The sequence below is a fragment of the Balaenoptera borealis genome (assembly GCF_965194805.1).
Source record: "Balaenoptera borealis genome assembly, chromosome: 11".
Taxonomy (NCBI): domain Eukaryota; kingdom Metazoa; phylum Chordata; class Mammalia; order Artiodactyla; family Balaenopteridae; genus Balaenoptera; species Balaenoptera borealis.
In genome coordinates, this window is record NC_138868.1 from 69,066,565 (window position 1) to 69,584,900 (window position 518,336).

The 518,336-nt window shown below is 38.3% G+C and overlaps 2 long non-coding RNA genes and 1 pseudogene across 3 annotated transcripts; 2 read left to right on the forward strand and 1 right to left on the reverse strand.

The window, feature by feature from the left end:
- Positions 1 to 36,309: 36,309 nt before the first annotated feature.
- LOC309605143 lies at positions 36,310 to 54,024 on the reverse strand. Its single transcript, XR_014231250.1, has 2 exons — positions 53,106 to 54,024; positions 36,310 to 45,516 (listed from the first exon to the last, which is right to left on the reverse strand). It is a non-coding gene; the product is annotated as an uncharacterized lncRNA (long non-coding RNA).
- Positions 54,025 to 100,903: 46,879 nt separating this feature from the next.
- Positions 100,904 to 487,232, forward strand: LOC309605149. The gene is made up of 2 exons (XR_014231256.1): positions 100,904 to 106,427; positions 487,136 to 487,232. It is a non-coding gene; the product is annotated as an uncharacterized lncRNA (long non-coding RNA).
- Positions 426,411 to 442,206, forward strand: LOC309606142 (microtubule-associated protein 1 light chain 3 beta pseudogene; annotated as a pseudogene). The gene has a single exon. The product of its transcript is annotated as a microtubule-associated protein 1 light chain 3 beta pseudogene (transcript).
- Positions 487,233 to 518,336: the final 31,104 nt, after the last annotated feature.

Below are 518,336 nucleotides of genomic sequence, written 5' to 3' on the forward strand. Positions count from 1 at the left end.
AATGAAAAATATGCATTCAAAATATATTAGAATCCAGCATTGATGGTGGTACCAATTGTTTAGTAATAGAACGATCCCAGCACTTAATAATTCAATTTTCCAAATTTCAATGTTTGCACATTTAGTATGAGTGCTTACATAATTTATTATTTAAAAATAATGTATATACAGGAAAAATTGTTCATTTATCACAAGTGCAAAGGCAACTCAAAACCAGAGTGCCACAGTTAGCATTTTTATATAAGCATCTCTATCCCATACAGTGAGAGTAGGATTATAATCACTATATTATTCTGTATCTGGGAACACCTATAAACTGCAAACTAATGAGGTAAGTAATTTTGGTTAATTAGAATCAATAGTATCATCCTTTAATTAAACAATATTGATTGCATTATACAGAGGGCAGCATTTTGAAGTAATTTGCTCTTATGCAATGTGTCTTTTCCTTGCAAAAGTATGTCAGGGGGCAAGTTTACTTTGACATGGGCTAAACCCTCTGCACCCTTGCCAATATAATAGCACTTTATATTTATGAAGTCAGAACTGGAGAGATTTCCAAATACTAATTATATCACTTTTGATACTCCAATATGTGTGGTTGAAGTTTCATTTGACCTGACACAGAAGCCTCTTTATGGAAAGAGAAAGACATCATTGGCCAGTCATGAAAAGTTTATTTTATTCCGGTTATAACTAAAAAATATGATGATGACAATCAACTATTACTAATTTAATATTTTAACATAATTTGTCTTCAATTACTTAAAAATTTTATGGAAAATTATTTCCACCTGAATGTCCCACTATATTGTAACTTCTGCAAGAGCGGAACTGAGTCTATCTTGTTCACCATGATTTCCCTTTCTCTGAGCATATGCTTGATACAAAGCAGACATGCCACAAGTATTGATATTAGTGAGTTACCAAGTCATTTTCTTCAATGTTCCATCTGACGTATGTGGACAGCTATAGGAGCCAAGAACTGTGAGTCCAACTGAAATGTTTAATGTCATGTTGCCCATGCCCACGCTTTACTTGACTGCATAGAATTCTAAAGGATCACTTCTATCATTAAAGACCTACTCCATCATCACCATCAATCTACCAATCTACTTTTTCACCATTCTTACTTTCAGGAGATCTTTTCTTATAAGTTGTCTAATATCTTATGGTATGGTTTTAAGTCTATTTTCTTTCGTTCTGTCAGCAGTAGAAATGGAGAATAGCTGGGTATTAAACCTATATCTATTTGAAGAACATTAACATAAAAGGACCCTAGACAGAGGAAGAAGTTACTGAAATGCCTTAATATGTTACATTCCTGTGAAGTAAATGAGAAATTACAAGTGCATAAAAAGAGCAAAATAAATATGAGAACATTTTAAGAGCACACATTCTCTTCAGTTGGTGAAATGATTCCAGAACTTTCATCATTTTCCCACAGGCTTTAGGTTGCAATTGTTTGAAATGAGTCTTCAATAAATGCAATTCAATTGATTGGAATTGAATGCCAATTTAATTGGCTCTGGGTTATATACAGTGAGAATATCCAAAAAAACAAAAGAGAGTAGCAAAGTCTAGCAGTTACAGGGATGGGGATTTCAGCATCAAAGAGACCAAGACTTAAGTCCTAACAAGCTTTCCTACCTGCAAACCATATAACTTTGGGCAAAATATTTGAATGCACAAAGGCTCATGTATTTCATTTATAAAAAGAGAATGACAGTGTAAGCCTTATTGGTCAGTTGTAAAGATTAATTAGAATATTGTACTAAAAGTGCTTAGTCCGAAGCCTGGTGTGTTGTAAATCTTAGCTACCTTTTATTAGCCATGCTGCTTCTCCTCGAAGAGCTTATTTGAGGGCAGACCCCTGATCTACTGCTTCTAAGATCATTGATGTTTCTATTGTATCTCTCTGTTATGCAGTCACTCATTCCATTCCATTCCATTCCATAAACCTACTCTATCAGCAATTCTCCTGGACTATAGCTTATCATATATTAGAAGGAAACATATGTGAATGCAATTTATGCAACTGTAAGCTAAAGTGAGTGGTTCATTACTAAAGTAAGTAACATACAGCAGGGCATCTGGCTGGTCGAGGCCTGGAGTTCTGGTATTATAGGTATGTGGATCGTTAATGGATGTAGCATAAGCAAAACTGCCTAGCTAAGTGATTTGGACCCTCAACTGGCTTTAAAGAGCAAGTGGTACAGGTGGAAATAGCGTGAAATTTCCTTTACCCTTAAATTTGACAAATGAGGCAACAATATTTATAAATAGTCCCTTAACGCTGAGGTAATTGGGTAAGAAAGCATGACAGGGTATGGAAAGTAGCTCCTTTCAATTTATTACTCAGGCACCCTGTTAAGGTCTTTTCTGAAATTGGGCCTATAGGTCAAGTTATTTAATTTGAGCTACTGAAACACGTTACCAAATTCTAAGATCTAATAGCCACAATAATCGCATCTGCTACTTAGGATGAGGTAGATTGTCTGGTTGCTTTCCTGATCTAGGCTACTGAATATATTGTTTAGTATCAACAGGAGCTGAGCAGAGAAATTCAATGATGCCAGAGGCATAGTTCATATTACCATGCCACAAAACAGACAAGGGATGCAGCAGGCCTTGACATGGTATTTGCAGCAGAAATCAGGGCTCCTTTGAGATAACTCATGTGAAATTGTGAATCAAAGAGAGACAGACTTGCCTTTTTATGGGGAAGAAGGAAAGACAAAGGAAAATCACCCACCACTGCAATTCCAAGTTTACTTATGAAAACATGTTTTTCTTGCTCAAAAAGGAGAATCATATCTAACATTGCAATATTCAAAAGCCAAGTCACACCTCAGTCCAAGAAACTGAGATTTCAGGATCCTAGATTTTATTTCTGAGCTCTTCCAACTAGGTTAATTCTATTTCTGCTCTCAGGTGTCTATACTAATAATTGTTCTAGTGAGTCAAACTTTATGGTTGCAAAACAGGAAGTTAAAATCTTAATGACAAAAGCATTTTGATTTAAATTGATATGTGTTGATATATGGTTTGAAAATATATTCTTCAGGAAGTTTCTAATAATTTGCAGCATCTGATTTTTATTGGGACCCCTAGGACACACAAATCTCATAGAAAGTTTGAGCTCATGTAACATTGAGCTCACATAACAAATAGCAAACTCCACTTTTCCTGCAACCCGTAAAAGGAAACCAATATAAGCCCTCACAGACAGTAGCCTTCCCTACAGCCATCGGTAGTCCTGGCTTCAGATCTATCCATGGCAAGTTCTCACCATTACAGAGAACACAGCAGGAATAAAACATTTGTGTATAAAACTTTCATACCCTTTTCAACACTGATAGATTTATACCATTTTAGATGCCAAAAGAGAAAAATCTTTGAACTCTTGTTATTATAGAAGAAACCAAGGGAGCTGCTGGAAAATTTTCAAAGTTAAATTGTTTTATGAATTATCAAGGATCACAAATCTCCCTACAAAACCGATCTATATAAAAATCAATGAGCAACCTAAGAACAATTAAAAGAAAATGTTATTGGTAGTAATCTCTACTTTGATGATGATATTCCACCTTGCATCTTGTTGAAGACCTGATAACCTGGAGATCAGGTTTTGCTTTCATTTTCAGGGAAAGTGAGATATTATTCAAGAAATGCTTCTTGACTACTGCTCTATGCAAGGCATCATTCAATGTCTGTGGGGATATGGAGAAGGCCTTCTAAGTATGAACTGCAGCGAATAAAATTGAGGCTGTTACAAATTGGAGGTCAACTTATTTAGAAAGTATTTCTTTAATTGGGCTCCTTTGGTATATTCACATAATGTGATCATCAGGTATATATCAAAGGCAATATTTTAGCAAGGTGAGTTGATAGAGGCCCTGGGAATGTTTCCATTTCATGGAACCAGGGACCTGCAAGCAAATGCCTCCTTTTATTGGTAATTTCTTCATCAACTGTTATCAAAAATATCTTAATATGTTATATTCCTTTGCAAGTAAATGGAAAATCATGGGTATATAAATAGGACAAAACATTGTGAAAATATTTTAAGAGCAGGCTTTCTCTTCAGTAGGCTAAATTATCCCAAATCCATTATCATTTTCTCATAGGCTTCATTTTGCAATTGTGAGAAATGTATCTTCATAAATGCAATTCAATTGATAGTACCTGCATGTCAACTTTGAATTATTTCCAGATATGTACTGTGAGGAAATCCAAAGAAGTAGAAAAAAAGCAGCAAGGTCTAGCAGTTAGGGGCATATGGGATTAGTTCCCCGTTTAGATGATGTCCGTTGCATCTTCGTTAATAACCAAGTGGGTGCATCTTCGTTATGGTGCAGTTGTTAGAATGTAGGCACAAGCCCTATATTTTAATTTTTAGGAAATGATTGGGTCTTAGGAATACCCTTTAGAAAGATTAATGGCTTATATGAGCATGGGGAAGAGGGGAAGTCCATAATTGCTGACTGTTCCTCAAAAGAGTTATGACTACATTAAAAATTTTTTTCTATGGTCCCTGGGATATTTTGAAGTTATTAGGCATGCACTTTGGTTTTTATGTTGCTATTATGCTAGAAATCCTGAAAAGAACTTCTATCTTTGCCTTGAATGAACAAGGTGGCAGATCATACCACCAGGACCAAGACAAACCCCTTCTCCATGCACCTCACTTTACCAGAAACAATAACATCTATAACCCAAACACTGGCTGGATTAGGGGCCCATCTTACTTCCCATCTGGACAGGACAGAGATATTTTAGTTTTACTTTTATCTACTCATGTGAGTAGAGAAGGGGACATTTCCTTCTAGATCTACTTCTAGAGCACCAGGCGATCACTTTGTTACTTGAATTAAATGGTCATCTGAATATTAATAGTAAACTGGATAGAAAATGAAAACAAATTAATGATTTCATAATCATTTTCATGTTTCATGGCTGTCACATGAAAAAAATTACCCTAAGTGTGCTTTTGTAAATGAGGTACATTGTTTTTTCTAACTCACTGAAACATCTGCAATGTCTTTATGGATCAAGGAAACAATGAAATAAGTACATTATATTTATGATTACGTTATAGGTATTCCATTCAGAGAATAGGAAATATATGCATGCATGCATATGTGGAGTTATATGAAGCATAACTATGCAATTATAACTTTTTTATCTGGGTATAAAATACACCATTTGTTTACTGGTAATCTCTGAGCTTTAATTCCTTTTCCTTTATAGTTCACTAGAGGATTCTTGGAAAAATGTTATTTACCTCTCTGATTTCAAACCACTTTGTCTCACATTGCAAATTGATCTTAATAGGAGATTAAGTTTTAATACCATTGACCATTTTTGAGCATCAAGAAATATTAGCAATAACATATTGCTAATATATAATAACATATTGCTAAAACATATTAGCAATAACATATTGCTAACATATAATAGCATATTGCTAAAAGCAATATGCAGATCATGCAGTTTTTAATGTTTTGTAAATTGTATGATAATATTAAGAACACATGTGAAAGAAGCTGGATGTTTAATGAGGCTATCTCACTCATTATATTTGTCAAGATTATACTAAAATGTGCACATTGTTGTGCATTTTGTATTTCAAGCTACACTGTATTTCATGTTTCAAACTACACTGTAAGGCTATGCAAGGCTGGAATAACTTCTTCTGGATTTATGTTAAAGCCCCCATCACCTATACGTGTGTCACATATAGAGGGTGCTCTAAAATAGTTGTCTGATAAGTGATGTTTATAATACTTTTGAGGGTTTTGAAGTTAGTTTTAAATGATAAGAACCTAGATGTCAACCTAATTAATATCAAAATAAATACTGTGAAGGCAGATATGAACACTACACATAATGTGTTCATTTAAGTTGTGAGTCAGCTCCAAAGTCTAATATTCTAAGCAAATAAGAACCGTTAACAGCTCTGTTTCTATTAATTGCCTAGGTACCCTTATTTTCATTAAGGGCACATGCATTGATTAAATCTGTTGGTGGCTAACAGCAGATTAAAATGTTTGGATTTCTACAAGTTTATCTGGATTTCATTTGGCACAAACCCAACCATGTCGCCTACTCATTTATTTTCTTTTTCTTTTTGTCTGGAACATGTAGCTGAAGCACATGGTCCTTCCTAGTAAATGTATATTCAGAATCATGCTTAAACGATTAACTATCTTTTCCTGGAACAAACAACTGGAATTCAGTATTCATAGACTAGATACGATTAGATGTACAATTATTGAGAGTCTATTATGGGCAAATCACTGTTACCAGAATTGTGAAGATTAAACAGTGAGTGAGAAAGACATGATTCCCAGTCTCTTGTAGTTTACCATCTAATAAATTAACCTCACACACACACACACACACACACACACACACAGATACGCAAGGCACACACAGAGATATGCAAGGTGAATACATGTTGTTATTCGATCATGAGTAAAACTTAAGGGTTGGCCATTTTTGTAAGAGTGAGGAGGGGGAACTCATCAGTTTATATTTGACATCCAGTTGGTGAAATTTTTAGTGGTTTTATAGAACTGTTTAAAATGTGCTATTTACTGTAAAATGAAATCCCAATTACTCTTTCCTTCATTTTTGTCTTCTCTTGCTCTAGCTCTCACTGTTACTTTTTCTTTTTCAAACTCAACTGTCATTCACACAACAGGAAGCTAAGAAGAGACTCCCTGAGTATGAATATTAATACAGAAAGTCAGTAGCACCAGTTAAGATGCCTCAGGGGAAACTGATTAAAAACTTGAATAAAACAATAGAGAGGCACGTGATATGGAAGTATTTTGTCTAACTCTTCACTTTCTGTTACTTTCTTTGTTTCTGAGTTGTCTTTTACTGAGTGTCCTGTTTTTCTTCTCATTGTGCTAACTTGGAGGAATTTTTTTGTGCAAGTTAAGCAACAGTTTTCCTGAAATGTGTGCAGCTTTTGTTAAATGTTTTTAGAATACTTCTAAATTTCAGAAAATGTGTAGACTTTACAGTTTTAAGAAGGAGTTTACTAAATGAATTAACATGCATTCAGTTTCATAATTATTTTCATGGAAGTATTGCTTGTAAATTAGATGATTTTCCTTGCCTTCATTTTGTGATCGGTCTCTTGAAAACAAAAGGTTTGGTTTTGTTTTACCATTACTCTGTATCTTCCAATAAATACATTTCTCTGCCTCACTTTCCACTATCATAAGAAGTAATTGTGGAATTTTTAAAATTAGAGAAACTATAGAGATCATCCAATCCCAAAATTTACAGTGTTTGTACCAACCAAAACAACTTTCATTATTTTCGTTTATGGAAGTCACTTCTGAAAACATCCTGCTTACCAATGGATTAAATGGATTAATAATTTCATATTTTCATTAAAGACATCTGAAATAAGTAAGTACAGTATATGTAAACTGACTAATATCATGTCACACAGGAATAAATAAATTAAATGTTTTGACGTTAGCCTGTGTAACATCAAAAGTGTTGATATAATTTTTATTAGGTTTTTCCAAAACATTGCTAGTATTTCATATTCCTTCATTAATTCTTCCAAAGGGAAATCTTGGTACATAGGAAACTTCAGCTGTGGAAATTCTGATCCAGCTAGCTAGCTCATCTGTCTATAAATTAGGAGTTAAATATAATCTGGCAACTCAAATAAATGGCACACTGTGGAGAATTCTCTTGCAAGGCAAATTATTGTTATATTTTAAGATTGCTTAAGTATATAATACATTCAGAAAATTACACAAAACATAAATACATAAGTAAGTTAATTGAGACAGAATGAATAACTTTGTAACCACTAACTACTAAGAAACAGTACTTCATTTCCAGTACTCCATTTGTGCCCCTTCCAATCACTCCCCCACCAAGAAGCAAAAGACATGCATATCATTAATGTTAGTAGATAATGCAAAACTCATTTCCCAAATCATTGTTTCCATTTAAACACCCACAAACAGAATATGACAGTTATCTTTGCATCAAAATTTTTTTCATACCTGGTATTGTGGGTCTTTTCAATTTTAGTATAGGCTGAAAGCTCATTATGATTTAATTTTTATTTCTCTCATTACAAATAACGTTTGTAACTTTTAATATGTTCAATGGACCTTTTTTATGAAGTTCCACTACTAAATATACACCCTGTAAAAATGTGTTTATCTATGCAAAAAGAGATATGTACAAGAAGGTTAATAGGGATATTAATAGTCCAATACTGGAAATTACCCAAACATCCATCAACATTAGAATGGTAATTATGGAGAATTCATACAACAAAACATTATAGAGAAATGAGATGAAGATAATTTAGCAAAGAAGACAATCTCTTGCTTATTTTTGTGTTGTTAGCCCTTTCCCTTATTGATTTATATCTGTTTTTATGTATTCTGAATGTGAGCCCTTTGTCAGTTTACGTGTTGTAAATATCTTTTCCCATTGTCTGGCTTTGCTTTGCACTTATTAATGACAACTTTTGATGGACATAAACTCCTAATTTTAATGTAGTTCAATTGATCATTCTTTACTTTGTGGCTATGGCATCTTGAGTCTAATTTGAAAATATTTCCCCTATTCCCAGCTCTCCTATATTGTCTCAAAGCTTTATTATTTTGTCCCATTCTGCCAATCTGTTTTCTTTACCTTCCTAAAGCAAAGTTACTGACAGCTCCCATTTTCAAGATCAAGGCCGTCACCCTGCTACTCTAATGCCAAGAAATGCAAGAGGTGCATTAAAAGCCTCTGCCTTACGGTTCAAATGATCTTGGAATTGTCACCTGCCAAGGCCAGAAACAAAGGCATCACTATAAATCTTTCTCTCACATTGCACCCTATTCCTTGGCAGCAGCATTGAACTGAGGCCATTTCTTCTTATACCTTTTCACATGCAATTTCTCTACTTAGAATTCTTTATTCTCTGTTATCCAACTGGAAATTCTGATAATTCTTATTGTTAGCTCCCTCCATTTCCCCAATTGAAAGGTCAGATTCCACCCTAAATTAATAGATCTCTGTTCAGTTAGCACTCAAATATTATAACCACATATATTGTATTTTACAGCCAGAGTGGTATTTTAAAATCATGTCGTTCCTCTGCCCGAAACCTCTCAATGATTTCCCATCACAATTAAGGTAAAATCTAAAATGCTTTGCACGGTTTACAATGCTCTTCATGATCTGGTCCATGACTACTTCACCAGCTTAAACTTTTCCTACTCTCCCTCTTTGTTATCCCCACTCTAGCTATACTGGGCGGCTTTCTGTTCTTGAAATACATCAAATGCACTTTCACTTCCTGGTTGCTGAACATGGACTTTCTTCTGTCTGTAATGCTTCCCCAATCCAACCTGACCCCATTTGCTTAATTACAAATCATTATGAAGTTAATTCCTTCTTGAGTCTTTCCCATGTGCATTCTGGCCTCCTCCTCCCAAGACTATAATAGATCCCTCTGTTATACCTTCTCACAGTACCCTGCTCTTCCACTTTTTATTGCACTCTTTACTTTTGTCATTAGTTACTAAATATCTGAGGTCTCTGATTCTCTGAGCCTCATAAAGTGTGATAGCAATATTATTAGTAATAAGGTAATGCCATGATTATAATGAAATAGTGCATATTAAAAACAATCTGTAATCTGCAAAAATGTTCAATGAATGCTATGAGAATATTCTTTACTGCTAACTGCATCAAGTTCTCAGGCATATCTTATGCTTTCGTTTTATCCCTTTCAGTACTTAACATAGTAGCTATTCAGTAAGAAATTGTTAATGAACTGGCTGATTTTCCAAATGGAAATATTAAAACAGTTAATTTCTAGAAAGTCTCAGAGTGGAATAAACATCCCCCATTCTATTCCATACTACCCATTAAAAGAAAGCAAGAAAGAAAAGAGGGAAGAAGAAGGAGTGAAGGGAGGGAGGGAGGGAGGAGGAAACACGACAACACAGACTGCTAGCCTTCTTACTTGTTGCAGATGTCATAAGAGCCAGGCAAAAACAGAAAATAGCTTTCTGAATAAGTATGTTCTCCATCTTCTAGATCACAACCATTAAAACAGATGGCCTGTGACCCATTTATAATCAAGAAATTAATTATATGAGTGAGTCATTAGAGATACCTTGGTTCTCATGCAGTCTAGGAAGTAGAGTCTCCAGGCCAGAACTTACATAGGCAGAAATGTGGCTCATTTATCACTCTTGAAAGCAGACTCCGTCACCAAGCTACTATCTTCCCCTTAAGTTTTATCTAAATATGAATCATAATAAACAACCTTCTTACTGCAATATGACACTCACAGAGCCATTTCTTGAATATGATCTCTGAGCATTATAATAACAAAGGAGGAGGTTAGGTGTTATTATCTCCATCTTACAGAGATACATAATCAAAAAGTTATCTAAGTAGACAAGAACACATAGTAAGTGGCAAGGCAATCTTAACTGACTTCAAATCTACTCTTTGCTGCACAAAACCACTATCATAATTTTGGGTTTCTACTGCTTTATCTATCCAGTGACTTGTCTCTAATATTACTTAATTATTTCTACAAGAGCATGAACACTAGTCCCTCTAATTTCAAAAGCTTAGAATTTACTACCAAATCTCAGACAATAAGTTCAAAAGATAAATATTGTTCAAGTAGCAGAAGGAAGCAAAGATTGGTAATAATATAGATAATGCTTATTGAGTACCTAATTATTGTTCTACATAACTGAGATGTACTATCTCCTGGAGTCTTCTCAACCCTGTTATAGGTATTATTGCAAGCCCACTTTGTGGATGAGGAAACTCAGGCACAAAGAGTGAATAATTTCACCTGTCACACATAAATAAGTGATGGATCCAGAATACAAACCCAGGCCAAAGTACTGACCCCTCCTCCAGCAGGCTCTACCACAAACTAAGTAGAACTCTGATCTGCCTCCAGACACAGCCAGCATATTCATATGAAGGATTAGTTTTCAAGAACCTTAGTAAGTTGCAACATTTCCAAAGCCTGCAGGACTTATGCCCCACAGAGTATCAGCATGAGGTCAGCCCTCTGTCACTTCAATTTTTTCAGACTTATTATCCATAGTTATTTTTTCTCCCAAGCTCACAATTTCTCTTGATGAGAAAAATAGACAAGAAAGTAAAATTGTGGAACCCAGACCAAAAGAAAAATTGTTTTGGAATAATTTTAAAGAGATATTTTTGTTTGGTTTACCTTAGCCTGGACAAAAGCACATCAGGGCCAATAATACCAATACTCTAGCATTATAAGGATTTAGACTCAACCCTCAAGCAAAGTAGTCATGCAGACAATAGCCATGTAGACAGCAGGCAGCAGAAACAACATAGAGGAACAGGAGAAGCCTTGAATGCTGAGTAAAATGATACCATTTAAAGTCACCTCAGTATGTTATAGTTTTCTGCATACAGGTCTTTTGCCTCCTTAGGTAGGTTTATTCCTAGGTATTTTATTCTTTTTGTTGCAGTGGTAAATGGAATTGTTTCATTAATTTCTCCTTCTGATATTTAATTGTTAGTGTATAAGAATGCAAGAGATTTCTGTGTATTAATTTTGTATCCTGTGACTTTACTAAATTCATTGGTTAGCTCTAGTAGTTTTCTGGTGGAATCTTTAGGATTTTCTATGTATAATATCATGTGATCTGCAAACAGTGACAGTTTTACTTCTTCTTTGCCAATTTGGATTCCTTTTATTTCTTTTTCTTCTCTGAATGCCATGGCTAGGACTTCCAAAATTGTTCTGAATAAGAGTGGCGAGAGTGGACACCCTTGTTCCTGATTTTAGAGGAAATGCTTTCAGTTTTTCACCATTGAGAATAATGTTTGCTGTGGGTTTGTCATATACGGGCTTATTATGTTTAGGTAGGTTCCCTCTATGCACACTTTCTGGAGAGTTTTTATCATAAATGGGTGTTGAATTTTGTCGAAAGCTTTCTCTGCATCTATTGAGATGATCATATGGTTTTCTCCTTCAATTTGTTAATATGGTGTATCACGTTGATTGATTTGCATATATTGAAGAATCCTTGCAACCCTGGGATAAATCCCACTTGATCATGGTGTATGATCTTTTTAATGTGTTGTTGGATTTGGTTTGCTAGTATTTTGTTGAGGATATTTGCATCTATGTTCCTCAGTGATATTGGTCTATAAGTTTCTTTTTTTGTGATATCTTTGTCTGGTTTTGGTATCAGGGTGATGGTGGCCTCGTAGAATGAGTTTGGGAGTGTTCCTCCCTCTGCTATATTTTGGAAGAGTTTGAGAAGGATAGATGTTAGCTCTTCTCTAAATGTTTGATAGAATTAGCCTGTGAAGGCATCTTGTCCTGGACTTTTGTTTGTAGGAAGATTTTTAATCACAGTTTCAATTTCAGTGCTTGTGATTGGTCTGTTCATCTTTTCTATTTCTTCCTGGTTCAGTCTTAGAAGGTTGTACTTGGGAGATTGGGATTGACATATATACACAATTGATACTATGTATAAAATAAATAACTAATGGCAACCTACTGTATAGCACAGGGAACTCTACTCAGTGCTCTATGATGATCTAAATGAGAAGGAAATCCAAAAAAGAGGGGATATATGTATACATATAGCTGACTCACTTTGCTGTACAGTATAAACTAACACAATATTGTAAAGCAACTGTACTCCAATAAAAATAAAAAAAAAATAAAGTCACCTCAATTTTCCACTGTGAAAAATGATGCTAAGGTCTACCCTATTTGCCTTACCCAGTTGTTGTAAGGACCAAGTTAATTAACACACTATATAAACACAAAGTTGGGTAGTAGTATTTGAAGGGTCAAAACTAGGCAAATGAAAAACGAGACTCAGGTTCATTTGAAACAATTATGGATCAAATATATCATAATATATTCCAATTGTTAGTGCAGACTAAAATAACTGACTGACAGCTGGACTCAGTCTACATAGGCAAGTGTTCCACACAGCTGTTCTGAGTGGAAGGACCAGATGCACTTCTGCACCTCAATCTCTCTCTCTTTATTTCTCCTGCACATACATCATTAGTAATATTGGCTGAACAGAGCCAGAGATGAGGAGGAGGAAAGCTGCCGACAGAAGGCAGACATCAACACTCCAGAAGTAAAAATTAAATGGTGGGGGAGGGGAGAATCAAGATGTTAGAAATCAGAGCATTTCATTCTGAATGAATTCCACTAATATTATGGTTTCAGTCTGTGTTTAAGGGCTCACCCTTCCCACAAAATCTGGCTCTCTGATATCTGCTTTTCCTTTGTTCTCCTGGTTTGAGCTCTCTCTGGAAAAATAAGCTGCACTGATGGCAATGTTTAAGCTTTCTGGTTTCCAGCAGAGGCAGGGGCAGGAATGGTGGCAGTAATGGCAGCAGCAGCAAAAGAACATAATTCATACAGGATAAAGAAAGGGGAAGCACTATGCCCATGTTTTAATTTCCCCAGTGCCTGCTGGCTGCCAGTTTATTGCTTCTCTGAAAGGCACATTAGCTAAACCAAGAGCTTGAAATGACTCTCACCATCCCAAGGATGTAAAGGCTGCCAAAAGTTTTCATGCCATCTTTAGGGTTCCCAGAGTTCCAAAGCTCACCCAAGACCATTTATACCTTCTTTTGGGAATTTAAGCTGGTGGATCCCTAGAGAAAAATCTTTTTTATGAGATTAACTATCCTCTTGGTCAATAAGTTCCCATTATAAAGGGAAAAAATATTTATCTTCACAATTGCCATTTCCCTCACATTTGTGAAACTGGTTCACTTTATGTCTTACTCATTACTTCCTGCTTTCACCTGCCTTTCTAACGTCAAGAGGACTAGGTCTTGGTTATCTGTGAAAACAACATCTCACTGAGTACCACAAGTGCATGCTGGCTGAGATGGCCTATTCTCTGCAGAGAGGAGCAATGTCATTACACACATCTCATTCAGCACCAAATTGTGATGCCTATTGACTTTCGACCTCTAGTTATAACTAGAAGGTTATGTATACTCCACACTGGGTAAGAACGTCCAGAGGAAAACAGAAATTCATGGGCAGGACTTCAAAGAACTCCAAGAAGGTAAACTCAGAAGAAAGTAGAACCAGAAGTTGGGTTCAGAGACAATTGTCAAGAGTTAGACCACTATTTCTTATTTTAGCCATTCTGATAGGCGTATTGTGATAACCTACTGTGGTTATAATTTGAATTTTCCTAATGGCTAATGATGTTGAACATTTCCATGTATTTAGTTGTTATTGTATATCCTCTTCAACGAAATGTCATTTCATGAATTGCCCATTTTCTAATTGGATATGTGGGATTTTTATCGTTGAGTTTTGAAATACTGATATATTCTACACGTGCATTCTTTGTTATATATATGGTTTGAAAATATTTTCTCCCACTCTTGTTTACTCTAATTTATCAATTATTCCTTTTGCGGATTGTGCTTTTGGTGTCAAATCTAAGCATTTTTTGACTAGCTTTAGATCCCCCAAATTTTCTTTTTTGAAAAGACTTATACTTTTATATTTTACTTTTAAGTCCATGACCCATTTTAAGTTAATTTTCGTATAAGGTGTGAGAATTAGATTGAAGTTCATTTTTTCTCCCTATTGATGTCCAAGTGTTCTAACACCATTTGTTGAAAAGACTATCTTTCCTGAATTGAACTGCTTTTGCATCTTTGTCAACAATCATTTTAGCATATTTGTGTGAGCCCTCTATTCTGTTCCGTTGATTTATACATGTATTCCTCCACAAAGACCTGTTAATGTGGTGAATTGCATCAGCTAATTTTTGAATATTGAATCAGCTTTTCATCATAGAATAAACTCCACGTGGTCATTTTGTATAATTCTTTTTATACATTGCTAAATTTCATTTGCTAATATTTGTTAAAGAATTTTGCATCTATAGTCATGAGTATACATGACTACAGTTTCTTATTTTGTAAATTGATTTCATAAAATCAATTAAAATGTGTTTTTCTTCTGTTTTCTGGAAGAAAAGGTGTAGAATTGCTGTTTATTCTTCTTTAAATGCTTGATATATTTCTCCAGGGAAACTATTTAGGTCTAGAGATTTCTTTTGGTGGGAAATTATAATTATAAATTCAGTTTCCTTAATAGTTATAAGGCAATTTAAATTATCTATTAGCTGAGTTCTAGTTCTTTTTGTTCTTTGAGGAATTGGACCATTCTGTATAAATTATCATATTTATTTGTATAGTATTTCATAGTATTTTCCTTGTTATTGTTTTGATGTCTGCAGCATTTTTAGTGATATCCCAATTTCATTCCTGATATTGGGATTTGTATCTTCTCTGTTTTTTCTTTTGTCAATCTTGGTAGATGTTTGTCTATCTTATTAATATTTTCAAAGGACCATCTCTTTGTTTCATTGATTTTTCTCTATTGTTTTCAGCTTTTAATTTCTTTGGTTTCTACTCTTATCTTTATTATTTTCTTTCTTCTGCTTCCTATGGGTATTTCTTTCTTTTCTAGGTTACTAACGTTGGAATATAGATTATAGTTTTAGATTTTCTTCTTTTCTATTACATACATTTAGTGCCATAAATGTTCCTCTCAGCTCTGTTTTAGCTATTTCCCAAAATTTTGATATGTTGTATTTGCATTTTTATTCTGTTCAGTGTATGCTTTTTAGTTTCCTTTGAGACTTCCTTTTTGATTCATAGATTATTTGGAAGTATGCTACTTAGTTTCCAAATCTTTGGAGATTTACCTGTTATATCTCTGTTACTGATTTCTTCTAAGATTCTGTTATAATCAGAGAACACACTTTTTACAATTTTTAAAAATATTTAGTTTTTATTTATTATTGAAGTATAATAAACATAGATGAAAGTGCACATATCCTATTTATGTAGCTCAATGAATTCCCATAAACTGAAAACATTTGCATTGTAAGAACCCACATCAAGAAATCAGCACTTCCTAAACTATTCTTTTTTTTTTCCATTTACTACTCCCAGAGGGCATCTACTTTCCTGACTTCTACATGCCGTATGTATTTCATAGATACTCTTTATCAGCCTAAGGCACTACCATTTTATTACTGGTATTCTAGAGTTACCTTTTCTATTGTGTTAAAATATAAATAGAATAAAATTTATTACTTTAACTGTTATCTATAATTATAATTGCTTGAAATTTGTTGAGATTTGTTTTATATTCCAGGATATTGTCTATCTTGGTATATGATCCCTGTGCACTTGAAACTAGTATGAATTGTGTTGTTATTAGGTGGAATGTTCTCTAAATGTTCATTAAATACTATTAATTTATGTTGTTGAGTTCTTCTATATCTTTAGTGGTTGTTTGTTCAGTGATTCTATCAATCCTTGAGAGAGGGGTTTTGAAGTTTCCAACTATAGTTGTTGATTTGTCTATTTCTCCTTTAATTCTGTCAGTTTCTGTTTTATTTATATTTTGGCTCTGTTGCTTGTTGCATACATAGGATTGCTAAGTTTTTTTGGTGAAATGACCTGTTTATCATTATATAATGTCCTACTCTCTCTCTAAAATTTCTTTTCCCTCTTAAGTCTATTATTTGAAATGAGTTTCTTATAGACAGCATATAGTTCTGTCATGTTTTTCAATTTCTTCTTTCAAACTCTGTCTCATTATTTGTTTGCTTAGAAAATATATATATAATACATTTATTGTTATATTTGGACTAAAGTCTGATATTTTATTTTTTGTTCTCTGTTTGTTCTCTCAGTTTTTTGTTTCTCTGTTTTCTTTTTCCTGCCTTCCTCTGAAATAGTTGAATATTTTTTACAGTTTGATTTTGATTTATCAATAGTGTTTTGAGTATGTCTCATTGCATAGTGTTTTTACTGGTTGTTCTAGGGATCACATTATATATACATAACTGGTCTACTGGTATCATCATTTTACCAGTTAAAGTGGAATGTAGTAACCTTACCTCCCTTTATACCCCTTCAATCTCCTTCATTTATATTATATCACGATTTTATTAGATATTTTCTCCACAAACATTTAGAACCACATCACACTGTGTAATAATCTTTGCTTCAACTGTCAAGCAGAATATAGAAACTCAAGAGGAAAAGGAAAGCCTATTGTGTTTACCCATATTTTTATGTATCATATTCTTTCTTCTTTCTTGATGTTCCCAAGTTCGTATTTCTTTCATTTCCTTTCTGTTTAGAGAACATCCTTTAGCCATTCTTTTATAGTAGAACTGCCAGCGACAAGTTCTCTTAGGCTTTCTTCATCTGAAAATGTCTTGATTTCCCCTTTTATTCCTGAAAGATATCTTCACTGTGTACAAGAACTGAGTTGACAGTTCTTTTTTTAGCATTTGAAAAAATATCATGCCACTTCCTTCAGTCATCCAGTTTCTGATGCGAAATACACTGTCACTCAAGTTGTTTTCCCTGTACATGTTATTTTTCTCTGACCGGTCCCAAGAATTTTTTCTCTGTTTTCAGCTTTTACAAGTTTAATTATGGTGTGCTTTGGCATGGATATCTTTGGGTTTATATCGTTTGGGATTCACTCAGATTCTTTTCTCTAAATTTAATTATCTCAAGGTATATATAACATGATAATTTAATATATGTATATCTTGTGAAATGATTAGTAAAATCAAGTTAATAAACACATTCATCACCTCACATAGTTACCACATTTTGTGTGGGATAAGAACATTTGTTCTACTCTATTAGTAACTTTCAAGTATAGAGTGCAGTATCACTAACTATACTTATGTTGTACATTAGAGTCCCAGAACTTATTCATCTTATAACTGAAAGTTTGTACTCTTTGACCAACATCTCCTAATTTCTCCTATCCCCAGCCCCTGGCAACCATCATTCAACTCTCTGTTTCTATGAGTCTGACTCTTTTAGATTCCACATGTAAGTGATAGCATACAGTATTTGTCTTTCTTTATCTGGTTCATTTAACTCAGCTTCCTGAATTTATAGGTTTATATGTCTTACCAAATTTGAGAGTTTTTGGACATTTTCTTCTTCAACCCTACCCTCTTTCTTCTCTCCTGAAATTCTGATCACACCGATATTAGATTTTTTGTTATAGTCCCACAGATACCCTTAGCTTTGTTCATTTCTCCCTCTATTTTGTCTCTGCTGTTCAGACTGTACTGTCTTCCAGTTTACTGATTCTTTCCTATGCCTCTTCCTTCATGCTATAAGCCCGATCACTGAGCTTTTTATTTTGGTTATTGTATTTTTTGGTTCTAAAATTTCCACTTTTTCTTCTTTATATCTTTTATTCCTTTGTTGAAATGTTTCTATTTCTTTCCTAAGGCTTTCTAGTCTATCGTTTATTTCAAGCTTGCTCGTAATTGCTCATGGAAGCATTTTTGTCATGGACGCTTTGATATTTGCCAAATAGTTCTAACTTCTCTGTCATTTCAGTGTTAGCATCTATTGTCTTTTATCATTTAGTCTGAAATCTTCCTGTTCTTGTTATAACAAGTGATTTTCAATTAAAACCTGAATATTTTCATATTATATAGGAAACTCTAGATCTTATTTAAACCTTTTCTGTTAACTGGCTTTCTCTGACACTGTTTAATCAGGAGAAAAGTGAGTGCTGTCTTATTACTGCCAGATAGATGTAGCAATTCAGGATTCCTAATCAGCTTCCATTGATACTTGGGAGGGTGGTCCTTGTTACTTCCTGGCTAAGCAGGAGTTCTGGTTCCCCTTGTTGTCTCCACTAACATTGAACTGAGGGTGACCTCATTATCTCTGGGAGATACTGAACATTCTGACTCCCACTGATCTCCTCTGACCCCAGCAGATAGGAGAGATGCCTCATCACTGCAAGGGAGGGGGTAAAAAGCCAGGCTCTCCACGTGAATTCCACCAACACTATGGAGGTAAGGTGACTTGTTACCAGCTGGCAGGGATGAAAGTCCTGTGTCTGTGTTTGGTTTTCCCCAACAACATCTGTCAGGGTTGATTAGCATCTTGTTACAACCTCATGAATGTAGATGTCTAGGTTCCCTAGTGCCTTTGTTGACATAGGCAGGGTAGGGCCACAGAAACCATTGAATTTGACCAGAGTAGGGCAGTTGTTATCTAAAGGTTTTCTACCTTGCTCTGTTGCCCCTTTCCTGATCATTTAACTAATAAGAGCAGGCTTTTGTTGGGACTTTTTGTGTTTTCAGGTCGCTGTCCTTTTCAGCTCCAAGTCTGGGATATATGAGGCAAAAAGAAAACTCAAGGATACTGTGTGTCATTCCCTGGGTCCCAAGATTCCTAGTTGGTCTGCCTTGTTCTCTCTATCTTTCAGACTCTTCTTGTTTTTGTTTTATGTGTGATGTCCAAGATTTCTAGTTGTACTTAGCAGAGGACCAGGGAAAATTATATCTACTCCATCTCTCCAGAAGAAGAATTTCTCTTCTTTTAATTTAGAAATACATTTTATAAATAGTTAAATTTATAGCATTTGATTTACCTTATTCATGTCTATTTCCATTTGTATTTTATAGTATTTTTAATAATATAATTTAACATAGTTAATATAGTTTAACATTGTTTTGTCTTCATTGTATTTCCCTATATTTCTCCATAAGGTTACCATCTCTTAGTAGCAAAAGTACTAGTTTTTCAATTAATGAGTATTGTAATAGGAGTTATTAATTTAACAACAATAAAGAAGAGAGAATTATTTGGGGGAAATATTTTATATATAAGTACCCCAAGAAGGTATATCAAAAATTGTGAAGCTATAGTTCGAATCACAGATTTAAAAAACACTGAACTCCTTGAAGCTCCTTCCCTCTCCCTGTTCCTACCAGAGTGTAATCATAGGATGTCAGCATGTATGTAGTGTGCTTGAACTGTGCTCAATCTATTAAGTCTTAGCTCTACCACTTCAGCCTCAAAAAGCAGAGGCGTAATAATGCCAAAATCTGTTTGCTGGATACCCCAGAATCACTGAAGAAATGCTCTTCATTTCATTGTCAGGCATGCTAGGACACGCTGTGTCGTCTGGTAATATTTTATGCACAGTTTCTGATTTTCACTCTCTGGGGGGGGTCTGCAATTCTGAAACAATTAAGTTCAACCTGGCACATAAACTGAAACATGTCTTGCAAACATGAGGTACATGTGGTGACTGTAGTAAAACTACACATTGATTTCTGACCTAAGGCGCTCCAAGGAGTGTCCCTGATCTCCCAAGGTAAAGTTTGTGAGGGAATCTTTGATTAAACTATAAGATTAAAGCAAGTTTAAGTGGCTGGACAGCTCCCTATTCACTGCATGTCCGAAATGTCTTGAGAACATGTGTTATTCTTTTCAAAGTTGGTTGTAAATCAAACTCTCTAAATTGCTTCCAGATCAGTCCTTTCAGGCGAAGCATTAAGATGATGATTCTATCAGCCAAAACGCTAATTTTTGCTCCAATCACATACACGATTATAAATTCCCCTTACCTAATATTGAAAAAGGAGATGCCAATCCAACCAGTCATCCTTTCTCTAGGTCAGCAGATGTGCTGTCTGGATTAGAAGCTGCTGTCAGCAATTTGGTCACACGATTTAGCTCAGATTTTTAAGAGATCAGTTGTGTGTCTCTGTAAAAAGATTTTGGCATAAATTCCAAAAATATTCTTCTTCAGAACACTGCATATGATATCAAATGAAAGTAGACTATTCAAGTTGAACAGAAGTAGCCTTTTTGACAGGAAAATATTTTATAGTTCTTCAGATTTTAGTGTTTGATTATCCCGTTTAAATGCATGTAATACTCATTCTTGAGTCTTCTCCTTCAGCTTTTTCTAATCAAAACTTCAATTTTAACTAGACTTTAATGACTGACTACTTAAAAGCAATGGGTATGTTGATCATAATAGAGATTCTTAACTAGTTTTCACAGATGAACTCTAATCCATCTGTGAAGCCCTAAATTTTGTGCTTCTTTTTTTTTTTTTTTTCCTGGAAAAGGGGTCTATTGCTTACATTAGATGCTCAAAGATGTGTATTAATTCAAATTTTTAATAGTTTCTCTTGTTAGTAGGGCCAGTGATTTAAATTATCTAAAGAAAGATAAACATAAAATGTGGACCAATATTTATTAAATATAAACATATATCCTCAAAATAAAAACAGAGAGAAAAACAACTTACAATTTACAACTAAAATTGTAGATACACTAATATTACTAAGCCAAACTTATTTTGTTCAATTGTGGAGTGTTGATTATTTGTGCTATTCTGGAACTATTTAAGACAATACAAAATGAGTTTTGTAACTTTTAAAATATCAAATGGTAACTTTCAACTTGCTGAGATCAAGCCTTCCTCAATGCCCTTTGAAAGAGTCTTATACTGACAAGTGGTACCATTGATTCTACATAAATGTGCCTGGTAGACATGAAAAGTTTTCCATAGCTCCTCAAAGGAAAAGTATAGGCCTAATTAATAATAACAAATGTTTTAAAATAGCATAAGAGTTTTCAATCTTGGATAAAATGGAATAAGCACATTTTACCCTGTCTCTCCCACTGAATGCAGCTATAAAACCTGGATATAATGCATGGAGCAGATTTTGAAGATTCTGGAAATTAAGTAATGCAGGAAACTTGTGTATAAAGACTAGAATTTAAAGTATCACCAAACCAGTGGTGAGATTACCATTTTTTTACCAGGATATCCTTCAGGTATCCTAGACCTAGATTAAGTATAGCCTGAAATCTGGAAGTGGGTACAGGGTGCAGCCAGAGAGCTCTCTAGAAAACCCCTCTATTTCTGACTCCAGGAGCAGGAAAAGGAACATCTAATGTTCAGATAGACTGCAGAAATCACCTTTTTGTATTTTTCCCTTTTTTTCCCATTCTCTTGCATTTGAGCCCCCAAACAATACTTCAGAGGGGGAAATAAGAGTTGTAATAGGAACCCATAGGAAGCAAAACTGTGAAGCATATGGACATTCAGTCCTGTGGTCCCAAGAGGTGAGGTGACCCTCCCTTGCTTTTTTTTCTCTCTGTCGTATCTCTGCTTTGTCCTAGAGGTGGACATATTTGTGAAAGGGCAAGGAGAGAGGACCAACAAAAGCCCCAGCTTGCTGGCCACATGACTTAAAAGAGGAGCCCCAGGGAACCAGAAACATCCAGAGAGAGTGAAAGGAGGGAGGAGCTTGGGAAAACAATACCATAGAATAAGTTATAAACTTCTGAGCTCAATCTTGAGCTACATATGTGTAGATCTGATAGTAATAAAAATACCAAACAATTTGAGAACTAAACTAACAGACAGATCACCCTCAGGTGGGGGACAGAGGAAAGTAGTATAATAAAGTCATTAAAAACTGAACCAACAAAGGAACCACTACCGATAGAAGATGAACTAGAACTTGCGATCTGAACATAACTAAGTAGATTGATAACTGAAACAAAAATAAATTCTCCACAGGATTTAAAAAAGACTTATATACTCATAATATACACTCATAATATAATACTCAAAATATCCAGGATACAATTCAAAGTTACTGAGCATACAAAGAACCTCCTCAACTCTTGTGGGAAAAGCCAATCAACAGACATAAGTACCAAGGTGATGCAGAACTTGGAATTTTCTGAGAAAGGCGTTAGAGTAGCTACTATAAAATTACTCCAACAAGCAATCATAAACATTATTGAAATGAGAAGAAAAATAAAATTATCTACAAAAGAAAAAGAATAAAGAAAATCCAAGCACATTTTAGAACTAAGTAAAATAATTGAAAATTTGAACTCTTTGAATGGAGATTATAAAGAAGGTACTCAGTGAACTTGAAGACAGATCAACAGAAATTATTCAGTCTGAAAAACACAGAGGGAAAAAAAGGAAAATAAGTGAACAGTACCTCAAAGACCTGGGTGACAACAACAAAAGATCTAACATTTTTTTAAAGCAGAGCCCTAGAATGAGAGGAGAAAAAGTGTAATGTTGAAAAAAATATTTGAAGAAACAATGGTTAAAAACATGATAAAGTACATAAAACTATAGATTCAAGAAGCTCAGTAAGCATCAAAGAGGATCCCCCTAAAGTCCATGCCCAGTCAGATCAAACTGCTGGAAACTAAAAGCAATAAAACTAATTTGAAAACAGCTAGAAGAAAAAGAAGTATTTTCTACGCAGGAAAAACAACTTGAATTATCATGGACTTATCAGAAACTATGAACACCAAAAGGAAGTGACACAACACTTTTTAAATGCTGAAAGAAAAAGCTATCAACTCAGTATTCTATGTCCAGTAAAAATATCTTTCAGGAATGAAGGTGAAATAAAGAATTCCCAGACATGACAGTGAAAGCACAATCCATAAAAGAAAAGAAAATTGACAAATTGAACTTTATTAAAATTAAAAGCAAAATAAAACCACAGTGAGATACTACCACCTACCTTATGAAAATAGATAAAATTTAAAGAATAAAGACTGAGAACACCAAGTTTTGGCAAGGGGGTGAAGCAATAGAGCACTCATACATTGCTGTGGAGGTTCAAAAGGGCACAGCCACTTCAGTGTCTTAAAATGTTTAACACATGCTTACCATATGACTCATCAACCCCCCTCTTTAAACTATTACCTTTGAGAAATAAAAAATTTATGTTTACCCAAAAACCTGTATGTGAATTTTTTATCAGTTCTGTTCATCACCTTCAAGAACTGAAAACCACCCAAATCTCTTTCAACAGGTAAGTGGATAAGGAAACTGGTACATCCATATAAAGGAACCCAACTTGGCAATAAAATAGGAAAAAACTATTGATACCACAGGAACTTGACTGAACCTCAAATGGATTATACTGAATGAAGGAACAAGTTTTATAAATTCACATACTCAGTGATTCAATTTAGACGACATTTTCAAAAGCAGAAAACTATGGTGACAGAGAACAGATCAATGGTTGCCAGGGGTTAGGAGGTAGGGAGAGTGTGATTGTAACACAAGGCGTTTTTTGGGGGGAGTAATGGGATTGTTCTGAATAGTCATTATGCTGGTGGTTACACTAATCTATACATGTTAAAATTTCCTAAACTAAAAAAGCTTATTTTGCTGTATGACAATTCAGAAATAATAATTAAAAATTTGTGCATGACAATTAGACAGAGGAGAAAATGAATAAAAATGAAATGTGTTTGTTTAATATAAAAAGGACATTTGTCAAGTACCACACATTTGGTGCTACTAGGATAGTTTGTTTTATTAGAGATATAATTAAGATAAATTTCCATTCCATACGGGTTATGCCATGTCTGCTTGATGACCTACTAAGTTGTTAAGACTCACTGGTTCCTTCTTCTCTGAAGCTTTTCATTAATCTTCCCTCTGTCTTTCAGGTAAATTTGTCCAATCTTCTTTTAGGTCATCTCTTTGCCCTATACATACTTTTTCACAGTATCCTTAGTAATATTTCCCTATTAATCTATAAATCCCATGAAGGAAAGGACAATCCATTTTACAGCATCATTTCCTAGCAAAGAGTGGCATACGCTAGACACAGGATAAATGTGTGTTGAATGAATGAAATGTCTAAAGCTGCACATTATTTAAGTTGCAAGCTATCAGGGAATATTTTATCACTTCTGGGTTAAGGTTGTAATTTATAACTATTGTTTTTTTTTTCAGATCCCCCCCTCCCCCAAAATAATCATCTTGTTGAAATACCAAACCACTTGTCTTGGTTTATTAACTGTTATTGAAAATCAGCTCCTCTATATTTTGTCATGTATGTGTGAAATTCTTTTATGCTCTGTGCTTCAATACTGTGCTAATAAAACATCTTTTTTTCTTTATTGGCAAGATCAAGATGGCAGAGTAGGGATCAAGATCCTGAGCTCACTTTCCTCACAAACACATCAAAGCGGTAATAACATATTGAGAAACCCTTGCTGAGAACCACCTGAATACTAACAGACTAGTTCTCCTACAACCAAGGCTGTAAAGAAAAAACCACACAGGGATTTCCTTGATGGCGCAGTGGTTAAGAATCTGCCTGCCATTGCAGGAGACACGGGTCCAATCCCTGATCCGGGAAGATCCCACATGCCTCGGAGCAACTAAGTCTGTGTGCCACAACTACTGAACCTGCGCTCTAGAGCCATGAGCCACATATACTGAGCCCATGTGCTGCAACTACTGAAGCCCACATACCTAGAGCCCATGCTCTGCAACAAGAGAAGCCACCGCAATGAGAAGCCCATGCACTGCAACGAAGAGTAGCCCCTGCTCGCCACAACTAGAGAAAGCCCGTACACAGCAACAAAGACCCAACACAGCCAAAAAATAAATAAATACATAAATCTTTTTTTAAAAAATCAGTTATAATAAAATAAGCTGTTAAGGGATGGGCATGAAGATGTGAAATATGACATCAAATGCACAAATCATGAAGGGGATCATAAATTATCATTTCAGTAAGAAGTGACACCTTTCGGGCTTCCCTGGTGGCGCATTGGTTGAGAATCTGCCTGCCAATGCAGGGGACACGGGTTCGAGCCCTGGTCTGGGAAGATCCCACATGCCGCAGAGCAACTGGGCCCGTGAGCCACAATTACTGAGCCTGCGAGTCTGGAGCCTGTGCTCTGCAACAAGAGAGGCCACCATAGTGAGAGGCCCACGCACCGCGATGAAGAGTGGCCCCCACTCGCTGCAACTAGAGAGAGCCCTCACACAGAAACGAAGACCTAACACAGCCAAAAGTAAAAATAAATAAATTTTTAAAAAAAAGAAGTGACACCTTTGGCAGCTATCCCCTTCATTTGATACCCTAGAAACTTCATTACAGGCTGAAAAAAACACATGGAGAAATAAAAACCTGGGGCTAAAGGGCAATTTTAACTTTGAAAGGAATATGGTTTGTGACCACGTCTGATGAGGCAGGCCCTATAGTGAGAGAGAGGAATGAGACACAACTGACTATAACGGCAAGTCTGCACCTGGAAAGGAATGAAGCAGAGGAGGATGAGGAAATGTAGCATGAATAGGCAAATAAAATATTCTGTGTTAGAAGCAAAAGCGAATTCTGATACAGACAATGCTACTTCACACTCCAGGGAAATTTTAAGGGTAAAAAGAATATATACACCATTAAACACAGCTCAGGTATAACTTCAAACTTAAACCCCATTCCACAATTCCATTACTGTTTTCATCTGTTATCATGAAAAAGACAAATGTGGTCAGTAAATGCTGAACCTAAGGGATCTATATTGCTTAAAATATCCTCAGATCAGGCACTTTCAACTTCTTAAAACAGACTTGAGAAAGGAGAAAAAGAAGAAATGGATTCATTTTATTTTATTGAAGCATATATCAATCCATCAATAGCTATTTATTGAGCACCTACTAAATACAAGGCACTTGCTCATTGGTACCTGAAAATTCAGTGTTTTATAAGAATACCAGTAGAATTCATTATGGATTGGTAAAACATAATTCATAATTTGTTATTCCAGTAGACTAAAATATAGTGTATGTCCACAACTAATATCCCAGCAGTATGAGTTCAGCTATTCTTGGTAAGGATGAAGTAGCATATAATTGATAGGCTGAATGATAAAGCTGGGAAGCTCCAAGTGATATGATTTGCTCCTGAAGAATTAACATAAAATCATAAATAATCTATATACTCTGGAGGACAGGCTGACCTCTTTCATTCTGGTTACAAGAAATAGAAACTTTAACATGTAATAAAACTTTTATTTGAGTGTTGACTATGTGCTAAAACACAATTCAGTTGATGCTTTTTAAAGGCACAACATAACTTATGAAATAGTTTAAAAAATATGTAATAATCTTTTCTATGCATATAACCTATCAACAGAGGGATCTAGGAACTCTAAGTAAATATAGTAGATGTCTTCAGAAGAAGTTAGGATTTTCCTCAATGGGGATTCTAACATGTTAGGGTTTGTCTGACTAGCTAGCAGGGTGGACCCTCCAGGAATTGATTTCTAGATCTGCTTGGCAAAGGATTGATCAGAAGATAAGAGGTTTCAAAGACAGTAACATAATGATCTCAGTTGTGGGATCTGAGCTGCTCCAGAAATCTGCTGTTAGTAATCCTTGGGAATGGAGCTACAAACCAAAAAGTTTAGTTCTGGAGCAGCAATTTCTATGGACACATAGGGAATACTGTGGTTATAGTTGCATTACTAATGAAGTGTATTATATTAAGAGGTCATTTTTAGTGTGTTATGTTAAGAGATAAACCATACAAATGGTACAAAAACGTTGACCAGAGATCTGAATTTATCTATAGATGTTTGTTTTGTGTTTTATCCTCTACTGTAGAGAGTTACAAAAGAAAAGAACTTGAACACTTTTAGAAAGAATATATATGTACTTTCTAGTTTCCCACCTCTTCCTACTGCCTTGTACCTAGTCTGCTGCCCTCATTTATGTTACCTGTTAGTCCCTGGATAATCACCTCAATCTTTTAGGAATTTGTGACCTCTGGTTTAGATAAAATAATACATGACAGATTTTTATTGGATAAAACCAAAGACCAGAAGACATTTGCAGTTGATAGCATGCCACCTACTAGATGCCTGGTACTTTTCCAGGTGCTGGAGATAGAACGTTAAAGACACTCACCATGGGACTTTCAAGATGGCAGAGGAGTAAGACGTGGAGATCACCTTCCTCCCACAAATACTTCAGAAATATATCTATATGTGGAACAACTCCAACAGAACACCTACTGAATGGTGACAAAGACCACAGACTTCCCAAAAGCTTTGTTTTTACTTTTTGTCCTCGTGTTCTGTCTGTCCATTTTGGGGTTTTTTGGGTATAGTTTTTAGTTCTTCTCATCATCGGTGGATTTGTTTTTTGGTTTGGATGCTCTCTTCTTTCTTTTTTTTTAAATTACTTTTTTATTTTTTTATTTTTAATAATATATTTTTTATTTTAATAACTTTATTTTATTTATTTATTTTTCTTTCTTTCTTTCATTTTTTTCTCTCCCTTTTCTTCTGAGCCATATGGCTAACAGGGTCCTCGTGGTCTGGCCGGGTGTCAGGCCTGAGCCTCTGAGGTGGGAGAGCTAATTTCAGGACATTGGTCCACCAGAGACCTCGTGGCTCCACATCATATAAAATGGCAAAAGCTCTCCCAGACACCTCCATCTCAATGCTAAGAGCCAGAACTACTCAAAGACCAGCAAGCTACAGTGCTGGACACCCTATGCCAAACAATTAGCAAGACAGGAACACAACCACACCCAGTAGCACAGAGGCTGCCTAAAATCATAATAAGTTCACAGACACACCAAAACACACCACCGGACACAGTCCTGCCCAACAGACAGCCAAGATCCAGCCTCATCCACCAGAAAACAGGCACCAGTCCTCTCCTCCAGGAAGCCTACACAACCCACTGAACAAACCTTAGCCACTAGGGGCAGACACGAAAAACAACAGGAACTACAAACCTGCAGCCTGCGAAAAGAAGACCCCAAATACAATAAGAGAAACAAAATGAGAAGACAGAGAAGCACAAGTAGATGAAGGAGCAAGATAAAAACCCACCAAACCAAACAAAGGAAGAGGAAATAGGCAGTCTACCTGAAAAATAATTCAGAGTAATGATAGTAAAGATGATCCAAAATCTTGGAAAAAGAATGGAGAAAATACAAGAAACGTTTAACATGGACATAGAAGAACTAAAGAGCAAACAAACACTGATGAACAACACAATAAATGAAATTAAAAATTCTCTAGAAGGAATCAATAGCAGAATAACTGAGGCAGAAGAACGGATAACTTACTGGGAAGATAAAATAGTGGAAATAACTACCTCAGAGCAGAATAAAGAGAAAAGAATGCAAAGAATTGAGGACAATCTCAGAGATCTCTGGGACAACATTAAACACACCAACATTCAAATTATAGGGGTCCCAGAGGAAGAAGAGAAAAAGAAAGGGACTGAGAAAATATTTGAAGATATTATAGTTGAAAACTTCCCTAATATGGGAAAGGAAATAGTCAATAAAGTCCAAGAAGCGCAGAGTCCCATACAGGATAAATCCAAGGAGAAATGCACTAAGACACATATTAATCAAACTATCAAAAGTTAAATAAAAAGAAAAAATATTGAAAGCAACAAGGGAAAACTAACAAATAACATACAAGGGAATCCCCTTAAGGTTAACAGCTGATTTCTCAGCAGAAACTCTGCAAGCCAGAAGGGAGCGGCAGGACATATTGAAAGTGATGAAAGGGAAAAACCTACAATGAAGAATACTCTACCCAGCAAGGATCTCATTCAGATTCAACAGAGAAATTAAAACCATTACAGACAAGCAAAAGCCAAGAGAATTCAGCCCCACCACACCAGCTTTACAAAAAATGCTAAAGGAAGTTCTCTAGGCAGGAAACACAAGAGAAGGAAAAGACCTTCAATAACAAACCCAAAACAATTAAGAAAATGGTAATAGGAACATACATATCGATAAGTATGTTAAATATAAATGGATTAAATGCTCTATCCAGAAGACATAGACTGGCTGAATGGACAAAAAAACAAGACCCATCTATATGCTGTCTACAAGAGACCCACTTCAGACCTAGGAATACACACAGACTGAAAGTGAGGGGATGGAAAAAGATATTCCATGCAAATGGAAATCAAAAGAAAGCTGGAGTAGCAATTCACATAACAGACAAAATAGACTTTAAAATAAAGACTATTACAAGAGACAAAGAAGGACACTACCTAATGATCAAGGGATCAATCTAAGAAGAGGATATAACAATTGTGAATATTTATGCATCCCACATAGGAGCACCTCAATACATAAGGCAAATGCTAACAGCCATAAAAGGGGAAATTGACAGTAACACAATAATAGTAGGGGACTTTAACACTTCACTTTTACCAATGGGCAGAGCATCCAAAATGAAAATAAATAAGGAAACACAAGCTTCAAATGACACATTAAACAAGATGGACTTAATTTATATTTGTAGGACATTCCATCCAAAAACAACAGAATACATGTTCTCCTCAAGGGCTCATGGAACATTCTCCAGGATAGATTGTATCTTGGGTCACAAATCAAGCCTTGGTAAATTTAAGAAAACTGAAATCATATCAAGTATCTTTTCCGAACACAACGCTATGAGACTAGATATCAATTACAGGAAAAAATCTGTAAAAAATACAAACATGTGGAAGCTAAACAATATACACTAAATAACCAACAGATCACTGAAGAAATCAAAGCGGGAATCAAAAACACCTAGAAACAAATGACAATGAAAACACGATGACCCAAAACCTATGGATGCAGCAAAAGCAGTTCTAAGAGGGAATTATATAGGAATAAAATCCTACCTCAGGAAACAAGAAGGATCTCAAATAAACAACCTAATCTTGTACCTAAAGCAATTAGAGAAAGAAGAACAAAATAAACCCCTGAAAGTTAGTGGAAGGAAAGAAATCAAAAAGATCAGATCAGAAATAAATGAAAAAGAAATGAAGAAAACACTAGCAGAGATAAATAAAAGTAAAAGCTTGTTCTTTGAGAAGATAAACAAAATTGATAAACCATTAGCCAGACTCATGAAGAAAAAAAGGGAGAAGATTCAAATCAACAGAATTAGAAATGAAAAAGGAGATGTAACAACTGACACTACAGAAATACAAAGGATCATGAGGGATTACTACAAGCAACTATATGCCAATAAAATGGGCAACGTGGAAGAAATGGACAAATTCTTAGAAGAGCACAACCTTCCAAGACTGAACCCGGAAGAAATAGGAAATATAAACAGACCAATCATAAGCACTGAAATTGAAACTGTGATTAAAAATCTTCCAACAAACAAAAGCCCAGGACCAGATGGCTTCTATCAAACATTTAGAGAAGAACTAACACCTATCATTCTCAAACTCTTCCAATATATAGCAGAGGGAGGAAAACTCCAAACTCATTCAACGAGGTCACAATCACCCTGATACCAAAACCAGACAAAGATGTCACAAAAAAACCACAGGCAAATATCACTGATGAACATAGATGCAAAAATCCTCCACAAAATACTAGCAAACAGAATCCAACAGCACATTAAAAAGATTATACAATATGATCAAGTGGGGTTTATTCCAGGAATACAAGGATTCTTCAATATATGCAAATCAATCAATGTGATAAATCATATTAAAAAATTGAAGGAGAAAAATCATATGAACATCTCAATAAATGCAGAAAAAGCATTTGACAAAATTCAACACCCATTTATGATAAAAACCCTCCAGAAAGTAGGCATAGAGGGAACTTACCTCAACATAACAAAGGCCATATATGGCAAACCCACAGCCAACATTGTTTTCAATGGTGAAAAAGTGAAACTATCTCCACTAAGATCAGGAACAAGACAACGTTGCCCACTCTCACCACTGTTACTCAAAATAGTTTTGGAAGATTTAGACACAAAATTCAGAGAAGAAAAAGAAATAAAATGAATCAAAATCAGAAAAGAAGAAGTAAAACTGTCACTGTTTGCAGATGAAATGATACTATATAAAGAACCCTAAAGATGCTACCAGAAAACTACTAGAGCTAATCAATGAATTTGGAAAAGCAGCAGGATACAAAATTAATGCACAGAAATCTCTTGCATTCCTATACACTAATGATGAAAAATCTGAAAGAGAAATTATGGAAACACTCCCATTTACCACTGGAACAAAAAGAATAAAACACCTAGGAATAAACCTACCTAAGGAGGCAAAAGACTTATATGCAGAAAACTATAAGACACTGATGAAAGAAATGAAAGATGATACAAACAGATGGATAGTTATACCATGTTCTTGGATTGCAAGAATCAACATTGTGAAAATGACTATACTACCCAAAGCAATCTACAGATTCATTGCAATTCCTATCAAACTACCAATGGAATCCTTCACAGAAGTAGAACAAAAAATTCCATAATTTGTGTGGAAACACAAAAGACCCCAAATAGCAAAGCAATCTTGAGAAAGACAACCAGAACTGGAGGAAGCAGGCTCCTGGACTTCAGACTATACTACAAAGCTACAGTAATCAAGACAGTATGATACTGGCACAAAAAACAGAAATATAGATCAATGGAACAGGAGAGAAAGCACAGAGATAAACCTACGCACATATGGTCACCTTATCTTTGGCAAAGGGGGCAAGAATATACAATGGAGAAAAGATAGACTCTTCAATAAGTGGTGCTGGGAAATCTGGACAGCTACAGGTAAAAGAATGAATTTAGAACACTCCCTAGCACCATACACAAATATAAACTCAAAATGGATTAAAGACCTAAATGTAAGGCCAGACACTATCAAACTCTTAGAGGAAAACATAGGCAGAACACTCTATGACAAAAATCACAGCAAGATCCTTTTTGACACACCTCCTAGAGAAATGGAAATAAAAACAAAAATAAACACATGGGACCTAATGAAACTTAAAAGTTTTGCCCAGCAAAGGAAACCATAAACAAGATGAAAAGACAACCCTCAGAATGGGAGAAAATATTTGCAAACAAAGCAACTGACAAAGGATTAATGTCCATAATTTACAAGCAGCTCAAGGAGCTCAATATCAAAAAAAAAAAAAAAAAAAACAACCCAATCCAAAAATGGGCAGAAGACCTAAATAGACATTTCTCCAAAGAAGATATACAGATTGCCAACAAACACATGAAAGGATGTTCCACATCTTTAATCATTAGAGAAATGAAAATCAAAACTGCCATGAGGTATCACCTCACACCAGTCAGAATGGTCATCATCAAAAAAATCTACGAACAATAAATGCTGGAGTGAGTGTGGAGAAAAGGGAACCCTCTTGCACTGTTGGTGACAATGTAAATTGATACAGTCACTATGGAGAACAGTATGGAAGTTCCTTAAAAAACTAAAAATAGAACTACCATACGACCCAGCAGTCCCACTACTGGGCATATACCCTGAGGAAACCATAATTTAAAAAGAGTCATGTACCACAATGATCCTTCCAGCTCTATTTACAATAGCCAGGACATAGAAGCAACCTAGGTGTCCATCGACAGATGAATGGATAAAGATGTGGCACATATATACAACGGAATATTACTCAGCCATTAAAGAAACGAAATTCAGTTATTTGTAGTGAGGTGGATGGACCTATAGACTGTCATACAGAGTGAAGTAAGTCAGAAAGAGTAAAACAAATACCGTATGCTAAGATATATATGGAATCTAAAAAAAAAAAAAAAGGTTCTGAACAACCTAGGGGCAGGACAGGAATAAAGACGCAGACCTAGAGAATGGACTTGGATTTGAGGACACAGGGTGGGGGAAGGGTAAGCTGGGATGAAGTGAGAGAGTGGCATGGACATATATACACTACCAAATGTAAAATAGATAGCTAGTGTGAAGCAGCCGCATAGCACAGGGAGATCAGCCTGGTGCTTTGTGACCACCTAGAGGGGAGGGATAGAGAGGGTGGGAGGGAGACGCAAGAGGGAGGAGAAATGGGGATATATGGATATGTACAGGTGATTCACTTTGTTATAAAGCAGAAACTAACACACCATTGTAAAGCAATTATACTCCAATAAAGATGTTAAAAAAAAAAAGACACTCACCAGCTCTTAAGACTATTATAATTCAATGTCCAAGACCAATAACCCTACAAGTGTTATTAGAATGATAGCCATTAGTTGTTATAAGAACTCTAAAGAGAGGTGCCTGACCCAGACTGAAGGAAAATAAATGGGTTACCGGAAGGATGGCACCTGATCTGGGTCTTAGTGGATAAGCCAGATTAACAAGATGAAGATAAAAGTGGGTTCTAGAAAACTTTCCCACAGAACATTCCATGGTCTCAATATCAGAAACAGAATACTAGGTTGATGCTCAGGATTACAGGGTGACAACTGTAAATTTTTAGATATGCCAAGCTAAGCCATCAGTGATAAAAGCACTTTAATATACCATTAAATCTGTGTATATCAAGCAATCAGCTCCCATATGTCAACCCTCTTAAATGGTACATCTGAATCCTGAATCCTGGCAGGTTTTCACTGGCTAAGATTCATCCAAAAAGCTGTATCTCCTATTTAAAAAAAAAAAAAAAAAAAAACTTTTAAGCTTTTTTGGGCTTGGAGCACCACCATCGATAAACTTACAACTCAGAAACACATAATATCACTCTTAGGAAAAGGGATACTAGATATCTATTAAAATATACATGTATCTCCCTTACGTAAGATTGTTTATAATGAAAGAAGTTTCAATTCGCCCTAAAGCTTGAGAACATTGATGCGGTACTGCCCATGCCCGGGATGGCTCAGCTGAATAAAGAGCCTTTCCTTTCTGATTCTGTGCATGCAAATCAATGGGGAAAAAAAACAAAGGTGCATCTGATAGAATTCGGTCAACCAGACAGCTGGTTCTGCCAGCGATGCTGGTGGGAGATAATCTGATACAAATCATCAATCTAATACAAATAACACTGTAGCCAAAATAAAATGAAGCAAACATTAATAACAATGGGGATAAACTCTGAGGGTGATTCTCATAAAATCTCCAGGGAACATCTTCAGTGAAATGGCTAAGTCTGTCCATCATTTAGCACATGATTTTGAATGCCTGTCATTTTCTAGACATTTTTATGGATAAAAAGATGTAACAGTCATGGGTCCTGCCTCAAGGAGCTTGCTAATAAGGGAGACATGACACATACATAAATAATTTAAATGTATAGTAGACGGTGGTAAATGTTACAAGGCAGTACATATAAACTATTATGGGTGTGTGAGGAATAAAGATTATTTCCAGCTGACAAATCTAGAAGGATTTCTTCATGGAAGTGATTCTGTTGTGTTCCAGACTTGTGTATCTAACTGGCTTCTGATCATTTCTACTTATAAGCCCCAGTATGCTTAATGCAAAATCTAACAACTTTTCCTCCAAATGTGTTCTTCCTTTTCAACTCCACAGCTCACTGAATGACACCGTCCATCCAATCAACCAAGCTAGTATCCTGAGAACCATATTGGACCTCTCCCTCTCTCGTGTGTCAATGCCACATTTTATCAGTCACCTAGTCCTGTACATACTGTGGGCTGAATATTTTTGGAATCAATCCTCTCTACTCACACTCCATTATTATAGTTATATTCTAAAAATTGCTACTATAGATACCTGCAGTGGTCTCCTAAATTATTTTGTTATTTAATCATGCCATTGTTCTGCTTAAAATCCTGCAGTAACAGTCTTTAGCTTTCAAGATAAATTTCAAACTCCTTAGGTTCTTCATAATCTAGCAACTCATAGAGTGCCTGTCACATAGTAGGTACTCAATAAGTATTTCTTTGAATTAGTGATGGGATAAATGGACCATTGGATAGATTCAATACTTTTGAGGTACATCTAGAAATAAGAGGACATTTTGAAAACACTCATGAAGCAAAGGGAATTCAAATTTAGAGAGAATGTTCTCAGGAGCCCCGACCTTGGAGACTAGTTAGAAGAGATTAGGACCCTAAGTACAGGGAAACTTCCTGACCTTAATAACCTATATCTTATGAGGGCAGGAGAATAGCTTTAAAAATACCATTGCACCCTCTCCAAAGATAGATAAACTCCAGTTTGAAATGTCAAGCCACTTATAGTCATGCAGAAAAGTAATGGTAGAGGCACTTGCTTGATTCATAGTCCCACCTGCTTAGGGATGGTGGGGGAGGGGGAGAGGGAGAAAGAGAAGAATGAAAGAAAGAAAGAAAGAAAGAAAGAAAGAAAGAAAGAAAGAAAGAAAGAAAGAAAGAAAGAAAGAGAGAGAGAGAGAGAGAGAGGGAGGGAGGGAGGGAGGGAGGAAGGAAGGAAGGAAGGAAGAGTGAGAGAAAGAGAGAAAGGAAGGAAGGAAGGAAGGAAAGAAGGAAGGAAGGAGGGAAGGAAGGAAGGAAGGAAGGAAGGAGGGAAGGAAGGAAGGATGGGAGAGAGAAGAAAATGTTATGTTTTAATAAGATTGTTTTCTGCTTTTTAAATTCCAAACACATTCCAAAATATAGTTTGTTTAGCCTAATGCTAAATTTTAATTGAAATTCTATTTGAATTTTCATGAAAAACCATCACAGATAAATATTTTTAAAAAAAACCCTCATCTCACATTTCTATACAAAACTACAATTAAAAGTAACCTTATAATTTCTTAGATTCATATACTTGCATATATACTCTGATGAAAGGAAAAAACAGGCTAGATTTTTGTTCAGGGAATCTGAGGGGTTTGTTTTGTTTTGTTTTTTAAATTAGTAAGATACCATGCTATATTTTTTACAAAGATTGGTGTCCCCAAAATTTCTAGAGTGGCAATTGAAAAGTTAGAAGTCATTCCTTAAACCAGCCAATTGTATACTTTGTATAAAAGTATTTGAAGTGAGGCACTGATACAATGGGGGAATGATACAGGAGGATGCCAGGTCCATCTGCTACTTAACTTGGACCTTGGCCTAGAAGAACTGCCGTCTTAATCACTTTGCATATTGCAATTTTTTCACGTCTAGAAAAATTTCACTGCAGAAAACAAAAAAGAGTTTGAAAAATCACTGCTAAACAGATCAGTTTCTCCTTTTTCTTCTTCTTTTGTCAAAAGTTCAAGCCAGAGGAAGAGATATCTAATATGAGCAATGAATAATACTAACCCTATTTTTAAGTACATATAACTCATAGGATCATTACAAAGATTTGGTCTAATAAAAATAATGGTAAGTTACTCTACTTGTTAGTTATACTTTGAACCCTTGTATTTTCATTGCTTCTACAATAGAGACTCTGGAAATTGTTGCTTATCCTATAGATACTCTGATAGTCTTTTAAATGACTTTCTTATTGGTAATCAGAAAATAGAGCTTTCCCCAAGAGACGATTTGTTTTCCAATTAATATGCACATTAAAATCACAAAGATGTCCTTCCTTTCTATGAGGGCTACATACTTACTTACTTATCTAATGTCATGTGTCAGCAGAAATTAATAAAAGTTGAGATATTTTGTGGTTAAGTTTTGGGTATACTAATATTTTGTTGTTGTAATTGATGTTGTTACCTTTTTAACCTTTACCACTTTTATTCTTGTCAAAATAATCCATTTTCACATTTATACAATCAAGCTGTCCTGAGGGTCGAAACGAAAGACAGCCGTCCCTTGATAGGACCCTATCTGCCTTCAAGTAGGAGTTGAGCTTGGATTTGTTTTCTGATATGTACTGTAACTTTTCTAAACAATTTTACTCATTTCTTGATTTTTTAGAAATTATTAGTTACCCCATTTATGAAATATGAGGGTCTAATTATTTTACATGCCATATACTCTATATAGTTAGATAACAATTTTTAGAAACAAAATATTTATATGAAGATTATTATAAAGTATTATTTACAGAAATGCCAGGTGACAACAAATGCCTATGTAAATAACTTTAATTTTGTCCTGTGCTTCATCAGACACCGTTAGCCTCTGTCCTCTACTACATTACAATATTAAACATTAAAAATGCCCCTTTTTGATACACATGGCCAACACATCACCTTAGTGGGGAAAGGTTTCTAGCAATTTACAAAGATAAACCAGATATCATCTGTCTTGGTAGGTATTCCTGGAATAATCTCAATTGGAGACTTGGGGATTTCGCTTTGTATGAGACTTTTTTTGGACACCAAAATATTCACTAAATTAGTAAAGCTTATAGTCAGTGCAGCCATTCGATTTTAGAATCTATTGCTGTGTTCAAAATGTACAAGTGTGATAGTCTTGAAACTACTCTTTGTGCCGGGATAGCCCAGCCTTTATCTTACATGCACTGGACAGTCCCCATTAATAGAAAGTAACTAATAGCCATCTGTTGGGGACAGTTTGAGGCAATAAGGTACACACAGCTCATGCCACTTATATTAGTCCTGCTGAAATCTTCTGGGAAGTGTTGTTCTTTTCCTGACTATATAAGAAAGTACCCACATTCTTTGAGAACAAGCAAGCTACTGGAACAAACTGATCTCCCTTTTCTCTCTTGTCAACATGTACCTCAGCCTACCTGCCATGTTGAGAAACAAAAGGACCTTACTCTTCCCTTTGGCTAGGGGTCATTCTCTTTCTTTCTCATTGTGTTTATTAAAGATTGCGCTTAGCATTAAAATATATTTACCTTTTCTCACTGTCCACTTAGGAAAACAGTGACCAAACTAGTTATTTGAATGACAAGAATCAGATTCTAGGGGATTGTTTAAATAAGTATTGAAGGACAGAAAGACCAAAAGAGGACATTGACATATTGACATAACATAGAAATAGTAACTGGAAGAAGCTTCTACCACTTCCAGAGCTGGTCAAACAACAGCTAGAGGTTACTAGGATTTAGAAACTTGGAGAAGTCCCTGTTGATCTGGGACTCAGATTTCTAAGGAGGGAACACATCACAGATGGCTCTGATACGCAGAAGCTCTGGGGGGCACCCCTTCCCCCAAGTGGGGACTCAATCTTTGAGAAGGGGATGCTGTCTGTTTGCTGCTGGTGTCTATGAGTTGACCTGATTAAGGTAGTTCTGAGAGTAGGGGGGAGAATCATGAAAATTGGAACCAACTGCTGCTATTGGATTCAATATCTGTAGCCATAGCGGAAGGTGGTGTCTGGAGTTGCACAGACAGGAATAGGAATCAAACCAAAAAAGTCCATTGTCTCTCCTCTTTTCTTCCAGTCTCTGGCATTCTCATCAATGAAGCCTAACAGAGAGCAAGCTGGCCAAGGAGAAATGTAATCTGCAGAGTCCCAGCCTCACAAAGCAAAGTATAGAAGAGTGAGTTTTGAGCCAAGAGGCAAAAGCTTAATAACCATCACATCCGAACCTTATGTAAAAACTCACCACTTCAGGGGAAAGAGAAGTGATTTCTGGAGTGACATTAAAACTAGACAATTAGCCCTTAATCAAATCAACTCATAATTCCAGTCTCATAAGCAATGTTATGAACACTATAATCATGCCCCCCAAATATAAGGAACTTGAGACACTGCTTTTGCCTCATTAATTAAGCACACGTCTAAGATAATGCTGCAAATGATTTCAATGATCCCATTATCAAGTCTGATACTATCAAGTCTGATATTATCAGTTACTGAATAATGATTTTGGGTTCCTCCACTTCTTTTCAGTTAACAGATTCACAGTTCTATTCCTCTGAGTTTCACTTAACTGCTACAGATTTCTTGCTAACTTCCCTCCGGACGGAGTTTCCCTGGCACAGGTGTCCTCATAACACTACCTGAGATCTTCAAAGAGAGAAAATTTTAGTTTCTTTTAAAGAGTTCAAAGCAAAACCACTCTACTTTATGCTCAAGTTTTTTCTTCCTACTCGTGAAGGACTTTGCTATTTGCCTACCAATGTCTACTTTCCCCTTTTGTCTTACTAACTGAATCCCGATTTTGTTCATGAAGATGATGTGTCCAGGTTAAAAAAAAAACTGCATTTCTTAGTCTGTCTTGCAGCTAGGAAAGGGTGCATTATAGTTCAGGACAGTGAGGTAAAAGAAATCTCGTTTCTAATGGCTTTCCAGGAAAGGTTTCCTTTCTTTCCTCTTTGTTAGGTCACTGGCTGGAATACAAATGGAAAATGGAGATAGAGAAGCCATCTTATTATGGTATGATGATGATGAAGATGAAAATGGCATAGAAAGAATGAAAAAAACAGGAAGGCCGAAAGAGCATCTCTGCCCTGGGCTGCCTATCTTAGATTTCTTGTGAGAGAAAAATGAGATTCCTTACTTCTTTCCTAGGAAACTTAAATTTTCATAATTGATACACCATTTAAAAGTATCACAGCTTTTTTTTTTTTCCAGCTTTTCAGATGCTCAATCAGCATCATTCAGCTTTTCATTGTCAATCTCTAAAAAGAGTTGAAAACTAAGAAGCTTGACCAAAAGTTGTCTGAGGAAGTACCTGAGGAAGAGATGAGAATTTCCTAGGAAAACCAGTTGGAATCTACTTCAAAACAAAAAGAAAAACAAATGGATGACCAAGGTCCATGAGGCCTATGATATAAAACATGCCTATAGAAATTTCAGCCAAGAATTTTTTTTAATGATTATTGCTAAATATCCATCTCAGCGATTAAAACAAGTTAGTAACCTGACAGATTTCATCAGATTTTAAGCTTCCTAGGGTCATGCAGACATTCTCCTCCACAATTTGGGGCATAGGGGTAGAAAAGTTGAAGAAGTCACTTTAATGCCTTTGCTGGACTTGGCTATCCTGTGTTGAGAGTCAAAGACTGAAGGTTGGGGTGTGACAGTGGAGCAGGGGGACACTAAAGCAGCAGGGAAGAAAGACAACAGAAGGATTCCTGTCACTTACAACCTAACCAGCTTGCAAGTGGGCATCAAACCAGATCTCAGTTAGCTCCCACGCTGTCTAACAGAGTGCTGAAGTCCTGAGGCTGAGTCCTGAAAATGGTAATCTCTAGAAGTAATTGCTATTTTTAAAGAAAGCACGTAAAGAAGAACTCAAGTTTCCAGGCACAACAGACCACTTTCCAGTCAAGAAATAACAGCTTCCAAGGGGATGTTGACCGCCCTTAGAATCTAAAGTGGAATGCTTGCTGAAAAAGACACATTTTTTCCCCAAAACTATTCTTTTCATCTCTAAAATAGACATACCCTAGACATTGAAATTTTTTTGTATTCATTTTTTACTTTTTGACTGCATACACAAAAAAGCAAAGAAGGTCCAAACAATTTTCCGCACTTAACAAAATCACTTTTACCAGAAAAATTTACATAACTGGAAGCAAAATTTGTTCTTTGGTTTTATTTTGCTTTAGTTATCAGGATACTTACTTTTATTCCAAGCTTTATTATAGAAGATAGAATCACTACCTTTAAAAATTTCTCTGTGAATCTTACAATACATATTTAAGGAAATTCTTGTAGAAACGATACTAATCTTTCCTGTGTTTGATTTTTAAAAGGAGGCTAATGATGATGATTTCATAATCATGATACAGAAGACACCAGTTCTCCTCTACACATCATCAGCACATTAATGGCAAATTGATCTGTATCCAGCTAATAAGTATAAAGTTTATTATGTGTCTGTGTTGACTTCCCAAGTATATAGGCCATTAAAGATAGGGCATGGGTATTCTGAACTATAGAAGTACTAAATGGATAATGAAAGAATGCCAATATATTTTTTAATTACTCTATTTTCCTCAAAAAAAAAAACCCCAGTGTTTTAAAATCTGTCTCAAAAATTTCTTATTTAACCAAGTTAACTGGTTAGATACAAAGATGATAGAAAGATAGGTGGGTAGATAAACAGATAGATAGATAGAGATATATCCAGAGCCCTTGCTGAATAAAGTTTATATGTGAAAAATACCCCCTTATAAATGTATTGGCTCACTTGTAATCTGAAACATAGGGAAGACAAGCAACTTGACCAAAGTCCCAAAGTTATTAAGGTGCAGAAACGGCATTCAAATCAGATCTCTCCAACTCCCTGGCTTATACTTTTAAATACTAACTTACAAACAGTTGTAAACAAAGGTACAATCATAACACATCTTTCTTCTTCCCTCCACCCCCAAACCTGTCCTTTTCTGGGTGAAATCTCAGACTAATTTCCCAGCCAGAAATATTAACAATATCTCAGGATACATCTAGTCCCAAGAATTGTCCCATGTCATGAATTGAAATATCCAATGTAGAGCCATCATCAAACGTTGACCCCCAGCCAGCTCCTCCCTTTGTCATCCACCTCTGGTCTGTGAGGCACAGGACCTGGGCCAGGGCCTCAACGGAAGTGTGGCTGGTTCCCAGGGTGCTATCTGTCTTTTCTTTGCTGCCAGAGAGGTCCAGACATAGCCCACTGCCTCTGAGTTTCATAGGTATGGGTCAAACACCAATCCCTTATATTCCTCCTAATTTCATGGACAAAATACTGTGCTCATCAATTAGTTCACTTATTCATTTGACATGCATTTATTGAGCATCTACCATTTAGGAACCATTGTCCTTGAACCATGAACAAAACAGACAAAAATATTTGTTTTTATAGATTAATCAAACCAAGACATTTTTGAGAGTGAAAGTAAGAATGACAGTGAAAGAGAATGATCTTCATAATTATGTCATAACGTTAGGCATAAACCCTTCCGTCTCAGGTGGATGGGGACATAGGTCACCCTGCACAGACTGAGCTATACAGTATGCATTAAAATTAATGTTATGAAAAAATAGTATAGAATAAGGGGGATTAGAAGAGCCAAGATGAGTATAGAGCTTACAGTTTTAAGCATGGCGATCAGGGAAAGTCTCACTGTAAAGGGGATAGCTATCTAAACAAACACAAGGAGGGGAGGGAGAAGCTATGTAGTAAAGTAGGTAAGAACTTTCAGAAAGAGAAAAAAGTAAATATCAGGCCCACAGTGGGAATGTACCTTCCATCTTTGAGAAAAAAGGAAAGAGAACAAAGTGCTAAAGGACTTAGGGTGATCAAGGGAAGAGCAGGGAATGAGCTCAGTGAGGAAGATAGCATTTAGGCTCTGTAGGTCCTTGTGGAGACTTCTCTTTCTGCTCTGAGTGAGATGGAAGCCACGACAGTTTTGAGCAGAACGGTAACATATTCTGACACCTTCTAACAGGACTGAACCGACTTTGTGTTATAGACTCTAATGGCAAATGTGGAGTCAGAGAAATCCAAGGAGACTTTGGCAATAACACAGACGAGAGGTGATGGTGACATGTGTTAGGGAGGGAGTGAAGATGGGGTGAAATGTCAGATACTGGATATGTTTTGAATACACTGATGTCAAAATTTCCTGATGGATTGCATGCAGGACATGCAAGGGAAAGTGGAGTCAAATTAAACAAGGTCTTTTAGGCTTGAGTAATTGGAAGGATATTGTTGATCAGTTTTCTCAAAGTCTCTCTCCCCCATCTCATCCTCACAGTGTTTGGGAGAGAGAAGGGAAAATGCTGTCACACTTTAGCAAATTTCTCCAAATAAACTCCTCTCTCAGCCTCTTTTAATCTCAACCATTTTGTATGCTGAGGAAGGTATTAGGCTGATAGTCATAATATTGACTCTTTCCAAGTCCTACATAGATGGAGTAGCAACTTACTTTGGAATTCAGGAGTATTTATACCATGTTACTTGGTTATTGTCTTTTTGATGACTGAGTTACAGGGGAGAGAAATGATCCAATTTTAACACCATGCTTATATAGATAATTCCATGTGCACTCTCACACACACATAACAAAATCAAGATCATATTTCTGGCACAAGTGTTTTTCATTTAAATCCCTGTCATTAAATATTTTGGAAAGCATGAGTTTTTTCACTGTGGCATTATTGCTTCATATGATTAAAACATGTATTTAATCATTCACCTTTTGTAAGACATTTAGGATTTTAATGAACTTTCATCATTCTATAGTTTGCTATGATAAACTTCGCTCTATATTAATCTCTGTATCCATCTCTGAATAGTGAATCTCTGAACAGCCATCTCCTAAGATCACTTTCTAGGCATGATATTAATAGAACAATGCTAAACAACACGGTTTAAATACTTGCTACAGTTTATATAATGTCCAGGAAAGCTGTCTCGATTTAGATTCTCATCAGCCATATATTAATGGATTACTTCAATGCAATCTCAGCATCACTACTAGGTATTATCGTTTTTTATAAGTCAGAGTTTGCTTGTAATATTTTTTTTAAATTCATAATGATTCACTGAGGTATAGCAATGAAACTCTATGGTTATATGGTATATTAATTCTAAGTTAAATATATACATATTTAGTAGAGCTAATCTGTATATAAAACTTTAAATATGTTTAGATATAGCTTGTAAAAATATAGGTACAATATGTAAATCATTTTTAATGTTCTCTCTAGGTTTAAATTTTCATTCCCCATGATCTATTAATGGAAAAGAATAAAACGTTTATATGTGGTAAACACCTATGCAACATTAATTTTTTATAAAGCCCAAGATTTCAGTATAGCTAGGCACAGACTCTTAATTTTAAAGAAAGATGAACTTTCCATGAAGAAAGGTGATTCTTGAGCAGACCTTAATGGATTTAGCTTTACCTTCCTCAAAGGAAAACATCTCACTTCAAATATTGGCAGAAACCAGATAAAGTGAGGAAATAGTCACACACAGCCATGAAGGAACAAATAGAGGAAGCTCAAGGATTTGGGTTATCCATCTAAGTTTGAAAAATAAGGGCATTGGAAAGAGAATATATTACGATGGATAATTCATTGAAAAATGCAAAGAATATATTACTATTATTATTACTAATATTATTATTAGTCCTCAAAACCTCACCAATTCTCATCTTTTCTAATCTTCTGAGCCTTCGTCAAAGTGATGACTACGGTGAGCTGTCATTCATTGCAGATACTTTTTTCTGCTGATTAAAGGAATCATGTTTTCTTTATTTCAGACTACTCATTCTCAAATATCAATATACATCTAGGTCAGAACAATATACATTATTTTGCTAAAGCCACATTCACCCCATTTTTCACAGCTTATTTTTAATAAACAGCTGTTTTTAAAAACCTATCATTTAACGAGGGCTTATTATGTGATGGACATATAAAAAGGATTCAATAAAAGCATGATCAGAAATAGTTTGTGGTAATCATTATTATCTCCATTTTATACACGAATCATGTGAGACTTGAATAAAACATGTGTGAGTTTAATAAAAGGAAAAGGTAGAATGGAGTCATAACATAGAAGTAAGTTACATGTCCTTGGTCACACAGCTAGCAGAGTTAAATAGTCAATTTCAGAACTGTATGATTCTCCCACATTTCATATTTATCTTCACAAGTAATCCAAAAGCTCTCAGAAGCAGCAATTGCATGAGAGTTCTTTCTTCTCCCACTCTGCTTAGCACGAGTACATAGTAAGTTCACAGTCCTTATCTGTTCCAGGGCTGAAGGTATAACTCCACACTGAAAATAACCTTCTACTAAATTATCAACTCTGTGAATTCTGATGCTTATGAGATTCCAACTCTGGTGTTTCAAATCAGGAAATTTAGATGTGATTTCAGGGTAAGAAACAAATTATCATTTTTAGGAGAGAATTTGTGCCTACTCTTAACTAATCGTAGAGTTGATTTGAAGTGGAAATGGGGGTGCACCTCAACCAAATTTTGTTACTGTTGGGTTTTCTAAAATTTGTTTATTTTTGTGTGTTTTGAATTTGAACATGATACCTGGTAATCAGAAAATTATGTAAATTCAAGAGTCATTAAATCAGACACATCCTTCATTTCAGGTCCATTCAAGAATTCTTATTAAACACAATGCAATTTTATGCAAGGCAATGTGCCAGGTGCTATGGAAATTACAAAAATGAAAACTATAAACCCAGATCTCAAGGAATTTGAAAACTACTCGTGTAGATAAAACCTACAGAGGGGCTGGAGGCAAGATGGCGGAAGAGTAAGACACGGAGATCACCTTCCTTCCCACAGATACAGTAGAAATACATCTACACATGGAACTGCTCCTACAGGACACCCACTGAACGCTGACAGAAAACGTCAGACCTCCCAAAAGGCAAGAAACTCCCCACGTACCTGGGTAAGGCAAAAGAAAAAAGAAATAACAGAGACAAAAGAATAGGGACGGCACCTGCACCAGTGGGAGGGAGCTGTGAAGGAGGAAAGGTTTCAGGTTTCCACACACTAGGAAGCCCCTTCGCGGGCAGAGACTGCGGGTGGCGGAGGGGGGAAGCTTCGGAGCCATGGAGGAGAGCGCAGCCACAGGGGTGCGGAGGGCAAAGCGGAGAGATTCCCACACAGAGGCTCGGCGCCGAGCAGCACTCACCAGCCCGAGAGGCTTGTCTGCTCCCCCGCCGGGGCGGGCGGGGCTGGGAGCTGAGGCTCGGGCTTCGGTGCTAGCCAGGAGGGAGGCCGGGAAAAAGTCTGCGGCTGCCGAAGAGGCAAGAGACATTTTCTTGCCTCTTTGTTTCGCGGCGCACAAGGAGAGGGGATTCAGAGCGCTGCCTAAATGAACTCCAGAGACAGGGGCGAGCCGCGGCTATCAGCGCAGATCCCACAGCCACAGAGGCGCAGAGGGAAAAACGGAGAGATTCCCGCACAGAGGCTCGGCGCCGACCAGCACTCACCAGCCCGAGAGGCCTGTCTGCTCAGCCGCCAGGGCGGGCGGGGGCTGGGAGCCGAGGCTCGGGCTGCGGTGCTAGCCGGGAGGGAGTCCGGGAAAAAGTCTACAGCTGCTGAAGAGGCAAGAGACTTTTTCTTACCTCTTTGTTTCATGGCGCGCAAGGAGAGGGGATTCAGAGTGCCGCCTAAACGAACTCCGGCGTGAGCTGCGGCTATCAGCGCGGACTCCAGAGGCGGGCAGGAGACGCTGGGGCTGTTGCTGCCGCCACCAGGAAGCTTGTGAGCGAGCACAGGTCACTCTCCACACCGCCTTTCCCGGGAGCCTGTGCAGCCCGCCACTGCCAGGGTCCCGTGATCCAGGGACAACTTCCCCGGGAGAACGCACGGCACGCCTCAGGCTGCTGCAACGTCACGACGCCTCTGCCGCTGCAGGCTCGCCCCGCCTCCTCCGTACCGCTCCCTCCCCCCAGCCTGAGTGAACCGGAGCCCCCGAAGCAGCTGCTTCTTTAACCCTGTTCTGTCTGGGCGGGGAACAGACGCCCTCAGGCAACCTACATGCAGAGGCGGGTCCAAATCCAAAGCTGATCCCCAGGAGCTGTGAGAACAGGGAAGAGAAGGGGAAATCTCTCCCAGCAGCCTCAGAAGCAGCAGATTAAAGCTCCACAAACAACTTGATGTGCCTGCATCTGTTGAATACCTGAATAGACAACGAATCATCCCAAATTCAGGAGGTGGACTTTGGGAGCAGGATATATTAATTTTTCCCCTTTTCCTTTTTTTGTGAGTGTATATGTGTATGTTCTGGGTGAGATTTTGTCTGTATAGCTTTGCTTTCACCATTAGTCTTAGGGTTAGGTCCATCCGTTTTTTTTGTTTTTTTTTTTTTTTACTTAAAAAAATTTTTTTCCTAATAAATGTTTTCTTAATAATTTTTCCTTATTTCCTATTTTTAGAAATTAAAAAAATTTTTTAATAAGTTTTTTCATATTTTTATTTTTAAAAATTAAACTTTTTTCTTAATAAATTTTTTCTTTATTTTTTTCTTATTTTTTATTATGAAAAATTAACAAATCTATTTTTAAAAATTGGAAAAAATTTTTTTTAAATAAATTTATTCATAATTTTTTTCCTTATTTTTTATTATAATAGTGTTATTTTATTTTATCTTATTCTCTTTCTTTCTTTCTTTCTATTTTTTTCTCCCTTTTATTCTGAGTCGTGTGGATGAAAGGCTCTTGGTGCTCCAGCCAGGCATCAGGGCTGTGCCTCTGAGGTGGGAGAGCCAACTTCAGAACACTGGTCCACAAGAGACCTTCCAGCTCCACGTAATACCAAATGGCGAAAATCTCTCAGAGATCTCCATCTCAACATCAAGACCCAGCTTCATTCAACAACCAGCAAGCTACAGTGCTGGACACCCTATGCCAAACAACTAAGAAGACAGGAACACAGCCCCATCCATTAGCAGAGAGGCTGCCTAAAATCATAATAAGGCCACAGACACCCCAAAACACACCAACAGATGTGGACGTGCCCACCAGAAAGACAAGATCCAACCTCATCCACCAGAACACAGGCACTAGTCCCCTCCACCAGGAAGCCTACACAACCCACTGAACGAATCTTAGCCACTGGGGACAGATACCAAAAACAGCGGGAACTACGAACCTGCAGCCTGTGAAAAAGAGACCCCAAACACAGTAAGATAAGCAAAATGAGAAGACAAAAAACCACACAGCAGATGAAGGAGCAGGGTCAAAACACACCAGACCTAACAAATGAAGAGGAAATAGGCAGTCTACCTGAAAAAGAATTCAGAATAATGATAGTAAAGATGATCCAAAATCTTGGAAATAGAATAGATAAAACGCAAGAAACACTTAACAAGGACATAGAAGAACTAAAGAGGAACCAAGCAATGATGAAAAACACAATAAATGAAATTAAAAATACTCTAGACGGGATCAATAGCAGAATAACTGAGGCAGAAGAACGGATAAGTGACCTGGAAGATAAAATAGTGGAAATAACTACTGCAGAGCAGAATAAAGAAAAAAGAATGAAAAGAACTGAGGACAGTCTCAGAGACCTCTGGGACAACATTAAACACACCAATATTTGAATTATAGGGGTCCCAGAAGAAGAAGAGAAAAAGAAAGGGACTGAGAAAATATTTGAAGAGATTATAGTTGAAAACTTCCCTAATATGGGAAAGGAAATAGTCAATAAAGTCCTGGAAGCACAGAGAGTCCCATACAGGATAAACCCAAGGAGAAACATGCCAAGACACATATTAATCAAACTATCAAAAATTAAATATAAACAAAACATATTAAAAGCAGCAAGGGAAAAACAACAAATAACACACAAGGGAATCTCCATAAGGTTAACATCTGATCTTTCAGCAGAAACTCTGCAAGCCAGAAGGGAGTGGCAGGATATACTTAAAGCGATGAAGGAGAAAAACCTACAACCAAGGTTACTCTACCCAGCAAGGATCTCATTCAGATTCGATGGAGAAATTAAAACCTTTACAGACAAGCAAAAGCTGAGAGAGTTCAGCACCACCAAACCAGCTTTACAACAAATGCTAAAGGAACTTCTCTAGGCAAGAAACACAAGAGAAGGAAAACACCTACAATAACAAACACAAAATATTTAAGAAAATAGGAATAGGAACATACATATCGATAATTACCTTAAATGTAAATGGATTAAATGCTCCCACCAAAAGACACAGACTGGCTGAATGGATACAAAAACAAGACCCATATATATGCTGTCTACAAGAGACTCACTTCAGACCTAGAGACACATACAGACTGAAAGTGAGGGGATGGAAAAAGATATTCCATGCAAATGGAAATCAAAAGAAAGCTGGAGTAGCAATTCTCATATCAGACAAAATAGACTTTAAAATAAAGACTATTACAAGAGACAAAGAAGGACACTATATAATGATCAAGGGATCGATCCAAGAGGAAGGTATAACAATTGTAAATATTTATGCACCCAACATAGGAGCACCTCAATACATAAGGCAAATACTAACAGCCATAAAAGGGGAAATCGACAGCAACACAATCATAGTAGGGGACTTTAACACCCCAATTTCACCAATGGACAGATCATCCAAAATGAAAATAAATAAGGAAACACAAGCTTTAAATGATACATTAAACAAGATGGACTTGATTGATATCTATAGGACATTCCACCCAAAAACAACAGAGTACACATTTTTCTCAAGTGCTCATGGAACATTCTCCAGGATAGATCATATCTTGGGTCACAAATCAAGCCTTGGTAAATTTAAGAAAATTGAAATCGTATCAAGTATCTTTTCCGACCACAACACTATGAGACTAGATATCAATTACAGGAAAAGATCTGTAAAAAATACAAACACATGGAGGCTACACAATACACTACTTAATAACGAAGTGATCACTGAAGAAATCAAAGGGGAAATCAAAAAATACCTAGAAACAAATGACAATGGAGACACGACGACCCAAAACCTATGGGATGCAGCAAAAGCAGTTCTAAGAGAGAAGTTTATAGCAATACAAGCCTACATCAAGAAACAGGAAACATCTCGAATAAACAACCTAAACTTGCACCTAAAGCAATTAGAGAAAGAAGAGCAAAAAAACCCCAAAGGTAGCAGAAGGAAAGAAATCATAAAGATCAGATCAGAAATAAATGAAAAAGAAATGAAGGAAACAATAGCAAAAATCAATGAAACTAAAAGCTGGTTCTTCGAGAAGATAAACAAAATTGATAAACCATTAGCCAGACTCATCAAGAGAAAAAGGGAGAAGACTCAAATCAATAGAATTAGAAGTGAAAAAGGAGAAGTAACCACTGACACTGCAGAAATACAAACGATCCTGAGAGATTACTACAAGCAACTCTATGCCAATAAAATGGACAACCTGGAAGAAATGGACAGATTCTTAGAAATACACAACCTGCCGTGACTGAACCAGGAAGAAATAGAAAATATGAACAGACCAATCACAAGCACTGAAATTGAAACTGTGATTAAAAATCTTCCAACAAACAAAAGCCCAGGACCAGATGGCTTCACTGGCGAATTCTATCAAACATTTAGAGGAAAGCAAACACCTATCCTTCTCAAACTCTTCCAAAATATTGCAGAGGGAGGAACACTCCCAAACTCATTCTACGAGGCCACCATCACCCTGATACCAAAACCAGACAAAGATGTCACAAAGAAAGAAAACTACAGGCCAATATCACTGATGAACATAGATGCAAAAATCCTCAACAAAATACTAGCAAACATAATCCAATAGCACATTAAAAGGATCATACACCATGATCAAGTGGGGTTTATCCCAGGAATGCAAGGATTCTTCAATATACGCAAATCAATCAATGTGATACACCATATTAACAAGTTGAAGAATAAAAACCATATGATAGTCTCAATAGATGCAGAAAAAGATTTTGACAAAATTCAACACCAGTTTATGATAAAAACCCTCCAGAAAGTAGGCATAGAGGGAACTTTCCTCAACATAATAAAGGCCATATATGACAAACCCACAGCCAACATTGTCCTCAATAGTGAAAAACTGAAACCATTTCCACTAAGATCAGGAACAAGACAAGGTTGCCCTCTCTCACCACTATTATTCAACATAGTTTTGGAAGTGTTAGCCACAGCAATCAGAGAAGACAAAGAAATAAAAGGAATCCAAATCGGAAAAGAAGAAGTAAAGCTGTCACTGTTTGCAGATGACATGATACTACACATAGAGAATCCTAAAGATGCTACCAGAAAACTCCTAGAGCTAATCAATGAATTTGGTAAAGTAGCAGGATACAAAATTAATGCACAGAAATCTCTTGCATTACTATACACTAATGATGAAAAATCTGAAAGTGAAATTAAGAAAACACTCCCGTTCACCATTGCAACAAAAAGAATAAAATATCTAGGAATAAACCTACCTAAGGAGACAAAAGACCGGTAAGCAGAAAATTATAGGACACTGATGAAAGAAATTAAAGATAATACAAATAGATGGAGAGATATACCATGTTCTTGGATTGGAAGAATCAACATTGTGAAAATGACTCTACTACCCAAAGCAATCTACAGATTCAATGCAATCCCTATCAAACTACCACTGGCATTTTTCACAGAACTAGAACAAAAAAATTTCACAATTTGTATGGAGACATAAAAGACCCCGAATAGCCAAAGCAATCTTGAGAACGAAAAATGGAGCTGGGGGAATCAGGCTCCCTGACTTCAGACTATATTACAAAGCTACAGTAATCAAGACAGTTTGGTACTGGCACAAAAACAGAAATATAGATCAATGGAACAGGAGAGAAAGCCCAGAGATAAACCCACGCACATATGGTCACCTTATCTTTGATAAAGGAGGCAAGCATATACAGTGGAGAAAAGACAGCCTCTTCAATAAGTGGTGCTGGGAAAATTGGACAGGTACATGTAAAAGTATGAAATTAGAGCACTCCCTGTCACCATACACAAAAATAAACTCAAAATGGATTAAAGACCTAAGTGTAAGGCTAGACACTATCAAACTCTTAGAGGAAAACATAGGCAGAACACTCTATGACATTCATCACAGCAAGATCCTTTTTGACCCAGCCCCTAGAGAAATGGAAATAAAAACACAAATAAACAAATGGGACCTAATGAAACTTAAAAGCTTTTGCACAGCAAAGGAAACCATAAACAAGACCAAAAGACAACCCGCTGAATGGGAGAAAATATTTGCAAATGAAGCAACTGACAAAGGATTAATCTCTAAGATTTACAAGCAGCTCATGCAGCTCAATAACAAAAAAACAAACAACCCAATCCAAAAATGGGCAGAAGACCTAAATAGACATTTCTCCAAAGAAGATATACAGATGGCCAACAGACACATGAAAGAATGCTCAGCATCATTAATCATTAGAGAAATGCAAATCAAAACTACAATGAGGTATCATCTCACACTGGTCAGAATGGCCATCATCAAAAAATCTAGAAACAATAAATGCTGGAGAGGATGTGGAGAAAAGGGAACACTCTTGCACTGTTGTTGGGAATGTAAATTGATACAGCCACTATGGAGAACAGTATGGAGATTCCTTAAAAAACTAAAAATAAAACTACCATATGACCCAGCAATCCCACTACTGGGCATATACCCTGAGAAAACCATAATTCAAAAAGAGTCATGTACCAAAATGTTCATTGCAGCTCTATTTACAATAGCCAGGACATGGAAGCAACCTAAGTGTCCATCAACAGATGAATGGATAAAGAAGATGTGGCACATATATACAATGGAATATTACTCAGCCATAAAAGGAAATGAAATGGAGGTGTTTGTAATGAGGTGGATGGAGTTAGAAGTCTGTCATACAGAGTGAAGTAAGTCAGAAAGAGAAAAACAAATACAGTATGCTAACACATATATATGGAATCTAAGGAAAAAAAAAAAAAAAAGGTCATGAAGAACCTAGTGGCAAGACGGGAATAAAGACGCAGACCTACTAGAGAATGGACTTGAGGATATGGGGAGGGGGAGGGGTGAGATGTGACAGGGTGAGAGAGTGTCATGGACATATATACACTACCAAATGTAAAATGGATAGCTGGTGGGAAGCAGCCACATAGCACAGGGAGATCAGCTCGGTGCTTTGTGACCACCTAGAGGGGTGGGATGGGGAGGGTGGGAGGGAGGGAGATGCAAGAGGGAAGAGATATGGGAACATATGTATATGTATGGCTGATTCGCTTGGTTATAAAGCAGAAACTAACACACCATTGTAAAGCAATTATACTCCAATAAAGATGTTTAAAAAAAAAAAAACCTACAGAAAAATGACAGTATATTGAGAATATATATCTGTAAGTAAAATATGATAGTTCAGAAGAGTTATGGTTTCCAGTCAACAGGTTAGGGAAGAAAATGTGGAAGGCACAGAAATTGAATTGAGAAGGAAGGAAAGAAAACAACTTTTTTGACCATCTGAAACACACCAGGCATTATAATTTCTGACTATCCTGATGACTTCCCATTGCCAGCATATGCATCTCTGCTCCAGGCTTTCTCTGAAACTGCTGATGGCTGCTCTGCTTCAGCCTGCAGTGGATTGGAAACACCAGGGAACCAGCACCTCTGGAGAGTAGCCCTCAACCAGCGGCTGATGGGAGTTGGTGTATATCTCACCTCACTCACCCTTTGACTGGAATAAGAGTTAATCTCCAGGTGTCCACCATGGTAGCTGACTTTAAAACACACTCATTTCAGGAATTTCTTGCCGTTCCCCTAACAGAGTTCCCTGCACTTCCCAAATAAAGTATTTGCACTGGACTCTTTCTTCTAGAGGAACACACAGTAAGATATTATAAAGACCTTAAATTGTATAATGTAAACCATGGGGAGCCTTTTATTAAAGAGATATACCTGATCAAAATTATGCTTTAGAAAATCGATCACAGTTAAGTGACTTTCTTTCCCTTCAAAGAAAAATGAGCACTCTACATACTAAAGTAGTTTAAGAAAACATCTTATGTATCTTCTATGATAGCAGAAGGGAACACCTGAGATCTGTTATCATATATTGTTTTACCCGTTTCACTGTAACTTTTGAAGTCCAGATCAAAAAATCAGACAAGATGTTAATATTATGATCTTATGTACGTGCTCTTTGGCCTTCACTTTTGGCCACACGACACATTTTTATAACCATCTTTCCATTATTATTGTGAACAAATGAAGCCATCACTTTAGAATACAGCAAATTACAATGGCATCATTTAGAATGGCTGCTTCCGTTACTGTCATTGGTCACAATAAAAACTAACCTAATGAAGATTTATTGAGGCACAATGACTACATGTTTGGTGCTAGCTCATATACACAGTATATGGAATAACCCTTTCCCTCAGAAGTTTACAATCTTAATAAGGCAACAACTCACAGAAATAAAATAAAGATCAGTAAAAGATTAAAAATAATAAGGAATTCAATAAATACGTTTGTTAGTACTGAGATTTAGTTCTGATTTTATTACAATGCCTAGATTCTGCTCTACCAATCACCCTTGCGTTTTATGAGCAATGTATGTGAAATACACATATAAGAAATAATGTAATGGGAAACAGAACAGCACTCACCACATAAGCTAGATGGAGGTAAGCAGCCCAGACTAGAAATGCAAAATGTTTCCTTTCTCCCTCAAACCTAAACTTGATTCTTATCACTCTCAAGTTAGTACATGGAAGAAAAGATATCAAGGAGTGGAGTGTGCCAGAAAGATGACCAGGAGCAAGCCCCAGTTCAACTCTATCCCTGGAGCCAACTACAGGTGACAACTCAGTGATGGCTGTGTCAAATCTGGAGTCTGGGATATGACCGATCCTTAACAGGGGATTGAGTGGTAGGAGAGGGTAGAATGGCAGGGCGTGAGGTGAAGGAGGAAACTTGAGAGTTTCAGTAGTAAATCCTATGAGAGATTTGTATGTGGCAATTTTGTGCAGAAGCATGAAGGATGTTTGCATGAAAAAGATGTTCGGAGATTCAGCTTGTAGGATGGATAAGAATGCAATTTTAAGCAAGCAAACAAACAATAGGACATCAGATAGGAGAAAACACATACACAGGCAATGGGACTTAGTCTGCTCCATTTGCTATAAGAAAATGCTACACACTGAGTGGCTTACACAACATAAGTTTATTTCTAACTGTTCTGGAGGCTGGAAAGTACTGAATCAAGGTGCCAGCCTTTTCAGTTCCCTGGTTAGAGCTCTCTTCCTGGCTGGCAAATGGCCACCTTCTCACTGTGTCCTCACAAGGTAGAGAGAGAGAGAGCAATCTGTCTCTCCTCCTCATTTTACAAAGCCACTAATCCCATCATGGGGGCCCTACCTTATGACCTCATTTAACCCTAATTACTTCACAAAAGCCTCATCTCCAAACACCATCACACTGGGGGGTTAGGGCTTTAACATATGAAAGGGAGGGAGCACAATTCAGTCCATAGCACAACCACAGTTAATGGGAATGAAACATTCCAATTTTCAAATTTTCTTGGCCACATCGTTAGCCAAGTCAGAAAACCAGAACAAATCTATCTTCTCTCACTCACCGTCTCAACTGATACCCAATCGGTTTCTAAGTCTAGTGAGTTCTACATCTTACAAATCATCCAGTCTATCCCTTCCTCTCCTTGCCCACAACCTTAAAGTAACTCAGACCTTTATCTTTTCTCACTGGGATAATCTCCATATTCCATTTACCCTCACCATATATTCTGATACGAGGTTGATACTCCTGCAATGCCTGTTGTGTCTCTTTTTTTAAAGTAAAATACATTTTTCCATTTAATATCAATACAAACATTATTCTAGCAAACAGTTTCCAACAATATTTTCCTCCTGTCAAAACACAATTATGGATAAAATGTGACATATTCTTCTAAGCAAGTAGTTGTTTTGGAAGAAAAGATGGCTTCAGAGACCAAAAATAAATCAGGGTTTTGTATACAGAGTGGTAAGAAAGTCATGAAAATGGTGGCCAGGAATTCAGAGTGTTGGGATATAACAGCCAAATTAACATTTTTTAAAATGGCCTTTGATCCATATGAAATAGGAAACTGTAACAGAAAACCACAAAGAAGCCTTGGCTCTATGAAAGATTATACCCTCAGTGAAAGAGTGACTAGAAAAAAATTCTACCCTACTCAATAAAAATGATAGCAAAGAAATCTAGTTAACCTAAGTTTGGTTTTGAGATGAGGGAAAAATTAAGATTACAAATTCATAAACTGGCATTCAAAGACATGTAAGGTTCAAAATCACACCAACTGAGAAGTCTGAAAATCATACAAAATAAATTAATTTAAAATAGTTTCAGGACTTTGTCTCCGCAGAAACAAAATCAAGCCCTCTTATAAAAAGAACCCTCTGAATAGACCTCATTAGGTTTGCACAGGTAATATCACAACAAGTGTTATCTCATTTTCAAAAATCACAAGTAAATCAACAGGAAAAGCTCACCCTGTAGAAATATATCAAATATTGGAAAGTCTGGATACAAATATAAAATGAATATTCTAATATAATCTCAGGAATAAAAAGAGAATTAAAATTATCAGCTAAAAAGGGTAATATAAAATTATCCACGATTATTTGAGAAAGTAACAAATGCATCTAGAAGTGAAAAATATAATTGTTAAAGTTAAAAGCTAAATAAATGTCCATTCCTAGGTGTTTATATAAAAGAAATGGAAACTATGCCCACCAAAAGATTTGTACATGACTGTTCAAGACCATCCATTTATATCAACAGAGGAATCACTAAACAAATTTTGGGAGATCAAAATATGGAATACTACTCAAGAATAGAAAATACTAAACTGATACATGCAACGATATAGGTAAAATGCAAAAGCGTTGGGTTGAGACAAAGCCAGACAAAAAAGGGTACATATTGTATAATTACATCTATAGAAGCCCAAACACAAGCATAATATTCTATCATGATGGAAATTAGATCAATGGTCAGAAAGTTTGGGGAGGTGTGATTAGAAAACTATATGAAGAAATTTTCTGGGGATCATCTTTTTATATTTAAATTATGGTGGTACTTATATATAGATGTATATAACTGTCAATAGTCATTCATCTGTTTATTTTATTGTGTGTAAATTTTGTCTCAAAAAACCATTTGGGGGCAATTTTTGGAACACAACTGAAGAGAGAAACAATGAATTTATAATAATAGCTAACATTTATTGAGTGATGAGCATGACTCTCTTTTACACATAGATAAATTCTGTTAATCCAATGAGGCAGGGGTTGTTTTCACATTCAATTTTTCCTATGAAAAAACTGAAGAACATAGACAGTATGAATCCATTTGTGCAAACTTTCACAGCTATGAATGGAGATTTTAACCTAAGAAACTGGACCCCCCTAGCCACGCCTGTATATACATCAAATACTGATTCCAGGCCTTCTTCAGACTAAAGAAATCAGAAACTCTGAGGTTAGGTCTGAGTCAGCAATGAACACTACTGCCCTAGGCAAACTTGAAGATTTGCTCCCTGGAACATTTACAAGAATGTTCATAGTATATTTATTTGTGTTAGCACGTAACTGAAAGCAACTAGAAACAGGAGATATGAATAATATTAGATTCTATTTATATAATGTAAGACTATTAAGCAGTAAAAATAAATGCCCTTCAGCTATTTTCATGGATATGGATATCACAAAAAATAAAATAGAATGAAAACAGCAAGTTGCAGAAGATATGTGCAGTATTATGTCATTAATATTAATTTCATAAACATTTAAAGTAATCAATATATTTAATAGGTGGAATAAAACCATTAAGAAAAGCAAGACCATTATAAATACAAAATTCAAAACAGTGGCTCCTCCAGGAAGTGAATAAAGAAATAAATAGGACACAAGGAATTTCAACTACATTGGGAATATTCCATTGTTTAAATTCAATTATAATTATAGGAGTGTTCTTTACATTATTCTTTATGCATACAATATTTTTTGTTATTAAATATTTATTGATATATAAAAAATTAAGAGTAAGGAATGTAACAATTCTACTAACACCCAGAAATGACTAGTGCGTTTTTGTAAAATTGGGCTTATGCTATACATGCAGATTTTAAAGAAGATAACACATTATGAATCATAGGTTTTAGACCAAATTTTATATAAACAAAAGTATGAACATGCCACTCACTTATTCACTAGTTCTAGTTTAAAATGAAGGACATTCAAAAGTAGTTTTAAAGCATTAATATTTCTACTCAAGTTCCTTGGAATTAAGATTGTCATTATGTTGCTCCATTCAGCACCAGTTTATGGAGGGTTGAAAACATAACTCTTGTTAATTATTTTTTAAACCATATTTATGTATTTTATTTTGGAATATTTTTAGATTTACAGAAAAATTGCAAAGATAGGACAGAGTTTCCATACACCCCTCATCTAATTTTCCCCAATGTTAACATCTTATATCACCACGCTACATTTGTCAAAACTAAGAAACCAACACTGGAATGCTGTTATTTACTAAACTCCAAATATGACTTTGATTTCACCAGTTTCCCGTTAATGATTTCTTTCTGTTCCAGGATCCCATTGAAGACACCATGTTGCATTGTCATGTCTCCTTAGATTCCTCCAGTCTGTGACAGTTTATTCTTTCCTGGCTTTTCATGACTTTGGCAGTTTTTCTTCCAGTTTTACTGAGATATAATTGTCATACAGCATTATATAAGTTTGTGTACAACATAACAATTTGAATAACGTACTTCATGAAATGACTACTACGATAGGATCAGTGAACATCCAGCATCTCATATAGATACCATATTAAGAAATAGAAAAAAATACTTTTTCCTTCTGATAAGAACTCAGGATTTATCTTCTTAACAAATATCATTTATAATGTTGAGCAGTTTTAATTATCTTTATCATGCTGTACATTACATCCCAGTATTTATTTATCTTATAACTTAAAATTTGTATGTTTTGACTCCCTTCATCCAATTCCCCCTCCTTCAACTCCCTGTCTCTGGTAGCCACAAATCTGTTTGTTTGTTTATTTGTTTGTTTGTTTTTGAAGTATAATTGACCTACAACCCTATGTTAGTTCCTGATACACAACACAGTGACTCAATATTTCTATACATTTCAAATGATCAACAGGATAAATATATATACACTAACACACATGATTATTTTAAGATGCTAATCTCTTAAGTTTGAATGCACTTTAACAACCCTCCATTTTTCTCCCCCCCATATTTACTGTTTTTGACATAATATTTTACATCTTTTTGTTTTGTGAATCCCTTAAATACTTATTGTGGATGTAGATGATTTTGCTACTTTTGTCTTTTAACCTTCCTGTTAGTTTTATCAGTAGTTGATCTACAACCTTTACTGTATATTTGCTTTTAGAAATGAGATTTTTCCTTTCTTTATTTTCATATTTCTAATTTGCCCTTTCCTTTCGGCTAAAAGAAATCCCTTTAACATTTCTTATAAAGCTGGTTTTGAGGTGCTGAATTCCTTAGCTTTTGCTGGTATGTAAAACTTTTGATCGCTTTTTCTAATTTGAGTGAAAGCCTTGCTGGGTAGAATATTCTTGGCCGTAGGCTTTTCCCTTTAATCACTTTAAATATATCAAGCCACCCCTTCTGGCCTGCAGTTTCTGCTGAAAACTCAGCTGATACCCTTATGGGAGTTTCCTTGTAGGTAAATTGTTGCTCGTCCCTGCTGCTTTTAATATTCTCTTTATCTTTATTTTTTGCCATTTTAATTTACGCTGTGTCTTGGTGTGGTCCTCTTTGGGTTGATCCTGTTTGAGACTCTTTGTGCTTCATGGACCTGGATGTCTGTCTCCTTTCTCAGGCTAGGAAAGTTTTCAGCTAATATGTTTTCAAATCTGTTCTCTGCCCCTTTCTCTCTTTTTCCTTCTGGGACTCTTACAATGTGAAAATTATTACACTTGTTGTGGTCACAGAAGTCTCTTAAACTGTCTTCATTTTTGTTTTATTCTTTTTTTTTGTTCAGCTTCAGTGATTTCCATTCCTTGGTCTTCTAGTTTGCTGAACCATTCCTCTGTATCTACTGAATCTATTCTAATTCTAATCTATCTAATCTAATCTAACTAATTCTAATCTATTCTAATCTATCTAGATCTATTTAATCTACTGTCGATTCTTTCTAGTATATCTTTTATCTCAGTTATTGTATACTTCAGCTCTGTTTGGTTCTTCTTTATATTTTCTAACTCTTTGTTAAAAACTTCTAACTTCTCACTCTGTTCATCCATTCTTCTCTTGAGCTCTTTGAGCACCTTTATGATCATTTCCTTAAACTCTTTACTGAGCAGATTGCTTATCTCAACTTCAGTTACTTCTTCTGAGATTTTATCTTGTTCTGTCATTTGGAACATTTTGCTCTGTCACCTCATTTTCCCTAACTCACTGTTTTTCTTTCTATGTATTTGGTAGGTTGGGTATGTTTCCTGATCTTTGAAAAGTAGTCTTATGTAGGAAACGTCCTATGGGGCCCAGCAATGCACTCCCCTCTGGTCACAGAGCTATATAACTTAGAGGTCCCTTGCTCCTTGGGGAGAACTTCTGCAATTTTATTTATCCTCTCGTTTGCCTGTCACCTATCTGGGGGTATGGGTCTTGACGATACCACATGTCTGCTTCTCTTACCTGTCTTGCTGTGGGTCTTTCTTCATATCTTTACCTGTAGAAGATCTTTTCTTCTAGTCTTTAGATCATTTTCATGGATAGTTGCTGTGTAAATAGTTTCAATTTTGGTGTGCCTGTGGAAGGAGGTGAGGTCTGGTTCTTTCTACTCCACCATCTTGGCCCCAACACATCAATTATTGCTGGAAGCATGTAATCAATTGTTGGCTACAGCTGAAATAAAAAGTGTTAACTTGCACAAAGTTTACCATGCTCCAGATACTATTCTTTCTGCCTTGCGTCTATTATTGCATTTAATCTTAGGACACTACCATGTCATATGCTTATGATTATCTCCATTATGCAGTGGTATAACTAAGGGACAGAGAGTTTACATAACTTGTCCAAGGTAACACTTCTGGTTGGGAACAGGGCTAAGATTTAAACCCAGGATCTCTGGTTTCATATTTGGATTCTCAGTCTACAAGCAATACACACTCAGAGTTCCTGATAAAGGCAGCAGGGAGTATTCCCATGCCTCTAAAGTGCCAGGAACAGAGCAAACACATCAGTTGTATGTTTTCAACAACAAGAGATTCCATCTGCATTGAGTGGCGAGGGTCGTGCACAATGAATAAATATCCTTCTGTGGGGAAAGCAGAAGAGATAGCAGCAGAATGAAGACCCCTGGAGTATGCAATCCACACACACATTGGGAGTGTGGGTCTACACTGAGCAGAGCAAGACACTGGGTGGTATATTTTTTAAGACTTTGAAAATCTGAGTGTCTTTCTCTTTCCCTAGCCAAAGGAAAATTTCTTCGTTTGGTTTAAAGTTATTGGGTCTCTTTTTTCTCTGTCTCCAAATTCTATAGACATTCTTCTAATATTTATTTTTGCAAAAGAGACATCTGAGTCAATTTTTTTTCCATTTTTACCATTTTTATACTGGTTTGTCTTTGTAAATCTTTAATTTCATTTTCTCCTTGTCAGTGTATTCCTTTTTTTCTTCCCGTTTTATTGAGATATAATTAGCACACAGCACTGTATAAGTTTATGGTGTGCAGCATAAATAGTTGACTTACATACATCACGATGTAATTACCACAATAAGTTTAGTGACTATCATTCAAATCATATACATACAAAATTAAGGAAATAGAAAAAAAAAAAAACTTTTTCCTTGTACTGAGAACTCTTATGGTTTACTTTCAATAATTTTCATATGTAACCTAGAACAGTGCTAATTATATTTAATGTGTTGTACATTACATCCCTAGCACTTATTTACCTTATAACTGGAAGTTTGTACATTTTGACTACCTTTATCCAATGCCCTTTCTCCCACCCCTTATAAGTGTATTTCAAAAATCTTTACAAGACAAGTCTAGGTATGGTTTTCTTTATACTGACTTTTTTGGAAAAGGTGATTTTAGATTTACATATCCACACTTCTTTCAAATTCTGAAAGATTTCTTTAGATGCACCTTTGATAATTTTTTTATTCCTGATTATTCTGATTATAGCTTCAGGAAAATACATAATTCTTAAGTTGAATTCTGTGGGGCTTTTTTATGTCCTCTCACACTTTTTTTTCATCTCTACATTCTGGGCAAGTTTCTCAAGTTCATCTTCCACATCACTGATTTAGTTTTCCAAGGTAACTAACTCCTCTTCACTACCTCCACTGCAAATTTTATTTCTGCTATTACATTTTTAGTTTCCATATAAAAGCTCATTATCTTACACATTTTCCTGTTTTCTAAGCTCAGTGTTTCTTTTTTTATGGTTTTCTGAACTTGTTTCAAATGAGTCATATATCATGATACTCTATTGAGAATACTAAACATCTTTATAAATTTTGTCTTGCTTTAAACAAGTTGCAAAGATCTCCTCTTCCTCTGAACTTTAATAATGATAATACTTTTTTCTTGTTTTTCAATGTTTTCACATAGACTCTTTCCTTAATGGGGGGTGGATGGGAAGAATCTATTCTAAAGGAGAATAGTTCAAAGGTCTTATCAGTGTTTTTTTTTTATTCAAACTATAAGCTGTCTGGCAAGTTGGTTTGCTTAGTCATTGGTGAAATTACCAAAGACTCAAAGGCGTTCATTGACTTTGGGACTGTGGCACTAAAAAAGCCCAGCCATCTCATACTTAGAACATAATAAATATTTGGAAAAATAAAATCTCCATGATGCATGACTAATAGAGCTATTTTCTGATTCTGCCTACTGATATTTTAATTGTAGGAATCTATACCTTTTAAGATGAATGTGCAACCCTGCGGATCACCACACTGTATTCTCCCAATCTAGCCAATAAACATAAAAGGAGATACTTTTGCTGGGGAATAGGAAACACAGGTCTGTTTCCCTCAAAGAGAAACTACCAATCAACACATTTGCTACTTAACTTAGAACCTGCATTTAGATCCAGAGGCCAAAAGTACAAAAAGCACAAAATGTCTTACTACATACTTTGAGGCAGGTAGACACATTTTATTTTTATGAATTACAATTTTTAATACAGTTCTATAGCTCTTTTAGTGAGTAGACATTTCTTTCAGATTCTGACAATAACTTGTCTAGGCAAAAGTTTTAAGTTTTCATCTGCTTGAGCTTGAGTCTGTGGATATAAAATTTGTGTAAAATTTGGAGATATTGTGCCTAAAACTGTAATCTAAATAACATTGAATTTTTGCTGTCCCCATTATCATGGGATTTATATGACACAAGATTCCATGCACCCATCCACCTCATATTTATATTTTTCAACTGGATGGTAGATTACAGCTTATTTATCCTTTCAAATATGCCAATAACTGAAGAAAGAAGGTATTATTGTTGTCATTGTTGTATTTTCATGGTGCTATAGAGTTGAGATTGGAATATTTTTAATCCAGATTTTTAAGAAATAGACATAGGGGCATTAAACAGCCTTTCCATCTACTTTGTTTCCAACAAATTTCATTTTCAGAGAAAATCTTAACCAAGAGTGGAATACATAGAAACATTCCATTACATACTCTCAATAAATATTAGACTCCTTTCCTTTCACCCCTTGGGTGCTAATCTAAACTAAGGAGCTTTGAGGGGCATTATAAAGACACCGTAGTGCCATTTTTATAACCTGGACATTTCATGAATGGAAATTCATATCACAGAGTTAAGTAATTGGTCATGTGCGTGTTGCTGTTCAAAGTAAAATTATGCATGGAATAGATAACTGATTTTATTTTGTCATTAATAATGAATGCAACTCACTTCAATGGATGTATTCTATAGGTAGCTTGGAGCAGAGACCCCAAGGAAGTTATGTTCCATTTCAATGAGGGAGAGAGAAGGGTTAGGAAGAATGGAGGCCAGCACCCCAGAAGAAAATGTTACTATCGGTTACCACTTAGCATGGATGGGAACCTAGAGGTTCTAAGGGACAGCAAAGAAAACTGTCAATAAAATGACAAGTTTGCCTCAGGCTATTCGTGTGTCACCCAACCCATTAAAGAACTTCAAAGACAGTGGCCCATGATCCCATCACACATCTCACTATCATAAAGTTCTTTCTCATTATTATAAATATCCCTTGTCAAAATCAATATCTGACCTTAGGTTTTGATAAACATCATGTTTCTAACATCCATAAAATAAGATGTCATGTTTTCCTGGATAGGAGTCAGGGGTCACAGAATTGTAGAAAAAGGTCTCAGTTCAACAGCCTCGAGTCTAGAGAGAGAGGGAAAACATCTCAAGTCAAGAGAGACTCTGTACCAGTTCATAGAATGGCTCATGTCAGAGCCACCAATGAAGAGTGTAGTAAAGGTGGAGACATTGCAGCCATAGAAAAGGGTGGCTCTTCTCTCACCATTTTGAAGGAGATCTGTGTATTGAATCTCTGAACAGGACATTTAAGCATGCTGCTTTGTCTTGACTTCCTACTTTGATTTGTATTGTATTTCAATCTTTTTTTTTTTTTAAGTTCTTAAAAAAATTTTTTTTGGTGAGCTTGATAATGTTATTAGCTGCTTGTTTGTTACTATAAAAGAACAATGTGTCCTTCTGGAAAGTTAAGATGTTCTGCTGAGCACACTCAGCTTTTAAGAAACTGGATGATTCTAAGGAGTTCGACATTTATTCTGAATCTGAAATCAGCTCTTAGTTAACCAATTAAAGAGCCAACTTGTTTAAGAGCACAAACTTGCAACTAGTAGATAAATAAGTCCTGGAGACCTAGTGACCAGCATAGTGATTATAGGCAGTAAACTGTATTATAGACTTCCAAGTTGACAAAAAACTAGATCTTAATTGTTCTCAACACAAAAAGAAATAATAATTATGTGACATGATAAAGGTGTTAGCTAACACTAAGACTGTAATTGTATTGCAATAAACCATATTGACACATTATATCAAATGTATCAAATCAACACATTTTACACCTTAAACCTACACAATGTTGTATGTTAGTTATATCTCAATAAAAAATAAATAAAATAAAAATACACACACAAAAGCCAACTTTCACAATAAATGCCAAGCTTGATAATAAGAGACTTTTCCATTCCAACTAACCAGTTTATTTCAGACTTCACCAATTATAAAATATTTAGGAAAAAGCTTTCTAGAAAAACAACAATGTCAAAAATTCACTGAAAGCAAAGAATGATTTAAAATCAAAATTTGTATAAAAGGAAGATACATTTTCAGCTCTCCTATTATAGGAAAAAGTCCTGGAAGTTACTTGAAAGGAAATCACTGGGTTTGGCCCTTGAAATCCTTACTTGGGACTTCAAGAAACATTCAAGAAAAAAACTGCATCACCAATTTTCTTTGGAGAATCCCAAGTATATAGTATGACGTATACTGTAAATACTATGAATAAGAGTTCATTCTGTGTGGTAGTATCCTATTTTTCATAAGTAAGGAATGTACCATTTATGGCATCAGAAAAAAATAAATATTTATCCAGATTTGGAGTTGGACCTATCTCTGCTTTATTTTTCACCCATTGGAACCTATAGTCAGGATTGAACCATGGTTATTAAATATATTCAGTTAACTGTGTGCTAGCCATGGTTCTAGGGATTGGAAATACAGCAGTGAGCAAGATAGATCAAGATCTTGTTCTCATAGTATTTACATCCTATGGAGAAAGTATAGTTGAGAAAATTTTAGATGGTGACAGACTATGAAAAAACAGAAACAGCCAACATGATAGACAGTGACTGAACTTTTTTAGTTTGGATGGTCAGGGAAGTCCTCTCCAAGGGTGTAGTGTTTCACAGGAGATCTGAATGAGAAGGAATAAGCCAAGTAGAGGTATAGGAGATGATTCCAAAGAAGAACAAGTGCAAAGGACTTAAGGAAGAAATCAGTTTAGCATTTTGGGACCAGAAAGACCTATTACTGCATCTCAGTGAGGAAGGTAAGAGTAGTACCTGGAGAGGTCAGAAAGGTGGGCAGGTGGGTGTCTCAATGGGCATGTTGGGATATTTTAACAACCTGCTCACAGATCTGTAGCGCTCACCAATTTTCAGTTTTCATGATGTGAATACTCTCCTCATGAACAATTTCACACTCTCAAAAGCTTTGAAGCTAGCTCACAAAATTCCTGAAAATTTAATAATCCAGTGTGAGACAATCCAGCAGAGTAAGGACACTGGATTGCATTTGTTGGGGAGAAATCCCAAGTAGGTTTTTCCTTGGGTTTCACCACACTGGTTTCCATTGAAGGGAGAGAAGGGAGATTATCCATTCTATTCCTAGGCAGATAAAAATATTCAGCAACCATTCTATCTTCCCTCCATTCCCACCAGAAGCAAGAGGAGTGACTTATCTGATTGATTGGTGAATTTGAGAAAAGAAACTGGACATGCCAGGTGGTGACCCTTGCAGACATTCTCTTTTCCAGATCTGTGTGACCACAAGGAGAGAACATCCTGACCTGCTCACACATGCAGGAAAACATTTGGAGGTGGCTTTTCCTGGGTAGAGTGGAGCCTGCGATTCTGAAGTGAAGTTCAGGGAAGAGAAGTCACAGGTCCACTGTGGTCTCACAACTAAGACATATTCTCCAATTATCATTACCACTAAGGATGACATGGCTCTCCATCTCTCTGTCTCTTGTGTGGACTTCTCAATTCTAAACCCAGTGGGGAAATTAATGGGTGTCAATTCTTTTTTTTACCCTTAAACTCAACATTATCATAAGAGTAAAATGGAGTGTAACATGAGAATGATCTGACTTAATTTGTGTATTACACAAACAGAATGCTGTGTCGGAGAAGGACATAGAGAAGTTGGTAAGAAATGTCCCTTCTAAATAGTTATAACTTAACAGAGCCCATAAGATGAGAGGAAACCAGCAAGATAAAGATCAAGGAAAAGTGTTTCTGGCAGAGAGCAAAGATGCTCTGTTAGGAAAGACCTTGGTAAATTCTAGAAACTGACAGAGGCCAACGTGACTGGAATGAAATGAGTAAGAGAGAGATGCGCACCTAATGGGGGGAAGAGTGAGACAGGGCCAGACTGTGCAGGGTCTTGTCAGGGCTGCGGTAGCACATTTGGCACCTCTGTACAAATTGGAAAAATGTGCCTCATCAGAGCAGATAAATTAGAAAAAAGTGCTCTCTTTGGGAAATTAGAAAAAGGTGCTCCATCCTTTCTGTTGATATAACCCTATTCCCTGAGACAGGGTTTGGGTAGCAGCAAGCTGGAGGAAGAAATACAAGCTGCACAGCCAACCATATGGAAAGGAATGGGATTTTATTATAAATGCTGGAGATAGTGGTTGAAGAGTTTGAGCAAGTGCTAAAAATAGCAGAGTATACAACAGTCAAGGACCTCACGCTGCATGAGTTTCACTTTTGACTCCTTTACTTGGGCTAGATATTAAACCTTGATGTGTCTCCATTGCCCTATCTATAAAATAGGCATAATAATGGGGCCAGTTTTGCGTGGGATTGCTGTTACTAATAATGAGTAGTATATGTAAAGCACTTAGACCAGTGCCTGAAACAAAACATGTGCTTCATAAATGTTTGCTAAGATTATTATCTTAATTATATGTTTAAAAGATTATCTGGCTGGTGTGTTGAGGATAAACTGTAGAGGGCAAAGAGTAGAAGTGGGAAGACCAGTGAGAAATCCACTGTATTAGTGCAAGCGAAAGATGATGGTCTTTAGACCAGAGTGATATTAATGGAGATGTAATTATGTGATATGTGATATTCAAATGTAGTAGCAGAGGTCACTAATATCAATTTATCCATGAATATTTCATATGTATCTCAAAAAGATAAGAAATCTTTTAAAACACTTTATTGTACCTTGAGATATTGATAACTCCTTACTGTCATCAAATATCAAGGCAGTGTTCAAATATTCTAAGTTGTCTCAATTTTTACAGTTGGTTCAGCTAAAAATATTTATCTCTCCTCTTACTTTATTTGGTAAAGAAAACAAAGGGTACGCCTTTAGAATATCCTTCAATCTTGATTTTGCTATTGCATCCATAATGTTATTCAACATGTTTCTCTGTCCCATGATTTCCCTGTATACCAGTACTTTAAGCTACATATTCTTATTAATTCTGGTTCAATTTCTTTTCAGTAATGTGTTTGTATTTCGGTCAGAAGATGCACACACCACCCACCCACACACACACACACACACATACACAGAAGACCTTTATAACTTTTCATGATATTATCTGTTTTTATTTGCTCTCTAGTAGATTCCTCAAGGAAATCTTATGGTAATATTATTTTCTGAGGTATTAAATAATCATGGTAGATTTTCTGGAGACTTTCAACTTAAAGGATAATTTGGTTGGATATAAAATTCTAAGCTCATATTTTCTTTCTTTGGTGACATTTGTCTTTTGATATAAACTATTGCTGTTAAAAAGTCTGATGATAATTCAATTTCTTTTCTTTTTAAGTGACCTTTTTTTGCCCTGGATGCAAAGGAATTTCTTTTTGTTTTCTACTATATTTTAAGTCATAGTTTCACTGAACTCTGTCTTGGTATTACCTGCTCCATTTGGATTTTTTCCAGATGTGTGGATCACCATTTTAATGTGCACTTTTACATCTTTATTTCTAGGAAGTATTCTTGATTGTAATACCTGACTTTTGTTCTGTTGCATTGCTTGCCTTTTCTTCTCTGGGGGCAGCTACCATGCATAGAATGAGTCTTCTTTGTTCATCTTCTGTATCACTTTCTCTTGAAACTTTTTTATCTCTTTCTTACTTTGTTTTAGATTTTACTATATTTTCTCCTTTCCCTTTTTATTCCATTTAAGGACTTTTCTGAAGTGTTTACTTGCTCTTCTGTTAGTTTAGACTTCCTCTTGGAAGAGGCTCTTTATTTCTAATTCTTTCCTAAGTTCCAAAATTCTCCCTCCAGTCATCTCATGTCTGTGTAGTTCTGTTTATTATTTTATGCTGCTTGCTCATAGTTTCTACTATTTTTAATTTGTTTGTTTGAGAATTTTAGGTCACAGTGTTTGATAGTGTTCACTTGCTTCATAGACATGTATCCTGAAATGGCTTCATTGTCTGTAGAAGAGTTACTCTGCTTCTCTCTCTCTCTCTCTTTCATTCCCACTGTCATACTTTCTCTTTTAATAAAAACTTCACATACAGGATTTTACTGCCATGCTTTTCTAGGTCTGATGGTGCTGCGAGATGACTTTTCTCATGCTCTTCACAGGAGCCTGTGAGCGCCATTGTCTTCCTTAGCATCACAGTTTGCTGGAGCGCCCTCTCCTACCATGTTCTTTGAGTGCTCAAATCATGGCCTCTCCCTTTCTGAAATCTGTGCCTGCTGTCCCTTCCTCTTTTATCTGCTCCTTCCTGCTTTTATCTGGTTCTACTCTTTTCTTCCTCCCTCTTATCCTAGTTCTATTAAATTTCAGTTCTCCTTCTAGCAATTTCTCTCAGTTTGCCATTTTGTCCTGGAAAATTTCTTTGACTTGTTCCCCGGTCTAGACTGCTCGAGTGCTGTCTAACTCTCACTCTCACAAGTGAGTTTGAGCTACCAAGTTTTTTCCCGGGTTTGGCTCCTGTTTTCAGATGGGCCTAGACATGTTCCAGTGAGAATCTATGGGAAATCTGGGGGTTCTCTATCTTTTGATATTGTCAAAATCCCTTTGCCTTTCGTCTGTCACTGCACACAGAGTTACTGATAACTTGTTGGTTTTCATTGCTGTGAGTGGCTCCCCCACGCCTCCATTTTCTTACATTTTGGGGGGGTTTACATACCTCACATGTAGGAAATTTGGGAGAGATTTGATAACTATGCCACAACCTGAAAATCTCCCCTGCAGTCATCTCTAATCCTTGCAATCATTCATGAAGTCTGGAAGGAAGCTTTATTAAACCCATTGTGTATATGGAGACACTAAAGCTAGGTGATATTAAGAAACTTTAACAATTTCTCAGAAAGAGAAAGGGACAAAGGCAGGGGTTGAAACCGGGTCTATCTGGTCTCCCAAACTCATTTCTTTGTACTACAGAAATATTTTTCCTCTTATCACTGATAGTAGGATTGCATTTTATTTCTCTGTTTATTGGTATGAAGAGAAGCAAAGATGGCTGAAAAGAGATAGGCTAAGCAGTGGAGTAGGAGGGGTCATAAGACAAGGCTGTAAATGCTGTGGCTCTTCCATAAGTCACCTTGGCTGAACTAAACTTTCTCGATGCCAAGGGACTCTATATACCAGTCTTCACTGTCCAGCTTGAAAAACAAACATTGAAAAAGGAAAAAAATGAGTTTAACTTTTTCAGTAATTAAGATAGATCTTTATATCTGGGATGGTTTGCACATGGTCCTGAGCAGAACTAGCAGTGCAATGCATGATCTCTTAATGTTCCTTTTAGGATTATAATTCTATAATTGTATAAACTCACTACTTCTGGCATTCAAGTCCATTGAGTTTAGGCTGAGTAGGGTCTAGATTTAAGGAGAAATAGACAATGTTCTGAATTACTTCTGAGAAAGTAATGAATGGCTGATTGGACCCCAGACTTATCTGAAGAAGGTCACACAAGCCATACATGAGAAAATCATACATAATCTGTTCTCTGCTCTATGAATAGGCCAAAGTGAAGTAGCTGTTCAGGATATGAGTTACTCAGGTTTGACAATAACAAGTGAACTGTGAGATTATGGGGTAATTAGAGATGAAGGCATTACTCCAAGGAACTGATTCTTGAGTCAGGAGAGAATTCACAAAGGAACCAAACAACAGCCAGGGATTCTATCTAGAAGATGAATCAAACACAGGACGTCCACCAGTCACAAACTATAAGCATTCATCCATATTATTTTGCTTAATTTCTTTTTAGCTAAGGGGGAAAAAAAAAAGATCCTGGAACATATTTTGCCCACTTTAATCCATTTCTATTAGTTTTAGATTAATTATTTATATTTAATTTGTTAGAATTCAATGTTCAATTTTTAAAAGTCGATGCATTAGTAGCATCTTAATAAATAATATCTAATAACTATTAAAGATCATTCAAAATGCACAAATGATTTAATTTCATAGCACAATGTTTTTGTGGCCCCATGAACAGAAACAAAATATTGCCTACAAGAAAACTTTAGAACTTTGACACATTCACCACATAATACGTGTCCTTAGTTCTTCCTGCCCTGGGTTAATGTTAAAAGTACATTAGTACCCTCTTAGAATCTTTGACTCAGAGTATTTTTGGAAGGGAAAAATATCTAGAGGAAGGACAACACAATTTTTCAAAGGTAGAAATGGGTATCTACTCCCACATATGCACCTTAGTCTCAAGAGAAGTGTGGGGTAACTCTATAGCATGTTTAATGATGAGTTATATAGTATCACAAACTAGTAAACATTACATCTTCCACTACTTCATCTAATTATTATTCTTCCACATTTTCCATTGAATCAACTGTGGAGAAGTCTGGTCTGACATAAGACTTAAAAGAAATGGGAAGGAAATGCATACAAAATCAATACAAGTTCATGATGAAAATTCAACTTTTTATGACATAAGGGAGGATTAGAAGAAGTAGAGATACACGTGTGCTATTTTAACAGTTAATTTTATCAGTACATAAATTTAAAATGAACAAAACTTATAATGAATAGTCCAACTGACTTACATACAGTCACAACATGCTTTATCCAATATAGCCCACCTTTTTTGCCCTCTTTCCTACCTTTTCCGCCCTCTTTCCTACCTTTTCCCAGCACCACTAAGTTCCAATTACATGAGTCTTCTCCCTGGTCTTCTTATAAGCCATGCCTCTTCATCCCTGTTTTTTCCCTTGCTTTTTCTTCCCTTTACCACATTCTTTCCCCACACTATTTTTGTACAAAGTTTTACTTTCCTTAAAGACCCAACCCAGCTGTAACCCTTTATTAAGCAAAATTAATCTCCTCTCTGCTTCCACACATCCCATACCCACACAGAACCTTGCAGATACCTCTTCTATAGCAGTTAACCAGTTGTACTGTCCTCCTTTACATATCTGTCTCCCACTAAAGCATCATCTCCCTCAAGACATTTGTTTCATGCCAAAATGTCCTTGATATTTAGTCCTGTGCAAAACACCCACTGAGACATTTGGTCCATGATTCATCAAATAATACATTATCTTCATTAAAATTTTATTTACATATTTTTATTGGAATTAAGGATGAATTGTGGATTTCACATTTATTCTTGTTCTTCCTTGTCATGAAATTCAGCAGGGTTACTCTTAAGTCAATGAGCACTCACTCTCAAATATATATTGACCTGATTATTGGCTTTTTTGCTTGGTATAACTGTTAACAATTTTGGTTATACAAATTTTATTTTGTCAATATCATCATGAAGTTGCTGGCCCTATTTAAGTGTGATCACCAAGAATCTAGGTCATAACTTGTTCATGGTTTTGTTTCATCTTTTCACACTTCAATAAATCTCCACATTGAAGGATGATGCACTACCATCAGCTTTTGAAATTTGCTGTGCCAGCCTTCCACTGCATTGTTTGTCCTGTGATTGTCATTCAGTACTGATGCATAAACATTCCAAGTTTTCAGTGGAAATCAAGTTTCTGGTGGTCTTCTTCTGCCTCTGTCATGCCTTCCATGGACACACACTCTCTCGACATAATCCACTAGATCATCCAAATTTTCTTCTGCATTCTCCACAATGTACTCGAAAGCTTCATTTACTGACTCCAAAGGTACAAATGGAAGTCCAAAATGGTGTTACTTTCCGTTTTCATATACTTGCATGTTAGATCCAAAGAAGATTTTTTTTGCCACAGTTATTGTGAAAAGTCAAACAATCATCATTTTATTTGTGCATTTGTTATTTGTAGTTGAATCATATTTATATTTGCCATCTCAAAATCCATCATGCACAATGAAGTGTTAATGTAAAGATTTCTTTCCCATGCAGATGCAGGTACTTTCTCATATGTATATATATTTGTAAATGTCTTCTCACCCTTTCATTGTTAGTGTAGAAATCAAAGGCATAGTACAACCCAATACTACACCATGCACAGTAAGTAAATAACTTTAGTAAACCATGTTGGTGCTGTCTTGAAGATATCACTGAATAATGTGGTTCTGACACTTAAATATCAAATATTGTCATAAGTTGTATACATAAGAATTCTTTTGTCATCTTGAGCACTGGAATCACGCATAAAAGAAAATAGTTCTCCCCGTCTGATCACTTTATACTCTTCTGGAATTTCAATTCCATGAAATGAAGTTGGGTTTGGAGGTGAATGTCTGTTTTGAATTCCATTTACTTGCTTCTTTAATAAGTTTTTGGTAGCATTAACAGGACCTCTTCACACATATCATGAGAGTTATTTGAAGTACTTGTGATGATGTTGCCTTCGGTTCTTATTTCGCATGTTGTTTTAACCCACATGGTTTTCCTTACTTCCCCTTCAACACCCACATTGTGCTGATATTATCTTGTCCCATTATGAATGATTGTAATGTTATCCAGTGTTATCTTGACTGGTTGTATATGAGGCATTGCAGATTCTCATCTCTTCACAGAGCCAGTACCTTTTACTCGTATCTCTGTTAAAGGAATTTAAATGGTAACTAAAGCTATTATAATGAGACATTGACTTTTCTTTTGGTAAGAATACTATTTCTGCCATATTCCACTGAGAATTTTCAAATAAAGATGTCATATTGCTAAGTACGAAAAGAGAGGGTTTTTTTCTTCTTCTTCTTATTTCAACCATCTAACCAATGGTTGCTGGTTTACTGGTAAAGAAAAAAAAAAAAAAAAACCTTACTAACATCTTATGGATTCAACACCCCGTTTGGCCCGAACTGGACCACTCAGTAGGTAGACACCAGCCAAGAGTGTGGTGGTCCATGCTGATGGGCAGGTTAGCATGGAAGTCACAACCACTAAAACCCCTACAAATAGCAACAGACACTTCCTTCAGTCTACCAGATCATACCTCTATAGGATGTCAGTTCAAGGGAAACATCACCCATTAACCCTGGGCAATGGTATAGTTGTAGGGGGATAATTACATACCCGGTATCCCCCTTATGGAGGCTATTAAACCCGATTACTATGTGGTAGGAGAGCCACACTCATTTTTCACTCCTCCCAAACAAGCAAGATGCTCTGTAATGAGTTTATTCAATGCGTTCTAGGCCATTTGATACAGTGGCTTGATCAAGCTCCTCCTTTCAAACTTCTTTCTTATTGAACAACCAGCCACATTCAACCAAATGCCCAGTGCCATATTAATGCAACTTGCATAGAGAGATCCATCTTCAACTTGTCCTCTGTGCATTTCTCTAACTGTAGGACTCTCTTCCTTCATATACACAGTTAATATCAATCTCACTCTTCTGCAAGATTCGAACCCCAATCCATCTACCTTAACCTTAGGTGCCATTACCAGCTAGGCTAAGAAAGGTTATTATTGGCCATACAGCCACAATACAATTATTGGACAAATAAAACATGATAGTATTTTATGTATTAATCCTGTAAACCAAAAGTATAAATGAACATTATGGGCTACTTGAAACGAAGGATGTTTTCTAAGTGTGGACATTTGTGACAGGACCTTCTGGCATGGACCAAATGTCTCAGTGGACATTTTGGACAAAACAAAATGTCCCCTAATCATGAGCTCTTCTCCAAATTAATTTGTTCTAAACATTGCTGTATCTTTAGTACCCTAGGTAAGTCCTGGCACAGGGAAGTAATTCACTTTTTTGTCGTCCATTCTATTTATCTCATTAAGGCAAAAATATTCTTGGATGAGGAACTTTTATTTATTCATTGAGCTATCTATTTGACATCTCTACTTGAGATTCCTCAAAAAACCATGGTCCATGTATTCACTTGGTCCTTGTATTCTCTTGTCCAACACGGTGTTTTGCATTTCAGTAAGTAGTACCACACTCCATAGAAATCTGGGGATTTCTTTTCTTTTTCTTCAACCCAGCACCTAAACTTTCAGCAAATTCAGTTGGTTGCAACACCAAAATAAACTTTGAACCCATAGCTACCTATATTATGCTAGTCTAAGCTACTATCACCTTTCCTCTGGACTACTGCCATAGCCTCCTAAGTGACCTCTTTTTATATTTCATCTTCTTCTAGTCTATTTAAGTACCAGAAGGATCATTTTAAAATGCAAGTAAGGTAATACATCTTTTTTCTAAAAATTCTTTCTTAAAATAGTAGCTTCCCATACCACTTATGTTAAAATTCTACCTAGTTCTCATGAATTATAAGTAGGGAAGCCAGATTTAACAAATAATAATACAGGACACCAAGTTAAATTTGAATTTCAGGTAAACAATGAATTTTTTCAGTATAAGTATGTCTTGTGCAATATTTGAGATATACTTATACAAAAAAAGGCATTAGTTGTTTATCTGAAATTCAAATTTAACTGGGCATCCTGTATTTTATCTTGCAGTTCTAGTTTTAAGGCTCAGTAAAATCAGGCCACTGTTTGACTTTCTAACTTTATTTGGTATTACTCCCCCCTTATTCACTATGCACAGCTCATACTAACATTCTGACAGTTCCTAGAATATGCTAAGTTTATTCCCATGACAGTGGTTCTGCACATTTTGCCCCTCTACCTATAACATTTCCCCTGGTCTTTTTGATGCCTGGCACTTTCTGATCACTCAGCTACCAACTTAAATGTCATCCTTCAAAGAAGCCCTCTCTGACCACCTTACATAATACAGAGTGCTCAGTTTCTTTTGTTTATAATATTTATTACAATTCAGCAATCCTTTTTGTTTGCTTATTTATCTTTTCTTTGTTCATATTTTTGTTAAATAATTTTCTACCATAATTTTCTTTTATGAAGGCAGGGAACTTGTCTATCTCATATAGGATAAGTTGAACATTTATTGAATGAATGAAGAAAAAAAAAAAGGAAATTCAACTCCAGTAGATTTTGATTTACTGTCTGGCCTCAGAACGTGGATGGAGTTTAAAACAAAGACCGAATCTGATTGTCAGGGTTTAAAAATCTCAGTCCTCAGTCCTTATAGTTTGGGTAGCTGTGAGCAAGTTATCAAATTTAAAAGTATTAAAAGCATTATTTCTTCGTTATTAAATTTGGGATAATAGCAGTACCTGCCCTATAAGGCTACAGTAAGAATTAAAAGAGAAAACTTTTTCATGCCCAGCAGACAGAAAATATTCAATAAATGTTAGGTATTACTATCACTATTGTTATTGCTATTTTATAAAAAAACCAATTCACCATTGAGTCTTTTAGACACTCTCTAGATTCATAACACATTCAGCAAAGTTTCCATTGAAGAAGGTTGATAAAAAATAAATGTTTAATAAGGGATGATTTGAGAATGAGGTAAATATGGAAGAAGGCTACACAACTGTTTCCCTCACTAAGGTCCTGGGTAAACAAGGAACAAGTCAAAAACAAACAGTAATGTACTATTTGCCCTATTCCTGAACTTTTATATTCTCAGGGCCTTCCAGAGGGTTGCAAGAAAAAAAGAAAAATAATTATTCTATTTGCCACCTCTTCTGGTTTTATTGCCAATTCACTTATCAGAAAGAAGTTGGTAGAGCTGTACAGAAATAAAAAGCAAGCAAAAAAAACGGAGTAACCAAGTGGCATTAGTGTATGTACAGCCAAACATCTTAGGGCTGCCACTGTCTGGGCATCTGATTCCTACTACTTCATGGAAAGCTGTCCAGATAGACTTTCTGATGTAGAGCATCTGAGATTAGCAAATTATCTGTGTTAAAGAAACCCGAAGTGTTTCTGAATCAAATCGAAGGGACAGATCCCACATTAAGTAAATCCAAGGGAATTTTAGATACATCTCAATTCTGTTCAAAATGGAGGAAACTCAGAATCCAGATGCGTTTTGTATAATTTCAAAGTGAAACAAATTGCTTTTGCAGATACACAGTTACTGATTTAAGAGCAATCTTCCAACAGAACAGAGTATGTAGGGGGGAAAAAGCAAATAAAATATGCCATTATATGATGTTAATTGTTAGAGAAGTTTAGGTCTTGAAAATTGATCTTTCCTTCCCAGAATGGAGAGAGAAGAAAAGCTTTTAAAACCACTCCAAACTATTTTTGTTCTCTCAAACCGAAACACAAAGAGGCTTGTTAGTCTTCAATTGAATTAAAAATAAAGTCACAGGGATGAGGAACAGTATATCAACTTTCTGCTCAAAATGCATGTTTTTAGCATTAGATGTAGTGTCATAAACATGTTGCTATTGTAACTGAAATCAAGCTTTGGATACTCTGCCAAATGCATGTTTTTTAGGCATGCAAATAGTGTCCTTTTAAAACATGTTTTTATAACTCACTCTGAAAAAATTGTTCCAAAGGATTCTTTCGTTCTTTTTTAGGTCCACTGTTTTTATAACCAGATCATCCCAGGAATATTATTGAGCTAAACATAAATGTGGCTTTCATTTGACTGTCCACTGCCAATTCTGCTGCAGATGCCAAAGGTTTATCTTTTTTACCTGAGAGAGAAATGGGACAAACTCAGAGAGGTTTGGTCTCAACTAATCAAACATTTACTTGTCTCTGAAATTCTCTCATAATCAGACTTTTAAGTGTAATTGTACAATGGAAGGAGAAAGAAATTACAGAGTGAACTTCAAAGCAGCCATTAGAAAATGACACAGAAATCCTGTTTTTTATTAACTGAATATATGAGGATACGATACTTCCCACACACTCCTTTCAAATTATACCCTTATGTCTTTGGAAGATAGTCATAGCTGCCTAGGAAATTCAGTCAAGACTCTCCAGTTAGATAATGCCAGTAATCATTGGCTTGAAACATTTTCAGTGGTGTAGGTTTATAATCAAATTACAGGTATTATAACTGGCACAATAAGAATAATTCATACATCAACATACCTATTAATTATTTGTCCATAACTAAAGGATTACTTTCAAGGCAGCTCATTAACCACTGAACAGAAAGAACTGGTAACTTTCAGAATATAATTAGAAAATAACAAACTATGTATGTAAACTTGAAGGCATATTCATATACATCCAACCATGCATTACATTCCACAGCAAAATGTTTGAATTTGCAGTTATAAACATCATCTAACAACATATCATTAAAATTCGTGACTTATTTTACAAATATTGAAGGTTTCATAGTTTAAGTTGATTTGATGGCCTAAAAAGCACACTAGTGACTTGAATGAATTGGAGTCTCCAATCATATCTAATGCGCAAAAAAGGAGCATTTTAAGCACTGGTAATATCCAGTTGGCGTATAAATACATTTAACCACATTATTAAATAAAACAGCATCAACTATGCTTGGCCTTGTAATGCCAGCATGACTGACAATCCTCTTCACAATAACTATGTAAAATGAGCTTTTAGCACAACTTTAGTCAAAATAATGAATATTGAGCTCAGGTTTTTCTGGCTTCACATCCAGATTCCTCCATGTATTAGCAATATGAACAGATGGACTTGGGCTTATGATTTAGCTTCTCAGGGTCTCAATTAACTCCTCTGTAGAATGAGGACAACTTGCCTCACAGGATATTTTGGATAACAAGTCAATATCTCTGGCATTTTGCACGTGCTCAATAAATGTTATTTCCTTTTACCTCTTGAGAATGAAGCAAGGATGTCAACCTTCACAAAATGAGGAGCCAGGTTTGAGTTTTTAAAGTGCACTGAGAGCCACTGCAAGTTTGAGTTTGTATTTGATATGGTTCTAGTCAACATTCCAGACACTCCAAAACAAACAACTAGCCTTCCTTCTGAATTAGAATGTTCTAGAAGCAATAGTAAAGGCAAAGAGTCTGAATACAGACTGAACTGATAAAGATTTAAATTTGCTTAATAAACCCTTCTTTGGCAGTTGAAGATACCTTGAAGAAAAGCCCTAGAAATTTCTTTTGGGGTACAGTACATAAAAGCCACAAACAGACACCAGTAGCTTATTCCTCATAATATACACCCTTACCACCACTATTGCCCTCTTCCCCATCCTCACTGACTAGTACATGTTCAGGGAACAGTGCTAGGTATTAGCCACCTCTCTATTTCATATCACTATAGAATGCTTAGGTTATCATTTCTTAGCAAGTAAAACATACGAGGCATAACGTCACAATCTATTTTATTATTTCTCAGTCTGTGGAGCATACTACAGACCACCAGTTCCTCAGAGACCTTGTGGCTGATGTAAATCCTGCCTCGCTGACACCAGATTCTGCTTGTCAGTATTAACTCTGTGAACTTGTGATTCACTCTAAAGAGACAAGCCAGCTGCTAATTTCTTTATTCTGTACCACATGTAATAGCACGGACAAACAAAGATAAGTGTAGGGCCTGGCAGGCTATACAACATGATGTAAAATTATTTGATGTGGAATTCCTTAATTTGCAAAGTGATGTTCTACTTCCCCTGGAAAGTCTTTTCTGACATTCCCTGGACTAGGTAGACCTCCCTGCTATGACCTCTCACACAATGTTGAGTTGCCCTGTGATCTCCCGTTCATAAATGATTTTAATTGTTGATTTAATTGTTGGCCTTCCCCATCAGGCTATAGTCACTGTGAAGGCATGGGGTTTACCTGTCTTCTTGGACTCTAGGGATCTGGCATTCTGCTTGCTTCATAACAATGTTTAAGCACATTTGTGAAATGACTGAAATTAGCAATATAATGCTTCTTCTCCATGTGATTAGGAATATCATTCTTTACATTTGGGGAGAATTTTTCAACCTACAGGAGTATTATACAAACATACACAATCACTTATTGCTTGACCATTTGCTTGACCATCTTCCTATTTGTAGGTACATACCTACATTAGCCAGGGCCTAATACATAGAAGGCAATTAATTAATATTTTTGAATGACTAGGTTAGTTAATAAATTAATCCTCAACATTATATTCTAAGGTCCTTCACTTATAACTAAAAGTCCATATGCCATATAATAGATGTCTACTTTGCTCCTACTAAAGCTAGAGCCCTCCACTGGTCAGATTCACTTATTTAGATTTTTTTCCATTACATAGCCCATAAACCTTGAAACTACAAGTTATGAGCCAATAACTCTGCTTTGAATATATTTTAAAGGTAAATGTTGGCTTGTTCTGTTTCTTGTTAAATGTTTATATGATAATAGCTCATGCTTAACATTCTTCTATTAAAGTAGATACTGGACTTGATTTAAAATAAACATCTCTAGTTAAATGCTCATGTATTAATGGTCTTGTTCTTAACACTGTTCTATTAAAATGCAAACATTCTAAGACATTTCCTAGCTGTTCAAGAGTCATTCCACAGTTTTCTTTTGTTTTCAATTCCAAGTCAATACCATTTTCTCACAAGACTCATGTTAAAAGAAATTAGAAATTCATAGCAGGTATTATAATCTTTCACATTAAGAAAGCCCAGGAAGCATTTCTTTCTCTGATTCAAGGGACCATTTATGAAAGTTTTTATTTGTTGAAATATCAAGAATGACCCAATTATCTTAATGTAGTTTAGTTGACCAGAGGTAGCATGATGAGAATTCGTGTCCAGATTGTTTTTCACTGTGTGCCCAAGATCTTTTACAGCCATTTTTACATAGTCCATCTGGTTCTGAAGTCCAAAACAGCCATCTATATTTGAACACAGGAATCGTGTATTGAAACTATTCCCTCTTAAGACCATGTGGAGGCTAAACTGGGCAGCCTAAAGAAGGAGGCCCAGGACAATGAGGGGACAATAGTGTAGCCACAGAAATGGCTGAGGAGCTAAAAGCTTAGGTGACTCAGCTCAGCAAAATAATTCTGAAAAGTTACCAAAGTAAATTCATCATACACATACACACAAAATTAAAACTCTGTGAATTTTTATGTTTGCTTTCTTCAGTATGCCTATATGGTTTTAACACAACACATCAAAATCACTGGAATCTATAACTTAAATACAATTTTAAAGTGTCACCTTAACTCTGTTGCGTTATAAATAATAAGATGCCTTCTGTTAAACAAGTGAAAGAGATCCCTCTGGAACCTACTAGTTAAGTCTGTCTGACTCAAGAGGGCATTAAGTTAAAAAACAGAAAAAGCAAATTTTGAAAAAAATGCCCACAGTCCCTTGAGAAAACATTCTTGGGTTATCTGTAGTTATCCACAAAGATCTTCTTACTAGTTATGTTAAATATAACCCAGCAGTGAACCCACAAACCCCTTCTTTTGTGCCACCAGATCTGTAGTTTTTACTGAAAAAGAAATTATACAGCTGACCAAAATAGCCCAGTGAGTGGAATCTGGAATATTTCTTTATAACCAACATATTGTTTTTCTTTTTCTTTTTTCTTTCTTTTTTTTTTTTGGCGGGTTGGGGGGTGGTGGCCATGGTTTAAGCTAGGCAAAGCTAAGTGCTGGTTGCTTAGTAACCAACTAATGGGAATTTCAGAGTAATATTGGTTTACTCTTCCTGATGCCCCAAACCTTTGTTTGCTACCATGAAAATTATGTCTCTTTAACACTACTTTTATACAACTGCCATTCCCAGAAGACTTAGGAGAACATACTTATGCAAAGTTCTTGGCAGTTGTTAAATTTCCTATCCTGATTCTCTTGAAATGTCCAAAAAGACCATCCACTGAGCTGTATTCTTCAACTTGAAAGACAGCATCATCTTCCTCAAGGAAGCAACAGAAAGCCCATTGGGAAATTCCTAACACTCTGGTGTCATTGCTGCTGCCTGGGTTCATGGTTCCTGGCACTTCTTTAAAGTGTCCTTCCGTTATCTTCTTTTATTCCCTTATTCTCACCCCCTTCTCTTAATTGCATTCTTCCTATTTAACATCTTCTGGATTTGGAAACCATCACCTTTTGCCTGGCCCCCCTATTAAAATGGCACAGAAAAATGCTTGAGCCCCATCAGTCTTAGTTTATAAACAGTTTCTTCATTCACTTTGGTAAAGTGTCAACTGGCCTTTGTTAACTGTTGAGACTAATTATGTGATAGTTTACTGGCTTTCACTGGATGCACTTAGTTAACCTTCTTTTAGCTTTATTAGGTAGTAAATTTGTTAATTTGGCTCAACCTTTTGCTTTCTTGGCTTGGCATCCTGGGTCAGGCATTGTTTCCCTATAATCAATGGATTTACTCATTTACTAATAAATGCTGCTTTTCCCTCCTAATTGTAGATCTTCATCTTTATTTAAAAGCCAATTTAGGAAAAATGGCTTCCTTGCCTCTTTAAATTTGGACAGTTAGTAGAAATAGTCTTTCCTTCAACTAATAAACATTATTGAGTGTTTAGCTTGTTTTTAGCATTGTGCTAAGTGCTATGGAAAAAACAAGGTAACCTCAGACTCAATCTGTCTCCAAGGAAAACCTTAAGCTCCCATCTTCGATTGCTTTATTTCTTCTGTGCCCTGTATTCTAAGTGTGCTGTGTTCTCTGCAGTGTCTACCTAGTCAAACAGGCAGACACATTGATTCATTCCTGATGGCCTCAAGGTTTACTTTTATATCTTGCTCTTAGTGTTCTGTACCCTGCAACCCAGGGAAGGCCAAAATTTTCTCTCAACAACTGTGTTCTCAAACCAGGCCATTTGAATAATAACTATGAATTATAAATAGACCCTTATATATCTATCTCTTTCACTACATGACACTTTTTAAGTACAGAAAATGTTTTTACAAACTTTAACATTCCCAGAACTTAGCTCAAAGCTTAGCTCAGATCCATCCCTCCTTAAGTCAGAATTTCAGAGATCACAACTCCAGTTTCATAGAACCTATTGTAAAGCTTTGACTACATTTCAAGAAGACAAGAAGCATACTCATTGGGCTTCAGAACAGTCCTTGGTGGCATGAGGCCTACCCTGAATAAATATTGGTTAGATTTTAAATATCAGCCAAAAAAGATTGGACCAGGAAGTAACAGAGATCTGGGTCTGCTACTCTCTGCTAATGTGACCTGGGGCAGTTTGTTTCACTTCCCTGGGTGTTAGTTTCCTGATTAATATCACAAATGTGGTAGAATTAACACCTATTAAGAGTACCTTGCAGTGTGAAGACCCTGCAATTCTATCACATGGGATTGGTAAAGTATATAAATATTTATGCAACATGCAACAAGTCTAAGTAAATACCAAATTTTCCAGGATTAGACAATATGTATTAGATAAATTTAGAGGAGAAAGTTTGGGACACTCGAGCCAAAAAGTCAATTACATTTATTATAAAATGATCTAGATAATCCAAAGTGACGGACCATGAGGATAAACTGGATAGGCAACATGAACAGGGAGAAGTCATTAGCCTTCCTCAGACAGACAGGTCCCCTGGTGTATTAACACTAACACATGTGAGCCCAAAGTGAGTGGTTACGTCAGCTGTTATTCCTAGAACATTCCTAGATAGACATTGCCAGGTGTGTTGACTTCAAAGTAACTGGATATTACATTTCATCAGACTGAGAAGGAGAAAAAGCAGGTTCATGGTAAGGATATAGAGTATGATCATCTTTCCTCCATAAGGTTTTCTGGAAAAGAAAAAATAAACACTATAGACAGATTACTTATAAAAGTTGTTCTAATATAAAGTTACAGTTGATTAGAAAAGTAATGAGAAGTGAGTCATGGCATTCAAGGAAATAGCCAGCCTCTTTTAAATAAACTGGGAGACCAAAGCACCCACTAGGAATTATAGTTACTCAGGCAAATGTACAAATCAGTATTCTTCTTTTAGAATGTCAGATATCCAGATCTGGAGGCCAGCATCTGAGTGAAGCTAGACTAATACTCTAGGAAGGCAAACAGATTTACAATTCTGATTCAGAAAAGATCCTAGAAGACATTAGGATAAACTTTTGTGTCCATAACTCAGGCTGGTCTCCATAAAATGGCTGTATGAGAAGTTAAATTTTAAAAGGAACTTGTCCTTCCATGTACTAATGGTTTGCACCTGCAAACATTAATGACTGTGGTGCCAGAAGCAGATCTAAAGGCAGCCCAAGAGGTCAGTGGAAAATTAAGTCACCAAGCAGGTAATTGTTCTGTCCATGATCCAATTAGGGACACAAAGAACCACAATTCACTTCCTGCAGTCATTAAAGGCAGCAAGGGACATGGACTGCCATTGTCATAAAAACATAATTAAACATGCAGTGTAACTGCAAATAGGGAGAAACAGACAGACATGTTTTAGCGCTTACTTTTTTCCTAACAGGCAATGAATCGACAACACAACTTTAATCACGAACTGGTTGAAGGTCACAGAAGAAATTAAAATACCTCCTTGGTGAAAGACTTCAGATGAGAATGAAAGTCTTATGTGGACAGTCTATCACAAAATGTTTCCAAAAGTAAGCTCTAAATACCTGAATCCCCTGGATGTTTTTTTTTCTGATTTCCAGGTCCCAGCCCAGAACATTGGATAAGAAACTCTGAAACTAAGACCCAGGTATCTGCCTTTTAAAATGCTTCCCAAGGTTTTGAAGCAACCAGCTTAGCACTAGAATTCTGCTTACTGCTGCTGCCCATTAAATATGATTAAATATGAAATAGAAAAGAGCTACAGTCGATTAACATAATACTCATCTTATTTTCCATCTATATGTGTGTCCACACCAGCCTCATCAAAAATAAACTATAAGAATGAATTCCTGCTAAGTTACAGCTATAAAACTTCCCTATCCAATCCTCAAAGAAGGTTCAAAACTCTCTTTTAGAGAAAATTAAAACTTGAGATGCCATACACACAAGCAAAACAATAGAGCGATTGGAGTAAAATATTAAATATAGTCTAAATCAACATAATCAGTCATGATAAAAAGAGAAAACAAGAAAACACAACCAATAAAAAATAAAATAAAATGCCACAAAGGACAACTTGCTAAAAGCTTTATTCCATCATGATTTTATTTCACTCTTGGGTGTTCACCTTTTCTGGGTTTGAAGAGCAGGAAGTAGATGACATAATAGTACAACTTTTGAGTTGGGAGAAAATATTCATTTTTAAAATAAATAATAGTCTATACTTACTATGGGCCATGCTCTGTGCTGCATGCTGAGTGTAGATCAGTGGTTCTCAACCAGGAGCAATTTTGCCTCTCAGGGGACATTTGACAATGTCTGGAGTCATTTTTGCTTTTGGTGACTGAGGACAGTGAGGAAGGTGGGATGATACTGGGTATCTAGTGAGTAAGGCCAGGGATTCTGTTAAACATCCTACAATGCACAGGACAAGCCCTCACAGCCAAGAATTATTCAGCCCAACATGTTAATAATGGCAAAGGTAAGAAACCTTGGTATAGATTGAAGAACAAGCAGATAGGCTCTTTGCCCTTAATGAAATTTATTTAACACAGTCTTAAATAAACATGTAATTTAATGTATAACAAAATATTGTCAAAAGTGCTTTGACTAAAAGAATAAGAATTAGTAGAACATACAGATAACATTGGAACTAGGTGTTCATCGGCTCAACATAAAAGAACAAAATGCAACAGATACTAGGTACTCAAATTTGTGTTGAATGAATGAAATTCCCTCTATCACCCGCTATTTATAACAGCCCGTTATATAAAGATCTTTTCCCTTCAACTTCCTTTAATCGCCATGCTCTAATTAACATCAGCTTATGTGAAAGTGGCACACCCAGAATGTTGCCTGAAATTTATACCAGTTCCAGCCATGGCAGCCGTTTCTCCAATGCCTTTCTAGACCTGCTCTCCATGGCCCCTCTACCATATAAATGGAACTTCAGCTATTTAACCTGGTCTTCTTAGAGTAAAGGTCAGTGGCTGGGAGGGCATGAGGGAGATTTTCTCTGATGACATTAAGATGAAATATGAGATTGTACTAGGGGAAGAAGCAGTCAATTACAGGTTAGGTCTTGATTTAGCACCTGTAGAGCAACCCACCAGCACCCTCTCATACTTTTCTCTGATTGGAGCACCACCATTTTCCTAGAGAGAAATCACTTCCTCACTGTGGATCAGAACTTTCTGGCTCTAGGGAGAGACAAAAGCCTAAGCAATAACAGCCAGTGGTATTCAAGTCTGGACATTGGTTGGGATTTTTAGAAAAGGGGCATTTTCTTTCCATTGTGATTATTGACAGGAAAATATAAGAGCCTATATTTACTGGTAATTGTCTTACCACAAAGGAAGGCATACTTTCCTAAAAACAGAGTCAATTGAGAGAAACAAAGTAGGGCAGTGTACCAAGGATATGACTTGAGCCCCAGGACCCAGCAATGCTTTATGCCAGATAACATAAAGCATTGGGTGAATGTGTCAATTTGACTTAAATCATAATATAACTAAGTAAAATTAAATACATGTGTAGTCTTGAACTAAACTCCAGTTGAACTCACAGATAAATAAGACATGGTCCTACCATTAAGAATTTCACAGTTAATAGAGGAAACAATTTTATTTGTGAGCATCTATCATAGCTTAGTTCTTGTACCTAGATACTGGATAGGTACAAAGTAAGGTTTAAAGTATCTTTGTTTTATTAGACACTATGGTTAGTAACTTTCCCAAGTCACAGAATAAGTAAATGATCATCCAGATTTCAAACCCATCTCTTCCTGATTCTAAAGCTCCTGCACTTTGTTTTACGTTATGTTGCCTCTCTGCAATGATTATACAAAGAAAATAATTTAACTGTAATAATAAGATTCAAAGATATTTCCACTAGTGTGCAGAAGTAGGAAAAATATAACTCTGTGCAAGTGTTTCACAGATCACATTTTTTAAAGTTTGCAGTGTGAGGAAAGGAGGAAAAATGGAAGAGGGTCTTTTAGGAGACTAATTTTTACTGGCCCTTTGAGCCAAGCACTGTTCTAAGCATATTACCAGATTAACTCATTTATCCTCACAGTAACCCTATCAAGTGATTGCTATTATTTTCACCATTTTTAAGGCTAACGTGGGGCATGGAGAGCTGAAGTAATTTACCCATACAACTTTTTGTAGGGCTAAGATTTGAACCCAGATAGTCTAGCATCAGAGCAGACACCTTATACCTTATATGGACACCCATATGACTGTTCACAACCCTATATTGCCTCCCATATGACTACACAAGTGACAGTAAGGTTAAGAACATCAATGGCGAGAAATAAATGAATATCGTGACTTACATCTCAGTCTGATATTTGCTTATATCGTTTACAGATGGCTTATAGAAATTTATTTTTCGTAATACTTCATTTGAGATTTCCATTTCTACACACTATCAATCTGACATTTTTTTACAGAACAAGGACAATTATGAGTTAATATGTTATAACTAAAGGTTAAACTTTAGTTAAATAAGGAACAGATAACATCTCTGACAACTCATTTATTGGCAGCGCAGTACAGTTTAATTCAATAAGTTTATCTAGCAACTATGTTGTGTTCCTACCCTTACCAAACATAGAGCCTATAAAGCTAATTGCAGTCTGTCAAATAAAATCATAAGATAGCTATTTTTAGATGGTATCATTTATTTAAGTCTATGTGTATGCATGTGTCCATATACACACATACATATTCATACATACACATAAAAATATATACACATTAACACACACAGAGATGTAATTCCCTTTACCTTTTTACATACACTGGGCTACATCTAAAAAAGGAGAAATAAGTCCTAATGATTTCAGTTGAATCTGCTTTTGCCTCAAAACATGGCATAGAACTGGCTACATTCCTTTTCAAAGCCCTATAGCAAAATTTCAAATAAAAAATTCTACAAATAACATTTAATCAACTCTGCTACTCATATAATATAAAGCTTTAATAAATAGACAAATAAATAATAAATATGATCACAATGTAATGTAATCAAATTATATGGAATTTATTGTGTGCTATGAAAAAGTGGCTGGGCCACTTACTATGAGTTTGGTCAAGCTACTCAAATTCTCTGGAGCCTCGTTTTTTTTTCATCAATGAGTATGAATAAAGATTTAAACTTGTAAGATCACTGAGATAATTAAATTAATTACACTGCTGCCACATAATAAAGGCCCAATAAATAATAGCTTTAATTATTTAATGTGTATAAACACTTCTAGTGTATGATATACACTGTGTATTATTCATAATCCATGACACTGTTTTCTGAAATAAATCAGATTAAGAAGCACCTTCGTAAAAATATTGACATCTAAAAGAAATTCTCTGGAGATTTTTTTCAGGTTGTCTTTGAAAAAAGACTGAACGTACTGAGGGAAATCTGGACGCATTTTGAAAAAATTTTAAGAAAACATTTTGAGAAAATGTTGCCTTCTTTTTCTTTTTGCATAACCCCTTGTGGTCAGCATCTACACTAGAAAGAAACCACAGTGTTTGTCCTTTGGCTGCTTTGGAACATACTCTCCTGAAACTATCTTAATACAATAGCACCTTTAACTCTCCTGCGTGGGGCAAAGGACAGTAATCATGGGACATGGCCCTGATCGCCTGGTCCTTTCACTCCCCCCCAAGCCCTTTGACTCCTCCCCATGATAAAAGAAAAAAATGTTCATAAAATATTATGTTTGCTCTAATTATCCAGGAAACATAAGCAATTACAACTAAAAAAATGCTTCAAAATATAAGCTGTGTGTCCACCATGATGCAACAATTCTACTTTCCATAACTTAAGTATAGAAAATTATTCAAGCACGAGAAAATATATGTGCACGTGTGTTACATATACGTGTAACATGGCAGCACTGTTTTAACAGAGACAAATTGGAAATGAAGTAAATATCAATTGGATGCTGATTAAGTAAATTCTGTAAGAAATTTAAAATGAAATCCTATACAGTCATTAAAAATAATGTTATATATCTGTATGTATTGAATCAGAAAGCTGTCCACAAATATATCCAAGAGAGGGAAAAAATCAAGTTACAGAACTACATGTCTATTATGAACCTATTTATATAACAGTCTACACATAAATATAAATATTTATAGATGAATAGAGCAATATCTGGATGAAATATTATTTTTCAAATGTCAAAAATGATTCTCGGAATATTGGAATTTTAGGCAATTTTTACATCTTTACATGATTTTCTTGCTTTTTTTTAACAATGGGTATGAACATGGACATTTTTTATTAAATAAACATAAAACTACTTTTTTAAGGTGCAGAACTTTGGTATTTATTGTGCCAAACTAAAGTCAAATTGTATTGATTTTGATCCAGAGGGAAAAGAACAAACATCTGTTCAGTTGCCATTCTGGTCTATAAACATTAATACGCTATCTCAGTTGGACTTCACATCAATATATTGAGAAAAGTAGGATCTTACTTATAGTTAAAATGAGCAAATTGATGCTAACAGAGGTCAAGTACCTTAGTCAAGTTTACACAGCTAGTAACTAGTAAGATGAAACCAGGATTCAAACCCAAGTTCCATTTTCTTTCCAAACATATCACACTGAGAAGAAATGATATGAACCAAAGAAAACATAATTATAACTTTTTGTTGCTTCCATCTCAAGATTTATTTGTTTATTTCAAATATCCATACTATTTTTAAAAACTATTAATGAGTTTATATGGTTACTTTTAGTGATGACATTTTATCTCACAGGCAATAAAGATAATAATTACCAGAGTTTATTGAACCAGGTTCTTTTTAAAGTTCTGACATGGATTACCTTACCTAATTTTTACAACCAGCCTATGAGTTAGGTACAATAATTGAGAGTCACATAATGAACAAGCTGTGACAACAAGTAGTTAAGTAACTTAGCAAAGGTCACTTAGAAAGTGAATCGTGGAGCTGAGGATTCCCAGGAAGTCTAACTCCAAAGCTTGCACTCATAACTATTACTCCATGCTAATTTATACAACCAGGTAAGTACTGATTCTTTCATAGTGGCCGTCTTTGGAAGCCAGGTGTTTATCTCATTAAGCTGTTAGGTTTTTTTTTGTTTTTTTTTAAAATAAATTTATTTATTTATTTATTCATTCATTTATTTTTGGCTGTGTTAGGTCTTTGTTGCTGTGCACGGGCTTCCTCTAGTTATGGTGAGTGGAGACTACTCTCCGTTACGGTGTGCGGGCTCTTCACTGTGGTGGCTTCTCTTGTTGCGGAGCACGGGCTCTAGGCACGCAGGCTTCAGTAGTTGTGGCACACGGGCTTAGTAGTTGTGGCTTACGGGCTCTAGAGCACAGGCTCAGTAGTTGTGGCGCCTGGGTTTAGTTGCTCCATGGCATGTGGGATCTTTCCGGACCAGGGCTTGAACCCGTGTCCCCTGCATTGGCAGGCAGATTCTTAACCACTGTGCCACCAGGGAAACCCAAGCTTTTAGATTTTAATATAAGTTTGAACATTTTCATAGCTACACAATGTCTCCTGGTTATATATAAGCAATTTTTTTTGGACTGATGATTTTGGGTGACTTTCTCCCTTCTCCCTTTTTCTTTTTTTCCCCACAGCTCATTTGTACACACAGAGGGTCTTCCCTATGACCTAATAGGCAAGAGTGAAAGGACCATGGAGCTAACCAGCTGTTGCCCTTGGCTTTTAGTTGCTACTCATCAAGTGAACATGGGAGAAGAACCCTCACATGCATGGCCAGAAAACAACCAGCCTGAAGTCAGCCCAATTGCACACTGCCTACTGGCCTTACTAAGTCCTGATGTGATGACCTGGGAAGAATGAGAACTGTAGAATGTCACAAATTAAAGACTACATATGTCCAAGCAGAAAATACCAATTTAGGGCTTCCCTGGTAGCTCAGTGGTTGAGAATCTGCCTACCAATGCAGGGGACACGGGTTCGAGCCCTGGTCTGGGAAGATCCCACATGCCGCGGAGCAACTAGGCCTGTGAGCCACAGCTACTGAGCCTGCGCGTCTGGAGCCTGTGCTCCGCAACAAGAGAGGCCACGATAGTGAGAGGCCCGCGCACCGCGATGAAGAGTGGCCCCCGCTTGCCGCTACTAGAGAAAGCTCTCGCACAGAAACAAAGACCCCAACACAGCCATAAATAAATAAATAAATAAATAAAAATTTTAAAAAAAGAAAAAAGAAAAAGAAAATACCAATTTACATATGAAAGGATAATCTTCTGTTTACACTTCAAAACAAGGCAATAATTACTCCTTTAAAGACTATGCAGTTAGGGGCCATTACCAGCCATTAATAAGTAATACTCTTGTATGTCTTCTGTATATTGAAATTTCATGCCAAGAAGCAACACTTAGCTCATTCATATGAATTCATATGCGATCCAGAACTTAGACTAATAAATATTTAGACTGTGACTCTCAACACGAATACAAGGAAGATTTTAGGGTGCATATTATTAGAATTCTGTGTAAATATACTCCATATTTTAAAGTTATAAATGGAAAAAAAAAATTAAATTTCTGAATAAGGAAATTTGTAAATACCCCAAACCAATCATCAAATTGTATTTGATATTTTCATATAATAGAAATACTGAAATCTGTAATAAAAATGTTTCAAGCATTTTCATACCCATAAAAGGACACATGTCCAGAAAGGACTCTCTCAGAGAAAAGTATTCCCAAGTGCTTTTTGCTTTAGTATTAAGTAAGTATTCATAGTATCCTGGCATAGTTACTGGGCGTGAACCCTAGGCTGGCTTCTCTAGCAGAAGCCAAAGGAGTGTGAGCAAACCTGACACACAGTAGGAAGCCATGGGATTCAAACTGCCAGAAGCTTACCTACTGATGCAAAATTAAAATGAATGAAGCAGTTATAGGGCTGTAGAAAAAGTGTATAATTAACCTTAGTATCTCTCAGTTTGAGTTATTACCCAAATAGTTAGTCGGATTGAGCTAATTTTACTTTTAGACAGAAATGTTGAATATATTAATCCTATAGCATGATTAAAAACTTGATTTATTTTTTTGTTAAAGGCATCACAAATCATTTAAAAATGATTTTTAGAAAGAGGAATGTAAAGGAACTTGCCAAACTCACTACTTTCTAATGAACTAACCCGTATGAAGTGTATTAAATCAGAGAAAAAAATTAAATGATTTCATTCATTATCTGCTTTATATGTAAGTCTTCCTTATCTCTGCCATATAAATAGATAGATGATAGACACCTATATAATAGATAAATTGTACACACACACACACACACACACACACACACACACACACATATCCTTGAATAGTAGAAACGATGTCTTATTTATTTTTATGATCTAGTATAATATGCAATATATTTGATTAATTGAATTGCATTGACTTTATTTTGACAATGCTTGTTTTACACACACTCTGTTGAACTTCACTTCAGTCCCATAGGTGCTTAGTCAGGTAAACTTTGTGTTTCTGACTCTGTGCAGGATCACATTGTGGGGGAAAAAAGGTGGGGGGATTAAGAGAGGACAAAGGATCTGTCCCTAAGAAGCATAGGATCTGATTTATGTGACCTAAGCAAACAGGGACCAGCCACAGAAACACAAATCAATGTGCCAGGACTGAGGAAAAGTGCAAAGAGGAGAATGTTGGTCATTAAGAGACAGGGTTCCAGCCCTGGCCCTTCCAGCATGTAGCTGCAGAGGAGCATTGGGTTACTAGCTAGTTTTCTCTAGACCTCTCTTGCCCTCTCTGGAAAACAGCTCTAAGCAAACCAGTGAGCCTCTAAATTGGGCAAGTCTTTCCGAGTCATACCTGCTTCACACCAATGTTTATTTCATAGCTTGCAACAATAGCTGTACTGGCCAAGATGCTTAACTGACAGCAACAAAAATCAACACCTGGTGATTCCAATTAAATAATGAAAAACTGAAGTAAAGGCTATTGGGCATCTTATAGAATCACCAAGAAGACACAGACAACACAAAGGGGGAAAAAAGAAAAAGCCATGACATCTGAATTACAGCCTCAGTAATGCCACAGAATCCACTGCTACCACGGATCCTGGGATTCCGCATCTGTGCTACTGCACAGCCTTCAATGGACACTGGATAGTGTTGCTCATTCTGAGGACGCAGCAGGGTCTCTGCTGCTCCGACTGCCAAAGAGCTTCTGCACTAGCCCGCCCAGCTTCTGTGAGAAGGAGACAAGCCTGGGTCAGAAGCCACAGCCCAGATGTATGTAAAGATGGAGAGGTTATTGAATGGGAAATGGAAGCTTCCTTCCTCATCCAATAGCAAACTTAAAGATAGGGGATTCTCCAAACACAAAAAAGTGTTCATATGCTGAGCAGACTAAAAACAGAGCCTTATTCAAACACGAAGGACCCCCTTTCATGTCACACTTATCCATACAAAGGACACCATTCAGATATGGTGAAGTATTTGAGTCAAATTGAAATGAGTGTTGAGTACAAAAACATATTTTCAACACATTGCAGTGTGTTCCTTCTTTTTCTCCCTTAGAACACTACATTCATAATTTTCTCATGAATACATATCACATTTTAATGTAGTTAGTGATGGAGTCTGCCCTCCCCCAACGAGACTAAGCTTTGGTACATGCCTATTCTTTCTTGGTATTTTTGGCACATTTCAGGGATGAAATAAATATGCTGCTTTGTGTGGTTTTGTCTGTGGAGATTTATAGAAAATAAAAACACATTTGAAGCACATATGACGGTCAAAGGATAATTTTGTTACTGCATAAAAAATTCATGCAATTAATAAGAAAATTACTATTATTTTAAGCGGTACTATATATAGCAAAAGACAAACAGACAATTCACCAAAAAGGAAATGTAGCTGAATAACTGCAAATGTGAAAATTTCAATAATCCAAGAAATAGAAAATATTATGAAATACCATTTTTCATGTATCTAATTTGCAAGAATTTTTCCAAACCATACTATAATATATAGTATATACAATACACTATATTATGTAGGTCAAGGATTCAGTGAGGTGGGCAGATTCATATATTTCTAGAAGAATATAAATTCATAACATTTAAGACAAACAATTTATAACATGTATCATGAGTCTTAAAATTTTTAAATCCATTAAGACTCAAAAATAACTATTCTAATTATCTATGCAAAGGGGAAATGCAAGGAAAAAAACATAAAAATATTCACTGAAACACCATTTGTAATAGTAAAACATTAGGGTAAAAATATTACTTTCCGAAAGTTTAGAAATGGTCTGGGATATGATGAAATATTTACTTAAAATGTATTATGCCATCATTGAAAATGATGTTTATGAAATATTCATACTGACAGGGAAAAATGTTCCCATATGTATCTTGCACAGACAGGCATTGTAACTAATCACACCCCATTGCAATTGTTTCCTTACATGTCTGCTCTCTTATGAAATCATAATCTCTTCAAAGTCTAGTATCTTGTCTTATTTATCTTTTTTATCATGAGTAACTAGAACACTGTTATCTAATTTGAGCTCAGTATATTGTTGAAGAATTAAATGAGTGAATGAATTAGTGAGCAAATAAATGTATGTATGTCATTAGAAAGTTGTTTTCCTGAATGGTATCTATGTCTGCTATTTTATGTGTTTTGTGACATAGAATGGTGCAACAGAAGACAATTAATCTATATTATGAAAAAGTTGTGCTCAAAAATCCCTTTTGAAATTCAATGACTCAGAGGAGTTTCAAGATGGCAGAAGAGTAAGAGGTGGAGATCACCTTCCTCCCCACAAATACCTCAGAAATACATCTACATGTGGAACCACTCCTACAGAACACCTATCGAATGCTGGCAGAAGACCTCAGACCTCCCAAAAGGCAAGAAATTCCCCACGTACCTGGGTAGGGCAAAAGAAAAAAGAAAAAACAGAGACAAAAGAATAGGGACGGGACCCGCACCAGTGGGAGGGAGCTGTGAAGGAGGAAAGGTTTCCACACACTAGGAAGCCCCTTCGCGGGCGGAGACTGCGGGTGGCAGAGGGGGGAAGCTTCGGAGCCACGGAGGAGAGCGCAGCCACAGGGGTGCAGAGGGCAAAGCGGAGAGATTCCCACACAGAGAAGCGGTGCCGACCAGCACTCACCAGCCCGAGAGGCTTGTCTGCTCACACGCCGGGGCGGGCGGGGCTGGGAGCTGAGGCTCGGGCTTCGGTCGGATCACAGGGAGAGGACTGGGGTTGGCGGCGTGAACACAGCCTAAAGGGGGTTAGTGCACCACAGCTAGCTGGGAGGGAGTCTGGGAAAAAGCCTGGACCTGCCTAAGAGGCAAGAGACCATTGTTTTGGTGCACGAAGAGAGGGGATTCAGAGCACCACCTAAATGAGCTCTAGAGCTGGCTGCGAACCACGGCTATCAGTGTGGATACCAGAGACGGGCATGAGACGCTAAGGCTACTGCTGCCGCCACCAAAAAGCCTGGGTGCGAGCACAGGTCATTCTCCACACCTCCCCTCCGTGGAGCCTGTGCAGCCCGCCACTGCCAGGGTCCCGTGATCCAGGGACAACTTCCCCGGGAGAACGCACGCACGCCTCAGGGTGGTGCAACATCACGCCAGCCTCTGCCGCCGCAGGCTCACCCCGCATTCCATACCCCTCCCTGCCCCCGGCCTGAGTGAGCCAGAGCTCCCTAATCAGCTGCTCCTTTAACCTCGTCCTGTCTGGGTGAAGAACAGATACCCTCAGGCAACCTACACACAGAGGCGGGGCCAAATCCAAAGCTGAACCCCGGTAGCTATGCGAACAAAGAAGAGAAAGGGAAATCTCTCCCAGCAGCCACCAGAGTAGTGGATTAAATCTCTGCAATCAATTTGATGTATCCTGCATCTCTGGAATACCTGAATAGACAACGAATCATCCCAAATTGAGGCAGTGGACTTTGGGAGCAACGATATATATATATTTTTTTCCTTTTTCTCTTTTTGTGAGTGTGTATGTGCATGCTTCTCTGTGTAATTTTCTCTGTATAGCTTTGCTTTTACTATTTGCCCTAGGGTTCTGTCTGCCCGTTTTGTGGGGTTTCTTTTAGTATATTTTTTAACGTTTCTTATCATGGGTTGATATGTTTTTTGGTTTGGTTGCTCTCTTCTTTCTTTGTTTGTTTCTATTTTTTTACTTTTTAATTTTTTTTAATTTTTATTTTTTATTTTAATAAATTTATTTAATTTTCTTATTATTTTTCTTTCTTTCTTTCTTTCTTTCTTTCTCCCTTTTATTCTGAGCTGTGTGGATGACAGGATCTTGGTGCTCCAGCCGGGTGTCAGGCCTGTGCCTCTGAGGTGGGAGAGCCGAGTATAGGATATTGGTCCACCAGAGACCGTCCAGCTCCACAAAATATCAAATGGCCAAAACACCCAGAGATCTCCACCTCAACACCAAGACACAGCTACACTCACAGACCAGCAAGATACAGTGCTGGACACCCTATGTCAAACAACCAGCAAGACAGGAACACAACCCCACCCACTAGCAGAAAGGCTGCCTAAAATCCTAATAACGTCACAGACACCCAAAAACACACCAACAGATGTGGACTTGCCCACCAGAAAGACAAGATCCACCCTCAGCCACCAGAACACAGGCACTAGTCCCTCCACTAGGAAGTCTACACAACCCACTAAACCAATGTTAGCCACTGGAGCCAGACACCAAAAACAATGGGAACTACGAACTGGCAGCCTGCGAAAAGTAGACCCCAAACACAGTAACTTAAGCAAAATGAGAAGACAGAGAAACACACAGCAGATGAGGAGCAAAGTAAAAACCCACCAGACCAAACAAATGAAGAGGAAATAGGCAGTCTACCTGAAAAAGAATTAAGAGTAATGATAGTAAAGATGATCCAAAATCTTGGAAATAGAATGGAGAAAATACAAGAAATGTTTAACAAGGACCTAGAAGAACTAAAGAGCAAACAAACAATGGTGAACAACACAATAAATGAAATTAAAAATTCTCTACAAGGAATCAATAGTAGAATAACTGAGGCAGAAGAACGGATAAAGTGACCTGGAAGATAAAATAGTGGAAATAACTACTGCAGAGCAGAATAAAGAAAAAAGAATGAAAAGAATTGAGGACAGTCTCAGAGACATCTGGGACAAAATTAAATGCACCAACATTCAAATTATAGGGGTCCCAGAAGAAGAAGAGAAAAAGAAAGGGACTGAGAAAATATTTGAAGAGATTATAGTTGAAAACTTCCCTAATATGGGAAAGGAAATAGTCACTCAAGTCCAGGAAGCACAGAGAGTCCCATACAGGATAAATCCAAGGAGAAACACACAAAGACACATATTAATCAAACTGTCAAAAATTAAATATAAAGAAAACATATTAAAAGCAGCAAGGGAAAAACAACAAATAACACACAAGGGAATCCCCATAAGGTTAACATCTGATCTTTCAGCAGAAACTCTGCAAGCCAGAAGGGAGTGGCAGGATATACTTAAAGTGATGAAGGAGAAAAACCTACAACCAAGATTACTCTACCCAGCAAGGATCTCATTCAGATGTGATGGAGAAATTAAAACCTTTACAGACAAGCAAAAGCTGAGAGAGTTCAGCACCACCAAACCAGCTTTACAACAAATGCTAAAGGAACTTCTCTAGGCAGGAAACACAAGAGAAGGAAAAGACCTACAATAAAAAACCCAAGACAATTTAGAAAATGGTAATGGGAACATACATATCGATAATAACCTTAAATGTAAAAGGATTAAATGCTCCAACCAAAAGACATAGACTGGCTCAATGGATACAAAAACAAGACCCATATATATGCTGTCTACAAGAGACCCACTTCAGACCTAGGGACACATACAGACTGAAAGTGAGGGGATGAAAAAGATATTCCATGCAAATGGAAATCAAAAGAAAGCTGGAGTAGCAATTCTCATATCAGACAAAACAGACTTTAAAACAAAGACTATTACAAGAGACAAAGGAGGACACTACATAACCATCAATGGACAATCTAAGAAGAAGATATAACAATTGTAAATATTTATGCACCCAACATAGGAGCACCTCAATACATAAGGCAAATGCTAAGAGCCATAAAAGGGGAAATTGTCAGTAATACACTCATAGTAGGGGACTTTAACACCCCACTTTCACCAATGGATAGATAATCCGAAATGAAAACAAATAAGGAAACACAAGCTTTAAATGATACATTAAACCAGATGGACTTAATTGATATTTATAGGACATTCCATCCGAAAAAAACAGAATACACTTTCTTCTCAAGTACTCATGGAACATTCTCCAGGATAGATCATATCTTGGGTCACAAATCAAGCGTGTTAAATGGAAGAAAATTGAAATCATATCAAGTATCTTTTCCGACCACAATGCTTTGAGACTAGATATCTTACAGGAAAAAATCTGTAAAAAATACAAACACTTGGAGGCTAAAGAATACACTACTAAATAACCAAGAGATAACTAAAGAAATCAAAGAGGAAATTAAAAAATTCCTAGAAACAAATGACAATGAAAACACGATGACCCAAAACCTATGGGATGCAGCAAAAGCAGTTCTAAGCAGGAAGTTTATAGCAGTATAATCCTACCTCATGAAGCAAGACACATCTCAAATAAACAACCTAAACTTACACCTAAAGCAATTAGAGAAAGAAGAACAAAAAGACACCAAAGTTACCAGAAGGAAAGAAATCATAATGATCAGATCAGAAAAAATGAAAAAGGAACGAAGGAAACAGTAGCAAAGATCAATAAAACTAAAACCTGGTTCTTTGAGAAGATAAACAAAATTCATAAACAATTAGCCACACACATCAAGAAAAAAAGGAGAACACTCAAATCAATAGAATTAGAAATGAAAAAGAAGTAACAACTGACATGCAGAAATACAAAGGATCATGAGAGATTACTACAAGCAACTATATGCCAATAAAATGGACAACCTGGAAGAAATGGACAAGTTCTTAGAAAAGCACAACCTTCCGAGACTGAACCAGGAAGAAATAGAAAATATAAACAGACCAATCACAAACACTGAAATTGAGACTGAGATTTAAAATGTTCCCACAAACACAAGCCCAGGACCAGATGGCTTCACAGATGAATTCTATCAAACATTTAGAGAAGAGCTAACACCTATCCTTCTTAAACTCTTCCAAAATATAGCAGAGGGAGTAACACCCCCAAACTCATTTTATGAGGCCACCATTACCCTGATACCAAACCAGACAAATATGTCACAAAGAAAGAAATCTGCAGGCCAATATTACAGATGAACATAGATGCAAAAATCCTCAACAAAATACTAGCAAAGAGAATCCAATAGCACATTAAAAGGATCATACACCATGATCAAGTGGGGTTTATCCCAGGAATGCAAGGATTCTTCAATATACGCAAATCAATCAATGTGATACACCATATTAACAAGTTGAAGAATAAAAACCATATGATCATCTCAATAGATGCAGAAAAAGATTTTGACAAAATTCAACACCAATTTATGATAAAAACCCTCCAGAAAGTAGGCATAGAGGGAACTTACCTCAACATAATAAAGGCCATATATGACAAACCCACAGATGCCATCGTCGTCAATGGTGAAAAACTGAAACCATTTCCACTAAGATCAGGAAGAAGACAAGGTTGCCCACTCTCAATCTTATTATTCAACTATATTTTGGAAGTTTTAGCCACAATCATCAGGGAAGAAAAAGAAATAAAATGAATCCAAATCAGAAAAGAAGAAGTAAAGCTGTCACTCTTTGCAGAAGACCTGATACTATACATAGAGAATCCTAAAGCTGCTACCAGAAAACTACTAGAGCTAATCAATGAATTTTGTAAACTAGCAGGATACAGTATTAATGCACAGAAATCACTTGCATTCCTATACACTAATGATGAAAAATCTGAAAGTGAAATTAAGGAAACACTCCCATTTACCATTGCAACAAAAAGAATAAAATATCTAGGGGTAAACCTACCTAAGGAGACAAAAGGCCTGTATGCAGTAAACTATAAGACACTGATGAAAGAAATTAAAGATGATACAAACAGAAGGAGAGATATACCATGTTCTTGGATTGGAAGAATCAACATTGTGAAAATGACTAGACTACCCAAAGCAATCTACAGATTCAATGCAATTCCTATTAAACTAACACTGGTATTTTTCACAGAACTAGAACAAAAAATTTCACAATTTGTATGGAAAGACAAAAGACCCTGAATAGCCAAAGCAATCTTGAGAAAGAAAAACAGAGCTGGAGGAATCAGGCTCCCTGACTTCAGACTATACTACAAAGCTACAGTAATCAAGACAGTATGGTTCTGGCACAAAAAAAGAAATATAGATCAATGGAACAGGATAGAAAGCCCACAGATAAACCACGCAACTATGGTCACCTTATTTTTGATAAAGGAGGCAAGAATATACAATGGAGAAAAGGCAGCCTCTTCAATAAGTGGTGCTGTGAAAACTGGACAGCTACATGTAAAAGAATGAAATTAGAATGCTTCCTAACACCATACAGAAAAATAAATTCAAAATGGATTAAAGACCTAAATGTAAGGCCAGACACTCTCAAACTCTTAGAGGAAAACCTAGGCAGAACACTCTCTGACATAAATCACAGCAGGATCCTTTTCGACCCACCTCCTAGAGAAATGGAAATAAAAACAAAAATTAAAAAAATGGGACCTAATGAAACTTAAAAGCTTTTGCACAGCAAAGGAAACCATAAACAAGACGAAAAGGCAACCCTAAGAATGGGAGAAAATATTTGCAAATGAAGCAACTGACAAAGGATTAACCTCCAAAATATACAAGCAGCTCATGCAGCTCAATATCAAAAAAAAAAACCCAATCCCAAAGTGAGCAGAAGACCTAAATAGACATTTCTCCAAAGAAGATACCCAGATTGCCAACAAACACATGAAAGAATGCTCAACATCATTAATCATTAGAGAAATGCAAATCAAAACTTCCATGAGATATCACCTCACACCAGTCAGAATGGCCATCATCAAAAAATCTACAAACAATAAATGCTGGGGGGGCGATGTGGAGGAAAGGGAACCCTCTTGCACTGTGGGTGGGAATGTAAATTGATGCAGCCACTCTGGAGAACATTATGGAGGTTCATGAAAAAACTAAAATTAGAAGTACCATACGACCCAGCAATCCCACTTCTGGGCATGTAACCTGAGAAAACCATAATTCAAAGAGAGTCGTGTACCGCAATGTTCATTGCAGCTCTTTTTACAATAGCCAGGAAATGGGAGCAACCTAAGTGTCCATCGACAGATGAATGGATAAAGAAGATGTGGCACATATATACAATTGAATATTACTCAGCCATAAAAAGAAATGAAATTGAGTTATTTGTAGTGAGGTGGATGGACCTAGAGTCTGTCATACAGAGTGAAGTAAGTCAGAAAGAGTAAAACAAATACCGTATGCTAACACATATATATATGGAATCTAAAAAAAAAAAAAAAAAAGGTCACGAAGAGCCTAGGGGCAGGACAGGAATAAAGACACAGACCTACTAGAGAATAACTTGAAGACATGGAGAGGAGGAGGGGTAAGCTGGGACAAATTGAGAGAGTGGCATGTAGATGTCTACACTACCAAATGTAAAACCGATAGCTAGTGGGAAGAAGCCGCATAGCACAGGGAGATCAGCTCGGTGTTTTGTGCACCTAGAGGGGTGGGATGGAGGGAAACACAAGAGGGAAGAGCTATTGGGATATATGTATATGTATGTCTGATTCACTTTGTTATAAAGCAGAAACTAACACACCATTGTAAAGCAATTATACTCCAATAAAGATGTTAAAAAAAAAGAAAAAAAAAGAAATTCAATGACTCATTAGGGTGAAAAACATTTTCCTTTCCCTTTTATTTTGTTCAGCAGGTATAAGGCTAGACACAATGAGTTCCTGATAAGCCACAATACTGAGTTGATTTTCAAAAAACCTCTATAATATAAATAAGCAGATAATTTCCAAAGTCCTTGTACAATATGATAAAAGTTACATATGCATGCATACACACACACATGCACACACAACCTGTCATGCTATCAGTGCCTGCCTCTTCCAAGCTCCTAGCTCAGTTCTACTAACCCTGAATATTGCCTGCAGAGGATGCCAAGGAGTGAAAAAATTGCTGAGCTCTTAAATGAGCATTGACAATCTTGTGACTTTCAGATTTAAAGGAATGTTGAATGGGTACCCAATGGATTTACATTCATGTGTGTTGTACCAGTTGTTTAATCTTCAGATCAGGTAGAGTATAATAGTACCACCAAGCTAGGTCAATTACCGGACAGAGGTATATGCCTCTAAGACCACATTAAGTGTACATTGTGCCTGGATCAAGGAATTTTCATTGAAAAACTAATTTTCCTCAGACTCTCAAAAATAACTAAAATATTCACCCCACAGGTAGCACTGGGATTGACCTTCATATCATATCAATTATTCAGGAAATGGTTTATGCATAAAGAGTTTGTTCCAAGGTTATTTATAGGCATAAATAGGAACAATTCATAGGGGGAAAACCTTAAAGCAGTGTTCACACATCTGCTCATTCTATCACAAGTTTCTCATGTCAGATACATGGGCTCCAAAAGGTGACTTGTGATATATAATGTCACCTGAGTTAACAAAATAAGTGGAGGCAGGGGTGGGGGTGATGCAGAGCTGGAGATTTGAGCTGACTTCATGAGAGCACAGGCTTTCAAGTCAGATATCAGAGTTCAGCTCTTAGCACTGCACTTATTAGCTAGGGGCCCTCAGTTACACAACACATCTTGCTGCTGCTTCCTCATCTGTAAATGGGAATAATGATAATGATGATGATGATGATGATATAATAACAATAACAATATCCATTGCATAGATTCATTGTGAGAATTAAATGAGCCCACAAAGCACTTAGCACAGTTCATGGGTCACACTAAATACTAAATAATACTATTTAGTTGACTAAAATTACAAGAATCCATGTGATTCAATCCATAAGTCAATAGCACCTGACCGCAATGGAAAAGAGTTGCCAGTCTGAAAGGTGGCATGGATTTTTAATTTCTTTTTCAGATACAGTCTCATTAAGAGATTGGACAGCTTAATACAAGTGATGAGCAAGTTAAAGTTAAAACTAGTAAAGGCTAAGAATCTCAGGATCATCTTTAAAAACGCTCATAAGCATAGAAACATCTCAATGTAAGTTGCCAGCTAAAAATTGCCACTTACTATCTGGTTCTACAAGAATGAAATCACTAACCACTGCAGTTGCTGACCTTCAGCACAGCTGAAAGGAGCAATCAGGAATGAGGTACTCTGTGCTCTGGGGAAAACTGGAAGAACAGACCTTCAGATAGTTAGATATTTTCAGGAGAAGATTTTATGAGCCCAATTTCTTGCATCTTCTCATACCCAGAAAAGCACTGAAATCATTAATGGAGACATCTGCTCCTCGTGACTAGAAGCAAGCCTTTGCCAACATGTGTGCTCAACTGCACATATCCCGCTTCACTAAAATCATATATATACTGACCTCCCCCCCCACCTCTTTGGAGCAGTTCCTTGGAGCTATCTGAGAGGCTGTCTCCTGGGCTATAGTTCTCATCTGACGCAAAAGAAAACTTAACTCATAACTCTCACATTGTAAATTTTCTTTTCAGTGGACAGAGTAAAAGAGTAATTCCCTTCTGGGGCCTCACTTCGGTCTGATTACAAGCTTGGCATGGGGGGAGGGGAAGAGCAGGAGCTCAGGTGCAGAAGTTCAAATGGTCCTGCTGTTTTAGTGGCTTTCGGTCACTTGACTACATTCACAGCAAAAACACAGCCAGAGAGAGGATTGGAGAAATGGAGGACTTACTTATGGGATACCTTTAAGAGATGAAAATAAGGTCCTAAAGAACATAAGCCAGAAAGGAAATGGTGAATTTCCTCTCCTACAATAGTTGTTTTACCTAGAATCCTCTGGCTAACTAAGCATTCTAACTAGAATTGAAATATTACAGTAATAAATCTAAGGAAACATCATTTTTGTTAAAAATATCACTTCATTTTTGCTAACAAAAGGCATCTCAAAAGTTTTAGTGACTTTACAAACAAATAATAAAACAATCCTTCATGATATTCAGGTCAATTTTTCTAAGCATAGCATTATGAAAGGCATTATTGCCGCAAACATTATTTTCTTCAAATATTTTGGTTCCCCCTTTATTTTTTCCTTTACCCAGTGTTTTTTTAAGTATACATGGAAGAGAGGCAATCAGTAAGTTAGTACTTAATATTGTGATATTTTGTCACATTTTCTGCACTGCCAAAAATTGCTTTTATAGATGCCTAGTTTTCCTGAAAAACCAGTTGTCTTATAATGCAATCACCTAGACAAGAGAATTAAAAATTTCATTAACATTATAGTTAAGACCTGTGAATAGGTGAAGGGGAGAGCATAGAGATTAATAGTTTCTTCACTTTTCCGTACTTCATCTTCCTTATCTGTAAAATAGGAATAAAGTAGCACATATCTATACATCAGAAGCTATCCTGGGCCCTAATAAAGAAATTATTTTATTCATATAACTATCCTATGAGGAAAACAATATTATCATCCCCTTTTTACAGAGGAGGCAACTGAAGTACGAAAAGGGAAAGTCACACTTAGTAAGTGGCAAAGCCAAATTCAAATCCAGGATTCTCAAACTTGCATTCTTAGTCACAATGCTATATTTTGGAGTATAAAGAAGGAAATCATCAAAAGACCATGGTTCATAAAGTGGTATGTAAAGCTTTCCTGAAGATCAAACAGTTTAAAACAACTCTAGAATTAGGCATTTCAAATTTCTTCAGTCTCTAATCTGAAAAGAAAAAATTCCCACCAGAAATCAACATTGGATTTCACAACCCTAATATTCTCTTGGGTTTTGAAAGAACTTGAAATGGAAATGAGTACAGACATAAGGATTTGTGACCAGATCAATGTGTAATTATGTTTTGGGTATAAAATTCTCTGGGGAAAAACTACATTTAAATCCTCCCAAGAGACTCAACTTCAGCTTATGGATGATTGGTGATAGGTCACATTAGGAAGAGAAAGGAATTAGTAATGAGAGGCAGCACACTGTAGAAGCATCCTTCCAAAGCATCCTTCCCTGCCTCAGCCAACAGGGCAGGAAGCCTGAGGTCAAAAGGAGAATCAGCATTTTTTTCTCTTTTGCTGGTGATTGAACCAGTTCAGCATAAGTGTGTATGAAGTGTTAAGCTCTCTGAGGAATATTTATGTACTTTTTTGTTCAAGATAAGAGTAGATAGTATATTGAAGATGATCTTTTCAACCCGATTCATTCAATCTCTGTCTTCAACCTCGGAGGACAACTGTTTAAAAATATAAATAAATATAGGTTTACTTTGCAATTAGAAGTATAAAACAACACAGGAATTAAGAGAAAACATAATAATTAATAATATTAATAATAATAGTAATAGCTGACTCAGGAACTGCCATCACATTGCACAACTCCAAGCCCACCGACCACTGTGATCATCTACACTACAAATGTTGCCCTTTAGAACTGTGCAACATAGTGTTTCTAGTGTCAGGTACTGGTCTAATCACTTTTTATATGTTAACTCACTTAATCCTCAAACAACCTGATGAAGAAGTAAACTATTATGTCCCCATTTCAAAACTTTTTTTAAAAGGCTAAGTCTTACTTTACACAGTAAGGAATGGAGCCATAATTCAAAGCAAGGCTTTCTGGTCCTAGAATCTACTTATAACCACCACACTCTGCTAACTCTCTAGGAAGAAAACAAGGAAAAGAGAATCAAAATAGTAGTAACTAGATTTAGCAATGCAGTTCAAGATGGACCAAGCACCCTACAGCCTATTTTCCCAACTGGTTACAATTTAAAACTTCAGTGGAATTTAAAGCTTCATTACCCAAGGACACTGAAAAATAAATAATAGCAAGAGGAGAGGGGAACAAAGTCAAAATGTGAGAAAGGACCCATTAGGGAAATGATTTTCCAAGTTTGTTTCCCTCCTATGTCTGTCAGCTTGAACAGAATGAGGCCCCGGTTGTGGAACAGTGCAGCAGCACCAAAACACCAGAGAGAAATTCCTCCTTTCTGGCCAGAGGACCAGGAAAGTATTCCCTGTGAGCTGAAGCCCGTGGGCCGCAGCCGAATTTTGTTTCTTAATTTTTTTCTCTCCATGTCGCGCTCATGGGCAGCCCCAGTCACTAAGGTTCAGTGCTGCAACATCAGTGTGGGCATAGAAAACTCCAAAGGGCAGAGAGAGAGAGAGAGAGAGAGAGAGAGAGAGAGGAAGGAAGGGAGGGAAGGAGAGAAGGAGGGAGGGAAAGAGGGAGGGAAGGAGAGAGGGAGGGAGGGAAGGAGGGAGGGAAGAAGGAAGGGAGGAAGGGAAGGGAAGAAAGGGAAAGGAAAGGAAAGGAAAGAAAGGAAAAAAGGGCAAAGAAGGGCAAAGGAAGGAAAGAAAGAAGGAAGGAAGGAAGGAAGGAAGGAAATGTCTAGAGGTCACCAAGCAGGGAAAGCGGAAGCGGGGGGGTGAATTGGGAGATTGGGATTGACATATAAACACTAATATGTATAAAATAGGTAACTAATAAGAATCTGCTGTAAAAAAAAAATAGATTAAAAAAAAAAAGTAAATGGCTAGAGAAACTCAGAAAATGGGTCCTAGAAATAAAAAGTCTGAATAAAATCTGTTATTTTTCTTTCTTTTTCCCATGGCCTTTTCTCCCTCAGGACTGTCACAGCTATGTAGAGCTGTGTGACAGAGAAGGAGGTTAACACTATAGGTTAACCAATTTTCTGACCAGTAAAACTTGGAAAAGAGGTTCTCTGCATGCTGGGGGGTAGATTCTGCAAAATAAAACCTGAAGAGAAGTTCCCTTAATTCTGTGTATGAACTGACACGTGTCCCAGACTCATCCCCAAGCTATGTGTGCATGAAGCAGGCACAAAAAAAACATAGCTAAGGCTATGAGAATTAAACAATGATATAAACCACCACCCAACTCCCAAACTAAGACCTGAGGGGCACATGCAGAGAGTAGACCCAAAACAACATAGCAAAGGATTTGAAAACTAAACCAACATTGGAGGTTAGATAGAACTTGCTGTTTGAATCTAACTTTAATGATTGACTGCTAAAATAAACAAAACATATTTTTCAGAGGATTTTAACAGGGCTCAGAACTTGGCAGGCAGTGTTCAAAATGTCTAGGATACAATACAAAATAAATATACAGAGAACCAGGAATACGTGATCAATTAAAATAGATAATTAACAGATGCCAACCTTGAGATATTCTAGACGCAACTTTAAATCAGCTATTAAAGCACACTCTATGACATAAAAATAAGCACTCTAGAAATGCATTTGAAACACAGAAGTTCTCACTACAAAAAAATAAGTACTAAAAGGAAACGAATAGAAAATTTAGAACTGAAAAGTAAAATATCGGAAACTTTAAAAATGCACTCAGTGAGATAGATAGAACAATGAAGAGGTGAGAGGAAAAAAATCACTGCACTTGAAGATAGAGCAATGGAAGTAATCCAACCTAAAAATCAATGAGAAAAATTATTCATATGAAATGAGAACACAACCTCAGGAACCTATGAGAAATATCAAAAGAGTTAATACTCATACCACTGAAGTCCCAAAAAGAACAAAATCATTGATGCATTTGAGATATACATATATACATGCAGAAATAATGGCTTAAAACTTCCCAAACTTGCTGAAAGATATAAATGTATAGATTTTTAAAGGTCAGTAAATGCCCAACAAGATAGACTCAAAGAAACACATGATAAAATACATCATAATAAAGCTGCTAAAAATATATACTCATATATATAATCATGATATATATATATTACATTATAAAAGAAAACTGTCAACCTAGAATTCTATGTTGAATAAAAATATCCTCCATAGAATAAAGACAAAAATTTTTCCAAATGAGGAAAACAAAGAGAATATGTTGCTAAAATACTTATTCCAAATGAAATGCTAAAGGATATTTTTCAGGCAGAAAGGAAGTGACACCAGAGGGAAACTTGAAACTTCAGGAATGAAGGAAGAACCAAAGAAATGGTAAAGATGTGGGTAAATGCAAGATGAATGTTTTCCCTTTTGATTTCTTTAATGTATGGATGACTATCGAAAGCAAAAATAATACTATTGTCTAGTGGTTAGTTCAAAGAACATAGATATATTGCATATGACAATTATAACCTAAGACAAGGAAGTTAAAGGAGTAGGGTTATAAGGCTTCTATATTTTCTTTGAGGAGATAAAATAGAACTCCAAGTGTATAGCGAAAAGTGAGATATGTATATTTTACTCCCTAAAATAATCTCTAAAAAGTAATACCATGAGATACATCTAAAAAGTCAGTAGATAAGCTGAAAAGGAATATTAAAATATCCAAATTATTCAAAAGAAGGTAGGAAAAAGGGAGGCAGAGAAATAAAATCATAGGAACAAATAGAGATAAAATAGTTGACCAAAATCCAATCATATTGTATCATTTATTGCTCCAATAAATATATCACTCTTTTTCATTAAATGTCGTGACGACACAAATGAAACAAAAATCATTGTCATATTGGGCAGAAAAAAATCAATACCCAATTATATGTTGTCTATAAGAAACATGTTTTAAATATAATACATGCAATGAAATAGAACAGCAATGAATAAAGAGATATTATGCAAATACTAATCTAAAGAAAACTACAGTATCTAAAGAAAGCTACAGTATCTATATTAATATAAGAGAAAGCAGATTTCATAACAAGGAAAATTGTCAGAGATATTACTTAATGAACTTAAAAGGTATCTCCTGCAAGAAATAAAATACTAAATGCACATACCCTTAAAAACCGAATTTCTAAATAAATGAAGCAAAATTTAATAGAACTGAAAGGAAAAATAGTCAAATTTGTTTACTCTGTGAAAAACACTGGTTTAAGAATGGAAAGACAAGGCACAGACTCGGAGAAAATATTTGCAAATCATATATATGACAAAGTACTAACTACTTCCAAACTACATAAAGAATTCTCAAAATTCAACAGTAAAAATCAAACAACCCAATGTAAAAAGTGGTCAAAAGATTTGAATGGTAACTTCACCAAAGAAGATACATGGGTGGTTTGGGAAGCTGTACAATGGCCCCACAAATGTGTCTACATCCTAATCCCCAGAAACTGTGAATGCATTACCTTACTTAAGGTAAAAGGAACTTTGAAGTCACGATTTCATTAAAGATTTTGAGATGAGGAGCCTGGTTTGGATTACCTGGGTAGGTTTCATGCAATCACAGTGGTCCTTAGAAGAGGGAAGCAAGAAGATCAGAGTCAGAGACAGAAGATATAAGTTGAGAAGCAGAGGTCATAGAGGAAAGAGGATGTTATACACCTTGTTTTGATGATGGAGGAAGTTGTCACAAGCCAAGGAATGCAAGCAGCTTCTAGAAGCTGGAAAAGGAAAGGAAATAGATTCATTCCTAGATTTCAGAGGGAACACAGATCTGCCAGCACCTTGATTTTAAGTGTTAATTTTAGTGAAACTGATTTTAAACTTCTGACGTCCAGGACTATCAGATAATAAATCTGTGTTGTTTTGTAAGCCACTAAATTTGTGGTACTTTGTTTTAGCAACAATATATAGAAATATATCAAAACTACTTCAGATGGCAAGTACTTAAATGAAAAATCATCAATATCATTATCACTTGGGAAATGCAAATTAAAACCACAATGAGATACCACAACACAGATACTACAAGTAAAAAAGAAATAAAACCTAACAATACCAAGTGCTGATGAAGTTGAGGAACTAGAACAATTACACATTGCTGATAGGGCTGCAATGTGATACAGCTACTTTGGATAAAAGGTTGGGAGGTTTCTTCTAAAATAAAACACATCTACCATACAACCCAGAAGTTCCTTGCTGAGGCATTTATGCAAGAGGATTGACAGTTTATGTTCACACAAAAACTGAATGTAAATATTTATGGCATCTTTATTCATCTCCAAAAACTGGAAGCAACCAAAAGGTCTTTCAACTGGTGAATAGATTTGTTTTAAAATTCATGATACTACCATCAATAGAACTCTACTCTGCAATAAAAAGGATAGGATAAATTATTGATACATGCAAAATATGGATGAATCTCAAATGCGTTATGTTGAAGGAAAAGAAGTCAGACTCAGAAGGCAATGTACTGTGCAAATCCATACACGTATAACATTCTGGAAAAAGCAAAAGGTCAAAGAACAGCTCAGTGGTTGCCAGGGTTTTGAGGCTGGGATACGGTTTGGCTAGGAAGGGACAGCAAGAGGGATTTGGAGAGTGATGGTACTGATGATGAGAGCTATATGACTATATTCACTTTTCAAAATTCATATTACCATGCACCAAAAAGAATAAATTTTACTGTATACAAATTCATAATTGTTTTGATAGTAAGAACCAACTTACTGTTTTCAACCTAAGCGTGTTCTGATTGCACTGACAGCTTCACTGTTATTTTAAGCAAGGGGTTTTTTTTGTTTTTTGTTTTTTTTTAATTCTCTGGTCAAAAATGTTCTCTCCAGACTGTGGGCTTCTAACTTACATCCTAATATCATAAATATCATTACTAGAAAAAAATGTATCAATTAGGCAAGTATATTTTAAAATATCAGTGTTTAAGCTATACCCACTTGATTGGATAACCCATTTGTTTAACTCAGATAAAAGCAGTATCAGCTTGTGTTCTGTCTTTCCTCCCTTGCTTTTAAGTCAGCCTTTTTTATTTTTGGCTGTATTGGGTCTTCTTTGCTGCACACAGGCTTTCTCTAGTTGTGGCGAGCAGGGGCTACTCTTCATTGCGGTGCGCGGGTTTCTCATTGTGATGGCTTCTTTGTTGTGGAGCACAGGCTCTAAGCATGCAGACTTCAGTAGTTGTGGCACACGGGCTCAGTACTAGTGGCTCGCGGGCTCTAGAGTGCAAGCTCAGTAGTTGTGGTGCACGGGTTTAGTTGCTCTGCGGCACGTGGGATCTTCCCGGACCAGGGCCTGACCCATGCCCCCTGCATTGGCAGGCGGATTCTTAACCACTGTGCCACCAGGGAAGCCCAAGGATAAATAGAAATCTTAAGTATCTTTTCTGTAAACACTAGTAAAAAGGGTTTAGCCATCTAGGTAGGTGACCTTGATTTGTTCCATCTGCTAGAAGCCCAATTTGAATCCAACCCCTTGTAACTGATGGTTTTTATGTTGTACCTGACTCAGGGCTGAAATTTTGGAATGGGAAACATGAGGCCTCTGTGTTTGTTTGTGTGTTCATATGTATCTATATGTGCGTTGTAGGTGTATGGTATTGCCAAAAAGCAATTCGTAAAAGAGCTCTACTTAATTGGATTTTTAAAAATTAAGCGCTTACTCAGAAATAAAAAACAATCTAGCCAGAATGAATTTCAAGTTCATGTCATCTGGAAAATATTCAGTACTAAACTGATATCTGGTATTGAAGGTGGCTTAAGCTTGTTGGTTTGATTAATATACACGTTAGAGTCACCAGTGTTAAGTATAGTACTTCTGCTGTACCTAGGTTTATTAGAGGTCAAATAAGACCTTATTTTATCTGTTACAAATTTGTCAGTTTGGCTGGGATCTTTGGGCGCTGTGATGTACAAACAATTCGTAACAAATTGTTACAAATTTGTCAACAAGAAAAGAAACTCGATGGAAAAAAAAACTTTTAAGAAAAGTAAGATATGTATTTTCAGTAGAAGAAGGTGTGAAGAATCTAGGTCAGTCTTAAAGCAAGGCTCATTTCAGCCTCCACTGTCCTGAAAAAGCCCATACTCCTAAAAACAAAGAGTTAATTAGATTTTATCTAAGAGAGAGCTCATAAGGGAGAGAAGGAGACATATGGCATCAGTGTCTTAAATATTCATTCCATTTGTCTCCTCTCCCAAATCTCCCTGAACTCAAACTTGAATCATTCCTTCTTCACCAATCCCTATTAGTGACACAAACAGCCCTAAACCAGCCTTCTGAGCTCTAGAATCTTACTCCAGCCTTTCTTAATCTCTCACCATGTTCTTAGCCAATGCAGTTTGAGACTTGTCTATCATTACATGTTTGTGTAAATGTGTGTGAGAAATTCTAATAGAAAGGCAAAGCCAGCAACCTGTTTGAAGTATTTTGAGTAATGGCAAGGTAAGGAATTAGAGGCAAAAACTAAAAACTCTTTCAGAAAACAATATTGAATAAACAAAACCTTACACATGAAACATGCACAGAACTTACCCAAAGAACCTATAAAAGCAATAAATTGCACAGTTCAAGTTAAGTGATGAGAGATTTCAAAGAAGAGAGTTGGGTTTTTGTTTGTTTGTTTGTTTTGTTTTTACCAGTAAGGTAATCAATCTATTGATTGATTAAATCTCTACTGCATACTCAGCAGGGTCTTGTATTATGTACAATTCCCACTCACACCTGCACACACACACACACACACACACACATACAAACACCAGTATATCAGTGCCTGAATCAGTCACATAATAATTCAAATAGGGTGATTATATCTCTACTAGTTTATGGAAGAAAAATAGAACTTCCTACCACTGGTTGACCAAGAACCAATTTTCCTTTGGAGAAAAATGAAATCATTTGCTTCCAGATGAAACAGAGATAAGCCCTCAAAAGTTGGTTCATTCTTTTTATATTGTCCACAGTCTTGAAATTAATTACCTCTACAATTTATGGCAGAGATTAGAAGGCTCAACAGTTTCTATTCACTCCAAATAAAGACTATCAGAGTTTTGTGCTTGCAGACTTAGACTTAGGAAACATTCACTACAATGAAAAAAACATGGAAAAACCTTGAAATCCAGTAGTTAGCAACTTAGCCTGAAATAATATTTGTTTCTTCCTTACATCACAGGTAGTTTGATTGAAATTAATGTGAACCAATAATTTAAGTCATTTATTCATAAATTTTGCATTGAGCATCAATTATATACAGCACACCAAGTAGCAGGTAAGTTAACAGAGGACAAAATTGCACACCTAACATATTTAAAATAGCATAGGGATCAGCAAACTACTGCCTGCTTTTATAAATAAAGTTTTATTGGGACACAGCCACACCCATTTGTTTATGTATTATTAAGCAGAGAAGAGACATGGTGGACAGTTGAGAGGTTTAGTCCATAAGCATTTATAAATGCTGCCTGGACACATCCAGAATTATTTCATGGAAGTAAGAGATGTGATTTTTGCAGTTTAGACAAGAGAAGGCCAAGGAAGTACTGCTTAAGATATATATTATCAATCAAGATGGTGACATAGGTTGTTCCTGACTCCATTCTTCTCACAAGAAGACCAAGGAGCAAATATCCGTAAACAGGACACCACTGTGAAAATCCCAGAACTGCGGGTGAGGCTGAAGCACCCTCTGGACTACAGAGACGGTGAAGGAGCACATTAAAGAGTAAGAGGAGACCTTCCCTGGTGGCGCAGTGGTTGAGAGTCTGCCTGCCGATGCAGGGGACACGGGTTCGAGCCCTGGTCTGGGAAGATCCCACATGCCGCGGAGCAGCTGGGCCCGTGAGCCACAATTACTGAGCCTGCGCATCTGGAGCCTGTGCTCCGCAACAAGAGAGGCTGCGATAGTGAGAGGCCTGCGCACCGCGATGAAGAGTGGCCCCCGTGGGCTTCCCTGGTGGCGCAGTGGTTGAGAATCTGCCTGCCAATGCAGGGGACACGGGTTCGAGCCCTGGTCTGGGAAGATCCCACATGCCGCGGAGCAACTAGGCCCGTGAGCCACAACTACTGAGCCTGCGCGTCTGGGGCCTGTGCTCCGCAACAAGAGAGGCCGCGACAGTGAGAGGCCCGCGCACTGCAATGAACAGTGGCCCCCACTCGCCGCAACTAGAGAAAGCCCTCGCACAGAAACGAGGACCCAACACAGCCAAAAATAAATAAATTAATTTTTAAAAAAAAAAGAGTGGCCCCCCGCTCGCCGCAACTAGAGAAAGCTCTCGCACAGAAACGAAGAACCAACACAGTCAAAAATAAATAACTAAATAAATAAATTTATAAAAAAAAAAAACAAGTAAGAGGAGCAGCTACATTCTGCCGGCATTGCCCCTCCCCCACACCGGCACAGCCACACCCCTTCACCGAGAAGGCCCCCTGGGTTTATGGCTTCCCCAGAGGGTAAAGAGAACCCACCGTGGGCATTCAGTTCCCCCAGCATTGTGGGAAGCTTCCCGAGAGGCTCATGCCGGTCTTTTCCATGGGGATCCCTGGGGAAATCTGTGGGACTTGACCCCTGGGGATTAGATAGGGATGGAGAAGGAGGTGGAGGCTTATGGCAACCAGGGTTCAGATCTTGGTGGACTGTCCAGCTTGCAGCAGCGCCCAAACAAAGATCCCAGCCAGCAGCTCTGTCCGTCTGCACAGCTGAGGGTGGCCCAGTCTGGCCAGGGAGCTCAGTTCTGTCTAATTTGGGTCCCAGTCAAGAGGCTGTACTGGCCATGGAGCCTCTTACCACCCGATTTGGGAAAGGATGGAAATGAGCAGTCCCGCCCAACGGCTGAGTGTAGCCTACAGTCCAGCCTGACCAGAGAACCTGGGCAGCCCTGGAACCCATCCTGTAGCCCCACCAGGGCCGGGACCCAAGCCAGCAGCTGAGCATAGCCTCCAGCGCCACGTAACCAAAGAGCCTGGACAGCAAGCCCAGGCATCCCAGAGCCCAGCCTGCGGTGCCCCTGAGCTGCGGAGCCCAGCCTAGAGCCCACCCCAACGGTAAAGGCCAGCGTGCAGCCCTGCCCAATTGCTGAATAAGGCCTGTGGCCTTGCCCGGCAAGGAGCCCTGCCAGTGACGCTGCTGTTCAATCTCAAAGCACAGCCTGCAGCCCCAGAGGACCAGGGAGCCCTGAAGGCAAACTTGCCGGACGGCAGAGAACAGCCAGTGGCCTACATAACTACGAAGGCTAGCCCGTAACCCTGCCCAAATTCAGGCGCAGCTTGTGGCCCCAGCTGATGGCAGAATCCGGCCTGAGGCCCTGTTCGTGGTGAAGCCCAGCCTGCTGTACCATCCAATCTGGGAGGACAACCTGAGACCCATCCAACCAGGAGCCATTTTTTTTTTATTTTATCCAAGTATCCGCGGAGATACGTTATCTGTCATTAGAATTCGTTTTTCTCACGTGAAACACCAATCTTGTAGTGTTTTTATTGTGGTAACATGTTGGATATGAAACTCTTCCCTCATTCTAATTACTACTGATAACAAGAAGTTTTCTATTTGAAAAGTAGCTGTAACCTCGCTGTGACAATATCTCCAGAGTCTGGTCTCCAGCTGTGCCTTAAAGATGGCACCACCATATTAATGATGTTCTTTACAATTCCCTTTAAATATTCACACGTTCCACATCAATTCTACACAAGGCATTGTCTAAGACTCCATAGAAGATATAAAAATGAAGCAGAACCGGTTTTCCTCAGAAATGCTAAAAAGAAAGAGAAAGCCGTGACATAAATATCTGGAACACAAGTTAGAATGTGATGGGACATTTTTGTTCTGAGACCCCTTTGTATTGGAGCCAACTTACTCTAAATGTGCTTCTGTGACCTCCTCATTTATACCTCATTGGTCAAAATGTACCAGAAACCATTTTATGTTACTGCATTGCAAGAGTTTTTTCATTCAGAATAGGAACTTGTGTCATGAGCTGTAAATATATACCTTCTAAAAACAGGCTTTTGTAATTAAACTAAACACATTCCCTTCTTATGCCTCTTCTCCCACCTCACCACGGAACCGCATAGCATTAACTTACAGATATTTATGTACATGCCCTAAATGTTTTTTATATATGTACAAGTATGGAGCAATATACTTTCATAACTTATGTCTTCCAAGTATCTTTTACAAGTTCTGTAAAGGATCCCTTGCAAAAAATAACAAAAGGCCTAATTTTTCAAGAAATCTGAATTGACAATGCACTGTAATGATTAAATGACTCTTTTCTGCCCGCCCACAAGATAGTGGAATTGCAGTTAACTTGAATGCATCAATGCATAAACAATGACTAAGATATACAAGTAACTCCAGTGGAATTGCTACGTTATTCTGTCCCACGAATGTCGCAAGCAAATTTAGCAGCAGGTGCTCAAACAGTATGGGCACAATGTTTCTTTTATATATTATTCCTCTGAATTTAAAATATAAAGGCATGAAATGTATATCCCTATCATAGAGATGCTTCATAGTGCATTATAAATTCTGTTATGAAAGTCAATTATCCAAAGTCAAAAATTGACTAAAGAGTTTAAAGCTAAGAGTGGGACTCTAAGATCCTGATTCCTATATTTTCAAATTCTATTTCAAATGGACATTAGTACAGGGCAGTGACAAGAGCAGGTTTTACAGCAGGAGAAATCTTGTGTGCGAGTCACATGATCTGGCAACCGCAACAGCTTTCAGGAGCCAAGCAAAATTAATGGTTTGAGAGAGTGGTGAGATGACAGTTCCTCTGTTTAGAATCTGTGAGGGTTTTTTGCTTATATTCAAGATCTGGAACACCCTACCCTGTGTGGGCCATAGAGAACATCACACTGAACCCATTCGGTGCTAGTCTATAACACTAAAAAAATTACAAGAGCTTAGCTAAGGAGCTGCATAGTCCTCGATGGTTTTATTTGTAAATTTCAGAAAAATGGGTACTCAAAGGCTGCTGTAGTTCAGGAAATCTCTGTGGAAATACAACATACAAACCTGCACATGCCTGTGCTTCTAGTATGCAAGAGAGAGAAGGTTCACTGGAATGGCAAGTCATGGTAACACAGAAATTCAAGATGTTCAGCTGGGGAGCTCAGTTTTACCGACAACAAAGCCACCAAGGCAAGGGTGGTGATAAATTAATCACGTCTGTCCTCACCCTCTGTCTCAGAAACTAGATCTCTTCAGCACATTAAGCTTGGAACCATCTTTCAGAAGTGACTCATATTAACCAGATCCATATGGGATGATGTATAAAATGGTAGTTAATTAGCATGGAATGAGAACCACAATATCCAAAGAGAACAGACACACGGAGATTACAGCCAGTACAACCTCTCCTAGCAGGCACGTTACATGACAAGTCAAATTACTATCAAAATGCCAGTGTATTAATTGATAGAGAATTCTAATTGCCAAGTGGGCCAAACATAAAAATTCTTTGGCAGTGCATTTCTTTCGTATAAACAAGCAACATGGAAAATGAATTGTTCATCAGATGTTTGCTAGTATATCAGTCTTGAAACAAAAACACATTGTTTGCTGTTTCGATGCTTATTGATTCAGGCTTGGGTAACCTGATCCACCCTCCCCTGGAACCAGACAGATGGTATATTGGGAAGTGCACCCTCTTCTTTCACTATGCTTGGAAGACCAGAGCCTCAGTTTGCTAGTTATACGCTCCTCATCAAAGTCCTCTTCCTAACATTTATGGATGGTTTTCAGTCCATCTCCTCCAAGTCATCCCCTTGGCTTTTGAAAGAGCTTCTTAAAAGTTCTTTTTTTTTTTTAAATTTATTTATTTATTTATTTTTGGCTGTGTTGGGTCTTCGTTTCTGCGCGAGTTCTTTCTCTAGTTGCGGCAAGCAGGGGCCACTCTTCATCGCGGTGCGCGGGCCTCTCACTACCACGGCCTCTCTTGTTGGGAGCACAGGCTCAGCAGTTGTGGCTCATGGGTCTAGTTGCTCCGCGGCATGTGGGATCTTCCCAGACCAGGGCTCGAACCCGTGTCCTCTGCATTGGCAGGCGGATTCTCAACCACTGCGCCACCAGGGAAGCCCAAAAGTTCTTGTTTTTTAAGAACGTTTTTTAAGAACTTCTTAAAAGTTCTTTCCAGCTGCTTTCTTCTACCCTGGAGTTCAAGAACTGAAATACCTTCTCACTGTGATCCTTCAAGATCCTGGGGGTTTGAAGGTGGTGATGAGACAAGTCTCATTTTGTTTTATGGTTTTTTTCTCACTTCCTTTTGCAAAATTATACCACTGAAAGTTGCATGGCATATCAATTTTCCCCTAACACTAATTTCTTGCCCATGAGTCCACTCTTATTTTTAAAAGCTGTGCAGGTGTCCCATGATGACTTTTAGGAAACTTCACACCTCTTGTCCAGAATCCATTGTACACCTCCCTCTCTGGCCGTGTATTTCTTCAAATATGTTATTCTACGTCAGTCACACTAGGCAAGCTAGTCCAGTGAGGAAGTGACACTCTAAGACACACAAGCAACACATTTTTGGTGTTTACTTTAAAGATCTCTACACTAGCACGGTCACAAAAATGCCTTATGATTCTTGCAAAAGTTCACTGTTGCATAGGACATATGTGACCCCTCCCAAAGAAAAGTATTAATTCATTCTAGGAAGATAAGCATTTCACCACCTCTTCTGTTATTTGCAAACTCCCCCTGTCTGCACTGGAGTTACCTTGTATGCTTACCATGCAGAGCGATGCAGAGCAGTTTTAGTTTCTTTCCTCTACTTCTCCATCCAATCCTTGCTCCCACCCCCATCTTTAATATTATGCTTGCTCAAATCTATGTATAACAAGAAATTAAGAAATAAGCATATGACTGGTGCACATACATCCTAATGGCTGCTCATTAGCTACACAAAAATCTCAGCTGAGGCTTTTAAAATGAACACTGAGAAATGGTGAAACCGTAGACTTGACGTTATGTATATTTTACCACAATAAAAAAATAAAGAACACCGGTAAGGTGTTTACCAAGCTGCCATCTTCCTTCTCAGACTGAGCAGAGAGTGGGAAGGATGATAGTTTCCTTAGCCTAGTAACACCCCTTTAATTCTCCTTTGTGTGTTGTTTATTTCCATTGTAGAATAATCCCCCTTATGATTGACACATTCTTTCTTTAGATATGTTAATATATTAACAATGCCTTAAAACTTACAACAGTATAGTTCAGCTAGTCTGGAAATCATTCTTCTTTTTCAGAGGACATTCAGGGAAAACATTATTGCTTGTGTTTCAAAGTTATTTGGGATCATTTTACCATTGTTTCAGGGCATCACCTACTTTTGCCTTAGAACATTTTCCTTTATTACTTAACTTCTTATATGTAAGAAGTTATTATATATAATAATGACTGTATTCATTAAAAGCACAGATTCCAGAGCCAGATTTCCTGGGTCTGAAGTTCCAACTAATCCACAAACTAGTTGTGTGGCCCTGGACAAGTGATTTGATCTTTCTGTGTCTCTGTTTCCTTAGCTGCAACATAGAAATGATAACAATATCCTCCACTAGGTTTGTTGTAAAAGCAAGTGAGTTAACAGATGTAAAGTATGTGGAACAATGCATGGCACATTAACTATTATTTATTGAGCTTATACTATGGCTGGGCACTAGGAATACAATGAAGAGAAAAAGAGATTTGGATACCGTAAAGCGAAAAATGCACTTTTTTTTTTTTTTTTTACTTTGCTAATATTACTTTAAATATATGGGGATTTATTCCCATAACGACCAACTCTCTGACACCAGCTGGGTATCCAATTCAATTCAGCTCTGTCACTAGCTACCTGGAGATAGCATCAGATTCCGCAGGTTAAGGGCTCAATTCTCACAAGACTGCCTCCACTTCAGCTGTAAATTGCAAGTCCCAGGTTGTCCCGGGTGCTTCTGATTGACCAGCTATAAATCAGTGTTCCCACAACTCCCTCCCTGGATATGATCATTTGCTATATCAGCTCACAGAACCCAGTGAAACACTGGCTTACAGTTACTAGTTTATTTTCTAGTAAGGGATATCATAAAAGATACAGATGAACAACCAGATGAAGAGATACATAAAGCAAGGTCCAGAAGGGTCCTGAGTACAGGAACTTCTGTCCCCATGGAATTGGAGTGCACCACTCTCCTGGCACATGGATGTGTTCACCAACCCAGAAGCTTTCCAAACCTTAGACTTTGGGGATTTTTTATGGAGGCTTCATCCCATAGGCATGATCTATTACTAATTCAGTTTCCAGTTCAATTCTCCTCTCTGGAGAATGAGGGGTGGTGATGAAAGTTCCAAGCTTCTAATTATGGCTTGGTCTTTCTGGTGACGAGCTGCCATCCAGGAGCCCACCAAGAGTTGCCTCATTAGGACAAAAGATACTCCTATCACCCAGGAAATTCCCAGGGATTTAGATGCTCTGTGTCAGACACCCCTATTACCTGGGAAATTATAAGGGTTTTAGGAGCTTTTGGTCAGGAACCAGGTTCAAAGACCAAATATTAGCTGGAACTGGGGCAGAGACATACATACATTCTTCTTTCAGTTCCTTTCTCAATAGAATAGATGAAGTTTATATTGTATTTAAAGTGACAGACCAAAAACTCCAATAACCCAGGCACATAAATAAAATAACTACATGCTACAATGGGGCTTATGAAGGAAAGAGGAAAAAAGAGTTGTGATAGAAATGATAGGGAAATTTGTTTAAATAGAGCAGTCAGGGAAATCTTCTTTGAGGTGATAACAGTCAAGAAAGTGAATGATTACCAATTCAGAGAATGGTGGCAAGAACATTCCTGCTGGGGGAATAGCAGTGCATACAAAGGACTTGAGGTCATGAAGAGCTTGGTGTTTAAGTAGCTGAAAGAAAGTGTTGGGAAAGATGAAATGTGTTGTTTGGTGTTATTTCATAAAGTCAGTCATCTGCAAATATTAATGCAAAATTTCTTATTATATTCATGAGCTGTGTGGCCCAGTGCCTGATTCCAGCAGTTTCTCATGTTGGTTTTTATAATTCAAGGCAGAACTTGGCAAGTTATCAGATGAGGGTAAAAAAAGAAATGTTATAGAATCACAGAGCAAAAGAAATTAATTCTTCCCAAGTATCTAGTGATTTTACAATTTTGGTCCCAATTCCTATACATGGATGTGTGCACCAACCCAGAAGCTTTCCAAACCTTATACTTTAAGGATACATGAATTTATAAAAGGATCTAAATCTGGATGCAAGCTGTAAGACTTCACCTGTGACACCATAAATGGCACCAAAAAGTTGCTGACAATGATCCCCAGTGAGAAGCAGAGGGAGGGAGACAGACTCAGAGCCAGAGAAGGAAAAAAAAAAAAGAAAGAACAAAAATACAAATGGTCAGGAGAAAAATGGACTGCAAAACCCAGGCAGGCGTGAAGAGATCTAATAACTTGAGACAAGAGAGAGACTGACATACAGTCCTGAAGGACAAGAAGAGGTCACCGAGCCTAGATTGCTATCACAGACAATGCCATGCTACAGCATCAAATTATTGTTCCATATTGAATATCCCAGTTGTAACTGTAGCATATTTTCATGTAAATAATCTGACCCGCAGGTTTCCACAGAAGGAATTCTGGCAGATGGAGCCAACTTCTAGAACTGTGTAACACCAAAAGCAACATCTGGTAGAGCCCCAGGAGCAGTTCAATGAACCCTAAACTATCGGCCAAGTGGAACGCTTATTTGATGAGGTCTCAGGGAAGATGCAAAAGAAACACAGTGCAATGAGAGGAGGAACTCTTCTCTAAGAGGGAGTGTCTATTGGGCACATCCAAATGTTCCTGATATAGCAGCCCCATCTTTATGACCAGACACAGCTTATTGTCTTAAAAAGTCACAGGCAGAAATGTCAGTCACTTCCTAAAATATGAGTAACCAAAAATCCCAGATACTATTTGTACCACAATCTAGCCATGAAGTGGAGTATATTGACGGCCAGAGATTGATAACAGAGTGATTGTTTTTTGAGATGTCCTGGTATGGGGTTAAGAACACGCTATCCCCCGGTCAGAATGGCTATCATCAAAAAGTCTACAAACCATCAATGCTGGAGAGGGTGTGGAGACAACGGAAGCCTCCTACACTGTTGGTGGGAATGTAAATTGGTACAGCTGCTATGGAGAACAATATGGAGGTTCCTTAGAAAACTAAAAATAGAGCTACCTTATGATCCAGCAATCCCACTCCTGGGCATATGTCAGGGGAAAACCATACTTCGAAAAGATACATGCACCCCCAGTGTTCATTGCAGCACTATTTACAATAGCCAAGACATGGAAGCAACCTAAGTGTCTATCGACAGATGAATGAATAACGAAGATGTGGTACATATACACAATGGAATATTAGCCATAAAAAAGAATGAAATAATGCCACTTGCAGCAACATGGATACACTTAGAGATTATCATACTGAGTGAAGCAAGTCCACAGAGAAAGACAAACATCATATGATATCACTTATATGTGGAATCTAAAAAAATGATACAAATGAACTTATTTACAAAACAGAAACAAACTCACAGACTTAGAAAGCAAACTTATTGTTACCAAAGGGGAAGGTCAGGGGGAAGGGGTAAATTAGGAAGTTGACATTAACATATACACACTACTATATATAAAATAGATAATCAACAAGGACCCACTGTATAACACAGGGAACTCTACTCAGTACTCTGTAATAACTTACATGGGCAAAGAATCTGAAAAAGAATAGTTATATGTATATGTATAACTAAATCACTTTGCTGTACACCTGAAACTAATACAACATTGTAAATCAATTATACTCAAATATAAAATTAAAATTAAATTAAATTAAAAAATAAAGTGATTATGGAAAAAAAAAAAAGCAAGGCAGAAATGGAGACACAGGTGTAGAGAACAAATGTATGGACACCAAGGGCAGGAAGTGGGGGCAGTGTGGTGGTGGTGGGATGAATTGGGAGATTGGGATTGACATATATACACTAATATGTATAAAATAGGTAACTAATAAGAACCTGCTGTATAAAAAATAAGTAAATAAAATAAAATTCAAAAAAATAAAGTGATTATGGTAAAAAAAATAAATAAATGTAATTAAAAAAGGAACACACTACCCCAAAATATGGCACCTTGACATGGAATATTATAAGCTGAAAGAATTTGAGAAGTGGTAAGTGCAGGAAGGACTCTCTGACCTCTCCCTTCTCCCCTGAAGCAGGTCGTAAGAACCTTGTGTGACAGATGTCCTCCCTTTACCAGGAGGAAAGTAGCACCTTGATTTCTGAAGACGGAGGGACACTGAGAGGACTATATCTGGTAGTATAAGATATAGTCTGGAAATTAAAAACAGTTCTCTAGGGCCTCCCTGGTGGTTCAGTGGTTAAGAATCCACCTGTCAATGCAGGGGACATGGGTTCGAGCCCTGGTCCAGGAAGATCCCACATGCCGCGGAGCAACTAAGCCCATGTGCCAAAACTACTGAGCCCGTGTGCCACAACTACTGAAGCCTGCGCACCTAGAGCCCGTGTTCTGCAACAAGAGAAGCCACCACAATGAGAAGCCCACTAACCGCAACGAAGAGTAGCCCCCACTCGCCAAAACTAGAGAGAGCCCCCCCAAGAGCAGCAACAAAGAACCAATGCAGCCAAAAATAAATAAATTAATTAATTAATTTTTAAAAAACAGCTGTCTAAATATAGAATTGGAAACAGTATGCAAAATAACCTAGATGGGCCTAGATATTGAAAAAATAGAGAACATGAGTTTTGTACTTCTGTACCTGCTTAAAAAAGGATCTGGAGAAACATCATGGGAGGAAAAAAAAAAGGCTAAAGGGAAATCTTAAGGGGATGAAAGAGTTATGGACAATTGCCTAGAGATAGCCTAAAGGGAGAACTCACCTCTGTCTGCCCGTGTAAGAAGGGTTATAACAACGAATATCAGCACAATTTAGACCTTTTCTGTAAGGTCATCAATAGAAAATGCTGCACTCTCCACAGAGAGAAGGATTTCAATGATACAAAAAGTAAATATAAAGCTACTATCAATTAATAGTGCTACCCCAATAGAAGTGATCAGGTCATTAGTTAAATATTCATTCTCACATTCCTGTGGCCATTTCTCATTGATGGTATATTAGTGTTTCCCAGAGTGCTTTCCACAGGACAGCTCCACAGATGACAATATATTGTAACTGGGGGGAAAGAGTTTATGTTAAATATGATAGGGAAACATTGGGTTAAACAATAGCAAACAAGTTTCTTTATCATAAAGCTTCTCACAATTTTTATGAGGTTGTATAGGAATCTCTAACATAATCTCTAACTTAAAATTGACGATGCTACCTTCTTTCTCATGGGGCATATTAAGGAGTTCTATAGAGATCAATTCTGAAAATCCTGATGCAGGCCCTAGAAGAGGGCCTCAGAAGATATCTTCCTCAAACCATACCATTTCTCCTTTTGAAAAATTATAGGAAACTTGTTTCACCAAACCATGAAGGTTTGGAGAAGATTCTTCTTAAGGAAACAGAGGGAAGGGAGCATTATTAAGCATCTCTAAAAGAATAAGGCAAACAAAGGACTGCCAAGGTAGATATTTTTTTTTTTTACTTGATATAGATGTGAAAGTTTTCTAAAAACACTTGGGAATCGAATTCTAACCTCCTAGAAACCGGGTAGCTATCCTTGATTGTAAAATCTTTTTATTTGTTTTCTTTCCTTTTAAGGAGCTACTTCATGGACATTACACTTGTGAGATTGAGTCACAACCTTCCAGCTGAACTTTAATCTACAGATTTTATTTTCTCAAATGGAGCAGTATTAACCTCATCTATTAGTGTATCAGGTAGCACTAATCTGAGAAGTGATTAACATCTGCTTTAAAGCTCATTTCAGCAAACTTCTTTGTCAGATGCTGCCACGAGGTTCTATTTGCCAAGAGTTAGAGCAGAGCCTTAAGAATTCCTTGGGACTCTACCTTGCAAAGCCATCATTTCGGTCCTCCCACAGATTTTAAAGCTGAATCTGTTGAAATGCTATGGTATGTAAGCAATGCATCTCTGCTAAAGTCAGGAGAACATCAAATTAATATTAGAATCTAAGAAATAAGTGTTTGTTCCATTTCTGGCTGCAAACAGCACTTTGGTAGAGTCTGGCTTCTCTGTTCTTTTTTGCCTATCTGATATTGCTTATAGAACATGGAATATTTAGCCTCCCATGTAGCCCATGATCACATTCAAACAGTGAAATTATTTCTTTATATAATAACGTTGTTTGATGCTATTTTTTTCATTTGGTAAAGATACCAATCCTGTGAATTATTATTCCCATGTTAACATAATTAAAGTATTGCTGTTTGGAAAGAGTTAAGTCAAGTATCTGAAGTCACACATCCAATAAATGGCAAAACTGGATATAAAATTCATATCTTTCTAACCTTAAAGTCCATGCGGTTAGGGACTGAGCAATGGATAGTCAGAAGATCTGCACTCTGTTGCCTTTATACTCTAGGCTAGTTGATTTGAATGGTCGAATACATGATGTTAATGAGCCCCAAATCACAGATTACTGTCAGGATTGCCACTGGTTTCACAATTGGCCTATGAATAGGTGAAAAGGTCTAGGTTCAACTAAGATCAGCTGAAATTACAAATCAAAGAACAACTTTGAAGTGGCCAGCGCTTTCTGATCGTTGCTACACATGCCTTTACGTATCTTATAGCGATTTTTGATGATGAGACTAGAACCACAGGTCAATTGACTCAATTTAAAATTATGGAAGTTAGATGTATAACTCATAGTCTAAATACTCCCACCTTCCCATTTTGTGTTGTTTCTCAAATAGCCCACTCTTCCCAAAACCAAGGCATGTTCAGTATCCTTACTTAATCTCTCTTACATTTCTTAAATATATGCCATATTTTAAAATGATCGTTTTTGTACATCACGACTTATTTCATAAATACAGCACATTCTATACTTATGTCTTCATGCTCATTCTTTTTCTCCAGTTTTATTATGGTGTTATTGGCAAATAAAATTGAAAGCTATTTAAAGTATATAGCATGATGATTTGATATGCATATTCATTGTGAAAAGATGCCTCTCCTTTAGTTAGTTAACATCTATCACCTCAGATATTTACCTTTTTGTTTGTGTGTGGGGGGGGGGACGAGAATATTTAAGTTCTACTATCTTAGCAAATTTCAGTTACACAATACAGTGTTATCAACTATAGTCACCATGTTATACATGAGATCGTCAGTTCTTATTCATCTTATAACTGAAAGTTTGTACCCTTTTACCAGCCTCTCCTGATTTCTCCCATCCCCATCCCCTGACAACCACTTTTCTACTCTCTGTTTCTATGAATTCAACTGTTTTTTGTAGATTCCACATATAAGTGACACCATGTTGTATTTGTCTTTCTCTGTCTGGCTTATTTCACTTAGCATAATATCCCAGATTCAACCACTTTGTTGTAAATGACAGGATTTCCCTCCTTTTTATGGTTGAATAATATTCCATTGTGTGTGTGCGTGTGTGCGTGTGTGTATTTCACTTTTTTTCAGTCATTTATTCACTGATGGACACTTGGATTGTTTTCATACCATGGCTGTTGTGAATAATACTGCAATGATCATGAAAGTACAAATATCTCTTGCAGCTAATCATTTAGTTTCCTTGGGATATACACCCAGAAGTAGGATTGTTGGATCACATGGCAGTTCTATTTTGAATCTCCTTAAGAATCTCCTATTTTTCATAGTGGTTGTATCAGTTTACATTCACACCAAGAGTGTATAAAAATTCTCTTTTCTCCACATTCTTGCCACATATATTATCTTTTATCTTCTTGATGACACAACAGGTGTGAGGTGATAGCTCATTGTGGTTTTGATTTGCACTTCCTTAATGATTACTGATGTTGAGCAACTTCTCATGTACGCATTAGCCATTTGCATGTCTTCTTTGGAAAAATGTCTACTCAGATCCTTTGCCAATTTTAAAATTATGTAATCTGTGGGTTTTTTGCTGTTGAGTTGTATGAGTTACCTGCATATTTTGGATATCAATCGCTTATCAAATATGTGGTTTGCAAATATTTTCTCCTATTCTGTTACGTTGTCTTTTCATTTTGTTGATTGTTTCCTTAGCTGTGTAGAAGCTTTTTAGTTAGATGTGGACCCACTTGCTCATTTTTACTTTGTTGCCTCTGCTTTTGGCACCAAATCCAAAAAAACTTTGCCAATGTCAAGGAGCTAACCTTGTATGTTTTCTTCTAGGAGTTTTATGGTTTTAGGTCTTATATCCAAGTTTTTAATCTATTTTGATTTGATTTTTGTGTATTTTCACCCTTATTCTTGACCTATGCCCTTGTCATTCTTCCTTCCATATAGCATTTAAACCCAAGACATCTTATCTTTCTACATTCCTCACCCATGGTTAGATTTTCTTTTCATTTCCACTCTACTATTCCTACAATCCTTAGAAAAAGTCCATGAAAAAATAGTCTCTGGTCTATATCCAAGAGGAAATAACAATTATTCATACTTTTTGTGATTCCTCCAAGCCCTACTACTTCTCTCTACCCCACACCTAGCAAATTCTGAGACAAAGACTTTATACAAGTCTTAATTCTCATAAAATACCCATTTGGGGCACTAAACCTTCTTTACTAAAGATGTCTATGAGACTAGAAGAAACTGCAATGATGTCTTAATTCAGCCATAATATACTAATTAAGAAAAGAAATTCTTAAAAATTCAGGAAGCTTCCATACATACAATGCCCATCTTAACAAGAATAGGAATATAGCAGAAGTTCTGCTAAAATGTTTACCACAGCATTCTTTTCATTGAAGTGTCAGGTTATATAATTAAAACACTCTTTCCCAAGTAATTCCATTAAGCAAAAGTCACTGTGTGTGGTTTTCAGATTATTGTATAATTACCTCATGCATTTAACATTCATTATCATGGGAAAATGAATCTGTGCAATCAACATTTGTTTAGACACGATGTTCTGTCAGTACTCACGTAGCAAATGTCACTAAGCTAAATAAAAGCAGTTCTTACATATGCCTGTGTAACAGGAAAGACACTTGGGAAGTTAATTCTGTCCTGTTGCTGATTCGGAATGTCAGTTCGCATTGACAGCACAATAAAAATTGGTTCAGGTAGTGTTGACAGCTGGTGAGGATGGGCTAGAGCAGGCAATTCATTGTTGATTCAGAATCTTAACACTGTAGTCCTTGAGTGGGGAAACTCAGGTGACTGACATGTAGTTCAGTAAGTGCTAAAATGAGTTATGGATCACTTTGTTAAATTGATTCAGATTTTTGGATGATATCAAATAGCAAAAGATAATCTTTTCATGTCATCCAGACACTTGATAAGTCTCCTCAATATAGTACCTTAAACCACAAGTTAAGGGCAGAACAACTGATGAAATGTTTTCAAAGATTGTCATCATGACGATTTACATGGAAACTGGCACCAAAGTGCCAGACCCCCTAGACCAGGGGTCAGCGCACATTCTCTATAAAGGGCAATATAGTAAATATAAGGGTCCATACAATTCTGTTACAACTACTCAGTTCTACAATTGTAGCATGAAAGTAGTCATAGATAATATCTGAACAAATAAGCATGCATGAGTTCCAGTAAAACTTTATTTACAAAAATAAGCAATGGAACAAATTTATTCTGTAGGTCATAGTTTCTTGACCTCTATGCTAGATTGTGACCTCCCAGAAAGTTGATGGTTGGTGTGAGAATGGTGTTATTCCAACCAGGGCAGGTGTGTTTATGAGATATCCTTCCAGTCATCTTTGAAAGGCTCTTGGGTTCTGAATCTATCTAGGTTTAGACTAGAGTCACACAAGTTTAGGGTCAGCCTTGATGAGGGAAGGGAAGCAGAGCAGAAACTCTGCATCATACATACAGTTCAACATCTATGTCCATCATAGACACTCCTTCCAGTTAAAAAGAGGAAATCTAATCACCTAATACTTTAGCTTAAATATTCTGTCCATGACAGTACTCTGTTTAAAAATGCATATTTTTGTGAAGGGGGAAAAGTACTGGAAAATATATCACATTCCTAATTCTGTTCTAGTCTTAGTGATAAGTAAGTATGCAATTTTGGGCACTTCACTTTATACATTTGGACTTGAGTTTGTTCTGTGCAATAATAGCATTGAATTTGGTTATTTCATATGTCTCCAAGTCAAATATTCTGTTATATATACAGTCCATTTTCATTATCTTTAGTACTTATGTTCTATAAAATTTCTGTGGACAATGAATTAGCAAATGCTAAGCCATTGCTCCTAGGAGAAAAACATGGTTAGGTTCCTGAGAGCCTCTGGTCACAACATTTTTTCAACCTATCAATACATATAATTGTTTTATGTGTGTTTCTGTTCAAAGAGACTGTATTTTAAAAATAGTATTAATTTATTAGCATGGAATTCATGGCCAAAAGCGCTAAAACTCATGTTTGAACAAAGCTTGCCTAACACACATTTTCTCCCTAAGGCATAGCACAGACCTTCTTGCACATATGAGCACTAGACAGCACTCCAGCATTATGCTTGTGTGACATTTTAAACAGTGAAATCAACAAGAAAAACAGCAAATGGGAGAAACATAGCACTAAATAGACTGTGAATAGGACACTTCTTTACAGTATGAGAGTTGAAACAGGAAGGCAGAGCATCACCTTGCTGCACTTCAGCTGGGACCGTGCTTGTTGGGCGATTCAAATTTATTGCCACTTAGTACATGTCTGTGAGTGACCCAAAGTGCTGCAAGTTTTGATTTTGGGGTTACAAACAAATGGAATAAGTAGGCAAATTTGCAATACAGAATCTGCAAATAATGATCAACTGTAATGATAAATAAAGTTATTACATATCTCGGTGTCCAGTAACCCTATTTTGTTTCCTTTTATATTCTTCATTGAATTACATGCACTATCTGTCTTCAGGACTCTTCTGTATCTAGCCACTCAAGGCAAATGCCTTCAGCTTTTATGCCTAGACAGCTACAGCAATCCTCCTCTTTCTGTTTCTTCTTCCACACTGATTCCAGAGTTATCTTGCTAAAAACAAATCTGAGCTTTCACTTCACTACTTAGCAATCCATGTTAATTCCTCATTAACCTTAGAACAAAATCCATACTTCCTACCTTGCTATGTAATACCCTTCACAATTTAATCTAAACCTAACTCATCTCCTGCCACCACTCTCCTTATATTTTATATGTTAGCCACTCTCATGTTCTTATTTATCCATCTTTTTTATAGGCTTATGCTTTTGCAGTTGCTATTTTCTTTGTTTACTATGCTCATAGCTCGAAGTTCATCAACTCTGAATTCGTTCTTGATTATCTTAGTAAAAGAAAAATGTTGCCTATATATAACATTGAAATTACCTGTTTACGTGAAATGTTATGCATTAAACTGTCATCTCCTTAGGGACAAGGGCAATCTCTTAAGGATATTTTACATTCTAAGACCTCAGAATGAGGCCATGGCATAATATGTGCTCAATAAAGCAAGATAGCACAAGCAGAAGCAGTATGCATTAGTATTCATTGAAAATATTTACTTACTACCTACTATTTACCAGGTATCATTCTAGATGTTATGAATAGGACATGATAGGTAGTGTTTAAGAATTAGGTGCAAGTTATTTAATCCTTTAAGATGTCAGTGTCCTCATCTTTTATTTTTTTTAAATTAAATACCATATATATATTTTTTAATTAATTTATTTATTTATTTTTGGCTGTGTTGGGTCTTCGTTTCTGTGCGAGGGCTTTCTCTCGTTGCGGCAAGCGGGGGCCACTCTTCATCGCAGTGCACGGGCCTCTCACTATCGCGGCCTCTCTTGTTGCGGAGCACGGGCTCCAGACACGCAGGCTCAGTAGTTGTGGCTCACGGGCCTAGTTGCTCCGCGGCATGTGGGATCTTCCCAGACCAGGGCTCGAACCCGTGTCCCCTGCATTGGCAGGCAGATTCTCAACCACTGCGCCACCAGGGAAGCCCTCATCTTTTAAATGAGAGTAAAAATATCCTTTCCTCATAGGGTTGTTGTGAAAAGTAAATGAAATAACAGAGAGGCAGATGCAACACAACACTGTGTCTAAAATTAGTAAATACTCAGCACATTAATTTTATAGGACTTAATGTTGAGTAAATTATCAGTTATTTCCAGTGGTGTATACCTAAAACTTCTATAATGGTTCTTAAAATTTATTGAGTCCCAGAACTCTTTGAAATCTGACTAAAACTTTAGACTCTCTCCTACAGAGGGTAGAGAGGTTATATACTCATATACATAACATGATTTACATAACTTTCATAGTTAGTCTATGAATTTCTGACCCAGGGTTATTTTAGATCTTTCTCCCTATTTCATAATTATATTCTTAAAATTCCCTTGTTAAAGTTTTTTCAATTATTGCTAAGGTGATATATCTTTTCTTCTTTTGGAAAAGAAAATATTCTCCTGTTTGGATATTTATGGTAAACACAGCCTATTATCTGGCTGCCAGCTGTAGAAAAACATAAGTACTTTGGCTTAAAAAATCTGGGTTTGTTTTTCTCATAAAACGAAGTCTAGAGATAAGTGGACGCTGGTATTGGCTCAGTGCTTCAGTATTAGGGCAAATGTGTCTATGATTCTTTAGTCCTTTCCATTATGATTTCTAAATGGCTGCTGCAGATGAGGCCACCGGGACTGCATTCAAAGAAGAAGAGAAAGAAAAGGAGACAGTATCTGCATCAGAAAGAGCAATCTTTCTCAGAAAATAACAGTGTAATCCTATTTACATCTCATCGGAGGTGACTGTATTCCCTAACTGTCCTGTAAGCTCATGCCAGGAAGACTGAGATAGCAAGGATTTACCATTTGACTCATTCATTACCATCTCAAATAGATTTTATTTCTGTTGGTAAGGAAGAGGAGGAAGAAAATAGATATTATAAGCACTAGTGTTGTTTCCACACAAATGAAACATCCAGGGGTAGGTTTAATACACCCAAAAGTAGTTAGAATAATCAAGAAATATGGGCCTCTCTCAACATATTTTTTAATAAATTTATGAACTTATTTCTTTGTCTCTAAGGTCCTATTCAAAAAATGAAATATAAGGTATCTGTTTGTATTAATGAAAATAAATATTTACCTAATTCTAAAGTTTCCTAAAGAGTGTTTCTCCTTCGGTGTCTTCAGGACATGAATTCTCAAGCCTTGTGTGTTAAAATCTAGACATTTCCTTGCAAAATATAATTCCTCTCACAAATACCATCATTTCAAATGAGAATAGATAGGTGTGAGAGATAGATAAAGACTGTGGGGGAAGAGGGGTGTACCCTAGAGGTGGTAGAAGAGACTAAATTTATCACCTACATGATCAGCTTCCCTAGGAAGGATGGGGTAGGTGCTAAAACCAAAAACTGATTTTAGTTCAATATATAGAGTAGCACTAACCAATAGGTTTCACTGCTTGTGTCAATGCAAATAGGTTGGTAACAGCTGCCTGAAGCACTATTGAGGAGTCTGACGTTACATCTATACTCAGAGGGAAACTGCCAGGTAATTTTTTACCAATATCTCTCATGAGTAAAGGAGAATGAAGCACAAGGGTGCGAAGTGTGTGCTGTATCTCATACAAACTAATACATTCTTGACTGTTGGAATTGAAGCACAGAGATAACCTTGTCCAATTATCTCATTTTCAAGATGAAGCAAAATAGATTAAACTAGACGTTGGTGCCCCACCTTCACTCCCTTGTGAACTCCCAGGTGATATCAGGTATCAAGTTTGAAACATATTTTGGAATCTTAACATGTTTGGTCTCTAGAGATGAAGATCCCAAACACCACTACCACCCCTTCCTGACATCACTAAAAGTGCAGTAACAGGTAAACCCTAAGGTCCCAAGGTCTAAATGGCTTTAAGAACTGGAATTTATTAGTCATTCACTTAAAGTCCAATTGGTTGCAAGAAAAAATGATGCTCTGCTCATTAGAGTCATTCTGGTATTCAGGCCCCTTCATCTTGAGGCTCAGGTCTCCTCTAGGACACCTGGAGTGCTCTCCATTGAGGTACAGATGGAGAAGGAGAATGAGGGATCACCTGGGAGGTAGTTATGGGCCAGGTCTGTAAGAAACGTATATCACTTCCAATAATATTCCACTTTCCAAGACCTCAGTCACATGATCGCACATAACTACAAGAGAGCCTGAGAAATGTGGGCTAGCTATACATTATCCAGAAGGAAAGGAAGTCTGGGTTAAGCAAACAATTAGCCTGACTTTGCAATGAAAGTCAATCATCTTGCAGAACATTTCCTAAGAAATGGTCACTAATTAGTTACTGTGTGCATGTACATGTGTATTTTGGACCAGTCTTATAAAAGAAGTTGAGAGTAGTAAGGAAAACACATATTTTTGTCTTGAAACTTGATTATGTAGTCAGCCTTGATTTCTCATGTAAAAGTGGAAATGATTTATTGGAAATCAAGTTGTGAGAAAAAGTTTAAATTTGTGATACATATATTTCTCTCTTTTTTAACTTTTTCTTTTGAGGTAATGACAAATTCATTAGAAATTAGAGAACAGTACAGAGAGGCCTCATGTACTTTTCACCCACTTTTCCTCAATGAATACAGTTTGATATGTTATAGTGTAATATCAAAACCAGGAAACTGACATTGGTACAATGTACTGGGCTGCACTAGGAGTTCCAGCACTTTACTGGGCCTCCACTGATATCTCCTTGGCTCAGAGGGGTAGGAATCCCCTTGTAGCCTCCATTACTTCTGGGCCTAGGTGAAAGTCCTGACTCCCCTCTAGGTCTCTTCTGATACCAGCAAAGGGAGAGAGAAGCTTCTCACTTCTTAGTGCCACTTAGGGGTAAAAACCCAAGTTCCCCATATGCTCTCCACTGACACTCTTGGGATGGAGTTCATTATGATCTGGCAGTGTTATGTTGAGTTTGAGTCTACACCTGGACTCAGGGAGAAAGACCCATGTCATTTTTTAACAATAGCACTATAGTCTGGCAAGGATGGAATTCTAGGTTTTCTACTCCTTCTTTGTTGGCACAGATCGGGTGAGGACAAAGTTTATTGTTTGGTGTTTGACTGCAATAGAAGTTAATGTCTAGAAGTTTTCTGTCTTGCTAAGATGCCTCTTTAGTTAGAAGAGCAGGCTTTTGTTGGGGATTTTTGTGTCTGCACCCTAGGTGTTTCTGAGGTGCTGGCTTCTGTAGCTCCAAGCCTGGGATATAGGAGACAAAAAGAAAACTAAGAGAACTCACCACCATATTCTCCTGGGTCCCCGTGTCCCTAGCCAATTTGCCTTCTTTTCACCACTTTTCGGAGTTCACTTATGCATGATTTACACACAATATCGAGGTATTTAGTTGTACTTAGCAAGAGGAATAGGGAAAAGGGCATCTACTTCATCTTCCTGGAAACTGAAGTTTCCTATGTAAAATTTATTCTTAAAACTCATGGAGGACCTTCAAGATGGTGGAGGATTAAGAGGTGGAGATCACCTTCCTCCCCACAAATACATCAAAAATACATCTACATGTGGAACAATTCCTACAAAACACCTACTGAATGCTGGCAGAAGACCTCAAACTTCCCAAAAGGAAAGAAAATCCCCATGTACCTGGGTAGGGCAAAAGAAAAAAGAAAAAACAGAGACAAAAGAATAGGGATGGGACCTGCACCTCTGGGAAGGAACTGTGAAGGAGGAAAGTTTTCCACACACTAGGAAGACCCTTCAATTGTGTAGACGGGGTGTGGGTTGGGGGGAAGCTTCAGATCCATGGAGGAGAGTGCAGCAACAGGGGTGCAGAGGGCAAAGCAGAGAGATTCCTGCACAGACGATTGGTGCCGACCAGCACTCACCAGCCTGAGAGGCTTCTGTGCTCACCCGCCAGGGCGGGTGGGAGCTGGGAGCTGAGGCTCAGGCTTTGGAGGTCAGATCCCACAGAGAGGACTGGGATTGGCTGTATGAACACAGCCTGAAGGGGGTTAGTGCGCCACTGCTAGCTGGGAGGGAGTCCGGGAAAAACTCTGGACCTGTCTAAGAGGCAAAAGACCATTGTTTCCGGGTGCGTGAGGAGAGGAGATTCAGAGCACCACCTAAAGGAGCTTCAGAGACAGGCACAAGCTGCAGCTATCACGTGAACACCAGAGATGGGCATGAAACTCTAAGGCTGCTGCTGCAGCCACCAAGAAGCCTGTTTGCAACCACAGGTCACTATCCACAGGTCACTATCCCCTCTGGGGAGCCTGTGTAGCCCACCAATGCCAGGGTCCTGTGATCCAGGAAAAACTTCCCCGGGAGAACACGTGGCACGCCTCAGGCTGTTGTAACGTCATGCTGGCCTCTGCTGCCGCAGGCTCACCCCGCATTCTGTACCCCTCCCTCCCCCTGGCCTGAGGGAGCCAGAGCTCCCTAATCAGCTGCTCCTTTAACCCCCTCCTGTGTGGGTGGGGAACAGAAGCCCTCCGGTGACCTACACGCAGAGGTGGGGCCAAATCCAAAGCTGAACCCCAGGAACGATGTGAACAAACAAGAGAAAGGGAAATCTCTCCAAGCAGCCACAGGAGCAGCGGATTAAATCCCCACAATCAACTTGATGTACCCTGCATCTGTGGAATACCTGAATAGACAATGAATCATCCCAAAATTGAGGCGGTGGACTTTAGAAGCAACTATAGACTTGGGGTTTGCTGTATGTGACTGAATAGCTTCTGATTTTTATGTTTACCTTAGGTTAGTTTTTAGTGCTTGCTATCATTGGTGGAATTGTTTATTGCTTTGGTTGCTCTCTTCTGTTTTTTCTTAATATTTTTTTATTTTAATAATAATTTTTTATTTTTTATTTTAATAACTTTATTTCATTTTTTTTTCTTTCTTTTTTTTCTCACTTTTCTTCTGAGCCATGTGGTTGACTGGGTCTTGGTGCTCCAGCCAGGTGTCTGACCTGAGCCTCTGAGGCTGGAGAGCCGAGTTAAGGACTTTGGACCAACAGAGACTTCACAGCCCACATAATATCAATCGGTGAGAGATGTCCCAGAGATCTCCATCTCAATGATAAGACCCAGCTCCACTCAACGACCAGCAAGCAACAGCACTGGACACCCTAGGCAAAACAACTAGCAAGACAGGAACACAACCCCACCCAATAGCAGAGAGGCTGCTTAAAATCGTAATAAGTTCACAGACATCCCAAAACACACCACCAGACACAGTCTTGCCCACCAGAAACACAAGATCCAGGCTCATCAACCAGAAAGCAGGCACCAGTCCACTCCATCAGGAAGACTACACAACCCACTGAAACAACCATACCCACTGGGGGCAGACACCAAAAACAATGGGAACTACGAACCTGCAGCCTGTGAAAAGGAGACCCCAAACACAGTAAGATAAGCAAAATGAGAATACAGGTAAACACACAAAAGATGAAGGAGCAAGGTAAAAACCCACCACCAAACAAATGAAGAGGAAATAGGCAGTCTATCTGAAAAAGAATTCAGAATAATGATAGTAAAGATGATCCAAAATCTTGGAAATAGAATGGAGAAAAACAAGAAACATTTAACATGGACATAGAAGAACTAAAAAGGAAACAAACAATGATGAACAATGTAATAAATGAAATTTAAAATTCTCTAGAAAGAATCAATAGCAGAATAACTGAGGCAGAAAAACGGACAAATGCCCTGGAATATAAAATAGGGGAAATAACTACTGCAGAGCTGAATAAAGAAAAAAGAATGAAAAGAATTGAGGTCAGTCTTAAAGAACTCTGGAACAACATTAAATGCACCAGCATTCGACTTATAGGGGTCTCAGAAGAAGAAGAGAAAAAAAATGGGACAGAGAAAACATTTAAAGAGATTACAGTTGAAAGCTTCCCTAATATGGGAAAAGAAATAGTCAATCAAGCCCAGGAAGTGCAGAGAGTCCCAAACAGGATAAATCCAAGGAGAAACACGCCAAGACACATATTAATCAAACTAGCAAAAATTAAATACAAAGAAAAAATATTAAAAGCAAAAAGGGAAAAGCAACAAATAACATACAAGGGAATCCCCATAAGGTAAACAGCTGATCTTTCAGCAGAAACTCTGCAAGCCAGAAGGGAGCAGCAGGACATAGTTAAAGTGATGAAAGGGAAAAACCTACAACCAAGATTACTCTACCAAGCAAGGATCTCATTCAGATTCAACGGAGAAATTAAAACCTTTACAAACAAGCAAAAGCTAAGAGAATTCAGCACCACCAAACCAGCTTTACAACAAATGCTAAAGGAACTTTTCTAAGCAGGAAACACAAGAGAAGGGAAAGACCTACAAAAACAAACCAAAAACATTTAAGACAATGGTAAGAGGAAGATACATATCGATAATTACCTTAAATGTAAATGGATTAAATGCTCCAACCAAAAGACATACACTGGCTGAATGGATACAAAAACAAGACCCATATATATGCTGTCTACAAGAGACCCACTTCAGACCTGGGGACACATACAGACTGAAAGTGAGGGGATGCAAAAAGATATTTCATGCAAATGGAAATCAAAAGAAAGCTAGAGTAGCAATTCTCATATCAGACAAAATAGACTTTAAAATAAAGACTCTTACAAGAGACAAAGAAGGACACTACATAATGACCAAGGGATCGATCAAAGAAGAAGATATAACAATTGTAAATATTTATGCACCCAACATAGAGCACCTCAGTACATAAGGCAAATGCTAAGAGCCATAAAACAGGAAAGAGACAGTAACACCCCACTTTCACTAATGGACAGATCAACCAAAATGAAAATAAATAAGGAAACACAACCTTCAAATGACACATTAAACAAGATGGACTTAATTGATATGTATAGGACATTCCATCCAAAAACAACAGAATACGCTTTCTTCTCAAGTGCTCATGGAACATTCTCCAGGATAGATCATATCTTGGGTCACAAATCAAGCCTTGGGAAAGTTAAGAAAATTGGAAGAGAATCAAGTATCTTTTCTGACCACAATGCTATGAGACTAGATATGAATTACAGGAAGAAAACTGGAAAAATACAAACACATGGAGGCTAAAAAATACGCTACTAAATAACCAAGAGATCTCTGAAGAAATCAAAGAGGAAATCAAAAAATACCTAGAAACAAATGACAATGAAAACACAGGGAACCAAAACCTATGAGAGACAGCAAAAGCAGTTCTAAGAGGGAAGTTTATAGCAATATAACCCTACCACCAGAAACAAGAAAAACCTCGAACAACCTAACCTTACACCTAAAGCAACTGGAGAAAGAACAAAATACCCCAAAGTTAGCAGAAGGAAAGAAATCATACAGATCAGATCAGAAATAAATGAAAAAGAAATGAAGAAAACAATAGCAAAGATCAATAAAACTAAAAGCTGGTTCTTTGAGAAGATAAACAAAATTGATAAACCATTAGCCAGACTCATCAAGGAAAAAAGGGAGAAGACTCAAATCGATAGAATTAGAAATGAAAATGGAGAAGTAACAACTGACATTGCAGAAATACAAAGGATCATGAGAGGTTACTACAAGCAATTTTATGCCAACAAAATGGACAACCTGGAAGAAATGGACAAATTCTTAGAAGAGCACAATCTTCCAAGACTGAACCAGGAAGAAATAGAAAACATAAACAGACCACTCACAAGCACTGAAATTGAAACTGTGATTAAAAGTCTTCCAACAAACCAAAGCCCAGGACCAGATGGTTTCATAGGTGAATACTATCAAGCATTTAGAGAAGAGCTAACACCTATCCTTCTCAAGCTCTTCCAAACTATAGCAGAGGGAAGAACACTCCCAAACTCATTCTACGAGGTCACCATCACCCTGAAACAAAAACAAGGCAAGATATCAAAAAAAGCAAAGCTGCTGGCCAATATCACTGATGAACATAGATGTAAAAGTCCTCAACAAAATACTAACAGAGTCAACAGTACATTAAACGGATCATACACCATAATCAGGGGGGGTTTATCCCAGGGATTCAAGGATTCTTCAGTATACGCAAATCAATCAGTGTAATACACCATATTCATAAATTGAAGGATAAAAACCATATGATCATCTTGACAGATGCAGAAAAAGGTTTGGACAAAATTCAACACCCATTTATGATAAAAACCCTCCAGAAAGTAGGCATAGAGGGAACTTACCTCAACAAATTAAAGGCCATATATGACAGACCCACAGCCAACATCGTTCTCAATGGCATAAAACTGAGACGATTTCCACTAACATCAGGAAGAAGACAATGTTGTCCACTCTCACCACTATTATTCAACACAGTTTTGGAAGTTTTAGCCACAGCAACCAGAGAAGAAAAAGAAATAAAATGAAAACAAATTGGAGAAGAAGAAGTAAAACTGTCACTGTTTGCAGATGACATGATACTATACATAGAGAATCTTAAAGCCACTACCAGAAAACTACTGGAGCTAATCAATGAATTTAGTAAAGTAGCAGGATACAAAATTAATGCACAGAAATCTCTTGCATTCCTATACACTAATGATGAATAATCTGAAAGAGAAATTAAGGAAAAACTCCCATTTACCACTGCAACTAAAAGAATAAAATATCTAGGAATAAACCTCCATAAGGAGGCAAAAGTCGTGTATGCAGAAAGCTATAAGACACTGATGAAAGAACTTAAAGATGATACAAACAGATGGAGAGATTTACCATGTTCTTGAATTGGAAGAATCAACATTGTGAAAATGACTACACTACCCAAAGCAATCTACAGATTCAATGCGACCCCTATCAAACTACCAATGGCGGGCTTCCCTGGTGGCGCAGCGGTTGCGAATCTGCCTGCTAATGCAGGGGACACGGGTTCGAGCCCTGGTCTGGGAAGATCCCACGTGCCTTGGAGCAACTAGGACCGTGAGCCACAACTACTGAGCCTGCGCATCTGGAGCCTGTGCTCTGCAACAAGAGAGGCCACGATAGTGAGAGGCCTGCGCACCGCGATGAAGAGTGGCCCCCGCTTGCCGCAACCAGAGAAAGCCCTAGCACAGAAATGAAGACCCAACATAACAATCAATCAATCAATAAATCTTTAAAAAAAAAAAAAAAAACTACCAATGGCATTTTTCACAGAACTAGAACAAAATATTTTACAATTTGTATGGAAACACAAAAATCCCGAATAATCAAAGCAATCTTGAGAAAGTAAAACAGAGCTGGAGGAATCAGGCTCCCAGACTTCAGACTATACTACAAAGCTACAGTAATCAAGACAGTATGGAACTGGCACAAAAACAGAAATATAGATCCATGGAACAGGATAGAAAGCCCAGAGGTAAACCTATGTACATATGGTCACCTTATCTTTGAAAAAGGAGGCAAGAATTTTCAATGGAGAAAAGACAGCCTCTTCAATAAATGGTGCTGGGAAAACTGCACAGCTGCAGGTAAAAGAATGAAATTAGAACATTCCCTAACACCATACACAAAAATAAACTGAAAATGGATTAAAGACCTAAATGTAAGGCCAGACACTCTCAAACTCTTAGAGGAAAACATAGGCAGAACACTCTATGACATAAATCACAGCAAGATTCTTTTTGACCCATCTCCTAGAGAAATGGAAATAAAAACAAAAATAAACAAATGGGTCATAATAAAACTAAAAAGTTTTTGCACAGCAAAGGAAACCATAAACAAGATGTAAAGACAACCCTCAGTATGAGAGAAAATATTTGCAAATGAAGCAACTGACAAAGGATTAATCTCCAAAATATAAAAGCAGCCCATGCAGCTCAATATCAAAAAAACAAACAACCCAATCCAAAAATGGGCAGAAGACCTAAATAGACATTTCTCCAAAGAAGATATACAGATTGCCAACACACACATGAAAGAATGCACAACATCACTAATCATTAGAGAAATGCAAATCAAAACTACAATGAGATATCACCTCACACCAGTCAGAATGGCCATTATCAAAAAATCTACAAACAATAAATGCTGGAGAGGGTGTGGAGAAAATGGAACCCTCATGCACTGTTGGTGGGAAAGTAAACTGATACAGCTACCTTGGAGAACAGTATGGAGGTTCCTTAAAAAACTAAAAATAAAATTACCATATGACCCAGCAATCCCACTACTGGGCATATACCCTGAGAAAACCATAATTCAAAAAGAGTCATTTACCACGATATTCATTGCAGCAGTATTTACAATAGCCAGGACATGAAAGCAACCTAAGTGCCCATCAGCAGAGGAATGGATAAAGAAGATGTGGAACATATATTCAATGGAATATTACTCAGCCATAAAAAGAAATGAAATTGAGTTATTTGTAGTGAGGTGGATAGACCTAGAGTCTGTCATACAGAGTGAAGTAAGTCAGAAAGAGAAAAACAAATACTGTATGCTAACACATATATATGCAATCTAAAAAGAAAAAAAACAAACAAACATAGCTCTGACGAATGTAGCATCAGGACAGGAATAAAAACACAGATGTAGAGAATGGACTTGAGGACATGGGGAAGGGGAAGGGTGAGCTGGGACGAAGTGAGAGAGTAGCATTGACATATATACACTATCAAATGTAAAATAGATAGCTAGTGGGAAGCAGCTGTATTGCACAGGGAGAACAGCTCAGTGCTTTGTGACCACCTAGAGGGGTGGGATAGGGAGGGTGGGAGGAAGATTCAAGAAAGAGGGGATATGGGAATATATGTATACATATAGCTGATTCACTTTGTTATACAACAGAAACTAATACAACTTTGTAAAGCAATTATACTCTAATAAAGTTTTTTTTTAAACTGTAAAATAAGAGAATATCTGAGACTTTACAGGTATGCCTAGAATAAGCCTTTGTTTCTATGAAGATATACAGGTAAGGATTCTAATGAAAAACCAAGAATTGGAGTTTAGACAGGTGCAAAAACCAAAAACTTAAGTAAGGCTGTATCACATTATAATTTAGTTTGAGGTCTCTGGAGCCAGATACCTGCCACCTTTTTCTGCTCTTCAAAATGCTGAATAATAATAGTACTTTCTTTGTAAGGATAAGAGGATTCAGTGCATTAATACACATAAAGTACTTAGAAATAAATGTTAGGTATTATAATAGAGAATAGAGCAGTAATTTAGGACCTAAACCAAGTTCTACATATTCTTGAAAAACATGCTTTCAATATTAAAAATAATCTGGCAACAAAGAAGTCCTTCCAAGTAATTAGATTTAGTTTGCAAATGTGCGTAACCCTCTAGGCTCTCCTCTGATCTTCCCACCACAACTCACAAGATCCACGTCAACCAAGTGGCCTTTTGTGGGAAAGTACTTTGAAAGTAGCAAAACACTACAGATATGAAAGGTAATGACAACAGTAACAACCAAATTGCTTTCCATAGCTGTCCATACCTCTCTGGCCTCTTCCCTTGCTACTCTCCCCATCCCTCACTAGACATCAGGCTTCCACTGGGTCCCGTGAACATTTTACTCTTCCCCATGCTGGGAAAGCTGCTTCCCAGCCGCCGTCCTTATCACCAGTTGTTTATCCTTCAGGCTTTGCTTAAACACAATATACTCAGAGAAGCTTTCTTTCAGTCAGGGAGAGGTCCCTTGTTATATGCGTTCATATTTACTATATGTATGCTCTATTTAGAATGAGTTATATGGGTAATGCCTTTCTACTCTGCCAGACCTCAAGCACCTCAAAAGTGAAGTCTGTGTTCACTTTGTCCTGCACGTAGTAGGAACTAAAGAAAAAAATATTTGACCGAGTGGGTGAATGAGCCATCCATATAATCTGGTAACGAATAAAGTAAAATAAGATGTTAAGGAAAAAAGCCAGAATCCCCAAGTTTTCCAACAAAATCCTTTTATTTTTATGGACCTTAAAAAAGAAATCCCTAGTGGGTTTTGTGGGAAAAGAAAATGCTTTGGAAGTTAGCCCATAGTAAATAGCTGAAAAAAGAGACTGATGCTGGATTTTTCCATAAACATACTGAAAAATTGAGCTGCTTCTGTGTACATATTTCTAACTTTGTGTAAATACACAATGAGGACGTTTTCCTTTCTTGTATCTTAGGATGACTCTAAATATTGTTTTTAAAAACAGTAATCATTTGATCATTAAATTAATTTTAGATTCTAAAAATGACTGCCTGGTCCTCATTCTCATCAAAACCCGAGTAGCAGTCTTTGCAACTATGCCAGACTCGCCACACTCAGCAGATGCAGCAGCAACTGCCAGAGAATAAAGTAAGGATCGAGGTAACTTCTTTTGGTTTCTTTGTAGTCCAATGATAAAGTTGTAAATTTGGATGTAGTCCAAATTCAGAAGAAATAGCAAGATTGTTTATTTGAAATACTGTCTTGGGCCCAAATAGTGTCTTGAAAGAGAAACAAAACCATTTATCTAAGAGAGGACAGAAGGTACATTTTATCCTCAGCAAACCTTACAATAACAAGATGCAACCTGGGGAAAGATGAGAGTTGATGTACCTGGAGGGGAGTAATCTAAAACAGAGCTAGTCAATTGCTGTAAAGAAACTTGCAAACAATATCAGGGAATAAAACCTGGGGTAAGTAATGGGGAATAAATAGCAATAAGACAGTGCAGAGTCTGCAGAAAGTCAATCAGGAGAAAAGGCTGAGCTGCAAGGAAGTGAGAGGTCTCAGAGTTGGGCTCTGCGGCCACTCCTCTCCTCCACAATGACCATGGATTAACCAGCACCTCTTTTTCTTGCTCTCTCCTTTGTATCTCCATTTCATAAAGCATCCTGCACCTCTTCAGTGTCTACACCCCCTCCCTATAGATGGGGAAATTTACAGACAGCAAAGAGATGCAAATACGATGCAAGAGAGGAAGGTGGAGACGAATGGAAGCAGGATGAGAGAAGGAAAAAATTCATTGATCTTTTATATATCATATAGTCCTCATCATAATCTTAGGACGTTTTGTGATTGTTTTCACTTTACAGATGGGCACATTGGCATTCAGGGAGGTTAAATATCTTGCCCAGGTTCTCACAGCTAGTAAATTTCAACACCATAATTCCAGCCTGAAGTCCGTTCATCGTTCATCATCTAATTTGGCTTCTTTTTACCCTCTTTTGATTGGGCTGTTTTCCTTTTTAAATGTGAAAATATATCTTCAAAAGACTCCCAGATACCTTTTGAATTGCAGACCTCAGGCCCTTCCTCAACTTCCTCTTTTTCCTTAAGCTAATCCCTTAAGCCTCCACTCTTAGAGATTGTACACTCCATCTAAAAAGTATCCTAAATCATTCCAGTGTCCTATCATCTGTTTGGAACATCACCATCTCCTAAGGCACAGCCTTCTGTAGAATTGTGTTTCAGGACACTCATCTGCTTAAGGAAGCCCACTCCATCTCAACTCGGGCATGCAGTCACTAACACAGCTCACTCCTGGTTTCTGTAACCATTTAACCTGCTCATTATCTCGCCTTGAGGGCAAGAACTGAAATTACAACTTTGGTTCAGGAGTCAGTATAGTTTTTCTGTGAAGGACCAGATAGTAAATACTTTTAGCTTTGAACTCCATACATTCTCTGTTCTATCTACTGAACTCTGTTTTTGTCAAAACAACCATTGACAATACATAAATGATGATGCTACTGAACCTAGAGGGCCGGATAGCAGCATTTAGAGTATGCTGTTTTTAGCTGTTTTTAGCTGTTTAGGAGGTAGAGGCCAAAAAAAAAAAAAAAAAAAAAAAATAGCCAATGTAGTAAAACAGGAAGTTCAAATTTTCTGACATGACAGAGAACAGTGAATGTGCATTTGTGGATACAAGGGTATGTCTGTATGTGACTAGGAGAGTCTCATCAAACAAGATTTAAATTCTAATAACTTCTAATTTTAAATCATAGATATTTTAAAGCGTAAATCATCTCATGTCACATTAACGTCTCCCATTTTTTATAATAGCCTAAAAATAACCCCAGGAGAGGACTGGGGATGGCTGAGTGAACACAGCCTGAAGGGTGCAAGTAGGCCACAGCTAGCCGGGAGGGAGTCCAGGAAAAAGTCTGGACCTGCCTAAGAGGCAAGAGACTATTGGCTGTGGGTGTGCAAGGAGAGGGGATTCAGAGCACCGCCTAAACAAGCTCCAGAGACGGGCGCGAGCTGCGGCTATCAGCACGGACCCCAGAGACGGGCAGGAGACGCTAAGGCTGCTGCAGCTGCCACCAAGAAGCCTGTGTGCGAGCACAGGTCACTCTCCACACCTCCCCTCCTGGGAGCCTGTGCAGCCCGCCACTGCCAGGGTCCCGTGATCCGGGGACAACTTCCCTGGGAGAACACACGGTGCACCTCAGGCTGATGAAAAGTCACACTGGCCTCTGCCACTGCAGGCTCGCCCCACTTTCCGTACTCCTCCCTCCCCCGGCCTGAGTGAGCCAGAGCCCCCTAGTCAGCAGCTACTTTAAACTCGTCCTGTATGGGTGGGGAACAGACTCCCTTAGGCAACCTACACGCAAAAGCAGGCCCAAATCCAAAGCTGAACCCCAGGAGCTGTGGGAAAAAAAGAAGAGAAAGGGAAATTTCTCCCAGCAGCATCAAGAACAGCAGATTAAATCTCCACCATCAACTTGATGTACCCTGAATCTCTGGAATACCTGAACAGACAAAAAATCATCCCAAAATTGAGGCGGTGGACTTTGGGAGCAAATCTAGACTTGGGGTTTGTTTTCTGCATTTAATTTGTTTCTGGTTTTATGTTTATCTTAGTTTAGTATTTATAGCTTATTATCATTGATAGATTTGTTTATTGATTTGGTTGCTCTCTTACTTTTTTAAAAAAATATATATATTTTTTCCTTTTTCTCATTTTGTGAGTGTGTATGTGTATGCCTCTGTGTGATTTTTGTCTGTATACCTTTGCTTTTGCCATTTGTCCTAGAGTTCTGTCTGTCAGTTTTTTTGTTTTGTTTTGTTTTGTTTTGAATAGATTTTAGTACTTGATATCATTGGTGGATTTGTTGTTTGGTTTCATTGCTCTCTTCTTTCTTTCTTTCTTTCTTTTATTACTTTTTATTATTTTATTTTTAATAATACTTTTTATTTTTTATTTTAATAACATTATTATTTTTTTCTTTATTTTTTTTCTTTGAGAAGATAAACAAAATTGATAAACCATTAGCCAGACTCATCAAGGAAATAAGGGAGAAGACTCAAATCAATAGAATTAGAAATGAAAAAGGAGAAGTAACAACTGACATTGCAGAAATACAAAGGATCATGAGAGATTACTACAAGCAACTCTATGCCAATAAAATGGACAACTAGGAAGAAATGGACAAATTCTTAGAAGAGCACAATTTTCCAAGACTGAATCAGGAAGAAATAGAAAATATAAACAGACCAATCACAAGCACTGAAATTGAAACTGTGATTGAAAATCTCGAACAAACAAAAGAACAGGACCCTATGGCTTCACAGATGAATTCAATCAAATATTTAGAGAAGAGCTAACACCCATCCTTCTCAAACCTTCAGTAAGTTGCAGAGGAAGGAACACTCCCAAACTCATTCTGCCAGGTCACCATCACCCTGATACCAAAACCATACAAAGATATTATTTAAAAAAAGAAAATTACAGACCTATATCCCTGATGAATATAGATGCAAAAATTCTCAACACAATACTGACAAACAAAATCCAACAACATTTTAAGAGGATCATACACCACGATCAAGTGGGATTTATCCCAGGGATGCAAGGATTCTTCAATACACACAAATCAAAAACTGTGATACACCATATTAACAAATTGAAGAATAAAATCCATATATCAATAGATGCAGAAAAATCTTTTGACAAAATTCAACAATTTTTGATAAAAACTCTCCAGAAGTGGGCATAGAGGGAACCTACCTCAACATAATAAATCCCATATATGACAAACACACAGGAAACATCATTCTCAATGGTGAAAAACTGAAACCATTTCCTCTAAAATCAGGACAAGACAAGGGCACCCATTCTCGCCACTATTATTCAACATAGTTTTTTAAGTCTTAGCCATGGCAATCAGAGAAGAAAGAGAAATAAAAGGAATACAATTTGGAACAGAAGAAGTAAAACTGTCGCTGTTTACAGAAGATATGATACTATACATAGAAAATCCTAAAGATGCCACCGGAAAACTACTAGAGCTAATCAATGAATTTTCTAAAGTTTCAGGATACAAAATTAATGCACAGAAATTTCTTGCATTCCTGTACACTAACAAGGAAAGATAAGAAAGAGAAATTAAGGAAACAATCCCACTGCAAGGAAAATAATAAAATACCTAGGAATAAACTTCCCTAAGGAAGGAAAAGACCTGTGCTCAGAAAACTATAAGACACTGATGAAAGAAATCAAAGATGACACAGACAGATGGAGCAATATGCCATGTTCTTGGATTGGAAGAATCAATATTGTGAAAATGACTATATTACCCAAAGCATTCTACAGATTCAATGCAATGGCATTTTTCACAGAACTAGAACAAAATATCTTAAAATTTGCATGGAGATACAAAAGATCCCCAATAGCCAAAGTAATCTTGATGGAAAAAATTGGAGCTGGAGGAATCAGACTCCCTGACTTCAGACTATACAACAAAGCTACAATAATCAAGACAATATGGTACTGGCACAAAAACAGATATATAGATCAATGGAACAGGATAGAAAGCCCACAGATAAACCCACGTACCTATGATTACTTAATCTATGACAAAGGCGGCAAAGGCATACAGTGGAGAAAAAACAGTCTTTTCAATAAGTGGTGCTGGGGAAACTGGACAGCTACATGGAAAAGAATGAAATTAGAACACTCCCTAACACCATACACAAAAATAAACTCAAAATTGATTAAAGACCTAAATGTAAGACCAGACACTATAAAACTCTTAGAGGAAAACATAGGAAGATCACTCTTTGACATAAACCACTGCAAGATCTTTTTTGACCCACCTCCTAGAGTAAAGGAAATAAAAACAAAAATAAACAAAGGGGACCTAATGAAATTTAAAATCTTTTGCACAGCAAAGGAAACCATAGACAAGATGAAAAGACAGCCCTCAGAATGGTAGAAAATATTTGGAAACAAATCAATGGACAAAGGATTAATCTCCAAAATGTATGAACAGCACATGCAGCTCAATATTAAAAAAACAAACAACCTAATCCAAAAATGGGCAGAAGACCTAAATAGATATTTCTCCAAAGAAGACATACAGATGGCCAACAAACAAATGAAAAGATGCTCAACATCACTAATTATTAGGGAAATGAAAATCAAAACTACAATGAGGTATCACCTCACATCAGTCAGAATGGCCAACATCAAAAGATCTACAAGCAGTAAATGCTGGAGAGGGTGTGGAGAAAAGGGAACCCTCATACATTGTTGGTGGGAATTTAAATTGATACAGCCACTCTGGAGAACAGTATCAAGGTTTCTTAATAAATAGAATTACCATATGACCCAGTAGTCCCACTACTGGCCATATACCCAGAGGAAACCGTAATTCAAAAAGACACATGCACCCCAATATTCATTGCAGCACTATTTACAATAGCCACATCACAGAGACAACCTAAATGCCCATCAACAGACAAAGGGATAAAGAAGATGTGGTACATATATACAATGGAATATTACTCAGTGATAAAAAGGGATGAATTTGGGTCATTTGTAGAGATGTGGATGGACATAGAGACTGTCATACAGAGTGAAGTAAGTCAGAAAGAGAAAAACAAATATTATATATTAACGCATATATGTGGAATCCAGAAAAATGGTACAGATGAACCAGTTGGCAAGGCAGAAATAGAGACACGGATGTAGAGAACAAACGTATGGATTCCCTGGTGGGAAAGTGGGTGTGGGATGCATTGAGAAATTGGGATTGACATATATACACTAATATGTATAAAATAGATAACTAATGAGAACCTGTTTTATAGCACATAGAACTCTACTTTACTTTGTTGTACAGTAGAAACTAACACAACATTGTAAAACAACCACACCCCAATTAAAAAAATAAAAGAGTACAAACTTTCAGTTATAAGATGAATAAGTTCTGGGGATCTATTGTATGGCATGTGACTATAGTTAACTATACTCTAATGTATACATGGAAGTTGTTAAGAGAGTAGATCTTAAATGTTCTTACCACATAGACAAATGTATGATAATTTTTTTGATGGTATGAGAGGATGGATATATTAACTAACCTTATTGTGGTAATCATTTCACCACAATATATACTTGTATCAAATTATCACATTGTACACCTTAAATTTACAAAATGTTGTATGTCAACTATATATCAATAAAACTGGGAAAAGTTTAAAATAAATTCAATACAAGAAGCAATTACTTAATGTTTGGGAGTATTAGACACCATCTTCTCTCCTACTAGCTATTCCCTATGTCACCATTCCTTGTCAGCCACTGTCCCCACCTAAACAGACTATTAGATCTTATTGAAGTTTCTAAGATTACTGAACATTTTGAGAATATTTACAAGGTTTAACCATGAATATGGGCAATGGTATTGTCCCTACAGCATCTTTAACAAGTGCTCTTCCACATTCTATTTAGAAAAACTTCCAAGGCAAAGATATGGACATATTAGCAGGCAGGAACTACTTATGTTGGATATTACTCAGCCACTCATTCATTCATTTAATCAACTTTTTTTTTTACATTTATATGTGTTAAATGAAAATGAATAAGACATTACCCTTATCAAATATTCACTTAAACTAAGGGAGACCTATAAGTAATTAAAAGTTAAATTTTGTCATAAAAGCCACTATAAAAGATTATGTGGGATACTAGATACAAAACTTCATTTTGGTATCTCTTGTAGATGCAGATGATAGCAAGAATTCTCCCTTTTAATTAAAAAAGGAGGAAATAAGAATGAAATAAAGTAATCGTGCCAAATAGTTTCTCATCAACCTTACTTGACATCAACCCTACTCAATGGATTAACATTAAAACAATGTGTCAATCAGATGGAGGCTTGATGAGACTTTTAAGCTGCTTCCGAGACCAAATGTTGGCAGGGCCTCTTACAGGCACCATTCAAGGGATCCAATTTGATTATTGGATTTTTCTGGAAAGCATATATCTATATCTTTACTGTTACAATAGTTACATCAGACTATCTAAGCCTCCTGCCATTAAACATTCAAATCCTGTAATTAACTCCCCTTGTTGATTTCATGCTTAACCAATAACCTTCCGATAATTTGGCTTTCTGAGTAACTTGCTTATGGTGATTGAAGGTAAAGCTCAGTCTGGTGCTATTATCTATTCTCTTGAGCAGTTATAACTTTCACTGTAATTTAAGAGTCTGGTATTCTGATTGATGCATCAGTCTTCTGAGAGCTTTGTTATCAAAAGCTGCTGTCCCACAGGGAGACCACCTCTGGAACACTGTGACAGGAACAGCTTTTGAATATGAAAACCTAAGTTCCAAATCTTGTACACTAGGGAGTTCCTTGAAGAAGTACAAGGAACACTGTGGAGTTAAGGGTTCCACCACTGAGAGTTACCTGAGAGAGACTTGGAAACAAAAGCTCTTGCTCATCTGACAACAGAAGCAGGTTTGTAGGCTTCCCAAAATGTAGATAATGGAGTCTTATCAATGTCTCCTGGGCACTCTCCTGTGTATCATCCTCTTCAATACTGTGGACAATGTAAATAATTACTGGAGCTTTTTTGATTCCTGAAATTTCCTGATTTCTTAAAGTCTACTAGTGACTTTCCTTTACCTTACTAGACCTTCCAACAACTTTCATTAGCTAATTTTTACTTGAAATGCCTTGTGAATTCTCTTCTTTTTTTAATTGACATAACATTGGTTTGTAACATTATGTAAGTTCCATGTATACATTATATTTCAACTTCTCTATACACTACAGTATTCTCATATCAAAAGTTTAGTTTCCATCCATCACTAAGAGTGGGCCAACCCCCTTTACCCTTTCCGCATCCCCTTTCCCTCTGGTAACCACTACTCTGTACCTATTTGTTCATTTTTGTTTTGTTTGGTTTGTTCACTTAGTGTTTCTTTTTTTATATTCCATTTATGGGTAAAATTTTGAAAGAAAAAAAGTAGAACCATTGCACAGTTAGCTTTTAACTTTCTTGTATTTGCTGTATGTAAGCAGTGGGGAAGTCAGCAAGAAACAAGTTAATTGTTTCTTCCAAATACTAAAAAAAACTCAGGAACTGGAGGGCCCAGTTATTTCTCAATGTGAGATCATAAATAGGAGAATAGATTGCAAATTTGCATAAAGAGTTGTTAGAAACCAGATCTCCTCTCCCACCCGAGTAAAGAATAGAGTTTATTTCCTCTGAGATCTCTGGCTACTCCTGACTCCTATGAAAGAAACTGGAGGGTTCCTATCAAGAAAAATTACTCACTCTTACATTTAGAAGTGATTCAACAGAGATCCAATTCTCCACCCATGTGTTCACTGGGAGGTCTATGAATCAAGAAGCTCTTTCAAAGCATAGAGATCTTACAATAAACTTATTTTAAAGCAATTCATTTTTAATTTTAAATAGGTATGTTGCCTAAATAGCTCAGGAAAGTCTCTAACATAAAAGACAGACTGAAACAAAAAGGAAAATAAATAAGTAAGAAACAGAAAATATACACAGTAGGAGATAATTTCAAAAATTATTATTTTCAGAAAGATATATATAAAGTAAAAAGAATATACTATCTTTTAAAGAGGAACACAGCATAAAAAGGGAGCTCTTGAATTAAGAATTATGAGTGTAATCTAAAATGGTCAGTAGGGGACTGGAAGATAAACTTGAAGAAAACTCCTGAAAATCAGAAAATAATAAAAAGAGATGGAAGCCAGAGGAGAAAATTAACGACTCAACTAGGCCATGTAAGTCATATAAGAATTCCAGAAAGAGAGAGGTAGATATAAGAAAATATCCTGTAACTGGGACATGTTTTTCAGAATGAAAGGAGCACAAAATACCCAACATAATAAATGAAAACAACACACAAAGATTCTCAACCAGGTACACCATTGTGAAATTTCAGAATACAATTGACAAAGAGAAGATTCTAAAGATTCCTGAGATCAATATATATATATATATATATACACACACACACACACACATATATATTATTGGCAACATATCAGAAATTATGATGCCATTGGATTTTTCAACCCCAACGACATTGGAAGCTGAAAGACACTTAAGTATTGTCTTCAAACTTCTGAGGCAAAATTATTTCAAAACTCTGAAATTCTATACCCAGCCAAACTATTAATCAAGTATATATGCAGAATTACAGCATTATCAGATTTAAATGTTTTCATCTCCTGTGTGTCCTTTGACATAAAACCACTAAAGGTTGTACTTCACTAACACAAACAGAAAACTAAGGAGAAAAGAGGGAAAAATAACTATTTAAAGTAGAAGAAAATAAAGAGAATTTCCAAGATAGCAAGAATGAGAAGTTCCAAGACAACAGACATGAATAATTCCCAACCAATGAATAACAATTAATACAGGAAAATGGCAGACTCTAGAAGTGATGTTTGCAAGAAAAAAATAAAACTGATATGTTATTACATCTGATCATACAGAGAGAAGTTTTATATTTCTGTCAGGGAACTTCAAGGACTAGACTCATGAAAAGTTAATAAAACAAACAAACAAGACAAGTAGCTCCAAGAAAAACATATGAATAAGAAAGAAAGAATAATCATAGTAAATTATGCAGTTTAACAATAAATATTTTAACTATAATAAACACAGAATACTGAGGATTCAAATTTTATGATATAAATATGTTGATATAATTGATGGAAGGTGAAGTATTTCTGATTGTTGAGTGAAAGACAAGAAAGATAAATCCAAATATATTATAAGGAGTCAATAGAGTACACCTAGAATCAGCAAAAAATAAAGTCAAGGTATAAGATATAGTAAGTTAGATAGGTTACATGGAGGTAACTATGAAGAAAATTATAATAATTGAAAGTTGTCTCAGGGAAATTGAATACGAGGGTGGGGAAAGCAAATCTTTTTTTAAAATTTTTAGTTCATATATTATTATTTGAAATTTCCACTTATGCGCACGTATTGAATTGATAGAAATAAATATTTAATTAAAAGGAAAGAAAACACAGTTGAGAAAAAAGAAAAAAATTATTTGTAATTTCCCATTCATTGATAACCACTCTAAAGTGTTTTGGTATGAATTCTTTCAGTCAGTTTTGTTCTACGTATAACTGCTAACATATATTTTGACAAAGTGATAACAGTATGCAATTTTTTCCAATTATAAAAATATGAGCATATTCCATACCAAACAAATTTCTTCTACATTTGCAGTGAGTGCACATCATTCCATTTTAGGAATACACCACAATTTATTTAATCAACCTCTATATTTGGAAATTTGGGTATCAGTATACTTTATATATTAAAAGAATAAGATTCCTCCCCCCTTCTCCAACCAATTTCTCTCCCATTTGGAGGTGATATCAACCCTGTTGAAAATATGTGAAGAAAATATTCATTGCTTTTTGGTGTACATTACCAAATTCTCCTCCTCAAAGTCATTATCAATTTCAAGTTTCATCAGCAACATGTAAAAGTAAGTTTCTCCACTTCACAAGCAACCATAGTGTTTATAAAATAATTACATAAAATTTTCTAAATAGAAGTTTCTCAATGAAAATCTTAAAATTACTTATTTGCTTATAAATATACCTTAGCACCAAATGCTAGGAATGAAAATATTTACTTGTTTCAGACTTTGTCTAACCATTAAGGGACAACGGTTCATTTCAAAATTTTCAAGCAATTCACATTTAAAAAGTATACTTCTAAGTGTCATCATGATCCTCACTATAATTTAGGTTGCTTTTAAGTCAATTTGTTATTGATTCAACCAGAAGGTCAATTATATCCTGCAGTTCTTCTTCAGTTCTCAAATTATTGACCCAGTAAAATCAATTTGTAATCAGACAAATTTTAAAAAGTGCTTTCTCTCCATAAATATAATGGTAGCTCTTGAACTATTGTGAGTTCTCCCAGACTTCATGGTTATCGGGGCCTTACACTGTTTTTATCTACAGCAATTATATTTTATTGATGTATATCTTGTGTTTGACAAAGGACTTGAAAGAATTACCTAGAACACTCCAACCCTGCACTCGGTTTGATAGTTCAGTATTAGGTAAGAGCCATATGAAACTGTCATTTTTAAAGTCAAAATGTTTAAATATTAGCAATTCCATACAATTCAATCTAATAGTTTTGTGTCCTTTTATATACCCTAGAAAAGAAATGAGTGTTTATGAAGTATTAGGACTGCCTAGGCCCTGCCACATAGATTTTAAATATTCTGTTGAGATGTATACTCTTTATAAGGAAGCAACAACCAAACTGACCTAATCATAGAGGATTAGATAAGTTATTTATTTACGGAATGATACAAATACTGCGCTGCTTCCCTCCTCCAAGTTAGGAAAGTAGTCAAACCCAACATTGTGTCGTGAAGAGAAATATTGGAGCAGAAGTCAGGAGACCCGAATTGCATTCCAGGCTTTTCCATTTCCTGCCTGTGTGAGTTTGAGCCAGGCACCACTGCTTAGTCATTCTTTGGGTCTCAGTAGCAATTTAGGTATTAGCTTCCCAGGGAGGCCTTCCCTGAGTATCACTAAAATTGAGGTCTCCGTAGCACCCTCTGCTTCCCCTTTTGTGAAAGCATTTATCGCACTAAAAATCATTTATGTAATGTCAGTGTTTCTCTCTAAAGAAGCATGAGGGCCAGGAGATGGTTGTCTTGTTTATTCCTTTATCCCTGGTACCTAACACAATGCCTGACACACAGTCAATGACCTATGTGCGTTTGTTCAATGAATAAGTGAATGAAATGAACTTAATAATTCAAAGTCTCCGTTTCATCACTTATAAAGGGCAAATAATAGTGCCTGCCCTGCCACTCCCAGGGTTGCTATGGTGTTGAGACAAGGCTATTGGGTAGAATCAAGTGAGACAGAGGGTACACATTTCACCTCTCCACTATGAGACCTCTCCCAAAATCCAAGAGGGTTAGTGTGTGTGAAAGTGTGTTGCAAGCTTAAGAGCTCTCTCCAGGCAGAAATGGCTATTAGCTTCCATATAAGTAAAGATTTTATCATATCCATAATATAAAGATTTCATTAAGGTGTCCTTCCACTGGGCTAGGCTTCTCATGACTACCTACACATATTTGCTTTTTCCCAATTCATTACATGTACCATTTCACCTCAGTCTCCTAACCTCTACCCACTTTGGCTATTTGTTTTCACTCATTGGGAACACATCCAAATCATAAAGATCCTATAACAAGTAGAATTCAGAGAGAAAAACAGAAGCCATTCTAAGTATTCCAAGTAGAAGGGGTTTAATACAGAATTAGAGGCTTATTCATCCATTGGAAGGGTTGAGAACAAAGGCCAGAAGAGTAGCTATCAAAGATCCTTGCTGCCTGCAACACCAAAGTGGGCAATTCTCAAAAATTTCCCCACAAGGCTTTGCAAACGTCAAGAGTCTCCAGGAAGCAACCACCAAGGGTCCCAGTGATGTACAACACCAGTGATACACAGGACCTTAGCAAACAAGCTGCTGAAAAACACATGCAGCTGCTCACAAGTCTGCCTATAATTTCTCCAGGAAATAATGGCTTCTCCTAATGCAACTTTAAATCCCATGAGGACAGAAATAAAACTGCTGCAATTAGATCAATTAGGAAAGAGTAGTCACTCACATTTCTACCTCTTGTTTCCCATTTCCTCATATTTTGGTAGTGGAAGAAATAGTTTCATACATAGGTCACTGAATATAAACAGCATATTAGATAACACTACAGTTCTGCAAGGTGTTGTCACACCACCTGAGCTGTAACTGTGCCTTCAGAAGTTGCTGTGGGTTAAGAGGGTACATATAAGTCCTGTGAATCCTGTAGGCATGAATCCAATACCTTTTTACATCTCTTATATCAACTTTATTTGGAATGCTATAACATAGTGAATAAAATATGGAGGGTTTTCTATCCCTCCCCAGAAGCATGTGTGTTTTGCTTCTGTCCCTCCACCAATGGCTTTGGGGATGAAAGGATGTGTCATTCTAAATTTCCCCCGCTCCCCCGCCCCGACCAATGGTCCTAAGGCTGTTTCTTAGGAGTAAAGAGTCAGAGAAGCAGATGTTGTTTCCTACCTGTCTCCCCAGGTCAGCTGATCACTTCCAACACATCTGCATCTCCAAGGTGGGGTCTCTTTCTGGTATTTAGGGCAGTGATTTTTATGTTTTATTCACTGCTGTATTTCTAGCACCTAGGAGTCTGCCTGGTTGGTACATGGTGATAGTTGATTATGATGATTGGATGGACACATATTAAATAAAAAAGAAAGCCGTAACTCAAATGATACAATTTAAATTCAAAAAATTACCTAAAATGTTTAGACAATCTGGCAAGTTTCTCTCTTTTAATAAGATGTTCTTATGATCTTTCCTCACATATAAATGTTCTTACCAGCCTATTCAAAATATATTATTCCTTTAGGGACGCACTTAAGTTGAAAGCATTCACTGATGGCTCAGACCACGTACTCTCATTGTTGTTTTAATCAGAAACACAAAATCAGAGACTTATTCACCATGGCAGAACTTGGATATTTGTTCTAAGGCAGTTCTGGATTTAAATCTCAGAACTTCTATGTGCTAATTGTGTGACTGTGGCTAAATTAACCTTTTTTACCCTGTTTTCCTGTCTGTGTGATTAGGGTAACTACAATATCTACCAGTGTAACTATGATAGCTGCCTTAGAAATTGTGCATATGTATACACACATGTGTGCACGTGTATAAGAGCTCATACAGTATTTATCAGTAATTAATAATAAGCAATAATTTTTATTTATCATGCTTTTATTTTTCATTGTTTCACGTGATCATATCCTATCACTGTGACAAAACTGTAAACTCTCTAGGATCAAAAGGATGGCTTTGAGATCTGAGTCCCCTTAGTAGGAAAATAATATGCACTAGGTTCATAATTCTTTTACAAGTGAATCATATTGAATATGGAAACTGACATACTAACTAACATAACTAACATAGAGGGCAAAAGTATTTCCTTTTGTATTTTTTTCTCCATTTCTATTCCATAGAGTTCCCCCCGACCCCTTTCCCATTTTTTATTACATCACCCATTACCTGGATTAGAATCTGGTTGAGAAACATTTGTTTTATCTTAGCAGAAACAGAACTAGCCCCCAGGGAATCAAATTCCTTCCATTCCAAACACTCTTCCTTAGTCCCCTCTATACACAAGACACAGTGCAGGACACAAGCATGATCCAGACACGTTCCCTGCACTTAAAAACACTTGGACATTGGGAATCATCAGAAGCTTGGGTCTGAGACAACCTGACTTTGCCTGGAAGAACAGGAAATCTAAATTGTAACAAAGAGCTGATACGGGGTACCCCCCTAAAACAACATTTCATTGTTCTTTCTTCTTGCCTTTTGTAAATAATGACAATATCATACATTGACATGGTGATTCCAATAACTAAAGGCATATTTGCATGTTTTAACTCATTTTATCTTTGCTTCATCCCTGTTGGGTGGAACAAATACTGTATTTTAATTTAACGAATGGAAAAACCAAGGCTTAGAAAGGTTACATTTCTTTAAATGAATCAAACAGGTTATTATTGGTATGACCTGGAGCCTTATTTAAAGTCTTCTGACTACTTAATTTATGTTCTTTTCCCAGAAATGCGATAATAAGAAATTATTTCAAACCCTGGATTATAGAAGGAAGAAAAGGGAGGGTGCAAATAAGTGGTAAGTGTGGGTATCAAGAGATTCAGTGCTGTCAGTGACCATGACCTACCTGGGGGAGGGTCTGGTGTAATAAAATGAACACAAGAACTAGTGTCAGAAGACCACTTATTATCTATTTCACTTCAGATAAGAAAATAAACTGCCTTGACCACCACACACTTATTAGGCCGGCCAAAATCTAGAACAGTGACAACATCAAATGCTGGCAAGGATGTAGAGCAACAGGAACTCTCATACATTGTTGGTACGAATGCAAAATGGTACAGTCACTTTGGAAGACAGTTTGGCTGTTCCTTGCAAAACTAAACATATGTTTGCTCTATGACAGCAATCAGGCCCCTTGGTATTTACCCAAGGGAGTTAAAAACATATGTCCGCACAAAAACCTGCACGTGGATGTTTATAGCAGCTTTATTCATAATTGCTAAAACCTGGAAGCAACCAAGATGCTCTTCAGTAGATGAATGGATAAAAAAGTGTAGTGCATCCAGAAAAAGGAAGATTATTAAGCACTAAAAAAAAAATGAGCTATCAAACTATGAAAAACGTGAAAGCACTTTAAATGCCTATTATTAAGTGAAAGAACCCCATCTGAAATGACTACATACTGTATGATTCCAACTATATGACATTACTGAAAAGTCAAAACTATGGAGACAATAAAAAGATCATAGATACAGAGAACAGACTGGTGGTTGTTTGTTGTTGTTACTGTTATTTTTCATACCTGCACCCATCTCAGGATTGCCCTTGGCTGATGGGAGCTACCTAGCCCAGAGTTGTTTAAGAGGTTCCATTTTGCTTCTTCCAGGGAATCAATCAATTCTCCAAGGAGCCCTGATTTCTTATAACGGAGAATTGTATTTCAAAACCAAATTCTGAGTACTGGGAGTGCTCATTTCTACTGGGGAGTGACTGCTTCTAGGCTCTCTCAGTGGACAGAGCTAAGAACTATGTGTATGGATAACTCATGCATACATGTACACATATCTATATTCATTTCTGACTCTATCTTATACATATTTTTAAAAATACCCTTGTGCTTTATTGATAAGTCCAAGCCAACACACCACAAGGTTCATTCTCACCTTCAACTCTATCATGATTTGTAATTTCTTTCTCTGACAGTTAAGAAATATAGTTCTTATTATCTATAGTATATTTACTTTTTTGTTCAACCCTAGTATACATATAATTTCAGAATTGCTAATGCATACCCCTCTGAGAAATGAATTTACTAACTAGAGTACAGCATTTGTGGACAGTTTTTTTTGTCTTTAACCTTTCAGTTTCCAGCCAAAACACTGTTTCCAAAGTTATTTAGGTTGGTTCCTTTGTTTCTGACTTTCTTCAGTTGGTTATGTGAGTCACTTGTAACAGAGTTAGAATCTTTTGTCATAGTCTGCATTTCATTTTAGGTCCCTCTCCACAATCTGGTAAATAGTTTACAATTTTCATACAGTAAACTTCACTCAACGTGACACATAGTTCTATAGGCTTAACCAATGCAATGAATTGTGTACCATTACCACAGTTCCATATAGAACAGCTCCATTATCCCAAAATTCCCACACACTTCCTCTTTATAGTCAACTCCTATTCCCAAGCCCAACCCCAGGCAATCACTGATCTGTGTTTCACCTCTATAGTTTTTCTTTTCTGTAGAATGTCACATAAAAGAAACCACACAGTATATAGCATTTCCTGTTTAGCTTCTTTCACTTAGCATAATGATTTCTGAGATGTATCCATGTGATTTTATATATCAGTGGTTACTTTGTCTTTATTGTGGAGTAGTATTGAAATTATACAATTTGTTTGAACATTTATATGTTGGTGGACATTTGGACTGCTTTCCATTTTTACTACTATAAAGTTGTTATGCACATTCATGTACAGGTCTTTGTGTGGACATATGTTGTCATTGCTCTTGAATAAACTATTAGGAGTGAGATTGCTGAATCATGTGGTAGGTAAATCTTTCATTTTTCAGCCAGTTTTCCAAAGTGGCTGTACTATTTTGCATTTTTAATAAATCTTTTAAAAATTTTATTCAATTTATGTAAAATTAAAAAATTTACCCTTATCTACCCCCTCACCCCCTACCTCTGGCAACTACCAATCTGTTTTCTATACCTGTGAGTTTGGTTTTTGTTTTGTTTTGTTTAGTTTAGATTCTACATAAAAGAGAGATCATACAGTATTTTTTTTTGTCTTATTTCACTTAACATAATGCCTTCAGAGTCCATCCACGTTATTGCAGATGGCAAGATTTCATTCTTTTTTATGGCTGAATAATATTCTCTTGTATATATACCACATTTCTTTATCCATTCATCCATTTATACACCATTAGGTTGTTTCCATATCTTGGCTATTGTAAACAATGTTGTAATAATGAGGGTGGGAATATATTTTTAAATTAGTGTTTCTTTTTCTTTAAATAAATATCCAAAAATGGAATAGTTGGATCATATGGTAGTTCTATTTTTAATTTTTTGAGAAAATGTCATACTGTTTCTCATATTGGCTGCACCAATTTAAATTCCCACCAACAGTATATGAAGGTTCCCTTTTCTCCACATCCTTGCCAACACTCATTATTTCTTGTCTTTTAGATAATGGCCATTCTAATAGCTATCATGTGATATCTCATTGTGGTTTTGATTTGCATTTCCCTGATAATTAATGATGCTGATAATTTTTCATGTACCTGTTTTTCATCTGTATGCCTTCTTTGGAAATATGTCTATTTAGATCTTCTACCTATTTTTAAATTGGATTGTTTGTTTGTTTGTGCTATTGAGTTGTATGAGTTCTTTATATATTTCCGATATTATCCTCTTATCAGATATATGATTTGCAAATATTTTCTCCCATTTAGTAGGTTGACTTTTCATTGTGGTCATGGTTTCCTTTGCTGTGCAAAGGGAAAAATATATCTATCTCTAGATATAGATAGATAGATAAAAGATATCTATCTGTCAAGAGGCTTTAATGAGACTCTCTAGATTACATACCACTTTCTGCAAACTACAGGAATCAAATGGAGTACAAACTGGAAGCTGTGTTTTTTAACAAGCTTAATTTTGTTTCATTGTCCTATGAGGAGTGGGATACAAAAGGTCAATAATCCTTCTGATGTTATTAGCAAATGCGGCAATGTGAAAACACAATGTCATGCTCTGAGCAGATAGAAGGTCCAAGTGTGTGTATGTGTGTGTGTGTGTGTGTGTGTGAGAGAGAGAGAGAGAGAGAGACAGAGAGACAGAGAAAGAAAGAGAGAGAGAGAAAGAAAGTCTGGAAAATGACAAGCATAGAAACTCTTTTTCTTAGTAAACACCTGGTGAAGGACAATTTAACCCCCTGATATGAATTCTATACCTTATCACTTCTTCTGGACTCTCTCTCTACTAACTGACCCATTTTCTTCTGTATATTCAAATTCTTTTCCTGTAACATGTAAACAATAATCATCTCTCTTCTTTTAAAGACAAATTAAGGTCTGCCATTGACCTCATAACTCATATCTCCCTTTTTTCAGAAGTACTTTTCTAGGAAGAGTATTTTCTCTTTCCATGTGAAGAAAAAAATTAGTGGTTCTTAAGAATTGCTGGGGGGAGCAAAGGATGAATAGGCAGAGGACAGAGGATTTTTATGGCAGTAAAAATATTCTGTATATTTTTACCATGGAAACATGCCACTGTACATTTGTCCAAACCCATAGAATGCACAACATCAAAAATAAACCCTAATGTAGATTATGGATTTTGGGTGATTATAGTTTGTCAGTGCTGTGGATCTCAGTTTTGTCCTCTGAACTGCGAAGAGGATAATGACAATAAATGCATGCATTACACCTCACAGGATTGTTATAGTGACCCAATGGTATAATGTGTGTTAAAAGTACATAAATATAGGGAGATTCCCTGGTGGCGCAGTGGTTGAGAATCTGCCTGCCAATGCAGGGGACACGGGTTCGAGCCCTGGTCTGGGAAGATTCCCACATGCCACGGAGCAACTAGGCCCGTGAGCCACAATTACTGAGCCTGCGCGTCTGGAGCCTGTGCTCCGCAACAAGAGAGGCCGCGATAGTGAGAGGCCCGCGCACCAAGATGAAGAGCGGCCCCCGCTTGCCGCAACTGGAGAAAACCCTCACACAGAAACGAAGACCCAACACAGCCATAAATTAAATAAATAAATAAACCCCCAAAAAAGTACATAAATATAAGCTAATGTATTTGATATCTCTAAACACGTTAGCCATTGTCATTATGACTTGGCATAGCTTGGGCCTGATATCATAAATGCTATGAAAGTACAACTAAGGCTCAGATACTGCCTCTTGCTGCCAGTGCCAACCCTGTTCCAAGGTCAGAACATAAAAATAGTGGGAGAAAAAAAAAAAAATCCAGAACAATATAACAGCAGCAAAGCCAAAATTGTGTCAGACTGACCTGGAATAGAATTCTGGTTCAGTGATATGTGAGACAGGTGTTCTGGAGAAAGTTCTTAAACTTCTTTCAAAGTTTTAGTATCTTTGAAGATGGAGATAAGACATCCTTTTTTAGTATTCTTGACAGAACTTAGTGAGAAACATAAATGAAAGTTTTAATATTGTGCCACATATAGATATATTACTTTATTATTCCCATTTCTTTTTTAGCTAAATATTAATTTTTAATTTTATTTTATTTTAAAATTTTATTAGTGTATAGTTGATTTACAATGCTGTGTTAGTTTCTGCTGTATAGCAAAGTGTATCAGTTATACATATACATATACTCACCCCTTTTTACATTCTTTTCCCATATAAGTCACTACAGAGTATTGAGAAGAATTCCCTGTGCTATACAGTAGGTCCTTATATGTGGAATCTAAAAAATATGGTACAAATGAACTTATTTATAAAACAGAAATAGAGTCACAGTTGTAGAAAACAAACTTATGGTTACCAGGCGGGAAAGGAAGGGGGAGGGATAAATTGGGAGACTGGGATTGACAAATACACACTACTATATGTAAAATAGATAACTAATTCCTGTTTCTTTTCATTTATACATTTGCCAAACCTTATTTTTTTTTTTTTTTTATTTATTTATATTTTTGGCTGTGTTGGGTCTTCGTTTCTGTGCGAGGGCTTTCTCTAGTTGCGGCAAGCGGGGGCCACTCTTCATCGCGGTGCGCGGGCCTCTCACTATCGCGGCCTCTCTTGTTGCGGAGCACAGGCTCCAGACGCGCAGGCTCAGTAGTTGTGGCTCACGGGCCTAGTTGCTCCGTGGCGTGTGGGATCTTCCCAGATCAGGGCTCGAACCCGTGTCCCCTGCATTGGCAGGCAGATTCTCAACCACTGCGCCACCAGGGAAGCCCCAAACCTTATTTTAATATCTGCTATTTGCCAGATTTCATGCAAAACACAGGGGACACTGGCCTTTTCTCTCCTCTGCCCCTTACTTTAGAAATGATCATTCCAAAGGCTAAGAGCCATTATCAGTGTCCTGCTTCCATAAAGTACAGTGATTCAACTCCTCACACCCTCTCCCCCCTCAGAAAGCTATTGGTTAGCAAGTCCAAATACAAATAAAGTCTACTGTGATTTAGCAGAAGAAGCACTATAACTGAAGTAAGAGGAGAAGAGAAGTAGGTATAACCAGCAGTGATTGGGTCAGAGATAAGAAGAAGAAGTAACCAAGTATTAGGCAGAACCTGAATACGCCAAGCCCTGAAAGAGGTGAGGATTAGAAGAGATCTGAGTATGGAGTAAAGAATATTTTTTCTTTGTTGATCCTTTCATTCAATAAATATGTATTGAGTGCCTCTTATTTGCCTCAATGTGCTGAATCTAAGACACCCTTACTGCAACCAGGTGGTGATACCTTAGAATTTAGGATTTATTACAAGCCATGGTTTAAAGGTATAAAAGATTTCAGATGCCATTACCAATCCCCAAAGTCATTTAGTCACCAGTATGAGCTATAATGGATTATTGATCTCATAGACTATTAAGGCTCCCAAACATCTATCATAGGCTATTGGGTTAATCTGGTGACTGAACGTGCATACTTATTTGCCTATTGTCTGTCTTCATTCTCATGTATAATTCCTCCTTCTGGAGTTAATGGGAGTTATGTGCCTGCTTTCAAGGGTGAAAAGACACTTTTTTTTTTTTTTAGGTTTCATGCTTCATATTCCAGTGAAATAATAGCTCAGAGAATGAAGCCTCTGAATGTTTAGACTTGAATTCTTCAAATATCATATTCATTTATGTGTCCATCATCATTAAAATTGTTCAGAAGTAAGGTCCTGGCAAATTTCATTTTAATTTAGATTCTTTGTGAAGCTGAAGTACACACACGTATTAGCTCTTGCATCCTCAGTGGTTTCATGTTTTTGTTTTGCATTTGGGTAGGAGTGTGTGTGAGTGTGTGTGTGTGTGCGAGAGAGAGAGACAGAGACAGAGAGTCAGAGACAGAGAGACAGAGAAGGCAAGAGTACCATGCAACTTTCTGTCAACATTCTAAAATTAAATATCCTTAGCTGAGAGCCCACTCATGATTTGCCAAGAGAAGAAACTGCCTGAAAAAGTATAATCCCCTTAAAAATAAACTACATAATGAAAATACTTGCATAGTTGTCACCATAAAACAGCAAATATACATCTTTCTCTATATGCATGAAAGAGATATTTCAATAAAGAGCAAAACAATGTCACAGTGAACATATCTTTTCTGTACAGAAAGTCAATCAAGTGGCAAATTCACTCTAGTCAAGTTGTTGACTTAAATAAGCGTGATTACTCATTGGGAATGTATATAGATATTTCTCTCAGAAATGCCTTGTGCAATATCCCAGAAGCTCAGGAAAATTATATGAAACCAGTTATAAGGGTTGCTTCCTCCCAGCGTCACTCCAGGCAGACGCAATATAAAGGAGGCTCAGGGATGCTCCACACAGAATCAAAACCATGCAATTATGTGTCCAGATTTAATTTAATTTTTCATTTGCTTGATGAAGAACCTGAGACCAGAGAGGTCATAGGACTTGCTCAAGCTCTTCTAAAAATAGGCAAATCATGGGTAAGAATGCACTTCCCTGTTTCTCAAACCTTTTTCTGTTCCCTCTCACATCTCCTCTCATACATGATGGTCTGAAGGAAAATTATAACAAATAGTTTCAGAGAGTCTCTAGACAAAAAACTGCCTATTGCTTCAATCCATGTCTGTTGACTGAATAGACATCCATGCCTGCCTATGGCTTCATCCATGTCTATTCTCCACTTTTAAAACTGTACATATCATTATCATATGCTATTTTAAACTAAAGATACCACTGTAGATATGACGTCTATTGAGGTTTAATAATCATACATAATTGCAGTCTTTCATTTATTAAGTACATACTAGAGCTTAGCGAACATCTAGAATATTCTGTAAGAATTTTTGCAGTACTCATTTCAGGTATAAATCAGTAAGCATACACTAAAGATACTCCATGATAGAGAACACAGCACCATTTCACTGATGGCCTTAAGAACCCTGTTTGCTTCTCAGGACTTATCAAATCTTTCTCACCTTCCCAGGTCCAGCTTAAGATTCATCTTATCCATGGAGCCTTTTGGGACTTCGTCCCACCCTGATCTGCCATCTCTGCATTACATCTGTGCCTACAGCCTTTGGGCATAGTGTGCATCTTATGGTTTTTCAGTTTTTCATAGAGGCTACCTATGCCTTTCAGGCTAGTTTAATCAGGAAGAAGAAAATGTTCTCTGGAATTCAGGGTCTGTAATCATCACCAGCTCTATGATATCACAGGAAAAGGGCCAGCATATGAATTAAGTTTGTGAGCACATCATTGGGATGAACACAACAGACACTCTCATTGACTCTCTTTATGAATCCAGGAATTCTACTTGTTTTGACCAAAGCCCATGTTCTGGCTGCAGACTAATAAGCCATGATTTTTACCACCCAAGCATGGGTTTAATTACTTGAGCATGCAGGAGAGGAGAAATTAGCTTAGAAAAACAAAAATGTAATCATATTAACAATGTCTTGCATTTTCACATCTGTAGTCACTCTAGAGTTTAACAATCACATACATTTTTCACATTTACATATCACAGTTAATCCTTGCTATAGTTTATCGAATAGGTAGTATAAAATAATAGATAAGATTGTGAGTTCCTAGTCAGACAGACCTTTGTTTTAATCTAACATCCTTTATGATTTTAGTTTCCTCAGCTCTAAAGTTGGGATAATAATGTCCTTAGTTTTATTGTAAATGTCAATGGAGATAATGCATATAAAGCAATTAACTCCTGGCAGAGAAAAAGTGATCAGTAGATCTTAATTATTAATATTATTGTTTTTCTTTATAATTATTGAACTATTATTATTGCAAAAGAATTACTTCCATGCCATTCCCCCTTATTCATAAAGTTCCTGGCTTAGTGTCTGCACTAACCAATTCCACCAGTTATCTTGGGTGACTGTAATATTCACACACACCTCACAGTCTGTTGACCTCCTCATGCCTTAAAGCCTTCTCCTCCGCTCACCTCAGCCTCCCACTCATACAGGCATAGTTGTTCCTTTCCATTATCCAAGTCTCTCTGTCCCCAAACCACTAATTCAAGCCTCCTTCTTTCTGGCCATGGTCTCCTTGTCTTGCTTGTTTAAAGTCATGTGGATCATTACGTCAGCACTTCCTTTTATTTATACATTTGCCTACACATTTTATCTCTCCTGCCTCCTTTTATTCCAAGTTTAGAATTCATGGTCTTCACCCTCAAACTCTCTTGCCAAACTTAACCTTTCCTTCCCATCTATTTTTTAAAATAAAACCCATGTAGAAAATCCCATCCTGGGACTTCCCCGGTGGTGCAGTGGTTAAGAATCTGCCTGCTAATGCAGGGGACACGGGTTCGATCCCTGGTCTGGGAAGATCCCACATGCCACAGAGCAACTAAGCCCGTGCGCCACAACTACTGAGCCTGCGCTCTAGAGCATGTGTGCCACAACTACTGAAGCCTGTGCGCTCTAGGGCCCATGTGCCACAACTACTGAGTCTGCATGCTGCAACTACTGAAGCCCGCGTGACTAGAGCCTGTGCTCCGCAACAAGAGAAGCCACTGCAATGAGAAGCCCGCGCACTGCAACGAAGAGCAGTCCCCACTCGCCACAACTAGAGACACCCACGCAGCAACGAAGACCCAATGCAGTCAAGAAAAAAAAAAATTAAAGAAAACCCCATCCCTGTTTATACCTGTTTTATCATTCCTTTACCTAGAAAGTCAAAAGTTGTTTTGAGAAAATTACTTAACAGGGTACAATGAAACTGCTTTAAATTTATGATAATAACCTCAGTAAGTCTTCTAAATACCTAAATAATTCTACTGTGTTTCTCTAGGTAATGCTTCACCTACTTTCTGCAAGAACTATTTCAGACTTCTTCATTTGTCTTCAAACCTCTGAATGTCTTAGCTCTTCCCTTACTTTAGTCGGTAACCTTATCTCTTAAATCACACTATTGCTTCTCTCTCGTATGTGTGTGTGTGCATGTGCACACACACACACATATACACACAGAGAGAGACTCAGACACACACACACATACAAACACAAACCTGAAATGTTCATAATCTTCAGGCTTTGGTCTTAGATTCTTCTTTCCCTACATTTCCTTCCTTCTGAATACCACACAATGGGTTTTCCCAAGATGGTCTTACCTATGCCCAAAGCATCAGTTACTATCCATATATCATGGGGTTTCTAATTTATATCCAGTTCAGATCTTTCTTTTGAGTTCCAAATCTATATTCCAACTTGACTGCCTTGGCATCTCCACTTGAATGCCTCAGTGACATCTGAAATCCAACATGCTGAGGACTGATTTCACCTTCCCCTTCAAACCTATTCTCATTATTTTCTGTCTCAACAAATGACAGGACCGTCTATCTATCCCAATGCCCAAGTCAAGAATCTATAAATTATTCTTTAATCCCCTTTCTCCTTCAACAAGTCTCATTGACATTATCTCAAATCTATAAAATCTGTTTATTTTTCCTCCATCTTCAATAACACCACCACTACCTCTGCCAACTCCTGTCTACACTGCCATCCTCTCTCACTGTAACTCTTTACAGGTCATATACCTCCTCATTGTTCATTATCTAGCCCAGACTCCACATTTACTTAAAACATAAATCTGATCATGTTTTTCTTATGTTTAAAATCTTTCCAAGATTTCACAACCCTGTTAGAATAAAGACAAAGTTCCTGAACATACATTGAACTACCATAGAATCAGGCCCCTTCTTACCCCTCCAGCCTCATCATAGCTAATCTACCTCCTCATTCACTATGCATTCTAAGCTACAATTTCCTTGAGGGAACTGCCATGCTATTTCATCCACCATCTTTTTCTCAGTAAGTATAAAAATGCCTGGTACCTGGATGGTGCCAAATAAACAATGGTCAAGTGATTAATTAGTAGCTAAGTGACTTGACCAAGCTTCTTAGTACAAAGGAAAGAAAAGACCAAATTAAAAACCCAGAAAAATTTTCTAGCAGAGCTTAGACTAGTCTCATCATTAACATATTAGTGATGAATTGAGTTGAATATAGGCCAGGAAAAAGGAAGGGAAATGAATGGTATCTTTTCTGCAAGATGCATGTCCACAATTGCTTTGATCATTAATATAATTAACCCTGACTAATTGGTAGTTCTAAAATATCACCAACAAAGGAGGAAGAGAAGGAGGAAGAGGAGGAGAAAGAGAAAGAGGAGGAGGAAGAAGAAGGAGGAGAAGGAGAAGGAAAAGAAAGTGAAGACAAAGAAAGAGAAGGGAGAGAGGTAGAGAAGGAGGAGGGGAAGAAAACAAGGGGAGGAAGAAGAAAACAGCCATGGTTTTGTAGAACTCATATCCCACCTATCATTATAAGTTGTTCATTAGAAACGTAAGATAACTGTACAGAAGAGAGGTTTGAGAAAAGCAAAACTGAAACCATTTTGTCTTCATTTTCCTCCTTAAAATGCTTCTCTTTCATTTTACCTTTACTGGGTAAATGGGTCTTGAAAATCATCATTTTTAGCACTGCAAACTAAACAAGCTCTTGGCATTTCTCATACAAAAGAGGTGCCATAATTTCATGCCTTTGCAAACACACACTGTGAGCAATCAAGGGAAAAAGAAAATTAAAAACTAATTCTGCTGTTTATTCTCCTCATTTATTGTATCAGTCATCTCAGTCTTACACTGAATAACAATCAACAGGATTTGATAGACACACCTAGGGGAGGCTAGACATCTTCTCTCAAAATCTCCAGAAAGCTGGAAAGGAAAGTCAAATAACAATGCTTTGGGGAGGCGTCTCTAATTATGCAAATAAAAGTATCAGCATCAACATTTCCAGGCAGTGTAAAAGTTCTGAAATCAGAAGTTACAATGGGATATCAATAATGTAAAACCTGGAGTTTCTCTATCACAGACTCAAATATTTGACAGCCCAAAACCATAACAACAACAACAACAAACTCCAGAAAAATACAGACTCAGAAGAATTGCGACCAATGACTAACCTTTATCTGTACCTGCACCCTGATTCTTCCTCCTTGAATTTTGGTAGTTTGGAGTTCACCTTGAGGCCCATGATGATCCCTTTAGTATAAATTCCATTTATACCTCAGCAGTGTCATGAAATGATTCATAATGCATAAAACCAAATTATCCATCAGAGAAAAGTGTGTCATTTCTGCAACTCTTCTCAAGAATTTGGGTGGGAGCTGTACAGGATGGGAGTCATTTACTTTATCCTTAAACATCAACATTACAAGTAATAGGGGAGCCTAACTTTACTTAAAACACCAAGAAAATGTGCAACACTACAAACGAATGCTACTGAATCTCAATATGAATCTCAATCACAGAAACGTTACCGCTAATATTTGTATCTGTCAGTAATAATAATTAATAAATGTTTCACTGTTCTCTTTATTCCTAAATAAATTTCAGTCAAGCAGCCAATCAGTAAGTATTTATTGAGGATTGGTTGTAAGTCGGTTTCCCTGGAAACAAACTCTGTGTTGGATATTTGCCTGCAGGAGTTTATTGAAGATCAGTACCTGCAGGGGAGTAAAGGACACAGGATTGGACAGACTTAGAAGCTAAATTGCCATAAAGTCACAGCCAAGGCCTTAGCTAATCATAGGTTCTACAGGTAGCTCTGAAACTGGATGGACCTTCACCCTTAAGAGATACCTTCAGGCGGAAGCAAGGGAACTAGCCCTTTTGTACCTCCCCTGCCCCAGATTGACCAGTTATTGAATCAGGCTCTCTTTATGGAAGGAATCTCTAAAAAAGTGACTCATTTAGGGGGAGGAGAGAAGATGGCGGAAGAGTAAGACGCGGAGATCACCTTCCTTCCCACAGATACAGTAGAAATACATCTACACGTGGAACTGCTCCTACAGAACACCCACTGAACGCTGGCAGAAAACGTCAGACCTCCCAAAAGGCAAGAAACTCCCCCCGTACTTGGGTAGGGCAAAAGAAAAAAGAAATAACAGAGACAAAAGAATAGGGACGGCACCTGCACCAGTGGGAGGGAGCTGTGAAGGAGGAAAGATTTCCACGCACTAGGAGCCCCTTCGCGGGCAGAGACTGCGGGTGGCAGAGGGGGGAAGCTTCGGAGCCACGGAGGAGAGCGCAGCCACAGGGGTGCGGAGGGCAAAGCGGAGAGATTCCCGCACTTCCCGCACGGAGGCTCGGCGCTGACCAGCACTCACCAGCCCGAGAGGCTTGTCTGCTCAGCCGCCGGGGCGGGCGGGGCTGGGAGCTGAGGCTCGGGCTTCGGTCGCAGGGAGAGGACTGGGGTTGGCGGCGTGAACACAGCCTGAAGGGGTTAGTGCACCACAGCTGGCTGGGAGGGAGTCTGGGAGAAAGTCTGCAGCTGCCGAAGAGGCAAGAGACTTTTTCTTCCCTGTTTCCTGGTGCGCGAGGAGAGGGGATTCAGAGCGCCGCCTAAACAAACTTCAGAGACGGGCGCGAGCCGCAGCTAACAGCGCGGATCCCATAGCAACAGGGGCGCAGAGGGAAAAACGGAGAGACTCCCGCACAGAGGCTCGGCGCCGAGCAGCGCTCACCAGCCCGAGAGGCTTGTCTGCTCCCCCGCCGGGGCGGGCGGGGCTGGGAGCGGAGGCTCGGGCTTCGGTCGGATCGCAGGGAGAGGACTGGGGTTGGCGGCGTGAACACAGCCTGAAGGGGTTAGCGCACCACAGCTGGCTGGGAGGGAGACCGGGAAAAAGTCTGCAGCTGCCGAAGAGGCAAGAGACTTTTTCTTGCCTCTTTGTTTCGCGGCGCGCAAGGAGAGGGGATTCAGAGTGCCGCCTAAACGAACTCCAGAAACTGGCGCGAGCCGCGGCCATCAGCGCGGACCCCAGAGACGGGCGTGAGACGCTGGGGCTGCTGCTGCCGCCTCCAAGAAGCCTGTGTGCGAGCACAGGTCACTCTCCACACCGCCCCTCCCGGGAGCCCGTGCAGCCCGCCACTGCCAGGGTCCCGTGATCCAGGGACAACATCCCCCGGGAGAACGCACTGCGCGCCTCAGGCTGCTGCAACGTCACGCCGGCCTCTGACGCCGCAGGCTCGCCCCGCCTCATCTGTACCCCTCCCTCCCCGCGGCCTGGGTGAGCCAGAGTCCCCGAAGCAGCTGCTCCTTTAACCCCGTCCTGTCTGGGCGGGGAACAGACGCCCTCAGGCGACCTACACGCAGAGGCGGGTCCAAATCCAAAGCTGATCCCCAGGAGCTGTGCGAACAGAGAAGAGGAGGGGAAATCTGTCCCAGCAGCCTCAGAAGAAGCGGATTAAAACTCCACAAACAACTTGATGTGCCTGCATCTGTTGAATAACTGAATAGACAACGAATCATCCCAAATTCAGGAGGTGGACTTTGGGAGGAGGATATATTAATTTTTCCCCTTTTCCTTTTTTTTTTGTGAGTGTATATGTATATGCTTCTGGGGGAGATTTTGTCTGTATAGCTTTGCTTTACAATAGCTTTATTTTACTTCACTATATTATAGCTTCTTTCTTTCTTTCCTTTCTTTCTTTCTTTCTTTCTTTCTTTCCTTCCTTCCTTCCTTCCTTCCTTCCTCCTTCCTTCCTTCCTTCCTTCCTTCCTTCCTTCCTTTCTTTCTTTCTTTCTTTCTATTTTTTCTCCCTTTTACTCTGAGCCGTGTGGACGAAAGGCTCTTGGTGCTTCAGCCAGGCATCAGGGCCGTACCTCGGAGGTGGGAGAGCCAACTTCAGGACACTGGTCCACAAGAGACCTCCCAGCTCCACGTAATACCAAACGGCAAAAATCTCTCAGAGATCTCCAGCTCAACATCAAGACCCAGCATCACTCAATGACCAGCAAGCTACAGTGCTGAACACCCTATGCCAAACAACTAGCAAGACAGGAACACAGCCTCATCCATTAGCAGAGAGGCTGCCTAAAATCATAATAAGGACACAGACACCCCAAAATACACCACCAGACGTGGACGTGCCCACCAGAAAGACAAGATCCAGCCTCATCCACCAGAGCTCAGGCACTAGTTCCCTCCACCAGGAAGCCTACACAACCCACTGAACCAACCTTAGCCACTGGGGACAGATACCAAAAACAACGGGAACTACAAACCTGCAACCTGTGATAAGGAGACCCCAAACACAGTAAGATAAGCAAAATGAGACGACAGAAAAACACACAGCAGATGAAGGAGCAGGGTCAAAACACACTAGACTTAACAAATGAAGAGGAAATAGGTAGTCTACCTGAAAAAGAATTCAGAATAATGATAGTAAGGATGATCCAAAATCTTGGAAAGAGAATAGACAAAATGCAAGAAGCATTTAACAAGGACGTAGAAGAACTAAAGAGGAATCAAGCAATGATGAAAAACACAATAAATGAAATTAAAAATACTCTAGATGGGATCAATAGCAGAATAACTGAGGCAGAAGAAAGGATAAGTGACCTGGAAGATAAAATGGTGGAAATAACTACTGCAGAGCAGGATAAAGAAAAAAGAATGAAAAGAACTGAGGACAGTCTCAGAGACCTCTGGGACAGCGTTAAACGCACCAACATTCGAATTATAGGGGTCCCAGAAGAAGAAGAGAAAAAGAAAGGGACTGAGAAAATATTTGAAGAGATTATAGTTGAAAACTTCCCTAATATGGGAAAGGAAATAGTTAATCAAGTCCTGGAAGCACAGAGAGTCCCATACAGGATAAACCCAAGGAGAAACACGCCAAGACACATATTAATCAAACTGTCAAAAATTAAATATAAGGAAAACATATTAAAGGCAGCAAGGGAAAAAAAACAAATAACACACAAGGGAATCCCCATAAGGTTAACATCTGATCTCTCAGCAGAAACTCTGCAAGCCAGAAGGGAGTGGCAGGATATACTTAAAGTGATGAAGGAGAAGAACCTACAACCAAGATTACTCTACCCAGCAAGGATCTCATTCAAATGTGATGGAGAAATTAAAACCTTTACAGACAAGCAAAAGCTGAGAGAGTTCAGCACTACCAAACCAGCTTTACAACAAATGCTAAAGGAACTTCTCTAGGCAAGAAACACAAGAGAAGGAAAACACCTACAATAACAAACCCAAAACATTTAAGAAAATGGGAATAGGAACATACATATCGATAATTACCTTGAATGTAAATGGATTAAATGCTCCCACCAAAAGACACAGGCTGGTTGAATGGATACAAAAACAAGACCCATATATATGCTGTCTACAAGAGACCCACTTCAGACCTAGAGACACATACAGACTGAAAGTGAGGGGATGGAAAAAGATATTCCATGCAAATGGAAATCAAAAGAAAGCTGGAGTAGCAATTCTCATATCAGACAAAATAGACTTTAAAATAAAGACTATTACAAGAGACAAAGAAGGACACTATATAATGATCAAGGGATCGATCCAAGAGGAAGGTATAACAATTGTAAATATTTATGCACCCAACATAGGAGCACCTCAATACATAAGGCAAGTACTAACAGCCATAAAAGGGGAAATCGACAGCAACACAATCATAGTAGGGGACTTTAACACCCCACTTTCACCAATGGACAGATCATCCAAAATGAAAATAAATAAGGAAACACAAGCTTTAAATGATACATTAAACAAGATGGACTTAATTGATATTTATAGGACATTCCACCCAAAAACAACAGAATACACATTTTTCTCAAGTGCTCATGGAACATTCTCCAGGATAGATCATATCTTGGGTCACAAATCAAACCTTGGTAAATTTAAGAAAATTGAAATCGTATCAAGTATCTTTTCCGACCACAACGCTATGAGACTAGATATCAATTACAGGAAAAGATCTGTAAAAAATACAAACACATGGAGGCTACACAATACATTACTTAATAATGAAGTGATTACTGAAGAAATCAAAGGGGAAATCAAAAAATACCTAGAAATAAATGACAATGGAGATACGATGACCCAAAACCTATGGGACGCAGCAAAAGCAGTGCTAAGAGGGAAGTTTATAGCAATACAAGCCTACCTCAAGAAACAGGAAACATCTCGAATAAACAACCTAACCTTGCACCTAAAGCAATTAGAGAAAGAAGAACAAAAAAACCCCAAAGCCAGCAGAAGGAAAGAAATTATAAAGATCAGGTCAGAAATAAATGAAAAAGAAATGAAGGAAACAATAGCAAAAATCAATGAAACTAAAAGCTGGTTCTTTGAGAAGATAAACAAAATTGATAAACCATTAGCCAGACTCATCAAGAGAAAAAGGGAGAAGACTCAGATCAATAGAATTAGAAATGAAAAAGGAGAAATAACCACTGACACTGCAGAAATACAAAAGATCATGAGAGATTACTACAAGCAACTCTATGCCAATAAAATGGACAACCTGGAAGAAATGGACAGATTCTTAGAAATGCACAAACTGCCGAGACTGAACCAGGAAGAAATAGAAAATATGAACAGACCAATCACAAGCACTGAAATTGAAACTGTGATTAAAAACCTTTCAACAAACAAAAGCCCAGGACCAGATGGCTTCACAGGTGAATTCTATCAAACATTTAGAGAACAGCTAACACCTATCCTTCTCAAACTCTTCCAAAATATTGCAGAGGGAGGAACACTCCCAAACTCATTCTACGAGGCCACCATCACCCTGATACCAAAACCAGACAAAGATGTCACAAAGAAAGAAAACTACAGGCCAATATCACTGATGAACATAGATGCAAAAATCCTCAACAAAATACTCGCAAACAGAATCCAACAGCACATTAAAAGGATCATACACCATGATCAAGTGGGGTTTATCCCAGGAATGCAAGGATTCTTCAATATACGCAAATCAATCAATGTGATACACCATATTAACAAATTGAAGGAGAAAAACCATATGATCATCTCAATAGATGCAGAGAAAGCTTTCGACAAAATTCAACACCCATTTATGATAAAAGCCCTGCAGAAAATAGGCATAGAGGGAACTTTCCTCAACATAATAAAGGCCATATATGACAAACCCACAGCCAACATTGTCCTCAATGGTGAAAAACTGAAACCATTTCCACTAAGATCAGGAACAAGACAAGGTTGCCCACTCTCACCACTATTATTCAACATAGTTTTGGAAGTGTTAGCCACAGCAATCAGAGAAGACAAAGAAATAAAAGGAATCCAAATCGGAAAAGAAGAAGTAAAGCTGTCACTATTTGCAGATGACATGATACTATACATAGAGAATCCTAAAGAGGCTACCAGAAAACTCCTAGAGCTAATCAATGAATTTGGTAAAGTAGCAGGATACAAAATTAATGCACAGAAATCTCTTGCATTCCTATTCACTAATGATGAAAAATCTGAAAGTGAAATTAAGAAAACACTCCCGTTTACCATTGCAACAAAAAGAATAAGATATCTAGGAATAAACCTACCTAAGGAGACAAAAGACCTGTATGCAGAAAATTATAAGACACTGATGAAAGAAATTAAAGATGATACAAATAGATGGAGAGATATACCATGTTCCTGGATTGGAAGAATCAACATTGTGAAAATGACTCTACTACCCAAAGCAATCTACAGATTCAATGCAATCCCTATCAAACTACCACTGGCATTTTTCACAGAACTAGAACAAAAAATTTCACAATTTGTATGGAAACACAAAAGACCCCGAATAGCCAAAGCAATCTTGAGAACGAAAAATGGAGCTGGGGGAATCAGGCTCCCTGACTTCAGACTATACCACAAAGCTTCAGTAATCAAGACAGTTTGGTACTGGCACAAAAACAGAAATATAGATCAATGGAACAGGATAGAAAGCCCAGAGATAAACCCACACACATATGGTCACCTTATCTTTGATAAAGGAGGCAAGCATATACAGTGGAGAAAAGACAGCCTCTTCAATAAGTGGTGCTGGGAAAATTGGACAGGTACATGTAAAAGTATGAAATTAGAACACTCCCTGACACCATGCACAAAAATAAACTCAAAATGGATTAAAGACCTAAGTGTAAGGGCAGACACTATCAAACTCTTAGAGGAAAACATAGGCAGAACACTCTATGACATACATCACAGCAAGATTCTTTTTGACCCAGCTCCCAGAGAAATGGAAATAAGAACACAAATAAACAAATGGGACCTAATGAAACTTAAAAGCTTTTGCACAGCAAAGGAAACCATAAACAAGACCAAAAGACAACCCTTAGAATGGGAGAAAATATTTGCAAATGAAGCAACTGACAAAGGATTAATCTCCAAGATTTACAAGCAGCTCATGCAGCTCAATAACAAAAAAACGAACAACCCAATCCAAAAATGGGCAGAAGACCTAAATAGACATTTCTCCAAAGAAGATATACAGATGGCCTACAGACACATGAAAGAATGCTCAACATCATTAATCATTAGAGAAATGCAAATCAAAACTACAATGAGATATCATCTCACACCGGTCAGAATGGCCATCATCAAAAAATCTAGAAACAATAAATGCTGGAGAGGGTGTGGAGGAAAGGGAACACTCTTGCACTGTTGGTGGGAATGTAAATTGATACAGCCACTATGGAGAACAGTATGGAGGTTCCTTAAAAAACTACAAATAGAACTACCATACGACCCAGCAATCCCACTACTGGGCATATACCCTGAGAAAACCATAGGTCAAAAAGTGTCATGTACCACAATGTTCATTGCAGCTCTATTTACAATAGCCAGGACCTGGAAGCAACCTAAATGTCCATCGACAGACGAATGGATAAAGAAGATGTGGCACATATATACAATGGAATATTACTCAGCCATAAAAAGAAATGAAATGGAGGTATTTGTAATGAGGTGGATGGAGTTAGAGTCTGTCATACAGAGTGAAGTAAGTCAGAAAGAGAAAAACAAATACAGTATGCTAACACATATATACGGAATCTAAGGAAAAAAAAAAAAAAAAAGGCCATGAAGAACCTGGTGGCAAGACGGGAATAAAGACACAGACCTACTAGAGAATGGACTTGAGGATATGGGGAGGGGGTGGGGTGAGATGTGACAGGGTAAGAGAGTGTCATGGACATATATACACTACCAAATGTAAAATAGATAGCTAGTGGGAAGCAGCCGCATAGCACAGGGAGATCAGCTCGGTGCTTTGTGACTACCTAGAGGGGTGGGATGGGGAGGGTGGGAGGGAGGGAGATGCAAGAGGGAAGAGAAATGGGAACATATTGTATATGTATAACTGATTCACTTTGTTATAAAGCAGAGGCTAACACACTATTGTAAGGCAATTATACTTCAATAAAGATGTTTAAAAAAAAAAAAAAGTGACTCATTTGAGTGGTGTTGATGGTCTGGGTGACATAGCACAGCATGTACTAAAAAACATATTTTGTATCTGGCCCATGAACCCTCTGGCATTAGCAAATTCTAGAGAACACATAATTTGCATCTAGCCAACCCCTACTTTACTTTGTGTCCTAGCCCAAATATTTATGAGGTCTGTGCAGATTTTCCAGAGCAGAGATGATTGTTCCCTCCTCTTTGTTCTCTCATCCACACGCTCATAGATTTGTGGTACTTCTTATCAAATTGAATCATATGTCATTAATTCCCAGTCTGTGTTCCACACCCAGCTATGTGTTCCTTGAGGGTGGGTTGCAATTTACATGTCATTCTCCTAACTAAAATCTCCCAACCCGCCCCCCCATCTAAGTAACCATAGTCCATTTGTCATTCTCAATAACATCAAGCTTTCAGTATTCATCCTGACTCATAATTTTTAGGTTTATTTGTTTACTTGCTTATTGTCAAACAATTGGTGAAGCCATCATTTTATGATCACATGGAAATAAAAGTAATCATTTAGATAGCTGATGGGTTTACATTTGTATTGAACCTAATTAGTGACACACAATAAAATGAATTCTGGTTATGCATTGCAATTATGTTGGAATTTAACAAGCCTTTCATTTTTCACACTAAGAATCCAGTTTCTGGACAACACTGTTACATACCTCATTTATTTCAAAACCTCGATTTGAGGTACTTACTTCATGGCAGTTTTTTTTTAAAGCTTTGTTGTTTTTTAGAGGAGTTTTATGTCCAAGGCAAAATTGAAGGTACAGAGTGGAAAGTGGAGGGTACAAAACAGAAACACCAAAAGAGACTTGACCCTAATGTCTAGGTCCAGGCTGGACCCATCCCACCTTGGTCCACTTGCCCCAAAACATCTTCCCCAGACTGCTGGACATGTGTAAAATGACAGTTCTTCAAGGAAATTACCCCCAATCACTCTAATACAGGATAAACAATGGTTACAATACATTGATTCTGGAGTCACACAACCTGGGTTTGAACCTCTGTTCTACTCTTGCAAACTATGTGACATAAACAAGAAATTTTATATCACTTTATCTTCACTTGCTCACCTGTAAAACAATGTTAATCATGAGATTTACGTCATAGGATATCGGTGGGGCTAAGTGATTTAATTTATAAAAACTGTTTTCAGCCATGCATGGTACATATGGAATGTTGTTAAAGATACTAGTGTGAATTGATGTTATTGGATCGCTCTTCACTTACCATCTCTATAATAACAAGTTAACTGAGGCAATGAGAATTCTAACAGAAGGAAAAATGAGAATAAAGAAAACCTGGAGTGATGTAAAGTGAAGGGGTGTTTATTCAGAAGTGAAAAAAGGCCTAAGGTGCCAGAAAGAAAAGGCACGAGAAGAAGAGAGATACAGAGTGGGATGCAGAATAGTGTCAAGAAACATTTAACCTGATAATTAAAATCTTAGAAAAGAAGCAGCCATTTCTTTCCTCTTCTACATCCTTCTTTCACACAAAATGGCCAGATCTATTTCCCTAAATGCTCTGAACCACTGTGGTTTCAGATTCTGAAATTTGGGGTCAGTGCTTGATTTTTCAATAAAGAGAGCCACTTCAAAAAAGGTCATTTTAAGGCAAGGTGAGAGAAATGTTTTTTCCAAAAATTATATAATTCAAGAGAAGTCCTTTTTCCTGGAATTATGTAACTCAAGCTTTCTAAAGACCTCCAGTTTCTTATGTTAAGCAATTACTCTGTGCCATAATGAGGGCAAATCACTCACAGGTAATATCTTAATCTTTTTAAAAAAAATCCTATGATTGACTGATATTATTACTCCACTTTATAGATAAGGGAACTAACAATTACAGTGAATAAGACAGTAAGTCATTTCTAGAAGGTCACAGAACAAGTTTGTGGTAAAACTTCAAATTCCTCACTAGAATCTGAAAAGCAGTATGGTTTGCACTAATAAAAGGGTGCAAAGAATACTTTGCTCTCTATTTCCTAAAAAAAGAAGGGGAGAGTAATAATAACAATTTGGAATTTTACCAAAAAACTTTAAACTTGTTTTAAACATAATAGACTTTTGAAATTTTAGATGCACTGATGATTCCTAGAGGCAAATAATTGCCTCTGGCGTATATAATTTAGCAAATCATCTTTCCCAAGTAGATTGCATTACAAAGCCTTCTAATAGATCATAAAAGTTAGTAGACCCAGGAAAAAAAGTACCTTTTTCCTTTAAGAAAAATAGAACTACTTGAAAACAATTGATATGGTCTTGTTTCCTTTCCCTGCACACATGATTTCATCCTCTTACACATTCCTATCTCCTCAAACAGAGCTGAGAATCTACTATAAACACACTGGATTAATTTAGTCCTGTCTTTTCTGTACCAATAATTTATTGTTTTATTCTGGCTCTCTGTATGTCTTGATGTACAACCTTTAAGAGAAAAATGTGAATATCTGTTCCAAAGCTTAGCCAAACTTTATCATAATTCTGCTTCCACAACTTGGTCCTTTGACCCCTTTTTAATCTGTGTCCCAAATTTCCAGTTAGAGAAAGAATCAAGAGGATGATGTTGGTGACAAGTAGGTAAGTGTTTGGCCTTGATAATTTCATATAAAATCATTAACTCCAGGAACCAGATTAAAATTTTAAATGCCATCTTCTAGTATTATTTTTAAAGATTTTTCAAGCCAGCATAAAAATAGGAATCGTGGAAGCAGACTGATGGAGACATATCAGACATGTAATTAAAGCTATAGGTGTGCAGAGTACTGTCAGCCCAGACGTGTATTGTCACTGAAAAGAAAAAAAAGAAAAGAGCTACAGACTTAAAAAAAAATCTTTTGCCAGTTAAATATACCAAAAACATTCCAAGACTTTGGAAATGTTGTACAATATGTGTCAAAGAGAAGTCTCTTTCTCTTTGCAGCTCTGCTCAATGTTTTATGTTCTCATCATTTCTGTTCCCTCCTCTTTTGGTGAAATACACGTCATGTGTCTATGGACCTAAAGGGAAAATTCACAAAAACACGACGTCTGCATTGTCTACCTTACAGTCTGTCCAGAGTGAAGACAGCATCTATTGAGTGTGATACAATTTCATTGCAGTGTATCATCTACAGACTTTTAAAAGGGAAAGACTAGGTGTTAAGTGCCTATTCTGCCTATTAGATAAATTATGTATACTGCTTACTTTTTCCTAAATTCTAATGCTCCAGTTAGATCAAAGATTCGTAACTTAAAAATAATAACTCTTTTTTTTTTTTTTATGCCATGGTTTCATTTTAAGTCATGGAATAGCCATTCATTGATCTTGGATGAAATTCCCATTTGAGGACATTGGAAGTTAATTTCCACAACATTATGTGCTATACAAGAATATCCCATTAATTGAGATCTTATATGTCTAGCATTTTTATGGAAGGCAATGACGATAGCAAATATTTGACTAAACTAAATGAATAAACAAGACTCTTTCCTTGGAAGTGGCAAATATCCAACAGAAGCTAGCTTAAACAATAATGATATGAGCAGTAACAAATAACATATTGAGAGCTTACTGTGTTCCAGGCATTTAGTTCAGTATTTTACATACACTAGCTCTTAATTCTCAGAACAATCTGTGAGGTTAGTACTATTTTTATCCTTTTCTTGACAGATGAGGAAATAAAGCTCAGGGAACTCAAGGCACTTGTCCATACCCACAGAGGTAGTAAGCGATGGCTGGAAATTGGAGCTGAGACAGTGTGACACTGAAGCCTAAGCTTTTAGTTATCTATGCCACTGGGAAAGAAAGGAAATTTATCAGAAGAAAACTAGAGGTGGTGACAAATCAAAGGAAGAACATAACGACACCCCACAAGGCAGGAAAGAGAACAGGAAATAAACCCAAGAATTCTCTGACACCATAATTTTCTTGCATCTTCTCCTCTTCACACTAGTGGTCACCATGTGGCAGGGAGAGTGGGCTCCCGAACTCCTACCTTCTCTAGTAGAGTGGAAGGGATATAGCCCCACCATGCCCAATACCTAAGACTGGAACATTCTGAAGAAGGACTCTGATGAGATCCTTCCCTTCCACCTGACACTGTGCTGCGGAAATGCTACAAATGGCCCACTTACAAGTTTGAAAGGGGTGGGAATGGATTTTGAACCATTATGGGACCACATGGGGGGATTTGGGGAGGAGTAGGTCCTCAAAGAAGAAAGGTACTGTTAACAGAAAAATTAAAGGCAGTTGCATTAGGTTGGAAATAACAGTACATATCAACTTTGCTTGGAAAAGTTCTGAATTCCAGCCTTGGCTCAAGTATGGATGAGTCAGAGACATCTGTGACTGTATTTGCATGCTCCTGTGTCTTTTAAACTGTCTAAAAATGATAACTATTCCTGTCCAATCTACTTCACAATCCTTTCAAACAAGGTAATATTTTCAAAAAATTAAAAATCATCCATGGGATTTATGACCATTCCAACTAGAGAAGGCTTTGTACTATTTATGGGGATAAAAATGTTTATGAACTAAATAAATTGTGAGCAAGATTTTGGCTTGCTCAAGAGAAAAAAACTCTTTTCAAGTACTTTGATAGTACTGCGTAAAATACCAAACTTTAAGTGTGAAATGTATACTAAATGTAAATTTTTCTAATTTATTTATTAAAGCAGATGTGAAAAGTCTTTAGCTGACAGGAAACTCTATGAACAGTTTTCATGCTTCTATAACGATACAATTATACCAAAATCTTCTATAATATACCTTTCACTAATTAAATTTGTATTTTTGCAACTCATTCTTTAATTCATCTATTCATGTACTTATTTGTTCATCCAAGGTGTATTGAACTCCTACCACAATGAGTCCAAGTTAAGAGGCCTGACTCTATCAATAAAATTAAGCAGCCACTAGGCTATAATGACTTCACTTAACAAATCCTACCGACAGCAATGGCCTCAAATATGCCCACTTTACTGATTCTAACAAAGTCCTGCTCTGCTATAAAATATGATTTTTTCCCCCCCAGGACAATGAGAATTTTACAATGAAATTTGAATGTTCTAGAATCACAAGTAACCCCTTCTGAATTTTGTTTCATGTGTTTCCTTACCACTATTCAGAATTTAGTAGCTCCCTATTGTTACATCAAACCCAGTACTACTGGGTGATCTAGCTCACATTCATCCACTGGAAGAGTTAAAACACATCTCAACAGATAAGAGAAGGAACACCTCCCACGTACCTGAGAAAGAGTTTCGAGAGATATTTGGACAACAAAAATTCCTACCAGGATTTTGGAAACCCCTTTAACCATCTTATTCCTCCAAGCCCCTAATTTAGTTAACACAGTCTTAAGAATGAAGTGGCTTCACAACATCTATCTAAAGAGTTAAGTAAGGAAAAAGTATTCCTTACTTACCCCAGTTAATACTAACCAACCTAAGAATGGAAATAAGAGCAAATGTCTTTCCTATTTGTCTAATGCACTATTATTAAGCTCCCGAGATTATGTTTGCTCAAGCATTTTCCTTCAGATTAATAAATCTCTTCTTGTATATAAATGTCCCCCAAAAGATAGTTCTTCTCATTCCTCAGCAGTTCTAAGAAAGATTCCATATCCACCACCAATCCTTGAATGTATGTCACCATATAAATAAACAACTCCAATGAGCCACTTTATAGGTCACTAAGCAGATCATGAATATCTTAAAAGAATGGATATAAATATTGAGGCCAACTCGGTCCATCTTTCCAGAGAAGCAAAATAGGACTAAAAAGAAATTTCTTATCAGAAATCTCATCATCGGTTTCTGGCACACTGATAGGAATCAGAGTAGCCAGTGCATCTTTCCATCTTTTAGAGTTATTTTATTCAATGACTAGAAAGAAATGACAAGAATACTTTGGAAGCCAAAATGATTCTGAAATTAAAAGACACCTCCAAAATGGATTTGGACATGAAAGCTCTTGGCCCCATTTGGCAGAATAGAAGCCACGAGCCCAGATATGGCTATCGCTAAGGCAAATCTCTTGGAAAGACCCAATCCATGTTCCCAGAATATTTCAATTTAGAATATAATTTACACAGAAGTCCTCCAAATCTGACACATTCACAAGCTCTCACTGAGTGAAGTCATATTCATATTCAGCACTGGATGAGCTGAAAGTGGTGCAGTTTGCTGAAATTTCTATTTTGAACCCAACATCTTTTGTTAGAGTAGTTAGTCTGTGATGCTGTGTTCTCAGTTCCCTGCCAAAAGGCAACCCCCTTTTTCTGAAAGCAGTTAACAGATGTTTCCTTCATAATAGAACCAGACCACCCATCAGTCTGTTTTAAGGGGGTGTCCCGTTGAGACCTGAACTTTCCCATCAGTTTTATATGCTGGTGAAGAACTCTCCACAACATGGGAGAAATTGGAATGGTAAAAAGGAGCTGCGGGAGAAGGGAGAGATCATACTGTCTTCTGCTTTCTCTTGAAGACTGCTATGCTTGCTCCTGAAACCCCAAATAGCAGCAGAAATCTAAAAAGAAAATGGGAATAGGAGAGATTTGTCTTAAAAGTGTTTCAAAAGAGTGATAAGCAGAGACAAAAACTCATTATTCAGAATAGAATTTCCAAACGTCTGGGTACTATGTCCCTTTCTAAGAGTTTCCTGATATGCTCTTTCCCGGCCTGCCAACTTAGCATCCACAGTCCGAAGTCCGACTTCTCTTTGAGTTCCAGGCCCATGAGATGCAAAGCTAGCCCTGCTTCCAGCAAAACTGACAAGGAGTGAAGTGTCCCCAAGATTTTAGGTCTCAATTGAAGTGGCTCCTCCTCAGAGAAGGCTTCCTCTATACCCAGACTTGATCAGGTCTCCCCATTGCAGATTTTACCGGAATCCTGAACTTTTCTTCATAGCACTCATTCCAATTGCAAAAATGTAATTAAATGATTATTTGTGATATTATTTGATTACTGTAGATTACTTGGGGGAAATGAATAAACAGATGTCACGAAAACATGGGAAGATGCCTGGGTTAAAACCATGAAGAAGAAGTAATTATTTAGGATGCTTTACTCCAAAATACCTAATGAGAAAGAAAAAGGAAAAGAAGAAAGGAATAAAGAATCAGGGGGAGAGAGAAGGAGGGAGAGATGGAGAGAGAAAATGATTCACCTGAGGGACTAGTCCAGGATAATACCTTCGTTTAAGATAATGCTCCGTCTGGAGTTCAGACATTGTGATCCAGTTTGCCTCTCTCTTTTCTGAGCTCTGTTTCCACAGGCTGGCTCCTTTTAGTGGCCTTACTTCATGGCTATGTGCTTAGTGGAGAATAAGAGGAAATCTGCTTCCCTAACAGAGCAAACTAAAGTCATAGAATTGAGTCCTTTTGGCCATGTCTTGACTTGGCCCATGAGCCAATCCCTGAGCCAATCATTGTGGAAGGGATTTGTAGACATGCTAATTTGCTTAAACCAATGAAAACTCATTCTCAGAGCCAAGCATACATTCTTACGTCCCAAATCTCATTATTGGAAAATTCAGAGTACTATTCAAAAGGCAAAAAGTAAGAATGGATGCTATGTAGACAAGAAACAAATGTCCACATCAATGACCAATTAGATTTTGCATTGGAAGCCACAAAGAGGTTTTGAGTGAAGAAACAGCTAATCCAGATTTAGGTTTGTGACTGGCATTAATGTGGAACAGTTAGGTGTAAAGGGAACTTTTAAAGCAAAACAATAGGATTTGATGATAAGAGAGTGTAAAAAAAGATGGCTTTGAATTTTCTAGCTTCCATGAATATATAGATGTTTCTGCCATGGATTAAGGTAAAATACGCAGAAGAAGGAGCAAAATTTTAGGACTCCTAAAATCTATTACATTTTACATTCTGTTGGAAACCACTTTTACTTAAACAGAATTTGTGGAAATATTTGAGGAATTTGTTAATCACTACTGAGGTGGGCTTAGTGGGCTACCAATTCCCAAGAGCATGTTAAATAGAATATTGAATTACAATAAATTAAAAACACAATGCCTAACCCCATTTCCCTATATTTTAGAGAAGACACTGAAACAGGATATCACGTGACTTGAGCAGCCTTTTACTAGTGTAAAACCTGAAACTCAACTAGAAGCACTCAACTAATTGACTTTAGACTAAATGTTTGTAATCCGCCAAATTCATATGTTGAAATCTAAGCCCCAAAGTGATGGTATTTGGAGGTGAAGTCTTTGGGAGGTGATTAGATCACAGGAGCAAAGCCCTCATGAATGAAATTAGTGCCCTTATAAAAGAGACCCCAAAGAGCTCCCTTGCCTTCTGTCATGTGAGGACACAGTGAGAAAATAATTGTCTATGAACTGGAAGTGGGCCCTCAGCAGACACCAAGTCTGCCATGCCTTGATCTTGGACTTCCCAGTCTCTAGAACTATGAGAAATAAAGGTTTGTTGTTTAAATCACCCAGTTTATGTTATTTTTTAAACTGCAGCCCTAACAGACAAAGACAAAATTCCAGCATTACTTGTGCTAAATACAAGAAGCACACCAGCTATTTCACCTGAAGTCACACCAGCTAAAGAGTATGTCAATTAGCTTTCCAGTATTAAAAAGAAAAAAAACCAAAAGTTACTGGTTTAAATGGCAATCAAATATTCAGCACACAATCCTGTTGACATTTGGGATAGGCCTAGCTGATTTGGGCCTAGAGAGTTGACCTCAGCCAGGACAGCTGCCAGGCTAAATGGGGTCCTTAGTGTGGACCTTAATGTGGTCTATCAATGCCCAGTAGGTTAGCCCAAGTTTATGCCTGGAGTGGCAACATTGTTTATACACAGAGTGGCAGAGGAGGAAGAAAGAAAGACCCAACGTGCAAGTGCTTTTCAAGTCTCCAATAACATTACATATACAAACATCCATTGGCTAAATCAAGCCACACGGTCAATGCCAGAGTTAGTGTGAGAGCATTCCTGAGAGGCATAGAAAGAGGAATGCATGAACAAATTGGGCTGTTCTGACAATCAATCCACCACAGTGACCAACAATTTGTCCCAAACCAAGTATTAACCACAGGACCACTTCTTACTTTTAACTTGAAAAAAACATTATTTCTGATTAAAGCTTGTAAGGTCAGGCCACTCAAGATGGCTGTTCTCTTGCTCTCTGTACATCCCCTGCCTGAGCTGTGCCTGCTTCACCCATACCCTGCTCACAAGACTGACCTTCATACTTGCCCCAGGCTCAAGTAGTGATTGTTATTATCAAAGGGGAGGTGAAGGGTATGCTCTACTGTTTTCCCTGGTAAGTAGTGAGCCCACCTGATGTCAATTCCACTGTAAGTGGTAATCTCCCCTTCCCCCGACTCCGGGAGCAAAGATTGCCACCATGTCCTACCTGCCATGTGCCACACACGGTGGGGTGTCGCTCAAGGACCTTGCTTCAGACTTGTAAGCTCCCCCATCCATTAAACTACTGATGTTTCTGTTGCTGACTCTAGGCTCTTTCTTCAGTCTTGAAGCTGGGCAAGCACAGGCCTTGTAGGTCTATGGTGTACAGCCCAACGAAGCTTCATAAATTCTTAGAGCTGACAATAATTAGAATAGTATTTCCTAGTTTTTTCAACAGGCAATTACTTCAAGATTCTTGTTCTGGAAAATTGGGACTGATGAGCTTTCGCTTTACTATCTCACTTAACATCACTGCATTAGCCCTCTCTGACACAATCACAACTATACCTTGCTAGTAAAATTCACAAGGCTTTTTTTTAACTAAAAACTGTAATATATAAATTCTAATGAGTACCAATGTATTGATAATTTAATTATGATTTTAATATTATCAGTGCTCTTCTCATTATTAATCTGCTCTTCTCATTATTAAACTATTAAACTAGTTTCAATCAATTCCCAAGAATGAATCTCATCTAAAGGCTCATGTTGACCTTGTTGAATTTGCAAATCAGGTATACTTAAGTTCCTGACAATAACATAGTCTGCTAAAAACTCTGTAATTTGAGTAAATGAATATCTATCTTAATGAAGCTGAGAAAGTACTGAATCAGGATATCTAAAAATCCAACTTCTTTTTTTTAGCCATGAGGGAGAAACAAGGACTGGATTTACCTTCTCACTTGATATAACTAAAATTATATATATAAATACATGAAAATAATTTTCAGACTTTAAACAACAAGCAGTTCAGGATGGTGATCCCTTACAAAAAGGAAACCATACTAAGTGACCCTATTATTTTCTGCTTTCTGACTGGAGAACAAGGAAGAGAAGAAGAAGATGGGAGATTCAAAGATCAGCTGAGTTCCTCTCACATCTTCATCTGAGCATAGACTGTAGTGTGTACCTTGGGCCAGGTAAAGAACCACCTAAAAGGAGCAGGTAGAATAACCCCTGGGGCTTATACAGGGCTTGGAGTAGTCTGTGTTCTCATCAGCTGGATGGGAAAAACTTTGTACTACACAGGGGAGAATACTCATAAGGGTAATGCTTCAGAAAAAAATCCCTAGATAAAAGGTTGCTTTGGTCCTATTTAAAATGGCTTAAGAGCAAGCCATAAAAGAATCAAAGTGTTTCCAAGTAACTTAACTGCATCCCAGAATAAAAATCAAGAGTATTTACAAAAATGCAAAAATATCTAGCACCCAAAAAGGTAAAATTTACAATGTCAATTCCAATAAAAAATAATTAGGCAGGTAAAGAAGCAGGAAAATACAACCCACAATGAAGTGAGAAATTATGAAAATATATACAAAAATGACACAGATGATAAAATTAGTAAAGACATGAAAGCAGTTGTTATAACTATAATCCATATAGCTATCATTCATATGTTAAAGAAGATAAAAGAAAGTATGAGCCCAGTGAGGTTTTTCATAGAAATTTATTTTTAAATTTCTATGGATAAGCAAAAGACCTACAGTAGCCAAAATGACTTCAGGAAAAAAAACAAACAAACAAAAAGCTGTGTTGAAGGATTATACTATCTGACTTCAAGATTTTTTATAAAGCTACAGTGATAAGACAGTATGGTATTAGTATAAAGCTGACAAATAGATCAAAGGAACAGAGTTGAAATATACCTACGTATATATTGTCATTTGATCTTTGACAAGTTGCCAAGGCAATTAAATGGGGAAAAGAAAATATTATCAACAAACTGTGATGAAAAAAATGTATAAAAATATATAAAATAAAATAAACCTTAACCCTTACCTCACACCACATACAAAAATTAACTAGAAATGAATCATAGTCTTAAATATGAGAAAAAATTATATGAGAAAAGGAAAAGCGGCCTTCATTTTGCAAAATTCCCTTAAACAGGGCACAAAAAGCCAAAACTATAAAAGAAAAAATCAGTAAATTAGAGTTCATCAAAATTTTAAAACTTTTGCTTTTCAAAAGATACTGTTATAAAAATGAATAAGCAACCTAAAGTTTATGGGAAATATTTTCAAACATATACCAACAAAGGATTTATATTTAGAATATATAGTATAATAAACTCCTACCATTCATTAATAAGAAGACTTGAAAAAACCCTTCACTAAAAAGGAAATATGGTTGGCAAATAAGCACATAAAATTCATTAGAGAAATATAAATTAAAACAACAGTAAAATACTAGGACACATACACAAGAAAGGCAAAAATTAAAAAGACTAATCATATAAAATGTTGGCAAGGTTGTGGAACATACAGAACTCTCACACACTGTTGATGGGAATATAAAATGGTTAAATCACTTTGGAAAATAGTTTGGCAGTTTTTTAGAAAGTTTAGTACACCTACCATATGATCTAGCATTTACCATATTTCTAGGTATTTACCCCAAATGAATAAAAGCTTGTACATACATTTTTTACTGGTAATACACAAAAAGTGGAAACAGTCCAATGTCCATCAACAGGTGAATGGATACACAAAGGGTGATATATCCATTCAATGAAATATTGTTCTGTAATAAAAGAACAGACTGTGGATATGTACATCAACATGGATGAATCTCAAATAATTATGCTGAATAAAAGAAAGTAGACCAAAAAGAAGAAATACATAATGTATGATTCCACCTACATAAAATTCTAGAAGATGCAAACTAATCTATTGTATCAGAAAGGAAATAAGTCATTACCTGTGGATAGTGGTGTTGGAGAGAAAGAGATGGATTACATAGAGGCACAAGGAACTTTTGTGTTTGATGAATGTGTCATTATCTTGGTTGTAGTAATGATTTCACAGTTTATATATATGTCAAAATTCATGAAATTTAAATTTATATAGCTTATTATACATCAATTATAATTCAAGAAAACTGTAGGGGAAATAAAGAAATCTAAAACTCTAAGAAACAGCTCTAATTTTGAAGCCAGTATTTTATTTGAGCTTGTATGCTACCTACAGTTTCTGAATTTCATTTTTCTCATCTATAGAGTGGAAGTGTTAGTTGTATTAAATGACTTCTAATGTCCTTTCAGGTTTAAAGGACTTGTGTTCTACCTTGTGTAACTATTATCTCAGGTATAGTAGATTATATATTTCCTTCTTCTCCCTATGACCCATCCCCAAATGGCACTACAAGAAGATTATATTTACTGCTGCACGGAAGTTTGGCCTGGGCATGTGATTTACTTTAGTCAATGAAATGTGATTGGAAGTAAAATGATCAGAAGTTTTGAGAGTATCGTTCTGCCTTATCTATTCCCCACCTCTATGAGAAGAGCAGGTCCAAGATAGAAGCTGCCCTTTCAGCCTGGGTTCCATAATGAAAATGTGGAGCAAAGCTACAGATGTGTGATGGACATTAGTGTAAGCCAGAAAGGAATATATGGTTTTATAAACCTCTAAAATTTGAGGGGCCTTTTGCTACTACAGCATAACTTAGCTAAAGTTGACTGATAAAGAAATTGGTATTTAGAAATGAGATAATGCCATAATTTATATATAAATCTACAAATATGTTGTATGGACATCAGAACTAGTCAGGGAAATTGCTATTGTAAGCTAAAAATGGTGATACAAGTTGTGCACATTTGGAAATATTTGGTAAAACTGTCACTTGAGATAATTTTGAAGTAAATATTTTACCTAGTAGTAAACTTTTAACATTAAGAAAAGAACTTGAAAAACAGAATGTTAGTAAAAATGAATTACAGTTGACCCTTGAACAACATGGGGGTTAATCGTGTATAATTTATAGTTGGCCCTCCATATCTGTAGTTCCTCCACATTCACTGTTTCATTTCAACCAACCATGGACTGTATAGTACTGTAGTATTTATTGTTGAAAAACATCTTCATAAAAGTGGACCCACATTGTTCAAGGGTCAACTGTAGTTGCTTGTGCCATCTCTTCCATTTGACTGCAAACTCCATGAGGGCAGGTGGTACAAATTATTTATTTGAGAGGAAAGTGATGAGCTCAGGAAAAAAAAAAAAGAAAGCTGGTTTTCACACAGCACTTAAAGAGAATGTAGAAAGTCCAGAAAGTCCAGGATTTGTAGAGTTGAGACAATGGAACTGATCCTATTTCCAAGTAGTAAATGATAAAATGAAGACCTGGAGCAATAAAGGGTGATTAAGATTCAGCCTCTAAACCAGTACCAAATCAACCGTGTGGCTGTAAATCAATTTTATCAGTGATTGTTAAATTGTCATCAGTACAATTCTCATAATTAATGTTTTACCTTCAAAAGAAAAACCTCTGAGTGACCTCTGTTCACTGAGGTCACAGCCATATGCACTGTGCTTAACCCACTGTTAGGTGTGTGATACAAATTAAGTGGAGAATTGTTGACTGGCTGACTCCCTTCATGAGATAGTATGACCCATGAGCATATGTTCTCACATGAAAGACCCCTTCTACAGTATTCTCCTGGCTTCTGGCACTTTTGCAGCCTTTCTTATGTCAAGCGTTTCTACTAATAGTACAATCACCATGATGTAAAGTGTGTTCCTTAGAACAGATTTTGTGAAATGTTGATGTCTTAAGCAAAAATAGATTCTGTGTTCAAATTAGCTTAGAAAGCACTTAAACAAGGTTATACACTTTTATTGAGTTCAGGACTTCTCAGACTTTAAAATGCCAATGTAGATGGTAAATCTCCAAGGGGGGACATGATATACATTTGCCAAACTTATCTGAACACAGAACGTTTGTTTTTCCCTAGAGCATCTCACAGATTTTATATTCTATGGAAAACATATACAATTTAATATTCTATGGAAAACTATTCCAACACTGTTGGAAACACTAGACATCTATTAATGTCTTTGCTCTAGGCCAATTTTACTTCTTTTTTCCTGTGCAAGTGTGCTTCCTCTTGGGGAAAGAAGTGGTTAGAGACAATGAAAACAAACCTTAAAGTTTTGCTTCCATTTGTTTTCTATGCATATTTATATGGCATAAGGGCTCAGATAATCAATGCATCCTTTGTTCCCCCATTGTGCCACATTAATAGCTCAATTACAGCCTTCTCTCCAGCTGAGAAACTGCCCCGTGTTGTCCTCAACACAGCAATGTGTGACCCCAGTTCAATGGGAAGGAAGCCAATCATGTCTAGTTGCTGACCTGGTGCCTGGCACACCCCCTGAAAGCTATAAATGAGCAGAGAGCCCTAAAAAAGCCCTGAAAAAAATGTAGAAACAGTGGTCATCTTTCTTCCTTTCTCTTCCTTTTCTGTGTTTTCCCCTCCTTTTTTGTTCCTGTCACTTATCCAGTACCTTCAAGCTATATTATTGTCTATTGTTCCATCAGTCATTATTCCCCTTAGCTCCCTGTTAGCTGATCTTCTCAGTCTCCTCCAAATATGCTCCCTTCTGTCAAGTCTTCCTGAACCTGATCTTGTTCTTTCCTCCCAAATGTCCCTTATCTCTGCATATGTAAGCCTGCTTCTTCAAGGTCCAATTCAAATGCTATCTCCTCTGTGTTTCTCTAACTTTATCAAGCTCTCTGTCCTGTGAATACCCATAGCACTTTATGTATACTCTAGTTTTTTGACACAAAGCACTTTCTTTCATATAGTACAGTTATTTAAGTCCATGTGTATCTCTTCTGACTGTAAATTCCATGAAAGTTTGTGATACAACTTGCTCTTTGGCTCCTCCTATTCACACACTTTCCTCACCTAGAATATGTTCCAGAAGACACTAATGTATAAGAGACTCCTGATAAAAATATAACCCATTCATTGACATTGACTATATCTTGGTTAAGCAAGCACTAGTACATAGACTCAGTACCTCGTTAACTTCCTCAGAAAGAATCTGTTTGCAACAAATATATGAGTAATCAATATAGATTTTTTGAAGGTCTTATAGAAAAGAAGATTTATGTGACACACTTCAATGCACTTTATAAGCCCCTGTTCTACACATCATTTATATTAAGGTCCTGTAGACATGCTGCCCCTAAGAGCTCTTCATTATTCCCACTCTCAGAGCCAGGCACAGTGGTCCTTGTCTTTTCCATTTCATGACCATCCTCCCAAGCCTTGAATGCTCTTGCTCCCTTTTTATACAGAGCAAGTTATCTCTATTTCTTCTAAGTCTTAAAAAAACTTAAAAGAGTTGTGTAGAATCACTGTCTTCAATTCCTCTTCTTCCATCCTCTCTTAAACACACTACAATTATACTTCTGCATCTCTATTCAACTGGAAACTACTTTCATCAAGGACTCAAATGATTCTCAAATAGCTAAATCTTTGGGTCAATTTTGAGAGAAGTATTCGACTGTTAATCAGTCCTTCCTCCTTAATACACTCATTATTACAGCTTCCCAAATACTATATTTTTATAGTATTCCCACTACTCAACTCATTGTTTCTGGTCAGTCTCATTTGGTGATTTTACTTCTTCTCCCTGGCTTCTAATGCTATGACCGCAAGAATCAGTCATTGGATTTTTTCTCTTCACTTTCTACATTTGTTCCATTAGTGACCTTGTCCAGGCCCACAGCCTAGATGTCATTTGTATGCTAACTACTCTTAAATTTATATTCTTGCCCAAATTTTTCTCCAAAATCTAGATTTCTATATTCAACTTTCTAATCAACATCTTCACTTGATTGGTTAATACATTTCTGCAAACTAACAAGTTTTTTTTAACAGTATATAGGTACTATTGGGTTTGGCCAAAAAGTTTGTTTGGGTTTTTCCATAACATAACCTGAAAGAACTTTTCCCCAACCCAATATTAATTTGCAATTTAAAGAAGAAATTATGAGGGGAAGTTTGGTTAGCCTTACTATTCACTGCTTATCATGTCTGGACTTTTAAAAATCATTGTTTTATTGAGTTATAATTTACATACAATAAAATGTACATTTATTGTGTTTATTCTATAATATTTGACTACTGTAAACATCAAAGCAACCCACTATCCAAATGAAGATACGGACTACTTCTACCAAAGTGGAAAGTTCCCACATGCCACTGTCTATCAGCTGTCCTCCATCTGTTCATAAGAGGCAATCATTGTCCTAATTTCTATCCATAGATTTGTTCTACCTGTTCATGAGCTTCATATCGATGGAATCATATGGTATATATTTTTCTGAGTCTTAGTATTTGCACTCAACATAATGGTTTTGAGATTCATTCTTTTTATTTCATGTATCAGTAGTTTGTTACTTTAGTTCACTGAGAATATTACATTGTACAAATATACCACAATTTATTTATGGTCTCACCTTTTGATGGAGGGCTATTTCCTGCTTGGGATTATTAAGAATAAGGATGCTATGAACATTCTTATACAAGTGCTTTTGTAGACAAATGTTTTTATTTTACAATAAAAACCAAAAAGCGAAATTTCAATTTACATTCCTCTGATGACAAATGATATGCTTTTCACATGTTTTTTTGTCATTCTAATGTTATCTGTTATAGAGAGCCCAAGTCTTGCCCGTCTTGATTGGGTTGCTTGTCCTTTGATATTTTATTTATGGAAATACTTTATATATTCTGTGTGAGTTCTTTGTCAAATATATAAGCTGAAAATATATTTTTCTAGGCTAATTTACCTATTTATTTCCTTAATGGTGTATTTTGATGAGCAAATAGTTATAATTTTGATGTTACCTAATTTATCATTTTTTTTCTTTTTTAGAGCTTTTTGTGAAGCCCTGAATACACTGAGAAATATACCATCATCATGAACTGGAAGACTGACTATTGTTAAGGTGTCAGTACACTATATATTCTATAAATTCAATGTAATCCCAGTTCAAAATACAGCAGGGGTTTTTAAGAAGAAATTGACATGCTAATTTAAAAATTTTATATTACCTATAAGTGTTAGATTAATATTGAAAAAAAAGAACTAGTTTAAATTACTATACTACTTTATTTTAAGACTTTCTATAAAATCACAGTAATCAAGCCAGTATGATATTTGTATGAGGGTAGAAAATAGATTGTGGGACATCACAGAGTCCATATTTAGACCCACATGAATATGGCCAACTGATTTCATTAGGATCCCAGTCAATTAAATGGAGAAAGAAAAGGATTTTGAACAAATAGTTCTAGAAAAACTAGATGTACATAAGGAAGAAAAAAGAAACAAACAAACAACCTTGATCATATTCCATTCCCAAAAAATGATCTAGGATGAATAATAAAGCTAAACTTAAAATGTGGAACAAAAATTTTTCTATAAGGAAACACAGGAGAAAATCTCAATGACCTCTGAACCCTTCACTCTACTTCTTAAAATTCTTCCTAGGCTATTGAATGAAGCAGATCTAGTTCATTCATCTGAGCTCATTTGTTAATGTAGAAAGAAAGAGAACACTTGGAGAATTCTGGATAATATTCTCCAAAACACTGGATAATACTTGGATAAATTAAAACTTAGAAGGAATTGAATACATAAGGTTGGGAAGAAAATATTTTTGAGCAGAAGATACCATCTCATTATTGTGTAATGAAAAGACAGCCATCTTATTTGTAATTTGTATCTTGTTGTATGAATTGTTATCCTGTGGTGACTACTGTACTGTAGAGACCTGAAAGGACTAGTCCGCATCCTTATGGGTGATAGTTCCTGGTAAAAGAGGGCATTTCCTGGTGTCAATCATCTGGTAAGAGATGGGTCATTGGATAGAAAATAGGAACCATGAGAAATGGTGAATTTTCCACTTCTCTTGGATTAGATGTAGACCAAGAATTTATCAAGAATGACAAGTACGTGCAGAATGGCCATCATTAAAAAGTTTACAAATAACAAATGCTGGACAGTTTTGGAGAAAAGGAAACCCTCCTACACTATTGGTGGGAATGTAAATTGGTGCAGCCGCTATGGAGAACAGCATGGAGGTTCCTCAAAAAACTAAAAATAAAGTTGCCATATGATCCAGCAATCCCATTTCTGGGCATATACCTGGACAAAACTATAACTCAAAAAGATGCATGCACCCCTATGTTCATAGCAGCAATATTGACAATAGCCAAAACATGGAAACAACCTAAATGTCCATCAACAGATAAATGGATAAAGAAGATGTGGTATATATACATTAATACAATGGAATATTACTCAGACATAAAAAAGAATGAAATAATGTCATCTGCAGCAACAAGGATGGACCTAGAGATTTTCATACTAAGCAAAGTAAGTCAGAAAGAGAAAGACAAATATCATATGATATGACTTATATGTGGTGTCCAAATATATGACACAAATGAGCTTACCTATGAAACAGAAACAGGAACAGACTCACAGACATAGAGAACTTGTGGTTGCCAAAGCAGGGGAGTGGGGGAGGCAGAGAGGATTGGATTGGGAGTTTGGTATTAGTAGATGCAAACTATTATATATAGAATGGATAAACAACAGGTCCTATTGTGTATCACAGGAAACTATATTTAATATCCTGTAATAAACCATAATGGAAAAGGGAAAAAAAAAAGAATGCAAGAACCTGGCACATGGTCCTTCATTTAAATCTTTGCAGCCTTTGGAAGACATAACTAATGTAACATGCACTCTTTCCCACTGAGCTCAGTGATGGATTCAAAAATCTTATTCCATACAATGACTCAAACAACCTATTTACTAGACTTGGCATATAAGAAAACATTCCCAGTCTATATGATTAGTAGAGGTATCCTAAGTGGTGCTTTTTAAGATGGTATTTGTTAGATGATGTCCAGTTGGGAAGAGGAAGAGAGACACATAGGGAAGATTTCGCTTCTTTCTAGGCTTCCATGTGAATCGTACAGAGATTTCAAGCTCAGGAAAACACGTTATAACATGCAGTGTCACATTTTCCTGATTTCTGACACTCTGTATTTATTGGCTTTTTGTTAACACCTAGATTTTCTTTTAATTTTGCATTTCAACTTTGCCTATGAAATATCCATTTCCCACCTCCCTTCTGCCTTCCTAAGAAAACCCTGATTTTGTTCCACAACCCAGTCTATTTCACACTGCCTTGTACTTCAGGGGAATTTCAGGGATTGAGTCCTGATTGGTCCAAGAAAATTATGCAGGGTCCCATTTTCATTACCAATGACTATTGCATGACATATATAGGCATGTGATGAACTGCTGGCCAATGAGTCATAAGTGGCAGTCTGGAAAGACTCTCTTGCTCTTCTTTAAAAGGAGCATATAAGCAAGGTAGTCCTCTTCTTCCTCTGGGCATCATCATGCCTGGAAATGACTCCTGAAATTGGTGTAGTCATCTGGTGACTCTAAGTAGCACCAGCCTTAAGAAGATGGTGGAACAAAAAGATTGAAACTTGATTTCATCATTGAATCCCTCATCAGATGGTGTTGGGGATCTGCCTTCCTCTGGACTTCTTGATATAGTTCCATAAATGTAAGTCAATTTGAGTAGAAATTTTCCATCATTTGCTACTAAAGGCATCTTAATATGCTTTTTGTGGTTGTTATTTTAAAAGTTCCCACAAAAAGAATAAAATACCTAGGAATAAATCTACCTAAGGAGGTAAAAGACTTGTACTCAGAAAACTATAAGACACTGGTGAAGGAAATCAAAGATGACACAAACAGATGGAGAGATACAACATGTTCTTGGATTGGAAGAATCAGTATTGTGGAAATGACTACACTACACAAAGCAATCTACAGATTCAGTGCAAACCCTATCAAATTACCAATGGCATTTTTCACAGAATTAGAACAGAAAATTTTACGATTTGTATGGAAACACAAAAGACCCCAAATAGCAAAGTAATCTTGAGAAAGAAAAATGGAGCTGGAGGACTCAGGCTCCCAACTTCAGACTATACTAAAAAGCTACAGTAATCAAGACAATATGGTACTGGCACAAAAACAGAAATATAGATCAATGGAACAGGATAGAAAGCCCACAGATAAACCCACACACACATAGTCAACTAATCTATGACAAAGGAGGCAAGAATATACAATGGAGAAAAGATAGTCTCTTCAATAAGTGGTGCTGGGAAAACTGGACAGCTACATGTAAAAGAATGAAATTAGAATACTCCCTAACACCATACACAAAAATAAACCCAAAATGGATTAAAGACCTAAGTGTAAGGCCAGACACTATAAAACTCTTAGAGGAAAACATAGGAAGAACACTCTTTGACATAAATCACAGCAAGATGTTTTTTGACCCACCTCCTAGAGTAATGAAAATAAAAACAAAAATAAACAAATGGAGCCTAATGAAACTTGAAAGGTTTTGCACAGCAAAGAAAACCATAAACAAGACAAAAAGACAACCCTCAAAATGGGAGAAAATATTTGCAAACGAAGCAACTGACAAAGGATTAATCTCCAAAATATACAAAGAGCTCATGCAGCTCAATGTCAAAAAAACAACCCAATCAAAAAATGGGCGGAAGACCTAAATAGACATTTCTCCAAAGAAGACATGCAGACGGCCAACAAACACATGAAAAGATGCTCAACATCACTAATTATTAGAAAAATGCAAATCAAAACTATAATGAGGTATCACCTCACCAGTCAGAATGGCCATCATCAAAAAATTTACAAATAATAAATGCTAGAGAGGGTGTGAAGAAAAGGCAACCCTCTTGCACTGTTGGTGGGAATGTAAACTGATACAGCCACTATAGAGAACAGTATGGAGTTCCTTAAAAATCTAAACATAGAACTACCATATGACCCAGCAATCCCACTACTGGGCATATACCCAGAGAAAACCATAATTCAAAAAGACACATGAACCCCAATGTTCACTGCAGCACAATTTACAATAGCCAGAACATGGAAGCAACCTAAATGTCCATTGACAGATGAATGGATAAAGAAGATGTGGTACAATGGAATATTACTCAGCCATAAAAAGGAAATTAGGTCATTTGTAGAGACATGGGTAGACCTAGAGACTGTCATACAGAGTGAAGTAAGTCAGAAAGAGAAAAACAAATATCATATATTAACGCATATATGTGGAATCTAAAAAATGGTGCAGATGAACCTATTTGCAAGGCAGGAATAGAGATGCAGACATAGAAAACAGACGTGTGGACATGGGGAGGGGAGTGGGGGATGAACTGGGAGACTGAGATTGAGGATGTCCACTGCTATGTGTAAAACAGATAGCTAGTGGGAACCTGCTGTATGGTGCAGGGAGCTCAGCTCGGTGCTCTGTGGTGACCTAGACGGATGGGATTGGGGAGGGTGGGAGGGAGGCCCAAGAGGGTGGGGATATATGTATACATATAGCTGATTCCCTTCATTGTACAACAGAAAGTAACACTCATTTTAAAGCAACTACCCCCCAATTAATAAAGAAGTAAAAAAAAAATTCCCAGCCATTCCCCCATTTTAACAGTTAGGCTATGGGTAACACAAGAAAAGGGTTTTGGTCCATGTTTAATCTGAGTTAAAAGTGGAATAGAACAATTCCATGCCCTGCTGTCCCCATATTCAATTTTCCCAGAAAGAGTGCCAACTTTGGAGGTTTTGAGTTTTATTTTAATTAAGGAAGACGTTATTTCTGCTCAGACCTTCAAATCACACTAACGAGATCATTCTCTGGCAGTCCAGCACTTCTACAAGGAACCACTCTGCTCAGTGACACATAAGAGAGAGAAAAGAAGGCACCTTAGATGCCTGATGGCTCGGTGGGTACTTACCCTGAAAAGGAGAGTCGGCTTCTTTGAACAATGATGACCACATTCCAAGAACTCAATTCTGTATTTGCTTTTCTTTCTATTTTAGAAGTTCGTACATGTTTAGGAGGCAAGATGGTTTCGATTTTAAATTTTCTTTCTTGATGCTAATCACTTAATGACATTTTCTCCTTCTAGGCTGAGGTTTTCCACATTTGGTCTCTGTCTTCTTTTTGACTTAATTAATCGGAGCCAGAATCCCTTTCCCATATGCCCCATGTTAACTACTAATTTTTCAGAGCAGTCACATGGAGGTGGAACAAGAACAAGAATGTGATTCTTGGCTGATGGTGATGTAGCAGTCAAGGAAGTGGAAACTCAGTGGCAGGAGAAACAGCTGGGTAGAGAACACATCATGAACATCCGGAGGGCCCTAATGGATTCCCCACACTCCTCTTACTCTGCAAAACTCTGGCATCACAGCAAATGAAGTGGCCACATCTGAACATGTTTACACATGCTAAGGTCAATACCTTCACATACAATATCATTGATAGTGGCCCTTAAGTGTCTTCAGTTCAGCATTTCACTTACAATAACAGCTCTCATCTTTGAACACTAAGTATGTGCCAGGCACTATGCTACTTGTTTTGCAAATGACAAATCTTTCAATCCTCACAGCTATCTTGTGTAGCAGGGATTATACTTATTTTTCACATGAAGAAACTAAGAAAAAGGGTAATCTGTCCAGAGTCACATACTACCTAAGTGACATAACCTCGATTTCATCCTAGCCCTGACTCCTAAACCAATTCTCTTAATCAATATACTTGTTTCTCTCTTTTAGTTTGGCATACCTCTCCCAGATATATGCTCCTCTAGGGCATATACCCAATAATTAGCTCAGACCGGGTATATATACAAGTGCTCAATAAACTGCTGTTGTTTTTAGTGTGGAATAATGTGACTAATACAGGCAAAAGCAATTTTATTTTTCCAGAAACAAGTTCTAGCTGAGTGACTTTTATCTATGAGTAAATTATCCTAAGTATGACACTTAACTTGATTATTTAAAATACATTCTCAGTCAAACTAGGTCGAAGATTTGGTGACTTTAATAGCTGTTTAGTCAAACTGCTCCTGATAACAGGCTAACTCTATTTGTGCCTTTGGCTATAGAAAAGAACATGAATTGACCAGTTGAAATACATCACCTTATTATAGTGTTTTAAAAAGTAGGATAACCTTGAGATTCTACTGTTGGCAATTCAGTCACATTGCCTTTATTAGTGTATATCAACAACTAGATTCTTAGGTTCATGTCAGACTATGAGATTATCCTACATGGTGAGCCTTTTGGTGGCAAGAACTGCATCTCAGCTCCTCCAAGAATTGACACACTGACTGGCACATAGTAAATATTCAATTAATATCTGTTAAGTTGAAACAGGGTAGCGGGGAGGGATAAATTAGGAGTTTGGTATTAACAGATACAAACTACTATATATAAAATAGATAAACAACAACGATATACTGTATAGCACAGGGAACTATATTCAATATCTCATAATAACCTATAATGGAAAAGAATATGAAAGAGAATACATATATATATGCATATATATATGTGTGTATATATATATATATATATATGAAACCAAATTGCTTTGCTGTACACCTGAAACTAACACAATATTGTAAATCAACTATACTTCAATTAAAAGTATATATATAGGGACTCCCTTGATGGCGCAGTAGTTAAGAATCCGCCTGCCAATGCAGGGGACACGGGTTCGAGCCCTGGTCCAGGAAGATCCCACATGTCACTGAGCAACTAAGCCCATGAGCCACAACTACTGAGCCTGTGCTCTAGAGCCCGCGAGCCACAACTACTGAAGCCCGTGAGCCTAGAGCCCGTGCTCCGCAACAAGAGAAGCCACCGCAGTGAGAAGCCTGCACACCACTACGAATACTTGCCGTGACTAGAGAAAGCCTGTGCACAGCAGCAAAGACCCAACGCAGCCAAAAAATAAATAAATAAATTTATTAAAAGTATATATATATAATTTTAAGTTGAATTAAAATACATTAAATAAATGGAAGGAAAATATATTTTAATTCTGCATGAAAACAAATTTAAATATAAGTATGAAGGGGACTTTAATTGAATCTCTATTATAATGTATTTTTGTGGCTTGATATTAAGAGAAAGCAGAGGCTAGAAAGTCAGAGCAACATGTTCCTAAAAGTCCCACTTCTTTATTAAGAATTGTATGCTTCTGGAAAAAATACCTAACTTTCTAATCCTCAGTTTTCTCTTGTATGAAATACAAAATAATACCTCATGGAGTTATGATTAGGAATATATACATATTCAACATACAAACACTATAAATAATATAATATATAGATTAGGTATATATGTATATATACATGTATATATACATGTAGGCATATGTACATAATATTAAATATAATACATAATACCATAGCACAATGTGTTTTGTCTCTGTACCAATGCACTTTTGCTGCAGTAACAATCAATTCTAAATGCTCAGTCATTTACAAAAACAAACATTAATTTCTTGCTCACTTTACATGGGGGCTACAAGAAATAGGCTGCTGTTCTGCTCTAGACTGTAGGTAGACATAAACTTATTTTGTGTGTCTTCTCATCTAGAACCTATGCTGAAGGTCATGGAAGAGGGCGGAAACACAAGAGGATGCATAGAAAGTTACCATGTCTTTAAAAACTTCTCACATTCAATTATCCAAAGCTAGACACATAGTCAAGCCAAAATCAGTGGGGCAGGAAGCATACACACCCACAGGGAAAGAGGGAATGAGTAATTGTGAATAATTATATCATCTATTACCACAAAGATATATTTTAAAATTTAGTTCCCTTTTCGATTAAAAGACAAGCAAATTTTTTTAAAAACCATCTATTGAGAGTTGGCTATGCTCCAGACATTGTGCTAGGAATATAAATATGAAAAAATTTAGATTCTGCTCTTAAGGGACACAAAATATCATAAAACATTTCCTAATTTTTAGAATCTTAGCCTAATACTGTTATGTTCCAAACTACATAAAGTGCTGAACAAAAACAGAATTTTCTATTTAGTTAATGCCTATTAGAAAGCATATTTTTACTAACTTCTCTAACTTTAAAATTTTTGCTTAATTTATCATAAGAAAATGATATTGCTGAAATACCTGTCATGAAAGATAAGGAAACAGTATCCAAGTTAAGAACTGAACAGTCATATAAGCTAGTGCAACTTTTATATATTCCCTATTTTCAATTACTTACTATCTTTTTAAAAAGCTTTTGGATGCAATCTGTTAAATATGGTCATATTAAAATTGCCATGAAAGACAATATTTCCTTATCTTCTTGGTATAACTTTTAGTCTAAATATCGTTCATAAAATAGGGTTTTTATTTCCTAATGAAAATGCATTGCTTTAAAAAGCCAAAAGGCCAACAAAACTCTGCTGTTAATTGGAAATATGGTCAGGGCTTTTGTGAAGTGACTCTCTAAAAGTAGTGCTTAGCTGAGAAGTGCACATGCGTACTTAAACACACATGCAAAAACTTTTAGCAAAAAAAAAAGTTTTAGGCAGGTCTTGCATCAAATTACCCCATTTTATGGGTTGCCGTGGAAACAAATGAGCCCTCTGGAAGTGCAAAACCACCTTTGAGTCTAATGGAAAGAACCATCCATTCCATGAAAGTGAAGAACAGCTGGGGACTGAGGAAGTGTAAGCTGACATGTCAGACAGTAGCCAGACAAAGTGAGCCAGGTGCTGTCTGGAGAAAAAAAAGGGGGGTTGGGGGCTGGGAAGAACAACTGAGAACTGTCAACAGAGTCAACAGAATGGACCAGCTGTTCATTCTTATCATAACAAGAAAATACAGAGAATTCCAGGGACGAGGATTAAACTTGCTAAGAGATGAAACTTTCAAAAATCAAATGAATGAACAGAATTGCTCTAAGAAGCCTCCACTTGCAATCTTTTTGACTGGAAAGTGCAGTGCAAGACTCGGTGATTCAGTGCACTCACCATTGACTGGTTTGGGATATAAAAGTTGATAGTAATTTCTCTCTCTTCTGGGGATATCACCCTCTTGCTTTCTGGCTATTTGGGAATTGCCTACTTTCAGGAAGTCCAGATGTAGCACTGCTCTTCTGGCACTGCCCCAAAGAGGAGGAGATATACCTGGACTGAAATGGACACGAGGAGGCATCTCGCGAGCATAGTATTGGTAGCATAATATGGTAGAATTTTCTGGTGGGCCAAAGGTCTGAGTTGTCTAAGTCACTTGCTTTCTCTGAGTTGCAGTTTTCTTCTTGGACAAAGGTAGGGAAGCGCTTGTCAAAAGTGCTGGTGTCAGAGAAAAAGGGTTTGAAGTAAAATGGGTTGAAAAACATCACGTTCTTGAATCCTAAAGATTCACAATAACCTCTTAGATACCCAACGCTCTAAGAAACCTCAATATGGGAGAAAGAGCTGTTCCACTATTTTTAATCCAATATTTCCTTCATTTGGCCCCAGAAGCCTTTTATCACTTAGCACCTACTAAACCCCAACGTGATGTCGTTCCTTAGAGTTCATGCTGGGAAACACTGAAGTAACTGTTCCCAGGACATTTTCAGCTGTAAAATCCGCACTCTGTTTTACATTTTTCAACTTTTTTGTTGACATGGGTGAATGCTGGAAGCTCTACCTTGGCTAGGACCTAGAAGGAAAAGATTCAGTACTTTTGAAATGGTTTGGTTTCACATATAAAGTACAGTCAGGTAGTAACTACAGGTGGATTGTTTTAGGGAGTAGATGCTCCTCCAGACTCCAGAGTGTAATTGAAAGCAAGTCAAGCTCTTATCCACAGGCAGCATCAAGATAATGCAGTTTAAAAATAGCGTGAAGAGAAAATGCTCTATAATCCCCCAGCTTAAAACTCAGCTTTATTACTAATTAACTGTGTGACTTTGAGTAAGTTACTTAACCTCTCTAAATATCCATCCCTTCTTTTTATAAGATACAAATAACCATCATGTCCCCCAACACAATACCTGACACATAAGCGTTCAAAAGTTTCAAAAACAACATTCGATAATAAGAAACCGGGATGGACCTCAGAAAAACCAGGCAACTGCTCTAAAATAAATCCTTAGTTGAGACCTTTGGATGGCATTCTTATCAGTTTGAATTAAGGAGGAATGAATCTAAATTTAGCAACCAATAATGCAGCAACAAAACTGGTTTTTTTCTTTAGTTTTATTTGCCCTCGTCCCAAATTTATTCTCTCCGTGATACCCTTTCCAAAATGCAAAAACATAATCATGTCATTTGCCCACTTAAAATCTTGCAAGGTCTCCTTATTGTCTACAAGATGAAAGTTAATGCACATCACGCAAGCCCTCTCTTTCCCAACGACCGTCCCCTCCTGCACATCAAACCCCCAGCCCTCCATGCTGCACTTCACACCTAACCACTGGGAGATCCTCAACGTTCCGGGCTGTGTTCTAGGCTGATGCCCTTAACACGTGCTGCCCCCTTTGCTTGAAACACACTTGCCCTCACCGGACTGTTTCTTCATTCTAGTCTCAGCTCGTGTCACCTCTTCTATCAACCTTTCCTGAGCTCCCTCCCTCCCCAGTCCTCCAACAGAGTCCACTCTGTCCTCTGAGTGTCCTCATTGAACTCTCACATCCATTTGCAGCACCCTCGGTCTGCACCAAAATGATCTTCCATGTCAACTCCCGAGTGCTCCCTCCTCGTTATTCCATTCATCTCTGTGTCCCCAGAGCCTCGCAGAGAAGGCCCTACACAAACGACGAACGTCTGGGAAATGAAGGCAGAAGGAAACAGGGAAATGTTTCTGGAAACAGCTTTACTCAACAAATGCCTTCGTGGCATGGAAAAATGTTTCCCTCCAACAAATGTTTTTATTGTAATAGTAATGTCCATAGCAGAACTTGAGGCTCCGGGAGTGACTAGGTTTAAATCCAGTTTCCACTTCTTTCCAGCTCTGAAAGTTAGAGCACGTTTATTCCCTTCTCTGAGCCTGTTTCCACTTCTGTAAATAATCATACCCATTCCAGTCCTCAGTACAGGGCTAAACCTAGAATAACTACTTGTTGATTATCAGCTGTCCTGTTTTTACTATTATTTGTAGCATTACAATTTTTTATTACTATAATACCAAAGGCTTAAATATGATAATCTCAATGTGAAAGTGTTTGTAAACTGTAAAGAGATATTGAACTATTAATTGTTAGTACTCTTTATGTCAACTCAATAGAAAATTCATTCAATCCTGAACCTACCTCTAGGTGTGGTAGTCTGGTTTGGGGATGTCAGTAATATAAATGGTGTGAGCTCCTTAGAAATTAATATTGTAAAATAATTTCTGAATATTTTGCCAGCCAGAATATATAGTGTTGGGTGCCCTCAGCACTCTACTTTTCCTAAACGGCATCCCAAATGTACCCAAAGCATTGCAAATTCCATCCTGTCTAAAATGATGGGTAATTGAGTAACGAAGAAATGGACATTGGAGCTATGTGGTTGATATATACGTTCTCATTCTCAGTAATTCATTAATTTAACAGGGAGCAGAAACAGGTTGAAGAACTAAATCCTGAAACTTCATTCACTTAGCAAACAGCCGTGACCTTGCAAGGACAGCAAATGGGAGCCCATGTATAACAAGCCCTTTTTTCTTTTGTTTTTATTTTCTCTTTTAGTAATGACATGGCTCTGGAGAGATTCTTGTGGGGGAGAATCTGGCTAAATGGCTAGCAGGATGACTGATTAACAAGATGTTTTGTTTCTATTGTCTCACAGATAAGCACCACTATTCTGTCCTCTAATCTGCTAGCTCCTACATCAATACAGTATCTTCTAAATCATGAATAAACATAAAACTCACAGAGATGGAAACTGAAAATTTCTTTCAGAGAGCACAAGGGATTGATTTGATTATTTACACTGAATTATAAGCACAATTATTTCCTCCCTTCAACTAGAACCACAGAGAACATTTTAAATCAGGATGCTTTGGCTGGACAGCCCAGAAGACCAACTAGCAAGAAAGTGAGAGGAACCTGTGCACAGAGTCATAGGCTGTGCTAGAAACTCATGGTCCCTGTAGGGGCTGGCAGTGCAGCCTGGGAAACCTGTAGATCTTGAGATCCCTGACACTTAGCTTTTCCCTCTGACCTTTAGATTTAGTTGCTAGGGTGGGTGGCTAACATTTACAATTAGGGGTGCCGGGTGAAATAGGACGTCTGGTCAAATATGAATTTCAGGTAAATAATGGATAATCTTTTAGTATAATTTGGGACATAGACTAAAAATTTGGGATATGCTAAAAAAAGTTTTATTCAAAAAAATGTTTTATTCATTTTTTTATCTGAAATTCAAATTTAACGTAGCCCTCTCTATTTTTCTGTGTTAAATTTGACAACCTTGGTTCCAATCAACATGTAAGAAGGCCTTATCAATCTGCCTACATAAATTTGCCACTAAAGAGAAAACAAAAGGTGAGTTCTCCCAGACCAGGAAGCCCTAGTCACTGACTCCACTGGCCACCCCCATCGACTATGTCCTACTCTCAAGTCCAGAAAGAAGTAGTCCCTTTTATGCTAAGAAGATACCAGTTACTTCCTTCATCTGACTGAAATTTTCCCTTGTCTTCCCCTTGACTCTTATTTAGGTAGGAGGAGAAAATTGGAAGGAGATTCAGTATTTCAGCCAATACCAAAATGTACAAGTTGCAAAGCAAACAGTGATAAACAGAGTGGCTTGCAACAGAGAGAAATTGTTCACAAATTTTCTTACTCTCCTCATGATTAATTTATTTTGGCAGAGAGTGGAAGAAGATATTTCCTTCTATTTTAGTATATTTCTGAATCTAGTTGGTGGGGAGGGAAGAACAAGTGTTTGAGAGTCTTACAAAGTAGTTTCAAATCCAGCCTCCGGCACACAAAAGTTGTTTGAGCTCTGTTTCTCAGTATTTTGATCTGTACAATGGAACAATAATGCAGTACCAGCCCTAGAGTATTCTTGTGAGGGTTAACTGGTATGACATAGGAAAAAACTTTAAATGTTGGGTTTTAGTTCTCTTTCTCTTTCTCCTTCTGAATTTTTAACAGTCTTCCAATGGTCTATTCATTCTTTCATCTTTTTATTTTTTAATATAGAGTTAAGGCCCTGCTTTCCTTCACTCTCCCCACAAGGCTTCCTCCTTAGGGAAATGATTGTGTCCCAGGATTACCTGTTTGGACATCCTCTCTCTGCTCTCTAGCTATAGTCATCCTTACCCTCATGTGTGTCTGCCCTATAAATCCTCATCTTTGGGTCTGAATCATTATATTTTCAAATCTGTAGGTATTAAAATAGTCTGGTTTATATATGCCTAATATTTTAGAAGAGAATGCCTAAAATTATTAACTGTTGCTCTCTGAGTTCAGAAGTAATGGTTAGTGGTCACTAAATGTTATAGAGTTGTGAATACTTCCAAATTTTAAGCTTTAAGTATACATTAAGTTTATGACAAAAAAGGTTTTTTTAAACTTAGTAACAGAAAGATTAATGAATTACTAAAGATCTCATAGCCAATAGGAGGCAGAAATGGACCTTGAGTGTTGCACTTCTGACTCCAAGTGCTGGGCTTATTTCTCCCTAGTATGTTGTCTTTCTGTCTTGTTCCACTTGCCCTGGTGATCTTACAGTATATAATTATGAATATTCAAAAGTGAATACACCCTGTCTCTCCTAATAGATCATAACATCCTTGAGAACAGGAGTCATGTCCTGTACTTGCAAAAGATGGTGTCAGACACATACTAAGTGCTCAGTAAATGTGGGTTGAGTGAATGATTCCCTATTCACATTAATTTTTCATTGTCTTTTCCAAAGCCATCTAGTTGAGAAAAATGTGAAACTATTCATTTCCTTTGCTTGTCTATCAGCATATGTCCATACAGAAGATTTTGGTCTTTGTTATCAGGACTGCCTCACTTCTAACATCTGCTTCCACCATAGCTAAATGCCACTTTCACATGCACAATATCCTCATGTGGACACTCAGAGAGGTGTGCTGCCTTAGAGATAATCTGCTCTGCATCTTGCCTGAAGCCTGAGTGCCTTTAGATGCTCATCCAACTTCTGCCTAAAGAAGATTAGTACCAGGGATTTGTGATTTGGCAAGGTCATTTAGAATACAGCAAACGATTAGAATGTGTTTAGTAAATTAGCCTGAAACCAGCCTCTCTCCCTTCCACACTGTTCATAGGTAGACCCTCTGGACTCACAGAAATTCTCATCTTTTCTATTTTAGGACTGCCTTTCAAATGTTTTTAGACATATCAGGACCTCGTCAATGTTCCTCTTTCTTTCTTTTGGCTAACATCGTAAAACCATAAGCCTCCTCCTCAATTCCCATCTTCATCTAACTTTTAATATCTTGCATTTGGTATCTTAAAGTAATGTGAGTGTATTAGGGTAACACCAGCTGCTGTAACAAACAGATCCACATATATAATGTCTCAAATACAGAAGTTTATTTCTCTCTCGTGTGACTGTCCAAGGCAGGTGTTCCTGGCTGGCAGGTATCTTTTCTCCACTTGGTGTTTTTGATGCCATAACGTTCACATCACCTGGCTCTCTGATCTCCTAGGGTTTCATTAGCATTGTTTGCATCCAACAGATAAAAGGAAAAAGAGGGGTGTAAAGAAGATACACCTGCTTCTTAAAAATTCTTTCCTGGATGAGATTATCATCACTTCTGCTTGTATTCTAAGGAAAAAAAAAATCACATGGTCACCTCTGAATGCAAGGAGGGAGTGGAAATGGCCCTGGGAGATATGATCTCCTCCTGGGTTGTCACTTCCCTGCAACAACGTTACATTACTGAAAGACAGAGAAAATATTTTTGTGGACAGTACCATCTCTGCTATGGTGTAAGGGGAAATCAGATTCGGCAACAAGGTAGCAAAGTGCTTTGATCCTCAGGTAAAAAGGATGGCTCACTTATCATATAGGCCTCTGTCTTGAACCCAACTGGGCCACCATTGCTCTTACCATCACCCTCGTCCAGGGTTTTCTACTCTGTTCCATTGAAAGAGTTGCCCATAATTTGATGTACCCCTAAGTAAGGAAAACTGCTGCTAATTATTCTGACACAGTGATCTTCTGACATATACCAACTTCTGAGATTTTAAAATTTGAAAAGAAATCCATCTTAGAATCACACTGTATGGTATCTACTGTCTCTCTTTCACACACACACACACCGACAGCAATATGTGCCTCCTTCTTGGTCGTTTTATTCCTTCTGTTTCAGAACTTCCGTGTATTATTCCTTTTATCCAATATACCTACCACACATAGGTAACTGGTTTAGCAATTTAGGACTCTCCCAATCACAGGACACTCACTGATCTGTTCTGCCAACCTTGTGTTATAAGGAGTCTGACTTGAGACTGGGATTTAGTGTGTTCGAGTTTCACTCCCTTATCACTGGAGAGTTAGTCATATTGAGCTACACAATGGCAATGGGTACGGCTGATGAAAGTGTCCTGAGAGTTTGATACAAAACTACATGAATAATATTTTCTCTCATGTTTAGTTCATTAAAATAAACCACACAAGCAGTCAGGTCATAAACTTTGAACTTTGATGATAAAGGTAATGGTGAATTCCAAAAATAGAACAATGCTTTGGCAGAAAAGGAATTGGAAACTTTCTTTCATCAACATTTTGCAGACCATGAAAAGGCGTCTTCAAGCCTCAAAGATATTCTCTCAGTGGTCTCTTGTGGGCCATATAGGTCTCACTATAAATCACCCCATGAGACCGAGGTGTGGAAGAATCCAGTAAAGTGCAGATACGTTATCTGTGAGGAGCAAATTCCTATGAAACTAATTCTTTTATCAGCCAAGTCAATAAATATTTATTGAGAAAGGTCTATGTGAAAAGGCACACTTTTAGGTGTTGTTTTGAGTCATGGGAGGAGGGAGTTTCAAGCCAAGAATGTTGTAAGGAGAAGGCAGGGCTGAAGTAAGGCTCTCTGGGCAGTGATGGGGAAATGTTACCCCCGTGTGTCCAGGTGGGCAGTGGAGTTCACTCCAAGGTGAATGACACTATTGTTTTTATTGAAGTACTGTTGATTTACAATGCTTCAGGTGCACAACAAAGTGATTAGGTTATACATATATATCTATCTATTATTTCTCAGATTCTTTTCCATTATAGGCTCTTAAAAGATACTGAGTATAGTTCCCTGTACTATACAGTAGATCTTTGTTGTTTATCTACCTTATATATAGTAGGGTGGATCTGTTAATCCCAAATTCCCAATTTATCCCTCCCCGCCCCTTGCCCCTTTAGTAACCCTAAATTTGTTTTCTTCAAAAAACTCAAGCAGCAAGGTCTGCAGACTTTCTTTTAATTAGGTTAAACAATCTGTAGATATCAAAGCAACCTTGGATTCACTAGCAGAAATTTATGACCCAAGACAGGTCATATGTTTAAAAAGCTAAAAGGCAAAGTAAGCAATGTAGAAGCTGCCTGTAAGTCAGCAAAGAGATGGAAGAAGAGAGGAAACAAACAACATAAATCTCTAAGACGCTAACCACACGCATGAAAACAGAAACAACAAAGAAACAAAAACTGATTTCTTTAAATTATCCACAGTTCCCAACTTCATGGATGTGAGCTGAATCTTAAAACTGGAAAATGCCCCACTTCTCTTTTTTTAAGAGGAGAGAGATAGACACTGTTAACCTCTGATTTTCCCTCTTGCTGAGTCACCGTTTATTTGTTCAGCCACCTATACGCTCTCAAAGCCTACTGTTTACAGCAGAGGCCAAAGGCTTCCAAAGGAACCCTGAAAATGGCTGTACAGCCATGACAAGAGACGAGAACTCGTTGTTTTGGACAGAAAAACAACTCAGGAGCTGCCTGCCATTTCCACTGGAGCCTTTTGGAAAGTTTTCCTTCAAAGGGTATTGTTGAGGGAGCAGATGAGAGCTCAAGAGGCTTGTGGAATGTAAGCCCTGGTTTTTGAAGTTACTTTTTCCTGTGGGCTGATTTTTTAGAGTTTGATTTTACTTTTAAGAGAGGAAATACGGGAGCCAGCCTCCACTCACACTTTAACTCATTTACCAGAAGGAAGTCAAATCAGAAAGCAATTGAGTTGCCTCAGAGGCCCTGGGTTGGCATGAGGGTGAGGGAGATGGGGGCAGTGGGGGAGGGAGGAGAGAAAGAGAAGGAAAGAGAAGGAGACTGAAATTCCAGGCTACAAGAAGAGTCTATAAACTTTTAATCCCTCAAAGCACTGCAAAATGATTAAACTCACCTATTTCATACCTGCCTTGGAAAGAATGCGGATACGTGGAAAAAGAGAAAATTTGGAAACTCACAGAATTGCACTTCGGACATCATGAAACATTCATTTGGGATTCAGCGGGCTGATCCCACTTAGTATGTTAAACATCTATGTGTTCTGGCTGCAGAATTGGAGGAGACGGTTCTAAGCAGTTATAAAGCAGAACCCTGTCTCACGTTTTTCCGCAGGGAGGGAACTAAGAACAATTCAAAGTAGTGGATGGTTTCTGGAAGGACAGGTCTGCAAAAGGAGCATTAAAGGGCATTCCTTAGGGTAGCTGAGAATTTTCCTGGGTTGTATTCTGCTGATATATGCTCAAGGCAGATTTCACAGATGTGTGGGGAGGCTCTAAAGGCATTTCTTACAAATTTCACCTGGTTTCAGGAATGGTTCCTCCTCCCATTTCATGTCATTATGTCGGGTAGGATTAAGAAGGTTAACATAAGGGACATGTGCATATTTTATGGGACCATTTACCCAGCACTAAGAGAGGTGAGTCCCCGGTCCCAGCTTCACTTTTGTGATGGTTTTAGTTTGTCCTCTAACAATTTCAATATGCATTTCCAAAAAATTTGAAAATACCACTCAATATAGTCTTACACTACATTTAAGATGTTTTTCCTTTGTTTTTTAAGTGATAGTGTAGTTAACGTAATTGTTTCAATAGATAATTAGGCACAGAGTAGAATAAGCATCTGGAAACTCAGTACACCAGTGACAAAAGAAGATGATGAAGGAAAACCAAACAATTGCCTGGCCAATAGAAATATGTAGTAAAATTGGGATTATTAAATGGTCTTCTGTAAGAATAACAATCCAAAGACTTTGCATTTCTATAGCATCATTATCATCATTATTAAGATTTTTATTATTGGGTCCATCCTATGAAGAGCCAAAGAAAATAAACTACTATCTGGGAGTAATTTGTTCCCCCATATGATGTGAATTAAATTTTCTTGGAGAACAGTGTCCCACTCTGAAAACTGGGAAGAGATCATCTCTAGGGAATCTATTCTAGCATGAGTTCAACAGCAGACGCAGCAGCAAGGAAAACAGGAAATTGTGAGGCCAGCCTTTAACCAAAGGGAGTACCAGTCTCCCGCAGCTCACAGAAGCTCCTCTGACTTACAGCACATTCCCAAGGTATTGCAACCTCTCCAGGGCACCTGATGGGCTAAATTAGTCCAATATTTACTGCAGAGATTGGGAACATCCAGTTTTTCCAGGAGTGGCACCATAGAAAAAGCAGGGACTTGATATCCTATGTAAGTTTCTGGCACATTATCTGAGCACACAGTAGGGGAGGAGGAAGCAAGAAGCAGTTTCTTTCCTTCTTACAGCTAAGCTTTCACTTCTCTTACCTCCCCTAGGAAAGTCTCAGGACCCTCTCTACCCAGTATATGCCTTATACATGCTCACCAAGTCTAAATGATCACATTACAACCCTGTCACTGGCACAAACACCATCGATTCATGACTGATGGTCTAAAGGTCAAGAGCAGAGGATTTATCATGAAACCACCTCCACCACTTATTAGCTGTGTCACCTTGCATATATCATACAACAGTCCCAATGCCTTCATTTTCTCTTCTGAATGGGATGCTGCTTAATTTAAATTAAATAGCATGGAGCAGAGCATGTGACTCAACATAAATACCCATATATTGTAGCTTTAATATTATTTAATGCAATATTATGGAATGGCATGTAAGCCCTTTAGCCTTGGTAAATTGCTTCATTGGACAAAATCTTCCCAATGCACGAGGTACTTTAAATTGGGCATGTTGAAAGGGCTTATTGTTTTATTAAGTATCTTTTGTTTGCATTAACTAAAACCAGCTTGGTCTATCTTCAGTGAAAGAAAAAAGCAGATGATGAGGTGAAGGCATGGAATTTTTAAGTAGCAGTATTTCTTAGAATCAGAGTAGCTGGATCTCCAAGGATAATGTTAAATTTACAATTTTAAGTTTTCTAGTAGCCACAGTTTTAAAAACAGAGTAAAAGGAAATAGGTGAAATTAATTTTAACCCAATATATCCAAAATATTTTCATACAGAATAAGTATAAAATATTAGTGAGATAGTTTACTTTTTGCATACTCAGTTTTTGAAATCTAGTGTGTATTTTACACACTACAACTCAGTTTAGACTAGCCCATTTCAAAGGCTCAGTAGCTAGAGGCAGTGAGTGACTACCATATTGGAAAGCAGATCCAGTGGCTCCTGGAACCAAGCACTAGTGACGGAGTAACCAGGTAGCAGTTCAGTCTCTCTGCTTAATTCCCTTTGCCCTCTGCCCATATTCTTCTCCCTTTGGGAACAACTTTCTCTGATCTTTCTGTGCATGCTTAAAACGGCTGACGCACAGAGCGAGAGTATTTAACTGTGCCTAAGATATAGCCATATATCTTAGATGCTAACTATAATCCAAATCCCTAATCCATCAGGAAAAGGAGTCTGATTGACATAACTTGTCACATGTTCACCCCAGTTCCTATCAACTATGGGGAAGAGAGGGCGGGAAGAAGTATAAGCATCATGGTTATCAGAGTTTGAAATATGTAGCTTAAGCGTTCCATAACGCACTGATTGACGATTCTCTGATATCCTTCCACTGGTAACATTTTCTGCAGACAAAGGCACCTCTCCTTCAGGAATGATGGTTAAACTTAGTTGGTGCTTGATCTTTTTTTAATTTAATAGAAGACATTGGGCAGAGTCTATGAAATTAATATCGTGTATCAGGGATGACCAAATTTTCATTTATTTATTTAAAGCAAGATAGTAAATATTTTAGGCTTTACGGATCAAGAAACAAAATTGACAATACTATATAGGTACTTGAGCAACTATTTAAAAATGTTAAAAGCATTTTCACTCACAGGCCATGCAATAATAGGTGACAGGCCAGATTTGCTGTACAGACCATAGTGTGGAGACCCTGTCGTACATAATTTTCTCTCTGTCATACAGTGCATTGTGATAGTCTCCAGGTTTAAATCTGGTTCTTTGATTGCCCCGTGAAAATCTATAACAGCCCCTAATGTTAAGTAGCACGATTAAATTCAGCTTTGCTGTTCAGAAATTAAAAAGAAACAGACTGTGCCAGATGGAGCCAAGTGATCCCCATCATTAAGTGGGCCAGGCTCCCTCCTGCTGCTTTCAGGTTCCCTGCAGTTTGGGCCTTTGAAAGGACATTTGTCTGTTCCACATGGAAGATACCGCTATTGAGGAAACTCACATCCTAAGAGAGAAGGCCTGGGCACACAGATCCTGGCTTACCCCCAGGGGAGCTATTGCTCTAACTTTCTCACTGGCAATTACTCTCACGAGTAATGAGTCAAGCTACTTTCCAGGACAAGTAGGAGTTTAAGGGTATGTTCTATACTTATGTGTCCTTTATCTTAGCCACAGAATTTAACCTCTCTAAATCCATATTCCATTATATAAAAGTTAGAGTTGTGATACTTACTTAACAGCGTGGCTATAAGGAGAAAATGACTCATGCAAATGAATCACTTCACACCTTGCTTCACATATATTAAACCAGTGAGTATATGGTGGGAGTGAGGATGCAGTGATGGTGATGATGATATGATGATGATGATGATGGTTGTAATGATTCAACTTCAGAGGTTCAAACCCAAGAGTTGCTCCTAGTAACACATGAAGTCACCTTCAGGGATCTAGGTTTCAAGTTTCTCTTCCCCATCAGCAGGCATGCTAATATTTGATTCTAACTGATATAATTTAGATCTGGAATTGCCACATCAGTCTCCATGCCACACATTTCCTGTCACTCCCCCTTCAGATATTCTAGTGAGGGGCAACATTTCCCAGCAATGTGTTCCAAGAAAAACTAGCTCCATAAGCTAGGTGTTTTACACACAAACACACACACATACACACATGCATGTGTGAGCACACACACAGATGCACACACCATACCTATACAACCTTTATGGACAAACAAGTTTGGGAAACATTGAGCTAAATAAAGTTGAACATATTTCCAAAGAAGACTTTTAAAACGCTTTTACTATGACAAAATCCAGTGTGACATTCTGTGAGGGAATTAAAGAATATTATTTCCCGAATGTATTTCACAGCGATTGCCTTGCTTTCCCTGAGTTGTTTGTGGTCCCAGCTTTCCATGAAATACATGTTCAAAATGATGATAATGTTAACAAGCATTTATTGATCAATTAATAAACGCCATGCTCTCTGCTAAGAACTATTATTTCATTTGACTCTCAGAATAATCCTATGCGGCAGGTACTATTCTTGTACCAATTCACAAATGAGGAAACCCCTCAGAAAATGTACATTCCCAAGCCCAGACAATAGAACCCAGATTTGAAGGAAGTAACCTGAATTCAGAGCCTGTGCTCTTGATCCGCATTAAGTATCAAAACATTGAGAAAACCCGTATGTGGTGTTCTATAGTCCAGATTAGGAGCTTGATGAAGGATCAGAGAGTGAATGTAAATGTTTCGCTCTCATAACAACAACTTCCAAACTTTGCTTTCTTTCTTTTTAAGTAGCAAGTTCCTCAGACTACATTTTTTGTCAGTATGAGGTTCATCCCACTTTCGTCCTGAGCCACTGGACTACTGGATTCAGATTCCCAGAGTAAATGGCTTCTACTTGGATTGCTGGCTGTCTGCCAGAGTCCTTATGACATAAGATCATATTCTTAGAGGCATACATCCCTCCCTTCAGGCACTGGCTCTACCACTCAATAGCTGTGAGACCTTGAAAAAATTATAAAACATCTCAAAGGCTCAGTTTCCCCATATATAAGTTGAGATTAATAATATTTTTGAATGAGTATACACATGTAAATTTTAACGGCATTCAATAAGTGAATATTTGCATATAGCATAGTAGAATATTTGATCTATAAATAAGTCTTATGTAAGCATTAGTTAAATAAAATAAATAAATAAATAAAGTTTTTAAAGGCACATAGTAATCATTTACTAATGTTAGATATCATTATTATTATTGTTGTTATTATATTAGGGAAATACATAAAATTTTATCAATTACAGATAATCACGAAATTCATAATTTTGCACTTCTTAATAGAGAATACTTGTACCCTCAAATCTTAGTTCCATATATACCAGGAAATTATAGTTTCCTGGAAACATCAATCACTATTAGAGCAGTTGAGAACCAGGAAATAAAGAAAAGAAACCCCTCAATCCTAAAATAACTGCTCAAATCCCTTGTACTAAAAGTTTAGTATTTTGTGGAACAGGAGAATATTCTCTTCATTCACACACAAGACTAAGCGTTTTAGTCATCTGAATTCTCATAGCTCAGCAGATTAGAAACAGTAAATTAAAAGGCAGATGGATATAAGAAGCAAGCATACCTACCCTAGCAGTGACAGCTGACAGACAATAAAAAAAGAAAAACAAAACCTACTCTATTAGAACTTAATGCAATTACTAATTGCCATAATGCTCATTTTGTGTCATTGAAAAAATGTTACATTTTAATCTATACTTTTCAGAAAACATGAAGTTAGTCATACAGTGTAGAAACATTTCTTCTGAAAGCAATTGAAAAAGTTTGGTTAAACTTCAGTTACAGAGAAACTTCACCTTTATTACTTCAAATTGCCATGTAACGAGGTGTCACTGTATTTGATTTACATGATTAAATCTCGACTTTGAGGTCACTGGTTTACAGTTTAAGTTGTAACTTTTTTGCTTATTAAATAAAATAATGATTGAGCACTTTACCTGTATAAAATCCTATTGGGGCATTATCTGGAAAAAAATAATATTTCTTTAAGCATAAACCAAATATCTAGAAAAGGTGCTCTTATAGAAACAAGGTTCATAAAATGGGTTCGTAAAATATACTCCTAGCAATGCTGGGAGTGTGGAGTAGAGCCCATTCATTGAAAACTGAAATTTTACCTTGTTAGCAGGTTTCTATAGGCTCAGATTATGATGGGTTAAATTGACGTATAAATGTCAAATTGCTATACAGTAATTATTATGCATATAGAAATTTAGAGTTTGCAGTATATGTTTTAGCCATTAATTCATTTGATTTACACATAATAATATTTATAACAATAATAATCGCAAGAACAAAAATAGCTGTATATGGAACACTATCCTAAAATTTTATATGGATTATCTCACTCATTACTTCGAAAAATCCTACTATTTTACCTAAGAAGAAACTGAGGTTTAGAGAAATTAGGTAACTAGTCACACAGCTAATTATTTGCAAAGAATGCCATTCCAACATAAGTGCCAGGGTCTAAATCACAATACACTATCCGTTCCAAAAACTCTAAGTGCTGGAAGTTTTTACTAAGATCATTTATAAGAAAAGCAATCTCAGAGAAGTTGAAAAATTGCCAAGATTACTCAGCAAAGAAGTCTAGGGTGAAACTCAAGCCTTTTGACCATTGATCCCATGTTTTGTTACAATCCTACTCTGTCTTTTTTACTTCCTATTATTTCAAGGAGGCACATTGTGGTTCAAAATTCTTAACTTAAAAAAAAAAAAAAACCCACAGGAATAAATCCCCACAGTCTAGCTACAAAGTGCCAAGCAAAGTGATCTCTAGGGTTTATGGGTGAGAACCCCCAAACCAAAAATGGGAAAGTATCTTGGTCAATGGCAGCTGATAAGTCTGGGATTTTCCAGCCAAAAAGCCTGACTCACAAACTTTGAGGCTTTTGTTCCAACTGGAGAAGCACACTCTTCTCTATACCTGATCCCAGATCATCTTTCCTGAGCAGACAGTTGACATCAAAGCATCATTTATATAAGAGTGGGAGGAAGCAGTGTTTAGCGTCTCCAGCCTGTTCCTCCTGCTACAAATACTTCAGAAGAAATGTCACTCTCTAAGAGGAAATTTATAGTCTGAGAACCTAGTCTGAAAGTAATAGAAAAAAAATTTAACATAATATAAAACATAATCACCCCCTTTCCCTTTGTAGAAACCAAAGTCTGCTCTGAACGCTTTGGTTGACTTACTTCCCAGGTGACTGGGACGGACAGAGCTCCCAGGGGTCATTAAAGCTGCCCAGGCTTTGGAATGATTCATAGCCCATACTCCACCTTCCCGAAGATCCTTAGCAAAAGTCATAGACTGAAAAGAAATCAGTGGCTGGGAAGTAGGTTACCATTTCTGAAGAGGTATTCCCTCACCATCCTATGTAATTAAGACAAAAAACTAGGCTGTTCATTGAAAAGTCCACTGTGATAGGTTTCGATGTTTAATTATGACATTCATCACCATTTGCCTTTGACTAAGAGAAATGCTGCCCTATTTCTGGAGGCAAGTAAACCTCAAGGTTATATTAAATAGTGCTTCTGGACTAGCTAAACACAGCATGGACTCCAGCTAGGTCAGTTCGTTAAAGAGGTCTTCCTGCAGCTCAACAGCAGGGGTCTACACTGTGGCAGCAGCAGCAACAGTGGTGGCATTGCCATTGCCTGGGCACCTCTGTGTAACTCCACGTGATGAAGGAATAAATGGGGAATGCTGTTTCTGCTAAAGCCAGAAAGGAAAGAAAAGAGGCTTCCAAATGAAGGATGCTCTCATTTTCTTCCTCTCTTCAGCTCTTTACAGGGGGCAAGTGGGGAAAGGAAGAAACAAAATTAAATTTCCAACCTATAATAACTGTCTGCAAATTAACATCTTAAAAAGTCTTGATGATTTTCTGGAAGAGAAAGAACTCTTATTTAAATTAAATCCGATTATTTGTAATATAATTTTTATCGTATTGGAACGACTTACTGCGAATTCACACATTGCCTTATGTTAACTTTTGTTATTTCATTATTATATCACTTGTTTTGATGTTAATGAAGAAGAATTTTTACATGAATTTTTAAATTGTGATTATTCCTCTTCAGATAAGTTTTGAAGCTAGGGACACTTGTTTATTTGTTTCCCAAAGCACTAGATCCTGTGTTCAGGTTATGCAGACTTGCAAACTTTGAGGTATGTTCTGGGCATTGTTACATTAAGTGTATAATTCCATAAGTACTTTGAGGAGTTCCTTTAGCTCATTTAATAATGTTTTCCAAAAATGTTATGCTAGGTATAGAGAGCAGTTTTAAACAAACTGTACTCATTATGCAACATCTCAACTTTATATTATAAATTCCATGGTGGTTAGGATCAGTTTATTTAGTTATTTTTGTGTAATATTTAGCCAAACACAAGGACAGTTATATGTTTATTGTATGTTTTTCAATAATTAGGATGGATTGGTAGCCTGTCTCTTCCTGAAGGTGAAAAATATATATGTATATACCTCTGTAACAAATATTTGTTTTGCTAATCAAAAGGTAGATAATCTTACATTTAAGATAAGTAATATTTTGCCAAAAAAGAATGCTATCAAGAAAAGTTTACCACCCCATGATCAACATTGCTTAAGACCACACTTCAGGATGTATCTATAAAAACACTGAATGTAAGCCCCATGAGGGCAGAGAACTTTGCTTCACTTACTGACATTTCACAAGCTCCTAGAATAATCCCTGACATAAAGTTAGCAGTCAATTAAACACAAGTTGGACTGAATTGAATTTTTTATCATTCTCTTTCAATCCAGATACAAATGCACAGGATTTTGTGATCCAACTCTCTCTCTCTGTCTCACACACACACACACACACACACACACACACAAAGAGTTGGTACTTTTTCCTCCACAGGGAGCTTTGGAACCACTCTCGACCCTGCTTTTTCTGACATCTACCCTTTTTCACCCTTTTCTTTATTTTTCAACTATTTTCACATCCTTTTAATGACACTTCGATGCTTAAATTAGCCAGAATTGGTATCTGTAGCTTGCCTCAAGGAACCTCATGGAAATATTAATTTCATCTCAAACTATCAGTCTCATAACTCTATTCAATAAATGGGACAATTCAGGACCATTGTTGAAAGGAGGAAAGTGTGTGTGTGTGTGTGTGTGTGTGTGTGTGTGTGTGTGTGTGTGTGTGTGCACGTTGGGGAAAGGGGTTGTTTTTGGTTTTGTTGTTTCAGGTTGTTTTGTTTTGTTTTGTTTTGTTTTAATAAATTTATTTGTTTATTTTTGGCTGCATTGGGTCTTCGCTGCTGCACGCGGGCCTTCTCCAGTTGCGGTGAGCCGGGGCTACTCTTCGTTGCGGTGCGCAGGCCTCTCACTGCGGTGGCCTCTCCTGTTGCAGAGCATGGGTTCCAGGTGCACAGGCTTCAGTAGTTGTGGCACATGGGCTCAGCAGTTGTGGCTCGTGGTCTCTAGAGCACAGGCTCAGTAGTCGTGGCACACAGGCCCAGCTGCTCCATGGCATGTGGGATCTTCCCGGACCAGGGCTCGAACCCGTGTCCACTGTATTGGCAGGCGGATTCTTAACCATTGCGTCACCAGGGAAGCCCGTTGTTTCAGTTTTTAATGCCACCCAAATTGGATTACATTGCTTACAACCACCTGGGTGGGAAATGAGCGGCCTAACTGAATAATATCTGGTTATCAGTTAGACTTAGAGACGTGCCATATGGCTGCACATTAATTGCTCATAATGATGCTTTAACTACAAATAATTGAAGTAACCAGGCCTTGGAGCGCTCTTAATTTACCTTCCAATCACTGCAGGCATTCTCCCTGCTTTCTCCCCACACATATATCCCTTCCCCTCACCATTCCATTCTTCTGGCCAGAATTTCAGCCAGCCAAGAAAGGAAGCAAGCAGAGGCCCCAACAACCTCCATTTTCCTGCTCATTCCTTTGGAAGGTAGCTGTTCCCATTCCTTAGAGGTCAGTCGCACAGAAAGTCTCTGAAGCCAGCATAGTTAAATGGCCAATATCCTTTTACGAACAGAAAGTACATGCAGAATAGCACATGGGCTAGATCTTATGCTTTCGGATCACTGTGTTCTGCCTAGAAATCATCAAAGGCTTTTTATACCAGGAAAGTAACTACAGAGCCTGCTGTGTGCACAGGGTTTTCCTTGAGTAATTGGATATCATTATAGAATCAGGACTTTTCAACAGGGGGTCATGACCCATGAGTGGGGCTTAAAATAGATTTAGTGGATTGAAGCCAGCATTTTGTTAAAGGTAACTAAAATGGTTAGAATTAGATTCTGTTGCTCTGCAGGAAAAAAAAAAGAATCCTCATTTCATTTAAACTTCACAGAGTAGGCAAAGCTGAAACCAGGTGTACAGGTGTTCTGAGCTTACAACAAACACAAAATGTGCCGTGAAGTCAATTTTGGAACCGGTGACACAGCTTGCAGACATGGGTTAATACTACTGTCTGCTCTCCAGAAGCACCTTATTCTTAGAAGGATCTGGCTGACCAGGTGAGAGACTCAGTTGTCTTGTGCTGCTAGAAGAGTGAATGTGCTGGAAACATGTAAATCAGATAGGAAATCGATAAACTTTGTATGTCATTATTTGCATTTTTGTGCCTTGGGGTAAGTATTGGATTGCCCTTTCCGGGTATGGATCTGGAGGTGAGTGTTAGTATTACCCTTATTTTACAAATAAAAAACCTGAGGCTCAAGTAGTTGGATAACTTGGCTAAGTTCACATAACTAGGAAGCAGCAAAGCTTAGAGACTTACCACCACAATGCTACACTGCTTCTTTGTGAAGCCCCCACAGGGGTCAAGTCTGTATCCTTGAAGCAAAGCATCCCACTCTACCCAGCTATCCAAAATACCTCCATCAGTGCATCCAGAGCAAATGGTCTCAGCTCAAGAGCAAAATGGGTGAAGGAATTGGGTGCCAGACATTTCAATGCCCAGAGCCTCTTCTTCCTGAACTGATTTCTTTCAGTTTTGCCAAAAAGAACTGCCTAGTGTAGGGTAATCGTAATTTGATGTAGAAGTTTTGCTGAAACTTTGGGTAGTCTTTATGAGTTCTAGCTCTATTGAACTTCCCAACATCTCTTGTCTTTTAACTCCTAGATCTAATACAAAACTATTTCATTCCCAGTTTTAGTCTCACTGTTTTCATGTATTAAATATTCTATTTTTAATTTGCCTACTGAACGCATTTGTCTACGACAGCTTAAAAATGCCGTGGCTGAATGACACCTAATAGACTGAGAAAAAAAAAATCTAAGCTATTGAAAACAGCCAGCTTTTTAAAAATATATATCGTAAAATCACTCTCTGAGAATGCCCTGGGGAGCAAATTAGATAGATGGCTAGAGTTCAATAAAAACAACTTTGAAATGTATTGGGACCGGGTTATTACAGACTTCTGCTGCTTACAGCTGGCATATTTCCTCTTTATTGTAAATTGTAAGTTCAAGCTACAAATACTTCCTATTGACCTGAATTTAGTTGCACTTGAGTTTCCTCCTGTCTTGACTGCCAGCCGCCTGCAATATCTGTTACAGGGATTTGGTAAGCTTTCATGATGACTCAGACTTTTTTTTTCCACTAAGCCATGTTTTGCGTTAGACAAGTGGATTTTATTTTGTGATGTTATTAAGATCCTAGAGGGGTAAAAAAACAGAAAACAAACAGAAAGGTGATGTGGCACAAAGACAATCAGTTGGGTCAGAAATGCAAGGAAAGTCAAGTTCAGACTTTTGTTCCTTGCTGCACCCGTTCTCCTTCCCACCTTGGTACCCCCATAATTCTGGTCCCCTTTCTCTCTTTTCTTCACCACAGTCTTCTATACGCTTTCTTTCCTTTCTTCCCCAACTTCAACGCTGAGATTGAAATGAATATGTCCCTTTGGGGTTAGTATTGCAACATTGAGATGGAAGCAGAGAACAAACAGCTCACTGAGTTCCCATTTCAAGGTAAACGTCCATTTAGTTATGAATGTTAGTCCTTCTTAGTTATGAGACTGAAAAGACCGCTAGCCACACTGTGCTATGGTTCAAAATGTGGAACCATCAGTATGGGAAGCAATACAGCACTGCAGATAAGAGTTCCAACTTTGAAATCAGATGAACTGGGCTCAAGTTGTATTTCCAGTGTGACTTCAGACAGGCTACTTAACTTCCCTAAACCTCATTTACAAAATAAGGAAACGCGAGCATCTACTTAGAGTTGTGTGAAAATCAAATGAGGTTAGAGATGTAAAATGTTCAGTAAATGGCCTATTATGAGCACTCACTATATGTTATTTTATTATCATATTACTACTACTACTGCATCAAGTCCAAACTGAGAGGTGGGAAGAAGGTAAAGGTGGAGCTAGCCATAACGGGGAGTCCACTGATGGCAGGCAAGATAGAAATGATTATGGAGAAGGCAGAGAAAAGTGGAACTCAGAGCTATATGTGTATGTGGGCTGCGGGTCAGATGATGTGGGTGGATTGAGAGAACGTTTGCACAAGAGGGACTTAGAGGAAGGAGCCCTGGGCTCTTCCAGGTCACATGCTAACCAGTGATATGGCCTTAGATCACAGGTTCCCTGCCTCTCCCTCAGCTCAGCAAATGTAAAATGTAAGGGTTGGCTAAACATCCCTGTAAGGCCCCTTTCAGCTGCTAAATAATGTGGCACACACTTGAGAGTTAGATTTAGTAAAGGGATGGAGAATCCAGAGGCAGAGGGGGAAGGACCACCGCAAGGTGGAGAGAGGAGGTGGAAGAGGCAAAATGCAAAGGAGGATGAGGAAACTGGGAGGTAAAGACACATCCAGAAGAAAAATAATAAAAAAATTGGGGGCAATTTTCCCCAATTTTCTTGTATACTAGAGCATTTGTAGAAGGAATTATCCCACATGGGTACAAGCTCCTCAAACATCCAAAAGTGTGTAAGGAGCTTCCCTCGTACTACTAATTGTCCTCATAAAACATTGTGGGCGGGCTTCCCTGGTGGCGCAGTGGTTGAGAATCTGCCTGCCAATGCAGGGGACACGGGTTCGAGCCCTGGTCTGGGAAGATCCCACATGCCGCGGAGCAGCTGGGCCCGTGCACCACAACTACTGATCCTGCGCGTCTGGAGCCTGTGCTCCACAACAAGAGAGGCCGCAATAGTGGGAGGCCCGCACATTGCGATGAAGAGTGGCCCCTACTTGCCGCAACTAGAGAAAGCCCTCGCACAGAAACGAAGACCCAACACAGCCATAAATAAATAAATAAATTAGCTTTAAAAAAAAAAAAAATCGTGGGCGTTATATATGGTATTACGCAGTGACCTTAGGTTAAGCCAAGGCCATGCAGACGCACACACACCCACACAGACAGACACGTTTCTGGAAAATACACTATCCCTATCCCAATCAACCATCCTCATCTATTAATATTAGGCTCAATTATTTAAATTGAAGTCGTCAAAACTTCTAGTCAATTAAATTTTCTATATAAATACAAATAGGATTTAATGCTTCTCAGCTTGCTGGTTCTAAATAAAAGTTTCCAGAACAACATTTTAAAATATCATCCCACTAAAATAACCCTGAATATTTCTTTATTTCCATAATATCTTGTACAGATCTAACTTCCTGGAGCAGTCTAATTGCAATATTGAAACATCAATGTGCTCGAGTATTTGTCTTTTCCCCTTCTACTTGTTCCTCTCACATACACAAAAAAAATGACATCAGGAACACTTTGAAGTTTTCTTTTCTTAGCTTGCATTATACTTTTTTATATTTTATATATACATATATAAACACTTATTTTGTGTGCATATATATATGTGCATGTGTGTGTATTTTTTAAACCATTCAACCTTCATGCACACTTCATCTGGTATTACCTATTTGCAGATACACCCTTCTTGAATTTAGGGACAGTATGGGACCCAAACCAAATCAAAGTGGAACGCATGAATCAGGTTTAGGAAAATCAGCACTTCATATGACCTCTGGCCACTTAAAATGGTTCCTTAATGGGCACGTAATCCAAACAGATCCAGTGAGAATTTTGCTTGGACATTTGAGCTTGAATGGAAAGCTGGGACCACCTGTAGTCATCTTGCCTCCAAGAAAGAAAGCCTACCAGAGAAGTGAGCTACCCAGAGGAAATAGCCTGAGGGATGGAACAGGAGATAAACTGGATCCTGTTTCCATCATTTGAGCCCTTTTATAAACCTTGAATGAGGCCAGTCTTACCCCTGGATTTTTGGACATTTTTTGCTTCCTGCTTTAAAAAGCTTGTTGCTTATTGTTTTTAAGAGATTAATGCTTTAAATATATATAAGCCCAGTACAAATTAAATAGAATAGTGACATTAACCTTTACCTATTTAAAGAAAATCATTGTTTTCTAAGGAAGATATACTGAAATATGACATTAAATCTGTGTGCACGCACATGTGTGTGCGCACACACACACACACACACACACACACACAAAGTGAGCTGACTTTGAAGTTGGAAAAGCCCTGTGATTTTTTTTTATTTTATGTCAATGACATTTTATTCTTTCTCACTAAAGCCTTGAAGTTGTCTATTCTTTTCGAACTAGCTTTTTATAGATAGTCCTATTTCTTACCTTACCGATGAAAATTACAGCATTCTGAGCTATTCAAAGCATGGTACTTCCAGCACATAAAGACCTCAGGTTTCAGGAACCCAAATTTTCAGTTGACCTTTTTATTCAACAAGACCTTTATTTTGTGTCCTTTGAAAGAAACAGCTCAGACTTCATTTCTAGCCAGTTTTTTAAGTTAAATATTGTTCAGGTGGATCACCTGGGTAGATTGCCTCAGTTGGGAAAATTGTTCATTTTGAGGATTATTACAGGAAACACTTTCATTTACAGATGATTTTCTTTCCAAAATTTAGTATCTCCAAAATGTCCTCTCTCTGGTGAATAACCCCAGCTTGTAGGTCCAAGTGTATCTGTGAGCAAACGTTCACTTTTATTCAGATCTGTGGGGTGTCCTCAGGCATCCATCCTTGGCCTTATGTCTCTTACTCTAAGCCTCTCTCTGGGTAATTTCACCTATTCTCACAGCTTCAACTACCACCTGAATACTGATGGCTTACAGATATATTTATCCGGCTCACTGCTATCTTCCAAATTCAGTTCTGAAATTTTCGGACTGTCCCAAAAATTTGGACAGAAGGTCCAAATGTTTGAGGGTGAAGACTAAATTGATTCAACACTGAATTTATCACCTTACCAGTAAAACCCTTCTCTATGGGACAGGGAATGTATTTGTTTGCTAGCGCTGCTGTAACAAAATACTATAGATCGGGAGGCTTAAATAACAGACATTTATTTCCTCACAGTTCTGAGGCTAGAAGTCCAAAGTCAAGGTGTAAGCAAGTTTGGTTTCTTCTGAGGCTTCCTGGCTTGTAGATGGCTGGTGTCTTCACATCACCTTCGCTCTGTGTGTGTCTGTGTCCTAATCTGTTCTTACTGGGATACACATCATATTGCATTAGGGTCTACCCCCATGACCTCCTTTTAACCTACCCCTTAAAAGACCCTATCTCCAAATACAGTCATGTTCTGAGGTACTTAGAGTTAGGACTTCAATATATGAATTTTGAGAGGATGCAACTAGCCCATAACAGGCAACATGAAGAGAATCATTTTTCTTTTCTGAGCCAAATACCTGAGAACAGTGGTGGCCCAAGGGCAGGGTGGTATAGTGGGAACAATCCATCCCAAATACAGTCAGTTATGGGCTGTGTTGTATGTCCATAGAGAATTTAAGCACAAAGTGAACCTGACTAAAAGTTGAACTGTTTTTTTAATCATCACCATGTGCTGGCAATTGTAAACAATGTCGTTTATGAGAGTTTCCTCCCCCTGAAATTATTGTAAGTTCTAAATAACTGCTGCATTACTCTTTTTTTTTCTTTAACATCTTTATTGGAGTATAAATGCTTTACAGTGGTGTGTTAGTTTCTGCTGTATAACAAAGTGAATCAGCTATACATATACACGTATCCCCATATTTCCTCCATCTTTTTTTTTTTAACATCTTTATTGGAGTATAATTGCTTTACAATGGTGTGTTAGTTTCTGCTTTATAACAAAGTGAATCAGTTATACATATACATATGTCCCCATATCTCTTCCCTCTTGCGTCTCCCTCCCTCCCACCCTCCCTATCCCACCCCTCTAGGTGGTCACAAACCACCGAGCTGATCTCCCTGTGCTATGTGGCTGCTTCCCACTAGCTATCTATTTTACGTTTGGTAGTGTATATACGTCCATGCCACTCTCTCACTTTGTCACAGCTTACCCTTCCCCCTCCCCATATCCTCAAGTCCATTCTCCAGTAGGTCTGTGTCTTTATTCCCATCTATCCCGTAGGTTCTTCTTTTTTTTCTTAGATTCCATATATATGTGTTAGCATATGGTATTTGTTTTTCTCTTTCTGACTTACTTCACTCTGTATGACAGACTCTAGGTCCATCCACCTCACTACAAATAACTCAATTTCGTTTCTTTTGATGGCTGAGTAATATTCCATTGTATATATGTGCCACATCTTCTTTATCCATTCATCTGATGATGGACACTTAGGTTGCTTCCATGTCCTGGCTATTGTAAATAGTGCTACAGTGAACATCGTGGTACATGACTCTTTTTGAACTATGGTTTTCTCAGGGTATATGCCCAGTAGTGGGATTGCTGGGTCGTATGGTAGTTCTATTTGTAGTTTTTTAAGGAACTTCCATACTGTTCTCCATAGTGGCTGTATCAATTTACATTCCCACCAACAGTGCAAGATGGTTCCCTTTTCTCCACACCCTCTCCAGCATTTATTGTTTCTAGATTTTTTCATGATGGCCATTCTGACCGGTGTGAGATGATATCTCATTGTAGCTTTGATTTGCATTTCTCTAATGATTAATGATGTTGAACATTCTTTCATGTGTCTGTTGGCAATCTGTATATCTTCTTTGGAGAAATGTCTGTTTAGCTCTTCTGCCCATCTTTGGATTGGGTTATTTGGTTTTTTTTGTTATTGAGCTGCATGAGCTGCTTGTATATTTTGGAGATTAATCCTTTGTCTGTTGCTTCATTTGCAAATATTTTCTCCCATTCTGAGGGTTGTCTTTTCGTCTTGTTTATCATTTTCTTTGCTGTGCAAAAGTCTTTAAGTTTCATTAGGTCCCATTTGTTTATTTTTGTTTTTATTTCCATTTCTCTAACAGGTGGGTCAAAAAGGATCTTGCTGATTTATGTCAGAGAGTGTTCTGCTTATGTTTTCCTCTAAGAGTTTTATAGTGTCTGGTCTTACATTTAGGTCTTTAATCCATTTTGAGTTTATTTCTGTGTATGGTGTTAGGGAGTGTTCTAATTTCATTCTTTTCCAAGTAGCTGTCCGGTTTTCCCAGCACCACTTATTGAAAACTGTGTCTTTTCTCCATTGTATATTCTTGCCTCCTTCATCAAAGATAGGGTGACCATATGTGTGTCCGTTTATCTGTGGGCTTTCTATCCTGCTCCATTGATCTATGTTTCTGTTTTTCTGCTGGTACCATACTGTCTTGATTCCTGTAGCTTTGTAGTATAGTCTGAAGTCCAGGAGCCTGATTCTTCCAGCTCCATTTTCTTTCTCAAGATTACTTTGGCTATTCGAGGTCTTTTGTGTTTCCATACAAATTGTGAAATTTTTTGTTCTAGTTCTGTGAAAAATGCCATTGGTAGTTTGATAGTTCACTTTGAATCTGTAGATTGCTTTGGGTAGTATAGTCATTTTCACAATGTTAAATCTTCCAATCCAAAAATTGGTATATCTCTCCATCTGTCTGTATCATCTTCAATTTCTTTCATCAGTGTCTTATAGTTTTCTGCCTACAGGTCTTTTGTATCCTTAGGTAGGTTTATTCCTAGGTATTTGATCCTTTTTGTTGCAATGGTAAATGGGAGTGTTTCCTTAATTTATCTTTCAGATATTTCATCATTAGTGTATAGGAATGCAAGAGATTTCTGTGCATTAATTTTGTATCCTGCAACTTTACCAAATTCAGTGATTAACTCTTGTAGGTTTCTGGTAGCATCTATAGGATTCTCTCTATATAGTATCATGTCATCTTCAAACAGTGACGGCTTTACATCTTCTTTTCCAGTTTGGATTCCTTTTATTTCTCTTTCGTCTCTGATTGCTATGGCTAAAACTTCCAAAACTATGTTGAATAATAGTGGTGAGAGAGGGCACACTTGTCTTGTTCCTGATCTTAGTGGAAATGATTTTAGTTTTTCACCATTGAGAATAATGTTGGCTGCAGGTTTGTCATATATGGCCTTTATTATGCCGAGGTAAATTCCCTCTATGCCCACTTTCTGGAGGGTTTTTACCATAAATGGGTGTTGAATTTTGTCGAAAGCTTTTTCTGCATCTATTGAGACGATCATATGATTGTTCTCCTTCAATTCGTTAATATGGTTTATCACATTGATTGATTTGCGTATATTGAAGAATCCTTGCATTCCTGGGATAAACCGCACTTGATCATGTTGTATGATCCTTTTAATGTGATGTTGGATTCTGTTTGCTAGTATTTTGTTGAGGATGTTTGCATCTATGTTCATCAGTGATATTGGCCTGTAGAGTTCGTTTTTTGTGACATCTTTGTCTGGTTTTTGTATCAAGGTATGGTGGCCTTGTAGAGTGAGTTGGGGAGTGTTCCTCCCTCTGCTATATTTTGGAATATTTTGAGGAGGATAGGTGTTAGCTCTTCTCTAAATGTTTGATAGAATTCTCCTGTGAAGCCATCTGGTCCTGGGCTTTTGTTTGTTGGAAGATTTTTAACCACAGTTTCAAGGTCAGTGCTTGGGATTGGTCTCTTTATATTTTCTATTTCTTCCTGGTTCAGTCTCAAAATGTGTTTTTCTAAGAATCTGTCCATTTCTTCCCGGTTGTCCATTTTATTGGCATATAGTTGCTTGCAGTAATCTCTCATGATCCTTTGTATTTCTGCAGTGTCAGTTGTTACTTCTCCTTTTTCATTTCTAATTCTGTTGACTTGAGTCTTCTCCCTCTTTTGCTTGATGAGTCTGGCTCATGGTTTATCAATTTTGCTTATCTTCTCAGAGAACCAGGTTTTAATTTTATTATCTTTGCTATCGTTTCCTTCGTTTCTTTATCATTTATTTCTGATCCGATCTTTCTGATTCCTTTCCTTCTGCTAACTTTGGGGTTTTTTTTGTTCTTCTTTCTCTAATTGCTTCAGGTGTAAGGTTAGGTTGTTTATTTGAGATGTTTCTTGCTTCTTGAGGTAAGATTGTATTGCTATAAACTTCCCTCCTAGAACTGCTTTTGCTGCATCCCATAGGTTTTGGGTTGTTGTGTTTTCATTGTCATTTGTTTCTAGGTATTTTTTGATGTCCTCTTTGATTTCTTCAGTGATCTCTTAGTTTTTTAGTAGTGTATTGTGTAGCCTCCATGTGTTTGTATTTTTTTACAGTTTTTTTTCTTGTAATTGCTATCTAGTCTTACAGCGTTGTGGTCAGAAAAGGTACTTGATACAATTTCAATTCTCTTAAATTCCCCAAGGTTTGATTTGTGACCCAAGATATGATCTATCCTGGAGAATGTTCCATGAGCACTTGAGAAGAAAGTGTATTGTGTTGTTTTTGGATGGAATGTCCTACAAATATCAGTTAAGCCCATCTTGTTTGATGTATCATTTAAAGCTTGTGTTTCTTTATTTATTTTCATTTTGGATGATCTGTCCATCGGTGAAAATGGGGTGTTAAAGTCCCCTACTATGACTGTGTTACTGTTGATTTCCCCTTTTATGGTTGTTAGCATTTGCCTTATGTATTGAGGTGCTCCTATGTTGGGTGCATAATTATTTACAATTGTTATAGCTTCTTCTTGGATTGATCCCTTGATCAATATGTAGTGTTCTTCTTTGTCTCTTGTAATAGTCTTTCTTTTAAAGTCGATTTTGTCTGATATGAGAATTGCTACTCCAGCTTTCTTTTGATTTCCATTTGCATGGAATATCTTTTTCCATCCCCTCACTTTCAGTCTGTATGTGTCCGTAGGTCTGAAGTGGGTCTCTTGTAGACAGCATATATATGGGTCTTGTTTTTCTATCCATCCAGCCAGTCTATGTCTTTTGGTTGGAGCATTTAATCCATTTACATTTAAGGTAGTTATCGATATGTATGTTCCTATTACCATTTTCTTAACTGTTTTGGGATTAGTATTATAAGTCTTTTCCTTCTCTTGTGTCTCCTGCCTAGAAAAGTTCCTTTAGCATTTGTCGTAAAGCTGGTTTGGTGGTGTTGAATTCTCTAAGCTTTTGCTTGTCTATAAAGTTTTTAATTTCTCTGTTGAATCTGAATGAGATCTTTGCTGGGTAAAGTAATCTTGGTTGTAGGTTTTTCCCTTTCATCACTTTAAATATGTCCTGCCACACCCTTCTGGCTTGCAGAGTTTCTGCTGAGAAATCAGCTGTTAACCTTATGGGGATTCCCTTGTATGTTATTTGTTGCTTTTCCCTTGTTGCTTTTAATATTTTTTCTTTGTATTTAATTTTTGATAGTTTGATTAATATGTGTCTTGGCATGTTTCTCCTTGAATTTATCCTGCATGGGACTCTCTGTGCTTCCTGGACTTGATTGACTATTTCCTTTCCCATATTAGGGAAGTTTTCAACTATAATCCTTGAAATATTTTCTCAGTCCGTTTCTTTTTCTCTTCTTCTTCTGGGACCCCCATAATTCAAATGTTGGTATGTTTAATGTTGCCCCAGATGTCTCTGAGACTGTCTTCAATTCTTTTCATTCTTTTTTCTTTATTCTGCTCTGTGGTAGTTATTTCCTCTATTTTATCTTCCAGGTCACTTATCCTTTTTTCTGCCTCAGTTATTCTGCTATTGATTCTTTCTAGAGAATTTTTAATTTCATTTATTGTGTTGTTCATCATTGTTTGTTTGCTCTTTAGTTCTTCTACTTCCTTTTTTAAAGTTTTTTTGTATTTTCTCCATTCTATTTTCAAGATTTTGGATTGTCTTTACTATCATTATTCTGAATTCGTCTTCAGGTAGCCTGCCTATTTCCTCTTCATTTGTTTGGTCTGGTGGGTTTTTACTTTGCTCTTTCATCTGCTGTGTATTTCTCTGTCTTCTCATTTTGCTTAAGTTACTGGTTTGGGGTCTCTTTTTCACAGGCTGCAAGTTTGTAGTTCCTGTTGTTTTTGGTGTCTGCCCCCAGTGGGTAAGGTTTGTTCAGGCTTGTGTAGGCTTCCTGGGAGAGTGGATTGGTGCCTGTGTTCTGGTAGGTCGGTCTGTATCTTGTCTTTCTGGTGGGCAGAGCCTCATCTGATGGTGTGTTTTGGGGTGTCTGTGAATTTAGTATGATTTTAGGCAGCCTCTCTGCCAGTGGGTGGTGTTGTGTTCCTGTCTTGCTAGTTGTTTGGCATGGGATGTCCAGCACTGTAGCTTGTTGTTCGTTGAGTGGAGCTGGGTCTTAGCATTAAGATGGAGATCTCTGGGAGAGCTTTTGCTGTTTGATATTTGATGTTACATGGGTCCAGGTGGTCTCTGGTGGACAATGTCCTGAAGTCGGCTCTCCCACTTAAGAGGCTCAGACCTGACACCTGGCCGAAGTGCCAAGACCCTGTCAGCCACACAGCAGACTCTTTTTGGCCCTTGTCTTCCTGTCCTCAAGCCACCACACGTCAGCCACTTCCACGCCCTCAGAGTTTCCCAGTGGTGCCCCTGCATTAATCTTGAGTTTTAATAATATATATGCAAGTTTCAAATTAGCCTATTTTATGACATAGTATAATAAGCATTATATTCTTCATGGAAGTTAATCCAGAGAATCTCCAGTTATACAGTTGACTTCCAACATCACATCATATCAAGGGTACTGACATGTATTAATATAACTTTTCATTGATACTGACTTTGATCACCTGGCTGAGGTTGAGGAATGGTGTTTACATTATTAAAGGTCAGAAAAATCAAAAGAAGAATAATATTTTATAACATGAGTCTAATACATGAAATTCAGTGTCTATAAATAAATTTTACTGGAACCCAGCCATGTTGAGTAGTTGCAAAGCAGACCATGGACTACAAAGCCAAAAATTTGCACCATCTGGCCCCCTGGTGTAGTGAAACAAGAACTGGCTTGAGTCAAACATAAGTGGATTCAAATCTCAGCTCTGGAATTCCCACCTATGTGGCCTGTGTGCAGTTGCTCTGAAATGTAGTTTCCTCATCTATAAAATGGGGTTGTTAATGCCTGTTTTAAGGTCATAATAAGGATTATGTAAGGAGGATGATGCTGATTAATCTGTCAATAATTAACATTTATTACTGATCAAAAGGATGTTATTATCCCCCATTAAACAAACAAACAAACAAAAAACAGATTCAGAGAAGTAGAGTGATTTGCATGCCTGCTGGTAAACCTCAATTGGAGTTTCAGTGCATGTCTACTGGTGCTGCAGCATCAGGACCATCACCAGCTTTCAAACCAGACATTGCAATGTGGCTCTAGGCTCTAGGTCTTGCTAACTGTATATTCTTGAGCAAGTCATTCTTCCTCCCTGAAGCTAAGTTTCTTCATCTACAAAAACGAGGCTAATACACAAAATTTACTACAGAAGACTGATTTGAAGATTAACAGAGCTAAGGTATATAAATTCACAGTTACATAGGAAGGAGTCAGGAAACATGAGTTCAATTTTGCACTACATCAAGCTGCATTTATGGGAATAGAAACCTATCTGAAAGTGCTTTGAGAAAAATAAGGAAAGTAAAAACACCAAAGGCAAAAAAAATCAATAATCCTCTGATTATTTCTTGTTTTGAATTATCTGCTTTGTACTTTCTTCAACGAGGGAAGACATGAGGGAGACTACCAGGTATAAAGCATGGTGGACAGATAAATGAATGTGAGGCATTCCTCAACTGCAGGAGTTATGAACCTGAGTTGACTGCAGTATAAGATTAAAAATTCATACTTCTTCTGAATTAAGAAATCCACAACCAAGATATGATAATGAATACATTTCTTCATCTGAGGCGCTTAGATTCTTTAAGGCACCTCATAATTCCTATTGTCCTCACCTCCTCCAGGCTTGTCTCCAATTTCTCCTGGTAGCTGGATGTAAATTGCACATACCCATCCTCTTGAAGACTTTTCTTTTTTACTCCCTTAAAGGCTTTGGAGAAAACTTCATCATGGTTAAGAAATTAGCTTTTAGAGTGTTCCTAGAGAAGCTTTTTATTTCCTTTCAGGATCCTCCCTTGGCCTGAGTATTGTCACCAAGACATGGCTGAAGTTTCTCTTGGATGACGCAGGCATATTTATAGGTGCTTGTCAAGTATTAAAAATAATTTGAAAAATAATATCCTACAAACTATACGTAGTCCATGAAAAAAATCCTTACTTTGAGCAACAAAATAGGAATCCAATTAACTTTTAACCTTATCTCATTCAATATCTAGAGTGTGCTTCTTAGGGAAAGGACTTGGTGGTTTCAATCTCTGCTCTATCCCAGCGTGCAGAACAGCTTTAGCACATAGTAAAGATGCAATACATATTTACTGAATGATCACCTGTACAGCAGCCAGAAAGAAAAGACTTTCAATCCCAAGTGGTGGCTATCTGACTTAACTATGATATATTTACTTTCTTTCCCTCCTTTTTTCCTTCTCTGAATATTTAGAGTGCGTATCATATGCCACTCCAGATACAAAGTGTTGGAATACAATGGTTAACAAAATAGACACAGGGCCTAGATAATACAGCTTACCAGAGGAAATCCAGACAATTAAAGGAACATTCACAGTATAACTTGGTAAATGCTATGATAGGAAGCATGGGGTACGGGAGATGAACTTAATCCAAACTCAGAGGTCAAAAAAATCTTCCTAAAGAATGTGACTTAGCTGAAGCATGAATAATGCATAAGAGTATAATCTAAGCATAAATTGGAACTTGACATGGTCCAGTTTCTTCATGGAATCACAATCAGACATAATAATAGTACAGCCCATCAACCAAAAGTAATTAAAAATGAGGTCCAATCTTTACTAACATCTCTCAAAGAACATTAACATGGTCTAATTCATTATGCACAGCACACATCTCAAAATATACTATACTCCTCTTCTCAACTTTGCAACCTTACAGTAGCTACAGGGTTATACACACCTTAAAAAATATCGCTTCCACATCAATCTCTCACTGCATCTCTGTGTGTGTCTTAAGTTACACTCCATTCTCCAACATGACCTGAAAGTCCATGGCAATTTCCACTCCATGACCAGCCATGCTGGGTTGCTCCAGTGGATACATGACTGGTCCAGCCTGGAAAAAGTTTGTGTTAAACTCTGTGAAGTATGGTTCCTCTCTTGCTAAGTGAGATGAATTAATTAATTCAATACTAGTTAATAAAATTAATTTCTGATTAATAATATTCCCACCGTCATTATAGGAATTAGTCTTACAAATGAAAGGCAATAAACATTGGAGGAGTAATCCAGCCAGAGCGATCATTTTGGGGTGGGTAAAGAACTTCAGTACGACAAGAGTATAGCATGTACATTGCAAAGGGACAGGAGAGGAAATGAGGGACTCAAGGAGGTTCTCTATCCCATACTATATTGACTATACTAAATATTCTGAACTTTAACCAATGAATGGTACTTGAGGAGATCAAGATTATTCCACTGCTCTCATTGGCAGCCGTTAACCTCTTTAATGAATGTTGTCCCTTATCCTCTAATTTAATCCCATCTGTGAAAAATTTTAAACCCAAGTATTAAAAAAGTAAAAAAAAAATTTTTAAACCAATATTTTCTTATCAATCACTGGGAGCAACAGTATCTCAGGCAGCTGTGAGCAGCTGTGGCTCCTTCTGGCCATCTCTTCGTGTTGCCTACATTCTTCTAAGTCACACGTCTTCTACACCAGCTTCACCCATGAGCAGTAGGACACTTTCCATGTCTTTCCAAATTGCCTGTAAGGAAATGTCATAACAATTGACAAAATGAGAAAAAGTGTTTTACAAAGTTTGCTACTTTTAGCAAACTTAATTCAAACATGAGCTATGTCATTAAATAACTCAAAGATATATATAAACATGAAAGAGCTCTTCACACCTTTTAGTGTGTGCTCAGAGCCCAGTGATATCAGCATATGTTATCCCTCTTACTGGTCCACACATCATATCTGTCTCCCACTTATGTTCCCTCTTCCCTGTGTATGTGTGTGGGTGTCTAAGTGGCCCTCTATGAATGGAGGCTCCATTCTTACTAAATGGCAATTCTCCTAAACTTAGTTTCCTCGCCTAGAAAATGCAGATAACAATACCTACCTTGGTTGTAAGGCTTGGTTGTAAGTGCAGAATGAAATGATTATTGTGTAACAGCAGCGGTACATGAAAAATCTGGTTCAGAAGTTATTAACTAATGAATGCTCAGAATATGCTCATTTCCTCCCCTTTCCTTTTTTGACAGGTGGAAGAAGCAAATCCAGTTTTCTGTCTTTGATTCATTCTTGGGAAAAAGAATAAAAGTCTGACATTGAACTTCACCTTGGGGTACTTCAAAAGGTCTGAATAAATACAGCGCTATGGAAATGGCAACTCTTCCATGGGGCAAACTTTCACCTGTCTGAACAGCACACTTTAAAGGAATATAGAGTTCTGAAATGCCACCTTTCACCTCCATTGTCAATGTTGAATATTTGTTGCCCTCAGAAATGAAAACACATCTGTGATGGCATTCTCATCTTTCCATTCATTTTATAAGCACTAGATTTGCAAGAGGAAACTGGCCGGAGTTCAGGGCAGTAAAAGCTTCACTTCAGCTCCTAAAAGACCAGGCAGAAATTTCAGGAGAACGGTGGGTTCTCTGGTTCTGTCTTCTACTCTGTACCACACTATGAAATATGTCACTCAGTGTTAACAGATTAGGTGCAAACATGGGGTCAAACTTCATAGGATTTTGTCTGTGTCTTAAAACAGGGATCGAACTTTGATGACAGATGGCAGGGAAGGTCGTTCTAAGTAGAAGAGATACCTTGAGCAAAGGCCTAGAGGCACAAGAGAACAGGACATTACCTTGAAACAAGGATTTGACTAATGAGGTTGGACCACATGGTGAAGGAAAGCTGTTAAGTTTATACTGGGGGTGGGGAGAGTAAATGAAGTAGAATTTCTATTTTTAAAGAGAAAAACACAATTGTAGAAATCACACCACTGGATTTTAAGACTTACTATAAAGCTATAGTAATCAAATCAAGACTAGACAGTAAAGCTTTGGTATGTGCAAAGAAATAGAAACACAGATCAATAAAAGAAAATGTAGAGTCCAGAAATGCATCCATACAGATATAACCATCTGAACTTTGATAAAAGTATAATAGGAATTCAATTGAAAAAGGATAATTTTTTTCAATAAATGATGTTGAAACAATTGGTCATCCATGTATGAAAAAAACGAAATTTGACCGAAACCTCACACAATTTATAAAGGTTAACTCAAATTATAGTTCTAAATGTAAAATATAAAACTATACAACTTTTAGGAAAAAACATAGGAGGAAATATTTGAGACCTGGAGTTAAGCAAAGAGTTCTTTAAAATGACACCAAAATTACAATCTATAAAATTAAAAAAAGTGATAAACTGGTCTTCACCAAAATTTAAAACTTTTGGTCTGCTGAAGATACAAAAGAATGGGACGATACAGACTAGGTGAAAATATTTGCAAATCACACATCCAACAACAGACATCATCCAGAATATAAAGAATTTCTAAAACTCAGTAATAAGAAAATAAATAGTCTAATACAAAATAGGCAAAGGTCATGAACTTCACAAAAGAGGATGTAAGGATGACAAATAAGCACTCAAAAAATTCAACACCATTAGCTAATAGGATAATACAAATTAAAAACCACTGTGTTAATCACTATATCCTTATTAGAATGGCCAACAATATTAAAAATACTACGTGCTGAAAAGAATGAAGAACAATTAGAACTTTCTCACATTATTGGTGAGAATGCAAAATGACACTGCCAAAATGATGAGTGGTAGCATGATGGTTAATTTCATACTTCAACTTGGCTGGGCCACAGTGCCCAAATATTTGGTTAAACATTATTCTGGATATTTCTTTGAGGGTGCTATATGAACAAGATTAATGTTCAAGTTGGTAGACGTTGAATAAAACAGGTTGTAGGTGAGCCTCATCCAATTAGTCAAAGACGTTACTAGAACAATGACTAACCTTCCCAGAGCAAAAAAGAAACTCTTCCAGCAGACTGCCTTTGGACTCAAACTGCAATTCTTTCATGTGTCTCCAGTCTGCAGTCCTATCCCATCAGATTTTGTATTCATCAAGCCTCTATAATCATATGAGCCATGAGCCAATTATTTTAAATAAATGTCTAGATAGATAGATAGATAGATAGATAAAATAGTCATATACATATGTGCATGTATACATAAATATACATGTGTACATATACAAACATACATTTGTATATATACACGTGTGTGAGTGTGTATATACACACACAACCTATTGGTACTGCTCTTGAGAACCCTAATTAATTAATGCAGGCAATTTCTTACAAAGTTAAACATATACTCACCATATAACCCAGCAGTTGCCCTCCTGGGTATTTGCCCTTGATAAATGCAAAGTGATATTCACACAAAGTCTATACTCCAATATTCTTAGCAGATTTATTTGTAATATCAAAAACCTTCAAAAAACCAAACTGTCCTGCAAGTGAATGGATAAATGAACTTTGTTAAACTGATGCAATGGAATACTATTCAGCTGTAAAAAGGAACAAACTAGTGATACAGACAACAGCCTGGATGAATCTCAAAGACATTATGCTTAGGGAGAGAAGCCAGTTTCAAAGAGTTAATACTATAGGATTTCATTTATTTGACATTATAAGAAAAGTTAAAAAATAGTGATGGAAAACGGATCAGTGATCTCTACAAGTTAAGGGTAGGTGGGAGTTGTCACTGTAAAAGGGTAATATAAGAGAATGTTTGGGTATGATCACTTTTCTATATCCTGATTGTGGTGGTAGTTACACAAATACAGAAATGTTTCCAAATGCATAAAACTGAAAACCAGATGTATGAAAAATTTTTAAATAATAACATTAAAAGGCATTGATATATAAAACCCTCCATTTTAAGCTTTTGATTCAAAGTACAAATAAAACCAAAATTAAAGAATCTCTAGAAAAGAAAATTAATGAAATTGATATATATCAGAATCTATGAGATAAAACTAACACAATTCTCAGGAAAGAAAACAAGAATGCCCATCAACGGTCTCATTTAACATTGAACTGGAGGATCTAGACAAGGCATTTAGGCAAGTAAAAGGAATTATAACCAGATGATATAATGGTGTACTTAGAAAATAACCCAAGAAAATCATCTGAAAAACTACAAATATTCAGAGTTTTCAGAAAGCTTAAAGAGTAAAAACAGTAATAATATACAAAAATCAATCAATAGATGTCATCTATACAAAAAATCTGCTAGAAAAATAACAAAAGAAAGATCCCACTTAAAATAGCAACAAAAACAACAAAATTAGAGAGAAAAAAAAAAACATAATGAGGAATGTGCAAAACCTATGTAAAGAAAACTTTGTTACCATTAAAGTACACAAAAGAAGAAAAACAAAGGCAAAGAACATTTCTTGGAATGGATCCATGATTAACATCATGAAGGTGTTAATTTCCCCCAAAGTATCTTACACATTTAACAAGATCCCAATAAAATTGTTCTTCCTTTGTTGTTATTGTTATCATTGGGATAGGAAAGGAGAGGAATTAGACAAGTTGAAAGTACAGTTCTGTAAAATTAAATAAATAAACAAAAATACTGGAACTGAAAAAGAAGAGCAATGTGAGGGCTGTAGTCCAACAATAAATCCCATTAAATTGTCAACCCACAATAATAAGAACAATATAATTTTGGCACATGAATAGACAAATTGGAGAGAATTAAAAGACTGAAAATGAACTCAAATACATAAGTGTTTAAGATGTCCTGTCAAATCACATCGGTAAAGAAAGGACTATTCAATAAATGGTATGGAAAAAACTGAATAGCCTTAGGAGGAAAGAATAAGTTAAATACATTTATTCATACAACAAAATAAACTCCAGTTGGATCAAGATTTAAACGTAAAATTGAAATCCCAAAAGAACTGGAAAAGAAGAAAACCTTGGAGGAATATGTGTTTCTTGCAGAGGAAAATCTTGCAGAGGAAAATTCTCCCTAATCATGATTAGAAATCCAGAAGTTATTAAAAAAATTTTTTAGTACACAATAAAACTTCTAAATGGCCAAAAAGAATCATAAGGAAAGAAGAAAGTAAGGAAAGAAGGAAGGAAGGAAGAGGAGGGATGGAGGGAGGGATGGAGGGAGGAAAGAAGAAAGAAAAACTGGGCAAAATGTGTGTAACTTGCATGATATTACAAAGCACTAACATTGCCAATATACAAGAAACTCCTAAAAACTTATAAAAAAGACCAAAAACTTGGAAAAAATAGGCAAAGGATATGAACACTTAATTTACAGAAAAAAATAAAAATGTCTGTAATTAATAGATTCTCTTCACTCATAATAAAAAAGATACAAATGAAAATTACATTAAGATCTAAATTTCACCTATCAAAATGGCAAGAATATGAACAAATTTTAATAATAAACTCTTTTTATTGGTATATGACATTATATGTCTCATGTGTACACTATTATAATTTGACATCTGTATACTTCTACAAAGTGATCACCTCCAAAGGTCTAGTTACCATTTGTCACCATACAATTGACCCCCTTCACCCATTTTGCCCTCCCCTAATCTTCCCCTCTGATTAAAAACAATCTGTTCTCTGTATCTAGGAGTTTGCTTTTGTTTTGTTTAGATTCCACATGAGTGAAATCATAGGGTATTTGTCTTTTCCCTCTGATTTAGTTCACCTAATATAATACACTCAGGTTCCATCAGTGTTGTTGCAAATGGCAAGATTCAATTCTTCTCTATGGCTGAGTAAGATACCATTATCTATCTATCTATCTATCTATCTATCTATCTATCTATATGTATATATGTATATAATGTATCAATATAATGCTTCAATGAACATGGTTATGGGAATATCTTTTCAAGTTAGTGTTTTTGTATTCTTCAGATAAATACTCAGAAGTGGAATAGCTGGACCATATGGTTGTTCCAATTTTAATTTTATTGAGAAATCTCCACGCTGTTTTCCACAGTGGCTGCACCAATTTACATTCCCATCAACAGTATGCAAGGGTTCTCTTTTCTACACATCTTCTCCAATACTTGTTATTTCTTGTCTTTTTGATAATAGGTATTCTAACAGCTGGAGGTGATATCTCATAGTGGTTTTGATTTGCATTTTCCAAATAATTAGTGAGGTTGAACATCTTTTCTAATTCCTCCTAACCATCTGTGTATCTTCTTTGGAAAAATGCCTATTCAGGTTCTCTGTCCATTTTTTAAATTGAGTTGCTTTTTTTTTGTTGTAGAGTATGAGTTTGTTGTATGAGTTCTTTATACATTTTAGATACTAACCTCTTATTGGAAATAATGATTTGCAAATATCTTCCCCCACTCAGTAGGTTGCCTCTTTGTCTTAATGATGGTTGCCTTCACTGTGCAGAAGCTTTTAATTTTGGTGTAGTCACATTTATTTTATTTTTGTTTCCCTTGCTTTTGGAGACAGATCCACAAAAAAAGTTGCTAAACCTGACAGCAATGAGATAATGACCCATGTTTTCTTCTAAAAATGTTATGGTTTCAGGTCTTACATCCAAGCCTTTAATCCATTCTGAGTTAATTTTTTTGTATGGTGTAACATAGTGATCAGTTTCATTCTTTTGCATGTGGCTGTCCAGTTTTCCCAACACCATTTATTGAAGAGGCTGTTCTTTATCCATTGTATATTTCTGGCTCCTTTGTCATAAATTGTCCATATATGTGTGGATTTATTTCTGTGCTCTCAGTTCTGTTCCACTGATCTGTGGGTCTGTTTTTATGCCAAGACCATATTGTTTTGATTAGTGTAGCTTTTTGGAATAATTTGAAGTCAGGGAGGATGATACCTTCAGTTTTGTTCTTCTTTCTCAAGATAGCTTTGGGATCTTCTGTGATTCCATACAAATTTTAGAATTACTTGTTCTAGCTCTGTGAAAAATATTATTGAAATTTTGATAGAGACTGCATTGAATCTGTAGATTGCTTAGGAATATACTCTTGAAGATGCTGGAGGAAGCAAGAACCCTTGTACATTTCTTGTGGGAACATTCACTGGTAAAATGCCTATGAGGGGCAACTTGACAACAGCTATCAGAACTATACATAAATAGATATTTTGATCTAACAATTTCACTTTTGTAAACATTCTATACAGATATTCCTGCCCATATATGTACAAATTTGCAGCATAACTTGCAATATCAAAAAATAAGAGTCCCATTGTCCGTCAGCTGGGACTGGTTCAATAACTTATGAAATACTAAGCGCTATAATGAAACACTAAGCAGCTATGATACAAAATGAGGAGCTCTCCACACACTGGTATAGAATGATTTCCAAGATATATTATTAAGATGAAGAAGAAAAGACCAAAGTGCAGAACAGTGTGTGCAATATGCTACTTTTTATAAGATGAGTAAAGGCAGGGAAAGATCTCTTATATCTTTGTATACTCATACAGCAATTCAGAGATGCACAAGAATCTAAAAACAGTGGCTCCCTATCTGGCAATGCGTGGGAATTGGAAAGGCAAGTGACAGATTGGAGGGAGACTGTAACATAATTTCTTCCCATTTTAAAACTATATGGGGATAGCTTCAAGATGGCAGAGGAGTAGGACATGGAGATCACCTTCCTCCCCACAAGTACATCAGGAATACATCTACACGTGGAACAGCTCCCAAGGAACACCTACTGAACGCTGGCAGAAGACCTCAGATTTCCCAAAAGCTTTGATTTACCATTTGTCTTAGGGTTCTGTCTGTCCGTTTTTTTTTTTGTTTTTTTTTTTTAGTCAAATTTTTAGTGCTTGTTATCATTGGTGGATTTGTTTTTTGGTTTGGTTGTTCTTTCTTTCTTTCTTTTATTTTTTTACTACTTTTTAATTTTTAATATTTTTAAATATTTATTTTAATAACTTTATTTTCTTTTCCTTTCTTTCTTTTTTTTTTCCCTCCCTTTTCTTCTAAGCCGTGTGGCTGACAGAGTCTTGGTGCTCCAGCCAGCTGTCAGGCCTGAGCCTCTGGGGTGGGAGAGCTGAGTTCAGGACATTGGTCCACCAGAGACCTCCAGGCCCCACGTAATATCAAACAGCGAAAGCTCTCTCACAGATCTCGATCTCAATGATAAGACTCAGCTACATTCAATGACCAGCAAGCCATAGTGCTGGACACACTATGCCAAACAACTAGCAAGACAGGAACACAACCCCACCCATTAGAAGAGAGGCTGCCTAAAATAATAATAAGTTCACAGACACCCCAAAACACACCACCGGGTGCAATCCTGGACACCAGAAAGACAAGATCCAGCCTCATGCACCAGAAAACAGGTGCCAGTCCCCTACACCAGGAAGCCTACACAACCAACTGAACCAACCTTACCCACTGGATGCAGATACCAAAAACAACGGGAACTACGAACCTGCAGCCTGGAAAAGGAAACCCTAAACACAGTAGGTTAAGCAAAACGAGAAGACAGAGAAACACACAACAGATGAAGGAGCAAAGTAAAAACCACCAGACCAAAAAAATGAAGAGGAAATAGGCAGTCTACTTGAAAAACAATTCAGAGTAATGATAGTAAAGATGATCCAAAATCTTGGAAATAGAATGGAGAAAATACAAAAAAAACGTTTAACAAGGACATAGAAGAAATAAACAGCAAACAAACAATGATGAATAACACAATAAATGAAATTTAAAATTCTCTAGAAGAAATCAATAGCAGAATAACAGGCAGAAAAACAGATAAGTGACCTGGAAAATACAATAGAGGAAATAACTACCACAGAGAAGAAGAAAAAAAAATAATGAAAAAAATTGAGGACAGTCTCAGAGACCTCTGGGACAACATTAAACACACCAACATTTGAATTATAGGGGTCCCAGAAAAAGAAGAGAAAAAGAAAGGGACTGAGAAAATATTGGAAGAGATTATACTTGAAAACTTCCCCAATATGGGAAAGCAAAGAGTCAATCAAATCCAGGAAGTGCAGAGAGTCCCATACAGGATAAATCCAAGGAGAAACACGAAAAGACACATGTTAATCAAACTATCAAAAATTAAATACAAAGAAAAAATATTAAAAGCAGTAAGGGAAAAGCAATAAATAACATACAATGGAATCCCCATAAGGTTAACAGCTGATCTTTCAGCAGAAACTCTGCAAGACAGAAGGGAGTGGCAGAACATATTTAGAGTGATGAAAGGGAAAAACCTACAACCAAGATTACTCTACCTAGCAAGGATCTCATTCAGATTCGATGGAGAAATTAAAACCTTTACAGACAAGCAAAAGTTTAGAGAATTCAGCACCACAAAACCAGCTTTACAACAAATCCTTAAGGAACTTCTCTGGGAGGAAACACAAGAGAAGGAAAAGACCTACAATAACAAACCCAAAACAATTAAGAAAATGGTAATAAGAACATAAATATAGATAACTACCTTAACTGTAAATGGATTAAATGCTCCAACCAAAAGACATAGACTGGCTCAATGGATACAAAAACAAGACCCATATATATGCTGTCTACAAGAGACCCACTTCAGACCTACAGACACATACAGATCAAAAGTGAGGGGATGGAAAAAGATATTCCATGCAAATGGAAACCAAAAGAAAGCTGGGGTAACAATTCTCATATCAGACAAAATAGACTTTAAAAGAAAGTCTATTACAAGAGACAAAAAAGGACAGTACATAATGATCAAGGGATCAATCCAAGAAGAAGATATAACAACTGTAAATTTTATGCACCCAACATAGGAGCACTTCAATACTTAAGGCAAATGCTAACAACCATAAAAAGGGAAATTGACAGTAACACAGTCATAGTAGGGCACTTTAACACCCCATTGTCACCAATGGACAGATCATCCAAAATGAAAATAAATAAAGAAACACAAGCTTTAAGTGATACATTAAACAAGATGGACTTAATTGATATTTATAGGACATTCCATCCAAAAACAACAGAATACACTTTCTTTTCAAGTGCTCATGGAACATCCTCCAGGATAGATCATATCTTGGGTCACAAATCAAACCTTGGGAAATTTAAGAAAATTGGAATTGTATCAAGTATCTTTTCCGACCACAATGCTATGAGACTAGATATCAATTACAGGAAAAAATCTGTAAAAAATACAAACACATGGAGACTAAACAATACACTACGAAATAACCAAGAGATCACCGAAGAAATCAAAGAGGAAATCAAAAAATACCTGGAAACAAATGACAATGAAACGACCCAAAACCTATGGGATGAAGTACAAGCAGTTCTAAGAGGGAAGTTTATAGCAATACAATCCTACTTCAAGATACAAGAAACATCTCAAATAAACAAACTAACCTTACACCTAAAGCAATTAGAGAAAGAAGAACAAAAAAACCCCAACCTTAACAGAAGGAAAGAAATCAGAAAGATCAGATCAGAAATAAATGAAAAAGAAATGAAGGAAACAATAGCTAAGATAAATAAAACCAAAAGCTGGTTCTTTGAGAAGATAAACAAAATTGATAAACCACTAGCCAGACTCATCAAGAAAAAAAGGGAGAAGACTCAAATCAGTAGAATTAGAAATGAAAAAGGAGAAGTAGAAACTGACACTGCAGAAATACAAAGGATCATGAGAGATTACTACAAACAACTATATGCCAATAAAATAGACAACCTGGAAGAAATGGACGAATTCTTAGGAAAGCACAATCTTCTGAGACTGAACCAGGAAGAAATAGAAAATATTAAGAGACCAATCCCAAGCACTGAAATTGAAACTGTGATTTAAAATCTTACAAGAAATAAAAGCCATGACAAGATGGCTTCACAGGCAAATTCTATCAAACATTTAGAGAAGAGCTAATACCTATGCTTCTCAAACTCTTCCAAAATATAGCAGAGGGAGGAACACTTCCCAGATCATTCTATGAGGCCCCCATCACCCTGATACTGAAAACAGACAAAGATGTCACAAAAAAAGAAAACTAAAGGCCAATATCACAGATGAACATAGATACAAAAATCCTCAACCAAATACTAGCAAACAGAATCCAACAGCACATTAAAAGGATCATACACCATGATCAAGTGGGGTGTATCTCCGGAATGAAAGATTCTTCAATATACACAAATCAATCAATGTGATAAACCATACTAACAAATTGAAGGAGAACAACCATATGATCATCTCAGTAAATGCAGAAAAAGCTTTTGACAAAATTCGACCCCCATTTATGATAAAAACCCTCCAGAAGGTCAGCATAGAAAGAACTTACCTCAACATAATAAAGGCCATATGTGACAAACCCACAGCCAACATTGTTCTCAATGGTGAAAAACTGAAACCATTTCCTCTAAGATCCGGAACAAGACATGGTTGCCCACTCTCACCACTATTATTCAACATAGTTTTGGAAGTGTTAGCCACAGCAATCAGAGAAGAAAAAGAAATAAAATGAAACCAAATCGGAAAAGAAGAAGTAAAACTGTCACTGTTTGCAGATGACATGATACTATACACAGAGAATCCCAAAGATGCTACCAGAAAACTACTAGAGCTAATCAATGAATTTGGTAAAGTAGCAGGATATAAAATTAATGCAAAGAAATCTCTTGCATTCCTATACACTACTGATGAAAAGTCAGAAGGAGAAATTAAGGACACACTCCCATTTACCACTGCAACGAAAAGAATAAAATACCTAGGAATAAACCTACCTAAGGAGACAAAAGACCTGTATGCAGAAAACTATAAAACACTGATGAAAGAGATTAAAGATGATACAAACAGATGGAGAGATATACCATGTCCTTGAATTGGAAGAATCAACATTGTGAAAATGACTATACTACCCAAAGCAATCTACAGATTCAATGCAATCCCTATCAAACTACCAATGGCATTTTTCACAGAACTAGAACAAAACATTTCACAATTTGTATGGAAACACAAAAGATCCCGAATAGCCAAAGCAATCTTGAGAAAGAAAAACGGAGCTGGAAGAGTCAGGTCCCTGACTTCAGACTATACTAAAAAGCTACAGTTATCAAGACAATATGGTACTGGCATAAAAACAGAAATATAGATCAATGGAACAGGATAGAAAGCCCAGAGATAAACCCACACACATATGGTCACCTTATCTTTGATAAAGGAAGCCAGAATATACAATGGAGAAAAGACAGTCTCTTCAATAAGTGGTGCTGGGAAAACTGGACAGCTACTTGTAAAAGAATGAAATTAAAACACTCCCTAACACCATACACAGAAATAAACTCAAAATGGATTAAAGACCTAAATGTAAGGCCAGACACTATCAAACTCTTAGAGGAAAACATAGGCAGAACACTTTATGACATAAATCACAGCAAGATCCTTTTTGACCCAGCTCCTAGAGAAATGGAAATAAAAACAAAAATAAACAAATGGGACCTAATGAAACTAAAAAGTTTTGCACAGCAAAGGAAACCATAAACAAGATGAAAAGGCAACCCTCAGAATGGGAGAAAATATTTGCAAACAAAGCAACTGACAAAAGAGTAATCTCCAAAATATACAGGCAGCTCATGCAGCTCAATATCAAAAAAACAACCCAATCCAAAAATGGGCAGAAGACCTAAATAGACATTTCTCCAATGAAGATATACAGATTGCCAACAAACACATGAAAGAATGCTCAACATCACTAATCATTAGAGAAATGCAAATCAAAACCAAAATGAGGTATCACCTCACACTGGTCAGTATGGTCCTTATTAAAAAATCTACAAACAATAAATGCTGGGCACTGTTTGGAGAAAAAGGATCCTTCTTGCACTGTTGGTGGGAATGTAAATTGATACAGCCACTATGGAGATCAGTATGGAGGTTCCTTAAAAAACTAAAAATAGAACTACCATATGACCCAGCAATCCCACTACTGGGCATATACCCTGAGAAAACCATAATTCAAAACGAGTCATGTACCACAATGTTCACTGCAGCACTACTTATAATGGACAAACATGGAAGCACCATAAGTGTCCATCGACAGATGAATGGATAAAGAAGATGTGGCACATATATACAATGGAATATTACTCAGCCATAAAAGAAATGAAATTGATTTATTTGTAGTGAGGTGGATGGACCTAGAGTCTGTTATACAGAGTGAAATAATTCAGGAAGAGAAAAACAAATACCGTATGCTAATACATATATATGGTATGTAAAAAAAAAAAAAATGTGGTTCTGAAGAACCTAGGGGCAGGACAGGAACAAAGTCGCAGATGTAGAGAATGGACTTGAGGACATGGAGGGGAGGAAGGGTAAGCTGGGACGAAGTGAGAGTGGCATGGACATATACACCCTACCAAATGTGAAATAGATAGCTAGTGGGAAGCAGCCGCATAGCACAGGGAGATCAGCTCAGTGCTTTGTGACCACCTAGAGTGGTGGGATAGGGAGCGTGGGAGGGAGGCGCAACAGGGAGGGGATATGGGGATATATGTATACATATAACTGATTCACTTTGTTATACAGCAGAAACTAACACACCATTGTAAAGCAATTATACTCCAATAAAGATGTTTAAAAAAAAAAAACTATATGAGCCACCTGAATGAATCGTCTTTTGAAAGTTAAAGAAATAAGAATGGTAAGATTCTAGAAGTTTCCCTAAATGAGCGAGTGGTTTAGACACTCATTTACCCAAACCACAGATATTTTTGAGGTGAGGTGTGGTACCCAGGCTTACAGACCAGGGGAAATGAAATTGTCATGGACATCACCTTGTCTTTCCCAAATGCAGAATTTAAAGCCTTAAGCTGTGGGGAAAAAATACCTAAAAATTATTGACATTTTCACATAACCTCACACTTGCACGTTTGCTAAGACTTTGATCCTCAACTCTTGTTCCTAAGCACTGAGTTAATGGGAGTCCTACATGGCTCAGTGAATGGGTTCACTTGTATGAACAACGCAACAGAAGAGGCACTGCTGTCTTCATCTCACTCTTCCACGAAGGCAGCTGCTGCCTTGAGCTGTCATTTCCAAGGATCACAAGATCAGCAAGTATTACGTACTCACGACTTCCTGACTAAATCACTATGAATCAATCAAAAAAGATCGGTCCAACTAGAGGCTTCTGGGATTTGAATCAGCATCTGCCTGAGGTTTGCAAGTTGAGGGGAATCTCAGCCTGGAGACACATGTTGATTCCACGGTACAGTGTTGGAAGCCCGCATGGAGTAATAAACTTATAGTTGTGTTCTTTTTGAAAAAAAAAAAAAAAAATCGGTCATTTAGCATAATACACCTTGTAATAATAGGAAGTTTTCCATTTGCTAACAGTTCAGTGATGAAGATCTGGTTTTTCATGCAGCTGGTTGAGATGTATCTCAGGAGCTGTCTCTTGGATGACCGAATCTGTCATGGGTCAGAGAGTCAAGGATTCATTTTAATCATCCAGACACTTGATGTTTTGGCGCTGTGGCCCATAGTGAACAGCTGTTAACAGTGGCATTTCCTGCGGTACTAATGGGCCGTTCATCCATTTTCAGAGCTAGTTGCTAAATGGACGTGGGTAAATATAGATTCTGAAGTAGAAGACTTTCACCTGCTTTTAAAACTTTTCCAAAAAATCACCTATTCTTTATCCTTACCCAAACAGTGGACTCACAAATGAAAAGAGGTGATTTATTTTTGAACAGGAACAATGGAGAGAAATAGACTTATTTCCCCAGCATTCTGTGACTAGGAGAAACCTACAGTTCATTGAGTCTACCTAGCCAGATTTTCCCAGTCTCTACTCCATTCTCAGCCTGCATGTATAGGGAAGCCCTTAGAAAGACCACGTGGTGAAATCCAAAGAGCAAAGACTCTAGAATAAGAAACAGCTCTGGTCGAATTCTGGCTCTGTGACTTACTGACACTAGAATCCATGGGCAAGTGACTTACCTCTGGGCCCAGCTTCTTCATATAAAGGAATAATGATGATACTGCCTTTCAGGGTAGTTCTGAGTATTAAAAATATGTATTAAAAATGGCTGTCACATTGAAAGCACTCAACAAATCCAGATTATTATTCTTTTATTAAGGGTTGTAACTTGATAATCACAGCTCTTGCAAGGCAGGTCAGGCCTGAGAGTGGTCCCAGAAAACAGGTGAAATGTTCCTTCTTGAAGGGCACTTCCTCCTTCTCTTAGTCATTTAGGTGAAGATACACAGACTCCAGAAGGGTTATTCCATTTTCTCTAAGTAACCAGTTTAGTGATATTAAATGAGAAAGTGCCACTCTTATTCAAGAACTTTTTGTTTTTTATAGCTACTTTATTTATTTATTTATTTATATTTATTTTTGGCTGTGTTGGGTCTTCGTTTCGTGTGAGGGCTTTCTCTAGTTGCGGCAAGCGGGGGGCCACTCTGCATCGCGGTGCGCGGGCCTCTCACCGTCGCGGCCTCTCTTGTTGTGGAGCACAGGCTCCAGACGCGCAGGCTCAGTAGTTGTGGCGCACGGGCCTAGTTGCTCCGCGGCATGTGGGATCTTCCCAGACCGGGGCTCGAACCCGTATCCCCTGCATTGGCAGGCAGATTCTCAACCACTGCGCCACCAGGGAAGCCCAAGAACTTTTTACAGAATAAGTGTCCTGTTAGCTTCCCTAAGGAGGCGCCACTAAACTCAGTGCTGAAACTCCCCATTGACTGCTATCTTGTCTCAGACCCCTGTGTTAGTTGGTGAACAAGACAGACAGGATGCTTGTCCTTTAATAAATACTAAGTTTCATGGGGTTTAGATAAAAATAAGCAGGCAATTAAAAATGGCGTAAAACATGCCACAGTTGAGGATATATAGAATGCTATATAAACAAAATCGCAGAGCGAGGCGGGAGGTAGGGGAATAGTCACATAAAAGAGAAATAAGAGTTAACCAGGGGAATGGGATGCATGATGCTGGGGCGAGGGGAGCATTATTCCAGACAGAAGGAACAGCAGGGGTGGGTTGACTGGCAAGAAAATGAGTATTTTCGCTGAAGAGTTGAGCTGTGAGGAGACCCTGCAGTGTCTTCTAAGTCAGAGTCAGCCATCAGAAGGCTTTAAGCAGGGATGAGTACAATCAGATCTGTGTTTAAGAAAGATTGCTGTGACTGGAGGATGGAAAATAGATTCAAAGCAGCATGACTGAAGGCAGCAAGATCCCTGGGAGACTGCTGCAGTAAGCGGGGTGAGAGATGGTGTTTACTAGGGAAATGGCAATGAGATCTTGGAATAGAAAGGACTTTTTGGGTAGTGCCCATCCCACATTGTGATACATCTTAGCAAATTTTACTAAACAGTGAAATTAAACATGTCAACTCAAGGCAAACCTCCTTAGTGAGTTTCATTTTAATTGGCAAAGTTTTCTCACTTCCAGCCAGGGAATTGTTTATTCAAAAAACCTGTGAGAACTGGTATACACAAGGCACTCAGGATTTACAAAGCGGAAACTGCCATGATCAGTGCAGAAGGGCAAGGGCTACAAATACAAAAACAACGGAAAGAACCTAGGGGCAGGACAGGAATAAAAACGCAGACGTAGAGAATGGACTTGAGGACACAGCGGGGGGAAGGGTAAGCTGGCATGGACATATATACACTACCAAACGTAAAATAGATAGCTAGCGGGAAGCAACCGCATAGCACAGGGAGATCAGCTCGGTGCTTTGTGACCACCTAGAGGGGTGGGAGGGAGACGCAAGAGGGAGGGGATATGGGGATATACGTATACATATAGCTGATTCACTTTGTTATACAGCAGAAACTAACACAACATTGTAAAGCAATTTTGCTCCAATAAAGATGTTTAAAAACATAACAGAAAGAGATGGTGCTTTCTGTGCTATCAGAAAAAGTTCTCAACAAATATTGATCCAATACATGAAAGAATAAGTGAATCAATGATGTTAGCTTCTGTTTGGCCTTAAAGGGTTGAGATAGGAGGGAAGTTCTGAGAGGAAGAAATAAAACTGAATATCCATGTTGAGGAGATTCCGTGAGTGAAGATACCGAGGTAGGGAAATAGGGAAAGTGAAAGCGTTCTGCTTAGGGAAGTATAATCTGCATACACAGGCCCGGACTGAGGCAGGAAAGAATGGCACACAAAATGTAGATAAGAGTTGGAATGCAGAAAGTTGGGAGGATGCAGATTAAAAAATTTTTTTTCTTCATGGGGGGAAACACTGGAGGTTTCTGGGTATGAAAGTAGATAAATCAGAGTGAGAACCATCATCTTAATTGGTTAATTTCTCTTCTTTTCTCTCCTGTGTTCCCTGTGATAATGTGCACGTGTGCATGTGTGTGGGCACAAGGGTCATCAGGTTTATAATACAAACATTTCTTTTAGGGATTTGTTGCCCTCCGTGCAAATCCTTACAAGAAGCTTCTTTCCACTTTGCACCCTTTCCTCTCCTCGCCTCTTTCACAAGTGCTTCACTTCTAATCCTCCCATACCCTTTCTCATACTGTGTGGTTTGCTACTCTCTTAACTGATGTAGCTGCCTTTATGGTCTACAGGCTTCTATTACCACACTCAGGCCAGCAGGCCTTCTCCAGGGCATGTTTCCACTTCTGTTGCCTCTGACCACAGCCCTCTCCACGGTCCAGCACCACCCAGCACAGGCTTCATTCAGCCTCTGACTTCTAAAGCAAAAGCTGCATTCCAAAGTAGAAGTGGCATCTATAGTTCTGTCCTAACTGGGAGTAGGAAGAACTGGAAATCTACTCCTTGGGAAACCCTGGCTTTGAAGCAAAGAGGGACTGGTTCCTTTTTAAAAAAAAAAACTCCCATTAGGGAATCCTTCTTCCAAGGGACAAAACAATGATGCCATCTGTGGTGCTTTTGGTTTCCTTCAAATGTCTCAGAAGCATCTATGAGCAGGATTGTAATCGGTCCTTCTTTTGTGGGGACCTACACAGCAGCAGAAAGAAGTTAGACTCTGCCAATGGTGCTCAATGGACGCACAGGACCTGGTCTTAGAGTAACTCTTTCTTATGGAGATTACCAGATTGCACCTACCCTCTGCCCGCACACATCTCAAATGTTTCCTTCCAGGAGAAGAAAATCCTTTTGTGATACGGAGACAGGGTAGAAGAGCGCCTTAATATTTCCTGACCTCATTCAAATTAAGAGATACACAGCAACGCTTTCTGGTCCTTGTACTGCATCCTTTTACAGAGCTTAACAATTGTCATCAATTCAGTAAATACTTACAATTCACTATGTCCTGCCTGGGGAATCACTGGCAATCAGGAAATATGTTCTCTTCTCTCATAGACCTTATAGTCTAGTAGGAGAAGCAGGCAAATGAAACCAAATTATAAAGCATTGTGGTAAGTGCTCTGATAGATGAGTATAAGGTGCAGTGAGCACAGAGGAAGCCCATCCTTTTATTACTAAGTAGAGCAGATGACATAGAGGTTTAGAGCTTAGACAGATAGGGTCAGAATTCCAGTTCAAATGCTTCCTAACTCTGTGAGCTTGGGCATATGATTCAACTGTTTGCCTGCTTCTTTATCTGCAAAAATGGAGATAAGAAAATGCCTCTCTCACAGGGTAGCTGCGGGAATAAATGAGAAGTGACATGGAGAGCACTGGACACAAGGCATGGCGCCCAACAGTGTTCAATAAATGTTGGGTAATTTATTTGTGCTCCAGACACATTTATTTGCCCAATCACACCAAACGCTTCCTGGATCCCAAACATCCTCTGTCCCCATTTATTTGCTTACGTTGTTCGTTCACTTAGTTGCCCTTTTTCTCTAACCTCATAGAATCCTACCTATTTGTACTGGTTTCCTATGGCTGTGTAACAGATTATTATCACAAACTAGGTGGCTTAAAACAACTGAACTTTATTCTGATGCAGTTCTGGATGCCCAAGGTCTAAAATCAAGGTGTCAGCAGGGCTGCGCTCCCTGTGGAGGCTGTAGAGGGGCCTCTTCCAGCTTCCGACGGCTCCCACATTCCTTGGCTTGTGTTCACATCACTCCAGTCTCCACCTCCTTGGTCGTATTGCCCCTTCCTCTTCTATCTGTCAAATCTTTCTCTACCGCATTCTTTTTTTTTAATTTTTATTGGAGTATAGTTGCTTTACAATGTTGTGTTAGCTTCTGCTGTACAGCAAAGTGAATCAGTTATACATAGACACATATCCACTCTTTTTTAGATTTCCTTCCCACTTAGGTCACCACAGAGCACTGAGTAGAGTTTCCTGTACTATACAGTAGGTTCTCATTAGTTATCTATTTTGTATATAGTAGTGTATATATGTCGGTCCCAATCTCCCAATTCATCCCACCACCCCCCTTCCCCCCTTGGTGACCGTAAGTTTGTTTTCTACACCTGTGACTCTATTTCTGCTTTGCAAATAAGTCATCTGTACCATTTTTCTAGATTCCACACATAAGTGATATTATATGACATTTGTCTTTCTCTTTCTGACTTACTTCACTCTGTATGACAATCTCTAGGTTCTGCCTCATTCTTAAAAGGATTCTTTTTATTGGATTGAGGAGTATCCACCCTGATAATCCAGGATAAGCTCCTTCTCTCAAAATCTTTCATGTAATCACAAATTTTTCCATATAAGGTAATGTTTACTCTTTTAACATATGTTTGCCGTATAAGGTTCTAGAGATTAGCAATGGACACATCTTTCGGGGCCACCATTCAGCCCACTAGACCATCTCGTTAGAACCAAATAAATGCCACTTCCGTTGTGAAGTCTTCCCTGATAGCCTCCATCTCAAAGTAGCCTTTCCACAACCCGAGAATCCATAGCACTTTACTTTTACATCTTTTAACACCTTATAATTCCTTAGCCATTAAAAATATTTTTCAGCAAATCAAATTTGACCTACCAGACTTCTTCTCGTAAAGATAGCGAGACTAAAAAACATTGAATTTCCTTCCAAAATAAAGGGTATATATTTCTTTAAGTTCTTTGACTTTAGGGACCACAGTGTCTCAACTTTATGTGGCTGTGATGATGACCAAACTCTTTAGCATATAGTAGACTGAAGTAAGTCTTTTTTGCATGTATGGATCACTGGATAAACCAATGTATAGATGATTGATGTTTTTTCAGCTTTTGAAAATAGTTTTGTTTCAGAAGCATTCAGAAGCAGATATAGCTTGGCCACAATATTTGAAAAAGTGGCCCTGTGAAGATGTAATCAAATAGAATAGCTTTCTGACATTAGGTTGCAACCTTTGGATTCGGAATAATTTCATCACATATCCTCCAGAGCAGGAGAAAATTCACAAAGATAGCATTTTCTCTTCATGTCATATAAAATGGAAAATGCATGTTCTTTCTCACAGTGGCTGGAGACTTCCTTCCTTCTTGGGCAATGTCAATTAACGCAGGCATCGGCTTAAAATTAGGGAGGTCCACTTTGCAGTCGGCAGGACACTTAACCGAATCACAGAATATGCACACCGCCTTGCTAGCTTCTAATTATCTGTGATCATGTTGAAGTCTGGAGGGTAAAGTGTAGTTATAAAGAATAGTAATAAAGGTGTCGTTGGTTGGACCATCACTTTGTAAAGTGCGAGCAGTGATTGATCTAACAGGCTAAACCACAGGCCATCTGCAGCCTGTCTAAAGGATGTGTCCAGCTGGAACATCGGACTCAGGCTACTCTCCAACTCGACCTTTTTCCTGAGCAGCTGGAAGGAACATGAGCTTATGGTGCTGTGGCCCAGCTGCATTTTCACCTATAAGCTCCTCCGGTGAAAGCTAAGTATGCGGATCTACGTCTATCTCTGCTAACCCAGGTCTCAGCAGTTGAGGGACTGTCTGATAGCTGCCCAGTCTTTGACTTTGACCTTTTAGATGTGTCAAGAGGGACTGTGGAAATACCAGTGACGGAGGCTTCACTAGACTTCTAGAAGGAGCTCCATGTGGACCTCTGGGGGCTCGAAACTTGAGGATCGCCTCTGGCCACATGTGCGCATGCACCTGACTGCTGGGACCTACAGAGCCATGCACTGAGTTCAAGCACTGTCTTTGGCCTTGTATTGATACTATGGCTTTGGATATAGATATAATTGCCTATCCCCTCTCGCTTAGTTTTTGGATTATCATTTTTCAGTATCTGTTAAGTGACGGTTAATCTATATTTTATGGCTTTTTATGAAACAATTTTTTGGGAGTAAGAGGCATTTAGAAACATAAATAAATACAAATAAAAGCGAATAGAAATAACACAAACCTCTTTTCATAGATTAAAATGTGGACAAATGGCAGTTTTAAAAGAAAATAGACAGATTCGTCTACTAGAAAAAGAAATACCCTTGCTTGGAAAGAGGTGGACCACAGTTCAGTGCTGCCACTAACTGTGAGTCCTTAAATAAGTCGTTCATTTTCCCCATGACCTGTGTCTTCTTCCGCCATTTAACAAACAAATTCAAGTATCTGCTATGTACCAAGAACTGTGCTAGAAAACATCATAATAACCAATATTTTCTGGAGATCTCCCTATGTACCAGGAATAGTACTCAGCCTTCTACAAGCATTATTTCATTTGTTGTCACACCAACTCAATGAGATCAGTGCTATCATCACCCCATTTTACATATGGGGAAAATTGTATTAAAAAGTTTTGCATGATGGTAAGTTGTGGAGCTACAATTCAAACAAGGTTTAAGACTCCAAATCCAAATCCCTGGGCCTCCCTGGTGGTGCAGTGGTTGAGAATCTGCCTGCCAATGCAGGGGACACGGGTTCGAGCCCTGGTCCGGGAAGATCCCACATGCCGCGGAGCAACTAGGCCTGTGAGCCACAACTACTGAGCCTGCGCGTCTGGAGCCTGTGCTCCGCAACAAGAGAGGCCACGATAGTGAGAGGCCCGCGCACCGCGATGAAGAGTGGCCCCCGCTTGCCGCAACTAGAGAAAGCCCTCATATAGAAACGAAGACCCAACACAGCCAAAAATAAATATAAAGATAAATTAAAAGAAAAAAGACCTAAAGAAGAAATACATGGCGAATATCTTTCTAAAAAAAAATTTAAAAAAAAAGACTCAAAATCCCTGAGCTTACACAATGGACAGCTTCCAAAGAACCCAGGACAGACAACTGCAACACTGTCCAGGGCAATAATTAAGAAAAAAAAAAAAAAAACTGAGAAAAGAAAGCAAAAAGAACAGATTTTTGAAAGTGTGTTTTGGTAGCTTAGAAGAAGACAGATTAGTAAAAAGATGTAATGAAAAGGAAAGGGAAGTAAAACTTGTAAAGATGTGCTGTCTAAAGAGTCAATTATAAATTTTACCCTAGGATATTGAATGTTCTTCTCATATGTGTAATGATTGCCAATTTATTACTTAAATCTATGCACAAACTCCTCCAGCACCAGCAGGGAATCTCCTGAAATATTCTTGATTATAGCACAGCCCTGAATGAGCAACAGAGACACACGAACACATTGCTAAAAATGTTCTCTGGCCTTTGGAAGAGAAGATGTTTGACAGTTCAGCTTTAAGTATGTGACAGTTCTATATTCAAGGTTTACATCAGAATATTTGTTCTTTTCATTGGGAACAGATGGACCATCATTTTAACCATGAACATGAACCCAGGTGTAGCAACCAATAGTATTGTGTAGAAAGAAGGCAAGTCCCAAGGAAGCATAGGAGGTGATGGGCATTAGGGCAAAGGGAAGCTGCATACATTGGACACATTTTTCATTCCACCTGTTTGTTGAAATTTTAAGTGATTTTAATACACAAGGCCGAAGAGCAACTTTTTAACAAACTATTCCTCATTTAAGGCTCAATTTGAATATCCCCTCCACCATACTACCACCTTCTCTGGCTAAAGAATTGACTAGCCCCACCAGTTTTTGTAGCATCTATTAAAGCACTTATGTCAGTTATTATATTTAATTATACATTTATAATATACCTCCCCAAATGAACCCCTGATCTATGCATGCTGTAATACAAAGGATACGGGTGTTGAAGTCAAAAAGAATCATCCAATGTCAGAACTTGAAAGTGGTAGAGCTAAGTTAGTTAACCTTTTGAGCCTCCTTTTCTTCATCTGCCAGTTGGAGGTGATAATTAAACCTACTTCACAGAGTTCACGTGAGGAGGAATTAAGAGAATACGAGGGAAATGGTAGCATTATTCCAGTTACTCAACAAAAAGTAATTATATTTTTATTATTCTTGTGCCCCTTGTACCAAGTGCCACAGATTGCTGGTAATTAACTGCATAAATGCCATTTTTCCTATGGCTGATAATTAGATTAATCAGTATAATAGAACTACACAGAAGCCATGGGAAACACACAGAATTATCAGTGAGAAACAAATAAGAGTTGATGAAATCTCTCCTAGAAGTGGGGCATGTCTTGGTGGTCCTGTTGTGTGTGTCAAATGTACTGAAGTGATACATGAGACCAGACCTCCCTCTCCCCAGGCATCCAATGAGCTCATAATCTCCTTCTTCTACTCCCAGGGTCCCAAGTTAGGGTGAGCACTCACCAGTGAGTTCCTCCAGCTCTAGACTGCCCTGGAGTACCACCGTGATTTTAATTATTCAGTTTCCGCTTTTTTAAAGGGGCAATAATAAATCTGTTTTATAAAAGTCTTGTAAGGTTTAAATTTGAACATACGAGTAAAAAATATGCAAAATGCAAAAAATATACAATTAATGTAAACTTTTTCTTCCTCCTTCCCACCTTCCTCACCCTCTGATAAGCTGTGTTGATAAAAAAGAATAATAGATTCAGTCACACCAAGGTGTCAATGACCAATGATGAAAGACTACTTGTTCAAAGGTTTTCTTCTTCTGGCCCCCGCCTCTTTGGTTTGCCTTTTTCCACAATTGGGACCATTTAATTCCCACACTCACATTCAAAGCTGCTTCAGCTCCTAGGAGTGCCCTGCTTTCCTCCAAGAGGGATGTAAACACCTCTCTCCTAACGGGGCATTGGGGGAGGAAAGGAAAAGAAATCATTCACAAATCAACCCACCAATCCACTTATGCCATCATTCAGTAAACAGATATCGTATGCCAGGCTCTGAGATAAGTACTACGGACAAGAAGACAAATCGTAATAACAACAACAACAAACCATGGCCCATACTCTCAAGTCGTTCACCATAGAGTGAGGGAGACAGAAATATAAATAGACCAGTGCAATGCAGTGTGATGACTACAGTACAAGAGGAAGCAAGCTTCAGTGGGGAGATGCTTGAGCTGTGTCTGTGTCATAAAGAAAAAGATGCAGCTCATCAGACCCCATCTCAAGTGCTAGTTCTTGTTTCTGAACTCTGACTTATTAAGGTTCTTGGCAAGACCGTGCCTCTAAAACAGAAGTCCAACTTTGCTCCAGTCAATCCAGCTCCCATAGACCCAAGTCTTTTCCTCATGTTCAAGCCAATGATTAGGGACCACACCACGTTTAAAGGCTGCTTGATGTTTTTCCTCCTGCCTGGATTCTGAGACTGCCTCCCCAGATGACCCGTCATAAGCCTGATGGACTCACATCCAAGCTCTGCAGCTCTGCTGGAGTTGCCCTGGAATAGCACGCATGCTCTCCTGCCAGAATAGAACTTCTATCAGCACCTAGAGTTTTCTCCTCAATCCTCACCAGCACCTCCAGCTGCTTCTTACCAACTTTTCCAGGTGACCCTCATGCACCCTGAAGTCAGAACCACCTATAAAGGAGGTAAGTGTCACACCTACCTATAGCTGGGAAACACGCTCTGTGGGATTCTTTCCCATAACTCTTATTTCCCTCTCTGGTGATTGAAGCAGTCAATATCAATACTTTCTGAGCATTTGCTGCATACCTGACGCTGTGGGAGACATTGGGGAGATAATGGTGAGTGACTGCACAGCCCGTGGGACTCCCTGCCGTCACCTCTGTGACCCACACCCTAGAACAGCCCTTCCCAGAGTGTGAGCAGTGGTAGACATGGAAGGTGGTAGTTGTCTCCAAAGTCCCATGGCTCAAAATGTGCTATTTTGCAGAGGTCCTAGTATTGACGGCAATACAATTAAATAAGTACCAATAGTCGGGCAGTTTCCTTTACTCTCTTAACGCTCTCTGATTCTCACAACTTCTTAGGAAAGACATAGGTAAAACATAATTACACTTTTAAAAACCTTTCAAGAACAGTTGTGATAAATGCTAAAAATAAAAAGTATCTACTGTATGCCAGGCATTGTACTACGTCCAAATCCCAAGGAAAGGTGAATTAGAGACAATTTCTGCCCTAAGTAACTCACAGTACAGAAAGAAGACACAATATAAAAATTGCCATAAAATATCACTTATAAAATGCGCTATGTGCAAGTAATTGGCTCTACTTGAGAATAGCATGTGGAAGAAGATTTTTCATATGCCTAGAATTCAACTTGAAAAAATTAGTTCCACAATTTATATACTATTGATGTGGAATCATGGATACCTACTCACCCCCACCTACATATCAGATTAGCAACATTTTTCAAGAAAAGTGTATTTCACGACCTTCGCAAATCTGTTGTAAAAGAGTGGAGTAAGCAGCTATATTTATTAGTGCAAACATGATGCTGAGCTTTTCACTAAGATTCGTATACATAGTATTGTAAATAATTCCCACAACTGACTTTTAATGTTGACATTATTACTATCCACCATTTTCAGATGAAGAAACTGAGTTTCAGCGACTTAATTGCTAGATCAAGTGCCAGGCAGTGACAGAGCTGGGATTGAACCCAGGTCTCTCTCTCACTCCAGAGTCCCAAATGGTTCCTACTGTGCTTGGCCACCTTGAATGATCTTCTTCATACCCTCTTGAGCTTGGTCTTTTCTTTTGTGTAGTTGACTATATTTTTGGTAGGATTTTTCTGGTTCTGTTACATTCACTTTATTGCATATCTACTCCGGCCAGGTGCTCTCCTGGGGATACTGATGAAAGCAAAACCTCCATCCTAGAGGAAGGTAATCTTTTAAACCACCTCCCACCATCTTGTGATTAGAAAACATGCTCCTACTAATTATCAGGTGTTCGGGAGTCTGTCTTTCATATAATAAATGAACACTTACTTATGCCAGGCACTGGGGACACAGGCTCACTAAGTAATGGCCTTTGACCTCAAGGGGTCCACGGTCTAGCAGTGGGGGAAACAAGATATTAAGCAAACAGAATCATTAATTTAATGGCAGAAATGTGATGGAGGGGCTGTGCAAAGTCAGATGAGAGGGAGCGGCCAGAGAGGGCTTCTTGGAAGTAGGGGCACATTCATGGAATCCAGAAGGATGAGTAGAAGCAGAGTAAAGTTGCGGAGGCAGCGGGGGTTGTAAAGACATTCCAAGCAGAAAGCAATGTCTCCTGGAGGAGAAAGTTTCTGCCTAAAACAGGAGAACCACAGCTAGATTAACATTCATTTTCCCAGTGCATTATGCAAGCACAGGGTTAAGAACACTGGCTCTAGCATTAGGGAGATGTGATTTCAAAATTAGCACCCTCCGAACCTCGATTCCCTCACCTGTGAAATGGGGGTAATCGCTATTGTGAGGAATGAATGAAGTCACGCATAGCCACAGAGCCTAACCAGGGAAAGCGTCACTCACGATGTCATTGGCACTTGTGTAGCTCAGGGTGACAAAGTAGACCATTACCATTCGATTAGGGGCTTATATTATACATTGTTTCAAGCTGTAAAATACTATTGCAGAATCCCCCCTCATAGTCTCAGAGGGAGGATGTGGGTCAGTGCTGTTTATGGTATGAGAGCCGTAATTCTCCTGTGCTCAGGCCAGACACATCTATGAACAACACGTACAGAGGAAGGCAGTAACTGACATCCAGTTTTGCTTTGTTTGCTAAGAATGGTAATGGACTCGGCTTCCTTCTTTCCTTCCTCTCGGTGAGGTTGAGCAGAAAAAAACGGAATGTATTTCATTGTACTGCCAACACTTCATTTCATTTCCCTCGAGTGATTCTCTGGGTAGATCCCTGGCGGTTTCTTATTTGTCAATCCTTTCCCAGTGCAGCTGAGGAGATCTTAGAGGAGAGATGCTAAGTCAATACTTGACCTTTATGCGGACCCTGGAAATGTCCTGAATCCACAGCTGGGGCCGAAAGCTGTCTTGAACACAGCCCTGTCCCACTGAGTTAGCTCCTGACCTGGAAGCGAGGCCTGGGCTGCAAAGGCTACTTCACCGTGGTTTGCCCAGAGTCCCAAGATGCCTGGTCTTCAGAGGTTGTAAATGTCTGTTTCATGTCCACCGCCACCACCACCGTACCCCACTGAGACCTGGGGTGGCCCTTTCACTCACTGCCACTGAAGTGGGAGTCAGTGGGTCCGAGTTCTTCTCTTAGATCTGCTGTGTAACCTTAAGCAAATGATTTCTCTGGCCTCAGTTTTCCTTCCTGAAAATGGGCTGACAGGGCAGCAGCTTGGAGACTTGCACAGAGTACTGGGCATTGCATGTAAAGGCTCATGAAGATGTCCTGGGATGTGTTCAAGTATGAACAGCCTGAGAACAGTCACTGAGTACTAAGGAGATTTGAAACTGGGCCACATAAAGAACAAAGGATGTAGAGCCAGGGAAGAGGAAACTTGAAACTGGGCCACATAAAGAACAAAGGATGTAGAGCCAGGGAAGAGGAAACTTGGAGGAAGGGAGTGGAAATTTACCCAAGAAAAAAAGGTTCTTCAAATAACTGAAGGACTGTCCTGTGGAAGAAAGATTATACTTATTCTAGATGGTCTTATGAGATAAAATTATGATCAGTGATTGGAAGTTGGAGGGAAATAGATTTGGGCTCAATATAAGAAATCTCACAGGGGACTTCCCTGGTGGTCTAGTGGTTAGGGCTCCGAGCGTCCACTGCAGGGGGCACAGGTTTGATCCCTGGTCAGGGAAGTAAGATCCCGCATGCCACGCTGCGAGGCCAAAAAGAAAAAAAAAAAAGGAAAAAGAAAATCTCACAAACTAAATATACAACCGAATAGGCTGCTTCAGTAATGTAGTGAATTCCCTGTCACTAAAAGTGCTGAAACCAAGCATAGAAAGATTACAGGATAAGCAGAGCACCTTTAACAGTGGGACTATCTAGACAAAGAATCAGCAGTCAATGTGGGCAGTGAGTGAATGACTAAAGGAATAGATGTACTCTAGGCCCAGAATACATATGGAAGCTCTGCCTGTGGGGCTGGAAAAATTACCTACAAAATTCCTCTCATTCTGAGAATCTAGAATTCTATAGCTCTATGAAGCTGATAGAAGTTTGCTGTCTGTAGAGTGATTGAGGACCATAAACAAGGTTCCCAACATAAAAGATCTTTCCCATACGCTTGAAATTGCAAAGGACCTCAACTTCCAAATCTATAAAATGGGAACAATAATACTTATACCATAAGGTGTGTTTTTTAAAGAGATAATATGCATGAAGTACCTAATACTGTGGGCTTAAATGACTTAATTCATGCAAAGCATTTAGATCTGTACCTGGTAGATATTTATTGTACCTTTGGGTAATAGGACTTGTTCCTTTCTCACTGTAAAGACCTCTTTAGGTGAAGATCACATTAACATGATCCTTATAGAAACCTTAGGGGAGAAAGTAGTTTGAGGAGGGAGCCAAAGCTAGAATTCTTGAATTGATAAACAGAGGAAAATCTAATTCAAAAAGACACATAGGGCTTCCCTGGTGGCGCAGTGGTTGAGAATCTGCCTGCTAATGCAGGGGACATGGGTTCGAGCCCTGGCCTGGGAAGATCCCACATGCCACGGAGCAGCTAGGCCCGTGAGCCACAACTACTGAGCCTGCGCGTCTGGAGCCTGTGCTCCGCAACAAGAGAGGCCGTGATAGTGAGAGGCCCGCGCACCGCGATGAAGAGTGGCCCCCGCTTGCCGCAACTAGAGAAAGCCCTCGCACAGAAACGAAGACCCAACACAGCCAGTAAATAAATTAATTAATTAATTAAAAAAAAAAAAAAGACACATGCACTCCAATGTTCATACCAGCACTATTTACAATAGCCAAGACATGGAAGCGACCTAAATGTCCATCAACAGATGAATAGATAAAGGAGATGTACATATATACAGTGGAATATTACTCAGCCAGAAAAAAGAATGAAATAATGCCATTTGCAGCAACATGGATGGACCTACAGATTATCATACTAAGTGAAGTAAGTCAGACAGGAAAAGACAAATATCATATGATATTGGTTATATGTGGACTATATATAACATAGTCTTATAACTATATAACATATACACACTACTATATATAAAATAGATAACCAACAAGGTCCTACTCTATGAATAGCACAGGGAGGGAACTAAATATCTTGTAATAACCTATAATGGAAAAGAATATGAAAAAGAATATATATATATATCTGAATCACTTTGCTGAAACTAGCACATTGTAAATCAATTATATTTTAATCAAAAAATTTTAAAAAGAAACAGGAAAGAAAAAATAAAGGTAGGTTACCACAGCAACTTTCAAATTTTAGTCAGTGTGTGGACTGGGTAGACTAAGGTAATAAACACATACATTGACTATGCCTCAAAAATGTCTCTCAAATCTTGCTCTCCTCTCTCCTTGCACTACCATTGCCCTGAGGACAGAGAGACATGACACAAGTTAAAGTGCTGAAGCAGATGCTTTAGAGAGAGCAGGCAGGGTCAAAACTAAAGGCAGAATCTGGAAGGATTTCCTGAGGGCTCAGAGAGGGTATAACTGCAGACCCGTGTTGCTCAGTGAGGAAGGAAAAGCGAAAGGTGTTAAGTTGATTCAAACTATCGTAAAATCTTCCATTTGGTGCCACTTGCCTGCCTCAGCCTGTTCCCCACTGTCGCTTAGCAGAATATGGTCTTGCAGGAAAACAAAGCTGATGGTGTCTGCTTAGCAGTTTCAGTGAGCTTACCGTGACTGTAAGATACAGGACAAATGCCTTAGCCTGGGCCAGGCTGATCCGTCTCCCGAGCTACAGCTCCTCCACCTTCTCTGCATATCATCACGTGCTCCTGTTATGTGGGGCTTTCCATCACCCCCAGCACTGTCAGCTTACATGCGCCATACCCTCCACCCCACTCACAACCATGCTCCTGCCCCATCACTTTCCTCCGCATCATGCCCCACCCCAAAACTATCCTCTTCTTTATGTTCTTTCCTTAAGATCTCACTGTACCACTTAGAAAGTGGTAATCTCCAATATCCCCAACACCTGAGCCCAACCCCCAGCTTCAACCTAGGTTCTTTTTTATCCCCAGAATACTTTTCTTCACATCTTCATAGTTTTTAGAGTGAAGCCAGAGTCTCACTCCCCCAGCCGACAGTGATATCTACAAAAATGGGGAGTATATACCATTATGTCCCAAGGGCCAAGTGAATGAATGCCAGGCACTTCATAGGTACACTACACATTTATTAAATAAATCACTAATCAAACAGCTTAAACTCCTTGGAAGCAAGACTCTTTAGAAAGAAAATATGATCACCTGCATATCTGCTATAAGTCATCATCTCTCTTTTATTTGTCCCTTCCCTGTTCTCCCTCTACCTTTTTTATGTTCTTTATACATTTGTTCATTTGTTTCAGACTCACCAGACACTTACTCATCTCTTCTGATTTAATTTCTCCCTCCATAGATCTGCTGTGCTTGGACATCTTAGCTACAGAGCCTCACATTCGTAAATATCTGCTGGATGGTTTTACGCCTCAGATGCCTTCAACATGTTAATGGATAATGTTTAGGAATCTGGTTCAATAAGCTGCATCGTTTGCTCACACTCAAATGGGACTGAGATGTGTCCATCCATAACAGCTCCCATGGCATTCAAATATAGATTAAAACACGTAAAAGTAAAACAAACTTCATTTAGACTTAATAAAATTTAATGCCTCTCTCAAGAGTGCAAAATATTTTCAAAGGTGGACACTTTCAGAAAGAGCTTCCCTGACAGGAAAATGTCCCTCTGGAGGTTCATTGTTGGGAGACAGGGTTCGTTAGTGACTTTGTTCTCGTCATTTCACGATTTAATGTGCTTAAACTGACAGCTTTATTTCTGGATTTTTCAACTGGGCAGGAGCATTTCCACAAAGGGAGGAAAAGGCACAGACATCCTCGGCATGAAGGAACACTTGCATCTTGAGAGAATCATGTCTTAATTGCAGGCACACGTTAATGAGAGAAGCAGGGCAGGCGGGCGGGTGTCGGGGTGGAAGAAAGAGGTGCTTGTATACCCTTTGGACCAAACTCACTCTCACCTAATTGAGAAGCGGAGCTGTTTCTGGCTTCCCTTAGCACACAGCCTGGAGGAGCTGACATGTGGATTCCCTATTAACTGGTGCTGCCTGTGATTTCTGTGATTTATGTTTTTCACCACATTACTGGCAATGAAACGGATGATGAAGTGCCACGATCTTTTCCAGGACCAGATGCACTTCCAGCCAGACTGTGGATGGACAGCCCTGCTTGACTTAGCATGACGGAAACAGTGTCTCTCCCCAGGGACAGTGAGTGTCGCATGGCCAAAAGAGAGCTGGCCAGGGGGCCATCACAGTCATGACCACACTGGTGACTGGGTAGAGAGAGAAATGTAGGCTTCACAAGCCACTGGGTGGCTTTTCCAGGAAGATAGAAAAACTGTTGGAATTCCTAGCCTCACTGACTTGTTTTTTCCTTAATGTTAGGCTGTACAGGAAGCTTCTTCAAATCACTCCTAAGGCTTTAGGAAAACATGATTGCAGCTCTAAGTAGCATCTGACAGTAGTATGTCCAGCCGCAACAGCATTAGTCCAGTGAAAAAAGAGCAAAATTAAAAGAGACAGAGATTGATTGCACGTATTCTTGGTGGTTTTCTCATACTTCCTCTTGTTTCTGATGGATAATAGCTCCTCATGACTCCAGGATGTTTCAGTGAGTGAGGCTTGTTTGAGTTTATTTCCTTAAAGATGTGGACATCTGTGTACACTTGTGTGTCTGTGGGCGTGAATGTATACACGTATGCACTTGTGTGTACGTGCATATCTTTATCAGTGACAGCAAAGTCAAGGGTATTTCCAAACAGCTATATCATATTTCCTGAGCATATTTCTATAGGTTGGGATGACCCTGTAGTGTCGTCTTTTTGACCACAGCCTGGTTAGATCACTCAGATATTTAACCTGGGTCACCCACGGACAAGTTGGCTGCTTTAGCGTGCTTGTTACTATAAAACCTGAACAGAGAGGTGGGCTCTGAGCCCTCCTTTTCATATTTCTTGAACTTTGAGTTCCATAAAATGTGAAAGATCAGGCTGAAGATCCTAGAGCAAGGCAGGTGTATTCATTTGCTACCATAACAAAGCAGAACAACAGAAATTTACTCTCTCACAGTTCCAAAGGCTGGAAGTCCAAGATCAAGGTGTCAACAGGTTTGGTTTCTCCTGAGCCCTCTCTCCCAGCCATGAAGGTGGCCACCTTTTCGCTATGTCCTCACCTGGCCTTTTCTCTGTGTGTGTCTCTGCCTCTTCTTATAAGGACACCAGTCTTATGGAACTAGAGGACCTCACCCTAAAGATAAAATTCATTTTAACTTAGTCACTTCCTTAAAGACCTTCTCTCCAAATGTGGTTACATGCTGAGGTCCTGAGGGTTGGGACTTCTACAAACGAGTTTTGAGAGGTCATAGTTCAACCAATAACAGCAGGCCTTTTCAGTGGATATCATAACAAACATCATCATCAAGGTTTTATTCAACTTGGGGCTGTTGGCTTCTGGAAGCTCTGCATTTTGACAATGATATGCTTATTTAAGTCATTCTGCAGATACCCAGTTTAGAGCAACAGTCGCTGTCTCTTGTTCATGAACAAAAAAAAACAAAAGAACAGATCTGAAACTTAACTCACTTTATACTTTGTAAGAGGAATATGCCAAGTGGCATCTTTTTTAATGAGACCATTTGGAGAGCATTGCATGTGACTAAAATAATAATTCGAGAAGAAATGCAGGTCATCCCCAGTATAAAATTGGAGAAGCTCTCAGAGCTGCATTTTTCTGTCTCATTGAAATGTCTTCATCTGTTATCCTGTCTGCTTCTTCGCTCCCACCTCACCTGTGGTGCTGTAGAAAATACAATTTTAAAAAATCTTTCTCCCCTTTGCCCAAGTCTCCCTCAGACATTCAAGGTTAGATATATACGATTGTTAAATAAGTTACAAAATAATTATTGGAATACTTCATCACAGTAAGACCTTTTCCTCCTCTGTGCTGCCTCAATCATAATAATGCTAATTATTATATTATTATAAAAGCAAAAGCAAAGCTGCTGTTGTTGAGTTGCAGGCACTTTGCTAAGAGCTTTATATTTTTTATCCCAATCAATGCTCCCAACAGCCCTATGAAATATGTACTATCATTATTCCCACTAAGAATATGAGCAAATTCAAGCTCTGTTCCTGGCCAAATTCTTGACTAGTTTTCCCCTCAGTCCTATATCTGTCCAACTCTTGATGGTCCAGCCAATCAGTCCTCCATCCCACTTGGTTAGGTAGCTCTGGTGCTGATCCTCAGCATGGTCTAGGTCACGTTTGCTCAAAATCTCTGACTCCACTAACCCAATCAAGCCCAAAGTCCAGGCTGGTCCTCTGGGTTGGCATCTTGTTAACCTTCCCCATCTTCACACTTAGGGATGTGTTAAGGCTTGAGACTTACTAGGGTTATTCTTTTAAGACTTATTAGGGTTATTCTTTTAAGTCCTTCACTCACTGATTTCACAAGGAATTTTGATAAATCAAGATGTTTTTCACCATATAGGTGAAAAAAATCAGAAAATTTTTGTTAGAAAATAATAAACAAGAGATGATCAACTGATTAAATTCTATGTATTTCTCTTTTTGCAAAAGCATCCAATTGCACTTACCCAAATGGAACAAATTCTCACATTAACACCCCAATAAAAAAATAGAATAGAATATCCTATGGGATAGAATATCATCAATAAAATAGAGACATTATCTATAATCTTAAGAGGCCACCAGGACCTTTTTCATCTAAACTCTTTCCAAAAGGAATTGTAGTTGGTACCCAAACCCTCAACAATTCTGATACTGTCATTCTTTGAAGACACCACCACTCTGCAGTCCAATCAGACCTAGACAGCCCTCGCTCGGCATAAGATCAGTCTCTTTCAGGACAACCTGGTTGACACTTTGAACTCCTGTTTGTTTGTTTGCTTGCTCGCTTGTTTGGTACTTTATCTCTTTTTTCCTTCCAACAGAAGTGAAGCCATCATCATTCTGGATCCATCCCCTTGAATTGGGATAAAGAGTGCAGGGGGGCTCATATGTCAACCCAAATACCCTGCTTCCTATTCACATTATCCACTCTAAAAAAACTAGCTGAAAAAAAAATGTGTGGGAACTCATAGGATCATTGAGTAAATTCCAAAGCTGAAGACTTTGTATTTGTTAATTGGCTGTATTCAGTACCTTCATCTCAATGTTGACTAAAGGTAGTAGGAAGAGAAGAAGTAAGAATTGTAAATAAATTGGTGTTTATTAAAACAGTGGGAGGAGGGCCATAACAATCCTGCTAGGTAGGAACACTGTTCAGAGATTAAATATAGGGGTGTATAACTTTAGGCAAATTTATAAAAATGACTTAACTATATGTAATACAACAAGGTTTAGGCAAGCTCAGCCAACACCAGGTACATGGCACATGGGCAAATGTTCCATATGGTAAATAAATTCAAGTGCATGCCCCCAGTGGAAGGAAGTGAAAATTCGGGCACCATTGTTATTAATAGAATTACTTTATGTCTCACATCAAGATATATATTTTTTGCATTATCTCACAGCTGATAGCCATGGCATGCACATTTTGTCTCATTTCAGTAGATTCTCTTGCCATCTCCAACATCTATGAAATGTCCACTCACCTAGAGTTCAATTATTAAAATGCATTTGTCAGTACTCCAGTGGATATAAATCAATGCTGAGCACCTCAAATGAATATATTTTGGGTTCAGGGTATGCTACTTGAGCCTTTCTCTGCACACATAGCAGGGAGAGGAAAAGACTAGAAAGAAGTAGGCTAGAATTCCAGCTGATTAGAAACATTCTCACACTAGAAAATCAACACACTATGTCCCAGACAATTTTCTAGGTGCGCATGTTAATTTGTGCAGTCCTTGTAACAACCCAGCAGAAGAGGAGTTACCATTATACTGTGTTACAGATGAAGCAACCGAGACACAGAGAAAACCAGTAACTTGCCAATGTCACCTCTGATGACTGGGGAGATGGGGCTGAGCCAGGGCAATCCAGCTTGTGTACTTAGTGCTCCCATCCTGGAGAAATGGACATGGCACACTCACTGCTCATCTACGTGGGTAGCACCATGCTAAGCACAACATGGGAGAACTATTCGCACATCAGAACACCTGAGCCATATTCCCGAATCTAGCACCAACTGATCCAGGACCATGGACAATGCCTTTTAAGCCCTCTGGCAGATAGTGTTGTGAGAGCACATAGTAGGTGTGAAACATATTTGAACAGCTTTAAACGCTATGAAGATACAGAGTCATGCATTTTATTGTTGCTTATAAAAACATGGAGACAAGAGAATATGAAAAAGAATATATATATGTATGTATAACTGAATCACTTTGCTGTACAGTAGAAATTAACACAACATTATAAATCAACTGTACTTCAATAAAATAAATTTTAAAAATAAAAAAAATAATAAAAACCTGGAGTTATGGGGAACATTTCACTCTACTTTTTTCCCAAGCTTCATTTATTTACATAGCATTGTTTACTTTTAATAATATATACCTAATATTTTTCCATAACTCCGTTTCTTATATTTAAATACCTACTCAAGACCCATCACGAGGAAAAAAAGTCATCTAATAATAATTAAAATAAATACATAATAAGTTAAAAGTGGTTATCCACAACATACTGCATAAAATCATCTCACACACCACCAGGAAGGGTAAAACAGATTTTCCTGAGAGTCTACAGAAATGGAAATTTTCTTATTTTCTTCCTTTATTTATATTTTCCTTCTTTTTTTTCTACCATCCTTTTTTTTTAACATTTCTTTCTTTTTTCCTTTCCTTCACAAATACTTCATGAGTGCATACTATGCGTCAAGCAACATTCTAGAAAACTACAGAGAAACCAAAATAAACTCCCTGCAAATTTTAAGATTTTTTGTCGTAGTTCTGTGAAAAATGCTATTGGTAAATTGATAGGGATTGCATTGAGTCTGTAGATTTCCTTGGGTAGTATAGTCATTTTGACAATATTGATTCTTCCAATCCGAGAACATGATATATCTTTCCATCTGTTTGTGTCATCTTCGATTTCTTTCATCAGCGTCTTACAGTTTTTGGAGTACAGGTCTTTTGTCTCCCTAGGTAGGTTTATTCCTAGGTATTTTATTCTTTTTGATGCGATGGTAAATGGAATTGTTTCTTGAATTTCTCTTTCTGATCTTTCGTTGCAACAGATTTCTGTGTATTAATTCTGCAACCTGCAACTTTACCAAATTCATTGATGAGCTCTAGTAGTTTTCTGGTAGCATCTTTAGGATTTTCTATGTATAGAATCATGTCATCTGCAAATAGTGACAGTTTTACTTTTCTTTTGGATTCCTTTTATTTCTTTTTCTTTTCTGATTGCCGTAGCTAGAACTTCCAAAATTATGTTGAATAAAAGTGGCAAGAGTCGACATCCTTGTCTTGTTTCTGGTCTTAGAGGAAATTCTTCCAGCTTTTCACTGTGGAGTATGATGTTAGCTGTAGGTTTGTCATATATTGCCTTTGTTATGTTGAGGTATGTTCCCTCTATGCTCACTTTAAGAGAGTTTTCATCATAAATGATGTTGAATTTTGTCAAAAGCTTTTTCTGCATCTATTGAGATGACCATATGTTTTTTGTGTTTTTTTTTAATTAATTTATTTATTTTGGGCTGCGTTGGGTCTTCATTGCTGCGCACAGGCTTCCTCTAGTTGCGGCGAGTGGGGGCTACTCTTCGTTGAGGTGCGTGGGCTTCTCATTGCGGTGGCTTCTTTTGTTGTGTAGCATGGGCTCTAAGTGCGTGGCCTTCAGTAGTTGTGGCTCACGGGCTCCAGAACGCAGGCTCAGTAGTTGTGGCACTTGGGCTTAGTTGCTCCGCGGCATGTGGGATCTTCCCGGATCAGGGCTTGAACCCGTGTCCCCTGCATTGGCAGGCGGATTCTTAACCACTGCACCACCAGGGAAGTCCCTGATCATATGTTTTTAAAACATGGTCTGAAAGGATACATGCACCCCAGTGTTCATTGCAGCACTGTTCACAATAGCCAAGACATGGAAGCAACCTAAGTGTCCATCAACAGAGGAATGGCTAAAGAAGATAGCCATTGGTACATATGTACAATGGAATATTCCACAGCCATTAAAAAGAATGAAATAATGCCATTTGAAGCAACATGGATGGACCTGGAGATTGTCATACTGAGTGAAGTAAGTCAGACAGAGAAAGAGAAATATCGTTTGATATAGCTTATATGCGGAATCTTAAAAAAAAGATACAAATGAACTTATTTACAAAACAGAAACAGACTTACAGACCGAGAGAATGAATTTATTGTTATGGAGGGGAAGGGTGGGGGGAGGGATAGTTAGGATGTTTGGGACTGACATGTACACACTGCCATATTTACAATGGATAACCAACAAGGACCTACTGTATAGCACAGGGAACTCTGCTCAGCGTTATGTAACAACCTAAATGGGAAAAGAATTTGAAAAATAATAAATAAATAAATAAACTCCCTGTTTCCATAAAGCTTTCTTCCTACCACAAAGATAATCAACCAACAAGCAAAAAGTTAGCATCAAATGTAACCTCAGAGGCTCTAAAAAGAATAACATGAGATAAAGAGACAGAGAGTGAAGTGGGTGTGGGGAGGTCTTCTCTCTTCCCTCCAGATACACCCTGAACCTTTGCCACATGCTTCGTCCAGTTTGGGTTTTGCCAATGGGAAAGCTCTGGCAGGAGATGGGAGAGCAGAAGAGGGCGTTGGGGTTCTTTCTTCCTCACGCTCTCTCTGCAAGGTCATCGGGTTGGGGACTGGCCCTCGGGGCTCTCCGCTCAACTCTCTCTCTATGTTTTGCTCACTAGGACCCTGACTGTAAGGGGAATGGGAGACTATTTTAGGCATGGTGGCCAGAAAAGTCCTCTCTGAGGGACAGACATTTTCCCCTTGGAACCAAGAACATTAAAAGATAGAACGTAAGATAAACACAGATTTTTGGTCATCCACAATCCATATCAGTTTTTTTTTTTCCTTCTAGATCCCTTGGATACGAAAACCAGAGAAGAGCCATCAGAGAACCAAGACAGTGAGCTGGGCTATTTGGATGAAAAGCAAGAAGAGGAACATTGCGGGTGGCAGAGACAGTCAGAAGGAAAAGCTGCTCAGCATGGAGGGAGAAGTCAGAGAAAGATGGAGATGCTTCTGAGCAGAAGTGCCAATCTCTCTGTGGCCCACGCCTATATCCTCAACTCCCAAATGTATGAAGACCAAGGGTTCTCAATATCTGAGGATCTGCTTTATCTGCACAGATAGCTACCATTTTTTGCTCTCACATGAAACTGTATTCTTAATTTCAGTTTTCCAAGAAATGCTACTTGAAACTAAAAACGCAGTTTGAATATTTTGAGCTAAATGTATTCTCCTCTTAATTCCCTTTGCTTTAGTTTCTCTGTTTCCTTAATTTTTTTATGGCTGGAAGAATGTAATTCAACATGGTTGCTTAGAGAGACACTTTCCAGGTCCTCCCAGGTATACTGTAGACATTTTCTTGAAATTGGACTGAGGGAATAGAACCTCTAGTAAATAATTTATTATATTTGATATTAATTCATCTAGATCGTTTTACTTTGCTGAAAAGTACATACTAATGTTCTTAAACAGTGTGAAATATCTGTAGCCTCTGGTATTTCTGGAATATCTTTATCACCTCACAATTCTGTTTAGACAAGCACAATTTGGAGTTCAGCATCCCGGTGTATTCCTCTGAAAATGTGCTCTTTTGGCGAGATTTTTTTAAAGCATTGTGGACTTTACCCAGAGCACAGTAAATTGAACTTTCTAGGATGAGAGAAAAATATATTTTTCATATTACTGTTATCAGAAAGCTGCCTTTCTGGGAGCCCTTCACTCTAAAATTGGTCCTCACTCATTTGACCAATCTTTTATGGTTCATCTGAAATTTTAAAATGTATGTTTTGCTGAATTTTGATATGGCAATGTCTCTTTATTTTCCTTAAATAACCACTTTGAAAGAATGACTGGCAATTTAAAAACTAGTACTTATTATTTCAGAACTTTCTTACAGATGACTCACAGGCTGAAATCTTGCCACACATTCATTTTGGCTAGCATCAACATTACCTCCCGAAAATCTACAGAAATGTTTATACACGCTATGTTAACTGTGGGCTCTTCTGAGGATTGACTGGAAATTAAATAATTTATCCTTTTTTCTTTTTAGTTTGAATTCCTATAAATTAAAGCAAAAATAGAAATTGTATTTTTGGAGTAAACTAGAGTTTACTTTAAGAAATGTACAACAAGCAAAAAACTCTGCCACATTTCCCAACAAATAAAATATTGTTAACAAATGTGCCAGTGTTTCTCTGGGCAGTTTATATTTTATTTGGGAGTTTTCATATAAGTAAGTAATCAGAGAAAATGTGTCTTTGCTTAGCTCAGACTTTGGAGCTGGAAGGGGTCTTAAAAATTCTTTGTGTAAACTCTTCACTTTATTGACAAGAATGCCCAGAGCTTGAAAAGAGAAGTGAGTCAGCCAAGAATGGCATAATCTCTTCTGAATTTATAGAGAGGCACCAAGAGCCTCTCTCTGCCCTCCTTGGAGCTTTGTTGAGGATAACTGAATTGGGTCAGGCCAAGGAGAATCCTGGCAGGAACACTGGAGACTCTCAGTGACCAGTAAAAAGGAAGAAATTATCCAGGGTGATAGTCTAAGGAATCAGAATCCAGTCATTTCAGCTGTACATTGTCCCTCCTAACCTTAACAGACCCCATAGCTGCAGTCGCCTCCTAAAATGAATCTGAATCTCTATCTGGTGTTTGGATACATAAATCAGTGTGTGGTTTGCCCTCTACAGGGTTTCCATACAGCTGTGTTGAATGGTCACTGCATGAGAGTGTTTACCCTCAGGGACAGATGGGGCTGAAGCCTAACATCCACACCCCCACTCCCCAAGCCATGCTCTGTGTCAGAGGGACGTGTTGAACCACTCAATGGAAACATGAAGTATGCCCTTTCCCAAAAGGGGTTCCCTAGTTCACCTAGAAGAAGTCATACGAGCTGGTGGAGTCCTGGATAGTCTACCAGTTGAACATCTTTTGGGAAATCCACTTTTCAAGTAGGTAGCTTGGCTAAATGAACTTTATTAACAAAAACTCTGACTTTTTTACTTACAGGAGTGAGAAGGAGTGCATCTATCCCTCCTCCTTTATGCCAATTCTTCATAAAATTTCTAAAGGAAGATTTGGCTAGTTGTCAGGATGTACAGGGCCCTCCAATGCCATTATAAATAGTAACCCTTGAATTTATAACTAGGGGCCATTTTTCATATTCCAATAACGATCAGTTCTAGGAGATACGTACACTGTGGCATTTTCTTAAAGAAGGCATTTTTACAAATCCATGCCCTTGGATATGTTTTAATGCTTCAGTTGTGTTTTGACATTTTCATGTCTTCACTAGCGAATTCCTGCAAATCTCTTCTCCTTGAAACCATTGCCTGCCCCCACTACCTCTCTCAGAGAGCTATTTGCTCACTGAAGGATTAGGGCAATTTATATTACTCCTAACAATAAAATAATGTGATGTCTTTCTTTGCTTGAACTGTGAGGGCATCCGTTATTCTTATGTATCCTCCCATCACGCTGAAAATTCAAGTTGGTTTAATTTAATTCAATCCATTGAATCACAGAATGTCAACCCCAGAGCAATAAGTATTTACAAAGTGCCAAGCATGCAGGCAGGACACCGTGCCCTCCTCTGTGGTGTCCATGTACGTCAGCAATTTTTCCTTCCTCTCCCCTCTGCTGAGGGCTGTGTCTGTTGAACAACAGAATGAATGTATACAGTAATTACTTGTAAAAAAAAAAATCAATGGTACCTTCAAGAGCCCCAGGATAAAACCGCGCCATGGGTACCTGGTCCAATAAAACATAACAGGGCATCAGGAAAGACCAGGAAGAATTCTTAGAGCCACATTCATGTTGCTCTCATGCTTCTAAACCCCATATCTGGCTACATACCATTTCTGCCACCAGACCGGGGAGTCCCAGAGTCTCCACTGAATGTCTGCCACTAATCCTGGGTACCCAAAACTCTCTCCTTTTCATCTACCATTCTACCCTTTCCCCACAATCTAACAAGCCTCATGAGTGGTCATTAATCCCTGATCTCAACCTTGCTTTCTTCTATTTTCACCTCTACCGAGGTCTCTAAAATCCTCACAGTCGAGGCTCTATTTACAATATACTGGAAGAAAATATATGAACGAGCTAAAGCACAGATCTCAACTAGCTGAGTGAGGATATTGGTAAATAATGAGGTGGGGGAGAAGAAACCAATAAGATAAAATTAATTCCAGATTATTATCTAGGATTCTTTGAACGTCTTTGAAATGAACGTGAGATTCAGTAACACTAGGGTTCTAATTCACTTCTTCACCGCAGCTACTAAACTAGGCGACAAGTAACAAGTGCTCTGTTGGCCTGAGGAAGTCGGTGCAGCTGCCACAGCTGTCACCAGAAGCAGTGTAGGCTTTCTGAGGGGCTCACCAGCTCAGCCAATTTTATTCATGATTATGATGACTACCTAGGCTTAATTCCCCCTGCACATATGTGACTTTTTAAGGACGTCAGTGGGGAAACAGTTCCACAATGTTTTTTGGTAATCCCTTCTTCTGGTCATGTATCCAATGGAGTAAGGGAGCTTTTCCACATGTCTGAGATAAACCCACCTGCAGCAGGCTTGGTCCCGTCCAGAGATTCTAGGCTGAGTGGAAATAAAGACCACCTGTGCCCCTGTACGTCTCTACTTTCCCTCTTCCACTCAATTTAATAACCTGATTTATTACATTGTTACTTTCATGGGGGGGTGGGGGTGGGTGTTGGGGCTTCTGAGCAGGCCAGAATAATTAGTGACCCTCTTCCCTACCTGAGTTCTGAACAAATTGAGAAGTGAGTGAAAGATGGAGGTCAAATATCCCTTAATGACTAATAGTGGCTGAGGTAGAAGATGTAAGCTAGTAAGAGAGGTAAGGCTACTTAAAACCTCAGAATAGGTCAGACTTATTCCTCTCTACCCTGCCCCCTCCAAGCCCAGGTGCATGCGGGTGAGATTTGCAGAACTCAGGGGCAATGAAGAAACCCTCTTCCCTGGGCACTTGTTCCCAAGGGAAGTTGATGAGCTGAGCTTTATTCTTCACAAATCTGCTAATCAGATTAGGCACTGTTCCTCCCCCAGGGTGCTGAGTGAATAAAGGGCTGGGAGAACAGCCAGAAGTATTCAGGGAAAATCTCTTCTAATGTAAACCAGAGGTTGGAAGAGGCAACCTTTACCTAAAAATTGACCAATCCTACAGACAGAAATTGAATCTCTTTTTAACTTTAAATTCTCATCTAGAGTTACCGGCCGATCATATTTTGGTCTGCTTTAGCCATTCCAGGAGCATTTTCTGCCATTTCTGGGGTAGGTGCAACCGTGGGTAACGGTTTTTATTTCTCCTTCAATAATATTTACTTCTGCACATGCCTGGCTAATTATATGGCTTGGTCAACCAAACCAGGCTGGCCAAACTTCCCACAGGGGCTACTGCAGGAACTGAACTGCCCAGAGACTATTCATTTGAGTAGCCTGAAAGCTGATCTGGAGTCACGGCTCAGTCTAGTCCTCTGGCTCACTGTACAGAACCCTGTTCAGTCTGAGCAGTTAACTCGTTCCGAGCCATGTTGCTGCCTCAGTTGCTACGGTGGCACTAATTCCACACCTCGGTTGAGACAGCCAGTACATGATGCCCTTTCTGGAACACCTCACACCTCCATTGTCTTGCAAAAAGCCCAGCTGAATAGATGGTAGGGTCTTAGTGTTAAGTTTGTAGGAATAAGGCAGGATAAGGAAAAGTTAGACTAGTATCCTGATTAGCAGAATCAGTCTGTGTCAGGTGACACACAATGACACCTATAAATGTTTTGTTAGCGTAGCTATTTGTGTATTATACTATATTATGCATTTCCTAAGGGCAGGGAGGGATATTACCTTACTTTGTCAAGTTTCCTTTCTGTGCCTTGAATGTTTCTTACAAGGGAAAGGACACAGGGTGTCCTGGAAGGAACAGGGCTCTAGAGCTTGATGAGCTTAGGTGAGATTCAGCTCTCTTGGTGGTTTTGGGGGCACATCTCTCTACCTCTCTGAGCTTCGGCTTTCTCATCTGTAAAATGAACACATAAAAATTACCTCATGTGTTTATGGTGAAGATTGAATGAGTTTACTTATGTAAAGTACTTAGCACACTACCTGGAAGACAGTGGCATAAAGTTGATTAAACTAAATAAATTCCTATTACGATGATCTACCAAACAACAGAAAAGGTAGCATTCAGATACACTATTTTGGTACTTTCTGAGGCAAAAATTTTGACCAAAGAGCTTGCCCTTCAAAGAACTATATCTCTAAATGCCTAAGTTATAATTCATTCTTGGCCCTTGTTCTCTAGTCTTGACCTTTTTTTGATGGCACTAGCCTACAATATCTCTAATTTCCCATGAAAACAGAAATAGAAGCCATGTCAAGGTGAGATTTCTAGGAAGGAATAAAATGGAATAGGATTGCATATCTTAAGAACCTACATGAGACAGGTGCTAACATCCAGTCAAATTTCAACCCATACCTGTCTGTTTCCAAAGCACTTATTTTTCCCACTGAACCATTTGCCAGGCTATTTAGTGGGTATCTGTTAAATAAACAAACATGATGGAAAAAGCCTAAGCTAATGGTAAGTCTAGGTATACTGAAGGATAACCTCTTACTTCAGTAATTTTTCTGTAGGTAGTAATTAGGGGGGAATATTGGGAAAATGGACTGACTATAAATAAGTCTCACTTCTTTTGTTTCTATCTCCTCAATATTTATTCCAACAGCCTCATTCTCAGCTGTTCTCCCTGCCTCCACAATAGTATCCTTCCATTCCATCCAAGTATTGAATACTACTGTGTCTTGATGCATACTAAGTGCTGTATAAGTACTTGCAGAATGAAAAATCTATATATTGTCTGTAGCCAGCATATTCTAAATTAAAATTTGCCCAAAATTTACAAACAGCTCATGTGGCTCCATATCAAAAAAACAAACAACCCAATCCAAAAATGTGCAGAAGACCTAAATAGACATTTCTGCAAAGAAGACATACAGATGGCCAAGAAGCACATGAAAAGATGCTCAACATTGCTAATTATTAGAGAAATGCAAATCAAAACTGCAATGAGGTATCCCCTCACACTAGTCAGGATGACCATCATCAAAAAATTTACAAATAATAAATGCTGGAGAGGATGTGGAGGAAAGGGAACCTTCCTACACTGTTGGTGGGAGTGTAAATTGGTACAGCCACTATGGAGAACAGTATGGAGGTTCCTCAAAAAACTAAAAATAGAGCTACCATATGATCCAGCAATCCCACATCTGGGCGTATATCCAGAGAAAAATGTGGTTTGAAAGCATACATGCACCTGAATGTTTATTGCCATACCGTTTACAATAGCCAAGACACGGAAGCAAACTAAATGCCCATCGACTGTTGAATGGATAAAGAAGATGTGGTACATATATATAGGGTTGGCCACAGAGTTGGTTTGGGTCTTTCTGTAAGATCTTATGGAAAAACCCAAACGAACATTTTGGCCGAGCCAATATAATGGACTATTACTCCGCCATTAAAAAGAATGCAATAAAAAAAAAAAAAAAGAATGCAATAATGTCATTTGAAGCAACATGGATGGACCTGGAGATTATCATACTAAGTGAAGTTAAGTCAGACAGAGGAAAACAAGTAGCATATGATATCGCTTATATGCAGAATCTTAAAGAAAATGATACAAATGAACCTATTTACAAAACAGAAAGACTCACAGACTTATAAAACTAATTTATGGTTACCAGGGGGAAGGGTAGGGGGAGGGATAGAATGGGAGTTTGGGATTGACATGTACACACAGCTATATTTAAAATAGATAACCCACAAAGACCTACTGTATTGCACAGGGAGCTCTGCTCAATATTCTGCAATAACCTAAATAGGAAAACAATTTGAAAAAAAATAGATGCATATATATATTTAAAAAATGAATAAATAAACAAATAATAAAATGAAAAAAAAAGAAACAATGTGATAAAGAAAAAATCTTGCCTTTGCTCTCTCTTTACAACACTTTGATATATCTTCTTTGCCTTTAGGTTGTTGAAACTCAAAGGTACGACATTCAAGAGCTTTCGGATCTGGCCTCTGTTTCTGTCTGTATCCTCATCTGTAATCACACCATATGTTCAAGTCATACTGAACTGTCTGCATATCCCCAAACATGTTCCTCCTCAAGATCTTTGCATATGCCTATTCCTGGAATACTCTTCCTACAATCTCTTTACTCCTTATCCACTTATTTTTCAGGTCTTAATCTAGAAGGAAGCCTTCTCTGAACTCTCATTAGATAAAAATAGGTATCTTCTTTGTGCTTCTTTGGTAACCTTTCTGATGGTATTTGTCTACTTCTATCCTCTCCTTATCTACCTATAGCCATTAAACTGTACGAGAGAGCAGCTATTCTTTTGTTATATTCACTTTTGTATCTTCGGGCCTAGCACTAAGGGTTTGTTTAATGAACAAATCAAACAATCAGTGAGCAGGGTCACAGACATGAATACAAAAGTGGTTGGGGTAAATTGGGAGGACAGTTTACATGCATTAGAGTCCATAGTCCTGAAACTGTTGACCTTGATAGCACCCTTAAAGTCAATACCATTTCACATGTGCATCTCCTAGGGAACTTTTATACCCTCTTGTCAATAAGAAGCAAAAATCAACCAGTCTTGAAATGAAATGTGTTTGTTGAGTTAAATTTGAATTGAACAAGCAGGAGAGACCATTTCTAAGTAATGGCATGTATATTCAACTTCATAGATCATTTTATACCTAAACAATAAACTGGTAGAGATTATCTAGAAAGACACTCATTCTATAAAGATCAAGTGCCTGCTCTGTGCCAACAGAGTACTAAGCAATGAGATTATAAAGGTGAATAACATGCACTAAACTGCTCTGTGTCTCTGTTCCCTTACCCTAAAATGAGAATTTTAAAAGTACCTAAGTATCTATCTCACAGAATCATTGTGAGAATGAAATGAGTTAATTCACATAATTGCTTAGTATAATGGCTGGCTCCTAGTTATCACTCAAAAATGTTAGCTATGGTGAGGTGATGATGAAAGTGAAATGAAGGTGACGATTCCACCACATGGAGCTTACAGTCTCATAGAAACATAACCGAATTATTGTTCTACAGCATGAAAAAGCACCATAAAAAGGAATGAAAAAGAGACAACTGTATGACAAAGAGAGTAATCAGCTCTGCCTGGGGGTGGCAAAAGTAGATGGAACCGATCATAAAGGCTTTATGGAAGAAGAGACCAAGCTGAGGCTTAAAGAATTAATAGGAGTTGCAGGCAGTTGAAAACCTTGTCTCAAGGCTCTTAAGGACCTCAATCCTGTTTTTAATTCCTCCTATGATAAGAAATATCTTTTCCATAAATGAAGGTCTTAACAACTGGGCCATCTCATCAGGAGAAAATAAATACGGAGGTACAGAAAATGTCTCCTTCCTCACTAAGGTTTATTTGTCTATTCCAATTTTTCAGAAAAGCATTTTAAAGTATTTCAATAAAAATATGTTAATTAGATTGAAGTCTGGATATATTTTAAATTTTAATTTTTTTAATGGCTCACCTATCAAAGGGGGATTATCTCTCTAATTATTTTCATGGCACCTATCACAGGTATCTTCCTGCTTTGACAAATGCATTCACGTTTAGGCAAAACATATGTGCCAAGAAAATTACAGTGTCTGTCAACCGTGGAGGAATCTGGAGTGCATGCTTTGCTATGAATATCACAGAACGTGGAGTTCTAAGACTGTGGCCACTGTCCTAAGCTGGAATTGTAGGTCCTAGTGGAAATTTTTTTTTAAAAGGACTCTTTTAACCTGGTATTCACTGGTATTAAAAATCAAATAGATACTCAGCCAAAGAGAGCCCCTCACTCTATGGTGTTTTGTGTTTTCCTCCACGTGTAACAAAACAGTATTCATATCCCAGGAATGGACGTTTCTGCTGCTAGGGCAAAAAACTTATTTCATCTTCCGCAAGTATGGAAAGTGTTACAATCCAAACAGGGCTCCCTTATCCATGGGTACAACTGCCTACGAGCTAGACTTGTTAAGCTACATAAATCTTATTAGCCTCCAGTATCTTCAACCTTTCATTTGGGTCTCCTCACTATCTAAAGTTTGCTTTATTGCTTTCCCTCTTTTTTATGTTTATGATGTAAAGTCATTATAAATCCACAGCCAATAAACTAGCCAGAGATTAATACCAATGGCAATGATATAACAACAGCAGACATAAAAAATATAGCTGGAATCCACCATAAACAGGCAAAACTGAGCTCCAAAGAGTGTTTCACAATTCAGTTCATAAAAAGCAGAATGCTGTCAGCCCAGCCACAGGAGGACAATCAAACCGGCTTTCCTGGACAGGCACGGCAACTCATTGATCAACTCTGTCACTTCAGACAAAGTTAGCAAAGGGAAATACCGCTCTCTCCTTCCACTCCAGCAGTAGGAAACCAGGGGAGGCAGGGAAAGTGAAGGGAGGAGGGCATGATGTGTAGATGTTAAGGCAAGCAGCCAGGTTTGGGGAAAACCACAGGGAAATCTCAGATGAACCTGCGTCGGGATACTCAGGATAATCCATCACTCATTACAGCGCTCTTAAAGCCTATTTCAGAGATGACTAAGTGATGCAGTTTAGAGACCATGAAAGAGAAGACCATATTGTTAAGTCAATAATCAAGTATAAAAATATACTTATAGGAAAAATGGAAAACTTTCTGCAATAGAATTTTCTCAGAAAATCTAGATACTATGGTTGGCAAACCCACGAGATAACCCAGTTTTCCAGTCAAACAGATTACGGTATGTATAAGCTTTGCTAATTAGAGATGCTCATTTATTTCGTTCATGGATCTATTTAATTACTACATACACACACGTGAACACACATGCATGCTAAGCCTTTTTCTAGGTGCTAAGATTTAGGCTTCACACAAAGTAGAATGAAAGTGTGGCAAAATGAAGATGACCAATGTGTGTTGAGATTAGTTCAGGCAAGAAGCTTTGAGGGGACTCTTAGAAGACAAAGCATTTAGGCTGGATCTTAAAGGCTAAGCGAGATTTCAACAGGCAAAGTAGAAGGAAACAGGATGCTTCAGAAGAAATAGCACAAAAGATGGTACAGAGGTGTGAGTGTGTATTCAGGTTAAGAGTAGACCAGTGAGGGCGGAGCATTGGTAGGTGGAAGGGTGAGTAGAAGGTAAGAACAGAAAAGTAAGGTATGAGCAGAAACCTGACCTGAGACAGATGTGGGGTTTATTCCTAGAGACTGTATCGTAAACATCATTCATAGTTGAGGCTGCATCCGCCCTTTCCTGAACTGAGATCTCACTGCTCCACCTCACTCACCCTTTGCATTTCTGCTTCTGAAATTGTATCAATAGGAGCTGCCACACCATCTGTGAGAAGAGCCTGGCAAATTTGGTGGGTATTTGCTATAAGAAGGTCACATTCCCAGCTGTTGGGTCATGTAATCCACATCTTCTCTCACTCCCCCTCACTCCTTATTTTGCAGAGAGCTATTTACGGTCCAGCCTCTCTCCTTCCTTGTTTCTACTCTCCACCTGCTGTTGCAGAGAATTGCCGTGATCTTATGTGTTCTTTAAAATGCAAGGACATGAAGCACACTAATTAAATCTGCAGATCAAGCTGAAACGAAAGGCATAGCAAAACCACGAAGGACAGGCAAGTACCATAAAGGGGCTGCAGAGCTCAGAAATATGGGCAGGAAATTACCAAATGAGCCTCAGCATGGAGGCCTGAAAGCTAATACAGCTGGAGGAAAGGAACCTGAAACACAGCTATTTCAATTTCCAGGGAGAAACCTGGAAAGCAAGAAATGTCGAGCAAGAAAAAGAAAAGAAAAGAAAAGAAAAGAAAAAAAAAGAACAGGAAGGTGATATTAGACACTTCAACATAAGCTTATGGTTCGGGGAAGCAGAATAAAAAACAGGGTGCATTTCTTGGATGCATTTTAAGTTTCATGGCCAGACGTGGCTGCAAGGTGATCCCTATGTGGAGCTGCCATGGGGTAGACAGAGTTTGGTTTTCAGGTGCTTGGGTAATAGAGTGAAATAGACAAACAGGGGGCAAATGGAAGCCATGGTCAGAAACAATCAATGGACGGGAGTGACTGAATTCCAAGAAGGGGAGATGGATTGATGTTGGTAATCTCATCTGGTGACAAGAGACAGTGAAGATGATGAAGAGCATAGGAACACGTGCTCTAAGGAGAAAAAGCCTGTGCTGGGGTGTTGCTTGTCAAAAGGGCAGTAAGCGTCAGGGAAGAAAAGGCGGTTTTGAAAAGTTGGCAAGTACTTCCAAATGGGCAGCAACCTTAACGCGGTCATCCAGAGAGCTGTGAAAGCAGCATTGTCAGAGATGTAGAGGAGAATGTACACACAGCTCTTTGGAGGGTGAGTCTGAACCCGAAACCAGCTTCGACCTTCTGACAAGGTTGCATCATCAATCGAGGCTCAGCGTCAATTCAGATAACATCTGGTCTGTTTTCTCATTTTTAATTGATTCAAGAAAAATAGTTGAACAAGTAGAATGTGTGTTCTGAAGTAGAGTTGATGTTTCACTAGCGTGTAAGCTCATAGAGAGCTGGGACCTTGTCTTGTTCATCTCTGAATCCCAAGTGTTGAGTGCAACAGATATGCTTATTCAGTGTTTTCTGAATTAATTAATGATGCAGAACTGGAAAAAAAAAATATCCCTGCAGTGAAGTTCCAGAACACATTTTTGGCAGTCCAGAGGTTCAGCACTTCTGAGGCTCTTTGGGAACTTCTCCCAAAGGGTTTGAATTCAAGAAAGAGATTTGTGCTTCTCTGCCTTTTCAGGGCTCAGCGCATCCTTTATCAGGGATAGAAAACCCCTCAGCATGGAGTTGGGCACTCTCCCACATTTAAAAATTAGATAGCTTCTTTCTTTCTAAAATCTGAGTGAGAAACGGAAGAAGCTGACGGGAAGTGTTCATTAATTTATTGAACAAATGTTAGGCTGCTGTATAGTTCAACAGCTAAGAGCATGGGCCTAAGAGCCAGATGGCCAGATTTCAAATTCTGGCTTCGCTGCTTCCTAATTGGGTATATCCTTTGGCAAGTTATCTAACTTAACTGTGTTTCAGTTTCTTCGTTTGTAAAACAGGATAATAAAAGTTCCTGATGAATGAGGTTGTTGTACGGATTAAATTAAATAATCCATGGAAAGCATTTAGAAGAAAGCTGATCAGTAAATCTTTCCTTTCTGGGTGTTTATATGTGTGTGCGTGGATGGATTGAGCCCATGCCGTGGGCTGGGCACTCCTGCACGCTGCAGAGACAGTGGGAAGCAAGACAGGCAAGGTGTGAGATCTTCACTTCTCGTTAGAGAGTCAGACTGTAAGCAAGGAAGTGAGTAAATGAAAATGATACTTTCAGATGCAGATGAGTTCCATGAAAAAATAAAATGACATGATTTGCTAGAGGATGACTTGGGGAGAACCAAGGCGCTATATTAGAGAGGCCAGAGGAAGACTCTTTGAGAAAGTCTGAGCCAAGATCTGAATGACTGGAGGGAGCCAACCATGGCAGGGTCTGCGGCAGAGGAAACACCATGTGCAGATATTGCCTAAAAGTGAAGCAAGTTTGTCATGTTCAAGGAAGAATATGTGACAGAGTGACAAGGGCTTAGTGACAAGAGGGAGGAGAGATAGGTAAACACTAGGAGAGAAATAAGATCAGATCTAGGAGATAACCAGATCATGTAGAGCTTTGTTGCCCAAGATAACAACTTTGGATTTTGTCTGAATGCAGTGTGAAGCCATTTGAGACTTTTGAGCTCAAAGTGACGTGCTCTGAATTTGAATTTTTCAAGGATCACTCTGGCTTCTATGTAGAGAGTAGACTATCTGGTCCAAGAGAAGAAGCAGAGGGACAAAGTAGAGGCTACTGGCTATTGCAGAATCCAGATGAGTTAATACCCCTTGGACTAGGGTATAGCGTTAGAAATGGAAAAAAATGTGATGGGTTTAAATTACCTTTTAGAGTAGAACTAACCGGACTTCTTCTTTGATTAAGCCCTGAAAGAAAAAAAGAAAAAAAGTTTTGTAACACTGATTATGCACAGTGCCTGCATTTAAATGACTTCCAAACTGTATTTTTCAGGGTCCTGGTAGGAAACAGAATCCCACTCAGACTTTAATGAAGGGATCATCTATAGAGGCGTGAGCAACACGAAGGGAACCGGTAGGCAGGTGCAGAACACAGAAACTAGTAAGAGTGGGAAGTGAGAAGCCAGCACGACCCCTACATTTGAAAAGGCAAGAGGAGGAAATTGCATTAACGAGGTCCCGTGAAACATGGAGCCTTGGAGCAGAGCCATCTGGCAGGAGATGTAATCCTAGAGGAACGTGTCACCGCCACAGAATGTGGCCCGGAGCACAAAGGAGGTGGAAGTAGGGACTAAATACTTTGACCTCTCTCCTCTCACACACCAAGATCTGCTACTGCCTGCAATAATCCCAGCAGAGGTGCCTGCACGATGATCTGAAACATCGGTCTCCCTGGAGCACAGAATACAACAGAGAAAAGCACAGGATAGATCTGGTATGCTGACAGCGTAGAGCTGAAAGCATACAAATATGCAAAACTGTTAAAGAAGAAAGAAAATATAATCTGGAACAAGTCTAATACCAACTTCAGGGTTTTCCTACAGGCTCAGCCCAGAGTCTGCGCCTAATTCAAATTCTTTTCATGCAAAAGACCCAAGGATGCAACGCAATTGCCCTTCTTCTCAATGTGGCCAGTACCCATTCTGTTCTTTTTTTTCCCTTCAAGGAGGGGGATGTTGGGCTGCACCCCACAAGCCTACAAGCCCTGCATTTGCCCAGTTTCAAGACTGAAGAAAGAAGGCCCGGAGTCAGCAACAGAGACATCAATGGCTTGATGGATGGGGGACCGGACATGTCTGAAGCAAGGTCCTGGGGCAGCACTCCGTCATGTGCACAGCATGGAGCGCAGGACACGAGTCTCTGTTCCCAAGGGGAACGGGAGGTTATCAGTGATACGGGGAATTGACGTCAGGTGGGCTCATTAGTTACCAGGGAAACCAGCAGACAGGCACGCCCCTCACTGCCTCCTTTGATAAGAACAAGCACCAGCTGGGCCCCGGGGCAAGTATGCAGGAAGGTGAGTCATGTGAGTACGGTGTAGGTGCGACAGGCACTTGTCAAGCAGGGGACGTACAAAGAGCAAGAGAACAGCCATCATGAGTGGCTTGACCATACAGGGGGTAAGTGTGGTTACAGGAGGTGATTTAATTTCTTCGTTGCCTCTGAAGCAAAATATACATTTGTTTGTTTTAAGAGTTTTACTGCCAATAACTATAGAAAAATATACAGAGGATAACATACAATAACTAGCACAGGGGAGTTATAAAACTCACAGTTCTAATTGCCATGGCCAGGGGCCCACGGTGCCTGCAACCCTCTGAGACTATACATTAAATGGAAGGCCCAGTGACATCTGTCTTTTGCTTTTGTTCTCTCTTTCCATCTGATTCGATATAAAAACAGCTAAGTAGCCCCCTCTCTTTCAGCCTAGACAACACATAACTCCATGTTTTAATAGAACAATTTGACCAAGAAACACCGACCTCACCTGACCAAAAAGCTACAGAAACCTCTATGGCAGGCTTCCTCCATACAACTGCTCATGGGAGAAAGTTTTCATGACTCTCTCTGGGTCCTTATTCCTCTCCCCTGTATCACTGCCCATATCCACCTCCGCATTTCTCCCAGTAGCCTAACGCTAAGCAGCTGTGCAAGGGCAGATGCCAGTCTCTGAGGAGCTCCTGGATTCCCACGGAATGTGATTTGCCCCATCATATTAGAGCCTGCCTCCACTTTGCTTTCTTATCACATCTGAGGCTTGAGAAGTCTGTGTGCACAATAAAACAATGGCCTTTTAAGCTTCCCCTGTGGCCTTAATCACTAGGCAGCCTGGTGCAGTTTGCTGTGCTGATCACGTTGATGACTTAACCTAAATTCTTAATGCTCCATCTCAGAGCAAAGAAATGGCAATTTTTAATAAAAATGTAACTCTTACCTTAGCCCACCAGACAACTGCCAATATTCCATGAATTCTAGACTATAAATTCAATCGAGACACAGATCCTGTCTGCCTCAAATATTAGTGTACTCCCTAGAGCCTATCATCATACCTTGTATACAGTTAGTGCTAAATAAATATCTTTGAGTAGCAAATTGTTTTGCAAATGGCATTTTTAAGTGCCACTCCTGCCTGTGCCACACTAAGCCTACACACATAAACACACACACACACACACACACACACACTCTTTCTCCATATTCACGTATGTAAGATGTTCTCCGTGCTACTTTAGCTCAAGGCACCAAGAGAGTTATCCGTGTAAGAAAGCAGAGAACATTTCTTTAGAAGGACAAGACAACAAACTTTCCCTTGACAATGGTCCCAGGAACAGTATAGCCCCCATCCCTCTCTAGCTCTGTCCCTACCAGTTCTGAGAGCCCTTGCCTATTTGCTTCCTCTCCACAATCAAAGGGAGGAATTCAGTTCAATCTCTTCTTTCACTATTACCTTTGCTTCATCAAATTTTCTACAGAGGAGGGCTCCTCCACCCAAGGAATTTTTAATGACCATTCCAGACTAAGCACCTGTATGCCTTTATTCCAATCTTCCTCCCCCATAAAACCTTTCCTGTATCCCTTCTCTAGTTAGAAGAAATACAAAAGGAGCCTTACTGCCCCCACCTCTAGCCCCCTCCTCAACCCACACATGGTACATATGGCCACTCTATAGCGATTATCTTTTTGCCTTGTTTAATTGCATATTTGTTTCATAACTGGACTATAAATGTTTGAGGAAATGCCCTGTCTTTTCACCTTTATATTCCCTCACACGTATGCTATCTCCAATCAGAAATACAGTCTTCTATTTGGTCCCAGAGCTCTTGTTTCTTTCCAGATTTGACCTGTCAAAATAAAAGTTATTTGGAAGAAAAATCTAAAAATAGAAAAAACCCAAAATAGTCAGGTTAACCCCATGAAAGTAAATGCTTTCTGAGAAGTGCACTTTGAAAGCTCCAGGTTAAATGCTACTTGAGTCCTGTGAACTAGAATTCCTCTGAGAGTTCTTTCCCACCTTCCTCAGGCATGACACCTCTTGGTCCCACACCTTCGGTTTTGCAAAAGCAGCATAGAACCTGTCTGCAAGCAGCACAAGCACAGCAGGTTCATGGATGGGCAGAGATGACAAAAATATATTAACAGCATCCTCACATGTAGCATGTGGATACACCATTGTACATATTGGGTTGTGAAGAAGGTGTTTGATAATATTCAGGAAAGAAAGAAGGAAAGAGAAAAAGAAAGAAAGAAAGAAAGAGAGAGAGAGAGAGGAAGGAAGGAAGGAAGGAAGGAAGAAAGAAAGAAAGAAAGAAAGAAAGAAAGAAAGAAAGAAAGAGAGAGAGAGAAAGAAAGAAAGAAAGAAAGAAAGGAAGGAAGAGCTACACAAAAATAAACTGAAAATGGATTAGAGACTGAAATATAAGACTGGACACTATAAAACTCTTAGAGGAAAACATAGGAAGAATACTCTTTGACATAAATCACAGCAAGGTCTTTTTTGATCCACCTCCTAGAGTAATGGAAATAAAAACAAAAATAAACAAATGGGACCTAATGAAACTTAAAAGTTTTGCAAAGCAAACAAAACTACAAACAAGACAAAAAAACAACCCTCAGAATGGGAGGAACTATTTGCAAATGAATCAACGGACAAAGGATTAATCTCCAAAATATATAAATAGCTCATACAGCTCAATATTAAAAAAACAAACAACCCAATCAAAAAATGGGCAGAAGACCTAAATAGACATTTCTCCAAAGAAGACATACAGATGGCCAAGAAGCACATGAAAAGCTGCTCAACATCACTAATTATTAGAGAAATGCAAATCAAAACTACAATGAGGTATCACCTCACACCAGTCAGAATGGGCATCATCAGAAAATCTACAAACCCTCTTGCACTGTTGGTGGGAATGTACATTGATAGAGCCACTATGGAGAACAGTATGGAGGTTCCTTAAGAAACTAAAAATAGAATTACCATATGACCCAGCAATCCCACTACTGGGCATATACCCAGAGAAAACCATTATTCAAAAAGACACATGCACCCCAATGTTCATTGCAGCACTATTTACAATAGCCAGGTCATGGAAGTAACCTAAGTGCCCATCGACAGATGAATGGACAAAGAAGAGGTGGTACATATATACAATGGAATATTACTCAGCCATAAAAAGGAACGAAATTGGGTCATTTGTAGAGACATGGATGGATCTAGAGACTGTCATACAGAGTGAAGTAAGTCAGAAAGAGAAAAACAAATGTCGTATATTAACACATATATGTGGAGCCTAGAGAAATGGTACAGATGAACCAGTTTGCAGGGCAGAAATAGAGACACAGATGTAGAGAACAAAAGTATGGACACCAAGGGGGGAAAGTGACAGGGGTGGTGGTAGTGGTGGGATGAATTGGGAGATTGGGACTGACATGTATACAATAATATGTATAAAATAGATAACTAATAAGAACCTGCTGTGTAAAAAAATAAAATAAAATTCAAAAATTCCAAAAAAAGAATAAAGAAAGAAAGAAAGAGAGAGGGAGGGAGGGAGGAAGGAAGGGAAAGAGAGAAAGAAAGAAAGAAAGAAAGAAAGAAAGAAAGAAAGAAAGGAAGGAAGAAAGAGAAAGAAAGGAAGAAAGAAAGAAAGAATGAATGAAAGGAAGAAAGAAAGAAGCAAAGAGAGAGAAGGTGGGAGGGAGGAAGGAAGGAAGGAAGAAAGAAAGAGAAAGAAAGAAAGAAAGAAAGAAAGAAAGAAAGAAAGAAGAAAGAAAGAAGCAGAGAGAGAGAAGGTGGGAGGGAGGAAGGAAAAGAGAGAGAGAGAAAGAAAGGAAGAAAGAAAGAAAGAGAGAGAAAAGACAAACCTTACATTTACATTTGGCTTACTATCTAAGAGTAATTCATATCCATTCTTACAGCTCGTCTTCACAATAGCTCTCTGCAGTAGGCTGGTTAGTTATTATCCCCCATTTCACAGATGAGGACACTGAGGAACAGTGTTTGAATTACTTGCCTGAGGTCACGTAGCTCTAAATGGCAGAGCCAAGTCTCAAAACAAGGTCTCCTGACTCCTAGATCCAAAACTACCACACAAGCTTCAAACCTTTAGGGAAGATTTGAGGGAGGAAATGAGATTTCTCTAAAAAATTTTATTTCCTAAGTGATGCAAGTGGGCAAGGAGAGTGGAGATCATAGAAATGGTCCTCCAGGGGAGAGGAGACTAAGAAACTTCTTATTATAAAATACAAGGTCAGGCCTCTGAGAGCCATGTTTAGGTTTGCAGTGCCACTGAAAACCAGAAGCATTTTTACTTAATTGCTTCCAAATTTCACCTGAACTGGGGCTACTCCTGATAAACAAAAGCTGCCCTGGAGCAATGAAACTCTGTTCTGCCAGCAGCATTAACTAAAGGGTAGAAGCCCTATTTTATCCCAGACCTCGGCAGTAAGAGGCCAACTAACCACTCTTATCTGTAATGCCCTCATGCCTTCACTCACCACTTCTACAAAGCAACTGGTAATTTATGCAGTTTCCTTATGTAAGATCTTAAAGAATTTCCAATGTAAACCTACACATTTCCAGGCTCTGCTAGTTAGGAATGTAAATTACTCATTTGTTTGCCTTTGATATGTTGTTATTATATCTTGTTACCAACAACTGGGATTCCCCAGAAGAGAAGATTGTACATCTCTCCTATGAAGATACATTTTAATAAAGTATAAACATTTTTAGCCCTCAGTTATTCATAGTTGTACAGGGAATACTTAAGATTCTATTCACCAGAAAGAATCTATGCAAAGATTTATGCATGTATTTTGTTGCCCAGGGGAATAGCACATACAGGCTTCAGATTTGCACAGCCAGAGAGGTTGCTAGGTCTGAGACTTTAATGCTCTTCAAATCATCTAAAACTTCTAGCATTTAAAAATAGTTGTTATGTGTATGGATCTGAGATGAGAATGACAAAATTCCTTATGATGTTGGAAGAAGGCTATTTGCCAATCTGAAGGTCAAAACAACTGGCAGTTACTTGGACAGAATTCACATCTGTTCAGGTGATACATTGTAAGAAAAAGAAAACAGGAAGAGACTTTGAATTTAAAATATTGTAGGGAAATTGGTAGAGGCTTGGGAGCTTGACTAGGACACCTTAAGTTAATATTTAAACTGATTTCTGAATACCAACAAGCCTAAGAGCGAATCTACCATAATTCAGAAGCCTAAGGATGAAGAGTGGCCTCGAATTTGAAATAGGCCATCTTGTGATTCTTCTGCCTTCACTCACTCACTGGAAGCATCAGGTGGGTTCTATGGAGAAGAAACGGGATAAACAAATACTTGGGCGTAGGAAAGCCCAGAGCAAGCATGCCAAAAAGGAAACTGTTCCATTCGGGTGAAAAGTTGAGCATCTAGAGGGAGGTGTGAGAGTCAAGGCTGGAAAGACAGTTGGGGATCCCCAAACCACCTTCAGGTTCAGTCGTTTGCTAGAAGGACCAACAGAACTCAGACAAGTTATTATACTCATGATTTCAGTTTATTACAGCAAAAAGGGTACAAAGTAAAATCAGCAAAGGTAACAAGTGTGCAGGGCAGAGTCCAGGAGAGACAAAGTACAATCTTCCTCTTGTACTCTTGTCCTCTCCCAGTGGAGTCCCAGGGAGAGCACTCAATTCTCCCAGCAATACTGTGTGACAACAGGTATGAAGTATTCAATATTACTAACTAGGAAAGCTCACTTAAGCCTTGATGTCCATGGTTTTTACTGGGAGTCAGTCACGTAGGCCTGGAGTGTCTGTCTGATGGACCTTAGTTACTTCTTCTGCAGCCCATCCAGAAGTCAAACTGATGACACAGCATGGCCCAAGGCACACACCAGAAATCACATGGTTAGCATAGACTATCTGTCCTGTCCCAAGGCCCCCAAATATACAAAAACTCTCTTGTCAGGCAGGATATTCCAAAGGCTTAGAGGTAGCTCCAAGACACTGCCCTTTATTTAGAATGTATAGGGTTTCAGTACCTCAAGGCTGCCTAGTTAACCCTTTACCAAACAGGGACTAAACCATGGAGGGCTTCGTGGGAAGCCTTGAATATGAGATAGGGAATAGACAGCTTAATCTAGCAGCAGAGTTTAAAAGAGTTAGCAGAGAAAAGGGCGGAAACTAGGGGACCAATTCTAAATTAGCTGTATTCACCCAAGTAAGATAATGAGATCCTGAAAAAGCATGAGAACCAAGGGGCATTTTTAAACAGAGGGATTATATGATGAAGTCTATGTAAAGTTCAATCGGGCAGCAACGTGTAGAACCATACTAAACCATCATAAACAGGAAAGCCTCAATCCCAACATAGAAAGTTCCCAGCCAAGAAAATACACAAATTCCTGCCACACCCCATTACACATGTGTAGAAAAGATCTCAGTATTTGGAGAGAAACTATAGTAGTTGAGCTCTTGAAATGATTTCCAACTCTATATGTCTAAAATGATCTTCTACTAAAAATAAATGTTGTGGTAGTATAATAATATAAAACTAAATTTTTTTCTGATTTTTTTTCTTTTTTTCCATTTGGCCCTTCTCCCCATTCCAATAGTCAGGTTTTCTGTGCCCAAGGACTTAGGAAATGGATATGACAGTCTCACAAAGAAAGAGAGAGCAAGAGAGAGAGGCAGTCCCTCTTTATCTTTATGCATTATAAGCTCATGCACTTGGGAAAATATAAAGAACATACAGCTAAGACAACAAACCAGGCAAAAAATAATCATAAGAACAAGTCATCCTGCCCCAGCCTTTACTCTCAAGGATATTCTATTGAAAGGAAAGGGAAGGCAGAGATGAAAGGGCAGCCACGGGGGTGATTTTGTGTATCCTAAGGGGAGGATCTGGGATGAGCTCTAGCAGGTGGCCTGTGATGCCGAGAATTGGGCCCCATATCCTGGGCTGATCTTCAGGAAGGAAGCCTGACTCTAGAGGAGAAATTACTCCATGGTACCTAGATAGGTCCTGATAGATGGGGCCTTAGAGAACCTCACAGACTTTGCAATACCTAGAACATGGTACAGGAGAATGAATTGCATTCTCCCGAGAATGGCTGAAATGTGGTACAGCTGATGGCTGGACTTGAAGGCCCATGTGAATAGAAACAATAGATGTCTCCAAGGGACTCTTGAATGTACTTTTGTCCCAGCTCTGCTTGGAATAATAGGGATCTTAGAGAATGCCCGCATTATTACATGACAGGGAGGAACCAATGGGTCCAAACTTCTAATGCTTTGTTGCAAAATAAACTCCCTGGGATGTAATGAAATCTAGGGAAAATACTGAAAGATGATTCCCAAATTGAGAAATAAATCTTCCATACCCTCCAACGGAGTGGCACATTTAAAAAAAAAAAAAAAAAAAACTTGTCAAGTTACAGAAAAAAAAAAGTTAAGCTATACTTCTCACACATGTTGTGGGTCTAGACCTATGCCAATTATGACATTTTCTTACATCATGTAAAATGTGTCCCAGCTAGACCCCATGCCTACTGGCCTGTATCCCATTGTGTATAATAAACATTTATGCATCTGTCTCACTGAGATGAGCTTCCTGAGAGAAGAAATTACATCTCACATATCTTTATATCTCCCATGGTGCCTAGCACAGTTATGTTATGACTTAAACGCCTTAGTAAATTTGATAAATGAATAAACGTTATCTTAGAAAAATGGCAAGTATGGGAAACTGAAGGTGGTGAAAACAAACCACAATGTTACCCATTACGCAAAGTGATCCGGTCAGGTTTCTGCCAAAATACCAGTCGGAATTTTTCAGTGCAACTTGACAGGCTTAATTAGCGACTGTGAATCAGTGGGTTGTCCTAGATTTGCGTGGACACACTCAGGGAGCCGATGATAACGTGAGCTTAACAAAGGTGGAATTTTTATTTTTATGTTGTGGGAAATACATGCCGGGAAGAAAAGGCCCTATTTCCACTAGAGCATATGGAAAATATCCTCTAGGCTGCCAGGAATCTCACTCTCATCTCATCTTTCTCTCTTATATATGTTAGCCTCTCACAGATTTCTAGTATGAAAGACTTCAAATACACACACACACACACACACATTTCATTGCAACCAGAGTATGCAGACAGGAGCCTTACAGAATACACATTCATCAAAGAAGAAACATGGCAGAGGCCAAAGGAAGAAAATAAATGACCCAAATTGACCAAAACAAAGCAATGTCCAACCTACTTCTGAGAAGCAACTCTCTCTGATGCAATGGATAAGATGCAGTGCTCCTTTGCCGTTTTGCAGGTTGCTGAAAGGCAAATGTACCCTTCCAAATTTAAATATTACACTTTTTTTCCCTTTGAATCTATATTTAACTTTAATTTCTGATCAAACTAACTGCTTGTGGGATGACAGAAATTCATTATCACGTGAAAAGCATTTCTCTTGGTGGCATGTACCTGCAGGAGGAAAAAAATAGAACAGCCGCATGAAGCCCACGGCTGAACCTGAAACAGGCTCAGGTTCACGGTGAGCTCTCTGTGCACATCACAGAGGTCTGTGATTTATTAATACATGCGAAATGCCTCCATAATTTGTTAGATGGATATTCAGCTGAAAAAAAATTAAATACTGCCACCGAGTGCCATTTAAGGAATGATCGAACCAGTTCTGACCGTGTAAGAATGGATGTGTGCACTTTGCAGAATTATAAACAAAGCTTAACTCGGGCATTTTTCCATCTTCCTCTTGTGACACAGTTTAAACTCATCCCGAAGCTGTCCTTCCCTGGCTGCACACAGTTCCCTGTGGAGAGAAGTGGTTTCTCTCGCCATTTCTAAAACCCTCAGGGCTCTAGAACTCTGTTCCAGAGATGATTCTCCAGATCAAGAGAAGGTGTAGTTGTAACACGCATCATTGCGACATTAGAGCGTAGGAACCGACTTGCACGATGAGGTAGTTCAACCTCCAGTCTGATACCGCAGCCCTTTCTTTATTATCGTTGCCAGGTAATCAGGCAGTTTCTGTTGCTGGGGATCAGGGCGGGCCACCCCCAAATATGCTACAGTGGCATATTGATGATTTTGAATTAAAGTTACTTAAGAAACAGCCAAGGTTCGAGTCTTCTCCCTTTTTTTTCTTGATGAGTCTGGCTGATGGTTTATCAATTTTGTTTATCTTCTCAAAGAACCAGCTTTTAGTTTTATTGGTCTTTACTATCGTTTCCTTCATTTCTTTTTCATTTATTTCTGATCTGATCTTTATGATTTCTTATGCAAGACGGAGGGGATATGGGGCTATATGTATACGTAGAGCTGATGCACTTTGTTATACAGCAGAAACTAACACACCATTGTAAAACAATTATACTCCAATAAAGATGTTAAAAAAAAAAAAGAAAAAGAAACAGCCCAGGCAAAAGGGATACTCCGATCTTCCCTTCTGTCTCTTGAAAGGAGGAAATAAATCTCTCAAGTGAAATGTGCCCTCCTTGCAGCTGGAAGTAGAAGGACACCCTTATCACTAGAGATAAGGGATTCAGAGCTGAAAAGCCTGTATAAACACACCCTGCTGCTTCGCTAAGTTACTACCCCAAGCCCAAATTCCCCTTAGAGTCTTTGCTAATTCAGCATCCAAAATCTAAGTTTCTTTGTCTTGTCAATTCATCACAGATTTATTATTTCTTTGTCTAAAAAGCATGAAATCAGCATGAGACCTCCATGCACATGAATTAAAATTAGTGTCTTTTTCTCCTGTTAATTTGTCTTGTGTCAATTTTATTATTAGTCCAACCACAAGAACTCAAAAGGGAAAATTTCCCTCCTCCTTGACACTGTGCTGGTAGATCACTCCTCAGCTGAATAAGGAGTCTCTGCTACCTTTTACTAGGGACCACTTTTCCTAACACCTAAGTTATGGCACATTCACTTCATGAACAGGCTGTCATATTTGGGGAAATCAACATCTGATGATGTTACAGCAACAGCAAACTTGGTGTTCATTTAGTGTTTTCAGGGTTCCAGGCTCGATGCTTTTACAAATCCAAAATTCAGTACAAGGTCAATATTTATCTTAGAATGCAAAAGGAAATCACAACAAATTACAAATTTTGAAAAATTTGCAAGTATCAAGGGTATGACAAAATCCAGAAAACATACTTATTTTTCCTAAATACCTTCATCACACATCTCTCATACCTTTATCCTTCATGTTTTGGCTTCATGCTCTTTGATCACCTATTCAAGTGACAATAATTTTGTAATAGCATTTTTGATGGTGATGTTAGAGTGATAATTTAGTCATTCCTCTAACATGGTTGATTAAAATTTGTTTTTATTATTAATAATTGAGGGAACCTTTTTTTACAACTCCAGGACTCATCAGTGGTAATGTCAGCAAAATTTGAGGAATTGCTGTCAAATTTGGAAAACCTGGGCTGAGTTCCTTTAATGTCCAAGTGGTAAGATTCCAGTCTGACACCTGGCGCCATGCATTTTAAACATTGTTTCTTCTCTGCAACCCACAAACATGTAGACCTTTGTATATATATTGCTCAAGTCCCTCTCAGGGCAGGGCCTTGGAAGGAACCCTTGTAAATGAGCTTAGTTAGCTTCTGTGTAAATCCAGCTGTCTATGAGGTAGCTGCTACAGTTGATAACCCCACCCATGTTTCAGATGAGAAAAGTCAGGTTTAGCGAAGTTGAATATTTCGTAAAGCCAGGATATTAATGCTCACCTAGAAACACCCAGAGACTATTCCTAACCTCCGTGATATAGTCCCTCAAAGAAAACCACTTATAGTTTTCCAAAAACTGAATCTCTCAGATGACTTTGCAGCCATCCTTGCATTCTATTTCCCTCCCCCCACCCCCCCTTTCCAACACACACACACACACACACACACGCAAATGCGCACATGGGTGTACACGCATATTTCTTCACCTAGAAAACTCTCCTAGTTATTTTTTCAGATATCAGCTTAAACATTTCTTCCACTCTAAAGATTTTCCTATTTTATTTCCAGGGAATAAATATGGAATTTTAGCATATGCTTTTTTTGCCTCTATTGAGATTTTTATAAGACATGTGTCTTTTATTCTATTAATATGATGTCTTAAATTGATTTGGTTTTTTTTCTCTCCCAACTTAATTGAGATATAATTGACAGAAAGTACTAAAGAAGTTTAAGGTGTATAGCATAATGATTTGACTTACATACATCACAAAATTATTTAAATTGATTTGTTTTTAAATGTTGCCAACCTTGCTTTCCTGGAATAAATTCATATTATTCTTGAGAAATCTTCTTTTTGCGTATAGCTGGATTCAGCCTACTTTGTTTATGATTTTTATATCTATGTTTGTGAGACTGGTCTGTTATTTTTCTTTCTTATTGTGGCTTTGAGTTGGGTATTGCTAAGGTCTGAATGACTATGTCCCCTCAAAATATATATGTTGAAACCCTAACACCCAATGTGATGTGCCCAAACTGATGTTAGTGCCTAAAGCTCAGTGTGACATGGGTAGGTGGGGCCTTTGGGAGATGATTAGGTCATGAGGGCATATCGTGAATCAGATTTATGCACTTATGAAAGAGACTCCAGACAGCTGCTTTGTTCCAGTGAGCATGTGAAGATTCAACTAGAAATCTGTGATCCAGAAGAGGACCCTCAACCAACCATGCTGGCACCCTGATCTCAATTTCAGTCTCTACAATTGTAAGAAATACATTTCTGTTGTTTATAAGTTATCCAGTCTATCTTATTTTGTTATAGCAGCCTGAACAGACTAAGACAGGTTTCAAGAGTATGCCAACCTCCTAAAGCCATTTGGGATATTTCATATTTTCTACTCTCTTGAAAAGTTTGTGTGTGAGATTAGCATTATTTCTTCCCTAAATATTTTATAGAATTCAGCAGGCGAACTACTGTGGACCTGGATTTTTGTATGGAAAATATTTTAATTTTAAATTCAAGTTCTCTGAGAATTCTTAGACTATTCAAGGTATCTGTTTCTCCTTTTATCAATTTAAAGCTATGTTTTCTTAGTAATTCATCCATTTTGCCTACATTTTCACAAATTATGGTATAACTTGTTCATAATAACTTCTTACAATATAAATCTAGAGTGGTATCTTTAATTCCTGATATTGATTTGGGGGGCCTTTTTTAATTTTGTGATACGTCTTACAAAGAGTTTACCAATTTTATGAGTTTTTCATAGAATTAAGCTCTGGCTTACTAATCCTTTTTCTTATATGCTTGTTTTCTATCTTATTAATCTTTGCTCTTACTTTCATATCTGCCGTTCTTCTACTTAATGACTGTAATTTCCTGTTCTTTTCCTTAAAATATTCTCTTGACATGGTATGTCCACCTAATTTTTAATTATGTCACATCAGTTGCCATTGTTGTTGTTGTTATTTCAATTAGGGCTTATTTAGTTTTAATAATTTGAATTATTGAATTCAAATTACTGAATTTGGTGGGAGGGCCTATAGTATTCTAAACTTTATCCTGATTTTTATTTTTTCCTGAAGTATATCTTTAGTAGGCTCTTTCAGTAAAGTTCATTGAGTGGTATAATTTTAGTCATTTATGTCTGAAAATATCTTTATTTCACCCTTTATTTCTTTGGTCGTGCATGGAATCCAGATTGACAGTCATAATTCCATCAGCACTTTGAAGATATTATTCCATGCTCTTCAAACATCTATTTTGCTGCTGGAATTCAGGTCCCAGCTTCATTGTCATTGTTTTGTTACTTAACAGCTTTTTCTCTTTGATTGCTTAAACTATATTCTCTTTGTTTTGATGTTCTACAGTTTCACTACCTCGTTTTATTTATTCCCTTCAGGCTTTGGTATGCTTCTTTAATCTGAGGATTACTATATCTATCATCTATACTGGAAAATTCTTAGCCAAAATCTTTCTGAATATTGCTTCTTCCTCATTCTCTCTCCTCTCTCCTTCTAGGATTCCTATTAGTGTTGTGTGAGACTTAATCATCCTACCGTCTCTTTCTATAACATTCACAACAAATCTGGATGCAAATTTTGGCTCTACCTTAAAAATACATCCAGAATCTGGTTACTTTTCTATACTTCTGCTTCTACACCCTGGTCCAAATCATCATCATTTTTCTCTTATGTTTTTGCAATTGCCTTCTCATTGATCTCTTTATTTCCCCATTTTTCCCCTACAGCTTATTCTCAGAACAGTGGCCAGAATAGTCCTGGTAGAAATACTTTTCAGATCATGTAATGCCTACTCAAAACCCTCCAGTGGCTTCCCATTTCACTCCAAGTAAACGTGAAAGTCCTTAAAGTCCTTTAAGGTCCTAAAAGACCCTGCCCACCCCACCCCGACCTGTACAGTTTCCATTGCCCTGCCCTTCAGTCCATCCCAAACCCACTGTCTACCTTCCTGTTCTTCCAACCTGCCAAGGATGCTCCCATACCTTCCCCTTTGCCTAGAAAGCTATTACCGGAGGTCTCTGCATCATTCACTTCCCTCCTCAGGGGTTTGCTCCAGTGTCAGTTCTCAGTAAAGATCTTCTTGACCACTCAACTGAAATTGGATCACCACACTGGAACCCCGTCCACACTTGTTGTTACCATATACACCACCACCCCCAGGATAGTTACTGTTATCTGAAATGCTGTGTATTTTATTTACCAAAGTTCTTTATTATCGCTCTTGTTTTCTACATAAAATGCACACTCCAGTGAGGACAAGTATTCTTATATCCGTCTTTCCCTCCAGCTATTTTTCCCAGCAGACAGAAAAATGTTGTATACGTAGTAGGTGATAAACTAATATTTTTGGCAAAATGGAACATAAATTCTCCATGTCTTTTAATCTTTCATTTTTTCCCCTTTTCCCTTTGTGCTCCATACTGCTTAATTTCTTCATATAAATCTTACATTCTATTGACTCTCTTCAGTTGTGTCTACTATGCTATGTAAACCATTCTGTATTCTTTTTCAATTTTTGTCTGTCTATATCTTTCAATAACAGCTTATTGAGATATAATCCACATAATATAAATCCATCTATGAATTGTTTGATATAGTTTTGTCATTTTTTTCCACTCCATTTGGAATTTTTCATAGTGACCTGTTTTTCCATTGTGATTTGTATTATTTCAAGTCTTTTAAAAATTATTTTCAACATAGGTTTTAAAGTCCTTCATATTTTCCTATTATCTGAAATTTGGGGGGCTGTTCATCCTCCAGTTCTAGTGCAGCATGCGGTTAGTAATTTTTAGTATGAGTTTACCTGCACGGCATGGTCTGTCATTGTGCACAGTCCCTCTGTTCTGGGTCCTGAGAGCACTCCTGCAGCGGGCTTTGTGTCTGCTCCTTGCAGGACCTCTGAGGCTTTCTCTGGTTCACCAGACATACATTAATTCCACAACACCATTAGTGCAGGAATTGGTATCTACATCCACACCTGAGGGAGACTTGAATCTAGGATTGCTCATGGGTTACTATTGCTTTTCTTCTCCTTCAGAACCAAAAAGTCACACTCTCCACAGCTTTACATAGGCTGGTAGAAGGTATTCTTCTCACCTCCTTTTTTTTATAAGAGCAGCTTTTCCAGGGCCTCAACTCTGCCCTACACAAGGCTCTCCCAGAGTTTCTACACATCCAACTTTGGAATTTGTCTGGTTTTGAATTCCTTCTTTGTTTCTAGCATGTGAGAATTTCCACTTATTTCTTTTGAACTCAGATGCTTTCTTTCTTTTTTTTTTTTCCTTTTTGTCATGTTGAATTTAGCATTTCTTTATATCTGTAATAAGGCAGTTTCTGTGAGCTCAATACACAATACTGTAATTAAAAGACATCCATTAAAGTATTTTTAGTAAAAAAAAAAAGTAGAAATAAATTCTGAAAGAATTTTAAACCTAAACCTTATCATATTGAATTAAGTATCAATTTAAAATACAGGTTATGGAGCTAGAATACCTGGTATGGAATCCCAACTGTTCTATTTGTCTACTCAACTTGAGTAAATTACCTAACTATCTGTGCCTTTATTTCATTAAATATAAAATAGGGATAGTAATAGCACCCACATTTTAGGGTTTTCTGAACGTTAAATTATCTTGATACTCTTAGAGAGCGTTGAACAGCATCAGACACACACATTAAGTGCTTGATGAGACAGTCGATATCATCATCCTCTTCAACATTATTGTATTAAGTTCTGTAATACGGGATCCAACCCAATTGTTTTCTGAACCACTCACAGTCAGATGTCACATTCTTTTTGCATTCTCAGAGGCTACAACAATGTTTGGCAAGTAATTGGTATTCCTAAATATTTGTTGATTAAAAGTTGTTTAAAAAAAAATGTGTGTGTGTGTGTGTGTGTGTATATATATATATATATATATATATATATATATATATATATTTAATTCAGTTGCTCAAGTCATACTTCTTTAGTTCCCAGGTTTAATAATTTTAAAATAATAATATCTTCCTCAATAAGTTACTCTGAGAAGTTCTATAGCGAACCTGAATGAGGATCTAATTTGAAAATTCAATAACAGCATTATTATGGGAACAATAATATAGTGGTAAACATTTAAAGCAATTAAATATTACAAAAATATACATTTGATAGAAATATGATTACAAATTAGAAATACAGATTTTTAAAAATTGGGAGATGCGTCACATACAAATAAGTATTAGTAATAATTGCTCTATCTATGGCCGTGTTCCAAAGCTGGACTGAGATGATTCCGCAAATCTAGAAATGTACTGAAAATCACCAGATGGTACACTTAAAACGGTGGATTTTATGCTGTGTAAATTGTACCTCAATAAAGCTGTTTTTTAAAAAGAAAAATAAGTAAATAAAATCTTATGTTATTAACAATAATAATTAGGAAGTGGTTAGGGGAATGGTGATAAAAATAAGACACATTAACTTCCTCATTTTTATAAAGAAAAGTTAAATAGACCAGACCAATGTTTTTTAAATTGTTCTGACTACAACCCACAATAACATGCACATTTTTCATTACTATCCAGCACAAACATATACATCTTTCTTATCCAACATCTTGATATATTTGATTGTGAGGTAAAATGAGTTTTTAATGTGGGCCACAGCTAAAGACTTGAAATGCACTGCACTAAATTTGTTTCATGACCCGCTAATGTGTTGTGATCCATACTTTAAAGATCAATGAATTTGGCCTTGTGTTTTCTTGATGTTTGTAATTAAAATATGTTGGTTCAAGTATTACTTTACAAACACATCTTTGAAGTAGAACGTTTTTATACAGATATGTAGGATCCACAGTCTAAAAAATATATTTAAGTAGAAGAAATGTGTCAATAAGGAAACACACAAAAAAAATGGAAAGCATAAATCAAAATTTAAAAATAAAATAAAAGACATTTGTTCAAAATAGATGAAAATAGGTTAAACACCGTAATTATAAGGCAAATAATCTGAAACTAGGTCCAAGCAACCTGATCATGTGTTGTTAAAGATAACAAAAATCAACAAAAGTTTATAGTGATAAGTTTTGGTAAAGACATTTTAGAAAAACAAAGAGAAAAATATGGTTTAATATATCAAATTCTACCAGAATTCCAGAGAAAATTCAGTTAAAAAGGCAAAATATATTTTGTATAAAAGAGTACAATTCAATGAGAAACTGATAAAATTTGTATAACATATATGATTGGTAAGAACTTTTTTTTTTTTAAATAGTGATAGGATTTTTTTAAATTATTATTTATTTATTTATCTATGGCTGTGTTGGGTCTTCGTTTCTGTGCGAGGGCTTTCTCTAGTTGTGGCGAGCGGGGACCACTCTTCATCGCGGTGCGCGGGCCTCTCACTAACGCGGCCTCTCTTGTTGCGGAGCACAGGCTCCAGACGCGCAGGCTCAGTAATTGTGGCTCACGGGCCCAGTCGCTCCGCGGCATGTGGGATCTTCCCGGACCAGGGCTCGAACCCGTGTCCCCTGCATTGGCAGGCAGACTCTCAACCACTGCGCCACCAGAGAAGCCCGGTAAGAACTTTTTAATACTTTTATATACCACTTATAGGAGATGCTTTTATAAATCAATATTGCATTAGTTACCTATTGCTGTGTAAATTATTCAAAATGTAGCAGCTCAAGCAACAAACATTTATTCTCTCAGTTTCTATGGGTCCAGAATTCAGGAGCAGCTTAAGGCTCTGAGCCAGAGCTTGAGGCTCTAGCTCAAGGCCTCTCATGAGGTTGCAGTCAAGATGTTGCCTAGGGCTGCAGTCACTTGAAGCCTTGACTGGGGCTGAGGATTCACTGCCAAGATGGCCCACTCACACGATTGTTGACAGAAGGTCTCAGTTCTTTACCATGTGGGTCTCTCCGTAGGACTGCTTGAGTGTCCTCACAACACAGCAGCTGGCTTCCCCTACAGAGAGTAATCTAAGAGAGAGAGAAAGGCATAGACTGTGTTCTGTAACCAAGCCTTGGATATCACATGCCATCACTTCTGCCGTATTCTATCAATCACACAGAAAAACCCTGAAACAATATAGAAGGAGACTACATCATAGATACCTGGAAGCAGGAATTTTTGGAGCTCAACTTGGAGGCTGGCTACCATAAGTTTAAAAAAAAATAATGCCCAAAATGCACAAAGGCTACAAGTTTCAAAACACAAAGGAAGGTATACAAAAATCAAACATAAAAACACACTAATAATTTTTAAAAGTAAATATTGTAAATAATATCTGTCAGATCGTAAAAAAATTTAGGAGCAATAGAACCCTTAGATTTCTGGGGGGAGTATAAATGATTTCAATCACAGTGGAATCCAGCATTACCTACTAAAGTTCTGAATATCCTAATATCCAGCAATACTGCTTCATAGAATTTCTTGCTCTACCCTAGAGAACTTCTTGCATATACACACCAGAGGGTATGTCCAAGAATGTTTTTAACCACATGATTTGTAATAGCAAAAAAAGCTAGAAATATGATAATTTGCATTTGCTTAGTTATCTCTCTATGTATTGAATGGTGATAAACTTAAAATTTTTCTTTTGCTAGTTCTTTATTCCCCAAATTTACTATTATGAGTTATATCAGAAACAAGTAAAAAATCCAATGGCTAAAACAATGAAATAAGGTGAACGAAAAGAAGAAAAAGCTGGAAATAAGTGTTTAATATGAACAGTTTCAGAGACAACGCAGACACAATGTTATCCCTTAGCCTTCAGATCACATGTTGAAATGTAAGAAAAAAGGATCAAGTTTAAATCCAACTTCTCAGTGCTTGGGTGGCACAGGGACCTTGTGTCAGTGCCCGCTCTGGGTATTAAAAGGGCAAAATTGAAATGCAGTTTTTTGATGACCCTGGGCCTAATGATGGGGTTGATAGTAAACAGTGGAACCTTTCCCAGAAGATAGAATGTTTCCATAGACTAAGATTCTCAGGAGCTACTTTGACTCAGACTTCCTAGAATCTAGAATACACACAGCCATTATTCCAAAAATCACTTTCAAAAGCCTCAAAGGCTTATAAAGTGTGGTACCTTCAGGCATCACGCATCTGTTGCTGCCACTATGAAATGGCTGGATGGGGAACAGTGGTGGGGCAGGGGGAGGGGACAGGGGGGTGTGAAATATTTTCAGTAGCTTCCTCCTTTCTCAGCCACCTCACTTCCCAGGCTTTTCCTTACACTCTCTGCTCAATCCCACATTTCCCTTGGCAGGGGCCCAAGGAGATTCAGCCAACACAGTCCCTGCTCTGCTTGGCTCTGGCCTGGTCACCAATGATGCTCTTGGCATGCACCCACTGGCTGGAGAACTAACATCAGGCCTTGGGCATGACTTGGCATTAGAGCATGTCAGGCTCAGGTACTCTCTCGGTCATGGCACTCCACCTCCAAGACAAGGATTGCTTCTCCCTTTTGAAGGACAGTAGGCCTTCTCCACTACTTGCTACAGTGAACCTTGAGTTTTCACTTTCCTATAGTTTCTCTAGGGATGTACATCTTGTTTTGGTATGTTGTTCTTCAAAATAAATCAGCTTAGAGTCTAACAGTCAGTATAAACAATCAAGCTCACGATTACAGTACATTGTGGTGATCATTTAAAATAATACCTAACAATTCTAGAGCATATGTTCCAGTTATTGTTGTAGGGGCTTTTACATAGATCAGTGCAGTTAAGCTATACAAAAGTATCCCGTTTTATAGATGAGAAACTGGAGGCATAGAAAGGCCTAACTTCTGAGTCTCTGCTCTTACATACTACTCTGTATTGTCAAGAGCGCAGCGGAAGCGCAGAGAAGGTACATTCGCTCGTGCTTCAGAAGCTGGGAAGGAGAAAATACAAGTAACACTCCATAAAACACCAGGGTTCATTCAGCTCTTCTGATTGGCTGGACAGAGACCCCTTCTTTCTCACTCATTATAAGTATCACTCCCACTGATGCACTCTCAAAGAAAATAATCTCTCCATAGATAAAAAGGCTGTTTTTAAGAGTCATGCACCACAATGTTCATTGCAGCTCTATTTATAATAGCCAGGACATGGAAGCAACCTAAGTGTCCATCGACAGATGAATGGATAAAGAAGATGTGGCACATATATACAGTGGAATATTACTCAGCCATAAAAAGAAACGAAATTGAGTTATTTGTAGTGAGGTGGATGGACCTAGAGACTGTCATGCAGAGTGAAGTAAGTCAGAAAGAGAAAAACAAATACCGTATGCTAACACATATATATGGAATCTAAAAAAAAAATGGTGCTGAAGAACCTAGGGGCAGGACAGGAATAAAGACGCAGACATAGAGAATGGACTTGAGGACACGGGAGGGGGAAGGGTAAGCTGGAACGAAGTGAGAGAGTGGCATGGACGTATATACACTACCAAACATAAAATAGATAGCTAGTGGGAAGCAGCTGCATAGCACAGGGAGATCAGCTCGGTGCTTTGTGACCACCTAGAGGGGTGGGATAGGGAGGGTGGGAGGGAGACGCAAGAGGGAGGAGATATGGGGATAAATGTATATGTACAGCTGATTCACTTTGTTATAAATCAGAAACTAACACACCATTGTAAAGTAATTATACTCCAATAAAGATGTTAAAAAAAAAAAAAGGCTGTTTTTATATCACAAAGGTGGGATGACCCGGTAGACCCTCCAAATTAACCCTCATTGTCCATTTATAGAAAAATGGGGCAGGGGACACTCAACACAAGGATGTCCTACATGATAACAGCTCAGAAACCTCAGTCTCAATCCTTTCACTGTGCTTGGACTCTGCTCTCTCTCCGTCTCGAACATTACCTATGAGATTAACAGCAACACATCAACAACATCAAAAATCAGTCTTCACTCATTGAGCACTTACTGTGTGCCAAGTACCAAGCGCTTTACATGAATTATATGTATAAATCCTCAAAACAATACAATAAATAGGGCTTCATTATTATAATTTTATAGAGGAAGAGTCTTAAATAAGAGAATAAGTAATTTGCTTTAAATCACACAGAGAGGAAACAGCAGATCTACTCTGTAATATGAGTCCTAGCTCCAAAGCCTTTGCTCATAACTGTTTCATATCCTCCCTCCCTTTGCCCCTTCCACCAACTCCAGTACTCCTTGTTTGAGAACATCATGCCTGGGGCCAGCCTCCCACTCCAAGGAAGCCCATCATTCTTGCATACATGGATGCTTTGAGCCTCAGGGAAGCCCAAACTCAAATCTCAAAGAAGGCACACATTGTATTTTGCACCAATTGGTTCCCAAGCATATCCCAAGTAGATGATTACACTAATTTCACAGATTTTTGTGTGTGTGTGGCTTTTCACATGGTGTTTTCCAGGGAAACAAATTATTCAAATGAATAAGTAAATGGCTCAAAGGAAAAAGAGTTGAATACACCTTCAAACACTGGTAATGGACACGTGCATAGTTCTGGATGTCTATAAGCCAATGTCCCAAGTCCTCAGCATGCAGTCGTTTCATCCAACTTCACTCATGACCTTCAAGCCCATGTTCTAGGGATGCTGACATATTCCCCACTCACCTCAGATAGTGGGCACCTTCTCTCTTGCATAAGTTTTTCTTGACGTGTCCTCTCTCTGGAATGCCTTTCTCCCTTTTTTGACATCTTCTGTCGGCCTGAACCAACTCATTTTTAAAGCCCAGTTTAAATTCATCCCTCTCTATGGTGCCTGCCCCAATAGTCCTGTTTTGGAGTTGATTGATTTCTATTTCACAGAACCATTGCATTTTGTTTAAGCTTCTTTTTTACCCTTATAACACTGTGATATGTGTACTGGTTTAGAGTTATTTATAAATATGCCTGTCTTACTGGATTTTAATCTCCTTATATAAATTTCTATATATGTGTATGTGTGTGTGTGTAGATATATATATACACACACATATATATATGATTTTACTCCAGGACCTTCCCCTTCTACTGTTTTTAGCACTTAGTAAAAGCTTAAAATAGATTTGTTGTACAGGAGAAGAGTGAATGAATGAAATTTTCTCCCTAGTGACCCTTATTAAGGTTAAGAATATAAATCTTGCTTAAGGAATTGGCTAAAAGACCACAAATTTCACACACACACACACACACACACACATTCACACAGGGAGGGAGGAAGGGAAGGAGAGAGAGGGAGAGAGATAGATATGAATACATGTAGATGCTTTTTAGTCAGATAATAATAATAATAACAAATATGTGATGATTAGCATATACTAGGCACTGTTCTAAATACTTTACCCATATTAACTCATTGAATCCTTACAAGACCCTAAAAGATAGATACTATTAACATTCACATTGTACAGATGAGAAAACTGAGGTGAAAAGAGGTTAGTAATTTGCTCAAGGTCTCAAAGCTAGAAAATGGTGGAGTGAGTTGAGGTCTGCATGTTCCAGCCACTGATGAGCCACAGGATACTAAATGTATAAATCTTTAGCTAATGCACTGATAAATAGAAAAGAAACACCATTTACACCAGTACATTTGATTTCTCATTCTTGTCCCAGGAGGCCTGCTTGAGGCCCTTGGCTCTCTGGTTAATCCCTATCATCCACCATCACCCAAAATAAAATATTATATAAAGACTCATTATAATACTATAACAGAGAGAAATAACAACAGAGTTGATAAGGAAGACACTTCAAGACACCTTTAGGTAAAACACACTTGTGGACTGGCTTTACATCCTACCATGTATGATTTAGCTTCAAAGGAATGTGACCAAACTCACTCAATGAATGCAGATATTTGTTTAAACGTAATAATTCTCTTTTTTCTAGGTTGAAGAGAGTTTTAAAAAAATTATCAGGATTTCCTTTTGGATATTTTAAGAAATTGTTATTTTTTAGGCCAGAAAAAACCTGATTATTTAGGTCATGACCTCAGCTCCCTAGAGAGAACAAGGAAATTTTAATTAAATGCTAAATTCAGAACAAAAGAATTATGAAGGTCTAATTCCACCAGTAGTTATGAGAAGCCTCTATCTTTTCCTGCATCTTTCTTTGAGTCCTTCTTTATCACTGTCACACACAATAGCCCTCAGACCTCCTTTCAGTGTTTGGAGCAGAGGGACATTCTGCTTCAGGGACATTCTGAATATATTATACAAAATAGCTTCTTACTTTTATCAGATGTGGTAGCTTGTCTCAAAGATGGTCCCCAGTGATCTCTGCCTTATGGTGTTCTTGCTCTTGTGTAGCCATTCTCCTACACACTGAATAGGGCTGAATTTGTAAACACTAGGATGTCATGGAAATGGTAGAGTATGCCTTCTAAGGCTAGGTCATCAAAGACACAGTGGCTAATATCTTGTTCTCTTTTGGATCACTTACTCTGGCAGAAGCCAGCTGCCATGTTGTGAGGACACTCAAGCAGCCCTCTGGAGAGGCCCATATGTCAAGGAACTGAGGCCTCCTGCCAACAGCCAGTAAAGGAACTAAAGCCTCATGCCAGTGGCCATGTGAGTGAGCCATCTTGGAACTGGATTTTCCAGCCAGTCAAGTCTTCAGATGCCTGCAACCCTGGCCAACATCATAACTGTAATCTCATTAAAGACCCAAGCCAGAACCATCCAGATAAGCTGTTCTGGAATTTCTGATCTATGGAAACTGTGCAATTATAAATGTTTATTTTTTAAGCCACTAAATTTTGAAATACTTTGTTACACAGCAATAGATAACTAATATGCAATAGATAACTACTTTCGGAATTTATGATAAATTTTGCCAATGCCTTTTTACACAGTTTCACATTTTGTCTTCTCAAGAAGTCTTGATGAAAGTACTATTATAGTAGATTCAGGCTAAAAGTAATCATATAGCTATGAAGTACCTGAATTGTCCTTGAACCCAGATCTGTCTGTCCAGTTTCTTAACCATTATACTGAAGCATCGAATGCCTTACTTTTGTTAAATCTCCAAAATAACTCTGACAGAACAGATGCTATCAGTCCAGCTATTGGTCTACGAGGGTCTCCCATACCAGGAGATAAAACCTCTCAGCCAGAGTGTTCAGTGTTTCAAAAGATTGCCTTCATTTTTGACTAGCTTATTAACTACTGTGAAAAAAAAAAAACTTAAAACAGCCAGCATAAAATTCATATGGTCTGTGTTATGTGGTAGCTTACCTAATAACCTTCTCTCTCAACAGACACTACGGGACTATTATTTGAGGAAGTCATTATTCTAATACTTTACATTAAATTAGACTAGACTTATGAGTTGACATTCAGCTGCCAATAGAGGGGTTCTTTTTATCCCCACATTTTCTTTTATTTAGGCCAAAAGCAACATCAACTGGTAATCTTCACAAGTAATGTACAATTATCCCAGGTGAGCGAGATAGAGAATTGTCTAGCAAAATAGCAAGACTTCCAAAAAGGATACTTTTTAGGTTTTGCATTTCTAGCTCACTGCCATCTGTGGATAGGGTTGTGAAGTCCCAGGAAGGGTGACTGATGGAGGAGCAACTTGTCAAATAGCACATGAGATGAGACAAAAGTGGTTTTAAAATAGTAATGATAATGAGTAGCCTTATATAGCCCTTTTAATTTTATAAAATCTCTTTACATATATTTGCTTTCAGGATTCTTAAAATTCTATAAGAAATTATGACAATGTCAAAGATGATGACAATGTCAGCTATTATTATCTCTATTTTACAGATCAGGAAATTGAGGCTCAGAGAAATCATGTAAATCACTCAAAGTCATGAAACTGGTAATAGGACCTGGAATTCAAATCCCAGGCTTGATTTCATTCCCAATGATCTTTCCTGAACATGACTCATGTATCAATCACCTTTGTACATATCACTTAGGGGGCACGCTACCTCACCAATAGTAAACCCTCAATGTATTTTATTTAGTATCGCTGAAAATGGGATAGAGCTTATATAGCAAGTGGAGGAGGAAGGGGAAAATGGGTTTTCAGGGAGCCAGTCCTATTACTTGCTTTCCTTTCCTACTTCCCTCTGTGAATATTGAGCAAGCAAACAAAAGATGAGAAGCAAACTGTCTGGCAACTAGATTCCATAATGATTCCCCAAATGGAGATATTTTCTCATCTGCTTTGTTTCATTCTCCCTCCTGAAAAATGGTGTGACTATTCTCCGGAAAATACCACGCATTCACTGGATCTTTTCTTCTAGGCATGAGGGTCATCTTGATACCCTTTTCCCCCTCACCTCCCTGCACATTATCATTTGAATAATCAGAGTGAAATGTGGGCTATGGCAGCCTAGTTTTACCCAGAATCCCTGGCTGGGTCGTTCCTTTCTGACCATTCTCATTTCAGTACAGTACAGCTTAGGTAATAAACAGCTCACAAAACCAGTTGCTTTCACGCAATTCAGCCAGCAATATCCAAGCCCGTTAATTAAAGCCAGATTCCCAGATAATCTCATGATACTTATGTGAGGTCTAGGTGAGAATTCTATTTTAAGAGGTAAATAGCAATTTCAGTGCAAGTGTGAGTCCCTGATTTTTCTCTCCTCCTCCCTCCCCCATCCTTCTCCCTCCCTCTCCCTCTCTGTCCCCAGAAGCTGACAGTTGTTGCTCAATGCCTCACTGAAAACAATAAAACCATCCCATCTAGTGTGCTTGTTCTGTGATTTTCTTGCTCTGGTCAATCTGTGTACCATGAGTAAAGGCTTTATGAAGAGTTAATAAACACTTTATCTGTGTACCTTTCATAGAAAAGTAACATCCGAGCCTAAACACAGTGGCAGTCTCAGGAGTTTTGTTTGTGTGAGTGTGTGTGTGGTGTGTGTCTGTGTGGGTACGTGTCATGTTCCTTTGAGGCTGCACCAAAGTTTGCATCCATTTCATTAATAAAGTTACTTATAGAGAGAGTATTGTTGCTGTTGATCTTTTTATTCTTTTTATTACTTTAGAAGGTAATATGTAAGTGCATGCTTTTTCTTAAAAAAAAAAAATCACACTATGAAAGACACCATTGATTGGCATTACTTTGTGTGGATGCAAACATATGCTGATGAAGAAAAAGAAAAATCAATCACGTTGCCATGAAAATATAAGCCTAGAATCTGGGCTGAGTTGCCCAGCTTCACAGCTTCAGTATTATTTCTCATTTATCAGTGTGCTTCAGTTTTCTTTCTCTTTTTCTCTCTCGTTTTTGTTTTTGCTCCTAGAGTTACCTTATTCACACTAAAACCAAATTATGCCTTTTCTCCCAGGGATTTAGAGTTTTAGAAGTATGTGTTCAAACTATTAATATCCAAAAGACTCCTGCTGACTCTGCAACACACAGCTCTGATGTAAATTGTACTCTCCATGTAAAAATATAGTCTTCAGCTATTAAGTACAATGAATGTGGTTTCTGAGTGCATGTCTAAAATGATTTAAATGCCTCATAATATATGACTGAACTTAAATGAATACACTTAAAATACTGCAAGCACATTCATTAATTAGATTAACCTTTAAACTTCTATTGTTAACTAGAACCTCATTTTGATATTTGGAATGAATTTTCCGTGGCTTATTATAGTCATTAGAGCTCATCACTGAGATGTGATATGCCAGAATTCCATAAGCACATACCAATGGTATGGCCCTAATTTTCTCAAAGAATGCCAGCCTCCCTTAGTATTTTCATATATTTTTATATAGCCATTATGAAAGCATAGGATTATTCTGAAATTGACAAATTGTTACTTCCTAACTATAGAACTGAAACAAGATTCTAATTAATGTGTTCTGTTTACAGATACTAGCATACGTTCTGCCCTGACAGTCAAGGGTGTCAGATTATTACCACCAAAGTTAACTGGCATTTGTAATTGCACCAAATGATGTTATATCTGTGGAATGTTCTCCCATTAAAAATGTTATTTTCCTGAATTTCTATTACGTGTCAACAAATGGGTATTTGAAGAGATTCTTACAGAATTAGAATTGATCATGTGGGATCAGTAGAAAATGGGACCAGAATTTATGGCAGAGTTCCAACGAGGCAGGCTTTGTGACTTAAGAGCTGAGCTATTCTCACCAAAGAACAGTAAAAAGTGAAATTCACAAAGACAAGATGTTTAGGACTTTGAAACAATATTTCAGAAGATTAGGGGTCATTCATTTGCAACACTTTACTTGAATTGATTGACTTAAAATCAATACAAGCATTTTTTATAAAAATTGTCTTCTTAAATCCTTGAACTTTTTTTTACAGTAAGACAACTTTATAACTTTAATAAATTGACTATCACTAAAACATTCTGTGGGGATTTTGCTTGCTTAGTTATTAGGCATCTGGGCTTTGGAGTTAGCCAGATACCGTTCACACTTGAACTCTTCTACACAGGCCTAGTAAACTTGCAACAAGTTGCTTATTCTTTCTAAGCCTTCATTTCTTCATCAGTCAAGTGTGGATACAGTCAACTTCACAGGGTTGTTGTGAGGTTTAAATGAGGTAGGGTGTACAAAGGTTCTAAGTAGCATTCTTAGCACATAGTAAAATCCAAAATAATGAAAATTATTATAAGGGCAGTTACTTACCAATTTACAAGTGGCCCAAATCATTAACAAATATATAAATATGGAAATATGGACATTTTAATTTTATTTCATAAATAGCAGAACTTAAAGTATCACATGATCTATCAGAATTATGAAAAGGTATTATCTGACTTATTGAGGAGATATCCAAAATATAAAACTAAGAGCTCTCTTTCTTAGAACAGTGTATTACACACACACACACACACACACAAACACACACAAACACACACCCTCCGGAAAATAGTAATTCTTAATTTTTTGTAAATGCACAACTATCCCCAGAGGAAAATTGGAAGATCCTACAATCTGGTCCTGGTGAGGGGGCTAAAAACTGTAGATTCTCCTCTGCTAGTTCATGTTTCCAACCTGCTCAAAATGCAGCTCAGCTGAGATAGCCCAACCAGCATTGATTTCTCCTCTACCCTAAGTTCCATCAGAGCTTAAGAAGGTAGTTTGAGGTTCTTACTTACTGTTTTTAAACATGATAGTCTTCAGGGTCAGCTCTGACTTCTAATTTTAATTCCCACACTAGCTTGATTTGTGACTTAGGCTAGTTATTTAACCACTGGAGCCTTTATTTTCTCATTCATAAATGGTAATAATATTTCAAGGGCTATTGTGAGAGTTAAATAAAAAGAAGCTCATGTTAAAATGTGCCCAGTTCCAGGCATAGTAAATGACAGTCTTTAAAAAAAAAAAAAAATACCTGGAATGGCTTTGCGGTGTCTCAAGTTGACTAAGCTAAACTGTATTCCTTAGAATCGCCCTTCCAGTATGTTTCCAGATAGGGTGAGCTCCAAGAGAGAATTTTTCAAGAGAGTCAGAGAATGGAAGGTAGCACGCGTTTTGTAACATACACATATCTCCTCCCAATTGTCTAATCAAATTCTATGTGCTGCTGTGAAGATATTTTACCGATGTAATTAAAGCCCCTAAACAGCTGACTTTAAATGAGACAGATTGTCCTGATGGGCCTCACTTATCAGTTGGAAGTCCTTTAAAAGAGTGCATTGCTCTCTGAGAGACAGACAGACAGATAGACAGACACTCCTACCTGTGGAAAACAAACTCCAGCCATGTCCATGGGGTTTTAGTCTATTCATGATCTTCCATTCCTGTCTGTTCTATGGACTTCGAATTTGCTTAGTCCTCAAAATTAATTACATAAAATAGTGTATTGTTAGATAGATGATAGATAGGCAGATAGATAGATTCACTATATATCTATATGTAGATATATAGGTATGTGTGTATATTCATTACTGTTTCTGCTTCCCTGGTTGAGCTTTGACTGATACAATACTTAATTTGATGACTATCTTTTTCATTTTATTTAGATCCTTTTCATATTTATTTAGATTCTGTTCCTGGTATAGACAGGCAATGCTGAAAAAATAAAAATCAGTAGATTTAGATTTAAGATGAGAGAATGGCCCAAGGCCACCATTGTTTAGCAGTATGTAAACGTGGGCAATAATTTAATCTCCCATGTGCAAATGTGAGTGCAATTGTCACCACGTCATCTACGGCATAATAAATACTCAGTAAATATTATATCCCTTACCTTCTCTCCCCTTAGCTCACAATATTTAAGAGGAATAAAATGAACTAAGGCATGCATTCTATTTTATTAATTTAAGAAATAACTTTTTAGAAATTACTATGTGTTGAGCACTATTAATTTACAAACATTAATTCATTTAATGCAGATAGCAATTCTATAAAGTAGACAATATTATTATCATTTCCATTTTAAAGGTGAAGAAACTGAGCAAAGAGGTTAGGTAACTTGCCTAAGGCCACGCAGGTGACAGATTTGAACCCAGAAAGTCTGGTTTCAGAGTCAGTGCTTTTGACCATTATGCTTTACCATGTATATGAAAAAAATATGAAATTTATAGAATTATAAATGCAATACCAATGTATAATATTACTCTATTAGTTTGCTAAGGATACTAAACAAAATATCACAGACTGACTGGGTAGCTTAAACAACAGAAATTTATTTTATTACAGTTTTGGACACGATCTACGTGTCAGCAGGTACAGTGTCTACTGAGGCCTCTCTCCTTGACTTTCAGGCAGGCATCTTCACACTGTGTCCTCACATGGTCATTTCTCTGTGCGTGAGCACCTTGTGTCTCTGTGTTGCCAAATTTTCTCTTCTTATAAAGACACCAGTCAGATTTGATTAGGGCCCATGCTAACAGCCTCATTTTAATTTAGTTACCTCTTTGAAGGCTATGTCTCCAAATACAGTCACATTCTGCAGCGCTGAGTGTTAGAGCTTCAACATGATGAATTTGGGGAGAACATAGTTCAGCCCCTAACAATTACTGTTGCTGGTATAGTATTAATGCTCTAACAACAACCTTCCTACATTAGATACCGAGTAACTGAAAAGAGAGATGACTGAGCAGATGAGTAGATAAGCATGGAATAGCTCATCCTGAACTGTGTTAGGGCCTCTGATCATTCTTCTACGTTCTGATTTCTGGAAAATTGTGAAGCATTTTGTTATTTCCTGCCTAATTTATATCATATCTTATTTAGGGGGGATTTAGGAAACTGCAGACTGGTTATTTATTTCTTAGACTTTAAATTCTGCTGCATTACTAACTAAAGTGCTTTTTAACCCAAAGAAGATAGCCTCTACAGAAACCTACAAGTTTCAGGTTTGTCATAAGAGAAATCAGTGCCTTGAGGAGCCTGAGAAATTTTCTCATAAGAAAGGGAGAAGTGAGGCAAAGGATAACTAAGAAGAAAGATAGCACCCAGAGGGTGTTTTAAAATGTCTTTGAAGCTAGGACAATAGACTGGGGATAGGCAGGGTAGCTTACAATTTCAATAACTAGAAGACTGCACACATTTATAGCTACTTTAAAGAAAGGAGCCTTTCCTTCAGCTTTGAGTTCCCAAGGCTTATACTCAAAGGGAGGCACTAGGTAAGATCAGCAAATAATCCTGTTTTATAGATTAGCAGCACAGAGGTAAGGATTGTTTTCTCTAATATTCTAAGAGTTGTTTTGCTTAACATATGAAAGAAAAATCCTGAAGGATTATTTAAGTGCCAAAATGAAGGAGAAAAATGAGAGAAGCTTCTGTTTACTGAGCACTTACTATGCACTAATTGAAATGGCTAATATTTACTGCATATTTAATATTATCCAGTCACTATGTTTTTAACAGCTTTGCTCATTCACCATCACAAGTAGCTTATAAAATAGGCACTATTACAACCCTCATTTTATGGATGAGGAAAGGATTTTAAAGAAGTAAAATACCTTGACCAGAGTATAATCCGGATTTGGGCCCATGGAGTATAATTCTAGAACCCCAGGGCTTAGAGACCTTAGGACAAATGTCACCATTATCCCACTTGAGCCTCTCAATAACACTGGGATGTCCAGGTATTACCCTATCACATCAATGAAAAAACAAAAACCAGGAAAGACTGCATAATCATTTGCCTTAGGTCACACAGCTAGTAAATCACAGAGCCAGAATGGAATTCCAGGTTTTTGTAACTCCAAAATTCTTCCAAGAATGCCACATTGCCTTTCTCTCTGGTTGGTTGATAGAGGAAGATAACAGGAATATTAAAACATTATTTCATTCTCTAGCTAAGAAAGCACTGCATCCTAAAAAAAAAGGGTATTTCCGACTAGAATATTTATAAAGGTTAATGAGAAACAAAATGAAAACCAGCAGGGAAATAGTCCCAGCTATAAATACCAAACTTATACATTTCTAATTATATAAGAAAATATCCCAAGCAGAAAGTCAAATGTTTTCATCAGATGCAGGTGAATCATCTGAACAACATTTTTTATCATTTGCTATCTCTATTTTGAGTTAACTCTGACTGAACGCTGACAACATCACTCTATCCAATCAAATGTTGAATTACAATGTAGGTGTTTAAAAGGGGAATTGAGGACTCAACTACTACAGTGAGTAACTTCTCATAAAATCAGAGAAGATAATCTGTGATTGTTCCCATCTTTCTCCATGGAAATTATAAGGGTGTTTTATATTTTTATCAAAAGGTGGAAAAGGGGTAAAAAGCAATGGATCGAGTGGATTGGGCCTTTTTTTAATGGAAGTAGGCTTTTGCAAAGCTGACAGCATACATCTTGTCACCAAGTGTATTCATGATTCATAAGGCAGAGGCCCTGGTGGCACCTATGAGCATCAACTTGAGAAGCCTTGATGACCACAGTGGCAGCAAATCTCCAAGTCTGGGGAGGGACCATAGGGAGATAACAGTGTTGATCCAAAGTAAGCAGAGAATCCAGGGCAAATTCCTTTGGCCCACAAGGAATCTCTCAACAGGTTCCAAATCACTTCATACCTGCCAGGAATTCATCAATCTGTTGAGCTAGCTTCTACAAAAGCCAGTTCTTTCTTATACTTACAAGGAAAATGAAAAACAGAGGGGGGTCAGATAATAACTTGCCTTAGATCACAGAGCTGGCAACTAACAGGATTCCTTGTCGTCAGACTAATGGCATCTCCTTTGTTAGCCTTATCTACCCTAATTTATTACCACTCCCTACTTACTAGACCCAGGAGGTTTCACAGTGTCCAAAACACCTAAAAACACTGACATCCAATGTCACCATCTTTCTCCTTTTGCTTCCTATGGCATTCATCATCCTGCCTTCCCTATTTCTGTTAATGTCATCAACTCTTCTTTCCAAGCCATGCAGGCTCAAAATCAGAGTCACATTAAACTCCTTTCCTTACCAAGTCCTGCTAATTCTGCTTCCGTAAGATCACTAGAAGGACACTATCACCTACCTCTCACTTAAACTGTATCAAAAGCTTCCTAACCTATCTCCTTTCTTCTAGTCACACTGCGTTCTAATTCAAACTTTCTCAAGTCTATCCTCATACCACATCCAAATTAAGCTTCCTAACATGTCATCATGTCACTCCCCTAATCAAAAACCTTTTCTCCCAAGTTATCTCAAGTGATTTCTACTGTATCCCACTTCATTTTGAAAGCTATACATCAAATATTCCATGAATATATTCCAGGTCATACAAGTTGGGTGTGATCCTTTTAACTTCATTAGTTTTGGTTTATAACATTTATAATATCTTATTGCTCTTAATTTTCTTATCTCCCACTCTACTATTTGGAATTATTCGAAGGACAGAGACCACATCACATTTTCCACCTTTTATAATTGCCAAGTAGGTAATTCATAAATGTTCATTTCAGCTGGATCCAACTTAATCAAATAGACTGGAATTAAAGTGTCAAGGTCTGCCCAGAGCTAAACCCTCAAGTTTAAGTGAAAGAAAACAAATCCATAAGAACATTAACACTCTACACATTATGATGCGTCTTTGAACTGCTGGGGATTGACTTAGATGCTTAGGATGAAGAGGGAGAGACTACACATGGATGGGTTCTGCTCTCAGCAGCATCCACTCTAAGGGGAAATGAGAGAAGAGATGACTATTAGACAAGGTAGAAATGGTAAGTCACCCTCAGGAAAGAAAACCAAGATGGACCAGAAGAGAGAGACAAATCAATGTCTTGGGAAGTACAGCAAGCTCCCTGGTGACCACCTGGTCTATTATTTTTTAAGGACCTGGAAGTAAATGGTACCAGATTTCTATCTGATATTCCCTTGCGATGAAGTACACACAGCTTATATCTTTCCCTATTTGTTTCCTTCATGTGAGCAGTATAAAACTGGCCTTCCCACTATCATTCTAAGCAACATGCCTTTATCACATGAGTCCTTGCTAAAAGAAGTCACGGGGTGGTGGGGGGGAAGAGAGAAACAGTTTTCTAATATAGGGAATCTCACCCTTAGCAGGTTAATACAGTGAGAGCTTGTAGGAGAAGCATAGGAAAGGGAGCACATTACAAATGCTAGAGTATTGCAAGTAATTCAAACAGTTGTGTTAAAATGGAAATCACATAAATATTACAAGTGTGCTTTTCCGGATAAAGGCTCTGCAGTCCCAATTGCCAACAGGAATGAATTTTAATGACTAGTTTATAACCTCTGAGATGCTTGAAAATCTAACACAGTTGTAGTTAAAATGTAATACTATTATAGCATCTGTGCAATTAACAATTCTGCAGGGAACATTCCCTGCTGGAAAATTTAAGTTGGCCTCACATTGGGAAACAAAGCTATTTTTGATCATTTAAGATGGAATGTGTCTAATTTATTGATCTGTAAATGTTACCAAAATATTTGACCCCAAATATTGAATCACATTACTACACAATTCAGTCTCTCCATGGGATAAATGTAAATATCAACATAAAAACTGGCATTTATGCTGGTTTACAGTCTCCCGTTTTTATGAACTCAGTCACTTCTTTTCAAATCACTTGGGTCTTGAAGGCACAGTTAGCAAAACATTACAGACCCCAAATGCAGGTGCCAATAGAAGCGTTAGTTCACGGAGTGGCTGCTTTGTGGCCTAAGAAAGCTTTATTTTCCACGTTCTAATGCAGTTCCATGAACTCCCTTTGGCAGGCCTCCATTAAAGAATATGGTTTGGGTAATGGTTTGCTTATTAGTAGGAGAGCAACTCCTGATATTATGAAGACTTATAAAGAGTTAGTCACAACCGCTCATAGCTTTCTCTAAGATCAAAAGTTTCATCTCATAAACGCTCAGACGATAGGGAGTGAAAAGGAAATGGCATTTAAATCCATACCTCAAAATATCTTTTTTTGCTTCGTAGGGAACACAAAATCAATGCTCCATATAAAATCAAAACTAAATTTATCCCTTAGACCCAGGGCTCACCACGCACAGAGGAAGCATACAGAGTTGTATATATAATCTTGAAATCCCAAATTCCCACCATTCAGATTATTCCTTGGTTAAAGCAGCATGTCTTCAAAAGGTCTCTCTTAAAATTTTATGTTCTCTGGTGAGTCACCCTTCTATACATTAACATATTTTAATTTCCATTTGTTTCTTAGTGACTGTCTTACAAGAGAGAAGGGTTCTAAGAGACTGGCCACAAAATGGGTAAATTTTGTTTCAGGACAAAGAGGAAAAAGAAATGAGCTGAACATGGCATGGGGGCAGGAAAAAGGGCAGTCAAAGATCAGGTTAGGGGACTTCCCTGGCAGTCCAGTGGTTAAGATTCCATGCTTCCACTACAGGAAGCATGGGTTCGATCCCTGGTCAGGGAACCAAGGTCCCACATGCCATGGGGCATTGACAAAAAATGAAAAAAAATTTTTTTAATAAATAAAAATTTTTTGAAAAAGATCAGATCAAAACCATTAAAAATGTGAGTCTTGAATGTGGGGGGATTGCTCAAGGAAAACTGGTTTCCACAAGAAGATGGGGGGCACAAAAAAAAATGGACCCAATTTATAATATTGCCCAGAGGCAACCTTACTAAAATGAGTAAGATATACATAGAATATTAGCTAAAAAGTGATCTACCAGGAAACATTGTCCCAATTAAAGTATTTGGCATTGTTCCTGGAACCCAGTGCTGGGAAAGGCAATCTGCCAAGAGCCCTGAACCCTGCACCTCTTGCTGGATGTACCAAGAATGCAAAGACCAAATGCTCTTTACCCAAGCATTTCTCAGAATTGCATCAATTTTTGCAGGGAGCAACCTTGAAGGAAGAAGAAATGTCTCCCTCTGGGACTAAGAGACTGCTTGTTTATTGTTAGCTGCAAAATGTTGAACTCCCCAAATGTGATGTTCCTTGGCTGCAATGAAATCTGAGTATGGCAAAGCATCCCCGTGACCCTTATTGCATTGTCTCTGCAAGACGTGGGGAAGGGCAAGGAGAACCACCCCATTTGCTGATGCTCATGATGCTTGCTGTACCACCAGCAATAAAATGTTCTTTATCTCTGGGCTTCCCTGGTGGCGCAGTGGTTGAGAATCTGCCTGCCAATGCAGGGTACACGGGTTCGGGCCCTGGTCTGGGAAGATCGCACATACCGCGGAGCAACTAAGCCCGTGCGCCACAGCTACTGAGCCTGCGCGTCTGGAGCCTGTGCTCCGCAACAAGAGAGGCCGCGATAGTGAGAGGCCCGCGCACCGCGATGAAGAGTGGCCCCCGCTCGCCGCAACTAGAGAGAGCCCTCGCGCAGAAACGAAGACCCAACACAGCCAAAAATAATAAATAAATAAATTAATGTCTGAAAAAAAAAGAAAAAGAAAAAAAGTTCTTTATCTCTGAGCCAGGAGCCTGTGTCTTCTCAGCGTCCACAACGCAGATTAACCCGTTAGCTAACAAGCAGGGCTACATCCCAGACCTGACACCTAGGAATTGCTCAACAAAAGTAGCCATTATTTTGAATAAAAAGTATGCATTTCAACAACTCTACCAGAAGTAACATGGAAGAACTAGCGATGCATTCCAAGGTTTGAAATCAAGGGTGAAGGTTTTAAAATACAATCATTGCACTTTAGTAAAGTACAGTGCAACCAAGCAATCAATGACTAAGGATCAGTCCTTCCTCCGGGCAGTCTAAAAGTACAAAATCAGGTTTACCTTCAGAATTACCTTCATGCTAAGTCCTTATGCAATTCAGGACTCTCTATTACTCTAAAAGTTTGCTTCCTTGCCATTCTTAGAAATAATAATAACAGCAACAAACACTAATATGGCTCCCAATATTGTAAGCAACTTATATAAATATTAATATTTCAATCCATACAGCAGCTCTATGGGGTAGGTGCTACTATTATCCCTATTTTGCAGACAAAGACATTGAGGCACAGAGAGGTTAAATAACTTGCTCTAAGCACCCAGCTTGTAAATGGCAGATCAGGGATTTGAACTCTGGTAGTCTAACTCTAAAAACTGTGCTCTTAACTAGTACGTTATAAGTCTTTCTAGAAAACAGGTGTTTTTACAAATTTATTTCATATAATCTTCTCCTTGCAGGGAAAATATTATCACCATTTTTTACAGATAAGGAAACTGGGGCTCAGAGAAGAAACATAATTCTGTTAAGATCACACAAATAGGCTATTGGAGAAACCAGAATTTTTGAATTGAGGTTTGACTTATTCTAAACCCCATGCTCCTTCTATTACACAATGGTGCCTACAGGACACTTAAAGAAAAGGCTATGGGGCTTCCCTGGTGGCGCAGTGGTTGAGAGTCTGCCTGCCAATGCAGGGGACACGGGTTCGAGCCCTGGTCTGGGAGGATCCCACATGCCGCGGAGCAACTGGGCCCGTGAGCCACAACTACTGAGCCTGCGCGTCTGGAGCCTGTGCTCCGCAACGGGAGAGGCCGCGACAGTGAGAGGCCCGCGCACCGCGATGAAGAGTGGCCCCCGCTCGCCGCAACTAGAGAAAGCCCCCGCACAGAAACGAAGACCCAACACAGCCATAAATAAATATAAATAAATAAATAAAATTAAAAAAAAAAAAGGCTATGGATACACAGCACATCTTTCCTAATGACTAATTTTGTCTATGATAAGCCTTTTTTGACTTAATCGGAAATGGGAACAGATAGAAACTGATCAAATGACAAGGTTATCTTGTCCCTAGATGCTTCCTATATTATTTGAAAGTTTTTATTTGTTTGTTTAATATGCCTGACTTTGTATAGAGGAACTCCATTCCTTGAGTGTTTGTCAATCAAGTTATCATTTTAATGGAAGCCTTCTTTTTTAAACTCTATACTTTAGTATCATGCAGTTAGCATTGGACTGGATTCTATGACTAAATCTCTACTGAATATCTAAATTAAATGGCTCCTGTTTGGGGCTCATTTAAAATGACAGAATAGCGGAGCTGGAAGAGGTTCCTGAGGCAACTTAATCTCCCTTCTTTGAGGAAATCAAGGCCCAGAGAGGTAGGTGACCAGCTTTCAAACCTAAAAAAAATTGGTAAGTATGGTACAATGAACACTCATATGTCTGGAATCTCGATCCACCAGTGGCTAACATTACATTTGTGCTCACTCACTTTTGCTTTATGTAGTTGTATATGAGTGTGTGTGTATACCTATTCGTGTGTATATATACATATATATATATACACATATATATGTGCATGTACAGTTGATTCACGCTACTCGAGATGGTTACATTCTACAAAGTCACCGCAAATGCTGAATTAGTGAATGTTGAACCGTTACTCCCAGGGAAAACACGGGATTCGGTTCCTGTGAGCTTCTGGTCACAATATTTTCATCAGCCAATCAATACATAACCTTGTTTCATGTGTATTTCTGTTTAAAGACACCTTATTTAATATTCTTGTTAATTCAGTAACAGTGAACTCACAGCCAACAGCACTATAACTCATGCCTGAAGGAAGTTTATCTAACAGGAGCATTTTCTCCTTAAGGCATATCACAGCTTTCTTGCATTTAGAATACTAGACAGCATGTCAGTATTACATTTGGGGGCCATTTTAAATAGGGAAATCACCAACAAAAAGCACAAAAAATATGAAAAAGTACCACTAACTAGACTGCAGAAAGGATACTTGTTTACAGTATGAGAAATGAAAAAAGAAGGCAGAGATGTGTTGTCTGACCTCGTCTGGAAGCACACATGGCAGGCAATCCAAATTTTTCATCGCTCTGCATTTGGCTTCAAATGACCATGAAAACACTGTGAGTATTGATCTGAGGATTACAAATAAATTACCTAGTAGGCGAATTTTCAAATACAAAATCTGTGAATAATGAGGCTTGGTTGTATATATTTAAATTGAACCGTTTAAATGAAGTAGCGAAGTTTACGACATTTCACACTAAATGTATCAAAGCTGGTGAATTTTGAGTACTATGGATCTGAAGCAAAAGTGAAAAATAATACAGAAAAACATTTTGGAAATTTTTATGGCCTGAGGGCCCACAAACTTCCCATTTTGGGGAATCATACCTATCTTTTTTAGGCCTCCCTGACCTACCTGAGTTGCAGCACACCATACTCAAGTTCATGACCATCCGAATAGATAAGGCCAACTAGAGAGTATTATCTTAGATATTCCTGGAGTTACCAACAAAAAAGTTAAGTATCTCAATTATCTGTATGTGCGTGTAGCAGAGTTATCTGTACACTTGTCAATGCCTTTTTTATGCCAGTTATGGATTTCCCCCTCTGATATACAGTATTTCCCTGAGCCAATCCCCAGTGACTGTGGACCTAACATTTTTCACAAACACTCTAAATCATGTCACAGACACTGCAGCAATGCTGTGAGACTGCAGTAAAGCAGAAAGAAAGCACGCTCTGTGACTCAGTCTTGAGCACCATGTTTGTATTTGCGCTGAGTTGCCTATGTGACCATGTGGCTCAGAAGCTAGAGCCAAAAGCAGGCACAAAAGTATCAACTTTAGCTTCTAATCAAGGCCATCCTTTCATTGAACAAGGACCAGTCATCGTCCCTGGTCTCACCAAGTTTCTGTATTTTCCCCCAGCCATCATTGTTGGGAATCACAGATGCTGATGTATGAATGGGAATAAAATGAGGAGATGAAGCCTTGATCTTGAACATGTAAAACACATATTACTAAGAGAGTAAAAGGGACTTTGGGGTTTTTTAGATGATCTAGATTCACCATCAATTGTAACGAAAGTCTCATGATTCTTATATGTCATGTGCTTGGCTTAGCTGGTTTGGAGGAACTTTCTGAGGGCCACTTGTACCATCAATAAAAGCTATCTTTCCCCAAAGACTTTAATGAGAAAAACTTCAACTAGCTGCTGCCTCCACCAGAAACATCTCTCGTAGTTTTCCCATCACACCCTTTGATGTAAACACACTGCAGTTCGCTTCACTTCTGTGGTCCTGACAGCCCTGAGTCCTTGCACACGGCAGTGCCATGCACCTGAAAGTCCTTCCTCTCCCTCCATCAACTGGCTACCTCCTCTTCCTCTTCCCAGTCCTTGTTTCTCTACCACTTTCTCATGAAAGACCCTCCGAGCTATTCCTCAGAATGACTTAACTTTCTTTCCCCTGCTGTTCAGTGTTCCATGTCCCTGGGCTCCCCTCAGTCATAGGGTCCTTCACCCTAGATTTAATCACTTGCCCTCAATCCTGTCTTCCACACTAGAGTGTGAGCCTTTTGACTCCCGGCAAAGACTGTCTTTTGTCTTGTTTGTTATTTCATTTTCTGTGGCTCGCACAGTGCCTAGTAGGATAAGAGTTCAAGGAATGTTTGTTGCATGAAAGACTGAATAAATGAATTCGAATTTTTACTTGCTCTTATTAGAAGTACCATTTGTCCCATTGAAATGCCTAACCCTTATTTTCTACCTTTAGAATTCCTATAGTGAATTCATAAGCAAGGTTTTCTTTAAATGCTTCCATATTTCCCCTGTCTCCTTAGTTTTCCTCAGTACCCCTATTCAGGAAGGAGACTAGTGAACGAGGTCTGGGTCCCATCATTTGACTCCAGCCACACTTCATCTTTCATGTAGCACAAATGAGCTACACCAGGCTTATTTTTTTTTTCCAGAGGAATCAAATGCCTTTAAGCATTCTGAACAAATCAGTCTCACCAGGCTCCAAAATGCTTAGACATTCAGCTCGTTTCTCATAATCTGTAATTAAACCCAAGACCCAGTTGGAATGATAAAGAACGGTATTTTCACATGCTCAGCACCATTAGCATGGGAAGAGTAAACAGGGAAATTGGACACAGCAAACTCGGCTTCTCAAGGTGAATAAACATATGGAATGATTTTTTTAGGCCAAGCATTTGGAGCCAAGGGCATTTAAAAAAAAAGAAAAAAAGAACAACAACAACAAAAGAAAACACCTCTGATGACATTTGCCTGGTTTCCAGAAACATTGACGTAAAAATTAGATAGACTAAGTAAAAATCATATTAAAAAATAAGTAAATTAGACCCAGCTAATAGCTTCTCCACCATAGCTTACTCCATATATATTTTCACAATATGGGTTTCAATAAGTAATTGATGATAGTCATCATACACTAAAACTAACTTTTATTTGGGGGCCTCCAAGTGCCAGGTGCTATGCAAGGAAACTGTGTAAATGCTGTCTCATGTGATCCTTAAAATAACTCCAAAAAGTAGGTGTTGTTATTATTCTCATTTTACAGATGAAGAAACAAGCTCAGAAAGGCAATTGACTTGCCCTTGATGAAAACCATCTGTATTGCTCTATCTGAACGTGCACGTACTTTATAAATCTGGGTTGCAAATCACCTTATAATTTCTAAGGATAGGATAAGAAGAGATTCTTTCATGATGGGCAGACACCAAAACAAGGAGAGAAGTCCTGGGAGATATCGACACCTAAATGCGCCAATACATGGTAAGCTCAACCATTCCCATGCATCCAGCAACACCTATAAATTGACCTCTCCTTGCCACCAGCTACATCTCTAGCTGAGTTCTAACTGCTCATAAAACACCTCTACTTGTGTGTTCGCCCATTGCCTGGAGTTTGACATCCTCAACCGGGTGACCTTCTTAACCTCCTCACCGTGGAGAAATAGGTAATCTGTGTATATAAGGGTTAACCCGTAAACCAGGGTCAGCTGAAGAAAAACAGTGCATGGCGAGACAGGTATTTAAAATGTAAGGCCTACTTTCCTGGGCTAGAGAAATGCCTCTTCAAACATGATCTGTTTCTGCCATGTATCTTGAAAAAGTTGCAAATTACCTATATTTCTACGGTCTGACCTCCACTGCTTCTGACCTTGGAACTGACTCTGCTCTTTTGTGTGTTCTAACCTCAGTTCCATCTGCAATATCTCCTCCTGCCCTAACATGATGACCTGACCACATCCTGCTTGTCTCCTTCCCAGATAGTTTGTTTTGAAGCTCTCAATTTGGACTTCACCTACCTCCAATTAAACCCACGAGAGTATTAATAGATTGTTGTTATTTAGAGCTTCTTCTCTGCCAGTGAAGCTAAAACCTTTACATGTATTATATTATATTTTATAGATGATAACATCAAGATACAAATACGTCAAGTAATTTGCCCAACGTCACGTAACCTAAGTGTTAAATCCAGAATATGAACCTCCCCATTCATTCTGTCACTAAGAGCTCACGCTCTTAACCACTACACCATAACACCTCCTATTAAGAAGAAAGATGTCAAACCTTCCTCCTGAAAATTGATGGCTACAGTAAGATCAGTCCTCCAGTATCCAGGCCAGAACTCTGAAATATCTTTGAATCACATCTTTTCTTCATTTCCAATAGCCACTTGCCCCCTAGTATTGTCAATTCTTCCATCCAGAACCTTTTATTTTTCATTTCCTTTCTACTTTTCTCTAACCATCATCATTCCACTAACATTCCAACTAGTCTCCCCAAATGTAGTTTTCTTCCTGATCTAATCTGTCTCACACAGGATTGCCAAACTAATCTTCTTAAATATCGTATTCACCAGAAAAGACTGAAGCCTGATGCTGCTTAGTCTTTAAGGAGAATATTTAAGGGGAATATGACATTTAAGAAATTGAAGGGGGCTTCCCTGGTGGCGCAGTGGTTGAGAATCTGCCTGCCAATGCAGGGGACACGGGTTCGAGCCCTGGCCTGGGAGGATCCCACATGCCGCGGAGCAACTGGGCCCGTGAGCCACAACTACTGAGCCTGCGCGTCTGGAACCTGTGCTCCGCAACAAGAGAGGCCGCGGTGGTGAGAGGCCCGCGCACCGCGATGAAGAGGGGCCCCCGCTTGCCGCAACTGGAGAGAGCCCTCGCACAGAAACGAAGACCCAACACAGCCATAAATAAATAAATAAAATAAAATTAAAAAAAAAAAAGCCAGACCCTTAGCTCTTTAAAAAAAAAAAGAAAGAAATTGAAGAACTGTCAAGTGAATAAAGGATTACCTTTATTTTGTGTTTCCAGAGAACAAAGATCATGTTTCTATACGTGGGATGGGAGGTGGAAGTTTTTTTTTAATTAATTTTGGTATGAAGAAGTAATTTTTATCAATTAGAGCCATTCAACAATGGAATAGTTTGCATATCACATTGTGATTCACCCACTAATATGTTCAAGCATAGACTAAATGAATGCTTGCCAGAGGTTTTGGGATGTCTGGAGGTTGGACTCAATCAGCTCAGATATTTCTTTGGGGTTTTTAAATTCTGTAATGAGTCCCTGTACAAAGGCCAGCAATGACTCTCAAATTCATATCTCACTATCCATCTAACCTTGCATCTCAACACTTCCAATCATGAATCTCCATCCCAGGTTGGTAAATTAGTACCCACACACCAAGTTTATCCCTCAAGTCTCTGCTTTTGCTCAAGCAAGTTGACCCAGCCAGAATCCCTGTCTCCAAAGTCTCCACCCCGTCAAATATTTTTGCTTTAGCAATGTAATACTCCTTTATAATTTCACCAAAAATACAAAAATTATCTCATTTTATGTTCTCTCTCCTTCCCTTTCTTCAAGTCCTAATTCATCCACACAGCCTACCTTGGAGAAAGTATTTTATATGAAATATGATTTATCTAGACACGTATCTCATGAGCTCCTTATCTTGGTGTCATCAGTGAGTTTGTGTTTCCCTGAAGTTGTTTTTGAATTTTTATGTGTAAGTGCTCATGTTCTATTTTCTAGTAAATATAATTATCCTTGTATTTTATTGGAGCCTCAAAGAGATCTTTGTACCCAAAAAAGGTTAAGAAAAATTTTGTTTGCATTTTTCATCACCTGTATCATTTAGCTGTTCTCTCTCTTCCGTATTTTTCCACTTGTATTCTCTCTTAGATTGTAAATCCCTGAGGGTAGAGACTTTTTTTTTTTTTTTTTTTTTGCTTATTAACCATAAGCTGTGAATTCCTTATGAAAGGATAGCATCATGTCTGTATCCCAAGTACTCAGTACATAGTAGGCATTTTAGAAATGTTTGTGAATGAAGGCCTGAAAGAATGAATGCCACATCTCCTACTATAACAGTGTTTTGTTACCTTTGGACATTCTCTGAATATTTTAGATTGGACCTGGGGTTTTCAAAATAATCACTAAGAAGGCAGCTTCTTAATTCCTAACATGTAGCTGAGATATATAAATATCTCATCATGTTTTGTCAAATTTGTCTGCCACAGATTAGCTGAGACTTTTTGCATGCTAGAGGTAACTGCATTCACTGAATTTCCTATTTCTGGAGCTCACACAGAAACATCTTTACTATACCACTTATCGTTACATGTCTATCCCGCTCCCATTCTGCAGTGAAAGACCCTGGATGTGGAAGTGGATAAAGATGCTACAAAGGGATCTACAGTGATTGCTCACCAAGGCCACAGGAAAAATGATGTGGAGACACAGCCCTGGAAGAAAGGCTGACGGGACTGCCTTCCATTTACGTTGGATCTGTTCCACTCTCTCATTTACTGGTTAAAAAAATAATAATAACAGAAAAGTAATGCAGTTTGCCCTTCTTAAATACATACTCAGTGGAAGATCAATTACTAGGTTTGCCTGGCAGCATCTAAGAGAGTGCTGAGCACCTCCTAGTTTCGCTTTTAATGTGGATGATGAACTGAATGGAATCAGGCTCCTTAACATTATCAGTGAGGCTCTGTGCTAAGTACCCCGTGCAAGGTTTTAAAGTGCACTCACTCTTCACAGAGAACATTCAAGGTACTGAACTCATTTTAGTAGCAATTCTTTAATAAGGGTGTCTGTATGTTAACAAGTAGAGAGAAAGGCTGACTTTTGTTAAATGCTTTTTCTCCTTACAATAGGAGCTGCTCTATTTTAGGTGTCTAATATTAACATTCCTTGAACACCAACAGTGAGCTGGAAACTGTATTGCATAGAGACGTTTTCCTTCTCTGTTGCTGCACTATATTGGTCAACAATGGAATAATAAGCAAGTGGCAGGCTTGCAAACTGAATTATATAAAAAGACACAGAGCTGGTTATGCCCACCATCAAAATGCACATGTTTGAGCACTGAACCTATGCCTGGGAACATCCTGAGATTGTTTTCTTTCTTTTCATCTGATTTTCAGCATCTGGTACTGGCTTTGTAGGAACAAGATGCCTCAATGCAATATATGTTTATCGATGATGAACTCAAGTCTTGTCTGTTATTTCAGAGTGGTAACAAAAACAACTATCATTAGCATTAATAAACTTTGCATTATGCCATATATATAGCTATTTAAACTCCCCAGCTCTCGTTTGAGCTAAGGATTATCATAGATGAGGAATCTGAGGTCCATTAAAAAGAAGTAACTTGTCAGGGATCACACAATAGCAGAGACGGAAATTCAACTTGGGTCTTGAGTCCAAACCCTATCCAGTTTCCCCAACTTTAAGGAGTCTCAAGAAGAATATATTTGTTTTGAGCCCTTGTATGAGCAAGCCACTGATTTTGTTGGAAACAGAAAAGCATAAAACTGGATGATAAATAATAACTCCTCTCAAGAACATTAGAATTGAGTAGGAGTAGTACGAAAAATAAGGCATGACTGTAAATATCCATGACACAAGGTAGTGTGGAATAAGTGACACATGAGCTATTCAAACCAGGCATCATGTGCATTCAGAAGAAGAAGGCAGTGCTTGGCAAAGGCTTCCTGGAGAAGGTGCTGGACAAACTGAACAATGTTCAGTAAATAAGTAGACAAATAGGATGGGAATATAAAATAAATAAAGTAATCGAAATCGGAGAATAATAGAAACATTTTGCCAGCTACTGTGGAGAGATGTGAAAAACAGATGAGGTATAATCTCTGTGCTCAAGGACCTTACAGTTAAATTGAGTAGAAAAGAACCTCATATTCAAAATAATTGAAGAACAGTCTAGGGCATTCCATATAGCAATTGAATGGTGAATTGTGTGGCACAGGCAATAGAATACTGGTGGTGCTCAGAGAACAAGCTTTGCAGGTCTTAAGTCGAGTTTGTCCATGAAGAGAAAAGAAATGAAGCAAATACTGCCAAAGGCAAAGAGAAAAGAGTGTGAGAATAAGGACTAAAATGCTTTGGGGATTATTTGTTTGAATATTTATCGAATTTCAGTGTACTCAATGCACACAGGGCTAGGTATTCATTTAGAAGTCTCAGAGACAGTCATAAAAGTGTGATTGAAGGAAAAAACAGCCAGGAAACCATGGTGACTGCTAAGCCTAGAGAAAGGAGCCCACATATTTGAGCCAAATGGGGGAGCCCTGAGGAGAGAGCTCTACCACTAGTTATATGGCCTTGAGTAATTTATTTAATCTCTGGTTCTCAGTTTTCTCATCTATCAAATGGGCTAATAATACCTCCCTGGCCTCAATCACAAGTTTGTAGTGAGACTATCATAAGGTTTATTGATTTCATTGAGCAAGTGTCAAGGAAACTTGAAGTACTCCTTACAGTGCAAATGCAATGCCAAACGCTGGGTGGAAATGCAGAGATAATAAAATACTGCAACCCATGCGCACACAGTCTAGCCAGCCATTCCAATGTACCCAGTCATTAATTCGACCAACATTTTTTGAGAATCTACTAGGTTCCAGACATCATGCTTTTCACTAAGGATCCTAAGTCAAAAGAGACAAAGTTAGAAGAACACACAAGTGTAAATCTTCATGGATTGGCAATGGTTTCTTAGATATAACACCTAAAGTACCAGCATAATATATGACATAAAAGTACAAGATAAATAGATAAAGTGAACTTCATCAAAGTTTAAAACTTTTGCTTTTCAAAGAACTCTATCATAAAATGATAAGACAATGAATGGAAGAAAATATTTGCAAATCATATATCTGATAAGGCCTAATATTCAAATACATAATGAACTATTACAACTCAACAATAAAATGACAAATATCCCAATTAAAAATGAGCAAAGATTTGCATAGACATTTCTCCGTAGAAGATATACAAATGGTCAATAGCATACAAAAAGATTCTCAACATTATAAGTCATCATAGAAATGCAAATCAAAACCTCAGTGAGATACTGCTTTATAACCACTAGTATAACTATAATCAAAAAGATGGACAGGGCTTCCCTGGTGGCGCAGTGGTTGAGAATCCGCCTGCCAATGCAGGGGACACGGGTTCAAGCCCTGGTCTGGGAAGATCCCATATGCCGTGGAGCAACTAGGCCCGTGAGCCACAACTACTGAGCCTGCGCGTCTGGAGCCTGTGCTCCGCAACAAGAGAGGCCGCGATAGTGAGGGGCTCGCGCACCGCGATGAAGAGTGGCCCCCGCTTGCCGCAACTAGAGAAAGCCCTCGCACAGAAACGAAGACCCAACACAGCCAAAAATAAATAAATTAATTAATTTAAAAAAAAAAAGAATAAGGTGCTAATCTAATGACTTTAAAAAAAAAAAAAAAAGATGGACAATAAAAATTGTTGGCAAGGGGACTTCCCTGGAGGCCGCAGTGGTTAAGAATCCGCCTGCCAATGCAGGGGACACGAGTTCGAGCCCCAGTCCGGGAAGATACCACATGCCGCAGAGCAACTAAGCCCGTGCACTACAACTACTGAGCCTGTGATCTGGAGCCCGCGCTCTAGAGCCCTCGAGCCACAACTACTGAGCCCACGTGCCTAGAGCCCATGCTCCGCAACAAGAAAAGCCACCAGAATGAGAAGCCCGCACACCACAGTGAAGAGTGGTCCCTGCTCGCCGCAACTAGAGAAAGCCTGCGTGCAGTGGCGAGAACCCAATGCAGACAAACATCAATAAATAAAATAAATACATTAAAAAAAAAATTGCTGGCAAGGATGTGGAGAAATTAGAACCATCATATTTGATGGTGGGAATGTAAAATGATGTTGCCATCTTGGAAAACAGTTTGACAGTTCCTCAAAAAGTTAAACATAAAGTTATCATATGATCCTACAGTTCCATTTCTGGGCATATACCCAATAGAACTGAAAACATATATTTACACGAAAACACATACTCACATGGTTCTTAGTAGCATTGTTCATAATAGCTAAAAAGTGGGGGGGAAACGTCCACCAACCAATGAATAGATAAACAAAACATGGAATACTATTTGGCCATTAAGAGGAATGAAGTACTGATACGTGTTATGATATGAATGAACCTTGAAAATATTATGCTAAACAACAAAAGTCTGTCACAAAGGCCCACTTATTGTGATTCCATTTATACAAAATATCCAGAACAGTCAAATCCATAGACCCAGAATGTGGATTAGTTGTTGCCAGGGACCGGAAGGAGGGGGCAATGTGAAGTGACTCTTAATAGGCATAAGTTTCTGTTTGGGGTGGGGAAAATGTTATGGAATTATATAGTAGAGAGGGTTGCATAACCTTGTGAATATCTTAAAAGCCACAGAAGTATACACTTTAAAAGAATAAATTTTATGGTATGTAAATTATATCTTAATTTTTTACAAAGACAGGGTTCCTTCTAATCAAGGAATTTACAACACGGTGGGAAGGAAAAAGAGGGAAATCACTTATAGTGCAAACCAAACATATTCACTATTCAATATAACAAGCACTGGTGAGTTGTTTCACACATACAGAGAGATATAAAACAATAGCTAATATTTATTGAGCACTTGCTATATGCCAGGTATTGTTCTAAGCATTTCACATGTTAGCAGCTCATTTAATCCCCATGATAGGTACAATTACATCTCCATTTTTCAGAAAAGGAAACTAAGAGTGGTAAAGAAACTTGTCCAAGGTTATACTACACATAAACAACAGAGCTGGGGTTAGAACCCAAGAAGTTAGTCTATGGCATTTGTATTCTAAACCATGAGGCAATACTATTTCTATAGAAAATATAAGGTACAAAACACATCTAAAAATTATTATCAGCAAGTCTCATCTCATGGAAAGATTGAATCTTGGAGTTAAAATTTATCTAGTACCTCCTCCTGGTTCATGCGTGAAGTCACTACACAATTCCCTGCCCAAATGATCACGGACCCAGCCTATAATGTATACTTTCTGAAAGAGGGAACTCAGCATTGACCCAGATCATTTATTCCATCTTTAAATGACACTGGCTATTTTGAAAGTTCTTCCTTGCATTAAGATTGTATGACTCTTAGAGAAAGAAGCTCTTCATTTGTCAGGTTGCCTAGAAGTAGAGCCTGAGATGGGGATTTAGCTGGATGTGATTTATTAACAAAGTGCTCTTAAGGGTGAGCTTGTAAGGGAGGGAAGAGAATGGGATAGGAAAGTGGTAAGTGGTCCCAGTCAAGTACATTCTTGGTCCCATGCATAGGTCTAAGGCTCTATAGAACATAAACCACGGCACAAAGTTGCCTGCCTTGAAGCATCGACCTTTCGTGAGCCACAGTGGTGGAGAGGGACGAGTAACCCTGGGCAAGGATACAATAACACAGGCAGACCTTGGAGATAATTCAGGTTTGGTTCCAGACAACTGCAATAAAAAGATTATAGCAATTAAGCAAATCATTTTTATTTTTGGTTTTCCAGTGTGTGTAAAAGTTATGTTTAGACTGTAATCTATCACGTATGCAATAGTGTTATGGCTAAATAGACAACGTACATACCTTAATTAAGAAGTCCTTTATTGCTAAAAAAATGCTAACCATCATCTGACCCTTCAGCAAGATGTAATCTTTTTGCCATTAGAAAGTATTGCCTCAGTGTCGATGGCTGCTGACTGATCAGGGTCGTGGTTGCTGAGGGTTGAGTTGGCTGTGGCAGTTTCTTAAAATAAGGCAATAAAAAGTTTGCTGTATTCATTGACTCTTTTCAAGAATGATTTCTCTGTAGCATGCAATGCTGTTTGATAGTCTACTACTTGCAAAGAACTTCTGTCAAAATAGTCAATCCTCTCAAAACCTGCCACTGTTTTATCAACGAAGTTTATGTAATATTCTCAATTCTTTGTTGTCATTTCAACAATCTTCACAGCCTTTTCACCAGGAGTAGATTCCATCTCAAGAAACCACTTTCTTTGCTCATCCGTTGAAGTTTTACCATGAGACTGCAGCAACTGAGTCACATCTTCAGGCTCCGCTTCTAATTTTAGTTCTCTTGCTGTTTCCACCACATCTGCAGTTACTTCTTCCACCAAAGTCTCAAACCCCTCACGTCATCCAGGAAGATTGGAACTAACTTCCAAACTCCTGTTAATAGTGATATATTGACCTCTTCCTGTGAATCATGAATGTTCTTAATGGCATCAGAATAGTGAATCCTTTCCAGAAGGTTTTCAATTGACTTTACCTAGATCCACCAGAGAAATCATGATCTATGGCAGCTATAGCCTTATGAAATGTCTTTCTTAAATAATGACTTGAAAGTCAAAATTACTCCTCGATCCATGGGCTGTAGAATGGATGTTGTGCTAGCAGGCATGAAAACAACATGAATCTCACTGTATATCTTCATCAGAGCTCTTGGGTGACCAGGTGCATTGTCAATGAGCAGTAATATTTTGAAAGTAATCTTTTTTTCTGAGCAGTAGTTCTCAACAGTGGGCTTAAAATATTCAGTAAACTATGTTGTAAATAGATGGCCTGTCGTCCATGCTTTGTAGTTCTATTTATAGAGCACAGGCAGAGTATATTCAGCATAAATCTTAAAGGCTCCAGGATTTTCAGAATGGTAAATGAGCATTGGCTTCAACTTCAAGTCACCAGCTGCATTAGCTCCTAACGAGAGAGTCAGCCTGTCCTTTGAATCTTTGAAACCAGGCATTGACTTCTCCTCTCTAGCTATGAAAGTCCTACATGGCATCTTCTTCCAATATAAGGCTGTTTTGTCTACACTGAAAATCTGTTGTTTAGTGGAGCCACCTTCAGTAATTATCTTAGCTAGATCTTCTGGATAACTTGCTGCTGCTTCTACATCAGTACTTGCTGCTTCACTTTGCACTTTAACGTCATGGAGACGACTTCTTTCCTTAAGCCTTTTAAGCCAATCTCTGCTAGCTTCAAACCTTTCTTCTGCAGCTTCCTTACCTCTCTCAGCCTTCATAGAACTGAAGAGAGTGGGCCTTGCTCTGGATTAGGTATTGGCTTAAGGGAATGTTGTGACTGGTTTGATCTTCTCTCCAGACCACTAAAACTTTCTCCATGTCAGCAATAAGGTTGTTTCACTCTCTTATCATTCATGTGTTCACTGGAATAACACTTTTAATTTCCTTCAATAACTTTTACTTTGCAATTACAACTTGGCTAACTGTTTGGCATAAGAGACCTAGTTTTGGGGCTATCTCAGCTTTTGACATGCCTTCCTCACGAAACTTAATCATTTCTAGCTTTTGATTTAAAGTGAGATACATGTGACTCTTCCTTTCACTTAAATACTTAGAGGCCATTGTAGGGTTATTAATTGGTCTAATTTCAATATTGTTGTGTCTCAGGAAATAAGGAGGCCTTAGGAGAGGGAGAGAGATGAGGGAAGGGCCAATCAGAACACACACAGTATTTATCGATTAAGTTCGCTGTCTTATACGGACACAATTCTTGGTGCCCCAAAACAACAATAACATCGAAGGTCACAGATCACACAGTGATCACAGATCACCATAACAAATTTAATAATAATGAAAAAGTTTGAAATATTGGGAGAATTACCAAAATGTGACACAGAGATACGAAGTGAACAAATGTTACTGGGAAAATGGTGCCGATAAACTTGCTCTAGACAGGGTTGCCACAAACCTTCAATTTGTAACAAACATAATATCTATGAAGTGGAATAAAACAAAGCACAATAAAACTAGATATGCCTGTACCATCATAGGGCTGTAATGAGAATGAAGAGAAATGACAAACAAAATGCATTTAGCACTATGCTTAGCAGGTAATTAATGCTCAAGCAACTATTATCATAGCAAGTATATATCAAATACTTGTTGATATGAAGTTTTGCCTATTTCCTTCTAAAGTGAACTGAAAGAAGTTGAATTACTTGTGTAACCCACCAACAATTTCAAACCTTATAATTTCCAGCCTCTATAGTAGAACATTTAAACATTTTCTCACCATAGTTTGAATTCACACAGTGAAAATTTAAATTTTGTGCTATAGTCCTCTCCAGGAGAACAGTCTTTTCTTTCAGCTTTACCTTTTTGTCCTATTTAATTAAGTTTTCCTTCTGGACTATCATAAATCCATCAGTATCTGGTGTTTTCCTTTGTGGTCATGAATACCAAAGCCTGACTATGAATCCAGGTCCTGCTCTAATGATTTCAAATATATTCCAATTTCCAGGGCTATCCCTGTTAAAGGCACTTTTATAAGAATCTGGTATTTTTGCCAGGAAAAGACTTTTGATCCAACTGCCAAAACTTGAGGGCAAGCATCTGACAGAAAACCAGTGATGGATATGTTGGCCGCCAGACTGGCAGCTCCATCAATAACAGTGGAACTGGACAGACTCGACCTTGACCGTGGGCTGGGTAAAAAAAACTGATGCTATACCATGACCAGTACAGAGCATTCTGGAGGAAACCTTCTCATCTACTAATAGTAGAAAGGCCCATCCCAACGAGGAAATGGCTGCATTGTACACAGCATTGGGGGTACACGTATCGTTCATAAAGCTGCACTCTGTAACTCTACAGAGATGACGTCCAGCAGTAGTCTTTCTGCCAAAACATGCCCTGGAATTCCAAGGCATTTTAGGTAGTGAATTGACTTGCCATTTTACTGTCCTCCCATACCAAGCATCTCTCTACTCTATACATATGCCAAGGCACACATTCTTCACCAGTGCTCTTCCAATGGAGGCCAGTCACGTTCTTTTGTTAACGCATTCATTCATTCAATTACTCATTCAATGAATATTCATTGAGTGCTTAGCTGGTACTAAGGATACCAAGGTGAAGATGGGTATAGGAAAAAGGAAACCAAATGCAGGTGACTGAGTTTTAACCCTTGCACACTACAAACTGTGCCCCACCCTTGTAATATAGGACAATTTTAAAGAGAAATTCTAGCGAAAAATTTCCTTACTTCAAATACTAAATCAATACTGGTGGAAAGGTAGACACTGTTGCATAGACCTTCCTGGACCTTCTTGAATCATGCCACAAAAGAACTGGCTATTCAGTTAGAGAACGGCTGGACTTGTCTCTGCTCATACAACATACAAAGCAGCTTGAAATCCCAGTGCCTTGAAAGAACACTTGACAGTGCACATCTACATCCAAGTTGCCCTGTGGAATCAGTTTTCTATGACTCTATTTTCCACTCTGTGAAATGGGGGTGCTGTCACAAACAAGGCTGGCAGGCACCTGGGCAGCAGAAAATACTGTTATTTGCCTATCTAATGGATTCCTTTCAACTTGTTCCTTTTTCTCGTATGTTTGAAATACCCAGCTAATAATAACGAGATGGGACGTGACAATGAAAACTCTCTCATTTAGCAAGATTCATTTTGCAAAATCATCCCAGAGCATCTGAATCACTGCCTAGCAGAGGAGAACAACATCTGGCAAACAAGCAGTGATGTATTATAATGTTTTTAGCACCATATGGCAATATGTCTTCAAAGTCACCTGCAGGTTGAAATGAAAACCCATTTTATAACTATCTAAGGAGAATAGGGGCCGAGAAATCAAAGGGTGCATTGGAATAATACTATATGGTCACCAAAAGCATGTGCTGCTAAATATTAAATATTGAAGTAGCAACACATTATTAAGCAGCTAAAATAACAAGTTGTCTAAAGCCTTTAATCACCATGAAGTGTAACAAACCAAAGACTCATCTATTGAACCACAAGATGGTATTATCCAAACCCAATTAAAGGTGATTACTAGTTATCGTGGTAGGCCTTAATTAGGATTCTTGCCCTTTAATATGAGACATGAAGTCAAGAAGCGGGTATCAAATAGAACCTAAGTGTTAGGTGAGTTGAGTTTTTTTCCTTATTTTTGTTAGAGAAATAGATCTTGCATATCTAACGTTTTCTTTCCTTCTGATCATGAACTGTCTTGCCCACACTCTGGGGTGGAGAACACAGCTTGAAGTCTCAGAGGAATCTCTCTGCTCTAGCTTCTCCCCAACCCATTCCCCTGCAGGTTGCCATCTTCCCAAGCCTAGCTCTGTTCCTCTCTCAGTGTAACTGGTGTTGCCCTACATCACATCAGCTTGGGGAAGGGGGAAGGGAGGAGGTGCAGGGGAACAAAAGACAAAAAACAATCACTAAATAGTAGTCACTGCCTCCTAGTCCAGCTTCCTCTAATTTCCCCTTAAAGTTCTCAAAGTCCTCAGAGAGGTGACGGACATATCACCTCATGAGTTCTCCCCTTAGCAACACATTGCCTTGCACCATTTTCCTTTCCTTCCCTTCTGGATCTCTGAAGTGACGCTGCTGTAGAAGCTACATATGTCCATGACAAAGGTGCCACTGCATCGTGTCATTTTCCTTGTTCCAAATGTAGTGTGATCTGTGGCTCTGATGGCTGGGTGCCATGTTCAGTAGGCTCCAATAGCCTTCATCCTTAAGTGTCCCATCAGTCTGTCCCATGGGCTACAACACTGTGCTACCTTGTGCACCTTGAGAATTCACTCTTCTAATTTTCACCTAGTTCTCAGGCATGACTCTATGGCATTGTATTACCAGAAAATACAACTGACCCATACCTTTGCACCCTGACCCTGGCCTACTGTCCTGAAACCAAGCATAAAAATAATGATAATAATAAAAGTAATAATAATAGTCATAATTTATTGAACTTGTGATAGTTGCCAGGCATTCTATTAAGCACTTTAAATACATTCCAGTAATTATTATCTCCATCACTGAGAGAAATTGCAGAGTTCACCAGGGCTAAGGAGTCAAGATTCAAGTCCAGGTTTGACTTCAGAATTTGTACTCTTATCCATGGCAAGTAGTGGCTTTCATTCCTCAACATGTTCTTCCTTTAGAACATGTTCTTTTCCAGATAACTCTTTAGGCACTCACAGAAATATATTTCAGGAACCAAAATGTAGCAAGAAACACATGACTGAATTCTGGTTGTAAAGCACAGCTTAGTTTCTCCATCTGAAACTCTCCCAACGATAGGAATAATGATTTTTATGTGTGTGTTTCTTTATCCTTGACAGTCTTACCTCATTTGCTCCTAACACCAACTCTCTGTTCTTGATTATTCCTTCTTTCTAGAATGCTCCCTGCTCCGCTGCAGACCCCAAACCCCAACTGCCATGAATGAAGTCTCTCCTTGACCTTCTACTGTGTGAGGTCCCCCAACTCTACTTTTTAGGATGTTGTGTATGCCCCTCAGGTGATAATTCGAATTTTTTGGTCATTGTGGTTATTTTAATAGTTGTCTTATCATCGCCACCATTTTCGATCGTAAATTCCCTTAATGGAAGAACTTGGCCTTACATCCTATACACCTTGCAGTACATAAGAGAGCACTTCATTCCCTGAGTGGGAATTTAATAACCATTTGTTGAATTAAGATAACTTTAATTTCTGCTCCTTTATTAACAGATCATATTTATGATCAACTACTCTACATACCATTTCCACTTGCAAGTCTCCATATTTTCCCCCTAAACAAGGGCACTTTGAAGTCATTCCAAGCTTTTGATTTAATTTTCCTTTAATGGAGTTTGCCTCCCAGTTGGTTCAGTATATTCTCTAGCAGTCTATTTCCTTATGGATTTATAGCCTTGAAAAACTTTTTTTTCTACCTTAAGAATCTCCTGGATTATTTATTGGGGCTGATTCATATCTAGTGTATTTATATTGTTTTCTTATCAAAAGAGAATATCCTATTACATTTCAGCCAAAATATCTCAGTTTTCCTCAAACTCCAAGTGATTTATGGTGTATAATATATATTGGGGAAAATTAAAGTTTTTTATAGATCAAACAAATACATCGGCATGGCTCTTTCCTAAACCTTGCATGTGAGAATTTTTCCTGATGAGTTTTGGTTTTCTATGCTACATCCAGTAGCAGCAGATTGTGGTTCACAGCCAGGGCTACTGAGTGAGCTAAACAGAAGATTCCTGCTCCTGCACCAATATTTCACCAGTGGATCCATTGGTGATTCTGTTGAGAGCTCTTGGTTTGCCAACACATAGAAAGAGTTTCGATAAAGACAACGTGGAAGAAAGTACAGCCTTTCAAAATCAATTTGCCAGAGTTTTTGTTTTTCTTTTTAATACTTTTTGCCTTTATTTACAAGTTTATTCATGCACATAGTAAATTATTTACACCAAAGGTGTACAAAGAAAAGCGTGCTCCCCTCCCACCTGGTTTCCATTCCCACACTTCAGAGACCACCACTGTTAGTGTTCCTTGCATATTCTAGACTAAGGATTTTAAAGAGGAAGCAGGGAAATTACAATCAGACTCAACCACAGTTAATCAATGGTCTGCACTGAGCACCTATTAGGCTCCAGGCACTATGCTGGGTGTTGCACGTGGCCCCTCCCTGCTTCACAAGATTTACAGCTATGGGCGGTACAATAAGCAGGGCTTTAGCACACAGTGTAATCAGAGCTGTAATTGTAGAAGTGCCAGGAGCTAAGGGAAATTGCAGACTTCCCAGAGGTGTTAAAAACCTTTATGAGGGCTCCAGTAGGGAGAATTCTGTCAGGCACTGAGAAAGGAAATAGTGATCTCTGAGCATAACCTGTGCAAAGCCAGGAGATGTGAGAGAAGACATGGCAAGCTTGACAAACTGAAAAATGGTCAGTTTGGTTAAAACTCATGTTTGAAGGAAGATGGGCAAACGAAGAGCCTAGAAAGGAAAAAGTCACTCAGTGGCCGTTGACCACCTCCCCACTGTTCTTGCTCTCATCTTATAAAAAGAATACTGTACATGAAATAATAAGAAAATCTGATTTTAAATATTGGCTAATTACCTGAACATCTCCTTTGCCTCATGTGTAAAGGAAGAGAAATCAAAGCCACCTCCCAGGGTTATTGTGAGAATTAAAGTCAATTATCTAATTCATGCAAAGTTGCCCTAGCAGCGTGCCAAGCAAATACAAATAAGAGAACCCAACAAATGTCAAAAGAAAAGAAAGAAAAAGGAATTACTCTAGGCCGCTGGAATTTCTTCTGTACATCATTATCTGGCCGAGATTCTGAACCGCCAGGGCACAAAACAAGAGGGAGAATATCGCCCCCCATCCCAAATCATGGGAAATCACAGAGATCCTGGTTCTACTTTGAAGACTGGACCACTTTGAAGAATTTCCAAAGCATATTGTAAGACAACATACTGCCTGCCTCCTAAGGCCTGATATTCCTTAAGATATTACTAATTGGACAAATGAATCCTCTATTGCACTTGCAGGGTGGAAAAATGTCTCGATCATTTGGGAAACAAATTCAGATCTTAGTCATTGATATGAATCTACTGCTTTTCAGGGTAAAGTTGTGAAACTGGCAAAGGAGTTACTTTTTAAAAGAACGCTGATATTCTTGCTTACTTACTTGCTTTTGTAGCCATAGATAAGCAGAAGTCCTAGCAGAAAGGTTATTTTAAAATGGATCACCCTCAGAGTGACAGAGCACTCAAGTTCTTTGAATGGTGGTGTTTGGTTTGACATCTTTACTGAGAATTTCTGTGCAGCAACTGGTATTGTGTGACTGAAGAATCGTGTTGTTGTGTGTTTTTACCCCCTGATTACTATTTAATTTGTACTTCAGTGCTTGCAAAATGAGTGTGAAAAATGAAAATTGAGTAACAATTGGAGGGTAAGAGACATAATTGTGTATTTCTGATGTCCAGCACAGAGTTTCAATAGTACGGACAAATTAACTGTGACAGTTCAGGCAACTGACCCACTTTGGGCCTAAAGCTGTAGAACTTGAAATGCCAGGAGCTACAGTTTTGAAGGAGTTGAAGAGATCAGACTTGACATGGGAATATATGAACCTATTGTCAAGTCCACAGGCTTTCTCTGGTAGAACTATATAACTCCTTTAAAGAATTCTCTAGGCACTGTCTAGGCATACCAAGGAAAATACAGACCTCTATTTAATGCAGTGTATCATCTCTAGCATGCTAAGTCACTTAGTAATCAAACTTGGCCATGCTACAGAGTATGATCCATTTATTGATTCATCTATTCAATTCATAAGCAATTCTTGAGCACCTACTAAAAAATCAGGCAAAATCCTAGACCTTGGAGATTCCAAGATAAATAAGACATAATCTCTGACTTCAAGGAACTCATAGTGTAGCGTACCAAGTACCACAGGAAATAATAATCATTACAAGAAATAGTGTTGTTGCATAGAGGAGGGGAGGGTTCAAGATTGATCTGCTCTAGGTGTTAATTCTGAATATGCTACTGGTAGAGATATAAAAGTAAACAAATAATTACACACTCAAATCTTACAATAAATGTGTGGTTACTGTCACTGTGACTCCTTTAATTAGAAAATCAAGGTCATTTCCCACTTAAGTTGACCAACAGAGAAGAAACAGCTGATTGAGGCGGATTAAGTGTTTAGTGATTGTTGCAGGTTCAACAACAGGGTTGATCTGAATTAGTCAAGGAAAAACTGTGTTTATTCTTTAGGAGACAGTGTTTGGTGTTTAGGACCCAATATTCAGCTCTACAGAATTGCTTCAACTGCAATTCTTTTGATCTCTGTAACCCAGGTTTGCGTCCTCTATACATACGGCCATTGCTGAGGGAGGAGGCTGCTGATTTTCAAAAGCTTAGATGAAAGGTGATGAAGAGCACCTGTGCTGGATGAACACAGAGTTTTTTTTTTTTTAAAGCCAATATGATGGTAACAAATGTCATCGCTTATTACTGAGGCCATTAACCTTTGGTCTTTTCTTGGAATCAGAAAAATGTCTCTGACCACCAGTAAAAAAGGCATAGTTTGGTGAAACCCTAAATTATACTCTGTCCAGCAGCACCTCTTCCCTTAGATTAAGAAGGAAAAAATCAATTATTTTTTTTTCTGATTTATTTTTGCTTAATTTTCTTGGCAAAGTTTGGATTCCAGAAATTCCTTTGAAGCTCTTTAAGGGTCTCTCAGAGCACTTTTTCCCTCTTTGAATCAGCATACATCGTTTCCCAGCATGGAAGGAAATTCCTACTTCAAAAAGAAGGTTTGAAGATTCAAATCTGGCCCTCCTTCTAAAGGATAGGCCTGGTTATAGGGATGTATCAATGGGATACATTAACCACACATAACTCATGGAGTAATCTAGAGATTTGAAGTTGTAAAAAAATGATTATATTAACCCTTTGTTACATTATTCTTTCACACAATCTCCAGAGTTTAGACGCTTAGAGTTTATTAAGTGCCCATTTTATGTAGATATAGATATAGACGTGTAGTCAGTGACACATGGACAAAAGGGATTGCAGCACAAAATATCTCCTGCATTCAAAAACTGCAGTGGGATTGGAAAAGTGAAATATATGAGATATGATAAGTGAAAGAATTAAAGACATCAGTGGCATATACTCTTTTAACAAGAAGGTACCCTAGAGATTATACAGATTCCCTCATTTTCAAAATAAGAAAATGTAAACCAAGGGGGAAAAAAATCAATTATTTTGCCCAAGGCCACACATTTAGTTCATAGCAGAGTAAAACTAGAGCAAGGTCTTCTGACTCTTTTCCCAGGATACTTTGCCCTGCATTGCATTTTATACTTAAAGAATAATGATGGTTGGGGGATGGTATATTTCAAAGCCACCTCTAAATTAGCATACAATGCTAAAAACCACACACTAGCGATAAAGAAATTCAAAGAGAAGATCATTCGTGATGATGGGATAATAAAGCAAGATTATATAAAGATTGTCTTCGAGATTAACTCTAAGAGAACTATAAGATATATGCTGGTGAGAGAGGGAGAAGAGTACTCTAGATAAGAACACTTCAATTTCATTCAGCAAACATTTTATCTAGAGCTTCTTAAACGCCACGTTAACATGTTGCAAGCTGCAAATGCATAGTCAGTTAAGACAAGATCTCTGCCTTCAAATCATCTAGCAAGTAAACACACAATGGATTAAAACTGTTGAGGGAAGGTGGGACGGAAGACTATCCAGGCTATTCTGGAAGCACAAGATAGGAATGGATAAAGCAGATGAAGAATCAGAGAAGATGTCATAGGGCTAGTAATTTTTGAGCTAAGTTTTCTTTTTTTTTTAATAGTTTTTTAAAAATTATTTATTTATTTATTTATTTATTTATTTATTTATTTATTTATTTATGGCTGTGTTGGGTCTTCGTTTCTGTGCGAGGGCTTTCTCTAGTTGCGGCAAGCGGGGGCCACTCTTCATCGCGGTGCGTGGGCCTCTCACTATCGCGGCCTCTCTTGTTGTGGAGCACAGGCTCCAGATGCGCAGGCTCAGTAGTTGTGGCTCACGGGCCCAGTTGCTCTGTGGCATGTGGGATCTTTCCAGACCAGGGCTCGAACCCGTGTCCCCTGCATTGGCAGGCCGATTCTGAACCACTGCGCCACCAGGGAAGCCCTAAGCTAAGTTTTGAAGGACAAGTTGTCGTTAGTGGGACAAAAACAGTAAGAAGGGAATTCCCGGCAGCGTAGACACAAAGTATGAAGGCACAAAGGCACCAAAAGCCACACGTCACTGAAGAACTCCAAGAACGTCTGCGTGACCAGAGCGAAGTGTCTGGGTTAGGAGTGGCAGGGAGGAAAGCTGAAGAGGGACCACAAATGTGGTGACCCATAAGCGTGGCAGGGATGAGCTCCAAGCGCAAATCATCATTTGTTTGCAAATCTTTACCTACGAATTTTTCTGTTGCCTCAAATTCTTACATGAGTTCAACCTAAAAGGATTAATACCAGCAGGGAAACAGATAGGTGGGGGCCAGACCCCGATGAAAGTTGTGTGCTACTGTGCTATGTTTGAACTTAATTCTGAAAAGTGTGAGTTACTGAAGCATTCGAAGCACGGAAACGGCATGATCAGATTCGTGTGTTAGAAACATCAGTTTGGCAGAAGCGTGTAAGATCTATTGGCAGGAAAACAGACTGGAAACAGGGAATCTAATCAGTAAGTTGTGACAATAATGCAAGTTATAAGAGATTTGGGCCCAAAGTAAAGCAGAGGCAATGATACAGAGATTCCGGAGATAGATGCTCAGGACTTGATGTCTAAGAAAATGGGAGGATGAGAGAAAGGATGAAGGCAAAGAAAAGATGACATCTTGTCTAACTTCCAGTGGGAGGGTGGTGTTGATTAACTGTGAAAGGAGAAGAACTTATTGCCTATAGGTGATAGTTGATGCCACAGGAGTAGATGTGATCTTCAAAGGACTATTCTGAGTGAGAAGGGAGCTGAGTGGGGAGCCGTTATAGAACTAGCTTTAAGAAGCAGGGCGGGGGATGAGGAGGGAGCTGAAAAAAAGAGGTGGAAGAAAACTACAAAGTATAGAAAATGCATAGGTGGGAATGAGTAAAATGTGCTGCAGAAAGAAATATTGTGAGAATAGCTTAGCTTATCAATCTCTCAATAAAGTCAAGTCCAGTTGAAAGAAGGATTTGCAAGTGTTTGGTACAGAGAGCATTGTGTTGCTAGTGAGTCAGTTGATTTTATTAGCAGCAGCCATAATCATGTCTTTTCCCTTTGCTTTATACAATTTTTGAAGTTCTTTCACATTCATTAATGTTCTCGTTTGGTACTTATCATCTCTTTGAGTGAGATAGGACAGGACTAATTATCCCTACTTTACAGATAAGGAAACCAACTCCCAGAAAAGGCTGAATGATTAGACCTCACTTACATAGCAATTAAGGCAAAGCTAGGACGGGAATCCTGATTTCGTGTTCCTCCATCAAGGACTCTTTCTAATTTGTAATCTTGCCCAAGCTCAGGCCTTCAGAAGCTCCACAGAATGCATGTAGCTGTCTAGGGCCCCAAGCAGAGGCACTTCCTCTCTGTCACTGTTCTAACTCTTCCGTGGTGGTCAGAATTATGGGAAGCCATAACCCCAGCTTGGTGTCTTGAGAGAAATCCAACGGAACCTCCACCCTAACTCTGTGCTCCCCTCCAGCTGCTCTGGATGCCCTCCAGAAGGGCTGAATTAGCAGCCACTGCTGCTGGTTTTCACATCCTGCCTTACGAATGGCAAACAGCCACTAGACTAGACGGGTGGTAAGCAGGTCTGTTTCTGAGATCACTTCAGGCGACTCACTATTCTGCCTAGTCCAATTAATAAGGCACAAACAAAGCTCAATTCTTCCTGCATGGGCCAGTTATCATGGCTCTGCATGTGGCCACACTCTCAAGTCAACCCCTTTCACTGAGATGTACACCCTTGGTCAGAAAAGTTAATAGGTGAGGAACTAGGGAAAGTTGTTATGTGCATGGAAAACCATTCCCGCCACTATAAAAGTGCATAACTTTTTTCAAGTGTCAGAACTTATGGAAGAAATTCAGAGCTCTATACAGCCAAGTGTATGAATCTGGAGCTAAAAGCCCTGAACTGGGTCTTCTCTATGCTGAAACCGCAAGGAAGTAACTCAAAAACCAGATGAGAGCGCTCCAATGTTCGGGTTTCTGCTATGTGTGATTCAAGGGCTAATAAATCTGGAGATCCAAATGGATTCCATTCCTGAATATCCAATTAAAACTTTTAATGGATTAAAAATATAGGCAGGAAGTCCAGGTCAATTTTAAAAATAACCAGTAAAATACAACCAAAGCTTTAGCAGTGAAAGTAAATGAAAAATGTACAAATATACTAGCTGGAAATGAAGCAATCTTAATCTATGTCCTGCCTAATCAGAACTGGCCAGGTAAAGAAAAGCTAGAATCTGGAAAGCAGGCCCACTGGACAGGATAAGTGCAGATCTGTTCTGAGATGCAGCAACAAGCAAGGGATTGAAATTCAGAGCAACAGGTGAAGCCTAAGTGCAAGAAAGTATGGGGGAGGGTCTGGTGGGAAACTGAGGCTCATGCAGATGTCTTAGGAGTCCATTGGAACAGGGTAGCTGACATCTTTATGTTTCTCAAAAGTCAAGGGTGCCTCCTACCTATAGGCTTGGTTCCGCTGGGTTCCTGAACCAAACTTAACTAGAAAAACAGCATTTCAGCATCATCAACCCTACAGCCAGGGGGATCAGAAATTAATCTTGTAGTCATAGACTCACTGCTATAGGTCAGTTTGCCTGAGCATGAAATTGCTGACTAATTCACAGCATTCACCAATTATTGCTGGGTTGATTCAGGCTATATAATGAGCTTCTAATTCATTTCCTCTTTCTGATTCCAGCTTCTATAGAGTAAGAGTCTGGAAACTATGGCGCCTGAGCCAAATGCTGTCCTCAACCTAATTTGTAAATAAGGTCTTATAAGAAACTGGTCACATCCATTTGCTTAGGTATTGCCTATGGCTGCTTTTGAGCTATAATGAGAGTTAAGTAGTTGTGATAAAGACCATATGACCTGCAAGACCTAAAATATTTATTATGTGACACTTTGCATAAAGTTTGCCGGTCCTGCTGTAATGACTAAAGCTCTGTCCTAAATACCAGAACATAGAGTAAATTCCCTAACTCACCAGGAATTGCTCTTTGATGCACTCCCCACCAGGAGCTGGCCCCATTTCCTGTCCCTCCAGCCTCTCTCTAGGTGACAGCACTAAATGGATGGATTGTTGAAGTCAGGTCATAGATTTCAACCCTTTTAGAGAGCAAGTCTAGCCCAATTCAAGCTAGAATATACCACAAGGCACAAACTGAGCCTTTGCATATCCACAGCCCACCCAAGGGAAGTCCTCTGTGCTCCAGGAGGCTGATTTGTAAGGATTATATCAGTGAGTTACTTTGTCTTTTAGTTAAGTTCAATCCGTGAGGAGCAGCTACAGGAGAACAAAACAAAGGATGAAGAGATCAGGCTATTTATTTTCCTGCTCTTATGAGTAGCCCTGGCAGTTGGCTATGTCCCATAACCAAAGGTCCCAGATTCTGTTAAATAGTCCTTTCCCAGAGTTTTTTGTCTCCAGGTTCTGATAATTGTTCCCACCCCTTACCCTTCAGGGCTAGAAATGGTAACATCCTCCACTATTGCCAGCTCTGTGAACCGCTTTATCCCCTGCAATTTCCCTACACTAGGTCTGTATTTTTATCAATCATCTCTTTATCAAAATCTTCTAAAATTACCCAATTTTAGATCATTTATTTTAGGATGTCATTTTAAGGTGCTGATTTTGGTTTGTCATTTATCTCCTGTTAGACTCCTAACTGGTATAGTAATTGGGATCATGATCCCACAATACAGACCCAAAATATGGTATTTTGAGATTGGGTTGCATACATAATTGAAGAGCACATAGAAAACCTCCAGTTGAAGGCAACTGAAACTTGAGTAATCCACAATATTGGTGGCAACAAAATTACTGAAATTATCTCTAGTAGTGCCATGGGATGAAATGCAAGTAGAGGGCAACTTGGAATATCAAGTGGCCTATAACAATTAGTGCCATGATGATCACAGAGATTATGAAGTCACCTACTTTCCTCTTATGGCCCTAGAGAGCCAAAGGAATAGAGAAAATAAGAAATTAAAAGGCATGCAATTAAGAACACAGTGAGGAAAATCATAAAGCCTAATGGCAGCATAGAATAATTCCCTCATCTCCTGTATGTGGTCACAGAGCAGCATTACTGATAATCTAGGACCTAATTGTAAAAGGTGAAAAACAGCATTTCAATTTAGAGCTGAAGTCCACCAAATCTCTTATACACTGGTTGGAAAAAAGTAAAACCCTGAGGCTGAGAACTTTGAACCCCTAAATCTGCTTGAATCAATTTTATTAGCAAAAGAGACTCCCTCCCCTGACAGGATTAAGGACCGAGATTCCCCTGCATAAAAGCTGTTCAGTGATGAAGGCTGGGACAATGCCTCACCAACTGATGTCAATTTGTCTAAGGGCCCCTACACAGCATCCTTTATTACCTTCAGGTCCATATTTAAGAGCTAAATTTCAATAGAGTCCAGACTGAGAAATATCTGGTCTTCTCTGGGATGAGATAGCCCATAAACAGAAAAATTTATAGAACCATGTCATTCTGTATCACCATGAGTCTGGATTTTATGGGAGTGGATTCTAAGGTCATTAAATGGCAGACAAATCAAAGCCACGATTAGCCCAAATTCATTGAGATGTGTTTACTCACCTAATGTTGGCTCAAATGTATAGGATTGGCATTAGTTAACTGCTAGGTGGTCTACAGTTAATGAGTTCAAAATGCCATAATTTTCCTGGTGTATTGTAGAGGACAATGAATGCACTAATCATATTTTTTATATTTTTGATGCTTTGACTTAGAGTCTTGCAGACCCAGGAACAAATTGTCCTTCCCAAGGTTAAGTAATTCCTAGAAACAACAAAAAATTTGCCTTCAAGCACACTTTTGATATGCAAACCAGCCAATACAGAGGACATACCCCCCTAACCACTTCCTTTATCAAACTCTTACACACCAAGCCAATATTCCCCCTGCCCAAAATCACCCCAGAGCTAGGTACCTGACAACTAGGAACCACCCCAATAACCCAGAGCCTCCAAGCCTAAGTTTACTCAGCATACCTACCCTACCTTGTCTATTTCTTCCCTCAAAAAATACATAAAGCCTCTGGCCACGTTTCCCTTTGCTCCTCTGCCTCCTGACTAACCCAGGTGCTTTATCATATGACCCTACATGGCATGGCACGTTCCATTCTCTTGGAAGTTGTGAAAAATAAACCTTCTTTCAAGGCAGTTTCCTCATGAGTTGTCTCATATCTGTCATCTTATCATACTTAATTAAAACAAAATCCCAGGTATATTTTAGAATAAAGACAGATGACTTAAGGAAAGGGGAGCAATGCAATGAATCAATTTTATTCTCATCCACCCCCTAAACTATATCTGATTGGAAAATTCATAAGATACTACTTTCTTGTTATGAAAAATATTATTTTTAATATTAGGGGAGAGGGAGTGCCAGTTTTCCTGAAGAGCTTTATGTAGTGGTCCTCTGTAGATTGGACAAGATGGCGGTGACTGCTACACTGGATGGTCCCTAACTTCAAAGGGAATAATGGAATGCTAGAGTGGTAAACCAAATAGTTGCACTAAACTCTCAGAGTAAAGATGCATGAAGTTGCCACAACAAAACAGGGAGAACTGATAATCAGAATGTTTTGACTCACAGGGTTCTGTGGCAATAGTTAACTGATCACAAGTTTCCCAGAGATAAAATAGATAAGCAGCCCACTAAGATACAGTTTGGCACATAGAGATCTGGTGGACAGAAATCTAATTTAAGCATCAGTAGTGAGGATCCGTAACCTATATAGCACAATTTCCAGATCTAAGCCAGTTCATACAGCTGGGTCTATTCAACTAAGGGAAAGCTGGATACTTTATTGAAGAGGTGATGCAAATTACAGGTGTGTGTTTAAATGTAAAACTTTTAGTCAATAAACCAGTGCAGCCTTTGGAACTTTATGTGTAACTTTTAACTTAATAAATGCACTTTTTCCTCATTCCTATCAGCTTTAAGAAACAATCAGGAACACTTTTCCTACACATGGTAAGGATAACAGTACATATTTACTATCTTGCCTCAGGGCTCTATCAACTTTCCTGTTTCCCATCATGTAGTTTGAAGTGAGCTCTATCTTAAAATCCACAAAACATCAAGTTGGCCACTCCCATCAATGGCATTATGCTAACTGGACCTGTGGAAATTACTACTTCCTAGAGTGCAACTTGACAATAATATATACCAAAGCTAAAATACTGTAGGTATCTTGTGATCCAGTAATCCTAATTCTAGGTTTTAATCTTTGAATTTTGGTTCATGTAATAATTGATTATATGCAATTAGATATGCAACCAAGAAGGTTGATTGTGTCATTGCTCCTAAATGTGACAAATTGAAAGAACCCAAATATCCTAAGTTTAAACTATGGAATACTCATAGTGTGGAACACTATACAGTCATGATAAAAGGATAGTATAAGTATATATTTATTAACCTGGTGAGGATTTCTCAATATATCACATGATATATATATATATATATATATATATATATATATATATATATATATATCATATATATCACATATAGTTTCTATACTGTGATAGTATTTTGTCATAAAATGCTTATTTTCTTAAAATCTGGAAAGATATATACTAAACTGTTAATAAACATCATATTCAGGTAGATTGTGGCTGATTTTACTACATTCCTGTTTTAGCTGAATTTTTTATAATAATTATATTTGACATTCTTAATTTAAAAAAAAACCTAATTCCAATTTGGAAAAACAAAAGGGTCTTTTTCCAGAATTTGAGTCAACATCTGAGAAAGGCTTGCATCAAAGCTGAGCATGCTGAACCTCTGGAGAATTTTACCAAGCTTTCCATAATCTCCCTGATAAAAGACTTAGGCCAACAAGTAGGGCTACACTGCACCTGCACAGACTAAGTGGATCCATGTGCGATGGTTGGGGGCCTGCAGGAGCAAAGACGGTGCAAGGCCACTGTGAGTCCTCCGGTTACAACCCCTAAGGTGTATGCATAGGCCAATGCACCCACAAGATGAACAGAACCAGGAGGTATTGGAAACTGTGAATACAAGTGAGGGAAAAAATAGATGTGCGTCCATGATTTAATAATTCCTCGTTCCCAAAGAAATTAAATATAAAGTTATTTCAACCTTTGTACATGCCTCATTAAGATTAATGTGATCTTACTATGTACCAGGCACTGTACTAGACAATAGGTATAAAAAGAGGAACAAGATGGAAAGATGGGGGGAGGGATAAATTAGGAGTTTGGGTTTAACAGATACCCAATACTATATATAAAATAGATAAACAACAAGGACCTACTGTATAGTCTGGGGAACTATATTCAATATCTTATAATAACCTATAATGGAAAAGAATCTGAAAAAGAGTATGTATATAGATATATATCTGAATCACTTTGCTGTACACCTGAAACTAATACAACATTGCAAATCAACTATACTTCAGTTAAAAAGCAACATAGATAGAACTAGTTTCTGCCTCCATAAAGCTTGTATCCTAGTGGAGGACAGTCAGACAAAAGGAAAATTGTGATGAACTCTAAGTGACATGAAGGGGAAAGTGAGACATCTTTAAGAGGCATAAACAAACAACACTATGTTGCGATGTGTAGTCGGGAAAGCATTCTAGAGAGAGGTAACATTTAGTAAAGCATCTGAAAAGTAAGAAGGAGTAACTTACTTTTCAAAGGAGAGAAGGTGTAGAATGGGATGTTAGAGAAGAAAAGGAGGTGAGTCTTCTTAGCAGAGGAAATCTGTAGTTATCTAGTCAAGGTCTTATTCTGCATTATGGACCTTTCTATAAGAACTTTTGCTTGAATATTTTAATCCATAGTGAATTGTTTCTTCCCTAGGTAGTCAAATCCATTCTGTACAACTCTAGTTGTTTGGAAGTTCTTTAAATAGAGCCCTCATGTTGCCTTTCTATTTATTTCATCCACTGATCTATTTCTTCACTTAGAAGTTGTACAGAATGAGTCAAATCACTCTTCTACATAATATCCCTTCCAACGTTTGAAGCCAGTTATCAGATCCTTTTCTGGCAACACCTCCAACAGTTCTTTCCTCTTGCTTTTATATGATCTAATTTCAAATTCCTCAATATCCTAGTCATTCTTCCCTAGACACACTCTAAGATGCCAAGGTCCTTGGTAAATAAAAAATAATAACAATCCATTCAACAAACATTTATTAATTACGTACTACATGACAGGCAGTTTTTTAGGCTCAAGTAAAAACATAGGGGGCTTCCCTGGTGGCGCAGTGGTTGAGAATCCGCCTGCCAATGCAGGGCACACGGGTTCGAGCCCTGGTCTGGGAAGATCCCACATGCCGCGGAGCAACTAAGCCCGTGAGCCACAACTACTGAGCCTGCGCGTCTGGAGCCTGTGCTCCGCAACGGGAGAGGCCGCGACAGTGAGAGGCCCGCGCACCGCGATGAAGAGTGGCCCCCGCTCGCCGCAACTGGAGAAAGCCCCCGCACAGAAACGAAGACCCAACACAGCCAAAAATAAATAAATAAATAAATTTATTAAAAAGAAAAAAAAAGACATTAAAGTTAAAAAACAAATGTTAGACTAGGAGAAATATGGACATTAAAGAGGAAAAAGTTTAAAAAAACATAGGGAATTAAATAGACAAGTGTCCCTTGACCTCATGAACCTTATATTCTAGTGAGTAAGAGAAAGGGAGAAGGAGAGAGAGACAGAGGCAGCAAGAGGTAGAGAGAGATTGAAATATATATCTATCTTAGGGTAGATTTGAAAAGCAAAATTCTCAGGTTAAACAGCAAGCATGTTTTTAAGTCTTTCAATACCTTTTGCCAAATTGCCTTCCAAATTTTTTTCCCAACTGCATTCCCCATCAACAACGTATGTGATTTGTAATTTCTCACTACCTCAGCCTCCTACTTATCATTTAAAAATATTTCCAGTTTTGTTGGGGAATAATTATATTACATTTTAATTTGAAACTTATATTACTAGTGAGCCTAAACATTTTTGCATTTTTGTGAACTGCTTCTTTATATCCTTTGCCCATTATTCTGAAAGTATTTTTCTTTAGGTCAAATACTTGTAAATGCTTTGCCATGTAATAGGGATATTAACCTTTTCTCACTCCTATATGTCAAAAATAGTTTACCATCAATTCATAATTTTCTTAAGGATATATTTTTTGTCAAAAAGTTATCTTTAAGCTTTAGTGTTTTAGTAGTCAAATCTATCCATCAATTTCTTCATGCTTTCTGGTTCTGACTTTGATATAGTTCTTGGAAAATTCTTTCCCTTTGGGTCCTATAAATCTTCATCTATAATGATTTCTTGTCCTTCTATGAATTTTGAAACCTAATAATATTTAGGTATCTATAATTTATTTTGGTGAACGGAGTAAGCTAGGGATCTTCACTGTTTTCCCTTATAAAAAATCCAGTCATCTAAGTAACATTATACCCTCACTCATTTTTTTTTAAATTTTAATTTATTTATTTATGGCTGTGTTGGGTCTTCGTTTCTGTGCGAGGGCTTTCTCTAGTTGCGGCAAGTGGGGGCCACTCTTCATCGCGGTGCGCGGGCCTCTCACTATCGCGGCCTCTCTTGTTGCGGAGCACAGGCTCCAGACGCGCAGGCTCAGTAATTGTAGCTCACGGGCCTAGTTGCTCTGCGGCATGACCCTCACTCATTTTTAAATGTCACTGATCCTCTACCTATCATTCCATTTGAACAGATCACATATAAATCCATATATTTTAAAAAGCATGAAGAACTGGCCATAGTGGGCTCTCATTTCTCTATAGGTCTACCTGAATAGTGACTGCCTCTGCTAGAGGAAGCATAAGCTCTCCAATTTACCAAGTTCTTCTTTCACCATACATAAGTATTACCATTCTGGCTCCATATAGGCATATGAGTTTGGAATTCTGTCCTATTGGACATTCTCCCAATATTCAAGGTTTGTAACTTTGTTAAACATCTATTTAGGCCCCCAAACATATTATACAGATATTAGTAAGAATACCAAAACCTCTGGCAATAGCAGCAACATCTATAAATCTGAGGAAGACCTCAGGTCTCAGTTTGTATAGCTTGGTCCCATACAGAAATAGATGTCCAATGTTCAAGAGGCTTCTGAACTGAAGGGAAGGAGTCCAGGCTGCTGTACAATGCATGTGTCTAATTCGGTTCTACAGAATAAACTGGAGAATACAGCTAGGTAAGAATTACAAGTCGGTGATTTCTTTTCTCTCATTTGTTTATGTATTTTCCCTATGTGTGCACCCAGAAGCTGCCGCTGTGATGTATTCTTTACCAGCCCAGTCACAAAAGTGGCACACCCGCTGCAGGCAAACATTTCCAAGTTCTAGGGATACCCAGAGAGACATCAAAGCAAGTTAGATTATGACCTACACAATGATAGTTCTGGGGATTGAGGAAATAAATGAGGAAGCAAATGGAAAACCACCCTCTGTCTTCGGTAGCCTCAGCAGCTCACATGTTTGCTGAGCTAATAGAATTCGCCGAATTCATGTGAATTTGGCACTGGATGACACACACACTCTCTTAAAAATAAAATAAATGACACCCTTGGATTACAGATGCTGTAGCAAGATGATTCCAAACATCTCATGAAACAGAAGAAAAATTAGCTAATTATATGGTGAGCGGGTGGGGACGGGATGGTGGAAAAACCTCTTACTCAAAACCCTCTTCTTGACTTGCCAATAGGTCAGCTATTATCCCATTTGAAATGCATTATGCAGGAATAACTAGGAAGAGAATATGATGGTTAATATCATGAATCAACTTGGAGGGTTTTTTTTTTTTTTAGGTGTTTAAAAAATATTTATTGAAAAATACATTACATTTATACAGCTTGTATATATGATGTAGAAGGAGAAACTGTCAAGCAACTTGAGCATGAACAATACAGTGACAGAGTAAGCAACGGTGCCGAGTTCATTTTGTAGCCATAGCACAATATGGTGACACGGGTGACGTCTTAACAGAGGGTGGGGTAGAACCTTCACTCCCAAAAGATAACACATGTAACGTACTATGGCAGACAGTATTTTCCAAAAATGTTACTAAATATCTCTCCCATCCGGCATGGCCTTCTGCGTTGTGACCTTGTCACTCCTCTGTCAAGAACTAGAATGTCTAAGTCTTTAAACCTGGGTGGGCCCCATGACTGGTTTGACCCGAAGAATATGACAGATTTAATGCTGTGCCAATTCTGAGTATAGCCCTTAACTGGTCTGGAAATTTCTGTTTCTTGCTTCTTAGACGCTAGCTACCTTACATGAAGTATAACTGCTAGACCACCATTCTTTAAGAAACCCAATCCACATGATGAGGAAATAAATAGTGTGAGGGCCAGGAGCACTGAGGCGGGTTTTTTGAATGAGATTAACATTTGCATCAGTTAATTCTGACTAGGCTGATTGCCCTCCATAACATGGGTGGGCCTCATCTAATCAGTGGAAGGACTGAATAGAACAAAACGTCCAAGAGCAAAAGGGAATTTCCCAGCAGACTGCCTTCAGACTTCATCTGCAGCATGGGTTATCTGGGTCTTTACCTGCAATCCTTCAAACTAGAGCTGCACCATTGGCTTTCCTGGGTCTCCAGGCTGCTAAGGAACACTGCAGATTTGGACTTTCCAGGCTTCATAATTGCATGAGTCAATTCCTTATAACAAATCATATATAAACATATATATACATATATACGTGTATATATACGTATGTACACGCACACACACATATCCCTTTGGTTACATTTCTCTGGAGAACCGTGAGTAATATGGGCAAATCTTAATAGGAAAAGAAAACAGTCATCTAAATCCTATACCAAATTAGCCATTCAGCTCTCTAGGCTCTGAAAGAATGATACACAAGATAAGTACATTTTATGGAGAAGATAGAATAGAAAAGAATAGATAGAATGTAAAATAAAATAAAATAAAATAAAACCGATTTGCACCCAGTGCAGATATCTGAGCATCTGAAGGGCATCAGGGAAATGATGGGCATGGTTAATGAAACGGAAGAGGTAGACAAAAAGAAGGACACCAAAAGCAAATTATTTTATATTATTTTTCCAAGACCAGGGCCTGAGGGTGGTAAATAAGAAGATGAAATGCCTCTGAGGCAAGTATTACTGGACTGTGCCAGGGCCCAATGATAAGAGTTATGTGAATCACAGACCAGAAGATTCATAGAAGTTTGGTGTATGTTCGAGTGGGACCACTGGACAAGAACGGGACTCCTGAAGAAATTAGGATGAGGGCTCAGTCTTTAAAATCTTTTTTTTTTTTTTTAACTAGAAAAGAAAAATGTAGGAAAAAGCAATGTTGGGCTTTTTGGTGGTCTGAAGTGCACTGAAATTAGAGTCAGAAGATGGCTCTGCCATTTACCATCCATGTGACCAGGGGCAAATTACTTCTCTCATCTATATATGATAACTGGAAAATAATTCCAACTCTGGTAAATAAATATTTACTATGAACTACATAAATTTACCTATGAACTACATAAATTTGCCTAACACTGTAAATTCACAACAATCATCAGATTCCTTCCTTTTGATCCTAATATTAAAATCGATATCACGGTATTTTCTTTCTGAAAGTAGATCAGAGTAATTTTGAACTCATTTTCTCCTCACCTAAGAACAAGTCCATTTTAAGCCTTTCAGTAATCAAATGACTGGCCCATCATAACCTTCCTCTGGTGAGTAGTTTGGCATACCCCCAACCCCTACCAACTCAAGGGTACCAATACAACTAGCTGGTAGAGTTTAGTCTATAAATATAAATCAGTCTTATCCCTCCAGTTGCCTAGGTTTAAAAGCCCAAGAAGATTAATGGTGATCGGCTCCCACAAGTCACCCATATTTTGTTAGTGACTAAGTCCTATGGATGTTACCTCCACGATTTTGGCCACATCTGTCCCCTTTCCTTACCTCATTCCCAAACCAGTCCAGTCCAGACTTTTCTTACCTTCTGTCTTGACTATGACTTCACACTCAGGCTCCCAGACAAACCTTTCTAAAGCATCAGTCAAATAATGTCACTCTGTTGCTCAAGTCTTCTCTACAAAATGGAGATAATGTTAGTGTTTATCTCATGGGATTTTGTGAGGATTAATTGACATTTTATATATATATATATATATATATATATATATATATATATATATATATATAGGTTCTTAGTGCCTAGTTAGAACTCATGAACTGGCTCTCTTGTTATCATTTGTATCATGATCATCATTGTCGTCTTCATCATAATTATAATTTCAAAGCAAAGAGTAAAATAATGCAGCCTGTTATTTAAGGACCTCCAAGGGCTAGTCTCAGCCTAGCTTCTCACCTGGGAAACAGAAGCAGGGACCTGCTTCCACACCCACCCCTGGAGTTAGCATTTGATAAAGATGCGCAGAGAAGTTCCAGGTACCCTGGAAACTTATGCAGAACAGTGTCAGGTAAATCAGAAAGGAGGACGCAGAGGTGTCAGAATTTCTGTGCTCAGACATAGAACATCTGCCTATTTTTGAATCCCACTTATAAGTCCAGTGGAATGCGGGTGCTCCTGCTATTCTTGTGATGGGTCTATAGTTAGGTTCAAAGAGGCGGTGGGGCAGTTTTCAGAGAGCCTGAACTCTTCAACACCATGCCTTTGGCCTATCTGTACAAGAAGACAATAAAGACAGGTACACGTAAGTACCTGTCCTGAACTGTCTGTAATGAGCTGTAGTTCATTAGCAGCATGGACTTGGACAATTGCTTACCCTTACTAGGACTCAATTTCCTCACCTCTGCAACTGGATACGAATAGGAACTATCTCATAGAGTTTTGTGAAAAATAAACAGCTTAATACCTATAAAGAGCATAAACTACCACCTGGCACATGGTCAGAGCTCCAAAATCTTAGGTATTACTGAAAGGATGGTAAATATCCAGAAGTAATACTGCTGGAGCCAAGAGCATATGTTGCTGAATTGATGCCCTGCTCCCCAAAAAAAGAGTTGTACCAATTTACATCAACAGTGGGTAAATGTGTCTCTTTCCCAGTACCCTGGTTGGTATTAATTGGGATCAGTTCTTTGAATTCTTGTAAATCTGATAAGAATGTAACTCTTATAATCATTTATTTTAGTCCATTTTTGCATATTTATAGATGTTTCCTTTTGTATGTGTGAATTGACTGCTTAAGTTACTTATTTTTCATTTACCACGTTTCTCGCCGTTGGCTGTGTTCTTGTTTTCACTCTGTGAAAGTGGACTATTCCCTTGCACTTTCCTGTCACTGCAGGCTGAGGGAAATGATGAAAGGACAGCTAAAGCATGCCTTCAGACTACTTTCCTGCTGATAGAACAAGAGAGGTCCTCTGGCCCAGGCCAACTAGGCTTAGTGGCTAAACTCTAGTAGCAATTGAGTGTGCCCTGGCCAGACCCGCGAGCAAGAACCAAGCAAGGCAGCAAGGCAGTGACTGGAACCAGCCAAGAATTCTAGGTCCTCGCCATCATCTCTTCCTCAGAAACACCAGTTACATCCAACAAATGTGTGGCACGCATACCCAAGCAATGTGTACTGAAGAAATAAATTGAATTCACACGTTGATTCAGCCAGTTATCTATTGATTGATTTATTGAGCTAGCTTTGGCCAACTGAAAACTGAAATGACAACTCCGTGTTTGGCATTATTCAAAAACAAAGGAAGGTGTAAATACACCACCTCCTCTCAGAGGAGATGATAGTAGCAACACAATGAAATACCCGGAATATGGGTCTCTCCATCACCTCCCATGATGGTGGCCATCATCAACTGTGGATCCCAGTTTTTGCATCAAACTAAACTTCAGGTCATGTGTGACCATTTTACTTTATAAAATGCTGCCAAGCCTCCCTCAAAATACATGAACTCTATGGGAAGAGTTATTCTGAGGAAAATAAAGAAAAAAACAGGACAGATTTTTGGCTCAGGGTCGGGTGACAATAAACGGCCAGATTTGAGAAAGTTCTGTGATGCTTCCTTTTCTCTTAATTTCTCACAAGGATTATCACCTATATCATTTGACATTTCCTCTTGGGGGTTTCAAATACATTTCAGACCAACATGTCCAAAATCAGATCATTACCAGATCACACCCTGCCCCCAACCTTGGCTGCTGGCCTTTGTTTCTTACCTCAAGAGATGGTACCAGCATCCTGTCAGTCATGATACAGGCAAAACAGTAGTTATCTTTGACTCTCCCCTCCGTTAGCCCCACATCCACTTTATCACCAAACTCACTTCTTTTTTATTTATTGAAGTGTAGTTGATTTACCCTGTTATGTTAGTTTCATGTGTATGGCAAAGTGATTCAGTTTTATAAATACATTCTTTTTCAGATTCTTTTCCATTATAGGTTATTACAAGATATTGAGTATGGTTTCCTGTACTATACAGTAGGTCTTTATTGTTTATCTCTTTTATATTTAGCAGCGTGTATATTTTAATTCCAAACTCCTAATTTATCCCTTCTCCTTCCTCCCTTTGGTAACCATAAGTTTTTTTTTTCCTATGTCTGTGCATCTATTTCTGTTTTGTAAATAAGTTTATCTGTATCAGTTTTTTAGATTCCACATATAAATGACATCATATGGTATTTGTCTTTGTCTGACTTACTTTACTTAGTATGATAATCTGTAGGTCCATCCTACAGATGGTGTTGCTGCAAATGGCATTATTTCATTCTTTCTTGTGACTGAGTAATATTCCACTGTATATATATGCCACATCTTCTTTATCCATTCCTCTGTCGATGGACATTTAGGTTGCTTCCATGTCGTGGCTATTGTAAATAGTGCTGCAATGAACATTGGGGTGCAGGTATCTTTTTGAATTAGAGTTTTTATCTTTTTGTCTTTTGGATATACGCCCAGGAGTAGGATTGCTGGATGATATCATAGCTCTATTTTTAGTTATTTAAGGAACCTCCATACCAAACTCACTTCTTGAATAACATTCAAATAGGATTCCCTTTCTCAATCTCTACTGTGGTCACCATATGTTTCAAGGCAACCTCCTCTTCTACTTTTCTACTTCCCTTATTTTTATAACATTCTAATTTTTATGCCTGCACCCATTCAGGCCTTTCTCTCATGTGTCTTCCACAAGAGTCAGAATTACCTTTTCAAACAAAATATTCATATCTAAGCCTGAAAGCACTGAAAGCTTCCCGTTACTCTTAAGAGGGTGTTGGGGAGGAAGAAATTTTCCTCTACCCTTCTAGGTTCCTCTGGCTGGCATAGAATTAATTTGACATGAGACAGATTAACAGGAGAAAAATCAAACAAAAATTTAATAACGTGTGTACATGGGAGAGACCCAGGAGAACTAAGCAACTTGCCAAAATGGCAGAAAACCTCACCTTAAATACCATCTTCAGCTAAAGACAAAAAAGGATGTTGGGGGTAGTGGTTTGGTATTTCAAAGGGGAGGAAGGTAATGCACAGGGAGATGGAAAAGCAAATGTTTGGTAAATAAACGTTTGCTGGGCCACGAAGAGACAATGGGACACAGAGTGGACTCTGGTCTCTAAGCCCTTCCTGGAATTTTCCTCCATCACATCTAGCTAATACACCTTGCAGATATCTCTGGTGATAGCTCTAGTCAGTGAACAGGCCCTCTATCTATATTCTTTCAGGCAGTTAGGGCAAGGTCAAAGGTTCTTCCTGAATCTTTTTGACCTCAATTGTTTTCAGCCTGAAATAATGCCAAAGAGACATTCTGGGGTGGCAAATTTTGCTCCCCTGCAAGGGATTAAGACAAAACTTAGAATGGACTTCAAGGCCCTGTATCATCCATCACCCACACCTACCTATGGAACCACGCCCTGCATAACAGCCCCTCACTTGCTGCACTTTACCTTCCCTCAATCCATCATGCTCCCTGGTCCCCTCCCTCCAAAGGCTCTCTGCACCCATCCTAATTTTCTCTGATTGATAGGCTTGGTGTCTCTCTTATTTATACTTGTCAAGGTTGCAAATTTTGTTATGTGTAATTACAGGATTGTCCATCTCCCCATGTCGACTGTAAGCTTCACTAAGGCAGGACTTACTTTTTTTTCCCCAGCTTTATTGAGATACACTTGACACACAATATTGTGTAAATTGAAGGTGTACAACGTGTTGATTGGATACATTTATATTTTGCAAAATGATTAGCATCATAGCGTTAGCTAACACCTCCATCACGTCACATAATTACCATTTCTTTTTTGCCGTGAGAACATTTAAGATCTACTCTCTCAGCAACTTTCAAGTATATAACACGTCACTAATAACTATAATCACTATGCTGTATATCAGATCCCTAGAAGGGAACATATTTTTTTGTTCACTGTTGCATACTCAGTGCCTAGCCCATAGTAGGTGCTCAGAAAGTGTTGCTAGAAAACAGAGAAATGAATAAATGAGGAAATCATAAAAAGGAGATAGTTCTAAAATGTGCTGCACCATTTCCTATTATTTTTAAAGTACAATATGCACATATAAGTGGAGTCTGTCTTTCTTTTTAGTACTTTCCTTATAAAATATGTAGGATTTATTGACCAATTTTTATTATTTTTTAAACTTTTATTCCATGTTAACACATAAGTATTATATGTTTCATCAAAAAGGAAAAGAATAAAAAAAAAAAAAAGGAAAAGAATAAAAAAGAACATTAAAAATGTAAAACCCAGTCAAATCTAGTACTCAAAGATTATTAGTAGTATTTTGATATATGTTTTTCTATTTTCTATGTGTTTTTAAGCAAAACTAGAGATATACTAGTAAATTTTCTGTAACTTTTTTGTTTTTTCCACTTAATTTATCAGGAAAATCTTTCCATATCAACAAAGAGTTTCTATATCGTATTTAGTGACTGCTTTGTATTATTTTACCTGGCTAGGTCGTAACTGGTTTTTAGAATATTAGAATATTTTTCTTTTGCCACAAAAAATTCTCTGCTAACAATCTTTGAAGTTAAATTCTTATGTTACAATTTTGTTAAATCCACATTTGTTAAGAGGAGCACAGGCTGCTGGATGGTGAACTGAGGTTCAAAAAAAGACCACAAGAGAACTTGAAACCAAGAAGATTATTACTCACAGGTCCTGGAGGAAGTACAGGGCACACCTAAAGGGTCACACAGGGAAATCGAGGCAGGCTGAAGGCAAAGAGAGAGGCAGCACCTGGGACACCTGCTTTTACTGGGATCCATGGATGAAGTGCCTCGGGGTTCTCAAACTAAGGCAGGATTCACCAATTCGAACCAAAAAGAAAGGGGTTTGGGTAAGCTCCACAGGAGGTCTTACCTAAGGGGTGCTCCAGGGCAAGGCCCTGGGAGGTGGGGAAGACTGTAGATCACAGGAACTTACATTTGCTTGTGGCTCTCTGGGCTGTGATTTAGGGTACAAGCTTGCAAAAAGGGGCTAGTGTCATTTTAAGGCCCCCACTGGCCACTTGGCCAAACAAAAGTGTTCCCGAGGCAGCAATGCCATGACATAGCTTAGCGAAACTCCTGACACATTATGAGCACACAATGGTTTGGGGAATAAAGTCTTATATTTAGAAACACTGGGCCAAAGGGTGTACACATTTTAAAGCTTTTTTCATCCACTGTCGAAGTGTCCATTAGAAAGTTTGTACCAGTTCACAACTCTGCCCAAGACAGCTGCTTCTTTGCCCCTTTGGCAACACAGGCTGTCATTTGGTTTTTAAAGCTTTGCCAATTTGACAGATACATAGATATGGCTTTCAGGGTTAATTTGCATTTCTTTGATTACCTGTGGCAAACATCTCTTCCTTTGTTTATCGGCCATTTGCGATTCTTCTTTTGTGAATTAAATTGATTCTGTTCTTGATGATACAAGGCTGGGGTTCAGAATGTGGAATATTTTCTGGTGAGGTCTCTGACGGTGGAGGGGATGTGCGGGTTTCTGTCTTCATCATTCTCAGTGGTTTAGCCACTGCTTTCAGACCTGCTGCTGTGTCTACTTATTCTAATCTCTCTTAATCCGGCATCAGGGATCACTTCTGGCTCCTGTCTTTACACATCTCTAGCAGTTGCACTGTACTTACCTTCTTCACATCTTACTTCTAATCTTCTCTGGGCTCAAATAAATAAATAAATAGACAGATTGGAAAGAAAAATAGAAAAATAATCAAACTGGCTAGGACTTTGCCAAATAAAATGTTAAATTAACTGGGAAATTCGCTCTGGACACTCATTTAGCGGCTCAGAGAACTCTGTGTTCTGCTTCTGGGCGTTGACTGTGCTACAGAGAATGGATATTCCCAGGTAAATCCATCTGAATGACTAAGAATCTTCTGCATCAGTACTGTATTTATTTTTGTCTTTTCAGTGTGAACTGCCTGAGCTCTTGAGCACCAGAAGACTCTGGGAAGTTTTGAGTCAACAGTTACTGGGAAGAAGGCCCAACAAGAGCCAAGAAGTCCTGGGAATCCCCCCAACAGCTTGTCCACAAGAACCATCTGGCCAAAACAGGGGAAGTGAAAATAACTCCTCTCTGCCTTCACCATGGGCCCAGATTAGCAAAGAAGAAAAAAAAAGTTCTTCTAAGGAGGATTTACCACTAAATTTAGTCCCTGACTTTCATACACCTTCCGTGCATAAATAGGCTAAAACAGATTATTCCGAGAGCTTCCGAAAAAGAAAGTCAGATAAACTGTAACAAATTTGAAAAGGAGCCAAGAAAATTAATAGAAACAGTTTCACTGCTGTCTTGTTTCTCTTCCTAATTAATATTTATGCACGCACATTCCGGAGACGTTGCTGTTTGCTTAAGAATACACTGTTGCAATATTGTTGGCTACAGCTGTTTTTGCAGTAGGACTTCATTGAGCAGCCTGAAATTGACAGATGAATACCCTGGTAATTAAATTTCCTAAAGAGGAGGAGTTGTATCTCTCTTCCTAAAAAATAAAATGATTATGGTAACAACGATATAGGTAGAGAACTACCAAAGATCCTAAAATGGCAAACGGAGTTTTGAGAATCAAAAGTGTGTTAAGTTTTTCTCTTCAAAGAGCTGTCACGGGGTGAAGAATTACCAGACTGTGAGGTCTTGTTCCTAGGGGAAGGGGCAGGTGTCTGTGGAAAGCCAAAGCCTTTGCAAAAGGAAGGAGGGTTTGTGTTGGTAGTAAATGCGGGATGTCTTTACAATGACTTTGTTGTGACGGCTCTACACTGATAAGTCACAACCAGTGCAGCCTCTAATCCGGAAGTTTCATTCATACAAACCAACGAGTGCTGTGAGCTTGTCCCTGGAACAGGCCAGTTTGAAAACAGTGGCCAGGAATCCAGGAGAGTGGGGAGTTGCCTCCTAGAGTGCAGTATCCCTAATTACACCACAGTTAAGCTGCCCCTGAGCTCTTCAACACCACCTCCCGCCACCCGCATGCTGATCCGGTTGTGGTTTAATACAGTGAGGGTCCTAGAGTCACCCTTGCCCTTCCCCAAGCCAATTACCTTCCCAGCTTTTCCCTGGCAGGCTAGATTTGACCAAATTCCAGCATTTTTGTTATTCAGCATTTGTATAAAACATACTACCTTCTGAGGGCTTTGCAATCATTGATTAGCTATTAGCCAGCTTGTGATGGATGAGTGTGCAGTTCCTAAATTACACGCTGCACCAAATGAAGCATATATCTTTCCCAGTCCCTCCCTCCTCCCGCCCTCCCCTCTCCATCTCTTTCCCTCTCTGTCTCTCTTTGTCTGTCTGTCTCTCTCTCTCCCTTCCTCCCCAAGGAGGGATTGATTAGGTCCACACTAATCAATCCAGGCAGGACAGGATCTCGCTTCCGTGAGCAAGCTCTCCATCCCAGCGAAGCTGGGGCTCCCAGAGCTCTGACCACCTCCCTTCAGCTGCTCCCTGACGCTGCACAGTCGAGTCCCTTTTCATCACCAGTCTGTCACTCACACGAAATCAGTAAATCATTTCTCTTGTCAGAACTTTCAGCTTGGCCTCCCCTGCCCTCCTAGACTCTGATAGTTGGGAACAAATAATACTCTAACCACCTGTTTATTAATAAAACATTTGCCTCTCCTAACTCAAGCAGTAAGTAATTTGAAGTGACATTGCTGTTATGCTCACAGTTATTTTTCGGTACCGCTGAGAAATGCATATATTTATCTCTGTTTGGGGAAGCCCACATTTACACCCTCAGTTTTTCGTTAAAGGCACACCGTCTCCCCTTTATAGTTTGCTTGCCTTGCTCAGCTGCCTGTTTGGGTTCGTGTAACGTCTATAGGTACCTGTCTCTAGGGAGACTAGAGGCAAGCCAAAGAGAGATACTGGGCATTTTGAAAGCTTGCCAAAGGCACTGTGCCATCTTTCACTCCCTGTTTAAACAGGATTCTTTAACCGCATAAAGATGCCAAAACCTAGTCAAGGTATTATTTTGTTATGTACCCTGATGATCTATGATCTAATTTCACACTTTGTCTAAAAATTGGTTTAGTACCGATCGCAGTTTCTTGTACCACTACCCTGGGAGCTTACTGGCTCCAAGCCCATCCTCAAGTCTCAGCATTCAGATTGGTCTTCGCAATGTGTCAGCTAGCCCACCTTTGTTCAGTCATCTCCTCCAGGGTTCCCACTCTGCCCCCCTGTCCAGTGAAGCTTAATACCAGAAACAATTATTTTTCACCAAATTGTCAGACTTCAATTTTCCCCCTCTCATGCTAGATAACACCAAGTGTTTAATTCAGAGAAGCATTCCTGCAGTATTCCCACTGACTCCAATTAATGTGCATCCGTAAGGGGCTTATTTTCTGGCATCCTGACTAATTGCATATACCCAGTCTCCAGTTGAACCAGGTTTAAAAAAAAAAAAAAAACTTATAAGGAAAACTTCATCAATTCTTTCTTTTGAATTTTTTAGCTTACTTGAAATTTCTGAATATTCTTTTCCCAGAGGGATTCCAGACCAAAGGGATCACCCTTAAAGCAGAGATCAGTTGCATTCATAATATTCCCAATAATACATGCGTTAGCAAAGCTGTCAACTAATTAGCCAAGGTTGTGCGGCAAGAGCACATCATATTGCTTCAACTGCACACCGAATAAGCATCTCTGCTCCTCTGGGAAAACTGATTAACATTTATCCTCCAATTTAAGAGTCTAGAATGATGTTACAAACAATTACCCCTTGAATCAATCATTATTAGTCCATTTGTGTGCAGGGAAACGACCCCTCCAAATTCTGGTATGTTTGTTAGTATATTTATTCATTTGCTCAAAAGTATTTATTGAGTGTTCACCATTTGTCAGGAATAGGTTAGATGCTGGAAATGTCACAAAATTTATGAAGCAAGGCTAGTCTGGAACAATAGGTTTATGGAAATAGAATCAAAAGGAGGGGTGGTAGGCAGAATAATGTCCCCCAGATGTTTATGTCCTAATCTCAGGAACTTGTTAATATGATATGTTACATGGCAAAGTGACTTGCAGATGTGGTTAAGACGCTTGAGATGCAGAGATTCGCCTAGGCCCAATCCTCTTAGATTGGGTCCCTAAAATCTGAGAACCTTTCCCAGCTGTGGAGAGAAAGAGATGTGATAATGGAAGCAGAGTCACTGAGATTCCATGTTGCTAGCTCTGAAGATGGAATAAGAGGGCCACAAGTCAAGGAATGCAGGTGGGCTCTAGAAGCTGGAAAAGGCAAGGAAACCAATTCACCCAAAGAGCATCCAGAAAGAAAAGAAGCTCTATGGGTACCTTGATTTTAGCCCAGTGAGGACCATGTTGGATTTCTGACCTATAGTACTATAAGGTAGTAAATTTTGTTCTTTTAAGCCACTAAGTTTGTGTAATTGGTTATAGCAGCTCTAGAAACTAATACAGGAATTTGTGTTCAAATACAACTATGCCACTCATTAGCCATGTGGTTTGAGCCCATTGCTTAACCTTCTCAGTGTCTCAGTTTCTTTATCTGTAAACTGAAGGTAATAATACCTACTTTACAGGTTAGTGTTGGAAAAAACTGTAAGACAAAGCTGGTGAAGCCTCTGGCATTATGCCAGAAGGCAATAGGTATTCAGTGAATAGTTGCGGACCATACTGTTGACACAAAACTCTGAAAGTCATCTCTACCAAACTATCCAAGGGTTAACATCACATCCTGCTAAGTAGACTAAGAACCCACCAGGTCCAAGGAAGCAGCAGAGATGTAGAGATACTACACAGATGGGAGAAGAGGACCCAATCATGAGTACAATATTTCAACATCCTGCCTGATTAAATCCTGTTGTAGCTTTCCTCATTTTACAGAAGGTCCTGGGGTGTTCTGTTGCTTGTGCCAGGAACACTACTATGAATCAGAGCTTACAGTTCATGTTCAGCTGCATCCCTGAGCACTTAAAGTGTGTGTCTAGCTACATTATGGTTGATGGTTTCTCTCCATTCACATTAATTCTGACCAACCACAGAGAGGCAATTGAGGAAGCATCCCAAACAGAGAATCCCATAGTAAAGAAAGAGCTCTGGATCTCTCAATAATGAGTGAGGATCTCCCAACATCAGTGATCTGCTCACATAGCTAGAGAGAGATCTGGTGACATCAAAGTTTCCGCATGCCTCTCGACTATAGGCTTCCAAACGAGAGAGCTTTTGAGCAGGCAGAGATCTTAAAGGTCACTGGGCTTAACCTCCCATGAAAAAGGAGGGAAGTTCATTGCTGATCAGAGGAGACTGCTGAGTCTCTAAAGGGGGCAAGAGGGTGGTAAAGTTTATCAGGGCCTTCTCTATGTGTAATTTGAAGATTAATAGCTTAAACCTCAGAAAGTTCATAACTTCTTGAGTTGTTCCGAATGGTATTATTTATAAAGAATAAGAAGTAGGACATTTAAACAGAAGAAACATTAGAGATCACGCAGTGATCCCTGGTGATCCCTGAATGTTTAAGAGGATCAGACAAGATGACATTTAAGATAACTTCCAAAGCTAAAATGTTATGGTATCCTTAATATTCTTCAGCCTTTTGAGGTTCTGTACCTAGAAGAGAGCCAATAAAATCAGAGGTTTAACCTAGTGAGGTATTTTCTTAAGGAACAATGTGGAACTTTAGGTAGTCTTTGTAATTGTCTATTGTTTTAATGTTAAATCCTAGAAGTAAAAGGTGGCTAACTTCCCAATGCTTTAGTGCATACAAGAATGCTAACACAAATGTTTATTTCAAGCTCTGTTGGAAAGAAAGGAAAGTAATCCACATAAAGCAGTGCATCCTTGCTGGAGAAGTATCGTCACAGAGACAAGAAGATAAGCTGATTAAAGGATAATGAGCAATTTTTGCTTTTTTAAAGTGATAGTAATTATGCAGCTCAAATGCTTCAAGTGTGTACCTTCTCTTTAGATCAAATATCTTTACAAACTGTATTCTATGACCTTCACCAAAGAGCTGCTCTGAAATCTCCTCCCCCAACATGGCCACATGCTCCTCGTGTAGACATAAAAGTCCTGTCATTCCATTCCTTCCGTCTCTTCTTCCCACTCCAACATGTTTTTTTTCAATTTCCCAATCTGGAAAATATTTATTTTTCCTAGTGGCAAGGATTACAAATCTTTATGATCTTGCTTAAAACACCCCACTTCCAAGATTAACATACAATATATTAACTATATTTTTATAACTGAATCTGAATAATTTAATTTGTTCTGAATTCTTACTATAAATGTTAAAATGTTAATTCAAAACAGCCTATGAATAAATTCTATTTAGTCAATGTATAATTTAAGTTCCAAAAATAAGAGCTTCCACTGCCTTCCTTGCTGGTAATTAGACCCTTGTATATTCACAGTTTTGTCAGTGATTTCCAGGGCACCATCTCCAGAAAAATGTCTCTGTGTTCTCTCAACCCAGTTCTTCCCCTCCTGATGGGCCACCGTTGATTGCTTTTGCTGCCAGCAACCTCTGAGAGCTCACAGCTTCAATGTACACAGCTATCCTTGCTGGTTACCATAGCTGCGATCACCACTCTAGACTCAGGAGAGCCAATATAGCTATTACTTTCTTATATTGTTCCAAGTATAGAACATGCCCTTCTTTTCAATCTCTCACAAAATAAGAAAGATCATTCCATTACTCTTGATGAAGGTTAATAGATGGTCCAGGGATGATGGAAGGGCAACAAGCAAGGCACAGAATGATTTACAATAAACGGTAGGAGCCCAGACAACTCCCAATGTTCTTTAAGGGCCATCTCCCTGAGCCATCTTGGCTGTTTCCCTGGAACCAAGCGCAGTTTCCCATCCCCATTGCCAGAAAGGCTCAGGTCATCTCTATGGCTCTGTACCTACACCAAACTGTCTCTCAGACCCAGGGAAATGAAAAAAGCTTTTCTCTCATTTCATCACAAAACTTGTCTTTTATGTACTTATTTCCCACACTAAAATTCACTTCCTTCTGGAATGATTTACCAGTTTGGTCCCTTGGAACCCCAAAGACAGTCACACGATAATCTCAAATCTGTACATTTACCAAGGTATTTGATATTATGCTCTAAATAACAAAGCCTAATTGAAGCCAGGCAGGGAGGTGCCCTAATATCAATCCAGGTTTTTTCATTTTCTCCTCATCACTGATCCAAAAACTTTGGGCCTCTGATGTCATACGTATCACATAGGGGCATCTTGATACATGAGTAAAATTCTAGATATGACATGAATTATCCCAAGTGTGTGACCAAAATCATGGTGGGCTTCACAGTTTGCAATCAATGAAAGTATTCCATTTAATAATATTAAGAGAAATGCCAAATGGTTTAAATTATTCTACTTATACAATTTCAGTCACATATAGGTTTTCATGCTAAAACTTTAAGGTAAAATTCAGATTCAGAAATTGTATGGATTGTTAGACCAACACAAATGACCAAAGTATAAGATATACTTTTTTGGTCATAAGATTGAATATGTTGGCTTCTAAAATCCAGGAGATCTTTCAAGTCATTATTCAGTAGCATAGATCAGAGGCAGAAGGGAGAAGTGGAAAGGCAGTTAATATTTGATGGCAGTCAAGGGTGAACATTTTTACATAGGCTACCTCATTTAATCATGACAAACACCCTAAAAGGTAGGTGATGTTATTCCCATTTAATGAGTAATAAAGATGAGATTCATAAAGAATAGGCAACTTGAGTGATGGCGTGCAGCTAGGAAGTAGCAACGTTGGGATTTTTATTCAGTTTCTCTCTGGCTACAGGGTCTGTGGTTTATCTTTAAAAACAATTAACAAAAACCTAGTAAGATGAACTTTGAATGAGATCTACAGCAGAGAGTAAAGAATTCAGACTTTTGCAAAACAAACCATTTTTGTTTTCCTTTGAGAAATGTCCATTGCCAAGTTAGCCAGAAAACTTTTGCTCCCAAGTCACTTGGTCAATATGGGATAGCCCGCTGGCTCCAACTACCTAAAGGGTGGCGTGGACTCTCTCCTCAAGACAAGATGAATTAATTACAAAAAAACAAAAAAAAAACATTTAATTGTTTGATAAATCAACTCTGGTGAAAAGAGAATCTATTACCTCCAGGCTTCCTGAAGTTAAGTGACTAGTGTTTATAAAGAATTACAAATACGATACACTTGCTAAGAGCTCCTATGTTGGCTCATAAATCCTGCAAGGTACATCATCTACGTGGGACATATGAATGATATTTATGATTTGAATGTTACTAGTGAGGAATCTGTGATTTAGAGGGGCTACAGAGCTTGCAAGCAATGGAGCCAAGAATCAAATCCAGGTTTACCTGATGCCACGTTCGGTGCACTTTCCACTGTTTCTTACAGTATCAGAAATTGCAGCACCATTTAAAACTTGATATGACTGTGAACAGGAGGTGTGTAAATGTGTATCTGAGAGAAGAATTTAGTTGTGCAGCTGAATGATCAGTGGGGCAGTGCTGGGTCAATGTACCATGAATAGATTTTTCCAGGAACATTTCGGGACACGAAGGTTTGCTGGTGTGTCAGTTGACAGACCCTAGGGTCATTTTTCTTCCAGGAATGGGGGAAAATACCAAAATGGGTAGTATGCTAAGAAACCAGAGGCAAAAGAATTATATTAAAATCAAAAAATTAAAATTAGTAACTCAAACTTCTGTGTTTTGATGCCCCTTTGCCAAGAGACTTATGGGGAAATATCCAAAGTATTATAACATGAAACCATAAATACTAAATTCAAAAAGAGCCAAATTCTCTATAACTTTTCAAAAGGGGAACAGACCTAAAACAACAGTAACAACACAAATAGATGTACTGTGTTATGAAAGTCATATTGAAAACCAACTGCATAGTTAAGAATTGCTTGATTTAACATTTTAAAATAAACAGACATTTTTCTTTTTTCGGGCGTTGCTCCTCCAGATCTGACTTAGAGGCTTAAATAGATGGATCCTTCAAATAACTTGTCAAAAGGAAGACCATTTTACAGTTGACTTAGAAACTGATTTAGATGTTTTAAAATGTCTTTAGTTATATCCTTGATCTAGTGGTTAAAGATAGAATAGAATATAAAAAGGAAGGAGAAATAAAGCAAAGTCTGTATGTGTATCCAATGCTTAACATTAAAGACAAATCAAAAGAAGAAATAAATATATATAATGAAGAAAAGAATTAAAGGGAAAGAGCAAGTGGGGATAAGGGAAGGATTATTTGATTCATACAGATTGGCAGTTTAAAAAGTTTAATACAACATTTCTCTTTTCCCTTTTATTTTTTTCCTTAACCTTTCACCATGAACAAAACAAAATCAATGTTCCTGTTATAGGTGACAACACAGGCTGGCCATTTCCTGCTTGATCCTGAATTGTGCATGTGAAAATCTCTGTCACTTTGTGAAGATAGATTGTGTAATCTGGGAATAACAGAGAAAGAATCTGAATTTGGAAACAAAATTCTCATCAACTATGAAAAAAATTGTCAGTCAGTCACAAACGTGTTTGACCTCTGCCTATGTGCTGTAGACCCACATCTCTGAACTAATAATGAATTCTCTACCTTGCAACTCAAGGCTCCCATATAACAAAGTGGCATATGCAGTGAATTTTAATAATGATTATGTATATTCCTATCATCAAAAATAGTACTCAGGAGCTTCCCTGGTGGCACAGTGGTTAAGAATCCGCCTGCCAATGCAGGGGACACAGGTTCAAGCCCTAGTCCAGGAAGATCCCACATGCCACGGAGCAACGAAGCCCATGCACCACAACTACTGAGCCTGCGCTCTAGAGCCCGTGAGCCACAACTACTGAGCCCACATGCCACAACTACTGAAGCCCATGCGCCTAGAGCCCGTGCACCGCAACAAAGAGTAGCCCCCGATCACCCCAACTAGAGAAAGCCCGCATGCAGCAATGAAGACCCAACGCAGCCAAACATTAAAAAATAAATAAATTTATAGAAAAAAATAGTACTCAGTTGAGAAATGCAAATAAAAACTACAATGAGGTGCCACCTCACACTGGTCAGAATGGCTGTCATTAAAAAATCTACAAATAATAAATGCTGGAGAGAATGAGGAGAAAAGGGAACCCTCCTACACTGTTGGTGGGAATGTAAATTGATACAGCCACCATGGAGAACAGTATGGAGGTTCCTTACGAAACTAAAAATAGAGCTATCATATGATCCAGCAATCCCACTCCTGGGCGCATACCCAGAGAAAACCATAATTCAAAAAGATACATGCACCCCAATGTTCATTGCAGCACTATTCACAATAGCCAAGACATGGAAGCAAACTAAATGTCCATCAACAGATGAATAGATAAAGAAAATATGATACACACACACACACACACACACACACACACACATCACACAATGGAATACTACTCAGCCATAAAAAAGAATGAAATAATGCCATTTGCAGCAACATAGATGGACCTAGAGGTTATCATACTAAGTGAAGTAAGTCAGAAAGAGAAAGACAAATACCATATGATATCACTTATGTGTGGGATCTAAAATATGACACAAATGAATTTATTTACAAAACAGAAATAGACTCAAAGACATAGAGAAGAGACTTGTGATTACCAAGGGGGTTGGGGGATGAGAGAAGGATGGAGTGGGAGTTTGGGATTAGCAGATGCAAACTATTATATATAGAATGGATAAAAAAACCAAGGTCCTACTATATAGTACAGGGAACTATATTCAGTATCCTGTGACAAACCATAATGGAAAAGAATATGAAAAAGAATATATATATGTATATATAAAACTGAATGACTTGCCTGTACAGCAGAAGTTAACACAACATTGTATGTACATCAACTATACTTCAATAAAGTAAATTTTAAAAATAGTACTCATTTGAAAGATTCCTCATTCCTGCTATTTTGGATAAACAGGTACCAGACTTAGACTTATCTCCCTGCCCTAAACAAACAAAAACAGGACAAAATATATAAGGCTACTACTTTCAGGCATTGGATAGTGGGCAACAGAGTAATGCAATTCTTTTTTTTTTTTTTTTTTTGCTCCGTCGGGTGTTAGTTGCAACAGGTGGGCTCCCTAGTTGCGGTGCACAGGCTTCTCTCTAGTTGTGGCGTGCAGGCTCCAGGGCGTGTAGGCTCTGTAGTTGTGGCGCCCGGGTTCCAGAGCACGTGAGCTCTGTAGTTTGTGGCAAGCAGGTTGAGGCGTGAGCTCAGCAGTTGTGACGCGTCGGCTTAGTTGCCCCGTGGCATGTGGGATCTTAGTTCCCCAACCAGGGGTCAAACCCACGTCCCCTGCATTGGAAGGCGGACTCATCACCACTGGGCCACCAGGGCAGTCCCAGTACTACAATTCTTGAGAGAGGGGAAACAAAACAGGTAAGCCCCGTGATTTATACTGTTCTCTGCCTGGATATATGTATATATAATTTTCCAACCACTGCACAGAGAATTAGAACCCAAGCACAGCTCAGTGGGACCACTGAGCTGAGGAGGAAAAGATCCAAGTGCACGGTTCCAGAAGCACCTGGAAGTGTAGCACAGAACAGCAGAGAGGAAGAGGCAACAGAATACCATAGGTGAGTGTCTGAAAGAGGGGGTTTTCTTCAGATCCCTGGACAAGTCCTAGCCTGTGCATATTCAGTGTGAGATTCTATAACATCTATCAGAGTGACTGCTACTGCTACAAGGTTGATAGTGGTATGGAGATTTTTTAAAGAATAATATGAAATACTGGCCCACTGAGAGTGAAAAACATTGTTAATATCCTAAGCACACAGCTGAAACCCCAGAATGGCGACGCCGCAGGAGTTTCTTAAGAACCATGTCTTAGTTTACAGCTACTCTAGACATCTCCTTACAAACACTAAACAGGGCTTCAGTAAGATGAAGGAAACCTTCCAGTAATCAATTGCCTGTCAGAAAAAAACTCAATGTTCTTTTAAGGAAGACAATATAGCCCAAACTCTACAATATATACTCCACAATGTCCAGTTCGCAATAAAATAAAAAATTTCTATGCATTCAAAGTTGCAGGAAAAATAGTATCCATGGTCAAGAAAAATATAAATCAAAGGGTAATGATCCAACATTAAAACTGGCAGACAATGACTTTAAAGCAGCTGTTAAACAGGTTGAAGGATTTAAACAAAAATAGGTCTTAATAAGTGACGTGATGGAAAATCTCCGCCAAGAAATGGAAATTATCTTTTTAAGGTGAATAGAAATACTAACTCTGAAAATTATAACCTCTGAAATTTTTAAATAGTCACTATTTGACATTTATAAAAGATTGGAAATAGCATTAGGAAAAGTCAATAAACTTTAAGACATCCATGGAAATTAACCTCTCTGAAAAGCAGAGAAATAGGGTAGAAAAAAAAATTGATTCTCATTGGCCTGTGGGAAGACATTAAGAAATTTAATATATGTGTACATAGAGTCCCATAATAAGAGGAGAGAGAAAATGGAGCAGAGAAAATATGTAAAGGAGTTGTGACCAAATTTTTCCCAAATTTGGTGAAAAATATCAATGTACAGATACCAAAAGTTTACCTAACTTCCAGTAGAGTAAATAAAAATGAAACCAAACCTATTCACATCACAGTCATACCTACTGCTGAAAATCAAAGATAAAGAGAAACATCTTAGAAGCGCCCAGAGGTAAATGGCATATTACATACAAAAGGAAAAAATAGTGACAATTCTTTCTTCATTAGAAACAATGGAAGTCGGAACACAAAGAAATGTCCATATTTAAAGAACTGGAATTTGGGGAAGGGGAGAGGGAACAGAGGGGGAGATTTTTCACCCAGAATTATGTGTCTAGTGAACACATTCCACAAAGCGAGGACAAAACAAATTTATTTTTAGATGAATGAAAGCTGAAGAAAGTGTTGCCAACATATATATATCATAAGAAATGGTAAAGGAATATGTTTTCAAGCTGAAAGAAAATGATACAGGATGGGAACTGATTATATAAAGGAAAGAAGAGCTCAGGAAAAAGTAATATGTGCCTAAATGAAAAAGAATTGTATTTTTGGAGAGAGACCTTCAAGATGGCAGAGGGGTAAGATGCAGAGATCACCTTTCTCCCCACAAATACATCAGAAATACAACTACATGTGGAACAACTCCTACAGGACACCTACTGAACACGGGCAGAAGACCTCAGATTTCCCAAAAGGCAAGAAACTTCCCATGTTCCTGTGTAGGGCAAAAGAAAAAAGAAAAAACACAGACAAAAGAGTAGGGATGGGACCTGCACCAGTGGGAGGGAGCTGAGAAGGAGGAAAAGTTTCCACACACTAGGAAGCCCCTTCACTGGTGGAGATGGGGGGTGGTGGGGGAGAAGCTTCGGAGCCACGGAGGAGAGCGCAGCAACAGGGGTGCAGAGGGCAAAGCGGAGAGATTCCTGCACAGAGGATCGACCAGCACTCACCAGCCCTAGAGGCTTGTCTGCTCACCCCCTGGGGCGGTTGAGGGCTGGGAGCTGAGGCTTCGGCTTCGGAGGTCGGATCCCAGAGAGAGGACCGGGGTTGGCTTTGTGAACACAGCCTGAAGGGGGCTAGTGCACAACAGCTAGCCAGGAGGGAGTCCAGGAAAAAGTCTGGAACTGCTTAAGAGGCAAGAGACCATTGTTTCAGGGTGCGTGAGGAGAGGGGATTCAGGGCACCACCTAAACGAGCTCCAGAGACCAGCGCGAGCCGCGGCTATCAGCATGGACACTAGAGACGGGCATGAGACGCTAAGGCTGCTGCTGCAGCCACCAAGAAGCCTGTGTGCAAGCACAGGTCACTATCCACACCTCCCCTCCCTGGAGCTTGTGCAGCCCACCACTGCCAGGGTCCTGTGATCCAGGGACAACTTCCCCAGTAGAACACATGGCACGCCTCAGGCTGGTGCAAAGTCATGCCAGCCTCTGCTGCTGCAGGCTAGCCCCGCATCCCGTACCCCTCCCTCCCCCTGGCCTAAGTGAGCCAGAGCCCCCTAATCAGCTGCTACTTTAACTCCGTCCTGTCTGGGCAGGGAACAGGCACCCTCAGGTGACCTACACACAGAGGCAGGGCCAAATCCAAAGCGGAACCCCAGGAGCTGTGCGAACAAAGAAGAGAAAGGGAAATCTCTCCCAGCAGCCTCAGGAGCAGAAGATTAAATCTCCACAATCAACTTGATGTACCCTGCATCTCTGGAATACCTGAAAAGATAATAAATCATCCCAACACTGAGGCGGTGGACTTTGGGAGCAACTATAGACTTGGGGTTTGCTTTCTGCATCTAATTTGTTTCTGGTCTTATGTTTATCTTAGTTTAGTATTTAGAGTTTATTATCACTGATAGATTCGTTTATTGATTTGGTTGCTCTCTTCCTTTTTTTTTGTATATAGATATATATTTTATTTCCTTTCTCTCTTTTTGTGAGTGTCTATGTGTATGCTTCTTTGTGTGATTTTGTCTCTATAGCTTTGTTTTTACCATATGTCCTAGAGTTCTGTCTTTTTTTTTTTTAGTAGAGTTTTTAGCATTTGTTATCATTGGTGGATTTGTTTTTTTGTTTGCTTGCTCTCTTCTTTCTTTCTTTTTTCAGTATTACTTCCTAATTTTTTTTAATTTTTAATATATTTTTTATTTTAGTAACCTTATTTTTTTCTTGCCTTCTTTCTTTTTTTCTGCCTTTTATTCTGGGCCATGTGGCTGACAGGGTCTTGGTGCTCTGGCTGCGTGTCAGGCCTGTGCTTCTGAGGTGGGAGAGCTGAGTTCAGGATATTTGTCCACCAGAGACCTCCTGGCTCCATGTAATATCAAATGGCAAAAGCTATCCCAGAGATCTCCATCTCAATGCTAAGACCCAGCTCCACTCAACCACGAGCAAGATACAGTGCTGGACACCCTATGCCAAGCAACTAGCAAGACAGGAACACAACCCCACCCATTAGCAGAGAGGCTGCCTAAAATGATAATGAGGTCACAGACACCCCAAAACACACCATGGGACGAGGTCCTGCCCACTAGAAACCAAGATCCAGCCTCATCCACCAGAACACAGGCACTAGTCCCCTCCACCAGGAAGTCTACACAAGCCACTGAACCAACCTCTAGCCACTGGGGGCAGACACCAAAATCAATGGGAACTATGAACCTGCAGCCTGCGAAAAGGAGACCTCAAGCACAGTAAGTTAAGCAAAATGAGAAGAAAGAGAAACATACAGCAGATGAAGCAGCAAGGCAAAAACCCAGTAGACCAAACAAATGAAGAGGAAATAGGCAGCCTACCTGAAAAAGAATTAAGAGTAATGATAGTAAAGATGATCCAAAATCTTGGAAATAGATTGGAGAAAATACAAGAAAAGTTTAACAAGGACCTAGAGAAACAAAAGAGCAAATGAACAATGATGAATAACACAATAAATGGAATTAAAAATTCTCTAGAAGGAATCAATAGCAGAATAACTGAGGCAGAAGAATGGATAAGTGACCTGGAAGATAAAATAGTGGAAATAACTACCAGAAAGCAAATAAAGTAAAAAGAATGAAAAGAATTGAGGACAGTCTTAGAGACATCTGGGACGACATTAACTGCACCAACATTTGAATTATAGGGGTCCCAGAAGAAGAGAAAAAGAAAGAGACTGAGAAAATATATGAAGAGATTATAGTTCAAAACTTCCCTAATATGGGAAAGTAAATAGTTAATCAAGTCCAGGAAATGCAGAGAGTCCCATACAGGATAAATCCAAGGTGAAACATGCCAAGACACGTATTAACCAAATGATCAAAAATTAAATACCAAGAAAAATATTAAAAGCAGCAGGGGAAAAACAAAAAATAACATACAAGGGAATCCCCATAAGGTTAACAGCTGATCTTTCAGCAGAAACTCTGCAAGCCAGAAGGGAGTGGCAGAACATATTTAAAGTGATGAAAGGGAAAACACTACAACCAAGATTATTCTACCCAGCAAGGATCTCATTCAGATTTGACAGAAAAATTAAAAACTTCACAGACAAGCAAAAACTAAGAGAAATCAACACCACCAAACCAGCTTTACAAGAAATGGTAAAGGAACTTCTCAAGGCAGGAAACACAAGAGAAGGAAAAGACCTACAATAACAAACCCAAAACAATTAAGAAAATGGTAATAGGAACATACATATCAGTAATAACCTTAAATGTAAATGGATTAAATGCTCCAACTAAAAGACATAGACTGGTGGAATACATACAAAACAAGACCCATATATATGCTGTCTACAAGAGACCCACTTCAGACCTACAGACACATACAGACTGAAAGTGAGGGGATGGAAAAAGATATCCTGTGCAAATGGAAATCAAAAGAAAGCTGAAGTAGCAATTCTCACATCAGACAAAATAGATTTTAAAATAAAGACTATTGCAAGAGACTAAGAAGGACACTACATAATGAGCAAGGGATCAATCCAAGAAGAAGATATAAAAATTGTAAATATTTATGCACCCAACATAGGAGCACCTCCATACATAAGGCAAATGCTAACAGCCATAAAAGGGGAAATCGACACTAACACAATCATGGTAGGGGACTTTAACACCCCACTTTCACCAATGGACAGATCATCCAAAATGAAAATAAACAAGGAAACACAATCTTTAAAGGATACATTAAAAAAGATGGACTTAATTGATATTTAAAGGATATTCCATCCAAAAACAACAGAATACACTTTCTTCTGAAGTGCTCATGGAACATTCTCCAGGATAGATCATATCTTGGTTCACAAGTCTAGTCTTGGTAAATTTAAGAAAATTGAAATCATATCAAGTATATTTTCCGACCACAATGCTATAAGACTAGATAGCAATTACAGAAAAAAATCTGTAAAAAACACAAAGATATGGAGGCTAAACAACACAGTACTTAATAACCAAGAGATCACTGAAGAAATAAAGAGGAAATCAAAAAATACCTAGAAACAAATGACAATGAAAACACGACGACCCAAAACCTATGAGATGCAGCAAACACAGTTCTAAGAAGGAAGTTCATAGCAATAAAATCCTACCTCAGGAAACAAGAAACATCTCAAATAAACAACCTAACCTTACACCTAAAGCAATTAGAGAAGGAAGAACAAAAAAACCCCAAAGTTAGCAGGAGGAAAGAAATCATAAAGATCAGATCAGAAATAAATGAAAAAAAAAATGAAGGAAATGATAGCAAAGATCAATAAAACTAAAAGCTGCTTCTTTGAGAAGATAAACAAAATTGATAAACCATTAGCCAGACTCATTAAGAAAAAAAGGGAGAAGACTCAGATCAACAGAATTAGAAATGAAAAAGAAATAACATTTTATTGTTAATTGCACTGCAGAAATACAAAGGATCATGAGAGATTACTACAAGCAACTATATGCCAATAAAATGGACAATCTGGAAGAAATGAACAAATTCTTAGAAGAGCACAACCTTCTGAGACTGAACCAGGAAGAAATAGAAAATATAAGCAAACCCATCACAAGCACTGAAATTGAAACTATGATTAAAAATCTTCCAACAAACAAAAGCCCAGGACCAGACGGCTTCACAGGCAAATTCTATCAAACATTTAGAGAAGAGCTAACACCTATCCTTCTCAAACTCTTCCAAAATATAGCAGAGGGAGGAACATTCCCAAATTCATTCTACGAGGCCACCATCACCCTGATACCAAAACCAGAAAAAGATGTCACAAAGAAAGAAAACTACAGGCCAATATCAGTGATGAACATAGATACAAAAATCCTCAACAAAATACTAGCAAACAGAATCCAACAACACATTAAAAGGATCATACACAATGATCAAGTGGGGTTTATCCCAGGAATGCAAGGATGCTTCAATATATGCAAATCAATCAATGTGATAAACCATATTAACAAACTGAAGGATAAAATCCGTATGATCATCTCAATAGATGCAGAAATAGCTTCTGACAAAATGCAACACTGATTTATGATAAAAACCCTCCAGAAAGTAGGCATAGAGGGAACTTACCTCAACATAATAAAGGCCATATATGACAAACCCACAGCCAACATTATACTCAATGGTGAAAAACTGAAAGTATTTCCTCTGAGATCAGGAAAAAGACAAGGATGTCCACTCTTGCCTCTATTATTCAACATAGTTTTGGAAGTCCTAGAGATGGCAATCAGTGAAAAAAAAGAAATAAACGGAATCTAACTCGGAAAAGAAGTAAAACTGTCACTGTTTACAGATGACATGATACTGTAGGTAGAGAATCCTAAAGATTCTACCAGAAAACTACTAGAGCTAATCAGTGAATTTGGTAAAGTAGCAGGATACAAAATTAATGCACAGAAATCTCTTGCATTCCTATACACTAAGGATGAAAAATCTGAAAGAGAAATTAAGGAAACACTCCCATTTACCATTGCAACAAAAAGAATAAAATACCTAGGAATAAACCTACCTAAGGAGACAAAAGACCTGTATGCAGAAAACTATGACACTGATGAATGAAATTAAAGATGATACAAACAGAGGGAGAGATATACCATGTTCTTGAATTGGAAATGTCAACATTGTGAAGATGACTATAATACCGAAAGCAATCCACAGATTCAGTGCAATCCCTATGAAAGTACCAATGGCATTTTTCACAGAACTAGAAAAAAAAAATTTCACAATTTGTGTGGAAACACTAAAGACCCCGAACAGTCAAAACAATCTTGAGAAAAAAAAATGGAGCTGGAAGAATCAGGCTCCCGGACTTCAGACTATACTACAAAGCTACAGTAATCAAGACAGTAATATACTGGCACAAAAACAGAAATATAGATCAACGGAACAGGATAGAAAACCCAGAGATAAACCCATGCACATATGGTCACCTTATTTTTAATAAAGGACGCAAGAATATACAGTGGAGACAAGACAGCCTCTTCAACAAGTGTTGCTGGGAAAACTGGACAACTACATGTAAAAGAATGAAATTAGAACACTCCCTAACACCATACACAAAAATAAACTCAAAATGGATTGAAGACCTAAATGTAAGGCCAGTCACCATCAAACTCTTAGAGGAAAACATAGGCAGAACACTCTATGACATAAATCACAGCAAGATCCTTTTTGAACCACCTCCTAGAGAAATGGAAATGAAAACAAAAATAAACAAATGGGACCTAATGAAACTTAAAAGCTTTTACACAGCATAAAAAACCATACAACAAAAAGACAACCCTCAAAATGTTAGAAAATATTTGCAAATGAAGCAACTGACAAAGGATTAATCTCCAAAATTTACAAGCAGCTCATGCAGCTCAATATCAAAAAAAACAAACAACCCAACCCAAAAATGGGCAGAAGACCTAAATAGACATTTCTCTAAAGAAGATATACAGATTGCCAACAAACACATGAAAGGATGCTCAACATCACTAATCATTAGAGGAAAGCAAATCAAAACTACAATGAGGTATCCCCTTACACCAGTCAGAATGGCTATCATCAAAAAATCTACAAACAATAAATGCTGGAGAGGGTGTGGAGAAAAGGGAACCCTCTTGCACTGTTGGTGGGACTGTAAATTGATACAGCCACTATGGAGAACAGTGTGGATTTTCCTTACAAAACTAAAAATAGAACTACTATATGACCCAGCAATCCCACTACTGGGCATATACCCTGAGAAAACCATAATTCAAAAAGAGTCACCTACCACAATGTTCATTACAGCTCTATTTACAATAGCCAGGACATGGATTCAACCTAAGTGTCCATCGACAGATGAATGGATAAAGAAGACGTGGCATATATATACAATGGAATATTACTCAACCATAAAAAGAAATGAAGTTGAGTTATTTGTAGTGAGTTAGTTGGACCCAGAGTCTGTCATACAGAGTGAAGTAAGTCAGAAAGAGAGAAACAAATACCATATGCTAACACATATATATGGAATCTAAAAAAAAAAAAAAAAAGTTTCTGAAGAACTTAGGGGCGGGACAGGAATAAAGTTGCAGACGTAGAGAATGGACTTGAGGACACAGGGAGGGGGAAGCGTAAGCTGGGGCGAAGTGAGAGAGTGGCATGGACATATATACACTACCAAATGTAAAATTGATAGCTAGTGGGAAGAAGCCACATAACACGGGCAGATCAGCTTGGTGATTTGTGACCACCTAGAGGGGTGGGATAGGTAGGATAGGGGGGGAGATGCAAGAGGGAGTGGATATAGGGATATATGTATATGTATAGCTGATTCACTTTGTTATAAAGCAGAAACTAACACACCATTGTAAAGCAATTGTACTCCAATAAAGATGTATAAAAAAATAGTATTTTTCTTATTTTCGTTTCTTTAAAGGTAAAATGAAGGTATGAAGGAAAAATAATAGCATTGTAATATCCACCTATAATCTATAAATAATTACAATATATGGAAACCACAGCACAAAGAATGGAGCAAATGAAATTAAACTATTACAAGATTCACAATATTTATACATTTGTGAAATTTGATTTTTGAAGTGGCATGTAATATATTTCAATATAATTTCTAAGAAGACTGTAATAATTTAAGATTTCATATGGTAATCTCCAGAGAAACTAATTAAAATGAATTTAAAAACCTAGAAACAATCCAAATATCCTTTACTATGTGAATAGATAAACTATATAATTGAATACTAGTTAGAAACTTTTAAAATAAATTTCTGGTATATGAAACAACATGGATAAATTTCGTAGACATTATTTTGACCCAAAGAAGCCAAACACAAATACTGTCAAGTCTATGGTGATAGAAATCAGATCAGTGTTTGCTTGGGGCAGAAGGTATATTTCAAATCCAAAGGGACACATGTGAATACTGTATGACATTGATAAGGGTTATGTTTTCATGGATTTATACATTTGTAAAAACTGGCTAAACTGTGTACCTAAAATCCCTGCACTTCATTATAGGTAAATTGTATTTCAATAGAATTGCATTTAAATATCTCCTTTTAAAAAAACTAAGGGAATCACAAAGGAAAAATTACTCATAATACTATCACCCACAGGTCATGTTTTAAACTTTGATGTATGTATATATTTTGTACTATTTCATTCCACAAACTTTTCACACTATAAAAAACATTCCATGGTCTTCTTTTCATTATAAACTTTAATGTTGGCAAAATGCCTACATATCAATAAGTGTTCTGTCCCAGCATTTAAAAAATGATTATATAATGTAAATATAGCTAGATTAAAGGTTTACATACATGTACAAAATTATTAAATATAGCAATAAATATCAAAAAGCCTTCTTTTATCTTCCATTGCAAATCTCTTTGTATTGTTGAGCTCTTATCCCCACTGAGGATTAAACATTAAATTTGTCAAGTGAAAGTATCCCTGTCTTCCTGTTTAAAATACTCAGTAAACGGTAATTCCTCCATCTCTCAGGGTTTCTCCCCACCTTTCTTGTATGCTCCTTCCCAAAATGATGTCTCAGTGAAATGATGGCCTTTTCACAGCATATATGAGGGGCATCTGGGCCTCATGATATCATTTGGGTCCTTGCAGTATTCACTAAAGTACGGCTTAGCCTAACTAATCACTAGTTGCCCTTCACCAGTATCTCCTTGGTATGGCTGGTGCCATTTGGCCTTTTAGCAGTCATGCTGTGACCCACTGATGGTGGCTATGGACCTTGCCCTTAGCTCCACTCTCAACCACATTGTTATGCTCTTCTAGTCACGAATTCCAAATTCTTCAATTCCGTTGGCCCTCTTAGCACTTCTGCATCTTGCTTAGAGAGCCTGGGAATTCTCAGCTGTTAATTCCACACTGGACACACTGGACTGTTCAAGACTGAAATTTCCTCAGTCCTACATGCCTAGGTAGCTCCCACAGCAACTGTTCATTTATCATTCTGATGACTTGTTGAAAAAGGGCTGTGTTGAAATGGGAATGCTTCTGAGAAACTTGCATCCCCCCCAGACTATGCCTAGGGATTTAGGGTACCAGCCCTGATGTACCTTGAATTCTCCAAATCTCAAATCTTTTTTTTCTCTATGACGATTCAACTGTAAAAAGCAAGCCATGACATTTAGGTGTCCCTAATTTTTTTTTACCTTATCTTCTTCTCTCCCTTAGTTTTATTCTGCCCACTCACAATTTTACGAAGTAATTTTCCCTTTAATAAGTAGCAAAAATCTTTATATCACATCCTCCTCTTGGCTATTCTTTGATTTTCTCTATAGTCAAGCCTCTAGGTATTGGCTTTTTTATATGTAAAATCCTATGTATCTGAGTTGAAAGTCTAACTACTAATTTTAAAATGGAATTGTTTGAAACTCAGAGCAATGATGTCTGATGTCTCTATTTTCTTTTCAAGAGCCATAAGCTCCAGCTGAAAGCCTAGTTGTAATGGAAGAAGGGCAGGGGCAGACACAACAAGAAAAGAAATTGCATTTGGTCCCATGTCAAATGGCATCTAGTTTCAATAGCATTTCACTGCATGCTGAAATGCAGTGCCATGCATGTGCCAAAATGTGTTTAAGCTATCCCCCGCTGCTGGACACTTAGGTTGCTACTGTTTTTTCATTACTTTTCATAAGTTCATAAAGGGAATTTTAAGAAGACTAGAGAACAGGGCTCATTAAGGGGAGATACAAAGATTTGGGTAGAAGAAAAAGCCCAGGTCACTACTCAGCCCCCTTTCTCCTCCAAATGACTTGCTGTCCTTACTGTTGGAGCTTGATTTGCGACACAATCAAGAATTCACGGTAGAAATGTGTTCATCCAGAGTCCATCATAACTGCCTTTAAGGAGTGCATCATTCCATGCGCCCGATGATGCATGTGCCTACTTCCCCAGATACAATGCCTGAAATACCTTGGCAGCTTTAGTCAGCAGTTTTCTACCTGGGGGTGGGGACGGGATGAATAGATCTGCTATCCATGATAATTTACAATTTGTAATAAACTAAATGTCATGCATGGAACCAATAGGCATCTTTGATGGCATTTCAATCATTTACACTTCTTTTATTGAAAACCTAATTTCTACTGAACGCTCCCTTCCTCTCATCCCCACACCTAATCCATCACCAAGTCCTACCATCTCTGTTTTCAAATCTTGTCCACTGCTTTTCATATATGGTTCCATGATGCTAATGTCAGCCACATCCATTTCTTCTCTGAACTTTTGCAGAACCCAATGATAGCTTTTGTCTTACTCCCTACAACCCTTCACATAGCAGCCCATCATCTTTTAAAATGTAAAGTAGATGACACCCCTCTTACGCTTAAACCAGTTGTACTCTGAATAAAATCCAAACAGCTTACCATTTGTAAGTCAGTAGGTGGTCTGGCTCCTGACTATCTTACTTCAGCTCACCTTCTCTTTGCACATACTGTCCCTAAGCCCAATAGGGTTCCTTTCTGTTCCTTGAACAAGTCAGGCTCTTTCCTGCTCTTAGACTTTATACTTACTTTCCCCTCTGCCTAGAAACCTCTTTTCCACATTCTCAACATAGTAGATTCTTTCCTATCCTCAGGTCTCAAATCAAATATCACCTCCTCAGAGAGGCCTTTACTCACCAATCCAATCAAAGACCCTTCATGAAGTTCTCTATCTTCTCACCCTCATGTTGATCACCATCTGAAGTTGTTTTGGTTGGTTTTATTGTTTATTTATTGTTTTACATCTGTTTCCAGCAGAGGTTTGTATGGTCGCTAAGAAAATAAACTTTGACTTATTTACTCTTGCATCCCTAACACCTATCTAGAATCTGACTTACAAAGATACTTAATAAATATGCAAACGAATTAATAAATAAATGAATATAGGAGTCACTTTGTTGTGAATCTCAAACTGCCATGATTCTCACAGTAGATACCTTGACCGGTAGCATAGAGTTGCCTGGGAACATATTAGGAATGTAATTCCTGTACCCTACCTCCCCCAGACCTACTAAATCAGTAATTCTGGTGTGGTCCAGCCATCTGTGTTTTAACAAGCCCTCCAGTCACAATTAACCTTGTTATCAATCATCCCCATTTGACAGATGAAGGAACTAAGAAAGGTTGAGTACTTTGTCCAAGTTAATAAGTGAGAGATCTATAGGTGCTGAGTCTGAAGTCCCAGATCTTAACCCCTGAACCATGCTTCCCATAAATCCCACGGGTCCAAGGAATTTAAATACCAAAAGAATGAAGTTTTACCTTCAGGGTCAGTCCAGTGAGTCAAATATTTGAATCAATAATTGTATAATTGTGTGAAAAAGTGGCTAATATTTGAGTTATGTATAAAGCTCAAAGGGAACATGGAGGCATGATACCAGCGCTCTGCCTGAAATGATGAGGGAAAGGTTCTAACGCAAGTTCCGTTTCAGATGTGCCTTTCATAATAGGTGAGAATGAGCTAAAACAAAAAGGGAGTAGCATGGATGAATCCAGCTTCCTGGAAGTGGGGCTTGGGGTGAATGGGTGAGGGTGACAGGATACACTTGAAAGACTACAGAAGTAGCCGGGCCCTGAATTGTCCAATCTGCATTCATCAGCAAGGACTGCCATACAAAATACCCTAGACTGGTGGCTAAAACAACAGAAATTTATTTTCTCACAGTTCTGGAAGCTGGAAGTCCAAGACTAGGGTGTCAGCATGGTCAGGTTCTGTCTGGTGAGGGCTCTCTTCCTGGTTTGCCAATGTCCACCTTCTTATGTTGTGCGGTTATAGCCTTTCCTCAGTGCATGAGCATGCAGAGAGAGAGTGCTCTGGTGTCTTTCCCTTCTTATAAGTACAACAATTCTGTCAGAATAAGGTCCCACTCATTGAGGTACAGGACTTCAACATATGAATGTACGGGGGACACAATTAGGTCCATAACATTCTGCCCCTGACTGGCCCCCCAGGAATTTATGTCCCTATTGCATGCAAAATTCATTCATTCCATCCCTACTACCCAGAAAGTTTTAACTCATTTCAGCATCAGCTGTAAAGTCTAAAGTCCAAAGTCTTATCTAAATATGATCTAACTCAGGTATGGGTGAGACTGAAGGTACAATTCATCCTCAGGTATAGTTCTTCTTCATTTGTGAACCTGTGAAACCAGACAAGTTCTGTGCTTTCAAAACACAATGATGGGACAGGCATAGGATAGACATTCCCATTCCAAAAGGGAGAAAGAAGAAAGAAGAAAGGGGTGACAGGCTCCAAGCAAACCCAAAACCTAGCAAGGCAAATCCCACTAGATCTTAAGGTTTGAGAATAATCCTCTTTGGCTCAATGTTCCTCCTTCCAGGCTCACTGGGATGGCAGTATCACCCCCCCGCAGCTCTCTGTGGTGGCTTTGCCTTCTGAAATTAAGATGGAAACACCCTTGCCACATGGGTCTGTGGTGGAAGTGGCAGCCCTGATGATCTCTGAATTAACTTTAGGGTCCTTCCTCCCTCTCCTTGGAGAATAGTCCGTGTTCACAGTGGAATAGGCGTATGGCCTGGTCCTGTACAATCCAAGAAGTCTGACAGCTTTCCTTCATTTTGTCCCACTTTCTCTGTAACCTTTAGTCCACACCGGCAGTTTCTCTGCTGGTATCATCCCATTTTTATCCCTGACTTCTGCTGAGAGGGCTGACTAACATTATGGGTAACCTCTTTATGGAGTGATTATCCAGCTACATCGTTGGGGTTCTCTCCAGAACAAGCTTCTTCATTTTTTCACAATCTGGATAAGCTGATAGTTTTGCAGATCTTTCCATTTTGGTTCTTTTTTGCTTAACAATTCTTTCTTCAATTCATCTCTCTCCTCTCACATTTTACTAAAGCAGTCAGGAGGAACCAAACTGCCCCTTCAACACTCTGCTTAGAAATTTCTTCAGCTAAATATTCGATTTCATGGCTTGCAAGTTCTACCTTCCACAAAATACTAGAACACAATTCAACCAAGTTCTTTACTACTTTGTAACAAGAATCACCTTTCCTCCAGTTTCTAATAACCTGTTCCTCATTTCTGTCTGAGGTCTCTCCAGCATGGCCTTTAACATCCACATTTATACCAACATTCTGTTCATGGCAATCTAGGCTTTTTCTTGCATACACTTCAGAACTCCTCCAGACTCTGCCCATCATCCAGCTACAAAGTCCTTTCTACATTTGTAGTTACAGCAGCACCCCACTTCTTGATACCAGAATCTGTATTAGTCTGCTAGGGCTGTCACAACGAAATATACCACAGACTGGGTGGCTTAAATAACTGAAATTTATTTCTTACAGTCTGGAAGCTGAGAAGTCTAGGATCAAAGTGTGGGTAAAGTAGGTTTCATTTGGAGCCAGCTCTGGTGTCTCTTCTTATAATCAGCCTTAATAGGTGAGAGTCCAACCCTTATGACTTCATTTGATTTTAATTACCTCCTAAAGATCCTATATCCAAATGCAGTCACACCGGGGGGTTAGGACTCCAATATATGAATTCTGGGGTGCGGGGGACACAATTCGGTCCATAGCACCTTGCTACAGAGTTTGCCTTTTACCCTAAGGAATATAAGGAATTGTTGAAATTTTTTAATAAAAGCATATGACCAACAATTCTCTTTGTATTCTTTCCCACCAAGGGCATAACATTTACATATTTTAAAGAGGGGTGCAGAATAATTTTTTAAAAATGATAAGTCAGCAATGCAACCAAAGGCACTTTTATCCAACCAGAGTGTGAAGTAAAGTTTGCTCAGTGGCACCTGTCAGTGGTACCTTCAGTCACTGGATTCTGCTTTGGCTCCTCTATTAATTTTTTATTGTGCCCCGCTCCTAATTGGCATCTGTATGGTATTTGAGCCTTAAGCTTGAATTAAATATCATTTCACACACGCGTGCGCGCACACACACACACACACACAAACCCTGACAACTGATAATAAAGGGAAAGGAACCATTCTAAATTACCTGGCACTTGTGCAGTAAGGCAGACAGTGGAGACTGACTTTTCCAAGTGAGTTGGGAACAAGATTCAGAATTTTTGCCTTGTAGCCATGGAATGATATTTTGAAATATGTTTGCATAAAGAATTACATGCCATTTGCAAATAATATGACAGATACTTAAGTTTGTATGGATAGCAAAACCTTTAAGTGCTTATCCCTAGTTTTTAATATTCAGTCTATGTAAGAAGCATCTCATTATCATACATTTAATGCTCTCCAAATTAAAGAAATAGACTACTATATATAGGATGGATAAACAACAAGGTCCTAATGTATAGCACAGGGAACTGTATTCAATATCCTGTGATAAACCATAATGGAAAAGAATATGAAAAGAACATATATATGAGGAGCTTCAAGATGGCGGAAGAGTAAGACGCGGAGATCACCTTCCTCCCCACAAATACATCAGAAATACATCTACATGTGGAACAAATCCTACAGAACACCTACTGAACGCTGGCAGAAGACCTCAGACTTCCCCAAAGGCAAGAAACTCCCCACGTACCTGGGTAGGGCAAAAGGAAAAAGAGAAAACAGAGACAAAAGAATAGGGACGGGACCCGCGCCAGTGGGAGGGAGCTGTGAAGGAGGAAAGGTTTCCACACACTAGGAAGCCCCTTCGCGGGCAGAGACTGCGGGTGGCAGAGGGGGGAAGCTTCGGAGCCACGGAGGAGAGCGCAGCCACAGGGGTGCGGAGGGCAAAGCGGAGAGATTCCCACACAGAGGATCGGTGCTGAGTAGCACTCACCAGCCTGAGAGACTTGTCTGCTCAGCCGCCGGGGCGGGCGGGGCTGGGAGCTGAGGCTCCGGCTTCGGTCGGATCCCAGGGAGAGGACTGGGGTTGGAGGCGTGAACACAGCCTGAAGGGGTTAGTGCACCACAGCTAGCCAGCAGGGAGTCTGGGAAAAAGTATGCAGCTGCCGAAGAGACAAGAGACTTTTTCTTGCCTCTTTGTTTCCTGGTGCGCGAGGAGAGGGGATTCAGAGCACCGCCTAAACGAGCTCCAGAGACTGGTGCGAGCCGCGGCTATCAGCGCCGACCCCAGAGACGGACAGGAGACGCTGGGGCTGCTGCTGCCGCCTCCAAAAATCCTGTGTGCGAGCACAGGTCACTCACTATCCACACCGCCCCTCCCGGTAGCCTGTGCAGCCCGCCACGGCCAGGGTCCCGTGATCCAGGGACAACTTCCCCGGGAGAACGCACGGCGGCCTCAGGCTGCTGCAACGTCACGACGCCTCTGACGCCGCATGCTCGCCCCGCCTCCTCCGAACCCCTCCCTCCCCCAGCCTGAGTGAGCCAGAGCCCCCGAAGCAGCTGCTCCTTTAACCCCGTCCTGTGTGAGCGAAGAACAGACGCCCCCCAGGCGACCTACACGCAGAGGCGGATCCAAATCCAAAGCTGAACCCCGGGAGCTGTACGAACAAAGAAGAGAAAGGGAAATTTCTCCCAGCAGCCTCAGAAGCAGCGGATTAAAGCTCCACAATCAACTTGATGTACCTGCATCTGTGGAATACCTGAATAGACGACGAATCATCCCAAATTGAGGAGGTGGACTTTGGGAGCAACATATATTATTTTTTTCCCCTTTTTCTCTATTTATGAGTGTCTATGTATATGCTTCTGTGTGTGATTTTGTCTGTATAGCTTTGTTTTACCATTTGTCCTAGGGTTCTGTCTGTCCATTTTTTTTTTTTTTTATTACTTAAAAAAATTTTTTGTTCTTAATAATTATTTTTTATTTTAATAACTTTTTTATTTTATTTTATTTTATTTTATCTTCTTTCTTTCTTTTTTCTCCCTTTTATTCTGACCCATGTGGAGGACAGGCTCTTGGTGCTCCAGCCAGGTGTCAGAGCTGTGCCACTGAGCTGGGAGAGCCAAATTCAGGACACGGGTCCACAAGAGACCTCTCAGCTCCACGTAATATCAAACGGCGAAAATCTCCCAGAGATCTGCATCTCAACGCCAAGACCCAGCTTCACTCAATGACCAGCAAGCTACAGTGCAGGACACCCTATGCCAAACAACTAGCAAGACAGGAACACAACCCCATCCATTAGCACAGAGGCTGCCTAAAATCATAATAAGGCAACAGACATCCCAAAACACACCACCAGACGTGGACGTGCCCACCAGAAAGACAAGATCCAGCCTCATCCACCAGAACACAGGCACTAGTCCCCTCCACCAGGAAGTCTACACAAGCCACTGAACCAACCTCTAGCCACTGGGGGCAGACACCAAAATCAATGGGAACTACGAACTGGCAGCCTGCAAAAAGGAGACCCCAAGCACAATCAGTTAAGCAAAATGAGAAGACAGAAAAACACACAGCAGATGAAGGAGCAAGGTAAAACCCCACCAGACCTAACAAATGAAGAGGAAATAGGCAGTCTACCTGAAAAAGAATTCAGAATAATGATAGTAAAGATGATCCAAAATCTTGGAAATAGAATGGAGAAAATACAAGAAACGTTTAACAAGGACCTAGAAGAACTAAAGAGCAAACAAACAGAGATGAACAGCACAATAAATGAAATTAAAATTTCTCTAGAAGGGATCAATAGCAGAATAACTGAGGCAGAAGGACAGATAAGTGACCTGGAAGATAAAATAGTGGAAATAACTACTGCAGAGCAGAATAAAGAAAAAAGAATGAAAAGAATTGAGGACAGTCTCAGACACATCTGTGACAACATTAAATGCACCAACATTCCAATTATAGGGGTCCCAGAAGAAGAAGAGAAAAAGAAAGAGACTGAGAAAATATTTGAAGAGATTATAGTTGAAAACTTCCCTAATATGGGAAAGGAAATAGTTAATCAAGTCCAGGAAGCACAGGGAGTCCCATACAGGATAAATCTAAGGAGAAACACGCCAAGACACATATTAATCAAACTATCAAAAATTAAATACAAAGAAAAAATATTAAAAGCAGCAAGGGAAAAACAACAAATAATACACAAGGGACTCCCCATAAGGTTAACAGCTGACCTTTCAGCAGAAACTCTGCAAGCCAGAAGGGAGTGGCAGGACATATTTAAAGTGATGAAAGAGAAAAACCTACAACCAAGATTACTCTACCCAGCCAGGATCTCATTCAGATTTGATGGAGAAATTAAAAGCTTTACAGACAAGCAAAAGCTGAGAAAATTCAGCACCACCAAACCAGCTTTACAACAAATGCTAAAGGAACTTCTCTAGGCAGGAAACACAAGAGAAGGAAGAGACCTACAATAATAAACCCAAAACAATTAAGAAAATGGTAATAGGAACATACATATCGATAATTACCTTAAGTGTAAATGGATTAAATGCTCCAACCAAAAGACATAGACTGGCTGAATGGATACAAAAACAAGACCTGTATATATGCTGTCTACAAGAGACCCACTTCAGACCTAGGGACACATACAGACTGAAAGGGAGGGGATGGAAAAAGATATTCCATGCAAATGGAAATCAAAAGAAAGCTGGAGTAGCAATTCTCATATCAGACAAAATAGACTTTAAAAGAAAGACTATTACAAGAGACAAAGAAGGACACTACATATTGATCAAGGAATCAATCCAAGAGGAAGATATAACAATTGTAAATATTTATGCACCCAACATAGGAGCACCTCCATACATAAGGCAAATGCTAACAGCCATAAAAGGGGAAATCGACAGTAACACAATCATACTAGGGGACTTTAACACCCTACTTTCACCAATGGACAGATCATCGAAAATGAAAATAAATAAGGAAACACAAGCTTTAAATGACACCTTAAACAAGATGGACTTCTTAATTGAAATTTAAAGGACATTCTATCCAAAAACAACAGAATACACATTCTTCTCAAGTGCTCATGGAACATTCTCCAGGATAGATCATATCTTGGGTCACAAATCAAGCCTTCGTAAATTTAAGAAAATTGAAATCATATCAAGTATCTTTTCTGACCACAACGCTATGAGACTAGATATCAATTACAGGAAAAATTCTGTAAGAAATAAAAACACATGGAGGCTAAACAACACACTACTTAATAACCAAGAGATCACTGAAGAAATCAAAGAGTTCATCAAAAAATGCCTAGAAACAAATAACAATGAAGACACAACTACCAAAGAGCTATGGGATGCAGCAAAAGCAGTTCTAAGAGGGAAGTTTATAGCTATACAAGCCTACCTTAGGAAACAAGAAACATCTCAAATAAACAACCTAACCTTACACCTAAAGCAATTAGAGAAAGAAGAACAAAAAAACCCCAAAGTTAGCAGAAGGAAAGAAATCAGAAAGATCAGATCAGAAATAAATGAAAAAGAAATGAAGGAAACGATAGCAAAGATTAATAAAACTAAAAGCTGGTTCTTTGAGAAGATAAACAAAATTGATAAACCATTAGCCAGACTCATTAAGAAAAAAAGGGAGAAGACTCAGATCAACAGAATTAGAAATGAAAAAGAAATAAAAATTTCTTGTTAATTGCACTGCAGAAATACAAAGGATCATGAGAGATTACTACAAGCAACTATATGCCAATAAAATGGACAATCTGGAAGAAATGGACAAATTCTTAGAAATGCACAACCTTCCGAGACTGAACCAGGAAGAAATAGGAAATATGAACAGACCAATCACAAGCACTGAAATTGAAAATGTGATTAAAAATCTTCCAACAAACAAAAGCCCAGGACCACATGGCTTCACAGGTGAATTCTATCAAACATTTAGAGAAGAGCTAACACCTATCCTTCTCAAACTCTTCCAAAATATAGCAGAGGGAGGAACACTCCCAAACTCATTCTACAAGGCCACCATCACTCTGACACCAAAACCAGACAAAGATGTCACAAAGAAAGAAAACTACAGGCCAATATCAGTGATGAACATAGATGCAAAAATCCTCAACAAAATACTAGCAAACAGAATCCAACAGCACATTAAAAGGATCATACATTATGGTCAAGTGGGGTTTATCCCAGGAATGCAAGGATTCTTCAATATACACAAATCAATCAACGTGATACACCATATTAACAAATTGAAGGAGAAAAACCATATGATCATCTCAATAGATTCAGAGAAAGCTTTTGACAAAATTCAACACCGATTTATGATAAAAATCCTCGAGAAAGTAGGCATAGAGGGAACTTTCCTCAACATAATGAAGGCCATATATGACAAACCCACAGCCAACATCATCCTCAATGGTGAAAAAGTGAAACCATTTCCACTAAGATCAGGAACAAGACAACGTTGCCCACTCTCACCACTATTATTCAACATAGTTTTGGAAGTTTTAGCCACAGCAATCAGAGAAGAAAAATAAATAAAAGGAATCCAAATTGGAAAGGAGAAGTAAAGCTGTCACTCTTTGCAGATGACATGATACTATACATACAGAACCCTAAAGGTGCTACCAGAAAACTACTAGAGCTAATCAATGAATTTGGTAAAGTAGCAGGATACAAAATTAATGCACAGAAATCTCTTGCATTCCTATTCACTAATGATGAAAAATCTGAAAGTGAAATTAAGAAAACACTCCCATTTACCATTGCAACAAAAAGAATAAAATATCTAGGAATAAACCTACCTAAGGAGACAAAAGACCTGTATGCAGAAAATTATAAGACCCTGATGAAAGAAATTAAAGATGATACAAATAGATGGAGAGATATACCATGTTCTTGGATTGGAAGAATCAACATTGTGAAAATGACCATACTACCCAAAGCAATCTACAGATTCAATGCAATCCCTATCAAACTACCACTGGCATTTTTCACAGAACTAGAACAAAAAATTTCACAATTTGTATGGAAACGCAAAAGACCCCAAATAGCCAAAACAATATTGAGAAAGAAAAACGGAGTTGGAGGAATCAGGCTCCCTGACTTCAGACTATACTACAAAGCCACAGTAATCAAGACAGCATGTTATTGGCACAAAAACAGAAATATAGATCAATGGAACAGGATAGAAAGCCCAGAGATAAACCCATGCACATATGGTCACCTTATCTTTGATAAAGGAGGCAAGAATACACAGTGGAGAAAAGACAGCCTCTTCAATAAGTGGTGCTGGGAAAACTGGACAGCTACATGTAAAAGAATGAAATTAGAATACTCCCTAACACCATACACAAAAATAAACTCAAAATGGATTAAAGACCTAAATGTAAGGCCAGACACCATCAAACTCTTAGAGGAAAACATAGGCAGAACACTCTGTGACATAAATCACAGCAAGATTCTTTTTGACCCACCTCCTAAAGAATTGGAAATAAAAACAAAAATAAGCAAATGGGACCTAATGAAACTTAAAAGCTTTTGCACAGCAAAGGAAACCACAAAGAAGACAAAAAGACAACCCTCAGAATGGGAGAAAATATTTACAAATGAAGCAACTGACAAAGGATTAATCTCCAAAACATACAAGCAACACATGCAGCTCAATATCAAAAAAACAAACAACCCAATCCAAAAATGAGCAGAAGACCTAAATAGACATTTCTCCAAAGAAGATATACAGATTGCCAACAAACATATGAAAGAATGCTCAACATCATTAATCATTAGAGAAATGCAAATCAAAACTACAATGAGATATCATTTCACACCAGTCAGAATGACCATCATCAAAAAATCTACAAACAATAAATGCTGGAGAGGGTGTGGAGAAAAGGGAACTCTCTTGCACTGTTGGTGGGAATGTAAATTGATACAGCCACTATGGAGAAAATTACGGAGGTTCCTTAAAAAACTAAAAAGAGAACTACCGTATAACCCAGCAATCCCACTACTGGGCATATACCCTGAGAAAACCATATTTCAAAAAGAGACATGTACCACAATGTTCATTGCAGCACTATTTACAATAGCCAGGACATGGTAGCAACCGAAGTGTCCATCAATAGATGAATAGATAAAGAAGATGTGGCACATATATACAATGGAATATTACTCAGCCATAAAAAGGAACGAAACTGAGTTGTTTGTATTGAGGTGGATGGACCTAGAGACTGTCATACAGAGTGAACTAAGTCAGAAAGAGAAAAACAAATACCATATGCTAACACATATATATGGAATCTAAAAAAAAAAAAGAAAATGGTCAGAAGAACCCAGGGGCAATATGGGAATAAAGATGCAGACCGACTAGAGAATGGACTTGAGGATACGGGGAGGGGGAAGGGTAAGCTGGGACAAAGTGAGAGAGTGACATGGACATATATACACTACCAAACGTAAAATAGATAGGTAGTGGGAAGCAGCCGCATAGCACAGGGAGATCAGCTTGGTGCTTTGTGACCACCTAGAGGGGTGGGATAGGGAGGGTGGGAGGGAGGGAGACGCAAGAGGGAAGAGATATGGGGACATATGTATATGTATAACTGATTCACTTTGTTATAAAGCAGAAGCTGACACACTATTGTAAAGCAGTTATACTCTAATAAAGATGTCAAAAAATATATATATATATAACTGAATCAATTTGCTGTACAGCAAAAATTAACAACATTGTAAATCAACTGTACGTCAATAAATTTTTTTTTAATTGAAGAAATATTCAGAAAATGGCTTGAAAAAAATTTGGAAAAACTCTATACCCACAAAGGTGTTTAATATCAGGCCTTTCTGTACTTAATGGCATCCTCATAGATCACAGATCTCTTTGACGCACTGTGATTATCCATCCAGGGCGGGAAATAAGGACAGTACAAGTTAAAGAACAAAAAGGCCTGCCTTTGCTTTCCTGTCACAGCCTTGTCATCAGTCCTAAAGCCTTATTTTTTTCTATCACCTTATTTTAACCTTTTTCTGTCTCCATAGGTTTCTGAGAATAAGAGCCACAATATTAGTAACATGAGTTAAAATTGAGTAAGCACTTGTGGTGTGTGAGACTTGGTGCTAAGCTCATTTAGTGTTTAGCCCCAAGAAGTTGGTACTAATATTATGGCATTTAAGTCAATCTGAGATACCATCTTAGATTAATGTTTGTGCCTCTATACTGGACCCAGCTGCATTCTTCATCAGTTTACTCAGTCTCACCAGCTTTCCAAGCGGGGGCTCCTTGTCCTGCTTCTAGGTCCAGTGATATCTCCAGAAGTTCCCTGGATATAAAGACATGGCCACCAAGGCCTAGGAGGGCAGGAGGGCCAGAAAGTGGTCAGCCTTCCAACATATGAACACCCAGCCTCGGCCTGACCTCCACCATGTTCACTGTGGTAGGGCCCTCCCCAGCTCCAGCACTCAGATCCAATCTACCCAGATCTTTGCAGGGTCTCTCTGCCCCAGTAAGGAGGTCAGATAACATAACCCAGAAGTGAGGGCAATTAAACCAAACTCTGACCAATGAGAGACAGGAGACATTACGGAAGTTTTTCACCATTCTCCCCCCACACATCAAAACGTTCTGAGACACAGTAGTTCCATCTGGCTTTTCCAGACACATCCTTTCTGACCTAGAACTGGCTGGGTTTCTTGTGAAGCTGTGGCCAGCCTGGTAATGCATCTCCTGAGTTTGCTTTGCTTCTCTCTTTTCCTGACTCACTTCCTTCTTTCTATCATTCTTTTGGACTGCAATCTTTACCTCTCGCCCTTGCCCTCCCCACACAAAAGCGTCAGCGTATAATCTTGGCTTCAGGCCCTGTTTTCTAGGATACTCCAGCTATTAGAGCTGGAAATGTGGACATGTCGTTGGTTACAAAGTGTGTTCTGAGTTCAGAGACGTTACATGTGTGAATTCTTTTAGAGGTAATGCCAGGCACTGTTCTGAGCACCTTCCATACAATTAATTCTTTTACTCCTCACAGACTCCCTTTGAGGGAGATACCATTATTCCATTTTATAGGCGAGGCAACTAATGCTCAGAGAAGTTAGGTAACTTTCCCAAGATCACACAGCAAGGAATTGATGGAGCCAGATGGGAACATAACTCTTTCTGATGCCAAAGCACAGGCTTTCAGGCTCTACACAACACTCTCCACACCTGCCTTTTTTCCTTCACAAAGCTACATTGGCCTATCTATGAGAGAGTGTCAGTGTCTAGTCACTGGGGTCCTCACTTATTTTAAAGATCTATTCAAAAAGTGCATTGATATTGAGCTCATCTTTCCCTTTGTGAAGTCCCATATCTTTGCAAAATCTTTTCTCACTACTTCAAACCTTTCCCTTCTTTTTTTTTTTTTATTAGGCATCAATTTTATACACATCAGTGTATACATGTCAATCCCAATCGCCCAATTCAGCACACCACCATCCCCACCCCACTGCAGTTTTCCCCCCTTGGTGTCCATATGTCCATTCTCTACATCTGTGTCTCAACTTCTGCCCTGCAAACCGGCTCATCTGTACCATTTTTCTAGGTTCCACATACATGCATTAATATACGATATTTGTTTTTCTCTTTCTGACTCACCTCACTCTGTATGACAGTCTCTAGATCCATCCACTTCTCAACAAATGACTCAATTTCGTTCCTTTTTATGGCTGAGTAATATTCCATTGTATATATGTACCACAACTTCTTTATCCATTCGTCTGTTGATGGGCATTTAGGTTGCTTCCATGACCTGGCTATTGTAAATAGTGCTGCAATGAACATTTGGGTGCATGTGTCTTTTTGAATTACGCAAACCTTTCCCTTCTTAAGCACTTTCTGTAATTACCACATACTGCCACATACTGTCATTTAAAAGAGAGAAGACATTTTTTATTGAAGTACAGTTGACATACAATATTGTGTTAGTTTCAGGTGTACAGCAAAGTGATTCAGTTATTTATTTACACATATATATTCTTTTTCAGATTCTTTTCCCTTATAGGTTATTATAAAATATTGAATGTAGCTCCCTGTGTTATACAGTAAATCCTGTTGTTTATATTAATATATAGTAGTGTGATCTGTTAATCCCAAACTCCTAATTTATCCCTCGCAGCTCCCTTCCCCTTTGGAAACCCTAAGAGAGAAGAGATTTAAAATTCATCAAGTGCTTACCTAGGTATCAGGTACTGTATGGGCATATAAACAATCATTAAATTAATTCTAACAAAAATCTTATTTGGCATACGCTCTTATTCCATTTACAGATGAAGAAACTGGATCTTGGAGTGGTTAATAACTTGCTAAGGTCAGAGTGTTAATACACACCAGTAATTTCCACCGGTCAGTACATCATTTTAACACTCTTTCTTTTTTCTTCCAGGGCATAAAAACTAGGTTTTATACTTTTCTGTATTCCATAGTGTCTAGTGTAACACTGTATATGTGAAAAACACACACTAAATAGAGTAATAAATAAGTGCACTATAAGTATGCCATAAAATACAGTAGTGAAGGGGGAAGAAAAGTTATTTTACTGTGATGGTAATTCTCCTACTCACATATTTTTCTGGGGATTTATTTCTTTTAATCATCTAAAACTTGACCTCTGTGGTCACTTTTCTTGAAAAAATAGAAATCCTTGGGAAGATTCAGTATGTAACTGCTTCATTATCTTTTACCCTCTTCTGGAAACTTTGCTCAGAATTCTTACACTTAGATATATCTGCCAGTCCTTCAGACTCTGGAGAACAATTTCTATATTTATTATTGCACATACATACACTAGAAGGGACCCAATAAAGAAACATTTGTAAGTAATTCATTATCAAAACCAGTCTATGGATGTCAGGGTGCATCTGACAAATGAATTACTTGCATTTTTAAAATCAGATCAGAATTTGGGCTCTCAACTTTTTAAATCCAGTCATTAATTCCTTAAGACAGGCAAAAACACTAGACCAACCATTTTCAGACCTTTGGTCTTGGCCACATACACAAAACCCTAAATCTACTTTAATCGCCAGCTGGCATTCAGATGTATGTGTGACGCTGGTGGGCTCACATTGAGTTTCTCCTACAGAAATTGATCTGGTGTTACCCAGAATAAGATTATTTCTTCACCTCTAATCAGTAGGGAAATGGAAATTACTTACTCCAGAAAAGATTAATCTACTTTTTTTTCTTCCATTTTTGTTAATCATCATGTCATTTCTATCACACTGAATGATATACATAGCTGTGGAATGAGATGTCCCAGAAATAAAATCTCACATTCTGCAGGCCTGTCTCCCGCCAAACTAGCAACTTTTCCAATACCACAGAAAAATCTGGGGGAGGTGGGCTGCATAAATTGGCGAAAAGGGAATAGTAGGATAAGAATAACAGCTTTTTTTCAGGTTACTAGATTTATATCTAGAATAATGTGGTACTTAAAGTTAGTCTCTTCAGCCAAAAATAGCATGAGCTTATTTTGCTTGCCCATTACAAGTCCAAATCTAATTTATCATCTGCTAATAAGACTCCAAGATCCTTTTCACCATCAGTGCTTTCCAGGTTTTTCTAACCCAGTTAATATCTGTATTTCACATGATTTTGCCCCATACATATCAGGTTGCACTTCCCAAAACTGAATCTCATTCTATCAGTTCCTACCCCTGTTACTGACTTTTTCAGGGTCTTTTGTATGACTTTCCCCAGTGCACTTCAGCACAAAGCCTCTGTCCGTTTTGATACACTGCAATGTGCTTGATGAACAGTGACTCTGGATAATAGTATGTATAATAGTTATTCAGCCTCCATAAAGGCACTGAAATAATTCAGGGCCCCAGACACCCATCCCACAAACAGGAATCCATGCCGAGCTATTTCCTTCTGAAGGTATGCATGGGTATGCACCCTGGAGTGAATTCTCTGCCAAACCATGGGGATTATCAGACACTGCAGGGCTCAGTAACAATCACTGACCTTGCAGACACAGTAAGCTGAAAAAATAAAATGACTTTATTATAAATTCCCAAATCCTAAAATTAAATATTCTACAAGCCTCCCAATTCAGGTCTCAAGTATCAGTCAAAGTTCTAAGCTTGGGTACAAATAAGCATTAGCTTGAATATTTTTTTCCCAACTCAATCCAACTATTAATTATATAACCCAGATATAAACCAAATAATATAGTGATTACAATAAACTGTAAGTGTAACAGAATGATTCAGGCCTCCGAAAGGCTGATACTCTGCGAGTGCCCTAAACAAAGCAGTTGATGCTGAATCCGCCATTTGTACAAATGTATATGCCCACTGTGATTGAATTAATTTTCTAGTTGCTAATTTTGATATTAAGTACAGTACATTTCATGACTAGCAGGTACCTTGATGGAGGGAGAATAAAGACCATCATTTAGACAAAAAAAGAACACTACTGGGATTCAGAAATCTGGGATACATTCCCACCCCTGACAGGAACCTACTATCTTGCTGGTCAAGTTAACACTTCTCTGGACTATATTTTCACCAGTAACTACAGGGAGGGGATAGATCATCAAAGAAACAGACAATAGTGTGGCATTCTACAATGTATTTTCAATCTACTTCTTTCCACAATAACTCAGTAATACTGGATAATTCATTTTTCATATACATGACCCAATGAGAAGCAAAAGTAATTTCAGAAACGTAGGTCGATTATCCTTTTTTAAAAGCTTTTTGGCTTTCTTAAGTAATCATATTTTATAATGGTAAATAATATCAATCTTATAACCAGAAGGTAATGAGCCCTTGTTCCATAGAAATAAACCTTGAGTTTGAAATGTTTCCACTGGGGCAACTCTTCATGTAAAACCCTGACTAAGGTTGATCTTATGATGGGGGGGGTGGGGGACATGTTAAACAGGAGCCAATATACTGTGTGTCTGGTTTATTTTAGTTAATGACAGCAAAAATCCTCTAACTATACTATCTGTGAATTAAGTAAAATGAAATCTATTGACCTATAAAATTCCTATTATATTCTACAGCTCTAATATATTATACTAACAATTATAACCCATCATGTTTCCAATTGAGCCATTGCATAGACCCTTAATAGAATAACACTTAAAAACACAAAAGAATATTTGGTAGAGAGATACAAAAGCATCTTGCTGTTAGATCTTCAAAGTGACTCAACGGAAGGCAGATCAACTCGGATATGATCTGCTTGTGTGTCCAGGTTGTGTTTTACAGGAACAAATCTGTGGTTGGTGTTGGGACACTCCTTATCGCCAGTGGAGGATAGCGCTGGCCAGGGATGACTTTGGTGGAGAGGACTCTTGGGGATCTTCTTCTTCACTTGCCAGCATAGGGGGGAGGGCAGGATACTCACTACTCAGGACCTTCCTCCTAGGACCCTCTTGAGCATCTGATCTCTGGTGGGAGGACATTGTGGGGGACAAGAGCCCATGCCAGCTACTCCTCTCTCACATGGGAGGGTTAAATCCAAGAAAGCTGCAGAGCTTTCTGCGTGAAGATCACCGAGACCAGCTCTGTCTGGCTCTAGTGAGGACCTGCTGACCGAGGATGAAGTTGGTCAGACGGGAGGGACTCTGGGGGACAGCCCACCTGCTCATCTTCAGCAAGGTCCACCTAGAGGCTTGATCCCACTTTCTTCATTCTGAAGAACTTAGTCAAGACAGTTTAGGGTTTTCTGACACTTTATCCCCTTCTTTACAAAATTTGCCCACTCCTTCCTGCCATTTTTCAGATTCTTCTGAAAGTACCTTATCTTCTCTGAAGATTGAAACTTTCTTCCAAAGCCTCTGTTAGTGCTGTCCAAACCAGTTCTCCATTCTTGTGATGGGTTTTTAAAGATATTTTGCTGCAGATAGGAAGTCCACTAAGGGAAAAGTCTCACCTGTAATGTTAGTCACAAGCCAAACTTACTGTAAACATTAGATTTCTCTTCTTCCCATGATTTTCTAGGAGAATGTATTTTAAGACAAAGTAAAGAGGTTTGGTTTTCAGGCTCTTTATTAATGGTCTTTCTGTTTGCTAGATCTGAGAGTTTTTTCCCAGTCTAACTCCTAGTACAGTTGACTTAAGGTCTCCAAATTCTCTTTGGAGAATGTTTATGGCTAAACATATCAAAAATTTGAGTTTTCCTTTAGAAGGACAGAGATTCCAGTGGCCAATCCCTTGTCTCTCCTTGCATAGCCATTTAAAGCTCTAAGCACAAACCCCCTACTCTGACTATAAAATCACCATCTTCCCCAGTATTCTTTGGAGACCTGAGCCTGGGCTAAGCTACCTTGGCAGACCTGCTACCACCAGCTCAGGGTCTCCAGGATCAACACCACACTAAGCCTATCAGCCCTCAGTGGACCCTCCATGGCTCCCAAAGCCACTGCAAATTCATCTCAAATTGCCAGGATCCTGTGGCTACAACAGGTGACAGTGTTATGGTAAATATTCTTTCTGGAACCTCCTTAGTGCCTGGCAACCAGAACAGACCTCAGTGGAGGTGAGCGAGGGGGTAAGAAAAACAAAAACAGTATCTCTCCTAGCTTCTTTGCATGACCCACAAAGACGGGGATCTTATCCCATCACCCTGGGGTATGGACCAGGTTCTGTGGGCCAAAGGGGATGGCCTGTGGTTCTGGCCATCCTAAGCGCATCCTGGCTGCTGCAAGTACAGAGGAGGTCAATTTCCATGCCTGTAATTAATCCAGGTCACTAGTTGGGAAGCTCCATGGTGGAGCACTTGCAGGGCCCCAACACTGACCCTTGCTCTTCTTTCTCATCAATAAACTTTTTCTTCTGCGACCTTGGAAACCTAACCTAGACTATGACGATCAGGGAAGATTCTACCTCTCAGTGCCTCCTTGGTTTGTGTCTGGCTTGCCTGGAGTTTGTTTGGGGAAAGGTGTGAAGGGGGTTATGAGGAGTCCTGCATGAGGTTTCAACTTGTTTTGCTAATTTCACCATTAAAAAATAAAGAAGAAATCATCCAAATCTTCAAGTCTGTTACCTTTTTTCTTTAATAGACTTTATTTTTTAGAACAGCTTCGGGTTCACAGAAGTATTGAGCAGACCGTACAGAGATTTCCCATATTCCCCCTGTCCCCACACATACGTAGCCTCCCCCGTTATCAACATCCCCACCAGAGTGGTACCTTTGCTACAGCTGATGAACCTAGATCGACAATTCATTATCACCCAGAGTCCATAGTTTACCTCAGGGTTCACTCCTGGTGCTGTCCATTCTATGGGTTTGGACAAATGTATAATGACATGTAGCCACAATTATAGTGTCATACCAAGTCGTTTCATTGCTCTCTGCTTCACTATTCATCCCTCCTTGGCCCCCAACCCTTGGCAACTACTGATATTTTTCCTGTCTCCATAGTGTTGCCTTTTCCAGAATGGCATATAGCTGGAATCATACAGTATGTAGCCTTTTCAGATTAGTTCTATTGCTTAATAATATACATGTAAGTTTCTTCCGTGTCTTATCACGGCTTGATAGTTCATTTCTTTTTAGTGTGGAATAATATGCCATTGTCTGGATGTACCACAATTTATCTATTCATCTACTAAAGGACATCTTCATTGCTTCCAAGTTTTGACAATTACGAATAAAGCTGCTATAAACACCTGTGTGAAAGAGTTTGTGCGGGCATCATCTATTGCCCTTTTATAGCTGAGGAGTGGAAGGCTCAAAGATGCTAAGTGACCTGCCTAAGACCATCTGGGTCATACATAATAGGAGCAGAATCTGTACTGACATCTGACTCCCAGGCCTCTACTCAGTCAAATAACCGCCCAGTATCAGCTGTAATCTCTTCTTAGCTGTGTGATAATGGGGAAAAGAACAACAGATACTTTATAATGCTTACCTGCTTGCTTCCTGCAGGGCTTATTCCAAAACTTAACAAGAAGAGCAAATTCTGAAATAATCCAAACACCAGTCCATAAGACTAGCCTAAAAATAGTACGGGGACCACGTGCAGCAGAAACTGCATTGATTCACATTTAGAGTCCCTGAATTGGAATTCCAGCTCTATCGTATACTACTTTAACACATCCTGAACCCCTCAGTGTGCTCACCCATAAAATGGGAATATCATGAAAAGCACCAGGCATGACTGGTCTTAAGTAGAATTTAACTTCATTCCATCATTCATTTTTAACCAGATACAATCTACACAAGATGAAATTTTATGGGCTAATAATAGATTTTAACACCAGCTCTCATCCTTGGCCACACATTAGAATCACCAAGGGAGATTTTAAAAATTACTGATATCTGACACCAGAGATTCAGATTTAATTGATTTGGGGTGTGGCCTGGGCATTGGGATTTTTAAAAGCTCCCCAGGTAATTCTAACGTGTAGCCAGTGTTGAGACTGTAATATGTTAAAGGCTGGTATGAATGAGCACTTATGGATGCTAGCTAAGGATGGCCACGTTGTTAAGCGTTTAGTCCTCTCAACTGTACATGGGAAGCACTATTATTTTATTCGTGAAGACACTGAGACTCACAGAGATAAATAATTTTCCAAAGTCCCACAGCTATAAAATGGGAAGGTAGAGATTTGAATTTGGGTCTCTGTCTTTGAAGTCCAAGCTGGTAGCCACTAGCTAATGCCAGGAAGGCACGAGTTCCACGGGTCATATTTATTACAGTATATGGCATCATATGGCATGGCATCACATTCACACTGCAGTGTCAACAATCATCCCACTTTGTTCCGAAAAGGAGCTAAGCCAGATAACAGAGACCAAAATCCCAGGCCAGCGGAAATTTGGCAGTGGCAAAATTCTCAGTTAATTCACTTGCAGAGACCCAAACAGAGCAGATTTCTTCTTAGTCTTCTCAGATTCTACTTGCTGATCACCTTTGCCCACCATCTCATTCCTCCTTCTACCACATTGCCAAATGGATCAACGGAAAATTACCATTTGGAGTCATTCAGTGTCACTCAAGATGTACTTGGCAGGAGGAATGAAATTGGTGGCAAATGAGATTGAATGACAGTTGCCTTGTCAGAGAGATCAGAACCAGGGGGCAATTGATAAATACCCAACCCTGGCAAGAGCTGAGGGTAGAAGGCACATTTCCTGACAGAGTGCGATAGGTCCTCTTATTTCCATCACCCGCCGTTAAGCATCTAACCCTCTCCTGGGTTCACTCTAGTTCCTGTTCATTGTCTAAAAGAGATACGGACAGGGAAACACTTTTTAAGGACTCAGACATATTCAGAAAAGCTTCTCTTTGAGGTTCTATCTGAATTTCTAACTGTGTCATTAGTCTCCATCATGAGACTAAATTAAAAACTTGCTAAGAGACAGAGAGCTCCATCAGAAACCTCGGAGCAGTCAGACAGGAGATTAAGCCCTGAGTTACTCAGGCTTCTCCCTCATTAACATGTGAATCCATCAATGGAGGGAGAAGGAAGACGGGGACCCATCAGAGCACTGAATCCATCTGAAGACTGACGTTCTTTAGCAACTGTTATCAGGGAAGGGAGTGTGATTTAGTGAAACAGTCTTCATCTTTGTCATCAGGAGATGGTGGTGTGCATTCCAGCTGACGATCGGTTAGTCCTGTGGGCTCGAGCAAGTCACTTAAACTTCCTGAGCTTTAGCTTCCTCGTATAAATTGAGGATACAATAAATTCCTCACAGAGTTATTGGGAGGAGCAAATGGACTAATATACAAGAATGTACTTGCAGTGGCACATATATACAATGGAATATTACTCAGCCATAAAAAGGAACGAAACTGAGTTATTTGTAGTGAGGTGGATTGAGTTAGAGTCTGTCATACAGAGTGAAGTAAGTCAGAAAGAGAAAAACAAACACCGTATACTAACACATATATATGAAATCTAAGGAAAAAAAAAAAAAACAGGTCATGAAGAACCTAGGGGCAAGACGGGAATAAAGACACAGACCTACTAGAGAATGGACTTGAGGATATGGGGAGGGGGAAGGGTAAGCTGTGACAAAGAGAGAGAGTGGCATGGACATATATACACTACCAAACGTAAAATAGGTAGCTAGTGGGAAGCAACCGCATAGCGCGGGGAGATCATCTCTGTGCTTTGTGACCACCTAGAGGGGTGGGATAGGGAGGGTGGGAGGGAGGGAGATGCAAGAGGGAAGAGATATGGGGACATATGTATATGTATAACTGATTCACTTTGTTATACAGCAGAAACTAACACACCATTGTAAAGCAATTATACTCCAATAAAGATGTTAAAAATAAATAAATATTTCAACGAGAAAATATTAAAAAAAAAAAAAAGAATGTACTTGTAAACCAGTTGCCATCATGCAGATTAGCTGGCTGTCTCCTGTCGCTGGAGAGAATCATTACCTGCAGTTAAAAATCCCTGCTGCTAGTCATCCCAGAGCAGGCAACACAGGCATGCCCAACTGAGAAGCAGCCTGGCCACAAATCAATACTGACTATTTAAAGCACCTACCCCAGTGACTTTTGCTTTGGGGCTCTGTTTGAAAGCACTACATGTTTTCTCATACATATGCCGTGTCTCTCTGCGTCCAAAGTCCCATGAGCTCTTCACTGTTACTCAGTTTCAGCCACTCCAGAGAATGGCTCTTTGAGCTGCTCCCTGGGACTCCTGCAAAAATAAATCTTGCATATGCTACATACTTTTTTTAAATTTATATCATACATTTCCAAACATACCATCCAAAAATTGGTAAAAATCTATCCATCCATTTCTTACATACTGTGGCAATTGCCAAAGAAATAATAAAATTAAAGTCAATTAGGTAGACCTTCAGTTAATTTTAATAAACTTTAATTGATTCTTCTGTGGCAGACATTGTGATATGTGCTAGGAATATAACAAGACGTAGTTTACATCCTCAGGGGCTCCCAATATAGTGGGGGACACACACAAGAGATAATTTTTACACCATGGTATATTCTAGATTGATGTTTGTCCAAGAAGCTACGGGATCACTCAGGTGGATGGAAAACATTAGGACAGTCGAGGAGCCAGCCAGTCAAGGAGCCAGCCAGAATTAATGGTTTTTTTTTTTAATTTTTTATTTCTTTGGCCACACCGTGCCACTTGAAGGATCTTAGTTCCCCGACCAGGGATCAAACGTGGGCCCCAGCAGTGAAAGTGCAGAGTCCTAACCACTGGACCACCAGGGAATTCCCTCTTTTTAAAAAAATTTCTGAATGAATAAGTTTTGACTGAACTATTTTTGAATCCTAGAGTGAATCTAGGCACATAGTACAAAATATGGGTACATCTAGATTCTGGCGAAGTCATCCTCTTACACAATTTCAGGCATTTCTTTGCAACTCCATATATTCATTAAATAAGTAATATTAAAGATCCATTAGGTGCCAAGCACTGTGCTAAGAATTGAAGATAAGGAGAAACACAACACTTTCCTTGCTCTTGAGGGGATTTCTGTCAAAGGGCAGAGTCAAACATGCAGTGTAATAACTGAAATACAGTGCAGTGAGTGAAATAATAGAGAAATGTACAAAGCACATAGGTGGCCCAGATTATTTTAAGAACAGGTTTACTTTGGTTGGTCAGGAAAGGCATCCCTAAGGAACAGATGTTTGATTGATTCTCAGAGGCCTGAGGTAGGATGGGGTAGAGGATGGGGCGGGGAGAACAGGGAATTGTAAGTGCAAGGAGCAGAAAGAACAGCCCACGGTATCTCCCAGAAAATTAAAGCCCGCACTCCAACAGGGAATGTTCTGTCACTCACCTTCTATTTGTGTAGCACTACGTGCTTCTCTCAGTGTGTGACAACAGATTCTTCCACAAAGTCTAGAAAAGCATGGCGAGCACTCCCACGTGTGAGATGGGGTCCCTGCTTTGACCTGAATAGTCACGTGCCATATGTAAGTCTCTTTCTCCTTCTTAAGCCTCAGTGTGGCTAATGACTTCTGAGACATCTCCAACTTCCAAAGCGTTAAAACAAAAAAAGTCATTTTTTAATAGATCAGAAAATGGAACCCAGAGATAACTAAGTGCACAGACAGCTCGTGACAGAAAGACTAGAATTCAAGCCTCCTGGCTCGTAAGCCAATAACATCTTCACCATCCTGAAGTGACCGAACTGAGGTACAAATATGATGCTGGATATTCTCTCTTCCCCCTCGACTATCCTGCTCCACTCTGCTCTCTCCGGGGAAGCTGATTTCTACGGATTGTATCAACCAGTCTCTTCTGATGCCAAGCTTCCAACTGGATTCAACGGCCATCATGGAAAATGGGTCAGAAGATGAAGGGAGGCAGAGGCCAGGGTATTACATCCCTGGCTTCCTTCTTGTCAGACCGTTCCTCTGCCCGATGCCTCAGCACTTGCCTAGTGGCTCTCTCCTCTGGCTCCAGCTGGAGCTGCAGCTGCAGCTCTCTCCAAGTGCTGGCAACCACTCCCTCCCCTGACACTGCTGACCCAGTGATGCAAATGGCTCCACATGACTGCTGGCACAAAGGTGCCTGCATTACTTTCTTGTGGCTGCCCCAATATTAGCACAAAATCAGGTGGCTTAAAACAACAGACATTTATTCTCTCAGTTTCAGAGGTCAGAGTCTGAAATCACGGTGCCAGCAGGGTTATACCCCAGAGGCTCTAGGGGAAAATCCAGTCCTTGCCTTTTTGAGCTTTTGATGGCTGTCCACACTCCTTGGCTTATGGCCTCATCACTCCGATCTCCACCTCCATCTTCACATTGCCTCCTCCTCTTCTGTTATCTCCCTTCTGTGTTGTCTCTTTCTTACAGGGACACTTGAGAAGGCATTTAGGTCCCAACTGAATAATCCCAGATAATCTCCTCATCTCAATATCCTTAACATAATCACATCTGTTACCTTATAAGGTTATTGTCACTCCTGATATATGAGGCGATATTCACAGATCCAGAGATTGGGAGGTGGACATATATTTTGGGGAGGTTACCATTCAACCCACTGCAGTACCTCACTATTCTGTGTTGGTTTTCCTTAACTCTGCCTGCCTTATTTAAAATAACGCCTTCATTGGACTTTCCTCAGTTCCTCTGCTTGTCTATATCACCTTTTTGATCCAATCTAATACAAATGCACTTTGGTTACCCTTGCAGCATACGTGAGGGTACAGGAAGCCACAAAACAAAAATAATACATCAATTTTACTTTATAGCAAATAATTTATAACATTACTTTTTGTTTGTAAGAAAGCATAGAAATAATATGGAGTAGAATTCAAAATTCACATGAATTTTATAGACATGTGATTTAAAGGAAGTTTATTACCCACTGAAGGTCATTTTAGATTCACTCCCTGATTCTTTCATCCAGCCACTAGGACACATTGATTCCCTACTGCTGTAAGATGTAAGAGTTTTAGAACATTAACTACCCTACAATAGTTTTATTCTTTTTTTATTTTTAAATTTTTCTTGGAGTGTAGTTGACTTACAATGTTGTGTTGGTTTCTGCTGTACAGCAAAGTGAATCAGTTATACATATACATATATCCATTCCTTTTTAGATTCTTTTCCCATATAGGTCATGGCAGAGTATTAAGTAGAGTTCCCTGTGCTTTACAGTAGGTCCTTATCTATTTATAATAGATAGTTATAAATAGTTATCTATTTTTTATATAGTGGTGTGTATATGTCAATCCCAATTTGACTTCTGTTTTTAATGATTAGCCTCTGGGCTTGAAGGATACTGTTCACGAAAAGCAGAGGTTTTGTGTTGCTTTGACCCTATTCCCCTGGGGGCTAGAACCCTCATTTCACCTCCTTCTCCAGTTTCCTAGATGTGCAGGGGTAAGATGATCAGGTAGTACAGTGACGTTATGTTGTTCCGGTTAATGAGATTTGCAGTTTTGGACCATGCCTACACCTTCATTAAAGGAACTCTAGATGAGTACTCATTTTAATATTCTAGTCAAAGCTCTGGTCTCCATGGATGGCTCTGGGTGACAAGTGAATGGCAAAAGTGAAGGAATTATAACTTAGCAGACGAGTGACACACAAATGGTATATCTTTGCAAAACCTGACAATTTAGGATTAACCTCCATGACAACAAAGCAGGACAAAAGAATCATGGACAACGTGTTCGAAGACCCCCTCAGAAAGCCTAATGCCTAATTTCGTTATTCTTGACTCATCCCTTTTTATCATTTTCACAGGCAATTCATCCGAAAATTCCTGCTACATAAAAAATATATCCAGAATCCAGCTACTTCTCACCGACACCCTGGGAGGCAGCTGCCCTGGCTGATTACAGACCCTCCTAACACAACTTCTGCTTCTGTCCTTCCTTTCTATAGCCTATTGTCAGTGCAGTCTTCTTTTTAAAACATGAGTCATATCATATTATTTTCCCGATGAAAATCTTCCAGTGGCTTTCTATATCAGTCCCTAGTAAATGGCAAAACTTTTTAAATGGCTTTCAAGGCTCTCAGCCAGTGTTTCTCGATGGGGGTGTAAAGCAATGAAGCCGTCCTTTTGTAAATTTCTCCAGGGTGTTTTTGCTGTCACCACGAGTGGCATTCTCCATCTAGTGAGCAGTGCAGGGCTACTGAATGTTTTGCAATGCATGGACAACCCACACAGTAAGAGTTTCCTTGCCTCCTGCATGGCTTTCTGGTATTTTCTCTGGACATTATACATCACTTTATTTGGAACTTTATCAAGAATCGTTCTTTTCACAAAGCCATGTCATTAATGGCAATGTCATTCATGATATTTGAGTCACCATTATATCACATCTGTATCAATTTACATTTTCATGTCATGGTTATGGATATTCTGACTCAAGGTGAAGCATCTGACCGCTTCATTATGTCTTCTGATGTAATCATACACTAGAGTTTACATATATTTTTAGAAATTTCTCACATATTTTACTCTTAGGGAATTACATAAGTTTTTTTGAAATTATGTGTATAAGTAGGTCATATTATTGACGAATTTAGTTACAGGAAAGTTATAGGAGGCATTGCAAAACAGTTGCTATGGTATGGGCCATTGGGTCTGATAGGTGTACTTTATATGATCTGGCCAGTGTCACCTCTGAGGTCACCAAGGTGATATCACCTCCATCTCTACTTGGTCTCCTTGCCTAGCAATCCAAGCATGGTCTCACCTCAGGGCCTTTGCAATAGCTTTTCCTTCTCCCTGAAATGCTCTCCCCTCGGATATCCATGTGGCTCTTCAACTGAGTTACTTCAGATCTCTGCACAAACTTCACCTGAGCAGTAAGAACTTCCCTGACCACTCTTTGTAAAAGAGTAACCCCTCACTTCTGGTGCTTTCTCCCTTACCCTATCTTACTTCTCCAATGCACTTATCATCCAGCTGATAGCCTCTATGTTTTATTTGTAAATGTATTTTCTTATTGTCTGTCTCTGCCAGTTGGAATGCAAGCTACCAGACAGCAAGGCCTTTCATTCCATCAGTGCCCAGACCCATGCCAGGCACATAATATGCACTCAATATGTGTTTGTTGAGTAAATAAATGACCATTCATTTTAATTTAAAATGTTAATTTAGAACAATTTTTTTAAAATTTTTAGTTCTTTTCTTGTTTGCTAAATGGTCCATTTTTTTTTTGCAGTATCCTCTTTTTGTTTCATGAATGCAATATATTTTCAGGACTCTTCAAAGATATTAATGGTAATTTTGGAACTTCCCTGGTGGTGCAGTGGTTAAGAATCTACCTGCCAATGCAGGGGACCTGGGTTCGAGCCCTGGTCCAGGAAGATATCCCATGCCACGGAGCAACTAAGCCTGTGCACCACAACTACTGAGCCTGCACTCTAGAGCCTGTGAGCCACAACTACTGAAGCCCACGTGCCTAGAGCCCGTGCTCCGCAACAAGAGAAGCCACCGCAATGAGAAGCCCGCGCACCGCAATGAAGAGAAGCCCCCGCTCACCGCAACTGGAGAAAGCCCGCACACAGCAATGAAGACCCAACGCAGCCAGAAATAAATAAATAAATAAACAAATAAATTGATTAAAAAAAGATATTAATGGTAATTTTATTTGTTTTTAAATATTGTATTATTCCTGCATTTTCTGTTACTCTGAATCTCCCTCTTATTATCTACTTATCCATATATCTAGTTATTTATTTACTATCTTAATCTTGTGTCATGTTAGAGGCTTCCTCAAATGCCAATGACCCTTGCTAGTCTACATTTTTCTGGGTACAACACAAAAATGCTGACTGGAGGTTCTGGGGATGGGGGTGAAGCAAGGCCTGTCAACTAGTGTTTGTCAATGAGAAGTGATCAGGTGGCCAGCTGCTCTGCTCAGTGAGTGTGGACAAAAGTCAGTCCCTGCTAGGATTTTCTCTGTGGTGGTGCCAGTTTTCCAGGGATGGTCCCTCTCAACTCTTCCCTGAGAAGTATCAGCCTGGCTGCTAAGCTCTGGAATTGGATACTGCTCAACAAGAAGGCCTGTACTTCGTCCATCTATATGCTGTCCTAGGCCTCAGCTCCCCATTTCTCCATACCTGCCATTCCCTCTAGCCTCTCTGGTTCCATTCTACCAGAGTCACTAGCTTATTCTGGGTAGACAGTCAGCATCTAGGGATCTAATTGCTCCTTAAAAAGACTTCAAGCAGGGGCTTCCCTGGTGGCGCAGTGGTTGAGAATCTGCCTGCCAATGCAGGGGACACGGGTTCGAGCCCTGGTCTGGGAAGATCCCACATGCCGCGGAGCAACTAAGCCCGTGCGCCACAACTACTGAGCCTGCGCGTCTGGAGCCTGTGCCCCGCAACAAGAGAGGCCGTGACAGTGAGAGGCCCGTGCACCGCGATGAAGAGTGGCCCCCGTTTGCCACAAGTAGAGAAAGCCCTCGCACAGAAACAAAGACCCAACACAGCTAATAAATAAATAAATAAATAAAAATTAAAAAAAAAAAAAGACTTCAAGCAAATCCTCTGTTTCCAGCAAGTCCTTCCTTAACCCTCCACCACACACACACACACACACACACACACACACACACACACACACATTTTATCCATAACTTATGCTTGGTGCTTCCAGTTCCAGGGCCTTATTGAAGTGAATGGGTTAAATCAGAATGTTTCCCAATGATGCCATAGTCTGGAGGCATTTAACTTTCATTTTGCTCTGTGCCATTAACTCACCATTCTTCCATTTGTCACAGAGTTTCATTGCAGATGGTATTTGTGTTTTGACTTTAGTTCTTCTTGTTTTGGGGGTGATTTATGAGTAGAGAAAAAAAGTAGAAAGGTCTTTATTCTACCATTTTGAAATCATTTTTTTTCTACAGTGATTTGTAACAGCACGAAAGGTTTTCTTGTTTATTTTAATTTTTATCTAAACATATCTCTATTTTCCTTGGTTTCTTCACTTGGTCTAATAAGTTTTTGCGTGTCTGACATATGTCAAGCGATGTCAAGGGTAGCAGCAGTAAGCCAGACGGACATGGGCTCTTCTTTCACATAACTTACGGCTACGCTTGTGAGGATGTTATGAAAGGAAGCATTCAGAATGCTGTGCAATCCCACCCTACTTATGGTCACCTGGTCAAGAAGAGATAGAGCCTGATGATTTTTCTGTTTTAACTTTTACCTAATGCACAGCAACTCTTAATTGTCCTTACTCTGTACTTCCATACTGATCTGTACAAACTTCTGCCACTGCCCTTACATTACTCTCTTGCAATTGTAGGTTTGTCCATCTCTCCTGTCACATAGGAGAGAACAGGCCACTTCTTATTCATGTCTGTGCCCCAGTGCCTAACACAGTGACACCGATATCAGTGGAATAAGTAAACACTTGTTGATTGCACTAACTATCTACCTTCACTTTAACTGTACAGGAGGACAGGGAAAATGGGACTGAAAGTCAAGAGAAGGTTTAACATACAGCAAGAACAAACAAAAGTTAATCTCTTCCACACGAGCCTACCATACATAAAACTGGTTGAACTAACACCAGCAATTAGGACTTCAGCCCCACCACCACATTATCTGATGGAAGTAAAGGAATAACATTAGCTCCAGAAAGAGAAGCTTCTTGGGGCCAATACAGATGTGGCCCTAAGGGCCAAACCCTAGGAGCAAAAGGAGACCTTGCTGACAGCTCCGCTCTGGCCAATACAGGGAATGTTCTGTGATTGGCAGCTGCAGATTTGGAGTTTACGTAAGTTTAAATCCTGGGTAACCATACACCCTTCATGAACTAGCTAGTGCCCTACACAGCTGTGACCCACAATGAAAAAGGAACATATTATCTTCAGTTTAAACGTGTAGGCTATATTAGTTTCAGTGGCTTTTTACAAAGTTTCCATCACCTAGCAATCATGGACACTTTATCCTCTCCTCGGGTCCATAACTGTCGTATTAAAACCAGTTATGAGTTTTAATATCTCAAGAAATCTCTATCAGCTCAATAAATGTTTGAGAGGAAACTCAAGGCTGACAGCATATTTATTTATTTCTAAGAACAGTTCAGAACAGTTCAGTTCTGGAAAAGAGCTCAGCCTCTCATGCCACAAAGAAATGGGTTTGTTTATTATTATATATTAAAAAATGCACTAAGCACTTACTATGTGCCAATTAATGTGTGGCGCATCACAGGGGATCCCTAGATAAACAACAATGCCTCTGCATGTGGGAGCTTACAATCTGCAAGAAAATGAAAACAGAACAATCCTTAAGTTATACTGCGATAAGGAACTTTAAAAGGATGAACCAAGTTCTGTGAGGGAACAGCAGAAGAAACGATTCCTATGGATTTGGTCGGAAGGGATGAAGGCTTCACCGGGATCCTCTGTGAGACATGTATAAAGAACGGCTAAAAGTTTGACTAACAGATATGAGGGGAAGATATATCTACTGAATCGATTTTAGTGTCTAGACACAATCTTAGTAACCGTAATTGCTAAATTTTATCGAAGAGATTTCACGCGCCATACCCTGTGCTAAGGGCTTTACCCTATCTCATTCAACCCTCAAGCAATCCTCTATGAAAAATACTTTGATTCATTGAACAAATGCCTTCTGAATACAGACCATGTGCCAAGTAGTCTCATTATTGCTATTACTCGTAAAAAGGAAGTTGAGGCTTAGAGAATCAGTAGAGCTGGGATTTGAACCCACACGATCCAGAGTCTGCTAGCAGAGCACTATATAACCTCCCACAGTGAAGTGGTCTAGATTTGGCCTGTCCAGTATGAAAGCCAGTAAGCCACATGTAACTACTGAGCACTTAAAATCTGATTTGCCTGAATTGAAATGTACCACAAGTGTAAAATACATACGAGCTATTCAAGACTTCGAATTTTTAAGAGTGTGAGACATCCCTAATAGTTTCTTGTATCACCTGCATGTTACAATGATAATAATTTGGATGTATTGGCTTAAGTAAATATATTATTAAAGTTAAGTTCATCTGTTTTTCTGTTTTTATTTTAATTAATGTGGCCACTAGAAAATGGTAAGTTACCAATGTGGCTAACATGATAGTTTTACTGGACTGCTCTGATTACAACAGAGACGAGTACAGAGATGCCTTCAGGGTGCCAGCACTGCAGTCTAGTGGGGGAGATGGACTGTATCCGAAGCAGTATAATGCAAGGCATGTGGCAATTGCCAAAGGGGGACACACAAATATGCACTGTTATTTAAGAGTTCAAAGCAACCAGAAGCTTCTTCTGACTAGGATAATTGGATGTCTCTACTGGTTTGGTTACAATTTAATTTTCACAAAATTCCAAATCTGAATATTTTCTCTAACCCATGGGCTATCATGAAAATACAAACAGCCCAAAGAAAAACCTCTAATTATGGCTTCTGATGGCTCAATCAGTTACCTACATAGGGAGTGAGAAAAAAATGGATTAACAAACTTCATGGCAACCCCAGAACCTAATTAATTCAGAACTGCTCATAAGTAGCAGATTTCCTTCATCTAGTAAATATCTCATAAGTACATACCTAATGCTGAGACTAAGCTATTGGATTATACTAATAGTTCATTTCCTGGGTCCCTTCTGCCTCCTCTACCCACACATTACAGAAGATAGCATTAGGCAGAGAGAGAACTGACCAAACCATAAACAATTGGATGTAAGAGGGAAAAGCAAAGAGTCCCAGAAAATCCACAAATTTGGTAAGTATCCTCTGAATAAAGAGAATTAATTATATCAACATAGCTCCATTGGGACACCACTGGTTTTTCATTTTGATTAATTTAAGGAATCTCAATCTAATTTATGAACCAGCAGGATGTTTTGAAAGATAAACAAAGCTGTCTGCAATTTGCGTTTCTCCTGACTTGGTCTGGCTCGAATTTCACATTTACCTCATTTTCTCCATTGTTATGGACTACTTTTTACAACTCAAACAACCAGATGTGCTTCAAACCGGGAGGCCAAATTCTTCTCCTGAGTATTCTCCTCCACAGGAATTCCTATAAAAAGTGTTGTAAAGAGTGAATCTTCCTGGCAGCATTTTGAAGGCGAGCTCTTTGCTCCAAACGGCATCAAGTTACCTGGAGACCTTTCAGAATTTATGGTTCCGGAGCTGTAACTTTCAAATGCAAATGTGATACAAGCAAGACCACCCGAGACATGAAAACATATTGAGATGTCACTGTAATTACAGAGGACACAGACCTGGCCAGTAAGCCAGGACTCTGTGCATGCAGTGGTGGTTTGCTTCAAGCCAGTTCCTCTCTCTCCTCAATTCCCAGAAGCTCAGCCAAAAACAGAGACAAACCGAAATGGTGTGAGCACCTTTCTGGAACTGCAAACACTGACAACGGATCTCCATTGTGTGAGCCAGCCTTGAGTCTCTCCCAGACTCGATATACCAGACACCATATTGACTTCAATTCTTAAAACAGTGCTAATTAGAAATTATTCATGCCCACTTTAAAAATTAGGAAACTGAGCTACAGAGTGGTGAGCAACTAGGGTCAAAACCAGAAGAGTTAAGTTACTTCCATAGGGGAACAAGGATTCAAAGACAGGCTTGAATCCGAACCCGTGTCCGTGCCCCCAACTCCATGACATATTTCCTACCACAGTTATTTTATTTCAACACTGTACAAATGCATCCTCTCCATCATTCTGAAAAGTATTTGATATAATTGGGCAAATTAAGACGGAATTGTTAGCCATGTTTTCTCATCCATAGAATGGGTTGGTGGTAACAGTCCTATCATAAATCTGGCTGTTAAGTGATCGTATGTGTTTCTTCCTACATATGTATTATTTTGCCTAATTACTTCCCATTTCATTCTGCAAAGCGTTTGAAATGGCTTGACAAGTTACCCAGCTGCTCTAGGCCTGCATTTCCATCTATAAATGCGGATAATAACACCAGCCATGTGCTGACACATGGAGCTACTGGTATGAAATAACGGACCTGAAAACATCATATTTATTGCAGGGTTCTGCACAAATATGACTTTTCAAGTGGGCATTGCAGCTGAAGAGTTTGAGAGTCAAGAATTTTGTTTTACTTCTTCTCTTGACTCATAAGAGCGTATAGTGAGGCAAATAAAACACTCTATCCCCTTGTTTCTAACTTTCAGTTACCCACACACTTGTGATGTGCTTCTTTTAATTAATTCACCATGCTCCTACTGTTCACAGCTCCAAGAGTCCAGGGAAAAATGGCGGCAGACTTCATTTCAGAGGCTGCAATACTACCTGGAAGAACGTTTCTGGAAAGATGAGTGAATACTGAGTGGTCAGCTTTGGGGATACTTCATAGCAATCCCCAAGGTAGTATTATCTGGACAGCTCAATTCTGTGACTAAGGAGAGCTAAGTAAAGCCCTCACAGGTAAATATTGAACCAGACATTAAAACACCACCAGACACCATTCATAAATAGCAGCTGCTGGAAAGAATGTGGAGACCTCATCACCTGGCAACAGCTCTGATTAAGGCTTCTTCAAGAGAAGAGGGTGGGAGAAGGAGGGAGAAGGAAAATCAAACATCCATGGTGTGTGGCCAGGCCTCCATGTCCTCACACATCAAACTTTCCTCAAAAAAATGCAAAAGGGATTACTCAGAGACTGTTAGAAAATAGAAAGATCAGGGAAAGGAATGGTGTGGTGCTTCTGGAACAGGAGGTGGTAATGGGGTCAGTCTAGACTCTTTTCCACAATTCTGATCTTCCTAGAATTGTTTGATGGTCCAGAGATATTGCCTGGGGAATTTTCTGCTGACATGGCTCAGATTTTTATCGTGCAGAGTTTGTGCCAGTGTCACACATATAGGAGAGAAAGGAGGAAGCTGGCACTCATGGAGTACCAACCATGTTCTATGTCCTGTGCTAGGTGGTTCATTCCCAGGACCTCATTCCATTCTCACAAGAGCTCCACAATCATTCCCAATGTACAGAGCAGGAAACTAAGAGTCAGAATTATGCTCAGGTTATATAACTAGTAATTGATCAAATCAGGATTCAAACTCAGGTACCTGTTATTCCAGGTTCTTTCTACTCTACCACAATCCAGCACTGCCTCAGCAGTAGTTACTCCTAATTGAACTTTTCCCCATTTCTGCTCATCCACCATGAAGCCCATGATACTCCAACTAGACTGGCCAGTTCAAAGCCAATTAAGCCATGAACTCTGCTCCCAGAAGTTTTTCCTTAGTGCTATTCAAGTCTCTATCTATTCTAATTTTGTTGTCCCCAAGTAGAATTTTAAGTGGAAGTTCTTATACATAAACTTTGTGTGGACACAGAGATTAGTGCATGAAAGGGTTACATAAAGCAAATGGTCCAAGTCCTCTAATTTTACAGATTAGAAAACTGAGTCCCTGAAGGGTTAAGCGTATTTGTTTAATACCACAGAGTTGGTAGTGAGGACAGTAACAGAGTCCAGGCCTGTGTCTGTCTCAGAGTATCTTGAGATTGTGGGTCCTGTAATCTAAGAACTATAAAAACAAATAGAAAAAAATATACATATATGTGTGTGTGTGTGTGTGTGTGTGTGTGTGTGTGTATATATATATTCCAAGTGACCTGTATTTAAAACTTATCTTAGAACTTGCTTTGTGATCTTAAATACCTTATTCAACCCCTTGAAACTTTGGCTTCCTTATCTATAAAGTGGAATTGTTAATCTCTACCTTAATGATTTTGAGAATTTAAAGAAACAAGATGGGTAAAACACCTGATACAACCTGGCACATAGTAGCTATGCAGTAAAAATTAAACTTTTCCCCATACTTTTTATAAATTTGAGAAAAGAATAGAAAGCAGTAACAGCACTGTTGCAGTGTTTGTTTGTTTTGTTTTTTCAGCCCACTTACATTCTAGAACTGTAGGTCAAACTTGAATGAAACAAAGACTCAACATATTAGACCTGTAAACCAAAAAAATGCAACCCAGTGACTTCTGTAGCATAAAAACATCCACAGTTATCACATAATTTATCCAGGTTGTCATCTGCCTATCAGCACCACGTTCCTGTACAATTAAAATTGTTCACTGCCATAACTGTGTCCATCTCATACTCACAAGGCCAAGTTCTCATGTGATCCAGTCAAGGCCACTCTTCTGGCATCAGCTTGGCCTCACAATCTGTCTCTTTTTTCTTGCAACAGATTGTACTCAATCCTATACCATATTCCCCGACTTCATGAAACAGGATATATGCTCTGTTGTAGCAAAAATTAATGTGCATTAAGTCTACAGATCTCTGCTCTCCCACCCTAAAATCCTGAAGTCTGTCTGAGCCCTAGGTACCCAGGCTACAATCTAGGAAATACACCTCTTTCTCACTTCCTACTTCCCTTCAAAGTGAATAAGAATTTGTTGGATGATAAATCAGTACTCCAAGAATGAAGGCTTTTTTAGGATACATGTTAGAAATTAAGATTAAAGATTTGTTTTTTTTATTATACGGACTATGTCTCTAACTTAGTACTGTCTTCTTCAATCAGAATCACTGTATATGACTCACAGAAAGTGGCAGGTCACTTTCCATTCTAGGATATTAGTTCAAATCTGTCAGTGCTGATAATGGCAGACAATTGTCTCCATCTGTGTGTGCTGTCTGTTGGTTTTAATTGAGTGTATATTGAACAAATATTCACTGTCACTAAACTGACTCTGCTGGATCTTTCTGACATTTTCAGCTGGTAGAATGAAGACCAAAAAAGAAGAAAGAAGAGAGTGAGGGAGGGAGAGAAAGGAGGGAGAGAGGAAGGAAGGAAGGCAGGGAGGGAGAAAGAATCTCATGTGCCAAGACCCACAAAATGCTGGGTGTCATCAGGAAGGACAGCAGAAACAAAATGGAAAGCATGACCTCACACTTTATACAGGTGACTACAGGTCACTTCATAGGGACACAATTTGTTCTCTAGCTCTGCATCACCTGTGCCCACCTTCTTGGGGCCACTAGAGCCAATCCACAGAAGCTCCAGTCCAGGGAACTCAGCATCAAGACCAGTCACTGTGAATCCTCTAGTCTTACATCTTAGTTCTAATTATTGGGCTTCTTTATTTCCCCTATGGTGAAGCCTCACCCTTGTCTTCTAATTCTAAAATTTGCATTCATATCACTTTCCATGGTATGTCACTGCCCCTGCCTTGATTACCACCCAATATACTGTGTCCTTCTAGAACAAAACTGAATTATTATTATGAACTAAACATCATATGAACTAAACATTCACATTTTAATCCTCACAAAGTCCATTTATATAGGTGTAATTACCCCATATTATAGATAAGGAAACTGAGGCTTAGAGGGGTAATTGACCTAAGGTCACATGGTAGTAAGAAGGGAATGCATTTGACATAGTTTTTCACTCTAGAACTTAGTTTTTTTAAGCCATACACTAAATGCCTCCCTTATCCCTGCCATACAAGTATCATAATCTAACGGTGTACGAAGATAAGAAAATGAATAAAACTGGAACATGACACAGGCGTGTAAACTGCGTTATGTTACCAAAGGAAGAAGCAATTCATTCTCCCTCAGAAAACTGTAGAAGGCTTTATTTTCATGATGAGTCTTGGAAGAAATGTGAGGATGGGCTTTCAGGAAAATGGATATGCACAAATGGCCACTAGTAGCTTCTAGTTAGAATTAACATGTTTGATAGAAATGTGTCAATAGCAGAAGCTAAAAGGTTACTGGAGACCAATTAGAGAAGAATTTGAATGCAAACTAATAAGTTAGGACATTGCCCTGGAGCAAGGATACATTTCAATAAAAATTACCTTTGCCCACAGTTTGGAGAATGAATGAAAGCAGAAAAAAATCTAGCAGAGAGGATATAATAATTACAGTCCAGATGGAGATGACGGAGCCTTATCCGGGTCTGCTGTAGCAGGTGGAGGGGCAATTAGAAGGAAGGATTTAAAGTTATACAATTGGTGGGCAATTGGGTTATGAGGGTTGAGAGTAAAGGATTAGTTGAAGATTTGATTTGATTTTAGGCAATAGTTCCAGAAATCTTAGTGTCCTCAAACTAAGAGATACAAAGTGAAATTAGAACAATGTGAGAAAGTACTAAACCATATAGCACGCTTTTAAAATGTGTAAGATCATGAGCAGGTAGTCTAAAAGAGTGCTTCTCACATTTTAATGTGTATATAAATCACTTGGGAATTTTATTAAAATGTGGATTCTGGTTGAGTAGGTCTGTCGTGAGGCCCAGGAACCTGCATTTCTAACAAATTCCTGGTGATGCTGACGCTGGTCCAAAGACCACACTTTGAGTATCAAGATTATAAAATACGAAAAGGGACTTTCAAGACCCTTTTACTCAGATGGCCATTATTTATTATTAAGTATAGATCAGTAAAGAAAACTGGCAATGGAAGTTTTTGGAGGGATGAGGGTGGGGAGGATAGAATATGCCTCGTCTTTTGCAAGTGCTGCATGAAGGCCCAGCACGCTGTCCACAAAGCATCCTAGTGTTGCTTGAGGAGGCCACGTGGACCACGGATGTCTTGGCAGTTCTCCCTGGGAGGTCTTTTCAATGTGTGAGATGGAAAGAATGAGCCCCATGTAACTGCAGAGTTACCGCCTTCACAGCCAAGAACATTCACCTTCTATAGAGTAAAGGTTCCCCTGGCTTCTTCCTTTGCCAAGACTTAAGACAGGCTGGAGATGGAGATGAAAACATTTAGTAGTCAGCTCCCTTAAAGAATGTCGAAAATACACACCAGGGATCTTTGTCCAAGAGTAAATAATTATTGTTTGGCAAATGTTTAAAACAGTGGATGGAATTGTACATAAATCTTGTTCTCTCCTTACCGACGACTACTTGCCTGCTTTAACTTGTAGGTGTGTTGTTACTTGTTTCTGTTTGAATCTCGTTTCATAATGAAAGTACTCAATAAAATTACCTTTTAAGAAATGTGTGGTGGCTCTTGCAGCCACCGCCTGGAGCCTCCGGGACCCTCCACCTCGCCGCCCCCGCCCCGCCTGCCCCGCCATGCCTTCGGAGAAAACCTTCAAACAGCGCCGAACCTTCGAACAAAGAGTAGAAGATGGCCTGCTTACCTGAGAGCAGCATATCCTACCAAAATCCCGGTAATAATAGAACAATACAAAGGTGAGAAGCAGCTTCCGGTCCTGGATAAAACAAAGCTCTTGGTGCCTGCATGTCAACACGAGTGAGTTCATCAAGATAATTAGAAGGCGCTTACAGCTCCACGCTAATCAAGCCTTCTTCCTGTTAGTGAATGGACATAGCATGGTTGAGTGTGTCCACGCTGATTTGTGAAGTGTATGAAAGTGAGAAGGATGAAGATGGATTCCTGTGTATGGTATACGCCTCTCAGGAGACTTTTGGAAGGAAATTTCCTGTGTAAGAATAAAAAAAAAAAAAATGTGTCTGTTCTCGAATTTTTTAAACCCTTACCAAGGAATAAAAAAGGGATGTTACCAACTGAAAAAAAAAAAAAGAAATGTGTGCTAACAACCACCCCTTAAATATATTGCAGTTTCTATAACATTAAAGACTCCAAGAATTGAAAGGAGTTTTAAAAGTCTGCTGAGACTACCAGTGATTCTACACGGAATTCCAACTAAGTGATCAGCTACCGTCTACTTGAATACCTCCAGTGACAGTCAGCTCACCACCACACAGAGGTTTCAGTATACTTGCTGACAGCTCTGTTGGAAAATTCTAACTTACGTTATGCCAGGCTGGCTTCATGACTGTTTAATTTATTAGTCCTAGTTCCACTCTGTAGAGTCAGAGAGAAAAAATGTAACATCTTTTTCAAATAATAGTCCTCCCAATGTTGAGCTACTGTGGGCTCTGCTTTCCAGGTCAAAAATTCTTAGTTCTTTGGACTGTTCCTCATATAAAATAAATTCAAATCTCTTCTCCCTCTGATTACCTGTACTCTAGAAGTACTCCAGCTTTCCTCTTAAATTGTGGTGTTCTCAATCAAAGGGAAAACTCATAATGGAACTCAGAACAGTTTAGATTAAACTGTGCCTATTACATCCTTTATTTTAGTTATTTTTTCCACCTTAATGAACCCTACAATCACACTAATGAGGCAGAAAGAGAAAAAGAGTAAGAATCTTGTGGAAAAAAGGATCTGGGATCAGTCATCTTAGTCCCTACTCTTATTAGCTGTGTGAGCAAATTATTTCACCGCCCTGAGCTTAAAATTTCAATTTATAAAATGGCAAAAATTAACCTTAAAAATTAATGATGTACATAAAATTTATAGGCAAATGTATGCAAAGTCCCTGATAATGCTTGGCATATAATAGATATTCAATAAACTATAACCATTATAAATGTTGGTATTTTGGCGAGGCATGCCAATGGTTAATCTATATTTCATTTAGAATCACCTTAAAATCCTTAAGCACTTTTATGTCATATTTCACTAGTACAATTATTTTTATTGTGAAACCAGTGACATAAATTTACCTTTACCTATTTACTTTTATTTCTTTCAAATGTCCACCTATTATTTCAGAGTCACTTGAATTCCTTATGCATAACATTTCAAGAATCAAATATTTTAACTACCCTTCTCAACTTTGAACCATATAAAATTCTGGTCAGCATGACATTATTTAAAATATCAAGGACCTCCCTTGTGGCACAGTAATTAAAAATCCACCTGCCAACGCAGGGGACACGGGTTTGAGCCCTGGTCCAGGAAGACCCCACATGCCGCAGAGCAATGAAGCCCGTGCGCCACTATTGAGCCTGCACTCTAGAGCCCACGAGCCACAACTACTGAGCCGGCACACCTAGAGACCGTGCTCCGCAACAAGAGAAGCCACCGCAATGAGAAGCCCGCGCACCACAACAAAGAGTAGCCCACGCTCGCCGCAACTAGGGAAAACCCGCGTGTAGCAACGAAGACCCAATACAGCCATAAATAAATAAATAAATTTATAAAAAAATAAAATAAAATATCATATTTGAATCACATGTCCTTGTTTAAAATGTTTTCCAAAAATGTAAGAACTTGTCTAAAAAAACAACATGACATTGTTTAAAGTGTAAAAAAAACAAACATAAGGTACACACACACACACACAAGGTTGAATGAAGGGTCCTATGTCTCTAGGAATATCACCATTCAAATAAACATTGACCCTCTGAATCTAGCCCTTGGACTTCCTATGAATTACTCTATTTACACTAAAGCATCCTCTAACTGTTCCACCTATTCACCTATTCAAAGTTGTCATAGGCAGGGGCCTCCAACCACCGGGCCACACAGCAGGAGGTGAGAAGCAGGCTAGCGAGTGAAGCTTCATCTGTATTTACAGCTGCTCCCCATTGCTCGCATTACCGCCTGAGCTTCACCTCCTGTCAGCATTACGGTGAGTTGTATAATTATTTCATTATATATTACAATGTAATAATAATAGAAATAAAGTGCACAATAAATGTAATGCACTTGAATCACCCCAAAACCATCCCCCCACCCCGGTGTGTGGAAAAATTGCCTTCCACGAAACTAGTCCCTGTTGCCAAAAAGGTTAGGGACCACTGTCATAGGGGACTCCAACATCATGTTGAAATTTAAACATGTGCTGTATATACCTAACTCACCAAAGAAGGAAATGATTCTACCATGGATGATTTATTCTTGGTGAACCCATAAGTCTAATAATAACCATTGCTTCCTTTTCCAAATGCTTACAACATCTCCTTTTATTGAAATTTGTTAGTTCTTCATAATGACTTAACCTCTTAATCGTTAGCAAAATTCCCTCATTATCATAAGTAATATTCCCTATTTTGGAGGACACTTGGCCTGATACTAATATAGCTATTCCTACTTTCTTTTGATTCCTGTTTGCTTTTCATTAATTCACTTTTATCTGCAGATTCATATTTAATTGGATGGGTATTTTTTTATCCAGTCTGATAATCTCTGCCTTAAATGTTATGTTTATACAATATATAGTTAAGGTAATTATCAATATGGTTGATTTCAATTTATAACACTGTTATTTGTTTTCTGTTATTGCATCTATTATTATCTATTTTCTGTCTTCTTTTGGATTAAGTGAATTTTTAAATTCCATTTCATCTGTACTATTAGTTTATTAGCCATACATCCCCTTTTTTTTTTGAGCAGGAGTTCTAGGGTTTACACTCTAAACTTATCAAATATTCTGCCACTTCACATATAATGTAAAAATGTTCATTTTTTCCCCCTCCTGTTCTTTGTGTTATTCTTGACATATAATTTAGTTCTACTTTTGTCATAAACCCTATGATATATTACTATATTTGCATTACACAGTGAATTATTTTTTAAAGAAATAAAAAGAAAAATCCCTAATACTTACTGTTTCTACTTCTTTTTATTTTTTTCTATAGATCTACGCTTCCATCTGATATTGTTTTCCATTGGTCTGAAGAACTTCCTTTAATATTTTTTATAATGCAGATCTGCCAGCAATAGATTCTCTCAGCCTTGGTTATCTGAAAAAGTTTTCATTTTCCTTCATTTTTGAAATACAGTTTCACTGGATATAGGTTTCTAGGTTGAATTTTGTTTCTTTAATCATTTTCAATATGTCTTTCTATTGTTTTCTGGCTTCCCTGATTTTGGATAAAATCTGAGGACATTTTTATCTTTTTTTCTCCTCTATATAATTTGTCTTTGTTTGGTTTTCTGGAGTATACTCTGCTTGGAATTCATTGAAATTCATGGATTTGTGTATAAAATACTGTAAAAGTTCTCTTCAAATATGGAAATTTTTAAACTCTTTTTTCTAAAATTTTTACTGCTCCCCTTCTCCTTAGATTTCAATTACATATTGGCAAAGTTAAATTCCTTGCTATGGTCCACCAGGTTACTGAGGTGCTCTTACAATTTTTTCATTCCTTTTTCTCTCTATGCTGCATTTTGTAGGTTTTCTATTACAATGCTTTCTGGTTCCGCAATCTTTTCTTCAGTAGAATCTAATCTTCTGTTAAGTCCATCCAGTAAATTTTTATTTCACAAGTCAGGAATACACAATGCTCTACCTGAATTCTCCCTCCCTACACAAAGGGCTGTAAATTGCCTCTAGGCAGAAAGCCAAAGTAATCACAGGACACACCTCAGGTGTTCCCTTCTCTCAGTGGTCACAGCCTACCTAGCCTGTTTCTGGTCCAATGTCTGAACATAACTGTTTCATGGATTTTGCCTAATGTGCTAGTTCTTCACAGTGGAATGGCAATTCCTAAATCAGTTTTTCCTTCATAGCCGGCAGCAAAAATCTCATCCTGTGTAATTCAGGGAAATGCTAAACTAGAGAATTTATATAGATACTTTAGATTTGTTTTTATATTTCTGAGCCATTACTTTACTTTCTAATCATTTATTAAGAGAATGATAACTAATTCATAGGAATTTTAAAAATGAGAAATCTCAACTGAAATTGGTATTTAATAGCCAGAAGACAAATTGCAGGCATATCATTTGAGAAGGAAAAATCTTAAATTAAGTCAGAATATTTTAAGTACCATTGATACAGGACACACAATGAGTAATACCATATAGTGTTTAATTTATCATGAATTCTTACTTGTATACCAAAGAAATGGTTCTTGCCTATTTCCCCAATTAAAACATTAAAATCAGGCATCAAAAAGATCATCCAATATTAGAAGGAAAGTATATCACCTTTTCCAACCCTCAAATTTTATAGCATTGGAGAAGAGAGTCAGAGAAGTTAACTTTTTCATTCTCCTAAGGCAACATAGCTTATTATTGGAAGAGCTGATGTTACCTGATTCCCAATTCCATGAGCCATACTCTTGTTGTTCCCTCCTCCGTCAGAATTCAGAGTGTACTGAAACATAGTGTTGTAAAACTAATCTATATAAAGATAACAAATAGGATGTTATCTTTCCAAAAATTAGAATTATTTTTTCAATTATCCTCATGCTGTATTATCTTTAAATTGTTAATTAAGCAAATACTAGATTAAATTCTACTACATATCATCCTTTATAGCCAATTATTGCTTTTATAAAAATCAAACAGCCAAATTATGGTGCAAAGGAAGTGGGATCTTTAGCCTGTAGAGTATTATATTGAGTTAAAGTTTTAGAAAATAGTTATTATTTGAGCCCACGGAGATTTTTTTTTTAATTACATTCTTTATCAAGAATCCTAAGTCCTTATAAAATATCTTATCCCTTCAAGAGGTCCCTTAAGGTTTTATTTTTACACTCATACTTAGCAAGCATTTAAGCAAATAATTCATCTGACTAAGTTGTTGATACAGTTGAATTGAGTCTTTGGTAAACTTGTGTTTGATTAAATAATGACCTGAATAATGTTCAAACAATTCAGAATTAGCTGTCTTAAAAGAAGTTTATAATTCCCTTTACTTATTATTAAACACTGTATTACCTCACTTGCTTGAAATATGGACCTTGAATTCAAAGAGAGGAGGTGCCATAGTAAGTGAAAGCTAAAATGTGACCCCAAGTTTCTGAACCCCAAACAGCTTCCCATTGGTTTTATCAATGTTCCATTTCAGTGTCTTCCTCTGGTCCAGCATTAACCAAACTTATGTTGAAATACATGTTTGAGAAAAAATACATTAGTTCAACTGAGTTACCAGTTGGAGAAAAAGAGTGTTAAACCCTGAGGAAATGAGTTTCCAGATATGTATTTTTTTTTCATTTTGTTTTATTTTTTTTTTAAATTGGAGTACAGTTGCTTTACACTGCTGTGTCAATTTCTACTGCACAGTAATGTGAATCAGCCATACATATACATATATCCCCTCTTTTTTGGATTTACTTCCCATTTAGGTCACCACAGGGCACTGAGTAGAGTTCCTTGTGTTATACAGTGGGTTCTCATTAGTTATGTATTTTATACATAGTAGTATATATATATGTCAATCCCAATCTCCTAATTCATCCCACTCCCCCTCCCCCTTGGTATCCATACGTTTGTTCTCTACATCGTTGTCTCTATTTCTGCCTTGCAAGTAAGATCATCTATACCATTTTTCTAGATGCCACATATATGCGTTAATAGACAGTATTTGCTTTTCTCTTTCTGACTTACTTCAAAAGATACATGCACCCCAATGTTCACTGCAGCGCTATTTACAATAGCCAGGACATGGAAGCAACCTAAGTGTTCATCAACAGAGGAATGGATAAAGAAGATGTGGTACATATATACCATGGAATATTACTCAGGAATAAAAAGGAACAAAATTATGTCATTTGCAGAGATATGGATGGACCTAGAGACTGTCATAAAGAGTGAAGTAAGTCAGAAACAGATATGTATTTATACATTTTGGTCAGTAGATAATTATTGAGTACCTACTACACACTAGACATTATGCTAGGGAAGACATTAATGTACAGGCCATAGTGATAATTAGCAATCTGTATTATCCCGTCCATTTGTTTCTTTAGTTGTTGACTGCTTCCCCCACTCAACACCACCGGCAAACGCTGAAATGGAAACTCCATCAACCCTCCGTGTCTTGTTCATCATTGGATCACTAGCCACTTGACTGGTTCCTGCCTTAGGCACTCAATCAATATTTGTTGCTTGATTGAATGAATGACATTTCCCTACCCTCATGAGAGTCTGATGTTAGGGAGATGTTTGGGGAAATTGATAGCAAAGGACACGGTTCAAATGAAGGAAGAGCTGAAAATTTTCAGAATGTTTTTACTGTGATCTATCAATATTTTATGCCTCTGAATTTTCTGGTTTTCAGATCAGCATTTTTTAAATATTTATTTATATATATTTAATGTTGTATATTTTAGTGATTTTTCAATTTCTATTTATTTCACCTTACTCTCATAGCAAAAATATGGCAAAACAGATATAGAAATCTTATAACGTAAGAACTGGACAGGGAAGGAGGAAGAATCTAGTGCTATTTGGATGGGGCAAGTCCCTTGGGCAATCTCTGCTCTTACTTTGGGTCTACCTTAAAGCCAGATTCACCAGTGGGCTCCTCCTCAAAAAAAAATCCAAATTCAAAAGAATTGGTGAATAATATAAATAGTAGACAGATTATTTGTGCAGAAGAATTCCAAATAACTTATACAGATGCTCCACCCTCAGAAAGGTAGAGCATAATTCCCAGTGAGCGGAGCTACCCATAGAGACTTCGTTCCAAAGCGCTCAGGAAGGAAAAAGTAAGGAAAGAAGAACTTTACAGAATAGAAACCTGGCAGACACCACCTGAGGTAGATGATCAAGTCAACACTGACAGAGATAAGTCATATGTGTAGCATGTACTCTTGATATGAAGTCATGAGAATGGCACTTTACTTGTGTGGTCTTCCTTGCAAAAACCCATACCCCCTCTCTAATCATGAAAAAACATTAGACAACTCCAAATAGAGGGACATTTTACAAAATACCTGACCAGTAGTGCCTCAAAACTGTCACGATCACTAAAAACAAGAAAAGTCAGAGAAAGTGTCACAGTCAAGAGGAGCTTAAGGAGACAGAATAAGGAAATGTAATGTGGTGTCCTACATAGAATCCTGGAAGAGAAAAAATGACATAAGGTACAAACTAAGGAAATCTGAGTAAAGTATGGTCTTTCGCTAATAATAATGCATCAAGATTGGTTCATTAATTGTGACAAACTTATCGTGCTACTGTAAGATATTAGGGGAAATTTCATGTTACGGTATATGGGAACTCTGTACTATGTTTCCAACTTTTCTGAAAATTTAAAGCTATTCTAAAATAAAATGTTTTCAAAGAAAGAAAGAAAAAGGGAGGGAGGGAGGGAGGAAGGAGGGAGGGAAAGGAGGAAGAAAGAAAGAAAGAGAGCCCTTATCTGAAGTCGCAGGCCTGGTCTTAAGATATTTCTGCCAGATCACTCTGCAGTAGAAAGAAGATAGCCATTTCTTCCTCTATCATCTTTCCAGCTCCCTGAGCAACTTCATCATCCCTGTAAATGACCCTCCAAATTCATCCTAGTCTCATCCTAGTCTCTCTCTGCTGAACTTCAGAGATCTCCCCCCCTACTTCCCACTGGCCACCCACACGTTGCCCTATCAGACAGGAAATGCCTGCTGGAAATACCCCCAGCCTCCTGTTCTCCTACTTCTACTCACTGAACCCAACCTTTGCCACCAGGGTGAATTCCTATTCCTTGTCACTTCCTGTCATCCCAACTGATCAACTCTCTTCCTTACACTGCACCTCTCAAGAACTTGCTTGGGCCCCAAGACCCATGATTATCTGCATACACCCTAAATGCTCATATGCCCTATGCATTCAGCAACCACTGCTTCCCCAGGCCCCCCACTCAGCTGATCTTCCAGTCCTATTCCCAGAATGCTCAGCGCTGTCAGCAAAAAAATCAAAGTACTCAGTTGACTGGCTCCAGAATAACAATATCCCATCCCTGCTGGATTCTCATGGAGTCCACTGATCCCTTTTCTTTACCCTAAATGCCCTTGTACCAAGTGCTCTCAACAGCTTTCCTGGACCTTTTCCACCTGGTTGGAATCCCTAGCTTATACCCTCCCTCCTTCATTTCTTCAAAAAGAAGTGCCTCCTGCCTGAGAAGATTGTGGCCACACACATCTAAACTCTTCAGCTTCCTTTCCCTCCCCTGGCAGGAACGCCCCTCCTTACTTTCACCCTTCCTGCCTCCCTACCCTCACCCTGACAGCACATTCCCCTCTTTCCACCGTCTTCTCATCTTTCCCCAGGGAAAAACAGTCAGAGGTCTTTACACCCCACCCCCAATCATTGTCTAAAATCCCTCTCATTTCCCCAGGGGACTTGTCTCCTTAATTCTCTTTCCCTCTCTTTCTCTCATGACTTTAGTGTCTTCCATTGTTCCACTCTCTACTTCTCTCTGGCTTTCAAATATTTCCCCATCCTACGAACAAGCTTTCTTGACTGTACTTCTGATTGCCAGACAATGACACTGCATTCATTAATAGCTTGTAAATGACTCTGTTTGATAGGCATTTTTTTTTCCAAAATGTTAGGAGAGGCAAAGAAAAAAAATGATAATAAATTGCATCACTAGCAGTGAAAACATGGGCACGACTATCTAGGTCACGTTCTATGGGTCTCTAATTCATCTGCTATTTCTCTGTGTTTCCAGAGCTTCCAGATAAGGATTCTGTTACAGAGCTAACATTATCTTGTCTTTTATTGTACCAGGTTGTTGACTTGCCTAAAATTTTCTTGAGGGAAGAGTTCACATTTTATTTATCTCTGACATAGTGTTTTGTGAATAATAGGAATTAATCGTTACTGAAAGAAAAAGTGGTGAACTGGCTTTTTTCCAGGCTCACTATTAATGTTAGCTTTCTAAAAATAATTTTTAATATTCTATTCCTAAAAGGATTTGAAGTTGCTATTTTCCTCTTTAAGCACAAAAAAGTAAAAATGAGGAACACAGCCCGAGGACCTAGATGATATGGAAAATCACGTCTGCAATTCATTTGATATAGATTCTGCCTGCTGCCAAGAGGTCCTTGAGAGCAGGGTCCCATTTTGATGTGTGTTTTGTACAGTGCCTAGGTCAATGGGAATTCATGGTGAATAAATATAAGGTGAAAGCAATGTGACTGATGGATCCAGTGAAGAACGAGAGTCCTAGTATCTATTTTCAGCTCTAGAATTACATAGATAGCCTTTGGCCTCTAACATGAGGCTTTGAAAGTTAAATTCTTCAGCCTTGGTATCAGAAATAATACCTGCACACCTAGACAGTTTCAAAAAGGTTTTGCTTAATAAAATGGTCACAAAAGAAGAAAGTGTTGCTCTTTACCGAGCAGAATAAATCAATAGCACAGCATTCCAGAGAGGTCTGCATTAATATGACAAAAACACATTCTATCCATTCTCCTAGGTTCTTTCCTTCCAAATAATTATATTTGCATTCCTCCTTAATTAGAGCTACTGGGTTTTCATAGTTGCTTAATTAAATTGGGGGAATTTCAACTCTGTGATGCCTTTAGGAAAGTGATTCCAATTATGGGGCCAATCTGTCAGCAAAGGTGAAGAGGCCAAAACATTTTAACAGCAAAGTTACAGAGAACAAAGGATGAATATAAGTACTTAATAATTAGCCTTGCTATTAGTTGAGTTTTGTAGAAATTGCTCACAGACTTTGACTTAAAAACCTTGACTGCAAGGCATGGGCTTGTAATTCAGCCTCTAAGCTCAGATGGCTCAAGTAGCTATTTGTTCTCTTTCAGGGACAATACCATACTGAGGGGACAGCGTCGCCTCTGTTGTGACAGGTCACACATTCAGCGCCAGGAGAATCAAGGTCAGCTATGGCGAGAGGGAGCCCATGCTGTGGAGCTCCTGCATATTCTCCATCTGTGCCACCCTACCCTGTCATTGACCTATTGTGCACTTCTAGGTGGTTGAGGACAGAAACTGACTGGTATTACCTGGATGAGTCATCTACTCACCTGGCTTTTCAATGCTTCTTCTGTGATATATGTTCTCCGCATTAGTTATTGACTGTTGAATAACAAATTAGCTCCAAACTTAGCAATTTAAAACTATACATGTAGCAACTATACTCCAATAAAAATTAATTTAAAAGAACATCCACCATTTAAAAAAATGAAATAAAAAATAAAATTGCATCAGAAACAAGAACATACTTGGGAATAAACCTGACTAACAAGGTAAGAACAAACAAACACAAAAACATGTTTATTATTTCAGCTTTTGTGGGTTAGGTATCCAGACACTGATTTTATGGGTTCTCTGCTTCAAGTATCTCACAAAGCTGCAACAAGGTTTCTGCAAGGGCTAGAATCCATCTTATCTGAAGTCTCAACTGGGGAAGGATCTGCTTCTGAACTCAGGGGGTTGTTGGCAGGGCTCAATTCTTTGCAGGCTGTTACACTGAGGGCCTCAGTTCCCTGCTGGCTGCTGGTTAGAGACTGCCTTCAGTTTCTTGCCACGTGGGTCTCCTAACTATGGTGGTTTGTTTCACCAAAGTCAGCAAGAGAGATAGATAGAGACAGAGAGACAGAGGGAGGTGGGGGAAGAGAAACTGCCAGCAAGATGGGAGTAACTATCTTATGTAACAAAATCTAGAAGTGACATTGCATCTTCTTTGCTACAATATGTTGGCTAGTTATAGTAGCTAGGTCACCCCACAGTAAAGAGGAGGGGATTACTCAGGGCATGGATAACAACAGACAAAGATCATTGGGACCATCTTAGCATATACCTGCCACAGTCTCTGATGGCTATTATATGAGACACAGAGATCCACACATTTTATGCCCACTCCTCTAGGTCCATCCACTTCCTTCTTTCCCAGGCCTGCTTGACTTTTATCTTCCAAAATTGCTCCTTCCAGGCTTCAGATCAACAGGTGAGCCATTTGCCACTTCCCAGGAGTATGTATATCGTTATCCTTACCTCTGACCACCCTCCACAGAAAGTCAATGACCAGTTACCTCTTCAGATCTCTGACTACTAGAAAAATTTCCCTCCACCTTGTCTTTCACCTCTGCGTTGGGGCAGAACACTCTCTTTTTAGCTCTTACTAACATATTAAGCTAACTTATTCATGAACCAGGCCCAAGTTTTGTTTTGGGCTTTTTGATTTTTGTTCGTATGTTTGTTTTAGTTTCAAAAGTACATTTATTGCTTGCTCCTGATTGCAAATAACTTTGGCACCATTGGATCTACTAGGTCTCATGGTCCAAAAGGCAGAATTGCTCTTACCGTGTTGTAAAGCCATCTCTTGCTCTCCGTCTGACTCAAAACTGGTAGCCTTCTAAGAATCACTTTATAAATAAGTTGGAACAATATTTTCAAGTATGGTATATGCTGTTTCTAAAAATCAAAAAAATGCTCTAAACTTCTGTAACTTATCCCTAATGGTTAAATGTGCAGGACCAATAACTTTATCTTGAAAAGAAATGTCCTGACTTGCCCTAGACTACTTTACCAATGCACAAACCCCTGAAACGTTGTAAGTTTTATCTTCCACGCTCTGGTGCCTTACAGAGGGATTTGTACTGCTTGCCACTTCCTACTCATCAAGTCACATTAACTTGATGTCATCAATATAGAAGAGCAGCAGGATATTGGATTGGGAGGAACAGGAATGGTGAGTGCCAAAAAGATGTAGTTAGAGCCTCAGAGATAGTCTAGTCCTAAGCTACTTTAACTGGGGAGAAGAGAAATATAAAAATCGAATAACAGTAGAAGATTTTATGCAGTGTTTATCAACTTTATGGTAGGGGCAAAAAAATGGTGTAAGAGTTTAGAGAGAGGTAAAAGCATTGTAAGCAAGATGGTTTCTATAAGTCAACACCTAGACCTATTGCACATGGGCTAAAGCACGAATTAGTGTGTTTATTTTTCATGTATACTGTCCAAAATGTGTCCAGATCAGTTGGAGGATTTGTTACCACACAGCCATTTAGGAATCCAAGCACATAGAGGCTTTGTCGTCTTGCATATGTGCTTTCCTGTTTCCTAGGTCACCTAGGACTTTGATATGCCATTAGTGGAAAAGGAAGGGTTTCATGTGTGCATTAACAGTTTTATTAACTTGGAAGCAGCACACATCCCTTTCTCGCATATTCTATTGGCAGGAACTCAGTCTCATAGCTATACCCAATTACAGTCGAGATTGAGAAGTGGATTCCAGCCACAGAACTGATTATATAATTAACAGGACCGTATTCAAAATGAAAAGATGGGGACCCTTTTTGAAAAAGCAGGAAAAAAGTGCTGTTAAAGATACCAAAATATAAAGCTTTTACTTTTCTTCTGTGGTCTCTCTCTCAATTTGTCATAGTGTTTTTTAATTTGATATTGAGTGTCTTTCTAAGGAAAGAATAAAAATTTTAGATTATTAGCATGAATTTTGCCATTCATCTTTGTATTGCACAATGCCAGCTTTATATGCAAGTATGAGTATTTAATCCATATGTGGAATCACTGAAATTCACAATTTGTTTTTGGTAGCTTGCACACGTGTGCACATATGTATATTTTGTTCTTACCAGAACAGTGGAAACAGTGCACAAAATGAATTCAGCTCTTTTTATTTCACTTCTTGGTACATTCTGCCAACACTCTCTACCTTCAGCTTTCTGATGAGTAAGGAAGAACTGCAAGGAAAAGGAACTATGGGTTATCCCATCTTTTCCTTTTTCTCTATGTCATCTTTTTCAGAGTAAGTGGTTGGCTAACATAAGGAAGTAAGAAAGGATATGATAGTGTTTCTTGGTTGTTTGTGTTTCTTAGACCATCGTTGGCTTCTGTTTTCAAAGCAAGCTCAGGTTCAAAGGGTCTCTCAAGGTGGTCTCTCAAGGTTGTCAGTGACTTCTTTATTCATACATGTAACATATTGGCCTTGCACTCACCTTGAGTCTCACTGCACTTCCACACATGGTGGGTGCACCAGAATTCTGTGCTCATGAGACGTTGCAAAAACCGTATACAAATGGGACAGCAGAGAACAGGAGACATGCATATTATGTGTAGTTCCCCTGCTTGTACACATGCTCTATTTTCCCATTGGACTTGACTTACAAAACACAAGATCAAAAATAAAATTATTAAGAATTTTTAAGACAGCAACAGCAGAGCGTTACCTGAGCACAGGGTCCTCTGAGCACGGTGTCTGATGCAACTTCACAGGCTGCACACTTATGAAGCCAGCTCTGTCTAAGTGTGTACCCAGAAAGAAATAAAGAAGAATTTGGTTTTATGAAAGGAAAGTTTTGTGAAAGAGTTAATGCTTAAGAATATCTAGGTGTGAAAACAGTATGGTTTCTGTAGTTTAACTACTTACCATTTTGTGTTTGTTATATACCAATATATATGCCTAACATATGCCAGGTAGCAGACCTTTGTAGGAATTATCTCTAACTACACAATTATTCTGAAAGGGATATTAGTATCATTCCCAACTTGCAGTTGAGAAATTAAGGCTCATAGAGATTAAATGCTTCCCCAGGGCCACTAAAGTAATGTCTATTTCACTCCAAAACTCTTATTCTTTATGCTGATATATCCACTCCATATAGATTACTTCGTACTGTTATTCTTTATGCTGATATATCCACTCCATATAGATTACCAGTAACCAAATTAAATCATTTTTTTAAAAATACCTTTTTTACTATCTACAACATATTTTTTTTCCTAATCTGTATGTACCTGGCCCAAGACCACCTCAGTAAAGCTTGTGGAAGGAACCTTTGGGATAATCAAACCCAGCTCCACTCATGAAACATGACTACTTTCTATAACATCACTAAGTGGATATCTGTCCACTGTTTGACTGTTCCAAGTGTCATTTATTCCATTTGCAGTAAGTCCTCAGCAAAGCAAATCTGAATCAAATCAAGTGCAATAAAAATATTAGGCTGCACATTTTCACAGCACAAAGAACTGTTGCATGATAAAATTAGACTAAATAAATATATTTAGGAAATATTTAGGCGATATTATTGTTTGTGGGCATGAAACATTTGTCTTCCATTATTATTACGTATATACAATCTAATAATTTCCCAATGAGAAAATATCCTGACTAGCAGACAGCTGGGGGACAGGTGAATGAGGCTGCAAAGACTTCAGTCTCTGGTATGTCCTGTCTTGCATTTTGATGAGCTGGTGGGAGACAGTGTGAGCAATAGGAAGAGAACAGAGTGTGGAGTTTAAAAACATCTGGATTCAAATTTCAGTTACACAACTGGTTCCAGGTCTCACCAGCTATACGAAGTTAAAGTAGAAACTTAAGCTCTCTGAGTCTCTGCCTTGTCTGGAAACTGAGAATAATGATAACTACTTCACAGAATTGTTAAGAGAATCAGAGGAATCAGATAAGCTGATATAGGTAAATTTCTTCATCAATAACAAGGTGCTATGCAAATAGAGATATCATTATGCCCTCCAGTACTTAAAGGACATGAATGAATGTAAAATAAATTAGAGATGAGAGAGAAACTGACTAAAAGCAGAGCAAGGTATAAGAGGAATGAAGAAAAAGGTGAATGAGAAAGGGAAAAGAACAAACACTGGGAGAGGAGAAAGTCTGTTCTGCCCTCTGCATTTATTCAGAATAACTTCTTTATATCCAACATTGTGCGACATGTTATCAGAAATTTTTAAAAGTAACAATAAAGCAGTAGAAAATACGATCCCGACTTGAGCAAGTGCTTCCTATTACAGTTTAGAAGCAGAAGACAAGGCCTTATCATTTACTTGACTTCTTCTGTGATTTTGGTTGAAGATATGGCCAATTTGAGCCTCATTTCATCTGTAAAATGGGAATGATAAATCTCTCTCTTCCCAGATTGTTGATGAGAACTGACTGAGAAAGCATATGTGAAAATACACTGTGAGCGTGTGAGCTATTGGTGTGGTTCTGTTCATCAGCACAGATGACAGGATAGGATCACAATTATTGATACACTTGGAACTCATCATTTCTGTTTGACAAATATGGCCGTAAACCGGAAACAGGACAGTCAAACATAATTAAAGGCTAAATGACTGCTCTGTAATGACAAACAAGTTTTTCTTTTTAAACTCCAACAGCCTCAAGTGTTGCAGTACGCCTTAAGGAGATTGACATAGGAATACAATTCAGGGAGAGAAAGAGTGACTTCAATGGCAGCTTTACCTCTCCTTACATTCCCTTTGGATCTAATTCTTGGATTTCAGTTTCCCCCCATGAACGGGTGATAATTGCAAATTCACAGTATGTGGACTTGGGTTGGTTGATTGATTTGTTTGCCGTGTTTGTGTGTTTGCTGCATAGCGAGCTTCCTTTCTCTGGAAAGAGCACCATATTTCCTTTGATAGAATGGGCTCTTGAACTCCATGCAGTTTTGGTGGGTCTTAAATAAAGATATTATTTCTTTCTTGAAGGGAAGAATAGGGGTTAATGATTCAAGCTTGGCCACTACGACCTTGAGCTTAAGACAAAGGACTTGAAAAGATGACTGGAGCTGACTGGTCCACAATGTTATCTGATGAGACTGAGGTTAACTCTTGCTACTTGATTTCCCAAGAGCTCTCTTGTTTCCAAACCCTTCCCACGGTGGCTCCGCAAATGTTCCTTCGGTTCTGTGAATCAACTCAGACACTTTCATTAAGCAACCTCTTTGTCTAAATTAGCCAAAATGGGTTTCTGTTGCCAGAAACCAAAACCTAACAAACACCCCCAAAACAACCAAAAACAGAAAATACAATGATACCGCAACCTTGCAGTGCGGAGAGGGAATAATTTCAGTCAACTCTAAGACTTGTGGGAACAAGTGTTGTTCAGATGTACTTTTCCATTGTGTAGTTAACACAGGACAAAATGTGTAAGTGAATCCACCCATCCTTACAAGGCACAAACCCTAGCTGTTAGTCAGTCTCACATAAGAAAGAGGAAATTTTGGTGGCATTTAGACCAGCCACAGATAGAAATTTTGATGTAGTCCAATTTATTTTTTGTTGTTTTATTGCCAGTGCTTTTGATGTCATATCCAAGGAATCACTGCCAAGTCCAACGTAATGAAGTTTTGCCCCTGTTCCTTTCTAAGAGTTTTGTAGTTTTAGGTCTTACATTTAGGTCTTTGATTCATTTTGAGTTAATTTTTGTATGTGACGTAAGGTCACAAATAGAAATTTAAACATTATTATCACTCAAGAAATCCTGGCATCACTGAGTGGAATTTTAACAAAGGTAGGTTATTGAGTCAGGATCCCTGAGTAGGAGGGAATATTGGCAATTCAGGTAGTGCTTCAGGTCCAGAGTAAGGAAAACTGTGGGTTTGAAAAAATGTGGTTTTGGTACCTTCCCTCATCTTTTAAAACAGCCCTCTCTGCCCTTGCAGCACTCAAGGCCTATCCTCCCCCATATCTTTCAAGATCTTACTCTCTTCAGAATTCATCCAAACCATCACCAGAGTATGTGCTGGGAAGAGAGCTGGCCTTTGTGGACCACATGCTGTGTGCCAGAAACTTTCCTGTATTATCTCATTTCATAGCACCTGAAAAAATTGGCTCATATCTGCTCAAGAAAAGACTCTATCTGTATTCATATGAGGAATTCAAAGACTCAAAACTTTTCAGATCCATTTATTCCTTCATTCATTTTTTCATTTATTCTTTTTTTAAAAATTTTATTGGAGTATAGTTGATTTACAATGTTTTGTTAGTTTCAGGTGTACAGCAAAGTGATTCCATTATGCTTATACATATATTCATTCTTTTTCAGATTCTCTTCCCATATAGGTTATTACAGAATATTGAATAGAGTTCCCTGTGCTATACAGTTGACCCTTGTTGGTTATTTTATATATAGTAGTCAACACTATATAGTAGTGTGTATGTTAACGCCATTTGCAGCAACATGGATGGACCTAGAGATTATCATACTAAGTGAAGTAAGTCAGACAGAGAAACACAAATATCATGTGATATCACTCATATGTGGAATTTAATTTTTAAAAATGATATAAATGAACTTATTTACAAAACAGATTTAGAAAACAAAATTACGGTTAGCAAAGGGGAAACATGGAAGGGAGGGATAAATTAGGAGCTTGGGATTAACATACACACACTGTTCATGTATTCTTATTTTTTCACAAATAACTACTCATTAAAAATAAAAGTAAATACATAAATAAATAACTCTTGAGCACCAACTATGCAGCCCACACCATGCTTAGATCTAGAAATACAGCTATTAACAAGCCCACAAAGAGCTGAATCTCTACTGTGAAGGTAAAGATAATGCAAGGGAGTCATTAAATGATTCCAAAGAAATCATTGAAAATGGTGGGTTCCCAACTTGATATTTGGGAGCAAGCAAATCTTTGGCCAGGAAATCTTGGACTCAAACCTCATAGGATCCACTTCATGAGGTCAGTCCACCTTCTGCTGAGATCATTTATAACAGACATAATCAGATTTGAAACCATAGTATTTGGAATTTTGATCAGATTGAAGACTAGATGGTATAAGAATTAGCAGGAGGAGTGACACTACATTATCTCCTGTGGCATCTAGTGACAATTAGATCTAGTGACTAGAGGAGTATCTCATTCTCACTCATCAACAGATGACTGCCCATTAAAATCCAATAAAAAAATATGGAAGTCCATTTCTTTGTTAACTCCAAACAGCTACAGTTGCTACTTGCATAGATGGCTAATAAATTGTCAATTTTCTACAACTATGCTACCCTTACTATCCAGACACTTTTCAGTTGCAATCTCAGGCATTATAAGAACATGTCCTTATCCCCCTATTTTAAAGCAGATGTAAATTTACAAAGTAGGTTGCATAAGGTTTCAGGAATATTTTTGTCTGAGATAGAGGATGAAAGTTGCCCTTCATAGAGGTTTTAATTTTTTTTTTAATTGGGATTTGTGTTTGTTCTTGTTCCTCTGCTTTTTGTTTTTTGGGCTTTTTGTTTGTTTTTTGATTTTGTGTGTGTGTGTGTGTGTGTGTGATGGGGTTTTGGTTTTGATTTGCTGAGGGTCAGGGTTTTTTCTCAGAAATCTCACAGTCCAACTCCAGGAGTTGGTGTCCTTCAGGATTTCTCAACTGTCAACTTAGAAAGGACAAAAAATTAAAACTGAAGCAGATGACTCATTTGCATCAGTAAATGAGCTACACACTAAGCCTAACTGCTCTGTAACTCCACTGAGCAGGGGAAGGTAAAAGGCCTGTGATGAAAGGTTTCTCAGAGACAATGAAAAGGTATCTAAAGTGGATCAACAGGACAAACGCACCCAGACCTCGTGTTTTCTGACACGAACAGACACTTTAGCAGCACAATAGCTTGTATTCACAAGATCTCTGGCTATTGAAAGCTTTCTTTAGACTTTTTGAAATATTTCTCTAATGAGAAATTAAAGCTAAAAGAGTGATAGTATCAGAGAGACTTTTTTCCCCTACTTTCTTTTGACTGAGAAACAAAATCCCTGAATACTCTTTTGTGACTGGACTTATTGACCATCTCTGGAAGCTTGGAGGAATGACTCTATGTGGCTATTTAGAAGACTCAATTCAGGTGGGAAAGGTTGGGACCTGTCAGCTAACCCATCCTCCCATGGGGAGAGTTAGAAAGAAAGAAGAGAGTGAGCAACGATACGCAGCACTTAGGAAGTGCTATTCACCTGGGTTCAGAGGTCACTTTACCTTGACAATATCCTAGTTTCATTTCTTGAGCAACTGTATTCTGCTAGGCACCTGATGAAGCATTGACCCAACTGAGATTTCAGCTCCTAAATTATAGAAAGGAGACAGAAAGCAAAGGCAGATGAGACATGCAAATTCAATCCACCTAATCATGTAGGAACCCTGGGTAAGCATGGAGAGCCAGGCTTTTCTCTGCTTCCTGAAGAAGCAAGAAGCATCAGTGACCCAGTGTGGAAATACAGCGATTCAAAATTCAATTTACATTTCTTCCAACTAGGTAAGCTGGCTCCCAGACAGCAGCCTGATTGGTGGAAATCTACCACATTAAAACTCCAATTCATGGATGTTCTCAGAATACATTCTTGTCTCTGAATCAATGGTATGACCTAGTGTCTGGGGCCTACTTTGCGACCGGCAGAGATCCTGACTGACTCATTAGTCATTGTATCCCCAGGCTTGGCACTGTGCCTGAAACATAGTAGACTCTGAATAAATACGTGATGAATGAAGGAAAGAAAAAAGAAAAATAAAAAAAATTAAACCCAAAATTATTATCAACATGTGCTGTGTGTCACTTATTTCTATTTAATTAAGATTCTGGTTGTTTCTTTCTGTTCTGACTTTCCATTTTGTCTAATCTGATAGACTGGAATTTCTGATGTTAGGAGTTTTTACTCTATTTGGATTTTTAGATTAACGCTCAGGGCAGACATCATGAGTGTGCAATTTTTGTCCTTCCTGCTGTTAGTCTCCAACAAAACATGGGCCTTCTCTTTATTCCTCTATCCACGTTATCTCCTCTGCCCCAAGGATGTGGACAGACCCATGCTCCCAGGGGGAAGGATCTTCTATAGGAGCATAGCAATCAGCCTCTATTGGGCAAACACCTCAATGGGCCAAACTAGTATCAGAACACAAGGGATGCTCTAGTCACCTCTTCTTCCCCTGCTTCTGCACCCTGGGGACTCTCTCACTCTTTGAACCCAAGGGAAGTAAGGCAAGGACCAGAGCCTGCTTCCCCTCTTTCTCATTCCATGTCCCCTACCCTTCTCCCTGCTCCACCTTTTCATGCTGTCTTTACTTTTTTCTCGTTCTTCCTCCTGGCCAGATGAGTGTATCTGTCTTCCTGTCCTCAGACACTCCTCTCCTCCCAGGAGGTGAGGAAGCACAGCCCCTAATTTGCTCAGCCCATTATAGAAAGGTCCAGGCTACCTGTGATGGAAGGATGGACTATCTAATACATGGGTTCATGGTCAACCAGTACAGGAGAGTGATGAATAGCATGGACCATGGTATCAGACTGCCTGAGTCTGAATCCCAGATCTTTATATATTAGCAGGAAGACTTTGAACACATTACTTCTCTCTGTTAGTTTCACCATCTGTAAAATGGAAATAACTATACTACCTATCCCAGAGCATTGTTGTGATTATTAAAAGATCATAGATAGATAGATGATTGGTAGTTAGAGAGAGATGATAGATAGATAGATAGATAGATAGATAGATAGATAGATAGATAATTTTAAAAATAAAAAAAAAAAGAACAATCCTTAACATGTGGAAGCTGGCCAGACACTCACAGCCAGGCCATACCATTCTCCTGTTGGAGATAAAAAATCTCACAGAATACCAACCTCAGACAAAGTTACTCTGAGACAATGATAAAGTAAGACAAAGCAAAGCCACTTCATAATTTTGTCTAAGAACAGACAAAAACAAGGTCACTGTGCTGCCTATAAAATGCTAAACACCACCCCCCTTGGCTAGAATGAGAACTGCTACTTCTTTACAGCTTGATTCTGGCTCTAATCTCCCCTCCCTGTAGATAAGATTTAATGAGATACTCCATCATAAAATTGTCCCTGCTTTTTGACAGCATCCAATTTAAAAGAAATTCCTGCTTCCTTAGACCTTCCCCCCAAATCCCTCAATTAGATCCTAAATCCTTTATTAAGTACTTTCTAACACCCTATTATTGAGGCACCCCACAGTTCCCTTCTCCTGGTCTCATGTGTTCTCCCTCTAGGTAACTAGTAATAAACTCAATTTGTTCAACTTCTGGGTTCACATGGTTTTTCGCTGAAGGGCACTGATGATAGCGAGATTAGAGGGAGATGAGAGAAAGAGAGAACGAGAGAGAGAAGAATAGCGCATACTGGCACATAGTAAGCAACTGAAAAGTCTTTCCTATCGTTATCATTATACATACCTTGTGAGTATTAAGCACAGGACAGGGAAATCATGTGAGACATAAGAACTGAGAAGGAGACCCGGAAGGTCAGGCCTATCAGTCAAATAAGAAGAATAAAGTATATGTCTAGGACAGAAAGTCAGTCCGGAGATAATGAGATAACTGGTGCCAAAGAGCTCATAGGGATTTGAGGTCAGGGAACAAGGCGTATTAAAATCGTTAACACAATGCCTGGCACATAGGAAACAGGCAAAAATGTAGCTATTTTTTTCATCCTCTTCATCAGATGCTCAGGAAGCCACCTGCCAATAAGATGATGTCTGCTCTATTTATACAGTGCAAGTCCATGACGAACAAGAACACTCCTCCTACTCTGAAAGAGCACACGACAAAGTACTAGAAGCTCTACTTTCCAAAAGCTCTTGGCATTCTTGTCTGTAACAGGAATGCACAAATATGTTTTTGCACAGCCATCATAACACCATCATTTGGCACTCGGTGCTACGGCCCCGTGACAGTCATTTGCAGTGTAAATTCGACTCACATCCCAGCAATTTTGCCATCACTCTTACTGTGAAGTCACCTTGCAGGTTTCCTCTATGACGCTGTGATTATTTTTCAACTTTATTGCTAAGCTGATTTGTTTTCCATTTGCTTATTGATGAATTTTGCTGTTAACCAGAAATATGTGTTCAGTAGCTAGTAGCAAGCCCCGGGAACATTGACAGGACAAACCTTACTAGCTGGCAGGAAGAACAGGGAAAACTAACATGGATCCGGCTCTCATGGTTCATTCTGCAACCTGTGTTCCAGGAATTTATCAATTTATTCCACTGATAAGAATAGCATGCTCACAACAAAGTCATGGAGAGCGAAAAACAGCATATCTGTGTCCATTATTTATTCATGCCCAAGTCACATGGATGAAAAACACTAACCGTTAAGACCAGAAGAGCCATCTTTTATGACGATTGTGCCATTGCTTTCTTTATGTTCCCCCCCGTGCCGTGCTACATGCAGCAAACAAAGGGGAGTTTTCTAATTAGTTCTTAGTGATTCCTCCTCCAGAGCATAGGTGTGGGTATCACAGCATGTAGTGTAAGACTTCTGACGTCCACCTTGTTGGAACCAAATATGTGCACAGTGCAACTCAGTCCAAACAAGTTGCCAGGTTTTTAAAATTTATGTATCATTCTAATGTGACATAATCATATTGAAGAAATATTTAAAATAGAAAAATATTAAAATTTCTATTGTTTCACATCTCTCCAAAAAATACTCACTGTCTTTTTTTAATGCCCAGGGTTTATTTTACACATATACACAAACAAAAACATGTATATGTATGTGTTTATGTATGTGCTGTTGTCTGCATGTTGTTACTGAATGCAAGTTCGTGAGGCCAAACAATACTGAAACATCAGAGTCTGGAGCAGAGAAAGGTTTACTGCAGCACCATGCAAGGAGTTGGGTAGCTTATGCCCCCCAAAATCCCACACTCCCCAAAGGAGTGAAAAAACATTTTTAGAGGCAAGGTGACAGAGGGGCGTGGTTGGTTGTTTCTAACTTCTTGGTGTCAGAATCCTTTGTTCTTGCAGCTGTTCACGTAGGTCAGGTCACGATGTTCCTGTAAACCTTCAATAAGACAAATGCTATTGTCTGTTCTGCAACTTTTATCTCTATATGAATGCAAAAGTGTTATACCCTTAAAAGTCAGAGCCTTGAAAATGGGTTATCCTGTATATTTTAGGCTATAGGCAACATTCTTAAGTCAAAGCAAAAGCAATAGAATACAAAGATTAAAGTGAAAGAAACGGATCTAATATGGAGTCAGATTTTTTCTTCCCTATTACATTTTTATACACACAAGTTTAAGAAGAAATATTTCTCCATCTAGCATATTCTGGTCATATCTTCCAAGTGTTTGACTGGAGACATGGGGAATACCCTTATTCTACCCACATTTTTTTTTAAATTTTGCTCTTTCTTCCTATGTTTATTCTTCTTATTGTATAAATAATGTAATAGAATTTTACTATGCCCCTTTAATATTACATTATGTCCCCCAAACACATCATTTTATTTTTTTAAAAGTACATATCATTCTCACATCACTTATATATACTCTTTCTCAAAATGCATTGTTTAACAACATTGGGGGAAAAATCATTCACGTAATTTTCTACACAGCAGTGGCAATTTCAATACTGAAACTTTGCACTTCTGTGTGCCACTGTTTAAAGGCAGCAAGTGTTGACTAACTCTCTGCTTGGGTAGGCCCTCCCAAGAGCTCAGAGCTCCTGTGACAAACACATGGAGAATCACTTGTATCAGTAAGATAGAGATCGCAGTGAGAGATAACACACAAAGAACAGGGGAGAGTGCAAGGAAAAAAGTATAACCGAAGAATAATTTCTCAAAAAGAAATCCATCCACCCAAAGGAGCACTGTAGATTGTTACACAGGTTCCCATGGCTGGAAAGGATTAGAAAAGTTTCTGTATAATGAGGGAGCAATTAGATTGAGTTTAAAGCAACCTTGTTATTTATGATGGAGCAAGGTCAACGTGATTAAGTCTCTTCCATTATTTATAAGTTTGTATGTAATTACTATAAATTCTAGATGTTTCATATGTTATAATAGAACTCATGGTAATGTTATTTTAGGTTCTCTTGATGCACGCATCTGTTTCCCCCCAAATTTCAGTCATTAAACCAAAAATGCACACAGTATGCTCTGATATTAATCAAGAGAAAAAGCAAAATAATTTTTGACACACTGAAATTTTTTTTAAAAGCGCATAGGATCATGAAAAGCCTAGTCATTTTCTTTCCCTAGCCCTGCGTAAGGAAAACAATTTTAAAAAGCAGTTTATATCACATTCTTGGCTTGAATCTTTTTTTGAAATGTCTCTTTTGGTGGCCACTTATAATTAAACACACAACTCCTATGATTAATGTCAGTGTTTGTGGTTAAATGAGTCAATTGTTAAATCAGCTATAGCTCTGAAATGTAGGAATGAACAATGAGGGAGTGTTCTCCTCTAAATTTGCGTTACTAACATTTGCACTTTGATGGGGGAGTTAGCTTATAGCATCTGTTTCAGACACATGAAAATTCAATTAAACTATCAGCTATCAGAATTACCGTGAAGCAAATATCAACATAGGAAACCATGACCTAATTATATTATGAATTTTAAACCACAGATAAAAGCTACATTCCAAGTTAATCACATTGACTGACTCATTTTCCAGAAAGCTAACAAATACTTTAAAAATCAGATAGTCTCTGGAAATATAAGCAAAGGAGAATCTTCTCTTATTTATTACTTGTTTGTGTCAGATCCTTCTAAAATACAATTTAATGATAACACAAAATATAAGTTTTAATAAAAGAAGGTAAGACTTAGAATGAGACAGAATGTTACTTTGGAAGATAAGGCAGAAGTTTCTACAATTCTGTGCTAAGAAATAAGCAGGAAGTTGAATCAAAAATTTCATAGCCTTGGAACCCTATTCCCACTTGCTCACTGATGACCAAGGAGAGGAGATGTGCTATGTGAGTGGAAGGACAGAGCCAGGTCAGAGTAACAGTAGGTTATGCCATGAGGGACTCTACCCAGGCAGAGTTAAAGGTAGACAGCCTATGGGAAGACACACTGCCCTATGGGGAGCTTCTCCCATTGGAACTGAGCAGGAGCCTGTGTGGCTCCTGGGCACAAAGCCTTTCTATGTCCCCTATTTCTTGATTATAGGAAATAGGCTTCATTCAGCCTCCTTGACCTTCCCTGAGTTCCAATGGGGAGGTTTAAACAGTTGCTAATCAGGGAAGGGAGGGGATACAGAGACAAGGGAAGAATGGTCAAGAAATAATAGTGCAGCCTTGGGGCAGGGTCCTGGTTCCCCCTCAAGGGACACACACAATAATATCTTTGAGCTGTTTTGCAGATACTGAAACCCTCACCAAGTGGGAGAAGTTAACTGTATGCTGCCCACAGGCACATAGACCCCAGACCAGTTGAAACCAGAAGGTTGAAGATGCTGATACCCACTTACCCCACCACCAACCAATCCAAAGAACAACCATGAGCAGATCACACCCTCTTTGAACCATTACTATAAAACTTTCCACTACCCCCTCCAGGTCAGGACACACAGTTTTGAGGGTATTAGCCCACTGTGGCCCCCTTTGCCTGGCAAAGCAATAAAGCTATTCTTTTCTACTTCACCCAAAACTCTGTCTCCAAGATTTAATTTGGTGTCAGGGTACAGAGGCTGGATTCAGCTTCAAAGAATGTTAAAAAGAGGTCATCTGTCACTCTTCCTATTTAAATTAAACATGCAGTCATGGTCACAGAGTCAGGGAGCAACCCCGGGAGGTGGAAGCGTACTGTCAAGATAGAGTACCAGAAGCAGGCTGCCATCTTACAGAATATGCCAAGAAGAATCTCACCTCCCAAGTCTCAGGCGTAGTGTCCTCTCATCCTGCCTGACGCATAGAACTTACGGATTCTATCTTCTTTACTGACTGATGCTCAAAATCGATTAGCCTCTTATGAAACAAATGACCAAACTAGTTAACTGAGGACAAAATGTTTCATGAAGTGACAAGTCTTAACCAGACATGAGTCTCATTCAGTATTAATCCAGCAATAAGATGACAAGTCTCACTGCTGTACACATTTCATCCTACACACCCAGTATTCCAGCCACACTGCACATGTTACCTTTACTCCAACGAATATGTTCACTGCCACCTCCAAGCCTCTGTTCTGTTCACGCTGGCTGCGGGTCACTGCCACATGTGCCACTGTGTCTCTTGTCCAGCTGGTCGACTCCTAGTCTTGCTTGAATATTTAGTTCAAAGGTCTAACAGCAGTTTGTTACTGCCCTTTATGTCCCCATAGCATTTTCACAAACAAACTCTATCACAGTTTTTAGCATATTGTATTCTGACTTACACATGCATCCCTGGGCTCTTTTGCTTATGAACTTGATGACAAAAAAGACCTAGATACAAAGATGAATCGGTCACTGTAATAAGGTTCTCAACAGAGGTGTCTTTAACTGCTCTGGTCTTTAATTAGAGTAGGGGTACCTGGGGGAAGGAAAAGGACTTACTTCTATTTCCTTGCTGAGAGCCTCTTCTTGAGAATGAGTAGACCAAGCTGCCATTCTAGCATGGAATGGGAGTGAGTCACAAGATAGGCCACTAAACGGACTAGACACACATGGGAGAGAGACCACAGTTAATACTCACAGAGGCATTCATGGGTTTAATGTACTTCCAAGGACCCTATGCAGTAGAAATGGGGACTGCAGACTAATTCCAGGCCATTCGCTATGGGCAGCTACTTAGAGCTAGAACAGATACCTAAAACACTAATCTAAGGATGAAATCCTCACCCTGGGTCAAATAGAATCTTCAAACTTTGTGATCATGGCACAAAGAACTGGCTAATTAAAAAGTGTGCCTGTTTCAGAACAGCTACAACAGCTAATGAAAACTCAGAGTATTTTTCCATTCCTATACTGGTCCATAATGTCCTCTCTAAGCTCAATAAGCAAAGAGGAGCCTTTTATTTAATGTGCAAGGCGTTAAAAGAGCTGAACTTGCACAGAACAAAGCGGTTAGATACCAGATTTCAATGGAAATAGACTAGGGAAACCAAGAGACCTACAATCTTCATGAAGACACTTGATATATTTCTGCGGATATGTTCATGGCAAATGCCGTTTAAAATAAAATCCTTCTAACCAGCAAGCTTGTAGGTACGTTGTAGTATTCTTAGCAATCATTAAAACCCATATGCTTCCTCACTGCTGCTCACATAGATTGTATTTTTGTTACTAGGGAATTTTTTTCATTGAAAAAAAAAGCGACTCTAGTTCCATGGAACATTTAATATGTAAAAACTCTGAAAAGGATCATTAAGAATTGGGTCAAAAATACTTTTAAATATATGCTACATGGATTATAGAAAGTGGTATACACTCTCAGTCTAAAATTTCTTTTTTCCCAATCTCTTTTCAACCCACTCTACTCGGGATCTTGCTCTGTCCTCCCTTATTCTTTTCAAAGTCACCAGTGACTTCCACATTGATAACATAATGGTCAATTCTCAGCCTTCATCTTGTGGTTCTACCAACAGTATTAAGCACAGATGATCACTTGCTCCTCCTAGATATACTGTCTTCACTTGGATTCCTGGATACCACTCTCTCTTGGTGTTCCTTCTCCCTTGCTTGTCCCCCCTTCTCATTCTCCCTTGCTGGTTCCTCCTCTTCCCTTACCCTTAATATTGGAGTGTTCCAAGCTCCATCCTTGTTCCTCTCCCCTTCTCTATCTACACTCACTCCTTTAGTGATCTTACCTAGTCTCAGAGCTGTAAGTATCATGTGCATGCCTATGAGTCTCAAACATGTACAAAACTGTACTCAAGGCACAGATTTCTTTCCCAAAATCCAGATTCATCTATCCCCTGCCTAATCAACATTGCCGTTTGCATGACTGAAGCTGAATTTCTTAACATAACTGAACATGACTGAAGCTGAATTTCTGATCTTCTCCCCAAAATCTATTTTATCTTCAGCCTTCTTTCTCCCTGTGGTTAGCAATGCCATCTGTCCATTTGCTCAGGCCAGAACTTACAGACATCTTTGACTAATTTTTTTTCTGACACCCACATCCAATTAATCAGCCAATCCTTTTGGCTCTAACTTAAATATTAAACCAGAGAATCAACCATTCTAGAAATATTTATGGACAAAAAGCACAGTTCAAGCTACTGAAATATAATTTAAGCATCACTTCATGCTCATCCTCACATGGATTTCTGTACCATGTCATAAACCTATTAAGCAATCTGCATATGCCATCTGAAATTATGTTTTTGACTTTCTTCTCTGAACATATTCAACAAAAGAAAATTAAGTTTTGGCTTAATCTCTGCTTTATTTTTTTCTAAATATCTTTCTTCACAGATGCTAATGTCTCACAGCTAGTTCATTATTAGAAAGTGACTATTTTTTTCCCAGAAGAGCATAATACTATTCATTTGGCACTCCAGAGAGCCTATTAATACAATTTAAGGTATATGAGGTTAATCAAGGACATACCATTTTTAGCTTAGTGTGCCTGCATGGTAATTAGTAAGAAAGAAATCATTCTTTTGTTACCATCTCTTAACATTTACATATTTCTCCCTTCTCCCTTTCTTGTTTCCTGTTTTCTCTGTATGTTATAAAGTGCATTTTACATCAGATAGGGGTACAAAATTGAAAACAGTGCATAGTAAAACATTTGCCTCCATGTTCTATAGAAAAAGAATGAAAGAACCTAGCAGCATCCTTTCATCTACTGCATTTTTTAATACATTCAACAAACATATATAATATTCCAGGCACTTTGCTAGATCATTGTGATTCCACAGTGATCAAGACAGATGTAGTTTCTGTCCCTCAGTACAACTTACAGTCTAGGGACAGTTACAGACAAATAAATTGGCTATTATGCTACAGTTTTAAACCTGAGATAGGTGAGGAACAGAGGGTCATAAGAACACTAAATTCAGGATGTCAGCAAAGACCTTTCAAAGAAACCGACTTGCAAGTTATGATCTGAAGGATGAGCAGGAAGAGCCAGCTTGTCAGGGAGGAGAGACTAGTGTTTTACAGAGAAAGAACGTCATAGGCAAAGAGGTGAAAGAACATCTGAAAAGCCCTAGAAGCTCAAAGTGTTCGAAGAGGAAAGGAATATTGAGGAAATGAAGCTGAAGAAGTAAACTGGAGCCAGTTCTAAGAGATGGCCAAGAACCTGCAGTTTATTGTAAGGGCAACAGAGGAACTGTCTAAGCCATAGACTGAATGGCTTAAACAACAAACGTTTATTTCTTACAGTTCTAGAGGCTGGGAACAGATTTGCTGTTGGGCGAGGACAACAGATGATCATCTTCTCTCTGTAACTTCACGTGGCAGAAGGGGTGACGGAGCTCTCTGGGGTCCCTTTGACAAGGGCACTAATCCCATTCCTGAAGGCTCCACCCTCATGCCCTCATCACTGCCCAGAGACCCCAGCTCCAAATAACATCACATCGGAGTTAGGACTTCAACATACAAGGGGAGGTGGGGGACAAAAAAATTCAGTCTATGGCAAAAACCTTAATCTTGAAAGTGACAATCAAATGTGTGTTTCAGAAAGATCATTCTTGTTGTGTTGTGAAAAAGACACTAACAGAGGGGCAAGATCAGAAGTAGGAAAACAGTTAGGCAACAGTTGACATAATCTTGGAGCGCAATGAGAGTGATCTGAACTAAAAGAATGAGAACAGGAATAGAGAGCAGACAATTTTATTTGGATGATTGCCAAATAAAATTTTGGCTACACAGAGGATTTTACATTCTAACACACTCACTCCATAGTACTTGCTGATCATCTATTATCAAAGAATTCAAACCATCATCTGAAAACCAAGAACCAAAGAAATTCATTCAATTAATTAAGGTCACACAGATAATTACTGACATAACTGAGTCTAATATAGCTATTGCAGTCCAGCATTAATTATAGTTCAATGTTTTACATAAAAGAATGTTCCAGTTATCTCAATAAAATGAATTCAGATCCATGTTACAAAAGTAAGGTTATGAACTACAGTGTTTAAAATGAGCTTAATTCTGATCCTTAAAATTCACATTGTAGAAATGTAATTTGGTAGAGAGCCTTCCCTCAAATAGTTCAGGTCCCTTTGAATTAGTCTGTACATACAATTGCCTCTCTAACCAAGAGCCTAATACTGTTTGCCAGAGACTGTCTCCAGCCGTGCCAGTCAATTGTTAGGGCCATTGGCAGAAAACCTTATCATATACATTAACCCGCAGCCTTTGAATGGAAGATTACTGGAAATAATGACTAGGAGTATCAAAATCATGAATAAAATATGGGAATCAGGATTGCAAGTTATAAAGTTCTCTTATCAAGTCTGCAGACCAAATGTGCTCTCCAAGGCGGTTCTCCCACCTTGGGTGACATAGATGAATGATGATGCTGATTAAAAAAAGGAGAGAAGAGCAGATTAGCACCTGAGGGTCAATTCTGTTGGTGTTGTTATCAGTTGGATCCAAATAAAATGTGTTAATTTTTCTGTGTTTTCTCAGAGTTTAGCTGTGAAAATGGAGGTGTCTCTTGGAGTAGAAGATAAGAAAAAGTGAAGATAAAATAAGTCCTTTCAAGAGATATAAGAAGTATGGCAAGAACAAAAGGAGAATATTTTGATTAAAATCAAATTCTTCTTAGGACTAAGATATATTCTTAGTTTGCTCAGAGAGAGTGAGGCAAAGAAAATACAAGGGGTTTTGTTGGGATTATATGTGGTGGATGGAGGGAAAAGTGAAGTATTGACCTATAAAAAAGGGGGAGGTGTTGGTGTAGAGTCTCAACATATAGAATATATGTTGAGACTCCTGGGTTGAATTATCTAGGCAAGCCTTAATGAAGTCATAAATATTTTTGAGCAGTTCTGACAAATCTCTTCAAATTTAGTCATGATTTAAACACAGAGAAGCTAGCAATTTCAAAAAGGCTCCAAGTCTTACTGAAAAATTTCAAAGTAAATAGACACTGACCCTTGCCAAGTACCGCACGGGGGTTTCATAAACCAGACGCCTTGCTTCAGATCGACCTGAGCTTCAGAGTAACTCAGATGGTCTGTGGCACTTCATCAGGTATCTGAGTTGATTCGTATTTGCAGAAGAAGCAAAAATTCACTGATTCTTTACTTATTTTGCAAAATGGGGATTATTCATCTTTGAATTGGAATCTTTGTACTTAGTAAAGAAAGGAAGCAGGCAGGTAAAATAATCACGTGCATAAGATGCATAAGATAATGAGGAAGAATTTTTCTATTTCTTCAGGGAACTAAGTGTTTGAAAGCACTTTAAAAGCACCCATTGTATGTGAACATAAGAATATCAAAGTGGTCACTCTCAACTCAAAGAGGACTGCTCAGTCATACTCCTCATTAGATTCTTGACAATAGACAGTAAAAGAACACTTGCTCCTTCTGCCACTTACCTCAAAGTTTATAGATTAAGAAAAACATGTCCTAGCTCCTCTTTTTAAATCAGTAAGAATTTATTTCGGCCCTTTAAGGGTCTTATTATCATCTGTATCTTATCATTTAGCTGTCTCATTTATCTTTACAGCAACCTTAAGAAATAGGGATTACTTATTCTCAGGCTAAGAAACCAGATAGCTTCATCCGGGAATTAATTCATCCAAGTTTTTATTTGTCTGGTTTGCTGGAGGTCATGCAATGAATAATTGGTGGCACTGTAATTGTTGCCAGATCTGGTTTTAGAAGTTTTGGAGTCAGACAGACTTGTGTTAGAATCGCCATGGTTTACTGACTCTGTGAATTGGACAAATTTCCTAAATTCGTTGAAACTCAGCTTAATCATCTGTAAAATGGGTCTAATAATTCCCCCCCCCCCAATCTGGTGAGAAAATATATGAAAGTTGTTCTAGCAGCGGCCTTCAGGAGGAATTCTATGTGCCTTTCCCTTATTGCATCCCAAAAAGGAGACCCACCCACGGTAGTTAAATCAAGTTTTACAGCATGTTTTGTTTTGTTTTTTTGGCACTGAGTCCTTAAATGCAGTCACTTTGTAACAGCAGGACCCTGTGGGTACCTCTGTCAAGTTTATGATTAACCTCCTTCTCTGAACCATTATTCCTTTTCTTATTCAAAACTTGTTCTCCTCAAGATTGAGGAGTATCAAGGAAAAGGGAGGAATTGTAACTGAGCAGGACCCTCTGGGGGTCTTCCCAGGACAGGCCCTTCCCCCATATCCTCGGCTTTAACTCCTCTCTGAAATACCAAGATAACAGTATTTGATGCACATTTCCTGAGTTCTTTTACAGATGTGAAAACCCCCCACCAAATGGAAAATGTTAACTACTTGATGACCATTAGCACATAGCCCCAGGCCTCCTGGAGTTTAAGGACTGATAATGTTAACCCCTGTGACCCTCCCTCACCATCAGCCAATCAGAGAATTGTGCACATGCTGATCACACCTCCCCTCCCTCACCTGGCCTTTAAAAATGCTTTGCCAAAACCCTTTGGGGACCTCGGGGGCTTTTTGGGCCTGAGCCACCTGTCTCCTTGCATGGCCCTGCAATAAACCTTTCTCTGCTCCAAACTCTTACATTTTGGTTTGTTTGGACTCACTCTGCATCGGGCATAAGAAGTTGTGCTAACAGCTTAGTAGAATTAAATGATCTTTGTTCTGAGTTTGACCTCATTCTCTTCTTTAGTTTTTCCATTGTATCTGAGTGGAAAGAATATTCAGGGTTTATTAGCTTTTGTTCTTATTCATTCTCTCTCTCTCTCTCTCTCTCTCTCTCTCTCTCTCTCTCTTTCCTCAGCAAGGCTGAGGGAATGGGCCTGGGCCAGTTCAGCTCTGCACTTCAGGGAAAACACCTCTCTCGATCTGTCTCTAACTGCACTTGGTGTCTCTAATTTGTTTTGGATGGCCTCGTCTCCCACTAAGAAGAAAGAAAGTTCTTCTTTGGGCTTGGAAAAAGTAGCAAGAATAGGTCTTACTGTTTTCTTTCTGAAAAAATTTAATCCTAAATAGCCTAGAAAAAAGCAGTCCTCCTTATGCTCCAGCTTAACTTACTGAACCAAAGTCCTGAGTAATAAAGGGTAGTGTGCCCTGCTAGACTTCTGTGTACATAGACCTCCCCCAGAGACTTCACACCAAGGAAACAAAGCTGGACCAAGACTGGAGTCATGTAATCTTTAGCGTTTGGCCTAAGACAACCATAATAATTTCTTCGTATGATTTTAATATCTGTTATCACTATTAATCAACGATTTCTCCCCTATTTTTTATTTCTATGAGATGGAGGAAAACTCAGTAGTTTAGCTTATGATTTTAGTGGCTGCTCTCAGTTATAAGATCACTGTTGCATAAAATCAAATTAATTTTAAATCCCTCTTTCTTATTATCGAATAATATGCTAGGTAGAACATACCAAGGAAGATTTTCTTTGTATAATTTTATGTCACTGGAAATAATAATCTTGTACTTTTATACTACGTATTCAGACTTTTCACTAATTTACACAGACTTTTCCCCTTGTTAATCAAAAATAGTGTTGCATTGACTCTCGGGCTTGTCTTTGACCTATACTCATTTTCATCTCAGCCTCAGTTTTTTTACCCCTCAAATAGGAATAATGGAACAATGCTTATTTCCTGGCACTTGGAATTCACTAAATTTAAAAACTCTGTGTTTGAATAAGATGCTTTACAGGAAGGGTTTAATGTGACCGAATGAAGCATGAAGAAACGGTCACACAGACCTCAAGTAAACAAAATAATGTAGACATTTCAGTTCCAATCACCTTCTCATTAAGGAAATTCTGCTGACACAGGCAGAGTTCCATTTGTGGCAAACCTGACTTTATACTCAAGTATGAGCCTTATGGGTTTTCCGAGAAAGCTGCAGGATGTCACAATATCACTCTTAGCTACATAATCAAATGGCTATAACCCAAGACAGTCAAGCAGTTCAAAATGACATTCTTAACACAAAGTCTTTCTAAATTATTATTTTTTTAAAAGATAACAGCTCTGGAAATGAAAGAGACTCAGGAGATAAGATCTAATCTGGTGGTGAAGAGATTCAAATGCCATCATAAAGATTAAGTTATTGAGGTGCTAGGCATATAGCAGTGGGGTTCCGAGATTAAGACATCGTTTAATTTAACAAGCATTTAGGAAGTGCCTACACCATGGCAGGCCAGAACTGAGCTAGAGATACAAGAACAAATTCTCTGTGACTCCAGCCCTCCAGGATTCCCGGTCTGGTGGACAGAGTTAAATGCGCACAGTACATTGGGATCAGGATAACCATTACCTCTCTACTCGCGAGGGTGGAGAATAACCTGGGCCCCCTTTAGGAGGATTTTTGTACCACGAGTCAAATATTTCCAAACATGCTTTCCTGGGTAGCAAAAGAACTGATGTGAAACTAAGTAATTACTTGAGGTGTGGGGAATAAACATTTACATCGTTTATCTCATTTTATCCTGCCAGCTGACCTCAGAGGCAGAGTTTGCTACCCTCTTTTTTTTTCTTTAATTAATTTTTTATTAGAGTATAGTTGCTTTACAGTGTTGTGTTAGTTTCTGCTGTACAGCAATGTGAGTCAGCTATACGTATACATATATCCCCTCTTTTTTGGATTTCCTTCCCATTTAGGTCACCACAGAACACTGAGTAGAGTTCCCTGTGCTATACAGTAAGTTCTCATTAGTTATCCATTTTATACATAGTAGTGTATATATGTCAATCCCAATCTCCCAATTCATCCCACCTCCCCTCAGAAGCAGAGTTTGCTACCCTCTTTTACAGAAGAAGTAATGCCTGTGGCTAAGGGATCGTCCTTCATCACCGGCTACATGTGACGGGCACAAGATGCATACTCAGATATGTCTGATTTCTGTCCCACCACGTGGCCTAATAAGGGTGTAAATATCAAACTGTGTCTGAACAGTGTCTGAGTTTCTGGGAAGGGGAGCTCCGATGCCTGCTTCAGAGGATAGACATGGTCAGGTGATCAAATTGGCTGCAGCAGAAAAAACAGCCAAGTGGCTTTGCGTGACCCAGTCACTTAATAGATGACCCTTCAATATGAGGTATATGAAAGAGGTTGGCTGATAACAGATGGACCATGTGTACTGATTTGTTATCCCTCCTTGCCCAGAGTGTTGTAACACACTAGAGTAACTCTAATTATATGATGAATTGGAGCAATAACAATCACTGTATGCCTAAGATTATCATCACATGAATCAGGACAGATAAAAATGCCATGAAGCATTGTATCTCAATGGATAGATCCGAACACAAATCCTGGGTTTGTGTCTAGTTCACTGGTAGGTGTGTGCTGAGCACCTAACACAGTGTTTTCACACACAGTGTCTTCGTACAATAGTGTCTCAATGCTTGTTAAACAAATGAATGAATGATTAAACAAGTAAATGAATGACGGCAGCATACAAACTCCATATACCTCAACGCAAATTACAAGGCAAGTCTTTCTCAGTCTGATGATCTGAGGCCAGAGGGTGGGTCTGAGAGTAAGTCCTGGACTCCAATGGAGAAGCTCCTATTTACCTCCTAGGGACACCCAGAGTCTTGTGGGTGAATTCCGTGTCTTCTTGTAATTCTCCCAGGGCTCAGCTGCAGCACTTGTTCAAGGGCAGCCTTGATGCTTTCCTCAGAATTTAAATGCCCAGTGGAATACACTCTGCAAGCTCGTCTAGGTTTTATTACAAGGAGTCTCCACTTTCTCTCAACGAACGTGTAGACTACAGATCAGCGTAGATGAATCAACGATGTAGTGCGTTAGTGCAGTGATTCAGAACCTCCATCAGCACATATTGTCTCTCCAGCCTTGTCAGTTTCTAAGAATCAACTTAATTATCACGGTGAAGAAGCACAGGACTCATCATGGGACCCACCCGATGTGAAAGATGATGCGGGACGCAGTCAGGGGGGCTGACATGCAGGGTCTGTGTGTGTGGGGAGAGATGTGTGTGGGCATTGAGGAATGTGCGTTGTCTCTATGTGGTTAAGAGAGGTAAAATATAAAAATAAAAATATAAAAATAAACCTTGGTGACCGACAGACTTAAATTCAAATCTTACCTCTCACATTTACTTTGTCATATGACCTTGGGCATGTTATTTCACTTCTCTGGGTTTAAGTGACTTATCAATGAAACAGAACAATTGCATGTCCCTTCATGGGTTATGGAAAGATTTGATTGAACGAACTATGCAAATCTAATGGCAAGGTACTTGGCCTATACCCGGCACCTCACAAACATTAGTGTCTTTTGTCTTTTTCCCTTCTGAAGGGGGAAGCATCCCTTGCTAGTACGCTTCTTAATTTGGGAGTCTTCTCCCCATTCATCCAGAGCCATTTTTGTCATTACTGAGTCCTTACGAACAACATTAACAATCCAAACAACCAGGGAGACTCCTCTGGTTAACTGCTAGAAACATCACCATCCTGTCTTGATTGTTTCAGAGATACTGACAAAGCCCTTACCGTAAAGCAATGCCATTATCATTTAGATTGTCAAATATCTTTGCGTGAAACTGGTCATGACAGTGTGGCTTCCATGTATGGAGTACCAACTACAGAGGCAGAATTTCAGAGTAATTGGGAATGTGGATTTTGGAGTCAGAACCCCTATAAAATTTCACCCCACTACCTTCTAATTGTATATGACACTGAGAATTTATTTTACCTCTTTAGCTTTGGTTGGAATATCTATAATATGGGAATAATGACAATATCTATTTTGCAGGGTGGTTGTGAAGATTAAAGGAGATGTTTATGCAAGACAGCAGTTAGAGTAATAACTGGCCCATAGTAAGTGACCAATTTTTTGCTAATTTTTATTGTTATGTAGCTGATGTTATGAACACTTTCTAATTGAATCCTTTCGCCCCAGTGCAAGTTGAGGCAGCTGAAATTCAGAGAGGATAAGGAACTGTCCTAGGTTCCCACACTATCTTAATTTCTTTGTGGATTGTGCCCACCCTCCTAAGGAATTTCTTCAAAACTACCTAGAGGTGGGAGGTCCCTGCAGAGGGGGAAGGGAGCTAGACTAGGAGCTGTGAGAGAAAGTTTAAGCAGTGGTTACTCCACTTATCAGCTACATAAAGGGGCAATTCACTTCACCACTCTGTAAATGAGAAGGATTGACAAGGTGTTTGCTAGGGTCACTCCTGGCTCTGACACACGGGTTCCATGTGACAGGCTCGGAGGCTTAAAGCCATGTGTGCATCTCGTGGGACCTCAGTGGGTCTAATTGATAGTGATGACATTACTGGGATCATCACCCCGCTGCCTTCACTTTTCCATTCGCAAGGATGGCCCTGTTATCCCTCTTCCCACAGGGAGCGGAATGAGGTTCTCTTTATAATTCAACTTCCTCGTCTGGAAAAGCATATTCCCAAATACCAATCATGTTTCCATATGTACAAAGAACAATTCACTTCCTCTTTTTGCTTCCTTTGATGTGTCATCTCCAGTCTGGAGTTGTCACAAGATAGACTTTCCCGGATATTTTCAGGCCGTTAAAAATGATCACAAGAGTCATGGAGGTAAATATTGAAATCGTAAATATATTTTGATATTTGTGTTTGTTTTCTTCTTATTTTTTATTGAAGCTTAGTTGATTTAGAATGTTGTGTTAATTTCTGCTGTACGGCAAAGTGATTCACTTATACATATATATATATGTTCTTTTTCATATTCTTTTCCATTTCCATTATATTTTATCACAGGATACTGAATATAGTTCCCTGTGCTATACAGTAGGACCTTGCTGTTGCTCCATTCTATATATAATAGTTTGCATCTGCTAACTCCAAACTCCCAATCCATCTCTCCTTCACCGCCCCCCTTGGCAACCACAAGCCTGCTCTCTATGTCTGTAGAGATTGTTTCTGTTTCATAGATATGTTCGTTTGTGGTAAGTATCATATTGAATCCTAATTCTAAAGGCAGACTTTGGTTGCATTGATTCAGGGGAGGGGTTCCCACTTTTATACTGAGATAACATGTAAAGATGATATTAGATAAATTCTGTTTAAATTAAAATACTGGTAGTCTCATCACACCGTCACATCTATATTTATTGCCTAGCAGTATTTTATATGTATTGATCTCTTATTACGTGTCAGGCACTGGGCTAAGACCTTTATAGGACCTATCTCATTTAATCTTTAGAGCACCCTGAAGATACTAGAACTATAATTAACTCCATTTTACAAATGGGAAAACTGAGGCTTGTGGTGGTTAGGAAAAAAAATCTCCAAAATCACAGAGATAAGCTGGACCAAGTTTTGAATTCAGACTTGTCAGACTCTAAAGGCAAGGTCTGCATGGCTAAACTATTCTGCCTTCATTTGTAGTCGTTCATATTTTTATAAAGTTTCAACAGTAGTGGACACCACCTTCTGCTACTTTTGTTTAACATTTTTGTAAACATTTTCTGGAACCACTTGAAATAGTATTACAAATAAAATTAATCAACAGAAACATTGCCAGGCACTGTGCTAGTGCATTACCATCACTCTTTTATTTGACCTTTAAAATAATCGTGTAATTCCTGTAAGGAATTACAAACATCTCCATTTTATACACAAAGGAGCAAGTTCAGGCAGGTTAAACAACTTGCCATGGTCATAGAGCTGAGACCTGGCAGAGCCACGGTTTAATCTCAGATCTTCCTGAATGCAGAGCTCAAGCTCTTAACTAAAACAATGCACTGATTAACATCCTGATAAAACTGAAACAGTCTCAGTTTTCTCAGAGACGAAAAGAAGTAGCAGGACTCCCTTTAGAAGTAGTATTTCTTTCCATTTCTGTCAGTATTTAGGGACTCTTGAGTTTTCAATAAAATCCCAGGACCTTTGCAAAACTACAGATGAGATTATAAGCAGCTCTGGTTGTGCTGAAAGGGACTTGTGATGAAACCACCCACAGCACTGCTCCAAACAAGTCCACCAATGACCATCCACATGGAAGCCCTGGAAGGTGGTCCCTTTAGTTTGGACCCTCAATGACGTTATTTATCTCTAGGCCAGCAGCTGACCCATGGATATCCATGCAGTCTTTTCATATTTACCAGTTCTCTCCATCGGCAGAGAAGGCTTTCCAATCCTTTTCTCTAGCAGTTTGACAGAAGAAAAAAAAGTCAACAGAGATATCCCCTCACAACTGTCAGAATGGCTAACATCAAAATCCACAAATAACAAATGTTGACAAGGATGTGGAGAAAAGGGAACCCTCGTACACTATTGGCATGAATGTAAATTAGTGCAAACACTGTGGAAAACAGTATTGCAGTTTCTCAAAAAACTAAGAGTAGAGCTACCATATGACCCAGCAACTCCACTCCTGGGTATATATCTGAAAAAATTGAAAACACTAATTCAAAAAGATACATGCACCCCAGTATTCATGGCAGCACTATTTACAATAGCCAGATATGGAAGCAACCTAAGTGTCCATCAACAGATGAATGGATAAAGAAGGAATGGTATATATATACAATGGAATACTACTCAGCCGTAAAAAAGAATGAAATAATGCCATTTGCAGCAACATGGATGGACTTGGAGGGCATTATGCTAAGTGAAATAAGTCAGAAAGAGAAAGATAAATACTGTATTATGTCACCTATATGTGGAATCTAAAAAATAAAACTAGTGAATATAACAAAGAAGAAGCTGACTCACAGATGTACAGAAAAACTAGTGGATTAAAAAAAAAAAAAGTCAGTGCCCATCAGTGAACTCTTGAGTTCCACAGACAATTTTGTGAAAGAAATTGTAAGGGAAACTCATGAAGTCATACAAGTGGTCTTCAATATCTGCCATACCACTTCCTAGGCATGTCACTTCATCCTTTGACCATCAGGTTGGTCATCTATAAATCTGGGCAATAATGCCCCTCTAAGGACTCTGTAGGGGTTAATTGAGATAACCTACACAAGACAGCTGGACGAGTCTTTGCCCATAATACACAAAGAACACAAATTCTAGGCCCTTTTGCAATACCCACCCTTCCTTATGGACACACGCCGGTGAAATCAGAAGACACTGTAGTCCAAAAGACCACAAAATCTTGCTCAGAGCCTTGAATGCTACTGAGCTATCCAGTGGTGCTATCCATTCTATACAATGTTATTGTAAGAAGCATGGCCACATTCTTTGTAAAATCAGCAGTTTAGAGTCTCTTGTCCAGCTCCTATTAATTTTCTTGTGCAGATGATAAAACTTAATGGAAGAAAGCTCAGTAGAGCTAAGGCTTCAGACAGCAAAAGCCAAAAGGCAAACTCCCTCTCAGCTGAATTCACTTACACACAGATTATGCTTAAACACTGGTCATTACACAGGCCTAGATAAGATTTCCAGATGTGCACATTTAGGAGACCAAGCCTGTGTGTGAGAATATGGAAGTGAATTGTGTTTTCACTGATGATGAATAGTCTCTTCTCCCGTGGGACAATTTTCAGGGAAGATAGGGACGAGCATGTCTGGTCTCCACAGGGCTAATCCCCATTTTTTAGGCACATGCGAGGCTCCTATCTTGGCTAAGGCAAGACCCTCATCTATCAATGAAGGGAAATCTGTGCTCTTTAATACTTGAAGTTACTTCTGAAGCTTGGAGTGCAGTCCTCATTGCTGAGACGCTAGAATTCGGCATCAGACCCTAATGTTCCCTCTTCTTGTGCAGACTCTGAATCATTCGAGGAAAAAAACAATAACCTTTATCTCCTCTGCTACTTTTTATCCCACTAATAAAACTGGAATTGTAATAGTGATACCTGTGTCTAATTATACCAAGGGCGAGGATTATGTAGCACATTTCAGCCAGGACAGTAATAGCACTTTTCAAAATACAGTCCAGCCATCCTCTCAAGCTTCTTCCTTTCTCACAAGCCAACTCCTGAATGCTAAAATTATTTTAACAGGCGCAGCACATGGTGCATTAATAAATGATCAAAGGGTGTGCGTTTGCTAATGACCCTTTGGCCTCGATAAAGAAACTGGCAAATATTCCATTAACCACAACCCATGACGTCATTTTTTAAACTTGAAATATATTTTCCCCGTCTCATGCTGGAGGTGGCTCACCAGGATTGCTTAGTGTATGCACTTGAAAACTGAATCCTTAAAGAAAAAGGATGAGATGGATTATTTATGAACATGCATAAATTATGTAGTGATTTCATTGAGATTTCTGGGACTTGTATGAAGTAGAATGTCCCCTGCAGTGGCCACGTCTCATTTAATCCATCCGTTTCATCTTTTCCTCCACTTCAGAGACTTCCCATATTTTAAGGTTCACTTTGAAACAATAGCTCATTTTGAAATGTAATTTAGAAATATACTTATTACATATTTCTGTGTACCACAAAATATTGCTTATTAAAAAGAAAGAAACCCACAGGACACACACAAGCAGAAACGAAATTATACTTAAGAGTCATCATTCATTCATAAGATGGGTAGGGCAGTAAAAATACAAAAAAAATTACAATACGGAAGAAAAATGAGAAAAATTAAAAACCAATAACCATGAAAACTCTATGTGGCATCATTCTCCTCTGTGCTTTAATACACTCTCTTATCTTCCGCAAAAGTTGGAGGCAAGTATTATTAGTTCCATTTTATAGGTAAAACCTTGAGGAACATAAAGTTACATGCCTTAGCAATCCTACATAAATGAATCACTTACAAATCAGCACCAGGAATCTGCAAGGAAGTATTATTTTCCTCTCAGCTACAGAACTGGAATATATGAATCACTGTGGGCTCTATTTGGTCAGTGTTCCAAGAGACACATCCATATAAACAAGAGAACATTCTAAAACATATTTGTATGGTTAAACTTTATTCTTATATATGTATATAAGTACTCTACCACACAAAGAATATCTAAATAGATGATACAGCAAAGATATGTGCATTAAATTTGTATTGCAATTTTTAGAAACAACTTTAATGTTTAATAGTAAAGAAATATATCCATACAATAAAAATACTTAATTGAAAAAAAAAAGCAGAAATTTAAAAAAAGCATTACAGGCAAATCTTCATTGACCCAGAAAAAATGTTTTTCTTATATTGCTAAGATAAAAATAAAACAGACCTCAAAACAGTTCTTAAATTGTGGCATTTTTGTAGAGAAAAACTATGGAAAATCTTGATAGATAACACACCAAAATTTAACATTTTTGTTATCTTTGTGGTAGAATTATAGCTATTTTTTGTTTTCTTTCTCTATAAATTCCCATGCTTTCTAATATTACCATATTGAACTTTCCTATAGTTGTAATTAGGGAAAAAATGCAAACCACTTTTTTCAGGTAAAATAAAAAATATTTCATAAATAATCCACAACCAATAGTACTTATTAATGAAAATAAGGATTCTGGGTACTCTGTTCCAGAACCAGTCCAACTTTGCACATGGTTAAATATGTATTTTTATACTCCAAAAATGATTTATTAAAAAAATAGATAAACAATAAGATCCTACCATATAGCACAGGGAACTAGACTTGATATCTTGTAATAAACCATAATAGAAAAAGAACATGAGAAAGAATATATATATATATATATATATATATATATATATATATATATATATAACTAAATCACTTTGCTATACAAAAATATTGTAAAATAGGGAAGAAGGAGGAACAATACCAAACTCATTCTATGAGGCCACCATCACCCTGATACCAAAACCAGACAAAGATGTCACACAAAAAGAAAATTACAGGCCAATATCACTGATGAACATAGATGCAAAAATCCTCAACAAAATACTAGCAAACCGAATCCAACAACACATTAAAAGGATCATACACCATGATCAAGTGGGGTTTATTCCAGGAATGCAAGGATTCTTCCATATACACAAATCAATGTGATACACCATATTAAAAAATTGAAGGAGAAAAACCATATGATCATCTCAATAGATGCAGAAAAAGCTTTTGACAATATTCAACACCCATTTATGATAAAAACTCTCCAGAAAGTGGGCATAGAGGGAACCTATCTCAACAAAATAAAAGCCATATATGACAAACCCACAGCCAACATCATTCTCAATGGTGAAAACAGATAGCATTTCCTCTAAGATCAGGAACAAGACAAAGGTGCACATGCTCACCACGATTATTCAACATAGTTTTGTAATTTTTAGCCACAGCAGTCAGAGAAGAAAAAGAAATAAAAGGAATCCAAACTGGAAAAGAAGTAAATCTTTCACTGTTTGAAGATGACATGATACTATACATAGAAAATCCTAAAGATGCCACCAGAAAACTACTAGAGCTAATCAATGAATTTGGTAAAATAGAAGGATACAAAATTAATGCACAGAAATCTCTCTCATTCCTATACACTAACAATGAAAAATCAGAAAGAGAAATTAAGGAAACACCCCCATTTACCATTGCAAGAAAAAGAATAAAATAACTAGGAATAAATCTACCTAAGGAAACAAAAAACCTGTATGTAGAAAACTATAAGACACTGATGAAAGAAATCAAAAAGATGATACAAACAGATGGAGAGATATATCATGTTCTTGGACTAGAAGAATCAACAATGTGAAAATGACTATACTACCCAAATCAATCTACAGATTCAATACAATCCCTATCAAACTACCACTGGCATTTTTCACAGACCTAGAACCAAAATATTTTATAATTTCTATGGAAACACAATAGACCCCGAATTGCCAAAGCAATCTTGAGAAAGAAAAACGGAGCTGGAGGAATCAGGCTCCCTGACTTCAGAATATACTACAAAGCTACAGAAATCAAGACAATATGGTACTGGCACAAAAACACAAATATAGATCAATGGAACAGGATAGAAAGCCCAGAGATAAACCCACACACATATGGTCACCTTGTCTTTGACAAAGGAGGCAAGAATATACAATGGAGAAAAGACAGCCTCTTCAATAAGTGGTGCTGGGAAAACCGGACAACCACATGTAAAAGAATGAAATTAGAACACTCCCTAACACCATACACAAAAATAAACTCAAAATGGATTAAAGACCTAAATATAAGGCCAGACACCATAAAACTCTTAGAGGAAAACATAGGCAGAACACTCTATGACATAAATCACAGCAAGATCCTTTTTGACCCACCTCCTAAAGTAATGAAAATAAAAACAAAAATAAACAAATGGGACTCAATGAAACTTAACAGTTTTTGCACAGCAAAGAAAGCCATAAACAAGACAAAAAGGCAAACTCAGAATGGGAGAAAATATTTGCAAATGAAGCGACTGACAAAGGATTAATCTCCAAAATATACAAGCAGCTCATGCAGCTCAATATCAAAGAAACAAACAACCCCATTCAAAAATTGGCAGAAGACCTAAATAGACATTTCTCCAAAGAAAACATACAAATTGCCAACAAACTCATAAAAAGATTCTCAACATCACTAATCATTAGAGAAAGGCAAATCAAAACTATAATGAGGTATCACCTCACACCAGTCAGAATGGTCATCATCAAAAAATCTACAGACAATAAATGCTGGAGAGGGTGTGGAGGAAAGGGAACCCTCCTGCACTGTTGGTGGGAATGTAAATTGATACAGCCACTATGGAGAACAGTATGGAGGTTCCTTAAAAAACTAAAAATAGAACTACCATATGACCCAGCAATCCCACTACTGGGCATATACCCTGAGAAAACCATAATTCAAAACGAGTCATGTACCACAATGTTCACTGCAGCACTATTTACAGTAGCCAGGATATGGAAACAACCTAAATGTCCATTGACAGATGAATGGATAAAGAAGATGTGGCACATATATACAATGGAATATTACTCAGCCATAAGAAGGAATGAAATTGAGTTATTTGTAGTGAGGTGGGTGGACTTAGAGACTGTCATACAGAGTGAAGTAAGTCAGAAAGAAAAACAAATACCATATGCTAACGCACATGTATGGAATCTAAAAAACGGGACTGATGAACCTAGGGGCAGGACTGGAATAAAGACGCAGACATAGAGAGCGGACTTGAGGACACAGTGAGGGAAAGGGAAGCTGGGACGAAGTGAGAGAGTGGCACTGACATATATACACTACCAAATGTAAAATAGATAGCTAGTGGGAAGCTGCTGCACAGCACAGGGAGATCAGCTCGGTGCTTTGTGACAACCTAGAGGGGTGGGATAGGGAGGGTGGGAGGGAGGCTCAAGAGGGAGGGGATATGGGGATATATGTATACATATAGGTGATCCCCTTGTACAGCAGAAATTAGCACAACATTGTAAAGCAATTATACTCCAATAAAGATACTTTAAAAATCAAAAATATATATTGTAAATCAACTATACTTTAATAAAAAATTAAAAAGAAAAAAAAATGGAAAGGTCAGCATTTGAAAAAAACCTCCTCCTTATTTTCAAAATACACATAGAATCTAACACAAAGAAAATTTAATGGGGATGTATCTGTGGTTCTATAACTTAAGTTGGGTTCTGAGACATATGAAGAGACACAGCACAAGGTTTTGAGGTTGTTATCATTCAATGCTTAAACTGAATGAACAGTTTAGTTTAATTCAACCAATATTTATTGAGTATGCAGTATATGCCAGGCACTTTGCTGAGTGAAATGAAGCTAAAGATGAATAATGCATAGTCATTGAAACTCACGGTCCAGTGTAGAAGGCTGTGTGTGATACAAGAAAACGTAGGACACTTTGCTAAATCAGAGAATAAACATCCAAATCATTCTAAGGAGTGAGAGACAATGAAGATTCTTGAAGGACATGATGCTTCAAGAAGCAACAGAAAATGAAGCAGGTAAAGAAAGAAAGGAAGATGGCTCTAGGCATAGGGAACTGCACGAGAGAGAATTTTTAATATTCTCAACTATCTGAGCCTGCTAGAACAAAATTCATGATGCAGGGAGTGGTGGGAGTGAAGGCTAGACAAGCAGGCAGAGGTCAGATCTTGTAGTTATTTGGTTATGGAGGAGAAAGAGAGGCTTGGGGAAGATGGTGAAACTTGTGATGACTTTCAATATTCTGGCTAGAGTTTGTGGCTCAATGATATCACTAGCTGAGACAAGAATAACAATAGTAATAATTGCACACATTTCTTGAGATGTAAATATTTGCCAGGTGCTGTTCTAGACATGATCACATATCGACCCAACCAGCACAAGAAGCCTACAGGCTAGAGAGGGACACTGAAAAGTTAGGAGACAGTGAATGCAGGAAGGTGAAGAGGCTGGGGTCAGAGGAGCAGACAGTGAAATCAGTTTTAAACGTGTTGAATTCAGGGTAAATATGGAGCCTCCAGATGGATTCATCCTCAGGAAGAAGCTGGAGTCTTGAGCTAAGAGGAGAAATCAGGGGCAAAGATGTAGACCTGAGAATAATTTGTATATAGGAATTCTTTAAAAACCATGCTCACTCAAGTTGTTGCTAATTCAGGCAAAATAGGTAGTGTGAAGAAAGGTGGGTTATAAACAGAGCCTGGGGCCGGAGCGTCAACATTAGAGGGAAGCAGAGGAGCATTTCTGAAGGACATTGTGGAGGAAGAGTCAGGGAGTTGGGGGAAAGAAGGTACCGCAAAAGCCAAGGCAAAAAATGTTCTAGATCAGTACAAAATGCCAATGCTGGCAAGAGGTCCAATGAGGTAAGGACCAAAATATGCCTATTATGTTTGACAACATGAAGTCATTGTTGACTGCACTGTCAGTTCAGTAAGAATGGAAACCACACTGTTGGTGACCGAGGATTCAAAGGGAAAGGAGGAAGTGAAACTAACAAGTGTGTAGAGACTCACACTTCTAAGATGCTTGCTTAAGGAACAGGGAGTGAGATAAACCAGTAGAGATAGGTTAGTAGTAGCTGGGTTAAAGACACAGAGAGCAAGGTTTTGCTGGTTTATTTTGCCAGACAGGCAGAAAACTGAAGAGGTTCTTGTTGGAGAGAAGGAGCTAGTTTAGATGCATAGAGTGGAGGCTGAAATGAGGAAATCATTTTTCAGTAGACTTAATTTTTCAGTTTCAGGTTCACAGCAACATTGAGCAGAAGTATAGAAATTTCCCATATACTATCCGCCCCCCACATATGCAAAGCCTCCCTCACCATCAAAATCCCAAACCAGAGTAGTTAATTTATTGTAATTGATGAACCTACACTGACACATCATTGTCACCCAAAGTCCATAGTTTACACTGGGGTTCACTCTTGGTGTTGTACGTTCTACAGGTTTTGACCAATGTATAATGACATGTATCCATCATCATAGTATCTTATACGGTAGTTAAAAATCCTCTGTGCCTGCCTATTCATCACTCCTTCCCCTATAACCCCTAGCAACCACTGATCCTTTTACTGTCTTTATAGTTTTCTCTTTTCCAGAATGTCCTATAATTGGAATCATAGAGTATGTAGCCTTTGTAGTTTTGTTCTTTTGCTTAGTAACATGCATTTAAGTTTCTTCTATATTTTTTCATGGCTTGATAACTCAACTTTTTTAGTGGTGTATAATATTCCATTATCTGAATGTACCACAGCTTAATTATCCAGGTTGCTTCCAAGTTTGGGCAATTATGAATAAAGCTGCTCTTGACATTCATGTGCAGATTTTTGTGTGAACACAAGTTTTTAACTCACTTGAGTCAAGGAGTGCTATTGCTGGATCATATGGTAAGAGTATGTTGACTTTTGTAGGAAACTGTCAAACTGTCTTCTAAAGTGGACATACCATTTTGCATTTCCACCAGCAGTAAATGAGTTTCTAGGGAATTAACTTTAGTACAATTCAGTGGCATTCATTATATTCACACTGTTGTACAACCGTCACCAACCACTATTTATTTCCAATTTTTTCATCAACCCAAACAGAAACTCTGTACTCATTAAGCAATAACTTCCCATTTCCTCTTCCCCCAGCCCCTGGTAAATTCTGATTTACTTTCTCTTTTTATGAATTTGCTTATTCTAGATATTTTATATCTAGAAATATACATACAGCATTTGTCCTTCAATGGTTAGCTTATTTCACTTAGCATAATGTTTTCAAACTCATCCATGCTGCAGCATGTATCACAACTTCATTCATTTTTATGGCTGAATAATATTCCATTATATGTACAAACTGCATTTAGTTTGTCCATTCATCTGCTGATGGACACTTGGGTTGTTTCCACCTTCTAGGTATTATGAATAATGCTGCAATGAACATTCCTGTGCAAGTATGTTTGAGTCCCAGTTTTCAGTTCTTTTGAGTATATACCTGGGAGTGGAATTGCTTAGCCACCTGGTAATTCCACATTTAACATTTTGAGGATCCGCCAAATGTTCTCCTTTGAGGCTGCAACATTTTACATTCCCATAAGGTGACAGAATCTTGAAATACAAGCAGGAATTATGCAGGTGAAGAATGAGTGGGAGGACGTTCGTTATAGATATAGATTTCAGTGTAAACCCACAAAGACAAAAGAGGGTATGAGAAATTCTCAGAAACACATAGAGTTCAAAATAGACAGTCACCACCAGGCATCATTTAAGTAATGGCTGTAGAAAACAGCAACAAGCATTCATGAACAGTGTTCTAACTAATGAGCTTAAGTTGTTTCCTCAAAGTGATAAGATATTTTGAAGAATGTGTGCTTTAGAAATATTATTTTGTCAATTTTGTAGAGAATAGGCTGGATCAGAAGGTAGACCTTTGTGAATACTTAATGCAGTAATCCAGAGTTGGTCGCTGAAGCTTGATCTAGAGTGCTAAAGATGACCTAAGGTGGAAATGAGCAAAAATAGACAAATGGGACCTAATCAAACTTATAAGCTTTTGCACAGAAAAGGAAACCATAAACCAAATGAAAAGACAACCTACCGAATGGGAGAATATATTTGCAAACGATGCAACCGAGAAAGACTCAATTTCCAAAATATACAAACAGCTCATATAGCTCAATAACAAATAACCAAACAACCCAATCAAAAAATGGGCAGAAAACCTAAAAAGACATTTCTCCAAAGAAGATATATAGATGGCCAACATCAAAAAGTCTACAAGTAATAAATGCTGGTATTGTAAAGCAATTATACTCCAATAAAGATGTTAAAAAAAAAAAGGCTGGAGAGGGTGTGGAGAAAAGGGAGGGCCTTTTCCATGAAGAAATGTGGTAAAAGGCAGATTGCCTGAGGTTGAAGAATAAGTAAGCATGAAAGAAAAGGCAACTAGAAGTCAAGGGAAAAATAAAAGCCAAGAGATAGAGAAATAGTGCTATAACGTGAAGGAAGGATTTTCTTATGCTTTTGTTTTATACTCATGGAAGGACATGAGTATTTTTTAGATCAAGAGAAAAGCAGTGGCAGAGCTTGAAGAAACAGGAGCGATGGATAACTGATGAATTGAGTCTCTGGGGGAAAAAAAAGTGCCAGAGCACAGATAGTGGGATTAGCCCCCACCTCTCAGAGCCCCTGCTCATCTACCGAGATGAGAATGAGTTAAAGAAAGGGGAGGTGGCACATAAGACTCTTCCCCCATTTTACAAGTTAATCACCTCTACGTACTACAAGGATTATGCTATGCTTACCAGACCCCGTGGGCTTAAAGATTAGTCTAAAATGAAAAGAGACCTTAGCATTCTATTTTTTAAAGGCTTTAACATGTTTAAATAAATTTGTTAAACTACTTCTCCATCACAGCATACTATTTTAATTGCTAATAGTCTAAGGAAAAAATCAAGAAGTCAACAAGTCAACATATCGACTGTCTCATGAACCCTGCTTATCTTTATAAAACAGACACTTTCTGAGGCCAAAACAGTAATTAAAATCATAAATATGTATTGCTACAGCGAGTCAAACAGTTGGAAAATGCAAATTCATTAAGAATATTTTAATCATCTCATTACTTCTGTGGCGTGGTTGTAGATAAATAAATTTAATTGTCCTACAGTTTAAGTAAAACATTTGAAAAGACAAGTTGTTTTTCGGTGTCTTCTTTCCCCAAGCAAAATCAGAACTTGACTGAAACTGAGGTACTTCCTATGGGATAAACCTTTTGACACGGAAATAAGATATGGAAAGGCATATGGATCTGGTGACATTTTGGTTTAATTATTGAGACCACTGTAAATAACAAAACAATAAGTGCTGTAAATAACAAAACAAGTCTAATTCCAGGTTGCTGTAAACAGAGAAATGAAAAACCTCATCCACAGATGATACCTCTAATACAAGATGCTGAAAGTGCCATCCTCAGAATTCACAATTAAACTAGTTAATGAAGATTCACTTACAGAAGATTCACAGGCCTGCAGGAAAGGGGTGGAAAATATACCCATTCCTCCAAATTGCATCAGCAATCAAGGAAGTGGATGGAGGCACATATACATCACCCCTCTCTCCATCTCTCCTCTCCCTCCTCGCTGCCCGACTCTAGGCTGATTATCAGTCTTGCTCTCCAGCTTCTGCCACAGGAAAAAGGAGCAGCTTTCCAAAATAACAGATAAATATTCACGCTAGAGATTCATTGTTTAGCGTTGCAAGGTGCCGCGTTATGTTGCACCATTGGCCTCCGATCTGGTGCGACAAGATGTATATTCAGAGCTGGTAGTCAGCAGCAGTGCTGGGAACAAGACTTTGCTTCACATTCACCAGAGGAACAAGCTAGACTCCTCTCTTTGGTGAACCCAAAAGTGTCACTGCACAAATCAGCAGAACTCTCAGTCCATGCCGAGCTAGGCATTCCTTCATAGGAGGTGAGAGGTTAATATTTCATTGTGCACTTTGCAAACCCCGATGAAGGCTGTTTGCTCCCATTGATGTAAAAAAAAAAAAAAAAAAGAAGAAGCCATTCTTCTCAGCAGCCCAAGGACTGTATAACAAATATGCATATTTTAAATTTACTTCTTATAGGCTTAGAGAATAAATTCTATGTATATTGAGAACATATTTGGTCATCGCAATGATCATGCCTATTATTAATAAGCCAAAAGAAACAAAAAGCTAACTTAACTTCTGACTAGACTATGGAGAGTTGTTTTGCATGGAAAAACATGTTCAAGAATTAAGGATCACTGCTTCCTAGGACAAAAAAATGAAAGATGGTGAAGTAGGATTTTAGTTTCAAATGGTGGGAAAAAAAGAGTGCATGTGTCAGGTGAGGAGCAAAGGAAGGATTTTTATTCCATAGCCAAAGTCACTGCAGTGTCCTAAGGTAAAGACGGCAGCTCTGCCCTAGGAAGATTTCAGGTCCAACTTTAGTAGACGGCTGGGCCCCCTTGCCCATCCTCTCCCAGGACTATCTCACCTTCACTCCTATCATCAGAGGACACTCACTGGTCAGCGTTAGACAACCTGGCCAGCAAGCGTTCATCACTCCTGGCACAGGTCAGAGTCACCATCAAGTCCATCATTTTTTAGAAAAGCTAGAGAAAACCTAGACAGTGCCTAACACTTGTTCATTCATTGAATCAGCCAGTCAGCAGACAATTAGTCTGAAAATATTTACCAAATACTCATGTGCTGAGAAGTGGTGAGAAAAATGGACACAACTGCCTCCCTGATAGGACTTAGAGTTTAGTGGGGTCCACAGGAACTAAACTAAAAATAATCCAGTGCTTTGAGTGTTGGCTTTGGGCACTCTGCTTTAATCTGGGATGGAGTGGATACAGGAGTGTCAGTGGATGTAGCTCTGAAAGCACTAAATTTGAACTGCAGTCTCAACAATGAACAGGAGTGAACTAGGATGAGTGTCCCAGGCAGGGGAAAGAAAATATGGAAAATCCTTGAGACAAGAAGGAGCATGGGATGTCAAAGAACTGACCCAATGACTGGAGAGCAGAAGGGCAAAAAGGGATCCAGACCAGACACTCAGTAAATATTTCTAATGAACAAATAATGGATGAGTGAACACACCAATGAACAGGTGTCTGGTGCCTTAACCATCCAGCATTCCAGCCATTCATTCACACAAGGATACTCAATAAAATCCCGCTTGTTCTTTCCTTTCCCCTTCTCCTGGTTTACCATTTTAAAATTCAAGTTTAACAAAAGTGAAAAAATGAAAGGAAAAACAACCCCAGAGCCATCCTCTCCAATATCTTCAAACTGAGATCCAAACTTTCTTGAATTGCCCTCCTCACAGTACAGGAGAAAAGGGCACCAGACCCTTTGTTAGGGGGTTTTATATGCTTTGTCTTGTTTAGTCCATACAACAACCCTATAAGGTAGCTATTATTAGTTCCATTTTTGAAGATAAGGATCAGAAAGATTTCGCAACCTCTCCAGTGTCCTGAAACCTGGATCCTACCTAAGCGCATGCTCTAAATTTTCAACCAGTGGATCTCAGCCAAGGACAATTTTGCCCCAGGGAAATATTTGGCAGTATCTGGAGACACTTGTAGATATCACAGTTGGAGGGGTACTATTGACTTTAGCGAGTAGAGGCCAGAGATACTGATGAACATCCTACAATGCTTAGGACAGCAACTCACAACAAAGATTTATCAGGCCCAAAATACCAATAGCTGAAATTGAAAAACTCTGCTTTACATCATTCTGCCTTTGAAAGATATATATTCTTTTGCATATCTATTGAAGCACTTATCAGTGCCTATGGGGAACTGTGAAACCATTGAACGGTAGTGCTGATGTCTTACTCTCTCCAGGAATAAATATAGTACATGGCACAAAGTAGACACTCACTTATCATATGTTCTTATTGTGATTGAAATTATGTAGTGCAAATGTGATCAAGAGAATCAGAGACTTCCCAGTGGAGGAAGAATATGGGCAATAATTTCAAGGTTGAGTGGCATGCAGTAGCCCAGGGCCTTGTCTCACTCACTGGCTGAGGCCCCTTCTCAGTATAATCTGACTGCCTATAAATGTTACGGGGGCACTCTGCCAAGACAGAAGGAAGAGAGCCAAATGGCGAGATTTAATACCCTCAAATTTGATGGACTTTTTAACAAATGCAATTCTAGGACAACATGGTCTCCAGGGCAGAATAAACTTCTTCATCTATACTGGAGATTAAAAAGACATTATGGGGGCTTCCCTAGTGGCACAGGGGTTAAGAATCCACCTGCCCATGCAGGGGACACGGGTTCTAGGCCTGCTCCGGGAAGATCCCACATGCCGCGGAGCAACTAAGCCTGTGAGCCACAACTACTGAGCCCACACTCTAGAGCCCACGAGCCACAACTACTGAGCCCGTGTGCCACAACTACTGAAGCCCGAGCACCTAGAGCCCATGTGCCACAACTACTGAGCCTGTGTGCCACAACTACTGAAGCCCGCACGCCCAGAGCCCGTGCTCCACAACGAGAAACCACCGCAATGAGAAGCCCGTGCACTGCAAGAAAGAGTAGCCCCCTCTCATTGCAGCTAGAGAAAAGCCCGCACGCAGCAACGAAGACCCAACACAGCCAAAAATAAATAAATAAAATTATTTTAAAAAAAGACATCATGTATATATGTAAAATGGTGCAGCCACTTCGAAAAACAGTTTGTCAGTTTCTCAAAGGTTAAACATAGAGTTATCATGTGACCCAGTAATTCCACTCCTAGGTATATATCCAAGAGAATTGAAAACTTATGTCCACACAAAAACTCATACATATATGTCCATAGCAGCTCTACTCAAATAGCCAAAAAGTAGAAGAAAAAAAAAAAGATTTCTATCAACTTATGAATGGATTTTTAAAATATCGTATATCCACACAATGAAATATTTTTAACCATATAAAGAGAAAATGTACTATATATGCTACAACGTTCATGAACCTTGAAAGCATTATGCTAATTGAAAAAAGCCAGACACAAAAGGCCATGTATTTCATGACTCCATTTATATGAAATGTCCAGAATAGGTAAATCCACAAAGACAGAAAGTAGATTCATGTTTGCTAGGGGCTTGGGGCAGTTAAAACGAGGAATGACTGAAAATGGGTATGTGTTTCTTTTGGGGGTGATGAAAATGTTCTAAAATTAGATAGTGCTGATGGTTGCACAACTTTGTAAATATACCAAAACCCAAGGAATTGTACACCTTAAAAGGGTGAATTTTGTTGTATGTGAATTATATCTCATTAAAGCTATTATTTTTAAAAATATATTTAAAGTGTTTTACTTTCTTCAGTGATGGAATCCACTAACTTTATTATTCATTATTTATTACATCGTCCTTGGTCCTGTATCTTAAAAGTATTGTTGTTTATCTTTGAATAGGTAGTTGAGTGATTACAAATGCATTTAGAGATTTCACTGTTTCTGAAGGTGACTTTGCCTGACCCTTAGGATTGCAGATTCTTCAAGACTTCTCTCACTGCTGTTTATAGAAAAGTATAAAAAGTATTCATTTGCTTTCCTCAAGAGTTCACATCTTCAGTGATATTACCCATTATGAGCAGGACTGGGAATGTCACAAGATCAGATTAGATCGAACAGAAAGCTAAAAAGGGAGTATCTTATGTTATTTGATCAAATATCATTACATTTTGCTTGCAATTTTTGGCCTACAATGAGAGTACTTTTGCCTACAATGAGACTGCCTGTTTTATTTTCTTGTGACATCAATGATCAAATCCTTTCAGGATTACCAGGAAGACTGTATTTTGAGAAAAAGCACTCTACTCTCAATTTCAAACCAACTCTAATCTTTTGATGTTTCTATCTTAGTTTTCATTAACTACATCGGTGAAGAGAGCTTTAAAGATTAAAATTTAAAGGACACTAGGATCCTTCCAAACTTCACTCTTTCTCCGGAACCAGAGCGCTCCTTTCATCCCCCACCTCACATCCTTGTCAGCTGAAACCTGCCAGGAAGGGAAGTTAAAAGAAATAGACTCTTTTCCCCGAGGTCCTTTTCTGGGCCCAGAATGTTCAGTCCTTTCAGCCATAGAGAATATAAGTGGATTTGGAGATTTCCATAGCCAAGATAATGACCACGGGTAGACATCATGGGTAATGGGTTTTGCAGCCCCTTGGGCAGCTCCATGATACCACCTGGAGCTCTGGCATCCTTATCACACCTGTGGGCTCAACGATGTCTGGAGATGTAGGGGCTCATGTGATTTGTGGTCATCTTTTCATGAAAATACAGAATCTCAGAGTGGAGAGAAAACTAATCATCAAGTTTCCTTGTCTCTCCTCCAAAAGTGGTTACCATTTGCATGCCACTGTTAATGAGAAGCTCACTATATGGAAAATAATGACTTGAATTTTAGTCCCTATTTCAGGATTAATGCAACCAAAAAACAGAGCATGTCTTGGTCTAGATTTTAATGGTAGTTTTCCCTCTCACCAACTGTATCATTAACGTTACTATTGTTATTATTCCCCGTTCTCCCTTCCCATCATTATCCCCATTCTCGCTCTCTGCAAAGCATCATGGACCAGATAGAAAAGACAGAAGTGCTGTGTTTTAGACTCTCTTCTCACCTCAAGTGCAGAATAATAGATCAGAGCAGCTGATTAGCAAACACTAAAGAGTACCACACATCCTTAAGAGAACCAAGCAGGGAACTTGCTCGCATCTAAAATGTATCCAAGAAAGAGAAGGCACCAAACTGTGACTGCCTGGTAGTTTGAGTGCCGCTATTCAGAAGCCAGAATGCAATCTAGCCATTGACCTTGAGAAGCAGGCCTTAAGTGGGTATGCAGCAGAGGATGCTTGAGCACACAGAGCAGACCCGAACTATGACATCAACACGTCATAACTACTGTGTTTCAAGATTTCATACAGATTTTAGAAGACGGAGTCTATTTCTTTAATTACATATTCTATTAAATATATAACCAGTCCTAAAGTGGTTGAGTGGAGGGAAAGAGAAATCAATCTCATTTTTACTGAGAAACTATAGTATTCCAGGCCCAGTGCCAGACATATAGCTATTTAGTCCTCACAAAGGCAACAACTGAACCTAGAGTGTGGAACTGAAGGCTGGGCATTGAGCCCAAACGCAAGAATCTGCTTAGTTACAGAAGTGCTCTCCAGTGCTATCTTCACTCAAGGGACCAGTCAGGCTAACTGGTGTCAGTCACCCCGTGGTTCCCTCAAGGTTTCTGGTTTTAAAGCCCATTGCAAACAAAATGACTTATGTAAGCAACCTAACAAGATCCCTAATTCTGAGATGAAGAAATCCAAGAGGAGCTCCTTCTACTTGCTTGTAACACTGAAATGAAGCACAGAACCCCAAATGAGCCACTTCTTGAATCTGGCAAAATGAGTACCACGTTGAGAGCCATTCTTCTGTCCCTGGGACACTGTGCTCACTATGCCATTCAGTTAACATTTATTGAGTCCTAGTACGTGACAGGCACGATGATACAAACGGGTCATTTAACGATAAATAAAAATTAGTCTGTGTCTTAAGGAATTCATACTCTTTGAAGCAAGGTAGGAACATACAGCTAGCTGTGTGTGTTGAGATGTCACTGAGTGCTGTAATAGAATGTAAACGAGATGCTGTAAGGATGGATGAGAGTAATTCTATTGAAGCGATCCAGAAAGGCTTCACAGATCTGGCCACTAAAAAGGTCAAAGATTTTAAAGCAGTTTAGGAAACTCCATGTGGAGAAGATAGCATAAGAAAGGCACAAAAGTACATAGCATGTTTGGGAAATCATATGGATAACTTGATTTTAAAGTGCATGTCATGCTAAAATGTTTAGACTTGATTCGTCAGGGAATGAAAAGCCAACAAAGTTCTTGAGCAGTGTCTTAACATGATCAATATTATATTCAAAGAAGGGTAATTACCTGGGACAATTAGGGAGGGCTTAACAGAAGAGGTGACATTTCAGCTGGGCCTTGAATACTATTTCAGGAAATAAGAATTCTAATGGAAGGAAAGGCGAAGACCTTTCCCTCAAAGATGTTTAAAGACACAAAGGCAGCAGAGCCCAAGGAACATTTGCACAACATCCTAGAATCTGGTTTATCCAGAAACTAGACAGTACAAATAATAAAATGGTTAGAAACAGATCATGATACACTGTGAATACAAAAGCAAAGTGTTTATTTAGAGTTTCTCAAGAGATGCTGAAAAGCTACCAAATTTTTGCTTGGATTTTGTTGAGTAAAGTTTTGCTTAATGAGATTGAAACTGACAGCCAGAGATAGGAGAGTTTAGAGAAATACAAAAGAAAAGAGGAGCTCAATGGAATGTTATAATAAAAATAGCTAACTTTTCTTGAGCACATAATTATTTTTATGTGCATTATTTCATTCGATATTCACCTATGAGCTCAAAACATTTTATCTGCGTTGACGAAACTGAGCATTTGAAAGATTAAATAATTTTTACTACAGCCAGCTCACAACCAGAAAATAGCAGAGCTGAGACACAATCCCATTCCCTCTGAAACTGTATCTCTAGGACTTAGGATAGCTCCTGACACCTGGTAAGAATATAATGAAAAACGCTTGAACTACTTTTGTTGAATCATCTTAACTCTGTGGCCTAAGCTCAATATTATCTATTCAAAAAATATTTTCCTGATATTTTCAGATCAAAATGGATATATTTTTCTGCATCCCAAGTTCTATGGATTATATTCATTTAGAAGTATTCCCTACTCCAAGTTTTGGGGGGAAGCCAGGAAATGCATCTCATTTATCTTGGTAGTTCTCACAAGATGACCAGCAAAGCATCTACCACAGAGAAGAGGCTTGATAAATATGGGATGAATGAATGGACAAATAAATGAGTTCTATTTTCTAAGCAGTCTTTTCTCCATTTCAGCACAGGTAAATTTCAATAACTTTTCATGAAACACCCAAGCCATGTAACTGACTCGGAGTTCTCAATCAGATAATTTTTTCCATTTTCTTTTCTGATGAGAATCTTTATTGGCTGTGACTTAATTTAATCATAGCATTCATATTCTCTTTAGAGAAGCCCAGGGGCTCTAAGGTGGTGGGTTCTGTTTAATTAAATTCCATCAAATAATAATGATCTTTAATTTCCTAAAATCTGGATCACTGAGCATATGAGAGGCACTATTTAGTGCACTTTTATATTCTTATAATAATGTTCTTATTTCTGTGTTAACAGAAACATGGATGGACTAGGTGTCCTCACTGTGACATTTAGTGGACCTGGAACATCTCCTGACTTAAAAATAACTCTCACAATAACTCTCACACCAGCCTGCCCTCCTCTCTAAAATTCCACCATCAATATTTTATTCCTTTGTGTTTACAAGGGATCCCTTTTAAAATGCAAATAATTCATGTCAACGAAAGGGAAACATTGAGTGATTCATTGCATCTCTTCTATATGCAGGGAAAAAGCAAACCAACATTTATTGAGCGACAGCTACACACTAAGCATTGTACTAGGCATTTTACACTCATTATTTAATTTAATGTTCACAACTCTGTAAAGTATTTCTTTATTTACAAATGAGAAACCCCAAAGCTCAAAAGAGATAAGTAATTGGACAAAATCAAAGAGGAAACAGCAGAGCTGGGACTTAGGCTTTAGTTTCTCTGATTCAGTTGCTCTTTCTACTTTTTTATGTAGAAAATGGAGTTGTGAGAGTAGATGGAGTACATAATGCTGGAATACAAGAATTACATTGCACACATAAATGTGTGTCAGGGGTGGTGATGGGAGAGTCTAAACTGCCAGCGGGCAGTTGAGGAAATTAATAGGATTCTACGAGAATGGGGAGTGACTATAGGACTCATTGGCCATAGACTGCTCTAGTGTAGCTGATTTTATAGGATGGCTAATGGATAGTTAATTTTTACACATGCAAAAAATCATAAATTGGAAAAATACATATAGTAAGGTACTATTTTCTTTCCATTTAACTTCTGTTTTTGAAACCGTATAGGGACTTCCCTGGTGGTCCAGTGGTTAAGACTTCCACTGCAGGGGGCACAGGTTCCACCCCTGATCAGGGAACTAAGATCCTGCATGGTCATGCATGCCGAGCAGTGAAAGAAAGAAAGAAAGAAAGAAAGAAAGAAAGAAAGAAAGAAAGAAAGAAAGGAAGGAAGGAAGGAAGGAAGGAAGGAAGGAAGGAAGAAAGAAAGGAAGGAAGGAAGGAAGGAAGGAAGGAAGGAAGGAAGAAAGAAAGAAAGAAAGAAAGAAAGAAAGAAAGAAAGAAAGAAAGAAAGAAAGAAACCTTATACTGAGAGATTTTCCAAAAATTTTAACATGTTTGTGCATCACGCATGCTGAAGTAAGTGTCTGTGGGAAAAAACTTTAGAGATCTACAGTGTGGATTGTGAAAGACACAACTGAAAACCCTCCAGCCATATGAAAAACTCACCATGCTTTTGACCTGACTCAGAGTCATGGACCTCTTAACCTGTTTCTGAAAGATGTATGACATTTGGTCTGAGTCTTACAGATCAAACATGCCCCCAGAAAAAACTGGCCTGAGTAAAACTCACACACTGTTATACAGCTCTGTATTCAACTTTAATAGAGCGATGAGTTAAATCAGTCTGCATTTCTGCCAATTGTAATTTCTTGGCGGCTTTTCACCTTAAATTTTAGAAAAAGTCACTTTGGGAAAACCTGTGATTTTATGTTTTTCAGTGTAAATTAATTCTTCACTCTTAATTTTTATGCTCACCGTAACTGTTGTAGGAGATCGGGGGAGGAAGGGATTGTCAAGAAACTAGTGAAATCAGCAAATTTAAAAGAAAAGGAGAGCCTAGATAAAACAGAGTATAATTTCATCCTTGACATACATTTTACATCTGAACGGATTGCCTCAACCCAAGCCCTCCTACAACCTACCGCACTGAGTGGGAGAGGGCTCTGCTGAAACATGTCCATCTTTTGGTGGCAAATACACTGTGAGTTGTTGCTTATAGAGACACCACGGGATCGATATAATGGCATGCCAGGGTACTGTATTATTGTTAACATCCTGCTGGCTAGAATTCAGGTTTCCATTTAATTGTGCTCTTATTTAAAATGTCTGCTGCACCTGCAGCTGACTCGATCAGTGTTAGTTATTTGCCTGGTGTCATGTACATTTATGAACAATGAAAACTTCAGAAAAAATGTCAGCCGAGATGCATAGATCATAAATCACAAGATGATAATATCTCACGTGGAAAAAACGGCTCTGAGAAAACAGCCCCGGTGATGTAAATATTGAGTTTACCAGCAATGTCATTTCCCTATGGAGGTCGGACAATAGGCCGTTTCTTAAATGGCAAAAGGGATGAGCTCTCTTCTTTATCTTTATTCACATTTCCTTTTATTTCATTCCTGGGAAAGAGAAATGCCAGAGGAGAAGCTTAAAACAGATTAGAGTGTGAGTACTGTATATAGGCTATTACATCATAACTGTCTTTGAAAACTCTCAAACAGCTGACCTGTTTATATTACAAGACAGGGTCAATTTCCATTCTAGCGACTCTTTTGATGTTTGTGAATACTAATGCTCTCCCCAGAATGCTGGCTTTAGGATAGCAGCAATTGAACCATTCAGCCTTCTCTGATGCAATCTTTCTGCAGCTAGACAGGATTCTATACATGGATTTCATTGAGCCACACAGCTTGGCATGATCAAAAGCTTTGCCGGAGCTGTCAGTGAATGATGTTTCAAATAATAGAGTCACGTTAATGCCTACAGTTTCTACTCTAGTCACTGAGGTTGTGTGTATGAGTGCATATGTGTCTGGATGTATGTAACACGAAGCCACAGTTTTGCTTCCACTGGAACTCAGAAAGATTAAACATTGAAATGAAATAATAGGGTCATTTTCATGGCAAATGTCTGAGAAAACAAGAAAGAACTTTACATCCACATGGAATACTAAGGAGACTTGAGGCTTTGGTATCAGCAAGACATAGTCAACCACTTCCATTTCCACATCTTTCCAACTACAGGAACTCAAGCAATTTACTTGACCTAGAGGCTTCTGCTACCTTATTTCTAAAATGTGGATGACATGATCAATCTCACAAGGTTATAAGCCAGAAAAAATTTACATATAACAACAACAACAATAATAATAGTTAACACTTCTTAGGAAATTATTATGTACCAGGCACTCAACATTTGATGTGCATCACGTCAAACCAATCTTCACAATAGCCTTATGAAGTATGCACCTTAGTTATTCCATTCTGTGTATAAAGAATCTGAGACTTAGAAACAAGATTTTTAGAAATGAGTAAAAGGTCTTTAATACATACCAATTACCCTTGAGACAAAATGAATGAGCAAGTCATAGTTTTCTGCTTAAATGGATTCAAACCATTGTTTGTTTGTTTTTTTCTTTAACATCTTTATTGGAGTATAATTGCTTTACAATGGTGGGTTAGTTTCTGCTTTATAACAAAGTGAATCAGCTATACATATACATATATCCCCATATCTCCTCCCTCTTGCGTCTCCCTCCCACCCTCCCTATCCCACCTCTCTAGGTCGTCACAAAGCACCGAGCTGATCTCCCTGTGCTATGTGGCTGCTTCCCACTAGCTATCTATTTTACATTTGGTAGTGTATATATGTCCATGCCACTCTCTCACTTCGTCCCAACTTACCCTTCCCCCTCCCCGTGTCCTCAAGTCCATTCTCTACGTCTGCGTCTTTATTCCTGTCCTGCCCCTAGGTTCTTCAGAACGTTTTTCTTTTTTTTAAAGATTCCATATATATGTGTTAGCATACGGTATTTGTTATTCTCTTTCTGACTTACTTCACCCTGTATGACAGACTCTATATTTTTAATGGAAAGACAGTTCCTATCAACATCTTCTCTTTGAACGTTAACAATAGAAGAGACCTTAAATTTGGGGCAGTCCAACACCACACACCCCAGAGCAGGAATTCAGACATCAGCATCACGGGTCACCACCTTTAGCGCAAGGAGCCCCACATCACTAACCAGCCTGTTCCATGCTTGGACAACACTCCTTGTTACAAAGGATTTTCACCTGCTTTCCTTTAGAGTCTACCCATGGGCCCTCTGGAGGTAAACATCTACCCTTCAAATATTGGAAAACCGTTTTCTTATTTCCTCTGAGCCTTCATCAGGCTGATCATCATGAGCTCCTCAACTGTGACTCTTACAACAGCGTCTTCACAATCCTAAAATTTGCTCTGGTTTGTCAATATCCCGCTGAAACTATGGTAACCAAATTCTAGTCTCAATATAAACTGCATTCTCTGTGCACTTTCATTTTAAACTAGTTTGTAGAGTAGTTAGTTTAGAGATTTAGAAAGGCAAGATCATCAACTCCCTTTGTCTGCCACAATCTACTTAGAAAATCAGATTCCGGATTTTCTTCCCTCCCTAACTCAACCTTCTATTGAAGACGTCACTGCTACTTCTTCCACTTGCACTAGAGAAGCTTCGCTATTCAGATGGAGGCAAATTATGAATTATTTAAATTTTATTTAAATACCTTTTAGGAGTTTAATCTGTTTCAGCCAGCTGGGCACCAAATTCTTGATAGCTTCAGTTATGTGCTGGCAGGTGAATCAGACACAGAGTCTTCCAATGGAAGTACTGATTCTAAAAGCTTAATGACTGAAATTATAATGTGCTCCCTTTAGGGCAGAAAGGGGATTTGAATTAAAGACATTTCTTCCTGCAAAGTAAGGGATTCTTTTTTTATAGCAATGGTCCCAGGGTTCAACTGATTAAAATTTTATAGTATTTTTTTCCTCCACTTTGATACAGTGAAAGAATACTCTAGCTCTATTTTTATCTGGCCATGTTACTTTGGACACCTCTGTGTGCCAATTCCTCATCTGTGAAATGGGTATAATATTTATATAACCAAGCATGTCCTGATGACTAAACAAAATGTATATGAGAACACAAACGTTTTAGTATAATACCACTGGAAAGGAGGAGCTATGAGGTGGGAGAAAGAGGTGGCAAAACAAAGAAGAAGAAATTAATACTCAGGAAAGGGAAAAGCAGTTCTTTCTTTGGGAAAAGTCATGAAGTTCATTTCTTACTTAACAATGAATTATATGTGTAGAGTTGTTTTGTCTTCACCTGCTTGTCTCATTGAACCTCAAAACAGTTCATGTGATGGATTTAAGTCAAGAGCCATTGCGACCACACTTGACACATGAGGAAAGAGGGATTGAGGGGGGCTGGGTATCAAACCTCTAAGATCACTCAACACAATGAGACAAAGTTGGACTAAGGAGGCTTTCTGGCTCCAGAAAGAGTCAACGCTGCAGAGCAGAGAGAGCAAGACCTGTCCACAGACCTGGTCCACCAGTTACCAGCTGTGTGTTTTAAGTTACATGCTAACCTTGTTTAGTTTCCATGAAATACTGATAAATGTTACCTTTTCCAGTCAGGGTACTCCAGAGAAATACGACCAACAAGATAATATAACAGAGTGTGTGTGTGTGTGTGTGTGTGTGTGTGTGTACTGAGAGGGAGAGATAGAGAAAGATTTATTTTAATGAATTGGCTCATATAGCTGTGGAGGCTTGCAAGTCTTAAACCCACAGGGCAGTTCAGAGGGCTGGAAACTCAGACAGAATTTTTATATTACACTCTTTGTATTTATTTATTTTAACCATTTTTAAAAATTGAAGTATAGTTAATTTACCATGTTATGTTAGTTTCAGGTGTACAACAAAGTGATTCAGTTATATGTATATATATACATACACATACACGCACACACATATATATATTCTTTTTCAGATTCTTTTCCATTACAGGTTATTACAGGATATTGAATATAGTTCCCTGTGCTATACAGTAGTTTATATTACACTCTTGAGGCAGCAGTTTATATTACACAATTGCTTCATCGCCAGTGTTGCCAGAATATTGGCTCTCTGTGCACCGATGCCAAAAAGAAATACGGAGACAGAGTTTTGGAGGAAGAGAAAGAGTAGCTTTAGTTCTTTGCCAGGCAAAGAGGGAGCACAGCAGGCTAGAGCCTCAAAAACTGTGCTGCCCCTCCCTGGGGAATAGGGAGAGGTCTTATAGTCAGGGCTCATAGTCTGGGGTAGGTGATACGGCTCAAGGAAGTACAGCTGGCATCAGGCAACTTGGTAACCGGGGCTGGTCTTTTCCCAGCTTATTGGTTCATGATCTTTCTGAAATGAAGAATGCTACAAGGGAGTGTTACAGGGGAGTGTGGAGGAAAAGAATGCCACGTGCAGGATATAATCCACATAGAGTCAGAGAGTAATTAGGGAATTAGCTTTGTGAAGGACAAGTCTAGTTACAGGCACTACAGATTAGTAACAGTTAAAGTAATGCTAAAATTGCTTAACGCTTTCAGGCTTGTGTGTGCTATTTCTACGGTTATTCACTTGTTCCTTATTTACTTCTTTACTAATAGGAAAGAAAAACCTCATTATTATTTTTGTTGTAACACCAGGAAACCTTACTTTTGCTCTTAAAATGTTCAACCGATTGCATGAGATCCACTCACATTATCGAGGATAATCTCCTTTACTTAAAGTCAACTGACCTTCACAGTGACGTCTAGACTAGTATTTGACCAAACAACTAGGCAACATATCCCAGCCAAATTGACACATAAAATTGTGTATCACACTACCTCACAGAGCTTTTGTAAGCTTTAAAAGAAAAACTATGCATCTGCCTCAAAGTGGTGAGCTCTAGAGATTAGCACAGGACAATCTGGAAATCAAAATAGTGCTTAACTTAGGCGTGGGCTATTGGAACAGAATTCCCAAAAGAAGACATGCTTCAACACGTTTGTTCACCTCTTCCCACTGTCCAGTCAGGAATGAATCCAGGTGTATGAGACCTGAAGCTTCTATAATTTGGATGTCCTTCTTTAATAAAAAAAGCATTCAAAATTAGATATAATTTTTTTTTTAATTTCAAGATACATTATTAAAAAAAAAAAGAAAAAAACAGTTCACAACGCTAAGCTTCTGGCCCATTCTGCCAATGCACAAGCTACAAAGACTTGCTCACATAGACATCTCAAAACTAGCAGTAATTAAGTATTTACCCCCAAACCCTAATGCTTTTAATAAAAAGCATTCAAAATTAAGTATTTTTTTCATTTCTCTATAATGAGAAAAATATCACGATCATTAAAAATTTACAGCAAGTGAGAAATTACACACAACTTGATCAACATGGAAGCTTACCTTGTTTGTTGTCTTATATTTACTTATTAAAGAACGGAGAAAAATCAAATTGAAAGTTAATGAAATATGAAAGGAAAGCAAACAAGATAAGCACTGAAATCAATAGAAACTATTTGACATGGAGAGGAAAATTGTAAAAATAATTTTGCCACATCATACCCAAGGCAATAATTTATGAAGGGGATAAGATGAATTTTGAATAGCATTAATAAATAAACTTCAGGGTTATTTGATAATCCAGTTAATGAAGAGGAGTGGATGATAAAAACATTGGCAAAAGTGTTTAATTTCTTGCTGATTTGATGCTTAAATAATAAAACTATCATGTTATTTTCCTGGATTTTGTAATGCTTGAGCTATCTGTCAACTTTTAATCATTGGCATTTAAATTGTATACACTGAATTATTGAGAGTCCTCCTGATTGGAGAAGACTTCTCTTTTGACCAAGTGTCAGTGAGAATGGAATCCTCAGTTTACAATTTCATTTACAATTAAATCCTCAGTTTAAAACCCTTCAGATTTAGAAGAATTTTCCACAGACCAGCTCCTGGCTCCGTGCATATTAAACCTTGCTTCTCTCTCACTACCCATGAACTTCCAGAAGTGGGTGCTGGCTATACGGGGTGTGCTCTTCTCACAAGACAACTCCTAGTTCCAAACTTTTGTTTCATGACATTGATTGAGTCAACACAGTGGGCAGCAGGAGTATTCCTGGAAACCATTCCCACACCAGGGCAACTAGCAATAACTTAAATGGAAGCCATGTTCATATGACCCACTAAAGTCAAACCAAAAGTATCCTAAACTTAAACTCCACTTAGAAGATACCGTAAGTGTCATGGCGCCTCCAACACCACCCAACAGGAAGGGAAGAACAATGGAGGAGAAGCCAGAGCAGAAAGAAACATGGGTTGTGTGGACGAAAAATGTCTCCGGCCGTATCAATAAACAAAGGATGCTGCAGCCGTCAAGCCATTAGCCACTATAGCCTCTCCCAATGGTGAGTCCTGAGAGGACTCAGGACAGGAAACAACAGGATACTGGCCCTAGATAGTTAAGGTGCATATCAAAGGAATGATTTCAATGAGCTCAGACTCATGCATCTTCCCATACATAGAAAAGCACTGAATTCATTCACTTGAGGTGTCTGGTTCTCTTTAATTAACAGTAACCTTTTGATGTTCAACTACCTGGTTTTTGTTGCCAAAACTCCTGTATATCCTGGTTCCTCCCTAATCTCTTCAGAGCAGTCCCTCAGAGCTATCCAAGAGGCTGTCTTCCAGGCTTAAATACCTCAGAAAGCCCTCAACTTTAAGGTTGTGCATCTTTTTTTCAGTCGACAGTTTCAAAGGCTTTCAGTTAAAATATCTTACTTTTGCAAATTATACTGTATACATACATATAAATGTGTGTATATATATAGTTTTCCCCAAAGGGAGAAGAATAGCTTTGTAAAAGTGTATGGCATCTCTGTATCACGCGGTTCTTCTTTATATACTTGTAAGACTCCCCTCCCAATTGGGCTCTAAGTGTCATGAAATCAGGGACAGTTTTGCTTTCTTCGTACTCCTTGCAACTAGATCAGTTTGGGCAATGAGTGGGCACTCAATAAATAAGTTATTTATTAACAAAATGATTAAGGTTAAAGATTTTAAACAAAATGAAAGTGAACACTTTTAAGACAACTGCCACGATAGCCTTGTATCAAAGCACTCGGGGCTCTACAGATGTTGTAGGTTTTATAGCTGCAAACAAATTTTCCCAAGACTTAGCAGCTTGAAGCAACAGTAATCATTTATTTTCACTCATGGTTTCCATAGGCTGGGAATCTGTGCAGATCAGCTGCGTGATTCTATTCTCTCATGAGGTTGCAGTCAGAGATGGTGTCTGGGACTGGGGTCATCTCAAAAGGCCCCTTATCTTATGTGTCTGGTGCCTGGACTGGAAGATTCCAATTGCTGGGGCTGAAACAGCTGCAGCAACTCAGACATCTCTCTCTCTCTCTCTCTCTGGTCTTTCCACATCATGTCTCCAGCAGGCAGCTTCTGGGGAGCTAGACTTCTAATGTTAGATCAGGCTCTCAAGTTGCATGTGCCAAGAGGGAGAGCCAGGGGGAGATGTTCTGCATTTTATGACCCAGTCTTGAAAAAAATGCAACATCACTTCCACTGTATCCTATTGGGTGAGGCAGTTATGAAGTCATCCCCCACCAACCAAGTTTTAAGGGATGGGAACATAGACTTCACCTTCTTATGGAGGAGTATCAATGTCACACTGCAGGTAGATCATCTGGGATAAGACATACATTAGTGTGGTCATCTTATTATAGGAGATAGAGGTTTCTAAACTTATAAGCATTTTAAAAATATTATATCAATACAACGTTTATGCTGCTGCTACTAGCTACTAGCTACTGTTCTTTATGTGCCAGACCACTAGGTGCCCCTGCTAAGGAAATAAGGCATCACACGTGAACACCTGCAATGGCTTTGCCTTCAGAATGACATTGGTAGATGATGTTGTGTCTCAGAGTATCTAATACATTTGGGCTCTTGTGGTTTTAAAAGTGCCTTCTAGAGTTCCAGAGAGCAGCCCATCTCCCTGTTGCCACGACTATTCAATTCAGGGTGGATGAAATTTAATAATTAATATTAGTATACAACCCACCTATAGACTGTATATTTGTGTCTCCCCCAAATTCATATGTTGAAATCCAACCCCCAATGTGATGGTGAGGCCATTGGGAGGTGATTAATTCATGAGGCTGAGCTCTTATTAATGCGATTAATGCCCATTTAGAGACCCCAGAGAGCTCCCTTTCCTCTCCTGCTGTGTGAGCAAACAAGAAGACAGCCATCATCTATGAACCAGGAAAAGGGACCTTACCAGACAATGAATCTACTGGAGCCTTGATCTTGGACTTCTCAGCCTACACAACTGTGAACAGGTAACAAAACTGTGAATAAGTAACTGCCTATTCTGTTACCAATAGGAATAGCAGCCAGAACTAAGACAAGCCCTGTACCCTATTTCAGCCTTTGAGGACATAACAGGCACGTCCTATGGACTTCCTCAGATCCCTGAACTGCTGACTGCTTTGTCCTCACTGGGCAGCAAAGGCAGCTGTGCAGATCTGGGCGGTTCTGCCTCCACAAGCTGACTAGCCTCTTTCCTATAGTTGCTAACTCTTCTCACCACTTCTACTTCCAGACTCTGGTATAACTGCCATGCAACTGGATATGGAATCTGACTTTCTGAGCAGCTGCCAAAGTTAATTCCCTGCGGGATAAATTGTGACCAGTTGCAGACAGTATATGCAGATAAATTCCCTCTCCCTTCCTCTCACTGATGGCCAGTGTGGAAGCACAGTATTGTTTGTCTGGAGACATCCTGCGAGGCCAAACTGGTACACTTGCCAGGTGACTGGTTGTGTCTGTGCAGATCATGCCAGAGTGGCTGGCATACTACTGCATCCTGTTACCTATTTCAATTTCCCTTTCTTACCTGCTACACTTCCTTTTTCACTCTCAATGCCCCAGGTTGGCATTTCCCAAGTAAAACACCAGCAATTAATCCTTTATTCAAGCTCTGTATTTTAGAGAACTGAAGCTAAAGCCAAAATCATTCATATTATCATCATTGTCTTCATTTTAAACATGAGAAAACTAAGATTCATAATTTTCCAACCTCTCTCAGCTTCGTGAAAAACTTAGGATTAGAAATAAGGATTTTTCTTTCTCAGATACAATGCGCACATTTTTTTTTTCCTTCTCCACCACGCTATTTTCTCAAGAAGTACAGGATGTAGGAAAGTGTAGGAAACAGGGTTGTAGTCCTAACATCACCAGTGGATTAAATAAACATTGAAAGTTAAGTAATATAATAATATTAAAAATTATTAAATAATAATAGCTAATATTTGTTGAGTTCTTCCTACGTGCCAGGCTCTGTTCAAAGTAATCTATATGTAATTTCTTTAATTGCATAAATTCCCTTATAATTTAATAGTATCATCATCACTACTTTATAGATGAGGGAACTGAGCCACAGAAGGTTTATGGCCAAAAGTTCCAAAGGTACTAAGTGGTGAAGTCTTTGCCTATTTCCTTGTCTCTTTTTTTTTTTTTTAATTTTTATTGAAGTGTAGTTGCTTTACAATGTTGTATTAGTTTCTGCTGTACAGCAAAGTGAATCAGTTATACACATACATATATCCACTCTTTTTAGATTCCCTTCCCATTTAGGTCACCACAGAGCCCGGAGTAGAGTTCCCTGTGCCATACAGTAGGTTCTCATTAGTTATCTATTTTATACACAGTAGTGTATATATGTCAATCCCAACCTCCCAGTTTATCCCACCCCCTGTTCCTCCCTTGGTATCCATAAGTTTGTTTTCTAAATCTGTGATTCTATTTCTGCTTTGCAAATAAGTTCATCTGTATCATTTTTCTAGATTCCACATATAAACGATATTATATATTTGTCTTTCTCTTTCTGACTACTTCACTCTGTATGACAGTTTCTAGATCCATCCATGTTGCTGCAAATGGCATTATTTTGTACCTTTTTTATGGCTGAGTAATATTCCATTGTATATATGTACCACATCTTCTTTATCCATTCCTCTGTCGATGTCCATTTAGGTTGCTTCCATGTCCTGGCTATTGTAAATAGTGCTGCAATGAACATCGGGGTGCATGTATCCTTTCGAATTACGGTTTTCTCCCTTGTCTCTTAAATGTAGACGTAACCCCTCCCATGCCTACCTCACAGCATTCTCATAAAGACTGATAATGACAGAAAATGCTCAGAAAAGTGTAAATATGAAGTATCTTTAATATTATATCTGTCTTTTTGATAAATGGAGAGAAAACCAAGCCAATCTATATGCAACATTGGAAAGTATATTCTAAAACATAATCCTCAGCAAAAGACGGCTCTAGCAATTACAGCCACATCCCCAAGTAGGCCAGAAGTCGATGCTCGTGGTGAGAAAAGGCCCACTGCCCTCCCTCCAGCCTTCGGATCTCTCACATGTGGACAGCAGAACAAATGAGCCTTCTGTTCCTCCTCTGAGTTCAGCTTACCTATTTCCTTCCAATTTCCACTTATTCTAAAGATTACATTGTATCAATAAAGGTCATTTAAAAGGAATCACAAATCACCCTCAATCCCATCACCCCAGGAATTAGCTATTTTCATAGGTCTGGTTTCCCTTTCAGTCTTTGTGCATGAATATTTTTTACATAGTAAATACAGGGCAGGAAAAAAGATAGTTTTATTTTACTTAATATTACAGATAAATTGTTAAACATATTTCTCAAGAATCACTGTTTCCAAGATTGAACAGTTATTAGAAGAATTTCATCATTAAATATAGTCAATTTTCACTATAAATTTAGCAAGAGACAAAATCAAGGCAGTGGTTAATCCTTTTACCAATCCCTTTCCTAACTCCCCCTAATCTGACCTCACCATTATCCTATTTTCCCAACTTTGCAAGTTGATTACTGCGTTATCATCCTCACCCTAATTTCTATGACAGTGGGAACCATATCCGCCTTGTTTTGTCGTGTTCATCTATGCTTTAACAAACCAACTGAAAGTATCTGATACTCAAAAGATCACTTCCCTAAATCTCCAAAACCACTCAAAATCTCATTACACCATGTTTCACATGGAATTTCTATTGGAAATTGGAACACTATTAGGTGTATCACCCAAGAGCACACAGCGCAGTGCTCAGTACATATTAAAAATAAACACTATGGGCTGATTATATATGAAAAGAAATTAACTTGAATCACTGCTTAATTGTATCTCCAAGCCCATGATCTGGCTTTGGTGGCAGTTAGCTATAGTATTCTTCCTAAAAATTGAAAATGTAACATTCTAATAACATGTAAATCATTAAGCTCTCTGAGAGCAGAGACTGTTTCTTTACTTAAATCCACTTTATGCTATATTAGAACCTCTCCTGCTTTTTCTAGTTTATTTTTTAATCATAGTTTGCATGGTGTGACTTTTTCCATTCTTTCACTTTCAATCTACCAATGTTGTTATATTTGAAGTGAATTTCTTGTAGACAGCATATTGTCAGATCTTGTTTTTTGTCCACCTTGGCAATTTTTATCTTGTATTTTAATTAATTTTGACCATTTATGGTCATTATTGATATAGCATTGTTTAAGTCTGCCGTTCTATGTTGGTTTGTTTGTTTCTTCTGTTTCCTCTGTTCCCCATTCCTCTTTCTTTTTTCTACCTTCTTATGGGTTATTTGAACATTTTTTCAGTCCATTTTGATTTATTTTTAGTGTTTTTGGGTATATAACTTTGTATAGTTTCCTTAGTGGTTGTTCTAGGTATTTCAATACACATACATAATTTTTTGTGGTCTGTGATAGTGGTATCAATGTTTTACCACTTCAAGTAAAGTGTAGAAATCTATTTCCATATAGGTCTCTTTACACTTCCTGCTTTTAAAATTAATTGTCTTAAGTATTTCCTCTACTTACATTAAAAACCACAACAGATGTTTATAATTTTTGCCTCAGTCATCAAATATTATTTAAGAAACTCTCATGAGAAGTAGGATGATCTATTATATTTTTGTCTATTTGTACCCATATGATGTTTTTTTTTCTTTCTGAAATTCCAAGCCTTCTTCTGCTATCATTTTCTTTCTGTTTAGAGAATTTTCTTTAACCATTCTTCAAAGAGGGGTTTTCTAGCAAATAATTCTCTTTGTTTTTCTTCATCTGAAAAATGTCTTTTTTCCCCCTTAATTCCTGAAGGATATTTTCACTGAATATAGAACTCAAGCATGAGAGTTCTTTTCTATCAGTCCTCCAAGAATGGTGCACCCCTTCCTTCTGGCCACCATGGCTCCGGATAAGAAATCTACTGTCATTCTAACTGGTGTTCCCCTAAAAAGTAATGCATTGTTTCTCTCTGATTGCTTTCATTTCTTTCTTTAGCTGCAGAAGCTTAATTTTGATGTACCTTTAAAAGTTTTTGTGTTTTGACAAACTGGGGAAGTTTTTGGTCATTATTTCTTTAAATACTTCTTTAGTACCATCCTTTCCTCTCCTTCTGGCTCTCCAGTGATATGAATGTTAGCAGTTTTGTTATTGTCTCACATGTCCCTGAGACTGTCCTTTTTTTTTTTTTTAACATCTTTATTGGGTTATAATTGCTTTAAAATGTTGTGTTAGTTTCTGCTGTATAACAAAGTGAATCAGCTATATGTATACATATATCCTCATATCCCCTCCCTCTTGAGCCTCCCTCCCACTCTCCCTATCCCACTCCTCTAGGTGGTCACAAAGCACCGAGCTGGTCTCCCTGTGCTCTGCAGCTGCTTCCCACTAGCTATCTATTTTACATTTGGTAGTGTATATATGTCAGTGCTACTCTCTCACTTCGTCCCAGCTTACCCTTCCCCCTCCCCGTGTCAGTCTATTTGCTCTCGTATTCAGAATGGGTAAATTCTATTGATCTATCTTCAAGTTCACTGATTCTATCCCTTTCATCTCCATTCTACTTTTTGAGCCCATCTAGTGAGGTTTTGTTTTTTTTTTTACTTCAATTATTATATATTTCAATTCAATAATTTACATTTGGTTCTTTTTTATAACATTCATTTCTTTGCCGAGATTTTATATTTTTCATTCTGCTCCAAGATCATCGTTGAATCATTTTTATGAGAGCTGCTTTAAAATCCTTGTCAGATAATTTTGTCTTGTGATTCATATTGGTATGGTTTCTGTCATCATTCATGCTGTGATTTCCCTGATTCTTGGTATAATAAGTGATTTCCTGAACATATTAGATATTATGAAACTCTGGATCTTATTTAATCCTTTTCTTTTTTAGTAGCTTGTCCTTCTCTTGAGGTGTAGCACGAGGGCCAGGAGGCCCACAATACCATCCAGCGATAGAGAAGCACTGACTAACACTGCCCCACTTCACGTTGGAGGAGAAGACACTCAGCTCCCCTTTCTGCTCCACTGACTCCTTTCCTTTAAAAATGAGGCACCAAAGGTCACACTGCCTTGTTGTCTCCAAGTAGGAGTAAAGATTACGTCCTGAATCTGGTCACGCAGCCACCAAGTACAGGATAAGCAGAGGGCTGACTCATAACACTTTGTTGCTGAAGAATGGGAGTGGAGGCTTAGGTCCCCAGTGGGCCCGACTGACATGGGGTGGGGAATGGGGAAGAATAAAGTGTTTACTACTCTCAACTTGTACCACCTTGTCAGCCTCATTGATGCCAGTCAGGGGTGGGGGCTCAGCTCACCAATGGACAGCCGTGACACTAATATGGTGGGGAATTCAAGTACTGCCAGGTTCTTCTGGGTGAGAGATCGAAGACCGGCTTCCCACTCAGCCCACCAATATTATCTGGTGGGGATGTTGCAGTGTTGCCACCAGCTTCTGCCAAACAGGGAATGGAAAAGTAGGTCCTTGCTCCACCCAGCTGACTTCAGCCAGTAGGGAATTGGTACACAGTGTCAGCTTCCATGGGATAAGGGCTAGGAGATAGAATGAAAGGTCAGCTCCTTGCTGGCCAGCTGAAATGGAGGGAAGTGTGATATAGGATTTTTCTGTTGGCGTTTGCCTAGACTAAAGTAGATATTGCCACAAGGTTTTCTGTTGTTAGGACACTCTTTCCCTAGTCCTTTGGCTAAAAGGAATAGGACATTCTTGGAGAATTCTATCTGTGCCTGTTGGTGGTTCTGGGATGGAGGCTCCTGCAAAACCCTTTTGGGGATATATTGGAGGCAATAAGGAAACCTAGGAAACCCATCACTATGCTGTTCCTCAAGCCCCAATGTCCCTATGCAGGTCACCTTCTTCTTTCCACCTTTCAGAGTCTTTCTGGCCTTGTTTGTTGTTTTATCACCAGGATTTTTTAAGTCATAAGAGGGAGGACTTGGGAGGACTAGGGCTACTCCATCTTGACAGAACCCAGGAGACTACTCATTGTTCTGCAAGTTTTCCTGCATGCTATAAAAGTGTGTGGCACAGAGTAGACATTTCAGTACTATCCAAGGCAATCTACAGATTTAGTGCAATCTATAAGAATACCAATGGCATTTTTCACATAACTAGAACAAATAGTCCTAAAATTTGTATGGAACCACAAAAGGCTCAGAATAGCCAAAGTAAACCTTAGAAGAACAAAGCTGAAGGTATCATATTCCTTGATTTCAAACTAAACTAGGAAGCTACAATAATCAAAGCAATATTGTACTGGCACAAAAACAGACACATAGATCAATGAAACAGAATAGAGTCCAGAAATAAACCCAAGCTTGTAGGATCAATTAATCTACAACAAAAAAGGCAAGAATATACAATGGGGAAAAGACAGACTCACACAAAAAAATGGACAGCTACACACAAAAGAATGAAACTGGACCACTTTCTCACACCAGATACAAAAATAAATTAAGGATGGATAAATGTAATACCTTAAACAGTAAAACTTCTAGAAGAAAACATAGGCAGTACCCTCTTTGACACTGGTTTTAGCAATATTTTTTGGATATGCCTCCTCATTCAAGGGAAACAAAAGCAAAAATAAACAAATGGGACTACATCAAACTAAAAACTTTTGCACAAAGAAGGAAACGATCAACAAGACAAAAAGGCAGTCTGCTGAATGAAGAAGAAAAATCCAGTAAAGTGCTAATATCCAAAATATACAAAGAATTCATACAACTCAATAGCATAAAAACAAAGAACCTGATTAAAAACTGGGTAGAGGATCTTAATAGACATTTTTTCCATAGAAGACAAAGAGATAGCCAGCAGGGTCCTGAAAAGACACTCAACATTACTAGTCATCAGGGAAATGCAAATCAAAACCATAATGAGGTATCACCTCACACCTGTCAGAATGGCTATCATGAAAAAGACAAAAAAATAACAAGTGTTGGCAAGGATGTGGTAAAAAAGGGAATCCTTGTGCACTGTTGGTGGGATGGTAAATTGGTACAGCCACTTTGGAAAATAGTAGAGAGTTTCCTCAAAAAATTAATACTAGAATTACCCTACATTCCAGCAAGTTCACTTCTGGGTTTTTACCTGAAGAAATTAAAACATTAATTAGAAAAAAATCTGTGGACCTCTATGTTCAATGCAGTATCATTCACAATAGCCAAGATATGGAAACAACCTAAGTGTCTAAGTGTCTATCAATAGATGAACGGACAAAGAAGAGGTGGCATACACACACACACACACACACACACACACACACACACACACACACACAATGGAATACTACACAGCCATAAAAAAGGATTAAATCTCGCTTTTTGTCACAATATGGATGAGTGTAGAGTGTATCATGCTAAGTAAAATAAGTCAGAAAAAAAAATACAGTATGATTTCACTTATATGTGGAATCTAAAAAACAAACAAACAAAAAAAGAAATGAAATGAAAACAGACTCATGGATACAGAGAACAAATGGGTGACTGCAAGAGGGGAGGGGAGAATGGGGCTTTGGGTAAAATAGGTGAAAGGAATTAAGAGGTACAAACTTCCAATTAGAAAATGAATAAGTAACAGGGATGTAGCATACAGTATAAGTAATATTGTCAATAATACTGTAATAACTTTGTATGGGACAGATGGTTACTAGACTTATGATGGTGATCATTTCATAATGTATTTAAATGTTGAATCACTATGTTATAGGCCTGAAACTAACATAATATTGTATATCAACTATATTTCAATTTTTTATAAAGTGTATTAACTCCATGTAGTTATACTTTATATTTGTTGAATACCATAATGAATAAGAATTGTCAACCCCAATCAGAATTCACCTCAAAATGTAATAATATTTTGGTTATTTTTCATGGTCTCTTTTCTACTAAACACGGTATAAGGTTATTTTGATGTGTGCCTGTCTGATGTTCTGAATATACACACTTTGGGCAAAGGTGTGTTGGTTTTTTAAATTTTATTTATTTTTTCATCTCCACTTGGTTGCATAATGAGGATATCAAATGACACAGAAAAGTTCTCAGTAAACGACTGAGGATTTGATAAGTAATCTTTAAATCTTCCATTTTCCCTCATGCTAAAAGATCTGGAGTATTCAGAGACTGAGTATTTTAGTCAGAAGATAAAATGTTTTCAGCTCCTTCCTGCTCCTCCCACCCCAATTCACCATATCTCTACATCTATTTCCTGTTTATCTCCTTAAAAGAAGGTTGGGTTATGTGTTTTCTAAAGCTATGCTTTCCAATACAGTAGACTCTGGTCACAAACGTCTATTTAAATTTAAACTAGTTAACATTAAATAAAAATCCAATACCTCCTTCCCACTTGCCACATTTCTGGTGCCCTCTAGCCACACGTGGCCAGTGGCCACTATAGTGGATGGCACAGATAAAGAACATTTCCATCTTCACAGAAAGTGTTCTTGGATAGTGCTGCTTGAAAGACCTCCTTCTGCCTCCACCTCTTAAGGCAACAACTTCCTCTAGAGTCTGATTCAATCTTCCCCCCACATATATCTATATTTTAAAATGCACAAACAGGACAGCTGTAATTTTTTAGGATAATCTGGAGGCAGGCACAGGGCTGGTCAGAAATGTCTGGGGGACTGTTGTTGAAGGCACAGACTGATGAAAGTTTCCAGGGTATGTCTATGCTCCACATGAGAATCAGCTCTCTAGGACCTGTGTTATTGGAGCAATTACATGTCAAGGTGAGGTGATTTGCATTCTGATGGGGTTTAGGAGTCAGGTCAAAGAACAGTGCATCTCTCCATTCTCCTCCTAGAATAAGAGGGATTTGTGTGTGAATCATTTATATATGCCCAATAAATATTCATGGAAGATAATATACGTGTATGGATGTGTGTATATATTTATTCTATGCGTACGGTTAAAATTCATCTGCATTAGAGTTGAAAGACCTAATGTTTGCCATCCTAGAACAACTGTTATGCAACTAGAAATCCCTTTGAAGAAAGGAGAGCAGAGAGGTTGCCTCTGCTGAGGCAGAGCAGGGAGGGGTGGGTAGTTTGTGAGCAATATGCCTTTTCTCCAGTCATTTTTTTCCATCCTGTTACTGCTGATGTAACGACTCATTGCTGTGACATTGTGAGTCTGGCTGATAACTCCATCAGGGGGGTCTCTCTGATTGTCGGCTTGCTCCCTCCCACCCATTCCCATTGTGGGAACCACACTACTTCTTTTCATCCACTCATTTAAATATTACTGTAATGAAAAAAAAAACTTTGTTGAAATGGATTGTTTTCAACGTGCTTTTATCTGTCTCCAATTGAAACCTTGCTTCATTATTATTAATGTATTGAATGCTTACTGTAGGCTATGTTCACTATATCCATTAGCTTATTTGATCATAACAATACCCTATGAGGGCAGTATCAGTAATAGACCCACTTTAGAGATGAGGATATTGAAGCTGAGATAAGTTAAGATCTTTCTCAAGATCACACAGCAGGTAAGTTTTAAGAATCTGATTCACCATGGAATGCATCATTTCAAAGAAGCTGGAGAAGCAGGTGAATTAGGGTGGAGAGAAGAGGATCTGCTATTGTATATCTTAGTGATTTATGTTTGCAATAGAATTGCCACTGTCTAGGGACTCTTGCCTAATGTGGAAAGGCCACTGCTGCCTTAAACTTGACACTCAGTAGTGTGCACTCCTGCTGTGTTATTTCCCTGTGGACATGTTCATTGTCCAACCACAGTCTTCCTTCTCTGCTCTAAAGCTGGGACTGCATAGTAACAGAGCAGGACACTAGGTTTTTAGATTGGTGAATTCCCTGTGCACGACCCTTAATTTCCTCAGCTTTCATTTTCACATCCATAGAAAGAGGTACTGACAGATACCCAGACAGAGCAACTGAGAACAGGACCGTCTCTGGTTTCAGATAAGATTATTCACAAAGACAAAAGCCTGAAACATTTAACACATGCAAGTGCAAGCAGCCAGTTCAGCCTACCAGGGGCAGGGAAAATAGATTGCAGTGTCAACTTAATCAATGGTTCATCGCTGTACTTTTTCAGTGCTTGAACCTTATTAGGATTGAGGCTGCACTGCTCGGCTGAAAATCAATCCAGAATTTTTCAAACAGCTGCAAAATGCGGGAATACAATTGCAAATAATTTGACGAGTCTTCCAACTGCCTTGGGAAAATCCATGCAGAGCTAAGTGGGGCTGGTACATGGCTGTGCTTCTGGCTGGAGCTTAGGGTCAAAAAAAGAGGATAAGGAAGAGAGTGGAGTGCATGGTAGAGTTTCAAATCCAGGGAAAATTGACTGAACTCGTGTCTGAGGTAAGTTTTGAAGACGCAGTGACTGAACACATCAGTATGGGAATTAGGCTCTCTTGATACAGAAACTAACTTCAGGCTAAGGTTGAAATAACAAGAGTCTATACAAGAATGATTGAGTTTCTCCTTGGGACCTGACCTAGCATTTAGAAATGGCTTCAGGGATGACATGGATTACGAAGACAAAGGGAAAGATGAGAAGGGACGCTGACAGATGAGTTGACATAAAGAAGAGGTGAAATAAAGTCTTAAAGAACCTAACCAGGCAACGGCAGACCTGTGTCTGGCCTCAGTTAGGTTGTGGATGAATATATGACAGGATGATTCTCAAGGCAGACATTAGAAAAAGAGTTTTTAAACTTTTAAAATATAGGGAATCCCCAAATGGTTAATAGGCTCATGGGTATTTTTAAAAAAGAAGAAATGCTTGCATTTTAGTTGAGAATGTAGACCTACAAATCAGTGAGATATTTGTTAAATCCTGGCTCTACCATTAGTATAGGACCTGGTATGAGGTATTCAATCTCCTTGACTCTCAATTTGACAGCTTTAACAATGCTAACATTTCCCATCTCTTAGGCTTATTGAGAAGGTAAGATGAAATAATTAAATATCTAGCAGCTTGATTGGTATGTAATTCATGGTCCAAAAGGTAGAAGTTGATGCTATTATTACGAGGAAGGGAAAAATACGATTTTGGACTAGGTCACTATTATGGGTTGAAATGTGTCCCCCCCACCCAAATATATGTTGAAGTCCTAACCCCTGATATCTGTGAATGTGTTCTTATTTAGAAATAGAGTCTTTGCAGAGGTGATCAAGTTAACATGAGATCACTAGGGTGGACCCTAATCCAGTATAACTGGAGTCCTTATAAGAAGAAGAGAAGAAACACAGAGATAGACATGCACAGGGAGAAAATGATATAGAGACACACAAAGAGAGGATGACCATGAGGAGTTGGAGGCACAGGTTGGAGTTTTGAAGTCCCTGGGGCTGCCAAAAGCTGGAAGAGGCAAGAAGGATCATCCCATAGAGGATACAGAGGGAGCATAGTTCAGCTAACACCTTGATTTCAAACTTCTGGACTTTAGAATTGTGAGAAAATAAGTTTCTCTTATTTTAAGCCACCTACTTTATGGTACTTTGTTATAGCAGCTGCAAGAAACAAATACAGTCATGATTCTTACCCAAGTAGAGTCTCTCCATTTAACTAGCGTTCTGTTAACTTTCAGTCTTAACCAACTAGAGATGCTTTGGTTCACTAGGAAATCTCACAAAAATCCAGAAAGGCTACAAAGTTTTGAATGTTGTAATTTTGTGAAGACTTTGTGATTTTCAGTATGGTTATAATGTAAAAAAAAAAATATTGTTTAGTATTTTGTATTAGTCATCTCAGGCTACCAAAACAAAATATCACAAATTGGGTGGCTTAAAAAACAGAAACTTATTTTCTCCAAGTTCTGGAGACTGGAAGTTTGAGATTATGGTCAGATCCTGGTGAACACTCTCTGACTTGCAGGTGTCTGCCTTCTTGTCGTGTGTTCACATGGCCTTTTCTCAGTGCCATGAGAGGGAGAGAGAGAGAGAGAGAGAGAGAGAGAGATCTGGTCTCTTCTTATAAAGACACTAATCCCATCAGACCAGAGCCCCACCCTCATGGCCTTATCTCACCCTAATTGCCTTCCAAAGGCCCCATCTCTAAACATCATCACATTGGGGATTAGGGCTTCAATGTATGAATTGGGTAGAAAGGCATAAACAGTCAGTCCATAACATATGTATTAAACCAATAAGCTACATATTATTCACTTTCTCCTTCAAGTATATATTGATATCAGGTTAATGCAGTTCAAATAACTTTTGGAAGGTGAGGGAAGGGGACAGGATGTGCCCAGTGATTAGTAAGACATGGTCTCTGTCCTCATGTATCTTGCAGACTAATGGAAGAGATAGATTCTTAATACGACATTACAATGTAATATGGTAGGCATATTGCTGGAGGTGAGCCTGAGGCAGCAGGTGAGGTTCAGGGATATCTTCCTGTAGGAGACCCCAAAGTCAGGGGAAGGGACTACGTCTCATTCCTTTTCATCCATAAGAGCGACTAGCAAATTTCAACAGCTATGGTGTGTATTTAATAAATTCTTGTTGAAGAAATGAATGAATGGATGAAGAATATTGTCATTAACAAGAACACCCAAATTCCTTATCATGGTCAAGGATTCTCTGTGTTAGAATATCATTATAAAATTCTAAAATGTAAGTCGAGATATTATACAAGAAAAAGCATTGAGCTAGGAATCTAAAGAAAGGGTTCTAGTCCTAACTGCCTTTAAGTATCCCTAGGACCTTGGGTGAGAGACAGAGGAAGAAGACTTCTAAGATTTAAGGGGGTTTGTCCAGCCCCTGTCAGCTCTAAAACTATGATTCTGGGATTCCCTCCTTGGATTTCATCTAAGGAACATTATTAATAACATCTGGAGTGCTAAAAGGAACTCATTACACTCTGTAAGGTGGTAACCCCTGAAAAAGGCCCAAAAATCCAAATAATAGCCATGAAATGAACATGTGTTGAATTGAAGGAATAAGTAGTATAATGTAGCAGTTCTAGTGGATTTTATTCATTCATTCAAAAGCATTTATTCAACTACTACTAAATGTCAGGCTAGGGACGAGTTAATGATACATTCATGTATATCTCAAGAAGTGTATACATACACATATTTATATAAATCTTTAAACACTAAAATCTATTTCTTCCAAGTAACTTTCTAAAAGGCTTTTTAACTTTTCAACTTGAGAACTCTGTTGCCATAATCTCATGTTAGCAATGCTCTGTGGAAAGGAATTCCCCCTAATGCTTTAAGTGCTTGGCTCTTATATCTGAACCATGTGGTTATTGCACTTGACAAAAGCCAAAAATAGCTTTATAAAATGCAGCCTCCTGACTCCCTTTAGAATTTGAAAAATATTAATAAAGTTTATACTTCACTTCCAGTTTGGGGGGGCGGGAGTAAGTATATTTTGTAATTCTTTCCAAATTCAAGTCCACCTCTATATCATTCCAGGTTCCTTTCCCAGCCTTTCCTACATCCTAAAGAGATAAAGGAGTTTCATTTTATAAAGGAGGTATCGGTCCAAGCCTTGCCTCCTCTCTGCCCTAGCCTTAGCTTCCAAAGAATCATAGACCATTAGTGACTGAATTACCATAGGGCTGATTTAATCCAACTCCTTTATTTTGTGGAAAAAGAAGCAGGCCTAGAGGATGGAAGTGGTTACCCAAGGTCATTCAGCTAACTGCTAGTGAGGGTGAGACTGTCACTCAATTCTCCTGACCTTAAATTCATAATCTCTCCACTAACCCATACAGCCCAATTTCTGTATCTCTTTTTTCCTTCAATTACATTTGCTCACAGATGTAGACATTCTGAGATCTCCATCATGTACCCAACTGGCTCATATCTGTTTATATCAGGGGCCAGCAAACTTTTTCTATAAAGGGTCAGATAGCAAATCTGGCTTTAAGGTCCATATGGTCTCTGTGGCAATGCCACAACTCTCATTGTAGTGTAAAAGCAGCCATAGGCAATATGTAAATGAATAATTGTGCCTGTGTTCCAATAAAACTTTATTTACAAAATCAGGCAGTGGAATGGATTTCGCCAGTGGGCTGGAGTTTGCCAAACCCTGGTTTAGATCTGCCTTCACTATTCCTGATGCCAGGAGCCCTCTTCCTCTGATTGTCAGGGTTGTGAATGAAAGACACCATCTTTCTTCCCTTATCGTAACTACAAGAGCTTGTGAATTGTATACATTTATTCAACAGAAATCTATTGCATACCCACTTTATGGAAAAAGAACAAGGGGTTAAATAAGCTTTAATAATAATAATAGTAGGGTATGATATTTATTGAGCACTTACTATACTCCAGTTACCAAGCAAAGCACTTTTATGTATATGCTTCTCATTATCCTTACAAAACCTTATTTTACAGCTAAGGAAAGTAAGGCCAAGCAGGAGTAGGAAACTCATTCAAGCTAGAAAGTTCTAGAAGTGAGATTTGAATCCAGATCAGCATGGTTCTTATCACTGCCACCTACTGGGTTCCTGAGACCGTGGGTCTGGTCTCATGTTATAGAGGAAGCGTAGCTCTAATCCTGGGTCCAGCTGTCTTCCATTAATACCAGGGATCCCTCCATCTGTTCCTCCCCCTCTGCTCTCTTGTTTGACAATAATTTGTGTTCACATACATAGCTGTGAATGATGTGAGCTATTGAATAAAAAGAACAACAGGAAATTACACTGATAGATTAGTCTAGGTTTCCAAAGAAGGTTAAAAGCCAACCTAAAGACAGATAGATAGATGATAGATGATAGATAGATAGATGATAGATAGATAGATGATAGATAGATAGATAGATAGATAGATAGATGATAGATGATAGATAGATAGATAGATAGATAGATAGATAGATAGATAGATGATAGATAGATAGATAACTATAGATCTCAGTCTTTCTGTCTTTTGATGTGTGTGATTGGCTCACTCTGATCAGTAAGATTTTGGAGCCCTGAGGTTGAGGGCTGACTCTTCAGCTACTTAGCTGAGAGAACTTGGGCCAACACCTCACACTGTGGTCCTTACATTCCCCTCTAATAAAATAAGAGTTTTATTTAACACTCACTAAGATAACTTCTGGCTCGGATAGTCTAGTTAATGAGTCTGCAAGAAAGGTAAAGTGCCACACGAGCATCCCTCCTAGGGTTTAAGAGTCCTTTAAAGAACTACCTCTGATCCGTAAGGTTCATGTGAAGGATGTTTCTGGGGACCAAATTTTAATTCGGAGCACCTGACTCTGATGGAAAGACGGTGTGAACACACATATGCACGTGTTTGCCCAACACTATAATGTGATGGTTAGAGTCCAGGCTTGGGTGTCAAACAACCCTGGAACCCCATCTTGATTTTACCAAGATTTTTGTTAATCACATGGTCCACAACAAAGAGAGGGTTAAAGTGAACTGGACCACAGATCTTCTCTAGCTAAGATATAAGAAGGGAGAGAAAAATAACTGAGGACATCAGGGGCTCCATGGAGTAATAAATTTAAACACTGATAACTATGGGAAGATGTCAGATCCAAATAAATTTTAAAAAGTAATGCAACGAATAGGAAGGCAGTGAGCTCCCTGTCCGTGGAAGGATTCAAATAGCAGCCGGACAGTAACATTTTAAAAATTATTTTTAAAAAAATTCAGGTACCAGATAAGAGTATGGCCAGAAAGTCTCCAAGAGTCCTTCTGATTCTGAAATTCTGTGACCCTAAGGAATGTGAAAGGAATTTGTTTGCTTATCTTCTGTCAAGTGTAAAAGGAACCCAAAGATCCTTTGGGTTAAGCTCCTACTCTCTTAGAGTATCACCAAGAGCACTTAGCATAGCCTTTCAGCGTTCCCAAAGGGCATGTTCTTCCTTCCGTAGAGCCTAGATAGCCCCTCAAGTCATTTATTTGCTCAGCATGTGTGCAGTGACCTTGAATTCACTGGTTTTTTCAGGTAAGATAGACTGCCTGAGAGCTGCCCGGGTGGAACCATGGAGTTTCTACCTCAATGTTTCCTTACCTTCGTGATCACAATCTCCAAAACCTTGCAAGGACATCTGGAGTCTTCTTCTGAGTAATCAGAACCCTCAGTGGAATAAACTGCCCCTAGAAGGTATGGGCCCTTGACATGGAAGCGTAGAAGTTGGATTAAATGTTCTTTCATTCATTTAACAAACCACACTATTGCACTTTTATGACAGTCATTGCACTACATGACAGGCACAGTGCAAACCCCTGGAAATAGAGGAGCTACCTGTAATTTGCCTTTCTACCCTTAGTTCCCAACATTGGTGTTGTGATAATACCTTGTATCTGGATCTCCCTGAAGGCAATGCCATAACTGAGAGGTCATTCCTGAATGTGACAGGGAGAAGCATTGCTACTGGAGCCAAGTGTGATGAGGTGAAATGCGATGCAGTGTCAGCAGTAAAAGCCCATGAGCTGACATCCCCTCCACCAGGTACATCTCTGTTTCTGACTTCTCTTAGCTGCTTTGAGAGGCTTAGCAATAAATTGCCCAAGAACATCCGTGACCAGACGTTTGGCATGCCTTCATTACAGTCAATCATGTAAATTCTATTTTTGAGCTTGCTCATTCCTCTCTGCAGATCAGCCAACGAGGCATCTACTCAGAATCCTATAGGAAAGCTCTGGTGCTCACCTCCAATTATCATATCCTCTGACTTCCATCTCAGATTTCCCTTTACATGATTCTTAACAGATTGGAGCTGGAAAGGCAATCATAATAAACACACCAAATAACTGTGGCGTATATTGTCTGTTGATCCTCAGGACCATCCTTACATTTTTAAGCTCCCCTCTACTGCAAGAACTGAAAGCCTAGAACCTATTACTTTTAACGTGATTCTTCCTCTAAGATTTATACTTCACCAATGAGGTACTTGCACAAGATTTATAAAACATAAAAGAAAAAGAAAGTCATTCTTTTCAGCTATATGCAGGCATATGGGCATTGAGAGGTAGAGCATTTTTCCAGAAACTTCCTAGCAAACACCTGATAGTCAACCCCTTCCATAAGGCTGGCAGCTGAGATCACAGGCAGTGGCTTCTCTGTGATTCCTAAACATGAGTGTGTTCTGAAATTTAGCAGCAGCCTTCCAAATCTTCCTGCCCGAAGTCCTTCCAAGTTGTGAAAGTCTATCTCTTGCTGCATCAACTTTCTTCCTGCTCAAAATTCCTAAAGTGGTTTTTGTTTCCCTGACAGATCTGCATGGCAGATTATAATAACTAAGTCACAAAAATAACTCCCATTATTGAATGATACTATTTGTTGGGCACCCTTCTGGATGCTCTATGAGTACTGTCTTACTTATTCTTCATAAAGTGTTAGTCCCATTTATTAGATGAGGAAATTGGGAGCAGAGATGTTAAGTAACATTCACAAGATCATATAGAAACTGAGTGGAAAAGCTAAGGGGAGACCAAGGGTTTCTGAAATCTAAGCAGAGCCCATAGGGATGAGCCATCCCTTGGAAAAGGTACCTGGGGAAGTCCAGGCAGGCAGGTAGGACACAGGATCCAGAAAAATATGGTGTAGCAATAGGATGGTCCAGGAAGTGGTACAAAGGCCAGTTTCAGAGGAGGTGAAATGGGAGATCCAGGTAGACAAGCAAACAGCATCAGTGGGGTCTTGCGTCATGCAGTAAGACATCACATCTGAAATAAGATTCAGGGCCAGGACTATAGATCCTATCAGGGCTCATCTAAACTATGACAAGTCTCAGTCTTGAGGGAACTTAAGTACCAGGCAAGATAGCAAAGCAGGAACTCAAGTATGGGCAGTAAGGCTGGGATACAGTTACTTGAAGTGGTCAGAGCAGAACAATTCTTCATGGAAAGTAAGAAACCCTCAAAATGTGAAATGTGATGACATGCCTTAGCAACTTCTTAACTAGTCTCCTTAAGCCATCCTAGAATTAAACCAGATTGTTCTCAGAGACTAGTAAGGAAATGAGTTTAGAGGTGGGTGTCAAGAGGCCTCAATTTTGGAGTTTGTAATAGTGAAAAGACAGATTTATACAATTTATCGTTACCATATCATGCTTTATTTTTCCCCTTATATTTTAGCACAAAGATTTCCCATTCTTTTGTACAAAGAACCATGGGTACAAAACGAGTGAAAGCTATAGGGTGTGTTAGGTAGTATCCCCTAAAAATGTATTCAAGTGATTTATTCAAGAAGCATTTTCAAGGTAAGGGAGTGAGTGACAGGGGATAAGGCAAGGGGGAGAAAACTGAATAGTCTCATCTAGATGTTTCATCATTCTGATGTCACAGGGAAGCTCTGGAAAACAAACTGCACGACAGAGTTAGTCCCACCTTCAGGCAAGTGGGCTGGCTGACCTTTTGTATCACTATGCCAGTGACTCTTTTGTCCCAAAGCAGGGAAGGAGAGATAGCCTCCAAGGACAGGTGATCCTTTGGTAATTCTCCAAAAAAGAGAAGAGCTATGAACTATTCTCAGGCAACAATGAGTGTACTGGTTGATTTTTAAACACCTGGGCAAGGCATGAACTAAACTCAGGCTTTTTCTTCAGTCATCACCTAATCCTGTGGAACTCCCACCATGAGTGTCTAGGTGTGAGCTAAGGAAAAGGTGACAGTATAAGAAGTGACATTTGGGTCCGGACCTCCTGCCCTCTAGTTTACTTGATCCCACTGGGCCTTCTCAAGCCTGATCCTAGATGCACCACTTCTATTTAGTGACAAATTGCTGCTGGAATTCTCATCCTTACGACTTGGTGGGTTTGACAGAAAAATACATCACTTGATCTACAGTTCTGCTCACATGGTCAATTGATAACACGTAGTCAGAGGATCAATTTCAATCAGGTCCCAGAAGCACATCAGGAGAAATTTTAGAATGTTATATAGTGCTCTGTGGTAGATGGCAGGACCTTGTTCCAGAACCACGAGATTCTGCTCTATGACTCTCCTATTGGGTCCTGCCAGAGACTCCACATGACTCTCAACTTTATCCCCAACCAAAGCTAGAAGTCTTCTGCATCTCCTGATAAATGGGTTGTAACAGAATTCCCATGTGTGGAACAGATTGGCTCCAAAATCCAAAGAGTGCTATCAAGTGCTATACTTCTTTCTTACTGGCAGAAGGAGCAAGGTGAAATAATTTTGTCCTGTCCTTTGAAAGAGACGTCCTGGCATATCCCAGACCACTGGGGCCCTAAAATCTCCAATGTGGCAGGCCTTGAACCTTTGTAAGATTTATCACCCGTCTTCTGTAGTGCATGTATCTTTCTAAGGCATCCAAACTACTTGCCATTTAATGTTTATCAGGTCAATTTTGTAGACTAATGTGACGTTCTGAATTCTCCAGAGAGTCAAGGCCCCTTTGGAATATATTATGACAGAGAACATAAGAGTTCACAGAGCTGTCACTAAACCGTGAATGTGTATTGTTACTTGTCTCTTGCGAATGTGAACTGCTCTTGGTCCTACTCCTTGATGAGTATGGGAAATTAATTAATTAATAGCATCGTACCATGTACCTAAGTCTGGACGGGTTTTTTTTCATTTTTTTAAATTGAAGTATAGTTGATTTACAATTTTGTGTTAATTTTGCTGTATAGCAAAGTGACTCAGTTATATATATATATATATTCTTTTCTATTATGGCTTATCCCAGGACACTGAATATAGTTCCCTGTGCTATACAGTAGGACCTTGTTGTCCATCCATTCTATATGTAATAGTTTGCATCTACTAACCCCAAACTCCCAGTCCTTCCCTCCCCCACCGCCCCCCACATCTTGGCAACCACCAGTCTGTTCTCTACATCTGTGAGTCTGTTTCTGTTTCGTAGATAGGTTCATTTGCGTCATATTTTAGATGCCACATATAAGTGATATCATACGGTATTTGTCTTTCTCTTTCTGACTTACTTCACTTAGTATGATCATCTCTAGTTGCATCCATGTTGCTGCTCATGGCATTATTTCATTCTTTTTTATGGCTGAGTAGTACTCTGTGTTAATCGGCTCTAGGAAAGCTACCACATCAGTATATAGTTGTCATTGGCACTAATACTTGGTTATGTTTGGGTGACCCACTGGCATCCACCATGATCCACTTGGATTTTGCAGGGTCCAGACTGATGAAGCAAACAGGGATATGATTAGGGACCACCGATCCTGAGGGTGACATTACTAGCTGGCATTACAAAATGTGTTCTTATTTTCATTCACTTGAGGGGCAGTGTGGGGAGCTTCAATTTGGCCTGTTTTACAATAGTTCTCATTGTACAGATCAAGAAACCAATGTAAGGGTTTCTGCCAAGTATGTCTATTACAATTACACTTTTGGGAACCAGGATCACAACCCTTGTAATAACCCATCCCTTTGCTACATGTATCTTGACTCTGACTGTAGTGAAAGGAAGTACAAATTTGGGGAGAAAATTACAAGGAGAACAAGGAGGAATCGCCTCAAAGGACAGAAAGTTCCTACCATGTAGATAACACATTTCTCTGGAATCCAATAAACCTCAACTTCGTGTCAACAGCTCAGGGACAGCGGAGAAGGTACAAAGTCCCTGTTACGGATTCAGCGGTGAGTATGGGCCTGACCTGCAGGGTGTGCCCTGATGTCATTTTTATTATGGCAGCATTGATTCACTCTATTGGATAGACTCATGGAAGGGATTTTATGGTTTACCTAAACCATCCCCTCATTTTACCAATTAACAAGCTGAAGCCCAGAGCAGAGAAGTGTCATGTCTGAGAGTGACAGGGGTGAATGTAGCCTCAGATAATACTGTATAGAAATTCTCGAACCAGTTTGCCTGCGGCCAGATCCTGACTCTGTTGCTTGCTTGTTGACCTGAAGCAAGACAGATAACCTCACAGTTTACTCGCATGTAAAACGGGAAGAATGTTATTGTGAACATGGTGTGCTGGTCCTTGGAATTGCCTAGGACAGGGCTGATATATGATGACGGCTCAGGTAATATGAACTCTACTACTGTCATCTAAACAAAAGTCACCTGACTCCAAATCTGGTGTTTCATTTAATTTCAAAGTCCGAATCTTTCACCTACTAGATGGGGCACTTTGGACACGTGACTTCATCTCTCTATGGGCTCATTTTCTTATCTGGAAGGTAAAGACGGTACCTACCTCATAGAATTGTGCGAGGAGAAAACAAAATAATGAGCGCAAAACACCTCACATTTAACATCATCCCATCTTCCACAACACTTTCCCTAAAGGCCTGTGGTTTAGAACTTCATATTGTAAGAGAAGAGGGTCAATTGGTAGAGAACTCACCGAAAATTAATGAAAGGATTTTTATACTGTGTATGCACTTTATCTGTAGCATCTTCATTATCTTTCATCCAAAACTGTCTACTATTAGCCCCATTTTACATATGAGGAAAAGAGAGTCAGGGAACTTATCAAGTCTGCAGTACTAATACAGGTTAGAGCCAGGAGTTCTACCAAGGTGTCTGGTAGCAGAGCTCTTGCCGTTCTGCTCCTCTATATTCAGGCAGTGGGGAGCTAAAGACGAAGGAAGAGGAAAGGGATCATTTATTGGGTGCGCCTACGTCCAGGCTTTACCTGTGTAAACACATTTAGGAAAACATGACATTCTGCGAGCCTGGAAACTATCTCGATGAAGAGAGTGCAGTGTCTCATAGTCATGTTTTTCAATTCACCACTGTTTGATTTTTTTTTTTTTTAAATACTAAGGTAAATCACACTGGTGAAGGGGCTCCTAAGTCTGTTCACACAGATGTTCACTCAGACACCATTCCTCAAACAATCGCAGTAAGTGAACTTCAAGTTGAGGAATAAACAGCCAAAATCAACTGTGGTGGCTGATTCCGTATGGGTTATCTGCACAAATATTAAAATGCCTTCCATGAATTTAGAACTACTTGTAACCCAGTAAAGAGTGATGTCCAGGGTTTACTGGCCGTCAGTCCAGAAGCCATGAGCTGGAAACATCAGAATCCACACAGATCTGGCTGTGGACAATTTGGGCATCGAAAGTCAAATCTGAGCAGTGGAAATGTTGCTAATGTAGCCACGTCTTGAAGAAATCACAGTTGTTATAACTGCAATGATTAGACTGACGTGCTCC